Source organism: Chroicocephalus ridibundus, chromosome 10 (assembly GCF_963924245.1).
Source record: "Chroicocephalus ridibundus chromosome 10, bChrRid1.1, whole genome shotgun sequence".
Taxonomy (NCBI): Eukaryota; Metazoa; Chordata; class Aves; order Charadriiformes; family Laridae; genus Chroicocephalus; species Chroicocephalus ridibundus.
Window position 1 is genome coordinate 19817573 of NC_086293.1, and position 562413 is coordinate 20379985.

Sequence of the window (562413 nt, forward strand, 5' to 3'; positions counted from 1 at the left end):
ATGTAATGAGTATTCCACCTCTATCTAACTGCTGCAGTCTGTCGGATAAATACTGGAAGAAGCTAGACCATTATCTGCAGGTATGAGATACTGATATACTGTTTTACAGAAGAAAAAAGAAAAAAGAAAGAGATAACAGAGTTACACTTAATCTTAGAAACTGAAGATAAACAGCTAATTTCTGGAATGGTAAAGACAATTTTGAAGAGCAAAGAACTGCTTACAGAAAAACAGCAAATTGCTTACAAATTGCATTTTCAACATTTATCTTATTGTACAACTAACCCATTAAGAAGATGAGGTAAACCCTGCAAAAGAATGAGTCATTTCCTGTCAAGTCCAAGAAACACTTTTCTATAGAATTCTAATATATTGCTGCCCTGGCTTTTAATTCTAAAGATGACCTTCCAGAATCAGTAACCTGACATACTTCGACAACTACGATAATGTGAGGGCAGATACCCCTAGAGCATGAGACTGCTGGGATGCACTTTGTACATTACTGGCGAAGAGCATGGAACTGACGCTGGTCTTACTGGTTGGTCTAATGAGAACTGCTGGACCAAAACGTGCATAACTTGCTTTATGTGCTTTTGTAAGCACTGAAAAACAAATTCTACAAAGCATTCCTTTCTTACAGAGCCTGAGAGTTACCTTGATTTATCTAATATGTGCTCCTCTTCCGCCTTCTGCTCAACATCTTTCTCAGCTCGATTTGCAACTCCTGTGTTTTGTTTGTTCCAGATGCTTGGTTTCTGTGCAGTACAATTTTATAACAACAAATAAATACATAAATAAAAATATTGAAATTATAATGATTAAAATTATTTCAACTCCATAGTGCAAAGTGGGCAAATCAATCATGAAAGACTTTGTAAAGAACATCTTAAATATGTTTGACTTGAGACTACTGTGCTGTAGGATGCAGCAGGTATGTCCTAAAATTACACAGATTGCAGCATGATATAATAGTTAAGGGCAAGCTGAGAAGCACCCCCCCAAAAAAGCACTCAGAAATCAGACAAAATCTATTCTGGTAACGATGTTAAGGTTAAAAAAGTTAATAAAAACAACCTTGCTGATTACTAAAATAATAATAAAGCTATGAATTGTTTCTATTCTCTATTACCTTTATTTTAGATATAAAATACAATCAATTTGCCTGTTTACAGTGTAACACTGTAAATGCTGTATGTTCTTCAAATATGGCAGCAATACTCTATTCTACTCCTAGAAAGCTACAGAATGAGTAGAAAACAATGTGCAGTAAACCGTGAGAGAGAATTGTGCATCCACTATTATACACTGCGATAGAGAGGAACAGATAGCAGAGCATTTATCAAGAGGAGTGTCCCATCCTCCAACCTTCAGAGAAGCACACAAAATCTTGGAGAAAAAAAGAAACACCTTTTCCTCTCGTTACAAAAGCTGTGGCTCCCTGGGGAACAAAGATTAAGTGGTGATTTAGAGAGGCATAAATATGTGAAATTTTCTGCTGTGCACAAGAATCTCACCTGGAAATAAAATTTAAAGAACATCCTCATCGCGTAGATTTTACATTTGATTAGAAACATAGCTCTGAGTATTTATTGATTTAGGTTTGAATATGAACTTCCTTACTTTAAGAAGAAGGAATGACAAAAACAACAATGGAAAAATATTTCTACCTTATTAGAAGTTTTGGGCTTTGCAAAGATGCCAGCATCTTTTAATAGCTTTTCTTTCTTGAATTCTTCTTGCTTTCGGAAGAGTTCTGCTTTGAGATCTACCAACTACATCAATAGCAAAATAAACGAATAAACAACCAAGACATATCACATGCATATACATCAGTTACTGTAATAAAATAACTGTATTTCTAGTAAAACAATCTAGTAAAACATTTAACGTTACAGTTAAATGTACATTTGATTGCATTTTTCTGCGGAACTTTGAAACAGTGATCTGATCACTCTTAAGTTTACAGCAAACAATATGCAAAAAACACGGAATGCAAATTATCATTAGGGATTTAAAAGAAGCCCAAAGATATCCTTGATCCTTTGACAGATAATGGGAATAAGCACTAATGAAATATCACTACTGAATTTAAAAATGAAACTTTTGAAACAGGATTTTATTTGTTATTTAATGGTTAGAAAAGAATTTATAAAAGTTTGCTTTCGTAAAATATATATACTTTTCCACTATTTTATAAACTGTTCATATAGTTTTAGATTTTTTTTTTAAATAATAAATATATAAGTAGCATTGCCATCTATGACCAGCACCCATCTCATCTTTTATTAAGCAACATCACCGGTAGGGGTATTGTCTTGAAATTACACTAAAAAAAAAAAACCCTAGCCTGGAAGAGGATATTGTGCCACTTTCCCTGCAAGTCCTACAGAAGACAAATGTCACAGATGGACACTAATCAGGACAGTGGAAGACTTTGGCATTAATATTTGCCCCAAACACTAAAGCATTTGCTTTTTGGGTCCCTGTAACAATGATGCACAGTGTTGCAAATTAACCCTTTTCTTTTGCCCCAAATGCTTAGAAGCGACCATTTAAAAAAATTCAATATTGTTTCATATACAACAACCTCCAGTTTACACTAACTGTTTAATTGTAAAAAAGCCGTGTTTGGCAGCAGTCCCTTGTTCGCAGACTACCAGAGAGCAGGGAGAAACAGGCCTCACCATCTGAGGGTCGATGTTAGCTTGCCAAGACATGGACCTCCTGGTGCTTAGAAAAAAATCAGGAAATTAACTCGCATTTCCCTCGCATGCTCTAATTTTATCATTACATGAGGGACAGGGGCAAATTCAGCGCTGGCACGCCCAGCTTCCAAACACAGTGCCAACGCTTGGGTAGGGAGGCGAAAGGGCTAAACCCCCTCCAAACACCTCACGAAACCAAGACGTGTCACAACATGACCCTTTAAATCAGCATTTGCTTTAACGAGTGCCTATTTCAGTGGGTCAGCATTAAGGCGAAGGGCAGAAGCCGGTCCCCCGGTGCACTGTCTTCCCTGGAAGCGACCCCCAGGCCTCAGCCCGCCCGGCCTGCGGGTAACAGGGCCCGCCTGGACGCCCTCACACCCTTATAAGCGGAACGACAGGCTCTCCCATACAGACGGAGGGCTGTGGGGGTTTTTTGCTTCTTCCCGGCCGCGGCCAGGCTCACTCGCTCACTCACCGAGGAGGCAGCCACGTCCAGCGGCTTCTTCCTCCGGTCCATGGCGGCAACTGCCTCCGCCAGCCGCCTTCTTCCCGCTTTGCGGCCTTACCGTAAAGCGCAGCGGACGCGAGACGCTATTGCGACAACGCCCGTGAGGGCGGGCGGGCCCCTCCCCGCCGCCATGGTGAGGAAGTCAGGAGAGAATGGACGAGTAGGGGCGGAGCGCGGTGCAGAAGCTTCCCTGGCTGTGCCCCGGCTGTGTGTGAAAATAAGGGTTCTTGGCAGTTAGAGGGCAAATTCTTTAGGTCTCCTATTGGAAATGGCCGCGTCTGGCCTGGAAGCTGGAGCTGCTGCTGCTAGCGAGAGTGCTGTGGGGTGCTCTGGGGCTGCTGCGCTGGGAGGTGGCCACTGTGTCCAGAAATGAAACAGGGTTTGGCCAGCCCAGAGCTGGGTTTGGAGCTGAATGAAGAAGTATCTGGTTGAAATTTGGTATTAACAGCAAAAAAAAAAAAAAAAATCTCTGTCCTGGCTTTGTTGATATGTGTGTGCTAGGGAGGTGAGACCTGGAATGCTGCCTGGAGCAGGAGACAGCTGTGTCCTGCAACAGCAGGCTGGATTTAGCCCTGGGACTGTTGCCCCCCGTGCTGCCTTGAAGCCATGCGCTTGGGATGAAGTGCTGTGGCTGTCCTGCTGTCCTTGGCCCTCTGCCTGCAGGGATCTGTGCTGGGGGAGGTGGGAGTTGATGAGCCACGACTTCGCAGGACTGGCAAGTGTGGTCCATAGTACCCAAATATAAAACCACCCACATGCACTGGAGCTAGCTCTGTAGCCTTATGTCGTGCTATGAGTACAGTTTGGACGTTTGCCTGTCAGAGATGCTCCAAGGACTTTCACTGAAACAGTTTCACAAAGTCGAGAAGTAGATGATTCATTGAAGTGACACATATAACAGATTCGGAATTGCCGTTGATAAATGCACTAGCTGCAATAGCGCTAATATATGATGATAGTGCTGGCAAAATTAATGCTGTCCGGGGTATACTTCACCAAGAGGTGAAGGTGCAATGCTTACCAAGAAGGCGTCCCTGCCTTGGTGGAGGAAGGGGAGCACAGCCTGTTGACTGACTGCCTCTTCTAGGTCTCTAGTCTCTTTTCTCCCTGAGAGATCTTTGAGAGATACTTTTCTCAATATCCTTTATATCCTAACCTTACCTGTCCCCCTCCTGGGGTGACGCTTAACATGATTTGGGTGGAGAGCCAGGTACTATAGTCATATATGTTTAGCATGTCCTTCTTTAGGCTCATATTCAGGGATATCAACTTTAATATTCATTTCACAGATAATCAAGCAAAAGGTCTCACTCCAGACACCACGACCTTCAAGATTCTGTGCTGAAACCGTTTATCTGCTTACTCCTGCAATCTTTAGCCAAAGCAGGAGCATCCTGCTGTTGCAAGGCTCCCTACTTCAGCTGCTTCTCTCTTTGACTTTGTGGATCACCACCCACAAGGTTTGCACAAGAAATAAGTGGACACCAGTGCTTTTAACCTCTTATGTACCATTCCCACACCTCACAGATGGGCGCAGGTGGCTCTTGGGGTGCAAGGCTCAGTGTTTTACTTATGCGGGGTAGCTCATTGCATCCTTTATCATAATTCAAATTCACAGTGATTCTGAAGATCATAATTATCTGGAGTTGCAAGAGGAAGCTGCCTTTCACTTGTCTTTAATAAAGTGGAAAAATATAAGGTGCTCTGATGTTGTTGCTTGGCAATGTGACAGCTGATAGAAGTGTCTTTTGATTTTTGAAATGTGTTGCTTTTGTGTTTGAGAAGCTGGGTCAGGCCCATATTTAAATAGCTTATGGACACAGAATTGTGAATCTGACAGAGGTACTCAGTTGCTAACTAAGCTACGCCTATATTCCAGGGAGAATGAAGTGTGCAATTCTGAAAGACCAATTTGTGGCCCTAGTGAAGCTGACTTGCTTTTGGCTTATTAAAAGGAGAAGGGAAAATGGTGGGAGACAACGCATACAGAAAAGTGCAGGTCATACTAGAGCCATAAGGTTTACTATTTTAATCTGCAGTGAACGAAGAGAAATGAGCATTACTGAAAAATAGGACAAAGGAGTGAAAACATCTGTGCTGTTCTAATTAAATCTCACTTCAACAAATTATGTGTTGTTGCCTGTTCAAACCTCACCTGGTGACAACACTGAGAAGCCAGCTCAAATGCAGCCCAAAGTTGATTCTGACTTAGTAATTCCCATCTTTTTTTGGGGAGGCAGTGTCTGTGTGAGGACGTGTTTCCCCTCTGAAGTGCATTAATTCTTCTCCACATTGCTCACATTCTACAGTACAGCGATAGGGCTCACTTGCTCGCCCATCAGGATTTCTTGTGCTGCAAGTGTTGAGCACTTGCAGGAGCTCAGGAGCGTTTTTATCTTGGGATTCTCATAACATGAATTGTTCCTGAAGAGCTGATAGTCAGACTTGGTCCTGTATACCTCTTTGTAATTGCAGGTGCAAAAACACGTCAAGAAATCTTGGTCTCTTGAAAACCTGGCCTGTAAAATATAATGGCCACGGGATAAGCTTCTTGTCTGAGGCTCTGGGGTAGGAACACTACATGACCAGTTTTAGAAATATAACACTACATAGCTGTAGAGGTACTTCAATGCTGCTTTCTATTTTCTGACTGAAAGGAAAAATGATGCAAATGCTGAATCTATTCAGGCTACTACTCTGGAAGCCACTTTTTCACCTGTCTGTCATCTCTCCCCTTCAGATGGCTGAAGCCGGACCTTTGCTTGCGGGATTCCTTATTCATTGGCACTGCCTGAACCCCTCTAAGGCTGCTTGCCGCTCCTCACTGCGTTCTGTCCTTGCTGTGTTTTTCCCCTATGACCTGCCCATATGTCTTAGTAAACTGCTAGCCACACCATCTTGATTTCAATTCCTAGCAGCATTTTTCTTCTTTACAAGCAAATTGACCCTCTCTTGTGATGTTAGAAGCACGTTCTCCTTTTCTGCCTTTACAAACCTGGGTTTTTTTTCCCTTTTTAAAATTTATTTTTATTTGCTCTCTCCTTCCTGCACTCTCTGGTTTTGTATTTACCTGTTTGAACAATGCCGGTACAGCACTCTCTGTTTTGGGTGTTGCATAAAATGGCTCAGTATCGTCTCAGCAGCCCTCCATGTATTAGGTGTTGCTTGGATAATCTTGGAGGATATGTGAAGATGGAACGAGGCCCTGGAGGTGTCAGCACCTCTCTTAAAGTGTTCCTTTCTGCTTGAGAGTGAGTGCATGACCAGGGTTGTAAGGAAAAGCTGTGCTACTGAGTGGTTACATGGCAGGATGCGGAAAAAAGGAATTACTCTTAGAAATTGCAAGCTAGCTCATGTTGTTGCTGTGAGTGAGGATCGCAGAGCTGGCACTTCTGTGCTTGTGAGAAACAGTAGATTATTTTGTGGGTAGCAAAGATCTGGCTACACATGCCTGAATTGCGAATGAGTCAATCAGTGTCACTGATGCTGTATATAACTGGACTGGTGCTATGAGAGAGAACCTTTAGCTCACATTATCTCTCAGTTAACATCAGCAGGATGAGCAGGCAGTGACAAAAGCAGACCCGGACAGAGGGGAGCACCACACTCACTGGAGCCACGGGGTTGCTCTCTGTGCTGTTGTGCTCCCATAGGTGTGAGATTCGGCGCTCGAGTGCGCGTCCAGACAGATGGATTTCAGAGCACTTTGTAAACATCGGATCAGTAGTCTTGTATTTACAGGCTAAGAACTGACAAGCTTTCACACATGCAGTCCCCTCAAAAAGGCTTGATGTCGACTCTAACCTGTGGAAGGCTGTTCTGGGCATTTTTTTTTTTTAATCCAGCCCACAGGCATTCATAAGATGCCAATGAGGGAGGGGGAGCTGAAATAAGAACATTTCCAAGTTGTGAAGCAAAATCAGCTTAACTTAAAGAAATGAGGTGAGGAAGTGGGGGGGAAATCTGTCTTTGTGTGTATAGTACAGACTCAGTGTGGCTGTGCTGTGCTTATTTCTTATCGGGAATCCGTGAAAGCTGTATAAACTGCCATGTCTGATCTCAGACTGCTGATAGCCCTGAATTCCTGGGGAGTGATTGATTCAGCACTTCTCATTAGTATGCCGCTCATTTTAGCATGAGGCCTAATTGTGTTTACTTCCACAAAGCTGCATCAACACAAAAAGCTTGTTTATTATTTTTGAGGAAGATGGGGGATCACAGTGGATTGTTCCAAGGGGATTTTGTATGAAATGGTGGCATTTTAGCATCTTGCAAGATTGGTGAGAGATGCTGCACAAACTTGAATTTAATCAGTTACAAAGCTTTGGTGTGGACTTCTCCTACACCTCGCTACCAAAACTAGACTTATAGGAGCCCAAACCCAAATTATATTGATGTTTGGGGGATTTGCTGTTCTGAGACTGATTCTTTTATCACAGACACTAAGGTTTCATCCTACCCTAAGGCTTTGATGTTCTATCTTACTTTCTACATCTTGGCTTTACGATTAAATAAAACTGTGGGCAAATAACAGCTGGACATTTTGTGAGATAAGCCTTAGTGCTAGTGCACTGTGTCCTCACATGCTTTCATAACCACTCAACATAAAGCAACTTGTCCATGTTTCTCTGAGGGATGGAGAAATTCCTTCTGGCCTTTTTTTTTTCCCTTTTATTTCAGGCCCTTCATCTCAGAAGTTATCATATGAGGGAATTGGTGCTGTGTCAACAAATAAATTTTTAGAACAGGGCACGATTTCTTTTGCCTTCCATAGTTTGCATATTCTTGGTTGGCTAGAATATTAGTTTGCTGAATTTGTTAAGGTCTTAGTGTGTATAAGGCCACAAGCAAAATGGTTTGCAAACTAATTATTGTAACGAGAGATCCAAAAGTGTTTCTTTCCTTTATAGCAAAGATTACATCTCTTCCCAATATAAAGCATCTCTTCCCAACATATCTTCTTTTTACTTACTTCTGTATATTTTCCTAACGGCACCTGAAGCATACCCTAGGTTTTTGTATTTTAGCATTGCATTTTAGAGAAGCATTGAATTGCTGCAGCAAAACAAAAAACCAAAACCCCGGAGTGTCCAGATGGATGCTATAGATAACTTTTTTGCAGGAAGACTAAAAGTTAAAATCATTTGGGTGTGTAATTAGCAGGTGTGCAAGTTAGGAGAAAAAATTGTAATTCTTTGATTAATGCTTGAGGGTTTTGTTTTGTTTTTTTTTTTTTTTTCTTTTGCATGATCCTAGGCAGAAAGTCAAAACCAGAAGTGGTGCATAATAATGTGTTTGTAACCTCTTCCTGGCACGCATGTGGCTCTCCTTGTTTCTTTTCCCTCTTGGGTCACAAGCTGCAATGCCAGGCTGCTTTTGTGCTAGCTTATTTTTGCTTGCAAACTACAAAATGGGCACAGAGACAAATCAGATGGTGATTTAATGCTAAATTGAAATGAGATCTAAAGTAGCTGTGTCCTGTTCTATGGGAACCTGTATTTTATGTACAGTTTTATAATGCACTTGAAACCATGTCTTGTGTCAACAATATTGTCCTCCCTCCTCTCTTTGTGTGTGTTACGAGAGAGGGAGTGCTGTTATGTGTTATTTGTGTAGAAACTGTAATTCCTCTCAAATACAGCTAGAAAGTAGGGATTCCCTAAAATCATCCAACAACTTAAATCAGAAATAGGCTTAATGCCATCTTACAACAGAATCTGTAGGAGGGACATAGCTATTGCAACTGGAATTAGCTTAGAAAACTGTTATTGATAGGCATGATTTTTTTAGTATGCATTTCAGCAAGCCTTAATGAAAATGGGCATAATGTCCCTTCCTCCTTTGGGAGGCATGTGTGCATGTTCTTAAGTTTGAGAGGCCTAAGAAAAAATTGAGTACCAGTTCAGAAGATGAATAGATTTCTCACTATATTCCTGTACTAGGGGATGTAAATAGATACATTTTCTAAACTGGAGATGTAAGAAGTAAGCAAGTTCCAAAGAAAACTGTCTTATCAATTACATTGGGGGGCAGCTGTGGATATTTTCATCCTCTGAACAGGAATCCTAAGCTATTGGACTATGTTGTGTTGTGAATATATTGTTGTCTGTGGTTTCTGTGCAGCTGGCATAAAAGACAAACATGCCCTTTAAGGAATTGCTCAACTCCTTGAGATTTACCCATTCATCTGTCCACCCTTCTCTCACCATCTGTTTCTTTTGCTGTGGACATGTGAAGTTGTTCCATCCCTGCAGCAAAACGTAGCCTGGGTGGTTCACGATCAGGCTTTCGCATGAAGCAGAGTTTCAAGCACGGATGGACTTGCCTCTCCATCAAGGTTTAGCCCTATAAAGAAGCTGGGCTTTGCATTCGAGCCACACATCTGCAAACTCCTTCAAGGCACTACAGGCTTGTATTTCTTTGTCTCTAGGTCTGGGATGCCGGGCTGGAGGAAGAGACTTTTTTTTTGTCTGCAGAGAATGCAAGACAGAGGTAAGGCAAGAGGGCAATATGACAGTGACGGGGGAGACTGTAATCTAGGGGATGCTAGTGAGGGGTTGGGCTCCTTTTTCTACTCATTTAAATTGCTGAAGCTGCAGGATCTATCCCAAAACTTGCGACTTTTTATTTAAAGAAACAAACCCACAATGTGGCTTTCCCATTAGAAAGCGTATTTTTAACTTGAAATCTGTTCCTTTTCCAAAGTACTGTTCCAAATCTCCACGAGGATGTTGTTAGTGAATGCATGCCTGCTTTGCTTACAGCCCTGTCTTTGATCTGAACCTGGCCTAGCAAACACAGCTTTTACAGTGGTAAAGTCGTGTCTATTAAAAGGCATCTACCAGAGCATAACTGCTGTCAACTTTAAAGCTTATGTACCTTCTTCATGCTCTGTTTTTCTTCTTTTAAAGAAAACACTGGGGTATTGATTGTGTCAGGTAGGTAGACACATGCTCATTGCAGCCTTAACTTTCCAAAGAGGGTACTTTCTAGCTTTGAGTTTAAACCCTGTTATTTATGTTCATTTAGTGTCAGGGTGATGATGTGAACTGTATTTATATCACCTTCACTGCTTGTGAAAGGCGTCTGTTTATGTCCCACTGTTTGAGCTGAATTATTTTAAACCAGCAGGCTCGTGGCAGCAAAGTCAGGTTTTCTGGCACGGTGGCAGGAATCTGGGTCCCGTGGCACATTGCTAGACTACTTTGGAGGAGGGGGGATAATTTATATTTACTAGCCCTAGCACAATATCGTTGAATTGCTGTTGGTGCTTTTTAAACATATATTGAATGGTGTCATTAAAGCGTGAACTGAGTGAGATTTCAGTTCAATACAAAGCAGCGTGTTTTCTTTTCCTTAGAACCACAGAAAACTAGCCTGAGGTTTCTCATTTGTCTTCTCAGGCTAGAAATGTCAAAGAATATGCCCATTTTAAAATATATATACATACATACACACATATATATATAAACAATATCTTTGTTCTGTTGGTTATCAATGATCCTTAAATTGCACTTTGAGATGCAGACATGAAGATGGGCTGGCAAAATTGAGCAAATTATATCTCCATGTGTGATTTCCCAATGCATAGGAATGATTAAATCCGCATATTGGGCAGGACATATCTCTAGCATATGATGATTTTTACCTTGATGCACCGGAGAGATTTAAATCAGCACAATTGTGTATGGAGTTTCCCAACCATATGGGCATTGGTTACCTAGCAGTCATCTACCATATGCCTCTGTAGATGGCTAAATGGCAGCTATGATTAATTTATTAAGAGAAAAAAACCCCCTATATATATTCTTTCTCTGATATTCTGGTAGTGAAAAGCTGCTGTTAGATGTTGTGGAACCAAGGGACTTCCCCCACCACCCCCCTGTAGCTCAAAGGCTTGGTCTGTTCTAGTTTGGATCCTCTTTATTTTCAACAGTTAGATTTATCTGCAATAAAGTGTTCTTTCACTATCCATCATCCCATCAATTGACCCCAAAATATGAAGTGGAGGAGGTAAGTTTTCTTTCTAGACAAAGTAGTTGAGCATTGTGCATATTTGAAGAGATGCTTGAAAGGCTGTAGAGAAAAATCTTGCCCAGGAAAAGAGATAGCAGTGTCTAAGGAAGAAAGGGATAGCTGTTGATGGCTCACTCCCAGCTTTCCTCTGCAGCAATGTCATGGAGGTGAGTCACTTGTGCCAGTAAAGGGATCTCAACGCGATAGATGGCAGTACGAGACTGTTATTACAGCCACATAGTTCATATCTCAGCAGTACTGTGAGCGCTTAGCAGAGGTTACCGTACATAAATGAGCGTCTCCCCCTGCAGTTCCCTGTCATCTCTCCAGCATTTGAGGAGTAAATTGGTTTCTTCTCCCCATTCCCCCAGTCTTGTACCTGTGGAGTTAGGTGAGGAATAAGACAAGCGAAGAACCCGGAACTGCAAGAAGAGAACTGCAAGAAGAGCTGATCCTGGATTTCAGGCTGACAGTTCAAATTCTGCATGGATTTGTGGGACTCAAATTTTGGCTTCTGCTTTGGCCGGTTCTCTAAAATAAGAATTGGACAAGTGCTTGTATGAGCAAGCGAGTAGCACGAGCATAGCAGCTGCTACCCTTTCAAACTCACAGCTGACAACGGCTTTGCTAGAGATGAGGCTGAAAATTAAATAGGCAAGGGATTCTCCAAAAGGGCTGTTAGCTTTGTAGGGGCACCAAGACATACACCCTAAGGAAATTCACATTTCTTTTGCTCAACTGATCCCTGTCCTGTTGTTGAACAGGACTCCAGCCCCCAGGACAAGCCTCCTGATACAAAGGTTACTTAAAATAGAAGCCCAGAAGGCAACAAAGCGTTGCTATATGTATCACAAAAGAAAGCTTAGAGTGATTATAGATGTTATTTTAGAAATAATTGAGAAAAGAAATATTGAGTCTCTGTACATAGAGAGAGCTTGGAAGTGCGTGTGGCACTGCTGCCATTAGTCAAATATAGACAAGTGGAATGAGAACTAGAATAATATTTCAAAATGAATAACTACATCAGGCAAAAGTTCAATGATTGCTTTATTAAAGCCTTGATGAGTGCCAAGCAACTCCTCAGCTATACCAAGGAGCCGTACAAAATGTAAATTCCAGTATTTTATGAAACACTGGAGGAGGGAGCCTACACTACATGGAAGTGAAGGGGGCTTATATTTTTTAACTCTTACTCACAGTACTCGTTTCCTTACCAGCTAGTTTGGGAGAGATCAGAACACTGAAATGGCAATTATTGTCTTTTTCCATCCCCTTTGAGTGTACATGCAAAAATACAGAGCATTTCCATTAAGACCAACAGTCAATATCAATGATTTGCAACTGTCTTGCTTCCTTCTCTGACCTGAAATAGACTGTAGTCATTAATGTGTTACTGACAGCTGGAGCTGGGTCACAATGAGAAGGACGAGGAAGCAAGACAGTCATGGTAATGACTTTTAACATATGTGGACAGAGCTGTAGTGTTGCTTTCTGCACCCTGCTCGTTCCTCAAACTGCTTCTGTTCACCAACCAGAGAAGAGAAAAACACTGAATTTTATCTGGTGGCAATATTGAAAGTAGTCTTCCTGAGATGCAAATGCTGATGTTCCGTACTGAGAGGTGGAATGATAGCGTTTCTCTGCTTACTGTCAAGTGCAGGAACTCCGAGTGGTTTTCAGTGGAATAGATGAGTGCTTAATGCCAGCTCTGGTTTAAGGGAGAGTCAGGAGGGAGCCTGAGACTGTGGCATGAATGAAGGGTGGGTACAAGCCTGTCTTCATGTCCTGAGCCATCTGCCACTGATGCACAACTGAAACTCACCTCACAAACTCGTTTAGCACAGCTCCTTCATGGGGTCTGGATGGAGTAGGATCAGCAGGACCAAACAAGTCAGAGTTAAACTTGCCAGCTGCTACCTTGAGTCTGTCTGTCCAGAGCACCTGGGATGGTTGGTCTTGTCCACCCTTTCCTTCCAGCGTAGTTGTAAATGGATTTCTGGGGATGGCAGATATTGGTGTCATGTTAATAGATGGAACAGAAGTACTTCTGCTAAGTATTTCTTCCATGATTGTTAAGAGACACTAAGCTATTCCTGGGTGTCCTGGTTTCAGCTGGGATAAAGTTAATTTTCTTTCTAGTAGCTGCTGTGTTTTGGATTTAATATGAGAATAATTTTGATAACACATCTTGTTTTAGTTGTTGCTAAGTAATGTTTACATTAGTCAAAGACTTTTTTCAGCTTCCCAATAAGCTGAGAGGGAGCACAGACAGGACAAGCTGACCAGCGGGATATTCCACACCACAGACATCATACTCAGTATATAAACGGGGGTTTGCTGGGGGGCAGGAATCCACGATCGCTGCTCGGGACGGGCTGGGCAACTGATCATTGGGTGATGAGAGCAACTTGTGTTGTGTCACTTTATTTTGTATATTCTTTCACCATTATTATTATTGTTATTATTATTTTTGTTTTCCATTACTGTTCTATTAAACTGTCTTTATCTCAACCCACGAGTTTTTTCCCCCTTCCTTTTCTCTCTCTTAACCCTACCCTGGGGGGGGGGCAGGAAGGAGGAGGGGAGCGACTGAGTGGCTGCATGGTCCTAGTTGCTGGCTGGGGTTAAACCACGACACTGGGAGAAATGACAAATCCCAGGTGAGCAACTTTTTTCACTTGAACAGCCGGTAACGAAAAAAAGATGCAGTGTGGGAATGTGGGGACAGCTTAGAGATCCTTCCCCATGTAGAAAAGTTTATCAATTGGGAAATCAAAGCAAAATGTAGAGCATGTCCTAACCGGAAAGTTTCCCAGGCTGAGATCTGTCTGATACTTGGGGTTCTTGGTGCTGCAGAGCTGACTGTCCCATACCTGATAATTCTTTCACTTAAGTGATTTGTTAAACTTCCCTGAGACACCTCTGTAACGAGAAGCAGAGACAAAACCTTACATAGCCAGAAGCAAATCTGCCTGGAATGAAAACCTTTACATAGCAGTGGGATGGTACGGGGATCTTTACTGAGGGTAAGTGGTGATACGCACTGTTCTTCCTTGAGAGGATTATGTGACTCCATGAAGGTGAACGCTTGGACATGGTGCAAGGGGGTGACATGACATTAGTGATGCTGTGTGTGTGTTTAAGGGGAAAGAAAGATGGTGTGTGCGAGGGAGAAATTAACAGAAGTAAAAAAGGGAAGGAGGGAGTCCTGAAAGCAGTTTTGAAAGGGAAAAAACATGTTTCCAGAAACAGCATCTTCAATCACAAGTTAGAAAAGTGTCTCTTGCATTGCTGCGACTGAGTAAATTCAGGCTTGTTTTTAAATTCACCTCTCTTCTTAAATAACAGTCCAGATGACACAGCATCGTCACAGTAACCCAGACAAAGCTGTCTGCTGGCCCTCCTGAGTAGGCTTTCACACAGGATAGGACCAAATGGCGTTGTCTCTTATGTTGTACAGTTGTAAGCAAATATTAACAGTATTAAGCAACTGTATCAGCTGCTAGTGCTTCAGGCTCTGTGCCTAATGCTTGGATTTGGAGAGTACACAGAATAACATGTAACATACACAGTCACCTCCGTGTATTGAATTTCTGAAGCCTGCCTCGGTAGCCTGGAAATCAATAGGCAGCAGCTGCAGTGGAGCTCTGGGCACTGCATGGCCCTAAACCCCCGTTAGGGGAAGAGGCAGAGACCACTGTCTTGCTTAAACGCTGATGGTTTTAGGCGAGCAGTGAGGAAGATGCAAAGCTCCTCTGGCTTTGCCTTGCTATGCTGTGTCGTCTTCCCAGCACCGTCTTGCATGTTGCTGGGTCACCGGGAGGTAAACGTGGAGAATCTCTGTGGTAGGGCATTGGCAGTAAGTGATGAGGTTATGTTTGTCTGGGAACAAAAAGTGGACATCCAGTCTAGTGATCTTGGCAGAAAAGATGTCTGGTGTTTGTGATTTGCTCTAAACAACATCTAATAGTTAAGAACCCTCAAAGGAAGTGAAGCCAAAGCTTTGGCACTATCAGCAGCCCAGCAGTTAGGTCAGCGAAGACAGGCCTTGTGCCCAGGAGACGAGACCGACTGACAGTGGTGTTGCAGGAGGAGGAGAGGCAAGCGGAGATACGTCAATACCACTGTGTTTGGTGGCTGACCCACAGCCTCACTGCTTCAGCGCTCAGAGCTCATTGCACACTTACTTTGCAGGGCTCTTTCAGAATGAAGATGCTTATGCTGTAATTTCCAAGGAAGGAGGTGAGGAACCAGCTTTGGAGCTGACTCCAAGTGTGCCTTTGGGACAGAAACAAGGGGCACTTGAGCTCTCTTCCAGCAGGAACAGAGCACAGCAGTGACCATATCCTCATGGTGCCTGTAAATGGGGTGTATATATGGAAATCCAAAGACATTCTCTGTGTCTGTCTAAAAGGTATTCAGCCTTTCAGAGAGATGAGTATCACCCAGAAGAGGCAGAATGACAGATTGCTTCCAGCCTTCAAAACCTAGTTGGACTTGAGCACTTCTGCAGAAGTCCGTAGTTTGAATGTACGCCCTGAAGTTCCTAACAAGAAGCAGGCAACAAAACAAGTAAACTGTTTTCACTGCCTGTGTTTAAGGCAAAACAGAACCATGTTGGATTAGTAAGTAAACTTGCAATTAATCAACCTCAGGTGGTGGTAGCAAAATGAAGATAATCCATTTTTAAACTGCCTGTACCTTCTACCACAACAGGATTATTTTTAAATTCCATGATGTCAATGCTGTTCACTGCTGTCTGTGGCTTATGGGACACACTGCTGCACACAGGAAAGAGTGTAGCAGTCAACGGTGAGACAAACTCATCCTGACGCTGTCTTGTGACAGATTTATGCCTTGCATCCCCAGTCCCATTCCACGTGCCTGGGAAGTGAAAGTAGAGACTGATTCTTCATTAAAGCAGACCTGTGCTGTTTACATAGAAATACATACATGACATGGTGGGATGGAAATAGGTTGCCCATAGTCTGCTGCCTGCCCCACGTACAGTTGTAAGGATACAGGGCGCACTGCTTCAACACTCAGCAGAGTAGCTCAGCCTTGGTAGAGAAAGAAAATTTATCTTTTACTTAATTAAGTCCAGGAGGGGGAGAGAGAACGGAAAAGATTATTCTAGATACCTAAATAGATTTTCTTTGTGCAGGATTACATAGGTCAAAGTAATTTCAAACACTGTTGAAAGCTGACAGGCAGTAGCAGTAGGTCAATATGGGAGGGGAAAGCCCACAGTCCTCTCTATTTCCCCAAAGGGTTTTCTGATGCCTCCACATCACTGTTGAAACACTGTGGCCTTGGGGGGGCACCCCCACACTAGCAGTACATCTTCGCTCAAGCTGCTCAGGATGGTGGGAGGACAGAACACCACTCCTGAGGATCTTCCAAGTGCCAGATCCTCACTGACTCAGAAATTGCAAAGGGGAAACTCTTAAATCACTTTGTTTGGGGCTGAAAATAAAGTTTGTCTCATTTCACTAACTTTCCTGGTTTCAGAGAGTCAGCTTATTCTCATTGTGGGCTGATGACATGAGTGGCCTTCAAGGTGAGGGAGCACATGACAGGAGAATTTGCTAGAGATGTCTGGAGGCATACAGATCAAGGAAAAAATGGAAGCTAAAAAGCCTGGGCCTCCCTTAACCCTTGCAGGAAAATGGTATTTGTACTTGGGAGCCTTCTCTCACCACCCATGAGATATCACTGTCTACTGACTGCCCTGTGCATACAGCGTGCAGGAGAGTGTGAGATCCACCTGACTTGAAAAGCCTGGTTTGCATGCTTGGTGACAGACCTGAACCTTTGCTCAGTAGCCAACTCCTGAGATCAGAAAACTTGGAACTTTCATCTTTTCTTCCAGCTGTAGTGGTATTTAAAGCACAGTGGACCCAGCTCCCTCCTGCCTGCTGGGAGGGAGGTGCAGAGCTTGAAGCTCCCTAGGGTTATAGAGACTGTGTTCCCTACAAACCTGTTAAAAGCAAGCACGTAACTCAAGACCTACTGTCATCCCTCCAGCCCTAGAGAAACACCGCAATACATGTGCAAGGAAAACTTGCTTTTTGTTCGGAGCCACGCTGCCCGTTTAGGCTGCAGGCACTGCAGGGCAGGGACCTTACCTTTTGCACAACTTAGAAGGAGCTGGGACTTCAGTCATGCTGTACTCTGTGTACGTTCCTCAGTGGGGCAAGGACCACCAGCTGGTGAAACAGTCAACGCACAGGGCACGGTTAAGTCACCAGTTGATGGAAAATTGTTGCCCTGTCCCAGGGCGTGTGGCCAAAGAGGAATCTCTGCCTCACAAATTTGGTTTGACAACCATTTCTGCAGGGTGGTGCCGCTGGCTGGGAGGACAGCAGCACTTTCTGACGTTGTGGCAGTATTCATGTCATTGTGATGCCTAAAATCCTACAGCTGGACATTTCAGTCATACAGACCAGTAAGACATTGCTCAGGGACATGGATATTCACTTCTGAAGTTTCCGATGGACTTTCTGCTGCTTGAAATATCCCTCCATGACTCCCCTCCAAAGATAGACCATAGCATCTGTCTTACTGATTCTCTTTATGAATTCACTACCAGTATTTTTAGCTATGTTTTGTTTTCTCTAACACCGTTTCACATTTGAGTACTGAAGTTAGGCTAAGGTGCAGTGCTTCAGAAAATCTCACCACACTAGCTTTGGCTGTTTCTACAATAATGTATGCGTCAAATTCAATTTTTAAAAGCACTGAGCTACATTTTCAGCTAGTAATGTGCTTGCTATTTTCACGTTTAATTATTTCTGTGGCACCAATGTCCTTTAAAAGTAGTACTGTTGTAGCCATGATGGTCTAAAGAGATTTAAGGGACAGAGCCTTTTATGAGATCAGCCAGTGTAAATGGCAAAAAGAGATGAGCTTTTAGATACAAAAAGTGTGCATTTGATCTTACTTTTAAAAGACCCTTCCTATGTCATGTTTTCCTCAGAATCTCATTACTTTTCCTGAGAGCAATTTTAGATCAATAATGATCACTTTTCTGGGAATCCTTTTCTAATACCCAGAATCTGAATATCATCAAGCAATTATAAATTACAGCTGAGGAAACTAAGGCACAGAAAGGGCAGGTGATTTGCCTGTGTGGGTGGTTGAGTCAGTCATAACTCAACAGCACTTGTCTCCGTGAGCTGGGTTTTAACTACGAACAAGCATCATCTCCTTCCACCAGGATGTATGCTGGCTTCAATTTAGTCCTTCTCTAAAAAGATTCTGAGTCTTGCTGTCAGCTAGAATATTTGGTGCGTATCACAAACTTCCTATAAGTTAGCGTGACATGTCCTGATCCAGTCCAGCTATGGAGTTGTGATTTGTTGTGAGTCCCAAAGGTACCAGGTTTGCAATGAGATTGTGGAGGGCTGTGTTTTCCCCTGAGGAGCAAGCTGCAGAAATGTGCCATATTTAGTGTAAAGAAAGGAGCTCTTCAGGAAGCTGCAGTTGGGCGGGGAGTCAATCCTTACTTATGTTTCTACTCTGACGGCAAAAGTGGGAAAAAATACCTTTTTGTTTCTGTGATTTTTTCTGTGCAAGTGACTTCTTGTTTCTGTGCTGGTAGTAGGGGATCGCAGGGTCTGCGCCGCAGCACTGACAGTCCTCAGGAAATCTCTCTTAGAAACAATAGCTCCAGCTGGCTGGAATAAGTCTTCGGGTGCCATCGCTCCAATCGCTGTCCCTTAAACTGATGGTTAACAGCCTGGTTAGAAAGATGGAAGGGAGTCAGCTGTATGGCGCTGCTCTGCTTTGATGGGAACCTCTCACGCAGTTCTCACTGCAGGCACTGTCTGTCCTCTGCAGTTGTTGCAAATGCTTAGTCTTAAATGAAGAGGGCTGTTCTCATGGGTTTGTGACTATCCCAGCCAAACGCCCTGGGAAAACACGCTGCTGATTGTAACTTCAGAACAGCCCCTCTCCAGCCCAGCACACACATTGCTCTTTGGGAACTTGTGAGTAGGGAATAAAAAAAAAATATTTAGCTAATTCAACCATAGGTATTTAACTCAAGTACCTCATTTAGGATCCTCATCCCTTCAGACTCCCCCAAAGTAAAGGACTTTGAGAGGTTTCTGCTTTCATCCCCTTTCTGCAGAAAATGATTTTTCCCTGGACATGCCCAGGGTTGTAGGAGGTTGTTTTAAGCAGACACTCTCCAAAGGGCCTTTGGGTTGAGCTACTTCAGTTTTCACCAGGCAGTGGAGAGGTTTCCAGACTCCCGCTGCCCAGCTTGGCACATGCCGTATCACACTTGGCTGCCCTGTAAACCTGGCTGCCAGCACCCAAAATGGCAAATGCCTCTCAGGCGTGAGCTGCGGGCAGAGTATGGAGGGTGAGGTGAGGCTGCTGTCCCTTAGCAACTGCTTTTTAACTGCTTTTCATTCACATGGGGACAGAAAAGTTGGTCTGAAAATTAAGCTGACGTCCATATGAATGTATCTAGATGGATGCATTCCTTTGGCATTGCAGCTGCCCTGTGCAAGCCAGGTGGTGTCAGACTCCAGCCTTCTGAAACTGGAATTAGCTCATGCTATCCCAAGGAGAGCTCGGTCCATAATATTTTAGATTATAGCAGACGTTGCACATAATATTATCACTCTCACAAAGGGAGGCAGAGATGTGGAGTGAGGCCGACCAGCCAGCTAATAAAAGGCCTAATGAAGAACAAAAAAAGCTGCTCATCATTACAGAGATATGTTGCCCCCAGGAAATTAAAAACATGAATACCCTGGCATATGCAATAAACATCTCCTTTGTGTCCACGTAAAAGCACTGAAACCTCTGGGATATTAAGAAAGGACAAAGATGCTTTTTAGTTCCCCCGGCACTTCAGCTGCTTGCAAGTGGTTGAGAAAAACCTGAACGAGATCCACCTGATTGTTGTGCAACTTTATTTACTGAGAACCCAACTTCAGAATAAATACACGCCTCGGTGAGCACACCTGTGCTAGGACTGCGAGGCAGCTGCTGCTCATTAAAGGGAAGAGGTGCCAGGTTCAAGCTGTAAAGGGAATGTAGAATAGGGATCGGGTGTTTTCCATACCTTTTCTGTGTATGCGTTTGTTCAGCATCAGCTGGTGCTTTGGGGCCCGCAGAAACGCCAGGGTCAGACCCCGCTGCTTAAGAGCAGGCGGGGGGGCCGCGCTATCTAAGCAGACCCCTCCAGGGGGAAAATTTATGAGGTATATATGAACGTAGCTAATTTTTTTTCCGAACGCCCCCCCACCCCCCCGGTTTGGGCTGGCTCCCTCCACCGGCGGCTGGGCGGGCGGGCGCCCCGCGGGGCTGTGCGCAGGCGGGGGCGGGCAGCGCCGCTCCCCCCGCCCGGCCCCGCCGCCGCCGCCGCATGCACCGCCCGGCAATAAAGCGCCGGGGAGCCCGGCCCCGCTCGGCAGCGCCGCTCCCGCCGGCCCCCCCGGGCCCCTTAGAGCCCTGCCCCTGCCGCGATGCCGGGCTGGAGGAAGAGCCTCGCCCTGTGCCTGCAGCGGATGCAAGAGGACGGTGAGCACGGCCGGGGTGGAAAGGAGAGATGGAGATGCTCGGATTTACCCTCCACCTCGGTTTTTCCTTTTGTTTGAGGTGGGGGGGGGGGGGGGGTCTCCTTGGGAGGGGGGCAATTCTCTGCCGGCATGGAGCTCCACGAATAAAGGGGCTGGAGCAGGGATGCTCTTCGTGCTGGTAAACTTTGCTGCAGCAAATCTGTCCTTCCATCGCTGGGCTTGCTTGGTCTCTACCTCTTTTTTTTTTTTTTAATTCTTCTTTAAGTGGTGGGGGCAAGCCTGAGCGAGAGCTGGTTGCGCGGTCCTCTCTGGATATTTAGAGGGGCTTGCAGCATCTGAGCTCTAACTTTGTAAAGCTACTGGTGCTGCTGTTTTCAACTGGTAATTCTTCCCAGTGCCCAACTCCAATTGGGGATTAAAGGGTTTGTGAATTGCACGGAGGATGTGTCGCGGTAATCTGATTCCTATTGTTCTGCTTACTGTTGCTCACAGTGACTGTGAATTATTTTGTTTACATGCTCAAGAATGTGGTGTTAAATAAATGCTGGACCTGCAGCTCATAAAAGTCGGGCGAAGACATCCACAAGGTGGCACAGCATAAGGGAGGTTTAAGTCTTGCACTCCGTCTCCTGGGTTTATAGATGAACAGGGGTGAAAGTGGTGGGGAAAGTTTATGTCTCAGAAATGAAATGTAGGTCTTGTGTGCTCTCATAAGACTCAGGTGGAGAACTTGATCTGGGATGGGCAGAAGCAAGCAGGAATGTGTCTTGTTAACCTCAGCTGCACCACTCAGGTGCAAGTGGTTAAGGGCAGGTTTTTCTTTTACATCCCTTCCCCTGACTGCCTCTCTAGATCACGCACTGGAAAGCAGACTTACCAAATGCTTGAAGCAGCACTGTTGCATCGTTTGGTGTGAGTGATGCAAAAATTAGGGAATTCTCTGGTTCTGATGGTTAATAAGCATGGAAAGAAATCGTGCTGTTAGATGCCCTGTAAGGTGTTAAGGCAGAGTTGTTAAGCTGCTGAGTCTTTCTGATGCTGCTTCCTTGCTCCCACTGCTTTGGGTGAACCCCATATATTTCTGGTATTTGACCCCTCTGGGACCATGGCTTCCACTCAGAGACTCCAGCCACCTGAGACAGCGCTGTGAAAAATCTTGTCCTGTAGAAGAGTAAATCAATCCTCTGTTAGACACACTGAGACCTGTCGGCGTGAATTCAGCCCTGCTATGGTGCAGTGCTCTGTAACGCTGCCCTGCTGCAGCTGACGGGGATGCTCTTGCACTGCTGGACCAGGGACAGCTTTAGGGGCCTTACAAAACGCTTACAGCAGTAAGCTCTTGATGTACAGCTGTACTGGGCTAGTGTGTTTGCCAGGTTACTTTCTCTGTGACTTCATATGTATGTAGTGGCTCTTGTCTCTGGGGTCTATGTAATGCCTTTGCTCCTCATCTTTGCTCCCTCTGACTTCACTCCAAGCACTGCAGTGAGCCCGTGACTGGTGTGCATCCCTTCAAGTATGTTGGGCATTTTCCCTAGTGGCATTGCATTTATTTCTATGGGTGGCTCAAAGTAGTTTGTCTTCGGAAGTTACCATTTAGTTAATCACAGAACGGTTTATCTGGAGGAATAAATCTTGCAGGCTCGAGCTGATGTGCTGTGCAGGGGAGGAGGTATCTGACTGCTAAAGAATGTGCTGAGTTTGTAGGGAACTTCTTTTCCCGTTCCCCAAGGCGACCAGTTTGATGGTTGTATTACAGTATGTAACTCTGCAGGGGTAGCAGAGAAGGTATTAGGTAATGTTTTTGTAGCACTGCAGTCTTAATAGGTATAGTATGGGATTTAGCTGGATGCTAGGGAAGGTTTCATGTCACATAGTGTATAACTGCCAGGAAATCTCTGCAGGTTTCAGTTCAGATTTCAATTTTGCTAACCAGCCTCCAACCAGTGTATGAAGAAATATGGACTTCTGGTTTTTCTTATTCAAAACAAGTTATGTCTGCCTTGTTGGCATATCCATGGCTATGCAGATGTGGTAGTTTAGTTTCAAATACCTAAGCTGGGGAGCTTCTCCCCAGTCATGTGTGCTCTGGCCCATCGGCATGTTAACTTCCTTTGAGGACCGCAGTACTCAAGTTTCCAGAGGAAATGTCCTGGCATTCAGCAGGAGCACATTTGTGATTAGAAGAGTGGTATATTTTGGTTACTGAATATTAATGTGATGAGCATCTCTTGCAATTTGCCGCCATTCAGTGCTGGGTTGGAAGCTTCATCAATCACGGTTGATATTCAAAAGGTCAGCCGTGGTAAGTCACATAGGAAAATACCAGATGTACATGAACTCTGATGAAGTATGATTGCCATTTCAAAACACCACCCACAATGATTTTCCTTGTGCATGTTTTGCCTTAAAATTTTTCTCCCTTGGAGGATGAAGTGACTCCTGACCAGTGTGCAGAAATGCTCCATTCTTAATGTATTGTTGTTCCCCACCACAAGAGGGTTGTACACGGGATGTGCTACTCCTGTTTCCTGCAGGAAAAAAAGAATTGATGTTAATGACTTGGAAATTCTTGATGGAAAATGTGTTCGCTCCAGCCTGTATTGATAACAGCCCTGTTGCTCCCAAGTGAGGGGGTTGATTTGCTTCTCTCTGTGTAACTGTGGGGTTGTCTCCGACCTGGGAGCTGAGATTAGAGCGTACAGCCTGGCCGTTCTGTCCAGAGCTGTGTGGCCAGATCCTATGCTGATTTATCTCCCTGATAGCTGGTCCTCTCTTGGGGCAGTGGAGAGAACTATTTGGCCATGCCATACCCTTTCCCACCCTGATTTTTTCCCCCTCGTGCTGCCGTCCATTGTGAGGACGGCAGGATTTGGACTGTATCCTTGCTGCTCACAGGCTTTCAGTAGCAAAAGAAGCAAAGGCTAATTTCTGCTTTGGGAGCATAAATGTATGTGGGCAGGTGGGAAAGTCTCTGGGGATTTTCGCATATCTGAGTGGATGTGGAAACTGGATGCCTAGAAAGGATAAACTGTATCTACAGACAGAGCAGTGGAGATGCTTTTATCCTATGAAAATAAATGTTATCTAGAGGCATATGACTTGTATAACATGGGTCGCAGTAGTGGGCAGACACCCTTTGTGAAACCCGATGTTTTTCTGCTTCTACTGGGAGGGAATACAGGGTTTGAGTGTAAATTTAGGTTGTTGATGTAATTCCCCTTCATCCCCCAGATGGTTTTCCTTCAATAAAACCAGAAAACTTGACTCTCACCTTACAACTCCAATAAGATGCCTTAAAAAAAAAAACAAACCCAAAAAACAAAACAAACAAAAAAAAGAATAACAGCAACCAGAACCCAAAAAACAATGCCTGAACCTTAAGAAAGACTGATGTAATGGGATTATAAAATGTGAAGTGAGTTACCTACCCCTTGCATGAATCACGGGGCAGCTGGAAAGGAGGGGAGGTGGGAAAGGGGCAACTCCGATCTGCTCCAAAAAGTGACAATATTGCAGGATCGCGTTGCTGCTGTTTGCTTCCTTCCCTTGTATACAGCTCCGTGCTGGTTACCTTGGAAACAGCTGTAGGAGCATATAGGGGCATTTGGCTGCTGTGCAGCCATGGGCAGAGGTGTCCTGTGGTGTGTGGGGAAAGGGGAATCTGTCGTGGCATAGATTGATTTGCAGGATGAGGGCAACAAAGTGAAAATCCCATGGCGAGATCTCCCTTTCTTGCCTGCCTGCCTTTGCTGTGGGTGCAATTTGGCAGTAGTCGGGACCCTGGGGAAAATTTAGCGGGAGGATGGTTTTTCATGGTTTTGGCAGAGCTATTTAAATTTTTATAATGGGAAGGTGAAAATATGACAGCAGTCTATCTTGAGGGGGTTTATAACGGCTGGGCTACAAACATCAGCTTTTTATTCTGTCCTCAGAACAGCGTGCCGGGATGTTTTGCTCCAGAGCTATGTAACTATGATTGACTGGAAATGGGATTCTTCTTTACTTAATCGCACACATCAAGGAGAAATATCCCAATAAGGTGGAAATTTGCTGGTTTTGCATGATTAGCAGGAAATTAGAAAATCTTTAATTGGGTTCCATGTTTGTGATATGCACATGTAATGTGTAGAATAACTAAAATAGAGTAACTGTAAAAAAAAAAGTGAATTATCTTTTGTTCACTTATCCATAAACGTTTTGATTTTGCAAACTGTGCGGTGAGCAGTTTGAAATCAGTTGAACTATTCTGCTGCCTAAAATTAAGTCTTTGCTCTTGTGCTTGCCGCATCAGAAATAATGCAGTCATTCAGAAAGGAGGTTTTTGTATTTATCAAGTTGTCTTGGAACCATCTTTCGGTGTCAGGTTGAGTCTGTTCAGTTTTAATACGTTGCCTTGCAGAGTCATTTTGTCCAAACCTACAATAACACGATCTATTGTGCTGGCACTTGCTTTCAGTAAAGAAATTCAACTGGATAGCTGTCACTTAAATACTGTGCAACTGAACTGCTCTGGAGTTATGTCTGCCTGCTGAATGCAGCGTATTAATGTATTCCTGCATGTGATGCCCTTACTTTACGGTGCATCCAAGCTTTGGTGGAGATGAGGACTTGCACACGCAGTGCTCAGGAATTTATGGGCTGCTGTTTGTTGGTAATAATCATCATACAGGCCACTGCTTTTAAACAAAATGTAAAAATAGAGGTTCTGACCCTCCAGTGAAGTGTGGTGGGGAATTAGGATTGCTTGAAGGCTGTGGTGCTAATGCTTAAGGGATAATGTTCATTCATCAAACTGATGGGACCGCCAGAGCAAATCCTGCTAGACTTTGATGGGGTCTTTTTCGTTCATTAATATGTTGATGTGGATTTGGCACCCATCAAGTGAGGGAGTAATAGCTGCACCCGAGCGCTGTGCTTGCCGGCTCCCCTTCTCGCTGGCTGTCACGCTGTCATGCTGCGCTGAGTTTGAGCTGCTGCTTTTGATCCTCTGCTTCTCAATCAGAGCTAAATTTTACGATTGCCGAAGACCTTCACAACTTAGGGATGAAGCCACAAGGGTTTTACAGCATGACTTTAAAGTTTTGTTGGAATTTGATTAAAGACAGAGATTGATCATTGTTTTGATTTTGGAAGTGGTCTGCCAGATTTTACATCCTGAATGTGATCCTGTGTTCACAGAATTTGACTGTATGGAACTGTACAGACATCGCGCAGTTCTGCTTTCTCTCTTAAGCTGTTACACTCTGTAGGACTTCTTGCAATGGAATTTTTATTAGCAGTACTGAGTGATGATGCTCAGTGCTGAGTAAATGTATCAGCTGCAGTGGTTTGGCATGTTTTCCCTTTAGAGGTGCCAAGGCTGGAAAGCATGGGGGGAACCTTTAAGGAAGCTGAAGACCTTGGTGGAAACCATGAATTGTGGGAGCCAGGAGAATTTCAGAATGAGAAGAATTGCCAGATCTGTCTGGATTCAGGCCATGCCTCTTGTTCTCCAAACCTGTTGGTGTTGCTATAGGCTCATGCCAAGTGTAGTGGAAAAACATGTGGGCAATTCCCAGGAAGTGGACACGATATTTGAAACTGTTCCAGTCTTGAGATGTAATTGCAGCTGCTGACCCAGAGGTCCTCTGATACTCTGCGTTGCAGAAAAATGAAGATTGCTCAGGTTAAACCAAGCTGTGTGGCAAGTCTAAGAGGTGGATGACTTGCTCTGCCTTTTTTTGTTTGCTGTTTGGATCTTTTAAGCAGACACAAGTGCAGGGGAGCTGTTTAGTTATACCCACAGCCAGACCCTTGCTGGGGGGATAGCCAAAGGAGGCCGCTCCACCAGGGCACGTGCTCTATGCTAGATAATCTCCTTCTGTGGTTAAAACTGTGTAGAACTTCCTATGGGTGTCCCATTTTTGAATAAAAATGACTATTTTGTTGATTACTCGACTTCCATTATAATAGAATAAAATCAGTTATTTTGAAACAAAAGTGAATGTACAGAGGTGTGATTAGAGCAGAATAACTATCAGCATATAGGTCTGAAATTATCGCTTTGTAGATGAGCCCTAAGACTGCATTGGGCATTTTTGGAGCTCTACATCATGTAAATGGAGCAATCTCTTTTAAAAGCCAGTCCTAGCTCTTGAAGTTCAGAGCAGTGATCTATGCCTGAACAGCTTGTGTAACGTCTAGAGCAAGCTGAAAACTTGCTGTGTTTTTCCTGCGATTTTCCCAGGGGAGCCGCATGTCTCCTGCTCCAGTGGATACTGGTGACGACCCCACGTGTACGGGCGCTGCTCTTGAATGCCTGTCTTAGCCTGAATGCAGTTATGCTTTTAAATGTCTCTCTGTGTTCCTGACACCAGTATAGTTACTGTGGATTGACGCTGGTGTGACTGCGGTTGGAGCATGGGCAGTGTTTGGGCTAGAAAATAAATGATGGCCTCCACTGGAAGCGGTAGCTTCTCTTCTGCAGTGCTTGCCCTGAGTGAACCACGCACTGGGATAAAACATTTCCTCTTGGAAGGGTCTGCTTTTTGTCCAGTTATACTTGATCTTCCTGTGGACTCCTTCCAGTGAGAAGAAAAGTAATGAAGCTTTCCATTTTAAAACTCAACTAGGATTGTTTTTTGGTTTTTTTAGCCCTCTTGTTTTGCCAAGAGAACAGATTACCTTTTTTTCCTCCATTTTTCCTTCCTCTCTTTGAAAGATGAAGGAATTCAAATAAGATAACTAAAACAAATAAATTCTACAATTATGGTGATTTCCCTGTTTCTGACTTTCCCCCTCATTAATGTTAGATGAACTTGGCATCTAGTAATTACAGCCTTTAGTTTTTGAGCCAGAACTGTTTTCTGGCTCCAGCAAAATTTACTGATTCCACTGATAGCATTGGGAGAGCGGTTTTCCACTGGGAAATTAATTCAATCAAACATATTTTCCTCTGACAGCTTCAGGTATTTTGCATCAGGACCACTCTGCATTTAAGGAGAAGGGGGCTACCATGTGCTGTTTGGGAACAAGGAAATGCTGTGCAGGGAGATGTGGCTAGATCCATCTCCTTTCTGTGTGTTTAAGTAGAGGTGGCAGTGACCCTGCCAGCTAAACTGCTGCGTCTTGATGAGTAGAAGCCTCTTGCTGAGGCTGCAAAATAAATTCAATTCTAAACTCTTCAAGTTGTCTAAAAGAAACATGCTTTTTTGCTTAACAACTTTATTTCCACTGTGAACAAGGCATTACAGAGCTTTCGTTTTAGCAGTTATATCAACCTTGGCTTCTGCTTTGTTGCCAGAGTCAGAGGCTATTCCGAGTATTTATTTGGATTATAGGTATTGTCACCTTTTCTTGTATGGGTGATGCTGTTAGTCATCTTGGTGGCACTTCACTCATCTGTGCAGAGAAATAAAGTTCCTGGTTCACTTTTGAGTATTGCCTTACACAGCCTGAGAGGGTAGCTGCTACTAAAGGCATGGATTACATCAAGCTTGAGATCTCCCTTGGGTCCTGTGGGATGGAGCTGAGATTGGCCTCTGGATATTTTTTTTTCCTCCTGTCTTCCATTTAAAAAAATAAAACTAAAAACCTTTTCCTCTCTGTTCTTAGGGCAAAGTTTAGGTGATCCTACAGTGTTCAGGCACAGAGGGACTCTGTCTTACCTCTGGTCCCAGTGTGACAAGAGCAGTCTCCACAGACGCAGTGTGTAGACTTGTGGAAGGGTGGTGGGGGGTGTCTGCATTTGCATCCCCTTGCAGCAGAGGCCTTGAAACTTTAGCAGTAAATGAGATGCAAAGAAACAAGGAGAAAAATAAGAGAATAAGGCGAACTGTCAGGCAGTGTGACAGTCTTACAGAAATTAACGATGCTAACTTGCTCTTTTCTTGCTTGGTACCAATGTGCTTTCCTGATGGTGCTTCTGTCTTTTCTATGTGTGTTCCAGGAAATGATGATGGTTCCAGGAGTGGGGGCTCCCTCATTAAAGCTGTCTTTCCCAGATCCGTTGCTTCTGACTAACTGGAATCTGGGAAAATTCCCTGGGGCTGTCACAATGGGATGAGCTTAGCAAAGAGCTGGGAGAATGGGTTAGTAAATACTCATAGCAGCTTGTCTTTGGGCTGTGTGTTAATCCTGAGCAGAGGGCACTATTGGGAATGAACGTTTTGTTTCTAAAGTAAATGTTCTTTTACTTAATTTCATCTTGGAATAGGAGGCAGTCAATTTCTTTATTGTACATGCAGCCATGCCCATAAAAAAAGGGCAAACAAACAATAAAACAGCCTTGTGAACCTTCTTTTTGTGATGGGAGGGCTGATAGATCTGTGTGAGGCAGGGAGCAGCGCTGTGCTGCTGCCTCTCAGTCTTCCTCCCCTTTGGGAGCATCATCTCTTTATCCTTCTTACACCCCTAGTTTTCCCCTTCAGGCTGGGCATGTATGTGGTCTCTTTGGCTGTCAGTCTTCAGTGGCTTAGAAAAAACCCTCCTGCGGCTAGCATGCTGTGAGGTCTTGTTTCCTGCAGCACGCATCCCTCCAGGTCTCGGGAGAAGAGCGGCTCTCAGTGTTTGGTGAAGGACATGGCTGCTCAGAGCTGGTATGTGGCTGACCTGCACACCTTACATGTAGGATCTGGACATAATCAACAGCTCCTTGCCTCTTCCTTACCGCATTATCCGGAGATGATGTGCTCTTGTGGATACTGTCACTGCAATTGTCAGTGCTTTCTTTTGCCTCCTTAGTCCTGTTGGTGGCTGAGGCCCTTTAAACTGCCTATTTTTTTTTTTCCTTAAATAAGGAAGTCTTTCTAGACCAGTAAGAAGGAATGGGGAGTGGAGGAACAAATATTAAAGCTAATGCTCAGTCCCAGGAAAAGTGAGTGAATGACCAGAGGCAGAACTGTTAGTGGCACCAGAGGAGACAAAAGACGAGAGTTGCTTTAACTCTGTAGTGCAGAAATCAATACAAGTTGCTGGAAAGTGAATGAAGATGAAAGAGAAATAACTTGGTGTTCCTGGCCTTTTTTTATATTTTCTTAACTAACGTTTACAAACAGCTTTTGGCTAACTGGGTTAAATTGATATTTAACACAGAAGCCACAAGTTGTGGAGGCTCCTTCTCAGTGGGTTGGAAGGTAGCTGCAGATGGCACGTTTGGGCTCTGTCCCCAGTTGGAGCTGGAGGCGGGTGTGTTGCCTCTAGGTTGTTTCAAACAAAAGTAAAGTTCAGGCATGCCGCAAATCCCGTAGCATGCGTTTAGATGTGATGTTGTTGTGGTTTCGGTTGGGATAGAGTTACCTATTTTACAAGCAGCTGGTATAGTGCTATGGATTTGGGATGAGAGATACTTTTGACAGTGCGCTGGTGTTTTTAGTTGTTTCTAGGCAGTCAAGGCCTCTTCTGCTTTTCATACTGCCCTGCTGGCAAGCAGGCTGGGGGCGCACAAGAAGTTGGGAGGGGGGAATACAGCTGGGACAGCTGACCCCAACTGGCCAAAGGACTGTGCCATACCATGTAACGTCATACTCAGTATATAAAGCTGGGGGAAGAAGGAGGAAGGGGCAGGAATGTTTGGAGTGATGGTGGTTGTCTTCCCAAGCAACTGTTACGTGTGATGGAGCCCTGCTTTCCTGGAGATGGCTGAATGCCTGCCTGACAATAGGAAGCAGTGAATGAATTTCTTGTTTTGCTCTGCTTGCGTGCATGCCTTTTGCTCTACTTATTAAACTGTCTTTTTATCGTCCCACAAGCTTTTTCTCACTTTTACTCTTCTGATTCTCTCCCCCATCCAAACTGGGGGGAGTGAGTGAACAGCTGCATGGTTGTAGCTGCTGGCTGGAGTTAAACCATGACAGATATTGATGCTGGGAGCATGCTCCAACTTACTAGTCATATTTTGCTACTCTAACATATTTCCATGGGCTTTGTGTTGTCCTTCTTTACATCCTATCCAAACGCCTTGTGCAGTAGTACCTAGTTGTGTTAAATTGCTGCTCCAACAGGTCAGGCTGTAGTCCAGCGATAACTGCAGCACTTCCAGTGTGGTTGGCACTTAGTAATTAGTCAGTATTGGGGCTTGAGCCGCGGGCCTCTTGGTCCTGTGCCTAGCTCTGTTCCTGACTGAGCGTAGGGCTTTGAACAAAATAAAATTATCGTTTAGTTTCTCAGAGTGGTGGGGAATTCTCTTTGTCAGTTGAAATTAACAGGACTGAAGAGTTCTGTGCCTCTCAGAAAACCAGCCTGCAGACCTCTGTGTGCCTCAGTCTTCACATCGGCAGAACGTGGGTAATGACTGCACTTTAAAAGCTCTTGATGCTCAGATCAAAACGTACATGAAAGTGCAGTTATTGAGCACTTTCATGACTCTGCGTAACGTTTTCATACTCAGAATTATGCCAACTGTGCCAAATACTTGGAAAAAATGACCAAAATGTGGTAGAAAATATCTTTGTGGCACAGGGTTGCAAATTTATTGCAGTACACAGCTAGGCAGAACAAAAAGTTCTGTTTAAGTGGGTAAAAATTTCCCTCTGCGGTAATGATCTGTGTTGCGAGTTTACCAGCTATCTAATCTAGTTTCCATCCCTTACATCAAGTGATAATCCTCTAGCAAATTAGGTGCTGTTAGCAGCGTTTCTGTCAGCCTGGGTCTGGCTGCACATCTAGGCAACTTGCCTTTGAGGAATTTCAAAAATCACCCTAGTCAGTCATGCTGCTTCCTCAGCCTCTGGAGACTGCATTTCAAATGTAACATAAAGCTGAGCTGTCTGTCTTGCTTGTTTAATTGTATTTATTCTGCTTTCCCTCTCCCCCCACCACCTGCCAAGGGTGTTTGGCTGTGCATAGGATGGCTCCTGGGTTGTTTTTTTGGAATAGCCATTGTAATTGGCTTTTTGGCATATCCTGTCCTATTTTAATATAACTTCTTCATTGTCACTGTGCTTACGCAGAGGCTTGTAAGTGGGCTGGGGATCAGAAAGCAAAAAAAAAAAAAAAAAATTGCAAACCAGGCTGTGATGCTCCATTTCTCTGGGGCTTGCTCTAAGGTGAGGCTTGCTGGCTGCAATGTGTGGTTGCCTGGGGGTGGGCTGTGCAGCCACTGTGTGCCTCCAGCTTGCAGAGCCAGACTTGCTCTGTGATGGACCCTGTGCTGGTCTGGCAGCCAGCACTACCTCTGCACTTTGGGGCTGCCCCTTGCCAAGGGTCATGCACCGCCCGGGAGTAATTCAGTGACAGGCAACGCTGCAATGAATGCCATCCAGTTTCTGCCTCCGAATAATTAGGAGGGAGTGTGGCTTTTGGCCAGGGAGTTTTGTCCTCTGTCACCCATCTGCTTCCCTGACTGTTGTTCGAAGCAGCTGCTCCTCTCCAGGGGCTTCCCAGCAGGGCACGGGGGCACCGATTCCTGTCCACCCTTTATTGCTTTGCCACTGACTTATCCAGTGAGTTTAAAGTCCTCAGGGTGGCATTTTTCTGTGCTGCTTTTCTCTCCTGCAAAATCATGTCATGATGTTCAATTGCAAGCTGCAACGTTGGTGCTTGGTTTCATTGCAGTGGTGGAGAGCGTGGGGGCGGCAGCGAGGATCGGGAGCTGGAGAAGTGCAGAGCGAGGGGGCTTGTTTCCCTGTTATCTCCTGCCACAGCTGTGAGTTTCTTATGGAAATCCTGGTCTTACTCTCCTGGCTATAGGCTCGGGATGCCATTCAGTAGTGTGCAGGGAGAGCAGTGTTTAATTATACCCCAGGGAGATCCCTTGCACTCAGATCTTGGTGTGATGGGCATCCTGTCAAAGCCTCTGCATAGAAGTGGGGGATCCTTTCAGCAGAGTGTAAGGAAAAACCACTAACAAAGTAGCCCTGGTGTTCCAGGGGCAGGTGGTGATGGCTGCCTCTGCAGTGTTTCAAAACAGTTGAGGAAATTCCTCTGCATGTGAACACACAGAGGTTTTTTCTGTGTGAATCTAACTGTAGGGTGAGTTGGCTCTCGAGGCTTTTCATAGCCCCTCAGTAGTGCAATATCACTTTTAGCTGTGCCCCTGTGCAGTGGGGTTGTCCAGCGTTTGGGCTGTTGAACCTGGACACCAAGTCACTGAAAGGCAGGAAAACACCCTAGAGTTGTGATGGCTTCCAGGTTTGCAAACTCCTCTCTGGATGCTGTGCCCCACTGTAAATGCTGCTTCTTCCCTATCTGCGGCTTTCCTTGTTCAGAGTTTCCTGCTGGAGCCCAGCAGATTCCCTGTGATGAACCACCACTCTGAGCCAATGTGACAGTCAGTGTGCGAGTCCTGTTTCCCATCTACCTGTCACATCCTCAGCCTGCTGCTAACCAGCCAGGTTGGTTAGCCATTGGCAAGCTATTAAACTCTTAAACAGTATTGACACAGTGAGTTAGTCAGGCTCGCGAGTCAGGGGTGAAACAGACCCTGTCATACAACAGAAATACTTTGATCTGTGCTGTCAGAGGAGAGTGGTGTTTTAGGGAACATCACGTGAGTAAAGCAGCAGAACTCTTTGAAGAGAGATTTTTTTGGAGATATTTCCCTCTATTTTTCCTGCATAGAAACTTGGAGTAGAGTGGAGAATATAAATTTGGGGGGAGGGGGGAGGTGTAAGAAAAACTTACTTATGCAGCCAAGTTAAGTGAGAGAATGGAGGTGATTTGTTGGACTGTGCCATGGCTGGATGGGTTTATTAGACAGTGCAGCTCTCTTCTAGAGTACAGCATTCCCATTTCACTGCAAGAGAAGACAGGCACAGATCTGCCCAACATCCACAAAAACTCCTTTGTGGAAAGGTGTCCTCTTCCTAGGAGCTGGTTGCTTCCCACCAAGAGAACAAGTCCATCTTCGTGACCGACTGTGGTGACCCAGCTTTGGAAGGGGCCTCTGGGGTCTACTTTCCCTGTAAGTGAGACGTTAAAACACCAATCATCCAGGATAATACTGTTTCAGGAGCTCATTGATTTTTAGCGGAGGGAAGTGAGTTAAAATGATGAGGTACTGACCTATTCGAAAATGAACAACCTCCTCAGTGTCGTTAGGAGCTGGTAATAGATCATCCTGGACAAGAGCTGGTGAAAGGGGATTAAGGGGTCCCCTCATGCCTGGCATTGCTCTATGTTGTGTGTGACTGCTGTTGCACTTACAATTTTCTTTACGTGTGAAGAAGCAGCACGCGTTATATATAAAAAGCCAACAATTTCTTGTGAGTGTAATTGAAACTGTGAGAGTCTAATCCTTGCTGGTCCAGCTATCATTGTTACAGAAAAAGAAGGAATAATAATGCAGTTGAAACTGTTATACATGTATGTTACTCACCATGGGGGTTATGATGTTCATATTGATGATTTCTTCTTCCCCAGTTGGGACCTGCTTGGGGTCATTTTTGTGTGCTAAGATGCTTTTCCACCTTTGCTCCTCATTCTGCAGCTCCAGGTTACGTTACAGTTTGTGTGCTGGATGCTATTTGTTCTTCCTGCAAAACAGCTTAGTCTGCTTCCACGTGTGCATTTCTCTTAAGTGATCACGGGCAAGTTGTTTATAGCTGTGGGTTCTCCAGTGCCAAGTCTGTGCCCCATCGCTTGCCATCTTGTGCTAGTGTTTCCCTCTGGTGCATTGTATATATCTGCTTCTTGAGTGCACTGTTTCTCTGCGCTGTGGCATCGTGTTGGTCATAAATACCTAATTTTTCACAGAATAACTGCTTATGAATGCCCATACAAAACTATGGTTGTACCATACAGAGCTGTACAACAAAGCCATAGATAGCTGGTCAATTTGAGAAACTGCTGCCACAGATGAATCAAGTAGAACAAAGCTGTGGGCAGGTCAAGAAAAGCTCAGACAGAGCAAGCCTGGTGGGCCTTAGCGCTGAGGCCTTGCAAACTCAATACAGAGCTTATGACCAGTTACTGGCCACGGCAATGCCATATAACAGGGATGCATGATTACACTGCTGTAAGGAGAGAAGATGCACTGAGGAGCCATCGGCAATAAGGAAAGAGGCTGACACTGTTTTGTGCTGGGAGGCAAAAATCAGGGGTACGTGCTCGGTGTTTAGGGGCAGCTGGGGTCTTTCTGTTGACCTGCTGGTCTTGGATGTTGTGCCCTTGCTGAGGAGATGTGACAGTGATGAACGTCTGGTGGCTGGAGCTGGTGTAAAGCACCTCTCCTGTTACAGAGCTCCTACGTGGGGGCGTCTGATTTATCTTGCAGGCAAATTCCCTGCAGCTTTTCTCTGCAAACTTGTACCTGCCCTCTTCGCTCCTCCCTTCCTGGACTGAGGAGCTGCTTGCTTGTGTTGGGCTTTAGGTAGCCCCAGGAGGCATGGAGAAATGAGTGACTGCAGGTCTGCCCTCCTTATTAATTTGTAAAATACGCTGGGATCCTTCTTTATAAGAGGTGATGAACAAACGTAAAACTTTGATTTTTAAAATTGAATAATACTGCAATGATTCTTTTGCTGCTTGTAATTAACATTGAGCCCATGCTTATTTGCTCTTTTGATATTAAAATTTCAGTCCCTGAGTCTTGATTGCTTCTTTTCTGTCTCTGGTACCTGTACAGGACTTTGGGATAATAGAGTGGAAGTCTGCTACTGAAGTATCTCTTACAGGTTTTATGCCAAGCCATGACTTTGGGAGTTCAGTCAGTGTTGTATGCAGATATGATCGATAAAGCTCCTAGTTATGTACTTTGCTATTAAGTCTTAGTTCATTGATTTAAGGAGTTACCAGGAACTAGGGAAATAACATGGTTAATTAAGTTAATTGGATTGTAAGGTCTACAGGGATTGTACCTTCCTGTCTGCTCTCTGAAGCACCTCAGACACCTCTGATCACTAGAAAATAATGACTTTTTCGTTCAACACACTGGCAGTTTAAACTATTTAGTTGCTTTAAAACTATTTGCATTTCAAGGTAACTAATTTCTCCATGAGCCATGGAGTTACGGCTTTGTAGTCCTTGGCTTTAGAGGTCCAGGTGGAGACGGAGAAGGGGATTCTTAATAGGGCCCAGCTAAACTATCACCAGGAATCTGGATCATTGTATTTGCCAAGATGTCTTGCTAGAGTGGTTACCTGTGCTCTTAGCAAAAAGACTGTGGGACAACTTCTAGTGTGTTGGTGTTTCATATCTTGGCCTTGGAGTTAATTTTAATGACATCCCTCTTGCCATCCAGCAAGACACAAAAAGAAATAATATATCAGGCTCTACTTAGGTCTATTCTGTGGCATCCATTTTTCAGGGAAATAAGTAAACAGATCTCCCCCTGTCTAAAATGGAAATTTATTCTGGGTATATAAAGTGAAATCTAGCACAGGGGTATTCATCTGGAGCTTGTATTTCTTCTAATTTATAGCTCTTCTTCTTTTCCAAGTGAATTGGAGACTTAAACCTCCTGTTATGGGTCTGTAATTCACGTTTTCAAAATTTTACGATTGTTATCTTTCAGTGTTTTTATGAAGCTCTGCTGTGGAGGTGCTCAGATAAGGTTGTATATTAAGTATTGGCCAATTCACTGGGAGCAAAACTGGGATTATAAATTACCAGAAACATTATCCCTCCGTGTGAGTTTGTTCTCATGTTAGTTTATTTGTCCTCTTTTGAAGAATCAGGGAAGACAAACTATGGCAAGATGGACTGGATGAAGCTATTACGCAGCAGCTGGAAAACTGTGCTGGGGCTTACCTGCAGTGATTTGTTGTCACTGTGAGCAAACGGATTGAGCGAGGTTCCCCTGGCATCTTTGAGGGTCTGGTAAAAGTCAACCCTTTAATGACCTATTGAAGGAAAAGAGAAAATGCTCGTTCCATTTTTGAGATGCCACCAAGTTGTAAGCTGTCACAAAAATATTAGTGAGGAAAGCATGGACTTGGTCATCTTTTTTGACGCCTTCAGGCATGTTTTCTGATTCCTGTGACTTTATGGGAAAAGCAGGGAGTAAATGATACTGAAGATGCTTGAGTACTGCATTTGGCCCTTGTATGAATTCGGGCTTCTTGTCTTCTCCCTAGTACTCACTTACAAAAAAAGGGGGAAAAGGGAGAAAGCACTTCTGTGCTGCTTGGCAATGCATCAATCAAGCGAAGAAAAGTCTTGAAATTTGTATTTATCTAGTAATTTATCTTGAACCTATCCTTAAAGTTTTAAATTTAGACCTGAGCAATCTGTGCCTCCTGTGTCACCCTTTCTGGGTGTCCTGGGACTCCAGGACTTCCTGTGTTTCCAGTCCCACGGGAACCAAGGAATAATCCAAACCTGGAAGTTAAACAAGTTGGGTTTTTCTTGGCCAAAAGCTCAATACGTTTTAATTTAGGAACATATCTGCTGCTGCAAATCCAGATGTGGGGGCAACTTGGCATTTTTCTTTTTGGCTGGACTGCTGTGTTTTTCCTACTGTTGCTTTTAAAAGTGAAACAAATATTTGTAGAAAACTTTACTATTTCTGTAGTTCTGTCTGTGATGGTATAAACGATGTATTCCCCCTCTTGCCCCACCAATTATTTTGTCAGGAAAATACTTAATCCTAAAGCTTTCTAGCCAAACTTCTGCATACTATTCTCTTGCATGTTGATATGAAGCGGTGCTTTTAAAATTAATTTCTCTGGGAGGAACTTTGGTTTTCAGTCTTGTTTGTTTTTTTTTTTTTTAAATTACCAAATAGAGAGCAAAGATTGTTTTGTGTGTAGCTGTGTCCCCCCCCCCCCCCCCCGCTTCCCCCAGGAGAGGAGATATTTATTTACAAAAATGCTTTCCTTGGAAAAAGTGAACTTGCTTCCTCCTGGGAGGATGCAGTAACTGCTGCATGTGGTACAAAATCAGAGGTATGGAAGAAATGCCTACCTGAACAGTAACCGAACTGCATGAGGACAGGTTTTCTGAAGCATCTAAGTACTGCACGGTTGGAATTAGGAACTGGGGTGGGATGTTTTTTGTGTTGTGTGCAGTTTGTTGCTTTTTTTTGTTGTTGTTACTCCCCCCCATTCCCCAAGCGGATGTGTATTTTAAAATCTTGCCAGCATTTGTGGAAGCTGGCTGTCACTTGAATGAAAGACTGTCTCCTTGTCCGTCATGCCTGATGTTTGTGTAATCTTACCGTGATCAGTGGCAAGTTTATTTGCTGCACTGTGATTAGGTGGAGGGCAACGGAGTTGTGGAAGCAGTACAGTGTACCTTGCTCTCTGTTGCGTTGCCATCCCCATGGACAGGAGGAGAAGGAGAGGAGAGGGTGTTGGGGCAATCTGCCCCTGGTTCATCGTGGTTTTTGTCAGCAAGCATCTATTGCTCTTCACCAGTTTCATGCAAAGCTGCTATGAGAGATGCAAGACCAGATACATAAGGCTTGCCCTCCTCAGTATTTAAAGCCTCCTAGGTGTTTCTCCAAATGCCTCTCCAGTTTCTCCCCCAACTCACCCCTAAGTCCCATTATGCAGGGTTATTCCAGCTGCTGCAAGAAGCTCCTCTAACAAGCTAGGACAGCCTGTCTGCTTTATCGGCTTTTCCCAATGTTAGCAAAACCCTTTTTCTCTCTAGTGTCCACTGCCTGAATATTACAGGGTCATCTCAAATAAATTATGAGAGCTTGCGGTTATGTTTGGAGCTGAAGCAGGGCAGGGGCAGCGATGCTCCTGGAGGGTAGGGTGAGGGCTTGCCCAGAGCTCCTCTGTTTTGCCTGCCTCCACTAGAAAGCTGTGGACAACGTTCGTTTCCACTGCTGTATAAACCCAGTGGAATACAAATCTCTATGGTATGGAACAAGGAGCTTTTAGCTTAGTCTTTCAGCATACGTATTTTAGATCTAAAAAATTGCGTTATTCAGGCTACAGTCTTGCAAATCATGTGCAGCGCTGAGTAGGTCTGTCCCTTCTTCCCAGGATACTTGAGTCATCTGGGAAGCTGCTGCTTTTTTGTCTCTCAGTAACTGATAGGGGGGTACAAACTGTTTGGACACGTTAAAGTACTGCTGTGGGCAGCATAAGGGTTCTGCCAGCTTTATTCCAATGGTGCAGTGCTGGTGTGGGCACTGCATTACCTGTTTGGGTACAAGCAGCTTTCAAATGGCAATCCTGAAATCCACTCTTCTGGCAACAGTGATGGCTGTCACCGCAATCTTTATCCCAAGGGACATAGCAAGCATAAATCTATCTCTGTTTTAATCCCCTGTGCCCACAGAAATGCCTTTGCTTCTAGATATCTCTCTGCATGGAACTGCTGCTTAAACTACAGCTGCATCTTGGGCTGTGAGATGTCCTGGACTTCCCCAGTCTGCAGGAGGAGGGGTCACTGGTAACCTCACAGTGGGATTCCTGTAGGGATGACAGTGCTTGCTTGGGTGTTGAAAATGTTTGTGAGAAGGATAAACACCAGCGCTGGAGAAGGGGAAGAGGCCACAGGAAAGGAGATGAGCAGAAGAGCTCTCATTGATCCTCTTGCCCAGAACAGGGAGCTGCACTAAGCAAAATGCCGTTGTTGGTGAGCTGTGATGGAAATCCCATGACATCTGGAGGAGGAATGCTAAAATGCTTCTGGAGGAGAAAGATTGCTGTTCAGAACTGAGAGCTCTTGCAAGTGCATTGCTCTTGAGCAAAGAGGAACTCAAAATTTGAACCCAGTGAAGGGATGTGAGGTCAGGTAGGTGCATTTGTTCTGTGAGCACCCAACTCCCCTTACCTCTATCCTGAACACCTACAGCAGGGAGCCTTTTGAAGTAGTCATTTTACTTTATCTATATGCGTAGGCTGTCTCAGGCAAAACACCAGAAATCCCTCCAAAAAGACAAGAAGAAAGAGAATAGTAAAGCACCTCCAGACTACTCCCCAGTGCTGCCTCTGCAGTGGATACAGCTTCCAGCAGCACAAATCACTGCATTGCAAACAAGCAAGACAAACAGAGGAGCTTGCACCTGAGTACTGAAATAAGCTCCGGAACTCAAAATAAATCCTTGCAAGCAGCTCAGCAACAGCTTGTTTAGTTCTCAGGGTTGTTTTTTGGGGGGGAGATTCAAACAAGATTTAAGCACTAAAAAAACCTTCAAGTAGTCTTTCCCCACTGCGAGAGTTAGCTTGCAGCAAACTGCTTATGTCTGGTAGTAAGATTTGGGTGTAGAGAGAGGGAGTAACAGTTTGAGGCTGTTTTGAATTGGTTTGGGAAACTGAGCCGTGCAACGTGTCTCTCCTCACTTGGAGCTTCAAATAGATCTCAGGGTCCCTGTTGTGCCCTGGCACCACCTTGGTCGAACCTTCCAGCGGCTGTTTCAATCCTCCACGTCCACAGAGTCTCCTTTGCAGTAGCATTTGTCATCTCTCTGTGGTGAGCACCAGAGACACTATTGCTGCACAGTAGCCCCCTCTGCCTGTCCAGGGCCACTGTGACTCGAGCAACTTGTCAGCCAGATTGTCTTGCTGCTCTGCCTGTGCACTTACACAAGGTACTTTGCAGTCCACGATGGATTTGAGAGACAGGTAAGCTTTTGATACCCATGATGCTAAAGTGTCTGATGTGGCTCACTCCACGTTACCAAGGTTGTTATGAACCTCTTCTGCGCAGTTTTCCCATTTTTATGGCTTCTTGTCTGCTAAGACCTTAAGTCATCTTTATCAGTGTCCCAAACCCCTGAAGGACTGGAAGGAAGAGGCTATCTAGCTTTCTGAAGAGCTTCAAGGTTGGGACTTGAAGAATTAAGGCAATAGAAGACACAAAGGCTGGGAGGAATGCAAGAAGGTACACAAGTGTTTAAATACAAGCTGCTGGCTTTATCTCATGATGGAAAGATGGTGGGGTTTTAGAAGTCTTTGTTACAGCTTGATAAAGTTTAATTTTGTAAAAGTGATGATTCAGTTATTCAGTCCTCCAAAATGGACTGCCCTTTCCTGCTTCCTTGCCCAAATAAGAATTGTAAAATTCTTAAGCCAATGTTGAGAACTACAATTATAGCTCAGATCAGAGGCAAAGAGATGGGAATGTGTGAGGATTGCTTGCCCCCTTCCTTCCCAGTGTGCTACCTGGCTGTGGCATTAATTTACTCTACAGGACTGCTTTTTGCCTTACTCTCGTATACCTGTGTCGTTGTCCTTGTACCTGACTGAACACTGTTGGACAGCCAGTCTGAGCGTGTCTGCTGGATCCTAGTCCTCTGCTAGGCCTCCAGTAACACTTTCCATCTTTGTGGGTTTTTTTTGTGCAAGGTTTTGAGGCATTACACACACCAACATCCTTTTGGCTTATCAGATGCATGATAGCTACAGCACTGGCAGTTTTCATTCACTGTCAGCAACACTTACTCCTCGGGTTCCTTTTTTTATTTTTCCCCAACGCTTCGTTTTAAGCAGATGGTTGGAGGTGCTCCCTGTTGGCAACCTCCAAATGAAGATGCTGTAGGACGGGATTTGTTTGCTCAACTTAGCCTGTCTGCCTCCCTGTCTTCCTTCCCTCATTGCAGGAGGGAAACGAGTGGTTTGACTCTTTTCACCCCAATTTGGATACCCAACATAACCATATGAAGCACATCTGCGGGGGCTGCTTCTCCCTTTGGCTGTAAAGGGGAGATGAGGTGACTGCCTGGAGTGGAGACACCCATGCCGCAGAGTCTAGCTCTCTGGCCAGGCGTGGTGGGTAGTAAGCGATTGGTGTAATAAATAGGGCCCAAAGCTTCTGTTAAGACTAGGGGTGTTTTTAATGAGGCAGGTGTAGACATCTGGGTAGGCTGGGTGTCCCTGGCCAGGAAGCCCCTTTTGCTGACTTCGAGGAGGAGGAAACAGAAGTGGAGATTCAATAAAAGCGAAATTTGAGTTATTCTTCAGTGGAGGCTGTGGTTAGTGATATAGACGTGCCAGTCAGTCCATTAAATCCTAACCTCACCAAGTCCTCAGAGACCTCAGTTTCAAAGCAGAAGGCCTGTGAAGGTGACTAAGAGCAGGAAGAAATGAATGAGGGAAAGATTTGGTGTCCCAAGTTGAAGTGGTGTCTTGGCTGCCTAGCAGATTGCCCCTTTCATCCTGTTGGCCCACCCAAAAGACCAACCACTTGGTGTAAATCCCCCACCCTGCTCCCTCCTAAAGATCTTCGTTTAGGGTAGTCCCTTTTGCCCATGTTTCCTCCAGCATACTGCAGGCAACAGTTTAATTAGAAATAGAAATTGATTACTGTGGTCCCTAGTGGATCTTTCAGAGGTTTGGCAGCAACTGCAAATAATGTGTGTGCAGCTGTTCAGTGAGGGGGTGAGATGGCCATTATTCCTCTTAAAAATTGATCAGTGCTATTCGTGGATATTGATCTGAGCCTTCTGGACAGAAGATGGCTCATGAGCCAGCCCTGTCCAAGGGCAGATCTGTGGCAACTTCTTGAGGAGACTGGGAGAACAGCCCACTATCTGGGAGAAGGAAGTTTACTCTTCTTGGTCCTGTCTTGTATTTTAACCCTTTTTTTTTTTCCTCTAAGAACTTCCTGTACAGTTGTGCTTACAATTTTTGGATATGGAAGTCACCAGTGTTTAGCACCTAGTGGAAGCTGTAAATGGCACTCCAGCTGTACAGATCTAGCACATGTCAATGTTATCTATGTGCTTGGGGAAAATATACATGGCATCTCCCAGGCATAACTCACCATTGTGGATGCAGGCAGGATGCCACCACACCAAGAAGCTTTGCTTTAGCTCATTCCAGTATTGTATTTATTGGTTTGTGACAGTAAATTAATTGATCTAAATCTGTATCGGCACAGTGGGAAAAGCAGTCTTGTCTGCTGGTGACTCCAGTGCTTGTCGTCCTTTCCTATTGCTCTTCATTCACAAAAGTCCGTGTGCTTTGCTGGGCTCCCCCCAGAGATACCTGTGTATCTTGGCTCTGTTAAAAGGGAAGGGCAGGCAAGGTATGGTGAGGCGAGGACCTTGCCTAAAGAAGAAACATGCCTGCAAACCAGAACTGGGAGTCCCTCTGCACTGCTAGATGGGATTAAATGCTGCTGTACAGCTCATCTTGTCAGCAGGAGGTCAGAAGTGATGTCTAGTAAACAACCACCTCTGTGACATGTATTCCCCTTCCTCGTCACCCCTGTCCCCTCCTGAAAGCTGAGCTTGGCTTTTCCTTTGTAATAAAAGCTGATTAAGGGAACACGATATCAGGGAGAGTTTTCAAGTCCAGATGGCTTGATATCTGGCTAGGTACCCACAGGTTAGTGTTTGCTATGTGGTACATCCCTCTTGCTGAGCCTGCGCTGGCTGTGGAGTTTCTTTGTTCAGGTGATGCTGGTTTTGCAGGAGCTGTTAGCTGAATGCTTGACCCAGGCAGTGCTTGGCTCAGTCAGAGCTGTGCCGGGGCCTGACCCTAAACCACTGCGTACAACAACAGCTTGATCTCTGTGTTGTTGGAAATCCCCATCCAAGCCCTGGAAGCTAGCAGGGTGGGTTTTCTTAGCTTGTGATCCACCTTGAAATGAAGATTGAATACATTTCCGTTGTCTCTATGCCCCAGGGAAGTCTGTGTGTGAAAAGAGAAGGTTAGAGAGAGTTCAGGAGTTCATTGCATGGGATTAGCTGGGAGGCAGACGGGGACCTTTTTTATTCTGTTGGTAGTATACTGAGTCTCTATAAGGGTAGTAGATTTGATTGTGTTAGTATCTTTTCATGGAAATCTATCTGAAAATGGACCCATCCATCAAGCGAAACAAGTGCTGTTGTGCACTTGGCTGCTCCTGTGTGGTCAGTAGGAACTGAGCAGCTCAGGCGCGTCAGTAGGAGGAGGACCATAATGTTTGCTTCTGCACCAGCTTTAACAAAGCTCAGTGTCTCTTCTGTAGAGGGATGCCATCATCAGACTCCCAGGCTGCTGTGGGGCTGGATGAGTTGCCTAATTTAGTGCTGCTCCTGAATCCTATGAAGTGAGGTTACAAATGGACTGGGTTGTAGTGTTTCTAAGCATGGGTGTCACTGGTGGAGGTGTCCAGCTCAGCGTGAGTGGTGGGCGATGCTGTGGGGCAGTGCCTAGAGCCTGGGTTTCAGCATGCAGAGTGCCAGCACCTGCACCCAGCCCTGGGGCTAGCTTGCCCTGCTCTGTGCTTGGTGCAGTGTGTTCATGCCTGACTCTTACTGTGTGCTTGTTCTCCAGCCCTGTGCTCCTGAAGCCCCCTTGAAGGCATTAATGGATGGTGGGGCGGCGGGGGGAAGGGGTGCCTTAGGGCTTGCTGTTTGAGATTTGCTGTTGCTCTGAGCCAACAGCAAAAACCTCATTGGACTTGGAAGAAGCAGGACTGGGTGAGAACTTGTGTCCCCAGAGCGTTCACTTTACAGCCAACATTAGCCACTGAGGGCAGGAAAGTGCAAGCCAAATGTTCCAGGATAAATTTCCCAGTAATGGAGGTTGCCGGAGGGGCAGCAGCCTTGCAGGGGCAGTCAGCGCTGGTGCCTCCCATCCTCAGCACAGCATGAGAGCAGCACAGGGAACGGTTTTCCATTGCGGCTTGGTACCTTCTGCAGGAGACTGCAGCAAACTCTTCCTTGCCTCCCTCTTGTGGGCTGTTCATGATTCATTTCCCTCTTCTCAGGATTTTTGGGTGTATGGGTCGCTGTGTGTGCAAATCTCAGTTTCTCACCACCTTCACATCCTGTCTAATATTATTTAATAACTTACAAATATCTGTGTAGAGCAGGGCTGCTGGCTTTTGGGCGATGACTGTGTTAGCAGTGCTACTGACAGCTCCTTACATTTCCTGCTAGAGGGTTGCTTAAAGAATGAAATTAGCCCCTGGGGATAGAGGTAGGAAGGCCACTCGTTGATATTTAACACTTGACTGCACAAGGAGGGCATGGAGGAAATCAAGCCCCTTGGGAAGGTGCCAGGCATGAGGCCCATGCAGAAAAGGGTGTTGGAGCTGCCTGGGTCATGGTGGGTCATGGCCTGGCCACCCCCATCGCTCTGTCAGGCAGCTTTGCTGTGATGGTGAGCACAACCCCCGGGCAATGCTGTGGGAGTGCAATAGCTATTAATCGCGGCAGTCTGGTGCTCTGGTTCTGACTTGCCAGGGTTTCCTGAGAGATTTGCTTTACCAGATCAGGCTCCTGGGGGGTGAAGCACGACATCCCACGGTGGGCAGTATCTGAAATGGCTAATCTTGTTATTGTTACTGTGTAATCTGTTAGACAACTTCTGTGGACAGTGGGTGGTTGTTAACTCCATGCTAGAAAATATTGCAGAATTAAGGAGTACCCGGAGCGTAGGAGAAGAATAATTAATGAAATGGAAAAACTTTCTTGGGAGTAAAGACTGTGAGTCTACCCCAAAAAGGAGGTATCTAAGAAAGGATATCAATAAAATGTATACTGTAATGACCAGTCTAGGGAAGGCCAAATGGGAGTGTTCACTCTTTCTGTTTTGGCACCAGAGGAACAGCAAAAGGGCTGTAAAATGTAACAGAAAAGTGATGTTTGAGGCTGGTGAAGGGAAATATGTTATTAGCCACGCTACCCTGTGAAATTACATCAAAGGCAAGACTTTTTTTAAAGATTCAAAGAGGGGCTGGCTGTTGTATGAGTAGTGAGAGCTCCTTCTAGTTTGTCATGTAAATCAATCAGTTGAAGGGGGGAGAGGGAAACCCCCCGAGAAACCCTCTGCAAGGTTTTAGTCTAGAAAATGCCTCAGTCTAGAAGCACTGAAGCATCTCTTAAGGATTAGGACAAGACCTCCCAGGTGGCAGAGTATCTCAAAATGGAGTCTTTTCCCTACAAGCTAGATTTGCCTAAATTTCCCTAAATGCTAGATTTGCCTGATTTCTGTGGTGGTGTGCTAAGGAGTCAGTGGCTTCTCTTCCCAAGTGATACCAGCTTGCATCCTGAAGTGAGAGACATGCCCTGAACGTGTACCGCAAACACAGGATACCTACTGAGAGTACCTGAGTTGCATGGGGAAATGCAACCCCATGGAGCCAACCAGCCTGAATTTCTTAATGGCAGTGGGTCCAACACAAGGATATGTATTTCTGCACCATCTACTGGCGTGCTTTCTGTTAATGACTAACCTGGAAGCAGAGCTGATGTGCCCTCCTGCAGGTTTGTTGGGTTGGCTACTAGGTACCTAAAAACCTGGAGGGGTGCTCTGAAGTGTTGTTGTTATCTGGGATTTTTGAAGTTGTGTACTTGGTTCCTTGTTCCAGTTTTTGGTGCCCGTGAGCTGAGGTGTGACACCACACAGAGCTGCCACCGGCCCGTTTGGTTCAGTGCGTTGTCCCCTGCTACTTTGGGGGTGGAGCTGTTTGCAGTGACAGGGATGCTAAGAAATGGCATTGCTATATATGGCAACAGGACATTTCTGTGTACGGCATCTTGTCTGTTTGTTGGTTGTTTCTTTCCCCTCCTTTTGATGATGTCTGTAATAAGGAAGGAGGATAGAACTTTTTGCTTCAAATAGAGAAGAAAGCCTGGATGGGCCCCTCCATTAGCAGCATGAAAGACATATGATGGCTTTCATCCTTCAGAGCCTGGTAAATCTCCCATGAAAATCAACGAAGTGGCTTCAGGTGATGGACACGCAGCAGCAGGTCAAACCTGATATGGCTGAGAGGTTCACAACAGTGTTCAGTCCATTAGCTGATCCATGCCTGGGTCCATGTTTTGTAGATCCCTTGTGTCACCCGCTGGCAGAAAGCAACTGCTGTGCTCTTTGCTTTCCCTGCTTACCTAGTTCTCTTTCAGCATTGTGGTAAATGAATCTCTTTCTAGAATAGGAAAAGAGCCTAGACATCAGGAAAGTGAGGAGGGTGCTGCAAACCAAGCAATGCTACTGGAACTACCTTCATTAAGGTCAGAGCAGCCAGCTATTGAGCTGTGCTGTGTGGTTAAAAAGTGCAGAGCTGCTGCTGTCTTTCTGCACACCTGATCTTACCTACTGTTGGGCAGAGTCAGAAATTACATTTTTATGGTAAACTCATGTCAAAATTTCCAGGTATTTGTTTTACTTTAATTATAAATTTAAAAACTCCTGTGAAAGTAAATACGGAAGCATTTGGAAATAGGACTTCAATGTAAATGTGTATGTAGGTATGAAAGAATTCAGGCATTCATCATGTTTAAACCGAATTAAATCTAACCAGCATGCCGAGTCTAACTTCTAACATTGCTTGCTTCCCAGCATTTCTGCTGTGCCCTGTTACCAACAAATTTTACAAAGTGGTGGGATGCTTCTCACAGGTAGGGTGTGGAGAGCTGGAGAGGTTTGTTCAGGGTGCAGAGCTGTAACAGGACCTGGTTTCTGATGGTTTAGCAGACCATAGAGCCTACCTTGCAGGGATGGCAGACAAACACACACACACCCCCCCTTTTTGCAGCCTCTGGGGTTTTAGTGCAAGGAGGTTTTGTGGCTCTTATGATCTGGTGGCAGGTTTTGGCTGGAGCAGTAGGAGGTGGTGTAGAAACCCGTTCTTTCCCAGACTACTGTTGTCAGGCTGTGGGGTTTCTCTCCTTTCTTCCCTTTTACAGCGCTTTGACTTCGAAATGACTCCTCACTGAAATAAAAGGTGATCTTGAAACTTCATGGCATCCACATCATTGCTTAGAGTACTACTCTAATGGTCACTCTAGCACTGAGGAAACCGTGGCAGCTTTACTCTTGCTAGTCACCAAACTGTAAACCTAATTTATAGCAGTATAAAACGTGGCATTAAACTAGTCATAAATAACTTGGTTTGCTGGGAAAGCTGTTAGGACCATCCCTGTCCCCCAGAAGAGGTGCTTGGTTTGTGAGACCAAGTCTAATGCAGCTGTAGGAAAAAAAAAAAAATCCGGTTGTGTAGTGCAAGCAAAAGGTTGGTGTTGTCTGGAAGGGGTTAGTACTAGCAAATCTAGAGCTGAAATAAGCTTTGCCAGAGCATCTCTGGGTTGGAGGCTGGGATGGCTTCTGCCGGGAGCGGTGTAACCCACCCAGTGCTGCCTGCACAGTGCAGAGTGCTCCTGTAGCCACTTGATCTTCTGCATACAAACCTGGAACTGTGTTTCTACCCTCCTATCGCTCTTGGTACAGAATAAGATGTTTCAGACACGTGCTGAAGGCGTCGTATGAGTTCACTGCGTCTGCTGGAGCTGCTGCTGCACGAAGGAGCAGCGCAGTGCGACCTGCCTACAACAATTCCCTGCAAAAGGCCGGTCTCGTTATCTGCCACCTGTGTGTGTCCTATTTTGTACTGAAAATTTCAGTGCTAAAAGCTTCCAATTAGACTAACGTGTGCATTCAGAGCTGGGAGTTAATTTGAGGTAGACTATTTAATGTTCACAAATCCACAGCCTTTTTTAATCGTCCTAACAAACACCAGTGCTCTTCCCATTCCTGCTGCAGCTGTACAACGTATGCCTTGTGACCTCCAGCTCACATGCCTGGGCCGGGAACTGGCAACTACTTGCCGAGTACTGTTGGACAAACGTTTCTGAAGACTATGAATAACATAAATTATACGTGGATAAAAACAAAATGGAGAAAAAGGAGGGGGCTTATCTTACAGCTCAGGCCTACTAGACAGGGCTGCTGAAATGCTAGACGCTTTTATTTCATTCCAAAAGTTCATCTTTCTCTGTGCCTGGGTTACTCTGCTTCATTTAAAATGGGTCTTCAAATCGGTTTTGTTAAATTGCTGCAAAATCTTGTCTGGATGCTCTTCAGTTGATTTAATCTTGGTTTATGTTGATTTAGTTTCTTGCCAACTTTTGCTAAATCCATTTGAGACAGAGTTAAATCAACTTATGAGTGTCCTTGCAATTTAATTAAATCGACTGATGTAGCTAATGTAACTGATTGTAATTAAACGCAAGCAGCTTTTATATAAAGACAAGCCCTGAGGGTGTTCAGGAAATCCCATCTCATGTTCCCATTAGCCCCTAAAAGGAGTTTGCTCACAATTTACCACCTCTGCCTCTGATCCTTGTCCGAGAGCAGAGCTCTGCAATGTTGGGCCATGCTTTGCATTTATGATAAACCTGGTGCCTCTGCCCCACTCCTCACCATCCCTTCCGCAAACGTGCTTGTGTGGCCACATGTCAACAGCCCCGTGGGGGACGGCACTGGGTTACTTGCTGCCCTAGATAAATAATAAGCATGCCCAGAGGAAAAAAAGGTGGTGGTTTGTTTGTTGATTTTGTTTTTTTTTTTTTCTTCCCTACAATGCCTGTGGCATCCAGAGTCACCCCGTGAAAAGCAGTGATGTGCAGGGACTGGGGGTATGTGTATAGGGGCTGGAACAAGGTACCTTATGAAGGATGCTCATATTCAGTGTGAGTTCACACAGGTTCACTGACAGAGGATTTTGCTGTCATGTTACTTATTTCCAGGTGTTTAAAACATCACGTTTCGTATTAGGTCAGTCGTTCTGAATATTGGCTTTTGCTTAGAAGAATGTTGCTTTTTCTTGTTCTAACTCTCAAAGCGGAGGCAGAGGTCTGTAATGATGTAATCTTCCCTACAACAGCCAGATCCCACACCCCAAAGGCTGCTTTTTGATGTCCAGCAGGGAGCCTTGCTATTTGAGAGAGCAAAGATCCTACGTTAACATGAATTTCCATGGCTCTGAGTGATAGGAGAAGAGAGGATCAGATGGGAGAGCAGCTGAAGCAGGCTGTAGCATCCTGCTCTTTTTTTTTCCAGCATTGCATGGACTCTCTGCAGTGATAGCATCAAAGGGAAAGCCAAGGAGGATCCTCCTTCTCCCACCCCATGCTACTAATGTCCCTGAAAGTCTGGGTAGCAGGGGATGGGCAGGGTAGACACCATCCGCATCCATGCAAGCTTTTAATTTTCTTTCTCCTGCTCTCTGTTTCCAGCTCACTTCACACATTAAGAAAACATTAATAGCCTCTGATGATAGTTTCACGCTCTGTTTGCATCCCTCATAATAAGACCCTCTCACATCTGTGGGCGCGCTCCCTCTGTGAGTGGAGATGCCGTGTGTGGATGGGCCACAAAGTGACAGCCCCGTGGACAAAGAGAAACCCACAGGGATTTGGTGGGGCCACTTGTGCCTGTGTGCTCAAGGCTGCTCCTTCTTAGGGTCTTCAAAGGTCAGTGTTGGGCCCTGGGGTTCTGCGTCAGGCTCTTGTGCTGCCTCTGCTGCTAGATATTTGGATGGAGGTGACTCTTTTCCAGGGGCATCAGCCCCCTGTGCGTCCACCTGGGCCAAGGGGTGCTAGGTTCTCTTTTCCCTCTCATCCATCCACTGCTTCCAGCCTGGGGCAGCTGTGAATTGCTCTTGTGTCCTATTATCTCTCTTTCCAGTTGTGCCATGCCTGCAGGAGCACTGGGAGAGTAGCAGTTGGGGCTTAGTGAGCTGAGCAAAGTCATTAGCTCAAGAGAGGGTGCCTGTAGGGAAATGAAAGGGGGAAAGTGGCTGAGGAGAAAGTGTGTACGAGGGATGCTAAGGTGCATCCGCGGCTGAGGGATATGAGTGCTGCTAATCAGGAGGTGAGGTGGGAGCTAACAGAGCTTGAAGAGCATCAACTGGAAGGGATTTGTGGACAGAAAGGGAAGTAATGGGCCTCAAAAAGCAAACAAAATTAAAAAAAAAAAAACCCAAACCAAAATCAAATGGTTTCTTTGCATGATTATTCATAGAGGGGAGTGGGGGACATGCCAGAAACAGCTTTTCTAGGATGGAGTTACTGGTGGAAATTAGGGTCATCTTAGAACAGCTGATTGTGAAATCCAACTGTTTGAAGGCTGGTAAGTCCTAGATCTCAGAGCAGTGTGTCAGAAGAGATAGGGCAGCCTTCGACAGATGTATTTCAAGAGAGCGTTGGAAATGGGCCAGGCTGGATGGCTGAAGGGAAGCTGACATCTTGCAGAATAGCTGAGGAAAGCTGAGCAAGGAAGAGGTGAATCTTCTGAACCAGCTGGCACGAGGCTATTGAAAGCCTTGATGGACAGACAAAGCGTGCTCTGGAAGGCACTGAGCACAAAAATGAACATGATGTAACTTTTCTCCATCTGTGGAAGTTGAGAGGGGGAAAAAACCTTAAAGAAGGGACAGCACAGACATTTGTTTGGATGTTAAGCAGAGCAGATCAAACCATTTACACCTAAAAATAGTGTTTTCAAAAAGAAAAATCTATCTCAAAGTGTGAGTTCAAAACACTTTATTTTGTTCCTTTATTCAAAATCCTTTTTGGCATGTTCTGCTCACCCGTAAAGGTGCATTTAGGTTTTTAATGAGTGGAAAAAGTGTGGAAAGTGATTTTGGCTATTTTTGATGTTGTTGAAAGAGAAGTACTTGAGGAAAAGTTAATGAAGGAGGGGGGGAAAAAAAGGTTTACAACATTTCTCATCCTTCTCTAGTACTCTTGTACAGCAGGATCACAACTGCCCTGCTAACCAACATCAAGGTGGAGAAAAGCTGTTGGCAGAGGTGCTGCGGAGCAGAGATGGTGGGGCACAAGATGTGCAGTATGTATCTGTGTGATGCGTGTGTAGCACTTAGACAGCAAGTCAAGAGTACAGTTAAATGATGAAAGTAGCACGTAAATGCTGTGAACATCAAAAAAGCCACGGGGCTACCGGTGCAGGGATGTGCCAGGAGAGTTTTGGAGCATTTAGGGCAAAACCCCCCCCATAAGAATTTCATTCTGGAGAAAGACTGGAGGGGGAAGGGGATTAAAACCCTCCTGCAGCAAGTGCAGAGCCTGTCGAGTGACAGCATAACACATTTGAGGGTTATCTTAAATAATTTTTATTGAAACTTTTTTCCCTTGTTTTGAAGATTTTTCTCCCTGAATGTTTTGAATTTACTTTTTTTTTTGTAGCAAAAATCTACAAAACCCTATAAAACCAATAGGATGAATTTGCCAGAAAAAACCCAAACCAGTTTCCTTGGAGTGTTGGGCCAAGATGTTCCAATTGAAGGAAAAAAAAAAAAAGAAATTTTATAATTTGATGCAAAAAAAACCCCTATGATCTTGCACGAGAAAGCAATCATTTGGGGATTTATTTAGTTTAAAAAAAAAACCAAAAAAACCAGACCAACAATGACAAAACTCACCCTCTTGTCACTGTGAGTGTACCTTTAATTATCTGAAAAACATGGCCCCATCCTGTGGAGGAAAAGATCAGGGAAATCAGTGATTGCATTTTAAGGAGTGCACTCCATAGATATTTCCTATTTTAGCTGTGGAGATGTGGAGCAGGAGGGAGAAAAGGATAGAGAAGGACTGAAGAAAAAAAAAAAAGAAATAAAGGGAAAAATAAGGCATAAAGTAATCTCTGCTGGTGTGCTGGTAGATAGTATTTCATTTATTTATTTTTCTTATTCTATTGTATTTAGCAGCAGGAGTTCTCTGATGCTAGAATGGTTTTGAGGCGAGGGATAGGATGTGAGCTCTGAATACTGATATTAATGTAGCTAGCAACTTCAGTTTTCATAAAGAAATGACTGAATGAAAGAAGTGGATAAAATCACTAACATTGTCCTGGCTGTGTATGAACCCCTCATCTGCTGTCTGGTAACAAATATTTAGCGTGAACCTGAGCTTATCTGTAAAAATTGTCCCTTGGGGTATTTTTTCAGAGGTTCAATACGGTGTTTGAGAACAGTTTCTGTTTCAGCAGATGTGGCTGATAAAAAGCGGAGACTCCCCAACGTTATGTATTTATTTATTTTTTTTAATTGTGAATGAATCTGCTTGGTTTGGGGAGGAGAGAGGCTGCTCGGTAGTCTGGAGATGGGATCCTGAGAGGGATGAGGCCCATCCCCCTGTTGTAATGTGCGGGTTGCTAATGGCAGGAAGGAAGGGGAATGTCAAGTGTTAATAAGTATGTTATTCAGGGATCTGCAAAACAATACAAAGGAGTCTCAAAATGGGAAGGAGATGGAAAACAAATCACGTACATGTACAAAGCAAGCGTACCCTGCACAAGAAGGGAGCACGCAGTCATGCAAGAGCAACTGGGTAGGCTTTGAAATGTCGTTTTATTCCATTAAACTTAAGCGTTTTCCAGGATACCTTCCTCAGCCACGCAGAGCCTGTGTGACAAGCGTCTTCATGTTTTGCTGCTTGGTAGACTATGAAATGTACTTAGTCACACTGCTCTGTCCCTGATCACAGAATAACTCTGATCTCCCACTAATAATATCTTTCTATTTTTTTTTAGCGTGACATCTTCATTCCCTGTGGAACAGGAGCAAATACATATTCCCAGCACAATTCTGACATTCCTGGGCAGTAATTTCTTTCCTCTCTCTGTGCTCCTAAGACTCATAAGACTGGTTTTAAAACTGAAACAAAAGGGAAGGCAGATTTGTGCAGAGTGTCTTTACGGGGAAGGTCCTGCTCCTCCCTGGAGTGCTCGCTGCAGGATGCTGTCACGTTTGGTGGGGAATGAGTGCTATAGAAAATGAGGCACAGGCACTGTGTGACTGCTGGTGGGTGGCTGTTTTGTGTGTTCTCCACTGCCAGGGATGAGTTTGTGGGATTTCTTCTCAGAACATGCTTAGAGTAAGGCTGGTAAGTACAAGACGATTTGTTACGCTGCCTTTGCCTTGGGTCCTCCTAGAGCTGTGGAAGTCCCATCTGCTCTATGCACAGAGCCTGCTCTTTAAAGCTGTCTTTTTGTGTTCAGCGTAGACCGTGTTTTTATAATATTCAGGTAGTTTTTCTTCTAGATTTCCAAGCAGGGAGATTTTTCCCTGACTCGGAGAACCCGTATTACCCTGATGTTATACTAGGGTGTCTTGCAGAGCAGGTCTGATTAATGCAGTCCACTGATACAGCCTTAGTAAGGACAAGGTTTATTTTATGAAGCTGTCCAGAATCCCCCTCCCAGACTGTGCAGTTCAAGAGGGAAACTGGTTTGACTTAGCCATTGCAGAATGACTGCAGTATATCTCTGGAGAGATACAGGTTTCTTGCAGCAGTACTGCTATAGCAATATGATTTGGCCAAATCCAGAGCCTTATGTATTGTGCTCACTCTGGTATCCAGACCTGCATTGGGGAAATCATGGTATAGCATGAAAACGCTGCTGGGAAAAAGGTGTTCCCATGGTCTTGGAGTCGTTTGATTACATTACACTTGCAAAACCAAGAGGACTGAGAGGTTTGAATATCTTACGGACTCTGTTGGCACTGGAGCTGGACTGCAGCCTGGCCCTGGGGGAGTGTGTCTGTTGTTAGGAGCTGGGGAGTGGTCCCTTGGCAAGGTGTGTGGTGGACTCGTCTGGAGTGGCTTGCCCTGTGGCAGGATGCTGTGAGGATCCCGCTGCCTGCATTAACCAGAGTCTCCTGCCTCCTTGGCCCTGGGGTGGGAGGTGGGTGGCTGTGGCAGCCTTTCTCACCTCCCTCTTGAAATATGAATCGCCAGCAGCTGCAGCAGCAGCTGCTTAACCTTCAGTCCCGAAGCTCAGCCATGAAGGATGGCTTCCCCTGACTGGGGCTGATGCCAAGGGCTTGTAATTTAGCATCCCACGGGGGTCATGGAACTGGTGAGATCGTATCAGTGGGGATGCAATTGCTTTGGGGAGAGGTGACCGGGTGGGAGAGGAAACACAGCAAAGCAGCAGGCAGAGGTGCCGTGTTGGCTTTAAAGCAGAGGTGAGGGCTGCCAGGGTTGTATTCCTCCCCAGGGTATCAGTCTGTCTTGGTGATGGGCAGCCTCGCTCAGCCGCATGCCTGAGCACCAGGTAACACTGGGGAGTCGGTAGGTGCTTTATGTCATCTGGCTTCTTATTTTGCAAAGTAGGTGTTTTCCGTGTCAATCACCAGCTGCTGGTGTAAAGTAAAAATGAAGCACCGTACTTTTTGTTGATAGTGTTACCTCTTAGAAAAAAAGAGCAAAAAGTGATTCGGTAGCACTGGACGTTTTATATTTACATGCCAGTAACGGGAGGAAAGTGAACCCAGGGCAGTGCTGTCCCTGAGTCTTTCCCTCTGTGATGGCAGGTCCCTGCTGTGCTGACCCACGGAGAAAACAAAACCACTGAGTTGCTTCAGGGGCTGCTGCATTTGGCTTGTGGGGTGGTTTTTTAGGCACCTGACATACTTGGGTTTAGCAGCTGTTTTGGGAATGTGCTTCTACTTCTCCCCACCCTTCAAACACTGCTGCTGCATGGAATTTTATATCAGTTCTCCAAAAGGCTGAAACAAAGCGAAGCTAAGCAGGAATATGCATGGGAATTAGCTGTGGTAACCTAATAGCTGTTTGGTGAAATAGGAACCCCCTTGTGCCCTCAAATTAGAAATGAAATAAAACCGACTTTACAGGTGTGCTTTCTTTCCACTTTCCTCTGCTCCTCTGGTAGTTGAAATCAGAGAGGATATGACAAAATATTGAGCCTCCAGCCTGTTTTCCTGCTGAGTCTGGCCCTGCTGTAATCCGAACTGCTTGTGACTGAGCAGTATTTGAAGGATCACAGGCAAGGGGTTTTTTGATGTGCTCTCCAAAGAGATTCACGTGTGAATGAAGCCTCCCTGGCTGTATGACTCTCAGCTGCTCTTTTGTGAAACTCTGATTTGGCTGTGTGGTGTCTCCTGCTGTATGTATAAACTGTAGCTCAGCCTGCAGCTTTCCAATATGGATAACTTAATGAAGCTGCCTGGATTTTCTACCACCTCTGTGCAAATTTCTACTTGGAGCTGTTGTACACTGGTGTGTTATCCATTGCTGTGGCCAAGAATACCTAAGCCTCTAACTAGCACAGCTGTGTTTCCCTGTACAACCGCATCTGTCCTACCTGCACAAATGAGGAGAAGGGAGCTGAGGTCAGGATAAAACTGAACTAACAGCTAGGGGAAGATCTGAATAAACCTCTCTGATGGAAGGAGACCGGAGGAATGAGTGATGCGGAAACCTTATAGATGCTCGTGCAGGGGTGAATGCTCCCTCCTGCATCTACATATCATCGAGGAGCATTGATCTGTTGCCCCAGGCCCATGAACTCACTCTGGTTGTCTCTCCTTGTCTCTTGGTACCAGCCGTACAGCAGTGGCTTGTCTGCAGCGGGGCTGTGTAATTGCCTGTGTGTGTGTTAGCCCCTGTGCTGCTAAGAGAAAGGGGGGTTGCCAGCTCTAGTAGTACACTCAGAATATATGGGCGTACAGTATCCTGAAGCTCTGCAGAGAAATAACAGGTAGCTGTGAAATCCTCCGCAGCTGTAGAGATCTTCCTTAAAACTTTCCTGGTCAGCCATGGAACAGTTCTGTGAACAACCTGATGATACCATCTTTACCATGGTTTATCTTAAAGTTTGGTTCTGCTGTACCCCCTCAGGGGCTTGTTCTTCTGTAGCCTTGTCCGTGCAAAGGCACAGGATGTCTCGTCTCTGTTCTGCGTCTTGTTGGACCTGTTCATCTCTCTCCTCTATCCAGTGTGTCTGGATCTGGCCATGGCTAAGAGGTTATGGGGGTGGTGGTGTAGGAGGCACTGATACAGATGTACAACCTTTGTAAAAAGGGAGACAAGTAGGAGCTGTTGGCATTTGGTTCATGGCCCACTTCCTATCTGCCAGTGTCTGTGCAGACATTTGCTCATTTGATTTAATAGTGGCTGCTCAGCTGGACATCCTCTCCTGCCGCTGTCTGGCCATGCCCATGCTATAAAACTTGGTTTCCTTAGGAAAAGAGGCCAAAATTTGCCTTTTTTTACCTGGTAGACAACAGCACTGAGAGTTTTGTTTGGAGCAGACCCACAGTACCTTTGCAAACACCGTGTTTTCCTGATTCCTTTCCATCACACCCATGCAAGATGGATATGCTCTGCAGAGTATGCTCCAGCAGCCTTTTTATAACAAGTTAAAAATAATTCCAACTCTCCATCTCACTGAAAGCATTTGAATGGTATCAACCAGTGGGCCAGTAGTCCTGGGAGCCCATCTTTTCTGTGCTGATTCATAAGCTCTATCAGGGTTTTTCTTAATCTTTGGGCAGCACCTTCCAATGACTTTTTGCGGACTCAGAATGTTACTAAAGAGAATAGTATTGAGACCCAAATTGTCATCAAGTTATTTTCATCATCTCTGAGAATTCATTTTCAGCCAAATGCCGAATCCCCAAGATGCGTTAAAAAATTTAGTACTTTGTCATATAAAGTATTACAGTTTGTCAAAACTGTCCTTGCTTCAGGCACAACATGTGTTTCCTATCTACTGTGAGAATGAATTGTGAAGGCACAAAACTCCTCACTACCCAAATATTCAGTGCACTGTTTTTCCTTGTAACTCGGGACAATGTCTGTCTTGGGTCTGTACTGCAGGGGGGTTTAAAAGACAAAAAACTCCCAAAACCTAAACAGAAACCCCAAATACTCAGGGAAATAAGCTTTGTGAACTTTCCTCATGGATTTTGAGCAGGATTCTCATATTCCTAGTCCATTCTTGGATCCAAAAATCTTTTTTTTTTTTTTTTTTTTTTTTTTCCTGAATTAACAGACAGATCTTTTTGGCGTGACTGGGTTTTGCTGCGTGAGCAGTTTTTAAAGTCCTTGCCTGCAAAAGGCCTTTAGCCATCATGGCTCTGACACGGGGTGGCATCTTGGGTCTGGGTTGCATGTAGCCACCAGAGATGGTGATGAACCCTCCAAATAAAACACTTGTCTGTGTATAGTTGGAAGATTTCTTCAAAGCACCCTCTCCTTTTTTGAGGGTAATGAGCTTCAGCCCTTGCTGACTAACAAGTTGTTTCTAAGCCCCCTTGGGGATGTCTTATGCAAGGACTTATCCCTTTGAGATATACAGTGAAATGGAGGATGTTCCCAGGCAACACCATCCTCTGGAGAAGGCTTCCAAGGACCAGCCTCGCTAGTTCATTGGACACTGCTTTTCTCCTAAGGTGGGCCTTGCAACATGCTCTATCACACAGGCAGTGTTCTGATTTTAATTTTATTACTATTTTATTGACCCCAGAGACAAGCAAATGGAACTTCTGCAGGTCATTAGGAAGAGTGGAGGTGGTTTGGCCACAAAAAGTTCTCAATGTGGTGTGGAGAAGTTACTGCACAGAACCACCTGTTTTTAATTAATCTTTTGAACCATTTTGGGCCTAGCAAACCAATTCCATTAATGAGCTAAGCAGAATAATGACAGGCACAGCTGCTATAATTCCTTGTTATGCTTCTAGTTAAAACAAAATCCTTTTTGCATCGGGAAACACTAATCTAATGTCATGACTGTGTTCATTATGAAATCTTTGGTAGCTGAGCGCATCCAAATGCTTCACATGTGTTTTCATAATTTTTCTCCTCCCTACTTGTATGACCAAAATATGTAATTTATACGGTGACTTCTCCCCAGAGAAACAGAGCTAATCAGTGTATTAATGTTCCTGAGATAAATCAAATTGAAGTTCCCTGCTATGCTTAGCTTAGCTATAGGGTAGACTCGCATACTAGCTCTAATGTTCTTTGCGATGATTTAAATTTGATTTCAGTGAGTCTTGTAGCTGACTTAGCAACCAGATGTGGGTTCAAATGTTCAGTTGCTGTCTTCAGTTCAGAGAACTGGAGTGTGCTGGGTTAGGCTTGAATTAGCAAATGGTCTGACCTGATACAAAAAAGATACTTGCCAGGGCTAGCTCAGACCGTCTATCCCAGTTATCCCATCCCTGATGGTATTAAAGGATGCCCAGAGAAGAGGGACAGGGTCAGTGTGCGCACTGGGTGCTTGTTCCCTGCATGCAGCCTTCCCCCTGCTCTTGCCTCCCAGTCCTGGCTGGGTGTCCAGCTCCTTGAGAACTGGCTGCAAGTTGGGTGATGTCCTTCTGAAACCCACCTGTGCTTTTGGCCTCTCTCCCATCCTTCAGCTGGGAGTTTCCCAGGGCAGCTGTAAACTGTGCAGGAACAACAGCCCCCCTTTATTTGGTTTAAATGACATGTCTTTGTGTGCCCTGAATCACTAGGGTACCTGTGTCTCCAGCTAAAAGGTCAAACTCCTCAAGGAGGAGGGAAATATTGTAATAATGGGGCATGAATGATCAGGTTCTGGAGTAGACAAAATGTGAAACCCAAGGAGGCAAGAGGGGAATGTGGGTTTAAATCTGACTTGTGATCCAACACCCAGCTGCTTGAATGAATGCTTGCTGCTTGTTATACTTACCGTGTGCCTGCGCGTGTATGCGATGCGTGCTGCTGCCCTTCGGAGACCTACAGCTTACCCTCAAGATCTGACGTTGCTAATTTCTAAAGTGCTAGTTTTCCAAACCAGATTTATCGGTAACAAACAGACGAGGTTTTGGGGATTAGAGTCAAACCATCCACCCTGAGAGATAGTGCGGAAAGTGGGGTCCTGGCACGGGCTGCATTTCCTCCTTCCTGGAGCCAGTGTGAAGCAGGAGCCGGGAGGGAGCCCAGGTCCTTGCCTGTGCCTGAGGCTGGGCACTGCCTCTTATCCGTGCTGCAGTGTTACTGCCCAGCTCCTCGCCTGTAAGTGGCCTTCTCCTGGGAGATGGTATCTCGCTGCATCACTGCAAGGAACTTGTGTAAAGCTTTCTGATCTTGTTAGCAGCTGCAGCATCTCTTGGTGCACTGAATTCAGGTCTAGCTGGTGAAACATCCTGGCTGCTAGCTGTGAGGGTTTGCTGGCTGAAGGCAAGCAGTGAGGGTTTCGTGTTTGAAAGCTGTAATTTAACATCAGATGGGATACTCTTTTAAACTGCTGCAGTTCCCCTGTGTATTTTTACAATGCATACCCCATTAGAGCCCTGTGCATCTGGGGGCTCTTACCCTACAAACGTATAGTAAGAAGGGCATTGTTGAACCCTTTGGAGAGGTGCTGGTTTGCTGTGCTGGGCTTACAACTCCTTGTATGCCCTTAGGGACGTGATACAGCTCTGCATATATGGCTGCTATTCCCTGCTGCTGCGTGTGTGGGGTAGTTCTTGCAGCCAGTGGCCAGGCTGGCATTCCTGTTCGGCTTGCATTGTGCATGAACTGGAGAAATGTGCTCTCGATTTTTGTGCAAATGATGTTTTCAATGAAACCATACAAGGGAAGGGAAGAGGGAAATCTAAGTCAGTGAGATAATTTTGAAACTGTCTTGCTCCACTGTTGAGATTTTGCTGAGTGATTTGAGAAGTGATGTTCAGCACAGCTTATCAGCTTAGCTTAGTTAGCAGGAATGAGAAATTAGAGGAGTGATGGAGGCCAACCTTCAGAGACCAGCTTTGCCAGAGAAGGCAGCTGCCAAGTAGAGCTTTACATGACTTGTGTGCAATAGAGCAAGACTGTGGAAATCCTTATGGCTCCAACGTTAAGTAGCTTGCTGCAGATCAACAAATACACAACCCTCTGCTGACTATGTCCATCCTCTCGCATAGGTGCAGGCACGTGTCTGCAGACACGTACGCGCACCCTCTTGGTAAGCACATCCATATCTCAGCTTTCCCACCTGAGGTAGCTCCAAACCTGCTCCAGAAAGATAAATGCAGGAGGGTGATTGCTCCCCATCCAGGCTGTCTCTGCTGTGTTGACTGGGGAGATGCAGGTGTCCGAGCAGAAAGCTGCCAGGCATGTGCGATGGCAGCATCAGGAGGTGAGTACAAGCAGCCGCAGCACCCCTGCGAAGGGAATATCATGTCCAGCTTGATGAGTCCTCAAGTTACAGGACTGTGTTGTTTCCACAGGACGTGCCTGTCGCCCTTTCCCACTGCTCTCATTCTATCCGTGTGGCTTGTGAAACATGTGGGTGTTCAACAGGTATCGCAGATGATAATGAATTTGCTTTTTTTATGGTGAAAAATCTATGGCCACTCTCCTCTAGAAAAAATCCGGGGTAGCCAACGTAGTTATGCGTGCAGGCCAATTGTAAAATCTGTTTGCTTCTCTGTGAATAAACGCTTGACACCTCATTTCACTGAAACCTCTGGAGGGTGATGTGCAGCTTCTTCTGATAAATACTAGCTGATCAACAAGGATGCTAAAAACAGCGAGGCCATCCATTGCTAATTATACAGCTGTTTCAGCTGGGCCAGTAAAACATGGTTTATCCACTCTTTGCTATCAAAATTCACTGTATCTGATTGAATTAAAAACAGTTTCTGTCTTCTAGGTGTTTACATTGAATGTGATGGCATTTGAACTACAGCTCCCAAAGTATCCATCATAACCATTGCTTGCAAAATTAAAAAAGGGAAAAAAAGAAAACACCAATAAAAAACCCACCCTAACCCTGCAGTAGCAAAGTAATAATCACTTAACATTTGGAGGCTTAATGCTTCTGCCATGGTACTTAATCGATAATTGAAATAGCAAGAGAAGTGTAATGCTTGAAATTCATGCAGTTAATTTTATTGCTAGCACTTGTAATTTGAAAGTAATTCTGAAATCAATATCAACGTGACTTTGCGTGGAACAGGAAAGCTTGGAGTTAGGTTCAACTGCAAACAGTTCAGTATTTAAGTGGGAGCCACTGTTACGTTGAGAGATCAGGATTAATTCTACACAATTTTTTTTCCCTAGTTATAAATAAGGTCTTCCCCATACCATTTGGGTACATCTAGTGTTTCTAAATTGCATAAGGATGTATTTCTGAAAGGTTTTGGATGCTTCTTCAGATGTCCTGCGGGCTGCTCTGCGTGCCAGTGGGGCTGTGATAGAGGGGACAAGACAGGAGAAGGTTACAAAACTCCCTGCCTAAATCCTGTTCTTTCCAAGTGAAACATGCCCCTTCACAGCTTCTCGAGCTGTAGCTCCCCACGGCCGTGGGCTCCAAAGGAGGCATTAATCAAGGCAGGAGCATGCTGGGGTGATTTGTACCTCTGTGTCTTTTTGATGAGCTCATTGCAACAGGCTTCTCCTGGGCTTGACAGGGGCTGCAGTGAAGGTAAAGTACAGTTTATGCTGGAAAAGCATTGCAATGCTCTGGCTTTGCCTCAGGTCATTAAAGCTTCTGTAATTCTGCAACCCTCTGCAGGAAAGCAAAGAGGCTGGCTGGGGTGGCCGAATCATAGAATGGTTCAAGTTGGAAGGGACCTTAAAGATCATCTAGTTCCAGCCTCCCTGCCCTGGGCAGGGACACCTCCCACCAGACCAGGTTGCTCCAAGCCCCATCCAGCCTGGCCTTGAACGCTTCCAGGGATGGGGCAACCACAGGTTCTCTGGCCAACCTGGGCCAGGGGCTCACCACCCTCACAGTAAAGAATTTCTTCCCAATATCTAGTATAAATCTACCCTCTTTTGGTTTAAAACTGTTACCCCTTGTCCTATCACTACAATCCCTGATCAAGAGTCCCTCCCCATCCTTCCTGTAGGACCCCTTTAGGTACTGGAAGGCTGCTATAAGGTCTCCCCAGAGCCTTTTCTTCTCCAGGCTGAATAACCCCAACTCTGTCTAGCCCTCTGATCATCTCTGTGGCCTTTCTCTGGATCTGTTCCAGCAGGTCCATGTCCTTATGTTGGGGGCTCCAGAGCTGGATGCAGTACTCCAGGTGGGGTCTCACCAGAGTAGAGGGGCAGAATCACCTCCTTCGACCTGCTGGCCACACTTCTTTTGACGCAGCCCAGGATGAGGCTGGCTTTCTGGGCTGTGAGTGCACATTGTCCAACTCTTCATCCACCAGTACCCCCAAGGGCTGCTCTCAATCCCTTCGTCCCTCAGCCTGTATTGATACTGGGGGTTGCCCCAACCCAGGTGCAGGACCTTGCACTTGGCCTTGTTGAACCTCATGAGGCCCACTTCTCAAGCCTGTCCAGGTCCTTCTGGATGTCATCCCTTCCCTCCAGCGTGTTGACTGTTCCACATAGAATCATAGAATCATAGAATCATAGAATCATAGGGTTGGAAGGGACCTCTGGAGATCATCTAGTCCAACCCCCCTGCCAGAGCAGGGTCACCTAGAGCAGGTTACACAGGAACACGTCCAGGTGGGTTTTGAATGTCTCCAGAGATGGAGACTCCACCACCTCTCTGGGCAGCCTGTTCCAGTGCTCTGCCACCCTCAGGGTAAAGAAGTTCCTCCTCACGTTTAGGTGGAACTTCCTATGTTCCAGTTTGTGCCCATTGCCTCTTGTCCTGTCCCCGGGCACCACTGAAAAGAGCCTCGCCCCATCGTCCTGACACCCACCCTTTAAGTATTTATAAGCGTTGATAAGGTCACCCCTCAGACGTCTTTTTTCCAGACTGAAGAGACCCAAATCCCTCAGCCTTTCCTCATAAGAGAGGTGTTCCAGTCCCCTAATCATCCTCGTAGCCCTCCGCTGCACCCTTTCCAGCAGTTCCCTGTCCCTCTTGAACCGGGGAGCCCAGAACTGGACACAGTACTCCAGGTGCGGTCTCACCAAGGCAGAGTAGAGGGGGAGGATGACCTCCCTTGACCTGCTGGCCACGCTCCTCTTGATGCACCCCAGGATGCCATTGGCCTTCTTGGCCACAAGGGCACATTGCTGACTCATGGTCATCCTGTTGTCCACCAGGACTCCCAGGTCTCTTTCCACAGAGCTGCTCTCCAGCAGGTCAGCACCCAACCTGTACTGGTGCATGGGGTTGTTCCTCCCCAGGTGCAGCACCCTACACTTGCCCTTGTTGAACTTCATAAGGTTTCTCTCTGCCCAGATCTCCAACCTGTCCAGGTCTCTCTGTATGGCGGCACAGCCTTCCGGTGTGTCAGCCACCCCACCCAGCTTGGTGTCATCAGCAAACTTGCTGAGGGTGCACTCTATCCCCTCATCCAGGTCATTGATGAATATGTTGAACAGGACTGGACCCAGTACTGACCCCTGGGGAACACCACTCGTCACTGGTCTCCAACTAGACTCTGTGCCCCTAATCACAACCCTCTGAGCTCTATCTTTCAACCAGTTTTCTATCCACCCCACTGTCCATTCATCTAACCCACACTTCCTAAGCTTCCCTATGAGGATGCTGTGGGAGACCGTGTCAAACGCCTTGCTTAAGTCAAGGTAGACCACATCTACCGCCCTCCCCTCATCTATCCATCTAGTCACGCCATCGTAGAAGGCTATCAGGTTAGTCAGACATGATTTCCCCCTGGTGAATCCATGCTGAGTACTTCTGATAGCTTTCCTTTCCTCCACGCGCCTTGAGATGACACCCAGAACGAGCTGTTCCATCATCTTTCCAGGGATGGAGGTGAGGCTGACCGGCCTGTAGTTCCCCGGCTCCTCCTTCTTGCCTTTCTTGAAGACTGGAGTGACATTGGCTTTCCTCCAGTCCGCAGGCACCTCGCCTGTTCTCCAGGACTTTTCAAAGATGATGGAGAGCGGCCCAGCAATGACTTCCGCCAGCTCCCTCAGCACTCTCGGGTGCATCCCATCAGGGCCCATGGACTTGTGAATATCTAGATGATCTAATTGGTCCCTCACTCGCTCCTCCTCAACCCAAGGGAAGTCGTCTTCTTTCCCTGTTACTTTATTCAATGCCTGGGACTCCTGAGGGCTGGGCCGAGCAGAAAAGACCGAAGCAAAGAAGGCATTCAGTAACTCTGCCTTCTCCACATCCTCCGTCACCATGACTCCTGCCTCATTCAGCAGTGGGCCTACAACTTCCCTGGTCTTCCTTTTGCTTCCAATATACTTGTAGAAGCTCTTTTTGTTTTGCTTGATGTCCCTAGCCAGGTCTAATTCCAAGGCGGCCTTGGCTTTCCTTGTTTCATCCCTGCACGCTCTGGTGGCATTCTTGTAATCCTCCCAAGGGGTCAGTCCCTTCTTCCACTTATTATAAACTTCCTTCTTGGAACATAGCTTGGTGTCATCAACAAACTTGCTGATGGTGCACTCAATCCCAACATCCATGTCACCAACAAAGATGTTAAATAGTCCTGGTAATCATTCAGATATGTCTGTGCTTCAGGTGTCACTGCCCCAGAAAACTTGGCCTGAATTAATGGCTTGGGCCTCAGTGGGGTTGTGGAGGCTCTGTGAGCGGTTCTGGAGGGCTTCTGTGAAGAGACACAGGAGACCTGAAAAGGCAGCCAAGGTGCAGAGGGTGAATGGGCTGTTGTCTGTGTCTTGCACATACATATTGCTGATATCAGTGGGATAGTGGCCTGACTCTGGCCTTAGAACTTCTCCTTTGGCAGAGTCCAGCCAATTTGATAACATCCCGTCCTCTTCTTCCCAAACTGCTGCAGCTTGGCAAAAGGAAAAAAAAAAAAGCATAAGCTCCAAAGATGAGTCTTAGTGTTGCCACTGTAAATCTTGGTTTCTGTCTTATTGGCTGGAGGATCCTCATCCCTTCCTGAAAGCAGGTCAGATGTGGTTTTGAGCCAGCTCTTGCTAGATATCACGGTGCAAGAGCTGGCAGCTTGAATACTCTCCGTGGTTTGTCTGTGCTTCTCCTGTTCTAATACAACTGCATTTATGGGCGCAGCAATAGACATCACTTATTTTGCAGACTGTCTTAGTGGTACTGAGGCTCAAAAGTCTTTTGACACAAAAATCTAAAATGACGTGTGTCCTGTTCAAGAGCTCGAACCTGGTTTGTGCGCCTGCAGTGTAAGCAGACAGCAGCACGGGCCCTTTGTCTTCCTGGAGCAGGGATTGGGACCAAGCGCTGCCATCCGGGCTGTCTGGCTGCTTATTCAAACCAGCATCCTCTTGATCTCCGTGGGAGTGCTGACAAATTTAAGAGGAATGATTTCTTTATATGTAAAACAAGCAAGCAGGCTAAGTTTAGAAATAACAATGCTCTGATTGTTTTCCAAAATAGCTTTGGTGTGTAACTTCCAGTGGCTGACAGAATTTGTAGGGGGGTTATTTAAATAAGAAAATTCTTTTTTTTTTTTTTTTTTTACCTTCAGTCTCATCCTTTAACTTATCAAGCTAATTAACTGATCTTACCCTGGGATTCTTTGTTCCTATGCAATGCCCTCCCCCATCCGAGTCAAGCGAAGACATCTGCACGCACAGAGTGTGTTATTCCCATCCTGTAAATTGTATGCAAGTACGCTAGCGCTTTCTCATTCATTTGGCTTCGTTTTAATCTTTCTCTCTTCACCCCGAGCTCAGCTGAAGTACATCACAGGTTCTGTAGCTAATTAGCACGATTACAGCTGTCCGCATCAGGTTGGGAGATTGAGTTAGAAGCAGTCAGGATCCCAATGTACTGGAGTCTCATTACTGAGTCTCCAGTGCAGCCCCATCTAATGAAATTCAAACAGATCAGGTTAAATTAGATTAGCTAATGGAATTCTCATCTTCTCAGTTTAATGTAATTCTGAACAGTGAATCTTTAGTTTACCTAGAAAATAAATGTTTCTTTGAGTTGGACTTGACCTAACTCTCCAGGCCTGAGCTCCCTGAGCCTCACAGAAGTTAATGTCCAGGATCTGAGCTCTGTGGGCTCAGTTTGTTGGTGGCTTTGGGGACCTTGTGTTAGGGGATATGGGAGTAACTTGGTGCTGGGAGAGAAGAGGAAGCTCTGCAGTGCTCTTTCTTGGTGGCCCTGAGGGCCTTGTGTGGTGGGTCCCTCCTCCCCTAGGTGACCGTAGCTGTGACAGAAGCGCAGAGCAACTGCCTGTGCTACAGCTACTGTACCCTAATGCAAAAGCCCCGGAGTGGCCAGAAGAAACAGCCTGTGTTGCAGCACCCTTTGAAATGTTGGCTTGTGCTATTAGCAACTCAAACTTTTGTCCTAATACTGCAGAAAGATGGAAGGATGGAGCAGGCACCTGACAGGCAACTCCAGTGGTTGCCCTACTGGGTCGATGCTCTTGTTCCAAAGTAAGGCAGATTTCTGTAAGTATGGTAGGACCTGTTTCTTTCACAAGACTAGGGGGAAGAGGATATTGTAAAATATTCCTTTTTTTTTTTTTTATAGAGATACTGTCTTGCACAGTCCCTTGGCAGTCCCCAGCACAGGCAGCAAAAATGGCAGTGCCAAAGTGAGCTAGAGCAGCCTTCAAAGCTTGATGGGGAGCTGCAGAATTGTGCAGGTCTCGACAAAGCTGCTGAAGTGTCATCTTGCTGTGACCCCTTTTGTCATCAGCAAGGAAACAGGCAAGATATAATGAAAGGTCCCTGCCTGCCCATCTCTGTCTTGGTGACGGCCTGCGCTGGTGGAAGATGCAGAGACTTGAGACTCACTGGGGATGGCAGGGTACCGATGCCTGCTGGGCGCTGGCTGTGCTGAGTCAGGGTCCCTGGTGCGGCCGCTGCTAATCCCAGAGCGACATGTGTGCTGGTGGAGGGTCACTGTTATCTTCTTCCTGGTGGAAATGGCAAAAGCTGCCTCTCTCTTTCTTTTTAAAGAGCAAATGGTGTAGTAGGAAAGGATTTGTATCCTCGTACCCTCTTGCCAGTGGAGGGCCAGAGAGGCATGCAACTGGTAGGGGCTTGGATGGAGAAAAAAGAAGAGATACTTGTTGCTTTTTTCTCTCCTTAAGCAAGCCGCTTCAATTCTTGAAGGTTGTCAGTGTGGCACCTTTTGCAAATACTAAATTCACTTAATTTGTGATGCTGTTGAGTGTGGTTACTTGGCGCCACTGGCTGACAGCGTGAGGGCTTTTGAAAGGCCATTAGGGCTGCCTGCTGTGTTCGATTCGGATCCCCTTCATTTGCCTTCTTGAACACCAGGCACTTTTCCTGACTGCGTGGTGCCTGCAGCCAGCACACCATGCGGGCATCTGTACTGCACCGTCGTGATCCTGGGATGAGACGAAGCATTTGATTCTCTTCCCCATCTTCCAGCAAACTGAACAAGTTTTGGTTAGAAGAAAAGTAACCTGAGGACGTCCAGGGACACTCTAAAGGCTTTGAGCTTGTGGTTTTGTTGTCATGGTGTTGCTTTTGGTAGCATCTGCTGGTAAAAATGGAAGGTCTTGGAGCAAAGGCAGGTGGTGTCATGCCGATTTCCTTTTGTAAGGCTCTCCTTGCGGTGACATCTACACTCTGGGGGTTTTGTGGTTTGGCAGATGTATTGTCCCTGTGTGTGTCCACCTGACTACCCAGGCTGAAGTGCCTTGTTTAAGGTACAATATATTCGTGCTGGTTATAGGGCACTGCCAGGACTGGAAGCAGTTATTCATAGCGGCACTCCTCACTCCTTCCTTAATACACGTTTCTTCTGAGCTGCAAATCCTATTGCCAGCATGATAATTGTTTTCATTGCTTCATTGGGAGTCGTGAGGTTAACATCTTGAGCAGCAGCTAAAATAGACAAAAGCAAATAACACAATAGCTTAATCCCCTGGAAATTACTCTTTTCAGTGTGGAGTTATGTTTCCTTTTTATCTCCCCCCTTTTTCTTTTAAAGGGCAGAATTACATTTTATTTACAGCTGAGCCCAGGACCTGTAGTCTGCTGCTTCTGCATACAAAGTCACTGAGTATTCCTCTGCGTATCCTTTTCCCAAAGGGAATTTCCTGGCTAGAGGGTTGTGAGACCTCAGCGATGTCGGGAGGAGCAGTTCAACCATATGGTCTCGCCTTCCCTGAATGTGGCCCATTGCAAAAGGCAAATGAGGTCCCTTGGTGGAGCAGTAGCTCTCTGGTCCCGCCTGCAGCGGAGCTGGGAGTGAGTTCAAGTTGTCATTGCAGAGATGAGCAGCTTCCAGTGTACATAAATATCCAACCCTTCTCTGTTGACTCTATTGCTTTCCTTATAAACAGACGCGCAGTCATTTTCCAAGTGAGCCATCTGGGTTTGACAGATGTCTCTGGCTTTTTCTGGGACCATTGTTAAAGGGGAAAAAGGGAGGGAATATTCTGAATTGGAGGAAATAGCTTCTGATGGCAGTTTGCAATTTCATGGGCTGGGAGATGAACTGCCCCTCTTCCCCTCAATTGCCATCAGCTCCATTGATTGTAATCTGTATTTGAAGCCTGGGAAGCATCACTTCTTGTGGGAAGTGTTGGAATTGTCACTTTCTGGGGAAGGAAGTTCAGGTGTACTTTTACCCTTGACAGAGCCAGTGGGCTTTTCGTGCTGCTGAGAGAGATGTAAGGTTGGTTTCTGAAGCCGTAGGAGTGAGGTCTTTACAGCCCTTTTCTGGGACTTAATTACCACGCTTTGCATGCCTTTTATCCATTCTGATCCCAAAGCTCTGCAGACGCTGGTATGAGGTAAAGTCCCCCCTCCTCTCAGTCTTAGAGAGCCATGTGTGTTTGTACACTCTTAAAGTCTATTTTGAATCATGTTATTTACTTCTTCCTAATGTAGAAAGATCCCTGTGTCTGATCATTGCTGACAAATTGCGAAGTTAGCAAAGTTGACATTATGGCTAAATACCAGCATCAAATGTCAACATTATGCTATCTATATTTTTTTCATTTTTTCCTTTTGGATTTTTATTGTTGTTCTTGATGAAAGCACGTGAAATACATCAGCTTCCTGAAAGTGATGATATTAAAAATAGGAGAGGTGCGTGTGAAGTGTGCTATGCTAAAGGTCATGCATCAGAAGTGAATTTCAAAGAATATATTCAGAGGAGAGGCTGTGATGAGGCTCTTTGCTTCTCCGTTCTAATGTGCGTGGGGGGTGAAGTTTCAAGCTCTCACTTCATTGACACGCACGTACAAGTCTTGCTCTGCTTGAAGCTTTTTGCCGTCCTCACGGTGCTGCTCTTGGTGGTTGTGAAGTGTCTAGCACAGAAGACTGAATGTTTGGAATTGCCGTGCTGCAGGCGTGCTCTCACGTACTGAATGTGAACATGCACTTGATCATAATGCTTCAGTGAGAGCAAAGTCCAAAAGGCACATTTAGGACAACTTTGCTAAAAATGCAGATTTCATGTTTGCTTTTAGAGCTTATGTGATTTGCTGAAGAGGGGAGGAGAGAAGTGGGGGGGGCACTGTAACTATTCAATACTGCATTTGTGGCAGTGTACCAAATGGGAAATTGTCAAAGACAGACGTTCGTGTAAAAAGAAAAAAAAAAAAAAGTCAATACTGGAAGCCTCACTTCCTCCTCTCCATTATCTTCCCCAAGGGAGGTAATAAAGGGTGATATTTCAAAACCCTTGTGTTTATTTGCTGTAGCAACTTCCCATAGACCTGTGGTTACCAAATTCTGATCTACAGACCATTGGTGGTCCAGAAGGTGATGGAAAATAATCTATGTGACAATGCTGCCGTTCTTAAATTTTCATTTACGAGATGGACGTTGAGATGCCTGCTCCTTGAGAAATGTGTGGTTGGACATGAGAAACATTGAGGTACCAGTCACTTGATGGTGTGGGAATTTTGAAAGCACCCTATTGCCCTAGAGGGGGGGTGTCTGCTGAGATCTCCTGTAGCCCTTTGGCAACAGCACAGCTTGCCTTTGGAGCCCTCTGTGAAGTCCGTGGTTTTGGGTCGCTTTTTGAAAGCAACAAAAATGACATATCTCATGAGGTCTGTGTGTCCTCTGGATGCTTAGATGCATGTTGGAGGATGTGTGTGATAAGTCTTTGACATCTGGATTTATCTAAGGACTGCTGCCCTGTCCTTTGATCTAAGCCATCAAACCACATGTTTCTGTTCCGTATTTACGCCATGGAAGTGTGTTTCCGCTTTGTCAGCTTTATATGTGCTTTTAACACAAAGGTGCCTGCCCTGCATTGTTAACATTTCTGAAAAGATTTTGTCCCTACTGTGTATCACACAGTTCAATGTTTTCTTGCAAATTGTTCTGGAAGAGAGCTTAGGTTTATGCTTTTATGTGACTCTAGGTGAAAAATGGTAACATCTCCAGAAGGGTCTGGCTGTACAATAATAGGTAAGGGATACATGGGCAAGAAGGCATACAAACAGAAATGAAGTGGCCAGCATTTTGTATCAATGGAAGTTTTCTCGTGTTAAAAAACTGTTCAAACATCATTTGTGTTTAAGTAAGGTGGGATTCAGGGCATGCGCAGAGCTTCAAGTGCCCTTCCCCATCCATCTCGCAGTTCTGTGGTGTGTGGCACCAGTGGGCCTTTCTGGAGGAGCAGCAGAAACATCAGCTCACCGTGTGTGGCCACCTGGGTGAGGTAGCACAGCTCCGTTTAGCGTAGGAAAGCTCTGGCTGTTTTTTCCCCTCCCCTCTCCCTGCTGGGCTCTGTCCTGGGACTGTGCTATCAGCAATGGGCTCTTCCTATGGTTTCTTTGCTCCTCTCGTACAGCTCCTCGTATCTAGCCCCACTGCTGTGCTCCTTTTCTATAGCTTGCTGTGGTGCATTTTCTTTGACGGTTGATGGCATGGGGATAATACTTTGTCCTACTAAGTGTTGGAGGAGACAGCTTGTAAGCCTGGGACATTTGCAGAACTGGAAGTGATGAGGAATTGATTGGATGGTCCATCCAGAGAGTAGCAGTCAACAGCTCAATGTCCAGACAGAGATTGGTGACAAGTGGTGTCCCTCAGGGGTGTGTATTGTGATGAGTGCTGTTTAGTATCTTTAATAATGACAGACAGAGGGATCGAGTGCACCCTCAGCAAATTTAAAGACAACACCAAGCTGAGTGATGTGGCTGACACACCTAAGGGACGGGATGCCATCCAGAGGGACCTGGACAAGCTCAAGAAGTGGGCCCATGTGAACCTCATGAGTTTCAATAAGGCCAAGTGCAGGGTCCTGCATCTGGGTTGGGGCAACCCCGGGTATCAATACAGGCTGGGGGATGAAGGGATTGAGAGCAGCCCTGCCAAGAAGGACTTGGGGGTACTGGTGGATGATAAGCTGGATGTGAGCTGACAATGTATGCTTGCAGCCTAGAAAGCCAACTATATCCTGGGCATGAAAAGAAGCATGGTCAGCAGGACGAGAGAGGGGTGAGAATTTCCACTCTGGTGAGAATCCCGCTGAAGTACTGTGTCCAGCTCTGGGGCCCTCAGAGCAGGAAAGTCATGGACTTGTTGGAGTAGGTTCAGAGGAGGGCCACAAAAATGATCAGAGGGATGGAACACCTCTGCTATGAGGACAAGCTGAGAGAGTTGGCGTTGTTCAGCCTGGAGAAGAGAAGGCTCAGGGGAGACCTTATTGTGGCCTTTCAGTACTTAAAGGGGGCTTATAAGAAAGATGGGGGCAAACTTTTTAGCAGGGCCTGTTGCAATAAGGCAAGGGGTGTAGGTTTAGGCTAGATACAGGGAAAACATTTTTTATTATGAGAGTGGTGAGATACTGGAACAGGTTGCCCAGAGAGGTGGTAGATGCCCCATCCCTGTAAACATTCAAGGTCAGGTTGGACAGGGCTCTGAGCAACCTGATTTAGTTGAAGATGTCCCTGCTCATTGCAGGAGGGTTGGACTAGATGACCTTTAAAGGCCCCTTCCAACCCAAGCTATTCTGTGATTCAAAAGGCACAGGTACTCTTCAGTACCCAAACTGGAAGGCATAGAGTCTGTAATGCTGGATAGTGTGAGTGGTTTCTTCTGCTTGATGCATTTATTTTGCCCATCAAGATCAGCTTGCTCGTGGTCCTGAAGGTCCTTCACTGGCCGTGCTGAAGAAGTGAATGTTAACGCAAAGTTTGGGCTTTCCAGTGGGCTCCATGGAAATTACATATCTAAATCAGGAGTAAATGGTAGCGTTTAGCTCCCTCAGGGCATTTGGAAAACCCTATCCCACAAATGCAAATTGATTGTAGCTTTGTGAAGGGAAGTGTGATAAAGGGGTTTGAAAACCTCAGTGAGAGACGGGAGGTAGCATGAGGCCTCTGCGGAAAGGGATCTGTGTATTTAGGAGCTGAAATGCTGTCTGAATCAGCAACCGGATGAATTGGATTTGTTTCAGGGGTCAGTGCCCAAATAAATATTTGCAGCGAGACATTCACCAGCCTTTATTAAACCTAGACTGAGGCTGGCCTGTACTCGGAGGCGGTAAAGGAAAGAGACATGAGATAAAAGGTTTGCATTAGTATTGATAGTGATGTTTGTCCAAGGATTTTTTTTTGTCTTACTTAAAGGGAAGACAGGTCTAAGAGGTGTTTGTGAGATGACAAAAGAGGTGCTTTGGGACATAATTTTTCCTTTTGGATGAATTTTTAGGACAACTGAAGCTAGAAAAGCTTTGCCCTCAATAGTGTCCCGTGAAACTCAGAATTTGCTTTCAAGGGAAAAGACAGCTGCAAACACACACGTGGGAAGGCATAGGGCAAAACACTGCTTTGAAGGAGTTAACAAGCGTGTGGAGTGGAGCGCTCCGTTGATAAAACCTGTTTGGATTTTTCAAAGGCATTTATCGAGGTTCCTCGCAGAAGATGTTTAAGGAAACAAAGCTGCATGGAAAAAGGAGAGGGTCTTTTACTTTAAAAAGTTGGTTAAAAGATGAGGAACAGAGTGGAAGTAAATAACGAGTTTTCCTGGTGGAGGGAAGTCACCAGCAGAATACTGCAAGGTCTCATGCTGAGAACTTGGATCCTTCAAATATGTGTTAGGGACTTGAAAAAGGAACAAAAAATAAAAGAAATTAGTTTTTGGCAATGCAGCAAACTATTTGGGGTAGTAAAGATAGAGGCAACTTGTGAAGACGTGCAGAAGAATGTTCTGAAACAGAGTGGTGGGATGCTAAAATGACAGATGAATTTCAGGGTAGGAAAATGTGAAGTGATGCACATAAAAATAATTCTGCGCGTACACAAGATGATGAGCTGTGAAATGCCAACAGGCTCTGGGGGCTTGAGGTCTTGGGTTATAATGTAGAACTCTGTGGTAGTATTGGCTCAGTGCTCAGCAGTGATCAAAACCAAATTGAACATTAGGAGTTATTAGGAAAGGCAGTGGGAAGAAAACGCAATCCAGCTGTGTGAGCCTGTGGTTGCACTGCCTGCTGCTCTCTTATCTCCTGGCTCTGGAACAAACCAGGGAAACTGGAAAGATGTTCAGAGCAGGGTTAAAAATCAGAGATAAGGGGTAGGTTTTGTACCAGGATTCCTTAGACTGAGAAGGAGACGGCTAAGAGGAAATATTGCAGAGGTCTGTAAAAACACTGAGAGACAGTGAAGGTAAGTAAGAAGTTATTTCTGGTGACCCACCCCCATCCTAGTGCTGAGGGGCATCAGATGAAGGGTGAGGCTGCAAGTTGTGTTTCCAAAGGGGAGCGTAGACCAGGATGTGTAGCTGTAGCAATGCCTGTGAAATAAAGTGCTAATCATGGGTACTATGGCCTTTTTGTAAATGTCTAGGAAGCCTTTAATGAAAGGTTAATTGGGCAGTGGATCAGCAGAGAGGTGCCCGGGGAGAACGGGGAGTGTTGCTGAGAGAAAAGGGCGAGTGCGCAAGTGGAGACAAATTGATTTTATTTCTGTGTACCGCAGTAGGATGGTAATTCACGCTGTTGCCTAGCTGGTGTTTACTGAAACTGGAAGGCCACCATTCAGCCTGTGGCTGTCCTACCATCGTGGTGTAGGTGCAAATTGGTCTTCTGCCAGCATGTGCCATTCCTTTGGCTTGGTTCAAGGCTGACAGGGCTTCAGCCCCATGGAACACCTAGGTCTTGAGAGAAGCATGCCCTGGGAGACCTGAGTGTCTCACAGACCTGCCTTATTGTGAGAGCATGTGTGATGCTGAGCTCTGTCCCCATTAACCTTGTTGAGACCTCTTCAGAGCAGGGCTGGGAAGTTGCGGACTCCACTGGCTTTACTTCTCATCACCACCCACGTCACGGCATGCTGGTACTGAAGAAGCAAAGCTGATGAGATCCTCTTCTTGGAAGCGTATCTGGGTTTTATCTCTGCTAATAAAAAGATAAAGGTTAAAGGAAGCTCCAGAAGGGGGAACAATCTTCAAATTAATTTCATTTTCTAACTGGACAGATATCTTGAAGATTTTCGTGGTTGACCCAGCTGGGATCTTTCCCCTTGCTCAGGGGAAAGCAAGCATTACCTTGTCAGAATGAAATGTTTCTGGGATCTGAGTGCCTGCCAGCAATAGGGCTGTAGACCATGTCAGCTTTGGTTTTTTTTTTTTTGAAGTCTCTTATTTCTAATATAATTGGCTGCATTTCATGAATTATCTCTGAGGTTGCTACTGTAGTTTTGTGTTAGTAGGCTACACCCCATGCACACTGCTATTTTCTCTGCTGCTCAATCTCTGACCTCCTAATTCCATGGGATTACTATGGAAATCTTCCTTTCACCTGACTGTGTAATTATTAATGTGACCATATGCTGTCCTGTCTGTTGGTGCCACCGACCATCTGTGTGGGTAGGTTGAGGGTCCCCTTACTGGAAGGTTGGCTTTGGCATGAGCAGCACGCACTGTGAGGCCATGGCCAACATGATGCTTTTCATTAGGTGCCCCAGGAGCAGTTCATGGTTTGGTGTCTTGACAGTGAGGATCAAGTAGAGTTGGGTTGGGTCAAAACTGTCCAGGTAGATCCCAGGTCTTATTTAGAAAATCCTGCCTCGTGTTTTGTTGGTATTCAGGCATGGTAGAGACATATGCATTGATTCTTGTATGTGCTTAGGGCATATGACTGCCCCCAAAAGAAATGAGTATCTCAATGAGCAGAGTTTGTTTGCTCACCTAAGCTTCAGACTGAATGGATGTTCAGTGCATCTGGCTTTGTACAAGGCTGAGACTGTGACTGCTCTCCTATTAGGCTTACATTCCTTGGATTTACCCTTTTATTGCTGTTAACTTTCCTTCCTTCCAGAATTACTTTAGTAATGTGGAAGGGGAGGGCAAGAGGACTTGAATGGTGCTTTCGTGACACTTTTTTCAAAACATCAGCCCTTTGTTTAGATCCTAAATCACTTTTAAACGTGTGGCCTGTATTCCGACTTGGTTCTACCGCTTTTGCTTGTTTGGTTGCTGACGCTTTTCTGGTCTTGAAATTTTGGGTAGGCTTGAATATTGCTGCCCATTAGAAATGCACACGACACTCTCCCTATTCGTCTTGTTTATTAGCTCCCGAGAGCTGCTGCTGTTAGCTGCAGACCTAAAAATGCCCTTTCAGTCTTGGCCAGACAGAAGAGCTTTCCCAAAGAGGAGCTGGGGTAGACAGCGGGAGCAGTGGCTACAGTACTCCCAAGGAAGGTTGAATTCTGAGAAAACCACGATATAAGCTTCCTTACCAGCCCAAATTTGTAAAACAAAAGACATTTCCCTTTACGTGTTCAAAGGCTTGTCTGCTATTGGCTTTTTCTGAATTGTGCTAGTTAAAAAAAAAAAAAGTCAAAAAATGGAGAAAAAAAAAAAAGCTGATGGAGAGAACTTTACTGACCAGTAACTAAATCTGAGAATGAATAAAATCCAGGATAAAAGAGTTCAGAACATAAGATTTGCAATAGCATATGATGACCTGCTGGCCTGGTGATGTGTATGGGATACTGCAGAAGGCAGCATTTAGCAATATGCTCTTGCATGCTTGATGGGGCATCTGCAGAACCAAAGTCACATTCTCTCTGCTGTGCAGCTTGTGGACCAGCAATATTTCCTAATCCAAACCTACACACCTTAGAAAAGGTCAGAGAAATGTCCTGGGTTGTCTTAAGTTCTGTGCTTTGAAGGAGAAGCCTTGGAAAGTTGTAAGACATCCAAAATTGTGCCTCTTATTCAGGATGCTCCACTAATTCCCTGATGAGCAACTAAGCTCAAGTCCTCCTGGCGCAGGCAGGTGGAATTGAGTGTGAAGAACCCTGATAAATGTTAACAAGGGGTTTGGGCCACCTTGTTCCTGAGGGGAACCCCATGCCCTGGGTCCTCCTGTGGCTCCTGGATTGCAGACTGGAGGGGCTCCCCCAAGCGTGCGGGTGGGACTGAGTGCTGTTGTACTGGCTGCAGCGGGCCCCTCTGTGTTTTTAAAAGCATGTTTTTCTCACTGTCGACACCAGCACAGTCTCATGAGCTGGCACTATTAGCATGTGTGTTTTCCCCTCACACTGTGCAAGAATAATTACCCTCTCTCAGCAGCGCGAGTGTTTCTGTTCCCTCTGATTTATGGAGGCAAAGAACTCGTTTGGAAGGATGAGTCAGAAGTAATTGAGCTCCAGGGGGGCTGTATTTCACGGCTTTTCCTCTCTTTATTTTTGCCCTGTACTGTACCTCACAGTTACCAGTGCTTTGGCCTTCCAGGGAAACGTGCATTAAAGCTTACAAGTGAGCTTGGGCTGTGTACTCTCTTCGTGCACACTTAAAACCAACCTGATTCTGTAACTCAAGAATGTGACACAGAGATAATCTTTTAAGCTCTGTAATGTTATCATAAATATAATATGATTTGTTGTAGGCTATTCCCAAACGCTTGGCACCTTGTACAAAATGCAGGATGGGTGCGAGCGCTGCTCTGCAAGGAGCATTCACATGCAGCTGCTGCTGGGGGGGGGGTTCGGCAGCTGTCGAGTCGCCGGGAGCTGCGCTGGGTCGAGGTGCAGAGCGTGAAATAAAAAGGATTGCTAGGTGTAACTGAAGTTCCTCCGAAAGACACAGAGTCATTTAGAGGCTGGGGAAAGCTTTAAGGAAGGGCTGGTGCTTGCGCATAGAGGAAGCCAAAGGCGTGCGCGTCTGAGGAGGGGGAGATTCGCAGCAGTTTGTGCGTGAGTACGGTGCTGTTCGACGCTGCTGTTGCCAAGTGAGTCATGAAGACAGACCCCAAGCGAGCGGGGAATTGATGGCGTGGGCTAGGGCAAAGGTGGCATACGGAGCCATCATTTGCTGAACTGACATACATGATAGACAGGCAGCAGATATGTTTTGCGCCTTGCTGGATAAGGTCTGTGGGGTTGACCTCCCCATGGTGTTTTGAGAAGACATTTGAGTCCCACAGTGGCTGGGTGACCATCAGGGCAATGTGAAAGACCTGTGGTGGGGTGAGCTGCTGACTGGCTGGCAACCAGGAAAGGAGTTTTTATTATCCTCTAGAAATAATTCCTGTCCTGGCGTGATGGTGAGCCAGGCACTGGCACTCACAGGGGCCTCAATCTCCCAGGCAAGGTTTGAATTGAGGAGTACTCAGAGGGAACTGAGTAATTCCCTCTGCCTTTCTAGAAGGGCACAGCAGAAAATCAGTGTCAGCGGGCTAAGCTGGGAGCCGTGGGCAATGCAATTCAAGTTGGGATGTCTGCCTTTTTGGCTGGTGTTGGTTTCTCCTCCTTGTCCCTTGTTTGAGTTTAAAACTTTTCCTGCTGAAGCTCTCTGGTGATAGGAAACCGTGTGAGAACTCGTGTGGTGCCCTGTTCCCCTGCCGTTTTGCACGACATCTTTGCCATTAGCTGAAACGGTCGCCTGATCCAGCTGCTGGCTTCTCCCAACTTGGGGTTGACCGATAAACCTCTGTACGAGCCGCAGTGACTGATGACTCTGCTCTCGCATTTCCATTTCTATTTACAGTTTGATTTATCTCTCCCTCTGTCGAGTGCTTCTTGAGAACACTTCAGTGGCTTTTTCCTTCAAGTGTAGCAAAACTAAACAAGAGTTTGATGTTTCTTTGCTGGGCTGAATAACTCACTGTTATGATTGATAATGGTGAAACCGGTTTATAATCGGTCTGAACAGTGATGCACATCATTAAAAACCAAGCAAACTCCAAGTCCTCTACAAATCTGATTGCTTTGAACAGCAGATGATCTCTGGGGAGCTTGGAGTGGGAGCTCTAGCTCTGAGGGCGCTTTGAAGCAAGAAGCTCAATGCATTGTAAGAAGTAGTTGTGAAAACTAAGGTGATGGATCAACAGTTCATTGATTTACATGTGCCTTTGACAGGTAGAATTGTCTGTTGTAAATGGTTTTTGCTAGCTTCTAGCCAGTAATCTCTTGGTTGTCCCCCCACCTTCTTTCTTAAGAGACTGCACTGTCACAGAATTAATCTTATTAGTTAATTAGAGTCTTATTTTCTCTGTGGCTTCTTTAGTCTGTGGATCCAAACTGTGAATCGTGGCATGGATGGCATAGTATCTCTTTTCTGTGTTGTGGCCAGCTCAGATTCGAGGTGTGGATGCTCGTGGGGATTAAACTGAAAACACCAGTGTTGTGGACTCTTAAACTAGATTTTCCTCGGGTGCATCCACTCATACTGTTTGTCTGCAAGAAGGGCTTTAGGAAACAAAAACACAACGCAAATCTGGTTAGAGCAAAAACCTAAGAAATGTGCAAACCATCACTTGTGGAAAGTTCTCTGGTGAAGCTGCCAGCCTTCTTGGACATGTTTTGCAAACTGAATTTTCCTAGAAAGGTACCCAAGGTTTGCCATGTACACAGGTTTCTGGCTCTGATCTGCCATTCAGGCGATGTAACGCATCCAGGTGCTTGTTGCTTAAGCCATTCTTATGGGTGAAGGTGGTGCCTGGTGCTCTTACCCCTGAGCAATCAAATGATCGATCTATCTGTCCATCTACCTGATGGCCTCCATCACTGTCTAGTCTGACCTTTAAAACTGTGCAACGTCCTGCCACGTAGAGCTTTCAGGGATGGAAGTTGTTTCTCTTTTGCAGTTAAAGGCCAGCGGTTATTTACCTCCAGACATGTTAAATGTTGGGGAGAGACTTAAACCCAGATTCTCTGACTATTGGGCTATCCTTAATCTCTGAGCTGAATTCCTCCATGGACAATTTTGTAAATGCACTGGTTGCCCGCTCTGAAGCACTACCTCCCCCACAGGTGGAAATACATTCCCATTTCTCTCTGTCACTTTGGGAGCAGCTGGTATGCTTGAGACACCAGGATCATCCAACTATTACTGTGTTAACCAGAGGTTATTTTGTACTTTGCTACTTTGAACACAAATATCCCAAAATGGCCTGAAGATGCATGGTTGAGTAGCCATGTGAAACAACTCCAGCTTTCCAACAAATCCAAAATACAGGTGGCTGCTAAAAATTACGTTGTCTTGGAACAGCCTTGAGACCATTTGATTTACCAAGAACAGTTACTGCTATCGGACATCTCTGGCTTATGTCAAGGGACTTTGAAGGTTACTAGTAGACGGCAAGTAAGAGGTTAGTTTCCTATTACAGGGCAGTGAAGTTGGTACCAAGATACCGCTAAATCATGTTGGTTACCAAGAGGAGTAGAGGAGCTGCAACAGGAGGTGTGTAAGAGGTGTTTGCTGAGTCTCAGCCTGGGAGACAATGTTGTAATTCAGATAGCAGGGCGTAAGATACCAGATTGCTTTAAATGTGTTGCAACCCTGTGGTGTCAAGAGTTTGATGCATCCCCAGGGGCTTAGCGAGGAACAGCCCCATCTTTGTGATAGACTTTGGAAACACAAGGTATGCAGAAGCCTCTCCTCCGCAAATCCCCAGAGGCAGGCTGGGTCCTTAAAGAAAATGGATTGCTGACAGCTTTCGGGGAAAGCCTTGTGCTGGTTTTGATGGCACTGCTGGATAGAAATGTTCTCACTGCTGCTGGCGCTGCCTTGTTAATATTGCGTTGCTCCCCTGGACCAGGGATTTGAGGATGACTTAAGTGTCTTGGTGTTGTTCGGAGGAGGTGTGAGGATTACAGGGGAAGCAGCGTCAGACATACAGGACCAGTGCAGGACAGGCTGGACGCCTGCTGCCCAGGGAAGGCAGGGTGGTAGGGTAGGGGTCTTGCAGAGGTGGAGGGGAGTAATGAGGGACAGGTAGCATGGCCAGGGACAGTCAACTGAAAGGGCTGAAGGCAGGACAGGCAGCTTCATTGCATTTGAGGTGGGTTGCTGTAGGAGATGCTGCTGGACTACGGAGAAACCCTAGTGCAAGACGTCAGGTTTTGTTGACACTGAGTGGAATTTGGCTTGTCCAAATTCAGGCATCAGCGCTGGGATTGAAAAGCTGGGGCCCTTCCCCCCAGGGACGAGCAGATGTAAAGCTCAGATCTCTTTGTCCCAAGGTAGGGATAAAAGGTAAGCTAAAGGGGCCTCCCTCTAGCCCGTGGAGTGAAAGTCCGCGGAAATATTTCCTCCTGTCAGGGAGGACTGCTGAGCCCTGTCGCTTTCTTAGCGGTGGAAGTGTACCCTTGTGCTTTCCCAAGAGCTGCTTTAGTCTGGACCTCCAAAAAGCACAAAAAGAATTCCCTTGTGCCTGTTGAATCGCAGTGGCTGTGAGGAAATCAAGGTTTTGTTAAGGAGGTATAGGATGAGTCAGAGGCGAGCCTGATTCCTCATTCTGCTGCCAATCTACTGCATTATGCCTCTGCCTCTCCTGTAAAATGAGGCCGATGCTGCCTGCTGCTGAAGCAGGAGAGGCAGTGAGATGCTGTCAAGGCTTATGTGCTACCGGAGACTGTCCCTAGGTGAGGCAGGTCCTAAAGAAAACAAACCTTGTTCTTTGCAATCCCGTGTGAGAGTCATTTTCTCTTTGGAAAAGCTTCTTCTGAAATGAGAGTGGCCCTGTCTCTAATGAGTGCATTAAAGAACATCGGGGGGGCACACGAAACAGCGCAGTACCTCTGCTATGGTAGAGCAAAAGGTCTTTTTAATTTGGTGTAAGGTCCTTTTGCTTGATAAAGATACAGAATATGGATGCAAAAAAATCTTTTGGCTGATGACATTTGGAGATGAGTGTGTTTCTTCTAGATTTTACCCGGAGGGTATGTTGTTGTGTGTTTTGATTTGTTATGCTAAGTAATTTCAAAATATCTCTGTGCTGGGCAAAGGTTTGGTGCAGTGCCACCACATGCATGATTACACTTCTTTCTTCTTGCTTTCCTGCCATCCTTCATCTTCCTTTCTCTCTTCTCAGTATTGTCCACGCAAAACAAATTTAAATAGGCAAGTGGGCAGCTGCTAAACCCAGGAGGCTCTGAATGCTCTCCTTCCTGGGAAGGACCTGAAAGCCACAACTGGGGTTTTGTTTATCTCAGAATTTTAGCTGGAAAAACAAGGTTGGAAGATACAGTTGTTGCAGCTGTAGCATGAAATTATACATCCTTTGGATTAAGAATTTTCCTCTTTATGATTTATATCTTTATCTTGATATTTTATACAAAGAATGGTGGAATTTTTTTTTTCTTCTATGGCTTGAAAACAGAATTTCCGTGGGCTGGGAAGAAGGGGTTTAGGACTGTTCATTCCAGTGCAACCTGAAATTGGGAGCCTTCACAGCATGTTAGGACTTGAACCGCTAAGACAGGAGATACGTGCTTCCCTCTGGGAAAGGGGGGCATGGGAGCCGGGTTGGAGTGTCCCTTCTGCTGGTTCCCTCCTGCCAGCTCCAGGCCAGGCACAGAGAGGACCTGACCCTGCTCATGCCCTATCTCCAGCAAAGGTCCGACCTGTTGAATTGTAGAGGCTCTCAATTATTTTGATGAGCGATTTCCTTTTGACCTGGGAAAATGTTCTGCAAACTTAGCAAACCTTATCAGCTTGACGTGAATTGGCAGCTCCATTGGGGATCGCCGGGCAGTGTTTTGCAGCCCTGCGTTGCTTTGTGAGGACGTTGATGGTGATTTTAATGAGTCTAGCCCTGAATGAGAGGAGCACTTCTTGCAGTTGACGGGGCCCCCGCGGCTGACCTCACTGGCTACCCTGCCCCAAACCCTGCCTCAGCCTGGCCCCCCCCACCAGCTTTGGAGTGGCCAGATTTCCACCCCCCGAGGCTGCTCACGTCCTCCGGGATCCACTCACCTGTCTTTCCTGCTCGCTTTCCTGCCAACCGTACCTGTTCAGAGTGGCTTTCCAGGGGGGTGCCTGTGTCTGTCCCCCGACACCCTGCTTCAAGCAGGATTGCGTTGGGTTTAGTTATTCAGCAGAGCTGATGTTTCCTGAGAAGGGTTACCCGTGGCCTGCTTCCAGCCCCCCATCTGTGCCCTTTTTATTATTCAAACTGAAATAAATAAATACATGAAAAATGTGTTCCTTTAATTGTTATTAGAATACATTTGCTTTTCTCTTAGGAATGGAAATAAACAACCAAAATGTCATCTGTATTTTTTCCGTACTTTTCAGTATCTTGAGATCTAGAACAATCTTGCAGACCACCCCCCCACCCTCCAGCTCTTTCCAGTTGTATCAAATGAGATTTCCTCCCCCCCCTTTTTTTTTTCCTTCTCCTGAGGACAGTGGCTAACCTTATCTCTATATTCCAAACCAGCAGCTACTCTGGGGTAGGCCATGATGGGATATTATAGACCAGCAGTGTACGTGGACTACTGGGTGTTCTTTCATAGATAAGGCGGTGGGAAGGCAATGTTTTCTCTGTTTTGTTGTCTTTCCACTTCACTAACTATTTATCAGCCCTATCACAGCAGCGTCCAGAGGCCTCTGATCAGGTTTCCACTGTTGCTGGGCATGGTTCAGAGAATCCCTTTGGGATGTTAAATCGCAAGTTTGGGGAAGAAGAGGGTGGCTGTGGCTCTAGATGAGGATGAAGGGTCAGGCAGATGAAGTGTATGGTACCAGAGTATGGAGCTACTAAACACAGTGTTCCTGGTGGCATCAGCTTCTTTTTTGGCAGGTTTATGATAAAGATCTCTTGCTAAAAGGATCACTAAAGAGAGACTCCCAAAGTTTAATGTGATGCTGGCATCCCGATTACCTAGACTTGCACGGCTTTATTTGCAGACCAGCGTGTTCATGGCAGCGTGCACCATCTCCATGGCTGTGCGGATACCTTATCTCTGCAAAACTGTACTGCAGACTACAGTGGGTGGGTCGGGACGGCCGTCCTGCTGTTATCTACAGGCTTGGAAGGATTGGCGCAGAGGAAGAGGGAAGATGCTTTGCTTGAATTCATATCTCAGCATCTACAGCACTTAATTTTATTTTTGCAATGTCAATTAAGTGGTGTTTTTTTGTTGTATTGCCATAACTCCCTCTGGTGGCTAATTTGACAGTTTAACCACCTGTTTTGATTGATTTTTATATCTAGATACAGCATAGTTATGTCTTGGAGACTGCCTTGGATGGAGAAGGTGAGGAGCTTGTGCCCTGTTGGGGTGATGTATTTGCTGCCTGTTCTTGCCGTGCGGGTTTGCCTTTCTCTGTGGCTGAGTAAACTCATTCCCCTGATTAATTCTCCTCTGCCTCGCAGCTACAGAGTGCATCTGTAACATTTGAAATCCTCATCAGAAGGGTTTGAGTCTCTGCTGTGCTGCCAGGCTGCAGACAGTAGAGCTGTGGGCAGAGATGCCAGCTGAGGCTGGGCCTGGGAGGGAGCTGTTTCCTCCTCCGCAAGCCCCGCTGCAAAAGGAAACCCCAGGTATGACAGGAGCTCTGTGCTGCTGAGATTCCCAGGAGTTATCTGACATAGCTAGCGGTTATTAGCACCATGCTGAAGCTGAGACAGGCAGCTCTGCTGTGCAGAAATCTCTCTCCCAGCTGGAAAACTCAGAGGCAGCTCAGAGTTTTGGTCTCTGCGCCGCTGGGTCACAGCTGTGCATCCTGCACCGGGAGCATCACCTGCCTTCGTTGGGCATCACTGCTCCCCGCTCAGACGGACACCTCTGCCTGCTGGCTCCTGGCCCCCCTTCCCCATGGGGGAAAGAGTTTGTCTCTTCCACAAGCTGCTCATGTCCCCAGCCCTGGAGCACTTTAACACACTGGCCTTTCTGTGCTGCAGATATAAAAATACAGAATCACAGAATTGTAGGGGTTGGAAGGGACCTTTGGAGATCATCTAGTCCACCCCTCCTGCCAAAGCAGCTCACCTAGAGCAGGCTGGACAGGAACACGTCCAGGCGGGTGTGGAATATCTCCAAGTTGCCTTTACCTATGCCATACAGAAACAACAGAATAGTTGTTTAATAAATAAGTACTATTTTCTTGCAGAGGCATCAGTTGTTTTTATATATGCGCACCTTTGCAGGAATTTTGCACCAAAAAGCGTAACTAACAGGTTTCCCTTTCCCCAGCATAACAGAAAGAAAAGACAGATGCTATCTCTTTGTTCTCTGGGTATTATTCCTTGCTGCTTGGTATTGAGTTTAATTAAATTCTTGACATTTAACCCTTAAAGTTGATGGATTACGTTTAAAACTACATGCTAGCCGGCAGTATTGTGGGTGTAGTGCTGAAATGCTCAGGAGCTGCTCAGGGCAGGAAAGCAGTCTTCTCCCTCTGGTTCCTATGGGCTCACCTTGATCAGTGCAGAAGCGCTGCAGTGCAATGTCCCGAACCTATGGCTGGGAAGCTGAAGAGACATGGGTGGTTTGGATCAGGTGGAAAGTCTGACCCATATCCTGATGTATTTTGCCTGTTTAAAACTAGAATTTGGTGTTTGCTTCCCTTTCCTTCTGCTTTTCTTTGTGCTGATGTAACTGCTGAACTCGGGGAACTTGTGTGTATGCCAAGCCAATATAAGGAACTGGGAAAAAAATCAGCCTTTTTGGCACTCATGAGTTACCCCAGGTTTGTTTTGGTGCAAGAAGAGAAAGATGTTGGCCGTTTTCTTGCGTAACCAGTAGCTGTATCGGGCTGAACTCTGCGTTTCCTTATGTGCATTCAATACACAAGTGCAAGAAGTCTAACCCAGGAATGTGTCTGTCCTTGGGGCTAGAGGGGAGCGTGGGGATCCCCTGCCACCCCCGGACTGGGAAGCGGTGGGGTCATGTCTGGGGATGCTGAGAGCAACCTCTCTATGGACAGTTGGGACTTATTACCGTTTTTTCTGTCTAACTTTGGGCTGTTGAGGAGGCTTGTGCAAGGTGGCCAGCGTGAGAAGTAGGGGGAGCCAAGAAACGGAGATGAGGAGCAAAGTCTGAGCTGGGAAAAAGTAGGCAGTAACTGTTTTTTCTGGGCAGCGCTGCGTTTAAATCCTCCTTGAAAGATCACTGTTCCCTGGTGGGTCACATAAGGGCTAAGTTACAGGCAAGAGGTTAGGCAATGCAATTCCCTTTTAACATCTGTAAGAACGCTAAACCTGCTGGCTAAAGCTGGATCCATAAAATTACAAGAAATACCTGAATGAATCGGTGTGATCCATTACTTTTTGCAGGTCTGAGATGGCATAAGGGTACTGCAGGGGAGAGCAGTGGTGAATCCTGCTGGGAGGGCTAATCCTCCCTGGAGCCTGCCGCACACAGACCCAATTTGTCAGTTCTGAGACCTGGGACGCCAGCACGAAGCTGGGCCAGAGGAGATAAAATGCTGCAGTAGCAGCAAATCCATGCTGCCTGTCAGGCTCCCTTCTCCGGGGGGTTACAACCACAGACGCACTGCGTCGAACGCAGGGGCTTGGGCAGCAGAGCCAGGTGCCGGAGGTGCTGCAGACCCAGCCGGAGTGCTCATGTCCCTCTGTGCTCAAGCGCTTGTCAGTGTGAGTGCCAAGAGGATGAAAATTCGTCATGACCTGAGGGTGCTTCTGCCGGTGGTAGGAAAATGGTGGGCTCCTCATCTAGCCCTTGCTAGACGTGTGTCCCATGTTCCCAGCTGTGCCTGCCTCTCGCCTATGCTTTATCTGCCAGGGAGTTTCTGACTCTGGGAAAACTAGTGATGGAGGAGCTGCAGCTTCTTTGGAGAGAGCGGGAGATTTTTTTGAGGTAGTGCCCCCAGTTCCATGCTTGGAGACTTTCCCAGAGGGTTTTGACGCATCTGAAAAGCTGCTGCTTAAGAACTGGACCTGGGGGAGCTGCCTGCATTGCACTTGCTGTGATTGTTTTTTTTTTTTGTGACTGGAAAAAAAAAATATATCAAACCTGTGAAACTTGGGAATGTATTACAGTAATTAATTGTGGGGTAAAGAAAATGAGGGACATCCTGGACACAGAGGAAATTAAATGGAAAGTGGTATCGAGCTTATGTGGGATGGAATTGCAAAGAGCTCTGCTTTCAGGGTGGAAATTAATTATTGGATTTTGTCTAAAGCTGAGCTTGTGTAAGGGGCATGTCTCAGTCTTCCAAACATTGCCACCTCAACTCTTTACTTCTCTGTTCGTTAGAGGCACAGGCAACGTCACCAGGTATGGTGACAGCTCAAGCCAGCTCAGTGGGGCTGGGTTGCTAAGACTGCTGATGTTTACATTCCGGGATGTTTTAATTTCAGATTAAAATTTTAGTTAACTAAGGGCAAATCAAATCTATCTGTCACAAAAAATGCAAACCCCTGCAAGACCTCCATGTGCTGCTTGGTAGCATGTTGCCTTGGACAGGGACGTGGCGCATCCCAACAGAAGCAGCGTGAGGAGGACATTTAGCTGACTGAGATCCCCTAGTTCCTCCAGGGGTATGGAATTGCCTGTGCCCTTCTCTGGCAGCAGAGAAAAGCGGTTGCTTTGGCCAACGCTGCTCACGCATTGGCTTCTCTGACACTGCCGGACTTGAGTATGTTCAGGATGGGACATCTTGGTGGGAAGCACAGGGCATTTGTTGGTGGCAATTGACTCTTTCCACTGGTGACTTTTCATCTGTAAGAGAGATTCATAAGTAAAAGATTTTGACTGTTAGGGGAGGGATGTTATTACTTGCTGTATATTTTTGTGGGTATCCCACAGGGGCCTAGATCTTAGACCAGGACTGGTAGGCGCTTGTCAGACACAGAACAGTGTTTAATTCATTGATTGTTCTGCCAGAACCTTGACGGCTGTTGCGCTTTTTTCCTTTTTAATTTTCCCACATGCAGAGAGCAGCTCTAGTATTTTTCTCTATATGTTGACCTTTGTTTGAAATGAAAGCAAAAGAAAATCGTAGAAAGCCCCAGTGAGAAAGCCAGGAGTCGGTCTCCTTTAATGTATCGCATGGCTTGTATCTCACAGAAAGGCCATTTGTCTGGTTAAAATGTTTTCATCAAAATTCTTTTTCTAGGAGAAATGGGTTTTCAAAGGAAGCAAAACATTACTGAGAATTCTTGCTATTTCAGTTTTTCATATTTTACCAAAAGACATATTTGTTGCTGATTCTTTTTTTTTTTTTTAGCAAATTGATGGAAAATGTCAAGCATTCGTATTTATCACAAAATCAAAGTCTCGTCCTTCCTAGTTTTCTAATTATTCCTTATCAGTGCACAGAGAAACTCTCTCTGTGTATGACCTAGCAAAATATTAAAAAAGATGTCTTTTTTCGTAGCCAATTCTCATGAAAAGCAAATCAAAGCAAGAGGAAGGGAGTGATGCTCTGCCTCAGTGCGGTATACAACGGTGCGGGTCCTACCTGTGAGCTTACTCTGTCCTCAGAGGAATATAGGAGAGAAGAAAACTAGAGCTGCCCTGAAGCTCTGCAAGAACGTATTTAAGTAGAAATAATAATGATGCAATTATTTTTTCCATAAAAATATCATTTAGTTGAAAACTTAATCCTTCCAAAAAGAAAACAATAATGACTAAAAAAAAACGAACCAACCCATAAAAAAATCTTTATTACAAAATTACCTTAGGGATAATACGGTTAGTGGTGGGAGATTCCTTTAGTGCTGCCGTTCTTGTAGAAGCTTATTGTGTTTTACTTTTAACGATGAGAATATTCAAAATGTATCAGTGACAAAGACCATATTCTCCTAAAATTGTGTCTTCCGTTGGATGTGCGTAGGTCTTCTGCTGGGATGGAGGGTGGCTGGGGTAGCTGTACAAGTAGTGTGCTGCCGACTCAGTGATCTGCTTTTACCAGTGTTTTGATTTTTTTTGTTGTTGTTGTTTGTTTTGTGCCTCTAGTATTTATGGGATTATATTTTTACATCTGTCTGTGGTTGATGAGACCACTGGGCTGTTCTGACAGTGTGTTTGAATATGGGGTTGTGCTGATTTTTATTCCCCCTGTGCCTCTCTTTCCCTGTACGGGAGCAACCCTGCTGCAATCTTCCTTCTCTGGCCAGAGGAGTGGAACAGGACTATGTTACAGCTGTTTGGGGGACGTTATGCTCCAAGTCCCTCAGACTTATTCCACATAGAATTCAGTGGGGAGCTGAAACGTGACTTGCTGTGTAACACGCTTTCTCGGTGTCTCTGGCCCCTTGCGTTGGTTATCCCTGTACAACCTCTCACAGCCTTTTCACGGGGAGAAGTAAGCAACTGGGAATAGGATGTCGGTACCTAAAAAAAGGGTTATCTTCTGTAAGATACAGACCATAGAGGCAAGTCACTTATTTAACCTTGCACTGGGTACAGCGAAGATTCAGCAGACCTCAGATAAACTGTTGGAACTGGTGGCCAGATCGTGAACTAAAATCCAACCCTGTCATTTATGAATAAATGTGCTCTGAATACAGCCTGCTTTTAAGATGCAGGTGACGGGCATTAAGAGGAGCTCCTGTGGAAGTGCAGTTGCAGTTCCCAGCTCAGCTTACTGCTTTCTGATCAAAGGGCTCTGCGCTCAGACCGCTCAAGTGCAATGTGCGAGGGAGGCAAAGCCTCACAAGCGTCACTTCAGGCTCAGCGTAATTAACGATAAAGTACGGCACTCTTTAACATATTTGGAGGGAGTGGAGGAGAGGCTTGTGTCAGAATTTGACAACACCTTAATGAAACCTGTGAGCTTTCTTAATGTGCAGCATGTGCTTGTTGAGCCAGTGAGCCCTGCCACTATCCACACCAGACCGTTGCTGCCCCGCAGCAGGGTGAGAAGCCGCAGAGCTGAGAGATACCCCGGGCAGGCAGCTGGTGTCTGGCATCACCGACGCTGCTGTTCCCAAGCCACCGGGCTCTGGTGTTTGGGAGAGACCTGACAGGACTCCCCTGCGCTGCTTTGTTTCAGACCGTTTTGTTTTGGTCGTTTAAAGTGAATGATGGATGAGCTTCCCGTGTGGATTTTGAAGGGTCTGAAAAATGTGACAGGATTGCTTCCATTTCTCACTTTATTTTTCTGACATAGGAAGGGAAGATGAAGAATGTGAGGCACCTTCCTTTAAATTTGCAAGACTTCTGCCTGATGTGGTTAATAATTAGCGTTTCTGATAGAAATGGAATAAAGACCTGGGAGCACGGACCCAGGGGAGGAGTGCTGGATAGACCGCAAGTGGGAGGGGGGTGCGCAGCCGGTACAGTTGTTGTCCCATGATGGGCAGGTAGGAAGATTTACATGGAATAGTAGGGTGGGCTGACCACCCAGAGCAGAGACCCTGGTGCAGCTGAGACAGCTTATGAGCTTCCCTAAAGGTAGAACGTACATGCAGATGCTCTTCTCTTTTCCCTTTGTTAAATCAAAAGAGCGAGCCACTAATGATTTCAAATGTTTCCTTTCATTTTACTGTGTGTTTTGGTTGACCTGAGAAGTATCAAGTGGCACATCTGACCACCTTTGACTTTGCCCGAGCACTTACTAGGTTTTTCAGTCCAATCTGATGCCATCCCTCACACCACTTGATTGAAGGCCTGGGGAGATACAGAGTCGTTAAGCAAAATGATTTTTTTCATCTAATTGTGTGCCGTGCCACTGAGATAGAGGTAAACAAAGAAAAGCAGAAACTCTCTTCCGCTCTCTGGTGCGTAGAAATCCTTTTCTTCTCTCAGAAACTTCTTTCCGCCAGCATATCAGAGACTGCAGTCAGAACATGTGTGTTTTCTGCTTCTCTTCTATTAAATGGGATGTATTTCCTTACAATACGATAATCATGAAATTGGTAAGTCCTAACAATTTCCTGTAAGTCCGTAGATTTTGAAATGGTGAAGCTTTACATGAGCGAGCTGTGATACAGAAAAGTGGCCATGGCCACACTTCTTAGTTTCCCTGTTGATTATTTGCCCTGAATGCTCAAGTTGGTGTCTTTTTGTGTTGAGTAGTTGAACGCTTTATTGAAGTCTGGGGGGCAGCGGGAAGATCAGTAGCAGCTCAAAAAGAGAAAATAAGGTTCAAAGCCGGCCTGCGTCTCAGTTTTATTTCTTTCATTGCCTTCTGCAGTCCATGGGAAGTCTTTATTTCAGTTTGCATGAAGCTGCCTTTTCTGTTCGCTCTTTGCATCTCTCAGTTTCTGGGTGTTTTACATGATTTTCTGACTGCTGGATATTTTTTTTTTCCCTAATGTAATGTCTGCTTGGACTTGATATCTTTTATGGTTGCTTTTGTCTGTTGCTGCGGCTCCTAAAATCAAGACACCAAGACTCAATAACGAACTTCATTAATCACCTCTGCACAGTGTAGGCACTGTAGTGTGTGCAGCAGGGGCGCGTGTGCCTCTAGCGAAGGAGGGTTCTATATTTGCTTTCCTCAGGCTCACAAACTCTTTCCCGGCTGCCAGCATCCTGGAGCCTGGGGAAATAGTAATGAGCGACCATGCCATGTGCTAGGATTTGGTGAGAGGGTTTAACCCTGGGGGAAGGGGAAAGCAAAAAGCAGGAAACGGTGTTAATGGTACCCCTTCCCTCTCCGCTGCGTGGTACATGGTGCATCCCATGCCTTGGAAGAGGCCTGGCCACTTCAAGGTGTGGTCAGGCACTACTGGTGGTCTGTCTGCCACCAGAAACCATCAACTCCAATGTAACCTAGTCTAGATATACGGAAACATGCACACGCTGATCCCCAAGCCAAAAATCACAGAAAAAAGTAGAGTGTATTGGGAAGGGAGAATAAAAATAATGACTATTCAGAGACTAACCTACTGTTCACTTGATTGGAAATGCAAAGTAGCGTGATGGCAGTGAACTAGCTGGCCCACAGAATTTCCTCCAAAAGGTGAACTTGGACTTGGATTTAACCCTACCACACAGTAATCAAAGCATGGTCGGATGGGGAACCCGCACTGCTCCTTGGAGTCATCCATTGCCCACCCCATGCCTTCCCACACTGTTAGATTTGAGGTGCACAGACACAGAGGACTGGTTGCATGAGATGTTTATTTGCCTCTCCTCCCATGTTATAGGGGAGAAGTCCTTGTTTCCTTAAGCAGTTTTAGTCCTAGTGCGTCTGGTCATATGTGCCAGCTCCCTTGTAGGCTCCAACGTAGCCGCTGTTGTCCGTCAGATCCTGGCGGCCAGCGAGACCTTTCCCTTTGCCACTCTCATCGAAACGCTCTTTGTGGCTGCCAGTGTATTTGCTAGTGTCTGTCAGCCTCTCGACCCCACCAACCTTGGTGGCTTTCTGCAAGAAAGGAGGCCAGCAAGAGGCAGCCAGCGTTAGAAAACAGCTCAGAAACAAGCTCTTCCCTACATGTGAGGACAGCACACGTCCCTACAGCGGGGATGAATGGCCCTGTGGCAGCTCAAGGTGCACAGTGGGTGAGGAAACTCATACTCACTGTGGTGCCCACGCTGCCGGGCTCCTTCCCCTCGATGAGGCTATACACAGCCTGCAGTGCCTCCTCGGGCGATTTGCCCTTGAAGCGCTTGCTGCAGAGCTCCTTCATGGCCTGCTGGAACTCAGTGAAGGTGATGGTGCGGGCACCCTTGGTCCTATGGTGAGGGGAGACCAAGAGAAAAGTTACTGCTGGGTGACAGTGGTGTAGGAAACCCCCAGGGCTGCCTCTCGCACTAGAACCTGCCGGCCTTCTGCCGTTCTCTCCTCCCGCCCGGCTGAGCTGCCCACCGTGCCTCCCTGCAACACTCACTTGACTTTGTTGAATACGATATCAACGTCAGTGCTGGTCACGGCTTTGCCATCCATCACCCCACACTCTTTGCACATCTTGGAGAAGTTTTTCCCCGTCATGTCGTTGCCACTGGCAGATGTGTCACCGTATATCGCAAACTTACGGAAAGCTTGTTCTACCTCTGACATTCTGCTGCTGTGGAGAAAATAAGTTGGCAAGGAAGGAGCTGAGGACCATCTGCAGATGCTGGGCACACACTCGTGTCCTATGCACCTTGTCTCCAGCAGAGCAAGGGGCACCAGCCATGGATACCTTTCCACCATGGAACAACCATGATGACCACACAGGTATTGACAAGAGAACACCCGGGATCCAGGCAGGATCAGGGCAGGGCCAGGTTGGGATCTGAGGCAAGGCAAAGGAGGGATGGCCGTGGGGCTCTGGAGTGAATTAATGACTGCTGCATGTGAAAGAATGTGGCATCCAAAGCTTCTGAACTTTTTTGAAACGCAAGTTTCAGTTAGACTGTCTCAATAACAAATGCCTGCATTTGTAAGCTGATTTATGCTTTGTCTGTTATTTGATGATAGGGTCCATATTTGTCTTCCAGGCCCCAGATAAGTACCTAAATCTCACAGACCTTCTTGCAAGTAGTCACCAAGGAGTTTTCCCTGTCTTTCCCTATCACACTTCATCCCCTGAATTGCTCCCTGAATTAGGTTGTCCTTCTCCTGACACCAGTAAATTTTCTGCTACTGATCAACTTAGACCCTGGCAGCCAGGGATCAGGGATCTCTGAGAACATAAAAGCCATTGCTCAGGTTGTAAATCAGTCCTCCACAACTTAAGCAGCCGATTCCTGCTGCTTGTGAGACACTCTCGAACCCTTTTTAACTACCCAGCCTCTCTTACAGCCTTGTGCTTCACCCAAGGGCTCTGGGTCTCAAGGTTGTTTGCTGGCTGCCATTTAACACAAATCTTGTGTGGGTCTGCACCTCTCTGGAGCAAAAATCAGGCAGGTTTGTACTAGGGAGGCTGTGTGCTGGAGCATGAGGGGTGCAGCAGGGAGCTCTGGGTGGTCTTGCTGGGGGCTTCCCAGGACCCTTCCCTCCCTCCCTCCCTGGGAGGTGTGGACCCAGCTCACTTGCGTGAGCCAGCAGTGATGGCGATGGCACCTTCCCTGTTGTCCTGCAGGCAGTGGGCACTCGGAGCCACTGGCTCGTGCTGGTTGTCACCTAGCACCCATGTATGTCACAGAGCTCGGAGGGCCCACCACAAAGCCGGGGGGGGCATATGAAGGGTGGAAGAGAAGAGGAGGGGACCACCCTGGGCCACCAGAGATGTGGTGGTCCAAACCCCTGCATGTTCTGTAGTGGGCAGTGGCAAACACTGCCAGAAGCACAGGACGGTGAGGCTGGAGGAGATGCCTAGGCACTGTGTGGCCATTGATGCAGCAACGGGAGGGCAAATGTGCCCACATCTGTGCTCTGTGGTAGACATGGAGACAAGGTTTACCTGGCCCAAAGTGGAAGAGGGTTGAACTTTAATTGCTTGCATTTGCCCTTGACTAAGGCCCTGCGGCGGGTCCAGCTCATGGCTGTCCCAGGGGAGCAAATGCTTTTGCACCCGGAGTGTTTCAAAGCCAAGGATTTTGATTTCCAGTCTAATCACGTCAAAAGCTATTGCCTGCTTTTTCTAATTCTTTATGCAATTTATCTTATCTCTTTTCAATATCCGTGTCTGAAGTCTGCTCCGTTCTGGCTGTGTGTGCATGGGGACAGGGTGGGTCTGGATGGCAGCAGAGAAGCGAGGTGGGAACAAATGCTTTTTTGTTAGGGCTGCAGTTTTACGTAATGAGAATAACAAACTGAGTTGGAGGTGCTGCCATGTGTCCTGGAGACCGCATGAAAGGAAAATGAGAAGGGGAATTGTGGTGTCCTGGAAAAGATTTTTAAATCCTTGTTTAAACTTCACAAAGTCGATTGAATTAACGTCAACAGCATTTGGATTCTCATCTTCTTGGTGTAATGTCCCTCAGTGAAAGATGTAAAGTTTCTGGCATGAGAACATCATTAGCAGAACACCTCCACGCTTTCAGGCATAATTGCATGTCAAATTGGACCCTTTCCCAAAGAATTGTGAACATGATCAGACTCCCGGTGGGGATCCTCCTGTGACTTGTGTGAGATGGCTATGGAAGTAATTGCTTTCCTCTTCCCAGCCTGCAAAAAGACCAAACTGTTAGATGAATGTGCACCTTGGGTCAATGATTGATAGTGTGGAAGAGAGAGTTGCTTTGATTCCACCAGTTATAATGATGATTTTTTTGGAAGCAATTATTTATGTTTTTTCAGATTCCTCACTGTTGAGAAGTTTCATTATATCTGCCTCTCCACACACCCCCTTCTCACCCCCACCAGCCATTTATTTCTAAATGGCAGTAATTTCCTGTTATTGAGCAGCAATTGAATAGTGTTCCTGTAGCAGCGGAGAGGTGCTGATGGTGCTGTCGATGGGGGCATGTGGCCGGTCGAGCTGGAAGGAAGCAGAACTTGACTCCATTTTTAGCTCCTTCACAGGAGAGGACGAGACTGTGGGTTCTTTCATCTCCTTTGAGATCTCCTTGTGTGTCCCAGACTACCCTAACACATGGAAGCTCAAATGATGTTTTACAAAGTATTTTATACCTCTGTGCTGTCCTTCCTTCCCATCTTTTACAAGGATCTGTGATCTGTCACCATTATCATGCCCCAACTGTAATAGTTTCACGTTTCGGCTGGGTCATAGGGAATGACATCCGGATCCAGAGACTTTTTTTCTGCTTTCAGCTGCTGATCGAAATTAAGATCTCAATTGCACCACAAAATTTATGGCTAGGCAATAAATTATTGGGATAGGGAGAATGCTCTGCATGGACAGCATACAAAATGCAGCACTGCAGTATGTGACAGTTGGAGCCCGAAGTGACCCACAGTAAGTTGGTGCAAAATTGAAGTTGGGGATGTGTCAGAACGGGAGGCTGGAGCTGTTTGGGGCAGGAAGGACGTATGTAGGAAGTGGCTGGACTCAGCCCTCCCATTGCTAGCCTCAGAAACAGCTGAACCTGCTTCCTATGAAATCTCACCCTTCCTCCAAACTTATATATATATATACACACAGATATGTATGTGTAAGTGTATGTATAGCCTGAGGCAAACACCTGACATGAAAAACATCATCCCAATCCATTCAAATTTGGTGGAGATTTAAGCAACAAAAGACAGTGTCGTATAATGGAAAATAGAGTGCTCCCAGCACAGCTTACGGAGTCCAGTGAGCTGAGAAAAATGCGTCTTGAGCTGTATTGAAGGGATCGCGTATTGAACAGGTCGGGTATTGAGCCGTGCCCAATGGGTCACCGCGGGCATTGTTTCCGGGTGATGGGCATGACCAGTTGGTCCTTTCAGAGAGGCTGAGGAGGTGTAATTGTGTGGACAGGTATGTAAGCACCCGTGGCTGGATTTTACCTGGCGTAAATCAGCTTAGTTCTGGGGACTTCGGAGTGGCGTTGGTGATTTACCTGGGCTTAGGCTGCAGTCTGTGCTAATGGAGTGAACGAGGAGTGCCAGGCTCCTGCCCTTCTCGGTCTCTCTGTCCGTCATCATCCCCTGGGCTGCCAGCTAAAACTCATGGCTGAAGCATTAAAAACTCAAGAGGCAGGATTAAAAATGAAGGGATTTAAAGAAAAGAAAAGTTTCTCTATCTTTTTATTTTAGAAGTCGTTTTGCAACTCTTCTATGCACTTGGGTCACATTTTCAAGATTTTCTGTTGTTTGTTTTGCAAAACTGGAGGCTATCTTGTGTTCACATGAATTTAGGACCACAGAGAAAATGTAAATATGGTGAGACTTGGGATAAAATTAGGCTGACAACGCTGAGCTGCTGGAGTCCAGAAAAGGCTTAGCTCATGTTTTGAGCAAAGCCAGCAGTCACATCCTGCTTTCTTAATTGGTGTTTGATATGAACCATGATAATTTCCCTTATGAAGCCAATTTTAATTAAGCAAACAAAACCCCTCTGCTCTTTTTTCTGGCTAGGTTTTGATGGCTTCTTCTGAGTTGTGACAGACAGGTTTCAATGTGCTCTTCAAACTCAGCAAGGTTTAGAAGCTGTAATAAAGCAGAGAACCATGTGCATGGCCTTAAGCAGTAGCCTCGCGCAGGACAGAGGCCATCAGTGCTTGCCACTGGCTAGCGAGTAGGATTTGAGCCCTCAGTAGGCAGTATGTGCTGCGTTGCTTGGGAGTCCGTAAGGTGGTATGTAGTGGAATGCAAAAATTTAGGGGATCAAGGGAGCTTAAACTAGCAGGGAGGTGCTTTGTCCTGGGTGCCGCAGCTTCTGGACAAGACTGCGACCCCAATTGCATTGGAGGGAGTGCCATAAATCCCTAATTATTGTTATATTCCCTCTGATGGAGGGAGAGTCAGTCCTGGCCCTTGTTGCAGAGGAACAGTTACAAAACACCAGGCTGTGGCCAGAGTGAAGGCCAAGATTGGCAGATGTTCGAACCATTTTTGCAGGGTGTGTACACGGGTTTCTATGCTCGGAGTAGGACTCCTCGGCGTCTTCCATGGGCTTTGAACAAAAGACGTGGGGAAGCAAAGGACAGCCTGCCTCGAGGTATCTGAGTGGGCTCGTGGTGCTGCTCGGGCCGTGTGTGACCTGCACCTTCCTGAGAAAGCCCCAAAAGATGACTCCAGGAAAAGCAGGAGCCCCATCCAGGTGTCGCTTATCAGGGTGTGTAGGGAACGTGGGCTGAGAAAGTCACTGGGGGGCTGATGAATTGCAGTGGCAGCGAGGGAAAATCACTCACTGCCAAAGGGCAAAGGGATGGTTTAACATAGGCAGATAGATGTAGACAGCAGGTCATTTATTTCTCCCCACCACTAGTAAATATTAATGGTACATAAATAATGTATAACAGATAACCTGATACCTGAATAAATAATGGCCAAGGTAGAGTTTGAGCAGGGATGTGACTTGTTTCGCTTTTTGCTTCCCTTTGGACTAGCAAGAGAGTTAATGATGCACTTACTCAGACTTATTTATGCAAGTCCCTGAGCATGGCCACAGGAATCTCAAGATTTAAAAATCTCTTAGGCCTTCAGGTTGTGCCAGTGTTTTGTAGGAGGGTGGATGGTGCTTTCATGAGTACAGCCTGGGGGGGACAAGGCTGGACAGGTACAAGTGGGGGAAGATTGGATCCATTTATGTTCCCCTGTTATGGTCTCACCGCATCTGTGCGAGGAGGAGGAAGATAAATGAGTGTTTGCCAAATGCTAATTCTCCTTGCGCCGACAACTAAAGCAGTATTTGATCGTTCATTTCAGATTGTGGGGCTGCTTTTCCCCCACGGTTCCCTATGAAAAATTTGAGCTAAAGACAAACTTCTAGAGATAATCCCAATTTAACCAGTTAGGATAATTTACAACTAATTATAATACTCCGCTGCTTGAGTCCTCCTCCGTCCTTTGTGTTGTCTGGTGATATTTAGCCACGAGTAGCGTTTTCCCGAATTGCTTTTACAATCCTTATAATATTAACTGGGTTCCTCCCCACGCTGGTGGTGCTAATGGCCACTTTAAATATTAATACCCATTTACTAATCATATTGGTAATACAGCTGGGGCTGCTTAGTCGTGGTCCAACTGTCCTAGTGGAATGAAACACATTAAGTACCATTCCCCAGTGAGACCATAATTCGTACAAGCATGGTGGACAGTATGTTGTGCCTGTCTGATGTGTTTTAGAGAACATCTCTGCTGATGACTATACTTTGGGAAATTGGAAGAACATTTCCCCAGGACATATAAAGTGGCTGTCTATTAGGGACACGTAGAGGATGTGTCAGGCTTTTCAGAAATGTGTGCTAGAAGGAGAAATTAGGTTTGAAAAAGCTGATGCACTGAGGAAGGCAGGCAACCCCTTTTTTTTTTTGTTCCAGAGGTGGACAAATCTAAATTCTGTTTAGGCACGCGTGCAATTTTAAAGCTGCATGTACAGGCTCAGGAAGGGATCAAAATAACATTTCCAAGAGGCTGGCAGAACTTGTCTGGAACAATGGTACCTCATTAGCAGATACCGATCCTATCAGAAAAAAAAGTAAATAGCATCTTTTGCTTCACTGAAGAAAATGCTGCCTTAACCCTCTCTGCCCCAGCAGGAAGAGAGGGAGTCTCTAGGCAGCTGTGGTTGAGGGTTCGAGCAGAGCAATCCTGGGAGGGGGACCAAGGGTTCAGACAAGCCTGGGAGACACTGCAGGACTGTTAATCCTGTTTGCTTCATTAGCAGGACACGTTTCAGGAAGGGGATGTGTTTGGAGTCCGTGTACCCTCAGCGCTCTGCTTGGGGGGCAAGCTGGACGTGCCTGGTACCACATGTGAAGTCTTGCTTTTAAATAGTAGTTGGGCGGCTGTGAGGGCATTCCCATGGAAGAGGGACAGCGGAGCCACTGATGCTGAGAGGGGGGTATGAAGTGCATTGGACGCAGCTTGTAAAATCATGGAGAGAAGGATCAGGCTGCAGTTTTACACCCTAAACCTTGCAGTGAAGAAACTAGCGCTGGGACTGGGAAGTTACTTTGAATTTTAATTTTCCTTTTTGCTATATGTTTAATGCAGCTTCTGGCACAGTGAAGGCAGACAGGCAGATGGAGGAGGAAAAGAAAGACAATCAAGGTGGAAGTCAGGGTCCTGGAGTTGATCTTTTGTTCTTCAGGTGTGTGGATCAATTCAGGTCCAGGTGGTGCAAGTTGGCCTTGCTAATAATCCTTCTAGTCAGGTTTTTTTTAAAAAACAAAAAAGGCAGTGAACATCCTTAGCTGTAAGGGTTGTGGCTCTGATTTGCAATGTTGAAGGGCTCAAGGGTGAAAATTCAGTGTAATGAAAAATTGTTTGAGCTCTGCCTGGGCTACAGAGGAATCTTTTAGCCAATCTTCCCACCACCAGCAGCCAGAAAGTGGAGAGGGAGGAGTAATAGAAAAAGCCATTATATCTAAGGAGGTTGTATTCGTGATTGCCTGTTGTGTGGTATGTACCTGTGAGGGGATTCTGCTTCCATTTTCATTCCCTCTCGTCTTAAAGGGTTTCATTAACATCTAATTGCTGCTTGTTTTCCTCATTCAGAGCATCCAGGTGCTGTATAATGCTCTTAATCAAGTGTGAAAAGACCATTTGTCAAGAAAGATCCTGCTCCTTCAGCAAGGTTCTTCTGAAAACTTTGGCCTTTGTCTGTGGTTGTCTAGGGGGAAAGATAAGTTGCAAGAGTCTCGAACTTGACTGAGATCTTGGCTTGATCTTACCAGCCTTGTCTCTGTGCTGACACGTCACAGTAGTGTAGCAATGAAGGCCTCACCTGAGGGAACTGGAAGTAATTCAGTGGGATGATACCGATGTTGGCCGCTGTTGGTGGCTTGCTGAGCTACTCTTGGGGCAAGCAGGTTACTCGTACAGGAAGGTGAGAGACAAGCAATGCGAGGTGTTACTAGAAGCCTAAATCCTTTGCGCTGTAGGACTGGGAGACTGGCTGGGGCAATGCATGGTTTTGAGCCCAGGTGGGAGGTGGTAATTAGAACAGAAGTTATGTGGGTTCCCCTTGGCCTGATGCATTTTGTTTCAGTCAAAAAGGGTAAAGTGTGAGAGATGTTCTTGAACTGGCACAGCAAGGGAATAGCTCTCATCGATGCCAGGAGTCTTAGGTTCAGATCTCCCCTTTATCTTGCGCCCTGTTGGTCCTGTTCAGCTGTACCTGAGATGATCAGAGTGATTATGGTGGTGGTGGACTGCTCTGCCCCTGGCAACACGCAAGGCTTGAGGAGCCAGATATGTTTGCCCACACCATAACCAGTGACACTGGGGAGCTCGAAGGGTTAGTAAGGCTATGAGAATACCATCCTTAGTGAGAAGGGACACGTGTTCTTCCCTGCCTGATTGAAACTGACTATAGAAAACACTAAAAGCATTTTTTTTTTTTCCCCCCTTCCACCTTACAGAATTGATCTAGTGGAAACGGTCTGTATTTAAGCTAGCATAGATAGAATCAGAATAAATACCTTATTTTTCTGGGCTGTTAGGATATTTGCTAGCTATTGGCCAAAATCTCTGCTGATATGACTTCACTAGATTCAGTGGATCAAGGTCTCCATTGGCATATTTTTCATCCAGTTCATTAAGCAGCAAGCAGTTGGATTGGATAGGTAACAGAAAGCACAAAACACTTGCTGAGAATGTAATATCCTTCATTAGTCAACTGGGCTTGCAAAAGAGCAGGGAGAGAGTTGTACCCACATCATCAAAGTCATGTCAGCCCTCGGTGGGTGTCTCAGCATGCATCTCCAGCCCCTGTGTGAGAGGGACTGCGGAAGAGCTGTGCAGATGCAGCTGTATCGATCAGTGGTCGGAGATGGTACGCAGCCTGCTGAACTGAAATGGCATATTGAGGAAAAACTTCTGGTGGAACAAGCAGCAAGGGAGGAAAAGAATAAAAAGAGATGAGAAAAATATATCTGTCTCCACAGAAATCCGGTTGATGCCATGTAGCTCCCAGGCGTTGCTGACGGCAAAGGGGAGCAGCTGGAATGGCTTCTGCAGAGCGGCAGCCGCAGCACCCGGCACTCAATCTGGGACCATAACGAAATGGTTATGGTGCTTTTAAAAATTAAGACCTTTTTCTTTTTTGTTTGGTGGTTTGTTTTTTTTTTTTTTTTTGTGAGCCAATGCAGTTTATAGGGAGCTTAGCTTTCTTTGGGAGAGGTTGACAGCGAATTTAGCATGAGCTAAACATATCTGTGGGCTTGCAGCGAAGGGTTGCAAGCGTGCTGGAAAGGGTAGACATCCCATGTGCCCATTGGAGAGTGGTGTGCCAGTCTCTCCGAGCCCTTCAGCATGAGCATCTGTGACTGTGGGAGGAGCGGAAAAGGCAGGGGTGCGGGAGGGAGATTGTAGTTCCTTAGAAATGTGGAAAGGAGGATTACACGCACAGCGTTTGATACCGGAGAGCAAGGATTACTGCCTGTGTGTGACACCGTGTGGGAGAGATTCAAGTCACCCCGGGCAGGCAAGAAGTGGGTGTGAAGCAGGGGAAGAAAGACTGATTAGGCTGGGAGGGGTGTGATGCGGTTGGAAGGAGAACTGAAACACAGATAGTATAAAACAACAAAACTTGGATGATGTGGGTAGCAGGTGAGATTGCAGCAGAGGTACAAGGACTGAAGGATCTGCAGGATGGACTTAGTGTCACTTCCAGACCTTGAACAACTCCTGGAGATTCCTCTCCTGTCAGCTCTCTGAAGCAGGTGGTACAAGGCTTACCAGAACAAGGCTTTTGATGTTCGTTTTAAGATTGGGGTGATGCAGGATTCTTCAGAGTTAGGGTGAAGTGCAGAATATCAGGACTCTCTTATTCTTCAGGAACTGGTGGTTGCCCTCAGCTGAGACATTAGACTTTCTGCTTTTGGGGTGAGTTCCTGGGTTTGCTGGGTGTCACTTCTTATCAGCTCTGTGGAGAGCCTGCTGCCACTGTGAAGGAATCTCTAGCCCATTCTCCGTATAGTTGAGATGTTCAGAAACTACAAACAAATTAAGTCTCCATTGTGTCAAGTGCTACATTAAATTGCAGTAAGGGATAGTTTTTGCCCTCAGGAGACTTTCTGCTGTGCCTGGAAAAGAAAAATATATGGTATGAACCAGCCCCAAAACAGAGGGATTGTTGGGCTTGTAAGTGCATCATCGCATGGATATGAACATCAGCACGTTTGGTACAAGGGACGGCTCTGGAGGTGAGCCTGGTGGGATTTAGACCTGCTTGGAGTGCTTTGCAGCTGGTGTTTATTAAGTGCAAAAGTACAGAGAAGACAATCTGCTGGGTGTCTAAGGCTGATGCTCCAGTTATGTTGCATGTAGGGGGTCTACATTTTTTACTTATGTTTAAAATCCAACCATAAAAATGTATTTGGAGCGGCTGTTACACATTTCCTGCTCCAGGAGCAGACTTTCAAAGCCCACAAGAAATACTCACTTACAATTATGTCTGATTTAAAGGGAAAAGCTCTGTAGCTTTGTAGCCTTAATAATTTGCTCAAACAGTTGTAGATTAATGAAAGTGTTGCTCAAGGCATGTTTCCACGAATAGCATCTAGCTCGGCCCTCTGAAGTCACATTGGGTTAGGAAATGTGTGTTTTTAGTGCTGGGAGTGTGCACAGGGGGTGATAAACCAGAGCACTGAGGACTCATGGTCTATCTGGTCGAGCAGTGTCTGGAAGAGCTTGAAAACAGATTCTTCATGGAGCTTTTCAGTCTATAGTGTTGGATGCTATTGAGTTCCACAGATTGAGTCTGTATTGTCTTTACTGGAAAAGAGCTCTTCGCTGTGTGGTTTTTTTTTGAGTCCATTATCTTTTAATTTCGTTGAGGACAGAATGACTAGGGACAAGAGGCTATTTGATAAGAAAACCGCAGTCATCAAGCGGAACCAATTCTCATTCCCATCATCATCCCGCTCACATGCGGAGCCACAGGGACCTCACTCCATAATGAGCAGTGTCCTTTCCATAGAGAGAGGTACAGTCCATTAAGAGTTGCTTCAGCCTGCTATATCCCAGTCTGTGATGGAGTAATTGCAGGGATTGCTCAGGTGTGGTGGTGGCCAATGTACTGCTGTTGTTGCTTTACGTCATGGTAGTCCCTGGTGGCCTCTGTTGGGTCAGAGTCATATTGTTGGTATTGGATGTTCATATGGGTACCCGCTCGGATGGCCTTGTGGTGTGTTAGGGAAGTGCTGTGGGACCACACAGCCCTCCTGTGCAACTTGTAGTGTTATCCTTGTTTTACTGAAGGAGAGCTGGAACACAGAGGGAGTAAACGTCCTCCTTGCTCTTGCTGAGATCTCTAGTCTTGAAGGTGCGGAGTGTTCCTCTCCTGTGAGCCATGAAAACTTCCAAGAGCTCTGGCCATACCTGGTTCAGCTGTGGATATGCTTTAGTGTGGGAGGGTGTCGTGGTTTGGCCTCAGATGGCAACAAAGAACCACATGCTGCTCTCTTGAGCTTCCCCAATACGGGAAGAACCAGAAGAAAAAAAGGCAAAACTTGTGGGTTGAGGTGAAGGCAGTTTAACAGAACAGCAAAGGGAACAAGGAAACAACAGCAATAACAGGGATAGAGGAATGTACAAACATGATTACGGAACCGCCATTCACTGACTGGACCCGGGACGCCCCTGCCCGCTCAAGCGGTGACTTCCTGCCCCCTCCCCGGCAGCTCAGAGTGGGCATGGCTCCCATGGGATGGAACACCTGTGTCCCTGCTGGAGCCTGGGGAGAATTAACCCTATCCCCGCTGGAACCAGGACAGAAGGTAAAGGTGGATTTTGTGTTGCTAGCCTGCGTGGCTGTAGATGGATGATCTCTAGTGCCTTGTGGAGGACTTCTGTTGGGACTGACCAGCTTCCCCTAGTTCAGTCAAGGGTTAGTGTAAAAGCAGAGTTAGTGTCTTGCAACAACGTGTTGCTTAAGGTCATATAATGCCCTGTTGATCAGACTCCTGTACTGGAGATAGCTGAAGTCAAGTACCTATTTTGGTGTGCTGCCACCATTATCCCTTGGGATTGTTTCTGGCTCTGTAGAGAAGCATACAGTGACGGGTATAAATGCTGGGCTCTGCCAGGAGGGTTGGGACTGCACTGGTCCTTGCTCTGATCATGGGTTATGGACTCCAAGGTGTCCTGTAAGGTTCAGGACCAGCACAGAATCGTCCCAAGTGGTATGAGAACAGGGCTAAATAGGATCTGATCCCCTGTAAAGATGATGATTCACTGAGTTGTGCACAGCAGTGGGGCTGGCGAACTGTTTCTGCATTTGCGGCTGCTCATCACTGCCATGGTGGAGAGCTGAAGATCTCTCCCCCCTGAGGCTGATAAGACGCCCCACTGCTCCCACTTCAATAAAGAAACGTCCACTGCTCTGCGTAAGAAGGAAGAAACCTGATAATCTGTTCAAACACTGCTGCCTTGCAATAACATACACTTATCTTCTTAGACGCTCACTTGATTGGGATTTTTCCATTGATGTCTGGCCTGATTTATCTGTTTCAAACATGACTGCAAATAAAAGTGGCGTTCATTGAGCTGATCCAATTTGACCTGACAGGGACAAAATGACTAGAGCTGGATGGAAATTCTGTTTTCCAACAGAAAATGACAGTGGAAGATGGGGGAGAGATGGGGGGAGATATGGCTTGGTTGGCATTTTCTACAGAAATGGTCCACTCTTTTTTTTTTTTTTTTCATTTCTTTCATGAGCCTGAATATAAGTTTGATATCTTGTTTTTCTTTCCAATGAAAACAACTTTTTGCTCATGCGTGGTGGATATCTCTTTTTTTTTTTTTTTGAAAACAATTTGCTTTATTTAGGGGAAAAAAACCCCTCAATGCTGCTGGAAAATTTTTGACCAGCCTTAAAAAGGTCTAACTTTGTGATATGTGTCTGTGCTGAGTGCATTGGCTCGTGGTTGTGTATGCCTCAGAGCAGCAGGCTTCATTCATCCAGCGTGGAGGTTTGAAAATGTCATCTGCTATAAACCGCTGGACCCAAATGCAAGAGGATCTGGGGGGGGGTGGGTGGTGGAGCTCATGCACGTTGCATTATTGTCTGTGTAAAGCAAAGTGAAGGTGACCCTTGACCCCAGAGGTGCTGAGTTGCCTCCAGATTGGATGATGTGAGAAAACCCTCGGTGATGGGGAAGAAGGGGTGCTGGGGTCAGAGAAGCAAAATGCATTCGAGCGTAGGGAAGAATTGTCTCCTGAGAAGCAGGGAGATTGTTTCATTTCTCTGCCTGCCCCTCCATTTCACTGGGATTTATTGCTATGAAGATTGCAACTGTTCTCATTAACATCCCTCTCTTCTGCGCTGCCATGGGTCACTATTAACCCCTTCACTGGTGTGTGCACGGGGAGATATGGCAGCTGTTCACACCATCTCAGCTATACTCAGTCTTCAGAAACACCAAAAGGAAAATCTCCCAAACTGCACTGAATCCACCACGTTTCTTGGAAAATGCCCTTGTTCCCCAAGGATGCTGAAGATCATGGTGTGGGGCTGCAGATGCTGGAAGGAGTGTGTCCAAGCGGCGTGTGGCTGAGCAATGGGAAGACAAAAGGCTGATGGCTTTGGGTCTGATCAAAATTGCCGTCCCGTACTTTGTGTTGGAGTAACAAAGTGATGAGACTTTTATGGGGCTGACCATTGTTCTTGGGGGAAAAAAAAGCCAGTGGACTTAAATTTTTTTTTTTTAATTAAAAAAGACCCAGCCAAACAGTAGCTTCAGTCTTTCTGTTGAGAAATTGTCAACAAAATGAATTCTGGAACTTTTTCAAGAAAAGAGGGTGTTTTCCTTAGAACAAGTAGCTTTTCTGTGCTGCTGTCTGAGGGAAGACTTGTCTCCTGGGGAAGAGGAGAGGCTCCTGCTACCCACAGTCACTGCTGCCTCTGGGGACATTGCCTTTTGTAGCAGTTACCTTCTGGTGCCAGTGCTCATCTCGCAGCCCTCCCTGATCTGTCATCAGGCCTCCAGGTCACCCTTTGCAGATGTTGCGTTCTATGTGTTTGCCTCCTTTTTTTTTTTTGTTTAAACGGTTTGGTGGTTAAAGCACATTGAGGACAAGTGAAGTTGTACCTTTTGGTTGGAGTCCCCTGTGCTCGGTCTCTCACGCTGAAATGAAGCTGATGGAAATCTCCTGCATCCCAGCAGGCTGGCTGCAGTTGGCAGGAACAAACAGTGTAAATCAGCGAGTCTTTGGGGTTGCGTGGCAGGATCACAGCTCCTCATGTATTAATGCAATTTAGGGCCCGGAGGTACTGAGCTACCTTGTGTCCTGTGGATGTTCAGGTGCTTGGCGTCTTCTCCAGCAACTTCACGTCAGTGTTGCTTTACTCCGGGCAGCCCTGCTATAACCACGGCTCTGACCGACAGTAAAAAAGCAGGGAGAGGTTACTAAGCCATTCAAAAATCAGATAGCCTCTTCCTTTCAGACAGCTTCATAATTTCTTGCTTGTGTCTGCAGAGAGCTCATCAGCTCTAAGGTAGCTTGGCTGCGCTGTGCAGCCACTGAGTGCCCTTGCTCTCAAATCCGTCGTCATCCCATGCCGAAAGGTCTCTGAGCACCCAGTTTTATTTCAGTGATCACCAATCATAGAAAATAACGCCTCTCTTGAAGGTGCTCCCGTCCCCTCCTTCCCCTGTGCTGGCAGCACGTTTTGCAAGCCCTCTCCTTGGTGGGTCTGACACAGGGTGGGTGGTGTCGCTCCTGTGATATCACCTCTGTGGTACAGAGAGATGAAACCTCTCTGCTACGAAGGCACTGAAAGGAGCCTTTGACAGTGTAGGGCCTTGGTGCTTTTCTCTGTGGGGTCAGCTCGCACCGTGCTTCAGTGGAGCTGCCTGCTCTGGCAGTTCCGCTGATTTTGACTGCGGGGAGTCTGATGGCATCATTTGTCTTCCGAGTTTTTCCCACTGTATTCTCAGGTCTGGTCCTCCCCCTTCCTGCCACGTGCCAGAGCTAGGAGATCTCTGCGCTATTAGACCTGCTCCTGGGTCTCACTGCACTCTGGAGCTTGCAAGTTGGGTTTTTTTTGTTTGTTTTTTTAAAAACAATTAAAAAAATCAGTTGTATGATATCCTGAAATGTGCTTCCCTCCATTCCTAGCACTTGCTGACTCCTGATGTTATAAATATAACCACCATGTGACCTGGAAGGGTAGGGGGGATGATTTTGGGGGTGCTTCTAGGCATATCTGACTATATAAAATAGGAGAGGACACTGAACTGTATCTTCTTGTACTTAAGGTAGAGATAATTTGCCAGTTCCAGGGACTGGAAATAGTGACGCGGAGTTACTTCTAATAAAATATTCTCTCAGAGAAGTCCTAGGGAACACGAAGTCTGGCAGCCACTAAAGCAGCTGGTGCAAATTTGGGAGCACTGAGGCTTGTAAGTGAGCACTAAAGGCAAGTGAGGAGTTGTTACTGCGCTAAGGTGCAGCACCAGACACTGATTTAATGACTTGAGTAATGCCTGTAGGGTGAGCAGGAGTTGGAATGAGGAAAAAATTTCCAATTTCCTCCCTTCATTTAGGTTGTTTTGCAAATAAGTGAGCTAGGATGCTTGTACTGGATGGGACGGTTTGTGCCTCCACAGAGGGGACCATTCAGTACAACTTAAAGCTGTGTGTGGCAACTGTCCGTTTCCGAGGGGAGACCTGCAGGATAGCATCTCTGCTTGTTCCCAGCCGAAGGAGAAACGCCTCGGTTCCAAGGACGTTGACAACCTTGGAGAGGAGTCTACATTTTCAAGACCAGGTAGTACTTTGTTGTAGAAGTAATGCCAAAAGGACTTGCTGTTTTTTCCCACGCACAAGTCACCAGGGAGAGGAGGGGTGTGGGGATGGCAAAAAGCTTGCAGAGCTTTACGGTGTTGGACGGTTGGTTTTGCTTAATGAGAGATTTAATTGCAGGCTTCCTGCTTGCCGCTAGATGACAGCCTTACTCTGTGCACCAGGGACTTGGTTATCATTATTAGGGGGCAGGGAAATGACACTCTTAAAGGACACGTCCTACCTGTCTTGCTTCTAAATGCCTCCTCGCAAGGCAGGGAGCTGGGCGCAGAGGACCAGATGATGCAGATACAGCCACTGAATGGAGAACGTGGTACTTGAATTTTGGCCATGCTCCAAATGTGGGCAAATCAAAAGGTAAAAGCAAGAAACTACATCTCTTTCAAGAAGGGAAGAATGCATTTGTTCTTAGGAGCAGGGCCACGCTCTTTGGATTGCTTCTGCCAGCCTGACCCAGTGTGGTCTTCAGGCTGGCAAGCGCTGGGCTCTAGGCTGGCTCTCATGGGTGTTCGTGGTGAGTTTCCCTGTGCAGGGACCTGGCAGAGCCTGCTCCTTCCACTGAACAGAGGAAATGACACCAAAGACTCTTCTCTTCAAGCATATCACTAAGGAAAAGTCACGTAATCTCCTGTTGCAGTCCTTGATTGTTTCTTCTCTGCATTTTTCATGTCTTTGGTTTAAGCCATAAAGCTTGCTGACCCCTTTCCTCTTCTCCGTCTTGTACACGTGCAGATGCAGGAATCCAGTTGCATAGTGTTATTTTTGGGCAGAGTGTCCCCTCCCCTTCCTTCTGCAGGCTCTTGAGAGCTGGATGCTGCACAAGTGCTGAGGAGGGGAAATGCGAATTACCCAGCTAATGTGACTTTGCATCCTTTTGTTAGGGTGGCTGTAGTATATAAAGTGATAAAGAGATCAGCAGGGCAGGTTTAATTGCATGAAAGCTTTCATACTGCCACTGTAATAGTATCAAACCTGAACGTATGCGTTGTGTCTGAATGGAATGCAAAGTGGAGGAGGTAAAAGAGAGAGTAATCAGGGAGATTTTAATGTTGGTAATATGTGACTCAGCCCTTCTCAAGGGGGGACTTTTGGAGAGGGACTGTCTCAGAGGTTTTGATTCTTTGGTCAGCCATTAAATCATATTCATGCGATACCATGCCTTGCCTCAATGGGTTTGCTTTCATTGCAGTCATAGAATCATAGAATCATAGAATTGTTGAGGTTGGAAGGGACCTTTAAGATCATCGAGTCCAACCTTTAGCCTACCCTGACAAGAGCCACTTCTAAACCATGTCCCTAAGTGCCCCATCTACCTTTTTTTTAAACACCTCCAGGGATGGTGAATCCACCACCTCCCTGGGCAGCCTATTCCAATGTTTAATAACCCTTTCAGTGAAAAAATGTCTCCTAATATCTAATCTAAACCTCCCCTGACATAACTTGAAGCCGTTTCCCCTCGTCCTATCACTTGTCACCAGGGAGAAGAGGTCAGCCCCCATCTCTCTACAACCTCCTTTCAGGTAGTTGTAGAGGGTGATAAGGTCTCCCCTCAGCCTCCTCTTCTCCAGGCTAAACAACCCCAGCTCCCTCAGTCATTCTTCATAAGGTTTGTCCTTAGACAGTCCCGAGAGCCTTGAGCCCACCTTGTTTGGTGGCCAGTGACACTCCTACCTGAATGTGGCTTTCTGCCTCTGCAAGACTGAAGATGTCCTGTTGGCCTGCTCCTTCTGGCCCTGCTTGAGTACAGCAGGAGTGTGCTTTGGGCTATGTTTTGTCTAACGCGTTGTCTGTCCCAGGGGCCTTGTCTTCAGCCAGGGGACCTTGTCTGTCCCAGGGGCCTTGTCTTCAGCTAAAGGGAACGTAGGTACCTGCTGGGAGGGATGTCTCAGTGACCAGGAGTGTGTTGCTGTCAGGCTGGTGTTGAAGAAGCTGAGGCGTGAGATCATTATTGATCAGGATCTTCTGAAAGCTCAAACCACTGAACTTATGTCTCATTGAATTCTCTTTCTCTCCCTCTCCTTTCATTTAATCTTTCCCCATTATGCCATTTGCATATGAATTTATTGCTTGTGAAAGGTGCCAGATTATGGATGTTGTAATAGGAGCTGTGATTAGAAATTTCCTTCAGGAGTGTACGGTGTGCTCTGACCTCTGGGCAGGTCACAGTGTGTGTCTGTACTTGCGGTAGGTATATGGGAGAGAATAAATATGTCTAAATTTGAATTAATTCCTTAATAGCTGGAATTTTGCTGTTAGTTTTTTGTTAGTAGGGTGTGAATATTCATGTATCTTAGATCTTGTTAAGGTACCTTGCAAACATGTCAAATACCTCTTCTAATTTTTGTGCCTTGTACCAAAGTTTGTGTATTTGCATTTTTGCAAACATTCAGCACAACTTCTTGACCTGAAAATTAAGAGACTGGTGGCACCGCGCCCAGGGGATGATCTCCTCTAATGGAAATGTTTCTGCGTAGGTTTAATGGTTTGTGCCATTGGGAAGCTGAGGCAGCAAGCATGCAGCAGTGTTTGCAGAGCCAAGAAGAGATCCCAGGCTTCTGGGGAATTCTTCCCATGCTCCTCACCATTTCTTGTGTGGATGCAGGATGGTTTTGTGATTAAGGCAATGAGCTGGACCTCAGGAAGCATGGGATGTACTATGCAGAGGTTGGGTTTGCTGTTTCCTTTTGGGTAACATCCTTCCTGATCTCCGGGAACGCCTGCCTGGGAGTTGGAGCCGATGCAGACTGCAGGACTGAATTCCTATCTCTCTCTTAGGTGCCATCTCTTTATCCAACACTGTGCTGGTTGGAAAGTCTCTGTTTCCTCCAGGTGGCCCTGGAAGGCTTGTGCCCAACAGTATCGCTGGCGCTACTGAGTTACTGCCTCCAGGCTGATCCTGGGCACTGGGATGTGAGCAAGTGCTGATGAGGAGCAGATTTACGGGTGCTCAGTTCTGCTCTGGAAAGCCTGGTAACAGCTGGGTGCTGCTTCAGTGCACTGAAGTAGGGTTTGACGTATTAAAGCTGTGAACTAATTGAAGTAGGAGCTTAATTTAGGAGACTGGGTGCTTTAAGGCTGTAAAAAGAGCAGATGCAACAGTTGTAGTACTAAATGTCAGAACTTATCTCCTATTTTTTAAGAAAGAATGCTTTGGGACAATATAACCTTGTAGTAGAAGCTTCTCTCTCAAAACAAGGGGCCCAGGATTACTGAGGAATGCAGAGACTAGTCAAAGCTAACACTTCTGATGCACCAGCAAGAATAAAGGAGTAGAGGCCTGCAGTTCACCCAGATGGCACAATGATGAAGAGGAGTGGAGGAAGTAAACGACCACCAGATGTCTCTGAAGACCACCGAGAGACTCTAGTGCGCATGTGGGAGTGAGCAGTAACCTGTAATAATTAATGAACAAGTAATCACTTCTTGGACAACTAGTGAATATGCGTACATAGCATGTATTTAAAGTGTACATCTAAATCAGTCGGTGCGCGTGTTAGGTGGACCAATGCCCTGTGCGTCCGGCGCTGCAATAAAGAATACCTGCTTAATAGTCACCAAGGCTATTGCGTCTTAACTTCAGCGTTTCACTGCATCAGTTCTGGCACCCCAGATGGGATTTGAACCCACAATCCCTGGCTTAGGAACCCACAATCCCTGGCTCAGCCTGGAAGGAGGGTCGGAGGGATGCAGCAGAGCACAGGGAGGGAAGGACGGGCAGATACTGAGCCAGCCCATGAGGGCAGGAGCCTGGAGGTAACGCCAAGAGGCACCAACTCACTGCCGCGTCTCACTGCAGGCTCGGACGCAGCCTCTTGCCTGCAGCGCGGAGCCTGCCCCAGGCAAGACGTGCAAGGAAGAGACACAGAGTAATGTAGAGTTCCTGCGTACAGTACGTTACACGTGCATACAACAGCAGTGATCTTGTGGTTCCTACAGCTGCCGGATAACCCCTCTGAATCGGTCTTTTCCTGGGTGCGAGCATCGCTATTGTCTGTTTTTTGATTAGGGTGCTAATACATATTTATATTTTACTGCTTTCCACCTATCAGCTGAAGAAGGGATGTGCTTTACAAGTGCTTAGTTAGCTGGTTTTAATGGGCATAACGTATAAATAATAATAATAATGAGAGGGGAAGGAGGTAATACATGGAGTGGAACTCATTAATTACTATTTATTAGTCATTAAGGAGTGAACAAAGTGCTAATTGAAGTGTATGAGCTTGACTAGCCTAGCCATGAGTGTTTTCATACAGTTGTAAGAAAGTCACTGCTTTTCAAAACGCCGTTAGAGCATTTTGAATTCTATTAAATATTTTTTCCATCCTTGATTTTTGCTGAAGGCTTGCAAGCTATGATGCACGAAGATATTGGCTAGTAATTTTCAGCAGAACTTCTAGCCTCCTAAGATTTTTTTTTTTTCTTTTTTGGAGACTCATCCTTACATTTGAAATACTGTTTTGTTTTGTATTTTTTTTTCACTAGATAGAACATGCCTGTCTCCACAAAACCCCCCCACCTTTTGTGTTCCCCTGAGTGTCATGTCCTTTCTGGGCCAGATTCTGATTTTGCTCCCACCTTTCTGTATTTGCAAATATACTTTATATTTATGGACAGAGCTGGGTGATGGCCCCAGGTGTTCCTGTGTGCTGCTGCCTTCACGTGTGTGCACAGGCTTGTGTGCAAACGTCTGTCTCTTCATTATGAACGGCTGTTGTAGGTGGCATGTTTTGCTGTTTATTTACAGTTTGTTACCCGTCCTCATTCTGTTTGAGGGAATCGCTCAGTAATGCTGATCACTGCTCTGCTTTGTTCTTTACAGCTGCCTTTTCTTCTCCTTCTCCTGTGTCTTTTTTTTTTTTTTTTCATCCTTTCCATTATTTGGATGCTGAATTGGGATTCTCCTTGCTTGTGAGAATGACTTTCTAGGCATGAGATATGTGGCAGCGCATCTTGGAGCGTAGCAGACCCGTAGGCTCGCCTGCCAGGGCTGCGCTCCCCGCCCCAAGGGGCACATTGCGAGATGCCCCCGGCCTCGATGCCCTCCTGCTCTGATGCTGCTTGACAGCTGCGATCGTGTCCAGGAGGAGCGCGTCTCAGCCCTTTGCTCTCGTTTCTGGCTCTATTGCGAAGAACGAAGCTTTCCAGCACATTAAATACGCTCTCGGGAAACACGAACAGAAAGCGCTGTCTCCCAGCTGCGCATGGGATTGCAGCGGCTGAGCCTAGGGCAAGCCTTCGCCGTGTGCCGAGGGCTGCTGTGGGGCAGTCGCTCGTGGGTGCCCTTGAGGGAAGTTGTGAGTGCTGTGGGAAATGGTTTTGTTAGTCCCAGCGGTGGCTTTCCAGCTCTCTGTGCTGGTGATGCAGTGTCTCCACAGGCTGTCTCCCGGCTCCCACTGAGCCAAAGGATGGTGGCTGTTTGTCCTGGCTTTTCAAGACCTCGTCTTGTAACTGGGCTTGGAGATACACAGAGCTTTTGGCTGGGGAACCCAAAGGTGACACTGGCTGCAGAGCAAGGGAGACAGACACCGGGGATTTACTCTTCGTTTTCCAATGGAGAAGTAAGGGATTGGATGAAAAATCCTGACTATGCTAAAACAGAAGGCCCCAAATCTATGTGCTCTTCTCTTCCCCATCCTCTGGTCCCTTGCAGATGTCTAAGGGTGGAGGATGAACCTGTCTATCAGTGAAGAGCAGGGGTGCTGTACAGACTGTAACCTTACTAGGACTGGACCATCTACTTTAGTCCATTTTACACCATTTGTAGCGTGCCCGATTCTGTCGAGGACTAGGGCCCCTGGACACACTGTCAAAGTTTTATGTTGTTGTGTTTGTTGCACGCATGTTCCTCCCCTCTGGCAGAGAAGCAGGAGAACGCAGCTGGCAGGGGCGGGCACAGGTTTCACCGTGTCCAGCGATGCTCCAAGCCCAGCTGGCTGCAGGCAATGAGCGTGGTCATTCCCGCACTGCACCCACGGTGTGGATTCAGCAGCTCCTGTCTTTCCTTCCAGATGAACAGCATCGCCAGGATTTCTGAGCATGCACAGCCCCTCTTGGAGGAACATCTCCATCTGTATTGAAGTTTGCAGCTGGACTTTGGTTGTTCCTTTTGTTTGTTTGTTTTAATATTAGCTTGTTAATTATCCTAAAAAAGAAATCTGTGTTTGTTCTTCTAAAAATAACAAATCCTTAAATGCTTTTGTGCCTGAATAATCTCAATTTGGCGACCCACAAACCATAGGCAGAAGCATAAAAGAAATAATTTTCTTTTTCTCTTAGGAGCCAGATGGCTCAGTTCAGTCTCTGTGACATTCTCCAAATGAAATTGTGTCGTAGAGGTTCAGTGAGAAACTCATTTCAGGAGTTTGGGAGAACTCTGGAAGGGTGGAGGGACCAAAACCACAAATTATGTATCTCAACAGGGGAGAGGAGAGAAGATGTGGGAGGGAGAAAGAAAATAATTATAACACAGGATTTATTCTAAGCCTTTCTTTCCTTTTTTCCTTTGCAAAGAAGTTGCAAAATTCAGCACCCACATTTAATAGCAAACTTGTCAGTCTGTAATTCTTGGCCTGAAGTTGTTAATTGAACAACTCCTTAAAGCTGTTTGCAATTCATGTTGTGGCAACCCACTACATACATCAGCTGGTGATGCTGTGCTTCCCCATATGTGACCACGGCAGCGTCAATTTGGAACAGCGCATTTGAACATAATGTTTGCAGATGGATAGCTGTATGGCTGGGAATTTGTAGCCCGCAAATATTTGAGTGGCTGAGTGTAAAATTTGCTTTTGCCTGAGTGTTCGCACCTGTAAAGCTGAAGCATTAGAACTGGTACTGCGAGAAAGACTTAAGTTTGAAGAAAGGAGAGGAAGGAGGAAGAGGATGGTTCAGTTCAGTCACTGGGAACATCTGTAGCTGAGAGCATCGCTGTACTTGAAGGCAAGAGGGGCAGAGCGAGGATTTTGTAGAGGAACAGAGAGCGTAGGAAGGGGAGAATGGACTTCAGCCTGACCAGCTGTTGCTGAGGGCTGATGTGGCAGAAGGAAATGGCTGACCCCGCGACGTAGGTAGAGGATCTGGATGTGATGGAGAGGCATGGGGTTCCTGCAGCCCTCCGGCTGGCCGGGTTATTGCGCACTACCCAAGCTGGGAGGTGGTTTTGGTGGGCGAGAAAGGTGTGTGAGATCATCAGCAGAGCCATGGGAAATTCTGGCAGCTCTAAACTACGGTAACTCTCTTACTTTTAGTCATGTGCATCGTATTTTAGCAGAGAATAAAATTGCTGTCTGGAGTAGATGAGTGCCATGGGAACAGCTTGGTTTTATCTGCTCCAGTAGTGCAGGGCTGGAAAGCAGAAGATGGAAGGAAAAGGCTGGAAAGGCCTCAAGGACTGATACATTTTAAAATGTACAAAGCCAGGGAGTGGGATCTCTGGCGCTTATATCCACTCATCAGTGATAATTTCCATCCTATTTGTAAGGATGATTTCAAGCTCACTGTAATGTCTATGCTACTGCGTCATGAAAGCAGGGGCTGCCTCTGGTGTCTTGGGCATTCTTGGACGGGTCTGTTAACCATCCCATGCCTCAGTTTCCTCATGATGGACAGGAACATTGATTCTTCTTTTAGGATGTGTTTTGGCATCATCTACTACAATACTTGTGAAGGTAATAAATATTGTCCTGCTGCTATGGGGTCTCCGGGGGGTAAAGGGGGTATATGGAGCAGGAGATGTCACTGCAGGAGGACGTCTGCTCAGAGAATACAACGCATGCGGCAGAACAGAAAGCTGAAGAGTAAAAGAAGGAAACGAAAGTGTGTTCTTGTTTATTCTCTAAACAAATCACTTTTTTTTTTTTTTTTTTCCCCTCTCCCCAGGGCAAAATAAAGTACAATTAATGTAACAAAGTCTGACACATTAACAGAGAGGTGCAAAGGTTTGTGAAGCTGTGGAAGTAATTGCTTTGGCTCTTGCACTGGAGCTTTAGGATAGCTGAAGAGCTGGATGATATTTTTTTTTTTTTTTTTTTTTCCCCTGCCTCTGTCATTGTCTCCTTGTTCTGTGCATCACCTAACACAAAACATCATCCCTGCAGGCTTTGGAAACTGTGATGAATTGTCATCTCGCCATTACTGGCTTTTCCTGTAACAGCCACTTTGCGTTTCCATGGCCTGCAGCTGCCATCACTGACTTCCCAAAGAAAGGAAGGAGTGTTCTGTCCTTTTGCCACTCAGTTCCTAGATTATTTTACGCCCTTTTCTCTGGGAGGGTGGTGGTGGTGCATTTGCTTCCATGCCAGGAGAAAGAGTTTATTGAGAGCTTTGTCACTGTCGTTACTTTGCCGTGTGCTGGAATCGGTGCTGTGCTTTATGAATTTCCCCCTTTCCCTCCTCCACTATGGGCTGTCCTTCCAGGTCACTTAGTTGGGCGGCCTCTGGAGGAGCCCCCGAGTCCTTGGCAGCACAGGGTTGAACTCCTCTGGTCTGTCTTCCCAAGTCCGTCTTCCTAAAAGTAACAAAAGCAAAAAGTTATTATCCTCTTTTTGCCGGGGAGGGTGTCGAGGCAAGGAGGGGTTCAGTGGCATAGTGGAGGTTGAGGCAAAGAATGTATTTTAGGCTGAGGAAGGAAAATTCTTGCTATTGGCTGCCCTTTGTCATGTGGCCTTTCCTCCCTTCTGTGATGAAAGATCACAAAATGTGACCTCCTTCAGTTAAAGTTGACTCTCTTGGGAATTTTTGGATGGTAAAATGATCACAGTCCTGGAATCCCCCTGCTCACAGCTGGGAAAAAGGCACCCATGAAGGTGGTCTGTGATTAGGTGTGAAAATGTAGCTCTGTGGTTAGGCCTGTTAAGCCTCGCCTGAAATGCGCCTAAAAAGAGCTGGGCTGAGGGAGTAGTATTCAAACTTGGATAGTTTTGTTAGGTGCTATGATCAATGACACCAAAATACTGCAAGCTCTGCCGAAAGTCACAAATTTCCTAGATTTAGCTGTCCCTGTGCAACATGCAGCACACCAAGTTGAGAATTCCTATGAGATGAATCCTAACTTGAAGAGAAAGGTTTCTTTGGATTTTAAATAAAGCTTTCCACTGGGATACTAGGGCTGACCTGGAGATTTAAATCCAGCCTTTACCCCTTGAATATTGAAGTGGTTCAGATATAAAGTTATTTTTTTTATGTGTGGCCACTAGAGTCACGTGTGCCAGCAGCTTCCATGACAAGAGCTGTGCCCTTGAGAAACTGCGATAATGTGTCCTGTAGGCCCACGACATGCCGTCTTACAACCTGCTGTGACTTACGAAGAGTCATTGCTGTTTGCTCCTAGGCAGTGTTGGATTTTAACCTGCTCCAGAGGTGAGGGACCTTGCGTCTCCTTGTCCCTTCTCTGAGCGTCCCATCATCCTCAGAGAAGAGTGAAAGATGGCTTTGCTCTAATAGCCGCCGTGTTCTTTGAAGGTAGGTGAAGTATGTGAGGTCTAATCTGTTATTTTATTTAACTCTGCCAGGAGGATTTGGACAGTTTGGTTCAACGTTATTGATTTTTTTGTGTCTGATATTTAACCTATGGCCATGGAACCTCTCTCCTTGATGACCTCTCTGAACCAGCTCTGCAGTGCTATGTGGTGGAGCTGTCTTTGGACGGATGATTGGTTTTGAGTCTTGGTGGCCAGGGAGGAAAAGCATAGTGGAAAACCGATGCTGATGAGCAGTGAAGGATTAGCTAGGGAGATTGCACGCTGTAAATTTGCATTTCTTTTCCTTAATAGTCCCAGGAAACGCAGAGAAAGAGGAAGCATAGACATCAACAATAAAACCAATAGTATAAGCTGATTTTGAACTTCAAAGAAACATCCAGCTAGTGTTTAAGGCAAAATTACAGGCCTTGTTATCCAAGCTCATCAGTGCCGTGGGTCTGGCGTCTTTGGAGCTGTGGAAGAATGGGTTAGCTTCTCTTTGCTGTATATATCATTAATGCCAAAGCCAGCGTGGTTCTGACTTTTTTAAACATAATGTTTGGCAATGACGCACGAAGCAGAAAGGAAGTTGTTTGATTTCCCCTTCCACCATCCACCCCAATAACCAGCCTTGGCTTTTTTTTTTTCATGCTGTCAGCTCAGGAAAAATCATGTTGAGACTTTAAATGGAGCAAATAGGATGAGACAGTCATTAGGAGGGAAAGAATTTAGGAATGTTAAAGCTGTTTGAGTTTGTTTTTAGAGTTGTACAGTGGTGACATCTTATCAGATGTGGTCAGTACTGGATGGGAGACACTGTAGAAGCTGGAAGTGGCAACTGTAGTGATGCTGGTGGGGTTACCAGTCTCTTCAAGGTGGGACTGAACTGTTGCGGGCAGGAGCAAGGAGTCTTTTCTCCTTGGCCTAAATATCTGAGGGAGCCAATTGCAGGATAAAGACCACTTGCTGGTACCGTTCTGTCTCTGAGTGCCCCCTAAACTGGTTAAGGGGGTAGTCAGATCTCACACTGGTCTTGAGAGCTCTGTTATTATCCAAGAGAAAAGTAGTTCCTGAGTAGCAAGGACCCAAGCTCTTAAGGGTTTGAGGCTCATACCTAGAGCCTCTGATTGGGGAAACAGCTGGCAAAGCTCACTCAGAGCTGAAGCATCTAGAATCAGGAGTCCTGGAAGATGTCCTGGGGCATCAGTTAAACGCTTGACATATGAGATGCCATGGCTAGCAATTTTTTGCAATCTTTCCCACAGCTTTCTTGCTGCTGTGAGCAGGAGTACGCAGAAACCAGCTGGTCCTCATCCAAACTGGTAGCTCGCAGGAACACAGGGTGGCTGGTAGCATGCTAGAAGCCACAAATCCAAATAAGTCGAATTCTCATCTGTTATTTGATGATCAGTCACTGAAATGAAAGTGGCTTCTGTCCCAGCCCTACTTTACACTGTGTGTCCATTTGAAACTTGTAAGAGATGTTCAGAGTTTCTTTACTTAGTTTTTTCATGGAGGTCATACCTGTGACTGAACTGAACCTTCATTATTCAGTGCTCCATTGAAAGCCCACAGAGATCGGTGGAGAAACTCCTGCTGACTTTGAGTTGTGGCTCTTGCTCCAGTCTGTGGTCTCCGTTGCGTCTTCATTTGGGATGTTTGTGCCCCAGATGCTGTGCTTGGTGCTGTGTTCTCTGGATGGCCTCACTTGCAATGTGCAGGGCACTTGCGTTGTTCATCAGACATCAAAGAGATTATGAATTTGATGAGTTCAGTCAAGTTTTTGACTTGGGAGCCTTTTTTTTTTTAAAATGTAAAAGGATATAGGCAGCAGAGATATCAGTTCATTCTTCTACCAGTTCATTAACTTGGTTTAATTCACTATCGCTTTACTTGGCAAAGCACGTTTTGGCAGCTGAAAGGCCTAACCTATTGGAACAGTGCTTCCTGCATCGATTGCCCTTTCGACATTGTCACTGGGAATGGGGAATAGGGTGGTAATGCCACGTGAAATGTCAAGCACACAAATGCTCTATTAGTTTGTACAAGCAAAGCGCGGGTTGTACAGAGCACCTTTGCTTAAAGGCTACACTTGAAAGCAAAATCCACAATGAAATAACGGCAGGGCTGTGGTGTCAACCTACGCTGGGCAAGAAGTTCAAAGCTGTTCCTGCAGTGGGTATCTCCTTTGCAGAGTGTCCAGCTTTCAGTGGCTGGACATTCAGGCTCTCCTCTCAGGAGTGAATGAGGGGTTGGGTTTTCCTTTTGACAAGGGCTTAGCTCCTTCCCAGCTGACACCAACCTGTTTGGACATGGGGCAGTGCCAGGCAGTGGGCAGGCTGCAGGCCAGGTGGCTTCCTGGGGTGATGGAAGTCCAACCCAAGCTATTGTCTCTTACGATAGTGCTTTTACCTTCTCCTGGGGCATCTTATCCATCATGTGATGTCCAGGAGAGGTGACACGGAGACATGGGCTGCCAACACAGCATGGTCCATTAGGGAAATAGTCTCATTTTCCCAGGGACCTTTGGGGAAGATGGCAACTGACCACGGTCTGTGTTTTAGTGGGAATGGAAACCGTTATCCTCTTGTTTTGTAGGGATGCTTGACCCAAGAAGAGCCCTGCATTTTCTGATCCTCCTCTAAAATCAGTGATGGTCACTTTCTTGAGCTTTTGTAAGCTCTTTTGAGCTTTCATATGCAGGCTTATTTTTGCTCGTGTAATGCTAGTCTGGTTTTGTTTAACCAAACCTGGTTACCACAAAGGGAAAGCACAAAACTTAGTAAACTTTAAAATGTGCCTAATAATCATGTGAAATAAACTGAAAAGGCTCATTATTTTATTGAGGAGCAGTGGACCTTGTTAATTGAAGGCACTAGTAATGAGATACAAAGTCTTTCCTTCACAGGCTTTACACGTTGCCAGGCTGAATTTAGTCAGACTGTGTGACAAGCGTGTCCCAAGTAACAGTTCATCTTCTCTCATTCCCACCTGAAGCCAAAATAAATCCTCTGTTGACGTCCCAGTTGTTCTGACAATAATCAGGATGCTACCGACAGTCAAGGAGGCTATCAAGAAGAATCAGCAGTAGGGGAAGAGCCCGTGACTGCTTCTGCAACGGAGACTATTTACGTAGGAACCCCTCAGGAATAAGTGAAAGGTGAAGCACTTGAGCTGATGGTGTGATGCACCAGGGGAATTGTAGGGGCGTAGCAATGTGTAGGGGCCTCCGGTGACCTTTGGAGTTCAAAACAGTAGCGAGGGAATATGCTTTCTCTGCCTGCAGTCTTCTCTGGAAGTGATGGGTGAACACCTGTGTGTAAGTTTAGATCCACGTTTCCTAGACCACGCTTAGGACTGATGCATTTATTCATGGTGGTGGAACCCCGGAGGAGCTTATGCATTTAACATTAGCCAGAATCTAATCTCCACAGACTCCACTGAAGGTCTGACCCATTTTTAACATCAGTCAGGTGGTTGTGATGCCTTCTACAAAGGTTCTTACAATTTCGCTTGAAACTAGCAATAGTTTCAGGGAAAAAGTCACTGTAAGATGAACTTTTATTTAATTTCTTTGCCATTTTAACATTCCAGCTATTGGAGCTTGAGAGTGAGGACTGAGCGTTTCTAAGTGTTAGGACTGGGTGCTTGTGGCTTCTGACCTGGCTGTTTTGGGCATGAATGTGAAAAGAGACTCCTTAAAGAGAGCGCAATCCCTTTGCACTGGGTAAGGACACTGCAGGAAAATTGTCTCTGCTGGAATATTCTGGCATTTTCACCTTCGTTCCTGAAGTAAAACACTTAGCAGGGGCAGAAAAGCAAAACTGAAAAATGAATAACCATTTCTGAACCTTTTGGAAGGACGTGCTCTGTTTTCAGCCTCAAGTTGGGCAAATACCTTATTCTCTGGCATAAATTGGAGGGCACTGGTTGAAGTTGTTACATTTTGTGAAGATATGATGAAGTTGTTGGGTTGGTTAGCTGGCTTTTTGTTTTAGCTTTTTAATTTATGGTGAAATATGGTGAAATGAAGCCATGACCACTTTGCCCTTTTAATAATTGGACACTTCAGTCACTTTATATCTCTTTCTTATATCACAGATGAGATTCCATCTTCTCCAGAAAAACAAGCATGTGTTGTTTGAGCTAAAATAGGGGAGGATATATGGCAAAGGAGCAATCCTGAATCGCTCCACTGGAGGGAAGTGTTTGACATGCAGTGTCAGAAGTATCAGCCTAATTTTTTTCCTTAAATCTAGATTTTTATTTTTTTTTTCTCTCAAGTGCATATGATGGGAAACTGGGAAACTGTGCAGCAGAAAAGCAAGCAGTAGCCTTGTCTGCAGACTCTTTCAGCAAATCCTGTGCCCCTGCTTTCATCTCAAAATAGATGCTCTAGTCTTCCAAGACCACTTTTGTTTGAGATGCTTAAACTTAGGGGTGAGGAAAAAGAAGTCCAAATAACAGGTTTGGGGGAACTGTTGCTTTTCAGAGCTGATTGAATTACTGTCGTTATCTCTTTTGACCTACACCTTTGACATTTGAGTGAGTCTATGATATTTTCTTTCAAGAGATGGTGAAAACATCGGTTATGTCTTCCTAATGACAGACTAATGACTTCTAGAGACTGAAAGGACATGTTTCAGCTCTTACTTGTAATTGTTCTCTGCCTGCCCATGAAATCCTGTTCCCAAATGTTTTCTCAAGCTGTGTTAGCTGGTACTAGCATTTCTGTTACTAAAAAGCTTGAATCAGGAGAACAAAAAAATGTAGAAAGTAGCCCTGGAAAGTGTGTGTGTACTTAATGACAAATTGCAGAGTGTGGCTCAGTGGTCGTGACGGTGCTGACTGTGATTTTGGCTGAACCCTCTCAGGAATGAAACCTGTGACGGATGAACGTTGCCAATTTGACACAGGTTTTCTCAGGCAAGTGGGGCTTGAGGTGCTCTGCTCCCCATCTCCTTTGCAGGCAGGACTAAGCCCTCAGCAAAACTAACATCGCCTGACACTATAAAAACATTTCCAGGAGATCCCAGTCCCGGTACAGCTGTATCCAGTGGTGAAACAGATGTTTTCCACCAGAAGGTGTTTGATTTCTGAGTGGTAATAGAGGATCAAGCTGGGCCCAGCCTCTGTTAGCACATCCCGTGCTGTCAGGAGACACGAGTACGCTAGTGGTCACTGTTACGTTAAAGCAGCATCAACTGTATGAAATATAATAAGATGGGTCGATTAGAGAGGATGCTTTGTTGGTATTTGAGAAACGTTGATTTAATTCTCTGCTTTTTCAGAAGTTCCCTCTGACCTTGGATAAATCGCCAAGGGAAGCCCCAGCCCCATCTGAGATTTTGCACCCAGAGGCGGTTCCTGGCTGGGTCTATGTCTTTGGGGACGTACAGCCCACAGAAAATCAAGATGCGGGAACGTCTAGGGCTGAATCCAGGTGTTAGCCTCTGTGTTTCAATTACCTGTTTGCAACATAAGGACGGCAGCTAATGGCACTCCCTTGGGAAGACTGTGAGGATAAATTAATTTAAGATGGTGAGTGGAGAGAGGTGATGCTGCGGAGAATAGAGAGTTAATAGGAGTGAGCTAGAGTAATGCCTGAAACCCAGTTTTAGAATTAAGACACAGGTTAAAAATTCGGGATACATGTTAATGCAGACGTTTGGTTGTAGATTATCTCTTCTCTCTTCTGTGAGCTGACAGTCTAGCTCCCTCTTGCTCATAACTGCAGAATTATCTCCTCCAGTCACCGCACACAGAGTGATTCAGTGGTAACTTCTGATTCTGAGGCGGGAAAGTGACTGCAGGAAAGTACTGGAGATACTTCTAGCACTGTCTGAGCAATCGGCACCGTGCGGGCTGGTGTGGTGGGTTGGGCTGGGAACGTGGAAACCCTGGTCTGAGCATCCCATCTCTTCTTGTGTTCAAGCTCCACCAAACTTTTCTCCTTCATGCCCTCCTTTTTGTCGCTTTAAAATTCTAGTCAAGAGTACGGAGGACATAAATGCACCCAATCTGTTTGAACAGCCGTCCCTTTCCACCTAGGCCGTGACTAGATGCTTTACTCCCATGGGTGTGCTTTGCATGGCTTTGTAGGGTGCTTTTAAATCACACAAGCAGAGGGCACTGTGATGGATCATGATAGTTTTCTGCTCTCGGCAGTGTCTTCTAAATGACTGCCAGTCTCTTCTGTGCCGTGGTATGAATTTGTGCCTTAGTCTTCTGTCTGAAGTGAGACCGACATTGCTTCTCTTTAGTGGGCGACTGCAGGTTTAGTAATTAAGGTGCTGTTAAGTTCCTTCCTGTAGTGAAAAGTGGTGGATCTGGGAAAATTCTTTTCTAAGTCTTACGATCTATAAATGCTTTTTTTTTTGTTTTGCTTTTTCTTTTTAAAGAAAGAGCAATAGTTTAGGTAAATCTGGACTCTTTGCAGAGGGCAAACAGTCAAAAAGCCTGGCTGAGATTGTGCTTGTTGGGGTAGGAGGCTTTTCCGGCGAGCAGTCTGTGTTTGGCTGCGGGGCGCTGAGCTCCCCTGGGCATCGGTGAGCTTTTGAGGCGATGGAGGAGGAAGAGGCTGCAGCTTGGGTGACTTTTTCTGCCCATCCGGGCTATGTGCCACATGGGGTAGAGAGCCCAGAGGTTGTTCAATGCGTGGTTGATGCCCACGGGTGTGCCTTGCTATTGGTGCCAGTATTGCTTGGGGTAGGTTATTCCGAGTTTTCGATTTTGGTAACTGGGGAGCTCTGAGTAACAAAAAGCCCTGGGAAAGCTTCTCTAAGGGAAACTTGGTTGCCATTGTGTTGGCAACCACAGAGTATTACCATGTAGGAAATGTGCTTGTTCAGCCAGTGGGCAAGAGGCAATGTGGCCTTTCCTCTCTGAACGGTGAGGTTTTCAAGGCAGAGCTGATCAAAAAAAAAAAAAACCCAAACAAACCCAGGAGAAAAACCTTGCTTTCATTTTTACCCTCCTGATGCAGCAAGGATAAAATTCTGCGCTATAATGAGCTCTGCAAGCCTGAGTGAATCTCAGATGTTACTTTGGCACCATGATGGTCCCAGATCCTTGGGATGCTGGGAGTTACCTCGGGAGTGATGTGAGTGTGCCTGAGCAGCACTTCAGCTCCCAGCCGGCTCACAGATGTTGCCTGTGCCCTGGGAACCAGCAGAAACATTTTGTGTGCTCTGCTCTTCACAAGGGGATGATTTTTTTTTCTCATTTTTGTCTCACAAAGTGGGAAGGCTTTCATCTTTCCATCAGTGACTCAAAGCTTGAGTCACTGGGAGAGACGTCTTTACCATCTGATAGCTCCTCTGTAATCTGGGAGGAATAATTTGGTGAGTGTTGGTTTAGTCCCTACTGGGACAGACGTCTGCATCACAAAAAATCAATTTGCCGTTTGAATAGAGAGGTTAAATGGACTGTGAAGACTGCTCTCTTGTCAGCTCTAGAGGCGGTGATGTCTTGTGATTTCATGATATCAAATGTAAGGCACCTTGATAGGACAGAGAGGGAAAAGATTGCATTGCCAGGGCATGGGCTGCAGCTACTTTGGGGCCAAAATGCTCTTTTTTTTTTTTTTTTCCAGCTTGGAATAGCTGTGGAGTATGCCAAGAATACATTATACATTTGTGTAGACGTGTGCTTTGGCACGCGCACCTATGCACACGCATATACACATGAAAGTGTACACAATGCATATGGGAAGAAGACAAAGAAGAGTGAGTCAGATCCAAATGTTAACAGATGACAAGAAAATTCCTATTTAGTTGAAACATCTAAGGAACCTCTGGGAAACCGACAGCTTGACTCTCAGCCTTGAAATGTTCATTGGTGACCTGAATAAAATCATTATGCAGACCTGTCTCTCTCTTTATCCCCTTTTTTTTGCAGGCTTTTATTTGCCTGCCTCATTTTCATGCCCACATCACAGTTCAGATCATTTTAGCGAGACGGCCGTGCTTAATCTGACTCCCTGTGCCATGTGTATCTCGTTGATTACAGACCCTCTTAAGATGCCATTATGAGTGACTCTTTGCGTGCCCTCCTGTCAGCAGCTTTTTCCTTCCTTAAGCCTCTTGAATGTCTTTGCTCACGGGATTATAAGCCTTTCAATAAATATAGTGTGATTACTGAATTAGTGTAAACTTTGCTCTGGTCTTGCCAGTCACTTAGTATTTGGAAAGCAACAGCAGTCGGAGGCACCTGTAGATGGTCTGTGCCAATGTCTGATGGAAACCAGAAAAGCAGCACAAAGATGCCTCTTTATTTCCATGCAGATCATGTCAGGAGTTTGTGTTAAAGGAGATTTTGGTCTTGGTTGATGTCCAGCTTCATACCCAAGGTAATCTGGGAATAGGTGGAGCAACACAGGTGTACAGGGGTCGCTCCTGCTCTCCAGTGCAAGCCAAGCTGGGGTGTGACGGGAGGAGCTGGGGAAGGGGGGAGCTGGGCTGGTGGACAAGAGGGGCAAATAATTCATTAAGGTCTGCTCGTTTCTGCCTCTCTTGTCGAGAGCTCAAATGTTGCAAAGCACGGCCTGCAGCAGCAGCAGGTATCAGGATATACAGAGATGTACGTAGTTTACAAAAAAAAAAAGTGGTGGTGGAAAAAAACACTTTGAACATACCGAGGTACATGGTGTGACCGCTGCTTTGTCAGTAGGTACCACAGAAAAGCAGATGAGGTGCATCTGAGTGGGCATTTATCCTGTTCATTTCAGACCATGCCGAAGAAATCTCTTAATTTTTCCCTGCCTCAATTTCTTGGTTTTGGCACAGTGATGTGAGAGGACATATTCCAGAGTTCCCTGTCTGATTTGCGCTCTAAGGCGACAGGGTTGTTTTGAAAGGCTGTACCTACAGTTTTAGATAAATCCTATGCTGAGGTGCTTGAGCAGCTCGGTGGTTCTTCAACACCAAAGCCCAGTCTTGCTTGGTCTCTGTCTCATTTTATCTGCGGGCTGTTACTAGAGGACATTGTATTAATTGCTAGTTCAGATCTAATGTGTTACACGTTTTGGATGATGTTTTAAAAAATACTGGTGGGTTAGGAAACAGGTCCTACTGATTCTTTGTGCCCTGTATTCCTAGGCTAGTTGGCGGCTTTTGAGAATTCTCCTAGGAGCACTAGGAGAAAAAGAAGAAAGAAGCAGGAAATTGCAAAGCAAGCACCCAGCGCATCTGAATGAGTCGCTGCTCTCAGTCTTCCTTTTGCAGAGTACCCACAGGTAACAGCTAATGGCACGAGAGGCACGGCCTGGGGAATGTGCTTTTTTTCCCTGCTGGAAATGAAAAGTTGATTGCCTCCCTCTGCCACAAACCGTCTCGAAAATGAGTTTGATTTGATTCGAGTCAACCTTCTGAAACCAGCCTTGGCTTCAGGTTGCAGGGGGGAGGTGTTTATGGACTTGGACTAGCTCTGCGCACCCAGAAAGCGGTTGTCGAGGGTGAGGCCGTGGCACGTGTGACCCAGCTCGACTCTGTGTGTGTGCGTGCGTGGACTGGGGGTTGTCCCTGTGCTACAGGAGCGTGTCCTGGAGGCTTATTAGGAAGCCCCAAAGGCTCATTATCTTTGCAGACCCAAATTCCAGTGGTGCTTTGAAGGACTCGTGTTCACATCTGTTCTGGCCCAAGCATTTTGTGGACGAGGCAGGCTGCAGCAGATCGGGTTAAACCCTAGAGGAGAGGCCAAGGATGAGTAACCCAGGAACGGTGTGGATGGAAGGCACTGGAGGCACTGAAACTGCAGATGGAAGTACTGGCGTTTGCTTTCCTTTTCATGTCAGTGATCCTGGTACGGACGAGTCTTCAGGCGCGTTGTATTTTTGACTATTACCTTGAAGTTAGTAGTATTCTGCTTGGAGCCTATACAGAGAGAAGTGTTTGCTTGCGGATGAGGGTTGGTTTTATGCCTCAGGCACTGATGTGATCAAAGCAACCAGTGCAACAAGAAGTGTGCTATTTTGATAGATACCAGTTTTTTGGGAAAGATAATATCATGATTTTTTTTAGAGTGGGATTCCTTAGTTTTTTGGAGTTTAATAATATTTTTTCAAAATTTGAATGGAAACTAAGTGTTTCAAAGAACTATTTTGCGCCCCCCCATTAATTTGTCAGAAAATTGTGAAACTTTGGGGGATTATTACTGCTTTCATTCCACAACAGAGCAAGCACAAACTCTTGAAGCTTCCATGTGTGTGGGTAATGAGGAAAAGTGGCCATGGATGAAGCTATCTCTGTTTGAATGCTCTGACTTTGAGCAAATTTCTTACTGCTCCTTAGCCAAGTGGTAGCATGGTGCCATTCCACTTTGGTAACTTTTGGTGGTGTTAAATCACGTGTCTCCACCAATTATGAATTGGGCTTAGCCTCTTTTTTTTCCCCCCTTCTCTTCTTTTGCTGGCTGGCTTTTGGGATGATCATGGGAGGTCAGGCCAGACAGTAGGACAGCTGAGCGGATGGAGGGTGTCAGGGAGATGTTTCCTGCAGGGAGGACAAGTGAGGTGTTCCAGAACCCGCAGGAGACGCTGGCTTGATTTTGGAAATGGCAATTATCAGACATTTGACTATGTCTGATGAAATCCTTCAGCTGTGTTATATGCGCTTGTACGTGTGATGTGAGTGAAGTTGTCCAGGCATGCTCCCGGAGCGTTGTAATGATTTTGTCAATGTAGCAAATACTTTCTCTTAAGTGGTGTTTTTCACTTCTTGTTCTATATCTTACGGCATTTCACTGCTCCGTTAAATTGCCTGTGTACCTCTCCGGGTACACGCTAATGGCAGATGAATGGGTTTCCAAAGCTGCAGAGAGCAACTGAGATGAGCAGAACCCCATTTACCTGCACAATGCCTGCACATCGGCAGTGGCTACAGCCGTGCCCGTATCGTCTACATGTGAAAATATACTCTCATTTTTAGATGAAAATATGGGGGAGGTAAAAACTCTAGCGTTGTGCAATCTGATTTAGTGCAATGTGTCCATTGAGGTCCCTGCCTGCTGTAGAGAAGAAAGGGCTTGTATCTCCCCTGTGATGTTGCGGGATGTGGCTGGTGCTTCTCTCTGCAGAATCCTTCAGAGGGGTTTTTCCCTGGTGCCGCAGGTTGGGTCCTGTACTTAAAGGAGGCTGGTTTGGGGTCAAATGCCAGCAGTCGAGTCTTTCTTGGGTTTTTTATCCTCTCCTTCCAGGCAGAGGCGGCTGTTCACAAGCTATATATAACCTGCCTGGTCCCTCCTTCCTGTGTCTCGCCCAGCCCCTTTGCTCTTGGTTTCCTTCAAGGCTTCCGCCAAGCCTGGGCTAACTCGATTGACTGATGGCTCTCCTGAAGTTGAAGGGAACAGCAGCACGCCTTTGCAGAGGCAAAAGCAACCCTGCTGTGGCAGTAAGAGAGGAGGTTTGAGAAAACTCCTCTTGATAGTTCTTTTTCAAGATCATCTAATGAAACAGTATACTTCAAGTGCTCCTGCGAAGCAGAGCTCAGTGGCATCCAGCTTGGTCTGAGCACAGAGCAGGAATGAGATTGAATGCACGGCTGAGCCATACTTGATTTATTTTCTCAATTATTGTTTAAGGTCAATATTGCAACAAAATAAGCTGCAGCATAACTAAGCTAGACATGGAGGAACCTGGGAGGTAGAATTTATGGTCTAGCTCTACACTCCTACACGTGGAGCAGACTTTAATGGGAACCGCGTGTGCTTAGCACCTGGAAAAAATCGAAAGCCATCTGCTAAGTGTTTATGGGAGCGGATTTTTCCTTCTGTCTAGGCAACTTGGAGTTGGACTAGGAGCCTGGAAAATGGAGCCTGTTCAGAAGCTAACCGCAAATCAACTCAAGGACAACTCTGTTTCACTAACACGCTTTTTTTTTTGTTTTTTTGTTTGTCTTTGGTTAAAAGAGCCCTCTTTGGCTGGGGAGCTGATCAGGCACCTGGCACTGCTTTTTCGTTCTGTCGCTTGTTTGTTAGCTCAGTGGTAAGAGAAATAAGTTGAAAGATCTGGGCTCTGTGTTCCCTGCTTGGCCCTTCAGTTTCTCAGAGCTTCGATTCAGCTAACGGGCTGATGGTTTTGTAATTGTTGCTTGCGGGGAACGAGGCAGAAATCGTAGAACATGGACTGGGAGAATTGCAGATAATACATTTCAGTGTGGAAGGGAATAGGACAACATTGATTTTTGTTTTCTTATTGCCAACAAACCGATTACAGCATTTTTGCTTTTATCCTCCCATGATATCTGTCTCCTGGGTGTAACAGGGACACCACTTACTATCTGTGGGAACTGTACGTGGCACTTGGCAGCGGAAAAGCAACTCCTGCCTTGTAAATTACAAAGCGGTACAGCCCGGCACTGGGATGCTCAAGGGGCATCGTGCAGCTTTAAATTGTGGGCTGCGGCATCCTGGCGTAACAGACCTGCTCGTTCACGCGCTCCGAAGTTGTTCCTTGAGTTCCTTGCCTACCTGTTAGTTTTCAGTGTAATTTATTCTCAAGTGCTCCCATTTCAGTGTGTGGTTTGCAAAGTCAGCGCGCAGTTAACGTGTTTCAGTCTTTGCGGGGAATTAAAGAGGTGAAAGTAGGCTGAGTTCATGGAAGGACGTGAGTAGCAGCGGACTGCCTGACTTGAAAGGCTGCTTATTTTTTCAGTGCTGCTGGTTTTTGGATAATGATAGATGTTTTCTACTTCAAGGTGAGAAGGAACAGGAGAAAAGAGATTATTAGCTGTGCAGGGGGCCAGTGTGCTTCTGTAAGGAGTTTGAGACCAAGGCATTGGGGTTCAGCTGTCTGAAATGAAAGATCTGGAACAGAAAAGAAGAAAATCCAAGCCGAACCGGCACCGGGATTTACGCAGAGCCTAGCGAGTGCTTTTGTACTGTGGCAGTTGAATTCTTTCTCTTTTCTTTAAAACTTGAAGGTAATAATTGCTTTCCCAATTCTTCTTGCTGTCCAACAAGCTGAAATGCTTTAAAGACACTGTTGAAGAAGCACTAAGCGTCACCAGCCAGAAATTGGGAGAGATTTAAGAGGGAAACAGTATGTGCAGCTCAGCAGAGCAGTGAGCAGTTAAGGCTGTTTCCTCTCCAGGGCTGCTGGACCTCCACTGCCTGCGTGGGCAATCTTTTTGAGAATGAAGGATTTGAGTATTACAAGTTCCAGATTTTACATCCATAATAAATAAGGATTAAATGAAAGGCTCCTCATGTTTTATTCTGTCCTGTGTTAATGAGCAAGATGGTATTTATAAAGGTGCAGGTTTATGAATGTTCCCCTGGTGATGTTCGTGTTTGCTGGCGTGGTTGGGGCAGGCGCTCTCGCTGACTGGGAGAGAGTCCTCATTACAGTTTGAAGGGAGCAGATATTATATTTGCTTTTCTCAGTGTATGCTTTGATGTTTTTACTTAGTAACGGATAAGACGTCTGTATTCAGTAGATGATGACGTATGCCTTTATATGCATTTTTAGAGTGGAACAGTGCTGTTATAAGCACATACAAAATTAAATTTTCCAGTTAAATTTTGAAGTTGCCTCCGGTTTGTGTCCGCATAATCTCAGATACATCAGGTCTGGTTTGCAGATAGCAAATGAGAGGCTCTGGACAGCCCCCGTGTCCATAGTGAATAGGTCAAGAAGGAACAGGCTTAAAATAGCAGGTGGGGAGGTGCAGGTTAGGATGAAGCTTTAGGGTTAGGAAAAAAGCCAAAGCTTTATCAATAGAGGTAGCTGCTTCTCTTTACCCCTGTGGCAGCGAGGGCAGGTTCACAAACGGCTGGGCATCCAACCTCCAGCAAGACAGGCAAAGGACAGATCCTTATTTCTGGTGTTCCTGATTAAGGTGGTGTCCCCACACCCCCCGCAGACTCGCTCCTGAAAGTGCCCCACATGGCCTGAGGTTAGAGCGGGAGGAGAGTAAACATGTGCCAGCTTCCAACATCAATTATTCTGGGATTCAGCCTGCGCAGAGCCAAGCAACTGTCCCTGCCAACTTCTGAGAGGTCCCTTTTCACCTAGAGACAGCTAAGGGCTAATTAAAATCGTGCCCTCCAAGACTTGGATTTAATGAGCTGTTTAGTGACAGGGAAGAATAAATAAATCAAAAAGGAAAAAAACCACAAACAACAAAACAAAACCCAAACCCTTCAGTAGGAGGACAGTTAAAATAATTTTCCAATGGTTTTAAGATGCATGCAAGTAGCAAGAGTTAGGATACCATCCTTCTGGGCTCGGGTGTGAAGGCGTCTCTCAGGATTCCCCCCAGCTGTTCCCCCCCTGGATGGAGGAACAGAGCGCTGGGATGAGGATGGGCTTTGCCATGGTCTTATATGCTCTGTGACAGCAATTCTAGTAAAGATGCATTCCAAATGCTGGCAGCAGCACCAGGACCCCAAGTGCTCTCGTTTCCATCCCCTGTTTTCAGGGTTACCTGTGTGCAGATTAGATGGTCCAACCCCTAGGTCGGAGGCTTTGCTTTGCCTTCCCTGGGTTTCAGCAGTGTGAACGGGAGAAAACACTGCATGTGGCCCAAAAGTACCTGTATTCTGTGCCTGTTCCCCTTAATGTCAAAAATGAAGGTGTTCCTCAGACTTTTCTAAGGTCAGAAGAAAGTAGAATGGCACTGCTGGGGATTGTTGATTTTGATTGAGATGCCCAAACTTTACCTTGGCAGACAAAGCTCCCTGGGGCTGCTCTCCTTTCCATGCCCTTCAGTCCTTTCCCTGTGCAATAACTAAAAACATGCATGTGTGAATTCCCCTTCTGCCTCCATCCTCTGACGCGTTAATGTCTTGCTGGGGCAAAGTTGCATTGCTTCTGGTTTTACGTATAAACCAGAGCAGTTTCAGGGGTACATTTTGCTGCCGATCAAGTGAGCAATGCAGCACGTTGGTGTTGCAGTTTTGTCCAGGTCCCTCTATTGCACCCTTACTGCAGCAAGGTGCCCTGTTTTTCTTAGCAAAGACTATATTCTGTGACGTGTGGAGGGCCGTCTACTCATCCAATATAAAATGACCAAGGGCAAGGTCAAAATAGTGGTTTTTGGGAGGTGAGGGTCCGGCCTCTTGGCTTCTGGAAGGAAGGAGGTGTGGAGCAGCACCACCTGTACGGAAGAACCGCATGGGAGCCATGGGCACAATGCCACCCGCTTTGGACTAAGTCCAGGCTATTTTCCCCCAAAGAACTCCCTTTGCAGTATATATATTGCATTATGTTTATGTGATATGATTGCTTGGAGGGATGCGAGTTAAACCTTAATGAGTTTTTGTCCAAGAGGCATTGTGAAAATAAATGCAATTCTGCCTCCTTGCTCTCCTCCCCGTGCTCCAGCCCCCCCCACACCCCTCGCGTCAGCGCGATCACAGAATCGGATGTTGCTGAATAAACAAAACGGCTTGATGTTCTGAATGTGGTCTAAGCAGAGCGGTATGGCAATGACACAGGCAAATGACACAGACTTTAATTTCTTTGATAAGCAAATGTGCTCAGGGAGTTGGTTTCACACACCAAAGGGACACGGTGGCACTCTTGTCCCCATTCTGCGCCGGTAGTGGTGCGGATGGGAAGGACCAAAGCAATGGGATGAGAGGGGCTCAGCCGGCCACACAGCTCTTGTGCCAGCCGGGTTTTTGCGTTAGCATTGCTGTCCAGTTTCTTTGGGATTGTGTTTGCCATGGGCTCCTTCCCAGCTGTGCAAAGTCTCTCTCAGCAGCCTTTAATTTCCAGGATGCTGCTTTAATGTTTGTTGCCAGAAGGACGAAGAGGAGCCTGGAAAGCAGCAGCTGTCACGTGAGAGCTGTGGTAGATCAGATAGAAAGGTATTTATTTCATCATTCTCTCTGCAATTTTTTCACAATTTCATGGTCCTGGATGGGGCAGGAGGAAAGCTGAAGTGTACCTGTCAGTCACAGCGCTTGCTGAAGGGCAATCAGGAGTGACAGAGAAAGTGAAAAAGAAGATAAAGCAACATAATCATCTGGCTTTCAGTGGGATTTTTCATGCCTCCCAGGCTTCCTTGCCCTGTTCCTGCCATTATTGCAGCCAGTGTGATCAATGGCTGGCCAAGGACCATGTGAGACCTGACCAAATTCCCCCCTGGGGGCAGCTCATCTCTCTGGGCAAGTTTTTGCAGCTCAGGAGATGGTGGCTGTGCTCCCAACCGCTGCTCTCACCCTGTTGTAGGGAACCTTTTACTAATTTATTAGCCTTAATTTACTTTACTCTTGGCAACCAACTCTAACATTCAGATCGGTGAGTATTGTTCCAAACGCCTGCCTGGGAAAGCTGGCCCTGGAGGTCGTGGAAACTCTTGGGATTTTGGGCCCTAGGGAAGCCGAAGTGCGCTCCGACTGTATTGTAGATGTTCATGTTACCACCTCGGGCTCCCTGTAAGCTCGCAGTGTGAAATGGGGGCTCGCAGGTAGAAAATGTGCTAATTATTATAGCTGGATCGAGTGTGGAAGGGCCTCAGATCTGAATGAGACTCGATACCTTAATTTTGCCCTTGACTTCTCACCTTGAAAAGTAACTAATGAAGCAGTTTTACTTCTACTAGTTTGTTCGCCTGTGTGCATTTTGAATTCTTCAGGGGAGAAAGGAGCCGGGGAGACTAAACTTTTTTTTTTTTTTGTGACAAGTAAGCGGGCCCGGGTAACGGCTAAATGTTATGTGTGTTGAATGAACAATAAAGAAATACAGAACTTGCTTAACTACATAGAGATATAAACCCCTCAGCACCCCACTGTAAAATGGCTATCACTTGCACGGGTGCCTGCATGCATTGCATAGCTGTGGGGAACCCATATATTACGCTGTCAGGATGAGTGATACCCTGTTTTGGTAGGAACAACAGGAGTCATTCATTACTTGGAGAGCTCTTTTCAAGCTGACAAGGTGGCAGCCTGCGCTCGCAATAGCATCTCTTAAAGCTGAAAATACCCTCCTTGTGCCATCAGAAGAGGTTGGACACTTAAAGAGCTTCTTCCCTCTGATCTGGCATCGGCACTGTCTGTGGGGCGAGCGCCTTGCTGGCTCTCCCACGGGCAGCTGCAGGAGGCGGAGAAGAAATGGATGGTTTTCAGGGTTATGGCTGTGTTTGCAACCTCACCACAAATCCTGATTTAAAGGTAATATTTGCAGAAGCGACTTATGAACTTAGGTGGCGTGGAGTGGTAAAGGGCTGCAGGCACCAAAGTTAGTTTAGAGTTTTTGACATGTTTTATCCTCTGGCTTTAAGTGAAAACGTACCTGAAGATCTCAGCTGCGGCACCGTGAGCAATACTTAGGGAAGGGATGAGGACTTTTGGATGTTTAGCTTGGCAGATGCTTTTCAAAAAGTTCCGAATTGCAGGAATTGGGTCTTTGGCCTGTTGAACTGGGGATCCAGAAATAACGATGTCCAAGGTCAGTGGTGACTCTTGAAGGCTCTCCCATGCTACAGACCCGTAAGCAGGATGGAGCCATCTGCCAGCCAAGAAGTGAAGCTGTTTGAGAGGCAGTGATTGAAGCTGTGTGCTCAAAAGTGAGAAAGCACCTCGTCCTCAGTCAGTGCTAATTAATCCCTTGCTTGCAAGAAGACCAAAGTAATAAATAATGAATTAGATCCCATAAATATTCTGAACGTGTAGTTGCTGAAGCCCCCAGGTAGCTGCTTCTGACTCTGGTAGCTCTTGTGTGAAGGCACAAATGCTTTACAAACATATTTGCATGTTCACCTTTTCCTGGAACAACAATCCTTGTAGGTTGCGTAGTCCTGAATTAGAGTAAGAGGGATGTGGTGTGTCTCGATGTCTCTCCTCTGCCTTCACTGACGTTCTGCACTGCCTCGTGTCTCCCTAATGTTTGTCTGTGTTTATTATTACCTTTAGAGCTGGGGAATTGCTTTGAATTATGCTTTTTGAGGCTGTTCGCTTACGTGCAGAATTGAGTTGTCTTTGACTCTTTTTCCACCTTTCATTTTCTAGTACTGAAACGTTCTCCTGAATTAATTATCTTCAGACAGATTTGCTGTCCCTAACACCTCAAAATGTGAGTTTAGATGTTGAATTATTATTTTTCTTTATAAATAATACATTTGGAGTCCTTGATGCGCATTATGATTCCTTAGCCTTTAAGCCACAGTCAGTTTATGTTTTCAGAGCTTTTTCATTTGGTAATTGTGAAGTTTAAAAGCATGGCTTTTTCGAAAATGAAAACTGAGATTCTCACATAATTACTTGCCTTCAGTAGTTGCAGATTTAAAAGAAACACCAAATGTTGTGAGACTTCCAGTAAAATCATAAGGCCTGGCCGCATTGGGAATACCCTCAGATTTTTAATTTGACAGGTTAAGCGCTTACAGTCTTCAGAGTGGTGCGTTTCATCCGACAGGAATGAATTTTAAGAGGCTTGTAGGGATTTTCTTCCAAAAGCGATCGCTGAGGCTTGCAAATATAAACTCTCACATGGGAAAAGCATGTCCAGTCAGCAGCAGAGAGAGAAACAAAGCCAAGCTGGGAAGCAACCTGTGAATTCACTCAGAGCTGGCCTGCAGCGTTTGAATATTGAGAAGTTCCTTGCAATAATTTTTACTTCTGGGGGCAACGGTCGTTCCATCTTAGTCAAAGTGAGAATCCCTTCGGGCATCGCGGGAGTGCAGCTGTCAGCCTTGTTTGCCTTCTCCGTGTTTCTTATGTAAGAGCGTTCAAGTTCTGCGGTCAGGAGCTGTTTTCCTTGCTGTTGAACAAAAATCCAACAAAGACCCCTTTTCACTGGCTTCTTAAAATCACTTTGTTTAGTTCCCCCCCGCCCTGATAACAAGATTAAATCACCAGGTTTCAATAGGAAGGACCTTATTGCGGAGGCTGTGTTGATAGCTTCCCCTGTGCTTGCTTATTTTCGGTTGCCTGATGTTAGGTCATCTGTCAGCATCTGCTGCCTTCATCGCATGTGACATCACATTTCTCACGCTGTCGTGTACTATCAGAGGTGGCAGTGGCTGCACCAGGAGTGAACCAACAGCCTTGGTGCGTTTGAACTGAACATTTAGTGTGTGACCGAACTGCTGTGGTTTTGTGGTTTTAAGTGAGAATCTCTTCACCACCTCTGGGAGCTCTGTGTGCTTTGGGATTTGTCCAGGACTTCTGTCCCATCCACAAAAGATGACCTTCGTGCTGCAGAGCTTGGCCCACGCTGTCACTTGAACGCATGTCAGGGCCCTTGGACCTCCATCATGGGAGCCTCATTTCGTATGAGCCATATTTTCATTCTCCTAGGCTTGAGAAGCTTTTATGACGCTCCTGTTTTTGCTCCTTAAAAGCAGTCCTTCTGTTTCATAAACGATGGTATATAGAAAATAAATCTCATTGTGTTATATTTGTGATCATTAATCCTATTGCCTGAAGTGTTGAACCATGCTGTGATAGTTTGGATCTGGAAATTTGAAAGTGAAATCTCCCCGATGCTCCAGAGAAACCCTATACCCAATGACCAGTTTTATCCCATCACTAGCATTACAACAGAGAAAAAGCATCAGCGTTAATTATTTCTTATCATCACAGTAGGAGGCAGATTGCCCAGGAGTAGAAAAACAGCTGACAGCTCATGGACAATAGAATAAAATTGCCCTAACAATTGCCATAAGTTGGGGTAGGATTTTGGGTTGCTCTTTTTTCCCCGTGTCAGCTCCCCAGCGTGACTTAAATTGAGCTGAATTGAAGGGGAAATACTGAAGAACAGAGGAAGAAATAAGAAAACTGGCATGGCAATGTAAACAAGATGAGAGGACACAAAGAAAATTGCTCTTAAACGTGTCTAGTGGGTGTGTATGTGCTACAATTCATGTTTCTCGTATGTGCAGCTTAACAAGAGAGAGATGTGGATTTGGGCTGAAGCTGACAGAAGATGCGTATAAACCTGAGAAACCTATGCGGGCCAGCCCACGTTAGAGCTGCACACCTGGCCAGGCTTGGGTAGCAGCAGAAGCGCCCAGAATAATTACAGAGGGGAAAAATGACCTGTAGCAAGCCAATTTCTTTCTCTTTCTAATAGGGCACGTGCAACATCTCTAACAAGTTACTACAATCAGAATCAGGTTGCGTTATCACCTACTTCAAATTGCATCCAAATCTCCTCAAAGCCTATTGCTATCCAGCCAGATGGAAAGAGATCTTCTCCCCTCTTCTCTCTTCGCCCCCCTGGTCCAGTTTTGCTAACTCTGCTCTCCCAGTGTCTCACTCCATGACATTTAACATCTTTGCCCAATTCAATTTGTGCAAAATCGGCCACTTAGCAGGACTGCACTCAGCACAAGTGATTTTAGCAGCGTGTGGGCACCACGGTGATTGACACTGCAAGAGGCATCCCTGGGGCGCCCGGGAGAGACTTACCGATCCTGCGTTGCGCTCTGCTGTGCTGGGCTTACGGAGCAGACCTTGCTGCGTGGCCAGAAAGGTTAAATTCTCTGTTGGCAGATAAGCATGTTTAACTGGTCAGCTGAGGGGGCTGCAGCTATTTTTCTATGGCCTGGCAGGCTGTAGGTTTTTGGTGTGTGTAGGTAGGAAGGGCACGTGACATACATTGTGGATGGGTGTAATGGTTTTTGTCATATTTGCTGGTGCAAGTAGCAAAGAGCAGATGTGAGCTGGAGAGGGAGGAACCTGTGGTTGGCCTGAAGTTTCATACTCAGTTTGCAATACCCGACTCTTCTGTGGATGATGCAAAATCATCTACTCGCCCAAAACCTGGCGGTTGAAATGCTCACTGATCTGTTGTCCTCTACCAGCCGTGCTCAACCTTTGTGCACAGCAGGGAGACTTTGTCACCTCCCTTCCCAAATGGGATGTGGAGGTGGGCACAAACTATTCTGTGCTCTTTGTGCATCTCACCGCCAGCCCATCTGTAGAAAGAGTTTCTGATGCTGCGGATCCATTGTGCTCTAAGCCCTTGCCGCTTAGCCAGCCCAACGCGGTGACACATGGCTGTTAAGTGGTTGGATAAATCAGAATGGGGAGACTCTGTAAGGAGAGCACAGACCTGAAGTGCAGCTCATTTTCAGATCTGCATATTTGCATCTGTATGTGTGCTGCCAGCTCAGATTGCGCAGAGGGTGGTGATGAGCTGGAGGAGCTTACGCTGCTGACCTGGCTCATAGCTCAACCTGGGATACAGGGGTGGGCTACTGAAGTACACAGATTTCAACTGTACCCATTAGGAAAATGTATTCTATCTCCTAATTACCATAATTATTATCTACTTTGATTCCCCTAAATAGTTGTTCTCCAGGAGAATGCTGTGGGGGATGGTGTCAAAGGCCTTACCGAAGTCCAGATAGACAACGTCCACAGCCTTCCCCGCGTCCAGAAGGCGGGTCACATGGTCATAGCAAGAGATCAGGTTGGGCTTGTACCAGAAAATGGTACAAGCTATTTTTTTTATGTCTTTTGGTACTTAAGCATGTCCTTGCAGTATCATTTGAAGTAATCTAGAGGTCTGGAGAACTTTTTTAATAATAAATTTAATAATAAATTTTTTTTTTAAATATCTCGTCCTGCAAACATAGAAACCCAAGAAAACTATTATAGATGCATAATATGTTCTACCCATCTACAGGTGTGTTGGTATCTGGGGCTTAATCTTTGAAGTACGGCTTGAAGCTAAGTATATAAACTAGGAAGGAAACTTGAAGCACATATTTTACAAAGGCCATTGAACAAGTTTTGGCTGTGAAGTCCATTGATGTATTCTATGCATCGAAGATCAAACTAGCATTTAATACCAAAGTTCTGGTCAGTCCCTGTATTCATCGTGCCTCAAATATACAGTGAATATTTTCTGTCCTGAAGGTCATGCGTCTAGTGATTCATCAAATTGTTTAAGTGATTACCTTTGTGAGCTGCGTTGCCTTGTAAGGACAGAGACCTGGGAGAACAGCGTCTCTCAATTGCTACCGTAGCTTTTAGGCATAAGGTTGTTTTCTAAAATATACGTATTTTTTTTTTCCATAATGAAGTCTTTGATTTTTGTAAGATATACAGAGAGACTGATCCAGCTGTTTACCTAAGCATCACAAGATCTATAGGCATAAAAAGCATTTATCTGATTTTTAAGATGGATGTGATCTAACATATTCGGGCAACATTCAGTTTGCGTCCCAAGGGTATTAGTCTAATGGGTCCTCTTGACAGGACAAGAGAATGTCATGTATGCCTCTGTGAAAGAAGAGAAGGTCACTTTGTATGAAGGATTCAGGACTATCTAACTCTTCGTCATATAGAGATAAATCTCTAACGTGGCCATTTGTCATGAACATGTAAGAGAAAGGAGAGATTTTAGATGGGTCATATTAGCCAGTAGCTTAGCCTGCAGCAGATGGACAAGAAGAGTCCTTCTCCCCACCCCCTGAAGATGCCTGAGCTTCAAACTTTGTTTTACCAAAGGCAGAAAAGCATCTAAACGCTTGGGTACACCTTCAAGTATTTATCGGAGTCCTTTTGTGGTTTGCTTATCAAAATGATTTTGCGGTGGCTTAGTTACAGGATATAAATAAGTACTCTTACTATGGGAAAATACTGGATATTAAAAAGCTCTGGAATTTAGCAGAGAAATGCATCACAGGAACTAATGGCTGAAAGATGGAGCCGGATGAATCTACGGCAATGAATGTTTTAAAGAGTAATTTTAAATAATCATTGAGACTAAGGAGGTAAAGAATAGAGTGGAGTTACCATCTCTCAATACCTTCAGATCATGATTGAATGCCTTTCTGAAAGATATTTTTCAGGAAATTACATGCTGCTGAGCTCAGTATAAAGATAACCCAGCAAAAAGTAACGGTTTGTGTTAGAAGAGACTTTTCACCAGTTACCAAATGGTGCCTCCTGGCCTTGGCTGTTACGAACTGAAGCAGTTGAAGAGTTGGGACAGGGTGGCTGCAGTTCAGTTTGCTGTGAAAGGCATTTCCTTGTAATGTTTCCAGGGCTTCTGTATGGGCTGAAAGTAGAGGTATAAGTTAGCTCTGAAGAGGGGGTAACTTTTTACACAGTGTGTGTGTGGGGGGGAAAAAGTGGATGGAATTTCCATGCACCTTTTTCTTCTTTTTAGCTCTAACTCCTTAGTCAAATTTTGGGGGTACAGCGTTGACAGGTGAAGAGGAATACTTCAGCTGCTCCTTAAGACTTAGATACGTCTTTTCTGCCAATAACACAGTAAAACCTTGTGTTTAGTGCTTAAAATTAAATATTGGAGCTAGAGCTAACCTGAGTTGTGAATTAAACCTGATGAGCCTGGACTAATCACTTATGCTGATGTCTCACTCAAATATAAAGTGTATCATAACTTTTGACTACTTTGTAATTTGATGATGTTTTTGTGAGATGCTCTATTTTATAAAGACGTAATTTTACAATTTTATTTAATATTTATAAAGGTTTGTCGCTTTGATTTGAGATCCTCTAATAGAAAATCTCATACAGGCAGAAGGTATAAGAAAGGGGAAATCCTGTGTGGTAAAAAAAAAATTAAAAATCTCATCTACTGCAGTGTGTAGTATCTGTTCCTGGGGATGTTTCAATGGAAAGATGCTGTGAAACTAGAAGAAAAAGAGTATTATATGTTTGACTAGTACCTGAATTTTACAGTTGTACCTAAGTGGTGGGATTTTTTTTTTTCTCCCATCACTGTTTGAAGGAGGATTCTTATTTCACCCTTGCGTGGGAGGGTTACAAATACTCCTCCCTGGTGCCAAGTACCCCACTGGTGGCATCACCAGGGTGCAGGTGAACCCTTTTGTAGGCTGATAGAGAGTCTCTTCCTACTTCTGCTCCAAGGGTGTCACCTCCAAACTGTTTCACATGTAAATTTTTAAGTGAACGTTGAAGTCTCTCTTTCTTCTGAGAGCTATCACATTGAACCGTATTTTTTTCACTCAGATGCTCCCTTGAGGAGCTTCCCTGTCAAACCATCAAACCTCTGCAGAGATACTGGCTTTGCTTGCTGTAGTAATCCCTTCTGCCAATTCTTGGGGCGCATGTGGACCTGAACATTGTCAGAAAGGACAGTGATATGTATTAGTGGAAAACGCTTCTGACAGAGCAGCAGGTGTTCAATATAATCTTCCCCATGGAAGTCAAGAAGAGCTTGGTGCCTGTAGAAAATAATGAGATAACAGTTGCTGGTGGAGTCCAGCGCTGTCCTCCTATCCCAGACATCTATGCAAGTACAGCTCCCTCCTACAGCCTTGCAAAGAGGACGTTAATTGGGGCGGATATATGAATATATGCTGGGGAGGAGTGACTGGGACTGAAGGCAGAGATGGAGAGGACTAGTTTGTCCAGTTTTCATCTTTTTTCTCATGTAATGACGTGTGGTTGCTGTATAAAAAAGGATGATGAGCTCGGTGGACCTTTGATGTGTCTGCTGTGTGTTAACCTGTGACATCAACATAATTGTAATGTCTGCTGGTGAATTGTTAGCGCAGTAGCAGTGAAACTCCTCATGCTTCAGGATGGTAGCGTTGGCTGGCTGTCACACCATCCCTCGTGGCCTCTAGCTAGGCCTGTGTTTGAGCGGATTTTGTCTTACGAGACTTGGCATTGAGATGTTGCAGTGATGGAAATAGTACAAGTCCTTTAGGCAGGTACCGCAGTTCACGTGGAAATTTTGTGTCTGGAAAATGAAACTTTGAGAAATTTGGAGCTCTAAAGCCAACACATCTCTTGCGGAGGTGCACGCAGAGGGTCCGGTTTTCTGCCGTCTCCCGTTTCTGCGCTGTGCTTTACTCTGCTGTAGGAGCTGTGCGATCGAGAGCCACCTTCCCACCCATTATTTATACACAGAGCAATGTAACCCAGCCTCTGCGTGAGGCCGTTATACCAGTGGGATCCTAGTGCTGTGTAAATAATTGCAGCCTTGCAAGCGTCGCCTGCTGACTGTATGCCATAACCACGCTATTTATATGAGTCTGACAATGTAACTATAGTTGTGGAAGACGATTTAAATACAGCCGGCGAAGTAAGTATACCCTTAGGAAGGTATAACTAACTACACAGATAATAGTATCAGGTAACTATACCCACAGGAAAGCATAAACATACAAATAATAGCTACAATGTAAGTATAATATAGAAGCCAGAGGGTCTCAATATTGATATAATAACTGTAGGGTAACTTAGAGGAATGTAATTGTCTGAATAAGCGCAACGGTGGGAGAGGGTAGCTCGGAGAGCTATAGCTGTGATACCGAACTCTCCCAGTAACAGGAGGACATCTGCACATGCCCAGAGCAGCGCCTGAATTGGAAACTTTATGGAAGGCGGACTTGAAGGACGGGCAGTGAACTGCAGGAGGGGGTCTGTTCCCGGGAAGCCGAGTGCTGGGGAGGAGCCGTGATCTAGCACGGGAGGATGAAGGATGGAGGAGTGCAGAGGAATTGGGCACACGAGTTGCTGCTCTTCTGGTCACTTCCCCAGGAATTCAATTGGAGAACAGTTTTTAAGGTGAAATCAGACATCCTCGAAGAGAAAAGGTTTCCCAACGTGTGAAGTGGCGATGGGCCCATCCAGCTGCAGAGCAGCGGCATCACGTGGCGTATGCAGGGTATGGGATTAGTAACTTTTGCCAGAAAGAGGGGATGGGAGAGCAGAGAGACTCGAAAAAAGCAATTTTTGCAGTGACAAACAGCAAACATAAAGGGAAACTGTCAAAAATAATGTCTCAATTTGATATTTTTTTTCTTTCCAAGTTGATTTAATTGACCTCCTAAATAGATGACACTATCTTTTTACTCTTGTGCCTCCTAAAGCTAAAAAGAGAAATCAAAATCATTGCTAATTACCCTTTATTTGTATACCGCTCTGCAGCAACAAACTCGTCTGAAGAGACAGCCAAAGCAATACTCTTTCCCGCTGCCTGCCATGTTAGATTGAGCCTGGTGCTGTGTTCTCCAAGCTGTGTTCAGGTGGAAATTGGATTGAGAAAAATAATATGACTGCTGTCTCTTCTAGACCTTCGCATGGGCTTTATATATTTCATAAGATGCGCGTTTGACAGCGGAAGGGGAATGACTTCATTTTAAAAATAGAATCAGTTTAACATTTCGATGCAGTGCTGGTCTGCGTATTGTTTAAGAGAAGAAACTGGGTTTCGGAGTGGGTTTGTGTTTGAGTTTTTTTTTTTTTTTGAGTTAATTTCTCAATGAATTGTTTGGAAGATGCTGATTATCAAAACCCAGAATTGAGTACATGGGGAGCTGTGTTGAGGACGAGCGCTGAAACACCCTCAAGTGCAGGGCGCTCTCTCTCTGAGGTTGGCAAATCACCTGGTTTTTGAAAGTTGCTCTGATCAGTTCTGGTTTTTAGAAACAGGGAGCAAAATAAATTCTTTGATATCTCTTCAGAAATGCAGTATAAATACATAATGATTAGGCTGGTTTTCCTTTGTCCTTGGTGCAATGACAGCTGTTTGAATGCTAAGACAGCTCCGTAGGAATTGCTGCCTGGAACAGACCAGTGGTCATCCAAGGGAGCGCTGTGTCTTACAAATGGCTCATTGGAAATCTAAGAATAATCTCTATTATATAGGTGAGCTGAAGTGTTCGGCCACTTTACCTCAATGTGCCAAGAATATCCTTTACTCTGCAAGCAAGATGATTAGGAAACCCTTGAGGCTCAGTATGGAATTCCTACAGGGCGCAGGGATACAGGCGCAAAGTGCAAAGACCAGATGAGATAAGAGCTAGATATTCTGGTTGAAGCTTTCCACCTACAGGAAGAAGGACGTGCACTAGTTCCTGAAGGAAGCTTCTTTGGGAGGGTGTCTCATTAACAACATGTATTACCCTTTTTAAAGTTCAACCTGGGAGCCTTTTCTGATTTGAAGTGACTGAAAGTGATGGGGGAGCAATGCTGGTGGGCTGGGCACGGGTAGCAAGAAGCCCTACAGGTAGAAGGAAAGGCCATCGAAGAAGGGGAGGAGGGAGAAGTGATGCTGAGCACGGAGAGATGTCAGCTACATTATTCACTGATTTCCTTCAGGCTAGCTGCAAGACTCACGTTCTGCTCTGCTGCGTTCAAAAATCCCCGTGGCCAGTGCTCTGCGCAATCTCCCAGACGATTTAACACCACCAACGTATAGATTTACCAGATAGTATCACACACGAGTAGCAATGTCTGATAGACCCTCATAATCACAGTTTATATTGATTGAAACCAAGGTTTCTGGAATGACACAAAGTGCTTATATATTGGTTGCACGATCTAGCTGGGTCTCGTCCTAATCAGAGTCCTAACCAGGTCAGTAGCTGCAGAAATGAGGCAGGCCTGAGGACACATCTGTTGTCAGAGCTAATAAAGGACTTTTAGGGGTCCTCTTCCTCCATCGGTGATGCAGGCATCTTAATCTCATTCTCAGTTTTGGCCCTTCCTCCAAAAGGTACCTATCTAGCTCTTGCGTTTTTGAAAGGAATAATTATCAACGATGGACAAAAGAGACTTTTCGAGAAAGGACTGATTGTTCCAAATCTCTGCGAGAATAGCAAACAATCAAACCAAAGCAAAACCAGACTACTCCTGATAAGTAGAGACACAATTGCCATCCTCTTGGAGGGTCTCCCAGCATAGGCAACGTTCATATCATCCAGCCTCTCTTGTTTGCGTAAGCAACTTGGTGCCTTGTCCCTGTGGAATTGCTCTCAGGTTAATGAAGAGGAGTGTGATCCTCTGGAGACTGATTTAAGGCATGTGAGCAAATGCCTGATTCTGGTGTTTTGAACCTTCTGCCACTTGTTCTTTTGGTTCTCGATTGGTGAAAGCATGGGAAGATTGGCCCATAATGAACGCAGAACTGAGGCTGAAGAAAGTGTGAACACAAAAGGGGAATAAGTGGTGGACAGATGCTTCTTTTAGCAAGTTACCCTCTATAACTAAACCTTGCTAGGCCCGGGAACCTCTTTTTCGTTACAGACCAAACGCATCCCATTTGCCAATGAACCTTATGGTGTCACTGGGTCACTGATGACGCGCAGCTGATGGCATTGGTAAGGCTGTTCATCATGACTTGTGTTGGGACGAGTGCCTTCACCTGTAGCTCACAGGTTCCTGTCAAATGGTGGTGTCTTGGCAGCTTATCTGACAATCTCAACTCAGTTATAAGTGGGTTGGGACAGTCACTAGAGCTCTTACTGACAGTCCTAGCAGGCTGAGCATGAGCGACTCGACGTAGAGTGTAAACTCCCTTCTTGTACTTAGATAAGGCTCTTCCAGGCCAGGCAGAGGTACAAAGGCAAGCTGGTGCCATGCTGCTGGGGAAATTATGCTGGCACTGCTGTGATCAGTAGATGGACTTGTCAGCTTTTCCTTGAGCACAGGTAGAAAATTAATAAAACAGTTGCTTGTCTTTCACAGGTTCTGGCACTCATGAGGAGAGTGCTCCTCTGTGTTTTTGTGGCATGAAAATAGTGCAGGGCATTGATACACTCTGGTGGTTCTTCCCATCTGGAAAGGCTGATGTGCTCAACTGCCCAGCAGTCTGCTGCTGCTGCTAAAGATGTCCACTAACCTCGTTCACTGTAGTGGGGCTGTGCATGTGCTTCATATTCCACTTCAGTGGTTGCTACAGTCCTGAAAAAGGAAAGGAACAACATATTTTCTTTTTACTGATTTTTGAAAAGTTACTGTTCTGAGAAACTGAGATATTTTTTGTTACGGTGCTTCAGCCTTGGCCACACAACAGTGAAGTGCATTACTCTTGCCGTGATGCTGCTAAGTTGCTGGTTTCCCTTTGAATCGCAAGGTATCACAGAGGAAAACTAAAACTTCGCTTGTATGTTCATCGTCGCAAACGAACAGTGTACCAAGAAGATCTAGGTACCTGTGAATAGGAGTAAGCAGGTTGTGGTTTCTCTGTCTGGAGTGCTTGTTAGAAAATACGTGGTTACGATTAGGGTAGAGATGATGTAAGGAAGTTCTGAGAACGTGCTTTTTTAAAAAAAACAATAATATTTTTTTAATAGCTTCTTTCTATGCCTGTTAAAGCGAGTGGAAGTTCTTAGCATGACCTGTGGCTCCAAGCCTTTTGCTATTCTAATATTATTTGTTTAGTTCCCCATAGTCGCTGCCACTGCAGACTTACTAGGTTCGGTTTATTGTATTTTGTTTGGATCCAACTGACAAGATCTGTTGCAATTTGTTGTCTTTATCGCACTTATTCTTAGTGATTAAGGGTTTCAATATGCTTCCATTTAGCTAATGACCTGAAATTGTGCATTATAAGGTTTCAGTCCCAAAATTCCATCATATGGTACTTTTTTCCGCAGCAGTCAGCTGCTTTGTGTCAGCCTAGCTTTCAAAGAAATGTAATAACAATTTAATGGTAATAGTAAAACAGTTGTACTTCATTAAATGCAGTCATCTTTTCCTTTAGAACTTCAGCATTGCAAATTTTACTTGACTCTAACTACTGTTTCATAACTCCTCTTGCTTAAGGCCATTTCAGAATATCCCACCTCAACCCATATCTGCTTTATGATGGTAATAGGCAAAATTCTACAAACAAAAGGAGGTGGTTCACAGTAAACCTGTAGAATTCCTTTCCAAAGGATGCTGTAAATGCAGGAGGCTTGTACAGACCTCCACAGGCTTCCTCTCCATAGACCTAGAAGTGCCCGGTAGAGAGATGTGCTGGTAAAGGTCAGGCTCAGAAGAACCCAGAGCAGAAGACATTTGAAGCCTGCTCGGGGGTGACACATACGCCTGCTCTGTTGGACTTTGCTGGATGTTCTCTTGTGCCCATTGCTGAAGACAGCATGTCAAGCTAGATGGAGTCTTAGTCTGGGTCAGTGTGGCTGACACTACATCACCTTTGTTGGCCACTGTGAAGCATGAGTTGTTTTTGGAATAGGTGACTGAGTTGAGTATTTCTTGAAACAGTTTTTTGTGTTTTGTTACTTTTGCCACTGAATAGCAATGACCCTTTCCACCGCAACCGGCCTCCTGGCCGTGCTTCCCTCTCTCTGGTGGTGAGAGGCAATGGTAAAGTTCAGTTAATCTCAACGTGTTGAAGATTTGCTGAATTACTCAGTAGAGGATTAAGGTTAGTGTAAAGCCGTAGTTTGAATGTCAAGTCCTTCTTAGTTGATGGCTGTTCTGAGGAGGAACTGGGGAAAAGGGGGAATTTGTGTCAAGTCAATAGCAGTTTTCATCAGCACCTTAAAGAGAAAAACCTAGGCTAAGACTGTCTGGAAAAAAAGCAGATGTATTTTTTCCCATATAAATTCTCTTCAACCAGTATTGTCTCTCCTTTCTGTTACAGGGTTTTCTTTCTGTTACGAGGTTTTCCAGACGGTACAAATACATCAGTGATTAGCGCAGCAGCCTTTTTTTGACTGAGACATTTCTAGCATTAATTCCCCTGTATTCTTTTCCCTGGAAATACTGCTGTTGCTATACAAAATTGCTCTAAAAATTATCTTGTGACCCAGAGGTTGTCCTTTGTGAAGGCAAACTGAAATGCTACGGATGTATCTACGCAAGGAGGGGAAATCTACATCATAAATTGGCAATGGTCTAACATGTGAAAATAATTAGATACGGTAATCGCTGTTTCAACAGATTTTCTAGGTCATTAGCTTATTTGCAGGTAAAGGTCCTCACCATTAACGTGGCTGTTGGGTCGTTTATGGGAGGTGACATGGTGGTCTCCATTTAGTCCCTTATGGACAAATCCATATGTGATAACTGGACGTACTGATAGGAGAGGAAAAGGGTGGAGTGAGAGCAGGATTTTGGTGCTGGAGACCGGTGTTGGCTATGCCAAGTGAGGCACCAAGGCTTTGTCTTGCTGCTGCCTCCGCCACCTGTGCTGTAGAGTAAAATTTATCTGTTCGTGCTGCCAGCCCAGTAGAGTTCTCACATGCTGAAGTTTAGTTCAGTGTTAAGAGGAAGAAAAAACAGGGTGTTTTTTGTGTAACTTAGCATGCTGTGTATGAAGGGAAAACACCACCCTCTGCACTTTGGCTTTGAGAAGTGCCAGGGGGAGCTTAGCACTGCTAGGGAAGAGGAAAACTTAGCGAAGGAAAGAGGTGGGATTTAACTCACTGGTTGGTCTCCTTTTTCAGTACTTCCATGGCCTTTCAAATCCTTTGTCCTGAAGCCCTCTGCCAGGCAAGAGGCAGAAAGTTATCTTGAAACCCAGGAGGGGTGTCTTGCCTGGGCCCCTCTGGAGAAGTAGCTCACTAATAATGAACACGTCCATTACCACTTGTCACCTTAGTGGATCTCCATGAAGTCAAAGCACTTGTCCTTCCCTCGCTGATGCTCAGTGATCTGCGTGCTGCACTGTGTCCCTGCCTGAAGCCAAGGTGGGTTTTGCTGCATGCAATTTATATAATATTTTTGAGCTGCTGGGAGACAGTTCTCCAACCCAGTTTTCCTTCTAATGTTCATTTCTGCATGAAGATAAAAAGTGTTTTCAAGGAATCCCTTGAGGACCAATTTAGAGTTCAGTTTTGATTGAATTAGTTGGATGTATGTAAATAGAATCACGCATTTAACAGAAACCCAGATGAAAGACGCTTTCAGGAGGGCTTGGGGCAGACGTTGTCACTTAGCCTGCAGCAAGCACCTCAGAGCAAATCCTGCACTTCTCCCTTTTATTGTGGTTTACTCCTTTCTCCTTCACATCTCAGTCACTGGTGAATACTGTTGTTGTGAGATGCATCTCTGTTTTGGGCACTTTGTGCCTCGGATCTACCTTGGGTACGTGGCTGGCCCCTTTTATGTATTTGTGGGCCACAGAAAAATGCTTTTGTGCCGCTCCTCAAGTCCTGGTGTTTGTGGATAACTGGAATCATAAATATGGATGGCACAATTTGTTGGCGTGAGCAGGGGAGGGAGGCGAAGATTAAGGAAAACTGCTTTAATTAGCTGTCTCCGTGGTGAGGGACATGCAGCCCATGCGTCGGCAGCCCGGAAAGGGGGATGTGGGATGCCTCATTACCTCCCTGCTGTGAGCATGTGGCTGATGGGGAACAGCTGCCTGCAAAGCTGGCGGCCCAGGCAGGGCACAGGCAGCAGATGCAGCGAACGGAGCAAGGGCTGTGAGTACGGCTGAGGTTGTACAGGGCTGTGTGGTCCGGCATCTCCATCGCACAAATGAGGAGCACAGGGGCTGGCAGACAACTTACACCTTGGCTCAGTAAGCCTGGGGCACTGGGCTCTGCTCCGGACACGTCTCCTGTGAATCGCTAAGGAAGGTGACTTCCAAGGGCTCACCTCTATTCCTCATGCCAAGAGCCTTAATTGCAATCTTCTTGACTGGTAGTTATTCTTCATCTGGGTACTTCACGAGGTCATAACATGACTGTATCACTGCTTTTGCACCCAAAACCACCACGCATTCATCTTCCTGTGGGAAGCCACAATCTCTGCAAGAAGTACCTGCTGGGCTGTAACTGGGAGAGGTTTGGGACCATTCCAGCAAACTGGCAGTGCTTGCTGCTGATGCAGCAGGGTCGGGTCCACCTGCCGAACTGAGAACATGGGGAAGGTCATGAGTTATGGAGGGGGGCAACACTCATGCTTTCCTAGGTGCCTTAGAAGCAACCAGCTTGCTTCCTTACCATCACAGGTCTGGAAGGGTCCTTAATTTGTGTTTCCATGGGTTTGCAAAGCTCAGTGCTAGATGCTGGAAAAGGTTGGGCTTTCCAGGGCAAAGAGTACTCTGCGCTTCAATATAGATGTATATAATCAGCTGTGGGACCAATTCTTTAATTTCAACCATGTCATAGAAGCACAAACATCCCCAGTAACAGAGAAAGCCTTTTTGAGCCTTTAATGTGGAATGATATTGTCAGCACTGCGTGCCCTTGTAGCCGTGCTGTTTAGCCAGGGCCTAATCCAGTCCAGCTGTGGCAATACCGCGTCTCTGGTACGTCTGTACGGCACGTGGTGCAATGCAACCGGATACCCTGCGTCACTTTTAAAAGTGAAGTAAATAAGATGCTGTCCATCTCCTCCCTCCCACCCCCAAACCTCCCCGCCTGCCTCCCCGAATTTGGGCTCTTGTGGGTTATTTAGCCAAAGGCTAAATCCCGTTATGTCGTACATATTCACTGGAAACAAAGCAAGTCTCAGCAGACACCTGAGCAGATGCCAAATGTCAAGTTTGATGGAAAATGCTTAATTACTTCTCCCAAACCTACTTTTTTTTTTTTTTTTTTCCTCCTCCCTGTGTTTTCTGAAAATTCTCTCTTGCAGTGTGAAATGTCCTCTCAGTTCAGCTCTCCAGACTAGGGCTTCTTGTTCCCTCTGAGAAGCTGGGAAACTTGGAGGAGGGAGCTTGGAAGAATGTGATCATTTCAACATGGTCTTTGTAGCTTATTTCTATTTTCAGTTTCCTGATCAGTTTTCTTCTGTAGCATCTTTTCGGGTTTTGAGGTTTTCTTTCTGCTTTCTGTCCCTCAGCTCTTCTTTCCAGTGGATTTTTGCACCGTATCTCCTTGGCTGCGTTTTTACTGCTCGCTGTGTTCCACGAGAGTGAATCACAGAGTGCACGGTGGTGATGTGGTAGAACCTGGGAATGGAGCTGCTCGGATGTGTCTCTCGATCCTGGGTGAAATTACTGGTCAAAGTGAGATGGTGTGAGTCTGGAATGCTTGAAAACTTGTCATAGGAGCTGTGTATTAAGTGCATGAAATCCGCGTTCAGTTCACTGTAATAAAGCTGGTCAGGACACAGGCTTAAAACTCACTTTCCCACAGCCAAGGTGAGTGCCCTGTCCGCAAGGCTCTTCTGGAAGGACCTCTGTTTTCTCCCCAACTATTTTATGCTGTTGGTCTAACAATGAATTCAGATAGGTGTTGTCCCTAGGGTGGGACAAATGTATGTTTATTAAATTCTAGTTGCTCTTCTAGGATAGAAAATCCCCCAATACAAGGCACAGCAGGTGGGTGAATAACCATTCAGAAGGACAGTGCTGAGGATTTGGACACGCAGCCTTGATTTGAGTACGTGGTCCTAGGCTGGTGCAGTTTCCAGGGTTGCTGAATTGTAGCTATCGGAGCTTTGAGCACAAAGAGGTCGAGCAGCGCCTCACCACAAAAGCTTTGCGGATCCCAGATGTGGTGGAAGGTGAACTGCGAAAACCAGGAGGGATTTTGGGAACACTGACAGTCCTGGGGATGCTGAATAGAGCTCACGCGGTCCCGCTCCCTACGAGCGGGGCGACTGCTGTGCCTGTAACGCAGGTTCAACGCTGGGCAGCCACGGCTTCGGGCTGGCACCAGCCGTAGCAAAGACTCTCATGCGACACAGGCAATGTGGGTGCGGTTCCTCCCTCGTGCAGACAAGAAGGAAGTTACGACTCTCCTGGAGGAAATGGGGTTTTCTCTCTTTCTAAGCAGTTGCCCTGTTTTCAGGTCTTTTTCACCCTTTCCTGATTCTTGTCCTATCCAAGCACTGAGCAGCGCAGGCGCTGCAGAGCACGGACAAGGACGTATAGCATGTACAAGGAGCCTGTTGATGACACACAGGTGTGATGAGTTGCTTTTTTCTTTCTTTTTTTTTTTTAATATATTTGAAATGCTTTCTGTGATAGACGAGTCTCCTGTGCTTGGATTTCACTTCTTTCCAGATCTGCCTGTGTGTCTTCCCTTAATATTTTAATCTGCTGAGTCTCCCCTGTCGCTCTGGGCCCAGCCCAGCAGCAGTAGAGCTCTTCCTTGACAGAATCCCTCAGCACAGAGGGAGCCATGATTTGGGAGGAGGGGAAGGGATAGTGAGGTGTGCACTTACTCTTGCAGTATGTCCACAGAGATGGGAAACTAGACAGCATCGTGGACATCTACAGGACCTGACAGACACTCTTTCACTGTATGGTAGGGCACAAGCAGCCTGTAGCGCGTGTCATTACTTGACATTATCATAAAAAAGTGAACCATAAAAAGGAGAAGAGAATGAAATGGACTTACATTTGCCCTCTTTTTAATGGGTGGTTCCCAAAATGTCCCCTCTGCTCAGGATGCCCAAGAGGTTGATCTGCACCTAAGCAGCCTTTACCATCTTCAGGCGGTCATTGCCCACGTGGGTGTTCGGACTCACACCGGGGCTCAGATGCCCTGTCCCACTGGGCTCTGGCGTTTGGAGCATCTTCAGTCCCATCCAGAAACAAACCCAGAGCAATTCACTTTGATGTGTAAAGTCTGAATTAATGAAATGACTGAATTAATGTTTTGTGCCTCTTGGGGAAGAGAGCAAGGGGAATGTGTTGGCCTATATTTCATCGGAGAAAAAAACCCAACTTGTTTAGTTGCATGCGCTGAGCCAGGATTCCTTAGATCGTCTGGTCTCCGTGTTGCTCGAGTGCAAGGTCTCCAAACCCGCTCTGTTCCCCATGTGGCAGCTCTTTGCTGATTTCCAAGCTTCTGGCCAGGAGAAGGGCGAGGTTAAACTTTCTTTTATTTCTTTCCTCGAATGTTGAAATGGGATGTTAAAAAGAAGCACCTCAGGCCGTTGGTGGGTTTGTGCTCTCCTCTTGGAGGAGAGCAGAAACTCCGTCCTCACTTCTGAGGCGGACTGTGAAGATCAGTTCCTTAGTAGTTGTGAAGCACTTGGATGCTGCGGTCATTAATCTTATAGAGAAGGCATGGCCATGGAGAACGTGGGACCCCGGATTTGGAGCGGGCTTTGATGGGGTAAGGAGAGCTGGGTGCTGAGAGGCCCCTGGCTGTGTGGTCTCACATCAGGCTGTGTGGAGGGGGCTGCCTGGTTGGTTATCACCATTAAACCACTGAAGGGAAAGAAGAAGAGACTCTCAGTTAAAAATAGTGCATATGCTATAATTAAAAATTTGTGCCTTCGTATTTATGCACTCAGGGCCTGAATTAAGGTAATAAAACCGCTCTGAAATGTGCACTTCATAAGGCTTTCATCATGCAGTTTATAGTCTTAATATTCTCGCACTCGGTTCTGTTTTTCTATCTGGTTTTTATGTGCAGTCTGTCTGGAGTGGTCGGGGACGGGGTACAGGCAGTATTTGCCCATGGTTTTCGGAGCACAGAGAAGCGGTAGCCGGCAGCCCCGGAGCTGCTGGGGGCCAGCCTGTCTGCCGGCAGATCGGGTTCCCTGTGTCCTGGCACGGTGGTGCCTCGCTCGATTACGATCCCAGCCCGCTCCACGCAAGGCATGTTTTTCCAGCAAGTTGAGCGTATCAGTTGTTCAGCTGGATTCTCTTCACTTCATTGGAGAGGGCAGAGCACTTTACTGTCCTAATTAACCATTAATTAGGGGTGCAAGGTCTTAACATGAAACGCTTGGTGTGTCGCAGGAGCTGCTCAGCATCTTGCAGGATTGGCCCCCAACTTGTTTGCTCCACTTTAGCACCGAGCAAACTGCAAATGTGGGGTGGAGAAAAGAAGGTTTTACCTTTTTTCTTTTTTTTTTTTTTTTTTATTTTTTTTTTTTTTTGAGAAACCGGGTCACCTTACGCCTTTCCTATACAAAATAGCTTTAAGAGAGAGAACACTTTTCTGCAATAACATTGATTATTTTTCTGTGGTGCTTTCTCACAAAAAAAACGGGATGCTGCGGTTCCTGCTCATTGTTTTGGCGGGGTATTTTTTAATTATTATTCTCTGTGCAAAATGCTCTTGAATTAAGTGTAAAGGAACAGGGCGGACCTGAGAGGGACAAAGCTGGAAGATGTTTTGTCCGTCTGCAAGATTTCTTGGATTCTGCATGGTCTCTTGCATTAGCTTGCTTTATTTAGCTAGAAACCCACTGAGATTAGAATCTTGTCTTCTAGGATGACTTGTCCCAGTCTCTTGGTTTTGAAAAACAATATTACGGTCTCCGAACCATCTCAGAGGTGACACTCCGGCTGTTCTCTTTTGCTGCTTGCAATCTGTTATGCTGCTATAGGAAGCCATAAATGGTTGGTTTGTTTGCTTTTTTTCTACACAGCTCCTGTAAATCTTTCCTCCCCTGCTCAGAGTGTGACTTACGACTCGTCAGAGGGTTGGTGAAAATCACCCTGAAAGGGATGGGAACTACCAATTTGCTGGTCAAACAGCCAGTAAGTCATTTATTTATAGGGGCAGGGAGAAACAGTCCTGGAAATCACAGCTCTGATCCTCTTAACAGTTGTCCCCACTGCTCGTGGCATAGCAATGGTGTTGATCATATTGCTCTCCTCTGGCATGGGATGGCCGATTGTGCGCCTGCAAAGACCTGGGCTAGCAAAAGGAGGAGCAGAGGGTACATTTCCACCCCGTGTGCAGACCCTTTCCCTCCAGATCCACTGTGAACACGGGCATGGCAAGGCTTTGACATCAGTACTGGCGTTGGTGCTCTTCCCTTGCATCTAAATAAGCCTCCTCCATGGCGCAGCTTGGTCGCAGTCCTAAAAAGGGAAATATTTTTCCAGTAGTCCACTGCACTGGCAAACCTGCACATGGGTGATGTCTTCTGGTGTTTTTCCACACGCAGCCCTGGTGAGACCTGGGGCCTGCAAGGTAGGAGTTTCAAGGGAGATGTTTGCCCTAGCAACAAATTCTATTTAGGTTTTGCAGTGAGAAAGCTTTTAAAAGAGCAGGAGGCTGGGTCCGACCGTGCTGATGTCAGTCTGGATTTAGCTGCGTTGAACGGAATGAGGTTAGTCTAGATAGACACCAGCACAAAAGGAGGGCAGAATTAGGTTTACGGTATCTAAAAAATGTCTTAGGTCCTGATTCATCAAAGTACTTAAGCATGGCTGAATTCTTCCTAAAGCCCATATGTTAGCATTTTGCTGACAGGGGACATTTATTTTTATTCAGAAATATCAGAAAGGACTAAAAGGAACACTTTTGAAATGGCTTCCTTCTGACTGGAAGTAGAATTGGCTATAAATTTGGGGGCAAACATGAGAAAACATGTTTTAGGCTGACAATTTCTTGTATGTTAAATAGTGTATTTAACTGCAAAAAGCAGCTTCTAATGAAAATATTGTGTCAGTTGCAACTGACACGCTGACAACTTTGCTAGTACAGTGATGTAATTATTATTTTTGATAATGAAAGCACATACTATTATTTTGAGCCAAGAAACCTACGGGGAGTGGTCATCACGTCGGGAAATTTTTACTGGCAATAACCTATTTCTGTGTGATGTTATAATCATGACATAATCACAATCTCGAGATAATACAAGCACTTGTCTGCCCTTTGTGCATCAAAACCCCCCAGAGAGGCAATTATCTCATGGCTACTACATTTTCTGACAAGTCTTATTGCTTAAATACTGCAAGCCCTGAACATTGATATGTACAGAAAACATTAAATATTCATTTGCTGATACACGTATTTATAAAAACCCCATTTTTCTATTGAGTGAGCGGTGGTTTTCAGGTCACACGATTGAATAGCTGTGAAGATATTTGAAGACTCGGGGATTCTTGCTCATTTGAAGTTCCGTAGTTTTCTTTTTCTTGGGCAAAATAAATGCGGTAACTGCTTTGCTAGGAAACAGGAATACGTTTCTTCCACAGTTTGTTCTGCTAATAGTGCCCGTGCACTGCATGTGCAACTGCCCCGGCCCGATTCATATACATCCGTATAAATTTATAGTGCTCTGTGCAAAGCTGCAGCTCCTCCCGTCTTTGGCAAGGCGCGGACCGACCTTCCACCCGCCCTGTGGCTCATAGCAGAGAGACATAGAACATAGAATCATTTAGGTTGGAAAAGACCCTTGGGATCGTCGAGTCCAACCATCAACTCTGCTCAACAAAGTTCTCCCTTACACTGTATCCCTTAACACCACATCTAAACGAGTCTTAAACACATTCGGGGATGGTGGCTCCACCACCTCCCTGGGCAGCCTATTCCAGTGTCTGACCACAGACAGCCTTGGTCGGGCAGTGCGAGGGGAGTGAGGTTTCCATTTCATCTCTTCGTCTTCTCCCTGAGCTTGGTCAACAAAACTTCATTTTTTCTGAATCATTACAAAGTGCTTGTCTTTTCTCCGGGATGAACAAATCCACCACTCCCCCTGCTAAAAGCATCTGTTATCTGTGATGAAGCAGTGTGTACCACCCCTGTCATTTTTGGCCAAGGCAACCCCTTGCCTTGAACCTGGTTTTGGCCAGCCGCTGTCTGGGCGGCTTCAGATTCAGAAAGAAAAATGACCAATGCTAGTAGCAAGTGTTAGAAGATGCCTCAGCTTTAAAAAAAGCAAACCAGTTTGTTCCCGGTCTGTATCAGCAGAGAGTGGTCCCGTTTGTATTTCAGAGAGTGGCTATTAGTTATGTCTATACGTGGTGTCCATATTGTATACGTACGAAGGCCGTGTGTGCCCGGGACCTCTTTGGAGTCTGTATCTGTGTTGCGGTGGCTGCTGGACGTGCCAGGTTTTATCCTTTCAAGCTGCTCAGGATAAGGAAGGAGCCGGGGATCTCTCCGATGAGTTGCGCTCTCAAGTTGCACTATCAAGAGCAGTGCATTAGTGTCACCTCTGGTATCAGTAAATGACCTAGGAAAATTAGACCCAGAGAGCCAGGAGCTCTCACCAGTGATTACATGGCAGCGCAGAAATGGGTAACGAAGCTGCAAGAGCCTCCTGCGCTATTCTTACTGGAAAAAAGCAAGCAAAGCCCTGCGTTTCCAGATGTTGCTGTGGCTTCAGGATGGGGTAACCTGGCTGCGGTGACTGAGAACTGTGTGGGTTTGCAGGGCCAGTCCTCAGTGATGCTCTTGGGATTTCTTGTTTTATTGCAATCCTTCTGCATCCTGTCATCCTGCTCTTAGATTAACTAAAAAAGAGAAAAAAATTAAAAAAGGGTCAAAATGCCTTTTATTGTGTGTTTTTATTTTTTTGTGTTCCCCCCCCCAGTCTGTTCAGCCGTGAGGAAGCCTTTCTGCTATCACATAGCTATTTACCTGTTATTTGAAGAAGGGTTTCACTTTCATGCTTCATGTGCTTGAAAAGAAGTTAAATAAATAACTCCTTTTAGTTTGTCTTGGCCTCTTCATCCCTAAGAAAATGTGAAGCCAAGTGGAATCATGGAAAGCCTGTATAGCAAGCAGTTTGTCCCTGAAATGCATTTGTTTTTAATTGCCTCATTAAGTCAGGTTATGATGGATTATATGACCTTACCCAATGCGATCTGACATAATGGGATGCTGTCGGAAGGTCTGGAATAACAGAGTGATATTCACTTGACCGGGGTTTACTTTCTTGTGTTTATAGCCGTGTCGATCACTCGCAGTGGTTATATGCATTAAGAACGCCTTGGCGTGAGGAAAGGCAAGAGGTCGTTAATGCTTTTTGTCATGATTACTTGATAGGTTTGTTGTTCCACCAGGAATTAGTGCCTTGCTGGTAGCACAGGGAAGGAGGCGTGGGGCTGTTATGCCGTGGTACAACAGGGCGGGTGTCAGGCTCACAGATTCCCGATGGTGCCTTCCAGGGCTCCGTCCATCAGCTTGTTAACGGGGATCGCAGCCGATAACAGCACAGCCCTTCCCTGCAACCCACGGATTAATTTTCAGCTGAGGACACCGAAGGTGTATTAAACTTTTTGACTTCTGTTTAATAAACCTGGTTTGAATAGGTTCCTCCACGCCACACATCTGTTTCAGAGAGGGCTATAGCAAATGGAGCTGCCATGTCCAAGGCAAAGCAAGCTTGCTTGGCAGCTGGGGCTGGCTCGGCTACTCCAGCCATGAGGGAACAGGAGCCCTCTCTTATTTCCTGGCTTGTGTAATGGAAAGATATGAGAGTATCTTCCTTTTTCTGCAATAGATCAGTTTTCTAGGTCTCAAACTGTTTAAATAAGACTTTTGGCCACCCAGGAGCTCAAAATATCTCCTCCAAAAAAGGAGGAGAAAAAACCCACACCCTCAGGTAAATCATTATGTTATATTTGTTTTCCAAACCCTATAAAAAGAAAATAGCAATTTTGAATACAATTCCTTTTGCCTTTTCCATTTCTCCCTTAGATTCTCCCAGTTGTTAAAGTAATGTTTGGATTCAGCCCAAACCTATGAATATTTATTTGTCCCTCTTCATTTATCCCTCTCTTCCCCATCCTTTTCCAGAATAATTTCCAGTTGATGAAGTTTTTGGAAACAGTATTTCCATATTATACGTCTGATTTACCCAGCACATCTTTCCTTAAATAAGATGATACTGGTAGGGCTTTTTTTTTTTTCTTTTTTAACATCACGGGTGATTCTATTTAATTATGACGAGCTGGACCGTTGACTTGGATGAAGCCCCACTATGTGTAAATGCTTTTACAAACATTGATTAGGATGGCAGGTTTTGACAGCTGAGTCAGCCAGACACCTTGAAATACGCCATTTGGGGCTGTTTGTTGGTGATAATGAGTCTCAACTGACACAGGCTTTATTCTTTTTTTCAAAAGTTTAGAGCTTTCTTCTTCATCAGGACGAGGGTATTCATCAGATTCCCTTGAAATGGATGTGGCGCCGTCTCTCCTCCTGCAGCGGTCAGCGCTGTGGATATTTGTGAAGGAAATAAGTGAGATTTAGGAAGTGTTGGAGACAAGCTTATTTGCATTAAAGCTCACTGGAAAGTTGATTTCCATAATCATTTTTGAGGTTTGGGGGACAAAAATGAATTCTGAATCGGAACACATCTAAACTTAAAAATTTTCCAAAGAAGGGAAATTTCACAGTATTCCTCATGAAAACACTGAAACGCGTTTCCAGGAGAGTAGGTTGCTGTCTGGCATTTCCGTGGGCCTTTGGCTGAACTTGCCGTTACTGTCGTCAGCTGCATTCGAGCTCCTCAGCGGGAGGCGGTGGGAGACGGGGAAAACTCCTGTCAAGTCCAGTTTGTGGTTGTTGGGGCTTGCAGCCTCAGTGGCTCTGTAGATCCCTGTGCTTCCAGGCCAGGAATGAACTCGCAAGTGTCAGACTGGGCTGAGCAGGTTGTTTAGCCCCACAATAAGTTTGGCCACCGTGGCATGTGCTTTGTAGCATACGAAGTAAAAACACAACTGCACACCCTTCTTGTTCGGCCTCCAGCATCCATCTGATCCACACTCCCTGCACAGCCTGGTCCACGAGGCAGCTGACTCCATCCCTCCTCTTCTCTCTTTTCCCTGTTGAGATCCTCCTGAAAGGCCCCAAACCCCAAATATGTTTCTGAGCATTGTCTATGTTGTGGTTATTGTGGACTTGGAAAACTTGGAGAAATGCTGCAGAGCCAGGCAGTGGCAGGGCTCCTTGGATGTCCATGAAAATGGAGCTGCTTCTATCAAAAGTGCTCTTAGAAACTGTCAGTCCTTTGGAAAAGCATGTATTTCGTCAGAAACCTCCTTTATTTCTGTTCCTCCTCTCTCTTCTCATCCATCTCCTCATTCCCATTCTTCCCACTCCCGTTCCTTTACTTCCATCCTGAAATTCTGGTACCAAGTGCTGGCATTGGGCTGCCAGCCCCTCGCAAGCAGCCAGACTTGGCATGTTTTGGGAAAATATGCGAGCCCGTGAAACAGCATGGAAACGTGAGTGCTTCTCTGCTGGCACAGAGGAAGCCATGGAGCTGAAACGTAGTCCTGATAAAATCCAGGGAGCTTCTGCTGTAATGAAGTTCTTTTAGCGAGAACTGTTGTTTGTTTGGAGCTGCTGTGCGGTGGTTATTTTTTCAGTAAGAGCTTCAACTTCACCTGGGCATATCTGTAGTGATTACAGGACTGAACCTAAATGTCTGGGGAGAATATGCTAAACTTCACTGCCATTGGTGACAGGCTTCAGTAATACCTACCTCTGCAAGCCTCGGGGTTTAGACATCTGCTTTATTTGGGCTTCCTGCAAATTACACCCCCAAGGAGCTTTAGGGAATGAAATAATCTGTACTGACAGTGCATGGTGTGGAAATGTCCTTCCTTAACCATCCTGCTGATGGATGACTTGAGTGTGGAAGCACAGGCAGATTGATGGCAGAGAGCAACTGGAAATCACACTGAGGTTTGAGTTTGACCTGGGGTAGACACTGGAGAAAGAAGTAAATGGAAAAGGGAAATTTGGTCCGGAAATGTCATTCTGTTTCTTAACTGTCCAAGATGCTGGTGCGGTAACTCAGCTTCTTGTACCAGAAGCACTGCTGTGTATTGCTTTCCTTTGCAGTGCCATCTTTTCAGAGTATTTTGTTTCAATTCCCTTAGTACCCGACCGGGAGAGCTGAGTCTCTGAACAGCTGTAGTAAGCCCATGACTTCATTTCCAGATGGTGTCTCTTGAGAACATTAAGAAAGCTGGTGTGGTTTAGAGCAGCGAGCTGGCTGCTTCTTACTGGGGATGGCAGCTTCAGGGGTCAGGAGACGCTGTAATTAATAGGGAGTGATGAGCCAGCTGGGAAGTTCTGGCACACAAGCTGAGATCCTGGGTGGAAGCTAAGGGAAGAGGGGCAAGGCAGTGAGAAACTTGGGAACAGCCTTCCTCTTGTAGTCCTCATCGGAGCTGAGCCCTGGCTGCAGGAATCCTTAATTTGAATCATTGAAGGAGCAAAGGAAATTGTTTTTCCTACAAAATAAGCTTAGATCCCTGTGTTGCAGCCCTGATCGCTGTGCCACCTGGGCGCTTTGAGGCCTTGAATGTATTTGCGTTCTCAGAATTATCTTGATGATGGTGGAATGTGCTCTTATCCCTGTTTTTAGCTGGGTGGATGAGGCAGAAATCCTGCTGACTGCAAGGGGTTGGCTTGGCGCCATGTGGCACGGCCCATCACCTTGCACAGGTCCAGAAGCGATGCTGTTCACCTCTCACCTCACTTGGTAAGTCATGGGCTTCCTTGGCAAGAAAAGGAAGAGTGTTTTGGGGCCAGTTGGCAGCTCTGAGGTCTCTCCATGATGTGTCCAGAGGTCCTTACAGCCTGAGCCACCTGCTGCTTGCAAGACTCTGCCTCTGGCTTCCGTTTCATGCTTACAGCAAGAGCTATTTCAACTTGAAATGCTTGGGAGTAGGCTTTGAGAGGCTGATTATTCACGGTCATGCCCGACACTATGGGAGAATAGGGTAGGGTTTGTTCCTCTTCAGCTTTTTGATCTGCGAAATAACAACAACGTTTGTCGGTGTGGACCCCCTGCGAGGCGGCGAGCTCGGAGCCCGTGTGTGAGGTATGGGGGTGGTAGTCTGTTTGCCTGCAGAACAGATACAGTTCAGGAGGTGGGAGAGCAAACTGTGCCCACCTTCATCCCACTGAAACACACGGCTTTGTTAATGTCTTAAGTAAATCTCTTCCTGGTTCTCACAAAAAGCAGAATGCCCTGTCTCCATCTGAACTATCAACTGAAATGTGCGCCGTTTGAGAGAAGGGCCCTGTTTCACCAGGGTTTGGGCTGAGCCCAACACCTTGTAGTCAAACTTCTCCAGCGGGTAATGCCTCTTCTGCACGGCGTCCTCAGGCTGCGTTCAGACTGGCAGGGCAGCTTCCAGATTCATTCCGCCGATGGTTCTCCAGCCATCCTGTCTTAAAAGCCCTGCGTGTAGCTCGGCTCTGTCTGCTGTTTCTTACGGAGTGATCTCTCTCAGTACTGTTTCTTCTTTCTAGTCCTTCACTTACAAGCCTCAGGGATTCAAGCGAAAGCAGAATTTTGGACCCGTGTGTTTGTATACCTTCTGCCTCTATGAAGGGGTAGAGATCATCCTTCACTAAGAAACTCGTTACGGGGTTAGTCCCTTTAGACTCAGGTACTACTGTGCCACTTGTGATACTTTATACTATTGAAAAACTCCATGTTTCTCTGAACTCGCTTCCTCCTGCAGCTGTCTGCCAGGCAGCATTTGGCACAGGATCAGAGTCGTCACCTTTCCAGACTTCTTTATTGAATCAGAACAAAATTTCAGAGAGGCTATAGCATGGGAGTGCTGAGAAACGATACATGAAAGCCCGTTGTGGCATTGCGGAGCTGAAATTAAATGAGCAGTATCTTGACACGCAGTGCTCAAACTCTCACAAAAACAAGACTCGGAGTTTCGCTTTAACAAATTTATGTTGGCCTCTCCATTCCCCCTTGCAATAGAAAAGCGTCTACCTCCGTGTTTCCGCTCTTGGCAGCGTACATTGGGGTCTCTGCTAGTCCCAGGGACGCCTAGGACGTGTGTCAGTCACCAAACGTCACTTTACCCCACTTTTCTCGGGCTGCAGCTCTCTCCCTACCCAGTGAGGCCTGACAAAGACTATTTTACAGCGCTGTTCTGATCTCGTAGCAGTTGTCAGAGGCCACTGCAGCTGCTGGAAGATCTTGTGAACTACTATCAAACAAGTGAAGGAAACTAAGGTAAGGCCCTGGGAAAGAAAACGTGCAAGTCAGATAAGTTCATATTTTACCCAGACCTGTTTAATCATTTCGCACGATAAATGGCTACTATCTGTTTCCTGGTCTCAGCATAGTTACTGTTACAGTGAAAATACCGTGGCCACTGTCAGGCGCTGAAATTTATTTATGTGGCTGGTACGATTTTGTTGTCTCAACAGCAATTACAGACCTTTATTCATGTACAGGCATTTTTGAACAGATACACGTTTTCTTGCCCCACAAAAACACAGAAACGAAAAGCTAAATTTGCAGCTAGTGCTTTCAAAATTGGGAAGACTTTTAAAGCTGTTTGAGCCTTTTGGCAATTTTCATTCGGAGACCGCATTCCCTTGAAATAAGCATGAGCTTAGCGTGAGTGGTCGGAAGTGGCTGTGTGAATCCTTAATTGCTCTGCCAGGCCCGCGCTTTTCCATTGCTCGAAGATTTTTGAAATCCCCAACTTTCATTTCTGTAGCTGCAGTCAAGCTGGTAAGATGCTGCACACAGGTGGCAACCCTCCAACGTTATCCTCTTTCTCCGTTGCCTTGATTTATTGTCATGTTTATTATTTTGTAATGAAGCCGAAAGACCAAACTAATTTGCTTGAAACGCAGCAGTTGCAAGACACCGAGCTGGTTGTCTCCACAAAAGCTTCTCACGATCTTTGAAACAGCTAGAAAATATCTAAAGGAAGGGAGTAAAATGGCAGGGAGTCAGAAGAAACTTGCAGAGGGGGGTCAGTGCCACAGATTGGTGTTAAAACAGTTGAAGACTTTCATGACATGAAGCCTAACAACAGTGCTGCATGGTGTGATTAATAACTGCAGCAAGGGAGATGGTGTTTTGTGCTGTCTGTAGCCTCGCTAAGCCTGCCAGAAACTTGGACTTATGCAACAAGCAGAATATATTGTGGTAGAGGAGAATCAGTCAAGGGATTAGTGGTGAAGTAGTGCCTGGAGTAGGACGTGTCCCCTTGCTTTGGTCTCTCTGCGCTGCAGCAGCCCCCACGTGTTGCGTGGGATTACCGAGAACTGTGCTGCAGCGGCCCGTGATGCGTGGGTCGACCTATTGGCTTTGGGGACTAACTCGCAAGCACCACCTCTGGAGAACGATGCCTTCAGTTTTGGCGGAGGGCTGCCCGCGGAAAAACAGGCCAGAGTTTTGGGTATGCTTAAATCTCTCAGCTGTGACTAGGGCGCTGCAGCACAGGCAGGTGGGGATGTGTTTCTGCATCCCTTGCTCCTTAGGGTCTTCCTGCTGAAGACTTACCACCCCTTCGTCTTTGTGGCAGATGCGCCGCACCTATGTTTTATAAAAATTAAGGGCAATAGCGTTGGCTGCTTTCCTATTTGAAATCATCTGGGGTGCTCCAGTGCTGAGAAATAGCTAAAAATATTGCTGTTTTGGGAACAGCCTCTTCCGTGGGGCGCAGGATGGCTCTGCTGTCAGGGGTGGGATTGGAGAGGAGCATGAGGGAGAGGAGGGTTACCCTGGCTGAAGCAGAGCAGGAGGCTGTTCTCAGTCTTGTTGGGCAGGAGGCAGCCGCTGCGTGCTGCTGACTCACGTAATGACCCTTGTGCTAATGCCGTTCCCTATCATTTAACGCAAAAATAAAACTGCTAAATCGAGACCAATTTGAAACATGCGTGGTTTGCTTTGGAAAACACTTAATAGCTGCTATACTTTAAGACTGTTATTGGAAAAGGAAGGAGAAGTAAATAGTTTGGATTAACTTAATATTGCTGTATTAAACTGTTATTATTGAACTTTCCTAAATTCTACCCAAATCTTGGCTCAAATCGAACAGCTTCAGATAATTTGTGAGAAATGGAAGGTGAAGCTAAGTGGGAAGAGGGCATGAAAGAGTGTGTGATTACCTGAACGGAAACCAAAGTGTTTCCGATTCTCCCAGCAGTTAGTGAGTTGCATTGAAGGATTTTCACCCCTTAAGTCCTTAGTGCTTTGAGGCAGCAATTTTGGCCTTCAAATGAGTAGAGAGCAACTTGCTGCCCTGACCGCAGAATACATTTTGAAAGCAGTGTGAGCGCAATCTACGGGATTAGCAGCCAGGCTGGCCATAAAGCAGAAATCTTTCCAAAACATCTTATTAGGAGATGTCATGATTATTTAATCATGAAAAAGTAGCCTACAGGGCCTGGCTGGTGGTTCACGGTGGCTTGTTGCCTTTTATAGTGCCCAGCCAGACCCTGTTTTAAGAACAGGGACACCAACCTCTCTGCTGTAGACAGCAGGAGCCGTATAGGTGTTTGCACACAAAGGCAGACAGTGACATCGCATCAAAGACTACTTCTCCTTCTCCGTTTGTACGATGGGCCGCGTGGTGCTGTGGCAGGTGGGAAAGTGCAGAATGGGCTGAGTGCAAGTAGCATCTGCAGTCCTGGGAGACGTGCAAGTTGTAGCTTTGGGCCCTGAGAGCTCATCTCAGCAAAATGCTTTACATTGCTCCATGCTGTCTTGCTTTCCTGCTGCTCGCTGTATTGCTGCAGCTCTCTTAAAATATTAATTAGATGAGAAGGGGATCGCCCTCAGATGACCCTCTAGAGCACTGCTTGCTGGATTGAGAGCATGGGCTGCGTTACAGCCCCGAATTCATGTTTTTTTATAGAAGTGGTAATGGTGACTCAGTACGGACGGCAACTTGAATTGGTTATGTCAGCTCTAACTAATGACAATGAGGACCAATAAAGTGACTCTTGCATTGGTTTGGCGTTATTAGTCTCATTATTAATTATGTAGACATGACAGCAGCATTAGTGCTAGCATTAACCATCAAAATAAAATGGAATTGTACTCCTAAATCTCACTGATGAGGAATATGTAAGGGATTACAGACGTTCTCCATAGGATAGGAGAGGAAAATAGAGTGAGTCTGGGGTGAGAGTGCGATGGGGATTGGGGAGAGTTTGGGGAAGGATACCAGTATGCTGATGATTGTGCAAAGAAGGAGCCTGAGCAGAAGGGAGCAGGGCTAGGGAAGTCTGGCCCTACCCTGGGTGGATAAGGTTGGGTTCTCCTGCATGTTACCAGGAGTTATGGAGCCCATCACCTCTGAGCCCGGCTGCCTGCATAGCGCTTCCCGCTTCCCTTTGGGACGCTGCTGCCGGCTTGAATATCTAATCTGGGAATCACTGCAAAGGGTTTCTTTGTCGTGCGAGGCTGGGACGAGCACCCTGCCCATCTCCTTGTGAAGAGCACAGGGATCGCAAATGGCAGAGACCAATGCAAACTGGGATGAGCGCTCGTCAGGAACAGGCTCCGATTTGGGTGCTGCCCATGGACAGGAGCACGGGGAAGCAGGCACATCCATCCTGCCCTGGAGGGGAGGCAGGGAGATCCTTGCTCAGCAGAAGAGCTGCTTTTGCTCCTGGGTAGCGGAGCCAGCTCTGACCATGGTAAACTGCTGAGATGAGGCAGCACAAATTACCTCCTGCCCTGCAGAAAGGCGGAAGAAGAAAAATTACGCCCCAGAGGGATGTGTAGGAACAGCGCAGTTTCCTGGGGTGGTGCAGTTTGCACAGCGCTGCTTGTCTGGGGCCATGTCTCATTAAAATCTGGGCCTTAATGAGCTGAGAAGACTGCATCCGCTGAAGCTTGCTGTTGGAGTCTGCTCTGCGGCAGTGCTGACGTGTCTGTGTCTAGGTGCGAGAGTTCAGCCACGAAAGGGTTAACCGAGGCTGGTGGTGATTGTCGATGGTGGGCCATGCTCTGCCCTGTGCTGGCCTTTGCTTGAGGGTGGTGGGCGTGGGTTGCGTCTTGCTCGGCGGTGAGAGTAATGGCTCTATTTATAATGCCTTAAATGAAGTGCATGATAATTTAATTTGTACGTCCATTAATACTATCTACTGCAGGGTTTGTTCTTAATTATATTGCTCTAAATGGAGTTTTAGACGTATTAATGGGCTCCTGGTCCTGCTGACAGTCCATCCCACACATGGTTGCTCGGAGAAGGATCTTTCTGTTCCACTAACGCCACTGCCCTGGCTGGAGAGGGCTCCTCCTGAGCTGACAGTCACTGCCCCAAAACCACCTTTCCTCTCTGAAAGGGCCAGGAGACAAACACGATGGATATCTCCTTGGCATCAGTGTGGGAGATAGGACAGTGTTGACTTGCTCTTCAGGGCCTGAGGGCAAACGGGTCCTGTGTGTCCCCAGGGCTAGGACCTACCTCAGCTCCCAAAGCTTTCCGAGGGAAGCTGATCCTGCAAAGAGAAACCGGGCGCACAAATACCTTTGTAGGTTGGCCCAGGGTTGACCTGAGCATCAGTGAACTGATAACCCGCCTCTGCAGTTGATTCCTATGGGTATGAGCAGGTTAATAAGCATCTATCTCAAGTCATGTCTCATGATCTGGTTGACAGCTGAGAAGCCAGCAGCTCTGGCAAAGGTGTGTGTTTGTCATCTACCTGACTCCCGAGCAGCCTGTCCCAAGCACACAGGGTTATTTTCTACTTAGCCTCCTATCTCTGAAAACTGTCATTTACCAAACAAACAAAATGTTTCGTTTAAGGAGAGCGGTCTTCTTGCCCAGATAGGGTGCTTTGGTTTGCAATGCCAGGATGGCAATAGTGGAAGGGAATCTGAGCTCTTCATCTCTGGAGATTGCCGAGGACGGGAGATCAGGTCAGGGCTTCCCGCACGGTTCTTGCATCTTTCTCATTGGTTTGGCTGGTGTCCGAGAGCACGTATGGCCCTGGGTGGACACTGCAGGCTGCACGTTGTTGTCCATTAAAGGCAGTTTAAAAAATATCAGAGGGTCATTTAAAGACTTTTAGAGGTTCTAAATTATTTGAAAAGTTTAGAGAGCCTAAACTTCTGAAATAGGGAGAGAAGCTATTTGCAGGGATGTATTCAGTGGTTGTCGTAAAAATGTCTTGACTAGCTGCCTCACCTCGCAGTGCCTCAGTGTCTGCGGGGAACTGGGGAAATTACTTACCTCTTTCCAAAGATGTAAGTGGGAAAGCGGTGTCTGAAAGGTGCTGGATAAATGTGAGTAATTATGCAAGTCCGGGAAAGTCAAGGATCTTTCCTACAGACTGCATAGATATTTAGCGTTTCTCATAGACGCAGATATTATTTGCTGTGTGCATTAGCTATTTCTAATCTTTGAAACGAAGCCAGAATTCTTTAAGAGTCACTGCTTTTTCTGAGCTGATGCTGGCTCTTTTGCCTGAGGAGCATTTGAAATCTGCCAGAATGCATGTATTGTCGAAAACAGAAATTGAAAACCCTCTACAGGATCTGCTGCCCCTGTGAGTTATGAGCTTTCCCAAGTGATGAAGGAGAAGAAATGCCTGCCCTCGTTGTCTGCAAGAGCTGTGGATGGACAGAGGCGAAAGAAATCCTTCTCTCTCCTTCCCCCCTCCCGCCGCCACCCAAAATTCTCTCTTTGGGTGGAAAGAAGCTTTTGACACAGAGACATGCATGCATACACACACACGAGCGCTTCCGAGCCTCCCAGTGACCTGCCTGCTTCTAGCTGTCCCTCCTTCCCGGGGAGCTGGAGCTGCTGAGACACAGGAGTCGGGGGGATCCCGTTCCCGGTCTGCGGCCGTGAGACCAAATGAATAAAGTGAACAAGTTTTTGAAGATCCTTAAGAAGTCATCGAGGAGGAGGAAGAGATGGAGAGAGGAGCTGAGGGTGGAGGAGGAAGGGGAGAGCCGGGAACTCTGTGACGCGGGCGGTTTGTGCCACCTGCACCTCTGTACCGGTGGTAAGGAAACAGGAATACTCCTGCTCGCCCGGAGATAACGTGCCTGTTTGATATCCGTTGCTTACGTGACAGGAGAGCTTCCTACAGCCAGCCACTGCTGTTGTGCTTTTCAAGGGCTGAAAAATAGTGGTGGGAGAAGTGGTAAGGGCAGGGAACTGGGACTCCGTGATCTCCTTTATAAACCTTCCCTTGCTCAGGAGCGCGGCGTTTTGCACGTCTGTGGAGTGGGAACAGCAGGGAGTCTTCTTTCTGGTGGGATAGTGTTCCTAAAATTGCAGGGAGGACGCATAGCTATTTGTTTGATATGTGCTGTTCCGTTTTGAGATATTTAAGCCTCAATGTATATTATGTATATTTGTGCAATACGAAAGCAATGGGAAGTGAACAAATTTAGGTTGCTGCTTTTCTGAGGGATGTTTTTGTCTGCAAAAGTGTGCTATGGCCAAAGTTGGTCTGGACCCAGGGTCCATTATATCCATCCTTATCTTCCAACAAAACTATGCTGTGTCTGTAATATCATTGAAAATGATTCTGGTTTTAGTCTATCTATAAAAAAGCCAAATGAGAGAAGCCCAGAATGTGAAAAAGGGGCATTTACAGCGTTCACTGACATGTCCCCAGCACGCTTGAACTCTTTGCCGATGGCTGTGACCCAGCAGAGGAAAACGTGAGGGGCTGTGAACTTGGCCGTCAGGCTCAGCTTCCTTCATTCTGCATTGCCAGCGTCCAAAGGATATGAAGTGCTTATGAAACTACGCTTAAGATGAAGCTATGCTCGTGTCTAATGTAGGTCACTCTTCTTTTCACTGTCACATTTGGTAGTTTGCTTGCAATAGTATTGTTGCAGCTTTTGAACATTTTACGGGCTCGCTCTTTTTCTTTCTCACCTACCGAATTCTGCTGAGCTGCGTTTCTGACCCTGTCCTGGAGCATCTGGTGACCCATTCTTACAGGACCCTGGGTGGCTGGACGGCTTCATTTATACCTGGAGACCTGGGGCACAGAGATGTAACTGGACTTGCCCAGGGTCACATAGAGCGGGGCAGGGCTTGGCATTGGCCTCCGAGCTTGAGTCCCCAGCCAGGGCTATGACAAGCAACACTGGTGACTATCCTGCTCTCGGCTTCAGCGTCTACGTGAAAAATGATTTCTGGTAAAAATTTGTGTTGCAAAGGTGGTTCAGATCAAATGGCTGAGCGGTAGAAAACCAGCAAATATTCAGCTGGTACAGCTCAGATTGTCCCTTTGTGCTTCCTTCTCAAATTACACCATGGCAAATCAGGAGACCCTACCCTAGCATGTCTCGTCGTCTTTCTCTGTGACCTGGGTCAGGCCGAAAGCCAGCCAGCCTAAAGGGTGTTCAGCTGGGCAGCCCGTATCCCCGCTGGGATTGAGCCACTGGAGGATTCTTTAGCAGCCTCTTTCTTGGGACCTTTGGAGGTGTCCCTGCTTCTTTCGGTCATAAGCTATACTGAGAACAGGATATCCTTCCTAACTGGGTCGTCTTTCCTCGTAGGATTTGATTTGATTTCATTCACTCGTCTATTCATTCATTCATTTTGCTTCCAGTTGCTGAGACTTTCTCCTGTCTGACCTCCTCAGGTAGTTCAACAATCTGAGACGTGTTTTTGCCACCATTTTTTCCAGGGAAACATACTCAAATATTTTTCCTTAATCTTTTCATTATATCTTACATCATCTTTAGTTAGAAATTGATCAACAGAGAAGAAAGGAAACTAAAAGCTGAAAATATTTGGGTATCAGAAAACAAGGAGGGAGTGGGAGATGTTAGCTAGCCCTAAATTGACGGTTATTATTATTGTTAACCCTGTCTGTATTTTACTTTATCTTTTTAATAGACAGTTGTCAGCTGAGAAATTTCACACCAAGCCCTGAGCTTTCCTGCTGCCTGGGAATGTGGTCCCATCGGGGTGGAGTTTTAAATTCAGTCCACATCATTCTAACCATTTGATAAGCTTTTGGGTGCTGACCTGAGAGACTGAGTGCTTCAGTTATTTTTTTATTTATTTGGTTATTCCTTTTATCAAAAGAAGGACGCAGATCTTTTGAACCTGTATTTAATGCCAACCCGTATGGGCAATACTGGTTAGGTGGCCTGGGTCCATCTCAGCTGGATGTATGGAGTGGACCTCTCCCTCTGAGCTACGGCTCCAGGCTGCTTAGCAGGGAAAGGAGAGGAATTGGTGCCTCTCAACCCAAAATAGACATCTCAAACCCACAGGATGAATTCTCTGGAAAGCCTGTTCCTCTCTGTTGACTGTAAGGGAAGTGTAAGTGACGGGCTCAGGTGAAGATGTCTCTTGTGGGCTGACTTCTGTGTGGCTTGTAGGGTTTTTGGGGCGTGAGTATGTGACTAAGAAAGTTTTGGCCTTAACTGCCTGGATGTGCTTTAGGTGAAGAGCCCCTCTTTCACAGTCTTTGCTGCTCTGTAACAGTTTGTTAGCCTGAGGCTTTGTAAAAAGCTAAACGGATGGCTTTTTTTCCCTCAATGCAAGATAGGCAGTGGGTTGATGCCCCTTCTGCCATCTAGACAACAGCAATAGAGATGGATTGCCAGGAAAAAAAAGCATCAGTTAAGGCAAATGGGGAGAAAAATAGTGCATTCCTTCAGTCGAGTTCTCTGCCGGCAGTTATTCCAGCCAGTTATATCTCCACAATAAAATGCAAATGAATGCAATCATTTATTTTGCAGCCTGGAGGCCTAGTGGTATGAAAAGATAAGAGAGCATTTTCCATTGTTCATATGGTGGAGGTGGCTCTTCTGTGTCTGCTACTGTCTCTCTGATACCTTGGCAGCATCTAAATGTTGCCTTTATTATTAAAAACACATATAGGGGAGTCTAATATCTTAAACAGATTAGCATGGTGTTTACAGAAGCGTCAGCCAGCCCCCGCTCCCCGCAGGCTCTTGGCATTCATGTGCCGCCTTCAGGAGCGGTGCACAGAAAGCAGAAATGCCATCAGCTGGCCCAAGGACTGGTAAAAAAGCAGTTTGTGCAAAGACAGAAGGCGAGGAGCGATGGGCCTGTGACGTGTGCGGTGGCTGATGGACAGGGGGACGAGCAGGACTGAGGGATGCTGGCGAGCTGCTCCTCCGGAGGCTGGAGAAGGGGGAACAAAGGGAGGGTGGCGAAAAATAGGACACAGCGGTGGCACTGGGATAATCTCTGATCGTATTTAGGCATGTTTAATTGGCCTGTCAGATTTTCACGTTTCATGCGTTTTCATAAGACCTCCTCCTGTAGCCCTTCAGACTTCCTCGTGGACAGTCTCTCCGGATTCCTTTGCTTTGTTCCCCCCCCTCCACCCCCCATTTCAAAGCAGCGCTGAGTTGCCCGGCTTTGTGGTGTCTAAGCAGAAAAGCAGATTCGGGAAAGGGGCCGTTTGGGAAAATCTCACGTTATCCTCAACAGAGGGAGAGGTTTGATGCGGGAGGGAGAACTGTTGGTGAATCAAATGCTCTCTTTGCAGTGGACTCGGACTCTGGGTATAAACTCGCATCCCAGTTGTGTTTAATTCTATGGGGAATTTAAATCTATACTGGAGATTGTTTTGCGGTTTTGTGTTTTGGTTTTTTCCTACTGGTCCCTCTGAAAGCTGAGATACATTTCCTCTTCTGATTTTCCACGCAGTATTGGCTACCTTATAAACACAGAGCTGCTCAACTTCTAGGCTAAATAAATACATTCAAAGAGATGTTGCTCAGCCTTTAAGATCATCCGTGTTAAAGTCCTACCCTTCCATTGCCAAGTGATGCCAGACATAGTTACTTCATCCGCCCACAAGAAATCCCCCAGGCACATAATTAAAACCAAACCATCCTTGTAAAGCCACTGGCTGAGCTCCCCAGAACCGTTCCTGCATTTCTCCTGGCTTTGAAGTTCATGAGAGCTGGGGCTTGGAGGGATGTGAGGACCCACAGAGACACAGCCCTGGCAGCCAAAGGAGATCAGGAGCTGCAGTGATGGCTGACAGGCTCCTCTCAGAGGTAGTCTTGTTCCACCTGGTCCCTGGGGTGAAAGCAAACATCTTCAGAAAGGTGCCTGGCCCCGAGTGGGACCATGTCAACAAAAGGGCACAAGACTACGTGGCCAGGCTGTCCAAAGGGTTTGGGTGCTTTAAGTGCCTCTGAGCCTGATGAACCTCAATAGCCTTTCTGAAGTGTCTCATCAGGATTTGGGAGCTGGTGCTCTGGACACGGTGGGACAAAGCTCATGGGAAGCCGGAGTGGTCTCCCAGGGAAGGAGATGGAAGAGCTGCAGGTGGTGGTGGTGGAGGCCAGGGATGGGCATCTCCCCCTTGCCTGCTCTGAAGGAGGCACCTGTACCTCATGCCAGCACAAGAACAGCTGCCAAAAGGCCCTCTGTGTCCCATCAGCGGGGCTGTTTTCGCATGGCTTTTATGCATTTTGTGATGACAATTTGGTTTCTGCAATTTATGGTCCTGCAGGGCTGTCTCCTCTGTTTATATCCCATGGGTGTCATTGTACAGCAGTAAATCATTGCAAAGCTGATAGTTTAGTTTCCAGCAATAAATTCAGATGCTGGAAAGAGACATTTGTGTATTCCTGTGCCTCTCTTCTTTGAATGTGGCTGTTCTTAGGCCTCAGTGTAACCCCCAGTGCCAAGATGTTTTTTTGGTAAAAGCAGCGATAACGAAAATAATGTCTGGAGAAACCTTGAAATAAATGCTTGCCATTTTTATGTGGGAACGCAGGAGGTGAAGTGATCGTGACAAGGCTGTACATCAGGGAAGGAGGAGAGACAGGAAAGGGAAAAAGGCTCTTTTGGCAGAGCATCAATACCCGGCTGGGTGTACGCGTGCTGCGCTGTTTGGTGCTGGTCGCGGCACTGTGCTGGGGTGCAGCAGTTGAGCAGCTGAGGTCGAAACCGCTGCAGGGTCCTGAGACGATGCTGAGAGCGGGCACCAAGGCCTGTTCTGCTAATGGGGACGGTATTGTTGCTGGTGGAAAGGGGAAATCCTGAGAGCAGGACTTAACGTGTGGCTCTGAAGAAGTCAGTGTTACGGCATCGAGGTATATATACTTGTAGATAAAGGCAAAGGATCCTGAGAAAAGGCACAGGCTGGAGACCCTAATAATCTTCTCTATGCCTGTGCCTAATGGTAGTGAGCGTACTGTAAATGAAGCAGTTATTAGCAGTTATGCTCATATCACAAGATATAAACCAGTCTACTGAGCTAGAAAGAGCTGCCCTTTTTCAACCTTTCGAAGTGATTTCCCTCGTGGTGACCAGCAGAAGGAGAAAGCTGTATTTCCTAAGGGGAGCCTGGTGCCCTTTCAAAGCCCCGGCATCTCCGATCTCCCTCTTTGCTAAGGGGGTCACAAAGCTCCATTATTTATAGCTCCTCCCGGGCACCCCACTTGCACGTCCTGCAGTGGCTGTGGAAAGGGGATTGCTGGTGTACACTGGAGATTCAAAGGTGACTAAAAGCTCACAAATGGTTATGGGATCTCTAACTTCCAGCAAAGACAATCGTACAGAAAAAGCTTTTGATCAAACAGAATCAACCCATTGTAACCAAACATGAATTTTGCTGTGAAAATATTCTGTTTCAACTTTTTCAGCAATTAAAGCCTTCTTCATCTGGACTGTTTGGTGCTAGAAATTAATTAGCTGATAATATCCTCTTTAGAATAAAGACAAATGTTTTCATGTCTTTGCTGAAGGCTAATATTTGCAAAAAGAAAAAGTAGATGAGTTCTGTAAATCTCAGTAATCTTGCCCTGATCAATAGAATTCCTTACTGTTAAACTTTCCATGAATTTCTGTGCGCCTCTTCCTCATCTTTCATATAACGCGAAGTGCTGGAGAGTGGTTAAATGAAAGCTGCAGCTTTCAGAGGATTGGAGTGATCAGATTCGGTCCAGCCCTTCCATCTTGGGGTCACCCGTAACAAATGCTGTGGAAGTGGATAAGAGGGAAAATGCGTAATGGGTCAGGTGGCCTTTTTCTTCAAGGTCGAGTACATGAATGCTCCTATGGTTAGAGATGGCATCTACGCTTCACTTGCTTATCAAATGGTTGTAGAAGCTGGGTAGTTTAGACTCCTTGCAGCTGGATCTTGAATTAGCCTGTGGATGAGACAAGCACAGGTGAGCCTGGAGGCCAACTGCTTGATTCCCTAGGGAAGCAGAGACGCGTGCTGAATTAACTTCTCAAAATACTCTGCAGCATTTGCTTTAAAAGATTTTTTTTTGCAGTTTTGTAATAAAAATAAGTAAGTAAAGCCAGGCAGCACAGAAGTTTTGGAAAACTCCAGGCCCCATCTTTCCTCAGACGATCTGAAGCCCCACCAGTAGGTTGCATCAGCACTGACTTTGGAGCAAAGTGTTTTCCTGCTCGTTCAGCTGATGATGGGACCAATCCGTTAATAAGGAAATGCAAATAGAGAGTGAGCGTTTTAGGCTCCCTGACTATAAAGTGCAACTTTGATACTGTTTTTAGAAATCAACATCGAATCAGGCATAGACTGAACTGTAGCCTTTTTGAAGGGCTGAGTTTGGCATTTGCTAGTTAGAGAAATGAACGTGGCAATTCTGGAATGAGGGAAATGTAGGGTAGTTGGGGTCGGAAAGTACTTCAGAAAAAGGGGTAATAAATGAGGTCTGAAGAAAGTAGGCGCGGGAGTTGGAGTTCTCAAAGTCTCGCTTGGACGGCAAAAGTAAATATCTCCCTTAGCGGGAAGTATTAAATTGATGGTGAGTGCTTTTCAAAAAACCACCTGTCAGTGAGATTTCATCCAGTTTTAATTATGCCATCGTGATGATAATTACTATGATTTAGGCATTTCCAAACAAGTCTCCAGTTAATTATGGGGGCAGTTAGTTCTTGTAAGAGCGAGTGTTGGGTCACCTCTGCGATGGCGCAGCTCTGGGTCTGATAACCATAGTGGGCGGCAAATCTGCACCTCCCATCAAATGGGGTGAGAAAATCAGGCCTTGTGTGAATGGAGAAATGCTTAAAGTAGGAAAAATTAATGAGGAGTTTTCAGATGGATGTTTGCATTTGACTAGGACTGGGCTCAGCTCCCTACTCCGCTCTTGGCTCCCAATCCAAAACTGGGCACGCCACTGATGGGCAGGTTTTCTGCCAGAGTAAACTGGTGTGGCTGTTTTGCAGAGGAGAAAGCAGTGCCAGTTATATGCGGCAGTGGATGTGGTCATTAGATTTGATGGTGGACAAGGATAATTTAGCTTGATGTCCTGTAAAAACACAGGCCAAAACCTTCATCTGTGTATCCCTAGTAACTTGGACAAGACCAAGGTGAACCTTCCAGTTGGTTCTCTGGAAGGCAGACATCTGGTTTTGATTTAAGGAGACCAGAACATGGATAATGTGTGCTTTCCCTAAGTAATTTGTTCTTGTGAGTGAAACACCTTTACTGCAATTATTTTGGGAAAGGGATCTTGCCTATAACAGTTTAAAATGGAGAGAATTGTACTTCTCTTGGCCCGTTCGTTCTCTGTCTCCTCTACTGAAACCGCACTCAGTGTGACACGGGAACATTGGTACAATGCAGGCAAAATGAGCCCCCAGATGAGGTCTATATAAGCAACCATAATATTGGTGTAGTGTGTTTAATGATAATAATAAATTTCAATGTCATGGGTCCTTAAGACCTCTTGAACACTTTGATTATTGATTAATAATCATGTAACTTGGTACTTTCAATCTTTTGCTTGAAAAACAAAGTAGATTTTTACTGGGTGCTAAGTATCAGTAACGGAAAGTCTGCCAGCACAAACACGCTACTCAAAAAGGTACATATATTTCCTAGCAGAAACAGTACTGATTCTGCACGATTATTTAAAATATCCTGATATAACATGTCTGAAATGGGGCTGTTTAATTTTAAGGCTAAGCTGCACGTTGCAGCGACTGCAGCTTTCCCGTTATCCTTTTTGGGGCTGGGAAGAGTGATGGTGCTCTGTAAGTAACAGTTAGGTTTGTGTATTATCTTTTCACTGTACTCACAGTAGAAGACTGCAGCTGGCACTTAAACTGGGTAACCAGAACCTGCTCAAAAGGGAAATGGCTTTTGGCCTTTGGCATACTACCCCATCTCAGGCTGTTACTAGCTAATTGCTTCATTAGCACAACAGCAATGTAAAATACAGTGAGAAGACTGTTGGGAGTACGTGCATGAAGGGGTAGCGTGACCCCCGCCTAGGCTAGCGTCTGCAGTCAGCGTTTGCAAGAGGCTTTCACTCTTCTAAGCAAATTGGCAGTCAGAGTGAGTGGCAATACAGCACATGGAGATAAGACTGTTTTAATTTCTTGCTTCAGGAGGCTCAGCTGTCTCCTTGGAAAGACTGGTGCCTTGTCCATGGATTTGCGGATTGAACAAACATACCGTACCGTTTAATTATTAAAGAACGGCTTCAGCATTTCGTGGCAAAATAGACGATGGTCTTAGGCTGAATCCCGGCAACAGTGTTCCACCTGCAAGACCATGCTTATTACCATGGGCAACAGGCAGTAACGCTTTGGTCACTACTCTTTGGGATAATACAGCTCTCATAACCCAATTTCCAAATGTATACAGTGTTTTCTTGCAATTAAATAGCTGCCGTTATTTACTGCTATTGCAGCAGCATTTCTGAGTAGGGACCTGGCTTCTCTTATGCTCTGTTGTGCAGAAGCAGGAAAAAAAAGATGGGCTGATCACCAAGCACCTGAGCTTTTGGTTTGCTGAGGATGCTGATAAGACTGCAGCATCGCCACTGAAATGCTACCAGGGAAAAATATAAGAACTCTCTTACACGTGAATTGTTGAGATGTTCCTGTTAACTGATAAAGTAATGACAGTAGGAGGAGAGATGCCTAAGTAATACCTAGGACTCAAGTTTAGAAGCTTAAAGAAGGAACATAGATGTGAATGTTTAAATTAGCCGCCTCCTTAGCTTTGGGACGTAATCCAAATGCCATTCACCCACTTGAATTGCAGAAAAGTGCCCATAAAATCCTACACGTTCAGCTTTCCTGCCAACCTGGGGTGTGAATTATGGAGAGGACAACTAGGAAGACATCATCAACACATAACTTTCACCCCTAGCCCTTTGCTTGTCTTTAAATCATCTTCCTTGAATTCCTGTCTCAGTCTACTCTAGATACAAACCATTAACGTCTCAGTGGCTTGGGCTGGAGGTGCAGTCCCAATGAGCGTTGCTTTTGAAACTGGGAGCCCGGTGCTTACACATGGCCGCATTCACGGTCTCAGCAAATGTGATGGTGAGAACTGGGCATTCCTCCAAAGAGCTTCTTGCTGGTTTCTTGCAGCTGATGCTACAGAGGGTCGAGGGTCTGGAGAAGTTCTAATTCAGGAAAATAAATGCATATAGCTGAAAATTAAACATGGCATTTCTTAAGACGTGGCCTTCTGTGAAGCTGGTGAGTTTGTAAAAGGTTGCAGAGGATGTTCAGAGCATGTGTCAGAGAAGTCACCCGTGGATGCGGAAACTAAGAAAGGGCTTTCAGAATCCTGAGGGTGAAGGTTAATGACTGAAGCCTGTTTGTCTACTTGGCTGAACAGAGTTTCATGACAGACTGTCACCTTCATAAGTTATTGTCAGGGTAATTAGACCTAATAGTGCCACATCAAACTTGCCCCCTGATGTTACTCCATTGGAGGCTGTGGCACTGCACAGGGGAAGGCTGTAGCCATGCTAATTAGGACCAGGCAATGTACCAAGCATAATTTAGACCAGTTCCTTTGGGGAATTGTCTACTGATCGAGCATGAGTTCAATGAAACCCTTCATCGTTCATGCTGTCACCGGGATCATTTATTAAGGGTAATCAGTTAAAGCCGTACAGGTGTCGGTGTGGGCAGAGCATCTTCTCTCAAACTTTAGCTATTGACAGTGTCAACAGACGAGGAGAAACGAGCTCAGCCTGGCTTTGCCGAGCTGTCAGTTTGACTCCCTGTCCCAAACTAACAGCACTTGTTAGCAGGATATTTCATTTAACAGGCACCAGGAGGCAATAAACTTGGAACCTGGGGTCTGTTCGGTCGTTCTGGGGAGGGGTGAGCACCCCCTGGCTACCCTGGTGCTGCTCCGCTTTACACAGAGGACACCGGTATTTCTGCGGGAATTCACACATCAGGAAGGAGAGCTTCATCGCTAACACACGGCATCCCAGGAGTCTGTGGGATATCCGAGTTTTATAGATCAGCTCATCCTGAGTTTGGTTCAAGGCATTACTGTATTGAATTGGTCGTTTCAGCATTGATCTGAATTGCTTATCTAAGGCAGACTTTTTGTCTCCAAATGCTTTAATGCCACATTTGGCTGATGTTATTTGCTTCTGTGGCTCTCAAAGAGCTCCCAAACTCTTAGGGGGAGGTCTGTTGTCTGCTAATTGCAATGGCTTGTCTGAACATGTGCTACGGAATGAATATTTTTGAGAGACACCTTCAGTCTGTTTGTTAAAATCTCGCCCTTGGTAAACAGATTTTGTTGGATAACTCTGTCCAGTAAAAATATGACAAAGTGCTGTAGTAAAAGAAGGCAGGTTGTTTCATACCTTTTGTTACTGAAATTATTGCAATTGGAAATCACTCATATGCTGTTTATAGAGCAAAACCATCTGTAGTGAACTTTGTTTATTTTGCTTTCTTTTTAAATGGAAGACACGCGCTGGTTAGCCATTTTAATGTACTCTGATCCATGGTAATGATAAAGAGCCTGTTAGCCCAGTGTCTAGTAATATCTGTTTTTACCTTTTGCAGACAATGTGCAAATAAAAAATGAAAAGAAAAAAAAAAAAAAGGCTGCCTTTCCATAGAAATCTGTCCCCAGAACCCATTTTATGGGTCTGTCCACTGACTGTACTTGTAGTCACACAGAATTGAAGCGTATGTAAAGTAAAGTTGGAATATCCTTTAAACCAGTGAAGTGAAGATGAAAATAATCTGAACAAATTCACAAAGGCAATATTATCAGTATTTGTAACATTGACGCATTCGGCCATAACTGTACCTGTTAGTAAGGAAATACTGCCATTTAAAATAAATTTTAGTACAGTGTGTAGTTTTCAGGATATCTATTAGACACGCGGGATTTTGCATTATTATTCCTGAGGAAGGAAACAAACTGTATGGCAACTTCAAGGAAAAAAAAGACCTAATTTAATGTGAGCTCTGCTTCGAGTAGTTTCTCCTCCTTTAATTTTGTTCTGGTACATATTTTTAAATGTTTACATGAATAGAAGACTTTCTTCCTTACCATTTCTTCGCAGTTTGCTATTATAGAAAAAGTGTAATCATTGCCAGACAGATAAACGCAGCAGTCCATACATACATTCTGAATACTGTATATTCATTAATCACACAGCGTTTTGCTTTATTTTTCTCATACTCAGTGTATATCTATTTTCATTATCCTCTTGCATTATTAGCAATGGATTCTATGGCTTGGTAGAGCCGCTTCAAATACTAGACATGATAAATGGTAATAGATTTCCCATTATACGAATGCTTTTTTATCCTCTTAGTTTAATTGCTGCATTTCTCACTCCTCCTATTGTGCGCTCTTGATGACCGGTGTCCCCACAGCCATTTCCTTAGCTGAAATGAGGGTTAGATTTATATGGGGGAGAGCTGAAAACACACTTGTTTCAGTATCAAAGAGGAACAGCTGTGTTTTGTTTGCAACTGGAATTTCCTCTGTGGTAAAACCAATTGTCTTGGGACATCCAGGCAACTCCTCTGGCTAAAGAAGTTCTCGGAGCCTCGCAGAGGAGGGTAAACTGGATCTCAATATTCAGCTTTATGTCTGAATGTGCTTAAAATCCTAGTGACGAACCTAGACAGAAGAAATGGCACAGTTCCTCTAGTCTTAGTGTGTAGACTGGTGCTTCAGCATCGCAAAAGCAGGCAAAATCTGGCGCAAAACGATATTTTGGTTGGGAAAACTATAAATTCCTCTGCTACAGCTCCAGCAAAATTCATTGGAGATCCACGCGCTCAGTAGCGGTGAGAGGAGAAAAAGCAACCGGGACGGAGCAAGCAGCTGTGCGTGGGGAGCTGGGGATCAGCTCTCGGGCTGTCTCAGAAATTGAGCGTTTGGGGCTCTGTGATCTGATCGGGCCCCTCGGGCTCTGGCAGCTCTGGCAGAAGCAGGAGGAGAAGCCCTGTTGCCTGGCCCCATCCCTCAGCCCCACGTGCATGTTTCTGACGCAATGCAAACACGGCCGCACTTTTCGTCTTCTGTACAAGGCTTTAAATACATACGTTACATCTAAATTTATCTATACTTAATATACATGTACACATCTGTCAATGCTTTCAACTCAATATTTTAAGGAAAACAAGACGGAGTCAAGAAGAAAATCTCCAGTGCTGCTACGTGAAGATTGATCTCTAAAGCACCGAAGGTTTATTGAGTGTTGAGGGTCTGTAATTGGAATTCTTGAATTTGAAATTCGGTGTTAGCTCCTCTGGGATCGCCGTTTGTGCTGTGCTGCTAATGCTGCCACACGCTCAGAGCAGCTCTCTTTTAGCCCTTTCCTTCCTGGAAAGCTTTCTGGGTCTGTCTGTGTTACGGTTTCCTTTGCTTCCAAACTTACACCAAACTTGAATTTACCAAACTGTGCATCCGTCCTTCCAGCCTGAACAGTGGGAGGGTGACCCTGCTAATGAAGTGCAAAGACTCAGTGACAGAGCACCCTGATGAGATCAGGCATCAGAGGTGAATTATTCCTTATCATGTCTCTCGGGCGCCTCCTGAAAACATGCAGCGTGCCGTGCGGCTGCCTGGAGCGGTCGGTCTGTGGAAACAATTTGCGACCTCTGAAGTCATCCGTGGCATCAGCAGAAAGGTTGGCGAGAGAAGGTGCTCAGAGATTTTGTGTTAGCAAACTCCCAAATGCCCATGTATTGTGGGCAGCCTTTAGCCCTCAGATATTGACTTGGTACCGGGGCTTTCTTTTATAAATTTGGAGTTTCCCCATGAGTTCCTGGAAGGCACCTTTGAGCTGCCCTGGGAACACGCTAAGAAGCGGTTGAGAACGGCTGCTGCCATCGCCTGAATCCCCCCAGAGAGGGCAGAGCGTACGGGTCTACCACCACTAACGGGTGCGGCTCAGACCTAAAAAGCGCTGCCATGGAAGGGCCCAGTACATCCCATTAGCACTGGTGCCTCTCCGGCTGCAAATTGGGGACTACACGGTCAGAGGATGGTTTGTGGAACCAGGGATACACAAACCACAGTCCTATTTTTGTTGAACGCAGAGAAAACTACCTGTGGAGGCTCTGAAAAATTACTGGTTTGAGGCATTGTCAGGCCAAGCAAGTCCGTGTTTACCCTGGCCTAAAAAATGCAAATGAACGTGACCAAGCTTTGTGAAGACTGAATGGTAAAGCTCTGCTGTTGTTCTCTCCCAGGCATTCAAAAGTCTGGAAAATTATTCCTTTGGAAGTCTGATTTTTGGTGACAGCATGTGAGAAAAACGAGATTGATATCAGAACAGTAAGCCGAATAAAGGAACAGGTAGCGCTGTATCTCCTCAGCTGGCATCTCAAATGGCTCTTCCTTGGGCAGATTTATTACGCTGTGTATAACATATTGTATATGTATTTCACCCTCGTGTGCTGTGCACGTGTTTGACAGGGGGTAACTTGGGGACTGTAAACCGTATCTCGTCACTGTGTAACCCACAGGCTTTTGTTTTTTCATGTCCCCTTAGTCACCAGACCTGGCTGGACAAAGGGACGCCTTTCTTTTAGGTGCGCCGCATCTACCCTGTCACACTGGCTTTGAGTCCTTGTACAGGTCCCTCAAACGCATTTTTATCCCACAAATGAGGCCCTCTTGAGCATCACTGGTCCCTCCAGGTGGGTGCTTTGGGTCTCGCCAACGCCCCAACCCGCACAGACCCTCTGGTAGCACAGCTGAAAGAAACCGCCACCGTCTCCTCCCGCAGCTCGAGCTCCTGGTGAGGGTTTGTACGGGGCTGACTTCCTGTGGGGACCCAGAGTAGTCTTGCCAAGAGTGAGGTACTCGTTTTGCCTTCCCCTAAATTCCCTGGTAATTCTGCCCAAAATAAGCCTGGTGGTTTTTATTACTCAACAACCCCTGCCAAGAACCGGCTGTATCCTGGGATGCTGCCTGGGGCTGCCCGCTGTCCTGTGCTGTACGCAACAGCTTATAAAAACAAAAGCTCTCCAGCAAGCTTTGAACGTGCAGCCCTGAACTGCCCCAAGGCTGCTCCATCCCCAGCACAAATCTCGGGGATGATCCATCATCCCACTTCTGCAAGCAGGAGGTGGGACTCGGGATACGTCACGTGTGTTGTTTGGGGAGCTGATGTTCAACAGGTGACTTGTGCGTCCCTGGGATGGTGGCTTCGCTCTCGGGTCGGCGGGATGTTGTTGATGGTTTCTGCAGACACAAAAGGTTTTTGCAGAGAAGTTTCTTGAGCAGGACTTAATGCTGCCAGGGCTGTTGCCAGCACGTAGCCCACGGCACGTGCACTGGTGCTGGGTTTTTGGTGAACTGCTCCCATAAAATCAAGGACTTTTATCTCCTTTGCTTTGGTAAGCTCTGGATTAGCTTTCTGGTGAAGTGCAAGCATGCACCCATATGTGCTAAGGAATAATGTTGCTTTGCAAATTAATATGTTAATGTAGTAATTCCCAGCCCTTAACAGCAGGAGACTGGCGATAGGTTTATAAACATCAATGAGGGATTTTACTCATCTGGACAAGAGAACAAAACAAAACAGCCCCACACTGAAAGTATCGTTGGGAAGGGTCTGTGCCTCCTCGAGCTCTGTCTTTGCCATCCTCCTCCCTGACCCCCTTCCCTCTCACTCCCTCTGTCACTACATAAAGCACAACTCCGTTTCACAGTAATCATAAATTAATTTTGAGCCGGCAGCCCCTCGCAGAGCCAGGCAGAGGTGCGGAGGGAGCAGCGGCACAGAGCCATGTGAGCGGAGCGCTGGAGGCTGCGGTCGGGGAAGATGTTTGCTGTTTCGCTCAAGTGCCGGCTCGGGGTGGTGAGACGGAGGAATAAAGGTACGGTGAGAGCGGAGCGGCTCGCTCCTGCCTGCGAGAGGGACTTGGAGGGGACTCACTTGAATGTTTACTTTTCCTTAGCTGGGCAGGAAGAAAAAAGCTACGTGGTCTGTGATTGATTTTCACCCTCGGTATGCATTGGTGGGGGGGAAGCAGGATTATTTTACTTTTTCTTGCATGTTGTGTATTTTTCAGCGGTTGGATTTCTTTTTTTCTGGTTGACTCTCTGGATTTTTATTCTGTCGCTTTGCCACGGTTATTATTGCAGTAAAGCAGATTGAGGTGAGCCTCAGAATCTCACAAGGTTTCCCTCCTCCCATGCGGGAGCTGTTACTTTGCAGGGAGAGGCACTTGGGTGTTTGCCCGGACTCCACGGAACTGTTTGAGAGTCCCGATGTCTGTCCCACCCCCACGCTCCTTCCAGGAGGGGAGTGGGTTGATAGGATGAGAAACCTGTGAGGATAACAGGCAGAAAATCAACTTTGAGAAGAATTGAGAAGCAGTAGTATTTTAAGTGTATCTCAGAGTAGGTTAATCTGAGACAGGACAGAGTTTCTGAGAATCCTGCAGTGTTGCATGGGATGAGAAGTAAAGATGTTTTTTGTGCCAGACGGTGATCCCCGCGTCCCTCACCCTTGGTTTAGTTGTGGGAGTGTTAGATGGGTCTCCCAACCCGCGTGGTGGAGGTTGCTGTGGCTGCAGAGCTCCCGGCTCACAGGGTGCTCTGCAGCCGGCGCTCAGTCCTGGCGCCGTTGCCTTTGATTTCTGAAAGGTTTGCATTTTAGTGGTGCCCGGAGCCCTTGCTAACCGCTGGGAGCTTTGTTCCTGTGTGCAAGCCCTTACTGCTGGCGGCACTCCTGCAGCAGATCAAAGTCTTTTGACGTAAACGAAGACGACCTGCATTTTTATAGGAACCTCTAAAGAACAACAGCTTTTAGGGACTCAGTGTAACTTGGATATTACTGATTTCAGGCTTCGCTGAATGCATAAACTCAGCTGTTAGCCTCACTTAAGGGGAGAGTGTCTGACTTGCTGGTGCAGGGATCTGTGCATTGACGCACGGGAGCTCTGTCAGGACACTGGCAGGTATGAAACTTCGGTAGCAAAGGGAAGGGCCTGAAGACAGTGAATATGTTTCTGAGGCAGGCGAGACCTTGCATCTGGGGTGAAATTCCCGTATGTGTCTTGCCTAGTAAGTAAAACAGTATTTGCTCAGGTCAAGGTTGCAATTCGATGGGACAGACCCGGGTAAAGAGCAGGAGCCTGAGGACTGCTGCACTTGACATCGCTTGCCGGCTGCTAAGAGAGCAAGGGAGCACGTGGATTATGATTGCCTCGCCGTGCTGCTTCCTCCGGTGGGCGCGCAGGCAGCGCCGAGCACGCAGGGGCATCGGCAAGACGGTCTCCGTGCTCTTTGGTTGCGCACAAGGGCACGTTCACCCTGGGGTCACCGTCCTGCTGTGGCAGCCTTGGAGCTGAGCTTATTTCAGATGTATGAGTTTGCATGTGGCGTTATTTGCCTTTGACAGCTTATGCTGATGCTTCTTTGTTTCCCCTCCCTGGTTTGGAGGCTTCACGGGCTTCTCTCTGCACTGGAAGGAATTTCACGTTCTCAGCCTAACAGGGCGGCACAGGCAGGATTTCCACTTTCTAGAGTGATGCCTGGAAGTGCTTGCATCAAAACCAGCCCTGGGGTCCTTTTTAGTGGGGAGATGCCAGGAGAAGGTCCGGTTAGTTAGTTTTTCCAGTTCTTTTCTCCTGGCGTGTGTTTTTAGCTCAAACATCCTAAAGGAACTGATAATAGTGTTGTAACATGGGGGGTTTTTTTCTCATGCAGTTTTCCAGGGAAGTTAGGAAAGACTATTCTGACCCAGGTAGAGTAAGTGCATTTGTGCCTGCAAAACACGGTGAAAACGCAGCCTGAGATTGTAATGACAGTTAAAAAAAGCTTTATCCCTGTACTACCTGATAAAGTTTCAGGGGCTTTGGTCGAAACATTTTGAATTTGCTTAGATCACCTGCGTTTCTTAAGTGACAGATTTAAATGAGAGAATCACTAATCCAATGCTAAATTGTACTGCTTTGATCAAGGATTAAACTGAGCTGGAACTGGCTTTTGGGACTAGAGCTTTGAAACGAACAGCCAGAGAGAGACGCTGTTACTTGTCTTCTGTATTTTGGGAGAGCTGATGTTTAAAGTACATCCCCAAAAGACTGAGCAAAAAGAAATGATGCGCTGTTATTACCATCGTGACTGGGCAGCAACCAGGGATGGGAGCTGGTATGAACTGCGCTAGTGAGTAACTAACTTTGCTGCATTTCCCATCTGTAAATGCTCGAAAACCAACCAGCATCCTAGGAGATGGTCAGGCCTGGGAAAGACATGTTATTTGGCACTAAAAATCCCAACCCCCTTTGTTTCGAAGAGAGAAGGGAAGACATAGCGAAGGGGTCTGCGAGAGGGATGTGCAGAAGAGAGTGGCAGGTATCCCACCCAGGTATCCGTCTGTCCTCTGGTCCAGGCGTTTATGTGACCCTGTGTCCCAAAACCATGTTGTGCTCTGCCTGGCTCTGCAGCTGGATGCTTGCAAGGGGAGATACCCCTTCTGCTCAAAATTGATTGTAATTTAATTGTAAGGTACTGTGTTCAGATCTCAGCTATGGTGGCTGCTGTTAGGTTTATTTAGTTTTAAGTTTAAACATCCTCATGGAAATGAGGATTGATCTCCCTGTACTAATGACCACTCTCTGCTTCATAACAGACCCCTTTCCTCAGGCTGGCGTTTCTTAGGCGAGCTCTGCTCCGCTCTGCTTTCGGCTCTATTTTCTTTTCCTTCCCTCGAACGCTGGCTGCTCCCCCCCAGCTAATCCCTTCACTTCAGAGAGAGTGTCTTGCTTTTGGTCCTTTTGGATTCTTGCTTTCCTTCTCTCGCCGAGCCCTTGAGCTTTTCCTGGCGTGGGGAACGTTCACAGTTAATCCTGCAGCGGCAGCGCTTCCCTGCCCACAGCTCAGCAGCTGCTTCTGGCCGGCTCCGGCTCATGCAGCTGTAGGGCTCCTCAGTGCTCTTCAAGGTCCCCTCATCCCCTACGGAAGGTGCTATTGAAAACCCCAAGGAACAAACAGTCACTTGTCCAATACAATAATTAAACTTTCCTCAGTATTAGTGGGTTTTTCCATTGGAAAAGCTAAATGACATTAGCAAATGTCTGTTTTAAGGGATGTTCCCCGCCCCCCCTGCCTGCGTTAGCTGCCGTGTATCCCACTGCCACGATTTCTGGACGGCCGTGGCTGATGTTATCTGAGCTCAAATTGGGCTATTTGGAGAGCGGTGGTTGGCTTCCCTGCTAGCCCCCAATTCCTGCAGCAAATCAGCTGTGTGTTATAAATAAGTAAACAGAAGTGGGGGAGATCCTAAATCATTAGCCTGATACACGTGTCCTCCTCCTGAAAACCAGCAAATGGGGCAATTTAAAGGTGCCCTCATTGTTTCTTCTGCTTTCCAAAGCCTGCAGCCCAAGGGAGGGGATGCTCTGCAAGAACTGGTGAGACTGGGAGCTGCCTGAGCCGCCAGCAGGGCACGCTGAGGGGCCTGCACCCCCCTGCTGTGGCAGAAGAAAAAACTTGGCTACTTGGTTTGAGATGCTCAAGCTTAAAACGTTTTGGGTTTGTTTTGGGGTGTTTTGGTTTTTTGTTGTTTTTTTTTTTTTGGTCCACTCAGATTTCTCCCAGTGTGTGGTGTGATTGATGCTAGAGTAATAAAAGTCATTTTACTGTTCCTTTGTCATTTGGAACATGCCAGGCATCAAAATTTGTAAAAGAAAGTGTATGTTCTACTTGCCTTTTACTTATCTTTGTGTTTTTCAGCCTTTTAAGCTTCACTGAATCATGTTTACTACCTTTTTTATTCTTTGTTTGGGCTAGCTGCTTCCTTTTAACATTTTGTTCTTCCTCTCTTGTCTTTGAATGGGAACTGAGAAAATAGGTAAGCAAAGAAAAAGCACCCCAAAACCTCCAGGAACATATTAGAAGAATGTATTCAGATCAACCGTCAAATAGCATGAGACTTGCAATATAGTTACCAGTTTTAGCATGGGAGCTTTCATACTGAGATCCAGATTTTCAAAGCTATCACGTTTGTGCTCGTAGCCGTCCTGACTTGTCCTTTAGACAAAAGTTACCGCGTCCTGTTTGGTGCAGAAAGGTGTTTGGTTTTATTTCCATGTTTTTGTTGTGAACAGTGTCACGGAAATCAATCCCAGGAATGGGGAACAAGCTCTCATGCGACGTTACCTTGTTAGCTGTACAGCCGTATCACGCCGTAAAGCATCCCAGCTGTGTTTGATAGCAGGGGGCCCTCGTGCAACTGGGTTTCTGTCACCAAAAGATTTGCTCGCTGCGGAAATACAAGAAATGTTTTGGGTCTCTTGCTGGATTCCTTGGCAAGGAATGAAAAAAAAAATAAAATAAAATGGGTAAGCAGGTAAACTGTTTCCATCCTGTGATGCGGTGCCAAGACCAGGGCACCACACAGCAGAGTGTTAGAGTGAAAGGTCCTGTGAAGCCGTCTCTTCCTGGAGGAGGCAGCAGCCGTTATTGGTGTATATACCAGGCCTGGAGTAGCTAGTAAAACAGAGCAGTTTTTATTTAGTAAATGGGCAACCAGCACACAGAGAAGCCAGACTTCTCCCCAAAATGCAGCCGTGGTGTGGAGGTTGAGCCCGTGTTGTCAGAAACCTGAGGCTGAGCACAATGCTATAGCCCTCGCTTGGCCACCTTCTCACTAGGACAATCATTGCCGCCTAGGATTTGTCCTCACCTGCGTGTTTCATAGTGGAAGACATCTCGGCAGCTGATGCGGTGAATGTTTATGGGGCTGTTCCTTCTGCAGCAATGAAAGCCGGGCAGTGGTGAACACAGGAAAGCTCCCGAAGCCCAAACCTCCGAGCCGGCCGTGGCTGTGATTCCTCTTCTGTCAGCATGGCTACACTTCAGCCCGTTCCATATCTCATTAATAACTCATGATCAGGCATGTTTTATTTATGTCTCCTAATGAAGCCCATTTTTCAGCCCGATGCCATAGCATCCCAGGTGACTGCCACCTGCTCTGAACGCTGCCCAGCGCCTTTGGCCCCAGCTCATCCCTCATCTTCCTCCGGGCTCCAGCGGCAGAGAGGGTATTGGTCTCTTAGGGGAGTAATTGAATGAAAAAGGTCCCCTGCAGCCCAGAGGCAGGTGATAAATCCTTGCAGGGAAGCTGGTGTGCAGGACAGCGAGTCCCAGATGCCATTAACCCTTCCTGCCAGAAAGGTACTGGTATCTCGAGGGCAAATCCTGCCCAGATCCCACACGTGCTTTGGTTGCAGCAGGAATGAAAGCCCACCCTGCCTTGCTGCGAATACGTTAAACAAGTGCAGTCGCGCTGGTTCATGTGACAGGCACACTGTCCCTTTGCTGCAGTGCACAGAGGTGTCCCAGGCTGTCTCTGGAGTGGTTTGGAAAATCTGGGCTTTGTTGTCCCCAGCTGTAAACTACTGCAAAAAAGGGGTGAATTCCTTGTGCTTCTTGTGCATGCCAAAACTTTCTGTTTTGCATATAAAACCATGTGGGGTTTTTTTTTGGGTGTGTGTTATTAAAGCTAGAAACAGGGGTTGGTGACCCTTCATTCAATACCTTCCACTTATGTTATTGCGATGAACAATTTGTGTGTGCTGGGAGTTTTAATGGGCATTTATTTTCTCTGCAACAACTACACCGGCTGCCCCAGTTGAGACTCTCGGGAAAAGCCCAGGATGGTGACAGCAGGCGCTGGGGCGCATCAGGGCTAATGCAGGCTGGCAGCGCTCGAGAGAGCCCCGGGACGGGAACAGCAAGGGGACACCGTGGGTCAGCGTTGGAGTGGCACTGGCAGAGCCGGAGAAGACTGCAAAATTAGCTTTTTCAACTGACCTGATTCCTCTTTGCATAGTGGGGATGGGTTTTTCCGAGAGGTGGCTGGTATTCAGGTGCCTAAAGGTGCAGATAGGTGCTTATTGGAAAAAAACAAAACCAAGCAAACTAAAGAAAAAAAGCGCCCAAGCTCCCTAAATATTTTCGTTGTCTGAGCCCTTTTGATTTCACAGCTTCATGGCAAGACAAACGGACTTGCAGCCTGAAGAGACAGGAGGTGGTGTTTCCAGCAAGGCTGTGTGAAGCTGGTGGAGGGGGTTCTGTGCCTCGGACAAGGACGGTTCCCACCGTGTCCTGATGACCAGCAGTTTCAAGAACTGGGAGGCAGATTTCTAAAGATAGCTAGGAATTAACATCTCCTTAATTCCAGTAGAAGTTAGGAGTCTAGACAGACTTGGAAAGCTCTTCCTTGATGCCCAAGATACTTAAAAACATCTCATCCACATATCTGTGTTTCTTGAAACATCTCTCTAAACAGGAAAATCCAATTTAGCTTTTTTCCACCTGCTTTGTCCCAACCAAGAACTTTTTGGTTGAACTGCTGGTCTCAAAAACTTTTTTTTTAAGTCAACATGAATATTTTCACCAGAAATGGCTTTTAAAGAGAGGCAATTTCTACTTTCCCCAGGGAATACATAGGTAATGGATTTTTTAATTTATTTTGTAAATCAAACTAGTCGTTGGTGTTTTGACGCTCTCTCTAGGGCTTGTGAGCTGGGGGAGTGATCTGCACATGCTCTTGCTGTGGAGAGTAAATGGCACGAGACCGCAGCTCTTGTTGGAAAGGGGTGACCTACAGTTACCAAATGATGTGGAGAACCCCGTGCAAAGACAATTTGGCCCTTTGCTGCTGCACGATGAGACTGCCAGACCTGTCAACTGGCGGTATGTAGGAAGCAGAGAGCCTGCTTGGGAGTTGAGAGTAGCCCATTAACGAGGGTGGGGTAAATGAAGAGCAATGAGCTAATGGCAGAGTGGAGTGGTAAGAGGTGCTGGTTGACGGAGGATTGCTGCTACGGGTGATGCACTGTCTCGTGGGGTGGCACAGGGAGGACAGACATACCTCCCAATTCTCACTCCATCGCCAGCTTTTGTTGTTTAATTAAGAGCCCTGTGATATTCTCAGGGTCATTGTGTGAAGGGAAGCGTTTCCATCTCTTGTGGTAGCAAGGAGGAAATTTGAAAACATGATTTTTACAGCCCCAAAAGATAAACGGTTGCCTGTGTTATGTGGGCAGAGTGTGATTTAATGCTAAGCTAAAGATGGGAGGGAGGGAGGGCAGGAAGACCTGACTCCTGAGCACTGATTTTGGCTTTATACTTGTCTTCATCTCAGCCCCTTCCACCGTTCAGGTGTCTCATAACTCACCTCCAGGAACATCCTCCCTCTGTCCTTGGGCGATGGGGTTTTTATTGATCCTGTATTAGGCATGATTGGCAGCCTTGCAAATTAAAGACAGAACTTGACAGGAGGACAAGGAGGGCGTAGAGGCCACACTGATGCCGTTGGGAGCATTTGCCATGGCCCCAGTCGATGGGCTACCTGTGAAGCGATACAGTGCTTCAGCAGAGGTCAGCCTGGACGATGGAATCAAGACTTTCAAAAGCAGTCTTGAAGAGTAATTTTAATAGTACTGACTGTAGCCTGGTCATAAATTTGTTCTTACGCTTCTCTTTTGCTGACCTAAAAATATTGATGGAGCCTGGCATGCAGGAAGTCGTTTGCCACCGTATTGTCGGGGGCTCTTGAAAGGTGTTGTAGATCCTGCTATTGATCAAGGCTCGTTTAAGCAGATGGGTTTGCCCGTCAGCTGCAGGGTCTTGAATGTCACCTGCTGCCCCATGTGTCCCCTGGCACAAGGGCATGTTGTGGTGATGCAGGGGGCGGTCTCTGGGGCTGGGAAGTGCTGCTGATCTGCATCTCTGGCCTGCAAGCTCAGCCAGGCATTTCTGGAGAATGGAGAAAAAATTCCTTGACTCCGATGACGTGTAGCCTGCTTTATTGTATAGAGAGAAATCAGGCCTTGAATTTGTAAAGCTGTAGAAGGTCCGTGAGGTTACTACTGGCCAATGGACAGAGTGTGTGAGAGAAAGAAAAAGAAATGCAAATTCAGATGACAGTGTGGTTTGACAATTGCTATTTAGCTATTTCTTAAATAAAACATAGCTCGCCAAAGTTTGTAAGATGCAGTTGGCTCGTGGTCAATATAACCAATATTTTTAAAATATTATTTCAGAATTAGTATCTTTCTGCTTATAACGTGTGTCTGAATTTTCTCTGTTTCCATCCTATGCATGTCACCAGAGAGAGTTTGGATGTTAAAGCCGTTGATCTAAAGTTGTTTTCCTTCTTTAGTAATTGAGATACTTTGCTTCTGACTCCATTCCTTACATACAGCTATGTGAGATTTTTGTCTACTTCTTACAAGTCAGTGAGTAAGACAGAGCAGCTTGGAAGCCAGCATTTAAAACCGGCGAGGAAATACCTTGATCTCCTATTTCCCTGTGCCTGTAGAGCTTTTTATCTGTATCATTGCTTCCCTCGTGTACAGGCATCTGACTTTGCATACTCACGGGGATGTGCCAAATCACACTTCCTCATTTATTTTGGAACTGACAAGGGATCTGCAGTAGGTCCGTCTGGAGGCCAATCTGCTCCTGTGCCCCAGGGCCATGTCAAGGAAATTGGTGGGGTTTTTAACTCTATTAGCTTCTCAGTTGCTCTGCTGTCTCATTGTGGCAGGAAGTACTTTAGTTTTAATCACGAAAATCCACCCAAATTTGACAGAATTGAAAGTCTAAAATTGCCCCATGGGCACCTCCAGTAAATTTTGTATAATGCTTTTCTCCCTCCTCGTGTAAGTCTCAAAAGTGAGGGCTCCCACCAGGCTGCTCTGTGCCTCTGGTGTGACTTCTGAAGCAAGCAGACAAAATTATAACCGTCCATCAGGAAAAATGAATTTTCTTCCTTAACCTCTTTCTGTTATATTCACCTACAATAATAATAACAATTAAAAAAAGACACAAAATCAGGTGCTAGGAAGGCAGGGACTGAAGTTGTCCACAGCCTGATGTAACCAGTACAAGATGTTTTTCTATCCTTGTTGTCAGATCGAAGCTTTCTGTACTGTCTCACGGTAACTGCCTGCCAAGGAACTGGGTTTCCGTTTCGTTCTTTGATGGAACTGCTTTTAATATGATGGATAAAATGAAGTGGCTTCATTAACTAACAAAATATTTTAACACTGTGTTGTAGAAGAGTAAGAGGACAAAAATAATGTGAAGTGAGGTTTCAGCATTCTGGCTCTGGTGGGGTCCTGAGAGGGTAACAAGGCTACGTATTAGCAAGGTATAAAGGTCTGTATTTTAATTTATATTTTTTAATCTGGCCAAAAAGTGATGTTTTTATGAGTTACAGATATAAACAGAAAGCTAAACAACTTTAGCTCTTGCTGTAGGCTAAAATTAGGGTCATTTTTCAATTAGTTCCAACAAATCTGGTGGCCACCAGCTGCTCTCCTGATGCAACCGTTAGCTAATAACAAGAAGTGCTTCTCCAAGCTTTCCGCTCCCTCCCCGAGACGTTATGCTGGCTCATTTAGCTTGGGTAAAGGGAACGATCTGTCTCCTCGCAGAGCGTGTCGGGGTGGGATCTGGACAGGCTCCCTCCATTCACTTTGGTCTCTCTTGTATGGGCTAGTTGCATCCCACTGCACTCGGGGGAAGGAAGACAGCACCATATGCCTCATCCTCGGGTCTTAGTCCTGAAAAAAATGTTATTTCCATTGTTTTCTTTTAATGAAGCTTTATAAAAAGTTTTCTCTAAACATGCTGTGTTGTGCATTTGAGGCTCAGCGGGTCCGATGTGTTGGAGCTGGGGTTGTGTCCTTGCCCGTGCTGGCAGCCTGGTGCTGAACTTTTCTCCTCTTCTTGGTTTCACTTGGACCCTGAGGGTCATTGTAACCTAGTTTTTTGTGGGCGATTTCCTTTTCTGTCTCTCTCTCTTGCTCTTTTTGCTTTACAGCGTATAGCTGGAATAATCGCACAAAGCCGTGGAAATCAACAGCAGTGTGTGATTCAGGGCTTGATAACTGATAGTGGCACAGGGGAAGGGTTGCGCTCCTTAAAAAATCGCCGCATGATTTATCAATCCCCAAGACATCTGTCTGCATTTCCTTTTTTACAATCTATTTCAGGAAGCACAAAACCAAAAGGAAACTAACTGCCTTTTCAAATAAATGGTCTGTCTTCACGGCCAATACGTCCCTTCTCATCCGAGTGCATTGGACTGTAAAGGAACAGTCATGAGATAATGTTTTGTCCTCGTACACACTCTCTTTTTTTCCACTAAGAAAATGTGCCTGAGCAGAATACGAGCGCTTTGGACATTTGTTCAGAATCTTGCAGCGGTTTGCTTCGTACTGTTGCTGTGACTGTGCTGCCTTGGATAGATCAGCATCCATTGCACTGGGGCCAAACGCCAAATAAAAGAGTGAAAGTGATTAAAAACCAACACTTGCTGCGCGATCTGTGTGTGAGCATACTTTTCACCAAGCAGCCTAAACACAAAGTTACCAGAGACTCGGCTTTTTCTGTGAGAAAGATGCAGCCGTTTCTCTGCTGACTGGCAGGTAACAGAGGAAACATCCTCCGTTTTGGGTCCAAGGCTTTGCACAGAACTCTTAGGGTGGGTTTTTTTTTCCCCTCTCTGCTTGTTTATACTTTGTTTTGCTTGAATATGTTTGCATATCTTTAAAAGTTTTGTGAAATTAGGAATGTAACTGATAGATCCGGCAGTGAGGAAGGCAGAGTCTTTCTCCCCTTCGAATTTCTTCCCAGGTCTATTGCAACCCATGTTGAGTGGTCCAAGAAATGGAGGTAGTTGGGAGTTTTTCAGTTAAAAGGGAGAGTCAGAACCCAGAGATCCACGGGATCTGTAGGGTTTTGATGTACCTGCCATTAGAAACTCCTTCCTGATGAGTTTCTTCAGGATGAGTTCTCTAACCACAGTCAGACTAAAGAGAAAGAGACGTTTCCCTGAGAAATAAGCAATGACTGGGTGGTCGGGACATTCGCACGAGCAGAGAGATCCCAGCTCAGATCCCTGGTATGCCTTATTTAGATCTGGAGCTGGAATTGGCATCTCAGGTTATTTTAGGTTATCAGCTGTGATATGTACAGCCTCTGTATCATCACAGAAAAAGAAAAAAGTTCGCGTTTTGCAAGACAAAAAAAATAATTCCCCACTTGGATCAGCTGCCAGTGCAAGAAGAAATGCACATGGAGTTGTGAATCCAGTAACGCCAGTGTCTCTTCCTGAAGTAATTCTTCCTCTGCCTGTAAGACAGGGCTCCAAGGCTGAGCACTGCTTTATCCAATATCTCTTTAGTGATCCCAGACGAAAAATAAAATAGTGGCCAGTTAGTTTACTTATAAGCCACCATGCCCATATATTAGCAACACCTATGGTCGTATATCCCAGAGATACCAGCAAGGTCTTTTCTTTGACAAACTCATCCCAGAACAGTAAAGCAGGAAGAAATAACTCCTTTCTGTTTCTATAATATGTAGCTGAACATTTATGAAAATGAGATGTTTTCAGAAAGCAAGGAATTTAAATAGTAATAATACGCTGTCTTTGTTCCTGCCGTAAAGGAAGCATTGATTCCCTGAGCACTTCATTTCTTATGCGTTTTCTTTCTTTGAATCCATTCTCGTGTTTTCTGATGAACTCCCTTCATGCCCTGGAAACAGCTATTGCTTACAGTTTTGTCTTCAAGCAATGATCATAATAATAGATATTAAAATGACTCAAGAAATTCAGGTACCGGCGCACCTGCATTTATACATTCCTTTCTGTGGAGAAAACCCAAAGAAATATAGAGAGGGGATAAACCAGACTGAACAATAAAAGGCAATTATAGCATCCCTCACAGTGCAAATTAAAATGGTTGTGGTGTTTCTGATATATTTTTCTTGGAAAACAGTCAAGGGTTGAGCTTGTGTTGAGTAAGTTTACTGTAGACAGTAAATGATCCATGAGCCAACAATGTGCCCTTGTTGCCAAAAAGGCCAATGGAATCCTGGGCTGCATAGGGAAGAGTGTGGCCAGTAGGTCGAGGGAGGTCATTCTCCCCCTCTGCTCTGCACTGGTGAGGCCACAACTGGAATATTGTGTCCAGTTTTGGGCTCCCCAGTTCAAGAGGGACAGGGAACTGCTGGAGTGGGTCCAGCGAAGGGCAACTAAGATGATTGAGGGACTGGGGCACCTCCCTTATGAGGAAAGGCTGAGAGAGCTGGGACTCTTTAGCCTGGAGAAGAGAAGGCTGAGAGGAGACCTTATTATGGCATACAAGTATCTAAAGGGTGGGTTTAAGGAGGATGGTGCCAGTCTCTTTTCAATGGTTCCCAGTGACAGGACGAGGGGCAATGGGCACAAGTTGGAACACAGGAAGTTCCATTCAAATACACGGAAAAAATTCTTTATGGTGAGGGTGACAGAGCCCTGGAACAGGCTGCCCAGGGAGGGTGTGGAGTCCCCTTCTCTGGAGATTTTGAAGACCCGCCTGGATGCAGTCCTGCTCTAGCAGGGGAGTTGGACTAGATGATCTCTAGAGTTCCCTTCCAACTCTGAAGATTCTGTGATTCTGTGAAGTTCTGGCTTTGTGTGTCTGTCTAGCTGAGGTGGTATCATTTGGCTCAGTGGAGTAGGCTGGTTTCAGGTCACAAGCAGCGCAGGAGATAGAATCATAGAATCGTTTAGATTGGAAAAGACCTTTAAGATCATCAAGTCCAACTGTTTACCTAGCGCTGCCAAGTCCACCACTAAACCGTGTCCCTAAGCATCACATCTACAGGTCTTTTAAATACCTGAAGGGATGGCAACTCAACCGCTTCCCTGGGTAGCCTGTTCCAATGCTTGATAACCCTTTCAGTGAAGACATTTTTCCTAATATCCAATCTAAACCTTCCCTGACGCAAGGACGTTGTGACTGTGTTGGCCAGGGATTTGCTCCAAGACCTGTTGTGTTTAGGTGCCTCTTTGCAAACCCTGTATTGGGCACCTGTAATTTGGCTCGGGCCTTTTGAAGCCTTAAAATATTGGTCTGGGTCTAAGTAAGGTTGTCCATACAGTGCTGCCTTTTCCCCAGAGGGAGCTGTGAAATCCTGTCGAAGCTGAAGGTCTCAAGAGGCAGCCTTAGGTTGTAGGGGGAAGTCTGTTCATGCGTGTCATGCTCATGTATGGATCAGAGCCTGGATCCTCTGTGGTCACTCCTTGGGACCCCATTTCAGGTCCATGCTGAATGTCTCCCCATCATCGCCATTAGGAATGTGGTTTAGAGCCACGGTGCCCGGAGGGAGCCCAACGTGACCAGTGAGTTCGCATGATGGGATCAGTGGGACAACCTCCATCACTAGCTTTAGCCATGTTCTTGGGAGATGTTGGAGTTACCAACGCCAGGTTGCCAGAATCCTGCTGCACCCAGATTATTTGCCAAAAAAAACCCCTTTATCTGCCACTTCTATTGTAGCTCGGGATAACACAATATTTTCGTTTTCCAACAGTTTCACCACTTTTTTTTCCCTGCACATAAGCATCAAATGCTGTTTGCTGAATGTTTCACTTGTTCTTATTTGGACTGAAGGCTTCTGTTACCACTGGCCCTTAGGGGACCAATTTAGCTGCACTGAACCAGTTTTGGTGTTCAATTCCTCCTTTTCAAAGAGCTGCATTTCCACATCAGTTGAACCCTTCGTATGCTGGCATCTTCCACACTTCCAGCTCAATGAATGTTTAAAAAAGATGTTTCTCCCTCCTGTCTATCCTCGCACATACATATGCCTCTGCTATCTAAATGGTGGGGGGACATGAAAGTCATGCTGAGAAGCAGGGGAGATCTTAATGTAAATGATGTACCGCAAGGGACACAACCTCATTCCGGCTGAGGGAGGTTTTATGCACAGAAATGCAAAATATCCAGCCCATGTATCTTTAAAGTGTTGCAGCAAAGCCTCTCCTAGGCAGCAAGTGTCTGTGTAAATTGTGAATTGCTGACCGTGTCTCAGCTCTCTGACCCAACCTGCGCTATGATATTGTCTTTCGCAATTGCAAACACATCCTGCAGCATCCCGTCGTTTGCAGGGTTCTTGTCCCGAGTAAACCTTCGTCCTGTTGGTTTCTTGTGGCTTTCATACCTTGATGGGGAAGGCTGCAAAATTCACTTTGTTCTCTTCTGGTCTTAGAGATGCAGGCAGAGGAGGTAATTTCATAGTCTGTTGTATTTTTCTGATCAAATACACACAGGATTAAAGACAATTAAAGATATTATGGGTGTTTTGGTGCCCACAGTATTACAAAATAATGCTCGGAGATTGGAAATGCAGTGAGTATCGTTTTAGGTTATGACTTTCCTTAATTTAACCAATGATGCTGATGTTGTGGTGGAGGAGAGAGGGCTTTGTGTTTCATACAGGCAACTTTCAGAAGCATCATCCTGAAAATGAGCACATGGGTCTTTTGATGGGGCTGGTGCCCTGCAATCACACAGATGCTTTAGAAAAGCCCGTATCACTGTCTTATTTGAATTATTTTCCCACACTCCGCTATGTAGGAATCAGCCTATTCAGACTTTCCAGGGTAAAGACACGAGAGCCAAAACAAACTCATGGAGAGGATCCCTGAGAGTGGTGTGTGCATGTATCCTGCACTGAGTGTGCAAATACCTCTAAATCCTATGTATTCCTTCCAGACCATTAAGCAGGATCCTTATTTTCCTTCAGATTGTAGCATCTGAGTGATGGATTGTGGAACTCTGCCTATTGCCTGCCTATCAGTTTAACTTCTCAAAGCCCTTTTGGAAGCCATGGTGCTCTATAAGCAGAAGATTTAATCATTTAGAGGTTTGTTTGGGTTTTTTTTTGTTTGGTTGGGGTTTTTTTTGTTTTGTTTTTTTTTGTTTTTCCTGTAGCTATTGGCACAGTGGAGTCCAAATGGTCTTTTTCACCCTAGTTGGCACAACCCTTTCTCAAAGTAGGATGGAAAAAGCCTGATGAAAATAGATAAAAGGTCTGTGATGTAAATACCGGTACCTAAGAGCTCTGTGACAAGCTGGCGTATCACAGCATCGGCACTGGGTTTGCTGGGTCTGGTGTATGGTGTGCTGTGGAGGCATGTGTTTTAGTGCTGGTACTGTGTAAATTGTATTATACTAGCTGTGTGTTAGCATTAGTAGTATATTATAGCTCTGTAGCCTCCACAGGGATATACCGTGTGCGGGGTTATACAAAATTTGAATGAGTGAGATCTCTGTCCTCAGCATGGCTGACTCGGCAGAGCATCCAGGGGAGATGTGAGGCATGTTCATGTACTTCCCTTCCCATCAGCACAGGCTGTTGTCCCCGCCGGCTCCTGTTTACTGGATGCTGCTGCTCAATTCTGCGTAGTCAGACTCTGCTATTTAGGGATGGCACCAAAGCAGCATTATTTGTTTGCTTTTTCCGTTCCATACGCATGTCCCCCCCTTCTCTTAAAGCCACAAAGCGAGCAGGGTGACACATGCAGAAGACCCCTGCCTCCATGCTTGGGCTTGCAATGGCTGCCCAAATCCCAGGACGCCTTGCTATCCCAGTTCTCCCCCGTGCAAAAACACGTCTCTGAGCTGGTTCCGCGCCTGGTGGCAAAGGGGATGTCAAGCTGATCCCCAGCACAAGCCCAAGTCATCGAGGGCTGTGATCCATTTATCTATTTGTGGCGTATCCTCTCGGCTGTGGTAGTTGGGTAATTAAAATGAGGTTTGTCAGCACACCGAAGAGGGTGTGTGTGGGGGGTGCTTCGCATCTTTCATGCGGTTTGATCCTGCTCGGCTTGTTAACACTCGGTTGCTTTTGTGATTAATTATTTAATCCTCTCCCTTGGTACTGGGGTATAATAGCGCAACCCCCATTTCTGCTGAGATTCACAGTTCTTTGCTTTTCCCTGCAAGCCCTTCGCGCCACCTCGAAGCGCAGAGCCAGGAGGTTTGGGCTGCGGCGCTTAAAGAGCCCGTCAGCCGCCCGAGCTGCTGCTTGCCCTGCAGCACCCGGGGCTCTGCCCGCCGGCAGCCATCGGTGCCAGCTCCTGCGTGTACCAAAGACAGTGGGGAGAGCCGTCCCCGAGTGGCCTGTCCCTCCAAACACGGCCTCTCACTCCAGTGGGTGCTTGCGTGATGGGGAGACATCAGACGAGGCCGGCATCTACTCCAGACACAGTCAGACACAAGTATTGCAAATTGGAGGCGAACTTGTCAGTAAAGAGACTTAATTTGGGGAGTCAGGCTTGGCAGCCCTCTTCTCATTCCCTTTCAGATGCCTTTTGAACAGCTTTCAGCTCAAGTTTTTGTAATCACCCGGGCGTAGCATCTTCATCCGTTTGGTTTTGGGGATGCTGCTTGTTGTCTTGATTTGTTCTCTGAGGCCATAAGTGCAGAGAAGTTCACCAGTTCTCTGCACCCAGTGTTCAGCCACCCGCTTGCACGTAGGGGTGCCTGAACCAGGGGGTTGTGCCCATGGTGCGGCAGGTATGGGGTGCCCCCCGAGCATGCTGCTGGGGTTAGGTGCTGCCGTGTGTTCACGCACTGCACGTGTGTGGATGGGCGTAGGGTGTAGTCGTGCCCGGTGAGTGCTGCAATTGTTGTTACGGGGGTTGTGTTTCAAAGTAAGTGAGCTGAGTGCTTTAACATCCAAACCATCGCCTGTCCTCTGGGGCTGCAGGACCCATGGACTACATGCAACCGGTGGCCTAGGAGGGCTGGCAGGTCCCCTCGGCTCTGGAAGGCACCTTCCTCCTCCCCGAGCATCCTCAGCTCTGCTTCCTGCTTGAAGCCCCAGCTGCTGGATAAGGCAAGGCCTTAGGTCTGAATAATTAGCAAGGAATTAGCCGTGTTTTCTTTACGAGAGAGTCTCCCCAGTTCCTCTGATGTTTGCATCTTTCTCCTTTCATCTCGTGCCCCTGTGGCAGGTGCCCTGCACAGCCATGGGACGCGTGGGAGGCTCTGCCGAGGGGCCGGCAGTTGCATCCCCGCGCAGGAGCATCGGGAGCCCTGCAGACGTGACTCGGAGGGTGTGAGTCTGTCCTTCGCCCCACTGCAAACTCACTTTCTGCCGCTGGACGAGCCACCCCTCCTTCGGGTCCGTAAAATAGTAAAGTGACAGCTCCCCTCCCCACCAAAAGTGTTGGAAAAGCTGGTTACTTTATGCTTAGGAGGCTGATGAAGCATTAGTCTGGCTTTCTTCATGTTTTATTGGGGTCCATAATTGAAATGGAGACTCACAATGATGAAGAAAGGAGCCAGGGAGAGCAATTATTTTTTAGGAAGACAACATGACTAATGGTTTTGCCACATGTTAATTGAAAGTTTTAGCGAAGTAACACCCAAAGGCAGCCGGTACTGAGTGTTTAGAACAGATGACAACAGGCTGCATCACTCACAAACTTGCTGTTTAGGAAACTTGAAGTAACCAAAAGGCGTTAATCAAATAGCGTCTTTAAGACTTGGAGCCAGATGACTGAGCTACGAAGCCCCAATCATCTGAACATCCCTGTTTGTTTATTTTTAAAGCTCAGGCCTCTGCCTGCAGACTGATTTACTCTCTCCAGATATTATCTGTGCTGCAGTTTCCTCATAGGTTCTAATTTTTGAGTCCCTGCCAGATCCATTGGGGATGTTTTGCTTGACCTCCCAGGACTGTTCTTTGGCGTAAATCTGTGCAAAATCTTCTATGGGGCTCCCTGTGCAGATGTGGAGTGCAAAGTCATGCGTGCTCATGGCCTCTGCTCACATGTCCTCACCATCGAACTTTCGACATGCAGATCCAAGACCTGGAACGCCCCCCAGGTGGGTGGCAGTGTGTCCCTGTGAGCCCCGGCTGCCCACCACGGTGCGATGGGGACCGTCAGTGTCATGGGGCAGAGTGCCACTGAGACCCTCCCTGTCCCTGGGGCCAGATCCTCCTTGCGGGAATGACGTCTCACTTCCAATCGGAGGATCACAGTGTATGCCTCCACCTCCAGTCTCTGTTAATAACACATAAATAACCCGCTTGGGTGAGAGATGCTGAGGGCGATACGTAAGCTGGAAAGAATCCAGAGCAGAGGCTGGACTCACTGCCCTGGTAGTTAGATCATAGTAAAAATAAAATCCAAGCCCAAAACACCCTTTTCTTTTTCCAACTCAACCGACTCTTGAAATTACACTAGTCTGCACTGTAAGTGTGGGTACCCCACGTGTAGATTTTTCACAACAAAACAATATTTTAAGACCCCAGTATCATAACCATGGAGCCATATTGGCCATACTGCTTATTAATAGTTAACGTTTCAAGGGCTGGGTCTTGACCTATGAGCTTCACTTTATACCATTGCACAGTCTACTTAATGCCCTTTGAACTACTCACATTACAGGGAAAGTAACATACATAACAATTTGAGGGATTCAGACTGTATATAAGAACATGTTTACCTTCTCATTTTTCAAGAAATTAGCAAAAAAAGATAGTTCTGTAATATACAAGTATATGAAGTAAGGAAGTTTGAAATACAAATTATGTACAACATCCTGGTAAAGTCCCCCTTACAAAATTGTTGAATCTCTCAAATTATTATCTAAATAAATATTTTATTGCATTTTAATTTGCTTTATTATATTCTGCAGTGCCCTGAGCACCTTGACTTCATAAATAAAAGAGTTATTATGTAGAGTCTTTGCAATATGAAAATTAATGCTTAAATGCTTGGAGACCTATAAAAATTTCAGCAGGTTTTCTAAGGCTAGTGATAAGGGTTCCTAACACGCTAATTTTTCCGCTCTTAAACATTTCAGGTCAACAGAGTACAAGAGGAGTAGTTAACAAAACCTGTGCTCTTTTAATAAGAGACTGGAGTGTTTGGAGGGCAGCGCACCCAACTGTTACACTGCAGCACTCTCTAATAACATCTCCAGACACTGCAATGGCAATAAAGCGTGACAGCGTTGTATAATAACTCTGTTAATCACTTTTTCTAGTAACATGAAGAGAGCACGTTATAGCAACCATCTAATCCTGCCCTCTTTCAGCGCCTCAGGCAATTTGGGCGATTGTTGCAGAGGACCACCGTCCCTTGTTTTAGTCTCTGCGCTCACTTTAACTCTTTTTAGGGGTGGTGCGTGTAGTGTGTTTTGCTTCTTGGAAGGAACTTAGAGCAGGACATGCACGTGCGCCTGTCCCACCTGCCTGCCGGGAGAGGCTTTGGGAAGGGGACAAAGCCAGTCTGATGCAAAGGCACATGAAACACGCTCACCCCAGCTTCCCTCCTGATCTGATCTCGAGTCCTCACTTGCATTATTTATATGTTTTCCCCCCGGCTTTGCACCCCGGGGTATGGGGCTCTGGGGTGGGAGTGCCTTTGCACTGGGTTTACGGTAGGAGCCCATTGCAGGGCGGGCACCGATGCCCTCTCCAGCCTGGGGCTGGGTCTCCTGAGCTCTGGGCAGGGGTGGTGGTGGTGGTATCCCTCCCGCTGGTGTGTCACTGCGTTGCGCACAGGAGGATCTGCACATCACCATAGCGTGTTCCCCAGCGGGGAAATGGCTCCAAAGTCCTCAGTGGCCAAAGATTCTTCATGGGGTAGTGTTGCTGGCCCATTACCAATTAAGCACACAATGGGGAAACTGTGGGTTCTTTCCCACCTCGTGAAGATTTGCACATCTAATGACCGCTTGAGTAGCAGACATAAAATTGGGTTGGATGAAGAGGTTTCCAAAAGGATGCTACTTGACCTCTGCCACTCACCCTTTCCAATGCTCCTCGGTAGCCAGTAGGCTTCCCAGAAGAAGATAATTAGGCTTGCGCTATTTCAACCTCCTCTGATCCCTAAGAAAGAGTTAATTGCAGTCTTTTCCCTCTTGCTCAAAGGTGGCTGGGTATTATCATCAGAGCTGTAATTATTCATGCTAATTGCTTATTTGGAGAGGGAGAGAGAATGAGAGAGAGAGAGAGAAGCCCCAGACTCCACATCAGTGATTAGCAGAGCAGACCAGGTGCACTTCGTTAAGGCTGGACCGAGGTAGTGCACAGGGGTGGCAGGAGGTTGGGGATGCCGGAGTGTTTGTGAGCGAGTGGTGGAGCAGACCCGGTCCTGCTAATGCTGCCACCTCCTCCGGGACTGAGAAAAAAGACCATGCACTTCTTGCAGACCTTCCTCCGGTGGAGGGCACTCCGAGGTAATTGTACTCCTGACTGGAGTCTTCATTTGTTTTTTGGCTTAATTAACCTTTCATCTTTTTTTTTTTTTTTTTTTTTGGTTTTCGTTTTGTTTTAAACCTTCCTGTTAGAGACTAGGGTAGGTTGTGAGATGCTTGTCTGAGGTTTGTGTTTAAGCTCCTCTGCAGATCTTGCAGCTGATATTTCATTAACTGAACAAAAACTTCTGTGATCCCCTGACGGCATCGGTGTTGGTGTGTTTTTTGAGTTGGGAAGGGAATAAGTAGGTGGTGTGTCTGTCTTCTTTCCTAGTTATGGGCTATTAATAATAGGGCTGATTCCATTTGGAAGCTTATTCCTGTAACCAGATCTGGGACTTGCCCGCTAAAAGCAGTGGATTTAAGCTTTATTTGTTGGTGGCTGACGGTATCTGAAGTGTGATGGTCCTGATAGATGCTTTGAAGGCAGCAGAATGGTAAAATTTAGCACGCCGAAGAAGCTGGGACTTGGTGGAAAAACGCTGTGGGAAGCTGTCTCCTTGGGCATACCTGCAGTGGCTTTAGGATGATGGTGTGCCACGAGTGTGATGGCACACGCTGGCTTCTTCTGAAGTGACTGAATTGTTGGTGAGGCGGGAGCTTGTTATGAGGGCTTGAGTCATCTTTAAGAAGTAATTATTTTATTTTACTTTATTTTTTTTCCTGGAATAGCAGGACCACGCGTCCTGCCTGACTAAGGTTGCAAACTACTCCTGGGATTTAATCTTTGCATGAGTCAGTGCGGTCCACCGTGGCATGGAGTGTTTTCTGTTGATCTTTCTGTTTTTCTCTTAAGCCTTTGATTCCCGCTGGTCTCAAGGCTGAGAAAAACAACCTTAAGAATCACGCTTATAGGTGGCATCAACTATGCAGCTTTTAACAAAATAACTGGAAGGAGCTGCCCCCTGCTAAATACCTTTGAATGCTCCTCTATCATTTTATAAAGGTCTCTCTGCTGTCGGGCTTACAGACAGCATCCACGTGCTGTGCTGAAAGCCAACCCAGCCTGCTCTCTCTCCTGAACATCTAAAATTATTATCCTTGTGCTTTAACTTCCTAACTGGCCATAATTGTGTTTTAACGTACTGAATAATCTTTTCATCTGGATGTTTTACTACTTACTTAAATTACACGGGCTTTCCGTGCTCGTATCCTCTTCCTGACAGAGGAATTAGCTCAAGTACAGCGAGGTGCGGACCGAGGAGTGCTGCTGCAGGGACCGCAGTCGTCCCCGTCCTCTGTGGTGGGAGGCTGGGACGGGGATGGGGAGATGTTTCCTTGTGAGTATTGGGGTAGTTTGGGTTTACAGCCAGAGGCTCGGATCACTATTCTAACGGGTATTGCGTTGCGGAACCCCAGCTGAAGGTTTGCGTGTAGCTTTCTAAGCCTTTTGCATGGTGATTATTTGGAACACTAGACACCTCCAAGAAGGCAAGAAAGGCATATTTACAGGGGTGGTACAATAGAAATAGCTTCTAGTAAGCCCACCATAGTGTATCCAAATCTGGATGCCCTGAAGATAGCAAATTTTTTACTTCTCTTGAAATCTGTGGGAGGTAAGAGCCTATGTACTTCCTAAGGCATCTGGCCAAAGTGCAGAGATTTTTCTTTCTTTTTCTTTTTTTTCCCTTTCTTTTTTCTCCCCATATATTCTCACAATTACCACCTCATCCTTTGCTGTTCTGTTCCAAAGCTACGTGTAAGTGCACATTATCCAGCTGATTGCTACTGACTGCTTTCCTGTGGACCTTAGATCTCCCAAACGCCTCCTAAATAATGCTATTGTAAAACACTAACATACCTTTGCGTCCTCCTATAGCGAGCTTCCCGTCCACTGCCACCAGTGCTTGCTTCTTCTCTGCCTGCAGTTCATTCTTCATGGTGGAGTTGCAGGATTATAAATCAGTGCTGACCTTCTTGTTCCTGTGTCACTCAGTAGTTCAACCCCAGGTGCAGATTGCCTGGGGAGGTCAGATATCCTTGGGCTGTAGACCTCATTTTTGCTTTGCAGGGGTTAAAGCAGTGGGTGGTGGTGCCATCGAAGAGAGCAATTTCCAAGAGTAATGTGCTCTGCGGGCTGCCAAAGCCCTTGGGAAACTGTGGGCTCTCTAACATGGATGCATGGCATGAGGGAAACGCATCCTTCTGTGGACAAACTACGTAGGGCGCACAGCTCTCGTTGAGATCCCCTGATTATGGGGCTCTGCAGGAGCAGAATTTACTTGGAAAGTCCCCATGGGTCATGCCCTTTTCAAGACATAAAGGGGTTCCTTGAGGGATTTTTATCTCCCCTGTTTCTGCTTTGAGATCAGAGTTAGAGTGTGTAGGTAGGGGACAACTCTTTGACTATTATTGGATTTTCCCATTAAGCCATTGCTGGTAGGGAGACAGTTAAGACCATTATATGCTGTGCTCAGCATGTCTCAGTGGGACTGGGTTGTTGCTGGTCAGACGGGGGCTATGCTACGGCACTGCCATGGTTTTCATTCCTGTCCCCCGGGAAGGGAAGCAACAAGGCTGCCAAGAGCAATTTGTCCACTCAGTGTTTGATATTGGGAGCTGATGCTGTTGTGCGTGTTCAGTGACTGGAGGGCGACCAACGCGCATCCTAGGGATGTTAACCACTGTTTTGGTAATAATAACAATAACATTGATAAATAAAATTATTTAAAAAGAAATAATGTCCTGTCTAAGTGACTTGGAGTGCCTTGTGCAACTAGCTGACCTTGTGCGTCATAGGAAAATGGATGTAGGATGTCGAACATGAGGGAGTCTCAATCGGAGATGACACCATTGCCCTTGACCTGTTGACATCCACATTTTTGGGGTGTGAGTAAAGAGGCTGGGAGCAAGGCAGCTGCAAGTACAGGACTGTGTAAGAAGCTGGGCAGTGAAGACTCGTAGCAGTTTGGTGTGTTTGCTAAATGCTTGTCTTTCATCTGCTGTTGACCTGTGTTGGACTCGGAGCTAATCGGGAGATACACCGACAAGCCTTTCGGAAAGCAGGCATGTCTAAGCGGACTTGGTGTGCTTTGATCTGAAAGACCCTCCTGTAAGTGTCAGCCAGCCTTTCAATTGATTGCTGTGGGAGAGAGGTTTTGATGGAGTGAGATGGCACAGTTGGGTTTACTGGATTTTTTTAAACTCCAGTAGTTGAAATCAGAAAACGTAGAGGAAAGGCTTTGTAAGAGGCTGGCTTTGGGAGCGGGAGGACCGGGGAAGCTGACTCTCCAGTCTACATCAACTATTACAGTAGTTTGGGCAGCGTTATAATTTTCCTTCTTTTTCCTGACAAAATCTATTAATTAAAAGGCTACATCAGTAAGCACTCATTGAGTTTGACAGACCTGAGATTTCAATGCTAATTCACGGAGCTGCTCTGCATGGCGTGTGTGCGAGCGTCGTTAGGGGCTAGGGCAGCCGCGGGGAATCCTCTGTCAGTCCGAGTTCTTGCTCCGTCTGCCCCCACTATATCTGGGTGAGGGGAAACGGGAGAGGGGAGGAAGAATTTTAAAAAGATTAGTGAATATCCCAGAAAAAAACCCCAAACTGTACGTTAGCTATCAGAACAGCAGAACTGAGGAAAGGTGTTTGGCCAATGACCAAATTACTCTTCGCAAAAAGTACCCTTCTCCATGGCGAGCCCCAGCGGGACTCCGGGCCAGGCCTGAACAGCGTGCGACTGTGCAGCGGTGAGAGCGGTTTTCCTAAAAATTAGCCCTGGGAAATATCCCAGGTAGAAATCACTGTCTGCCCTAAAGTGTAACCCCTGCAGCAGGTGATTTCTCTTGCAGTGGGGTTTTTCAGACAGTCTCTGTAGCCATGTTGTGAGGGGCAAGTGCTGATTTTTTTTTTTTCTTTTTTTCTTCCTTGTGATACTGCTGTTTCCTTTCTTTGCCCTCACAACGTTGATGCGGGTATCCCCCGTTATCCTCATCCCCGGCAGAACTTTTAAACCCTTGCTCAAATGTTTCTTTGTCATTTTGTCTGAACAGGGACGTGCAGAGGCGACATAATGTGACGGAGTTGTATGTAACAAGCTTCTGTGGAGATATGTAGGTATATATGTGTGTATATGTATTTTACTACTGCTTAAATGTATTACTGTTTTTCCCCACATTCCTTTGCTGGTGCAGCAGCCTGCGGCGGGGATTTCATGGGCTACTCCCAAGCTCCCGGGCAGGCGCGTTGAAGCTATTTTTTTATATTCCCCTTTCCATGCTCAGCCAGAGTTACAAGGCCCTTTACAAGGTAGTGGTCGTTTTTCGTTTTTCAACATATAACAACTAAATATTCTTGATAGTATTGTCTTGACGACAAATAACCTGTGCTGCTCTGGCTTTGCCCTGTGCTATTCTCTTACCCGCCCCGTTGCGCTACGCAAACGCACACATCCGTGCTCGCAAGCCCACTACGATGGATGTTTCCTGCTGAGGTCCCCACCAGCTCTGAAGCTTTGCTGCTGCCTGAGGGCCTTTCGCATATCCATCAGAAAACGACTGGGCAGTGACCTAGGAGGGATTTGGTCAAACAATGCTGGGTGCAAGGCTCAGCTGGAAGTGACGCTGTGTAATCGTAACCCTAATATAATCAATACCAGGGTGTAGGAAGCTGTTGTGGGAACTGTCTGAACCCCCCCCCATTGCCTTCTAGTTGGCTGCTCTGTACCTTCAAAAAGGCCTGACTTCAGGGGCTGTTGTATATTATTTTTTTTTTTTCTTTCTTTACTCTTTGTGAGACTTAATTCAAGTTAGCACGTGAATTTTGTGGCTTGATGATTTTGCATGAGGGGAGCAGCAAAGGCAAATGTCAGAACAGAATCTCAGTCCCCGTCAAAAGGATGGGAAAGAATATAAAGGGTTTTGAGTGCTTCTGTTGGACTAATTTGGAATATCAACAAATTATTACGACGACCAAGTCTCGGGCCCTCCTGGCTTCAGTATCTGACTTGTGACTCCTGAAGAGCCTTGTACAACCAGGTTAAAATTGGGTCTGAAGTCTGATTCCCCCTGACACCTAGGTTTCTTGGTTTTTTTTTTTTTGGTTGGGTTTGGCATGGGTTTTTTCTTTTTATTTTATTTATTCTATTTCTTTTTGCTGTCCAGCAGCTATTTGCTCTGGTAGGTCAGCTTACGTGGACAACAAAGCAAGAAATAATCAGCTGCGTATTGCAGCAGCACCTTTTTTTTTTTTTTTTTTTTTCTTGCAGGGTGATGTTGTGACCCTGTATGAGAATTAAAAATATTAGACTGCATCCCTTTCTGTCCCTGTTGTCCTCCCCCAGCCCTGCGGTTAGCCATTTTAGGAGGAGTTGTGGAGTCCGACACTCGAATCGCAGGTTCGTGCTGCTCCCTGCTGGAGCACCAGGCGTTGCAGGCGGGGCCGGGACCACAGCGCTGCTTTTGCCTCGCAGCCTTGGGCGCATCGCTGTCTAGAAAGGAGCTGGTCTGGCAGCTTCTGCAGCAAGCGATGCTCATTTCAGGATGGGAAAATGGGGGTTTGCAGGTGATGAAACGAGGGGTTTTCCTGTCTTTGTTTTTCAGGCAGCCTCTGCCTTGCCTGGGATGGAACACGTGGGGATAGCTCGTGGGGACGGCTTGGCTTTAGAGGGTAGATGAATAAGGGAAGTTGGGGACGTGGTGGTGGGCAGGGGTTTCTCCAGCCTTTTTTAGAGATGAGTTGACTCAAAGAGGCCGGTGTTGTGCATGTGGACAGCCCGAATGCCCGGGACGTTAGAGGTTTGCCTGCACACCCAGTGTGCTCCCACAGGCAGCCCTGTGTCTGCAGTGCTGCAGCCTAAGGCAAAGGCAGGGCGCTGCTGAACATGGGGCTAAATCCCTCTTGCAAGAGATGGAGCAAATCTGAGATCCGTGCTGTTCCCAAAGAGGAGCAGGAATTGCCCTGAATGTCTTCTGCTCTGCTGAGGAATCTGCTAAATCCCACCATCATTCAGCAGCTTCTGACTCTTGGAGATCTCACTAAACAAACAGTTCTTATGTCTGCTAGAGGTAGGTACCTCTTTGGAGAAAAGCTCTGTTCCCTTCTGACGCGCGGGGAGGGGGGAGAGGTTTGAAGCCTGGCTGGTATCGCAAGAGGGCAGAGTTGGCTCATGGCTCCTGAGCTCCTCCAGCTCATGGACCCACCAAGGGGCAGCAGGAGCTGGCCTTGCCCTTGGCGCTGGTGGCAGCCGGAGCTGTCGGCACAAATGTGACTCCATCCCTCTGACTGTGGCCTTCAGCACCGATATTCCCTGGGGGGAATATATAAATAAGACAAGAATATCTCTTGTGACCCTTCTGTAGTTGCTTCGAAAGGTCGACTGTACCCATGATATACTTGTGGGCGTCTTGCTGTGGCATTGATAAAAACTTCATATTAATATTGATGTTAGAATTGAAAACATAAATTGATTGTTAATTAGCAGCTGAACAGTGGCTCAAGCAGTGCAGGTAATGATGCATGGGGCTGGCTTCCCAAGCAGTGTCTGCTCTAAACTATGCAAATGGCATAAACGCAGATCACGGGTCCTGTTTGCATTTTAAATAGCAGAGGTGTCATTGCTAATGAACACATCTTCCTAGCAGATCCTCAGCAGGCTACTAGTACTGGCACATTTTGAGAGTATCTCTTGTGACATTGCCTGGAAGGAGCTGGAATGATCACGGCGGGAGACTGCCTCCTGGTCACCTGTTGGTGGCTGCTCTTGGCACTTGAAGGTAGTGCAGAAATGTGGAGTTTGAGGCTTTTAAGCAAATTTTAGATTTAGAATGATGGAAGGAGACAGTCTTGCATCATGTCTTTCAATTCCAGGGGAAACTAATTACTTGGATTAGTTCAGCCACTGCCTCTGGGAACCTGCCTGGAGGCTGAAGTGTAACGCAGTGTAGGTACTTTTTGGAAGTCGTCCTTGCTGAGGAGAAATGAGCTTCTTGTCTCCATCTGAGGTGGTCTGGCTCCCTGCAGAGTGTGCTGGGATGGGGGAGACTTGTACTCTTACTTCAGCAGATCGAGAGCAGATCTGCTAATACACGTGAGTGCCCACACGTGAGACATTGAGGTGCCTGAGTCGTGGCCACTTGGATCCTAGACTGCAGCCAAAGCCAGTGCTAGGTACCTGCACTGCAAACACGGCCTACATGCTGAAACCAGTTCTTCTGAGAGTAGAAATGATTTGAAACTGAAAATTTGAAATAGCTGGAGGCTATGTCATGTCTCTGAGCATGCGCAGTGTTGTCTGGCTGAAGAAAACCCACAGGTCATCTCTCCCCGCCTGCGCTGCGGGCTCTCCCAGCCTGCGTGTATGGACGTCTGTCCCATGGAGCCGCATCCCAGGCTGCCGGGCTCCTGAGCACTTCCCATGAGGGATCCGTGAAGGTAAGAGATACCACATAAGCTGTCTGCTGGCATCAGCCTCAAGATGAAGGAATCTGTAGACTGTCCTCAGGACAAATGAAATAACGCTGCTCACTTCTGCTGGTTTTTACTTTGCTTACGGAAACGTGTCATGGGGAAAGGTACGGCCGGCCAGTGGTCCCAGGTCCGTGCAGTGCCGAGGTGGAAGACCGTCCCTGTCTCCCAGACCGTGAGTCCAATTAAGATCAAAGTTTTAGAAGACAACTGACGCACAACAGAAACATCTCGTCCCTGTGGGAGCTTAGTGACTGAGTCATGCTGCCCGTGTCCCTCTCTAGCTTGGGAGCCTCTCTTTCTCAAGGGCTTTTTTTTTTTCTTTTTTTTTTTTCTCCTTTAAACTTGAGGATTTTTGCAGCTACGTGGCAGAGAAACAACTGGCAGAGCTGGACTGCTGTACTTCAGCTCTCCTCCCACCTGCAAGTTACAATCCAAAGATCATTTCCTTGTTGTCAACAGCTTTTCCTGTTGGCTGTTTCAGTCTCTGTGCAAGAAAACATGGGTTTCTCAGTTGTGGATTTGGGAAGTGGACTAGCTTACTGGGAAACAACCAGTGACAACTGGTCAGGCCTAATGGGGCTTGGAGGCTTTCCTTCACTTCTTTTTTTTTCTTCTTTTTTTCTTACCAACTGGAGAATTTTGAATGTAGTGAACTATCTGGAAGCAGTGTTATCCTTCCGAAATGTAACTGAACTGTAGTGTACTCACCGAAGAGGTGCTTGCTGGCTTGTGGGAGGGTGTTTGCTTTATGTTCCTCTTGATGTTCTGGATGAGCAGTTATCTGGAGAAAATCTTTAATGTGTGTTGTTGAGGCTGTGTCAAAATAGAAATCCATGGCACAACTCTACTGAATAGTCTGAAATGTAGAAATCAATGTGAGTGTGACCTGTGTGATTTTTAGGTAAGACCATGTGTAACCCTCACTAGATGGTTATTGATGCCATCATCGATGCCGTCAAGTCCAGCAGTGAAGTTATCTTGACTGGACCACTCCATATTCTGTGGGATTCCTCCTGGGGTGGGGGAATGGGGTGGCATTTTTGGTCCCCTCCACCAATTTAATTTCCTGGAAAGACAAATTGGAGTTGCAAAGCTGAAGACAGAGCCGTCCAAAGCGTGCTGGCATCTCCCATGGCCCTCCCCCTGCTGTGTGTGGGATTGAAGAGTAGCTCTGCTGTGCGGCTTCGTTAGGGTTCGTAGTTCGCTCTGCCGCCTGTCAATCTATGGAGCATCTCTAGCGTGAGTCTGTGCTAATCAGGTGCAACGCTGGTGTTCGTGTTACGGATCCTCCTCTAATGAGGTGATAGTAGGTAGTGCACACCATTAACCTTCCAGGCTGCTCTCATTACTCAGTTTCTGATCAGACACAGCTTGTGGATTGGCACGTGGTGGCTAAACTCAGTAGAGCGTTGGAGCTGCACAGGCTCCCCGCTCTCCAGCAGACTCCTCTCTTCCCTTCCCTCGTTCCCCTGCTCCATGCACAAGCAAAGTAAGACTGAAGCACAGTCTCATCTTGGAAGAGGGGCTGGGGGAAGGAATCTGGGACAAAAATAACTAATAATGCAAAAGCAAACTGCAAGAACCTCACAGGTTTTGTGTGTGTTTTGCACTCAGTCATTTTCTATATCTTTCTTCTCAGCCTTTGTATTCTTCCCCAGATCTTTACCTCATCAGACTTAGGAGTTGCTTAGAAATGGGACTTCCCTAATTTACTCCTCCCCTACCCATTTAATTCAAACACTGCTTTAATCCACTTCTGACGCTACCTGAGCCCATTTTCACAGGAAGAAAAGGTTATTTCACTGTTTAGCTGTGTTTGCTCTCTGGTTTGCCAACTAATTCCTTGGGTTTTGTAATCCATAAAGAGGCGGTGTCTGGTCACACACAGAAGCGGTGCTTAGGGCAGGCTGTGCTAGTGCAGGCACGCAAATGTGTCTCAATAGCTCCTGGAGGAGAGCCAGCTCCTGGCAGCATCAGCCAGGGCCAAGCGTGATGAGGTGTGCTTGTCTGAACAAGCAGACACCCTCCTCCAGAGCTGATGGCTGCTTATGGTGACACAGGAGGGACCAGTGGTGGGGCTGCTGGCTGTGGAGTCCAAGCTTGAAGCAGCTTGAGAGGGACCCCAAACCCTAGGCACTGGGGTAGCTCTTCAGGATGCTGTGCAGAAGCAGCAAGAAGTGATGCCAACTTCTCCCATCAATCCAACTTTCATTGTAAAGCCTGAAGAGAGATTTCCCAAGGTACCACGGATGAGGTGACTGAGGAGTCCTTTTCCTTCTGTGTCTTCCTGACTGAAGTAGGCACAGTGGGAGGTATTCAATTAACAAGGGAGCTAACATTGCCCTTGCCTTGATGGGAATGTGTGGGGAACGTGTGTTGGCACACTTGGCTTAACATGACTGAAGAGCCTCGTCTAAGATGTGGAGTAATGCATCTGAAGATGCTTACATCTGAACTTGTCCCTAGGCAATGACATTTACTTCAGTGAAGAGTCATCTTTTACTGTATGTTCATTATAGCTGAATTCCATTTAAGGATGCTCATGCTAGAGCATCCCATAAAATAAAATCAATTACACTTCAACCATCTTATCTCTACTAAGTGTAAAACAGGGTTTGATTGTGCCTCTGAGAAGAAAAAGCCACGTAACACATCTCATCTATGTCTAAATATGTTCCTGGTAGACCAAAACCACTTAGAAACAGCTGTAGCAAGAGGAGGAAGATGCTGGGCCTGGATGGGAGCTGGTGCTGTATTGTCTCAAAGATGATATGGGAAGAGCCCTGTAGTACCTTAATACAGTGTCCTTTCTGCCAGTGCACTTGAACAACAGTCTTGGGAACAGCCCCAAACGTAATACTTGGTCAAGTTGTGCTCTTGGTGTGCCGGATTAGCTGCAGATGCAGTGCTAAAGCAGTCTTGTTTCATAGATTTTTATCTTCTGTACCAGTGGATTTAAAGGGATGAAAAAGATCTGGAGTGCTGGGCCACAGCGTGTGGGAGGAAAGCAGCCTCTGAGTCACTGGTGGTTATTAAATGACAGCAGAATTGAAATGCCTCGAAAGCCCCAACCGTGCACTCATGTAGGCTGCTAATTGTTGATGATCTGCAAAGGCAAAGCCCTGAACAAACTTCCAAGAGAGCCCCATTTCCCTAAAGAAAAAGAGGATTAAAATGGCCTTTCCGATGGCGTCTCAGCTGAGCTATGAGAGCGCGTATGACGCAGAAGGCACGGCCTCCCCTCGGGCTGCCGGCTGAGATGGGATGGCATCGCTGCCCCAGGCCCCTGAAAGGCATCTTCCCCCTCCTCTCCTGCGGCACCAAGCGGGGCCCGGTGTGCTGCTGCCTGGATGGTCTGCAGCTCTTGCGGCACCTTGGCAGTGGTTCATGGTACCTCCGTAGATCCAAGAACAAAGATGCAAAGGGTAGTTGTCCCCCTTTTGTTCTGGGGGTAAGTGAGTACCAGGGAGTGATGCTGGAGGGGAGAAGGACTGCTGGATGCAGAGTTGCTCCTTCTAGTGCTAAGAGCCCCTTTTCTTTCCCAAAAGGGCGAGGGTGATCTTCTAAGATACAAAGCTCCAGGCTCAATTGCCTGATTGAGAGCAGTCTTCTCCATCCTGTGGTTCCCTCATTCACCCAGTCTCTTGCTGGCACATGAGTTGATTTTAATTCCCTCCAGGCTGTGCTGGAAAGCTTTCTGGTCAAGGCTGAGGAACATCAGGTTTAGCTGGAATTGAGGTATTTCCACCAGATAACAGCTCTCCCTGGAGGATTTTTTTGGAAAAAAATCTCACCCTGCTCAATTCTCCTGCAACCCTGGTGCCATGAGTCCAGGAGGACCTGAGCACTTGCAGCTCTGTGAATCACTCCTGGGCTGGCATTGGTGGCCCCCCAGGGTCCCGATGGAGAGGAGCTGAGTGGTGGAGGTGGCATGCAGGGCACTCCTTCACTGCAGCGTGCTGTCACCAGACTCCCCCAACAAAAATAGCTACGCGTACCTCAGGTTGAGGCACTGCATAATCCAAGCTTTGCATGATGAGAACGTATGAATTAGGAGCTTACGGCTTCACTTTACAGTCAGAAGAACCAACTTGATCTTCCCTGCTGACAGCCTCGAGAGATCATGACTCTCATATCTGTGGTTTAACGTGACTTTTTGCCCCTAAAACTGGTGCTGACTAATTCTACAAAAAGACACATTGGAGCTTTAGCTCAGTGCCCGGGGAAATGTTGGAGGTATTAGTAGGTCACTGGTTAAAGCTATGTAAAACTCGCCAGGGCTTAGTTTGAGGTCAGAGCCTTGTCCCCAGACATAAGACCCGCTCGCTGCATGGAGGGGCTCAGACACAAATATGTACCTGCCCCCCGGCTCCTTCGGGCTCGCAGTAGTGCTGGCTCCTTCCTTGCTGTCCTCATCGACTTGTTCATTTGTAAGCAAACACAATGCTTTCCTAAATTTAGCGGCATAAATACTGTGGGCGATGTCTCTTCTCCCCCCTTCCTCTGTTTCAAAAGCCATCTTAAAAACTGCACAGCGATTTAAATGGCAGCTTGATGGGAATCCATAGCAAATGACTCTGCAATTAGTAAATCTCTCCTATTGTGACAGCTCTATTATTAAACTGCCATAAATGCCAGGCTATTAATCTGCTGTCTCCTCAATCCCCATGCTTCCCCTTCCTTGCCCATCCTTTTCATGATTTGATTTTTTAATTTATTTTTTTTTTAAAGTTTCAACTGCTTTCCAGCAAGTGTTTCCAGGGAGGGGGTGCGAGGTGGCACACGGAGGGGCAGGATGGCTTTGTGGCACCATCCCTTAGGAGCTGTCATCTGTAAGACAAGTGAGAGAAAGCCCCGAACGGTCGCCTCTCTCTTGCTCTGAAACTTTTGCTACTTCAAAACCGAAGAATGTGAAACTCCCGAGTTGCAAAAGCCAAAGTTTAGCCTGTAAGGAAGCCCCTTTTTGCAGGAAGGCAAAGGGGTAGGGAGGGAAGCTGTGACAGCGAACGGGTGGCAATACCATCTTAGCAGAGAGGAGAACCTGGAAAAGTCACAGCTGTCCCGATGGCAGGGTGAGCTGCGCAGCCGCCGTTTCCTCCATCCCGCGATGTAGGTGTGTATCTCATTTCTAGCCCATAAAACTACCCTGTCACCCCAGGGCTCGGGCACAGGCAGTGCTATAGGCAACGTGGTGGGGTGGGAGCGCGCAGGGCTGCAAACAGCAATGAAAGCAGAGCCTCAAACCTTACCCCAGACGGTGCCTCCGTAGCGCGGGCGTGTTGTGTGTCGGCAGCACACGCTTGCACGCACTCACCCCTCCTGCCACAGCAGAGGCAGCCCAGCCGGGGGCAGAGGGAGCGGTGGTGTGCGGAGGAGCGGCTGCTGTGGCGTAGGACTGGGGTGACAGGATGGTTTTAATCTAAGCGTTGAGATTGGCCTGTTGAGGAGGCAGAGCTGGCACCTCTGTCCTGGGTTTTCCGCCAGGGAAGGAAATGGTGTCCTCCTCCTTGGAGCAGTGCGAGGATGAGCTTATCACGGGGAGGCGTGTGCGGGCTGGCAAGAAAACACTTGGGAAGGTCCCCACCAGCCTTAAATCGGTGACATCTTGGCTTACAGCCACCGCTTGGGATGGTGCTGGCCTCAGTGGAGAGGTCTGCTGCCCCTGCAGCTCCCTTGGTACCATGGTGCTCTGTAGAGGAAGAGCTGATGATGGTGCTGCCTGCTGCTGGCTGGCAGCCTTGCGGAAAATCTGCATGTGTATTTAGAGAACATGCGTGTACAGCTGTCCTGGTCTTCCCTGCTTCAGTCAGAAGTGACACTGCCCTGCAGCCACCATATTTTCACCTGCTGCTTGGAAGTATCTTGCAGGTACTGTCTAGACTAGATCATAGAACCATAGAATACCAGGTTGGAAGGGACCTCAAGAGGATCATCTGGTCCAACCTTTCATGGCAAAAGCTCAGTCTAGACAAGACAACCCAGCACCCTGCCCAGCTGAGTCCTAAAAGTGTCCAGTGATGGGGAATACACTGCTTCCCTGGGGAGGTTATTCCAATGGCTGATTGTTCTCACCGTGAAAAATTGTCCTCTTGTGTCCAATCAGAATCTCCCCAGGAATAACTTGTACCCATTACTCCTTGTCTTTTACGTGTGACTCGTTGTAAAAAGGGAGTCTCCATCTTCTTTGTAGCCACCCTTTAAATACTGGAACATGCTGATAAGGTCGCGCCTAAGATCTTTCTAAAAGTTTGGAAATTTGGGATTATATGGACTTCTAACAGCTGGAATATAAAGAAAGCCTCCGCCCTGCTCCTTGGCAGAGCCAACAGGAAAATGACCTATCAACCCAAAATCCGAGACTTAAAAACCGATGTGTGGATTCCTCTAATAGGGAATTGCACCTTATTTTTCAGGCTTTTCCCTCGTCCTCAATGACTTAAACATAGCCACGCTGGCGTAAATCAGCTGTGCTAGGTAAGCACCTAAATTCTCTTTGTATCCTGTTGCTACAGAAACTTCCCCGAAGCCTGGGGACCTGCACAGCTGTTTTGCTGCTTTGGGACCATCAGATGTCTCTAAGCTGGGGCATCTGATTGAGGAGATCTGCTGTGGGCTTGGCCTGTCCTGGGAAGGACTTTTGTCCGCTGCTGATTTGGGGTTGCTGAGGTGTTAAAGAAAATGAAGAAACTGCATCTACTTGGTGCCAGCTTTAGTCCCTTGTGACGAGAGATGGGCTTCTACCAAGCACACTGCCCCTCTGTTAACCGTGGGTATTTAGGAGACTCTTAAATACAGTATTATACTCCTAATTATGCAGAAATCCTTCAGTCTGGCCTGTTTCATCTGGAATTATGCACAACCATCAAATCCTGCCAAATACCTTCTTCTTAGAGCGAGGGAGGCTGGTGCACTTGGATTGCCCTCTGCAGAGAGGCGAATCCCAGCCAGGAGGCCAAGCCATCTGGCCCCGGGTGGGATGAGCAGATACGGGGGCTGCTGGCGTGGACGTGCCCCCCTCCCTCCTCCTCCCAGTGGTGCACAGCCGTGGCCGTTGGCACCCACCTTCCCAGGCCTTCACCCCACGAGGTCCCAGTAAACACGTCGTCAGATGCCCCCCAGTTAAGGGCAGTATTTCCGTGTTTGTCCGTGGGGTTCCTTCATGGTAGCACTTCCAGAAGAGGCTGAAGGGAGGCTTTTCACCAGAGAAGATGGGAGAGGAGAGAGTGCCTTGGGGAGAGGACTGACGTGGCAGCTACAGGAATGACCTGTGAAAAGCATTTGCACCCTCCTCCTCTGTCGCCTTTTTCCTCTGGCTAAATCACTTTACACCGGGAATGAGTCATTCTGGGGATAACGAAGGCTACACCATGCTTTGTATATTTAATAGCGTATTTAACGTGGCTGCAATTCAGATCACAAACATCCTTTGCGATGGTGAAACTGGTGCCTTAAAAAACCACCCCTGCAGGCCTGAGACAAATGCTATTTCTAAAGGAATCCAGTTCTTAATTACCTTGGAAGATCACCGAAAACGCAGGTAATTGTTAGCCAGTTCTGCCTGTGCCACCATCTGCCCAGCACGCGATGCTCTCCAGGAGTGTGCGGTTGCTGCAGGGGTGCACCTGAAATCTTGGAAAGAAGCTCCAATGCCCCCTTTGTGATCCGTCCCGTAGGCATCGCTTGTCGGTTCGGAGCACCTGTAGGCTTCACTGCTCGCTCTGATCCTTTTGATCAAGACCTATTTTCTTGTTGTCTTCCCCCCGCCCCCCAATATATCAGCATCAGTTCTCAGCTATGTAGAGAGCAACCCCATAATTTTCACTCAAATCTCCACGTCCTATTAAGCCTTGCACTGCTTCTTAGCAACGAATGAATAGTTGAGTGAAACGGTTTTATAGTACGACATATTTTAGAGAATAAATATTCTTAAATTACCATTCTGTAAGTAATTGGAGAGAATATGTCCGCTATGAAAAACTTTTTCTAGGGAGCTCTTTTAAACCTGTAACGCTAGTTCCTGTTCTGCAGTCGGTCTGGTTATTACTGCGTGTCAGGGATGTCAGCTAATATGAAGGTGGGAGATAGCAAAGCTGGGTTTTCATAGCTCTTCCTATAGCTCTCAGAAAATAATTTTCTCTCTGCGCTTCTTTCTTTTGTTGTTTTTTTTTTTTGCTTTGAAAAAATGGGGACAGTCAAACCGTCTTTTTGCCAAGCGTGTACGGCTTCAAAACTTGGTTCTCTTGGCAATAATTCATCCGGTGTTGATTCTGGCCTGGATTCTGTGTGTTCATCTTCGTGGAGTAATAACGTTTGCCACCGTGAGCCTTTCAGTATTGTTCCCAGTGGCCCTTGCACAGAAATACACTCTTGGAGTAGGAGGTGCAGCTCTGGAGAGTGAAATTCTGCTGCAGCTCCTGTGCCTTTGAGCAGCAGAAACAACGTCCAGACAAGCACAGGGAAATAAGATATTGAGGGAACACCTCCGCTCTAAATAGTGCTCTAAACTTTATGGCAAAAATGAATAAATCTCTAACTTCTAATGCCTTATTGCACGTGTAACTACTGTGTTTCAGCATGCAAACGGCTGCCGAGGTGGCAGAGAGCGCGTACTTGCTGCTTCTCCGTATGTGTAATCAAAAGGTATAAATGAGAAGGCGTCTTTCTCATAAACTGGGTCACTGGGTTAATAGAGTTTTGACAATATCCTCTCCTAACCCATGCCGTTAATATCTCAGCATCCATCTAGATTTTAATACTGTCGTATGCCCGTGACACGCGTGTCTGTCATCTGCTCGCTCTGAAGGTTTTCTCCCTTAGTCGAGGAAATACGCTGCGTGATACAGATCGCTGCTGAATGCAGTGTGATGCTTTGACTGCCAACAATTCATCTTCATTTGAACACTAAATATTCCATTTCTCTAGCTAGTGAAAGGCTTGATTTAGGATAGCGGGTTAGTGACTATTCCAGGCAAGGGTTTAAAAAGGCAAATATTCAGCTGAACTTTACACAAATTTAGTTTTTAAAAACTCGCTGAGCTTTTAATGTTTCTGTGTCTGGTACCCATTCCCTGGACTCTTGTGTCTCCTTCTGCCACGGGTTTGGCCGAGACACTCGTGTACGGGTGGTGTTCGCACTGCTTCGTTGCTGGGTGTGTTCCCTTTGATAGTGATTCAGCAGAAAATTCTAGGTTTTAGGGGGAGAAGGAGCAGGGGAAGCAGTTAATGAGCTGTATTTGCTGTTCTGGCGAGAGAGATGAATCTTGTCTCTAGTTTACAGATTGCTAAAGTTAGGAACTTAAGCCAAGGGACTGTTCTCTAGGAAAAGGCGTCTTCCTCCGGAAGCCCAGGTGATGCTCTCCTGTTCGTTAGACAGCCCGTGCAGCTGGGGATGGATCCCTTCCCTAGCGCCTTCCCGAAAGGCGCTGCTCTTGTTCTGAACAGCACTGCCGAGTTTTTTTGGTATAAAACGTTAACTTCGCTTCCCTTCCGATTCAAACGACACATGCTTCATCTTTCTCCCCATCCCTTTTGGCCCCCGGTGCCCTGGTGCTTTTCTCAGCTGCAGTCTGGGTGGGGCGGGTTAGCAGCCTGTTACTCCTAATGGTGTGGAATATGAAAAAATACCTTGCTCATGGATGTGTTACCCCTTTTGGACTGGTAGTCAGGAGCTTGCTAGGAGGGGCCAGATACCTAGCTTTCTGAGCAGCGTGGGTGCAGATTTCACGTAAAGGAGGACTCAGTCCTTCTTGCCCTGTAGCAGCAAGAGCTGAATGGCCATGACCTGACTTTATTAATTTTTACGTGTCTTTGAATGCACTTTTTCTTCCCCTCCCTCCCTCTTTCTGAGAATTAGGGGTCACACTGCCTTTGCTATTAGGGATTCTCCTCTCTCTCCTCAAGCGCATCTCTCCCAGAGAGATCACACAATCAAGCCAACCCCTTTCTCTCACGTAATGCAAATCCCCTCTACCCCAGGTAGTTGAGATTACCAAGTAACTTTGCTTGCAGCCTGTGAGAGCGATAGTTTGTAGTTGCGTTGTGGTTAGCAAAACGAAAGCAATTTCCCTCTGCTTAAACACAAGGCAGTTGTTCTCCCCACCAGCTCCTTTAAAGCTTCTCCCAGCCTAGAGCTTAGCAGCCAGGTCCCGGCCGCCCTGAAGTTTGTGGGATCACGCTCTGGCTTCTGCGAGATAATGACTTTTCTGCCCACGTCCAAACGACATCGGCTACCAGTTACGAAAGGAGAATGGTAAATTCATCTGTTAGCTGCTTTCTCTCTTGCAAGATTTACTTCCATCAGGGACTTTTACAGGGTAATGCTGTGTCTTTCGTGATGGGGATGTGTGGTGGAGGAAATTTATTGTTCCCTTCCTAATAGATGGCTGTAATTTCATTTCGGAACCACCACTTTATGTGTGAGCAAGCGATTCCATTATGCCACCGCACAGCGTTGGGAGCATCTGTGGCAGCGGGGGCATTTGGATTAAAGAGAGTAAAGGCTGCACATCTGCTGCCCTCCGCCCCTATTCACAGAACACAGTGTTAATCCTGAAGAAAAGAGAGCAATTAGCTTGTAAACCCTTCCTGAACCCACTGGAAGATTAGCCATTTTCAATTAAAGCTTTTTAGCTGGAAAGATAATGGGCTAAAATTTCCAGCTTTTAAAAAAATACTATTATTGACCATGTGGTTTTATTTCTGTCAATTTACATTCTTTATAATTAGCTACCCTGGGATAATTAGGACTGCCTTGCGCCATACCCCTGTTCCCCACTCTTTCCCCTTCTGATGCAAATGGTGAACTGACTTTGTGGTCCATCTTCTGGCCTGTTGGAACTGGCACGAATCCACTGTTGTTGTTGTTTGGTCCCACGCTGGGGATGAGCTGTAAGTGGTGCTTTTATAGGTTACTGTAACTCACGAGTAAAAGGATAAACCTTTACATACCACTATAAGCATGCTGGAACTGTTCCCCGGGAGCCCGGATGGGAGGAGGGAGGCTGATCCCATCTTGCAAGCCTGCATTAACAAGCAATTTGCAGTCCCTCGGGGAGTTGCACACGCTCTAAAACCAAAACACGTCTTTATATATCGCTGGTCCCAGCATTTGGGGGTTACCTGGAGCTGCGTGTGGCTCCGCTTTGTCCCAGCTTGGGAGGTAAAACTTCACAAGCCGGAGCTGGAGCCAAACCGGCAGATGGAAATGCCTCGCCCCAAAACATGCGGCTGATCGACTCTGTCCGAAGGCGTCTGCGTGTTCCAGCACTTCTGAAAGCCGCATCGCTCCTCGGAGCGTCTGGGTAGAGCCGTGAGCCTTCCTGTGGCAGCAAGGGAGTCTGACCTGGTTTCACCCCGCGCCGGAAAGCTGCACGCTGCCGACCGCCGCGGAGTCGTAGTGCCTTTTGGGTCATCTCGGTTTGCTTACTGTGGTCTGCTCCCCCGGCGTGTCCTGCTGGCGTCGCTCGGCGTGGTCTGTGCTGCAGACCCAGCGTGGGCGAGAGGCTGGGGCTGGAGCTGACGCCGCTGCGGTGTCCCCCCGCAGCCGGGTATCCCTGTCTGCACCGCACGTGCGGCCTTGCATCTCGTACTGCTGCAAAATAATGTGATCAGCTGTGTTTCAGGGGACTTGCGGCTTTGGTCACTACGCGTGACTCTGAAGTGCAGCCGTGCCTGTGCTGCTGGTAGTGGCTGTGCTACATCTAACCAAAAAAAGTGAAGAAAGGCTGATCTTTCAGAAGACTGCTTGGCTATGTAGGCTGAGGTACCTGACATGGAAATTAGCCCTCTGGCCATGGCCAAGGACTTCTGAATGAGGTAAGCTCAATGAGTTACCTGAATGCAAAACCACCCAGAGCTCTGACTTGTGAGTGCAACGTGGGCTGTGCTTTTTCTGAATCACCAAAATTATTGGTGTTGCTCCTAGTTCTTGGCTGTCTCCCATGCAGACCTTGGCTGGGTCCCACCTAGCTTTGCCTTGTCTCTTCTGGAAGAGTTGCACAGCGTCGATACTGCATGGCAGTGCGTAAGAGCAGATGTAAAAGCCATTAAAGCTTTTTTTTTGCGTAAGGGACATGGCTTGGTGCTCTTGGGATCTCGCTAGCCTTATCGTGCCACTGATACTAACGTCGTCTTTCTGCAGTCAGCGCTTTCCCTGCTAGTTCTTTGTTGCAATGCATATGAAAGTATGCCTTGGAAAATATTTTACATCTGAGCTAGTTAATACAGCACCTTGGAGAGAAGGTATCTGATGCAGCAGAGTACAAATGAAGCCTCATTAAGCAGGAATTCAGTGATTCTGCTGAATGCCCCAGCAATTAAATTTCATTTCGATTCATATGCAGGTCAGGAGAGTTTGGGAAGAGAACAGAGGAAGCAAAGCACTGTGGCTCTGTACTATGCAAATTAGTGTTAACATGGCATTTCATTTATTGTTAATGCATTGTTACACTGCTATTCATTGAAAAGAAACTGTGTGACAACTGCGAAGACTGATGACCCACTTGCTTATTTTTCCATCTGCGTTGGCAGCGTTGCCTCTGAAAAGACCAGTGCCAAGATAAATCTTTTAAGGGGAAGATGCGGAGGTTTTTCTGCCCGCAGAGAGAAGTGGGGTTGGATGCTGACTAAATGTTAAGAGCTGTCCTTCAGGCTGCAGTAAGCTGTAGCGTTGCCTCTCCCTCTCCTTTGGGGTGAGATGTGGCATGGCCCCGCATCCCTGCTGCTGGAAGGAGCCTTTGTTTGGGCTCAAGCGCCTGGGTCCTTTTGGAGGAAGAGGAACAAGTCTTCAGTTCCTGTTATTGCAATGACTTGAGCTCTTGCAGCATAGTGAGGGGTTCAGGGATGCTGACGTGCTTTGCAGCCCCATCAGCGCTTTCACACCTCTGCTCCCACGGGGCAGCTCCCTGCTGTTGCTCGGGCCGGTTGAGCTGTGGGGCTGCTGTCCTGGTTTTGGAGGGCTGAAGTGCCAGGTCCATGTTTTCTCTCCACATCTAAAGGTCCACAGCAGGTTGTGTTTCCTCTCTTCTATTTTTGATTAACGTAGGGTAAGTGGTGGAGCGTTTTCATCTAAACTGCCTACCTATAGTGGGGACAGAGGGTGAGTACTGGCTGGCTGCTAATACAGACTCATTGCTATTTTCATTTGTGGTGATATTAATAAAATATAAAGAAGAAACAGTATTTCTGCTGAAGAGGCAGAAATGAAGTGACCGGGCCCTGCCAGGGCAGCACTGGTGCTGATATCGAGGTGCCAACAGCAGCTGCCATGTACTCACTGTAAATTGGAGTGGTTTAATGACCTTAAAACTGGGAACCAGTCCCATCACGGAAGAACTTAGATGTTTATTTTCCCTCCATTTTTTTAGCATTAATTAGCTTGCTGTCATTCTGGCGCACTGATCACTAAAAGTTGAGAAGGTGGGAGCTATTACGCGTTTTGGTTCCCCCAGCTGCATGACGCTGCTCCTGGTTTCTGTTTCTGCATCGTTCCTCCATGCCTGCAGAGTTCTTTGCTGAGCTGGTTCAGTACGTGCTCAAGAGGATTTTACTTGTGTCCCAAGGCCGTTTGATGTGTGCTAGCTACATTGCTGTGAAGGATTTGACCGGGGGCAAAAAAGTAAAGCTAGTTATGAACATCCCCAAATGAGGGGTGTGTTTTGCCCAGAAAAAGTGCTTGTTCTGTGCGATACAGCTGCAGAGATAGAGATAAATGGGAGAAATAAGCTCCCAGAAATAAGTGATGGACCCACTTTCAGATGCTGTGCATGCAGCTTCCAGAGCTCTGCTCCTTGTGGAGCAGATCATAAACTCCCACCTTGCCCTGGCATGGCGGGTGGCTGCCGATAGATGAACCTCCTGCTGCATCGCTTATTGCTGTGTCTTGTCAAGCTCATCTCTATTTGGCTTAAAAAAACATTGGAAAGCTGAGATTCACTTTTGTTGGGATGACCTCTGCTAACAAGGTCCCCGAACGAGCTCTTTTGTATCATTAGAGCTGGCTGGGAATAAGGGATTTTGGACTTTGCTCCAGCCTATTTGTCTTCCACTGTTTCTTTCATGGTGCTGGAGTCCCCGGCCCTGTAGTGTCCTACTGCCGTTACCCAGATCCAGAAATGCAAAGCCTGGGGTAAGTCGTGGGATTTCTCCTAATGTTCAGTGACTAAGAAAAAGATGGCATAGCATATACAGCATTAAGGGAGAAAGACGTGCTCCATGCTGCTCAGAGGACCAGCTCTTGATGGCCTCAGCTAGGGCAACGGGGCTGGGGCTGCTCTTTGCATAACCTGAAGTACGACCGAAGGATCTGTAAATGCGATTGCACCCCAGAGTTCAGAGCACTTTCTTCTTCCCATGCAGACTGAGCGTTACAAGTCCTTTTATCAGGGTTTTTGACCCGTTTTCACAACTTCAGGTTACTGACTGAGGCATTAGCTAAAAGGGGGCAGTAAGGAGGAGCTGCCTGGAGGAGGCAGGTTAACCATTGAGGTTAAACCCAGACATTCTGGAAAACGCTTTGAAGTGGTGTGAGACTGTACCTTGGTGGGGCCATGGCTTGCAGGTATCATTCTGATGATGGTACCTATTATTTATGGCTCTTGACTTCTGTTTGAAATGCCTGTTTTACCCAGTGGTATGTTGTCCTCTGGCAGATGGTTGCAGAAAGCACAGACCTGACCCTACAGTTCACTCAGAAAAGCTCCAGTAGCAAGACAGACCATGGGGGAGAGAAAGATGAGAGGTGTGCATGAAGTTACCATTGGGACCACAGTGATGAATGTTCTTGTGGATCTGAAAGGATGTTGCACCTAAAATTGTTTAAAGAAACCCCTGTGACTACTGAAAATGGGAGCATGCTCTTCTCGTTTGGGTTTTGGTTTAGAATTTTTCAATTCCCAAATCTGTGTAGCTATTTCCCCTCTGTGACAGGACCTCTCATGTAGTCCAGTCCCTTAAATTTGCTGTTGTTAGTAATGACGCTGGTACATCCCGTCTCATTTGTTAGCCCGGTGACTTGTCGAGTTTTGCTCGTGGGCATATACTCACATATTTATTCTTCTTGTTCCACAAAGGAGTTTCTGCCAGGAACACACATGGAGAAACCATGTGTCGTGTGACCAAGCGTCAGTGAACATGTATTTGCAAGGTGAACATGCAGACCCTTAAAGTTCAGAGGACCGTGGTGTTCTGTCATCTGGCTGAGACCAGCCAGTGAAGTTTTTCAGCGGAATGAAATGTAGTTCGCTGTTCTTTTTGGTGGAGTATGGTGACCTCTTTCTAGATGAAGTTGAGAAAAGATGTTTTCTCTCCTGCTTTTAGCTAAAAATCTTCTAGGTAATTCACTTGGCTTTTAGTGGCTTGCAAAAGAACGGGCTGAGCTATTGCAGGTTATAATTTATTGCCAGGGGTCTGATGGAGAAGACTAGGCTCATTTGGAGAGAAAGGACTAGTGCTGTCCCAGACACAGACTCGCCGACTTGTTTGTAAATTTAGCAAGTGAAAATTCAAGTGCCTGGGCTTGTGTCTACATGGAACAGGGGAGGAAAGGTCCCCTGCTGTCAGGAGGGAGGGAGATCTGCTGAGGCTGGCCACAGGACGTTGGTCATTAGGAACAGGCCAGAAGTTTCAATTTTTAAAATCTGGAACTTCCAGTTCCTACGGTTTTGAGCTTTGTCTCTTTCCTGAACTAAAAGCCTATTGCTTTGGTGTGCATTTCAGCCCAGTTAAGGATGCTGGTGTACAGGCAAGATGCGCAATCGGGGAACGCCAAAGCGCCGGTGTCACACGGAGAAGGGGTCACTGCAGCCCTTCCTTCTTCCCATTAATCACAGCTCCGGGAGGCATCCTGCATTCCCCATCAGCATCGTCCCTCTCCGCTCCCCCGCGGCGCTGTCAGGCCGTGACAGATGCGTATGTCTCTTTCTGACGTGGTTAAGCAGAAAAATGTACAGTGACTGTTTTATTGTGCTCTGGTGGCGAAGGGAATGGGTGGGGGTCTTGGAAGTACCTCTAGCAGCGCTCTCCGTCTCGGTGCTCTGCGTGTGTGTGTGCAGCAAGGGCTCTAATGGCCTACTGGATGGGCCAATTTGTCTTCTGGTGTTTGCTACCCGTAATAAATTAATGTTTAGGACTGACTAGTGGAATTTGCACTTAAAGGAAAGAATAATCAAGGACTTCTTCCTCTGGCACCATTATTAAACTGTTTAAATAGCCTTTTCTTTAAAGATTTGGGTTTTTTTAAGTCCATTCTCCCTTTCCCATAAAAATATATCAATAAAATAGCGTGTTGCATTTTAGGTCTGTGTGTGAAAAACCGGGCATCTGCGTAGACCAGAGATGAGCCCTGCTGCAGGCCTCAGCCTGGCACGCAGTTGTCTGGGGTTTCTAAATAAGCACAACGACGTAAAACTGGAGCAGTTGAAATGGAGCAAATGTGCAGCCAGTGGATAGGTGGGTAATCAGCTGTGAAGTCTCTTCCACCAAGAGAGTGATGGGCCTTCCTCTTGTCCCTCCTCCTCCTCCCTGTCCACTGCAGCAAAAAAATCAATCAAGGAGGGGTGTAAGCTCTCCAAACCTCTTAATTTTGTGCAGAAATGGGTTGGAATTCCCAGTAAAAACTGACTTTCCTGGTATGACATCTGGAAGCACTGGGTTTGTGGTGCCAGAAACAAGCCTTGACAGGGTGGATGAGCAGGAAGAGGGGTCTCCAGCCCCAGGCAGACCCCTGATGTGCAGGCATGTGTTTTTAGGTGCAAGAAGTAGGATGGGGAGAAGGAGACGGCAACGTAAAATCTTAATTTAAGATCTGAATTTAAAAGAAATGGGAAGCATCTGCGTCAGTCTCTTCTGAACCTTCCCTAACCCAAAGCAATTTCTGTTGCTATTAATATGATTTTTATATGCGGTTAGAACTTTGGTGTTTCTCTGTGCACTCTAAGTGCGTGTGGTTGGGTGTTTTTCCTCATCATTTTCCTGTGGCTGACTGTTCATTACGTTCATTCAGCTGTCTTCAGAGAGCCTCCTGAGACTTCCTAATGCGGAGTGATGTAAGATCCTCTCCATGTTCTCCCAGGCTCAGAGCATGTTCAATGCTAAATGGTCCATTTCAGGATCTCGCTGGAGTCTTCCACCATCCTGTGACTTCTGACGAGGATGCTTTTGGGTGTGTTTAAATAAGTAATGTTTTAAATCACAGGAACAAATGCTCGTCAAGCAGTGGACTAAATCATTGATATTCTGAATAGCCTGTGATCTTCCCTCTGCTGTCCTCCCTGTCTGGTTTGCATAAAAGTGTATTCTGTAAATGTCATCCCAACCAATTTAGGCCGTGTAAGGTTTGCAGCTTCACTCCCACCAAGGTTCTGGGAGGATTTGTATGTTAGCTCTGGGGAAAGATGTTTTAAGTTCAAGAGCAGGACAGTATGTGTAGGGTACAAGAAAAAACCAAGCGCCAGTACACGTGTATGCATGTAAGGGTAGCTACTACTTACTCACAAGAAATGAATTTTACTCAAAGGTCAGCCTGTTCCTGAGGAGAGTAAATACCCGTTTCTCTAGGCTGGTGGTCTATTGACTGGTATCGCCTCTGTAGTTGTGTGGGAGAGAACCAAGAGCCTGTGCAGATGGATATTTCCAGTAGGGACCACCCAGAAGCTGTTCTGGCCATGGACTGTCCTCAGCCTGTGCTGTCGTTCTGCTCAGCATTTTGTGCTGAAGGGAAGCCCAAGAAAGTGTTCCATACACCCTCTTTACTCCTAGCAGAGTAAATATGTAATAGCAGATCCGTATATGCCAAGAAAGCAGAACAGAGGGTTTGTATTTTGTTTTGGTTTGGGTTTTTTCTTCTCTTCTTTTTTTTTTTTTTTTTTTTTCCTGTGGAAAGACTTTTTTAACATCTTCCCCAGCTCCCCCAGATTAACTTCTTTTTCCAGTGGGCACAGTGTGTGGGTAAACCCCGGACATTCTTAGGTGAGGCTCGTATGTAGTTGATATTGCCAGAGCGTTTTTGGATAGCTGCTAATTCCAAGCGCACAAGCATAAAGTTAATGCCAGGAGGTACAGGAGGACGTACAGGCTCTTCATGAAAAAATCAAAGCTTTACATACTGTTCCTTGAGTTTGTCATGACGTAGCTTAGGTTGATGTCTCACTCTCTTTTATGACACTTACATATTTTAATGTCATAACGTGTCTTTTTGGGATGCCTAACTTTGTTGGTGTGTGTGGTGTACCTTTTTCCTTCCCCGTTAGAAACGCAAGCTGTTCGCCTCAAACCAGGACAACTGGTTTTAATATAATGCCACCTGAAACATGTAGAGAGTGTTGTGTTTATGGGTTTTGGCCAGAAACCATGGAATAAACATCTTTATTCTCTCCAGGCTCCTGGTGCGCTGGGCTCTTGCCAACCAGCTCAACAAATGTCACAAGCAATTCTGGGTTTGAAATGCCAAAAATGCCTCTTCTTTTTCCACCAGTAGCAGAGGAACGGGACGGCTCCGTGCAGTTCTTGTCCACAAAACCGAGCAGCTTCAACTGTGTAACAGACCTGCCCTCTCACACCCTTTCTCAATGCAGCAGGTATTCTGGGAAGAATTTTATGGTGGTGTAAAATAAATGTAAACATAAATGATTGCTTTTAGTTTTTCTTCAAAACATCCTATTGGAGATGTCCATTTCATGGCATCCAAAAAATGGGCTATTCTCAAATTAGCAGCGCCTTCTTGTATTTGTGGTGCAACTGGAGATGTTTTTTTCCTTTAAGATGAGATTTCTCTGTAGCAAAAGCATTAATAGCTCTGTGAAAAGATTTCTAATTACAAATTTTGTCTCAGTTACTAATTAAGTCTATTGTCAGACCGAACAACTTCTTAAAAACAAATTATGGACCAAAATATCTCTTTTGTAAGTAGATTTTTTTCTTACTTAGTGATTTTATTGCTTTTGTATAAGTTGTCTGCGCATGAAACAGCTGAGTTTGAACCAAAATAGAGATGTTGCTGCATTTCAATCCAAGCAAGAACTCTGATATTAGGCTGAAACTCAGTTGTCCTTCTCCACATGGGCCACGCGGAGTTAGAGTGCCCAGGTCTGCAAAGTTTCCTGCTGGCCCATCCAGATGCGTTCAGGCCCTTTTGGTTTATCCTGATTTGTTTCCTATGGAAACAAAGACTTAACCTTGCTGCCTCCCCACGAGCTTCCTTCTAAATTTGTAACCTCTTGACCACTTTCAGCCAAATCTAGTAGGAACCTCAAACGTGACTGCACCCTCCTACAAAAATGCAGATGGTTTTTATGCCTTTGTGCGTTGGACCATGCTTGTCTTGCTCTCTCCTCACCATTTGTTGGGTATAATCTTGCCATTATAGTTGATACCAGTTCCCAAGGGAATACAGCGACTATAGAGAAAACTGCCTTTTGGATGTAAGCGGTGGGCTGGTTGGTACAAACGGGGTTTGTGAATCACAGCTTGGCTGAAATGGGGCCCTGCGTGGGGCTGCAGGTGGGACGCGAGCCCTGTGTTCACCATTGCTGCCTCCCCTGTCTCCCCAGGGCTGGGACGGTAGCATCACCCCCGTGCTCTGCACCTCCAACACAAGTCAGCCTACTTTGTTTTTCATTTTAATAGCAAAGGAAGCAGAGACTGGTTTATTCCAACGATTTCTTTCCAGTCCAGTACCCTATCTCCACCCACCAGCTGTTTCGGGGGAAGCCATGAAGCATCCTGTCCTGAAGGGCAGGACTCCCCGTGGCCCAGCTGGTGACCAGCATTGCCCCCGAAGCCTGCCTTCACTGCAGTCCATTGCTTGCCCGAATCCTAGCACAGGGCTTGCACGTGTTTTGCCAGCGACGTTTCCCCTGCCCTTCCTAAGAAAGGGTTAAGCCGAGTTTTCAGAAAACGCTGTAGGCAGGACATAAGACTGCAGCTTCATACTCCCCTACGCTCTGTGTGTGTGTGTGTGTGTGTGTTCGGGAGGCAGTGTAATGCTTTGACAGCAGCTTGACATTGCCTTGAAAGGTGCTGGAGGCTCTGCAAGCACTTGCCAAGAGGGGGTGGGGGAGAGGAAAGTGTGTCAGGCAATACTGCAGTCGCAGCCTCTTCTTGCGCTCAGCCCCGCTGCTGCTGCTGCTGCTGCTGCTGCAACTTGGAGGTTTGTGCGAGGCTCCGCTGCCGGCCAACTTCTGCAGCTGCCTCCGAGCACGGTGCGGAGGGCAGCGGTACCTCCGCCACAGCGCCGGCTGCCCGCGTTTCCTTTTATTTATTCTTTTTTTTTTTTTTTCTTCACCCCCCCCCCCCCCGCCTGAAATCCCCATGGAAGCCCCAGAAGGGCTCAGGCAGCAAAGGGCCAGCACATCTCAATGGGATGATGCCCGCTCTCGGCCGGCGGGGCGCGAGGTGGAATACCGCCGGGAATGAAGTGCACGCTTGACATTTGCTGCATCTGCTGGAGAGTCAGGGTTCAGTGGCTGCCTCCCCTTCGACCAGCTGTTCCGTTTAATCACTGCGCTTCCAACTTTTGCTTTGCAATGCCTGATGGCCAGGCGAGCCGAGAGAACTAGCACGGGATTTTTAGGACCGGCTGAAAAAACACCTATACCCTTCATTTTCCTATTTCTACACGGGACTGGCGAGTCACACTTTAAACAGCCATGTAAAGACATTTCTTTCTGAAGGATTGCCACGTTTTTGAGTCCTCGCAAACTGGAGCGTCCAGGACGATTCCTTTTTTATTTTCCTGCCGTGAAGTGAGGAGCAGCGTGTGTGTTGCAGCCCCGCTCGGCTGTGGGAGGCAGCCTGAAAGTGAGCCGGAGCTTGGCTGGAAAGTGATTCCAGTGCAGGCAGGGGGAGAGAAAGGAGCGGCCGTTGCAATTAGTTGAATGATTTGATAGATAACAGCAGACATGCTTTGCGGACTGAAAAAGGATTTGCAGGCAGACTTTGGTGAGTGAGCCTGTCTGTATTTTCCCCCCCCTCTCCTCCAGTAGTTTACTTTTGCTAACCGTGATTTCCTTTAACCACCTTAAATATCATTAACAATGTCATGTGCTACTTTGACGGGGGTTTTACAAATCCGAACCTTTGCATACAAACTGTGACTTGATTGCTTTGATTTGCAAAATGTGTCTCTGCTTCTCCGGAAAGAATTTCTCCCTGTGACCACTGGAGAGTACCCTCCAGGCTGCCTCCCTCCTTCCCCTTCTCCAGCTGGAGGATCGGCAGACACGGGGGCTGCTCTTAGGGCACCCGAGATATTGCGGAGCCTTTACAGCAGTTTTTCTTTTTTTAAAAAGACCCCAAAATCTAAACATAACTCTCTTATTTTGCAAGATCAGCGCGTGAATGGGCTGGGCATTCAGCAATGGTGAATAGAGGGCTTGGGTGGGGAGGGGGGGAAGACGGGGGTAAGGGACTCTGCTGAACATGGGGGGATCACTGCCATCTCCCCCACCTCCAGTGGAATCTCCTGCTACCTTGTCTAACAAATATGTCAGCTCCTGCTAGAAATCTGCCGTTTCAATGAGATGCTAACCCCTGTTTTAGAAACCTGGGGTGAGCAATTCGCTATTACCGTGCAGTGTAAGAATCTGTTTCATCTCTGCAAAAGAGCGGGTAGGTGCGTGTGGAAGGGCACCTTTACAAAGGGCACAGTCACCAAATCCTGACCCTGGTCTTTCCAGGATGGACAGGCTCTGGTATTTCTGACTGGGTGCAATATGCAGGTACTTTGTTGCATGCTGTAGCTCTGCTTGTTGCAGCTAAATATACTGCATGGAGCTCGCTCTTCTGCTCTGATGCAAGCGTTTCCCTTCTGAAAGCAAAGGCGTTGGAAGTACAGAGGTAATTCATGGTTTCTGAATCATTTTACATTGCCTGAAGTGATGTAGTGGGACTGACTTTGTCCTCTCCTTGGCCTCAAGATGCCCTAAAGCATGAACCTAACTTCATAAAATTGGTTTCCCTCCCTAAATCTGAGGGGTAAAATAGACCAGGTGTAAAGCAGTTTAGCTGGGCTATATTGCCTAATCCCGTGGATGATGACTAGATGCAATGTCCACTTACTGTAGCAGTACAGCAAGGAGTGGTTTGAGGGCTGGGGCTTATTTTGAAGCTGCCTGAGACATGGCGATGAGTCCTGGTAGGCAGAGGGAGTCTGGGCGCGTGATTTAACAGGGCAGGAATGCAGCCGTTCCATGAAAAGATCAAAAGAGAACTTGGCAGGAGCTCCCATCGCTCTTGGGGCCGAGCCATAAGCTGGGCCCCTGTCTCAGAGGTGTCTGACACCGACTACTCTGGAGGAGTCTCCTGGAGGCCACCAGCTACGGAGGGGGACATTCGTCCAGTTCCTCAAACACGTCACCAAGGCATCTGGTGCTTCATTCATGAAAGTCCCAGTGATCGCTTTGTTGCTGCACATGGTGATGTTGCCTAGGTGTTGAGTGACCAAATGAGAAATATTCCTGATCTCAGCTCCAAAACTTTCTTGGAGAACATTGAGTCAATGTGTTGTGTAGCTCTGTTGCGTACACGGGAATGGTGCAGTCATGGAGCTGGTAAGGAAGCCTTCTTCACCTTGGTATCAGACCCTACCAGCTTGTGCTGGTGGTGCTCCTGAGGCCCAAGTACCAGGTGCTGGTTTCCTCTGCGCCCCACAGATGAGGCCATCCTTTGCACCAGCCACAGAGCAAAGACAGAGGGAGGGATGTGCAACCATCTCATTTAATGTCTGCCATCCCTTTTCTTAGTTAATTTAGTACATTGAGAAAAGCTTTGAGAAAAGCTTTGAGGGGGACTGATTACAGTAGGTTGGGTTGGCCTGTGCTGAGGTGCAGTGAAGCTCTCTTTTGGTCACTCAGCTGGGTTCTTAATGTGTTTTTTCTCATGATAACCTGGCTTTTTCATGAGACTTATCCCCTCATATGGAAATCATCTGAGATGGAAGCCATACAGTAAATTGCTATCTTATCACTCATTTTAGCATTTTAAGTGTGATGGGCAAAAATGGAAACCGGATGAATTGTTTCAGAGAGGCATCCAAATGTTTCAGAAGTGCTGGTCTCACCACCATTAGGTGTCTTTCCTCTCCACTAGCCACTCTCAAAAGTTTTCTGATGGAACATTTTAATAATACAGAGCTTTTGTCTGTCCTTCAGAGTGGAAGGGTCAGAAAATGCAAACCAGCAGTGATATTTTGTGGAGGGTGGGGGAAGCGATTATCTTCTGGTTAGAGAAGCTTGTGTGTGTGGCTTGTGTGATACCAGTGTGTGTTTCCACAAAAGATCTTGCGATCTTGCAATTGGAGGACTTCCCTGAAATGCTTTATGGCCTTTCTGAAGTCCAGGAAGACGCTGTATGTTTTGCTCTAGCAAACTTTATGTTGGGTGAGTCCTTGCTGCAGGGTCCCTGCAGGGGTGGGCAGAACGACAGAGCTCGTTGAATCTCTTGTGTTGCTTCAAGTGACCAGCTGAGAATCCCGTCGCAAACCAGCCCAAGTTAAATGGTTACTTCACTGCAGTGCAGGCAACTTCAGAAGAGTCTCTCTATTTCAGATGTATGAATTTGGGTGACTTCTTTATTTTTTATTTTTAAAAATATATGGTTTGTGGAGAAGGCAAAGGGAAAATAGAGATAGCAGATGAAGATGTTCAGTGCTTTTCTGTTTGGGTTTGTTGTTTGGTTTTACGGTGTTGTTTTTCTTTTCTTGCCATTAGAAGCCATGCTTTTAGTGTGAGCTGGATGCTCTGCAGCCCACGGAGAGCAGTGTGAATTTCCTCTGCATTCTTCCTGACCAGTAAGCTGCACCCTTTATTTGCAGGGTGGGAATGGCCAGGAAAAGAGACTTGTTAATAGATCTCGGCCCTTTCCTGTTTGTTGGTTTTCATGGGATCAGCTCCCTTGTTTTGTGCTGCGTTCTCTCTGCAATAGCCCCAGATCTTCCCAGCTTGCCAAATAGACAGGGGGAGAAATAGAGAAAAAAAAATATGTCTAAAAGGGATAGAAAACTAATGTGAGGAGCTAGAATAAGACAGCAGGAAATCTTCATAGATAACTCTCCTAGGAAGAAAGATTTTATCTTTCTTATTGAAGAATTTATCACAATGGTGCTATTTAATATAAATCCTGCTCATCAAGCTGTTTACGTCACTTGTCAGCTTTGCCTCAGTGGCAGCAAAATGAAAGATTAAGAGAAAAAGTAACTGGGTTGTGCATAGCAAGACGCACATCTCTGGGTCTGGAGCTGAATCACAGCGATCTTAATTTCCTTGAGCCAAAATTGGGCAGAGAGAGTTTGTCTGGGCCGTTCCTCTGCCCTAAGCTAGTATCGGTCATACCTATGGTATTGCCCAACCGCCTTCTGTTTGAATACATCCATGCGGGAAACACCACATCGGCTCAAATTCATTCACTAGACTTAAGTATTAAGGAAGAACTCTGCATCTGCAATTTTGATGCCATTGCTTCCTCTCCTAAGGCAGATGACATATTACTCCTTCCCTCCGTGCATCACTCTTCCGGATGTCTGAACACAGCCATAACCCGTTCTCTCTCCTTCCTCTCTTCTCTTTAACACAGATAACTCATTTCTCTCCCCGGTCTCAGAAGTTGTGGTCTTCTAGATGTCTGACCACACCGCGCTGATTCGATCTGAATGAACTCCAGCTGGACCGCATCTTTCTTGAACTGTGGTATCCAAACCTGCATTCAGGCTGAGGCTTTTATTGGTGCTGAGTTAAAATGAAGGGATGATCTAACATATCTTGCAGACTATATCCACCTTTACACGTACCAGGGTGTTAGCTTTTCTTGCGTATGACGTGCCACTGTGGAATTACATTCGGTTTGCAACCCACAGTGTCTGAAGAGTCCTGCAACTGTCACTTAGATGGTTTTTCTCCATCCTTTATGCATTTGATTATTCCTGCCCAGGTCTGGTAGCTTGCATGCACCTCCACTGAGTTGTATATTTGTTTTTTCAAACGTGTATGAATCGTTCTGGATTCAAAATTTACTTTCCAGCCTACTTCCAGTCCCTCCTAGCTGGTAGCTGTCAGTAAACTTAGTAAGAGCAATCTCTCTGCAATCATCAGTGTCATTTAATGAAAACCGGGAGTCTTACCAGCCTGGGGTTGCGCCCCTACAGAACTTTGTTTAATACATCCGTCCCTTCTGATTGTGAACAACTGATGAATTTTCTCAGTGTGTGGTTTTCCAATCAGTTTTGCATACACTTCATAATCATCTGTATCCTGCTTCCCAAACATACTTATAAAAATAGCATGTGTAACAGTGTCAGAAGCATTTCTAAAATTGACATATAACAACTTGCCTTTTCCATCTACCCAGAAATGTCGCTCTGTCATAGAAAGAAATTGAGTAGGAAGGACTTATTTGTGGTAGATGCAGGTTTGTGGTTAGTCCTCCTCGTTTCTTTTAGCAGCTCACACACAGATGGTCAGTTCCAGGAACTGAAAAACTGAAAAAGGTGGTGATGGATTTCTCATTCTCTCGCCCCACTCTGATATCGCTTCCATTTGTTTTGTTTTGGTTTTTAATGCTGAACATTGGATTTTGCTCTTCTGCAGTCTTGTGATGTCTTACCCGACCTCCGCAAAGTCTTAAGGGTACCTGCTGATGCCTTCAGGACTTCAGTGGTCAGGTCTTTAAAGTTTTGTTGACTGTGTTAAGTATAAATGAGCTGATCTACACAGTGGGAATGAGTTCTTGCTCTTTTCTAGAGATGACCCATTCTACCAAAATTGCTTCGTATCAGAGAAAAAAAGACTAAAGTAATCTCCTACAACTTTTCATGGCCTGTAGAAATGAATTATCTTTTTATTCAGTTTTTCCCCTCCTGTATAGAGGTTAAAGAGGTTTTCCTCTTGAAAGGTTGAGCTCATGCACGTCTCATCAGCTAGTACACGTTTGTTAGTAGAAGGATGTTTTTCAATGCAAAGGCCAGGCAGATTTCATAAATACGTCAGTCCATAGTGTCAGCTGAACAACTGCTGTTGAGGTTTTCTCTCCAGCACTAACTGTTGGAGTCCAGTTTCCAGCCCAGGCGTTTACCTCCCTGCTTAAGAAAATCTCATTACTGCTGGAAGAGGTGCACCCCGGCTTTGAGCAACCCGTAGTAGGGGGCTGGATTTCATGCGGTGTGTTAAGTCTTGCTTTTGGCTTTATGTCCCGGTTCATGATTCTTTAGAATATTTGTTCTGTTTTGTTAATCCATATAAGCCCAGGATAACCGCACTGACCAAGTGTTTGTATATGTTAGGGCAGGTAGGATTTGATTTATTTTGAAAATGGACTGTTAAAATTGATACTTACGTGTGGATGCCAGTTTGTATTGCTTGCGATTTTATTTACTTAAGGATGGAAATCATACGAAATTTTACGCAGAAGGTCAGAAAAAGGTGTCGGGCAACTTGCAGAGAAGGGTGCCTATGCTTTTGTGTTTAGGCATGTGTTAGGTGTTGCAAACAAAAGAAATATTTAAAGCTAACAAGCACTAATAATCAGAAAGAGGTGTTGGCACAGAACTGGAGGAAAGTAGAGCAAAAATAAATATTTAGCAACATTCATCAATTGACAATTGAATGCTACCAGGCGTAAGTACATTTAAGGCTCTTTTCAGCTGTCAGTTCAGCTACTGCATAATTTTTAGCATGTGAGTAATCCCATCAGGGTAGGCATGGTCTTAAGCCTTGATAGGATAGGACCCCCAGGTCATTGTACGGCTGTCTATTCAAGGTAGCAGAATACTGTTTCAAGACAAGCGTGCTTACGTGGGAGTTAGGAAATTCTGGTTCCGTGACAGTCTGACTGCCAGTCTGCTTCTGATTTTTTTTTAAATATTATTATTCCGTTCATAACCAAAAAAAAAATAATTACTAAGCTTGATGTTCTCAGCTGCCAAATTTATTAATCTGTGGATTTACAGATCAGTCTGGTAACTTAAGAGACGTGCAAAATCACACAGGATGAAGAATTTCTCTCCTTCCATTCCCAACAATTGCCATTCCTGATTTTTTTTATTTCAATTAAAGTTGTTTTTTTTTTTTTTTTTTTCTTTGACCGTGTGTTTTTGTTCAAGGATCTGATAATTACATGCTTGGAGATGATGGCTTTTCAAAAGCATCTTTCCCAGCAATTTTCGACTGGAGATGTGGATAAAAATATCCCCCCATTTTTTTTATCAGAAATGTTTTCAGTAATGTGCAATTATGAGCTCTGCCTTCATTCAATTCATCCTGGAAGAATTTGCTTCACAGGGAAATTCGTTTCCTAGCTGCTGTAGATGCCAGCATAGTTGGCAGCTGCAGGTTTTTGTGGGGAGGAGGGAAAAAAAGGCCGAGAAATGAAAATTGCTGTGAAGTAAATTGGTCCCAACACCTGGAAACCATGAAAGGATGGACTATCATACTTTTTTGTTAAATCACTGTTAAACTGCTTTGCATGTCAGTCCCAAAATGGCCTTGTAAATTATTTAGTAGAGCTGAGAGATGAAGAGATGATCCCACTTAATCGCGCCTCACAGCCGATCCGTTCCTTAGTGTGCCAGTTCATGAAGTCGCGTTAGAAAGGTGGAAGGAGTTGTGGTTTTCTTCCCAGCAGTGCTTTAGCTTCCACCCTCAGTGTATAATTATCACTCACTTGGTATATCCTAATGAAGCTGTAAGTTACGAGTTGGCTCAGGTTTGGGGAGAACAACGTTGGCGTTGAGACGAGAAGGGCTGTGGAGCAGTTAGAAAAAGAATAAATAGCTTTTGTCCTGCGAGGCAAGAACTTGTGCTGGTAAGAGTAAGATCTGGCTCCCTGCAGCCCTGGCGTATGGATGAAAATAGGATTTGCTGCATCCTTCTGCTTTGGTGCATTCTCCTCTTTCCCAAAGGAGGGAGGTAGGTCTCTGATCTGGTGTCTGCTGCTGTTTTGGATGTTGTGTGCCAAGTTTTTTGCAACTGTTGAGCAAACTGACTTGCTTGGTATCCCAAATAACTCTTCCCTCCTGGCTTCTGCTCCCTCCTCTGAGCCCTCTTGGTCCTCGCAGGTCCAGTGCTCCCATCCTCTGCCCAGCGGGAGCTCTCACCGTAGCAAGGATGGGATGGCGCAGCTCCAGTCAGCTGCTTTTCCCAGCCGAATAGCTGAGCTAAGTCATGGATCTGCTCCTCTGTCTTCGAGCAACCATATGAACGACTGTACAAATGATGGTCTGAGTCAAGCCTCTAACAGGCCCTCACTGTTGAGCCAACAGCCTTGGTGGAGTTGTCCCAGCAGTAAATCTGCTTCTTCATGAGATCTCAGTGGAGATCCCCTCCTTTCTTGCTGTTGTCATGATGGGCGATCCATACGGAGTCGTTACAGCAGTGGATGGTTCAGCCTGAAATGTGAGGGATGTGGCCTGCTCCTGCCCCAGTGATTTATAGAGGATAATTTCTTTGTGGAATGCAGTGCCGTTTGGGTAGGATTAAACTCTTGGCATAAGATGAATGTACATGTTTTGCTAAAGGTTTTTTTTCAATAATGTAATGCATTTCCCATATAACCTACTGTGTAAACAGATCGTGTTCCTTCCTGCTGTGAAATGCTGCAAGAGAGCCTTGAACCCGCAGCCCAGCAGCCCCCCGGGCACGGTCTCTGCAGGTTCATCCTCAGCTGACTCCTCCCCAGCACGGAGCAGAGCCAGGCATGGGGATCAAGTGTCGGTGTGCGAGGTAGGGATGGACTAGATAAGGTCCCGGGATAGAGCCACAGAGATGTGCCTGAAATCTGGGGAGATCAGTGGGAAGCTACTCAGGTACGTATAGATCTGGATCCGACAGCCCAGGTGACTTGTAAACCTTGTACCCGTGGAGTTAAAATCAGGGTGAAGTTGGAAGAGCTCTGAGACAGAGGGCACATCGCTCATTGCTTCCTATTTTTGCTCCAAAACCAGGTTTCAGCCTGCAGTCCATTGCTCCCTCGCCTGCCCTGGCTGTGTAGCGCCTGGATCTTTTCCCTGCCGTTCCCCCCCGCCTGGCTGCTGCAGCAGGGCTCTGCGAGGTGACCACTGCCATCTGGGTGGTGGCAAATGTCACCCAGCTCCAGGCTGGCTCCAAGGCAGAGCACAGATAGCTGCCGTGATTTGTGAGGCTGGGCAAGAGGCGCAAGACAACAGAGAGAAGTTTGCTATTAATAATAACTTTAAAAAAGAATCAAAGCAACTCCCCTTCCCCCTTGTGTTTCAGTTTACCCCCTACCTTCCCACCGGAGCGAGCTTGGCAGAGGGATCCCGTCACTGAGAGGGGGGATGAGTGTTCACCTTGCAGGAACTGGAAAACAAAACGTTCCGGAGATGTGACGGAGGCGAGGGAGCGGAGCTGCGCTGGCTTTCTCTCCTTTCTAAAAGTCCCTTTATCATGCCGCAGCCGACTCAAGCAGCACCATGAGCTGTAATGGGCAATTAGCTCCTAGCAGATTTATGTGACACTGCGTTTTAGAAGCAAACAATCGCCTGTGTTTAATCATTAAATGGATCTGCTGTATCTAACGCTCACGGAGCTGATCTCTCCTCTCTCGTCTCCCAGTGCTCACACTCAGCTCTCTTGCACCAGTTTAGACCCGTAGACGTTCACACTTGTGCAAAACTGGTGGAAATGTATCACTTGGCAGCTGCCTTTGGTTCTGGCTGGCAGCGGCAAGAGGTAAGTACTTGGCAATATCTGCTCTCAGAGACATCCAGACCCCATCTAGAGGTTAGCACGGTGGGGACAGGAGGTGCCTGGTGCGGGGGGGGTCTCCCCCCCTAGCCCCGCCGTCCCTCAGTGCGGTGAGGGGCTGGGCAGGCACCTGCACCCCGCCAAGTGCACGCGTCCCACGGCTGCAGCGTTCCCCAGACCTCTTGATGTTTGGAAAGCGGTCCCTTTTAGTATTCGTAGTTAATTTTAGACATACCTGCGCGCGCTGCTCTTCCACACATCTATTACACACTTGACAGAACCTGCTGGTTTTAATTTTTATTAGCACAAGCGCCTTGTTGAATCGGAAATTAAGTGGGTATTTGGGAAGCATAATGTGAAGCATTACACTTAACGGTCTGTGTTCCTGAGTGCAGAAAGGCTATCCACACGAGTCTCCTCTCTTCCCGAGACTCTGCGGTCTTTAGCTACCCCTGGATTTTTCCCCGGTTCGTTGCTACCTCCTATCCTCCGTAAGCTGGAAAACTCGCAGCTGCATCTTTTCAGGTGTCCATTGCACCTACAAAGGCGCTGGGCCGGGGGTTGCGGTGCGTGGGGGAAGGCGGGTCTGTGGGGTGCGTGTGGGGCTGTGCTGCTGGGGGCTGCTCGACCCAGCCCCGGGGGGGCTTCCTGCGCGTCCGCCCCATCTCAGCCGGGTTCAACTTCAGCCTCTGCCTTGTTCAAAGCTGGAGCAAGTATCTGCCTCAGGCAATGCAAAAATGACTTTTCGCCAGTCCTGGGTAGAGTCTGCCATGAGCCAGTCCCTCCGGCTTCGTGTGGTGCTCAGGAGAGCTCGGGCTCTCACTGGATTGCGAGTGCTGTTTCAACCAGTGTCCCTGTTCCTCAGCCTGTCTCTCCTGCAGCTGGCACCCCACTCCTGGCTAATCCTTTGGCTGGGATGATTTTGGATTTTAAACATAAAAAAATAGCCAAAATTAAGCCACACAACTGTGAGACTCGAATCCTGCACGGAACAGGATTTCTATGTGAAAATCCCAAGGCTGTCCCTGTTTGCTCACAGGTGCTCACAAGAGCAAGCATCTCTTGTGAGCCTTTTGGAGGATTGCGGAGCCCAGCTTGCATCAATTTGTTCTGATTTTTGTTAGGAGTTTCTGTGTCTTTTGGGAATTCTTCTGCTGGCTTCAGTTGAGATTGGCTTCTCCACCTGCTTTGCATCACCCATGCAATGTGAAGCAACTGGAAACCAGCACAGCCATCTGCATGAAGGCAGCTACATAAAACAGCTGGAGTGCATTAATAATGTCGCTGCAGCGGGGTCTTATCCATCTTTCATACTGAACAGCTGTTTGCTTTCATCGCGGTGGTGCTGTGCTGATCTTTGGACACCAGCCGGTTTGGAGGGTGGGATGTCAGCAGAGCCTGCAGCCAAGGCAGGTCTTGATGGGAAGCAAGAAGTGGGGCAAAAACAGGAGCAGAGCTTGTCGGAAGCAAGATTTAATGGACAATCCAGGCAAATTCTTAACAGCTGGTTCGATGGGGTCAGACCGCACCAGTTCCAACATCAAATAACTTTGAGCTTTGAAACTTTCATCTTCTTGTCCTGCTAAATCTGATATTCCCTTGTTCTTTGATTTCTCTCCTCCTCCCCCCCTCCTTTCATTTTAAGCAAGGCTTGAGCTTAAACTTTCTTTAGTCTTTTAACTATAAGCTTATTCCCTCTCTCTCACAGCTCCTGTGAATCCTTCTGACACAGTCAAGGATAAAAGCAGCCCAGCCGCATACACGGGCCATTGCATAATGGATGGTTTGTGTGTCAGAGTCTAAAATCTACATATGTTTAGATCAGTCATGAAGTGGGAACATCTGTATATATTCATATATAATGGCTTTTACCACATGAATGAATAATCCAACTCCCACGATTTGGTATTTACTTTTTTTGAAACATTGCTACTTAGCTAAACACTTAGGGGAGAATCACATTTATGGGAATTAAGTCTTAGTAAGGTTTAGCGGAGCTTCGTGGATAAGCTGGAAGCAAGTCTAAATGGGGTGCCGGAAATCTTTCTTTTAAAGTAGTTAATGCTGTCTGGAACTTCTTCCTCATTTCTTGACTCCCACTGGTTTTTAAGCACTTTGCATCAGAATGCAGTGCAAATCCAGGATAAAACACCTGATTTGCAACCTACTGCACTGAATGTCTTCTCAAATGATGCCATCTTCCAGCAGTACCGGTTGTCTTTGCAGACCTCCTAAAAAGGGTTCCCAAACCTTGGGCTGGCAAACCTGGCTGTGAGATACCTTGGTGCACTGGCCCATGGGATGATGGAAAAAGCTGGTGAAGATATAGCCCCTGCTGCCTAAAAGAAGGCTGGGGACTTGGCTACACCTGCTCTCTGCTGGGTCAGGCTGGTTTATTCTCTCTCCGCAGTCAGCAAAGCCTCTGAGCCTGGTGCCAGCCCTGCCCTGGCCGCGGCTGGGGCTCAGCACGTGCCCGGCTGTAGGCTACAATAAGCCAGGGCTGTCCTGGTTCACCAGACTGCTCTGATTTTTCATAGCTCCTTTTGAAGCCGTAGCCTAGTTGAAACGATAAGATCAGTGCAGTAGCAAACGAGGTCGTGGACAGCTTTGATATCTCCTTCTCGTAGCTTATTTGACTTTTTTATTCTAGCGTTGATGGCATCCTTCAGTTTTTATATAAATCTGTTTTCTCACTTCACCCCTTGATCCCTGGCTTATGCTTTTATTAAATGTAACTGCATTGAAGTGCATCTCTGCTGTTGCCTGATTTACCCGTTGGGTTTTTTTGTTTGTTTTGTTGGTTTTGTTTTCTTGTGGTTTGCATGGGTTTTCTTATTACCATTGGCATTGAGATTGACACGGGTCCATGGGTCGTGTGAATCAATCTCAGCCACCTCTTGAACCGGCACAGCAAATCTCCCAGATTTGATTCCTCATTTCATTTTCTCAGCCTTTTCCCTGAGCAAGAGCGGGCTTGTAATTGGGGCAGAGAGAGGGTGCTAACCTGGATAAGTGGCGGGATGACCTTCCTTGCAGCAGCCCTGCTGGGCTCCCCTTGCCCACCCTTTGTTCAGTCTTGCTGGTGCAGGCGTTGCCCGTGTCAAACTGATGTTGCTCCTGGAGATCAGCAGGGAAGCAGGATGCGATTCACTGTAAGAAGGGGTCTGACCCAGCTCCTCATCTAAGGAGTTATATTTTCTAGCAGGTTTCCCTTAAGATTGGTTTACCACTCTTCATTGCTCTCCACATTGCATGCTGTAAGTTTAGCACAGGTGCTAAAATTTCATCTATGCTCTTGGGAGCACTTAATTTACTTGTGTAACACGGGCTCCCTTGGAAGTGCTATAGGAGTAAAACAATGTCATGGTATTCCAGCTGTAGTGAGTCCCTCTTCAAAAAGGATTACCAGCTAAACATTGGCACAGTGTCTTGTTGCCACCTCGTTGTCCCTCTGTGCTGAATCTAATGGGGTTTCCTCTGCCCTATCTACTGCCGGCTACAAGAGATTTGCGCTTGGCTATTTCCCTGATGAAGTGGGAGAAGTTCTCTGGCTGTAGCAAAGCCCAGAAGAAAAAACTATTGTCTTAAACCCACTAATTCACAAACTCAAGGATATCCAATGATAGTGTTTGTTACTCCTACATTTATTTCAAAACTCATGCTCTACCTCTTTGCTTCCCATCTGTGTATATGACAGGTAGCGGGTATTCCGGTTTTCCTCTGTTTGAACCTGAGCATCTTTTGGCAGAAAAAGGTAGTGCAGAGAAGCTGGACGCTTATTGCTTTTTGGCTCTGTTGGAGAAATACTGATGTATCCTCCTTCGTCATGTGAGGGTGGGATCTCAAGCTTTGAACTGGCCAGAATCACAGAAAAGACTTATGGGCAAAAATGACCGTTTGACTGAACTGTGATTTTTCTTTTCAGCCAGCTTCTGCCCAAATGGCATGTTCACCTATTTTATTTTATTTTTTTTAGACTGGGTTGTTTTCAGGCCAAATGAGCCATTCACAGTCCAGTCTCACCCCCTGCATAATACAGGTCAAGGAGCTTAGCTCAATGACTGTGAATCGTGCCCCACATCCCGTGTCTGAGGGGTGCTAAGTGATTTTTAGAAAGATGCCCGTCCGTCATGACCATGACAAGACATCCAGTAACACAACGTCCAGGAGGTTGATTCTTCTCATGGGGTGGAAAGAGGGAGGACACAGACACATGTTCCCACATACAGTGTGAATCTCTACAGCTTTTCTTCCCAACTTCTGGCTCTCTACGTCCCCATTGAAGAGCTATGCGCTCTGCTGCCGTGCTCCTGCCCAGATCAGGTTCCCTTCTCCCCTTCCCTTCAGTATGGAATTCCCTTTGCTTCTGAAGCTTCCCCCCCCCGGGAAGTTAACGGCCTCTCGGTTTGATGGTTCTTTTATAAGATCTTGGAGGGTGGAAGACAACAGGTACTGTTCTTAAAGCAAAGATCATAGGGACCAAAAGGGAGTTTGTAAAAGGCAAAGTAGGTCAAAGAATTTACTATCACTGCCACTGCAGCAAACTGATCAGCATTTCAAAAGGTGGAAGTCCTGACTTCTACCTGTTCCGTCCTCCCCAGACTGTTGATGTGTGCTGCATATTCACACCCAGGCTGTGCTCGAGGGTGCTCGGTTCTTGGCACTGCCAATGGCACCTGAGTCCTGTCTCCCCATCTCCTCCCTGGACCTCTGTGAGTCCAAGAAGCCCGGTGTTAGGTAAGACAGAAAAAAACCCAACACAAAATATTTTGTAATATGGACACTGATTTTTTTTTTTTTTTTTTTTTTGCTTTAACTACCGATATGTCAAAAATAAAAGCTTTTGCCTGCTTGGGTGCGCCTTTTGACAAACCTTCCCAACTGGGAGGCAGTGAAAGCAGGCGTGATGGCTTTTCTTAAAACAAAGCTTGGTTTTGCTTTTTGACTAACGGCAGGGTTTTTAAACAAGCAGGTAATAGTGGCCATTAGGTTTAAGTTGCACCAGTGATTTGAGTGCTAAAGTCTAATAAACTGACAGTATTTAATTTCATTTGATTGAAAAGCCACAATAGAGCTCTCTTTATTTGATTTCACTCCACAGTCACTTAGCGTGGCATTTGTTGCTTGAAAGAAGGAAAGTCCCCAGCGTCTGAATTCCGCAGGCTGCGTTTCTTATCCATCTCCATATTCAAGAAAAAGTTTGGAAGCTTGTGTGGAGTTAATAGGGGGAATTGTAATCCCTTGCCAGCTAGGATTTACTGCTGCCTGCTGCATAGTTTAATAAACCCAGTTGTATCTAGAGAGGCATTCTTCCCTGGGAATGGCGTTAGACTTTATCGGTCATTTCTCACCATATTGCAATTGCTCACTTGGATAACTTTCATGAAAGATCAGTCTGAAAATGTGTCTTATTTCTCTTTAATTTTTACTCTTGAAAGGCATTTTCTTCAGATAACACGATCAGTATATCAGCAATATTTCATCTTCCTAGCTTATTGTTGGACTCTCCCCAGTACCGTCCGTCTACGCTGCTTAATAAGAGAAATTGCCAGATTGACTGGAAAATGTAACTTTAATAACATCATTTCAGGCAGTAGAACCATTGAGAAATAATAATCTTATTGAGTTGGTTTCCGCACTATTCTTGTCCCTCATGCACAAAAGTACCACACGTAATGTGTGTGCGTGTCTGTGCGTGCAAATACGACCTGCAAGGGGGTGAGAAACTGTGTAGTTTCCCCTGCCACCGGGTCCTTCATAAATATAAACTGATGAAGCTGTCTGAAAATGCCTGGGAGGGTGAGAGGGATTGCGAGAAGGGAAGTCCCTTTCTTTATTTTCAGTCTTGAACGCTAGAAATTCAAATCTTGCTGGGGAGTGCTTACGAAAAACGAACTGGAGAGCACTCACTGAGTGAGAAGACCTATGGATGTTTTTAGGGGTTGCTTTGGGATAGGTGAATAAAAGTGAAGATGTTTGGGAAAAGCTGTTTATGCTGAAGACCCAGCCTGTGCTGTCCTTCAAGAAGCTCTTAATGGACTAAAGCATACCCTCACCAGAACGGGGAAAGAGTCGTCCCTGATAATTTTAAATTAAAGAAAGGAAAGAAACCACGGGTTACTTCAGAAGAACAACATAAGCTCCTCTGTGAGCAGAAGAGCAAAAGAACCCTTATTGTCAATGGTTTTGCATCCGTTATCCTTTGTTCTCTTCCCTACCATGCAAAGGAAGATGTGCGGTGAAGCTGGTCTAGAGGTGGTTTGCCCAGCAGCTCTTTGCTTGGCTGAAAGCAATAATTTGTGTCTTTCCTACTCAAAACACAATTTTAATGAAAGTTTCAGGGCTATAATCCTCTTTCAGGCTGCTCTCTCTCCCTCCTAGGTTGACGGATATTGGCCACTGGGTTCCAGAGGTGCAAAAGGACAGCAGATGGATGGATGTGCAGACAGCATGCAAAGTTAATTTTCACAGAAAACCAAGCAAAAAAATGGAGCGGGGTTTAATAAAAAAAAAATCTAGTCAATTTTTCAAGTATTTTTCCTTCCATTTCTCTGTACAGCTTGAGTGGAAATTAAGACCTGCTTCCAGGTCCTCTATCGCATACTGCCTCAGATGCGCTGATTAGATAAATAAAGTTACTCTGCACTGGCTTCCAAAGCAATAACGGGCGACAGACAACGCATCGTAGCAATGTCTCTGGTATATAAAAGACGTGACTGTAATGGCGGGTTGATTGCACGTTCTTAAATTGTGTCTTTTTCATTTCTTCCCTTTTATGCTTTTTTATGGAACGCCGTATATTTAAAGAAAACATGAGGAGTACCAGATTTTGGCATTGCAAGACGGGTCCAGCATTCATTCTTATCAGATGGGACCTGGATCAGTCCTTGGGAGGTGTTTAATATCCTGTGAAAAGTTGACGTGAGTTAAATCTTTCCAAAGTCTGGCTTCTCTGCAGAGCCAACTTAAATGGGCTTTGTGCACACACACACAAAAATTAGATCTTCTACTCGTTTACTAAATGCTGAAACTCTCTTCACACGAGCAGGAGTCGTCTTCCAGCAGTGTTATGTATGTGCTCAGGGCTCGCGGGGGGAAAGAAATATACTCTGGTATCCCTTGGAAGCCAACCTGCTTGATAACAGAGGCATTTTCTGGCTCATGTCTTGGTCTCATAAAGGCTACTGCTATGCAAATAACTAGCTACATAATTTCTGGTTGAAAATGGTTGCTTGAAACAAATTGTTCCTTTAAAAGTAATTTTGGTTTCTTATTAAAAAGAAAAAAAAATAAAAGAACAAAGCACGGAGTTTTCTGTTGAACAATAGGCTATTGTATCTTTTCTAGATCTGCTTCCTGTGAATAAAGCAGCAGGTGGTTATGAAATTATACGTGCCTTAGAAGGGTTGGTAGATAAATGAATACAGGCTTTAGAAGAAAAGAAGGGGAGACGTGGAGGGTGTGGGGAGATGAACTTCATGCTGCCTGCGTCAGGGAGAGGAAATTAAGAAGTACAACTTCCTCTTGGAATAACCTCAAAGTTTGGACAAGTTCTGCCTGGCTCAGATGCCAGGAGCAATGGCTGCACAAATGGGTGGGGGAGATGCCACAAAACCCTCGGACGGCGCGAGAAGCTGCAGTCGGTGGAGCACGTTCCCAGCCTGGGGAAGGGAGTGCAGCTTCCTTGCGGTGGGGCTGGCACAGGTACTGGCAGCAGGTTGATAACGCTCTTGGGATGTTTTTTTTTTTTTCCCCACCAAAAGTAGCTGGGAAAATGGGAGACGGTTCAGTCGTCATCTCTGGGGCAAGGACTTTGTTCCAGCAAAGGCGGTTATTGTACAGCGTGGCTGTCCGCTCTGGCTGGGCTCTCAGAAAATTTGTGATAGAAGTTGAAGAGAAAACATTTCCCTAAGCCCTCATTTGTCTTCTGTGTAACTCATGGATACGTGCTGTGGAGGGGTTTGTTGCCAGCGGAGGGAAAAACACGAGGCTCTTCTTCACAACAGGCAGCCTCTGCCATTGGTACCACAGATTTATTGGTGCGTGTGTTGATGAAATTAGGGAGGGGCTGCTTACAAAATAACTTGGTCCGTTCCAGTCTGAGCTCGCCGGTTAAGGGGAATTATTTTATTTTTTTTAAAATCTTGCCGGTGCAAAGGAGGGAAGATGCATTTCAAAGCCCTGCTTGGGGCTGAGTGGCTGCCATGGGAGAGTGGCGTTGAGGGTGCCCTGTGCTGACGGAGGTGGAGAAGAGACCTGTGATGGGCACTGTGTTTTTCACCCACGTACTTCCAAACACCCCACTCCACCTCCTGGAGAAGAGAAAGCCGGAAAACACTGGGCCTTTTGAAGGTTTGTGGGCTTTTTTGGATGCAGCGAGCAAAACAGTCAGTGTCATGACAATGAAATTGTGCTGCTGCAGAATCCCAAAGCAAAAGTGACATTTTTCTTCTTGTTTTTAAGCATTTCACAGGAGCACGGGCTGTCTTGCCTAAGGATTTAGTGTGTTTGTTGCTGTATGCTTGGGCCAATTTTATGTAGGGCAGGATCATGAACTCAAGCTTAACTTTTGCAGTATTCTAGGGAAAGCGGTCTGGAGATTACCGGCAGATGCTTTCACCCGTTTGTTTGGGTTCTATTTATTTATTTTCTTTTCTGATACAGAGCTGGAGCAATGCATTTCTGGAGATGCGAAAAGAACTGAACATCTGTATTGGGCTTAATGAACTCATGTACAGGTTTTCCAAGGGCCTAAGGAGCTTTGGATTTAGTTGAGCGAAAGAAAATTCAAGCCACCTGTTGAGGAAGGTGGGATCCTGCATGGAAACAGAGACTCTTGCCTGAAGCGGAGGCATGGGAGGAGCTCGTGGGCTGTCGTGGACTCTGTAATTAAGTAGTTTCAGGAAATCATGTAATCTGTTTGTAATGGTATTCCAACTGGGCTGCTTTGTTTTCCTGTCCGAGCCTCTCTAGATCTGCTTGTCTCTTGTGTTAAAGGCCAAGTGCTTTGAAGATGGGAGGCCACCACTGTGCTGCTGACGCAGCCATCTCTGACCTGCTCAAATAACCCAGGCTGCCCTTAGCGGGGTGTGTGGAGGTTCGGTTGTGTAGGGCCTTACAATCAAACCCGAACTGGTGCATAAAATGCCACGGGGTGTGATGCCATGCGGAGTGCCGGCCTGGGGAGGGGTGGGAAGGGTTACGTTGCAGTCCTCTAAGAATGGTACGGCCCCTGTCCAGGCTGTAATGGAGGCTACGTAATTTAGGAGCTAAACACGAATTTGAGGTTCAGAATGGGCGTGCATGGATATATCTCTTTTTCCCTCCCCTCCTTCTAGTGATATGACAACATTTTAAAGGTGATTATGTGCTGAAAGATACGGATCCATGATTAAAGTCTGTTTTTGAGGTACATGTCTGTACCTTCAGGCACTCAGGTATCTTTAAAATCCCATTTTGAATCGTCACTAGCTGCCTGACCCACCCTCGCATACCCCTACCTGCTCTTTACCTGACTACAGATAAATGCCTCCCCTGACTCGCAGAAATAACTCTCCTCAAAATGGATCAAATCGGACTTAGTTTTAGTCATTTGGGTTCCTGCTTCCAACCTCGTGCTTTTATTCCAGCAAAAAATACCGACTTGCGTTAGCGTGAACAGCTTTTGGTTCTTAACGCTGTTTTAGTATTCATTTCTCTAAACAAGGAGTGCAATTACCCTATGGCGAAATAACTGTCTCCAACTGTCTTTTTTCCATTAAACAAATGGGAGGTTTTACCTCTTGGTCTTCCCACAAGATTAATGCACTTTCTCTGCGGGAACTGTCTTAGAGCAATCCAGGAATCTGAACAACTTGCAGACAGCAAGCCTAATTGTCACAGAATCTTATTTAGCCAATGCCGATTTTCATTAAGAGGTGATCTCTGTTAATAACATAGACTAATAACTCTTCTAAATGAAAAAAACCTTCCTTTCTCCCCGCACAGGCAGGGCTAATGAACTCTTAAATCAGTGCTCTTTCAGGGGAACCTTTTCTTTTTTTTTCCCATTTTAACAGAGGTTGGCTTGAGACCTAACTGATGTCAGAAGATCCCGATGCCTGTGCTCCTATCCCGTTGGGAATTTAACTAAGAAAAGTCGTGGTGTTATCGAGGCTGGTTTTGCTGCTGGTTGCTACAGAGAGAGAATTTGGCTCAGGACGTCCCCACTGGCTCCACGAAAGCTGGGGGCTGATGGGGTGTCTCAGAAAGGCAGCAAGTCAGCCTTGGTGAGGGTTCAACAAATGGGTCAAGCCATTCAGGAAGCCCAAGGATCCCTAATTTAGGGAAGTTGTGTATTTCCTAGGAGTTAAGATTGATTTAAGTATATGCAGCTGACCCCTACGAATCAGCCAGCTGGCTGCTAGAGGATTAATGGACAAGGCATCTTGGTTAGAGGAGAGGCTCCTGTTTGTGTCCTCAATGAGAAGACAAGGGCAGGGAGGTAAATTCAACCTTACTATTAGACCTAAGAGAATCCACATCAGAGATAGCCATGAGAAATCAGGAAAACAAGTTCTGCTGCTTGTGGAGCAACTTGTCTTTTCTGTCAATGCCCCAGTTCTTAATCTTAAACCGAGGAAAACAACAAAACCCAACCCAAAGACACAGCTTGGGTTGGTGGCTAGCAGAAGGGCAGACGGTGGGGCTCGGCAGACAGGGAGGACCTTGCACGGATCCACTTCTCCCCATGCCCCCGTTAACTGGGTTTTTCCCCTTCCTGTTTGGATTGCAATTATTAACAACTGCTGTTCCCCGCTCCTTTCTTATCTTCTTCCCTAAAGTAGGGGGTAGAAGTAAATAATCCCCAAAACATTGAGTGGTGAAAAAAGCAGGGAGAAATGGTGGCAGAGCAAGTGACAGGACATTTTTATGGCCCCGTGGCCGTTGCTGGAGCTGAGGTGCTGAATGGCATGGCACGAAGCGGGCAGCAGAGCTCCGGCAAGACAACCCCAGGCCGATTAATCACTGAGATGCTAATCCCTGGGCAGCCCTCGCTCTCCCTGCTGGCGCCGGCACCCCCCTGGTACCTCCCAGTGTGATCCGGGGAGGGAGGGGAGCCTGGTTTCCCAGGCAATACATTCAGTGGTGAGATGCTAAGCCAGGGAATGGTAAAAAAAAGTGGGAAAAAACCCTGAGTAAATCAAGAGCGGACAATGCAACAGTTCAAATGTCCCCTCACCTTTCTATTTTTATTTAATTTTTTTTTCTACTCTGTCTTGGGTTCTTCTAGAAACAGATGGTTTCCTCCCAAGGGTGATCCGCCTGCTGCGCTCCGGAGGCAGCCTTGGTCCGATCTGGACCACCTCTTTAGCAGTCACAGCATTCCCGTGCCGGGCTCTTGCATGGCTGAGCGGTTTCGCGGGGCAGTGGCTGCTCCTCGCTGCGCTGCCCCGAATCCCAGATGGGGTTTCCCTGGTGGGGGAAGCAGAGGAAGACTGAATCTGCCAATTTTCTTTTATTTGGGTGCAAGTTCCTGGAAAATACCTGTATTTTGCTGACCTCTCCCCCCGCCTCATCCTCCCTGGGAAAACTTTCTGTGCTGCCTTGCAAAACGATGGTGCTTCCAAAAGGGGTCTTTAACTCCTGGGTTGTCCTGCCTGGAAACCTAGATGCTACTGGCACAATCTCAATCAAACAGCAATTAATGGTCTAGCAGCAGGGTGGGATATTGGAGTTTGCCCTCACCTTCCCTTCTTCCTGCCCTGGTACTTCAGCTAAAGCAAGGAGATATTTTTCCTACTCCTTCATCCGTCCAGTTTGTTTTTGAGGGAATGAGATGGGATTATCTCTTCTTTTTTGTATGAGATGTGTGCTACTGTAAGACACTGTTGCTGCAGGGGAGAAGACCTCAGGGCCACATGTGTAGGGACAGAGACTTGGGAGCTCTTGTCTCCATGGTGTTAGTAAGACATTGAAATGGCAAAAACTATTGTCAAAGAACCTACAGGAACTTTTTTATATTGTCACAGATTCACATGGGACCAATGTATGGAAGGTGTTGCGCTCGCAGTTTTGTTGAGGCTCTTGTGTACTTGGTGAGCTTTTCTGAAAGATCTAGAGCCAGCGTTAACACCGCTGCTTGAAAATCACCAATTACGTAGTTTTTTTCTTTGGAAAAATTTTGGCCCTCGTGGAGCGAGAGAAAAAGCTTGAAAAATACACCTGTAATGGCCCCAGCACTGATTGCTTGCAAAAAGAACCTGCGCAGGCTTAAAAAGAAAAAAAAAAAAAAAAGAGTTATTTTCCCAATTTTAGGTAGTCAAGAGGTTCATGAATTTTCAGTGCTTGGGTTAATGCTGCGATTTGGGCTGACTGAGCAATCAGGCTCGTTACCGGCCTTGCCTCTGCATCGGTGCGGCGCTAGGCAGGAGAAATGACTAAGAGCAGAAAGAGAAGGAATTTATTTTTTAAAAAAAAAACAAAGTACACCCCCCTCCTTAAGAAAAAAAAATAAAAGCTCAGAAAAAAGTGACTCAATTAATACACCAGCTTGAGTGGCAGAGCAGGAAATTGGCTGAAAATGAACAAAGAGCCACGCGGCAGGGATGCTCATGCAAGCAAATGCCAATTCACACTTCGGCAGGCGGCGCGTGGCAGCTTCCTTTCCTGTTCAAACATTTTAGCCAGATAATGAGCGAAAAACCCAAACATTTTTCACATAATCAACTGAGTTTGGAAGGGAGAAGCAATAGAGGAAGGGGGGCCGCGGTGCTAATTATTTGCTGGCTGATACGGCTGTCAGCGAAGCAGCACGGGGCTGTGCGGGGGGTGCGTTGCTAATTGCCGGCAGCGGCTGCAGCTCGGGTCGCTCCTCTTGGCCGCTTGGCTGGTGGTGGAAGCTGTTGTTGGTGCATGGGCAACCGGGCTTCTTGCTGAAATACTAGCCAAGGCACGTTTGTCAACAGCTATTGGAGTAGGGAGGGTAACCGTTCGCAAACTGGGGTTTCCTATCAGTATCGATTGGGGATGCGATGGGGAAATGACGCACAGACGGGCGCTGGTGGCAGTCTGGTCCAGGGTGGTGTGTTTATGTGAAGCAGATGGTCGACTGCTTTACTTTGCCAGCAGATTATGGAGCTGGCTTCGAACCATCTTGCGTGGTTTCCCGGGAACACAGGGATCCCATCGGCAGCAGAACGTTGCTGCCTTGAGCACGTTACCTGGGGTCAGAGCTGGCAGCGATGCTCTTACGTGGAAGGCAGCTGTGAGCTGGGGTGGTCCTCCCCATCCATGGTGTCCTGTGTGACCGAAGGCACGCTGATGCTCCAGTGGCATCGAAAGGCTCCAGCCCTGGATGTCCCAGGGTGTTTTGCAGGTGCCTTTTGCAGAATTACCTCCAGTGCTGAAAGAGCAACCTCGTGCTGGGTATCCTGAGCTGCTGTTTTGGGATTCCTCCCCCAATGTGCTGCTGCATTTGGGAAAGAAATAAAAGGAGATTGTAGCTGCTGGGCTGAGTGGCGTGGGCAGGGAGTAGCTGGACCAGCATTGTCCTGCTGCTCCCCTGGGAAACTCCACCTTGCTTTATATTCCCAGACTGTCCCCATTTTCTGACTCTGCAGTTCTCCAAGGCATGGGGTGGCAGAGAGGGTAAGGCAGGATATTAGGAAAAACCTTCCGGAGAGACAAGTTAAGATGAACATGGCCAACAGTAGCAGAGATGGAAAGCTCTGAATCTTTATTGCTATCAAACAGCTACCGAAGAAGAGATGGCGTGTGGCTTTCAGTTTGGTTTTGGTTGGTTTTGGTTTTGTTGTTTGTTGTTGTTGTTTTGTATTTTTTAATTGGATGCTGGAACTAAACTGCCTCAAGTAAATTAAAGTGCTTTCCAGAGTCATTAAACCCAGATTAACCTTGACCCTGGTCTCCCCATCACCCGAAGAACCATTGCTATGAAAAATGCAAATTGCACTTTCAAGCCTTCTGCTCTTAGAACTGATGCCAGGGTGTACCAGCACCTACCTGAAATCAGTGTCTTGCCGTGGTGCTTGCTGTAATTCTGTAGCCAAATGCTGCTGCTTTCACCGTCAGCTTTGAGTAACGCTGCAAGGTCTCCATGGTCGGGACAGTGCTGTTTTATCCTACCTGTTCTTCCCCTTATTTTTTGAAAGGCAGAGCTTCTGCCCCCTGTTTCACAGGGGGCCTGGATGCTTGGGTGTCAAGGTTCAATGTGTTTTGGCAGCAATGGCTTGGCGTAGCTCGGTGGTGGTCTAGTGCCAAGTGCTAGTTCTTACTTCATTAGAAACCTTCAGTTTAGTGGTGATGGAAAAGCATTCAGAGTGATACAGGAGAAGAGTCCGGGGTCTGGATATCTACATTGTCCCTTTATGGGCTGCAAAATTTGGTCTGAAAAACAAAATGGTGTTTCTTTTTCATCTGAAACTTTTTAGGTTTGAAAGCACAGATTTGAGTCAGCCAAAACTTTTCGCTGAGTGTTGTCGCCTTGTGAAGTTACTTCAGCTCGGCGCAACAAGAATTAAAACTAGATTAGGAAAAAAAAAATTGCCTTTTTGGAAATGACTTTATTGAAACCTTGTGTCGTTTTATGTTTAAAAAACGCTCAAGCCCTTGAGCGAAATTCCCTTGCTAGAGGTTAAGCGTAACCCACGTGATTCAGTTTACACCATCGCTGTGGGCAGAGCGGGCTGCCAGCAAACTGAACAGGGGTGTTGGTTTCTCTGCCTACGGACCACTGTCCAGAATGGGGCCGAACAAAAGTGGTTGTTCCCTTCGTACGCAGCAGGACAAAAACTCTGTAACTTAAATAGAAGCTACTGAAATGAAAGACTGCGGATGGGAATAAACGGGTAAGGTTTTCAGTAACCCATATTTAAACTATCACGTACAACTTCTAAACCTTCGTAGCTATTGAAAAATTGGGAAGGGCCATCCAGGAATGTGGTCTGAGAACGGGAGTTATTTGATACTACATGGTTACTGGGAAATACTGATTGAGAAAGCTCCAGCGTTTTAGGAAATGCCATAAAAATAGACATTTTAGATAGATGGCAGTGAAATCTGTAGAAGCATGTTCCCTCTGTGCAAATAACCTTTATGCTATATAGGAGTCTTCCAATAGGAGGATACAGAGATATTTAAATACTTTAAATTTAAATTTAAACTTATGCTGGATGGTGCATTTGCAGTGCATAATACTGTTTTCTCTTTCTGACTTTTCTCTCTGCCTTTCTTTTTTTTTTAAATCACTTAAGAGAAGGTGCTGTCTATATTGTACAGAGGCTGGAACAGCAGCAGGAAAATGTGACTTTGAAATAATGGGATCTATAAGAATAGGCAATTTCGTTCAAGCATAGTGATTTAGTGCCCTGTTAGTGTCCTGATCTATAACTCCATTTCCAAAGACTGTAAGTTTCTTCACAAGCATAATGACAGGCTTAAAACTTGTGAGACTAATGCCACAGCTTTCTCCGTCCTCAGCTGTTCCACGTAATTACAGGAGTATGGGAATTTCGTTCTCTTCTAACGGATTAGCTCCAAGAGGAATAAATCAGATAATGTTATTGCCTTCTTGTTTCTTTCCCTCCCTCTCTAAAAAGCAAGACAGCCTGCACGGCGCAGTACAAAGCCAGGGCTGGTAATGTTTTTTCTTGCCTACGGCCTGTGATATGGATGTGATCCCAATTACGGTGTCACCAGGACAAACGTTTTGTAGCGCTCTGGTTCTGCTGTTTGTTGCTTTTGGTACTAATTTCAGCTTCTGTGTTCGCTCTGCTCACAGACGATGGCCCTTACTCGAAGGGAAGCAAGGACTCCGGTGGGATGGACGCAGCCCTGGTCTCCAGGAGGCAAAGCATCCCAGGTAAAGGAGGGGATCAGCTTCTGCTCTAGAACATCAGGGCATCCATTACACTTTACCTGGCTACCCCTAAAATGGGTAAAACCCTCCAAAAAAGCCCATTTCGTTGCCTCTATCAGCAAGGCTTTTGCTGGAGGGCAGAAATGGATGGTAGTAACCGGTCTCAGTGAGTGTTACGTTACTGGTGCAATCACAGTCTGTTGATGGAGATGTTGGTGGTGGTTACAGTGATCTGGGAAAGGAGCAGTTCCTGCACTGGGCTGACACCCACAAAGAGGAAAACAGCAGAAAAGAAGAGAGGGAAGAAGCACTGCCACATCCCAGCTCTCCGGGTGGGGAGGGAGACTGGCAGTGTCTGGCAAGCTTCGTATTTCCCATGTGTGACTAAGTTTGTTTTGATATTTAGTCAGTCACAGCAGACTTCTGTGTGAGATAAACCTTCCTGTGCAGAAACGCCCCTGGGGGCTGAAGAGGGAGTGGAGAAATGGTAGTATGTTTGCCACTGGTGGTGCTGGGCTTTGTCTACCAGCAGCACGCCAGCAGGTTTGGATGGGCTGCTCCGCACAACTCAGCTCCTTCCTAATAATAGTCCGGGGCTTCATTTTCACCTCTGACCATTAATGACCCAGTCACAGGTTTGGTTTGGTGTGCTGTAGGGGATGGGGAGGAAATGGGCCCCTTTTGCCATTCATCATTCGGCAGTTTTTCTAGGGGATATCTTCTGCATCCACTGGGGCTTCTGCAACACGTTGCCGCTGTTCCGCAGCCCTGATGGAGAGAGGCTGACTCCCCGTTCACAAGATCCAGTCTGTCCAACCACCTCAGCTCAAGGCATCTTAATGGGGAGGGCAAAACTCAGGTGTGCTCTTCCTGCCCTGGGATGCTTTGAGCAGCAAAACCCAAGCACGTATGCCAGCAGAAGAAATCCGAGACTACTCTCGTATGGCACTTACAGACCATGTCTCGAAGGAACCAGACTGTGCTTGACGAGCTCGCTTTCACATCTGTGCGCGTCTGTCGTAGCGGCAGTAGATTTATAGCGGCATTGGTCAAAATACTTTCTTGCTTACCTTAATAGATTGATCTCAGGGACTTGCCTTTTTTCAGAGCAGCGATTTCTCCTTGAACCCATAACGATGGGTAATTGGACTCTGGGAGTTCTCATTTTAAACACTTATCAAGGATCAAAATTAAACCCCATTGAAGAGCTAATAATCCCCCCTTGCAGCACCATCTGTGTGGATCAGTCATATCTGTAGTTGAGAGGAAGTTTGCAGGATAGTGCCGGATGGTGTTCCTTCCAGCACGGCTGGGAGCCCCCACAAAGTTTTTGGCAGCCCCTGGGGTCCCGGGTTGGTGAATTGAAAACTAAGTTACGGTAGTTGGCAAGGGATCAAAACTGAGTTTGAAGAGCAGAAGCATTATGGACCTGACATTTTACAAGGAGCTGCCAGCGCCACGTTAAATAGGCGCCCAGCAGTGCCTGAACGCCTTCCAGACTGGCGCGAGATTGCAAAGAGGTTCCTCGCTCACGTTAATCAAGTGCGTGGATTATTCCTGGAAGTGCTTTACAGAACAGGTACACGTGGCAGGACTCGTAAGGGAGGTGCAATTTCTGGTGTCATGGTGGCGTTGCACGAGGAGCAAAGTGCTAGTGGCGATGAGGCACCACAGCGCCAAATGACACCGTGTTTTCTCCCAGTGGAGGAGGATGGAGGGGGGAAGCCCTGCGCCAGCATGGACCTTCTGTGTCAGTATGTTGTTTAAGAGACTCTGGAAATCAGAGTGCAAGAGGTTTCAGATGTTTCCTCTCCGAATAGAGCACCTCATTTAAGCCTGATGGGGTTTGCTGTGCAAATAACATCCTGGGCCGTTCGCAGGGTGGGTTTGAGTCCACAGCGGTGGCTCTGCTGTTTGCCATGTGCTGCCAGTGTCCATCACCACCTTCCCCTGCATGGTCTTGGAGAAAGGTGCCCTGTGTGAGGGAGATTGTTTTCCTCCTGTAAAACTGTGGGAGATTGCAGACCACCAGAGATAGTGGAGGTGGATGGATCACGTTGCAGACAAATTCTGCAAAAGCTTCTTAGAGGAGGCTCTGGCAAGGCATGAAAGTCATCTGACTTGCCCCTGGGCTAGTCCTCCTCTGAGCAAAGAGCGCGAGTGCCGTCACGTGGATTAATGCGGAGCTGCCTTTTGCCAAGTCCACAGAGCTCTTGGTCTTTCCTCAGGCCGGTGCCAGCTTTCCTCCTAATTTACTCCCCTCCTCCATGTCAAATCCAGAAGTTGGAATAGTTTAGGGACTCTGTTTTTGTGAAACCCAGACGTGAGCTGTACTAGGCTCAAAACTGGCATCAGGTTGGGCTTACATACAGGTGCTGGACAAACAAGAGCGTCATCTTGGACTAGAGGAAAGTGAAATGTGGGCTGCCTGCAGCAAACAGAGAAGCGGTACTGGTGCAGCAGGCGTGGGGGGTGCATCCCCTAAACCTGACCCTGCTATACACATTATGGCTGACAATGCATGTGGAACCAGTTACGTTGTACAAGCGACTGGCGTGTTCAGTTCCCGCTAGGAATGACGTGGGTAATATGGAAGAAGTTTGCCTTAGACTTGGTGCAGACGGGTGGGGAAACTGCTGTGAATGAATGAAGGTCATGCCTCCCCCTCCCTCCCCTGCTGCTGGCAGGATCCCACCCCTCTCCACATTATGTTCTTTATCTCCCAACTGTATTGATGTCTCATGGTATTTTTTTAATCACAATATTTTAAGATCCACCCTGTTCTGTCCATCCAGGCAGCTACTGCAGGTCCACAGCATCCTCGTACCTGGTAACTGTGACTGCCTGACACGAGCCCTCCTAACACCCTCCCCACTCTGTAGCAAACATAGCTCCTGAGGGAATCTCCCTGGACCGTTGCGGAGATCCCATCACCCTGGGTTTGAGTCCTTCCACTGCCTCCAGCACCAACACCTTGAAACACAAGGGTTTTATCCTCTCCCAAGCCCTCACTCCTCTGCCTTGTCCTGCTTGGTCCTACCTGCCAGACCCGCGTGCGAATGCTTTCCCTCCACCAGGACACACTTCTGTTTCACAACTTAATTTTAAATAGACTGAAGCTTTCTCTTCTTGCAAATTGTACAAATCATCCCAGGTCTGCTCTCCTGCCACCCGTAGGAAAAGGATGTCTTTGGGATTGGGAGGAATGCGCCTTCCACTGAGATGTTTATCTTTATTCCTGATCTTTCAGAGGAGTTCAGAGGGGTCACCATCGTGGAGCTGATTAAGAAGGAAGGAAGCACCCTTGGGTTAACCATTTCAGGTGGCACGGACAAAGATGGAAAGCCAAGGGTCTCCAATCTGAGGCCGGGAGGACTGGCTGCAAGGTGAGAAATGGCAATGGGGTGCAGAGAGCACAGTAAAACTAGAGAGAATAGCTGCATGTTCACGTTCTAACTACTGAATGAATATGGTTATAATTAAAATAGTTGGCACCCGACTCCCTTTTTTCAAGTGCCCCAGAATGCAAAGTTGTTGCTTCAGTAAGTGGAATATCTTCTATTTTGAGTTATTTCCCATGCTCTGTGCAATTATGCTCTGAAATTTTGTGTAGGGAGGGATATTTGGGATTCTGTGAAATTAGGCAGCCTTGTCAGGAGAGCTGCATGGTACAATACATCTTGATCAAGCTAAGTGGCTTAATATTGTATCTGTTCTGAATACTGAGTGTGTCAGTAACGTTATTGGCTCAGAAAAGGAATGGGAGAAGAAAGGCTCCAAGAAGCAGAAAAAGGGAAGGAGTAATTGAACAATTTTGCAGAAAACAGGCAAAAGGAAAGATGTTTTCTTTTTCCGTGCTGGTTTTTTTTTTTGTTTCCGGACAGCTCTTGATGTGCTTCTCTTTGACTGATTGCTCTACATGAATGGGAACTGAGCAACAAAAAGAGAGGTTGTGAACACGTATACTGCGATTGTTGCTGTATGTACCGATCTGAACACTTGCCACTAGGAAAGACAGATGGCTTCGATTTTACCACTCCCCTCTGCTAGCGGGCACACGCAATCAGACAGCTAAGATCAGCCCGACGCTGGTGGCTTGTTCAGAAAGTCCCCCAGTTACCAAAGGTTCATTGGGCACGTCCAGGCGGAGCGTAGCAGATTTTGTGCTACCACTGGTTTTGTTTTTTTTAATTATTATTATTATTATTATTATTATTTACTTGCAGAAGCGACCAGCTGAACGTCGGGGATTACATCAAGTCGGTGAATGGCATTAACCTGACCAAGCTGCGGCACGACGAGATCATAAGCCTGCTGAAAAACGTGGGCGAAAGGGTAGTGCTGGAAGTAGAGTACGAGCTCCCGCCAGCCGGTGGGTGCCTCTCCGATAACGCTACTCTCTTTTCTTGGCTGCTTTTTGTCCTGGGATACAGATGGGCTCGCTCGTGCATTAGCCGTGGTGGCCAAGGCAGTATCCAGGGGCATTTTGACGTTCCGCCTTCATCTGCTCGCAGCGCCGCGGTGGATGCTGCGGAGCTGTGTGCAGTCGGAGCAGAGTGCTTTTTCCGGCACAGTGGGTGCCTGTTCATGCACACCGCTGGGAGATGGCTGATTAGGTCTGTCTTGCCTTGGAGTGACTCGGTAGCGCAGGCCAATCTGCCTCCTGATGCTGCCGCGGCTTGTTTTGCTTTTTGCCTTTTGGAGCATGGCTATGGGAGGTTTTGTTCAGTCTTAAACATGTATTGCCGGATCCTCTTTTCTGAATTGCGGCAAGGGCTGTTATTCCTCAAGATGCTTTGAAACGTTATGTGTTTTCCGAAGGGAAGCTGAAGCAATCTGCTTTCGGGCTAAGGAGCCCCGGCAGAAGCTGGCAAGCCCAACTGGCGCTAACAGGGCTTGTGTCCTGACATGGGAGACTATGTGCTCTTGCCCTCGTTTGTTTGTTCTGATTAAAACAAATTCCTCGATAGGAACTCGTTTCTCAAGTTTCTCGTCACAGGCTTTCCATTGTGAAAATGATCTCCCCAGTTATTACTCACGCAGTTACCCAGATCAATCAGAGGATGATTGGCCAGAAGAAATAGAACAGCTAAAAATAAGATGACAGGAAAAACAAAACTAATGAAATCTAAACATTTTGCCCCAGATAGGAAGCTATCTTACGCTTCAGAGCTTTGCTATAGCTGCTGCGTTTATGTGAAAAGTATCGAATATATAAATGATCGTATAAAGCCCCAAGAAGAAAAGAAAAACACCATCTGAATTAGCTGAATTTCCATCCGTCAGCCCTCTCTGTTCTGCTGTAAATGTTAGTTAGCTTTTGCATACAACCCCGGTAAAACAAACCCTGTGGTTCAAGTTTTCCGTGTTGTCATACTAGGAGAGATGACAGCTCTTAACCTTCCTCCTTAGCCGGGAGCCTGGCTCTCAGGAATCTGATAAGCTGTACTTACCAGGGAAGGAGCAGTGCCAATACCGCATGGCTCGATCAATAGCAGCGATGCGAAATGTCCCCGGCTCTGAACGGGCAGGGAGAGCACGCTGGAACAGTCACTTCTCTCCAATGAGATTATTGATGCTGTTTATGACTAATCCAAACAAAGAGGCACTGCAAAATACAGGGAATTGTCAATTATTGCCTTGCTCCAGTTCATTGTGGGCTTTTATCTGCGGCGAGGGTTTGTTATTGCTGCGTGCACCCGCCTCCCGCTCTCATTCTCATTCCCTGGGCAAAGAGCAGAAATAGAGTGCAGTTCAATCGCTTGTGCTTGTGGGTTTGAATTTTTCTCCCCACTTTGTAATTTCCGGCTTTGGAAGAGACCTTGCAAGTCCAAGTCTGGTTTTCAGGCCACTGTGTCATATCATCTCTTTCATAAATAAACCGAGCCCTGTGTTAACACTAGCTTAGGTTTCCCTGCTCCCCGCTGATCTTACGAAAGACTGTCGCAGAGCTTCACGCTTGGATGCTTAGGACAGAAATTGGATGGTTTCTGAACACATTTGTGGATGCTTTATACCCTTTTCTCGGTATGTGAGTATCACCCCTTAGCTGGGAGCCTTCCCGTGCCCGGAGCTTTTCCCTTCTGGAGCATTTCCAGGCTGTGTCCCTGTCAGCAGTCTGCGTGCAGCCGCAGGAGCAGAGCGGCTGTGCGAGGGACAGTGTTTTGGGGGTTTATTTGCCCTCGCTGCAGCCTGGTCCCCAGGGCCGCCTGCCTGCCCGGCAGTACCGTGCCTCCAGTGCACATCTTTTGGGTTAGTTTATCCCTAATTTGCGTGCAGGTTGCAAGCCCGCAGGGTGCTTGGCAGTGAGGACCAACGTGGTCAGTGAGGACAGTGGAGAGATTTGCTTCAAAAAAACCACCCCTCCTAAGCCAAGGGGAAACGTTAGCGCGGACGTGCCTAGGAGAGCCTTCAGCTCCGATTTGCCAGGCTGAAGTCAAGCCCCTGGTCTCTTTTCTGATTATCTTTGTGGCCATTCATTGCACTTGGTTTGAAGCTTAGGAATTGATCTTTTTGGAGCGGACCAGGCTGAAACGCCTTGTGCGGTTCTGGGTGGAGAAGAGTGGGAAATTGTCCCACATTCACCGCAGTAGTTCAATAAATCATTAAATAGCAGGGGATGGCAAGGGACGGAAACAGTTTCTTTCTTTTTCTCTTTACTTTTGTACATTAAATAGTACTGTGTATTTAACATAAAATTACTGATCTGCCCCTAGGATCAGTTTAAAGTATTCACTTAATCTTTTTTTAAAGTCAAAATATGAGAGGTAAGGGAAAAATAACCCAACCTTTTGCACTGAGGATTTGGGATTTTCATTTTCTTTAAGGTCAGCCGGTGACTTGATTCCTTACGTTACTGCTGGGTTTTTTTAATAAGTTTCCATCTGCGGCAGAAGCTTCTGGCTTTTGAGTAATGCTGAGCACATTAAAGCCAGTTGATAAACGAGATGGTTTTACTTGAATGTCAGAGTATTAACCAAGACAAATTTGAGGGGAGATGCACAACACCGAGCTGGTGAAATCATCCTAAAACATGATGCTTGGTTCTGATGAAGGTTCGTGGGTCCAGGTCAGGCTTTTTTTACCTCCAAACAGAGAAGATACAATATGCGTATGGGGCTGGACTTTGATTTCAATGCCCTTTGGATGCGTTTTGGTATTATTTTGTAGGGTTGTGTGAAAAAGTGGCAACTGGGTCTTTCTCTCTTCCCTTAGTGCCAGAGAGCAGCGCTGGCATTATTCCCAAGACCATTGAGGTGTCCCTCTACAAGGAAGGCAACAGCTTTGGCTTCGTGCTGAGAGGTTAGTGGCTTCTCCAATGGAAAAAAAAGAGCGAACAAGCTCTGGCAGAGGTGATTTGTGAAGCGGGAAGAGAAAAGTAGGAAAATGAATGTCATAAACCTCAGCTGAAAGCGAAAGCGTGTCCTGGAGAGCATCCCATGCAGCCTTCAAGGGCTGCCGGCTGCCTAATCCAGGGCAGTCTTTTTGCTTTCAGGCTGTGTCAGCCGTTACGTGATAAATGTCTCTCCTTTCTCGGCACTCTCATTCAGACTTTCAAACCTCCAGTGACTTACGGCTTTCCCGGTTTGATTACAGGGGGAGCCCATGAAGACTGGCACAAGTCCAGGCCGCTGGTGCTCACCTACGTGAGGCCGGGTGGCCCAGCAGACAGGTAACGCTCGCGTTGCGCCTCCAGCGTTTGCTTTCGCATGACAGACCAGCAGCTCTCACCGTGCTCTTGGACATGTCTCCTTCTTGTCCTTCTTGCCCCAAGGCTTCTCGTTGGCGTGGTGTGGAATGACACAGATTGCGTGTGGGGAGGAGGGGTCCAGTGCTCGTAGGCTGACCCGGGTGTAGATGTTATAGTTATAAGCAGAAACTGCTCTTCCAGAGGCAGCCGCTTAATTGAACCTGTGCAGATGAAGAGCTGATGCTGTGTTAGAAACCGGGAGGCGGCCTATCTGTTCTCATGCTGCTAATTTAATATGATGGGCCTGGAACTATAAATAACCCAAACCGTTGTCCCAAGGAGTGTTCAGTTCCTACAGGATCGAAGTAATTGACTTTTTAATATATATAACCCCCCCCATATATTAAAAAAATATATAGATATAGAATTATATGAAGTATATATACACAAAATATATAGCTATATTATAAAGATGTATAAACATATATAGAAAATACATCTGAATATAAATAAATACATATATATACAAAGACAAAAATTTTCAGTACCTTTTGCCTGTGGCTTCCTGCAGGGAAGGGTCCTTGAAAATTGGGGACAGGCTGCTGAGTGTCGATGGGATCCCTCTGCACAGCATGACCCACGCCGATGCCCTCAACATCCTGCGGCAGTGCAGCCAGGAGGCACTCTTCCAGATCGAGTATGACGTGACCATCATGGGTAAGGCAGAGACGGTTGTGGTGGCGTTTTCTCTGACTGCCTGGAAAGTATGTGAGACTAGAGACAGCAACAGGGATGCTCGCTTTCAGTGGAAAAATTGCTGAGCAGTGCGCTGCCAGCATGGGTGTAGGGCGTAGAGTTCAAAGACGGCTTAGTTAAATGCATTTGAGATGCCCGTATCCGATGATGTGCCTCGATGGGAACGATGACTGATTTTAGAGGAGGGGGGGAAAAAGGGGCTTTCTCACGTAGGCAAAGAGGGCATAGAGTTAAATCAGAGTTAAAGGGCGCTGGAATGTCGGTGCTCCGCCAGCACTGGAAACAACGCTATTAAATATGTGTAGGAGAGAGAGCTGCATGCAGGCAGAGACTCGATGTGGCTGCAGCTTTGGTTCTGAATTTTGACCCTGCCTAATTCTAGAGATGTTCCCTTTCTTAGAAACGTTAGTTCAGATCTGCTGCCGAAATAAATGCGGGGCGATCAACTGATTGACCCCAAAGAGGACAGGATTTACTGGAGGGCAGAGGATGGGTATTTCTAAAAAATGTTCTGCACAGTAGATACTAAGTTTGAGGGTTGGGAGGGTTGGTGGGTTTTTTTAATATTTTATTTATTTGATTTTCAGTTTCAAGCTCTGGGAAAAGGTTTATTATTAGCTACTGTAAAGTCATTTTGAGCTGGGTTTGTGACACACAGCTGTTCCTGCAGGGAGCGTTGTTAATGAGTTTAAGGTTACCACAGAGTCCGAAGCTGTGTTGGCTCTGGAAACTCGTTGAGCTGTGCATTAGATTTTGATGTTCCATATACGTCTCCAGAGGGTTTCTGCCTCCACTGGAGCCGCAAGCTGGCCTAGGTTGGGGTTTTTTCCCGCAAATGTTGCAAACCAGACCAGCACGCCTGAGCCTAGGATCCAGCAAGGAATAGGAATCCGTGATATCAGGTTGTTCTTTGATTTGTCAGTGAGGAGGGAAATAAAAAGAATCTGCAGCTCAGAGAGTTTAATACCACGGTACCCTCAAGGAAAGAGAGCTGAGAACACCAGAACTCGCTCCATGCAATGTGCGAGAGGGTTGCACCAGGACGAGGGACCTCCTCGTGCCAGCCCTGAGGGCTTTCTGCTTCCTTTTCAGTCTCCTTTCCCCAAGCTTTCCCCTCCCTTTCGGCAGAAACTCCACAAGCGTGGACATGCCGGGTCTCCCCTGGGGCAGGAGGCTGCCAGGGCCTGGGCAACTGTGTGCCACGCAGGCACGTGCTCCGCTGGGAGAGCTGGAAGGAAAAACCTGCCGTTGCCTGCAACCTGCCTGGCGTCTGCCGTGCTGCGGGAGCAGCTTCTCTTTAGAAATTGGCTGCTATTCATAAAAAAGAGGAACCACTTAAATGATGGAAAACAGAAGCTACCCAAACCCTATTTTCTACCTTTCTACGTGCTTGTGATTGTGGTAGCTCTGCCGTGGTCAGTGAGGGATGCCCGTTCCTCTCCTCGCAGCCTGGCAGCCCTACCCGGGCAGGGGACAGGTGGAGTTAAGGAGGGATTTTGCCCACAGCTGTCAAGTCTGAGCAGTAGCAAGCAATTAATGGTGCGTGCAAAATGGGCTTTTGGGGGTTTTTGTTGTTTGTACGGTCCCCTGGTGCCTATGTTGCAGAAAGTTGATTGTTTTAAAACCTGACTTAGAGCAAAAATAGCCATGAAGGTGCCTGGGTATTTCTTCTTGAGTAACTCTCCCAAGTCAAAATGTTAGGGTTGAGTGAACACAGAGCCGTGGCAGGGTTTTATGCAGTGATTCTCCATCTTGTGTTGCTCTACATCGGACCACGGCCACGTGCTTCCCAAGATGTAAAACCAACCCCTTTCTTAGATAATTTCTGCGTAGAAAGTTCTTCTCCCCAACCCTGTAAAGGGATATGCTTGCTCTGCTTTCTTTTAAGGCAAGATGATGTAGAACGTTTAGCTTAAAACAGTCTCTGCAGACAGTTTTGCCAGGCAACAGCTAATAACTGCAACAGGAGATGAGTGCGTCATCCCCAAATCACAACTATTGCAGACGTTCTCTTTCCCAGCCACAGCAAGATGATGAGGGAAGGGAGGAGCAGGTGCTGGAAGCCGCGTGGGGATGTTATTAGCCTGAAGGGAGCGCTCCTAATTCCCATTTTGAAAACTTGGTGAAGGGGCTGGAGGGACACGTGGCCACACAATTCACTTGACCCTTTATAAGAGCTGGGGACGTCACCATGAAGTGGTGCTTGGCCTGTTCATCCCCAGGGAAAATAAGAGTTTTTTGCGTCGTGCTCGCTCTCCGCTGCCGCCGTTCGCGCTGGGGTGGTGTGGGCTGACCCTCGAGGAGGGAAAGTCGTTTTTCTGCATCTGTCCTTGGTGAGGGACCAAGGCTTCTGCGGGGGAGTGTTGCGTCACGGCGTTCCCCAGCTGGCTGCGTGGTTTCCCAGCCAAAATTGTGCACTGAGGACGAGCTGCGTGGGGCCAGCCCTGCTCTCGGTGCGAGGGAGGCGGCAGCTGCTTGCCACCGCCACGGAGCATCCCCCGGCGGTCGGGCTTTCACCAGGGAGGCCAGTGTGGGATGGGGCCGCAGCAGGCTTTTAATCAAATTGGCTGAGATTTCTCAAGGCCACCAAAGGAATTAAATTAATCTGCCATTTCCATTTAAAAGGAGTGTGAACTGTGCGTGCACCTCCCTGGGGCATCGGGAAAATCTCCGCCCTTTGCCAGATAAACGTTGCAATAAACAGATGCTTTCCCGCTGCCACGCTCTATCTTATGTACCTTAAAAAAAAGAGGGGGGGGGAAGGGAAGGGGAAAAAACCAACACCCAAACTGATCAGCCAGAAGCTGGTGGCATTTGAATAGTCACTCTGTAAATAAGCCGGGTGTGCCATGACAGGAGGCACTGGGCTGCAAGCCTTTAGGGTTGACTCATGGAGGGGGGAAGCTCTCTGCCAGAGATAACGACTGAGCAAAGGGATTTGCGGTGCCTTCTCCTCCTCTCCCTTCCCCCTGCCTGCCCGTTCGTTTTTAGGATGGAGACTTTGAGGCCGGTGGGGCTCTCCTGCGGATGGAGTGGAGGGCTGGTGGTGTCCCACAAACAGGTGACCGCTCGGCGTCTGCTGGGCGGTGGCATGAAGTAGGGCCTGAAGAAAGGGGCCCGTGAAGTCAAAAGCCTCCATGTGCCTGTGAAGCCAGAGGGATCGTGAGCCGCTGGGCTGTGTCAGGAAGGGAGCAGCTCCCTGGTTTGGTTCTTCTAAAAGGTTTTCTTTTCTTTTTTTTTTTTTTTGCATCTGCAAATGGAGTGCCTTTTCCCTTTTCCCTTTCCCCTTTTCCCTTTTCCCCTTTCCCTTGTATTTTAGGACAAGTTGCGTGACAGCTGTGCCTCAGTTTCCTAATCTGTAAAATGTTACCATCCTCCTCTGGGAAGCACAATTCATTGCTTGCAAAACACTTTCATACCCTTACCTGAAAATCCACAACACCCGTGTAAGGCAGCATATGCATGTGTGGTTTTTCTGTTTCTTCATAACAAAACCCTAGAGAAATGATGCAAGCTGATGTATCCATATTAAACTCGGTGTCACTGGCCTCAGTGATACTGGTTCTGCAACGGAGTGATTTTTGGCCCTCAGTACATGCTGAGCAGCGTTTGAGTTGAGTATCTCATGAGTGCTGAGCCTCCAGAACAACTGCTTAGACTCTCTTGGCTTGCGAGAAAGGATCTTGCTTTAAGTAAGGTGAGCTTTGCTGTGAAACGCAGGAGAGCCGCGGGTGTCTTTTCCACAGATGCTGGATGAGGTTGCAGCCGTGTGTGGTGTTGCAGAAACACCTCGCGGTGCCAAAGCAGCAACGCCAGTTGACTCCCTGCAGTAAGGTGATTGCATGGCCTGCCCTGGCCTCTCCATGTTTCTTTTAAATTAGCTTGGGTGTAATAGCCCCATGTTAATCACGCCTCACAAATATTGCTAAATAGCAGACTCCTGACCTTTGATTTGAGCCAAGTCTTTCCCTAGAATAATTAATAGAGGCTTGGCTGGTATTGCCTCAACAAATGCCTCTCAAATGGATTTGGAGCAGTTCTCATCTATGCCGCTGGGGATGAGAATTAAAAGGGACGTCAGGGTGGCCTGGGTGATGGGAGGCGAGACTGTGGGCTGGAGGCAGGGCTGTGATTTCCTACAGTCTTATCGATGCCTAGATCCTGGCATGGGAGTAGGTACCCAAAGCTCGCTCTTCTCACCATTGTGCTGAGACCTCCCGGGGAAACGCTTGGTGAAGCTGAGAAGCTTGGACGCTGGGTAAAGCCGAGAGGAGTAGGTATTTGCCTTGGAAAGAAAGGTCTACCACTCTGGCAAGCTTTTTTCATGATTCTTTTTTTTTTTCCTGTCTCCTTCCCATCAGCTGGAGGAATATAAATCTGTGTCCCTCTGCAAAAGATATGTGCTGGCCACATATGGACTGCAAAAACAACGTATAGCTGATGTTTGCTGTTGGAAGAGATCCTCGGTGTCTTGTTGCGTCCTTTGCTAACAAAGGCTTAAATGCACCTTCCGCAGGCTTTAGCTGGGTGCTTTGTGCATCTTTTGATTGAATGGGGCTGTGCTTTTTGCCAGGGCCTGCGGGTCTCCCCAGTGGTCCTTCTCAACAGAGAATAATCAGTGTTTTATTTGAAGCCTGCATAACCTTTAACATGGCTCATTCCTCCTCCTCCCTCCCCTGGGAAAAAGGGCACTGTGAGTGACCAGAGCCTGAACATCTCCTGGCTGATCCCCGGGGGAAATTTCCAAGGGAAATTTCTTTCTCCAGGGGCTCAGCATCTTCGACAAATCTCAGGAAAGACCTCACTGCGGCTTAGCTTCCAAGATCTGCATGAATGCTCCTGATTATCAGAGAGCAAGGATGAGCCATGCATCAAGTTTTGGAGCCAAGTAGCATCAGCATTTTTAGTGGAGCACAGCTTTGGAAGAGAAAAGCCTTACTATGAGTAATTAAGGGCTGAGGAGGCATCAAGCTCTCAGGGGCTGTGCTGGCCTTTCCTTCAAAGCGGATGGCTGGGCTTCTATGAACTGGTTTTGTTGGGGGGTCAAACTACCCGTGGGGTGCTGGTTGTGGGTTGTGTGGTGGTGATAAGACGTTTGTGAATCCAGCCTTTTTATGATGGCTTTAGGTAATCTGGAAGCAAACGTGTGTAATAGAGGTGGAGGGAATTTCTGTCTAATCAGCCAGAGACACGGCCGTTCTTCTTCCTCCCCCTTCCTCAGAAGAGATGAATAGGTATGGTGCAGGCTCGTGCTAACAAGTGCAATGTCGTAGGAGTTTCCTAGTCTCACTTAGAACATCTATTAAGCTTATTGCAGAAATGCATCTTTTAAACATGAGTTACCCCTGTATTGTCTGATGGGAGAGAGGAGGCTTTTGTAAGCACGCGGGTAGGTAGCTCTGTGTCTCTGCTCCCACTGTTGCACTGGGGGAGCTGAAATGAGCAGTTGAGGCGATATTTCAAAACTGGTGCTGAAGCACGTAGGAGTTGACTGACTTGTGTGCTGGTCATCAGTTTTTTAAGTTACCGTGTGACACAGACTGTAGGATGTCCAAACTACAGGTTTGCTGATACATACGGCAAGTCAGCGCTATCGGGCGACCCTCTGCATTTAGAAATGGGAAAGGCTGTATGAGAAATGTCTTCAAATGCTCCCTTATTTTGCAGATACTGTGGCAAATGCTTCAGGTCCTTTACTAGTTGAAATAGCAAAGACTCCAGGGTCTACACTAGGAATCACACTGACGACAACCACACACCGGAACAAGCAGGTCATTGTCATCGACAAGATCAAGCCGGCCAGCGTGGTGGACAGGTACAGACCTGAACAGGCTGCTCCTAGCTCTGCTTTTCCTTTCTCCACTGCTTTTTTGTCCCTTATTAGTTATATACCATTCTTCCCTGTCTTGCCTTGAAATGGCCATGTCCACGCGTTCTGAGCACTAAGCATGCTAAAAATATCTGACTCAGCACCAGCAGACACTCCTCAATGGGAATGAACGTAACTCGGTGCACGTGAAAGCTGAGCTCTGTTTTAAAAACCTCAGATCGGACTGCCCTGGAGCTGTGGAATGGCAAACACCTATTCTGGAGACTTCTGGCTAGAGCCTTTTCCAGATGGGCAAGTCAGTGAGTGGCCCTTTACACGGGGATGCAGAGTGACAGACCGTGATGCAGCCCCAGCTGTGGGTAGTTGTCGCTGAGCTGAACTGCTGGCTTGTAGGACTTAACTACATTGCTGGGTGAGCCCTCAGCCATCCAGGCTCGCTATGAGTGGGCACTATTAAAAACTTAAAAGGTCTTTCCCGAGCCATCAGCAGCACTGACTCAAGCACGAACCATCTGAGTTGGTGTTTTGGGCAACGCTTGAACTTCAGGTTCAAATTGGAAGTAAAAAAAATGAGATATGAAAATAAAGTCACATGAATTCACGCGGTCGTTCACAGGTGGATTTTGTTTGTTTCTGCTCCCCACCATAAGGACAAGTTTTTTGTCCATATGTGTAATTACCTCTCTTGCTGTTTCCTTTCCAGATGTGGCGCGTTGCATGTTGGTGACCACATCCTCTCCATCGATGGCACAAGCACAGAGCACTGCTCCTTATTAGAGGCAACTCAACTTTTAGCTGCCACTTCAGAAAATGTCAAGCTGGAGATATTACCTGTTCACCAAAGCAGACTGCCTTTGAAGCCTCCAGAAACAGGTGTGTCCTCTGTGCAAACGCTGTTGGTTGCCCTCAAAACTCACTTGAGGTCCCTACTGGGGTTCTTGCTGCTTTTGAATGCTGGCAGCAGACTCCAAAGAGAGACATCTGTGGAGGAACAAAAAAGATGTTTTGATGAAATGCATGTGATTAGATGACGTTCTTCAAGGATGTGAATAGGGGGAAAAAAAAAAAGGTAACATCTGTGCTTGAATGGGGAAATTGGAGTTGGGAATCCCAGGGTTCTGCAGTGCTGAGTGCTGTGCAAGCTGCTTCCTCAGTACCTCAGATAAGAGACGTTAATGGAGAGGGAGGAAAACAGCCTTGGTGCTGGCAAATGTATTTCCAAGCTCAGCTTTCATTCGCTGGTGCCTGGTAAGGCTTTGTAAAGGACGTGTCATTAGCTAGGCAGAATCCTGCTGGACTTCCTTAGGAAACGCAAGCGTTCATCTTCTGGACCAGCCTGAATGGCCGCTGTGTCGGAGCAGCCAAGGAAGGGTAAAGTGAATGCATCTGTAGCTGCTGCTTTCCACCACCTCCCACCAGAGAAATACTGGGAAAAAAAAAATGTGTCTCCAGTGAAATCGAGGCCAAAATGCCTGTAAACGTCACTAGGAATTCACCCTGATGAGCATCCTTATTGCCCACCTTTAGTTTCTCCTTCCATGGGGAAGACTGACTCAGGCTCACGTATAAAGCTCGTTGTGGTCAAAGCCTCAGTACTAGGAGATTTGTTGCAACTCTTGCATGCAGTCTTTTTACAGCCTGTACTTCTGGTGTTGTAATTCAGGTTTTTCAGGTGTGACTGTTCAGTGCCAGCCCCTTTTGCAACCGTTTTCAATCACTCGTCCCTCAGGACCATGTATTTTAATAATATCGGTGCTCCGTAGCCATGGGCACAGCTCTGCGTTCCATTCCCTTCTAGGGCAGTTTGGGGAAAGAAGGAAAATGTCTGTGTTGTCTTCTTTAACGGGATGTGATGAAACATAAAATCTAATGACATCTCCCTATCTAGAAATAAACCTCTTACATGTCCAGTCCAATTTTTGCAGAATTAAAGCAGTTTAACAACGGGGATGGATGACTTGACCTTTGTGCCCAAGAAAAAATGGAAAGCTATAATCCTTTTTCAATGGCTGTTAAAATAAACTGTTTTCCTCCTTCCATTAGTGCCCTCGTCCTAATCTCCTTTCAGAATATATGCATTCAGCAGCAGCTCAGAGAAGGGGGATCTGTGGAAGGGCAGCTTGGTGTGTTCAGCGCCTTTTTACCCAAACCTCCATACATCAGATCAGTCTCCTGCGGTGGAAATGCAGAACACAAATTTAGGAGAACAACTGAAACACATTAACACTAAAAATAAGGGATGTAACAATTGTTCCCATTTTTGATTAAACCCTTTAGCCCGTGAAGGATCACAGGGAAGGATGCTGCTCATCCGCACGGCTGTTAGGAGGCAGAGGTGTGTGGCTGGAGACCAGTGCTTGGGCCTACACCTCCCACAGCGCTGATGGGGATGGGAAAGGGAGGTGGTGGGGACAGAAGGGCGAGCGCTTTGGCCAACAGGAGCAGCTCGCCAAGCAGTGCTCCTCGGTGGTGTAACCAGCCACAGCGCCGTGCAGCCCATGGAGAGCAGCTGAGGAACCGCACCAAAGTTGACAAACTACATTCGGACCCGGGAGAGACGCTGCTTTCTGCTCCAGACACCAAGTGCCAAGTCCACAGGCTGTTTTTTTTTGAGCTTAGGGAAACAAACAGGGGCAGGAAGGAAAAACGGGACATGCGAAAGTGAACTGTCATGGTTGGAGAGAGAGTGAAGCCCAAGGAATACAGCCAAGGAGAGGAGACCGTGCAGACACATCCCTCTTCAGCAGTTGCTGAAGTCCTTCCAGTGTGGGCCTGTGTGGGGCTTGTCATTATATTTTTTAAACGTGGCTTCTCGTGCAATCAAAATCCAGCTATTGAGGAGGTGGAGAGGGATCTGAACCTGCAGCTGCCATGCAAAAATACGGTCTGATGCTGAAGCACGGATTTGTCAAACTGAGTTTGCTTTCTCTGTGGCAAGGGGGGCATTGGAGAGTTTGGGGGAGGATTACGCCCTGCTCCCAAGATCAGTGGGAGCGGGTGGTGCCTGGGAGCGGTGCTGGGATGGATGGGTTTCCTCAAGCAGGGATGATGTACGAAAGCATGGGGAAAGCTGTTGTAGGTTTTTGTCATGGAATTGTCCAAAATCTCTTCTCTTTCCCAATTCACTGACATCTGAGTTTCAAAGGCACTTTTTTTTTTTTCTGTCGCGTCAGATATAAGCTAAGAATTCATAGACAAATGGGAGAGCTTTAATTACTTTAAATGGATTAAACGATTTTGTATATATGCCCATAAGCTCTGTCCCTCATGTTCAAAGTATTTAATTTTATTAAGAACTTTCCTTTTTTGTCTAGATGTGGCTACATTTATTCATTTGATTTTTGTTTTTACAAGCTGCCTGGCTCTGAATTTACTTTGGAATCCACAAAATAGAGACCCCAGAGCTGGAAGTGGATTTTTTGAGAGCTTGATAGAATAAGTACTCAAGTCACTAAATGTTTAGCAAAGACTAAATATAATCATTATATTGGCTGGAAAACCTGACCTAAGTGATTTGATGCCTGTGATGCGTGCACAGGAAATAGATTTCTGCTGTTAAAGGCACTAACAGATGACCTTTAGATGAGATGTCTGGGTGGACTCACTAAATAAACTGAGTCCCTGTGGCAGGTTTGCACTCTCAGAAAGCTCTGGTGGTACCAGGGCTGGCGGCGTTTCTGCCTACTTGGAGGACACAGAGCCTGGAGGAGATCTCATCCTGGAAAGGTGGTTGCCAGTCTCTGCAAGTTGGTTGCGAGGTTAAGAGCTCTGGGATAACTCGTGGCTCCAGTGATGCTCCGCTGCGGGATGTCGTTCACGCTTAGCTGAATAAAAGAGACAGTTGCAGTCTTGCTCATTAGCCAGCCTCTTGGAAGAAAAGAGATCCAGACAGCAAGGTGCAGGGACTGGGGAGAGAAACCCCAGCGCTGCTGGGCAAGGAAAACCAAAGTGACCCTGTGCTGCCCAGGGGCCAAAAGAGCGTCAGTGAGAACAGACAAGAGACCTGTGTCTGAGGGGTGTTTGAGGCATTCCAGGGTAGACCTGTGGCATTGTGACCTGGTGTCGCAAAGCCGCAGTTTCTGGGACAAGGGATTTCCAGATGATGGATGTCACCCTGCAACAGATTTCTGCCAACATGTTCTGGGCTGGGGTTAGGGTTGAAGCTAAAGCAGTTGCGAGGCCTTGAATAGAGTCTGCCATGTTGGTGCCGTGTTTTAATTTTGTGTTTGCTACAGCACTGGCATCTTTTCCTGTGTTGGTGGCCCTCTGTAATTGCCTTTAAGCAGTGGTGTATAAAATCCCTTTTGTTCTGGTGGGCTGGAGGTGGCCCTCTGCTGCCTCTCTCTTTCTTCCATGTGTGCACCCTGCGATGGATTCCCAGCCAACAGCAGCTGCAAAACAACCAAACACTGGAGCCAGGCAAAGTGCTCAAAGCAGTCCTTGGCCTGTGCAGAAGGCGTTGCGCCTTGTCCCCGGGAGGGCAGCTCCGGCAGCAAGGTGGGAAACAGCACAAGGAGGTTTCCCCGGCGCTGTCGGATAATGCTGATGGCCTCTGCGGGGAAACTTGTGGCTGGAGGGAGCTTCTGCACGTCGCACAACAGACTGCAAATGGAAATGACATCTGTGCCCTGCCAGCATGGCTTAGTCAGGCCGTTGTCTCAGGATGTGGAGTTTTTCATGGGGAAAGGGTGAATTTCTGCCACTTCGCATCAAGTGTCATGAGGTTATGTGGGGATGCGTTTTCGCTGCTGGTGCTTGACACACTGTGGCTGGGTCCTGATTTATTCAGAGCCAGTATAGGGCTCTTTTCTACAACATCCTGGCTTATACTTCTTACCTTTTGTTTCTCTCACTTCTCCTCCCTGCCTGTGGTGATTTCTGCTCCCCTGGGTGCCATCAGTCAAGGTGCAGAAGAGTGACCACCACCACTGCTGGGATCCCTGTGTCAACTACTGTCACACCCACCACCCCGGGCACTGCAAGACACCCACTTGGAACCAGACATCTGGACAGGATTACTGCAAATGTAACCTCAGCGCACGGCATTGCCCCCGTCCCCGCGCATGCCTGTTTGTGTGGTGCCCCTCCATTTCCTTAAGACCCAACTCCGTAGCCTGGCTTGTCACTCGTTTCCTCCTCAGTCACCTGAGTCTGTTTCTACGGGTCCAGTGCTGAGGTACGAAGTCAGTACCTGCAGCCCAGCACGTACAGATCTGGTAACTGCAACGAGAGCAGAGTGCTGGGCAGACCCATGCTCCCGTCCTCTAACCCCACACCCCGCTGCCTGGTTTCATACGGCAAAAATGAGTTGCTGTGGGACAAAGAGGGCATCTCTGGTGACGTGTAGGAACCGGACACAACAACGCATGCAGCTCAGCCCTGGTGCCACACAGCATGTTAGCAGCAGGATTATGCCTGCTTCAAAATCTGTAAACCCAACTCTTGGGGGAAGCAGACTCTGTTCAACCCCAGGTTTCTTGTCTCATGGCAGCAAGATAGGGAGGAGGAGACATTGCGCCGTGTCCGAACTGTGGGAAGTAAACAGGGCAGATCCATTGCCCAGCAGCTCAAGTTCAAGCTGTGGTTTCTCTTTGTATGTATTTAAGTTTCGTTAGTGCCATCATGCTAACCTGCTGTTGGCTGCCCTGCATCCATGACGCGCTTCTTACTTGCTGGCCTGGATGCTGCAGTGACAGGCAGCCCAGTGACACCAGAGAGCAATGTCCGTCCTGAGCCCAAGCTTACCGTCACAGCTCTCCTGGAGCTGCAAGCCCAGGACAAGGTTCTCACATTGACTTGAGCCCTGGAGCTGGGAGTGAGTCAGAACCCATTAGATGTTTGGTGAAGACCTGTTAGGTGAACCTACTGCTGCACTTCTCTCTGTGCATCCTTAACATGCTCTGTATTTCCACAGCTCTGGTGGCTGCCAACTTCTCGTCTCCCACCATGAACGCGCAGGGCTTCCCCTGCCAGAACTCGAACACGCTACCTCGCAGCTCCCACCCCATGAGCCCCCGCACCACCATGCTGAGGAGGAGGCAGAAGAAGAAGGAGCACAAGAGCTCATGTAAGAGTGGCAGTGGGCTGGGGCTGGGTTGGAGGGGGTGTGCAAGCTTGACTTGCTGTCCTTATTGTCCTTATTGTTGACTGTTAGCTGGGTTAGGACCACTCTTCTCGGTGCTGTCAGCGCCTCCCTTATCCTCGGTCACAGTCCCCACCGCTGCCAGACCGAGGTCTGTGAGCAGACCTGCTATGTTGACCGTGGCTACCCTGACCTTCTGCCTCTCTCCCTCTCAGTGTCGCTGGCCTCCAGCACGGTGGGTCCTGGCGGGCAGATAGTCCACACGGAGACGACAGAGGTGGTGCTCAGGGGAGACCCTTTGAATGGCTTCGGACTCCAGCTCCAGGGAGGCATCTTTGCTACCGAAACCCTGTCTTCCCCACCTCTCGTCCGTTTTATTGAGCCTGACAGCCCGGCAGAGAGGTTAGAGACCTTGCCCTTGGATGCTGATGGTGCTGCTGCTGAGCATTTCATGGTTTGGTTTGTTTTCTCTCCTCAGAGGCTCATTTAGATATTTACTATCATCCTTGTAATATCTCCCATTCTTCACTGGGCATGGTTTACTGTCACTGCCATTTCTGCACTCGTCGGCTGACCGCGGTCTCCCTCGCATCCCAGGTGAACGTCTTGGCACCAGGCTGCGGCTGTTCTGGGAGGAGGAGGAGGAAGGGAGCGTGTGTCTGTGTGAGAGCGCCATTCCCATTCCTTTTTTTTTTTTTTGTCCTTTCTCTTCAAAAGATAAAGGCTTTGTCTGGGTGCAGAAAGGGGAAAGATCTAAACGAGTGGGCTCAGGGAAGTGTTTTCTGCCTGGTTTTATGTAGCAGAGCCAGCCCAGCTATATGAATTGGCCTCAAAGCCAGGGTTTTGAGCTGCAGAGGAGGGCTCTGGTTGAGGAGCAGATAGGTGCTGCATTTAAGAAGCACTTTTGCTTTTGGCTCTATAATGCTGGGAAAAGAGCGGAACAGAGGAACGGTGTTAACTGCTGCCTGTCACCCCCTGGGGCACCGGGAGCGATGACTCCTCCGGCGGCTGAGCCTAAGCTCAGGAGCTCTGGCTGCCCTGGCTAAACTTTTCCCAATACCCTTGCTGGCTGGATTTAAAGTCTGTTTGAGTGTCTGTGTGCTACAACGTGTATGTCCTCTAGCAAGGTTTTTCTTACTTAATGGACCAGGTCCCAGCATGGCTTGAGCTCTTGTGGGGCAGAAAGGAGAGCTGGTCTCGTTAGGCAGATGAAATAGCGAGGGGTGAGCAAGCTGGCACTTACGCCCCCATGCTGGTTTCTCCTCCCACACTGATGGTCCATCCTGCCTAGGGCTGCCTGAGGTGCAACGACGTGGCAGTGCTCAGCGCCCGCTGCGGACCCTTCCTTGGGAGGAGAAGTCTCCAAGGGCCTCATCAGCATGTGCTGATGGTTTGGTGTCCCCAGGCCAGCCTGGGAAAACAGCACACGGGGGAGTCGTACGTCAGGGAAAGCACCTGCAAAAGGAAAGGCAGGTCCTCGCCGTGCAGAGCGGTCTCTGCGTGGCAGCTCCTGCAGGCGGCCGATGCAGAGGCAGGGGGGAGCACGAGTGCCTGGTGCTTGTGCCTGTGGGAGGACGGGGACAGGAAAAAGAGTTGTCCTGAGCGATACAGGTTAAGAGAGATTTCAAAAAAGCCTTTTATGCCTTTTGATTGTTTGTTTGTTTCCGAAGCGGGTTTAAAAAGGAAATTGATGGCGTTTTGGTTTTTTTATCCTCTATTACCAGAGTGAATTTGGCTCACGTTGCAAAGCACCAAACTCCTTTTATAAATCAGGCAGCAACAAAGCCTGCTGTCCCAGGAGAGGAGGGAGATGTGCTGAAATCCGCCTGGCTTTGTTTTATCCTCTTGCCAAGCCTGGAGCAAAAGCAAAGACTCGCGGCGCAGTCTCGCTTGGCTCTAATGTGTCGCACACGCTGCTCTCCCTGTGGGCTGCCCACCCAGCAGGATTCGCGCTCTCCTGGCCGCCGCCTTCTGCCTTCTGGCAACAGGGAGCAATGCTCTCTGCGTTTGCAGCCTGGATTTGATTTGGGGATTAAATCTCTGGGGTATATTTCTTCCTTTCCTAGACCGTGCTGCTCTTCCTAGCTGCCAGGAAAACACTATCTTTCCTCCCATCTTGAAGTGATAAGTGCGCTGGCTTTGCAGCGCGGCGAAAAAGGCAGTTTTATGTTTTCATTTCGCTTCTTGTTTCTTCCTATCCCACAGAGCTTGTTTGCTCCATCCTTCCTAGGTACCTTATTCGCTGTCCTTGAGAGGTTCTGCTGTAACCGCAGCCCAAGACATTAGAGCCGTTTTTCTCCCCTTTACCAAGGCGGGCTCTTGGCTGAGCTACGCAGTTGTACTGCAATTGTTGCCCTTTGCAGAAGAGGGTGAGCGGTGGGGACACAGGGATGGGGCTCAGCAGCTGGGTCTGTCCTGCGTGTTCACACTCTCCCGTGCAAGACCTGTGAACCCGAGCGTGCTGTTGCACAAGGGCAGGATCCACAATCGCTTGGTCCACCTGGCTTGCTGCGGAGGAGCTGCCTCTTGCGTGTCTAGCAAATCTGAGTGCTACCAGGGAGGAGGATGGCATCACCCTCTTTTCAGGGAGGTTGGGCTGCCTCACGTTTATTATCTGCTTCGTCCTAGCTTGTGGCAGGCAGTTTGAAGCAAAAGCTGTCACCTCCCTGACTTGTGATTTGTTTTACAGCCAATAGCCTCTAATAGACCTCCCTCCCCACCTGTTGTTTTGTTTCCTGGGTGCAAGATGAAACCTCTGGGCTCCAAATGAGACAATGATTCAGCCCCTGTTATCAGCAGGGAGGATGGAATAGGAAGATGCCTGACGTCCCCTCTTGGCTGCCTTGAAACACACAGCTTTTGTGTCCTTCCTGCCCCAGCTGTCATTGACAGCAGTGGGAGAGTGTCTGGCTTCTCCATCCCGGTATCCAAAATCAATGCTTCCTGCTGAGTTACATGTTTTCTAGCTCTACTCAGACACAGTTGTTTGATCATTGTGTTTCTGGCTTTTGAGTATGAATGGTTTGCAAAAGGGAAGTTTAGCAGCTGGGTGAAGCTGTCAGCGAAGCTTTGATCTTTTGGGGGCTGGAACCCACCCACCAATGTGCGCACACAGATGTATAGACACACACAGATGTGCACGTCTGACCTGGGTAGGCCAGCTCCGGGGCATGAAAGAGTACGACAGATTGGTTTCTGTAGCCAGCAATGTCGCCATGGTCACAGCTGCGGCCGCTCACCCCACAGCTGGAGTGACCGTGCAGATGCTGATGATGCTGAGTAAGATCTTTAGCACATATCCTCTCCAGGGCTTGGATATGCGCTGCTCTGTGTCTAGCAAGACACCTCCACGGCTCCGTTGCTGTCTTTGAGCCCAAGGAATGAGTCATGACAAAATGCAAATCTCTGCAATCCCAGGGAGACATTCCCAACGTGGACTCCAACACATCCATAGGGCTATCATTTACTCCAGGAGATATACTTTTGTCCTTTCTGATTTTTAAGCACTTCTCCCATGATCTCAAAGCACTTTGTAAGCTCTGATGTTAGACTGCGCATCTCTGAGACAAATGCCCTCTCTTTGCAAAAGCCGTCGAAAAGGTTTGCGTGGGATCCCACAGCAGAGCCGAGGAAAGGTCTGCAGGACCCTTGGCTCCCTGGGACCTGCTTCCAACGCCAGGGCACATGGCAGCTGGAAACCGGTGTCTCTGGAATTATTCTGAAGGGTTAACAAGGCATGTCGAGTCTCCTTGCATTTGTGGAGGGAGCCAGAAGGTTGTGGCTTCACTCCGCAAACTTTTATAAACCTGCAAGACTGGAGCGTAAACAACTGTGGTCGACCGAGGATAATAGTAAAAGAAATAAAATACTTCTGACCTAACAGAGCTATCGGCTGTAAAACACCCAGGCAGATCTACCTTGAGTGACAAAGCACAAGAGGTGGTTGTTTTGTGAGAGGGCAGCTCTGGTGAGAAAGGTGGCAAATGTTTGCCGTGTGAAAGTATCCGGTGATCTCCCAGCCCTCGCGGCTGCAACAGTGGTGCCAAAATGGATTGTGTCCTTGTGTGACCTTGAAATGAGAGTCATATCTGTGGGATGCACAGGTTGATCCCTCCTTTCCGAAAGGTGCATTTTGGCCATAGCAAGAGAGCTCTTGGTGCTGGAGGAGGCACCTCTGTCATAGTCCTTGCCGTCTTTGTATTTGTAAGCTGGTATTTCCAAGTGCATCTATGTGGCTGCATAGTCCAATAAAGGACTGTAATTAAACTTGATGTAATTTATTCGCAAGGGTGGATTCATTTATACACCGTGGAGTTGTCTGTCCTAATCCAAGTCTCCTTGAACAAACAATTCTGAATTTACATCTCATAAAATAGCCAGCGTTTTTCCATGGATGGCATGGACTCAGGCAGCAGCATAAATATACTGCAAGTTTAATACCTTCCTACCAGTCTAATAACCTCCCTAGGCTCTCTCCAAACTTGCTCACATCTCAGCTTTTGATGAGCCACTGGCAAAAAATGTTGTTCTTGTGCATTCTCCTTGAATTTGGATGCGTGTCTTTTTTCTTGATAACCTGGCCTTTCGTATACATCCTGTTGGTTGGAGGTGAATAATGCAGTCAGTGTCTGTTGCCTTTGATGTTATCTTTGTGTGCCTGGAAGCTGCGGTACCATGTTTTCTTACAACTGAATCGGGTGTGAGTGATGAAGAGTGGCTGGAAGGATTAGTAAAAAAGAAGCTGTCTTCTGGGAAATATCAGTGGGAGCTGACATCCAGAAAGGAGAGGGCAAAGGATGTGCTTGATCTTTAAAGAGCAGGGGAATAAACATTCCCTGGGGAAGGCTCGAAACAGGATAGCTAATGCCTTCTGGGAAATCTTTGTGGTAAGATAACTCCAAACGTAGAGGTGAACCTTAGACTTGTTCCCGTAACCCTCAACCTATTTTGGAGACCGCTCTGTAGCTTATGTTGACGATGGAGGAGGAATGGTTTCCCAGGCTCTGCTAAAGCGGGTTGCCTTATAGACAGGTGATAAGTGGAAAATCTGAAGAGATGTGGTTATAGCAAACAGCTGATGACGGGTGTGGAGAAGAAGGAAGATGAGCAGTTGCCCATGGCCGGTCACCGGGAACACTACACTCTTTATTTTGTAGAGCTGTGAGCCAGCTCAGTAAGGTGGAGGATTGTCTTGCTGGTGTTACAGTATATTTAAAAAAAAAAAAAAAAAAGAAGGGAGGGCGAATATTGAATGTAGTCATTCACGTGTGAAAAAAACCTTGCTTGTAAGTACAGAGGGGTCCCAAGAGACGAACCATGCTGTAGCAGTACATCTCCAACGTAGCCTTGCCATCATTGTTTTTCTTGCGAAGTAAAAAAAAATCTGCTGATCCGTGCTCTTGGAGAAAGTGGGTCTAAGCCAAAAACCCCAAAGTGCCAGTTGTGGTTATATTGGTGCAATATCGCATCAGAATAATATTGGCCTTTCAAGGCAGTTAGGCAGTATCAATGTACATTTGGCTTCTAGAAATGCAATTACAAGGGATAAATGATTATCCAATTTGCTGAGACATTTCGGCGAGTTCATTGGATTGTAGCTTCAATATTAGCCATGTATTAAGCGGAGGACTCCGTGCAATTTTCAGTGCCATTAGTTTCAGTTTCAGAGGGCGCAGGCACATGGAAAGAGCCATGTACCGTTAGATAGGGTAGGAGGGCACGTGCCTTGTGTTTATCACTCTCATCTCTTGGACACGGTGTTGACTTTTAGGAAGGTGAGGGTTATTATTTTTATTTTTCTTCCTGGAAGTTGCAGGAAATATGACCAAAAATGGTTATTTAGGAGCAAACTATGTCTGAACTTAAGCAAACCACAAGGGTTTGCTGCCCTGTGGCCTTCCAAGGGCTCTTGACACTGGGATGGGCATTGCAGAATGAGTTATCTTCTCTTTGGGGCCACTTCTGCAGGTTTCGTCACTACTCTGTGTCTTGTAACAGATTTGCTTGGGAAAAGTAACTCATGCCTGGTTGTGGGGTTGTTTTTTTTCTCCTTTCCTCTTTTTCCCTGCCTACTTGTTCCCTTTCCCTCCTTTCCCAATGTGGACTGCAGGTGTGGGCTGCTGCAAGTAGGAGACAGAGTCCTTTCTATTAACGGCATTGCGACTGAGGATGGAACTATGGAGGAAGCTAATCAGCTTTTGCGTGATGCTGCGCTCATGAACAAAGTGGTGCTCGAGATTGAATTTGATGTTGCAGGTATGTTGCCAAAGGAACTGCTGCTCCGCGCTACCAGCAGGACTCTGCCGGTGCCTTTGCTAACCCGTAGGAGGGAGTGTATTCACACAAATACATGAGGCTTTTGGTAGAGCTCAGAGGGAAGAGCGAGAAGACCCTGTGAGGACCTTTCCCATTTCTCATCGTTCTCTAATGTGCACCGAGGTGGTGGGTCCTTCTTCTGATCCTTTCATAAGTGCCTTGTGCTCGCCACTTGGCTGAGATAAGCCAAAGTAGTAGATGAAGAGGCCACCTGCACTTTAAATATTTGCTCATTATTACAAATAATATTAATTTATGGCTTTGAAGCAAGGAGGGACCCAAAGCTATTGGCTGGGGCTAAAGCACAGCTTTGTATTTAAAAAAAAAAAAGAAAAAAGTTTTTTGCCTTTTACATTGACAGAGCTGCCTCTGTCTTGAACTACAGCATGATGTGAGCACTTCGCTTGACGTTCAGAGCATGTATTTTTAATGAGAATCCAAATTTTAACCTAAAGTCTGCAGGGCCTCACATAACAACCTTATTTGAACCAATAAAGCTGAGTTTTATGGGCTTGTTTTTCCTGGTTCCAAAGAAACTATCCATGCAACTGAAAACTCTCTTTTTTCTCCTATTTTCTTTTTTGTCTGTTTTTGGTTTTATAGAGTCTGTCATACCCAGCAGCGGTACTTTCCACGTTAAATTGCCCAAGAAAAGAGGTGTAGAGCTTGGAATTACAATCAGCTGTAAGTATTGCTCAGACTTGCGCTAGCAGTTGCAAAAGCCGCTGCTTTCCACCCTGGCACATCACAGGGCCCCAACGGAGAGAGATAAGATTACGTGGGGTTTCCTGGTAGCGCTCACGGTGCTTGTGATATATCCCAAACTGAATTAGATGTGTGGTTCCTGCCTCCACGAGCTGGCGGCTGCAGAGAAAAGCAGCTGCGTGAAGGGTTGGGGCAAAGGATGCGTCTCAACTGATCGGCTGGTCAGTGCTGCAGAATAATATTATGTTATATTATATTATTAATAATGCTATTTTTGTTTCCTTGCTCACAGCTGAATTGTGTTCCTTTTAAAAAAGAATTCCCTGGATCTCGTGGGATCCTTGCAGGGAGAGGTGTGGAGGGAGGAGAGTAAGTGTGGGGTGAACTCACAGCTTGAAGGGTAGAGAGGGGAAAGTGCCAAGATAAGGAGGAGGAGGATGAAGAGGATGGCAGGCCTTAGAGGTGGGGGGAAGGCACTTTAGGGACAGGAGGGTGCTGGGCAGGGTTTGCTGGGAGTCATTGCGTTGACGAACCCCAGCCACGGAGGAGGAGACCCCCATGCCAGGACTTGGTGGGCAGGGAGAGAACGAGACATAAGCCTTTTTCTTTCTTTTCTCTCTCCTCTGCTCACTCTTGATTAATTATCTTTGTTTCTCTTCTGAAGCGTATTTTTCATTTAAAGACCTTCTGGCCTCTTTGGAGAGGATGCTGTAAGGGGATGATATAAGCAGATCCATCCCAAATTTCGGGCCAACTAGAGGTCGCATTACGCCTTGCATCAGTGAACTATTCCGTTATGGCAGATGTGAGCAGGTCTCACGTCGCTCATCCCTCTTTCACTGCTGGGTAAACTGCGTTGAATCATCTCGGATTTGCCGTGCCCAGAGGCCGCCACCACCTCTCGGCTGAAACAAAGCAACTTGTGAAACTGCAGTAATGGGATCTTGCGCGTGAGCCCTCAGGAGCGTGGGCCCAGCTGTGTCTGGGGAGCAGACTCGCTAGGGACACTTTAAAAGTAGGTTTCATTAAAATAGATAAGCTGTTTGCAATTACCTCTTGGCATTTACAGCGTTAGTCAGTGAGTTAATTGGAGGTGTTCTGGTCTAAGTGGGGTGATTCTTGAGAGTGATTTGAACACGGACAGGGTGATGGCTTTGCACCCTGTGTTATTTCTTCTCCCTCTTCCCCGCTTCCCCTATTTGTGCCATGAGGATAATCCTGAAGAAATAACAGCACAGTATTTAACATTTGACTTGGTAGCAATTACTGTCTGAAGACATCAAAGTGCCTTCCGAAAGCAGCGCGGGGTAGCTGTAATGACATTTCGGTGGCCGGGGAGCAGGGCCTGCGCTGGGTTCCCAGCCGGCTGCCCTGACGGCCGCCTTGGCATTGCAATCCCAGGTAGCCACCCAGGACGATGGATCTGGTAGGAAAACACTTCTGTCTTGAGCATGGCCAGGGCTTCACCCCATTTAAGCTTCAAAGCTTAGTTTGTATCTGGGGCTGGAGAGTAAAACGAACCTGGGAGTTGCTGTCAAGATTATTAGTTTTTATTTCTGGAGTCTCACTTAAGTGGGATCCGCTTCAGATGGGCATTTACACTTCAAACGTATTTTTATGTTGAAAATGTTTACATTTGAAATTTGTTTAAAAAATTGATTTCACACACTTTTTTTGAAATCAATGCTAAATAAAAAGAAACTGACCCCTGGGTTTTAAATAGTTAGGTACCCATTATCCAACTACAAAGGAGTTTTTTAACAACATAATAGATTTGATCTTTTTGATTGTTGAACGTGTTTTCAGGACACCGTTTAAGTAATGCATACGCATAAACTTAAGATATATTTCGGTCCTTTGCTGAGTCAAAGCCAAAATTATATTTACAAATGGAGCAAAAGACAGCCAGCCAGAAAACGCGGTGGCAAGGATGAAACGCTAGTTGAATTCTAATTCTGTTTTCAGATATTAGTCTGTATAAGCCTATGTCCACATGACCCTTCACAAATTAGATCATCATTTTGTCACTCTGCCTCTCACCGGGCAGATAAAGACGCCAGTTTCAAACGTTAAAACCAAAGCAAGCAGCCGTATGGTAAGTGCCTCCTGCAGAGACATGATGTGCATGCAGGAGTGTGATGCAAGCAGCAAGAGAAAAGAGGTAAAAATAACTCCGTTTTGCTCAGTTCCTCCCAGTTCCGCTGATTTGAATGCTTGTATAGATCTAGAAACAGCTTTTGTAGCTTTTCTTCTGACAAGGAAAGGCATATAACTACTGTTTTAAAGTAGGGGACTTGGTTTACTGGCCTCCCACATTGGATTCCTGTTCCCTGCTCTGTAAAGCTGGGGCGGGTTAAATAGACGACAAACCAGAGGGGTCCGTAGAAAACGCCCTGCACTGTCCTGGCCACAGAATGGGGTTTGTTCTAAAACTTTGTGATCCGGCTACCCTGGAGATGAAAGATGAGTTGCTTTCGTTGAGTTTTGCCTCTCGGCCTTGGCAGGCTCATCTGTAGTTAATTCCTCTGTCTAGGAAGGTTTGCCGCTGCCTTCTTAAGCGGGCAGAAAGTGTTACGACCTCATCAGAGGAGCAGTACAGAAATAAAAGCGAGCAAGTTCTTGCTGTGCTGTGGCTCTCAGAGCTAATCGGGAGATGGGCTAAGTGAAGGAGGGGGAGAGCAGGATTCTTGATGGATGCGTTGGAAGAATTCGTGTAATGGAGCTGGCTGCAGGAGGAACCATAAATCTGAAAAGCCTCATAAAAGGGCTGAACACGCGGGAGGTTTTTGTATGAGGAGGGCAGGCACTGCTGGTTCTGGGATGAACATGCAGCGGGGGTCTGTGCTTGCTCCTGGTGAGGGGCAGATGTTTGCTGAGGGTATTTCGTCTTCTCCGAGGTCTCAGGGTTTGCTAGAAAGAGAAGGGTTGGGCTGAGCGAGCCCTGGTTGTGGTCTGTGTGCCGATGGGTTCCTTCCCCCTGCGCAAACACAGTGTGGCAAAGGGATGCAGCAAATGAAGATGCATGATGCAAATATTTGCATGTAGCATTATTTCCTCTTCCATTCCCCAGAGGATGAATAGAAAATCCAAGGGGGGAGTCTTTCACTGGCTCTGCTTTGTATTTCTGTGACACCTCGGTGCCCTCAAGCCCCATTGCAGTCTCCTACAGCTGCTAAATGAAAATTAGCAAAGCAAAACACGGAAGCTGCGTCGTGTGCGCTGCTTCCATGCGCTTCATCCAGGGGTGAAGGGACATGGAGCCAGCAGAATCACTCCCGTTTTCTCCCTCCTCCAATGCCTTGGTTTCTGTCCCAGGGAGAACTGGTTCTGTTTGTAAAACAGCTGCTCTGCTTGAAGAGCGAAGTGTGGGCTCCTTTCTGCTCCGGGAGGCTGGGGGCGGCGCGGGCTGTGAAGCTCAGCTCTTTGCAGAGGCCTCCGAGGTGCTCTGAGTGGCGGGGACGCAAAGACCTGCAAACTGAGATTTTTGACACAGGGACGTGAAGACGTGGCTCTTGTTAGCCTGGACTACTCATCTCCATTAGCGGAACACGTGCCTTAAGTGCTCTGATCTTGCTGGCTGCATTCGGTTCTAATGATACCGTTATGCCTTCATGGGTTTTCTGTAAATCTCTTACAAATTAAAATCTCCAACAGCGAGAAGCTAATAGTCATGTATTCTTGTGTGTTCAATACCTGACCTCTTAAAATAAGATATGGATTTGTTATTAGCCTCTGGAAAATGATAGTTGATTACACAAAAGATTGGTTTTTGTGTTTTCTTTTTTTTTTTGTCGGTCTCATATATCCTCTGCAAGGGCTAGTTGTGAAATTTGCTGCAGGGTACAGGTGTGTTATTGTTGCTGTTTAAACAGATATTGAAATTACTGTTCATTTTAGCTATGCGTTAAAGCTTTCTATAGCATGTTTATCAAATTACCTTTATATATCTTAACGAATCAATTCCTGTGCCCTTGGCTTGAAGTACTGGAGATAAGGAGTGGGTAGTATATCTGCTTGCGGGTGATAAAACCGGAATTTGGATAGATAGATAACTTCGATTAAGTCGCTTAAGCAGCGTAATCACCGTCCTAGCGAGAAGATGGATCTATGAGCCGAGCAAATCTAGCTTTGCTGGCGCTGGATTAACCTGAGACCTGCCGCCAGCCCGGCAGAGCGCGTCTTGCACGGGGCAGCCCCGCAGCCTCCCGTCCTGCGCCCCGCTAACATTCCCCCTTCAGACGAGATTTGCAGCCGATTCGCTCTGGTGCTTTTACCGAAGTAGGATGTTCTGTCCCGCTGTTGCTACCTGGAGATTTTGAGAGGAAATAGATCTGCGGTGGGATAAATATCCTGCTGGAGGCACTGATAATTTATGCACCTGCTGCTAAAACTAATGAGTGATAGAGGAAAAAGTTGGGTACTGGGGATTTGATTTTCACTGCTGCTTTTTGTAATCGATTCTGATTTGCCTTTATTCCTGTTCTCATTCCTTAGCTATCCTGACAGTATCGGGTTTCTGATTTTGTTTGTTTTTTCCCATTTATAAATGCTTGCTTTCTTAAATATATTCTTGCGGCGTTATTACAATTTCTTTAATTTCACGTCCGCAGAGTGCTGCTTTGGCTTGGTCAATAACAGCGGGCATTTGTAACGGGTTGATGGGTGCGAGATGTGTGCTCGTGCTCCTTGGAGGGGAATAATTTACCAATACGAGTCATTATGCATTCTATTAAAAACACAAACCGGACACGTGTTTCTGGCCCCGTCATCCATCACAGCGTAAACGCCGAGCGAGCCAGAATCCCAGCAGAGGTGGTGAGAGACTGAAAGCAATTTATAAAAAGTAAATAACAGTATTGATCAATTCACCTTTTTATCACTGCCCTGTCACCACCGCCGAGCAGTGCTTTCGTTTGAGTTTCTCTCCCACCCCACACTTCTGCCTTCACCAGCTGTTGATTTATGGAGCTTTCTCTGGGCCACTGGAGCAGACTTAAACTACCTTTTGTACAGGTAAACCCGCCAAAAATACGAATGTATCTGAAAAAAGAGCCTACTTCCACCTGAAGCGGTTTGCCCTGGCAGATGGAGGCCACAACCAGAGCGCCTGCCGAGAGACAGCAGGGGTTTCTGCACCGCAGCTTCTGCCCCTGTGTCTCCGTCCATCTCTCCCCTCGACTCCCTTTGCTGCTGTCTCTGTTTTACGGACGGGAAAGCAAGCCCCAGAGGCAACGCTGGGCATCCGAATCGCGTTGTCCTGCAGCAAACGGAATTACCAAGGCAATGTCCTTTGAAGAGAAATAAGCACATTGACAGCAGAAATGAATGGATGAAAAGGCTTTACTCATCTGTGCAAGCATCTTAACTCCAAAGACCTCAGTCCTGATAAAATAATAATGTAGTTTAAGGGTGGGGTTTTTTTTTAATTGCAGGCAAATTGGATATGGTTTATCCAAAATCTCACCAGGGATCTACATCTCTAATGCCTCTGACCTTGGCTGAGTCACCACGTCAGTGACATTGCGGCTCTCCTGCCTGTAGACAGGGCAGCCGTTGCACAGAGACACGTTGTCACCCTGTGGGACCAGCCCAGGACTGTTAAAAACGCGGGTCCCAGGGTGGCTGGGGCGGTCGGGGGCCACCTGGTCCCAGGTGAGGGGCGGAAGGGCCAGCTGGGCACTCTCCTGGGGTGCCAGGAAGGGCTTTGGGCTGCCAGAGGTGAATTAATGGAGTTAGTAACTACGGGTTTTTAAAATGAACAGCAAGTGACTGTTCTGTGCTTTGAGATTTCATTATCTTAACTTTGTATCTTACGCCTCTTGAGAGAGAACAGTTATTCATTAAGTCTCTCTAACTTACCCTTCAGATTTGTAGGGGCTGACTAAAAATGATGGTTTTATAAAGCCTTTCCATTTTGTACTAAGTGATTATTTAAAACAGAGGGCTGACATTTGTTAAAGTTTGGGTACTCTGATGGTAGGGACAGTTGTATGAGTTGTACATGGCTCTTCCATTTAACCGGTCTCAAGAAAATCTGTTTGGAAAGCACAACTTCCAAAAAAAACGCAAACAAAACCCAGAATGATTTTTCCTTATAGCTTGCTCTGTTTCCCAATGGACAAAGCACTCAGTTTGTCACCCTTGCTTCTGATACGGGACGCTTGTGCTGCGTTCAGTGCTGACACCTATTGCGGAGCTGCAGAAGGGCGAGGGCTCTCTCTCTGCTCAGAGACTGACCATGGGCAGGATCCCCCCCCCGACCCGTGTCTCAGGGCTTGTGAGGCAGATGCTGAGGTAAACACCATTTCTGCAGAGCTCGAGGCGTGTTGTTGTCTATACTTGCTTTTCTTTATTTTCTTTCTTTTTCTTTTTTTCTGTTCCTCCTCTTTGCTCTTTTGAGTGTTCATGGTCTCTGGACACATCGTCCCAGCTGTAGCTGGGTCAGGTTTAGAGATGGCCATCCCCAGCCCACCACCAGGACTGTGGAGATCCTCCCTAACCCCTTTCTGTCACGCTGCCTTTGCTTTGAAAGTAATAAACAAACCTTGCAGCGAAAAGTGTTTTTGCTCACCTGGATCATTTTGACAGAACCGGGCTAGGGAGCGATTAAACATGCGGCGCTGCCAGCCCGACGCAGGGCTGAGGGTGTGCTCACAGGCTCGCCCATCCCTGCTGATCAGACCACCTTGTTGTGCGCCTCTCAGCAGCAAATACGCGGCCTATATTGAAAAAGAGAACAGCAAGAGTGATAACGGGGCGAGACTTCTCCATCCACTGTGCTGTTAGTCCACAGTGTGCAGCCTTCTCAGTCGGGGGTGGTGGTGGGGGGGATTTCTGCATTGATTTTAGCTGCACCTCACCCTTCCCTCCCACCACTCAACTCTGCCTGGCGTGTGTCTGTCTGTCTGCTGGCTGGTTCCTGACAAGGACAGGTTGAATAGAGGTACAAGCCCTTGGGGAATCTCCACAACCCATCTGCTTCTCTTCCACCTGCGGCCGCAAGCTGAGCGTGAGTGTCCGGACCAAAATTGCCTGGCACCGTGTTCCAGTAAGAGATGGGGAAAATAATTCTTCCAGGCTCCATATCATTTAGCAGTTGCGTTGCTGTGACTATTGTAAAATAAATCACAGTCTGCTCTTCACTGTCTGACCTAACTTTCATACTTAGCCCTGTTACGACTGAGATTGGCTGTCTTTTCTCCCTGTTCAGTACAGAAGGTTTAGTTATATCTGGGAGAGGGTATCCTTAAAGGTGATGGGTTAGCACATATGTTTTTTAAATCTCATAAATGAATGTAAACAACAGAAAAATCTAGAGCAGAGAGGTTGGTGAGAGGAAGTACTTATTCCTTTGTGTCTCACTTTCTGGGGTGCTCTCTAACTGCTGCTCAGGCAGGTGGATCTCTGTGTGGGTGATGCCACGTGCCTCACAGATATTTTAATCTCTGACCTGCACCTGGTGTGTTCAGATGCTGCGAGGTTCTTCCTTCCTACGCAGTTTTCGCTGAGAAGCTCCGTCAGCTTTAAACGAGCCGATGCGATTCCCGTAGCAAGGCAGGAGGGAGTGACATGGGGTGAAAAGGATGCTCTTGGCATATGTTTGGCGTGCAGATGGCAGAGGGGTCAGGAGGGGTTCGAGTCATAAATCTCACTTGGATTTCTCAAGAGAGCAGCAGGTCTTTGCAGGCAAATTTGAAAATGCAGATGCTCCCAGAGGTGCGTACTCACATCTCTCGTGAGCTGAAAAAGTTATCAGGGTCGGGTTGGAGAGAATAGTTGGAAACCACCCCTTCCAGCTCCAGCGCTGAGACCAGCCCCGGTTTATCTGGCTGGATGATGACGTGGCCTGGGGATCTGAACCAGCTGGAAAACAGTGTCTTACTTAGTTCCTCCCAATTTGTTTCCCACCTGGAAAAACTCTCAGCCCACTTTACTTCAAGAGCACAGAAATGCTTATATTAACCACAGCGCTGAGCTAGGTACTCCCTAGGCAGCAGTGCCGATGTCTGACGCTGCCGCAGCCGTTGACTCACTTGCTGTCTCACGTCAGAGATGCGGGTGAGGCGGTGTTCAACGGTGCTGGGATGGGGCAATCCCACCTCTTGCTGCTGGACGCCACCTGTCCTCCCCTTCAGGAGGAGACCAAAGGAAGGAGCTAGCCAACTTGGGCAAACGGCAACCAACAAACGTTTGCAGGGATTCACTTTTTTTTTTTTTTTTTTTTTCTGGTGTGGCTTCCAGAGTTCAAGTGTGAAGCATCATTTTGACAAAGGAATATAAATTCCCTTTCCTTCTGACTACTCCTCCCCATTAACCATCCCCGTCCTAGACAGCAGACTCAATACCAAGCCTTGTACCCATGTGTCTCTTTTGCAGCTGCGAGCAGAAAGCCTGGGGAGCCTTTGATCATCTCTGACATCAAGAAGGGGAGCGTGGCACATAGGTGAGTGCAGAGCTTCCTGTCTGCCGAACCCATTGCAAAAGATCCAGCCCGGTAAGGAGAGGTAGAATGAACCCCAAGCAGTAGCATTTGGGTCTGGATTTTACCAGCGTCCAAGGAGATCTCAACCTTAGAGGTTTGTCTTACGCCACAGTAGTGTTTGCAATAAAAACTGTCTGTATTGAAGCAAGTAGAGTTGAGCTAATGGAGAAGGTGACCAGGGCACTGATTCAGATGTTTGCTGACCGTATAGGAGATGGATGTTTAGCATTTAAGAGCGTGTGGTAAAGGGCTTCATATATCCCACAAGGTGCTATGGTTCATCAGGTAGTTTGCCATGTCCCAGCTCCTGCTCAGGTGAACAGAGTGAGTGAATTGTGGGCACTGGTGGAGAACTGTGCAAATAACTCAGCGTTTATTGATTTCACCTGTGATCCCAACACCTCGTAGCAAGGCTTTCAGAGGAATTTAGTGCTGCTGCAGGGCTCTTTTCTAAGAGTGCTCATACAGGAGTTTCCATAAAAGGTAGAATATCTGTCAGTTAAATATCAGGCATTTTTCAGCGCTGTAGGTTGCCCAGGCTGGATCTCTAACCTTCCTGCCTTGTTCTGGGTTGATGCATACCCTACACAGACTTCCTCTCTTTAAGTTACAATTGTCCTAGACTCTGTTCACGGTTGTTTCCCAGAAAAGATCAAGGACAGCAAAAAGTTAATATTGAATATTGTCATTGCCACTGCAGGACCGAATGCGTCATGGGATCTGAAAGGCAAATACAAATGTACTTTTAGTTTTCTTTTCCTTTCCACACAGAACTGGCACCTTGGAGCCGGGAGACAAGCTGTTAGCCATTGATAACATCCGACTCGACAATTGCTCAATGGAGGATGCTGTGCAGATTTTAAGGCAGTGTGAAGACCTGGTCAAATTGAAGATTAGGAAGGATGAAGATAACTCTGGTACAGAAATCCTGATGCAAACTGGTGCCTGTCCACTGTAATGACATTTCCCAGTAGGTAGTGCAAACCAACAAAGATAAGGGCTGCCATTCGTCCGGTCACCACTTTCCGATTGATTATAGTCTATTTTTGTTATTCTGCCCTTAAATGGAGTCTGGAAGGTTAAAATCCTAGTTGGAATGAGCAGGGCTGAGGGCCTTAGGCTTTTGCTTCTACTAAATGCTGCAAGTCTTTCCTATGACCTCTTTCATATGGCTAATTAAAAAATTCAGCATTCCTGTTTTCTCTTTCAGATGAACAGGAGACAACAGGAGCTATTATCTACACGGTGGAACTGAAGCGATACGGTGGACCCTTGGGAATAACCATCTCTGGAACGGAGGAACCCTTCGATCCTATCGTCATTTCGGGCTTGACTAAACGAGGGCTGGCAGAAAGGTGAGGTTTGGGGGCAGAGGAGTTGAGTTGAGGCGGGAAGAGATCTTGAAGTCTGCGAAGTTCCTCTGCTGTCATAAACTCTTCCTGTGAAGGTACCAAGCGCTGTGAAGCAGGGACAGCCCTGCCAGTCTGGCTCTGCAGACCCACATGCAGGAGATGTGGGGTGGTCGGGACTGTACTGTCAGGGCAATGAGAGAGGCTCAAAGCAGGGCACTTCTGGAAGAGTCCCATCCAGTATGTCAGTTGAATGCAGCAGCCAGGAAGATGTATTTATCTGCCCCTCTTCCACAGAGGTGCTTCCTGGTTCTGTGATTTCCCGTGCGCATCTTGCATCGGGAGAGCACCCAACCTGCCCACGACACCACCGTAGACTCCTGTCCTGGACTCAGCTATTGCTAAACTGGGGCTTATGGCCATGGCAGCGCTGTGTCCTGCTGAAACAACAGATCTCGGGGGTCTTCTGGCCCATCCTTGGTGGTGGTTAGACTGTTACGTATGGAGGTATCTCAGTGCAGGGCTGGCGTGCTTCGAGCAGCAGACATTTGTGCAGCATAAACAATGGTGCAGATTTACCTCCGGCAGCTGGGGAGGTTGGCTGTGTGTGTGCCTGTGTCTGAATATACGTGCATGCGTGGGATTTAAAGGATCAGGACATTGCTGAGAATATAAGGTGGAACTGAGTCATACACTGTATCTTAATTAATCCGTCTATACGGTAGCTGTGATGTGTAAATAGATCATTGCAGCAGCCCTGACTCACGCTTCTCATAGGGTTGCTTTACCCTGAGCTGCTTGACAGGCAGAACGGCAGCAAAAAAAACCCCTGAACAAATAGGTGTAAAGTGGGGTAAGGTGTAAAGTAAACCTTGGGGAGGTTTGACTGCAGATCTGGCCTTTTGGTTCTTTCTGTTTCAAGGCCACACTCCCTCTTAGCTGGAGCGTAAAACAGCTCAGTGCCTCTTTCTGCATTGGGTTCCCTGAGCTCTCAGCACACACGCTGCTGCACGTTCCCTCTGCCTGCCTTTGGTACAGAAAGCAGAACATCAGTGTCTCCCGAGAAGTGGGGAAGGATGTACTTGGTCCTTAGTGGTTCTTCTCTTCTCTATATCACTGCCTGCCATTGTAGAATTCAGTCTTTTTCCCTAGAAAATACTAGCTATAGAGTATCCGAGGGCTTTTCTGCATAGCACTTCTGCACTGTACCTGCAGCCCAATGTGAGAGAGGTTCAGGACAGAAAGCCCAAACGCTGTCAGGCTCAGAAGAGAGCCTTGTACCCGTGTTGCTCTCAGTTCCCTTTGCAATGCCATGGCTGTTCCTCCTGCGAACTCGGATACGCATCAGTGACTGCTCCACAGAGAAACGTGGTGCAGGCGAGTGCTGCGGTACTATTGAATTTTGATCAGGAGCTGGCAGGCAGTAGGGAATGAAAAGCCTTTTGCGAAGAGCGATGGAGCCGTTCGGCATGTTCACCGCAGCTGACTAACAAATAACAGTGCCTGTGCAGAGGAGCGGCGTGGGGACGGAGCAGCGCAGGGATTTCTCTGGGTAACCTTGGGCAGGGAGGGCGAGGAGCGCTGGGATGAAGGCTGTCTGCAGGAAAGGTGCTTTTTCTCCTGGGAGTAACAGAGGGAGTGGCTCGATCTTGTCAAGGGGAGAGGGGTGGTCCTAGTGTTATCCTAAATTATCCCTTTCCTGCCGTCACTACCCTTCCCTGTGCCACAGGCGCCCTTAGCCAGGCTCTGAAGGGTGGGACAGGTTTCTGAAGGACAGAGATTTAAACCCAAATCTGCGCCTGGCTTTTGCTGGAGCACAGGACGTGTTCCAGCAGTGCTGGCACGGGGTGGACAAGATCCCAGCGTTTGATAACGGGAACGCACCGGCAGCTCTCGTAGAGGCATGAGTGAAGGTCTGTGCTGCAGCTTGGACTGTTTGCTTGGTGATGGGGAAGGCAGGGTGTCCTCTAGGATCTGTCACACATCTGTCACAGCGGGTGACAGACTGTCTAAGCTGAAAAGGCTCCAGATTCAGATGACTTGGGTTTTATCTTGACCTTGAGCATTTTTCTCCTTGTACGTGTCTGATCTTACAGAAACCTACAGAGGCAGCTCAGGCTGTTGAGTTGGTGTCAAGCGGTGACGCTCTCCCACATTAGTCTCTGTTTCCTCTCCTGTGGTGCCTGCAGGTGGCTTTAGCCTGGACCATGGGACCTGTTTTCCTTCTTCCTGGGGAGGGGAGTGTGCCTGAACAATACTGTTCAATTCCGGTGTAATGGTTCTCCAAGAGCAATTTCGTGCTATTGCTGGCATTTTAAAGTACCTGACCAGCCTCCTCTGGTGCCACATGGTCAAGAAGATGGGGGTGGTTGCAGGAGGGTTTTGTCTAGGAGTGCTCATCACCAACCCATGTTGGAAGGGGGAAGAAGGGATGGTGGCCCTGCCCGCGTGCCAAGTAAATCGCTACCACGTGCATGCAGCCACCTCTTCTCCAGTGCTTGCTGGAAAGTGCCTGCAGCCCCTTTTACACAACTTACCTGTTGCTCGATTCTGCTCTTGCATGTGTCCTCTGAGCAAGAAGGGACATAGAGCACGAAGCTCCTTGGGGTGGTTTGTGTTTGAGGTGAATTAAGGACTGTTGGTGATGATGGAGAGGCACAAGGGTCATTAGCTAGAAACGGCTTTCTCTGTCGCTCCCGCGCGGCTTCTGTCTGCTTGTCCTCACAGGGGTGCCTGGAGATGGACAGATGAGAGGACTGGACTTTGATTCACTTTTCCCCCTTGAAGAAAAACACCTGACTGAACATGACCTTTCTTTTTAATTGTTTCTGTATTTTTCCCTGCTGAGGGGCTTTCACAGTTTCGGCAGAGCAGTCGTGTTGTTCAGAGGTGGGCGGTTGGGCTGGTGTCTTGGATAGGAGATGCGTCCCCACGTTGAGTTCAGGGCTACGGCAGGAGGCCCTCAAATGCTGAACCACTGCAGCGAGCGAAGGACCGCCTTTAAACTGCCAGCAGTTAAGCTTGATTTTTTTCGACTACGTAGATGAAACTTTTAAGAAAAATACTGCGGTTCCAGTTTGATCTGTAATTTATTTGAATGCACAAGTTTTCCCTGAGGGCTTTTTCGGGCTGATGTGGATGGGACGAGACGGACATCTAGTGGCTGTCTGGGACATTGGCACATTGTCCACATATCGCAGCAGCAGCAGCAGACCGAGCAGTCCTGCCTGCTCTTTGGCTACATTTCCCAATTTGATGTACTTATAGTAGATGTTTCACAGCAGTGTGTCTACAAAAGTTTTGTATTTTGGGGAAAGACAAGTAGCTGTTTTGCCTGCGATGGTATATCAAACCCCAGCTCTGCAAATCCCAAATACTGCTGTCCAATTTGGAGATCTGACCTGAGAGAGGCATGTTGCCATGGACAAAAAGATATTGTGGTCCAGCTTTGCATCTCCTCCTGGCTGGATCACACAGGTTACCGACAGCCAAACCTCACGGAACTGCTGGAGGAGGAGAGGATTTGCTGCTCCGGCGTGCTGGCGTTAGAGAGCTGGAGCGGGAATGCGATGAGCTCGGTCCAGCCAGCGGCGAGCGCGAGCTCCTGCCTTGGCAGCCAGCTCTGGGACAGACACATCCCGTCCTGCCGGCTCTTCCCGGAGCTGCGGCAAACACCAGGAGAGGTAAAGTGAGCCCCTGTCCATGGGCAGACACAGAGGGGTAGGATGCAGGAGAAAGGGAAGAATTGTTGTGACTTGTTAGTTTGTTCCTGGCTGTTGCTGAAGGCTGAGGATTTATTTAGCTGGGAGCAGAAGCCAGTGCTGGAACGCGGCTGTGCAATAACACACAGTAACCTCTTCTAGAGTGCTGGTCCTGATGGAGAAAGTCGCAGTGGTGTAAGCTTTAAACATATCATGAACTGATCTGCAACTGGTTCAGCTCATGCTTGCACACGCAATCTGTGTGTGTTGAGCCGGTTTGGTTTTTTTTCAATGGGTGTCTAGGTTTGTCTCATCATTTCTTTCCATCAGTGTGAACATACCCTTGGGTTCCATGTGTGACGACCGGTGGACATCGCACACTGGAAATGGTTGTGCTTTTAGCATGTAGACCCCCCCCTTGCTTTGAAGAGTTTTAGACTGTAAACTGGTCTGCAGTCCCAGCTCCCGAGGGGCTTGGGACCTGAGGAGTGTATATGTTCCTGTGCTTATTGGTATTTGCACAGGTGGAAGATGGGGGGAGTGGAACCGGATTCCTGGTAGTGGTGATGAAGAGGAGATCACAGGTATACAGCGTACCTAGGGGAAACCAAGACACATTTGAAAGTGCTTGAGAGTTAATATGCTACTGCTTCAAGCGACAACTTAATGGCCTGTCTCGCAGAGGCAAATTGCTTCTCTGAAGTTTCTAACAGCGCTTTTTTCTCTCCAGAACTGGAGCCATCCACATCGGTGATCGGATATTAGCAATTAATAACGTGAGCCTCAAGGGCAAACCGCTGAGCGAAGCCATTCACCTGCTGCAGATGGCGGGAGAGACGGTCACTCTGAAGATCAAGAAGCAGACGGAGAGTGAGTTGGGGAGCCTGGTTTGGGGTGGGAGGGCGAAGGCGCACCCCAGCAGGGACCCTGGGTGCTGTGGGTTTTCCTTCACGTGTTGTGGAAGGTGAGACGAGGCAGCGTGTTCAGGGGCATGGCTGGGGACAGAGGGAAAAGGTGGGTGTTTTTCGAAATTCTGACTCACAGATGAAAAAAAAAAGGGCAACCCAGGGGCTTTCTGTGGTACTGGGAAGAGATCGGACAGCAGGTTTATTGGTAGTGATAATTTTTTTTCAGATTGACGCCATGTGCCATTGGTGCCGTTCCCTGTCTGTGTGGGTGTTTCACACAGAAGTGAAGAAGAAGTTGCTTTGAAAAGTAGAAGAGTGCAGGATTGTGTTGGTTTTTTGTTTTTTGTTGTTTTGTTGTTTTTTTTTTTAAATATAACCCCCCAGAATGAACAAGAGGATTCTGAGCTGGTAGAATCCATGAAAAAAACCCCCACCTTTAATTCAACATTTTGAAAGTGACTGGCAATAAATCTTTTATGCCCCTTTTCCGGGCTTTGGGTCCTAAGATCATCTTTCAAAGCATCTGCTCTAGAAAAACCCTTCTCATTTCCCTGCCAAAGCTCCCTGTGGCTTTGAAGTTGTTCTTCTTGACATGGCATCAAAGAGCAGGAGCATACTTAGTACAGGCAGGCCACTTTTGGGGGGGGATAGAAAGGGGATTGGTGAAACCAGGGAACACGCAAACTTCTCTCCCTGACTGCCTGATTACAGCCAAACGGGCTTTTTCATCAAGTACAGAAAGCAGCGGGTGCATTCTGGTTGCATTTCTCTCTCTCCCCACACCCAGCGCTTTCTGTCTTTTTTCGTGCTATGCTTCTGTGGTCTCTAGATTTAGCTGGACCGACCCAGCCAGTGGCCTATGGTGCTGTGGAATTTAGAAGAAATCAAATGATAACGCTCTTCCAAGCGAGCGTGGCCCATGGGATGTCTGTCCTGCATCTGAAAAAGTAGCATCGCTCTTAAACATAGCACTTCTGTAGACCTCAAAGCAGTTCGCGAGCGTGTGACAATGCGCCTGTTTCACGAACGGAGGGAGCCCGGGCAGGGAGTGGGAACTTCACAAATAGAGGTAGAACTGGGGAACTGATTCCCTTCAAGAAACCCCTGTCTCGTTCCCTGCAGCCAAGTGTCTGGATCCTTGGTCCGAAATACTTTTCCCCTGCCCCCCCCCCCCCTCCACCCTGCTGGCACTTAACATTGTCACAGCCACTTGCTGAAATAATTGACATGCAAGTGCCAGTTGGAGACTCGTTAATCATTCTGAGAGTGAAGCAGGTGTAATTGAAATTTCAAGGTAATCTTGAGTTAATCATGGTGAGCAATCTTCTGAATGCTTGGAAAATAGGGACTTTCAGGACACTGGGCTTTGTTTGGTAAAATAACCTGTCCTCATTGACAAACGCAGACTTTCAGAGGGCTTTTTATCCCGGCCTCTGCGAGCCAGCGATCCAGGGTGTGGATGGCTAACAGGATATCTAATCAACGAGGACTTTAAAATATTCAGTACAAAGAAATGTTTGTGCTGAGAAACCATTCCTTGCACAGCTATTGCCTGAAAGGGAATTTGATATAACGATAATAAGGGCCTATTATTACTAAAATAATGAAAGGGAATGTCTGAGCTTCATCATCCACATTCAGCTTTCCACTTTCCAATCACTAATCAGGGGAAATTCAGCCTCAAAACACCTGGCCCAGGAATTCCACTGTTGTTGTGAGACTGCATGGGAGCCTCTGGAGGGGTGGTGAGGAGCCTTGGCTTGATACGAGGTTGTGCGGTCTTGGAAGGGGGCTATAACTTCAGCTGTGGTAGTTCGGGACCAGGTTGCATTGTCATTGGAATGTCATTAAAACATCTGGTTCTAACAGAAAGTTTGCAGCCAGCACCCGGACTAGGTGCCGCTCTGAGTCAAAAGGAGAGATCCAGAGAAGCTATGGGCTATTGCTTGCAGAGGCCAACACTTCTCTGGGCAGGGCTGTTTGGAGGAAGCTTCCAAAGGCATAAGAAGATGTGCTAGTGAATTGAGATTAGGTCCCGACTCTCTCGTATTTGGGAATCTACAAATCCCGGTGGTTGCTCCTTATATTCCACCTGCTAAAAACTCAGAAAGTCATTTTTTCTTGATTTGGCTTGAGTTAGGAGTACTGCATTAAATTCTTTCAACTGCCGTCTATAGGCCTTTCTCAGCTACTTTTGAAGAGCTAAAGAGGTACTTCAAAAGACTTAGAGTACCTGGGCTTGCTCCCGTGTCAGCATTAGCCTTTCCCTGAGGCTTTCTCTTTGTGCCTGCTAAAGCAGCATGTTCTGATTTCAGAATCCTATCCCAAGAAGTCGGGGAGTATAAATGAAGTGAGCGACCCAGAAGATGAACTGACGGACTCCCAGAAAACTAGCAAGCTGTCTGAGATATACTCCACCACAATTCCTAGCGTGGACAGTGCCATGGAGTCCTGGGATGGCTCCGGCATTGATGCTGGGTATGGAAGCCAAGGTAAGCCAGGGCTGTCTTTTCTTAGGGGTCTCTGGGCCAAGGTGAAGACAGGCAGAGCCTCCAAACCTGTCTGGAGACTGAACGTGAGCCAAGGCCTGTGGTCTGACCGCATTTGCATGGCTTCTCACTTCCAGCAAGGAACAAAATGTATTTTAAAATGTACTCATGTGGTGCTCTGAGTTGATGTATCTGTTTTAGGTTTTTATTGCCACATTTCTTCTGGCTTATATGGCATCATAGTGTTCACAGCATTTTCAAAACCATTACAGCACTTTATAATTCACATAATCAGAGGAAGCATTCACTGGCCATATGTCTTACAGAGTATTTGGTCCATAGCTCACTTTTAATTCTCCAGAGAAGCCGTGTAGGACATATTAATCCTCTTCAGGATGTTTTAAAAATCCACAAGAATGTCTTGTGACTAGAAGCACTCACTTAACAAAATAATTAAGGTAATACTACAAGAAAGCGTCTCTAGGTCTCTAGTGAGTGATCAGATGAACACATGTCTTTGAGTCCAGGTTTATTCAGCTGTGGCTTCTGACAGACATATGGAATTGGGATGGAGGATGCTCTAGTCATGGGAATAGACTTTTTACTTGGAGAAAAGCACTGGAAAATAGTTATTCCAGTCCAGATTTAGTGACGTAAACTAGTTTTAGCCCGTGTTGAAACAAAACAAAACCCTGAATCACCTCTGAAAAAGGAAATTGGTGAAAAGACTGCTGTCCGGAACAGAATGTGAAAACAGGGCAGGATGCCGCAGGACGGCCGTTGCAAAGCACCTTCAATGTGCTGAGCAAGGCGCGTGCCTGTGCCCTCTGGGCTTTGACTTAGACAAGTTGAAGGGACAGCACCGCACGGGTGTCTCTTCCACCACGCCTGCATCTTCCTTCAGCCTCCGTTGGTCTGAAGTCTTAATTTAGGAGTGCAGTTGGGACTGGAGGCTTCATTAAGGAGGAATCCCCTGGCCTTCATGATACTGCAATCCTTCTCCATCTAATTGAACGTTAACACAAGTTGGACACTGGATTTAGCAAAGCGATTGCTTTTACCGGTAAATTGAGAATGAGTAATTGAGCACAGAGCCCCGGGGAGCGGGGCTGATGCCAACTTGCCCAACATCCACAGACTGCAACTTTGCTTCAGGGGCTCGCTTGTCTTCCCTGGTAATTGCATGTGGCTGCATGGTGGTGTGCTGGCGCTGGCTGGGAAGAGGGATGCTGCAGGGTAGGGAGAAGGACACGCAGGGTCACCCATGGGATGGGCAGGGAAGATAGGATGCAGGGAGACCTGAGTTGCACAGAACACGGAGATTGGGCTTTACACCCCAAATGGAGAACTACAGATTGGATTCTGCAGCCTTGTAGGTTTTAGGCTCATCCACAGCTTTAGGAAACCGCTCAAGGAAGGGTTTGGGCGAGGGAGCTGTGCTGGGCCTTGTGGGAACATGCCACCAGGTGGCTCTGAATCCCAGGAATCCAGCCCATCGCCCTGGAAGGAGGAGATGAAACCAGTGGCACGCAAGTGAGAGCTCTGCACATGTACCCCCGTGGTCCCAGGCCCCCTGCGCCCAGCCCAAACCTGCTGCCCACCCCCTGCAGAGACCTGCATGCAGGGACCTTGTTCTGCTCTGGCGGGCAGCGAACGCTCCTGTCTGCCGTAAGATGTTGGCAAGGACTTTTCTGGGGCTCTCTCCAGAGCAGTCTAACCTTTAAAAACACACAGAGGAAACACTCAGCTAAGTGAAATAACAGGCCTTGGCATTTTCAAAGTGCTGGCGTTGTCTGTGGGTATTTCCAGTGCTCTTAGCTGTTTGGGAGGTCAAGTCTCCCTTAATTATGTGTTTCTCTGCTACTTCTTCCTGTTCACTTGGCACAGCATGTAATGGAAGTGTACAATGTTTCTTGGAAAGGCTGTGAGGATTTCTCTGAAACACTGAATGGGCAGCAGGAGGTGGGCTGGGGACTTGTGAGATTTATTTCTACTTCAGATGGCGCTGACACTGCTGAGGAATGGTCTGTTTTGGAAGGTTTCTGTCCCGGCAGCTCCTCGTGAGACCTGGGGATCTTGTGGCTTGGTAGTGATGGATTTCCATCTCTGGAGTAAGACATAGCAGTACAGAAAAGCCCATGGGGGCAGACATAGTGAAACTTGCCTCATTTCATCCTAACGGTCCGTATTGATCTCCTATCAAATGTGATACAGATGAGCCTCCCCTTCTCTCAAGCGAGCAGAGTTTTTCCTCCTGTTCCTTGCCTCTCACACCCCTGTCCTTGACGCAGTTTTCTGTACCTTCACCAGCTGATCCCGAAGGCACGGGAGGGCTCTGCTGGCTGCGGTAACTGGCTGGCAGCTGTTGGGATCAGGGCTGGCTCTTCCTCATTTACCACTGCTGAGGACACTGGAGCTGGTGACCACCAGCAGGTATCTTCAGCACCATGACACTTGCTGGAGGGAGGCTGTTGCTTCTGGCTGCTCTGGATGCAATTTCTTTGCTGCATATCCTATCGCTTTATCCTTCTATATCCTATTACTTTTTTTGTGCTGTCCATTAAGTCCCTAAGACAGTTGAGAATCTAAACGAAGATATGTTGTTTGTTTTTTTCTCCTAATAGAAATCAGGCCTCCAAATCCTTCAAAACTAAAGGGGTTGGGCACGCTGAGGGAAGCTTGATAGCAATTTCTTTTTACCCTTTGAAGGACTCGCTGTATGTAAAGGTGGCTGCTTCAACAGCACAATTTCTGTTGGGTTCAGTGTGGAAACAGGAGCCATTAACCAAGGTTGGAGCTGCCTGGGGGTAGGATCTGCATCTGTGGGTATATGTAGTCCCAGGTCTGTGAATGCCGGACCCGCACCACAAAACTACTCAGAAATGGGAGAGCAAAGGAGAAATGGTGCATCTTATGACAAGCTGAGAAGCTACTTTGGTTAAAGCAAGAAGAGATGGGAAGAGGAACCCCTTTTGGATGACTGAGACGGAAGCAGTATGCAATCCATACGGGCTCAGGTTTGGGACTTGGCAAGGAGGCTCTCCTGGCTCAGCGTGACTTACTCCATTTGGATTTTCTGACCAGGTGCTACCCTCTCTCTCTCCACCCCCTCTTTCCTTCCCTAGGTACGTACATACCTCAGGCTGCGGGCATTGCCCTCCATCCACACGAATGGAGACACAGCAGGCAAAAAAGCAGCACCCCTCCGGGGGACCCCAGGAAAAACTACCCCTACATGGATGGAAGCTTCAGTGAAGATGACTGGGACAAGCCCAGCAGGTACGGAGGGGTGGGAGGAGGCAGGAAGGCACGTCTGCAAATGTGGGTGTCACTGCATAGGGGCAAGGGGGCATGGGAATGTGATGGAGCAGCAAGTGATGTCGCCATCTTGTCATTGGGCAGCCCTGGGGAGGGGTGCCGGGGTGGTGACCTGCTCTGTGAACCACCTCCACGTTGCCGGGTTACCCAGGTGTAGCTCTGTGGCACCTCTGCCATGGCCAGGTGACATTTGTGTCTGGAGTTAGGCCGGTCTCAGCTGCATGGACCACAGGTTCTTACCATGTCTCAAACTCCTGCCATGTAAAGGCTGCAGTATTTTCATAGGTTAGGTGTAATAAATAGATATGGCCAGGGCTGTCCCAACATGTGTTGGCCAGACTTTTTCAAGTGAGGATGCAGCTTTGCGACAGCTCGATGCCACGGAGTAAAAAAGGCCAACCAAAGCTCGTGGAGGACCAGTATGAGGTCGCATGCCCAAGTTAAAATCTCCTAAAGCTGTGGCTGGAGGTCTCTCTCCATCACGCTTTGGCCCTTCCGACACCACAAACAAAGCCATGCTGAGTGAATGCGATCGAGTTAATCCCCCAGCTCAGCCAGCATGGGAGAAATCCTGCAACACCCCCTGACACTTTGGAGGAGGCTGCAGCTGCCCCTTGCTTTGGATGTAAATGCTGCTGGATCAGCCCTGGCCAGAGGCACTGAGCCACACATGGTGGAAAAGCCCCGTTGCTTCGTAACTAACCCTCCCCTCAACATCCTCCAGAGTCCCCATGGTTGTGTGTCTCGTGTTGTTACTGTCGGTTCTTTTATTTTTTTCTTATTTTTTTCCTTAACTTTTGTTTGTCCAAACAAAACCCTTAGAACATCTCATGGCCATTTCCACCTATTTAAAGATGATCAAACTGGCAGGAAGGCTGGCAGCAGCGGAGACTTTGTTCTTGTTTTGCCTCTCAGCGAGAGCCAGCTCACAGAGGTCGTTGATCCCTCGTGGCCCTGCCAGCGAGGCCGCCGACAGCTGAAGTTCACAAATCCGAGTGCTCGAAGCCCCGCGTGTCCCTAATGAGGGCTCCGAGCCCTGATGTCAAAGTGCAAGTGAAACGGTTCATGCCGCTGAGCCCTTTTTGTTAGGGAGAAAAACAAAATGTCTCTAACCCCGACTGCCTTTAGCCTGGAAAAACCTGCTGACCCACTGGTGCGAGAGCCTGTACTGATCCATCCGCGTCCTGGATGTGTTTGTTATGTTGCTGACCTGAGAGGCAAGAAACTGGTAACTGGGACGTTTGCCTCTTTGGGAACCTGGGAGCAGAGGAAGGAAATGAGTAAGGGGAAAGAACCGAAAATTCCTTTTGGGGGGAAATTTTGGTTTGTTTTTATGAAGTCTTGCTGGGTGTTTTTTTGACCTTTCTGCTTGGTGTAAAGGCTACTGTCCTTTAAAAGCTGATGAAAGGTAGGGGGTGGATTTAAAATACAATAAGCCGTGTCAGATACTGCTCTCTCCAGGCAGGCCATGATCCCATACGGAACAAAAGCATGTGTGTGTGAGTTTATGCCTGCTACAGACTCCCATTTAAACCAGTGGATGAAAAGCAAAGCGTGTGCTAAAGGCTTTTCAGTTAACAGAGATCTGGAAAAAGCTCTATTAATAGCCCAAGGGGTCATTATATATTTAATGGAGGCCAATCTCTCTTTGTCTTGTACTCAAGTAAAATGTTTTGACTTTGCTAAGTGGCTCTGGTGGATGAGTGTCCCTTCCCGTCTGCGGCGCCGATGACCATTAAGCCATGCGAGATGCTGCCAGATATTGCAGAGGTGGAGCCTCGTCCATGCAGCTCCTAATAAGATGCGTAGAAGATGCATTAGGGCTGCTCGAATGTCACTGTCCCCTTGAGGTCTCTCCCCATGACACGTTAGTGGGTTTATCATGACCTTGAGTTGACACCGCAGAGAATTTCCTTCAAGAGGTGACTGTTAAACTGAGCGCTGACGGGCTGAGTTTTGCACAGAGTCTGGTGTTCAGTAAGCAGTGTCCAGTGTCACCTACTTCTCTGGCTTGTTCAGAGGACTTCAGCGTGTTGAAATGCTATTTGCTTTAGAAATCCAAGAATTGGATTGCTGAAACTGCCAAGGTGGGAAATTGCAGAAGCCCCAGAAAGACGTACACGGTGTTCACGTTAACATGCGTTTGTACCAGCTTGAGAGAAGTTCTCTCTGTCCTTACTCTCTGTTGTAGGCAGAACTGGTGGCAGTTTTTACATGGCTGTAAGTGCCATGACTGTTATACAGCAAAAAAAAAAAAAAAAAAGAGAGACCTCCTGAAAGTGATGGCTCAGCTCCTTGACCATCCCAAAGCAAATGAAACTCGGTTTGTATGGGTTATGCATGACACTGTCGATATTGCTGGCTGTGGTGTGCGTTTACTTGTCCAGCCCAGGGCAATCATTTTTATATACATCTTTGCATTATTTACTCTCATAGAGACCTAATGTATTTATCATTTTCTCACCATGTCTGTTACCCTCTGTGTTTTTCTCTCTCTTCTCAGGTGTTCTGTGTCTCAGATCTGAGCTCTATCCCATCAGCCTTTGTACTAACAGTCTCTGAGGCTCCTGGTTTACCCATAACGCATCCTTTTTTCTTTCACTTCTCTATTTCACCAAAACGTCTTCCTAAACCTACAATCTTCCTACAGGCACTTTTTAATTTACCCTTTGAACTTTGACATTACTACACCAACTTAATTCTTCCTTTGAAGGACACTTGCCCCGTTAGTAAATGCATGGAGGTCTCGTGTTCGGACTCTTGTCTGAAAAGTTCATATTGTTTGCTTTTGTATATGAAGACTCTTCAAGTCTCTGCTTTTACTGGTGAGACACTTGCTGTAGCCTTGCGGCTTTCATCCCGCTGCAGAAGAGTGCTGACAATGTTTGGTTCCTACGTTACAACAGATACCCCAACCGCCAAAATGGCCTTGAGACCACTCACGAGGATAGTTTTTGGCGTGTTTTTGGAGAAGCTTTGGAGGATTTGGAAACATGCGGCCAGTCTGAACTTTTGAGGGAGATTGAGGTAAAGCACTTTCTGAGTTTGCTGCCTGTCTGACTGTTTTGCTCTTGCCGTAAATGTTAAGAGTGTTTCCCCAGATCTGTTAATTGCTCGTAGCATCCCTGTGCTGCCAGTGGTGTGAAGAAGGGTTTGAGCTTAATCCATGTCAGTGTTTGTGCTAATGGATAACTGCGTCTCATTAGACAGTTGCTTGCGTGCGCTTTTTCCCTGATGACTTACCCATCAGGAACTCCACGCTCTTTTTGCAAACTGTTGCTGGCCAACAGTCTTCACGTGACTGCTGGCAAACCTTCCCTATCAAACGGTAAACCCTCTGCTTGGAAAGATATTGTCTGTCCAAAGCACTTAAAGGCCAAGTAAAAGGAGCGCCCGTAAACCCCACTGGGACTTGAAGCCTTGGCTTACTTCAAATACAGACAGGCCCGACATACATCTTGCATTCAGCTGTCACTCTGCCGGAAACTGTTTCAGTGAAATAGGTAATTGGAAGCTTTTCAGCCAGACTTCCCCGTGGAAAAATCTGAGAAAGGAATTGCTTCCTGCAGAAATAAAGGTGTTTCCTCTCTTCACAAACCACTTTCTCTTTTCTTTATCCAAAATGCTTTGGAGGTCATGTTATTGTGTCCGGTTATAGGATGAGGAGCCTGGGTTTCTAAGCCGTGGGATGCAAATAAAGGCCTCCCTGGAGACTGTCGAGCAGGGGGAAGCCAACCTGCCCGGCAGGATGGGACCCGTGCTGCTCCCCGCCCCCCCCCCCCCCCGGTTCAGCTCCCGCAGCCCAAAAGAAGGAGCAGGACCCCGCGAGCTCATCTCTCCCTCTGCCTTCTGGGTGCAGAGGACTGGGGAGAGCTCGCTGGGTTGTGCCCTCCATCACCCCCAGTGGGACTGTTTTTATGCCCAGTTGCGTATCGCTTAGGCTTCAGAGAAAAAAAGGCAATTTCTGAATAATTGGAAGTGGAAAAGGAAAGTCTTGTTTTGGTCTATATGGTGGCAAGGGACTTACTAATTGTTCTTTCCTCCTTGATCCTTAGCAGCTGTAAGCGTGGGAGGAAAAGTCAATTAAATTTATTGTGCTGAAGCATGAAACGGTGTATTTATTATCCTAACTGCTTAAGAAAATGCTGACTTAAAAAAAAAAACAACCCCCACAAAATCTCCAAACCCCAGCCCCCACAAAATATAACTTCTTCCCTTGGTCACTTATTTCCTGGAGCTGAAAGTATTTAGAAATGAGTTCAGGCAGCCGCTGTCAACCTTTCTGAAATGCTGAAGAAAAAGTACCCCTCTGAAATGATGCATGAACATTTCTTTTCTGCTTAATGGCTGGCATCTAAATGTAAAAGAAGGGATTTGCTGGAATACTGTGAAATGCCAGGAGAGAGAAAACGTCTTTCTGCCCAATCCTTTTCCTTTTCTAGGGATCCGCGGTGCAGAGACGCGTGGGCTTTTGATTCATGCTGTTTGAAGGCTTTGGAGCTTTGACAAGCTATAGCAATGCTTTTAAAAATGTAAAGAAATTTTACAAAAAGCTGAGCACCTCTAGGGTTTTGCTGTGTTTAGCGGACTTTTAGAATATTTTGGAAAGTTCTGGGGACAAAAGGGAAGTGTTGTGTTTTTAGCAGAATTCTGATGGGTTTCAACTCCCCTTTTGCTGAATCCGAAGTGCCACTGATGGGTTCCTCCCTCTCCGCGTGCCCATCCTTCCTGCGGTGTGCTGGGGGGATGTGCAATGCTCATTGGGCCTTTTGCTGTATCGCAGGTTTGTAAGCCCCAGCTCCTGGCCTCCTGTGATGTTATGTCAGTCACAGATTTTTTTTTTTATTATTTTTTTTTTTAAACGTTTTTATTATTTTTTAAAATATTTGACCCTTCATGATCTGCTCTTGGAAAAGAATGAGAGTCGTGCAAAATGACCAAAGATAGCCTGGGAACAGGTTCAAACACAATAGCGATCCGCTCCCAGACTACGGGGTATGGGTAGAAAGAGGCTTTTTCCAGCATGTCTAGCGGAGCATACGTCCTCACTTTGCTTCGAGGGCAGCCAAGACACGGGGAAAAATAACGTGGGGCAGCCACAGGCTGGAGAAATCTCTAATCGCTCTTTCTGCTGCTTGCGCTTAAGCCAAAGCACCTAGCAAATTGCTCATGATGCTGCAAGGAGTATTTAAATGCCTTGAAGACAGAGGAGCTGTTGAGCGCTGTTGGGCACTGGCCGGTTACGGTATTTGCAGCGCATGAGGGAGGACAGGAGCGCAACGTGCACAGACCTTTGTGCTCTCCTCACGGGCTCTGCAATGCTGGTGTTGGTATGGCATGGCACGGTGTCCTGGGGGGTGCTGAGGCTGCCTGAGGCCAGTGACCAAACGTGCCCTGGTTGGCTGTGCCGCCGTTTGTTAATCTGTATTCAAGTATGTGGTAAGTCAACGTCCTTCCAGCATGTAGCAGGTATTTGAGTTTTGTCCAAACTTGAGCTGATTGAGTCTTTTTTTTTTTTTTTGTGAAGACCTGAAAAGTACAAAGCTAAAAGGTTTTCTGTATTTTTTCCATCCCTATTTGGGATAATGTGGGTGGGGCTGGCATTTTTACACTGCTACCAGAATTTGCTTTATTTGCCTTTGTTCCAGCTTGGAGCAAAGAGCTGGAGGGCCTTGATTAGAGATTTAGTCAGACGACATTTCCCCTGTGCACAGGAGCAATTGCTCTTTGACTTGCCACATTTAACATTGCAGAATTTTGTTATCTGCTCCCTACCTTTCCTTTTCTTTCTTCTACCTTTTGACATTTAATGGGACTGCAGACCCTTGGAGCCTGAACTTTGAAATGACAGTTTTCATTATGCCGTTTAAATGGACTCTGTGACCTGGAGCCAGTTGAGGTTCCACAGACTGGATTCTTGACTCCTTCGTTAGCTTTGATCAATGTAATCTCATTAGTGAAAAGCATTGCCAAATGGAGTAGAATCTACTTAGGGGCATTTTTTAATGGATGCCATCAAGGATGACCAGGCTTAAACACTACTTAATTTCATATTTTTAACTCAGTTTTGCTTGGTGACAGCTCCCATTTACTGACAGATAAAATCCTAATTTCTCTGCTGAATTGGCCTCAGTGGAGTCCCAAGTATCGACTTCTCTGGGCCATTGCCAGCACCGTGCAATGCTGATGGTGAGCTGCAGCCTGCAGGGCTAGGCTGGAGAGCCAGGCAGACGCTGGTTCCTCTGGGAACCTCCTGAAATGGGGATGTTTATCCTTCTTGACTACCAAGAAGGTTCCTGCACAAGATGAGGCCTGCCTGGCCCTGTTTGTGTAGAAGGGGTCATCAAAAAGCAAGGAGGTGCTTCACCAATGCTTCCTTCTGAGATAAAGCTTCATGTTGGGGTGGGGGTGGAGAGCACACAGCAGGTCAGCAATATATCTGGCAGCGGGCTCCTGAGATCTGGAAATGGCTTTTATAGCTCACTGGAAAAGCGTCTTGGTACTTATTTTCTGATTAATGAGAACAAGGGTGCCCCTCTGTTGTTTGTGCCGCTTGTGTGCTCCCCTGTTGCTGCCGTGTGATCCATCTCCTCCTGCTGCTGGCTCAGCAGAGTGACTTTGTGCCCTTGCCCTACAGGCATCCATCATGACAGGGAGCGTGCACAACCTGGGCCTGGAGGGCAGCAAGCTGCTCCTGGACTCTGTCAACCCATCGGGACTGAGCCCATTGAGGAAAGCAAACTCCAGCTGTGGTGACGGACAGACTGAGGGCAGCAGCTCCCCTGCTAAGAAGAACGAGAGGAACCTGGACATGAAGAAGATTGAGAAGGAGATGCAGGAAATCATGTCTCCTACCCCTCTCGAATTTCACAAGGTCTGTGCTGCCAAGAGTCGGTCTGGCTGCGGCACTGTGGTACCTCAGTGGTTAAAGCTGTAGAAGCTTTGCGATCTTGTAGAAAATCTCCTTTGTTCAGAGGGACCCCCAGAAAATGTTCCTTGTTAAAGCTGGCCCCCACCAAGGGCTGCAGCAAAGGTTTCCAGAGGGTCCGATTAAGACCAAGGGGCCTCCTCAGAAGAGTAACGGGATTTAGCTGCCACACTTCAGCAGGGTTCAAACCTGCGCTTTGCTGTTTTCCTTTATTGTGTGAGATTTCCCGGTCCCAGTGTTCTTTAGCTCATTAATTGGTGCTACGGATACAAGTGAGAGAACTCGAAGTATGGCCCCATGGAGACCCATCAACCCTTTTCCAGTGGCACACTCCATTCAGTAGGCCACTTTTCATATAAAAAATAACTTGTAAAAACTTATAAAGAACTTCTTTTCCCTCCCCTTCCACTCCACCCCCAGACTTTCCTGAAGGGGTGCAAATGGTAGGACACAGCGATGGGATACTTGTTTGAATTCAGTGCCCAGCTGAATGTAGCCAGTTTAAGCATGATGCAAGGCAACAGTAATTAGAAAAAGTAATTAACTGTAGAAGCTGCTGATGCAGAATGCAAGCAGGGAAGGGAGCTGGAGAGGTTTCAAAAAATTTGATTGCCTTTTTCCTTTCCTAGTGTGACATTAGAATGAAACCTGCAGTTATGGTAGCTGGAAAAAACAACTTTTTCACGTTTGATCTGCTCTTGTCCTTCAGGGCATGGCAAATGTGTCTTTAAATAAAACTCCTTTGTACCTGAAGGAGGAGAGATGTGTGATTAGGCATGGTACAGGGTGACTCTTCATTCCGCTGGAGCATCTGGTGTTGGCTGTGTTTGGAGCTGAGCTTGAGGCCAGGCGGGCTGCTCCTGTGCATCATCCTGGGCACTGTCCTTCCCAAGGGCCGCACATCCATGAGGCTCATCCAGCTGAGAGCACAGTGATGGAGTTAGAGCCTCATGGTAGAGATGCACTCCCAGTTCATAGGAGGCAAACGGGAGATTGTGGTGTTGGGGAATCAGTTGTCCCTGGCTCCCAGTGTTACCCCGTGGCAAGAGACACTTCCAGCCGTGCACTCCTCCTTTAGACGAGGCCAAAGTGTGATGTGCTCAAGGGAAGGGCGATGAGGTTACCCATTTCTTGTCCTCAGTATGTCAGCACTTCCTGATATGAATTTTCTGAAAAGAACTTGCGAATAGTATGGAGAAGTCGAGATGTTCCTGCTGAGTGATGTATTAAAAACGAGCTGTCTTCACATTTGACACACTACATTGAAAATTCCGTGTGAACATGTTGATTTTTCATGTGCGGTCTGGCACATGCAGAGGATGCACAGTGTAATCTGGGCCGGGGAAGGGGACGCTCCATTATTAACACTCGCTTCGTTGCTCTTCGGGTGAAATACGGCAGCTGCCTGTATTGCACTGCTGGTGTTTCCTTCCACACCCAAGGGAGAGGGACTGTGGTGTGGCTGGTTGTATGCCTGTCACCAAAGCGCTTCTCCATGCGATCTACCTGAGATGGTGGTCTCTGGTAAATAAGGCACAATCTGTCTTAGCTGCCCAGGCTAAGAAAAATCTGCCCAGGAGACCGAGAGCAGAATTGCTGTAGGTCCACACACATTACCTATGCTATTCCTATCCTGCCAACCCTGTACATCTCTGCCTTCCTCTGCTGCATTAAAACGTGTGTTTTCTGTTTCTGCCTCTCCAGATGACACTCCACAAAGACCCGGAGAGTGAAGACTTTGGATTCAGTGTGTCGGATGGCCTGTTAGAAAAAGGTGTCTATGTAAATATGGTCCGTCCGGATGGGCCAGCAGATCAGTGTGGCCTCAAGCCATATGACAGAGTGCTTCAGGTAATAAATGCAAAATGCAGTTCTGGAGGCTGGGACGGAGTGAATGAGTGGCTGAGAGGAAGAGAGAAGTGAGACCCATCCATGGCAGCACTAACTTTGATGAAAGGTAATAGTTAGCCAACTAGGTGAGCTCTTAGCCACCAAGCACTGAATGAGACCTGTGTTTTATAATGAGAAATCACTAGGTAGTACCCCCAGGTGGTACCCCTAGGTTACACCAGTTCCAGTACACAGCTTGTCCTGGCACTGGCCTTTTTGATCTTGGGCAGCTCAAAACAACCAAAAAGCTGTGTTGCTTCCTCTCCTCCCCCTCAGTCCTTTTCCTACTACGTGAGAGGGTGATTTTTGGATGAACTAGACTGTGTTGACCACTATGTGTTCCTGCGAAGCCCCGTGTGGAGTCAAGTAGTGTTCATGAAGTTCTGTGCATGCCTTTGACAACTAAAAGTTTTCTAGGAAACACATCCTTCAAGCAAAGTGTTTTTCATGGATTTTTTTTTTTTTTGAAAGATACTTGATCTGAAATAGCTGTTGCAGAAACAGAATAAAAACTCTGGTCAAAAGCGCAGTCTGTAACAAGTGTGACCTGGGCATATCTGCCTACCAGAAGGACAGTAAGAGCGTGGTGAGTTTTGGAGATTGGAGAGGAGCTTTATGTGGATGAAAACCAACTATTTTAGCTTTGGGGCAACTCAAACAGCAACTGAGAAAGTGCAACCCTGATGGAGAAATTGCCACCATTTGGAAATGCAGATATTGTGACCATATTTGGAAACACCCAGAAAGATGTTTAGTTTTACTAATTTTTAGGCGGGGGTTGTTAGCAGGAGGATTAGAGCCAATATATTATGTACATCAGGTAACTGGAGAACTGGCAGCGCTGTGAGGAGCCTTGTTTAAGCTTGTTATGGTCTCTAGCCAGTTGGCTGCTATACAATTATTCCTTCTCGGCTTCAAATAAAAGATGGTGCAAGAATGAACAAGAAGCTAATTAGGCTCTGGGCTGCCTTTCTGTTGAATGTTGGATGTGTCGCTTTTTGCAAGTGCCAAGTGCTCTGGGAGGTGTGCCCAAAATCCTAAACATAGTGGCGTGGAGACTTTCGACACCCTTCTTCCCCATGCTGTGCTGCGCGGCTTACACCTACAAGAAGACGAGGCGATTGCCGTCGCGTTGACGTATGGAGTTGTGAGTGAGGGATTGCAGACCTGCGACAGGCAACTCCCCTCAAGAAGTGCGGAGGTGCGTTGCTGAGGACGCGTCGCAGTGCTGCTGATTATGGGCACGGTGATGTGCCCGAAGGCCAGCAAAACACCTCGTCCCTGCTGTAACAGACCCTCTCGGCTGGATGGATTAGCTGGGGCACGGCATCGCAGGAGTGGCATTTCGGCAGTGGAACTGCCTGGCTGGCATAGAGGAAAGGCAGAGCAAGCTCCTGGCTTGTCTCTTCTTGTCCACGTGTGGTCTAGAAATTGTCCTTAGTTACTGTGCTCTAAGGCGCAGTATTGGGGTCAACTGTGTGGACCAGCTAGGGCAGGGGGACGCTGCTACCATCACAGAGCCCAGCTCCATGAGCATGTATTAATGCTGGGAAAGGGGTTTGGATGGAAGGGTTGCATGGACTCATCCAGCCCTTAACCAGAGAAGAAAGCAACGCTTGGCCCCAGGGGTTATTTTTGCTCCAGAGGTGGGTGGGAAATTCCTTTCTCCCTTCCCTGCTTTCCCCTCCCTGTGCCGTTTGCCAGCCCCCCTCCATCCCGGACCTGTCGCGGCATCAAGCCCAGGTGCTCTGGTAGCTGTAGGCGAGAGGGGTGGGGTGGTTCTTGCAGGTGACCCAGCCTAGAAATGTGCTTGAAGGTCTGCAAGAGACAGCAGTAAAAGTGCTTTCACTGCTGAATCCTGCAGAGAGAATTTGCCTTCTGAGCCCACGTGAAATGCATCCAGACTCCTCTGAAATGAAGGATGTAAATGGGGAGAGAAGAAGCCGAAATTGTTCAGTATAGTCTCAATTTACTGCTGTCTGAGCTGGAAAACGGTTGGCAGAAGCCTCAGGGTCTGAGCGGTATTTGTTTTCTAGGCGCTGAATACCCCATGTCACAAATTTAAGGCCAGTAAAAGCCATGATGGCAAAAATATAATGGAAAATGGCAACCTTTCTCCTACAGGCTTGAACTGGAGAACGGGTGTTGGGCCCTGCAGTGTTTAGTACTTGTAATACTGCCCCAGACACCGGGGGTCAGGGGGTTATCCAGACTTCTTTTACCTTCCTCTGCCATTTTACTGTGTCATTTCTCAGCTAGGCAAGGACATGCTCAGCCCGCTCTGCTCCGCTCCGAACCCGGAATCAGGGACCCCCAAGAGTTGTGTGTTTTCACAGGTGTGGGTTTAGCACCGACCTTGCCTTTTCTGACTAACAAACATGGTCTTTCTGTCGTCCCTCCCCATGGCATGTCCTAAATTCCATCCCGGCAGGTAAACCGCATCCGAACGAGAGACTTTGACTGCTGTCTGGCTGTTCCCCTGATTTCGGAGGCTGGAGATAAGCTGGACCTGGTGATTAGCCGAAACCCCTTGGCACCGGCTGCCAACGCTCCCCCGGAGGGGAACAGAGAGCTGCCGGCGCAGGTGGCCCACGGCGCCGAGGTCAAGGCGAGCGTCCAGACCCTCTGAGCAGCGGGAGTAGAGCAGGCAGTGCCCGGGGCCTCTGCTGAGCCGTTGTGGTATTTGGGGTGTTTTTCCTGTTTTTTGCACTGGTTATTTGTAAACGCTGTGTGTACCATAACCTGCAAGTGGGGAGGTGGGTCTTCAGTGAGCCTGGAGACCGCCAAATATTGCTGGGAAGGTTCGGAGATGGATGCGCATCTCGGGCCGCCGGCAGTGCCGGAGATGGGGCGAGCTGCCGACGGGAGGAAGGAGCATCCACAGCCATCCCCCATGGCAGGGCATCCCCCTGCGCCCCGGCCCTCGGGGTGCGCGGGGTCCTGCGTCCGACATCCTCCTCACCCTGACGGCCTTGGCCATCCTATAAATACACATGGTGCTATTATGTTACTCGTTTGCTCGATTAATCGCATACAGCGAGACTGAAACTCCTTTCCTTTTCTGTTGTGCCCAGCTCCGTCCTTCAGACACTCCTGATAAGTCGATTTCCGCAGCCCCTTGCGCTCCCAGTGCAGGGCTGTGGAGAGCCCTGTTTAAAAGACATTTCAAACTGTGCTTGAGCGTGGGTAGATGCAATTCCTGCTCAAAAAATCGGTGTTTGCAGCTGCCTCCTGCCAGCTCCGTCCGCGCTCCCGGCCAGGCCTGGCTCTCGCCCTGCGGTGGGATGAGGCGCCGCGTCTCGCCATGGATTCCGTGAGCAATGCCGTTGCCTGTGCTGGAGTAGTTACTACAGAGGAGAAGGCTGGACCCAAGGCTAAAGGCCTTGAATACCTGCCCAAATCCCCAGCCACCTTGTGTGTCTGGGCTTTAATGGAGATCTCGCGCTTGCAAACCTGGCCTGGGCCCGCAAGTAAATAGCAGAATAGCGAATCTTCCCAGGGCTGTCCCTGACGTTTTGAGTTAATAAAACCTTGTCGCCTCCCGTCAGGCAGTGGCGTGAGAAGCCCTTCGTTAGATGGAGGTTGTGTCCCCTGTGTCCCGCCCGGGCTGAGCGCTGTGTGTGTGCCCGGGCGGGTTCGGCTGCTCGCCCCCGGCCCCCCGCCTTCGCCTGTCGCTGGCCTTCCCGTGGCTTTGCAAGCATGGCGCCCCGTGTCGCTCCCCTCCCTCCGAGAGCCCCCGGCCCCGCGGGGAAGAGGGGCTGTGGTGTTCGCGTCGGTTTCCTCGTCCGCCTGCCACGTTTCACGTATTAGCACTTTATGATGATGTCCATGTCCCAGTGGTGGCGTGAGCCTGGCATCGCTTTCCCCGGGGGGGCTCGGGCACGGCGGAGACGAGGAGGTGGCTCAGTCGGACACCGCAGCCCCGGCGCCCACCGCCCCGGTTCCTCCATCACCGCCTGCGTGCGGTGATGCGCGTAGGGGGTCGGGTGCGCGTACCGCTCCCGTTTGTCGCTTTGCTGAGCCGGGACTCATCCCCCCACCGTCTGTCCCCGAGCCGCTTTGCGCCTCTGTCGCTCTGCGATAGCGCAGTGTACCAGGGTGTTCCTTCCAGACGCGTGCCCGGCCCCATCCAGCTCTTTTGTCGTTGTAGCCATTTTCTCTTCGAGTATGCAATACCCCACACCATTGCTGCCACAACTAGGTAATGTGCCATAATTGATACTGTGGAGCATCGACAGTGCAGCCGAAAGTGTTTTTATATGCAATATTCTGAGCAGCGGAAGCTCACTGGGGCTTCTCCTAGGGTTTTTAATGAAGACTTTTATTAAAGGCTTTAAAAATAAAAAAAAAAAATTAAAAAAAGAGGGAAGAAAAATTTGGTCCTCGTATCCCTTCCTATGCATTTTGAATGAGATGAAGATGAAATGCATTACTTAAATGTGTATTTTTATCCATATATTAGAGTGTATTCCTTGTAAAGTATTTTTATATGCTAATTTTCTTATGTATCTATGAAAGCACAATATTTAAAAGTACAGCATTTCAAAGAATATTTTAGTCCTGTTTTGGACCTATTTGTAAATCTCTGTATTTAAATGGGATTGCAATGACTTTGACTTCTTTTTTTTTTTTTTTAATTAAATAAAAGCAAATGAAATGCGTTTGATTTGGTTCGTGTCTCTTTCTGCTGGAGGACAATAGTGATGCAACACTCTGCTTCCAGCCCTATTTTAACTTGCCAGAGGACCCCCCAGTTAGGAGACACCTCAAAGGTCAAGGCGGGAGGGCACACAGGGGGTTTTGCTGGGAGGGCCACTGCTTGTAGGGCTACCAGTGTCGGGCTGGGGTTGCCCCTTGCCAGCGTCTGGCAGGGGGAGTGGGGTCGCTTCTCTCCCTGTGGACACGGAGGTGCTTTTGCCGTAGCTCTGTGCAGTAAGAGCTGGAGATGCCCGTGCCCGTGGTTACAGGATCCTTTACAGCTTCGCTTGGCCACACTGGAAATCCTCTTGGGTTAAACCTGGGCTACTGCGTGACCAAACACTGGTTCAGCAAATCACATGGTGGCCGCGCCGTGGCTGTGGCAGCGTTTGCAAAGCTGCGGTTAATCCCTGGGGATGGGTTAGGAAGCTGCTGTAGGATGATGAGGCAGGAGGTGTCCCGTCTGGTGCTCAGCACCCCGCGGCTCTAGTGGGGTTCCCTGGGGAGCTGCACTGTGGTCCCCAAATTATCCCACCTCTGAAACCAGACATCCAAAGAGATGACTGCTGCGAGCCCAGAACGGAGTTCCTTGTCTCCCTACGGTGAGGATTTCTTTCCTTTGCTCCTCCAAAGGGGTTTGGGGCACCCCTACACTCCCAGTGTGGGAGGCACAGCTGGGATGCTCCCTGGATAAGGCCATAGGGAATCTCTGCTCACCAGCAAGGAAAGGGTGAGCTGGGTTTTGCAACCCTTCGTGATCAAGTGGGTAACACAGGAATTTTCGGAGACCGAGCGTGGTATGGAAATGCTCCTGGTTAGGCCTGGGGAATCATTGCCACGTAAACAAGCCTTATCTGCCATCTCTGGCCACCCTCCTGGGGTGCAGACTTCAGAACAAGGCCCTTCACACATTTGGCACCGGGGACTTGCCGAAGCCGCGCGGAGCCAGCCGAGGCGCTGGGGCGACGGCAGGTTGAACGAGCGCCGGAGCAACGTGACCGACAGGGTTTCGGTGCGTACACCAGGGAAAAGGTTAGCACAGTGCTGCTCCCCTGGTATGCGGCGCCTCGGTGGGCAGCGTGTCCTCCCGCTAGTGTCACCTTGCGTCCCGTGGACCTCGGCTGAGGGAGGTGGCTGCTGCCACAGGCCGGTGGTGGCCGCCCATGGCAGGTACACGAAGCCCCATGGCAGCAGCTTGTGGCACGTAGTGGCTTTTAAAATTACATATTTTATTTTAACCTGAGACACGTTGCAGTTGCTGTCTGTGCCGGTATCAGGCTGCTCGGCGCAGGCATTGCACGCTTCACCGATGGGAGGAGAAATCCCTGCCAAAGTCCTCAAATCTTGCCCAGCAAAACAACAAACCAAGCCAAAAAAAACCCAAAAAACCCCAAAACATACAAAAACACCCAAATGAAGCCAGCTGTGGGGCAAATCCTGGGCGTGGGGCGCTGGAGCCTCAGCAGTGATCAGGACCTGATGCACGAATGCTGAGCAGCTTTACATTTCACAAGTGGCAGCCACCCACGTGCAGGTTTTTTTTTTCTTTCTGTGCCTCAACTCAGGACTTAAGGAAAGGCCATCGGTGAGCCTTAAATGTCCCATACACCAGGAAATGTCCCATACACCAGGCAAATAAATGTTTGGGTTTTTGTTTTGGTTTGGTTTGGTTTTCCCATTTGTTTATTTTTCTTCCTATTGGACTTTTCTGGTGTATTTGAACCCCCATGGTAGTGATGCACCGAAGCAAAGACGGCGCAGGCAACAGTGGGCAATGCCCTGGGATGGGCTGAGTTGGGGTGACTCAGGCCAAGGGCAAGAGCTCCCCAGCAGTCACTCGTAAAGCTGCGCTCATCTCCCCGTGCCCCGGCGAAGGGGCCAAGGAAAGCCTGTGTCTGCAAGGAGAAAGAAAAGAAAAAAGAGGGGAAACGGAGGGCACAGCAAAAAAAGAAAAAACAAAAGCCCCCCAAAATAAAAGTCTACTTTCTAATGGCTTTGGAAGGCTCAGCACATGCCCAGCTGACCTTGGTGAAGAGTCAAAATGAGGAAAAAAAAGCACCAGTGAAGTAAGATTAAACCAATGTGGGTTTGCACCCCACTGACCCTTCTTCATGCTCAGCCAAAGTCATCGCTGAAGGAGGAAAAAAAAAAAAACAAAAACCACCAAAACCCCAAAACCCACCAACCACACAGCCCAGCAATCCGACCTGCGGCTGCTGACCCAGGGATGGTTCAGCTCTTGCTGAGCAGCGCTTACGCAGCATCAACGGCTTTGCTGCTGATCACGGCGCCCAACAGCAAAAGGCTGGCGATACACAGGATACTGGGAGGGACACAGCCTGGACTGCTGGCCCCCCAGTGACCAAAGGGACATCCCACAGTTATACGATGGGGGTGCGCCGAAATACAGCCCGGGAGGGTGGAGGTGGGCAGGGGCGGCCCCTGCTCAGGGACTGGCTGGGCATCGGTCTGGGCCTGGTGAGAAATTGTTTTCTTTTACATGACTTTTTTTGGTTTTGTTTTTGTTTTTTTTTTTCCTTTTCCCTCTTTGCTGTGTGGTTTGGTTTTTTTCTTTCTTTCCTCCCTTTTTTTTTTTTTTTTTTTTTTTATATTATTAAATTGTCTGTATCCCAACCCACGAATTTTTGCTCTTTTACCCTTCCGATTCTCTCCCCATCTCACTGGGCGAGGGGGTGAATGGGCGGCTGCAAGGGCCTGAGCTGCCAACCAGGGCGAAACCACGACAGACATGAGGTCGGACAGTGAGCGGGCTCAAGCAGCTCAGCGAGCTGGGCATATGTATAAATGGAATATTTTATAAGGACAAAAAAAACCCAAAACACCAAAGCAACAACCCCAGAATAAATAATAGGTTTAAAGGAAGAACCGAACTACTCAAAGACCACAAAAAAGCATCCAAAAGCATAGCTGGTTTATAAAGGAAAGTTTTATTTTCAGTTATAAGGTGATTACAAACTCATCTAAAAAAGCAAAGATGACTTAAAAATATCCATATACATTTTATTTATCTAAAAAGCAAAACAGAAACTGCAAAATACAAACATTTACCATATACACAAAGGCTAGGGTTTTTAGGATTAAATTACACTCCAGGATATTTTTTTTTTTTCCAAATACAAATATTCCGTTTTTGGAACACACAAAAAATGTTTTAAAATGTTTTAAAAATATTTTTACGGTTCTTTTTTTTAAAAAAAGTTCAGATGACATTTTTAAGGAGGCCGTTGTCGACGCCGCCTCCTTGCTGTATGTGCTACTCATCACGTTACTGTAGTCACAGTTGCTAGGAATTTAAATAATAATAATAAAAAAAAACCACCACTGTTTTTTAGCCAAATACATCAAACAAGATGGACCACCTCTTATACCGTGAAGTCCCTGGCAACGTTATCAGGTAACAATCACAACATTACACTGGAGAAAAAACAACACCCTATTGAACGACGAGCACTTCAGAACAGTACTGGGATGCTGCAATGCTGAGAGGCCATCGCTGGCTTCCAGGACAGGAGCAGATGACAATCAAACTCAATTTGCCCCCTCAGGATTTTTTTTTTTTTTTTTCCAGCCTCTCAGCATGATTTTGCCACTGTTCTCTCTTTTTTTTTTTATTTTTCTTTAGATATTGAGAAAAAAAATTTTTCAAATCTTTTTAACATCTCAACTGCAGAAACAGATAGATTTAGAAAAAAATATGTAGCATGCTAACATGTACTACGCTACAGGACCAAAGCCTTCCCCCACATATGCAGGCACACAAAAGCACACATGTGTAGTTCCTTAGCATAATCAAGTTTCACTTTTTTTTTAAAACTCTATTTTTCCCCATTATTTCTTTCGCTTTTTCAAGTCGGGCCACATTCTCCCTGTGCTGCAAATGGGACCGCGAGCAGCACTGTCCTGCTGCGCGCCTCCGAGCCCAAGCCCCAGGGAGGAAGCTTCCAGAAACTCGCTCCTTTCTAAAAATGTCTTCTATTTGCTTTGCTCCTAGAGCTCGGAGCTGTGTAAAGCTCGCGGCAATTCAATTCTGACACAGTTACTGATTATTTCAAATTAAGACGCCGCAGGGATACAAAAAGGACACGTCTGCGCTACCATTCAACGGTCCAGCAAGGCTGTTGGCACTTTTCCAGTTGCAAGCCCTCTCACTAAAGTTTTCCACCTTCGATGGGGATGGGGGCGATTAGTTTTCTTAAGGCTTTCAATCTGCAAAATTTCAAGCTTGCCTTTTTTTTTTTTTTTTTTTTTTTGGTCAAATGGCGTCCGAAGCTTTTTCTGCTCGTGTAAATTAAAAATCACCATTTCGCAATGACAACTGGAAAGAAACACGCAAAAATGGACCGTTTCTGTTTATTTTTTAATAGAAACAAACAAATTCAGATTTTATTTATTTTTTAAAGCGGAGAGGCATCATCCGTGTACAGGTTTATTTTGGGCTGGCAGAAAGAGCCATGATCCGGTGGAGGGTGCAGGGCCGGACCGGGCAGTTTTTCCAGCTGGGGCCAATGCTGGTTATACACAACTCTTGCTTGATCAAACTTTCTTGTAAACTCAAATTGGCCATTGATACCGACAGAAAATGTTTGTGACCAAAGTGTGGAGCTCGGGGAGCCTTTCTTGCACCGGTTCATGGGGGTTTTTTTGGGCTTCATATGTCACCAAATCAACCGAATACTTTTTTCGTTAAGTTTATCTTTGATTTACAAGAGCTACAAGGGTCTGACCGTTCCTGACCTTGGCTCATGCAAATACACAAATACACAACTACATGTCAATCCCAACCACAAGGCTTTGGATGCTGATTTTGGAGAAAACAAGTCCAAGGCAGCTACCTGAAGCCACACCACACCCAGCCTCCCATACCAGGAGCCATGTGGCGCCTACAAGGAGCCAGGAGAGTTTTCAAGTCCAACCTCAAGGCTTCCTTGGAGGGGCCACAGTCCAGGATTTTGTCATTACTTTCCCTCTTTCACCACCCCCAATTTAGGACTGGCCTTCTCACTCCTCATCCTAAACAGCACCATAGGACTTACATACACGATTTGCAGCCGAGGAATAAAAGCAATGTCCCCACAATATTGTGTGCATGCATACGAGGGTGAAAGAGTTCATCTACTAGTCTATTTAACCACAGGTAGGGTTTTTTTTTTTCCTACTGAAAGTGAGCAACTTCCATTGAATCTCCTGGAAATGATGTCAAGGTCATCTTTCTTCCAAGTGTACTTGAGCTGCTTAACTAACTTGTCCACTCCATTCAATACACAGCTTATTAACATTTTATATACATTATGCCTCCATGAGTGATCCTGCAGTGACCACAAGACGTGGAAGCTCATAATCAGTTACTCAAAAACGTTCAAATCCTTCTCCCACAGATGGAGTTTCGCCACTGATGCAACAAGTGGGAGCTTTGAACCCAAGTGTGACAAGCCCAACCTCACCAAAACTGTAGGTCTCCTTAGCAAATACAAGCAGGCTGGGAGGAGACTTGTACAAGGCCTTTCGAATGGAAATGTCCATGTGTCTTCAGATCTACTCGACTTGTCTAATGCTGAGACAGAGAAGAGGAACCAGGAGTATCTGCAGTCGAGAAAGGAGGATGCGCACAGGACCGAAAACATCTGCAGAAGATGCTACGTTGATGGTGATAGTTGTTGGGGTGGGGGTTTTTTTGTGTTACAGCAACCATAAGGCTGCACCCTTGTTGTTGTTTTTTTTTAAAAATTTTTCCTTTTTTCCTCCTCTCCCCAAGAACAGCAGCGAAAAACAGTTTTGCTGAGCTGTTTCAGCAGACCATTCCTAACTCCCCTCCGCTCCAGGAGCTGCACTGCTGCTGCAGGGTGACCACCAGTGTTCTTCCAGATGGCAAAAAGGCAGCCGCCAGGCTTTTGTATTTTCATTTACAACACAAGAACAAATCCATTGCGGACCTACTATCTCACATTTTAAAAAGGACTTTTCTAAATGTGTGGATCTGTTTGGACCAGACGAAAAGGAAAGCTATGAATGAGAAGGAAAATGAGAACAATAACAACAACAACAACAACAACAATAAAAACCAGTTCTATTTATGAAATCATACTGTTTAAATACTGAAATACAGACTACTGGTAAAGTCCCTTACGATAGATGCCCATTCGGTGAGATCATAACTAGTGACAGGTGAACTGAAAAAGTTTGGAAAATTGAGAAAAACAAGAAACAGGCTGGAGAACCTCGTGGGGTAAATATTCCCCTTTACATTTCTAGTTATCTCTTGATTTCAGTTCAGCTGGAAATAAATACTGCTAAAAATCTGCCGTTTTCAAGCCCAGAAGAACCCATGAATACAAAAGTACATGAAATACGAAAAGGTGGGGGGCGTTTGTCTTGTTTTGTTCTGGTTTTAAAAATCAGAGACCTGGTTCTAAAGATCTCGTGCCAAAACTGCACTAAGTTTCCCCTGGATCCAAACCAGTTCATCTATGACTAGTCATGATATTTTTAATGAGTTCCTCATTTACATAAAACAGGTAAAACAGGTCACAAGCGTTTAAACAATTAAATTAGGAAAAACAAAATCAGTTGTATTTGCAGTCAGGAATAGGTAGAAAACACAGACTTTTTTAAAAGTTACTTTTTAATAAATTTGGCAGAGGATCACGTTGAAACACAAATTTATCACCAAGAAAATTTCAGAAATCTGATAAAAGTGTCAGGAAAAAAACCCCAAACTGTAAAAATGTGAGTGTGCTCATTGGAACTCAAACCCCAGCTAAAACAAGAAGAATTAATTGCACATATTTTTTGGAGGGGAGGGAAGAGGGCAACTGTTTTCCAGAAACAATAATTTCTTAGCTCTTCGCGAGCCCCAGCCCTCCCTCGCAGTCACGCTGAAGAGCCGGCGGGGCCGGAGAAGTTGACAGAGAGAACGCTTCAACGAGGTTGTTGCATATGTGCGAGACACTTTCACTTGGTACATGGAAGCGACTGATTTGAATGGCACAGTTTATATCGAAATGGGGCTGGGTTCTAGTTCTCTAGTAGTTGTACTTCAAAAGGTGTAGTATTAACCCTCTGGTTCCCCGCGCAAAGACGCTCTCCGCAAGGTGGGAGCCGGCTGAACACCCAGCTGACTCGCTGGAGACGTCTCTGATGTAGCCAAACCATTTTTATCCCTAACTAAAGCTTGTCTCAGCTCTAGAGCACGGAAGTGACGTGCAAACTACATCTCAAACGCAGTTGTATGACAATGTATATAATTAAAAAAAAAAAAAAAATATAAACCAAGCATCAGTGTTTCATCTGCACTCACAGAAACCATTAATTCAGGCGACCCCCCCCCCCCCAACCTGCTACTCCCTCTTCACCCAGGCAAGCGCGCCTGCTTACTGCAGACACTAACTGTAACTCAAAAATGAGGGTCCAAGCTGAAGCCTGCCAAGAGAGTTATCGTTGATTACATTTCCTTGCCTCTTATGGTTAAAGGCTATTAAAAAAAAATAATCAGCTGTATGCACGTTTCTTTGTTTTAGGCACATTTGATGACACCCACTGGCTCACAGAATTCCTCCAGTGACCTTCGGATGGCCGTTGCCACTGGCCCAGCAGGTGTCATTAAATGTTTGCCATCTCTGGCTGTGGAAAAGTTTCATTTATAACTCTCGTAATACAGCAACCAGAAAAAGAAAACAAAAGCAATTCTGCTGTGGCTGGTTTTGTTGCTGCAACTCAGCTATCTGATGTCAAAAATACGTATAAATTCAAACTAGAAAGATTTAGAAAGCTATAGATGCAGCCACTTTTTCCTTTTTTTTTTTTTTTTTTAAAAATTATTTTGGTCCATCTCTTAGTTTTAAATCACCCCTTTTCTGTTACAGGAAAACCAACAAGCTAATCAACAAGTGTTTGTGCTGCCGCGGCCAGTTAACCCATGGGACAAGAAAAAATAAAATAAAGCTACTGTGTAGGAATGTTAAGAACTGGATATGTTCCTGTTCAAATGACAAACTCTGCCCTGACAGACTAAGCTGACAGCAGAATAAGCAGATACAAACTCTGCTTTTATCAAGCATTTCCTCTAAATTCCTTTGAATAGCCTAACTGTGGTATCACAAGAAGAAAAAACCCTCTCCCTCTAACACAATGCCCAAAAGAAAAGGCTGAGTTTCGCCAGAGAACCTGTTCCCAGCACAACCTGCTCAAGTTGTTTTCTACGAGAAAAAAAAAAAAAAAAAAAAAAAAAAAAAAAAAAAAGGCTTTTGCCCATGTTGTCAACAGTCTTCAGGGAGCGATTCCCCATGGAAACACCCACCCGGCCCCCACGAAGCGGAACGCCATTGCTTACACTCCTTGTAGTGGTTTCTCTTCGCTCCCCAGTCTAACCTGGAACGGTACGCAATTCCTTCCGACCAAACACCAAACATTTCAGTGTTACGTGTTCCCTTTGTCTCAACTTAAAATTCCAAAAGCCCTGTTTCTTCAGCAGATAGGATTCATGAGCCTCATAAATATGTCTGCTACCCTCTACTTCCCCTAAAAAAAAATATAAAAATTGTGGTTTAACACAACGATGGGCAAGGAGACCGGGGGCCTGAGGTCCACTGCTGCGATTTAGTAACACGGGACAGGGGAAGTAATCCTTTCGTCTGTTCCCCCAACAGTAACCAACCCCCCCACACCCCCCCAAATAAATAAGTAAAGCAAATCCTGTTTATCGAACTTGTCAAAGCATTTTTGAGATACACGGATGAAAAGCACCTGTTTGCTGAGTGATATTATTATCTTCGTTACTATTATTATTAACAAGGTGACTGTTATAACCACCAGCTACCTCAGGTGTAGGTGAGCGGTTTTGTTCCTCCTGTCGGGGATGACCCGGTTTGTGTTCACCTTTGGATGGTCAGAGTCCACAAGGGATTCTTTTATTTTTCTGCCCGAAAGCAAAGTCCAATGATCAGCAGGCAAACAAATGAGCAAGCCCAAGTCGCCAGCCCCAAGAGCTGTGGGCAGCTGCTGCTCTTCCCCTCTCAGCCCCTGGGCGCCCGGCCCCGCTGCCCCAGGGACGGGCTGCCTCTCCCCGTTTGCAGAATTCAAGCTTACACCAGTGCCACCACGCTAAAATATGCTTTGCTGGAAAACTCAGGAGCAGGTACTCAACCTCCCCGCTCACGGACAAACAGTAGGCATTTCACGTAAATTAAAAAAAAAAACAGAATCCAAAAAACTAAAAAAAAAAAAAAAAAGAAAAAAAGAAAAAAAGGAAAAAAAAAAAAGTGAACCATGCCAAATCCTGCAAACGCCTTCCTAAAGTCCTCCTCTCCTCTGTGTGACAGGGTCCCAGCGCCGTGCTCGGGAGGGACGGCCGCAAGGCTTTTCACACCCAACCTCTCTGCCTCCCTCGCAAACTCTCTGCTCCAGCTGCCCGGCTGTATCTTTATTCAGGGGCTGTGCTAAACATAACTGTACCCTTTCCCTAATGTGACCCTGAAGCCTGTCGTTTACCACAATCGAACCAGAGGGTGGAAATACTACACCTTTGAAAATTCTCTTGAAACAGCGTCTTTTTTTTTTTTTTTTTAATCATCTCTCTCAACAGAGCTCCTTTTGTGTGTTCTGTAGGTCACCCTGCTCCCAACCATACCAGCACCTAAAATTGCTTTCTGAGACTTGAATATATTGCTGGCAAGACAATCAATTCAAGTGGTAAGGTGTATAATATTTAGAGATAAAGATATATATATTTAAAAAAACCCAATAATAGTAAATTCCTGTAATATGTCTAGTCTGATATGAAAGCTCTCCCTCTACAGAGAGACATCTGCTGTGATTACCTTACAAAATATTAAAAAAAAAACACACACAAAAAATAACTTTCTCTGTGAGAAATAAAAATAAATCCTAGTGCAAATATAAAGCTCTGTAAACCTGGTCCTATGAGAATCTATGGTTAGTAAACGGCAGTTAAAGCAGGTTTATCCTCTCACAGAGAGAGCTCACATCATGGTTTCCACAATGATATGAGTTGGCTTGATCAATCCGCCATTCGAAGTTCCATTGGGGCAGAAGGGGGTGCCGCTCTCCGTTTCTTTGGACCACCGATTCACTTCCTTAGGGGCAGCCACCGCTTTTATCCTCTGGAAGAAAGAAGAAAAGCAAAGGTGAGAAGACCAAGCGGCCCCTGCATCGCCATGTGCAGGATGGAGGACGTGGCAACCCCAACGTGGGGATGGTGGCCGTCAAAGACAAGCGTGTGCCACGTGGCTCTGCAAGGACACGGGGACCCGGGCTGAGGAGCACTGTGTTCAACTTTTGCTCAGCTGCAGAGCCCAACTTGACGCAAGCAAGTCAGACATGAGAGGGCATTCACGGCATTATCCAGCATCCTGCACGCTGGGCTGTCAGCGCTGCAGCTGCTGCTCAAATTATGTGCATTCTCCTGCCTCATTTAGAAACAACTCTGCCTTTCAGCCCAGCCGTTCATTGCCAAGTGGCAACTTCTCTCCTACGTTTCAGTTCACAAAGGAAGAACTAAATGGCATCTGACCAGTGTTTACTCTCTTTCCTTTCCTAACATGGTCTTTGAGGAGTGTTTTGGCTACTTTTAGACTTGTCTCTCAATAGATGGTGACAATGAGGCAGGAAAATAAACACTCATGAAAATGCTCTGGCCACGGCTGAAAAAGACCATTAACACTTGGAGGAAAACAAATGCAAGCGTTTGTGCTCTGGGAAATGTTCTTTTTTTTATTCTATTCTCTCTTTTTTCCTAACCCGAAGTGTCCCACTTTCTCCTCCAAGAATACCCAGGCTGCATTTAAGACCGTCTCATTAGGCAAAAACAAAACTAATCTGAAACCTTAGAAGAGAATTGCTAAGTTTCATGCTTGCCCAGTCTCTGAAAACTTTCCACTGGAAGAAAAACAAACCAGGGGAGCCTGCGCTGAAGTGCAAAGGGCAAGAGGTTGCCTGTAAATCCAAACCCAAGTGAATCCGCACTGTCAAGTCTGAATCCGACCCAAAGCTTTCCAAAGATGCAGTGTTTTGATTTGATTCCTTAGGAATAGAAAAAAAAAATTAAAAAGCTAAAAAGCGAAGCCCACTTGTAGGAGGGTTTGACTTTTTTAGAGTCTCTCAGAGTGAGCGCCAGGGCCTAGAGCCACACAATCCACAGGTGGATCTGAATTTCCCTGAAATTCAACAAGCTCTTAGACAGCTGGGTTTGACCCAGATATCTCTCTCTCTCTCTTTCTTGTTTTCTCAGTGATTTGTAGGATGGTGCTTCCTTGTCTCTGTGGGCTGGAGAAGAGAGCTCTGGCACTCGGAAGCACTCCAGTCCTTGAGCGCTTGTCTGCACGTGGAGGCAACGATTTGCCAAGCTGGAAATGGCACTAGTGGGAGGCAAATAAAACCACCTGGTGTTTGTCTGAGGACAGAAGGCTTCGTGTTCGTTCTCCTTCTACTGTTTGTCCAAAGGACAGGTGATCTTTAACAGTCTTATTTGCATTTGCTGCAGGAGAGGCACCCAACTTTGCCCTACCTGGACAAGGCGGCAGTTTTCCAAGCACTGTGCTTATTTTGTATAAAACACAGCAAGTTAAAGCTCCCTTTCTCCTCTAGACAGACAACCGGTTGTTCTTACCTCAATGAGCGACCCATCTGACTGTATGATGCGGATGACCATCACCATAGGGATGCAGATCATGGAGGAAAGGGCAAGAACCCAGCCCAGGCCGATTGCCCAGTCTGGGTATGTGTAGACCTTGTTGTAGGTCAGTGGTTTGTACTTGGCCAAAGAAAAGATAAAGCACCCCTGCAGATGAGAAAAGAAAACAAAGTGAGGCTCAAATATGCTGAAAGCAGTATAGCTCTGGTTCTACCACTGGCCCTAAGGAAGACAGGCAGTGAAAGGCAGAGCTGGTGGAAACCATATGTATTTTAAACCAACTGGGGGAATCGTTCCTCCATTTAAACCATTGAAAGAGCAGGTAAACTCTTGCTTGACAACAGAATGTTAAGCGATGGCGCTGAAGAGCTGCGGTACGCTGCCTGTTCTTTTTCAGGGCTCAAATATTTGCTGTACTTTGCAAAGAGTGTACCGGGATGTTCTTCCCAGCCCATGAAGTACTTCAAGCTGAGTGCCTGCCTCAGACTGCTCAAGTCTTTTTGTTAAAACGGCCTGGTAGTCCTATCGCTTAAAGTAGGGCCTGCTCTTTGGAGAAGGATTTTTCTGTCATGAATGCAATATTTTGTGAACCCTAAGAAAAATCCACTTAAATGTAGCCAACTGCAATTTGCACAGCAGAGAGCTGTCACATTAACAGCTAACATCTGAGAAGACGATGTCTTTGAGGGGTACGTTCAAGCCTCCGGCATCTCTTTGCAAATTGGTCTCTAAGAGTAAGAGGCGGCTCAGAGCTGCCACGTGGAAGCCTTGGAAGAGCGCGGGTCAGTACTCACCACGCAAAGAACTGGTGTGATCACAATCCAGCTCCATTTCATCCAGGGACCAGGTCTGTATCCAATCATATCCTCAATGGCATCATAAATATTATCAGCGCCTGTAACGGATAGCGAGCGCATTCATCAGAATCGAGCATATAAAAGCCATGTAAGGACTGTAGGATTACAGCTGCTTTCCTAGCCCCCAAGGCGTATTTGAAGAGAAGATGAGGGTGTCACATGAATTGTTCGAATGCTTCCCACGGCTGTGAAGTTCAAGACAATTTTCTCCTTGAGAAGCTCAAAGGTTGGGGGACTCCCTCATCCTACAACAGCCCTCATTACTGGGATGCAGGAGCGCGGTGCTAATTCCTCCTGCCCCCACCACGCACCCGCTCCTCTCCCCAGCCTGTCATTGAACTCGCCATGGGAAGGACACAACAGCAAACGGTACACCCTGCTTCTACAGAAATCTGACTGCTGCAAAATGAAGGCTTTGTTTGGTTTGCTTTCCTAAGGAGATGGGGTACGTGAAGAATCAGGGAAACGACCAGTCCTGAGCAGCAGACATCTTCTGATTATTCCTCAGCTGCCATCTCAGGCAGCTACAGAGGCTGCTGTCAGACCTGGGTTACTCAACGTTGCCTAAAAATAATGGGCCAGAATACACTTTTCTTTTTGTATTTCCTATGTGCTTGGCTTGCCCCTTGCAGACATTGCAGCTTTGAAAGGAAATCCTCTGAGAGACAAACGGAAATTTTCACGGCTGGCCAAACTTTCAACTCTCATCTCTAAACTTAAAACATGTAAATGCTTAATTGTGCCTTTGTTAATGAGCACTGGAGAAATACTCATTTTTGTGTGGAAAAACACTGGAGGTTGGCTTCATCCCAGATGCAAATCTGTCTCCAAGAGGTCAGTGCAAATTTATATTAATGGCATGCGCCCGCTGCTGGGAAGAAGATTCTGGAGTGGCCGATGATTAAATGTTTGGCTAGCAGAATTGTCACTGACTCATCAAAAGGTATCAGATGAAAGGACTCTCACGTACCATAAACCCAGGCTACAGCAATACATTCAAAGAATGCAACCCACAAAAGGCATACACCACTAGCTGCATAGTAGTCAAAGAGTTGAAAAACATACATGCCACCCTGTAAAAGAGAGAGACACAACGGATTAGGATCCAACAGGAAAAAAACCCCGAATACTTGAGGCCCAGCTCCCAGTAACATTTACTGACATACCGTCACGATTGCTGTCTAACAAGAAGAAATATCACGCAAGTAGGTAAGGTAAATATTTGGCATTACCTTCCCCAGGGAATATGCATGTTTACTACAGGAAGCATTCCAAACAAGACGACGATTAAACAAAATTAAGCCACTTAGGATAATCTACTGAGACACTTAAATCTTTCCTTCTTAAAAGTATTTTAGGATGAGCATTTATAGAAAGAAATGATGTAAAGAAATAATTGGTTGCCTCCTAACATTAACACCTCCAAAATACTAAAAATGGAAGTCAGTTCATCAGGAGGGTCTGCATTTATGAATTCCGTGGAAGAACGTTTTTCATGAGAATACTACATACATTGTTAGGCTTTTTGCTCTCACCCCATTGAACTGCATATACCTGCACTTTTACTTGAAAAACTGTGTTTTTCACCTCTATTACAGGTGCTATTTTAATTCCTGCAATTGTGCTCTTCCAGTTGTTTTTAAAACGTGGTTTGGATTTTATTTTGGAGATAAATATCACAGCAGTGCAGCCACTGGAACATATTCCCGTCTTGTTTATACTAGAACAAATCTAGGGGTATTTAATTGATTCAAATCTATGCAACTAAGATAAAAATCTCTTTCCCTGAATGCACTGGATGGATTCTTAATCTGCCCTGCTGAAGGTTCCCAATGTGTTTCATCATTTAGAGCCAGATGTTAATATTCATAGTCATGTTGATTAGTACCTGACATCAGATTGAATTTAATGAGATTTCATTTCTCTGTTCCTCTGACTGAAAAGGGGGGAAATATGTCGCTCCCTTTCAAAATGCTTTCAGATCTAGGGATGAAAGATGCTCTGTAGATCTAAAGAGCGACACTCCTCTGAGTGGCTACTTCCATGCAGTCTCATTCATAGCTAAAATTGGCCTAAAAATCGGTGAAAAAAAATTTTCCAGCACTGGTGCTACTTACCTCAGTCACCATAGTTAGTCCCAGAAGATAGCTAAGGAAACATACTATAGCGATGAAGATTTCCCGTCGGTAACCCTTCCTTAGGAAGGATGGGTGCAGATCAACTAATGACGTGATCTGTCCTTCAACTTCAACAAACTAAAGGGGAAAAACAACAAAGAAACGTGACTTGAAAATTACCCGCCATGCGTTTTATCCAGGCTCACACTTGAACAAAGGCTCCGCAGCAACACCCTAACCGTACTCTGTGGCAAAACGCTGCTCTGAATAAATAAATCGGAAGCTGTTCCGTTGTAACCCCGAGGTTGAAGCGTGGGGGGAGTTTTCAGGTCGGAACAAGCTCTCAGAACTGCCGTTCGTTTCCTAGCAGCCTTATGAACTCCAAAGAGGCTCTGTAAATGCAAGCCGCAAGGGTAAAGGAACATAGGCTGATGACAGGAAGGTACTTATGTGGCTTTTATATTGTAGCTGTTCCAGGTGAATACAAGATGTATGCTAGAAAAGAGGCAGAGAGCAAACACTCAAAAAAGCCCAAGCTAAAAGAGTACCTCCCAGCCTTTTTTTTGATGTGCCAGAAAACCTCACACCTAACAGACTAATTCCAGAATTGGATATAATTCTACTCTTGGGTTTGCTAGTGAAAATCCAGCCAAGGGAAAGCAGACTTTGATGTGAAATAGCAGCACTTCTTGACTGAACTTGTCTTTTCCGACCCTGTGAGCAGAGTACCTCTGTGTGAGGCTCTAGGGTGCTTCTGCAGCAATAACGGAGCCATTCATACAGTCCTTATACAAAGACTTGGTAAACTATTTGCACTTGTAAACCACAAACGAAGATCTGAATAGAATGAGCTAAAAATATTACTTTATCTAGTTTCATGGTAACTGTATTTGTACTTACTTGCCATTAGAAGAACTACATGTAAGATGTGTAACTTGAGTTAACCAAATAACCCAAACTGGATTTGAGTAAAAGTTTAAAGTTAATTGACAACCAGATGCGTTTCACCCACGGAGAAATGTGACTGCTGAACTCCCCCGACAAACCCAAAGAAGGGATCATTCAGCTGATCTGCACTGTCAGCCCGGCAAGGTACAAAAGCACCAAGTTCACTGAAGACATGAGGATACCATGGGGAACGAAGGCTGCCTCCGTAGAAATGATCTTCGCTTTAATGGATACATTGTCTTACAACCAACGGTTTATCGCAGGGAGTCTATCAAATAGCATCATTTCAAGAAAAGCTACCTTTTCCTACCCAGCACCTATATTGCTCTTACAGTGCCCAGAAGTGCCCCGTAACAACTCTATCCTCTCGGACCATAAGCAGATGCTCCATTTTGGAAACGCAGCCCCTCCTGCAAACACTCCACCAGATTTTGTTGCCTCCTGTTTGACTTCTGTAAAACTGGTTTTCTTTTTAAATGCAACCCTTTCCTTTGGGCTGATTTGATCTTAAACTGCTCCGGCATTCCAGAAACCTGCTTGACTGCACTCCAAAAAACCAGAGGGGTGGAGGAGAAAAATTAAGCGCTCCAATTAGTTTTAATCATTCTACGCAGTGAGGAGCTTTTTAAAATTACTAGACAGCTTCCAATTTGCATAAGCACAGGGTTGTTGAACCATGGCATCGGGCACTTTCGCATTTACTTTGGAACGATTGAAAGTTGCTCACTAGAGTTCAAAGATTAAGCTGTCAAGAGGAATTTAGGGTAAATGCAATATCAAAAATGTAAGAGATTAAGTACACAACAACTGGCTAAAACGTCCATTTACGGATCCCTCTTCGTACAAGAGAGCATTTAGGCCAAATGAACATTTCATCCTTACCAACGGGGTTTTTATAATGTTAGTGACTTTTCATTTGAGTGCAGAAAGCTGCCTGTTGCCCTGAAAACTTCAGCAATTTTGAATGTGTAGTTACTGCATAATCCCTCATCACCCACATTTCCTTCTAAGTGGACTATCTAGAAATGATTTACAGGTTCTTTTGGGGTATTTCGTCCAACATTCCTATAAGCAACCACTGGGAAAAGTAACCTAACTTCTTGGACTGAACTTTTTGATTTTTTATCGCTAATTAATAGCAGCTTGTGCTATATAATTAGTACAGCTGGAACCCGAGATGCTTTCTGGCCCTTTCGGAGGTCCTAAATGTGTGCTGGTGACGTGGAAGTCAGCAGGATCCCACACTGCTCAGCAGCTCTGAGCCCAAGGACACCGAGAAAGGCTGTGGCTTTGTCCTCGGGCTGTTCACGAAGCCACCCCGGCTACACCGTACAAAACATTTCGTACTTTTTGTGCCTCATGATGGCTTCGCTTTTCTTTTTTGGCACTTAGCGACTATCAGTGCCTGTATATTCCTGGTAGTATTAATTCTTACTACTGTTTTAATTATGGTGTATGCACACTGCAGGTGATCCCAATAGCACAAAGTACTCTGTGGAACAGATTGCTGCAGTCTTTTCTGTTTTAAAATGATTAAGTTCTTCTCCAAAATAGGAAAATACTGCACCACAAACAAAATGGTGGTATTTCCCCGCCAGACTCAGACTGATATTTAAGTTAGGGAGAACTGCCCTGCTCTTGTGGACTCCATTAACTCCTGATGACAAAGACTTATCGAGCGACATCATACTATGAAGTGACAGTCATAGATTCATCAAATGCAGCCCCTGCACTAAAAAGCAAGCCAGATGAATTCCTCTTAAGCAGCATTAGAGGTATTCCCTTCTTAACTCATGCCTGTAAAACCAGCTTTTCTCAGCAGCGCTGAGACAGTAAGCAATGTATCTCTTACCCACGGTACTAACCTGGCTATCCAGTCCAAGCAACAGAAGCATAATAAAAAAAAGGATTGCCCAGAAGGTGGGCAGCGGCATCATGGACACAGCTTTTGGGTAGGCGATGAAGGCCAGGCCTGGACCTAGAGAAAGAGAAAATAGGAAAGGGGGAAGGGAAGGGAAGAGAAATAGTAAGTACCAGCTCTTTGGTAAAGGTAGCCACACTCAAATGCAGGAATGCCTGGTTCCGTTCAGATAAATCCAAACGCGGCTGGAAATACCAGAAGTGAAACAGTTTGGCTCTTTTATCTGAAATCGAAGCACGCATGACTACAGCAGAAATCACAGGCAAACCCCTGAGGCCATTGCTAACAGATCACCAGTTTTAACATCTGTCTCAAACATGCCAATAATGGACGTGGTCCTACACCTGCCCCGCTCGGACACAGGACAGTACTGGGGCCAGGGGGAGAGGGGTGACCCAGGAGAATGGCAGAATCCCACTGCTAGCCCACATGGTCACGATGAAGATGAGGATGATGAAACTCTTTTGCATGCAGGGAAGGGACGCTGCTCCTAACACTCCCCAGTATCTTTGCTAATGCAACCACTGCCTCCCTCTGTATGCAACCTCCAAACCCAGCATGGCTTTTCTAGAGCGGGGTTTGCACTCTAGGAGTCTGCTCCTTCACTTCCGCAAAGCCTCACCGCTGCACTGAAGTGATCAGGCTACTCCTAGTTGTATCAGCTGTGGTCCCTTAAAAAAAAAAAAAAAAAAAAAGCCTCCTGCTGTTAGGAATTGCTGGTGTGTAAAATCACTCTGTGTAAAATCGCTTCCCCATGCTGTCACATCATCTACCCCTATTTGGCCAGCCTAGGCAGACCTGCCACGGTGACACTGACTATGACCAACATCAGCCCCAAGCGCAGGACAGATTGCGACAGTCCGGGAGCACCAGCGGGGCTGGGACTAAGTGCCCGGCTTCTCTGCTCTGGAAAGCAAAGCCTTGTGTGCGAGGGCTCGTCCCTAGATTGGGTCTCGTCTGCGCCGTGGACCAGATGGCATCTCACTCATACCCACACACCGAGCATACGCGCAGTGCTCTCGCACACTGATCTCCAAAGGCGCTCTCACCTGGAGCCAGGCGCTACTAGCTATCGCTTATGAGAGCTTTTGTGGAGAGAGAAAGAGCCCTCTCCAAGTGGGAGACAGGAACACTGGCAACCCAGCACTTACGGCAGGCTCTCAAAGTGGCTGGAGAAATTTGGTGAAGCCGACAAAAAACTCAGAGGGCAGATTTAAATTCAGCTTAAAACCAGGAATGCCTGGCTCATCTGCTTGTTTGTTTTAGGGAGCCTTGAAGACCGGCATTTTCCAGGATTTTGAAGTGGTTTGAAGTAACTTTCAACGGGAAAAGGAATTTTTTAAAACTGCTGCAGTGCGGGGACAGAAATCTTATCTCTGATCTGTACAGAAAAATCTCTAATGCTGCTCTTCCTACCTCCCACTTTTCCTTTCCAACAAGAAAGATGGAAAAAGAAGCAAGAGAGAGGTAAAAAAAAAAAGACTTTTTTTCAAACTAAGGAAAACTTTAAGTCACTGAAAATACTTGAACAGAAATAAATACAAATTAGCCAACAATCGAGCAACTAATTTTATTTAAATGAAACACAACTAAGATTTTATACGACAGAAGATACCAAAAAATTGGTGAATGTCTCAAATTTGGGGGGGGCTTTGCTTTTTTTCCCCCTGATTCAGTGGATACAGTAGATCCTCCCTGAGGGAGAACTGCTCCCAGATGGCATTTGCAGCTGATCTGTGCAATTGATGAGACAGATGTAAAACTGCTCTGCTCAAAACTTGCTGCAATTCTGTATGCTTTGGCCAGTGAGACTGTCCTTGCACTGTGGCACCGTCTAATACCGAGTGCCCTAAGCCCTGTGCTAGCTTTGATTTTCCTTTGAAACTAAGTGTTGAAATATAAAGAGAAAAGTCCATGTGAAAGAAAATGTTCTTGGCATCCCCTCGACTGAATATAAATAATCTAAAATGGTATTTAATTTGAAACTCTGTTGCTCTGAAGGGTGTTTTGCAAAAGTGAAGCACTTGTGGCTGCTATTAAGAGCTAATTAGGACTGCCACAATAATCCCAGCCCACTCGCTGGCCGCTTGCCGGCGCAGTGCCGCGGCTCGGCTGGAGACGCGCTCCAGGAGCAGAGCGCTGCGGAGGCAGAGACCAGGCAGGCATCAGGGAGACCAAGGCACTATAGTCAGGCCTGCTTAATCTGCATTTGTTTGCAATTAGATTGAGAAAAAAAAAAAAAGAAAAAAAAAAAAGGCACCTCTTGTGCTGTTTTAACACTGCTACAAATTGCACAGGCGGTAACGTGTTTCTTCCAGCCAGAAACGCAGCACAGATTAGACAGGACTCACTACGGCCTTGTTGAGCCTCCATTGCTTTCCTCTCTCCCTTTAAAAGTATTGCTGAAAAAAATCAGGTGCTATCCATTAAAAGCCTCCTTTCACTGAGAAGCCAAAGGGGTCTAATGAAACTGTCGTGTAAGTCTAAGGCAGTGAAGGCCGGCAGCAGCCACCAGGGCTTTAAGCAGGAGCCACCCCTCGCTGATGAGGGTGTCCCAGGAACATTGCACCAAGGCTGAATTTGGCACAGGTGGAAAACATGGCCATGAGATTCTGCTGTCAGCAAATTTGTTGATGTTCCCCTGGCTTGCAGGAGGGCAAACAAGGAAACAAGTGCTGTCAGGCATAGGGCAGGAGAGATTTAATTCGCTGGGCAGAGATGGGGGGGTCTTGGCCCCGTGGACACGTCCTCTCCCTGGTGCTACGGCCAAGTGGCAGCGCTTCTGCTCACCTTTTTCCTGACCCAGGGGAGTGAGTGGTTCTGACCTTGCGTCATAAGAAACCAAAAAAGGCAAGGCCGAAAAAAGAGGCTGAAGCATCTGCTGAATGCCGCTGTGCTGAGAAGTCAGCAGCGGGGCAGCAGTGTCAGCAAGAGCCTCCCCCACGGCCCTGCGCGGGCCCCGGGATGCTCGTCGCTGCGGGACCAAGCGGTCTCCAGGGGCTCTGTGCTTGATCTCTGCCAAGAAGGGCAGCGAGGAAAACCATGAAAAGTGGTTTGGATAATTTTGGTAAAGTTTACTGTCATGTAAAAATGTCCCTTAGGATTTAGCTGAAGACTGGCCAGTGGTGACGGGCAACGCACTGAACAGTGAGACGGTTGCAATCTCTGGCCATTAGTGACTAGGGCTGAATTAAGTAAAGTAGAAAATCTGAAGGAATTGACAGCAAGATATGCAAGAAACCGAAAGCCAAGTTCGGAAGCTAATCAATGCCCTCGTTGTCCCTATAATAAGCCATAAAATCCCTCCTTTAAAAAATGCTTTTTGAGCTGTTGATGTAAACATGCTATGTGAACACTAAGTCTGTTAGTTAATTTGGATTTAAACATTACCCTACCAACCCAGTGTCACTACAAAATTATTTAATTCTAAAAATGTGAAGCAACAGGAATGTAACTGCCTGTTTATCAGAGATTTAATAATAAAAATTAGAGTAAATATTGACCAGATAAAAACCTAATGTGGAAATACTTAAAAATGCTACTCTTGGAATTGATCCACCTACATATTAAAAAAAATGGGGCTATTTATGATTCACTCAATAGGATTATTCCCTTGCTTCCTGTTTTCAAACAAAGCAATCAATCTCTGATCAAAATAAGCATTATGGCCAAGACTGTTAACTAACTTGCGAGAGGTATGCCAATTGCAGCCACCCACGAGTCCAGCGGTGCCACCAATGTCATTAGTTTCTCATTAGCCCTTGTGAAGTGAGATATCTGTCTTAAAAATTGAACTCCCAGAGCCGTGTGATTAGAAGATATATTGTCTTTTTCTTTTTAATAGCATGTTTGCAGAGGAGAGCTTTCAAATACTATGCAGGTGAATTAAAATTGCCCAAAAAAATCAGAAAGAAATGCCAAAAGTGCACTCAGGTGCCATTGTTACTACTTGAATCTGATTAGCTTTAAGCATCATGGCTGTGGAGGCCTGACTCATTATTTTTGAATGGTAATTCCCATCTAATCTCTCTGTTCTACATGAAAACACATGGTTACACCTGCCCTCATGGACGAGACATGCACAGAGCTAAAAATGTCGTATCTGGTTTGCCTGAGATACATTCCCATGCTATGAGGATTTAGCTGCCTTCAGCTGCAAGTGCGTAGCTGAACCTTAATGGGAAGAACACTTCTGAAGTAAGGGAAGAACCCAAGTGCACATCCAGTTTCAAAATGGACTTCTCACAGTTCTGTCAACCTCACCCTGAAGCTACAGAGGACAAATGCAGGACTGCAACAACTAGAGTTCCTGTGGATGAAATGGTCCACGGAACCCAGGAGATGGAGTTCTCCAACTTCTCTTGCCTTTCAGTGAGACCTGGGAATAGATGCGCCTATGCCCCTCCAAAAGGCCAAGGTAATATTCCCACTGCAGCGCTGCGAGCAAGCAAAACTAAGCTATGAAAAATACATAAATACTGGCTATTTACATTTGAATGAAAATAAAGGTAGTCTGAAAAGAAAGATGGAATAAATTTTTGAATCAATGACATTCTGGACTCTAGGTAATGGTGTGGTTATCTTAACTCTAATCTCAGCTCAAGTGGATTAGCACACTCTAGGAAATTAATTTGCTGCCCTGTTAATCAAGACAGAGTAAACAATACAACCCCAGCTAACCCTCGCTGCTCTAGATGAAAGCCCAAATCAACAATATGCTTATTGTTCTGGAGATTATGGGAAATCTTGTTCTGTTTTTATTGCTTAATGTTAGCTGATTGAGTCTGCAGAACTTTGCTCACACGCTAGGCGGCAGTGCCCACCACCACTGCCACCAATACCATCGTACCTGACTCTGCCACATCAGCAATGTTCACCCCTTGCTCTTGTGCCATGAAGCCCAGGACGGAAAAAATTGCGAAGCCAGACACAAAACTGGTACCACTGTTCAGGCATCCCAGCAGCAAACAGTCCCTAAGTCACACATATGTCATGGAGCAAGTTAATTAAAAAAAAATTAACCCATTGTCCCTACTTTATTTACATCATTTAGCTAAAACACTAAACCCCCTTGGATGGAAACTTGCCTATAGCAGTTGTATTTGTACTTGTTGTAGCTCCCCAGGGAAGTCATTGCTCCTAAGCAGATTGCATATGAGAAGAAGATTTGTGTCCCTGCATCTATCCAGACCTAAAGGGAAAGACGGAAAGACTGTTATTACCGGCATCGTTGCATTGCAACACTCAACGCAAACACACAGTTCAAACTATGCAAAATCAACAAAATAATTGCTTCCACTGAGGGTGATAGCTAAAGGATCGGGGAGAGAGGGAAAGAGAACATCACATTTGCAACTTTGGCTTTTAAAGTGAAAAGAAAGTTGTTAGCGTCAGAGCCCACAAGAACATCATCCCTGTAACAGTTCCTGTATCCCCTCCCCAGAGATGCTCAGTATTTCTAGTTTCTTAGTCATTCAGCTGATCCTTCCTGTTGGCGCAACAATAAACGCGTTTCAGCGCAATAGGAAATGCACAAGTATTTATAACATTGCTCATTTCTGTTGTAACTCATTTCAGTTAGCATCAGCCGACAGAGTCACTAAACTGAGGATGTGAAAAGCTTGAGAAACAGGCTTGTGTATTCGGTTTGTTTATTTTTCTAGCTTTCTGGTTGCTTTTGTAACTGTTCAAATGCAAGATAAAAAGCCATAGGGGTGGGGGGAAAACACAAAAAATACAATGCACTTTATAAGATACGTATCTGATCTTGGTCTCATGATTCTTTCTCCTGATTACATTAAAAAAAATACACACACTGAAATAACAGTACACTATCAACTTCTCAGTTAGTAAATACGTAGCAAGCTATCAAAATGCACCCACTGAAACCGTATGTTCACTTCTTTCTGCTAATGCACGTCTGCTAACACCAGTAGAAACCACCAAGGAGTCTGAGTAAGTGAGAATTAAGACTGTAGACCATTACCTCCTCCCTCCCACCATCACTTCCCAGCACCTTGCTGGCTGGTGTCTCCTTGGAGATGATGCTTTTGCTAGACCATGGAAGGGGGCCTGCCAACTCACATGAATCTCTTCTACGTTATTGGCTCTGGACTTAGGGCTAATAGCAGATCGTAAAAATGATAAGAGTCCCATAAAAGCTGATTCATTCATAAAACATAATGTCTCCTATAAAGAGGGTGTGTTGTATAAAGAGGGCAAGACTAGAGAATGAACCACATTTCCGCAAGGTTTCTTTCAATTATACTTTTCCTACTACAGTTATTTAGCTACAGTTGGAGTTTTATTTTAACCACCTATGCATTAGAAAGAAACAGCAAAGAAAGAAAAACACCATTCCCTCTCACTGTGACCATCATTTCGTTATTTTCAAAGACCCCTTGTTTTCTTTTTTTCGGGGGTGGGGGGTGGGGTGGGGCGTGGAGGGGTGTATTGCATTTTTTTGGCGTTTCTCACATGATCACTATTGGCTGGAACGATGCTGGTCTGCACTAGCGTCACGTATTCATGAGCACAGAATGGAATCTTTATCTAATCACAGCCTATACAGAAAGAGTAAGCCTAGCTCCCACTAGCCAGGGCTAAGCAAGTAATAGCTCCTGTGCCTCAGAAAGCATTTTCTCTACCTTTACATGGGTTTTCTTTCTTCTCTTATTTCATTCACTTCTTTCCCAGTCTCCTCCTATTGAGCAGTGGGAGCTAGGTGACACTGGTACTCACAGTTGTCGCTGCTTGTTCCATCTGTGAAGCTCACGTGTCTCTCCTTTGAAACTAAAGACTATCCTCATTAAAAAATGCATCTCCCTTACCTTACCAACAAGAAAGCTGAGATTGTATAACGGGACAGAGTCTACAGCCTCAGAGTCCTTTGACACAAAAAAAATACACACGCATACACACACATACATACACATGGAAAGATGCATTAACACATATAACAGTGACCTTCTTAAGCTGATCTCTGGAAAATATAACCCAGCATTAATGTTCATGCTATATTTGGACCTCTAAAGACTATGGAAAAGAAAAAAAAAATCTATTGCCATTACATCACCACCATCACCCTCCACCATCCCCCTTTGTGTAGGAAATCATCCCGCTCCCCACTCCTGGTTCTGTACCTGTGGGTCAGCTAACCGTGAGATATCAGGATAAAGATAAAACTTGATGCCTTCTGCAGCTCCAGGCAGGGTCACACCACGGATGAGTAGAACAAGGAGCATGATGAATGGGAACGTGGCAGTGATGTACACTACCTGGCAATAAAAAAAAAAAAGAGGTATGTTTAGTCTGTGGCCGTCAACGGTACACCTCCGGAGTCAGGAGAGACCTAACGATGGGAATTCAAAGCCCCCCTCATACCTAGAAAGGACCCAACCTGAGTTTCTGTGTCTACTTTTAGTTTAATGGTCTTTACCACCTTATTGCTTTAGGCCTGAGGCAATGCAGGTTCATGAATCCCCCCAGAGGGAGGTCACGTCACTCAGGCAGAGAACACAGGATTTAATACAACTCATGACTTTGGTTAGAAATTCTGCCTTTGCCCTGTTTGTCCTCCTCACATGACAAGTGCACCTCTGCCAGGGAAGCTGAAGAGATTTCCTCACTGAGCGTGCCTGAAGCATTACCTCATTCTTTATTTGAACTTAAAAACTGCAAACTGTTTTGCAAGCTCTGCTGCTATCTCCGATTTTGCTGTGCAGCCTCACTACTGCTCCTACAGGCAATTTTACGAGGCACTTCTTTCAGAGATAAAGATAATTTGGCCCGTGCTCCTGTGTCTCCCTTCCCATCGCCTTGAACACATGAAGCCCTTCAGGTTGGCATCAGACTCAACAGCGGTAATTTCCAGTCCCATAACTTCATTCTTGCCCTTGCTGCCTATTCAGCAACATCATTATTGGAAACTAAGGCTCTATTCATCCAGTTCGAGAATATGTCTTCATTATCTTTAACCTCTATTCCCACCCTTTTTTGAATAAGAGCCTACTTCTTCTCTTCTTGTTATCTTATCATTCATTTGATGAAAGAGCCCTTTGCTTTAATCTCCAGCGCGAGGGTTAATTGAGCTTGCATTTGGACAGTTCTATCTTTAGACCCACGCTTTTTGATCTCTAACATTTTGTTTTCTTTGCTCATCAGTGCTTTCCCTCATTTTTTATATAATCGCTGTGTTACAGTCAAGAACCCCTACTGTCCAAGAAAGGGCGTTTTTCATGGAGTCAGATGATCCCCCCAGGTAATTACAGTTTGCTGCCATGGGTTAAAATGTATTTTTGTTTTCCAGAATTTGTTTAGCTACAGTAAAGCTCACGGGATGCACCGTTTTTCTTCTTAAGTGTGTCCTCTGAGAATAACGAGGAGAACTCAAAGCCTGCATTGCCGTAATAATTCACAGAACAGGACTGATTTCAGAAAACGAAAGGAAGTCTTTTCACACACGTCCCTAATGCTCTCCATGAATTTTCTGTATATTTTCCACTGACAAATAACATATATTACACATTAGCCCAGTTTCACCAAAACCAAAAGGGGGATTTCTGTGCTTTCTAATGTTTTTTAATATAAGCCAGCCCTATGAAAAATCTAAGTTTTCTTACAAAAAAAATATATGCCTTGATGTATTTGCAGGAACTGAGTAAACGACACTCAGAAAGTGGCCTTTGCGCTGCAGGTAACGATTCTCTCGTAACGCCGGAGGAATTTTTAAGATCAAGCACGTTATCCAAAGCATAAGCACAACTATTATTTTTACTCATGATTTCATGTTTATTTGTCCAATGCGCTACTACGAGATTTAAAAACTATGTCTGTCTTTTTTTTTTTTTTCGCTCTCCAAAGAGCCATTAACACGCTGGAAAGCAGGGAAGTGCTATAAACAACCATCTACTAAAGTAAACTAGACTTCTCAAATAATTCAAGTCCTCCATTAGAGTTTACAGTTTACTTTTGTTTGACCCCAACGTTAATGGAGTCAACCGGAGCCTTTCCAATGGTTTTGTTGGGCAGAGAAGAGGCAGCGAATTCCTACCAACTGCCTTGTCTTAGAAATGAGACCATTTTGCTGGATTTCCACAAACTTTTAAGAGAACTGATTTTAACAGACCCGTTTTCAACCTGTTACCTTCACAGGGGCTTTGAAATAGCGTACCATCAGGAGCTCACTGCTATCATAACCTTTACCGAGCAGACACCAGGCTCGCCAAAGGTACTGCAGAAACCTGGGCTTCCACTCGGCTACTGCGGGAGATTTACTGCGTTCACCTTTACTATAAAACTTACACAACCACCTTATCGGGTCACATCAGTCAGGGGGAACGGAGAAGCAAACATTTTTGTCAACGTATGCTTTAGAGGTGTGGAAGCTGTTCTTTAGGACAAAGCTGGCAGGAATCCAGGCTAAGGCACCAGCATGATTTTAATGAGGCTCCATGATAAATATCACAGAAAGCAAGACAGAAACGACAGTAAAGCAAGTAGTTTAGTCAACACTGGAACTAATGAGGTCTGGTTTCCTATGGAGTTTTGTCTCCTGGTTGATTCTGCAGCGTATAACAAGGTAAAACTGCTAAATGATGCTTTTTCTGCAGCTGAGGCACTTGCAATTGCTCACTCACTCCTCCTGACTTCTCTGGAGGCTGATAAAAGGTGGGTTCACGCTGTGGCATCTCAGGTGAGACACTAATGGGGTCGCTCCCTTCCACCTAGCTGACAAGAAACGTGTGGGACCTTAGTGTCTTGAGACCTCTCTACCTCTGATGGGGTACAGAATGAAATGCTGCCTCAACCAACAGGTTTGAAAGCTGAGCCTCACGCATATGCAATGGCTTCAAAAGCCTTTTGTCATTAAACTAGGTTTAAAAACACTACTGTATGCGAGGGGCAATAATATCATGCTTCATGTTGTTAAGTGATTGGCCAAGATTTGCTGTTATTTGTTTCTTGCATTGGGGCAGGATGCGGTTCAGGAATGATTCAACTATCATCCTTTAGAAACAAACATGATTCTAAAGAGCACACGAGGAGACTGAAAACACAAACTCTCCAGGATCTCTGTTAAGGAGAGTGCTTCTAAACACGATTCTAAAGAGCACACGAGGAGACTGAAAACACAAACTCTCCAGGATCTCTGTTAAGGAGAGTGCTTCTAAACACGTACCTAAGTTTAGTCTCCTGTGTCTGCACACAGCTTTTCCGTAAGTGAGCGGCATTTCAAAAATGCTGTGCATCCAGCAGTTTCCACAGACTTAAAACATCCCTACCACAGCTATGTTAACATCCACCCCGCTGCACTGAGAGTGAACTTGGCCGGTGTGAGAGCGCGGACAGGGAGCACAGAGCACCACACATCGCAAGCGTAAGACCTTCCATGCTCACGACACGCAGCAGTGGGATGCTCGTCCTCACAGCGGCAAAGTGGTACCCGAACCGTGCCCGTGTCTGCTTCTTGATGCCATTCCAGTACCGGCTACTTGACTCACAGGCATTTTGGGCACTGTCAACGACTTTCCAAAGTCAGCTGAATCCAAGTCCCTCTTTTATCCAGGGCAAAAATATGTATTTTTCAAGGAAATGGTGAATATCTTTAAGAACAGCATTACTTAGAATTCCTAACATCTGCTAACTGCAATTGTTATAAAAAGGGTAAAAGAGCACTTACTTTCCCAGTGGATTTGACTCCTTTCCAAATGCAGAAGAAACATATCACCCAGACGAGGAGAAGACACAGTGCTAGATCCCACTTGATAATACCAATATCTTCAATTCCCGATGACAAGCTCAGTACATTCCGCCTGAATATTTGAAAGGAAACAAAACAGGAGAGAGATGCAGGAGCTCAGTGGATGCAGGGTCTGGTTGCATTTTATTTTTATTTTAAGCTCTTTTTAGCAGGCGTGACCATGTCAGTATGAGATAAGGAAGTATGCTCAAAGCACTGTGGCTTTCCCATTTGCTGCCTCGAAGATGCAAGACCAGCTCCCCCTGGCATTGCCACGAACGCTGGCTTTGAAGCCACATGGCAGCACTGCACATGGTGTCTCCATCACGGACACTTGCAACTGGCCCACATCCATGTGTTTCTCCTCCTCTCTAGTTCATTAGCAAGACTGCTGCAAGGAGGAAAGGGAAAAAGCAATGCAGGGAACCACCACGCCGTGCGGCTTTGCAGGGTGAAGGCTGGAGCCGGGATCTGTTCTCCCCCCACACACAAACACTGCCTGGGCCCGCTGCCGTCCGCCCTCAGCACCGCCCCACCAGGGTTTCTTTGGCTAACTTGAGGCAGTTGGTAAACTTTACTCTGTCACTTAGGTTAAATAAAAAGAAATTCCTAAGCTGCGTCTTAAGGGAGCAACATCTGACCATCAAAATACTCTGTTCCTGAGGGGAAAAATTCATTAAGGCTTCTCTCTTTTGGTAATGGCCATGGGTCATCGTTAAACACCGATTTAAAACTTTTTTTTTGTTACTTTCGCGCAACATACACTGACCTCACACATTGTTCATTGGACAATATCACATATTGTCATACCTGATACTCACTCGTTTGCCAATGTGTATGAAAGAACAGACTGCTCCTTCCTGTTCACTTGGCTAAAACTCCTCTGCAAACGAACCTATTAAACCCTGAAGACTTTCTGCAAGTTTTTTTAAGTCAAGGAGAATTTTGACCTCAGTGACAACAGAAATGCTTTGCCCTGAGACTGGAGAAATGAACTTGCTACCTAACTAATTCTTAATCACATTTTGTTTTCGGACAGCTATAAAAATCAGCCACTTTCCTTCCCCTAAGTCGTGCAGAGCCACGACGACAGCATTCCGGGCTGCCGGACCAGCGTCAGGCCCACACGTGTGGTGTGCGCAGCTTTGCCTGTGGATCCAGAACAAGACAAACCACTGTGGTTTGTTTTTCCCCTGAATTAATTAAACTTCCCCCCACCCCCCCCCCCTTTTTTTTTTTTTCTCTATTGCCATGGAAATAATAGCAAATGAAGTCACTGATGGAAAATTTGCAATTAGTTTTTGGAAAAAAACAAACCTGGCTTGACCAGTTTAATCGGACTCAAACGCTCACCCATCTGTTTTCGTGTCTCTGTTTGCCAAATTCACTCAGATTACCTGTGTGAATGTGCTCTCACACCAAATGCTTTATTCTCTCCGAACGTGTGTGCATTTTGTTATGGAAAAGGACTAATGGCACCGGGCAGGGTAAGTCTGCCCTAATAAGCACAGCTATTCCATAGTTACGAGAACCCCCTCGGTAATGAATATTTGGCATAAAGTTGCAGTCCTGGTTCACCTGAGCCTAAAGAAACCAAGAAAAACCTGCTGTGCGTATACAAAAGAAGAAAATACATTTATAAGATGACAAACTTGACCTGCAACCTTCTGTGGCTTTTTAAAAAATAAATGGCAATTTTCCAATCTAAGGGTTAGTTCATATTAAAAAGCAGCCTATAGAGCTAGCCCTCGGGGAGCCATGAATAATGAACTGAAAATGCGTTTTAGAATAGGGAGCTCTAGCAATGCATTCAGCTAAGACTTCTTTGCTTTTTATTAGGGAACTAAAAGCAAACGGTCATCTCACCTGGAGTTTGCCCCAGCAACCCTTTCAAGCTTTTTTGGAGGGCACCCAGTGGGTCTCTGAGAGGCAGGTATGTAACTTTTCTACGGTGAGGCTGCATGTGCCGTTAGCAATGTGCTGGCTTTCTCCGTCCTGGACTACCTCGTCTCACAAAGACCAACTACCTCAAGGAATCCACTCAGAATTAGCAGGGGAGCCTCAGCATTAAAACAGTTTCATGAAATCTAACCCAACGTATTTCTGCAGCCGAGGCACTCACCCTGGATTTGCGATACCCTGAAAATTCAAGTTTTGGGAAGGAGCAGGAGCCGGGCTATGCTGACAGCTCTTCAATCTTGTTACACAACCCACTGCTGCTTAGATTCAGCCAAGCCCGCTCAACTTCACGCCGTTTATGCATGAAGGTGTTACTAATACTAATTTATATTCTTGATGCTGTCATTAACTGCCACTCATAAATAATCAATGGGACAACAGGCTGGGGCTGAGTTTGTTGTAAACATGAGTTCTTCAACCTTGTTCATACACTAGTATGTTCTAGTGATGTGTAATATGGAAATGTAATAGGAGCTGTAACTGGCTTTAGAACATAAACAGAAATAAAATCAGGAGAGTTATGCAATCCTTGAAGGATATTCCAGCTCGTTAATCAACTGAATGCAGACAGGACCCTTCGTACCAGGAAAGACGAAGCACGCTTTCATGTTGGATGGACAAGAATAACTAACACTGAAGCCGTTGTACCAGAAGACCATTAGTAGGAGAATATGAAACAATTTTAAAAACTCTCAAGTTTGCCCCCAAAGGCAGAGACAGCTGCCCTAGATTTTGTTTCGTTTTTGTGTTGCTCCCTTCAGGATTACATGCCATTAGCATGTGATGGTCTTTCTTGGGATTTGGACGAATAAAGTCTGCTGATTACCAAATATTTATAAACACTTGGCCAGCACCAGACAATCAGAGGTTTTGTTCAACCATAATTACCCCATAACACTTATCCCTTATGTATTAATACATGTGTAAGCCTTTAAGGTTTTGGACTTTAAAATAAAATCTTCAGAAATAAGACCTGGAGCATGTGATACCAAGAGGTAAGTCTCCTGATACAAAGCTAGATTTGCTTAACCCCCTTTTATTGCTGCTCAAGCAAGCATGTGATCTGCACAGAACATTAATTCAAATGAACTGAAATGTCAGGCTGTACTATATGTCCAGCCACGCTGAGAAGGACACATGTTATTCAACGCAAAGAGGTTAATGCATCAATGTGGTCAATTATATCTGGTCAGCGTTACTTTTCCAAAGCAATACTGATGAGGACACTACACAAATGTCCCACAATAAAACTGGCATTGGGTTTCAGAAACCAAATACTCACAAACCCCTAAATTAAATCAGAATTAATTGTGCCACAAAACAGATGGATGTCTTCAGTTAAAGGCTATTTATTGACCTGTCCTTTCGATGTGGTTAGCTGGCTGCCTGGCAGCTGGCATTGTCTACGATGACAAAGTACCTGAACGTTCTTGAAATTATTTTAATTTCAGAACTATAAAGAACAGTAGCATGGCTGGGGAAAAACTGGGGATACTAAATGCCTGCACCACGTAAAAGCTACGTTACTTTAACTACAACAGTGCTGAGTGATCTCTGTCCTTACTTTAAGACACCAATAGTTGTTTGTGAAGAGGGAACAGCTATTTTTAATACTTCTGTAAGTGCCATGAGTCCCAAAGGCAGCTTGGTCTGTTAAGGGCAGTTTCACTCATGATGAAACAGCGAGCAATGGACAGTACGTCTGTATTAGTAGGATTACAGAGCCAAACTCCTCCCCAGCACGACTCCAGGGAAGAGTTCAGTTCATGATGTTTAAAACTGTTATTTCAGGACAGAAGTTAAAGTGGCTGCAAAGTGCAAGGACAGTTGTCTTCGTGACCACTAATTGCTGAGCAACCTTTGCTCTGGCCGTGCTACAGAAACAGTGAGGGCAAGCTGGAGGGAAGGGGAAAGCGCTGTGAGGATCAAGGATTTGTCCTCCGGCCCCGGGCACCGCCAGCCTGACTACATCTGTTAGGCTGTGTCTACAGCAGGATTTGGTTCAGCTTGCAGGGGAGTCTTGAGGACAGAAACTTGGTTTCTTTTAGAGGAAACCTAACTAAAACCTCCACCTCTAATGTGCTCCCATGGGGACATTGTTACCCCAACCCATGCCCTGCCGTAAGGCCCTTCACCGTGTACCTGCTGCATCGTTACCCATGGAAAGCTCTCGTGTCCCCTGAGGTCCTGGAGCCCTTACTCTTCCTTTTACAATCCGGTTTCCAACTCTCATCCCTGTTTCCTTCTGCTACGGTACCTTCAGTGTCCTGAAATGGGCATGCCACCTGGGGCCCCAGTTAGACAATCTGGCCCATAAATCTGGGCATTATGGGAGTAGAAGCTTCTGGAGCAGCAGGACAACCTCGTGGCCACAGCAGGAGGCTGCTAAGCTCATGGCTGCCCCAAGGTACAAGAGGACCTGTGAGCAAAATTACTGCACAAAACTGAAGATGAACACACTGGTTTTTTAAGTCCTGGGAGAGTAATTCTACTGCAGGGGCAGCACTGTGGACCTCTGCTTCTTAGGGAGGCCTTGAGGAGACCTTCGAACATCCTACCAAGCCAGCTGCTCATTGGGGTTCAAGGCCCTCAGTCCCAAAGTCATTGTGGGAGAGTCCAAAGGCGTGAGAGTTGCTTCCTCTTCTCCTGCATCCTGCCTCTAAGTTCCCCTAAAATATCCAAATGCACCATTTAACAATACTTTTCTAACTCCCTCCATATTTATAAGGGATGAAGTCACCTGGGAAAGTGTCTGTTGCTCAACATGGAAACGCAGTGCTTGTGGCACAGTGAAAACAACTGCCCTTACAGCCTGTACCTCTCACATGGGGCACCGGTACCTCTTGACAAACTGCTCATCCACGATCCAGTCTGCCCTTTTAGTTCTTGTGTTACAAATTTCAGCACAGTTCATAAGAGTATTTTTTTCTAAACCTAACGCATGCCAAATATCTTTGGTATGAACATCATTCCTGACGGGCTGACGCTTCTTTTTAAAAATAGAGAAGTAGGTACAAGTTGATCAGGGACAAAACTGGACTTTAAGCATTCTGCAAAAGCCAAGCTGGGTCAGAAGATAATTCTACTCATACGTGACCATCTGAGCAAGCCAAGAAAAAAAAAATGTCTTCCTAAGCTATTTGTAGATCCTTTGGATTTAAGTTTCCCTACAGGTGTCTTCCTCTGCTGCTATGTTTTGACGCCTATATAAACACACAGAGATTTGAGGTCATGCCCATTCAGAAACCAGGTTATGCAATATAATTTAAAAGTTGAAAAATAAGAGAGAAATGGGAATAAGAAGCTTAGGCTTGATGAAATCCAGGCATCTGGCAAAACAGAGTCTCCTCAGAGACCGCCGAGAAAAATGATGTAACAAAGATGACCTGAGAAACCTACAGTACGGGACAACATTCCTCACCTCTGTCAGTTTTATTGCTGACGTCAATGCCTTGCTTCATTGTCAGACTGATAAGAGATGTGTCACAGCTTCACAAAGTGTACTGCAAGCGCTAACAGCTGGCAAGTGGGAAAGGCAACCACAACGGGGATGATTTGTCACTGTTTCCATTGTAAATCCATGCTATCGGGGAATCTGAAGTGACATGTTTCTGTTCTCACGTTGCATTTAGAGAATCCCAACCAAGAAGGAAACAAGTTTTCTTCCAAAACAGAAGCTGCACTGGGCTTTTAGGGCTCCCTGAATGCTCTGACGATGAACACAGTTATGCATCTAACGCCTTCCTCCACTGCCAGTCCGTCTGAGGATGGGCAAACACTGATCAAACAACTGTCACCCAGTTTTCTTTTATTATCTAATGTTCCCCACAGGGCTTCCATAAGATATCAGGTCTGACCTCCGGCATGCCACTGAAGCATCCTGAAGGTGCCACGAAAAGGGGATACTTACTCCCAAAACTCTGTGACAGGAGAGGTGAAGTTAGTGGCATTCAGTGATATCCAGAGCGTTTTGTTCTTCCTGAGAGTGTCTTCCACGCAGGTTGGCGTGTTCCACTTCTGGTGGCAGTGTGCCCACGGCAGGACGCTCTGGAACGACTGGAACAGGTAGTAGAGTCCCCAGGCCAGGATCACGATGTAGTACACGTTCAGAAGGGACACAATCACTATGGAAGCATAACCAATTCCTGGCGAGAGGGGGAGAGAAAAGAAATACGTGCAGACATGACAGCCGCTTCTTGTTAGGGCACCTTGTTGTCTCATGGAGCTGCTGCTATTTGCCGCTGTGTTATGGAATTGTATCTCGCGCTACCACTCCGCTGTTGGAAGCTCAACTCAACTTGATCACGGATAAGCACAGACCTGCCACCATCTCTGACTAGCACGGGCACTCAGGGTTGAGTTTCTGGCTGTGGTTTGCTGACATCGGAGGGGAGGTCTGCAGGACGCCTACCCAATGTAACACTAACCCGCCCATTTCAAGTTTTAATAAAAAGAAATCAAGGCACCATGCTTTGCTTATTTGAGAGCTACACCATCTCACATCTTAGGTACCTACTTGGGCAACATCATTCTCACCACACTGTCCCCTAAGCCAGCTTCCTTGGAGGCAGCTCGGCTGGGCAGCCCCTGCACCACCCACACTTATCAACTGGCTCGGCTCAGCCTACGTGCAAAAAAAAAAAAAAAAAGAGACAGTTCTTGAATAAGTTTAAAGGAAAATTCCAAAGCTATCAATGTGAAAGCTGGTGTTTCTGCCCCAATTCCACTTGTGCAAAGGAAACATTGTATTTGTAGCTGTTACGGTTAATTAGATCAATGTTTAACTCTGCTATCAATATTTGACGATAAAAAAATGTTCCCTGTTTGTTTTTATAAGCAGGGTCATGGGCAGATACGGGCAAGTCCTACACAAGCTCAGGAGGTGGCGGAATGCTGTTCTGGTGCAGGCTTTAATTAAACATCACAACTGTTCTCCTGAGCCTGGTATCTCTCTCCCAGCTCGGCAGTTTAGCTCCACTGGCAGATTCATACTACATCGTAAATCAGAAGTAGTCACTATTTTTTAAAATACAAAATAAAAGGACTGAAAAAGTCCCATTTTCTGAGAATCTTTTAGTATACCGAATGTTAATTTCCAAAAAGCTTACAATGTTTGCCATTTAGGAATAACAAGGGGAAAAAAAAAAAGAAATTTCCTTTAAAAACTTAGAGCAATCTCTTACAAGAGGACGAAAAGCCTCTGAGGTTCCCTTCAACATCACTGTGATAGCTACCCCGGCACCTGGGATACCTGCCTCATATTTTACAGTTTCAAACCTTATTGCAACAGGAGTCTTTACCATCAGAGACTATTTTTATGCCAGGTACAAAGAACCAAAGCTAGTGCTCTTTATTCTGTACAGCTGCATCTCATTCAGGATATACAGCTAGTCACATTATTAGAGCTACAGTTTCTCTTTATGGATGCCTGGGAGATTGCTATTTAAACAAGGAACATTCCTTCCTCCTCCTCAAAAAAAAAAAAAAAAAAGGCTTCATAAAAGTGTGAGGAGGAGGAAGAAAATGGAGCTAAAGCAGCACAATTACATCAAATTCAGCAGCGTTCTGAGTACTAGGTGGGAGTGTGAACCGTGGAGAAAGCCCTCGCTTCTGCCTGGGGTGACATAAGGGGAGGGAGATGCCTGGAACAGCGACGGTGGCAGAGCCAGGGACACATCAGAGTGAAGTGCCCACTCCTTCCAAGCGGGATTTGAAGAGTGCCCCTCCGTTTAGTGTTGTGGTTCCAAATGATTCTGCCTGTGCTGGCCAGCTGTGAAGTGTAATCTATACATAAGACAGGCATCCTCAGCAATTTTTCTAACCTGTCTTTCATCTTTCATTCTAGTTAACTTCCATAGCAGCATTCATGTAATTCCTGTGAGCAGTGAGTGGTTCTTCGTGCGCTGGCAAAGGCCCTCGAACACCAACACGCCTGGCTGCCGGGACCTCCTCAGTTAAGATGAAAGTCCTGTTCCTGAATCCTACCACAAAATGCTGCCCAGCTTTTGGCTGTGTCAGTAACAGAGGGATGACGCCAATGATGCCCACGTGGCAGAGGGAGTTTGATTTCCAGACCAGAATAATATTTTGAAGTTGCTTTCGCTAAGGACGTGTAACAGTCTCTGGCCTTCCAAAACAACACTTTCTCTGATACCTGTGAATAAAATGTGCAACTGCCTTTTTAAAGGCATAATATGCAATTTCTTCCTTGTTTATCGGCAGTTCTGCCAGTTAACAAAATGATAGCATCAGAATCAATACCTTACTTTGTCCTTCAGACTCTCTGACTTCTACCTTTCCAGGAAACCAATATCGTACCCTCAACTACTACAGTAAATAGCTGAATTAATGGACGTGGGGGGAGCAGTGGTGCTGCATATGGTTTACACAGGTGTCTTGAAGCAGTAAAGCACAACAAGATGTACTAACCAGTGAATATAGGGCAGATCTTCTCCCAGCATGTAATTCCACCTTCAGAGGTATACTGTCCTAGCACCACCTCCAGGAAAAACACGGGAAGACCTCCCCCAAACAGGAAAATGAAATAAGGTATAAGAAATGCACCTGTTGAGAAAATGTAAGAGTACAAAATTGAGATTAGTTGAGTGACTTTACACAAGATAGTCTAAAAAGTGTTAACGGATATATATAAACCGAGAAACATATTTGATATTTTAATATCAGTATACAATAATCTTATTCTGGGGTATTTTTGCTCATATTCAAACTCCACAAGTGGAATGGGTGTATGAAGCTGGAAAGGGCATTTTCTTACCTTTTTGAAGTGAAAATCTGCAATAACAATGGGGTTAGGCACACAACAGTTTCATGTGTCTCAGAATGCTCTTATTCTGAAATCCACAGGCCTGAAATTCTACTGGTCTATATTCATGGAGTATCTTTTGGTTAAAACTCAGACTCAGTTGTAGCAGAAGTAAAAGAACAGAAAAGGTTCAGTTGCATACAATTTTAAATTACTGTTGTTTTTTTCAAAATTAAGTTTTGAGAAAGACTATTAAGTAATAGAACAATCTCTCCCAAAGACTGGTGAAGAAGGCAGAAAACAGATGTGTCATTATTCTTTTTAAAAAAGAGGACGAAGGCGCTGAAAAATAGCAAGCATGAGGCAGACAGATGGACTCCTGAGAATGAAATAAAGAAATACTCACCTCCGCCATTTTTGTAGCAGAGATACGGAAACCGCCAGACATTGCCTAAACCAATAAATCCACCAGCCACGGACAGCAGAAAGTCAATCTTGCTCGCCCACTTCTCCCGCTGGGGCGGCTTTCCTTCCGCCTCATCCTCAGGCCGCGTCCCCGGGCTCTTGCCGGGGGAAGGTTTGAGGATGTCCTTGTGGAAATCTTTCAAGCACTGAAGCTTTTCCTTTGTTGCCATATTTTTGCTTTCTACATAGAAAAAAAAGAAAAAAATGCCCTGCCTTTATTAAACAGTCTTTACTGGTAGAGCTCTCTAAGACTGCGAGAACTGTTTAGCCAAACTCAGCTCCATAAAAACCAGTGCCGCTTATCAGGCTGAGATCCGAAAATACATCTGCTGCCTTCACTGACCAGGAGAGACAAACCACCCGCGGACTCTGGGGCCACCTCTTCGCGGCCAATGCAGTGTAGGGGACAGCAAAGGTTTGACACTGCTGCCTCCCTGCTGGCTGCAGACCACGGGTGTGCAACGACTGCACACTGCACCAGCAAACGGTGTTACCGAGCAAGTGTCTCACGCTGTTTTCATGCCCATAAAAAGGTACAAATCACTGCATCTGATTCCTTCTCAAACATTTAAGTGAAATACAGCAGAACAGTAAATCTCACCTTTCCAGATAAAACCCATTCCTCTGTTTCCCAATAACTTGAACCATCCCGTACCATTTATTGCCTGCAATTTCCTTTCCCTGAAGTATTATAAAGCTTTCAGAAAACTATACATTCATAAAAACTGGAATGGAAAGTCATTTGTTCTAATCAACCTGCAGGAACTGAAGGAATCTTTTCAGTTTATTCCATTTTCATAACTGCACTCTTTTCCCTTGACATCAATAAAGGGACAAAAATAAACCTTTATATTCAATTACTGTCGTATACGCACCTATGCAATTGAATAGTTTGCCAAGAGTGATGGCTCCTTAGTTAATTAAAAAGTCAGCGGCATGAGTCACCTGATGCGAAACCCAAAGCATATTAAATCATAGCTGGTTTTATAATTTATAGACATAATATATGATGTTCAAAAATCATAGATTGTGTAAAAGTAATAACAGAAAGAATTACTCTAACAAATGCCTTTTTATCCAGGATTTTCTAATGAAAACAATTTAGGCATAACATGTAGCTTTTATGTTAACTCAGATCTCAGGCATATGAGGCCAGTTTGCTCCCCACACAACTCAAGTGACTTTAGCTGGATCTGACCAGTTATTTTTGCATAGTGTTTTGATACTGAAAAGCATGTGAAATTTTCACCAGAACTGGGCAAACCAGCAAGTTTATTCCAGACCACAACCATTCCCTGCCTGTACATGTCATTATGGGTGCAGACTCATAAAAAAATCATGCTACAGATTATCCCGTTTGATAGCTGCAAGCCTCCCTTGTGCCCGCTTACTGGTTTTGATCTCTAACCTGATTTAGCTTGTGGCAGTGACCTGAAACCTGAGTTGACATTAGCTCTGCAGGAAGTTTTTAATCCGAACATGATTTTGAGATAGATATGCATCACTGTACCCGTAAATCTTTCCATCCACTACGGAAAGTCTAGAAGGCTAACATTTTTGCAAACGACAGCAGCTCCGTATTCGCCCCATTGACATATTGGTGGCCTTTGCAATACAGTTATTGCGACAGCAGTTGTCTATCAGGCCACGATCTAAAAAAGGACTTTAATCTTCACAATGCTAATCATTATGACTTTCTACTGCTTTTTAAAAAAGGCCACTGCTGATTGCAGAGGTGATATGAGCAACTGCAATACCTTCTTGCCAACAGCAGAGAGAGCTCATAGAAGGAGAAAGCTAATCACAGGGTGATGCATCATCACCACCCACTGCAGGGGTATGAGGGCAGGGCACGTATTCCTCTAAAATATCTCCTATTGGTTACTGTTAGAGACACGGTATTATGAGATAAAGTAGCATAGTAACTGAATAAAAATGGTAGGGCCAGCTCTATAACAGCCTTTAGGCACTTAGTTGCTTCAGGGAATTAATTCACAGTAGTTGCGTTCCTAGTATCATGCATGGAGATGAATGGAGGTGCCTCCAAGAGGGATTCACAGTAGCCGTAACCTCCCCGGAACATCAGCATCTCACTCCAAGCCCCAAACAGGTACCACCCGGCATCATCCCCTGGAGTCATCTCTTGGGGGAGGAAAAAAAAACAAGTAGGTGTAATCGCTTTTCTTCAAAGAGGTACCTACAAGGCGGCTGATGTCCTGCTCTCACTGCAACAGCAACTGAGCATGGAGACAGCCCAATTTCACTTTCTTTTTGCCATTTGTGCTGCTTGAATCCCTGTCTTTCATTTTGTCATAGCCATCAGGCAACAGGCTATTCTGGGCTGAGGAATGGAGGGCATTCGGACTGTCTCTCATGGAAGTTGTTCTTCACAGGGGTTACTGAAATACTCATAAACAGAGGAAGAAAGCGTGCAAAAGAGAGAGCAACTCACACCTAGTGTTTCAGGTACACTCTTTTTTCCCAACAATTTTTCAATGAACTGCTGGGACAGTCATAAACCTGCTTAACAGGGCACAGAGATATACACATTTATAGATCCTTGCAGGATTAAGGTTTGAAATAGGAGCTTAACTGCTCCCCATGGGGACTGATACTGGAAATACTCCGAAACAGAACACTGGGCATGTGGGGAATATTTACGTAAAAAAAAAAAAAGGAGGGGTCGTACAGACATCAGCCACCTCTGAAATGAAACACTCTTCCAGGATTGCAATTTTTTGCAATCTACTTTTACCTTGCGACACAGAGTTCTTTATTTTCCTGCCAGCTCTAATCTTCTTGCCTGCGGATTTACGTTGACCCAGGTGTTACTCAGTTCTACCCAGAATTTGCACGCCTGACCAATTGATTGCATTCTGTAAACCCTAATTCTCCCTCAGACAAGGAGATCACCCTGTGGTTTGTCCTAATTAACCCACACACAAAGTGTGAAACGGTGCCTTTTCAGACTCCTACTTGGTAACTGCATGGGACTGCATTTTAAAAAGGGATTTCTAATTTGTCTTAAGACACCCCAAATTAATGTCCGCACTTGAAAACCTAATTACTGAGTGTAAATTTTGTTTCAGCCTTAGCGGGCGTGTGAAGATGGATCGTGATCTTTCCCTTAGCCCACAAATGACAAATCCTCAAGGTCACGCTTGCTTTTGGGGTGGCCGTTTCACCGTACGGGTGCCAGGAGGTGGGCCACCATGACTCTGTTGCAAGTCACCAGCTCTCGCTAGCGGGGCACGGTACACGGTACAGTACCTGTCCAATGCTTCCACAAAATTAGTAACAGCCCAGTATTACTGTGTATCTCTTATCTAGTCTTGCGAAAATCCCGATTGTGTTTCGAGGGCCAGCAGCTGTGGCTGGCAGGCACGTACCGTCGACCAATACCATAGGAATTGACGCTAAGTGGCCGCCTGGGACTGCGGTCCCAGCCCATGTCACGTTCAAGGGATGTCGGATTTATCCCCCTTTGCTGCCAACCATTGGTGTCCACCCAGCCATTCCCAATTACAGGAACTGTCTACAAAGGCTGCAAGGGTGGGGGGTACGGGCGATTCTCCTTGGCGAAGAAAAGCCAAGAAAATCAAGTTTGTTTAGTGAAAGGCATTGTCTTTTTCCTTAATGGGGTTGGAGTTTCATTTCCTTTAGTTATGTCCCACTGGGTGAGGTTAAAATGGCTCTTAAGGGAAATAGTCTGACAGAGATGCTGAAACAATATGTTGTCACCGCCCAGGTCAGAACCAGAGAATAATAGGTTATTTTTACTGTATCATTTAGTGGGGATGGTATCCGAGATCTAAGTCCATCTGATTCCCCCAAGGAAATATACTGTACGAAAACGCTCTTAGAACCACACAGTCCGAAAGGAGCGATCCAAGTCTGAGGCATATGTCTGCCTCCCAGAGCCACACGTCTGCCTTCCAGGAGCCACATCTGCCTGTGAGAGTACCCCCACCAGGAAGCTCCGGGTGGCCCCAGGAAGCTCTGGCTTCATCTGATGAACATAATACGGATAAATAAAAAGCAGCAGGCACGACTGCCATTTACAGTGTGCTACTAGGCCGAGTCCAGCCAAAACAGCTAGAGCCTGATCCGAAAGCAAGGGGAGAAAGGATCCAGCCTGGGCCAGGCCCAGGATCTGGTCTCACGTACACTGGTACAAACCCTGGTTAACGGAAGATGAAGTTATCAACTGTCAAACCGATGCTGGTAAAATGTGGAAAAACAGAACCTGGGAGCAAGCATGGCTGCTTGGCGCTTCGCAAGCACCTGCTCCCTGGTGGGGCCAGGAGCACCTCAAGGGCTCCTCTCCCGCAGGAGAATCTGCCCCTCGCGCCTGGTGCACAGATTGCCCGATGCGGAACACCCCTGCGATAACCCAGGCTCTCTTGCTGTCCCCCCGTGACTGATTAGTCTTTGGTGCACAGCTGAAAATACCAAAAGCTTAGCCAGAAGCAGAGAGCTTTCGCAGCCCATCTGGCCTGGGCCATCTACTGTGCTACGGCTATCATATCTTTGCACGTACAGCCTGCACCTCAAATAACCCATACCCTTTAAAAAACACTGGCATTGAAATGTTATCCTTCATAACATGAGGAGCAGGGGAAGGTGGAGGCACTGGGCAGACGGATGAGAGATGCAGACGGGGGAAGGCCACCAGGGCGGACAGGAGCTGCTGGTTGTCAGAACTGACACAACTCACATTACTGCTGAACCACTGACTTTTTTTGACAGACAACCCACGGATTACACATCTGAAAATACACTGTTCAATTTCTGCTTTGGGATTACAGTAATGATCCGCTCCAAGCTTCTTATAGCCAGAGACAGGCGACCAACGCAGGGTAACACCTTCCAGGAGGAGCCCTAAGGACAAATTCATCGTGGACGTTACCTCACTTAATAATCTTTAAAAATGAAGTCTTCAAAACAATAGTTTTCCAAATGCTGAGGGAAACACGGAAATCAAAGTCTGCCTGTACACACAGACATGTATTTGTAAATATTTACGCATGCCAAAATGCATGCCCTGTCTTGTGTCTGAAGATCAGAAACCACAGAAAAGGAGCTACTTCTTTTTTGGTCAACGCATGTAAACTTTGAATAGGGATTCAACATACTGAATTGGTGACTAGAATCGCAAATGAACATTTGTTTTCTAGCTCCTTCTTCCGTTAGAAAACTAAAAGTAAAGTACATAGTCGGACTGTCTCTGACCTTGATGGGAATGCTGCCTGAGGAATGCCTGTATGGCTGCACTGCTGATTTTCTGGACTATTTTTGCAGCGTGATGTGTACCACCACTACTTTTGCTTTCAAGGATCCTTTTCTACTAAGTTCGGCCTGTGCAGACTGTATGTCTTGGGCTTCCCAGTGCTCCCTCCTTCTCTTCTATCTCAATGGCTTTTGAAAGACATCTGTTTATCACATTATAATTAATTTTTCTAGCTCTACTTAAGCTCACTGCCTCTTTAGATATTACCATCTCTCTTATTCTTCTGCCTTTTATTTCCGTTTGTATCTTGGAAACCCAAGTCAGCCTTGCTTAAAAAACAGCTTTTCTATATCTGTCAAACTATTTGTGGGTTGTTTTTTTTTTTTTAATTATTATTATTATTTTATATTCATACTCATGAATATTTCAAAATTAGCTGCCCTGATTGCTGGATCAGAGCTGCTCTTCAAATAAACAGCTTCCACTCTCGTTGAGAGCAATGGAAAAGCTGCTATTGATTTCAACAGTAGTAGGATCAGGTCCCGAATAAAACTGCATTTATTATGTTTGGCTCATTTCCTAGGATTACTTGGAACTTTGAAAGCTGCAATTCTTGATGTTGACAGCTTTCCCTCCCTCCCGGAGCAGTGTGGTTAAGCCAATCAATACATGATTAAAAGAAACAGCCCCTTGATCAAACTTATGGCTTTACTGCAAGTCTTTCTGATCTGCAGAAGAAAAAGCCTTTATGTTTGGCAGCCCTCAAGGCCACACCACTATCCAAAGAGCACCTGACTTCATTTATCATCTTTAACTCATATCCAAGTTCTTTCTGCTTCATTGAACAAGATACCTACATTTTCTGAAAAATAAAACCGCTCCCTTTATTGCACACATTGCCTGCCCTCTTCTTAAAAACACCTCTAAAATTCCCTGAACTACATCTCACTATTCTCTTTGTCTTTAATACACTCCTCTTTTTCCCATTACTTTTCCCTGGGTATGGCTATTTATTTAAACATCTATCCATTTGTCCTTTCTTTCTTCTCAGTTTTCCCTCCAGCTTTCGCCATCTCTCTTCTTACTTCTTCATTGGTGCCTTTTCTTTCACTATGATACTTTTTTCAGTCTTCTAAGATTGACTGGAAAATCTGCTACTAAAAATTTTCTAGGAGCAAAACGTACTCCTTTATAAAGCTGAAGTCTATTATGAAAGGAAAGCCCAGGGCTTAATGCAATTTCTTTTTCATCAGTTGTGGTCTGGACAAAAGGTATCTTTTTTTCCCCTGCATACTTTTTTTCTTGCTGGTGTTTCCATTCATGCTCATGAAATGCTTCAAATAGGTACTGTGTCACAGCGCAGAGCTGTTATAAAATCCTGCATCTTCACTCGCATTTCAGCGGCAGAAAATCTGCAGTCACATAATACTCTAGATGCTCATTTTGTTCTGCTTATTTATGTGAAAGAACAAAGCCGTTACAACTAAACCCAGAACAGGAGGAAATTAAAAACTCCCTTCCCGTCGTGTGGGGTGGAAAGGAGGAGAACAAATATCCACAAATCCCAGTGGGATTCAGAGGGAACATGACCCTGACCCTAAACACAGGGGCCGAAGTGAAGATGATGCTTCCCAGCCTCAGAGGAAGAGCATGGGAAGCATCGAAGCAGAGAACTGGCACACTGCATCACACTGGTTACGACTCCATCCTGCTGAAACCCTCTGTGGGCACAGTGTCTCCTGTATGCCAGTGAGAAGCCACGTGTCCTGCGTGGTCCTCCTGCTCTTTCCCCTCCTCAAAGAAGAAAGCCCAAGGGCAACAGGAGGAGACCACAGGGAAGGAGAGCGTGAAAGCAAAGGTCGGCAGAGGCAGGGAGAGCGAAGGGAAACTTCGATCCCTAGTACACCGTACTGGTAATCACGTGCAGGAAAACATCCAGTTAACACACGGTTTTGTTCACGTGAAGCCAACTGCTGACCTAATTTAATGCCTCCGGCTGTGCCAGCCAACAGTCTCCTGACTGTCAATAGGCTGGAAAGAAGCACCAGCTCCTGCTGCCTCCCCTGCCTGCTGCCTCCCCTGCCCGCTCCCTCTGCTCTACCAGCTCTCCTACCGTGAAAGGGAAAAAATATTAATTTAGTGGGTGACACCACCTCTCGAGGCCCTCATCTTTAAGAGAGGGCCCTTAACAAAATGCAGGAGTATATCCAAGTGGTGTGGCAAGGTGATGGCTTTCCAAGCGAGATGGGCACATCCTCGACTCTTCAACCACCTCGTATCCTGCAGTTGTACCGCTTTTGACTAAAGGAACAAGCGTTTTTGTGTTTTGTTTTTGATTCTGAAGGTCTGCTGTTGAGTGGATTGCAATTCTCTTGCAAGTCTAGGTGTCAATTAAACCAGTGCTACTGCCACAAATAAACCACACCAAAATCTATGAGGAATGTCCCTCATCCTGCTATAAAAAAAGCAAAAACCTTTAGGCCCACAAAGCTCATGAACTTGAATAGTCAGTGGTGTGCACTGTGCCTATCGAAGTTTTTGCATGTGATTAATAACATATTGATTCTACATGACACATCTGCGAGGCACTTACAATCCACGTTGATGTCAGACAGCAATCCCTGTGCTACCATAACTGAGCAGTGCCCCATTGCAGGGAAGAGAAACAATAAAGCAGCCATTTAGTGAAGCAAACGTGCAATAAAATGTATGAATTCATTATTTCAAAGTAATTTTTTTCTTGGGGATAAATCATTCCCCCCTCACCTGTTTTTCCAACTAATTCTAAATTTAGCCTTAAATTTACTGAGTTTAGCAATGCTGGTGTTCAGGGTTTTCTCTTAATTGAAGATTACTGTACTTTTTCACCATGTTTTCCAACTAGGTAAAAACCAGACATATGTGTAAGATTACGTGTTTTTGGAAAAACAAGCGGAGTTTTCCATACCCACTAATGACTTTGATCAGCTTTGTAGCCAGGCTGTTGCCATACCTGCCTAGGCCACCTCCACACAAAGCTGGAGTTGTGTTTTTATTGCTTCTATCCCTTCATCTTAATTTAAACAATAACTGAGGGCAGATTTCTATCCCACCTGTGGCAGCTGTTTAAACATGTCGTACAGTACCTTATTCCCACAAATCTAGATCCCAACACCATTGGTGGAGGAGAACAATCCTCTTTCTTCTTCTTTGTTCCCGTGCCCCATCTGCACAACACCTGATTATTTTTTTTCTAGAATGCATTAGTGGAAGGAAGAGTTGTGCAACACGGCACTGTGGGTGGAAAACGGCCAGCCAGCTTGTACCAGGAACACGGCTATTACACGCACGCGATCAGCAGGGTTAGCCTCATTACAGGGCTATAAAGTCCGAGAAGGTTACAAAGCCCCGAGGCCAGAGCCGTGAGCTCTAAAACTTAATGGTGAGAGCGAGCTACTTTTGATTCCAGTCCTGACTTCTCCTTCGTGCTGACAGTAATCATCAGTGAAAATATGAAGCGGTGATGGAAATGAGTTGTACGCTTTTAAGATGTGGAGCTCCGGTGGAGCAACGACCCTCACCGCTGCCCCGCGGTGCTCGGCCGGGCACTGCTGCTCACAGGCCTTCGGCCATCAGAGGTTTCCTAAGCACCCTGAGGTTCAATTTACTGTTTTTGTTTTCTTTCCTTCAAAAAAAAAAAAAAAAAAAAAGGAACAGAAACTTTAAGCATATGAAGTTTCACACAGGAAATGAAATCGAAACTACTGATACGGCAGAGCAAAACAGAGCACGGGGGGTTCTGCAGAAGAGACGCCAAAAGAAGAAGTGGTGAAGCTGACGAACAAGCTCACAGAGAGCGCAACTTTGCAAAACAGGTCGGTGAACTGGATGGAGACTTTCACACATACACACACCAAAAAGCGAAGCTGTGTAGACACTATGGTATTTATTTGCTTTCATGCAGCTGGTGCCAGGTGCTGGCTTGCACGGCTGGACGCTGACATGTTTTGTTCAAACCCAGAACAGCCTTGGCTCGGTCTCCTGCTGCAGCTCTGTCCTCTGAGCTTCCATGGCCCGCCGGAGCCACTCACCCTGCTCCCGGAGGGCATTTCAGAAGGAATCCTGCTATGTCCTACAGGCCTCTCAGTGGGCATTATTTGATCAAAAATCACAAATTTTTGATCACTGCCCATCCGTTTTGAAGGTCTGAGTTGGAAGTAAAACCTTTGGTATTGACCACTAAATCTATAGGCTTTTAAACGTCCCATGATTCAGGCCGATTCCCGACCAGAGGTGTGTTTTCAGTTCACTTTTGCCACGGATCTCTGACATCAGCTTTCCTATACAGAGAGCTACGCTCGTTTTTATGTCAAGAGATATGAAAACCAAATAGCACCAGAGCAAATACTTCACTTCTCCAAGGAAACTAACGTCTAAACCACTTCTGCATACCATGGCCTGCAAAGTGCAGAGCACACACCAAGCACAAACAAAACCCTGATCCCACACACTACTTGGACAAAAGCCCCACCGAATTCACCCTGGAATTGCTGCCTCCGAAGGGAATTTCCCAAGAGCAATACAAGAAAGAAGTATCTGCAGCCCTACCTTTACCCCAGTGTCAATCCCACAGGCTACAGGTACTTGCTTTTCTGTTGGCTTTTGCAGGTAAGCGTCCCCAAATCCAGCATGACAATGTATGAACAGCCTAAGTATTTTTCCTCCATCTCTTATCTTTTCAAACAAACACCAGCTGATGGTGTTCATTGCAGGTTGCTTTTATAGTCCTAGCTTGACTACTGTAAACTTAACCTACTCCTGTTGACCAGTTCAGAGACATCGTTCATAAAGCCGAACACTTGAGGACAAATTCTTTCTTAGTGCCATTTCATCTAAGCGAACATGCTTACACTAGATACAGACGTGGCACATTAACCTTTAATATCCAAAGCTGTTTTCATCATGACTGCAATTGTTTTTCATGATTTTTTTTTTTTTCATGTGCAAAAGTTAATTACAGACAGGTGGGAAACTGTTTGCAGTTCCACCATAAATGATGGGTACGTGACAAAGAGCTGAGACAGCCATAAAAACACTCCGTATGTAAACTAATGGTAGAAAGCGAGAGAACTTCCTTTGGTTTACTTGTCTGGATTTTTGTAAGGAGGTGACACGCATACAAGAGCTACGTGAACTTCTGGTACTTTTGCAGAAGCAGAAACCCAGAGGATTCAAAGTCGGATATATCGTTTTAAATTCGTCATGTGGCTATTATCCTGTCTATTTAATTTGACTTGTAATCTATAGTTTGTGTACCACAGGAAGAGTGGTGGAGAAAGGACCTTCAACCCTACTAAGCAAGAGTATCTTCGGCTACTATATTGCCTTGAAAGAGCAACCCTCTGCATCATTTCAGGAGGATTTGTGTGAGGAAAGAGAACTGATATGGTTACAGAAGAGGGAGGGCAGCAGTCGCTAGAAAAAGTACATGAAAGCAAGTCTGTCCCGTTAAATCTGGATTTTTAGAATCATGCCTTGCGTAAGATGGGACAAAACTGGCTTTTGGCTGCTCATTTTTAGTTTTTCCTCCATCCAGTATGGTAGCCCCATTTGTAAACTTTATTTTTGACACACCCTGCTGGGAACTAAGGTGTTTGCATAAGCAATATACTCCTTGCTGACAATGGAGAGATATGGAGAAACATCACCTTATCTTGGCAGACTTGAAAGAGCAACCCTATAAAACTATTCACGTATTTCTTCTTCCTACTAATTGGGAGTTTCTTTTTTTTTTTTTTTTTCTTCTCTATAATAGCTAGATCATCGTTGGAAATTCCCTAGACTTATATGGTGAATCTGAGCGTGGTTTTGCTTTCTTTCGGCGCAATTAAAATAATTTGGACAAAGGGCGGGTTTTGGCTAGCATATGGGCCAACCCATGAAAATTCGCTACCCTGTAGAGCTTGCAGACGCCCTTCTGCACGTCAGAAGCTTTTTGGCAGACAGCTGCAGGGCTGGGAAGATGTTTAGCTGAGGAGCAGATGCTCTGGGCAGCGTTAACTCCCTCACGTGGTTACAGCCGCATGAGGAAACCAGCACGTAACGGCAGAGCGAGGGCAGTTGGTGACTGGCTAAATCCTAAATACCCCAAAGCCCTCTTCACAGCTGCTAGAGAATGGGATTTGTCACTGAAAGGGGAAAAATGGTGATCTTTACTTTTTAAATACTTATCGTCCTGATACAATTATGCATCGAACTCTTCAACTGATAACTTCAGTTGGCACTTAATGAAGATTTGAAGAGATCAAGTGAAATCCTGGTAAAAATTCTAACTAATTTCAGTGGTACCCAGATTTCACCTAAGGTTTCCATTTACAAATGGTAACCTGAGGTTACCATTTACATCTTGATTTTGAGCCCACGTGAGTCAAACCACTGTAACTTCATTGCCCTTCAGGAGGTCGCTCCTGTTCTATGCTGGTGTGAATGAGTGACTCCAACGGGGAGTGAGGAGTTAACGACACTCACAGCACCACGGCTGAATCAGAATGGAAACTGGCTATTAAACCGAATCATAAAATAATTTAGTTTAGAAGGGACTTCCGTAGGTCACGTAGGCCAGCCTCTTGCTCAAAGAAGGGCCACCATCAAAATCAGACTGGGCTGCTGATGGTCTTATCTGGTCAATCTCTGAAAGCCTCCAACAGTGGTGACCGTACCGTCTCTGTGCCACCCGTCCCACTGCTTCGCTCCTCTCAGGGTGAACATTTTTGCCTTATAACCAATCTGAATTTCCCTATCAGACAAAGAATGAAGATGAGGAGGAAAAGGGAGAGGAGGATTAGCACAAAATGACAAGACAATACCAAATGGAAGGCTCGATCTTCATATTCTGCACGCACACAATACAAGCGGTTGGAAAGAAAAAGGTACAGAGGGTACGTGCGGTGAGTGACAAATGGGTAAACTCCAGGTTAAGTACAAAGTAAGCAACAGTCCCTGGTGGCAGCATATCAGATGATACTCATTTTACTGTCAGGCTAAAAACATATTCCTTTAAGAAAACCAAACAAAACCCCCTATTGAATGTTACAACGCATGCCAAGCAATTATTGCTCTCCACAATGCGTCCTGTGACTCACTGTGCCACAATAAATTGGCATATGGTGCTCATTCAGGGTATATAACTCACACACTTGCAATAGCTCTGAAGAGCTAATAGTTATTTGGACTGTAGTTAATTTTGGGGGGTTTTAATTTCCCCATGGCAATGCAATAAATGTCATGCTTATTATTGTATTATTATTATTTAAAAAAAAATAAAATAATGTTTTTAGTGGCAGGCAAGTGTCATTAACGCCTGAAGTCTCTTGCATGCTAGGGAAATCAATTCAGACAACCTCTGGCATGCGAAAGCACATAAATAATTGGTAAATACTACCTGTGGTCTTCTGGGTCCAGATTTGCCCGATGCCAAGAGCAATCAACTCCTTTTTGGCTGCGAAGGATAGGAGGGCACTCAATACCTTGCAGAAGGCACTCAGTAGCTGGCAAAAATCAAGCTTTCTGTGTGCCAGCACCCCATGAAAGAGCAAACCCTGAAGCGAGTATGACAGAAATGGTTCCCTTGTCTTGCGAGGGAAGGCAACCTCCTAGAGAGACACAGAGCCAGCCCTCCATAAGGTGCTGAATACCCTCCCTGCCTGGGAAAGGCGCCCCTCCTACGGTTACCCTGCTTAAAAACCAGCTCTAACTCTCTTACCAAAGGAGACCAAAAAACTAACAAAGCATCTGTCTTTCAGTGAGTCTGCCCAAGAGCAAGACTAGACTGGAAATCCAGTTGTTATCATTAATAAGACATCAGAGATGCTTAAAAACAGGGATCAAGCACCGGCAGAAGAAACTGTGTGTGACTACAAGAAAATACTTCTCCCGTAATCAAGATTACTCAAATGACCCTGCCTACGCCATGACTTGTGAGTACCACCAAGACAGTGTGGCTTCAGAGTGCGAATGGAGCCTTCCATCATACCAAGATGACTTAATGGGGGAAAAAGTCCTACGTAGGCAAAGTCTACCTAACACTTGTATACATTTGACACGAGTCCACCGAAGCCAGTGCTGTTCATTAGCACAAGTGGATCAGTAAGACAGAAGCGGACCACTGGGATTTTGCCCACGCAGGGACTCAGAGCTACAGCAGAAGCACCACGGGTTTCAAGGTCGGCAGGACTCACTCCTGAAAAAGGGGGTCTGAGTTTGATGCCGTTTACACGACGATAAAGCAATAGCAATGCTACTGGAATCAACAAAGCTATGCTGGAACGAATCAGTTGAGAATTAGATCCTGAATTTGTATGTCTTTGCAGCTAATTTCACAGGTATTAAACGACACTAACGTCTCAAAATGTGACTTGGAAGGAAAAACATAAACAAACATCTCAGCCTACAGCTCTATGGCTCCCTGATCCCCAATGAGGCAATTATTCCCTCGGTGGTGTTCTGTATGGGCCAAATACAATGATTGCCAATACAAATATTTCGCTACTGGGTTTTTGCTTTATAAAATGTCAATTTGGACTGTGTGTCCTCAGATGTTTTCTTCAGTGCTTAACACAACAGGTTCCAAATGGTGATCGGGGAACATGGCCATGACCTTAGCATGAACGGCAATGGTAAATAATGACCTGCTCTGCCTCTTTCCTCAACTTCAATCTCCTGAACTGTTTAATTGTGTGGAAGACGGCTGAAATTATGCCTGAACCAAGACTGCCAGGGTCTGACCTGCGGTCTTTTATTGTTATTCTGTAGATTCTTTGCTAGTGTTCACAAAATGTTCTCCATCTCCTCAGAAGTATCTTTGATTTAGTAACAGGTTTGTTGTATCTCACTTACCTACCTTCTTCCAGGAGCGTACTCGAGAAAGTGCAAAAATACGTAAAAATTAAGTTGAGCTCAGACCTTTTTCCAATCAAAAGTCATATCCCTCTATGCAGAAATGTCAAAGTCTTCATTTCACCCAAGGAGATAAAACCAGCATTTAGGTAATAACCCCCTTCTCCTCAACACAAAGACTCTCCCTCCAGAGAAGGAAACGCTGCTTTGTCCAGATCCCATACGCTCGTTCTCTTGTTGCTTAGATCACGACAGTGTTAGCTAGATTTTCATTATAGGGTATTATTTGTAGCTGCTGTTTTCATGAATCAGCTGTAATAAACACACGAGATTTATCATCCTTTTTAAATTGCTTGAAATAATTAGTGCTGTTAAATTTAGACTCCGAAAGAACTGATTTCTCTATTTTTTTAAATAAATACAGAAGCTACAAAGTGACCTGCTAGCACCAGTCAGGCTTGGGCCAGAACAGTATGCGCTCCGTATGCTATCCAAAATGTGAGGAAAAAAATCTAAGTTCTCCAAACAACCTTTTAAAAGTAAATGATGGTTATGCTGAATTGTTTTAACAACTGCACTGTTTGTTGTTCGCCTCCAGCCTAAACTCAAAGAGGACTTCTTTTAATTCCTATTCTGTTCTACACAGGTGCAACTGGGCACCCCGGATCTGGACCATGCTGGTAAGCTCAATGGAAAGTAGGACCAAAGCTGAGACCCAGATCAGAATTTTGCTGCTGACTTCTTAGCTTGACGATTTATACCGCATCCAACTATTATAAAAGCGCTGACCCATGTCAGGCATTCAGATACCAAACTCGAAGCTTGTGGTTTGCTCTCATCTCTGCATCATTTACTTTATCCACTCTTTTTCCCTCAATCACTGCCTGCTGTATTGACAGTCCAGATACTTATTTAAAATAAGTAAACACAATGCCCTCCCCAAGCCAGTTTGGCCATTTCACATCTACTGCTGCTGGATTTCAGAGCCTGATCCAACAAACCTGATTCATGGCAGCACCCAAACAAACATCCTCTAAAAAGCTTTTCACTCAGAGTTGTTCTTGGGTTTTTTTGGTCAGTTTTGTGATTCATCAGCCTTACAGTATTCTTCTTGTTGCGGATGCCACTATCCCAGCAGTCCAGGTTTCCTCAGTGCAATGGGAAAGACAAGACGAAATAGCAGGGGCCAGGACAGAACTCAGCCTTAACGGCTCTACAAGAGGGGACTGATGTCGAGCAGATGTTCAGCCGACTACGACCCCAGAAGAGGTGAGGACAAGATGATCTGCTGTGGGAAAGACCACACCGTGCCATGCATAGAAGAGACATAGCAACAATACACTAATTGTACAACGAGAAGAGGTACAAAACGAAGACAAGGAGAAGGCTGAACCTGAGAGTTTTTACATTATGAACTCTTGTAACTAGAGGAAGGAAAAGTTAGGGAAGGTATGCAAACAAGAATGATGGAGCTCGGAAAGGAGTCTGGAATAACATGTAGAAGACAGTTGTAATAGGTATCGTAATATAAAACTGTAAGTACTTCTTTGCTCTATATACGATAAAACAGTAACAACTTCTACATACATGATAAAATCCCAGGGGATTAAAATAAATATATAGGCATAGTGTCTTAAATCATTCCTGGGTAAAAGTAAGTGGCATGCAATGGGATGGGGATTTAGTGCTAGGAAGTATAAAGCCCCACATCTCAGGAGAGCAGTGACGTTGCCTGAGGAGCAGCTAGCCGCAAATCCAAGAAAGTCCTAAAGGTGATTACAGGCAAGATCAATCAAGCAATAGAGTTTCTCTGTGTGATGCTACCGAGTGATGCAGGAGAAGGGTCAAAGGCTAAGCTATTTCTGGATGTGTACATATGAAGGGATGATATGGAAATCTAAAGCATAATGCTATGTCAAAACAACCACAGCAGACATAGCACAAGGTGTTCAAGTCTCCACAGATTAGAAAGCAGATAGAAAAATTAAAGGAAATACAAATAAGTACAATAAAAATGATCTAAGGAGAGCGTAAGAGAGCTAAATTAATACAGTCTATAAATGAGAAGACTCCTGGGCTGAGATCCAGCTATAAATACCTTCAAGGTACTGTGTGTAGAGGAAGGTAATTAATCTAGCTCAAAAGAGAGCAGGACAAGAAGCAATTGCTTGAATTTAGGAATGGAAAAATTCAGGATATACAAAAAGAAAAAGTTATTGGAAGAGACACATCAGCTCAACAGGGCAGAGTCCCAAGGTGGTAGCCAAGGCACACTGAACTGCATGCAACCGAGGGCACATTGAATAAGGAAGGGGCTCTGGGGAACGCTGCAGCCACAGCTTTCTACAGTCTAAAGAGATCACCACAGTCCAACTTATTGATCTTTTGGTCTCTTTCTTTATGGTTGATCTGAAAGACTGGTCCTCTATTTAAAATATAAAAAACAAACAACCCAAACCCACCCAAACCTATATATACACGTGGTGACAATGCATCCACACCAGAGCTCAGGAATGGGGTGTGCAGCACCCCGATGTGCGCCGCAGGTAACGGCAATCCTCTCTAACTCTTCTGGCTACTCAGTGGTGTGTGTGATGTGAGTGCCGGGCAGGACAGCGTCAGCTAGACAAAAACTGCTGGCCCAGCCGGCAGATTATTCTGAGCATCTCAACACCAAGGTCAAAGGCTGAAGTGGGAACTACCTCTTGTGATACTTGAGGTCTTCCCCAGCCTTGTGTTAAGAGATCCTGCATGGAAGCTTTCAATGTCACTGCATAAATTATGTACTTTGATTTATAATTAGCTGAAAAATCAACACTACCAGTATTTAAAAATCCTCAGGAGCTCTAAAATACACTTGCATTAAGAAAATAAAATAAAAATCCCAAAACATTTGCAATAGGCCTTACAATTTTCCATGACAAATGGGTATACACAAACGTGAGGAATATAAAACCCAAGTAACGTTATTCCCCCCCTTAAACATATCCCATCCCAACTGCACTCACCAATCGGGACTTCTGTCCCCTCCTCAATGTAGATGGGCAGTGGTGATTCCTCCATAGGATGAGGCACTGATGGAAAGTAATGAATTGTGGTAGTATTTGTCGCAAAGTGACTACAATAAGACGGTCCCTTTCTTATCATTACAACTACATATGGCTGGTTATTGTCACAAAGAGACCTTACTCAAAGTGGTCACCTCCTGTCACGGTGACCGGTCCAAGTCACAGTCCTGAGGGGTTAATCCCCACCGAGCGTTCACCGCCACAGGAGACAACCCCCTCTGACGGGGGCCCTGGGAGAGGTCCCTGTCCTGGATGCACCACCACCCTGCCATTTCACTATAGCCTCGCTATTCCTGTCCCTGGAGTTTAACTTTGGAAACTCACACGGTTGAAGAAGCCAAGGGGAGCCAACGCACAGACAGGCACAAATAGAGTTATAGAGTCAAAGTCGTAATATTTCATGCACAGAACCAGCAGAGAGAGGCTCTGATGCTCAAAGCTTGCCATTAGCTGTTGAAAAGCCACAGCAGGTGATGGAAGGCTGCACCGCAAATGGCCTCTGGACCACGAACTTCTCATTACTCATTCATTTTGGAGTATACGTATTTGACTTCGGAAGCTCCCAACTACTTGTTTGTGACACTGAAATCTCCAGACAAAACTCTTCAGATCTGCGCTGCACAATTATTCTGCAGTTTCCAGACCCCATACAGTCACTGCTGTAGGGTTCGTCTGTTTGGGTTCTTCTCTATTTGGGAGCTTCCGCCCTTAAAGGTGGCTTTGTTGCACTATTTCCCATTTAAAATCTCTGGGAAGCATGTGCTTTGCAGGCTTTCCAAGAGGTTTGAATTCCCTACACTAGAATGAAATAATTATGAGCTACAGATGTTGCAAATGGCCATAACCAAAAGCCTTCTGGATTTTTTCCTTCTCCATTACGTTTTAAAAATGATGATGTACCTTCTCAAAGATACAAACTCTTAAACTAGTCTTAATCCTAGTTAGTCTCAGATAGGATTCCAGCTGCAGCGAAGGAGGATTCTTTAATCCTTTGTGGGGTATCCTTCACTTACTTGGCTTTTGCTTTTTTTTTTTTTTTTTTTTTTTTTTTTAAAGATTGTCTTACGATATCCATAAAACCAGCCAAAGAACACTCGTGGTTTAAAGCTATTAAATAAAGCGCCTTACGACGTTTCTGCTAGCAACACAACCGGCATAAAGAGCGTTTTCAACGGATGCTCGACTAGCAACGGGCTTTGTGCCAACCCCACGCCGGCGCTTGGCGGGGTGCGAAGGGCGGCCCGTCCCCTGCCCTTACCTAAGCCCCCCCTTGCTCAGGTGGGAGATGAAGGGAAGCACAGGGGCGAGGAAGAGCAGATCACGGTTGCCTACAGAACTACCGAACAAGCCACAGAAATCATGGTCTACCGGGGCGCCTTGCGCAAGCCACTTTTATCTAGAAGCTGAACTAACATTCCAGCTCAACAATAGCAATTAAAAAAAAAAAAACAACAAAAAAAAAAACCAAAAAAAACCCCCCACATTTGTTACCACACCGCGTTTTGCTACATATTAACCAGCAGTTGCTACGCAAGCATAATGGAGTGCTGCAATTCTGAGATATATGTTATTTTAAAAAAAACAAACAAAAAAACAAACAAACAAAAAAACCCCCAAAAACCCAAATAAAAAATAAACGTTGACTTATGGGAAATCAGCCTGAGGTGAGCGCTCCTGGGCTTGCCATGCCACTGGACGCAGTACATGCGCGGAAGTTATGCAAAGCGGGCCCTGCATTGGGAACAATGCAGTTGTTTTCCTCGCTAAGCTAATTTTGCATTAAGGCAATGAGAGCCTTCATCTATGCAGCCACTTAAAATGTTTAATCAGGTTTATATACTAGGAAGAAATACCGGAGCAGAGCTTCCTATGTTACTCAAGAATTTTCAAACCTGAGATCTGCAAGCAAACCAGGTCACTAGCTGGTGTGGAAAAAAACCTTATATTTTTCTGACATGCTGCTTTCCTTATCCCATGAAGAATACTGTACCGGGCTCACCCAGACCGAGCAGTCGGTCCGGAGCCAAATGCTTTCACAAAAACATTTGCAAGAGTATTCACCAATGGCTGGTGGCATGTACTCTTATTTTAATGGGTATCACCATAGGTTGTAGAAAAGGCCTGAAATACCTACAGACTATTTGAGGCCAAATATGCACACACACGCTCTCTTACCCACATGTATACACACACACTAGTACACGTGCACGCAAACGAATGGCTCTATAGGCAGAACTTGGATTTTGTAGGATCCAAGGCAGAGAAGCTGACTCTTGCCACAGGGTTTGGGAATCGGGGATTCTGGGGTGCTAAAATGAGCTCTCGCTTACGGCTCTCCTCCGCTTCGGGCAAACGACTTTTTAACGCTATGCCTCTGGGATTTACACACCGACTTTATGGGCATGCTGCTTAAACGTCTGCAAAGTGCTTTGCAATGGTTTCTAAGTTCTGCAGTGATATGCACAGAAGAACTGCACAGATAGATTTAAGGTAACAGTTGCTGAGCATTATTAATGTATAACTGCAGCCTATTTTTACATGCTCTATACTTAGTTTCTAGAAACAGATGGTAAATGTTCAGTATTTGAATGTTTTAATGGGATTTATAACCCTTTTGTAATTTCATAAACAAGCATAAATAACACTTACATGAAGAAGAGTCTCTCTTGAATGGATTTTCGCTTCCTGTTTGGAAAAGGAGAGAGAAAAAGAAAAGGCAAAAAAAATATTTTAAAAGAAAAAAAATGGGTCTCGCAAGATAAGTCAAACATGTTTCAATGTTATCATGCATAGTGTTTTCTGCATTTCATCAGTATGAACTTATATTTGAAGAACGTCACGACACTGCACGTAGTACCAACGCCAAAACCAGAGATCATTTCTCACTTGTTTTATCCTATGTAAAACACGGCAGAAAATTTGACTGTATCTGTCTCCAGAGCAAGGAAGTTGCACTCCAGCAGTGAAATAAAATGCAAATGCCTTGTGATCGGAAGCAAAAAAGGAAGAACTTTTAACTACATTCCAGCTCACTGATAACCCCGTGCCTTGACGTATGGGTTGCTCTCCTACCTAGGGACAGCCTGCCTCCACCAACGCCCCACGGCAGGGCACTCCTGCTGCGTTTTGGCACAGTGTAATCATTTTTCCACGCCAGCGCTCAAGCACCGACTGCATTCAAACCCAGTTTGGGCAGCCACGGCAGCGAAGGCGTTCTTCGAGGCTGTGACCATTCTGGGCGACAGAGAACCACAACAGGAAACCCAGCAACTGCTAAAATGCACGAACCTTCCCGACAGCCCACGGGGTCTTAACAGCCACCCTCCTGTGGTCCCCCTGCCACCCACCCTGCTGCCTCCCGCCTAAAGCTTGCTGGCAGGACCTGGATTTGATTCACGCTCCCCTTCCACCAACCCAGCTGGTGGGTTTGGTGGATGCTCTTGGAGCAGGGTTTAGGGTCAGCGCTACGCGCTGGTGTACATCTGGACGGATGGGGAAAAAAGGAGAGAGAGAGTGATATAAATCCAGAAGATGCTGCAGGACAACAGTCACAGTTTCAGTCAGAGACTGGTTGCACAGTAGCCCTTCCAATGGCAGTTTTGGGGAGAAAAAAGGACAATGAAGAGTGGCAGTTTCTCTCAATTTCTACCACATTATCTTAGATCAATATTAGCTACCCTGTAAGCAATTTAGAGTACTGCCTACATCTACATGCCTGGAGATGATACTCAGCTAGCACAAATCAATTAAATCCATGGCACTACAACAGCTGAGGATTCAAGTAAATACACATGTATGGAAGAAATTCAACAAATATTAAGTGACTGCATTTTCCTCCTCACGTTTTCCTTCCAAATGCCAAGGACCCAGTCCTGCAAGCAGCCCCCCCAGAATGGCATTCGAATAAACTTGAGTTCTGTGCACGGAGCACTTAGAGGACTGGACTCAGGATTACTTTAAAAAACATAACCCTGATCCATGCTGGTCACGTAAATTAAGTTAGTGATGAGAAGCAGTCGAAGGCACTAATCCTACTGGGTAATCTATTCAAAGCCGCGCTTCTTAAATGATCTACAATTTATTAGTATGACCAATCAAATACGCATTACTTGAAAAAAGGCTTTAACTACCATGGCTTTCCCATCCATTTTTATGTGTTGTAATATGGTTAAGTTTAAAAGAAACAAATCAGCATAATCTTTTCAGAGCCATTTGCCAGCATGATTAAAAGCCTGGGTAAGGCACCACTGTAGAGACTGCCCTTACTGGTAGAACTGGCAACACTGCCATCGGGGTACTGGGGCAACATTGCCCCATTGCCTGTCGGGGCAAAACTATGGGGCATTTGAAAACCTAGATGGGGCAAAATTAAAATAATTGGGATTTGCTGCAGAATCTTGAGGCGCATCGATGAAAATCCTGGGAGCATCACTGCCCAGGAAACATGGCAGCCTGCTGAAAGGTTTGTGCCCAGGAGTCTCTTTGGAAACACCCAGCCCACAGGACTCACCTAGAAGCCACTAAGATGTAGCTCAGTCTTGGTTAGGCAGAGAACCAATTTTAAGGAAAACTCACTGAAATATTTGCAGTGATTCGCTGCAAGACAAGATCCTCCCCGAGGCTTTACAAACAGAGCTGCACCCAGGCACGGGGGGTTTCCCAAGGACTGTGCAGCAAGTGTAAGCCAATCTGAACTGTCTCCCTGTTTTTCCATGACAACGTCGCACCTCTTTTCATACGGCATTGCACACAGACAGAAGCCTCCTACCACAGCCCCCACATGTCACCTCTGACATTTAAGAAACCTCCAGGCAACCCACCCAAAAGCTACAGACTGGGGACTACCAACAAAGAGCAGTATGCCAAATTTTGCTCCTGGTTACAGCAAAGCAAAATAAAATAAAAACTGGTAGCATTTGAAGGATTCCAAATGCCTACTGGATTCTAGACCAATACCCTTAAACAAACAAAACCCCCCAGGATTTTGATCTAGCACCCCCAAGCACGCAACCACCTTCTCGGTACCTCCAAGTATCACAGTGCCATCTGCAACCTCCTGCTTTTGGCCAAGTATGACAGAAAACAACCCTCCCACCGCACAGTAAAAGCTGCGGGTTAATAAATGACAGCCAGAAGCGGGCTCTCCTCCCTCGGCCCGCCCGCAGGCTGGGGGTCTGCGGCCCGCCCCCCCCCCGCCCTCCGCCGCCCTCCGCGGGGCAGCGCCGGGACCCCACCGGGAGGGAAAGGTGTCTGTCGCCCTCCAGTGGGTGCAGGCTCCGAGCAGCCCAAACCGGGAGAGAGGTGGGAAGGGCAAGGAAGAGAGAAGGTGAGATGCAGGCAAATAAAGAGAAGAGAGGAAAAAAAAAAAACAAAAAAAACTCCGCAAAGCAGAGAAGAGACAGTTGAAGAGGAAACACGAAGATGCTATCTCTGAAAGTGCCCAAAATAAAGTTTCCAGTGTCAGTCTCAGCAGGGCAACAAAGACATCCTCCCGCCACACTCGGGCTCCGGGCGAGGGACGCCGTCCTGCCGCTGGCTGCCTCCACCGCTCACACGTTTTGCTTTAAAAAAAAGCAAAACCCAACCACCTTCAGGGGAATCTTTCCTTAATACTCTGGCAAACGTGGGCAATGCCAAAAAGCAGTCAGCTCGCCCAAATGCGGACCCAGAAGTAAACACCCGGCTGTCAAAAACCGTCAGGGTTTTCAGCAAAGCCTCTCCCCTCCAAATTCCACAGCAGCAGCTTTTAATGGGCTGATTTACCCTCAAACCCAAAGCCGTAAAATCTAAACCGGTAGCAACTGTCACCCGAATTACACAGCCGATGACATGTAGGGCTGCCTCACTTTTTTGCTAGTCCAAAACTCCAAACATTTTGACATGCAAGTAATAAAAAAAAAAATTGCAGTTACCAAAATAGCACTATCAACGTAACCAGCTCCTCTCGGCACATTTTCTTAATGCCTTTCCCAATACGGTTAAAAAAATGGGAACTAACCAAAAACCTCCATCTTTACACCTTGGCACAAGCTGTGCTGGAATATGTGTGGGGTTGTATTTCTTCATGTTTATCTGGATCCTCTCCCGCTACTTTTTTTTCATTGGTGCTTTCCTTTAAAAGTAGCTCTTATTGAACAGCAGAAATCAGCTTTTACAATTTCCAAATACAAAGTTTTGCCACCCTCGGAGCTGCCTAAGGAAAAGACAGCTTGCCTTCCACTTCCTAAATAACACATACTCTGCATGTTTCTTCGCCTGTGTGAAATAAATTCTCCCATGTTCTTATATGGAAACCTTGCGAGTCCTCCCACATGCCGCCTGTTACAATATCAGGCAGAGATGGGCATTCATTATCTTAAAGCCAGAGGGTGAATTTTGGATCCAAGCTGCCCCAAGACGAACCCAGAATTATCGTCCCTTCGCACCAAGCCGAGCTCGGTTAACCTGCCCTGCGCAGCCCCTGCGTTTTAATTTCAAGCCCCAATCACAACTTTGATTTCAGCACACCAAGGATGAACAAAATACAAGGAAAAAGAGCGGAGGAAAAAAAAAAAAAAAAAAACGGAAGGAGCAGGCAGCGGTATTACCCACCTGGTAGGCCCATTAGCATCAGATGTAGCATTGCCTGTACCAGCCTCTTCGCTTGAGGTTAGCCCACGGCAAGCAGGAAAAAATACAGCGGGGAGGGGGTGGGAAGGCGAGAGAAAAAAAAAAAAAAAAAAGAAAAAAAAGGAAAAAAAAAAAGGCAAAAATAGCCGGGGAGAGCAGCGTGCTCCGTGGATGTGCTGGAGGGCCGCCAGCAAGTGGGGAATTGCTGCAAACTGTTATCGCGAAAAAAGTTAACGCAAGGTGTGGGGAGGGGTGAAGGGGGGGGGATGAAAATAACCGCTGGGGGAGAAGGAACCCGCAGGGGTACCGAGACGGCTGGGGAGGAGCGGGGGTTGAAAGAAGAAGAATGAATAAATAAATAAATGGAGGGGGGGAAGGGAATGGAGGGCACCCCGAGGCGGCGCGGACAAAGGGAGGGCGCCACCGCCGCCCCCGGCCCGGTTCGGTTCGGCTCCGCTGAACGCGGAGCGGCCGCCCTTTGTTCGCCGCGGCAGCCGGCGCCGATCCGCGCCTCTCCGCGCCTCTCCGCGCCGGCCCCGCCGCCCGCCCGCCCGGGAGGCGCCGGTACCTGCGTCCGCTGGCCGCGGTGTCTGCGCGCCGCTGCGCCCCTGCGGCGGGTCCGGCGGAGCGGTGCGGCGCGACTAGCAGCGCCGAGCGGGAGGAAACGGTAATTTATAAGCGCTTTCTTCCTGACCTCTCGTGTCTGTTGTCTAATGAGGGAGCTTTGAGCATCACCCATCCTGCTGAGTGGAAAAACACCGGCACGGCCTCTTCTTTGCTGGGGAGGGGGGAGCCTAAAGGAAGGGGTGTGGGGGAGGAGGGGCCATGCCGCAGACACGGCGGCGGAGCCCGGGCTGGCAGGCGGCCGCGGGGCGGCGGGGAGGGGCGGGCGGGTGCGGGGCAGCGGCCGCCGCCGCCGGGGGGGGCCGCCCCGGCCCGCCCGCCCTCCCCCGCGGGGAGCGGGGCCGCCCCCGAGCCGGCCCGGCGGGAGCCGGCGCTCGTCCCGCGGCTGCCGGGGCGGGGAGGGGAGCGGAGGGCTGCCAGCCGCGGCTCTGCTCTCTCTAGTCTTCATTTTTGTACATTTTTTAAAAAAATCTTTTTTTTTTTTTTTTTTAATCTTTACACAAAGAGCGCCCTTCTCGCAGACAAAGCATCCCGCGGCATTGTCACCAGCGCTGCTCCTCCCTGCTCCCGGGCCCTGGCTCTGCTCCTCCGCGGCCGCTTTTCCCCCCGGGAAGGTTGGCGAGGGCTCGGACTCCGGACCCGGTGTCGCCCAGCCAGGCTTTTGGGGCATTTGGGCTCGGCAACAGGCTCCTGCTGGAGGAAACCCAAGGGAGCGTGGCCTGGCAGGTACCTGGGAGACCCGGGATCTCTCTGCTCTTCTCTGTCTTCCCCCAAAAGAGCAGTCCCGGCACGGGGCAGCCCCCTCACAGCTGGAGGACAAAGTACGGCCAGGGCGATGGGCAGGAGAAACGAACAGGGCAACGTTTCCTCCTGCTTTGGGTTTCATTGCACTGAAAGCTGGTGCTTTTCTCCTGCCGGCGAACGGGTACATGACTCAAATATGTCTTTGCTCTCCCACCCGCATCTCCTCTAGTTCTGTTAATGGAAGGATACAGCAGCATGCAGACTCGCTAGGCATTTTCATATAACCCCTGCTGAAGACTTGCTAAGATCCTCTCTACTGCAAAATACGGTTTGCATTGTGAGGGCAGAACAGCAGGGAAAAGGAGATTTTGGGCCATCTGTGTTTCACAGAAGTCCCGTGGTGCTAACCTTGCACTGGGAACAGTGGAGATGGACCAAAGAAGAGTGAACAGTCCCCACAGCCCTGCGCTCCCAGGTGTTCCCAGGTACGAGACCCAACCTTCCTACACCACAAACTAGGGTGGCAGTCACTGGGCAAGGCACCTTTGGAGCCCATCACCGATGCATAGGCTGCCGGGGGATCAAATTCCATCACCGCAGCCTCCAGGGAGGTCTCTAGAAAAGGCTGGTTCATGCAAAAACACAGAGCGCTGCACCCCTTCTGCACGCTCCTTGCTGGCAGCACAGTGTGCCAAACACAGCGTGCCACAGTCACGCAAGCGGTTTTCCCTGACTCCAGTCCACTCTGTGATTTTCCAGTATCTGAGCTCATGTGCAAAGTGAATAGGTTTTTAACCGTAAAATAGAGACAGGCATAGGATATATGCAGCTAGTTGATGACATATCTCCACTAAACAGCCTGGTTTAAACTAATAACATGATGTAGCGCATCCTGCCGCCTACGTCTTCTGATTCAGGTTTCTCGCCTTACTGCAGCTTTGTATTCGTGGGCATCCTGTGCTGAAAGCAGCCAGCATTCTGTGAGACCCCACCAGGGACCACAAACGCAGGTGGCTCTTGGCCGCACTAGGGAACGAAGCGCAACGTTTCTCTACCGGCGCAGCCACTTGTTCGGTTGCAGCGAGGATGCCTTGCTGCAGATTAGGAACCGGCGCTCACATCGGTGAAATGTAAGTGGCGGCTGGAGCCTCATCTGTGCTAAGGATCCTGCCAGCACAGCTGTACCACTGACAGCAGTGGAATATTTTGCTCAAGTTCTCTAGAGGAATCAAAGCCTGTATTTTCTGTCTCTGGCTCTCTCTTGTTCTGTTGCTCCTCGCTCATTAAAAGAAAAGTCAGCCACACAAAGCACATGGTTGCTCTCTCTGTGTAAAAAAAAAAAAAAAAGTTTGGGGTAACAAACTGTCAGCCAAAGCTGTTTTGAAGTTAGAGGCGTGTAAACAGTACCTGGAACTAAGTGGAATAATAACAATAATAATTAGTCCTTTTGTGTCATAAATGTGCGCGTTGCTGTCTGCTGTTTCGTTATGAGGCAGCACAACTCCTGAGAATGTGCCTGACGAATATTTGGGGGACCTCAGCCTCCAGCCGCCGCAGCGTACGGCAGCACTGCTGCCCCTGGCTCCTCCGGCTCGCTTACGTAACCCAAATCGCAACTTGGAGCCCAAATTACAAAGCGTAAGCATGTGTATAATATTAAGCATGTAAATGGGGCCTGAAATTACTATCCTTTTCCTGTAGGTCTGGCTTTAATCTGTTAGTATTTTTACTCCCGCAGTTCTATCGATTTCACTGTGCGCTGGTGCCATTCATAGCGTAACCAAGCCTAACCCCTTGAAAACCCCACCATCGAGGCATGAACCCAGAGTTAACTACGCCAGGCCAAAATCATTCCTGTTGCAGGCAGGTGTAGTTCAAATGGCTTGACTACCGGATCTCGAGTGTATGCAGTATTAAGAAACGTACAGAAAGCAGAATATAATGTTGCTGTGGCTGCTTTGCAGAGCAGGCGGAGCGGCAGGGTTTTGCACCCCAGGCCAAGGCACAGGTCAGCAATCACCTTCCTTCGCGTTTTCCCTCTTTCTTAGAGACTATTTTCGCCATTAGCACGCTGAGCCGCTTTCTGGAGTTTTAAGGTGTCGGGTGCTGATACAGTCAGCGCCTCTGGTATCTGTTTAATCCAATAACATAACTCTTTTTTAATCTCCACGTCTGGGTCACAGGGTTTAAAAAAGACGCTGGGCCAAATCCCCAGCTTGGCTACAACGTGTGGAAATCTACCGAGAAGGCACGAAAGTCCGAAGAGATTCGCTGTGTTTGCACCCTGTAAAAGAGGGCTCGAGGGGCAGGGATGCGAGTGCCTGATTTCGCAGATGGATGCATACTAACGCGAGCGTGCGGCAGGGTTAGATCACATTTCCATCAGGTGGGGCGGATGGAGGGAGGGATGTCGCACCGAGATCTAAAATGTGCTCATCAGCAAATTCTCATTCATTCTGAAATCAAAATGGATTTAATATTTCTTGCATTTTCAGGAGAAAAACCTGTTTTTTTTCAATGTGTGGCAGCTAAAAGGAACATGATGGTGGACTAGATGATCGGAAAGGTCCCTTCCAACATAGTCACTTCTATGATTCTATGGTGTTTCACAGACTCAAGACCAAGGCAGGGCAAGAACAAGGAGAAGGTTTTGCAGGGATTAGGAAGACTTCGCACATAAACGTTAAAACAAAACCAGCAAAATCTATCCAGGCACAAAGTCCAGCAGAAATCCAGGGCCCAAGGAGACAGCGCTGCCTGTAAAGAAGGGTATAAGCAAGAAGGGCAAAAAGATGGTCTGAAAAAGTCCATCGCATTAATGATTCCCCAAACACCGATTTCCTACGCAAAGCTATGTGGGGGCAACCTTTGGGGTTCCCCTGTATGGCAGAGGATCCTGAGCTTGAAAAAGGGAGGCAGATTTTGTGAGGGATTTACACATCGTGCAGTGACTCTGGTTTGCAGATTTTAAGCATCGCTAAAACAGGGAACAGAACTGTTGCTATTGCTGTTACGTACCAGGATGTCTCGCTAATCCACACAATCCACTAAGTTGCTGCAATTTTAGTCTGTGTTTATTTTAGATGAAATTATGGCCTGGACAGTTAATTTTTCTTAGTTTATCCATTTAAATCATGTATAAATAAGATATCAAACAGAAATCAAAACACGCCCCGTGTTTTTGGTACACTCCCCATCACGTGAACCTGCCGGTGATGGGGTCCCGCACCCAGTTTCCAAACCAAACACAAAGACAACTAAAAACCACAGGTCTTTGCTAAGTAGCCCCATTGGTTTTAAATTCTATGAAGAATGTGATTTTAATGCTACAGGTGGCATATTTTGCTTATATTTGAGAGTGCCTAGCCATTATGGGATAGTCTCCACTGGTCCTTTCCTTACCTCAACCTAGTTACATATTCACTTGAGGCGTTCGGCAAGTCTGAAAGGCTGGAGCGGGTCTTGTCCCGACACCAGTCGAACTTAGAAATGTCTGTTCCTTCACAGGGGCCGATTCCTGAAGGGAGGAGCAAGCCCAGAGGAACCAAACAGCCTGGAACCAAAGTGAAGTGTCCCGAGTTATTGACAGTCAGCTACCTGGAAATAAAAAACTCTCGTATATCCAAAGGTTTTCACTGGGGTTTTCCAGAGCTCCTGAGCAATTTAAAGTCCTTGAAAGGAATGTACTATAGAATGAAAAATATAGGTAGTATTAAAGAATGTCTCCAAACTGAATGCCAGACAGTTTCATAAAAATGAGCTAAAAAGCAATAACAGGTACTCTGTCTCCCGCTGGATGCTGTACGAACCGTATGTTTTGCATTTCTGAAGTCGCTTCTAAACCCGTGGTTTTTTTTCTTCATCGTTGCTGTTGGGAAAAACAGTAAAAGAACTATGCATAAATGAGGTTAAAGTAATCTAATTCAAAAAATAAACAGCGTGCTTTCATCTTCAATTCGTATCCAGCCATTTGGGATCGAACTTTAAAAAAAAAAAAAAAAAGATAAAAATTCAGACAGGATTTTGAAGGACGACTGTTTCCCTTTAAGATTAATGATAAACATACTTGTGTGTTCAAGGGAGAATAGATCCAGTGTTATGTAACAGGATAAAGGAACAAAATCCTTTTTCCTTAAATTAAAATAACCAGTGTGTGTGTGGATTTTAGTCAATCACCGAAAATTCAGGAAACCCGTTTTCTTTCTACAACTGCATTCCACATGCTAAAATTGACGTCTTCTAGCTTTTAAACAGAATCACAACAACTAAAGACGAAAAGGATTTGTTTGTCCTCTTCGACCACGGTTTGCCAGTAGAGGATTGTTCCCCGAGGAAAATTCTGCAGCACTTGCCTTGTGCAAAATTCCAAAGTTGTGCTCATCTTTTTATTTTACGTGGCATTAGTAAATCCAGTTATTGCACTTGCCAGTTTTTTTCTTTATAATCCGCTTACCTGGTACTAGATGTATGGTAACTTATCTCTTTTAATCATTTTTTGCCTGAACTAAGATTACATAAGAGTTCTTATCAAATCTTGCAATGCCTGCCTGAATTTGCCGAAAATGGGACAAGATCAACAGGTAGCGGATTTTTTTTTTTTAACGTTGGCATTGTTCTTTGCTGGCTCAATCATATAAAATTTGCAAAAAAAAGCCCCACAAAAGAAAATAATTTTCTGCTACATAACCTGCGTTTTCCACTTCTGTATTTTACAAGAGCGCTCGTAGCAGAACCTCTGCCTCAGAATTTGATACATACAGTTCCTCTTTATCACATGAATTCAATTTTCCAAAAGAAGGCAAACGATACTATTAATAACCAAGATACAAGCCCTGAAAAGGCTAAGTCTCTGAATGTACTTGCTGGGGAAAAAAAAAAAAAAAAGTCATCTTGTTGGATCTAATTCTGGAGTCATTATTTGACACAACGCAGAACAGTTTGAGATTTGCACAGAAAGGCACTGCTGAGTTAAGGTGATGCTCACTCTCGCGTGAAAGAAGCACCTTTGTGCTCCACTGAGCTACTCGGAGCTTTGCCTGCAGACCAAAGCAAATCCTGCTGATGTTGGTGTGTCCTTGCACATGTCCACGCTTAATGTTTTCAGTCCTAAGTAAAGCTTCGAGTTTGGGCAGTTGAAGTGACGTTCCCTCAGTGGAGTAAGTCCTCTGTTAGCGCTACTCCGGTAGCACGAGGTGTGCTTGGAGACGATGCGCTTCTGGAACGTGCCTCTTTCCCTGCTAATAACATACATAACATCCCTGCAGCTAAATATTCTGTTCTGCTGCTGCCTGGCCTGTAGAGCAAATCCCGTGGCCTCACAAGCAGAAGAGCTCCTGCAAAGCCGAGAAGGTTACACGGCTGCTGCAAAGGTGATCTGAAGGCTGGGAAGCCAGAGGAGGTGTAGGCGAGAAGGTGCGCGTGAAGCTGTGGCAGACCCGCTCTGGAAGCAGTAAAAGGTCAGCAGGGTCCGAGGCTGCTGTGCAGAACCACTTCCATTCCCTTTGGAGCCGGGCAGGCTTGGCCTAACCACATCCCCGGTGGCAGCGGGCATCGCAGTGGAAAATAGTCCAGAAATTTATGGTGGTGAGCTCACTGACGCAGCCGAGCCCTCTCGACTTACGGGACTGATCCAGACAAGCCGACGGATTAAACTCACCGAAGAGGAAGAAGAGTGAATTCATACATGCTCATATTTCTTTTTATTTGCTTATGAGTCCCTCTGCTCCCTTTCCTCTCAAAGTGACAGCGAAACACTTACGAAGAGCGTGTAAAAAATGATTTTAAAGTACCTGGTTTATTCTGACAAATTACACTGGCAGGTGTAGGCAAACACGAAGAGAAAATACTGTAAGAAACAAAACCATTCCCAAATGCATGCTTTTACTGGCTCAGACAGATAGAGTTTCTAGCTAGGTGAATTAATGCACTGCAAGCAGAGAGAGAAAGGGCATCAAATGCTTGAGCGTCCAGAAAAAAATAGAAAATTTCAAATAAACCCTGCAAGCTATCCAGTAACTGCTCATCCAGTTACATGATTTTAATTAACAAAAACTGGAAAGCAAACATGTAATATAAACTTAAACACACAGCGCTTCGGTTTTCCGGACTACCATTCCAAAATGCAAAACAAATTGCTTGCATCTGGTGGCCGGGGAGGCAGCGCTCCGGGAGCTTTTCTTTCCACCGGCAGAGCGGCATCCTCTCCGCTTCCCCGCTATGGCGGTTCGGACCGCCCCGGGGACGTCCATGCCCGCCGTCCTCTGGCACAGCCCGGGCACAAACACATCCCGCATTGCCCACGTGCTCCGAGGAGGATGCCTGGGCTTTCACCTCCGCGGCAGCACGTCGCTGCGGAGGGCAGCGATGTCAGGCCGGTGGCTTGCAGGCTTGGGTGACCTTGAGCCTCCCTGAGCAGTTACCTTTTCTGGGCCTTTGGCATGCTCTCAAGTGATCTTTCAGCCAGAACCTCCGCTGCCTAAAATAAATTCGGCAATATTCACTGCGGCATCCCTGCGCTTCTCTTTCGGGATACCTGACTCTTATCTCCCAACCTGGGCAGATGCAGGTTTTGGAAAGTTTGGCCGGGTGCTTCCTGGGCAGCGCGCTCCCGACTGGCCCAAGGCCAGGGTGACTCACTCGCTGTTGTTATGAGGAAAGGCAGAATTTTAGGGAGTTTTCTTGCCTGTCCTTATATGCTAATGGTGTGTGTATCTGCTGTGTTCTTTAAAAGCGGCCTTGACAACGGTATTTTTACGAGGCGTTTCCCCCCCACCTGCTGAGAGACTGACCCACTGAGGAAGAAGAGAAGCTGGAGTGAGGGGTTTTTCTTCCCTGACCTTTCTCAAGAAGCTTTCGGAGTGGCGCCTGTGGCAGAAGGGGCTGGTGGCGAGGGACAGAGCTGCCGAGGCCCCGGCAGCCACATGGCTCCGGATCAAGCAAACACAAATGCTAAGGAGAAAAAAAAAATGCCCAAATACCCATGCACTGGCAGCCTCACCCTGCCCGGCCAACGCGTGCTGCATTCCCAGCTTTCCTCGCGACGGCCCAGCATGTCGCCATCGAGTCTCTCCTCCGCATAAGCCCAGCCAGAAATAAGGAGAGTCGACAAGACTGAGGGACACGACCGGGGATTCAGAAGCAGCCACCACTTTGTGTTTTGGCTCCTTACTGGTTTTAGAAACGCTTCTCTTTCTGAAAATTGCGTGTTATTTACTGTTCCTTAAAAAAAAAACAATGACATCAGATCTTCCCTTCACATGCGGTTAATAAAATTTGCTAGCAGTTGATTTAAAATGCCGATCTAAGCAAAGCAGCGTGTAATCACAAAGCCGCGTTAACATAGAGCAATACACACCGTGAGCTCGTAAGGCCGCCCTCAAGCCACCCGGGACCCTCTCGATTACCTCGGGCTCAGGTTTGTGAGGAGCACAGGAGCCCCTTGGCCCTGCAGCTGCTGTGTCAGACACCATGCGGGTCTTTGCCTCCTGGAGACCCACCGACACAGGAGATCACACTGGGATCCTTCCAGTCCGGCAACTACGCACTCAGCTAGGACTGTGTCCGGAACGGGCATGTTTTACCTGCCGGGTGCCCCGTCCTGGTCCCGGCACAATTTTTTCTTACTGTCTTTGTCACCCAAAGACCTGAAGTTTTCTTACTTTTACTCCTTCGTGTTTGCCTGTTGGGCTTGTTAGGTTCATGGAGGGAAGTGTGAAAACTTGTCCCCAGGCTCCCACATTTCCTTGGGAAGCACGTCCCAGCGACCTGCGGAGCGGCCAAAGCGGGTTGGGGATGCCCTTGGTGCTCACAAAGACACCCTTGGTCCGTGTCACCTCGCAGATAGAGCCGGCGGGGGGCTGTGGAGGGGGAGCTGATGGCGGGGCTGTGTGGCCGGGCTGGGTTGCAGCAGAAACCGGGTGTCATCTGGGTCGTCATCCGAGGCCCCGGGGTCACCCGGTGATGGAGCCGAGTAAATCACTGAGCAGAGGCTCACACTGGAGGGTGTGGTGGGCCCCTGGGAGCTTTTCCATCCAATGCCCCCAGAGGTCCTGTGAAGCTGTGCCGAGGCTGGGATGGTGTTTATGGAGGCTGGGATGGTGTTTATGGAGGCCTAGGTGGTGTTTACAGAGGCACATCCACTGGCCTGCCGGAGCTAGGGGCACGGACACCATCTCCAGCCGGAGCAGCGGATGCTGCCACATGCCCCCTCCACCTGGCTTAAACTCAGGTTTTCCCCTCAAGCTGAATTCATGCCACCCCGGAGCTCCTGGCAGCTTTGCAAATGTTGCCTGAATTTCACTTCCCTACTGGGAGACTAAGCTCCCAGTTCTCCAAGTAAGACACGGGTTTGAATCCGGGTGACATTTCTGCTGTTCTCCACCAGCATCACAGCTGTTTGCTCCAAACATCAAGATATTTCTGTGAGAGCAAAAGCATGAATTATTTCAAACTTGCCTCAGGATGAATTTTCAAGGGTACTGCGGAGACTGTTTCCACAACAAAACGGGAGCTCTTCTCCTGCTGAACTGTTCATGTTACTTTCACGAACGCTAGAAAAGAGGCTGGCTTTTTAAAAATGTCTGCAGATATCTGGAATGGGAATTTGTTTCCATTAAATCCTTTGGAAGCCCTTGTTGTTGTTGTTGTTGATGATGATGTTGTTGTCTAATCTGACCGAAAGTTCAATTTGGCAATTTTTATTAGACCTTGCTTTTAGGTATAGGCAATTAGCTTAACAAAACAGCAGATAGGATCTCTGCTGTGTTTGCAATGCCTGTTGCTCTGATTCTTACCTGGTGGGAAATAGCTTTGGAGGAGCAGAGCCACGTCTTTGTAGCTGTTTACATTACATTTCTGACGGAGCTCCACCCTGCTTTCCCCATTCGTACTTTGTTTTTCATGAATAAAGGTCATGGCATTGGCATCACAAAAAATATTGTTGCTGTAGAAGGAATTCAGCTGTCCCCTCTGGGTTATAAAACAAATCGCATGACAGGACAGTAATGCACTGAAACCTCGGCAGGGCAGAAATCAGAGACGGGAGAGAAGCCTAAGACCCATGGAGGTGTCTGCAGACCTCCAGCATCCCACAAGTGCTGGGCTGCTACATACTGCACAGTCTAATATTTCGCACAACCTGGTTTTAAGCGTACCCCAGCTGCTAGCAGAGGGTCTGTGGTGGGTACCTGCCTCCCAGCCTCACAGGTCACGCTGCTGGAACTTATTTTCTAATAGTCAAAGGGCATTTTCTTTGCATCGATGTCTTACCATTAGTCCAACACCTTCCTGCCGCCGTTGCTGGGACAGGGGACGTGGTTACGAGACACCTGCCCCGCTTTGGGGAGCTGCACAAGGGAGTGCCGTGGCGAGGGCTCCCTGGTGACAGCAACTAGCGTAAGTCACCGGCTTGCGTGGGACTCCGACACGGTTGTATCCCAGCTACGCTCTACATCTTTTTGTCCATGTTGTGTCTAGATCAGGGGATAAATATATAGTAACGACATGCCTTGACTCAGCTATAAAGCAAATAACATCTTTCCCATGTTCCTGTATAAAAATCCACGCTGACCTCCGTGTTTGTGCTCATGCCAAATCACCACTTGCCTTTTGGTTCAAGAGCCATTCTTCTAACCTTTCGTTATGGGTGAGTCTCTCAAGCTCTCTGATGTTTTTTATTCCTTTTGGTCTGCCGGTATTTTCTAGCAAGGTGATACTTTAACTAGCTGCAATATTCCAGGACCATTTTCATTACCAATGCTCGCAGAAACACGGACCCAGATTTACGGTCCATATTTTTATGATTCTCTTGGCATATACCAAAATCTGAATTATTCTGAGAATATGAGGGGAAACTAGCAGAAGTTGCTGTATTACTGTTACAGCCAAGGACACGCGACAGCCAAAGAGCAAAAGCTCAACATCAAAAGCACTGGGGACGCTTTTATCAGGAGCACTACTCAAGTAATCTCCAATTCACAGAATTCGGTAGGAAATGTATTGGAAGAGAAACCCCAGGTTAAGCAGATCCTGAACTTTCCTTCTCAGGATCGCACCAATACAACTGTGTAGTAAACCAAATTCTACAGAAATAGTTAGGGATTTCATTAGTAAACAGCCTAGATGTGAATTCCTTGTTTTCTTCTTGGCTGAAGTCTCATGGAAGATAAGTTTGAAACCGAGAACTGTCTGAATAATAATGAATACTAGTTTTTACACCGTGTTTTAGCATAATCCCAGAAATTATAATTTAAGGAGTGCAGATCTTCCTTGTTGGAAAGCCCTCGGGATTCGTGTGTCAATAGCCAGTCATCAGATAAAATCGAAGCAATTAATAAAGTATTTCATCGTTAGAAAAATTTCCAAGACCGGAAGATTTTGCAAATCACCCAGCAGGTTTTGCACATCCTCTGTCATTTGAGATTTTGTCAGTAATGAAAGCTAAATGAATGGTAAATAGAAGTATAAGGCTTAAAACAATGTCACACAGGCTCAGTGTGCACAGAAATAGTATTTTAAGGGAACTGTTAAAATTTAAACAAAATTGTTTTATTCTCTTTATAAAGCAGTCTCCTCTTGATTACTAACAGAATGAAAGCTGCCTCAAAAATAAAGAGGTTTTTAAATATAAGACCGTCACGCTCCTATTTTCCCGCAGCATTGACTAAGAAGTGGTTGCAGTTACATCCCCATTTAAGGTTTCCACACCTCTTAGTACTTTGCATTGTATTTCCTCCATGAAGTTTCACAACTTCTGCTAACCATGTTGGCCGGGGAGGCCTGCAGAGCACATCTCTGCTCTATAGGAAGTGGTTTTGGGGTTGCTCTAGCAACCTTAAATCAGTACTGAGTAAGCAGAGGTGCTGCTGCTCAGCAGAGAAGTAACACCAAACTCAATTATTAAGAATGGAGGCAGCAGTTGCGACGACGAAGGCTAATACCCTCCAAAGAAATCGCAATTCTGTCTCTTTTACTCCTCCCCTACATTTTAATTTGGTATAATTTCTAGTCCTGGCGCTCCTTGTTGCAGCGCACTCTCCACGACTGAGGAACCGTCCTTTCCTTTGCTCACAGTGTCCCCAGATAGGAACAAAGAGCGGATAACAAATCCTCTGTGACTCTGTGGTAACGTAAAGGGAGAAGGATCTCACCCCACTGCACAATCCAGGTCCTCTTTTGCTTTAATAAATTAGTCCTCTTTTTTTTTTTTTTAAGGTTTTTAATGTGAAGCTCCTTTAATTCACACTTGTAAAGCATTCGGGGATCATCTGATGAAAAGTCCTAAAGAAACACAAGGTATCCCTGCTGCTCGGGTTGCAAAGCTAGGGCTCAAGCTCTGAAAAGAGAAGCGTGCTTAGGACAAAGTGGCTTTGAACACAGAACCAAATCACAGCAATGCACGCTGACAAACACTTCATCTGCCTGCTGCCGTTTACATTTTTCAAATACGCACGGAGCATTGTCAAGGACCTTGGCTACCTTTGTCTGTCACTGAGCCAAGTCTATTTAAGCTTTCTCCAAAACCAGTCCCCGCTGCCGCTCAGGTATTTCTTGCTGTTGCTTCTGTTGCCTTTCATCTTTGAATTGTTTCCAGTTTGCAAGCATCTTTCTGGTACCAAAACTGAACGGAGCATTTCAGGCAGTTGTCCAAGGGCCCTGAAAGAAAGTCTAAAACTCTGTCCTCCGTGACTTTTACATAGTCAACCCATACTTCAGACCTTGTTTTAGGCCCACACAAGAAAGGCTTTGCCATCTCTGATCAGGTTTGGTTCTTTCTTTCCCCTTTGGTTTTGATTTTTCCCAGTTTTCTGGATAGATTTCACACAGCTTGCCACCACAGTTCTAGTGGACAATAAAAAAATGTATGGGAACTCCTCCAAAGTACGTGTTTGCAAGGAGTGCTATGCCAGGAACATCATTACCAGAGTCCCAGTAACAAATCCAGAACTGATGCCATAACTTTTATGCGTACCAGGGGCACTGAAACCCATGCTGAAATACTTGGCAAGTCTGCCCTGAAATTAGGATATATTCTATTGATATTGGCTACGATCGACCACAACATTCCTTGGTTTTGAGGTAGTATTTCTGAAGGGGGAGGGTTTGCGATGCCAGTTCTTGTCATGTTTTCCTGTCTCACCCTATCTCCAAGCCCAGCTAATCTGATGATATCCAACTGTCCTAATGAGCTGCATCTACTTCTAGACTGAAGCGTTGACAGCTGCCTGTCCTATTGCCAACAAAAACTTCTGAGACAACTGTATCTCATTCCTGCAAGTACGCAAATTGCTTAGTTTCCAGCCCAAATATGAGACATAACGATACTCCTTTTCATTGATCCAGGTCTAAAAAAAGGTGTGTCAAGAATGCACTCAATCATTTCCTCACGTGCAGTTTAATCCCTCAGCTGGAAATGAGGTTTCTGTATACTGGTTACAGAGGAGAAATCAAGGGCTCGTGTCCCTTACAGTCACACGGGCTAAGGTCAGTGAGAAGGACATGTTCCTCCAATTAATGTTGGCATGTGTTTACTTATATTTTTATACATTGCTAATTCCCCCATTTGCTGCTCTTGGATTCAGAGCACATGGCAAGAGCTTCAGCTTGTTCTTACTCAGGTAGGATTTAACACCCTCCAATCTTCACCGAGACCCAGCCCACCTCACGCACACGGGACTCACTTTCTTCCCCTCAGATAAAGCCCAAAGCTGATGGACCCGAAGGCTTGTGGAGGTTTCCTTCCATGGGACTCCCCAGGTCCGGAGCCCCGAAACTGGGTAATAGGTGAGCAGATAAGACCAGGCTCCCAACAAGCCACTAAAAACTAGTCACAGCCTTCTAGAGAGCAGGCTAACTAAAACAGAGAATGAATTTGCAGGGTAAGTTTTGTCTTGGGTGACTTCAGTGACCACAGGAACACGATACAGCGATCCCCAGACAAAGACAGAGAAGAGACACACAGGGACACTGCTCTTGATCCAAATGTGGTCAGAATAAATAGAAGCAACACCTCCACTGACAGCCCATCAGGGCAACTCGTCTCCAGGCAGAAATAATAGTTCTCCTTGTCAAAAGAAAAACCCACGTCTACCCTCTGCCCCTCATAACTTTTACGACTTGCCAGATTCCAGGAATCATGGAAAATGCTACTGAGCCGGGGGCCAAGGAGTAGAAAAACTAGGGGAAGCACGTCTAGCCCTGGCAGACTCCTGTAGCAGCCCGGGTCACTGGGGTGGCCTCTCCCATGCCAGCCTTTCCCACTCTCATTTTCACAGCTGAAGGTAGGACCTGTTGCTCCAATTCTGCTTTTCCTCAGTTAAGTTCCTCACACACATACAAGCACAAAAACTCAAGACGCTTACTAAGATCAGGCTGGGAAGAAAGAAAGAGAGAGTTTGTTATTGTTCGATGGTTTTTCTTTTTTTTTTCTTTTTTTTTTTTTAATTCTTGGGATGTGCTCAAACATTACGACGGTGGAGACCATATAAGTAGCTAGATTAGAGCAACAGACATAACAGTGGTATTGGATACAGAAATTGCCGCCATTGCCAGTTCCATGGAAAGAGAGGACGAACGAATAAACATTGATGATAACATCTGAAACCACCAGGCTTGGAAAAGCCTCTTTATTTTAGGAATAATCCACTGAAAGGTGCCAGGGCTAGACCTGACCAGCTCTGACTTTTTCTCAGGAGTATAATTCCCATTGAGGAAGAAAAGGATGTTGAGGGTGGATAAATCCAGGAACCTTCTGTGCCATCATCTTTTAGTCACTAAGCTCCAGGGACAAATCCAAGGGTTTGGTTGGTTGGTTGGGCTTATCTTTGTTTTTATTTTAAATCTGTAGTTTTTCCTAGGCATTTTTTTCCAGATGTTTTTCATGCTGAAAAACTGCATGCAGTTCCAGGATGACATACAAATTGAATGCAAAGGCCAAAAAATCCAAATAGGTCTATCTCTCAATATCTCTTAAGTAAAAGATGGTCTCACCTCTACAGGACCTCCTCCGCTGTTAGCAGATCTAACACACCATCAAGAATAAGGCAAGGAAGAATCCAGAAGGGAACGGTAAGCACGTTGACTGAATGTCAGTGCAACTATACTGTAAGTCCTACCCCAGCCTATGGGGCTGGAAAGGTATTTTCGGTGTCTGATATAATTTAGGAAGATGTTTCTGACAGAACACAGGCTGCGCCTTTCCAGGGAGGGAGGAACTGGCTTCTTTAGGATTACTGAAAACTTACTAAATAAGAAGCTTTCTGTATTTCTTCACAGCTGGAGAGCAATCATTACAACACAATTAGAAAAGCTGGAGGCTGAAAGAACAGAAACTCTCTGATTTGACCCAAATTCTTTACCTTATAGCTGGTGCGTTCAAAACACATCTGGGTTCTGTGAAGCGGAAGACACTGTGTATCTCTGTCTGCCTCAGCAATATTTTGAGCTTTACATTGAGCTGAGTGCTCAAATCCTGGGAGGCGGCATTGGGAGGCCAATCCCTTGGGACATCCTTGGTGTCAAATTCTTTGAGGATACTTGGGTAGACTATGCAAAGGGATCACTTAACGTGTCTCGGGGAAGTGACATTTACCTTCTGTAGGGCACCAGGAAGACCATACATTGTAAAACTGTGCCCAATTTTGGTCTCCTCAGCAAAACAGAAGTACTAAAAAATAAATCCAAGCATGACTGCAACGCAGTTTTAAGAGGCTTGAGATTCTGGTTCAAGACGGGGATGCCTAAAATACACATTAAGGGTGAAATGCCGGCACCATGAAAATCAGCAAGAAAATCTCCTGGTGACTGCGTTGGGACTGTATCCATACAGTTTATCCAGACAAAGACAGTATAAACACCAGAGGCTCAATTGTCCCTGAGCTAACAGTGCTCAGTTGTTTAAGCGCAGGAAACGGCCCACCCTTTTCCCACCTTTGTACACCCAGGCAGGGGTCAGACGCAGTGTAGCTGCCGTAAGGGCAAGGCTGATCCAAGTTAATGTCTGGCATAGGGCGACCAAGGCAGGGAGATGGCAGAACCGCTGCCCTGGTGCTCTCCGAATGACTGCAGAGTCGGCCGCAAATGGGGCGAATGTACGGTAAATCTGTGGAAATGCCCTGTGGCCAAGCAGGTACGCTCCACCAGTTGTCTTGGAGAAACTGGCTTAAACCACTGCTCAAGACACAGGTTTCTTTCTTAGAGTATAAAGTCAATACTCAGGTGAAAGAAAGGTTTCAACACTTGCCTTATAAGGGGCAGAAGTCCAAGGAAGCAAAAGTACCACTGCCATCGACACAACACATCCCGCTTCCTTCCCGTATCTTTTGCCATCACAACAGGATCCTCAAGTAATTGTTTTTAATTCACGATTGAGGTGATTTCATCCTTCGCGTTCATTACCTGAGTAAGCAAGTACATACTTCTCTCATTCTTCATATTTGTCCTGATTATTCACCTTTGGTAATGGAACATATAACAGGAGAGGGAAGGCGTGAGTTCACTGCCAGGAAGTGCCTCCGCAGGCAAAACGAAATGCAGGTACAAAAGTCAAAAACATGATGGAAGAGAAAACTATCTTTTCATTTTTTCTTAACTTAAAAACTCAAAGCAAAATAGTTGCCCAGTCCTCTACAGGGGCTCTGCGCAGATGAAGTGTTGTGAAGCCCTCATCCTGGGAGTAGCGAGAGGAGGCGTCAGAGCTGAATTTCCATGCTGCACAGACGCGCACACATTTAATCCGGTTGTGGTTTTCTTAACATGCAAAGATCCCAAAGTCAGCTCTGATTCGACTCGTCAGTTCCAGCTAATTTTCAAGCTAAGGGCTCTAATAAGCAGACTCAAGAGCATCTGGGCGAATTTAGCTCCAACCAATTTGCCTCTAGAACATCTTTTGAATACATTTGCATAGTCTGTGTTCACAAAGCTACATAAAACATGCCTTGCCAGCTGCTGGCTGGGCCTCTCAGCCTGGCATGCTGCTGTCGACGACGAATATCTGCGAAAGCCTTGAAAAAGCCCTTACAATCATTCACCTTTCCTTTAGTTGATATTAAATGTACCCCTGCATAATGGTGTGTGACGGATGTCTGGAATAACGGTGATTGAACCACTGGGCAGGCAGCGTGCAGGCAGGGGGCTCATTGCCCCACATCGCTGTGCCGCAACCTCGGCCTGATGATAAGATAGCTGAGGGTAAGAATGTAGAGCCATCGCTGCCACCCGGACTTGGCTTTCCCACCGCAGCACAGTGCCAAATTTGATAGTCTCTTTGGTGATCCGGGCACGTACCCATTAAGACAAGTTTATTTTAAAGAGGTCAGGTAGCAGCTGATGGGCGGTGGGAATCTTTTAGCATTCCCAAAACAGGCAGTGTTTGAATGAACAATCTACAGATGCAAACCTCAGCAGAGGTATTGGCAATACCCTGTGCTAGAGCCTTCCTGAACTTCGCGTACTCGCTGTTTGGTGCCTAATTATAGTCCCTATAGCAGTTCGTTATTTACAGCCCGTTGGGATGTAGGGATCCTGGTCAGCTTCGGAGTCCCTTTGTGCCAGGTGGTGCACAAAGACAAATGCCAGCTGGGGTAGATCATACGAGCTAAGGCCCTGCAAACTCTTACCCATGTGCTGAACTCTCTGTACGGCCGTAACTTCGCTTGGTTCAGCCTGATCCGTGCAGATATGCAGTTCTATTGTGTTCTAGTTCATTATCTATTTAACACCTATTGAACTCTCTGCAACTGCTTAAAAGCATAAAGTAAATCATGCGCATAAATGTTTGTAGAATGTGGGGCTTAATAAAGACCAGCAGCGATACGGGCAGAGGAAAGCTTGAGAGAGAGGGAAGATAAAAGTAACCGTAAAGGGAACTTGTGATTACATAGACCAGCTACATACATAATTTGTGGGCTTCGTGGTTTGGGAATTCTGTTTGTTTGCTTAATGTAAATGAGCAAGAGAATTTAAAGAATCTCTGCCACCTACTGAAGCCGAGAACTGAAATGTTCTAGGCCTCACCCAGTGCATTTATGAGTCTTTCCTTGTTCAGGAAAACACTTGGCCATGTTTCGCACTCTAAGAGGAGAATACCAAACAGCGCCTTTTCTGCAAGAACTGGGGGCCGCTTGCCCGCAAAGTGCAAGCCCAAATCAACATGCTGTCCCTCAAATGCTCCTGCACAACGAGCCTAAGGAGGGGGGACTCCTGTGAGGCCTGGGGGTGTTTTTTATTTCAGTATTTGTGAACTCCTTTCTGCATTACTTGACTAGCTCTAACCAAAAGCCACCTTTGGGAATGTTCTGTATTTAGCCTCTAATTTAGACGTACCCAATTTAGATGCAAGTTCTCACCATGCATCACTTTTAGAACAAGTTTCTTTGTAAGCTGTTGACAGAAAATGTTTATAGTCCTATTATAATCGAGTAAAAAATGTGAACTGAGTAATGGATGTAATATCTTTTCCTTCAGTTTACTGGAGTTTATTTCCCTGTTGTGCAAAGTTTTGTCCAGATTTTTTAAACAAATTCACTTTGTCTTGACTCATGCTTTTTATTCTCCGCGAAGAGTTTAACAAGCTGAAGTTTGGAGAGTTTGCAGACTGCGTCTGTTTTGGAGTGACAATATTTCCAGGGAACCAGGATTCCTAAAACCAATTATGTTAATCAGAAATGTGTTGTAACTCCTCTGCTTTGGGAACACTGAGATAACAGGTCACCTTTAACTTACTGACACACTTTGAATTTTGACTACTGAATACTTGCAACAATCTACACATCGAGTATCAGCTATTTGTAGCACTTGGCAAATAAAATAAAAAAGGTGAAACTGAAGGATTTTTTATCAGCTCTCCGCAGGTCTAAAAGTCGTATTTAACAAAGGGTTTCTATACTTGCTGAAGTTAAGCATACACTGAAGATAAGCATAAGCCTGGAAGCTTTGCTGAATTCATACTCGGTTAGGTACGTCTTTGCAGTTTTTGCTTAATCTGGGCCACAGCTAACAGCTGAGTAGCGATACTGAGCGTAACAACCGGGACTCCGAGGAGGGTGTGGATGCTAGTTTTGACCCACTTAAATTGATCGCTATTCAAGTTTTGTGTCAGTTACAACACGTTACAAAGATAGACTCCACAACCAGGCCCAAGTTATCTTCTTGATTTAATGACACCTCACTTTCTTATAGGTCTCCGGAGCCCTTTAGCTTTTTACCTTGCCGGGTGGCTTTCTTTTCAGCCCAGGGTGCCAAGTTGGCCGATCTCATTGAATATTGATAAGTGAAACGAACAAGCCTTCCCTTTATTTAACATGGGTCTTGTTTGCTCTTCCTGGCATTGGATCATTATTACGTCTGCAGGGAGGGTTAGCTTTTAATCTGTGTGTTATTGTAACGTGTCTCCATCAAGATAGAGGCATGCCCCAGCAGGACAAGGTGCTGTGAAAGTTCAGGTTGTTGCTGCTAGCTTCCAGCAAAGGAAATTATTTTTCAGCCACCCATGTTGAATTGCCAGTGGCCAACACAGAAACCTTTTGTCGAACAAAAGCTACCGGACCACAGATATTTACAACACCTAAGATGCAGCCCAGCCAGACCAGCAAATCAAAAGCCACATCTTGAATTTCCTACTGAAGGCTTGATCTTGTTAAGCTTGACTTGCCTAAGAAATCTTCCTTCATGATATTAATGCTATTGATTCGAACATGAACCCGGTCCTTTTCCTACAGAAATTCCCTCTGAATAGAGTACTGAGAAGCCAAAACTTGTGGATTACACCGGTGAAAGAATATGCTATGAACGGGCCTTATGGGCTTTAGGAGGAACAGAACAGAACACAGCACACAATTATAAATCACAGGATCGTGCTCTTATACCAAACACAGGATCCTTCCAAACCTCCCTCTGACATGAGCAGGAGGGAGGTGATCAAGGCTTCAGTCAGTGCTGTACTGCAACACACCTTTGCCATAACTTCGGTTGACAGTTCTCCCAGTGTACTTGCCTGTGGACAAACCACACCTTCTGAAGGCTGCTATGACCTTCACATACAGACCTCGCTCTTTCCAACAAAAGCAAACAAAGCTCCCCGTTCACGAGGAAAGACATTTAGATTATGACAACCTGCTGACATACGTGATAAAAGTGTTTTTTTCAACTCAAAATAGCCAGAATACCCCTATGAAATATTCTTTCTCACACAACATGCTGTTTTCTCATTATGTGTGTTGACATTTTTCAGACTGACCTCAGCTAGATATTTTGTTCCGGAGTCCCCATTTAGTGGAACATTTAAACAATAACACTTTGAAGCATGCTCAGTCTCTCTTTTGAAGTCCATTCAGGCTCTGCCCTAGGGTCAGCAGGCGCATTCCAGCAATGATGCACGGACCATCTGCTGTACAAGTTTAAATCCCACTGGTCCTATACCTAGAGGTACTAACGTGTTGCATAACTCGCACTGAAAAACAGCCCGTCAGTTCAGACGGGGTTTGGATTTATTCCTATAGTTCTCTTATCCTCCCGCTGGAGGGCCTGTGCACAGTAACCTTTGAGTGTGGTTTCTGGGGACTACAAATTAATGAGATAAATAATAAGAAATGACATTAAGTTCTTGCATCCAAAGCCTTTATTTTCCTTTCCCCACCTACACCCTGGCTCTGTGATTCCCAGAGCCCGCTGTCTGGCATCTCATTTAGGTGCCTTCCTATTCCTGACTTCTCACTTAGGTGGGCTCTGTCTAAGTGACCCTAAATAGTGGTCCATAGCTTAGGGTCAATTGCTGAACAGGGCAAAACCAGGATGGTGCAATATGAAGGGTGAATTTTCCCAGACAATGTCGATGATTCAGATGACCAATGACCATTTACTTGGGTAGGAATCTGGCATCAAAAACATGACAAAAATCTCTGCCAAAATATGTCTTTGTCTATATATTTTATCCATTGTGCTTTAATGTTAACTAGTCATTATTAAACTTAACAATGCATTGGCTAAGGTTAATGTATTTCAGACCCAAGCACTGTTGGTCTTATTGATGCTATGTAAACACAGAGGAAGGAGTGGTCCCTGCCCTTGGGAGTTTAAAATCTAAACTTGGACAATACACTTCAAACATATGGTATATCCTGCAGGCTGAATTACCAAACTTCAATCAGCATTAGCCTTAACAATTAATTTATGTTGCACATATGTTCTGCATTTGGGGGCATTAGCCCTGATGGGCCCCTTGAAGGAAATGTGAGTGTATGTACGTGCTGACCTTTTAATGATGGCAGAAGGACTCAGCCACAAGCAGGAGGCGGCCAGTCAAGACCCGTGGGATGGAGCATGGCATGAGGACAAGCATGGGAGAGGGCCGTACATAGGGTACAAAAGAGGAAGACTTGGAAGTTGTGTGGCATGAGCGAAGAACAGCCATAGGGGAGCAAGTTTTTCAAAGCAGCTCTAGCACTAGTTGAGCACCAAAATAAGTGGGAGCATTTCCACTTTTGAGTATCTGTCACTTATTTAGATGCCTCCTTGGAAACTGAGCTCTCCGGAAAATCTGTCCTCAACGGTGGGTGCTGAGCACTAGACAATCTGGCCCGTTCATTCTCTCGGTATGTGGTTCATCTGTTCTAAGGAACAAATCCTTCTGGAAAAGTGAAAAAAAAAAAAAACAGGCAGAAAGAAGTGTTGGATACAGAAAAGCACACAAGCTGCCTTGTGGGCTAATGATCAAGAAAGGCAGATCAAGCAAAATTTCATAAAACAGATGAAGTCAAGAGTCTAGCCACCAGGACCCCTTGCAAACATTGCATTAGTCCAGGAAGGAGGGTGGACGTGGGTTAAAGCACCGAGTAGGAGTCAGAAGATAAAAATTGGCTGATTTGCTTCATCTTCCTCCTCAAAATGTTCTTATCTGTCCAAAAAAAGAAGTGGAATGAGGATATCTGCCCCACTACCCTACAGGGGAAAACTGTAAACATTAGTTAGGATCAAAATATGGCCTCAGATGGAAGAAGTGGCCCATGGGGTTGAAGGGAGATCCTCTGAGGCTTTCTGCCTCCACAAACAGGGTTGAAAATGGCATAACAGAGCACGAAGGGACGTAAAACCAAAGAGCATGATGTGGGACACACTCCCGTGTATGCAGAAACCCAGCCCCCAGCTGTGGAGGGACATAAATCCCCCATTCATTAGCCATGCCTCATGATGGATTGTAACGTAGCGCTAGTGGTGGCCAGTCAACCTTTTAGTTAGACCTTCTCAGACCTTGCTGTCACTTTTGATCCACATGAACCACAGTGGTCGCCTTTTGCATAATGCAACTCTCTGCGTCACCTCTAAACTTGTCCTTGAGTCTCCCTGGTGGGATCCCATAAGAGGATTGGGTGGGCCAGGAGGGAGAAACTCCATTGTTTGAGCACAAAAAGCCACGTTCATTAGTAAGCAGCATCTTAGAACCAGTCATGGAAAAAAAAGAGTGGATTTGCCATTAAATCGGATATTCTTGGAGGTTTTCCTCAGCACAACTCCCTCTTTAAGCTAACAGAAGCAATTGAGAGACCTGCCCAGTAATTTCTAAGCTCCAGTCCCAGGTCTGACATTAACTCTGAAGCCAATATAATCCTCTTCTTCCCCACAATAAGGCCTCAATCCTCCACTGCCATAAATCAGCCTAACTCTTTTCGTGTAAGTTAGTGTTACCCCATTTGAAGATTTGATTCAGAAATTAGGGCACCGTGGGGCAGGGTCCTGCAGAAATACCCAGGGAAATCTGGTCCCAGAGAAGTTCACACTCCAAAATAGCAAGACGTGTAGTTGTCAGATGTTCTCATGACATTTTAGGCCCACGGAGCGGTTACCTCCTGACAGGACATGTTCCTCTCAGATCCAGGCTTACGAGTGATGGATATCTCTCAGGATAATTAACCGTCTTCAGTTGCTGCTGCCAGAGAAAGGAGGGAGCTTTGCAGTGCCCACCGCACAGCCATAGAATAACTCTACGGAGGAGCTGCCAGAGACTTGCTTGCTTCCTGATCCAGTTCAAAGGGGCCAGGTCAGGAGCTGGTGATTACCCAAAATTTAAACAAGGTTCCTAGTTCACATCCATTGCCATTTTCCAGTTACATTTGCCCTCCTCTTGGTAAACAGCAAACATTTTCTTGGAAACCGTCTCATTTCTTATGCCAGTGGCAAAATAAACCCCAGCTCATCGTGGATGTGTCCTTTCCAAAGAATTACCACAAAAATGTCTGAAACCCTATAAAGGCTGTTAATGACTCTAAATCTCCATAGGGCTTTTTTTCCCCCCTTCCTCTTCCCTCTTTTCTCCTTGCTCTGACGAGCTGGTGAGTTGGGAATGGTTTAAAATACCACAATAGCCATGGCAGGACATCAAGAAAGAAAAAGGAACGGGGTTTTGAAATACTTTCTGTAAGGCTCCAAGCACTTGAGTTGGTGCTTAGCTGACTGGACTTCACCACACAGCAGTCAGATGATCTCTGCAGCTTTGGGAAATAGGAGAAACTCTGGAGAAGGGTGGGGGGGAAACGGTCTCTGCCACATTGGTCTTTATTGTCTTATGGATTTTATCACAGTATTGTTCTTTATTTCCTGCTATTTATAGGCTCTCATGTTTTGTGCTGCTTTCATGTTTGTGTTATCTGCCTTCCCACGACATGTTTCACCCCAGCCCTTGCCTACAGCTGGATCCATAAAGGCCAGGCAAATGGTTTTGAATGGCACATCAGGGCTCATCTTCTTTCTCTGGGCGATGCACGCAAACCGCCCTTTTCTGAAGCACTAAGCAACCCAAGATGGGCGATTTACATGATGACGGTTGCTCTGCACGCTCTTGCGTAAAGGAGCGGAGGAGTTTGCCACTGGGCTTTTGGGTATTAAGCGATGACATTCTTTAAGAGCCCCAGCCAGTGATGCTGGGGCTGTTTCCTCTGAAATCCACGCTTTACAACAGATCTAAACCATCAGCCCGTGAGGGCGTGACTTCATGATAACCACTCCGGAAACTTCACCTTTTTGTAACTCCTGTCTTTGCGCAAGGTACTGCAGAGAGAACGAGGTACGGAGGCTGCTCTTGTCCTCGTTCCCCATGATTTAGGGATGTGACTCCACTGAGCTGAACCAGCCAATGTGAAGTTAGTTCTGGTTTGAAGCAAACAATGAGGTTTGTAAAACTCAGCTCCCTGCCCTAGTAAACATACTGCCTAAACTAAAAGGTGGCTCCAACAGGCCGTGGGGCTAGGAATAAAAATGGGAGAGGCGCAAAATAATGCTGAAATTACTGAAGTCAGTGATTTAATCCTAATAACGTCCTTGTTGCCTCACCCCACAGCAGTTTCCAGGCAGCCAAAACACCAACTCCAGGCACAAAGCAGAAACCAGGCTGCTGGTTAGGTGAGCTGGAACGGAGGGATTTACCCTCAACAACGGTCCCGAGTGACAGCGAGCCTCTCGCATCCATCCACAGCTTGCATCACTTCTCCTCACGTACGGAGCAGCCTGCCTTGGAAGCGACCACACAGCTCGGTGCCAGTACCAACAGGGAAAAACCCTTCACCTAAACAGAGGGGAACAGCAAGCCCTGCTTCGCGACCCTTTCACAATACGCATCCAGCAGCAGCGCCTGCTACGGGCTGCTGGAGAATTACAAAGAAAATTAAACACTTGCTTAAAGATGGAGCTAGTCTTGGCCAGCTTTTGCTTATGGGATTTTTGGGGAAGTTACTCCCACTGTTTTACCCGTGAATACGTGCAAAAGGGCCTCAGGACGTCGTTCTTCAGCGCTGCAGAGCAGCATGAAGGCACCTGTTTGGCAATGAGAGTCATTCTGTTTTGCCTCAAATTGTGGCTATTCTGGAAACATCCCCTGAAAGAAGAAGCAGAACTTTCCTGTAAGCAGCGTGAAGTGCTGGTTTCTTATTCAGACAGTTTGACACCGGTTTCTGTAGTTATCCTTGACTCTCTGTAGCAGCCAGACTGAAAGAGGAGACATGATGGAAATAGAAAGCGTTTTGATGCATCAGAGTAAGTAAAAATAAAGTGCGGTGCAAGGAGAATTAAGAGGTGGCAAAGCACATGCTCACTTGGGTGAGTCCCGGGATTCTTTCTAAGGTGATGCTAAGAAGAAAATTTATATCAAGCCATGAACACTGCTAAAGCAAATGCCTTGTCTCTCAGGCCCCAGCGAGTCCCGAAAGCTGCCATTTGAAATTTCTAGTGCCCATTACAGCGAAATCATCCATTTTGCCACATGCGAACAATGTGGGAAAAGCCGTGTGGCAATCCTTTTTCAGGGTGGCAGAAAAAAATTCACCACTAGGAACTCCACAACACTGGAAACCAAAGACCAGACCAACTCTCATCCTGTCGGAGAAGCAATTAAAAGTGTGAAACCAAAGATTTCCAGCAGAGACTGCTGCAGAGGCTTAAAAGATAGTGGCTCTGGAGCAACTGCTGTAAAAATAGCCCCAGCCCCCCCCCAAAAGGGCCGAGTGCCTTGGTGTCCATGGGGAACAGCGTGGACTGGGGGTGTCACCTCTCCCAAGCCCAGCAGTGACATTTTTCTTCTGTCCTTTGTTTCAGTTGATGAAAATCCAACTGTTTTCAGCTCAGCGTCTGGTACAAGCCAACTCCTGTTTATCCCCTGGGACGTGCTTTTCAGCGTGTCATCAGATGCCCTCTCGGCCACCATCTAAGGCGCATTGACAGGTTGCGGTAGTTTTCCAGTCAGACTCTGAAATGGTTATTCACACTTTTATCGCGGCAAGATTAGATTATTGTAATTCTTTATTGGCCAGCTTCCCAAAGCGGGCTCTGCACAAACTCCAGATGGTGTGAAACGTGGCCGTCAGGATTTGAGTTAAGAAGGGACAATATCATCCATTCTGTTAAAACCTCTACCTTGGCAACTGGTTAGACCGCAAGTTCATTTCAAACCCCAAAACCATCCTTTTCCTCTCTGCGTCCAGCTGAGGTCGGGTCTCTGTCAGCAATCTTGTGATTCGTTATGGTCCAGAGTACATTACTGGGGCTCATGCTACCTGGTAAATAATTATCTGAGGAGTGATTTCAAGGAGGTGAGGGTAGTTTAAACCTGATTTCCATCTGCTTGGTCTCCTCTAAAGCCTGTGCGAAAGCTGGGCGGGATATCACAATTACACCCTGTGCAAACATTAGAGGCGGGAGTCGGGGAGCGATGGGCACTCCTGCTCTTATTGCACCAAAACTGCAGCCTGAAGACAGCCCCCTCCATGAGAAAGTGCCTCCAGGGCTAAGGCAGCAAACCACAGCCCTCCTCCAGGCATGGCCGGGGAGCGACGGCGATGCCAGCCTGATCCCACCGAGGCAGCCATCTAAACGCATCCCTGAAGCTCTTCTAAATTGCAGGTGGCTTATCTCGTCCCTTCTAACGCCAGCGTGAGCTGCCAAGGGGACACCCAGACAGCGTCCAGCCTCCCCGCTCCCGCTTTTAGCACTGCAGGGCCTCAGCAGAAAACACAGACCGCTGGTACGTGTTCTCGTGTGCCATCTTCCACTTGTGTAAACAGTGGCTACACAAACAATTGATAGGATAATAACTGGCTTCATACAGACCAGTACAAATAAAACCTTCCGGTGTTTTAGGCTTTTGTCTTCTTAGAACTTTCTTTTTCTGGAAGAGCACGATATGAAAGGTGTACTCCTTCGTATTTGATTTGTTTTTATACTGAGCCCAAGAGTTAAGACCTTCCCTGATTTAGCTCATGGTGGCTAAATTCCTACAGGCCTTTCGTGCAAGGGAAAAGTCTTGGGCAGGGCCTAGTAAAGAACGATCGTTTGGCTTGTTTTTATTAACTGCTATTTACAAAGCGGTATGTGATTTGCTGCCTAAGAGGGAGAAAGGCCGGGGACAGCTTTTGCTGTGCAGCGGAATGGCAAACACGGCGTGCTCGGAGCTGTTTACCTTCCCCGGCACTTCTGCAGGGAACCTGTGACCTGCCACTCACGGCCGTGGATATAAAAGCTCATACTGTTTTGGTGGTTTGGGTTTTCTTTTTTTTTTTTTTGTTAGTGCAAGACAGCTGACACAGACTGTTTGCTTTGGGAAAACAACCAAACCCTTTTGTTTTGCATGAAGGGGGTGAAAAAAACCCTGTATATAAAGAATTGTACTGACTCTGCAAACAGCTACCGCATAAGGAAGAGAGAGAGTGGTGGTCAGCGCTGGGGTCACGCTGACTGTCATTTTAAACCTACAGTGCCATCGTCATTTTAGAAATTCAGAAGCCTGGGTAAGCTGTTGAAGACACGGAATATTTCCCCATACGGATAAAATTATGTTATTAAGAAGAAACAGCCATGTGAGAGAACAGGCAAAGTCAGAATGGTTTACCTGAAATTATGAGAATTTGGAGTTTAGATAAAATAAGATACAGGTGGGTGTCTCATCCTTGAGCTTAGATGATCTCCACTTGACATGGGACCGGGAAGTGTACAGGGACCTCTGGTATCACTTTTATACACCCACCATGTCATGCTGGACCAGACGTCTGGCCATCTTAACCCAAGACAGCTAGTGGGAACGGCTTCCGGATTACTGTGGCTTGTACCACCCCAAGAACAGCATCCAGGGCAGGAGTTACTGCAGTCTAAAGCCAGCACTTGAATACACACCTGCCTCAGTGCTGCCTCGGGCATGGTGCCACCTGTGAGAGGTGCTGACACATACCCATCAGTCACAGGTATCCATCCATCCATCCATCCATCCGTCCATCCATCCATCCCATTTCCAAGTTTCCCCAAACCAGGAGACTACTACAGCTGCTGAGTGAAGGTCCCAGCCCATCTCCCACCAGTACTGAGGCTACAGCCTGAGCTTTAATCTGGAATGAAAACGCTACTAATTTTACAAAGGATCTTTTGATTTCCCAACATCTCATTTTAAAAACAAATTTTATCAGTGTTTGTTCAGCCGAATCACTTTATCAGTGAGTGGGCAGGCTGGAGGCTGTAGGCACCTAGAGCTATTTTTAAAAGCTTGTGATCACCTAAGGCACCTGCATGGGGCTGGCAGGTAAAATGCAGGACCTACAGGAGACCCCCATCCTCTCACATGACAGAGCTCATGTGGGACACATGGAGGAACCGTAGTATATCACAGTATCTTATACAGTGCCAGACGCATACGGGTAGGCAACTTGACGGCCTCCCATGTGAATCTGTCAGATGTTTGCAGAGAATCTGCTCCCGGCTTCTTTCGCTGCTGAGAACTGAGCCACCAATGCATTTTATGCATTTCAGAAAACTGTCCAATGGGAGTACTGGGGAAGGTAACGCCTGCTTATTTTACGTATAAAATCACAGACAAACTACTTGTATCTCTGCACGTGGGCCTTATTCTGGTGGGAGGTCACTAGAAAGGTCTCCGTGACTCCAGCTACCATTGCCTTGAGCAGCTGAGCAGCCTGAGCCACGATCTGCTCAAGTCTCCATGCACCAAGCATCAATCCATTCAGCACATGTATGTGATGGTGGTAACCAGCTGATGGGCCACAGTGGAGAATCAGACAGCAAACCTCACCCCCTGTGTGTCGCATCGCCCACCAGCCCAAACACATGCCACTTCAAGCCAAGACCTGTACCAGATGAAAGGAAGGCTCTCTTGATCAGATAAACAGCACAGTAAGTACTGAGGCCCTTATCTGTGAACAGTAATGATCAATATGCCAGGTGGCTTAGTCTGCAAGCATGTAATCTCCGGTTGCCGTGAGACTTGAGGCATCCTTCCATGTTCTTTATTCTCCTGATAAACTTGGGGAGATTTGTTTCCAGCAATTCATAATGTAAACCATCACACATTATGAACTGTATCTACCTGACAACAGCCAAGAGTGAAAGAGCTCAGATATCCCTATAGAGCTGCTTTTGAATAGCTGGGGAAAAGCACATTAAAAAGTTGCAGGCTGTATTCTCTATATACCACCACTGTGACCATAAGAGTAAATGACTACTCAAACCTCAGGTTATTTGCAAACCTAGCTGAAGAGCGAGTAGAGAAATAAATAGATCATGAGCATTCATACAGAGCCTTTAATTAGAGAGAAGAACGTGGCGCTCTGCGTAGGAAGGCCGTATCTTCACACGGTGCAAATCAACGCAGCTCCATTATGGAATTACATCAGTTCGTGCCAATGAGGATTGGGTCCAGGTATGCATAGGAGGATGTCTGCCTTTACCATGGAAACACACCACCTAAGCGAGGGACCACACGAGCAGCTTAACAGCAACTGCATTAATACTTGACAGGGCAGGAAAGAAAAATGAAAACAATTGCTCTAATTGAAACTACGGGGGGTGTGTAAGTAGGGCAGAATGCACAGTAATTACCTGAGTTGGAGTTGAGCCAGAACACCAACACTAACGCTCCTGCTCTATGGGACTGCGAAGGAGCCTAAGTAAACAGGATTTCGGTTTTCCATGGTGCTCGCTCAAGTCTGCGGAACGACGCGGGGCTGCAAGCTGAGGAGCTGAATTTCCACCCACACTTGCACCAAACGGCAAAGAGATGTGGTGCTCCCTGGGAGAAATCCTTCCTGCCTGGACAGTGGATCTGTGCATGGGCGCAGCTTTGTCCAGCTACGGAAAGGAAACGCCAGGTTACTGCAGGTGAAATCAAGGTTCTGTTTACGCGCTGTGTTAACATGAACCTTCTGGATATCCTCAGGCTAGAGGTGCTACCAGCTCCCTCTCCCGCAGCTCTGCAGGACTCCTGTTCCCTACTACCTCCACCTCGCTCACCTCCCGGCAGTCCACTTGCCACGTGGCCACCTCTATACCTCCCTCACAGCCCTCACCAGCAGCCCCTGGGCCCTGCTCCTCACTCTCCAGCACATCCTCTCCATATCACCTACAAAGAGAGGCGAGCCTGCATGGAAAGCTGTCCAGAGACCAGTTTCCAGAAAGGTCGCTTCCACGCTGCGGTGGGTTCCCAGGCACGGGGCGCGTGAGAAGCATGAAGACAACGGTTAATAGCAAAACAAGGCTCCACTGGTAGCAGGGGTGGGGGATAACTTGGCCTGGAGTCAGTTTGAAGCGTCAGTTGAGAAGCAGCTATAGTGCCTATGGAAAAGATTAGATGAAGTCCTGGAGGAACGAAGCTCCTTTTCTGAGGAAAAGCCGATGGGCTTGCCCAGTGATCCCCATTCGTGGTCCAACAAGCGCGTCTTAGTCATACAACAGAGGAACAACTTCAAGCATCTGCCCCGTCACCTGTCGTTGCTCCGTGACCGTGCCAGCTCTGCCAGCAAGTAGCAACTGCAGCCAGCGGCCAAGCTGGCGTGAGAGAGCTGCAAGTCCCCCACGCTCCCAACGCACGCGTCTGAACCTGTGACCCACAGGTTCTGCAGACCATCACAAATCCCCCGAGACATACAGTTCCCCACAGCCTCGCAGGTTGTTTCTAGTTAGACAAATTCAAATGGCTGCCACAAAAGCTTAAGCTCTTTCCAGCCACACTCACGCTGAGTGTCAATAGGAAAAAGTCCCATGAATACGCTTGATAATTAGAGAGCCGCGGCTGTAGCAAAGAACAAAGTATAATGCAGGCTTGAATACTCAGGAAATTGACTGCTGATATGTTTCCATTCATTGTTTTGTTCCCTGTTCTCAGTGTTATATTAAAATCTCCTACTAAGAATGAGCTTTCTTGTTTAATGGAACTTGTCAGTTAGAGGAAATCTGCTCGAGCTGTTTGATCTATTCTTTAAAATAATATTAATTGCAAATTTAGCACACGTCCCTATCTTAGTTAGCAAATCATTTGAAAACTACAGCTGATATTTTTAAAACTTTATTTATTGCCCGTAAAAAGTCGTGGCCCATCACTTTTGAACTCTAAGGCATTCACCACCGCTTTGCTCCGACTATTCAGTCCTGGCTATTCAGGAGATGTGTTGATCGATCGTCCCCGTCACCTGACGTTGTTTTCCGGACTCTATGAGTGAAAAGCGATAGGAGTGAATAGCAAACAGTAAACACGGTGTGAATCTCCGGTCGTGAGAAAATTCATGAAACTTTGCAGTTTGTGAGCGTTTTCATAAAATCCTGACAACCATATCAACTTATTCAAGTGTGACCTCACGTCTATAGGAAATCACGCTCAGTGCTTCTGTCTGCCTCTCTGTTAATGGAACTAGCTGTCTATTTTGACTCCATGTGACTCCTAATTAAATACTGAATTTGCATGTTTGCTACTCATCCTGATTCCCAGCATGTGCGCTCACAATAACAAATCTTAACTTCAGGCTCTGAAGCTGACGTACAGCTGAACCTGGATTTCCAAAGTCCCACAGTTCGATGATACTGAAGCCTGGAGGTTTCATTTGGTTCCTTGCAGACATAAAAGAACCATTTAGAAAAATGAGATGCAGCGGCCAGTAAACTGGCTCTCTGTAGGATTATTTCAATTTGCTGGTTCTGAACCTTCAGCAAAAATCTGCAAAATGGGTTGTGTTGGGTGGCTCACAGAAACAATATTTCTTTTGTGAATATCTTCCTGTTTCCAATTATATCAGAATGACGGAATAGAGGGGAAATAGCCGATTCCAGGGTTCATATAATTAGATATAATACACTCTATCATCATCAGTACTCGATGCTTTTCTTTAGGCAAGCTCAAAGACATTCAGAAATGCTCAGAAACCACTGTTCATGTCAGCATCATCACAAGTGCTGTCGCTTTTAGGAATTTGCCTTTACAGACAGAGAAGGGGTGGCGTGAGCCCCCTCCCCAAGAGGCAGCGGCATCAGCTCCGCACGCAGACCCCGAGCATCCTCCCTTCCTCTCCGTCTTAATAACCCTGGCAGGCACCAGGAGATGCCTCCCTTCTCTGGTGACAGCGGGTTTGGTTATACTTGTGCTCATTCACGGAATTTGCTTCACCTTGGCCTTGCTAAAAACGCTCCCCTGGTGCTGCACAGCTCCGTCGGTCCTGCAACACTGTTTGCTGACACAGAACAGCCGACTGCGGATCAGGGGCGCCGAGACGCCCCTACAAAGGTACCTTACTGACGGGAGGTGCCGCAGCCACCACAGTTCATGCGGTCGGGGCAGCCTGAGCTCCCTGCCTACGGACCGTTTCTGGACGTGTACCACCACCCTCTGCTCCATCTCCCCTGCTCCTGACCAATTCAGGCAGCTCGAGTCACAGGTAATTCCTCTAAAATAAAACCGTTCCTCCCCCGCCCGGATTCTTTTTTAAAACAAGGGCAGAATTGTTCAAAACAACCCAAGGGAAGAAATCCAAATAGGAGGTGACCTCCTTCCAACCCTCTGTGCTGGGGGCCGAGGTGTGGCCCCCCGCTCCAGGCTCCCGGGGTCATTCCAGCACCTCTGTCTCATTCCCTCCCGGAGCGATGCCCTCCCACGGCCCATGAAGAGCGCTCTGTTCCCAGGCGTGAGTCATGGCCCCGGGCTGCGGGACGCTGACATCAGCCCCTGCGCAGCCCTCGGCAGGGCCAAGTGTGCCGGCTGCCCCTCGGCATTTCTTTGGAGCTTTGTGCCGAGTATAACAGCTGGGACTGTTCGTCGGGCAGAGCGAGGGGCCGAGAGCGCGGCTGGGCACAGGCTGGCGGGCACAGATCGGCTGTGGGGGATGCCACTTGGCCAGCCGGAGGAGGAGCAGCCGCAGCAGCTCTGGTTTTCACGTCTGCTCGCAGACGAACCCTCTCCCGGCATCCCCGGCGCGGTGCCGCACGCTCGAGCCTTGCCGGCTGTCGCTACCTGTGCCAGGCACCCCGGGACACCGGCGTATGCTGCAAACACCTCTTTATTTGACGGTGTTGGCACTTCATCTGAGAGCGGGACAGAGAGGGCGCGGCTGGTTTTCAAGACTGCTTTAAGACTCCAATAAGAGCTCTTTATGGGTTTAAAATTACCATTCTGCAATACTGGCAAACCGCTTCCCTTTTCCAGGAAAGCTGCTTTGTAGTACCGCAGGAAAGTCATCCCTCCGGTGTTGCAAGTTACACCAGCAGCAGTGCAGTCCTGTAGCTCTGACCAGAGGAATCAGGTAGGTATTTTGGTCAAGGGATTGAATGACTTTATGACCTTGATGGATGCACAGAGTCGGCTCAGGAGCGCTCAGCTGTACAAACAAAATGTTGCCACCTCAGTGATAAGAGGGGAGGGTGCCCGTGCCAGGGCAGAGGAGGGGAGACGGGAGGATGCAGCAGATAATGATGACCTGGGGACACTGCTCCAGCTCTGGGCTTGCCGTTTCGGGGAGATAGGCACCCACGTGCTTCAAGCCAGTCCCTTTCCCTCTGCCGCAGGAGCAGCCAGCCCGGTTTGCCAGGGTTTTGCTATAAACAAAATGTGTAATGAAGCATTTTTTCTACCTGTTTGCTAGCATTGCTAGAGATTAAAGCCATCCTGGAGCGCTTTGCTCACCTATGGACTTAAGCTACACCAGCAAAGCCCTCTCCATGTCTAGTGAGGAAGGGTGCCAGGTGACCTCCCTCAATCTTTTCACATTGCTGTTAAACGTCAATAAGGCAATAAAACAATTACACTTAGAGAGGCACAAACCAAACTTCTCAGATCCAGTGCAAGTAGAGTTCTGCTTTTGCTCTGAATCATCGATCTGAGCTCACCATTTTGGTCCCGTTTGAGGGTTAGACTACAACTGTGACCTGCAGTTCCGCTTTAGATTTGACTGAACCTCCATGAAAAGGTCAACTACATTTATGAGATTCCAGCACAAGAGATGGGAAACACCCGATGGCTGCTTTTGCTTTCTGAGGCCTTTTTCATCCATGAGACTTCAGTACCCCAAACCCAAATCCTTCCCCGAGTTTGTCCTTCAACCCTGGCTACACGCTCTGTAGCTAAATAACATCCCTCCCTCTTTTTTTTTTTTCCCCTTTTGGAGGCACAGCAGCTGTTGTGTTTTGCTGATGAATGAAGTAATGTTTTACCGGCTACAGCTTACTGATTTGCAGGTTTTGGTGGCAACGCTGACACAGAATTCCCACCATCAGCCTCTGCCAGCGTTTCCCCCCGGCCACACAACACTTGGACCTCTCAGCTGGGCCGGTGCAGTCGTTCCCAGGGGCCATGGCGATCAGGGAACTGATCTAGTTGAAATAAATTGCAAAAAGAAAATCAAAACAAACAAAACAAAAAAAAAAAAAAGAAGATGATGAAGATCCTTCCTATTTTACAGGCCATTTTGTTCACGGTTTCTAACCTCCAGCAGTTCCTCATGCGACTCCCTGCAGAGTCACGCGAGGAGTTATTTGGGCACAAGAGGGAGCGGGCTACGGTGGAGCAAAACGGTGGGAAAAAAAAGTCTGTGATGGGAACACCTCAAGGTAACATTACTACTAAAGCTTCCTTGTCCTTAAACCATGGCCAGGGTTTCTTATCTCGGACTGACATTATCCACGAGATCACCACAACTGTCCAGTAAACAGTCAATTCATTTCACAATTTATACATCGTTACGCATCCCCCACGTACCAGAGAATTATCTCTACAGACCCCTTTAGGGCCTTAAAAGGATCCTCAGGCTTCAGTTTTCATTTTTAAATGAATACAAGCATTCAACCGAGCTGTAAACTATTAAAGCGAGACGCCGCTTCAGTGATAAACAAAATATTTTCCTAATAATTCACTTAATTGTCCCATTCATGGACCTATGCCTTTGGAATGGGACGTGCTTTGTGATTCCAAATAACACAAATAATAACAACAACAATAACAAGAGCACATTCCATTTTACTGAACGAAACAGTGATATACCAAAGGGCTCGTGATACATTATCACTGGCTGTGCAGGAGCGTGGGTGGGAAGCAAGAGGCTGCAAGAAGAGACAGATAGAACGGCTCCTACACGCGACTTTTCCCTCTGTGCTGCTATTTTCCTTTTGCTCGAGAAGCGCAGCAAATATATTAACACCCGCATGAAAAATGAGCTGAGGTAATTCCATCTATGAGCATGTGATGGGTCCCGCTGCCACAAATGTTTTCCCTCTAGGTCCGTATCTGAATCTCACACTGCCTGACTCACGCTGCAGCCGCGCACGTCACTACGACCCGGCAGCGTCAGACTGTCATTTGTTTCCTTTTGGAACGGGATGTTCTATAATAGCTCCAACTCCCACTCGACAGTTTATGAAATTGCAGTTCTTTCACATACCTCCTTTGTTCCCCAGCAGCAAGAAGTTTTCAATTTGTTTGTAAGGTGCTAAAACAGGAGCAGAGCGCGCCCTGAGCTCAGGGATGCCTCACCCGGAACTCTAACAGGACGTGTCTTTTAACGGGATGGCGGCGCGATGGTTCTCAGCGCGCCGTAGAGTTTGTTCTTCAGGGAGACAAAGGAGGCACAGTGCAGAACTGCTGCTTCTAGGGTTGCTGCTTGGAGTACAGCCCCACGTCTCATTCACAAGGCTCCTTCTCCAGCTGTCAGGGAGAGGCTGGCACGTAAATGGAAGCTGAAGTTCTGGACATGCTGGTGGAGCCATCAAAGCAGAACCAGCTCTGCTTCAGAGCGCCTCGCCACGACGGTCGAACACGCAACCCACTTTTCAGCAGTGGCAAGTTTGATCCTCTGCTCCTAAAATGCTAATCTACATCTGTGTCTTGGTCTGGGTTGGGAGTGGGCTTCAGAAGGGAATCCCTGACTTGCTGCGCTCCGGATCATACTGCGGCAGTTTCAAACCTCAGTCTATAGGACTAAGCTAGTGCTAGTGACAGGTTAAAAACCCCAAGTGTCAACAGTATAGGCATGGAGTCCTCAGCACCAACTGGTTTGTTCTGCTGGTTTGGTGCTCCTGTGACACCAAACTACCAGCTACTGCTGCTTGCTGCTTGCCTTTTGGAGCTAAAAGTCCTGGAGCTGTTGGATCCCAGCACACAATCGCACAAGGAGGAACGTGATGTGGTTCCAGGGGTGCAGCAGAAGGGAGGAGGCTACGGTTCTCCCGGGATCCCTGCCCATGTAAAGACCAAGATCATCAAGATATACTCGTAATGCTGCCAAGTTTCCTGCTGGGAACATCCTGGCAGGCAGCTGATACAAAAGGACAGAACCAAGGGAGTGGAGATCCAAAGAGCAAAAGGGTGCAAAAGATGATCTCATTTCCCCTGCTTACTTTTGGGATGCTGCTATGACTCGAGGCAGGCTAAAATGGATTTGTCTTCACACTGGTTGCACAGTAAAGTGGACACATCGCTATGCAGAGTCCAGTGTCCCCTGTTCCAGCTGCTGCTCCCCTATTTATTGAAGAGCTTTATCCAAATGGAGAACTTAAACTACTTCCTACAGGTGCAGCCATTCCAAATGGGGAGGTAAATGCCAGCTTCAAGTGTGGTAAAACCAGTGTTCCTAGCATTCTCCAGAGAAAAATTATCACTTATTATCTGCCACTTGGAATAAAATGGGAAGCTTGAAGACGATCTAGAGAGAATTTGGAAAAGCGAGGCTTGTATTTGCAAACTGCGCATAGCCTTTCTCTGAGACACAGAGAAGTTCCTGAGGCTAGCCTCTGCAAGAGGATGCCCTAAGAGTCTCTGAAGATGTTTATTTTGACCTTGTGGACCTTTGTCCAGTGTACATTCATTGGGGTTAAATAAATAAGCATTAACAACCCAAAAGCTCCAGACCTTCCACTGCCCCGCACTGAGCCAAGACCTTAAGTAAAGAGGCTTAAGTCACATTTATATTTCCTTTGACCTAAAGACCAAGCGCAGCTCAGCCCATCCCAATTACTGCGTGAAAAGATCTTTATGGCTGCGCTACCTTGCATTCAGCTGCCCGAGAAATCTTTAGAAACCACTGCAAAGGCAGATCACCACAGCCTGGCGTTCCCTGCTCGCTGCAGCCACCTCCACACGCGGCACAGGCTGGGGAGAGCAGTCAGCGCCCCAGCCCCGACTCATTTTCATGACAGCCCTCAGGAATCCTCCTGGCGCTGCCTGGGCAGCTCTGGGTAACGCTGCACGGCAGGAATAACATCGCTCGGGCTCTCAGCGCCGGCCCTCGAGCTTTGGCAGCCATCAGGACAAAAGACAATCCATAAATGCAAGTCATTATAATCTCACAGACATCACCTCTACCTTTACCTGGACTTACCTGGATTGACGTGGAGGGCAGCGTTTCTCTTGACATTCAAAACGAACGCGTGCGCTAAAGAATACGAGGCTTCTCGTACACAGGGTATTGTTCTGGATTTCGTATTTCTTCGGGGTTGTCTTGGCAACGCAGAGGGTTTGCCGCTAGAGGTGTGTGAAACACTGGGCAACAAAAAGCAAAACGACTCCCACTCGTTTCATTCCATCACCCAGTTAAACCAGGCTCTTGATCAACCCGCTGGGACATCGTTAGTGTGCTGTGTGTCGGGAGGGGCAGCGCTAATCAGCACGGACTCCTCCACCCCCCCTCAGCACCGTGATTTCGAAAATAGCAAAAAATTGTACCTTTCATTGGGAAATGATGTCTATCCAGACGCGCTGATCCACTCTGATCACTTTCTCCCTTCAACTACCCCTTTCACTAGTTCCCTGGAAGGCAATGGATCCGATTAGGGATGGTTTTAAGCAAAACTAGTTTGGGGGGGTGGGGGTGGGGTTGTTGGTTGTTTTTTTTTAGTTTCAATTATGGAAGTTTTAAGTGACTTCAGTGAAGTCAGTGGGGTTACTGTGGACTGATACCAATATAACCCAGTTTGCCCCCACGTGAGTCTTTCCTGTGCAAAGAGAAGAGACGCTACGGTTACACCTGGTCGGCAAGTGAGTGGAAATGCCCCACTTGCCTTCCTGGCTCAGCTCCTTCCACGGACAGCAGACCTTTAGTCACTGTGGATGAGGTCCAGGAATTATTCTGCAAAGTTTTTAAAGCATCTTTGGAGGCAGTTTCACATCGCTTATTCATGTCATTTGCCTTTATTTTTACTTACGGAAGGCATTAAAAAAAATTAACCCAAACAGCTGTTCAGATTCCTCTATTTTTTATGTAGCAAAGGGAAAAAAAAGTCTGAACAGCTGTGTCAGTAAAACACAAGCCAGGTGGCCTCCCTAAGGCAAAGTTTGTATGAAATCTATAAGATAATATTTTTATTATCTGAGTTACTGTATTTCTTTTTTATTACTTTGCTCTTGTGGATTCTTAAAGAGGTATTGGCCACTTATTTCTTATCTTCATCCTCTTCCCTCAGTGTTTGAGCTGTACCGTAACTCAACACAGATGTTAACGGTGATTCAGCCATCAAGGGTGAAAATCGCCCTTTCAGCACAATCCTCCTCAATCTATTCTGGGGACCTGAATGGGATTTAAGGCTGGGTAAGGAGCAGTTTTACAGATCTGGCCTTTCTATGGGGAGAAACTCATGCCGTGGTACCAAACATCTCCCCAGAGATGTGCAAGGGATTGCCTACGAAATGCTGGCGGAGGGAATTTGTTTTCCATGTTGTGTAACTAAGTCACCTGAGATGCACGGTTTTGTTCCAGTTCCTTGACAAGGTAGCTGGATCGTCCTCAAGCAGAGGCTAATGACTCACGATTACACAATAGTCTGAAAGAACAGTTGTTTTGCACTCCAATGTGTGAAACATTGGGGATTTGTAAGCTGCTAGCCAAATTCTCAGCCGGGCGGCGCTGAAATCTATACAGCCAGATGGATTTACACCACAGTTGCCCCACCGCTGTCATCTCGGAGCATATCCCTACTGACAAAGGCTCACGAAGAACTTCCCCTACTGAGGTTTGGAATTCCTCAGCCGGCCTCCCATCCTGCACAGAGCAAACTTTAGCCTTCGCAGCTCTGGTGCTCCTTCCGTGCACTTGCTAACACGGTCTCGCCATGAGAGGCTTCCAGCTGCCTGCTCCGAGCCCCGTGTCTCATGGCACCACGCTCCACCTGTGCTCCAGGCCATCACACCACGGTCCAAGCCCTAAGCCCTGTTCAGCCACCCAGGGCTCATCCGCTAAGCCCCTGCCACACAAACCCTCCTAAAAGCGCGCTCCTATTGCTGTAAGGCAGCTTGCTGATTTGTGGATACCTTTTCCATAAATTGCTTACTGATTATTTTCTTCCCTGACTTCTGTCCTTGGATTATGAACTCTGGAGAACCAAGTGAAAGCACTGAAGTGTCTGAAAATCACCAGCCACGTGCAGGTGTTAAAGCAAGTGATAGCCATAACAACAGCAATGATAACCATAGAAATAATTAAATCATTTGTTGCTGCTGTCATTCCTTCTGCTATTCCTACAATATTTGATGAATACGTGCTCCAAGCAGTTCCTGAGCCTGAAGAAACATTTTCAGATGACACAGAGTGCAAAGAAAAGAGAAAACAGCTTGATAGTATTACAAACACAAACATACCTAAGATTGTTACTTATTATTATGTGGTGATTTTATATTAAATTATTTTGCTGAACTTTATAATTTTTAAAGTCGCTTATCAGCTTATAGCATAATAATAGTATATAGTTAGACACCTGAAAGTTGTTTATATACCAACACGATTTTTTTCTTCCTTTTTTTTTTTTTAGCTTGAGAAAGAAAGTATGTAAAATTGTATATACGTGAGAAGGACCATCTTCCAGGGGAAAACACAGCAGAATCATCACTAAGGCAAAAAGAGAATTTAATTCTCCCCTAAATCATTCCCTTTTGGTACGTTTTCTTCATATTTAGTAGCTGGATGAAATTCCCTCTGTAGGTACTAAGCCCGTGTTATTACAATTCCAGCATGATATATGTTTATTTTGGCGTCTAACAAGATCATGAATCAGGAAATAACATTGCACTTTATATTACGTATTTATTTATTGTGTTAGGATGAAATTTACCTGGGTCCAGAGAACGAAATTAGGCTGTTACAGCCCTTGGTTTCATATAAGTTATTTTCCTCTCAATGCCTATGCCCTGTGGGCAGAAATTTATTTCACTGGTGCTGAATGAGAATTCTCCCATTCCCCCACCGCCTCCAGGTATGATTTCTATACCTTGCCCTCCTGCTTCCAATTTTGTATCCATTACTGGAATGCTTGAAAACATGAAATATAATACCAACAGTCACAGAGCGAGAAAGTCTGCAGTGTGTTGGGAATATTTTTTGTTCCTATTCAATCCTTTTGTAATCAGAGAAATCCTGCTCAGTAATTTGAAGTCTTCAGTGATGTTATCATACTTCTGATCTTAACCTTTCGGCTGAATTTTAGGGGCTGGTTGGCCATTGGAAAGAAGGACTATTTTACAGGCGGTTTATAGGATGCAGATTTGGAAGATCTCAGTTCTTCTCTGAAGTACGTCACACACTGGGCAATGAAAGGCAACTCGAAATGGAATGTGTACTAATAAATGGAAATACCAAAGTGGAAAATTACGTCACAGAATATAAAAGAGCACAATGTATTTAATAATACAACAGTAATTACCTTTAATAATACTAAAAAATCAGTGAAAAACATGACGAGAACTTTGTGAAGCGTCCAAACGTGTTCTGATTGCTATATTTGATAACTTTGCAAGAACTTAAGTCTTAAAGATTTGAAGTCTCCACGAGATTAGATAGTATTTGTACACAAAATGCAGGAGAGAAGTTAAATGAACAAATGACAAGTTTATCTCGCATAGGAGAATTATAAAATCATTAAGCAAGTAAAAATTTATTCAGTTACTTGGCTAAGGCCCAGCAAGGATTTCACAACACTATCAGCAGGGTGTTGAAATGTTTAAAAAAAACAACCAACAACCCAGCAACCAAATGCTCAGTTTCAGAGAAGCACTCTCATTTAAGAAACCCTCTCCTAAGTATTTCTCAGATAAGGAGCTCTTTATCAGCATGTGTATATGTTCTTCCTGGAATCAAGGTTCGTGCAAGTTTTTTCACATACACCAACATTCTCGCAGCGCTTTATGATTTCTTCTGCCTCAAGCACCAGGAAAAGTGGAAGTAACAAGCATATACAGTTATGAAGAGGTATGACATATAAATATTATTTATATTTACTTAGTGATTTGAGCTAAGACAAAGAGCATCAGAGTATAATGAGTTAACCAACAGTAACTTCTGTCACTTTTGCTTGTGCATAGAGAAAAAAAATAATCTCTTAAAAGCATGGATGGATAGGAACATGTCAAAGCAGGAGCACAAGAAGAGGTAGCTCATGCAACTGCAGATACAACAGAAAATTGTAAAGCTCTGCAACAAACGAAATTGAGGGGTAACTTATGTAAAGGCAATAAAAAATGTGCTCTGGACACCCAGCAAAACCCCGGTGTAATTGTATTGATCACGCAGCATCCTTTGAAACAGCGTGTTTCTGAATTTCTGCTCTGTGATGTATCTTTTCTTTGGAATAGTCTGGCCATCTAGGAAATATTTCACCCTACCTTCCAGCACAAGCAGAAGTTTAAAAACAATGTAAATGTAAATACTTGCTGATGCCAAACACTTCATTTGCCAAGAAATGATGCATTTTGTATCAGGATTACATCGTAACCGAGATTAATTTTTGTATTGTCTCTGGCAATTCTTTAACAAAAACACCGCCTGATGAAATACAACCTGTAACTCACAGGTTTTGTATGTTCAGGGAAACTTCTCTCAACAGCTGACTTACAAATGTCCATACAAACCAAGCTGCACCGTACCCTGCTTTTAATCTAACTGCCAGGTACTGCAGAGGTAATGTCTTGGGAGATGGCACTGGGTTCTTGAAGAAGGAGCTACCCACTGATGAAGACCTTACGGAAAACTAGAAATTTTTAACAAAACCAATCAATGAAGGCACCCTAAATTCTCTTAAGAGAAGGAAAACATCTCAGCATCATAATGTTAGGCAACCATCATCCAGTAAGAACTGAGGTCAAGTCTCAAGTGGTGCTTCACAGCATGAATTATAAGGTCGCTTGGTGCAACTGTACAGATCGACTGATCACAAACAAGCCTCCGATTTCTGTACCCAAGTCTGCTCTCTTGCTTAGTTAAAGAAATCAACCTCCACAAAAAAGCAACCACTTTATATACCTACATTTGTATACGTAGATTCATCAATATTCAAAACCACCTACTATAAATTCAAAGATTAGTTCTGGGAACAAAACCGGCACCATCAAAACACAAACCTAAGAAGAAAAAAAAGGAAATAGAAGAAAAGAAGGAACCGCTGACAAGTGGTAGAGAAACAGTGAGAAAATATTTGTGAATATGTCGGGTCATTATCAGGTAGATCTTCCCTTGCATCCAGTTTTAGTTACTTTTGAGACTAGCCACATGACTACAAATTTGCTCACGGCTGCCGTTCTTAAGACACATTATGTGCAAGATTCAGCCCTGGAAAGCAAACGAGCAGGAGTATCATGCACTGTTTGAGTCTTGTTGACTCCTACCATGGCAAAACTTTTTGATTAGAAGTAAATTTCACTGAATTTGAGTAATGTGGCGCTCTCCTTCCAACAACCAAATGATACTTTTGTGAGTCAAATGTAGAGTTTATAAGGCTTAAGTCATTAAGCATGACTGAGCTGACCAATCACGCCACGCAAACACAGACTCATCACCACTAAGCGATGTCAAAAAAATAACCACATCAAGAAAACCAGAAGCTTAAAATTTGGAACAGCACAGAGACTGAAAAACTTCAGCTTCTACCCAAGCAATTTGTCAAAAGAAAAACACTAAACTTGACAAGGAAATTCTTTTGCTGAAAATAACACGCTCAGTTATACTATTACGTTGCTGGTGTTCCCCTGCTCCTCTTCTTCCTCCTGAGTTTATATCTAGGAAATATTTCCAGAACTTGCTGGTTCAGTTACCTCTTTCAGAGTCTTGGCATTCAGAGGTTCTAGCAACAAAGCCTTATTATTATAAATACTTCAGCTATAACATTTCTAAGGAAATTAGACTGAGTATCATTATCTCCTGCTGACTCGCACCTAGCAATTTTAAATCATCTAGTGTGGGAGAAGGCTCTGAGGTCAAAACACTTATTTTGTTATTTCATTAAAATCAAAAGGGGAAAAATAGCATAGAAATTGCAAAGCCTGGGAAGGGAAGTCAGGAAACAGCAAGACGAGAGAGGATAAAAATTAGCACTAAGTCGATGACTCTGGAAAATCACGAGTACATCACAAATTTTATTTTGGTACAAGATGATAAACAGTACGTTTGGATTGTACAGACTTTTTTTTAAAAAAAAAAAAAAAGTTTTTCCTCACATTTATCATTCATCCTTGTACTTGAATAACAGCCCATTCTTGAGCTTACAGTCATGCAAATTCTCCTCACTCACACGTAAAGTTACATTGACTTCCAGATTACTTTTTTGTTTTGAGTATGGACACCAACCCTGAACATTACCTTCTGGCCTTCAAACTTGTCACGTAATACGTAGTATTTACATATTAGCTACTATCTAGAAATGAGCAGTTTTGACATGACCACAGTATTTCCTCATCTCACAGAAGTACATGCGATGAATCAACAGTAGCACGAGAGATGCTCTGTCGCCGTCTCTTGCACTCAGCATTGCTTTACAGATGACATGGTATCAAAGGTAACATCCAACATCTGGAACAAGCAAATCACGGACTAACAGAAATCATTAAAGCCAAAAGTAATTTTCCCTGCACCCCTAGAGAGCTATAGAAAAGGCTGAATGAAATCTTGCTGAGTCCTGCGTGGAGCCCAGTTGCAAACCAAGAGTGATACAAGATTTGCCTGGAGTTTGAACTGAGCCCTCTGCATTGTTCTGGGAGCTCACCATTAAAAGACGAATAAATGTTAGCAATGAAAAGTCTGAGAGAATGAACATCTGAAAGCCTAGCCTAAAGATCTGCAAGGGGTCTCATAAATATACAGTAAACATCCTCACTGATGGATTCCCCAGAGGAGAAAAATTCTACATTACCCACAAAGCACATTTTTTACAAACCATTTCTTTCTGTCTGGATACAAAGAAGCAAAGCAGAGCATTTAACATATAACTTGTAAAATTCAAAGTTTAAAGCCAAGGAAAACAACCAAGATTAGAGCTGCTCAACAAAATCTTATCTCTCCTCACATAGTTTCTTTTTATTCTTAAAATTTGTTGATGAACCAGCAAATGAGACTCTTAACCGTCAATACTGTTAGATATCACGGCTTTGGGTGCACGAAGACAAATTAAGCAGTATGGGCTTGAATCACGTCAACACTACAGGCGACTGCTGTGGGTTTTGCCACCCCATGTGTTGGTAAGGGATTAGGGCGTTTGCTTTTGATTCGTACTCTGCTGCCCTAAGCTTTGAAGAACGCAGTAGGTCCTGGCAATTTTTGTTGGCCCAGGTCCCTCATACACGGGCCATGTGTGACCAAGAGTGCCTTCTCATGAAGAACACAGCAGAAAGTCGAGCACGCTCTGCCAAAAAGCCCCTGGGAAGCAGGGTTTGTTGGCACGGCCCTACCTCCAAGCAAGCAGCCAGCGGGGGTGCACCTTAGAGTTATTCAGCTCCAAGCAAAAACGGCACCGGTCTCTTCCAAGGCAGACTCTGAAAGCCAAATTACAGAGGATATGACTGGTAAATAACTACAAAAGGGGAAGACGGGAGAAACTCATACCAAAGTATCTGCACAAACAGAACAGGAATATTGCTCTGTTACCAACAGCATTTACACATACAGGATACACGCAGAGAGGATTCTGTTTCTCCTCCTGGCATTCAGCCCTGAGTAGTGAAACAGCTGATGCTCTAGGCTACAGTGGTCCCTCCTTTTTCCAGCTGGTCAGATACCAGCTGAGGGACCCCCGTAAGCACCACATAAACTCTGGCAACAAGGACTTGCAAGTCGAGTTTATGCCTGCGCACACAGAGGTGCTCCAGGTGGCCTTTAGCTGCTGAAATTCCTGCTGTCCTCACATCTACTTCTTGTCCTCTTCTAGCTCGCAGCAGAAAAGGATGTGGGCGAAACACAGCTAGTCTGGTCATGGACTGCTCCTTGGGGTCCATCATGTTAAGACCCCATAGTCTGGAGCTGAAGTGAGATAATATTTGAGAAAAGGAAAAGAAAACGCGCATCTAGAGAAAAAAAATCTGGCATAAACCACATAGAACAGCTAAAGAAAAAGAAGTGACAACAAACAAGCTCCGCAGTCAAGGAAAGGGTAAAATCTTGGCCCTACCGAAGTCAGTGGGATGTTTGCCAGAAAGCTGTAGACAGCTTGTTTTATCCAGGATTTTTAATTAGTGATTAAGTGATTCAATGGCAAGTTGGCTGTTTTAAGAAGGAAAGAAAAATCACAGAATAGCTCCAGCATGCCTCTCCCTGCCCTGCCTACCCCTTGGGAGGTAGATCATACACAGCTTTCTTCTGGGAGACTTGACAGGTATTTCATTGAACCTTAGTGGAAATCTGTAGTTTCCCAGGCCCTGCCTCCTTCCCCAGTCTGGGGATGAAGATAGGAAACACCTGCTAACGACACCAGAGACACAGCAAACAGCAGAAGTCATGTGTCAGCAGAAAGCACACAGGGAAGCCCGGCCCCTCCAGTGCAGATACAGTCTATCCGATGGCAAATGGTGTATGGGAAGAAACGGGATGCGGCATTCATTTAATTGACATACATTTGAGCGGATTTGAATTATTCTGGAGTGACACACGCACAAATAAACAAGGTCTCTCCCTGCTTTAAGGCATAAGTCAATTTGTTAAAAGCCCCACAACCCAAACGATCTATTCACACTGCACACTTCTCTTATTCTGCTTGATTTTTCTGATTTTCCCAGTCTCCTTCTGCTTTTCCCTCTCTAAAGTACATGGGTTTCCATGGAAACAAAACACGTCATCGGAATGGACAGAACTTGGTGACATCCCCATGCGCAGCACGAAATCGCAATTTAAATAAGCATTTTTTGCAATTTCTAACATGAGCCGAGGAAGGCGATGGGCGATTACGCTGGGCACGTGTGCGTACATGTGTTTGCGTGGGCGGCCGCCCGTGCGCGCACGCACTCCCTCTCGCCACGCCGCTTACACACATGCAAGGCCACCACCCGCTTCCCAGGAGAGCACGCAGCAGAAGGCTCGGCAGAATCCGTCCCATCCTATTCTGTTTTAATATAGCTGAAAATTGCTTTGACAGCTGAATAGCTGCTTTGTTTATAACTCGTTCTTAGCTGACTCCGCTGCATTATGTAGCTTTGTAAAGAGATTACTTTGTCAAGAACTGAACATATATGGTCTGAGCGTGAACAATTCAGAACGATGAACTGCATTCATTTTATATGACATACGGGGCTGCAATCTTGCTGCCTTTAAAATGTGTCTGCTTTTCTCCGCGGGTTTCGTTTCCTGATCTTAAGTGTTTTTAAAACGTTCTTTGAGTCTTCGGGATTATCTTGTTTACCTGTTCCTGGACAGATCCAGAGAACTGTCAATATGTCAAATCTCAGTAAGTTGTCTCTCCCCCTAAATGCTGGACGGAACTAAGGTTTTGGCTGCGCATAACAGGAGATCATCATTATCCAGTTAGCCAGTTATCCACCTGCAAATATCCTATTCCTGCCCTAAATAGCTACAGTTCTGGTAGTATTTGAATCAGTATTTCAAGACAGCAGTGCCCCAGCAAAGGCGTGGAACACGGACCCCACTATAGGGAACACCGTATGGAACATATACAGCTTCTTACCCCGTCCCTTCATCTCCAGCCCCAAAAGCGGTCCTAAGCAGGCAGATCTCCTGGGCTGCGTGACTCCAGTACAGCTGCAAGTAAGCCAGTCCCTAGTCTTTACAAAGCCTTATCAAAAATATTAAAGCAAAACCAGCCTGCGCAGCATTCCTGGCACTATCAGGGCCTCGCAGAGAGCACTGAAGGCGCTTTGCAGGCTCTGCTGGCGATCGCCTTTAATAGTGCCTGAGTTGACTGCACTGGTGGTCTCATCACAATTTCTACTTCTAGCCACGGCTTGTTTAGAAATTACATTATTTCAGATTCACTTTGTGCCCTGCCTGGAGGCACAACACAGACTCAGGGCATTTTTCTCTGGTTCCTCCTGGCTTTTTCCTCTCTTTCTGCCTCCCTTAATTTTTTAAATAAACACCATTAATTCCGATGGGTAGATGATATGGTCCAGTATAAAGATGACTAAGAACACTAATTGTCCTAACGGCAAAATTCCCATTGACTTTGTAGTAGGCATTACATTGATCTTTTGTGGTCTGGAGACTGAGAGCTTTACTTAAAGACATCACTGGAGGCTTTTCTTCTGCGGGACACAGAGTTGGGCCTTGAAACATCTTGCATTTCAACAGTTTTTGCTCGGCCCATGAACTGGCAGAACCCCAATTTACCCTGCGCCCTGCATTTTGCACTCAGTGGTATTTTACCACTTCTGAAAATATCAACCTTCTCGAAAAAAAGAGGGGAAGTTTGTCAGACAGACAAATCCCTCCTTATCTCTTAGTCATAACCACGATCCACTTCGGATGATTTAAAGAGCTTCGTACATATTTACCTTAAAAAAAAAAAGACAAGAAAAAGACTTCTTTGCAAATCACTGTTTGAAAACAGGAGTCACAGAAAGATTCCTCACAACCTTGTTTGCTCCCACTCATACTCCTAATGTGCACGTATTTCACAAGAGTTGGCACACTATGTGCTAATTTATTGGAGATATATATATATTTTAAATTCACCATCTGCGTGGAAGTTCTTTGTACTAGAAACTAGTGTCTTGACTAATGAATTCCTTATCTTCCACCCCTTGGCAAATGATGGAAAAAAAACCCCTGCCACTGACCATGCAACATTCAGGTAAATGATGAAAGGCCGCACGGGCGGTTTAGAAACTATTATTCTTGTTGCACTGGGAATTTTCAGATTTAGCAAGAAGTCATGAGATCTTCAGAGAGTCAGTAAATTTCCACAGATGGTTTCTGTGCTTCACCCCCCCTTGTGGCAAACCTGGCTGAACCACCAAACATGTCTCAATCGGTCTGCAACCTGCTCCGCCGCAGGAGCCTTCGGAAAATCCCAGGCCCGCAGACACCAGCTGTACCGGGTTATGGTTGGTGCCAACAAAGGCAGCAGCGATTTGCACCGTCACTGTTTGTGTGGGTTGAAGTCAACTGGATGAAATGCACCAAAAGCATTGTGCAAAAAAGAGCACGACCGAGGGAAAAGGACAGTCAAGGTTTGCAGAGGAGATGTAAATAATTTCCAAGATCGGAGGGCCTCGATACAGAGAGAAAATGAGAAGTAGGAAGGGGAAGGAAGGTGCGTCATCAACTTGCAGCATGATCTTTCTGGAGTAAATAATACAGCTTTGCACATGCTAAATGCGCCTCACACTTTCCTTCAAGGAGAGCTCCATACTGTTAATATCCGAGATGCCGTATGTCAATGTTCATACATCTTCTCATTGCAGTGCCGCTCGCACCTAGAAATCTGAATGTAAGTCTCCAAAAACATCTAAAATCACTGCCCCTGACGCAAGTCTTAGTTGTTGCCTGCCACTGCATGAACTATCCCTCTGTAAGGTAATAGCTATTAACAAGCTCGGTACGTCCACCCAGACAGGCATCCATAAGTCATTGAGTGTCAGACTATGATGATACAAGAAAACATGAGAGCTTGTTAAAGACCACTTTTCCAAAAAGCATCTTAAATTTTGGGCCCTGACAATGGGTCAGTACATAACTCCTTTTTGACCAGAGGCATATAACTCAGATTAGGTGCCTCAATCTGGGGAGAAACACAAATGTTTTGAGCACAATATCAAGTCAATAAATGATAAATAAAATGCAGAGGAAGGTGCTGCAATTTAAGGAGGCAAGTAACGATAGAAGAGAATCAGGCAAATCCAGCCATCAGTGGAATGATGAATTTACTCCATTGGGTGTATGGCCTTTTTGTGCTTTCTCTCCAGGACTGGGCCAGGGAATACGTTAGACAGTGGACTCCCCACTGGCTCACCAAGGCTCAGGTGGCTGACTTGCAACAAGCAACAAACTCCTTATTTGCACAGAAAGGAGATCTGGTGCATTCTGGTTTCCAGAAAGATGACTAAAAATGCAAGGGCCGATGCTATTAGCAAATGGATACATTCCTTGTTCACGGTGCCTTCAGCCTTTCATATTTCTTGGACAAGTGGGCATGGTGGGAGCAGGACAACGAGCCCAGCTCTCAGTGCCCACATGCTGATAAAGGCAACAGTGCTAGGCATGAGCTCATAATTGGGTTAGCAGGTCACACCACTATGGATCAAAGCGTTTAAGACTGCATCTAGAGAGCTGAATAACTCAAGGAAGTCTGGGGCTATTTCAAATGGATCTTTACTGTCAATGACAAATTTTTCAGAAGCATCGACAACCTTTCTGTGGATCTCAGCCCAACAGTTTCTAAAAGAAACTTTGGAAGTCCCAGAACAGAAAGAATCACCCCAAAGAAGCTGTGATATGGTTTCCTTTTATGAGAAGGGATAAGGGTAGGTACAAGAATCCTCATCCTCTCATCTCAGAGACAGGCAGCATGACTTTGCACAGCCGCAACAGCCAGGCTTGGCCATCCACGGGGCATTTCAACTTTTCCCTCAGCAGGGCAAAAGTCCACCTGAAAAAGAAGCGATTGGAGAAGGAATCCCCGACAGCCGCTGCCCTAGCCTGAATGCTATGAGGCTCTTACAGTCCCGCTCTGTAAACAGGAATTGCCTTTGGACCCTTAAAAAACATGCACTATATCATTCTGGAATGGTGTTAATCTCTCTGTCGTGGAGGTCAAAGCAAGCTTTCTATTATAAGCTCTGTGAAACACACCTACTTCCCAGCCACTCGCTTGCAGGGAACAAAATCCAGCCGGCCAAAATGGTCCGTGTGTAACAGGACACTGGAGTGGGCACTTGAGGCAACATGGGCAAGGCTTTCTGGAGCTGTGAGACCTCCGAGCTGGAGGCCGAGCCCCCGGTGAGGCAATACCGGCTCAGTGACACAGTCACAGAAGAGACAGTTTTCTCGTTGCTTCCTTGCAAAGGACGATGGTCTACTCACCAGCAATACCAGCTGGAGAGGCCGCTGCCTCACCTCCCACCCGAGGTCCAGCAGGGCCTTGCCACAGTGCCCCCCACCAGCAACCGCGCTCCTTGCCTGCCCCTGCCATGCTTTCGTCTTCCCTAGCACCTTTGCAACAGTCCTTTTTCATCCATCTCGATAGCATTTATGACAGCTACAGCCCAGGTGAGACTGGGCCTTGTGGTTAGGAAGGACAACATCCCAACCTTGGAGTCACGTTGGCTGGAGTGATGACTGACACATCCCAAAGCACAAGCAGTGATACCCAGGGCGTGGCAAGATGGGGGTTAGCTGAGGACCCTCAACTTCATTCTTTAACACATTTTCTGTGTATTTTCCTAGGGGTGCAGAGTGTACATTGGCTTTGCTGATAAACTTATCAGTAGCAGAATGAAACATCCGTTTCACTTGTACTGTTTACACAGAGCCTGTTTCTCCAGTTGGCAAGTTGGGATTCAGCGATCAGGGTGATGCTGTGCTTTTTTCCTTACCCCATGAACATCGCTCCTAACGGTGCATGCCACGCATCAGAAGATTGGGGAGAGATGCTGCGTCAGGGGCCAGCCCTCCCCCATGCCTATCCTGGAGGTTTTCACCTCCACTCTGGAGGTCGTCTACATCATTCCCAGCCCCAATCCAACCCCTAGAGACTGAGGAAGGCTGTGGCACAGTACATGTATGCCGATTACATCTCCAAACAGGAGGAACACACAATCGGTGGGATCCGCCTGCTTTCTAGCCCCTTTGTGCTCAGGGGCAGAAATACAAATAAGCCTCAACGTCTTTTTCCTGCTTATGTGAACTGAGATCCGTTTTTCAATAGCAGGCCCTGGCAGATAAGGATTCCCTTTTCTCGGTATTTATTTTTTGGGAGGGAAGGCCTTTCACTGGCTCCCAGCACTCTGGAGGTGCAATGGGCTGGCAGGTAGAGCTGTGACTGAGGGATGCTCCTACAGCCCTGGAAGGTGGTGTTGCCATGCCACCCCCCATAGCCCAGGGCACAGCCGGCTGCTACGGGTCTGTGCTTTTGCAGATAGATTAGTCCCAGGACCCTCCAGCAGAGGATTTGGTTGAAGTTTCTTGCCATGACCGTAGGACACGGTGTCCCTGTGCATTCTCAGCTCAGCTGCTCATCTCCCCCCCCTGCATCGGACCCATTTGCTTGGGTTGCCTCAGGGACAATAGGATCATAAACTTTATGAGAGAGTTTTCCTCCTAAATGAATTACATAACGCAACCATTGCTAACAGCTGGTGTTGTTTTAGGAGGACCACAGAGACAGAAGTGGGTAGGAATGGCAACAATCCTCCCAACAAGCCCGGGCACCCGCTGGCAGGAGCCGCACCCGCCCTTCACCCCCTCAGCGTGTAACGTCACGCACCACCCGAGACGGCAACCCAGAGCCCATCCAAAGCAGAACACGCAGGACACGAACAACTACCTTTCATCTGCTTAAACTCACCAAAAGAGTGCTTTTTGGGAAGAACAGTTTTTAAAATATCTAAGTGACAAATCCAGCTCTGGGCAAAGCCAGCAGAGGTGGCAAAGCCAGCAGAGGTGGAGGGCCCTGCAGACAGCTCGCAGGGTGAAGATTCAGGTTTGAACTTTATTGTCTTATTGCGCTTGGAGAATCTCCTAGGTAATTTCCTGGGTATTTTTGAGGTTACTTCCTCATTGCTCTCTGGGTAAACTAGATCAAAATGCTCGCCTTGTCTAAACCTCAGTTTGTCAATATATAAAATGAAGGCAATGAGACAAGTTGTTGCCTGCTTTTTCTGCATGGAGTTTGACCTTAGGAAAAGGCCATACAATGCCCCTCTCCATTAGAGCCAGGAAGGCCTTTGAAATCCCCAAATTCACAACAGCTGAGAAGTGATGCCTGTTGCTATAGGCAGCTCAGGAGGAGCACAAGCGAAATGTGGACAACAACTAGACTGATTAGAAGAGACGTGCTTGGGGTTGGGTAGCTTTTTGTCCCTAAGAGAAATAAAATAAAAATGGTGTATCATCTATAATTGTTTTCTCTTGATCAGCCTGCCAGCTAAAGGAGGCATACCTTTACAGATCACAATATCTGACATCTCACAAAGCACTACAGGAACAAAGAGATGCCACCACCCACTGTGCTGCACCCCAGATCCGGCTGTTGCCTACTGAGATACCGCAGTACATCCCAGCCACGTCTGTTGCCACTCTGCGCACAACATTTGTTCACCTATGCCGACCCTCTCAATCAAAACCTGAACATTTAAAATCACTGCAACGTTTGGGGGTCCTGCAGCGTATATAATGGGATCTGATAAAGGGAAAGCTACTGTGAACAGACAACAAAGACAGATAGAGAGGTTGGTTGTCAAGTGTCTTTGAGTCTGAATTGATACACGTGGTTATCAGATTTCCCTTAGCAAAAAGGGGTAGTCTACAGCACCACAGATAGGAAATACGAAGTTTTTTGGAAGAAGATAGGCTTTTTTTTTTAATGTCTGCCAGCGACAATGTTTTACTGCTTTGTTAACGTGCAGGGTAAAATCTACCAACTAACAGCACCCAAGACATGAGGCTGGTTCTTCACAGAGCCTCTGTATTTCAGCATTTGCATTAAATATGGCCATAAGCCTGGACCGATTTCAGTGTATGTTACACCGCATCAGCACTCTCATACTATCTATAGCTTCCCGTCCTTTCTCATGTAATAAGATCCAGCAATCTGGATAGATTTGTTACTTGAGTGACTCCTTACTCCTTTAGTGTTTCAGAATTCGGGGGTAATACTTTCACCAGGTCTTTGAAAACGTACCCACAGTCTTTTCAGGGGCAGAGATAACCAAATTAAGAATTATGACTTAGCAAGACCACTACAGGGAGACAGGAATGCTGTTGTCACAGCAGTATTGCCGTGACTGGTGTTTCCTATAGCATCCTTTGGCTGCCTTCCACTCTCTTAGTGCCCTTTATCTGGCTCCTCCTTCTCAGTCGTCCCACCTATGAGTGGCATATCTTCTGTTTCATGGCCCTGCACGGGCTGTCTCCATGTTGCGGTATCTTCACAAGTCATTCCTATGACTTATGTAGCCAGGCTTCGTACACAGCTTCAATAGCGCGAGTCCTTTGAACCACATTCCTCAAGTCCACTTTTCATCCCATTATCAGACTGGTACTGAATAGAGGCCAAGTGGAAAATCCCAGTATGAAATGCACTCCCGCGGCTGACATTCACATAATGGCTAAACTCAGAAAAGGTTTGGTAAGAGACCTCACCACGTAACTGGACTATGTGACTTGTTTGTGTTTAGTCTAGTTTGAACAATTTCTGGTATCTCAGGGTCAAAGGCTCACTTTTTCATAGGTAAACATTTTAGAGGACTCATGTATTAATGACATATCACTAGCCAGAATCGAAACTACTTCTGCCTAGGCAGTTACCTTGGGCAGAAAAACATTCAACCAGTGACTCTGACACACAAACCGGCTCCAGGCCTTAAAACGAGGACCATTTGCTACACTGTCTTACGACAGCAATTATACAGCCAAGGCTGGGGATTCAAGACAACAAAGCTTCTTGAATACATTAGGAAGGTCCCTCACTGCCTGTTGAGAAAAAAAAAAAAGCGCTAATTTGTGACAGTTTCAAAGCATATTTGTTGCTTAAGTAGCATAAAAGAAATTGATGGCTGTAGTCATCTGATGATGATGATGAGCTTCGGCCACACCAGGTCCTTCAACGCACATGTGTGTCTTGTGCTGCACTGAACAGAGCCTACAGATAGACACATCCAGGAGCACCCCTGCACACACGGTCCCCAGAGGGGTTTTGCAAACTGCTCATATGAACTGTGGCATTAAATTACACTTAGCTTGAGCGATCAGTAGCTCATCAGTTGACCTCTGGCTCCGATTCCTAATAACTAGGAGCATCTGACATAAAGCCCTCAGCGAAGGCGCGGGGAAAGAAATAACTGCGCTAATTAAGCTATGCAAAGTGCCTTGGAGGGGAGTGCTCCACTTCAAGGATACCCTGACATTTCTGACCCGTTACAAGTAGCGGCAGAAAAATTTCAGGAATTTAATGTGGAGTACTTAATTGAGACATAGAGGAAAAGAAATCAGTAGAATTTAAAATTGATTTCTTCCTTAGAGCTAAACCATATCGGCTTGGAAGACTTAGTAAATATTCTTAGCCATTATCGTGTCTTTATTTTGATTGTACAGAAGGTAAATCATCCGCATAAACATGATAGAAAACCACGTTGGCCTGGCACATTTATGATGAATTTTTTGCTCACAGCGCAAATGTAAATGCAATAGTCCTATTGCCATATCCTGCTTAGCACTTACATATCATTTTTTTAAATTTATTTCCATCATTTGAACCTAAAGACACAGAGGAATGTTTAGAATTTTACATGTGATAAATATTTCTTTCCGAGAGTGAACCTGTAAAAACGAAGCCCATTTAATAATACACTAAGCATCTTTCACATCCAAAAAACCTAACTTCTACAGTATCCTCATAGGAAACATACATTGGTTTATCCATTTTAATAGCATGGTTAAATCGAGGCTTGAAAAAAAAGGGACTTACCAAGGTCAAAACGCATGTTAGATACAGAGCTGGGGAGAGAAATCCTGATTCAGATTCCCAGTTGTCTGCTCTACCGGTTTGATGGTATTCCTTTCCTTTCCTATATTTAGGAACAGGTTATCTGGACGTCCCATTTAAATAAAGGGTGTTGAATGGGAGACAACTCTTCTTACTAGCATGGTTTGGAGCCCCCCAGAAGAATTCCTAGTTGTTCTTCAAATGAAAATGTGTGAATTGTTGCCCAATTTGGGTAATAATTTCACTAGTAGCCAAAATTCAAGGGTCCTGTATTGTAAAACAGCTCTCCTTTTTAATTTACCCTATAATCTGCTCCCTGGCATGTCTTCATCCAGATTCACCACGTCACTGGAGAGTGTCAGAGTACCCTTTTTATAGCTGCAAAGATGAGCTCAGCGCACAGCCCACGCTCTGAATATTCGGGAATTTGGAGTTTAGTTCATACTCATCACGGGTGTCAAACTGGGATGGCCCTTCTGTACTTCTCCATGTTGCTGCAGATTAAATGAACTGGTTACGATTAATACAGGAAGGTCACAACTAATAAAAGTCCTTTCCATCCAGGTGTTTTTATTCAGTGTCTGGAAGCAGACACGAATACTTAGATCAAGTCTCCCTGGACACATTTCTCAGTTTTTCCTTCCTGTTGGTGGGAACGCAGAGGACTGGATATGCAATCTCCAAACACTCTGGTTTGTGGCTCCGGCTATATTTAATCTATATACCTGGGCAACAGCTTGCTATTACGACTAGCTGAAAGAATTACAGTGGAAGTGACCGGTGAACCTGAGAAGAATGAGAATAAAGACAGCCTACAGTTACAGCATTTTCTTCTTCTGACCTCCTAACCAAAGCAGCATCCTGCAGAGAGAGAGAAATCTAGATCCCACTGAATGTGAAAAAGTTGACCGGGAAAGGCAGCAGCATCCCTTTGATGGCAGAGCCAAAGAAGAAAACTATCTAACTTTCCATTGCAAAGTTTCCACTGGACCAAAAACAAAACAAGCATTCAGTTTGGTTACGCTTGAGCCTGGCTTTTTAAATACTTATCTGGGCCTACTATTCTTTCTCCGGTTCTGGACGCCGCGTGCTGCGCCCTCGTGCCTTCACTCCTCTCCTGCGGCCACGCAGCCTGGCTTGGGAACATCCCTGTGCTCTGCATTTCCCAACGGTCTCCTGTGCCAGCCTGAGCCGCCTTGTAGGGTAAAAAGCTATTTGCGGGTTTAATACGATAAGGAACACAGAAAGAATATATTTCTGTTGTTTTATTTACATAAAGAGCAATGTAACTGGCTCTCCCTGTCTCACTCGTGTGCTATTAATAAAGTCCATGTGAGGAATATACAAATTTACACCACGTGTGGAACCTGTCGACATAACTAGTCTCTAGCTAGAATACTTTCCATGCCTCGTATCTCCATATAGCCCATCTTCCTGGGACATGTGACGCAGAAATGTGTCATGGGGACACATGTAGTCACTGGACTGATGAAAGGAATTCAAGGGAAGCAGAAGCAACGATACGGCTTCTTCCAAACTCCCCTCAGCTTGTTGCTACTGCTCTCTGAAAAAATAATTGAGACATGAAAAAGATGATGTTGTCCCGGCTTGGCCCTCGTTTTACCTTTCATACAGCAGGCTTTTATGTAAGGCCATATTTTTCCAGAGATTATTAAGAAAAAGGAACTAAAAATCCACAGCTGTCAGTTTTTAAAAGCAAATAATCACTCCCACGCAATGGCTGAAAGGCAAACTTGTACCTAAAGACTTGCAACCGGCATCGCTGACATGTTTCATTGTCCAATCAAAGTGTTAAAAATAAAAATAAACAGAGCCCACAAAGAGAAAAAATGCACTGGATTTTAACATTCTTTCACAATTCATAATCAAAGCTGCGGTCAGCAACATGGAGCGAGAAAGACGCTTGGTTATAAGTCATGACTTTAATCAGACAGTCTCACTGGCGTCTCATGGAAACCTTCCAAATTAAGTGGACATACAAATCAGAGACATTCAGACTAAAGATGAAACATCACAAATAAGCTCTTTTGTCTAGAATAAATAGAACCAAAACAGTCAAATGCTCAGGAAGATAACTGATACAACATTGTTCCCTTGGGCATCTTTGGTAGCGATTAACCCAGTGTGTTTTAAATGCCTAAAACAATGAAAGTTAGTGGACAAGCTATTCTAGTCCTCTGGGCATGAACTGTCCTCCTAATCTCCGCTCACCAGGGCTCCCCCACAGCCACATCCTTCTAACGCCCCGCTTCTCCCTTCCAGCCTCCAGCTGCTGACTCGCTCTATTTAATCAGGGCAGCCATCAGGAGATTCACCTACCAAATCCCAGCAACCCTCGATCTCGCTGCCGTGGCCTCTGCCGAGCTTATTCCCAACTTTTGTTTGTTACTTTCATTCATTGCGCCAAATCTAAACTCAGGCTTGTCAGCACTTCGGGGCAAAGCTCCCATCACGCGTGGCACGAATTCCGCCCCCCCAGCCCCGTCGCATAGTCAATGCACACCTTATGTAAGCCTAAGTGTCTTAACTGCCCAAAGGGACGAAGGAAAGAACAAACCACAGTCCTCAGGCCTGATTAGATTTGAAATCAAGGGTAAAACTTCCACTGGCGTCGACAGTGCTGGATCAGCCGGGAAGGGACTGATCCTGAAGGTACTGATCCTGAAGGTACTGCTGAGGGCCTCTTGAAGGGCTTGCATCTTCCCTGTGGTGAAGGATTTCACCTTAGAGATTAAAGTCCTAAAGCCAACAAACCATTTTAACGAGAACCATGAAACTCCTCCAGCAACACTTCTTAGAAAGTTACCTGTCATAAAAGACATACGGCATCAAGGACTCTTGAGACTGGGGGTCACCAGAGGGTATTTTATCTTTCTCTGTATTTTCTCCAGAAAGAATAAAGGAGACGGAAGACAAAAAGTGAGATTATGTCACAGCAGAGGAATGTCTCTATTTATAGGAAGATAAGCCTTTTCCACCAAAGTCAAGTAATCTTCAAAAGATGACTATAAACTGCATTGCCATGCACTCGAGAGAGTTTTGTATAGTCTCTCCACTTCCTCGTCAATGTTACCCTTGTACCTTATGTAAAGAAACCTACATTATATATTACGTTATATAGCTCAGCTGATCTTAACATGCCCTCCAAGTCCAGTTGCTAATTAGAATAAGGAAGAACATCAGCGTAAGTGGCAGGACTTCTGATTATGTCAGACCGACAACGGATACCTTAACAAAGAAAACAGTCAAATCACATCTCAGACATAGTGTTCCATTACCTATGGATGGATTATCTGGGCCACAGATTGACCCACTCTGTCCTCCCCCTACAGCTTCGGCTGCGTCACAGCCAGGACACAGACGCATACCTGCTGACAGTTTCCTGGTGCCTAAGGTTATCCCTGTGCTCTAAGGAGCTGCACTTACCACATTTTAAAAGATGAACACACTGAATAGTCACTGTCTCACTGGCACATGTTTTGTATTAGCCGTGGGCAATCTCCCCCCTGTCTCTCCCTGCCCTTCTTCATTATCTGGATAACTGGCTGCAGACCTTCTCCGAAGGAGTGGTTTTGGTAGTCATCATAGGGGTGTATTATGAAAGAAGGAGCTCAATCCTACTTGATATCTGAATTATAAAAACAGAAAGGCCACATAACACAAAGTTTCTGCCTTGCAGACCCCTCTATTTCAGATCTCGTTCTGCGTCCAGCAGTCAACGCTGACACTTCTACACGGGCCAGGCTCCCTCCTCTGCAGAGTTCATCAGCCCAAGGTTTGTCTGGAGGAAATCCCCACTTCAAACATGGATTTTGCTGAAGTTTGATGATGAAGAAACGTATCAAAGAAGTGATCTGCAGAAAAGGAGGGTATAGGCAGCAGTGACCTCCAGTTCTCTTTATAAACATCCTGTTGCGAAGGTGCTCTATTTGTATTTATGTTGATAAGCGACAGAGGGGCCCCAGGGTGCTAAGGCACTTTTTGGGCTCTATAGCAGCAGGAACTCCTTACTCAGTGGGGTGGAGCTGGGAGCCTTGGGCCAAAAAAAACTGGCTGGTCACTATCCAGACCGCAAGGATTTCAAAACATATGGGTACCCATGGGCTGGATCTACCCACTTGCAACACACTGCTTTCTCCCTATGCCATCTACTCCCTTCCAAAAATCCCACAATTGCTTTTATTGTGATTAGCTCAGCTCCCTTCTCTGAAGGGAAAACACATGGCACTTTTGGACTATATCTGATATAATGATTCTGTTCCCAGTTTCCAAACTCCCCTTTAACCATAGCCCAGGAAGTCAGCAAAGAGATAAATCCCACTGAGCTGCACAAACACCTTCCCCACACTGTATTCACAGGTATCCAGAGAGAAAGAGAGCAGACACACCTCAGGACGCAGGATCTGACTCAGAGATACCTAGGAAGAGTCAAGATATGGCACCAGGAACAACTCAGACCTAAGGAATTAACCTGTATCATTGGAACTGAACAAGGACCTCCGCCCATACAAGCAAGATTAACAACAAAAGCATATTTTTGCATTATTTATCCAGCAACATAAAGATATATCACATTATTTCAGAACATCTATTCTTAGCTATACCATCCTCCATGGGAGATGGAAGAAGCAAGGCTTGTAGTCATTTGGGAATAATAGGAGGTGAAGAGTTGGTAGAAAATGCACGTCTAAGAGTTATTAGTTAACAGCAGAGCCTTCCTTTCCTAGATTCTACTTTTCCGCCTTTGATAAAGTTGTTTCCTCTGTTACACCGTTATTTACCTGAGATTTGCTTATTTACTTAGCTATTAACAGTCAGGTACACAAGGGGTTGTACTTATCTTTCTACTGGATACAGTCGCTGCGAGCTTCCAAAGAAAAGTCCCCCCTGTATCAGCTACCACACATTCTGGCCAGGACTGCGACTTCTCTGAAATATCTGGTGATATAAATTCTTGGAACCAAGCGGGAAGGAGCCTTATGCCATACACGTGGGAGCGTGGCTACGCAGAGATAATACGTCAGCTTCAGGAGACTTATAACGGCAAGTTTTTTTCTTTGCTTTCAACATCTAAATATCTATAGATGGGGTGTTACTGGAAATCATGTGACTTCCTGAAGTTTAGCTTCCCCTGCTTGTAAACACATGTAGGAATTTCACTTTCTGATCGCTGGAAACTAAAAGTGAGATACTTCTCAGTAAACTTTTGCTCTACAAAAAAATTATGTTCATGAAAATAATTTCCTCAACTTACGCTAATCTTCTTAAAACTGCAATATTCAGCCATAACCTTCTTTTACAAAGCTCGGACGTGTCGGCACAAAGGTATGAAATTTTATGAATTTCATTATTTCTGGTGACATTGTCATCGACAACAACAAAAAAATACCTAAATGAAATGATAATAATTAACCGCACTCAGCTGCATTTTCTCTGAGAATTTCCGCATGCTCAGAGTGTGAGAGAACTGACTCATTCTTTATGAGGAGAGCGCAGTATAAATCCCGCTCATTATTTGTGCTGCGAGTGGTATCTACAATTCATTTATTATATGAGCTACAGGGCTCTGGTGCTTTTTCAGTAAAGTGCCATTAATATCACAGCTGGCTACGCTACACACGCCCTGCAAGATCTTGAGAAATCACGTTGCAGATTGGGTGGAAATACTTTAAATATATTTTTGTTCAACGCATTTTAGTATTTCTTCTTTGAACATGCTCCCCTGTCAAATGAAACCATCTCAGCAACTCCAGCAAGACAAAAAAAGAAAGCCGCAGCTGGAATTCAGAAATAGATATTATGCAGCACCACGAAATATTGTGCTTTGTTAAATCCTTTGTTAAAGGATTCTTTGAAGGAGCACAAGACTGGAAGTGACTCCCCTGCCGTTTATCAATCCTCCATTATCAAGGGCCGTGTTCCAGGATAACTCTCAGAACTAGCTAACGGGTTATTAATTAGTAGTCACTATTATATAAAAACAGAAACAAAGGAATAACAAAGCAACAGAAACCACGACACATGGTAGACCCCACCCAGAGCATTTCACAGATGGTCTCTGTGTTGGGAATACTGCCCATGCCTGGATCTGCCATCAGTCTGCCCCGTTCCACCACTGGACCATCCGCAGCAGAAAAATCTCTATGTAGCAGTATGTGTTTGTATAAACAAAGAAAAAGATGGCAATATACAGGGAAGACGAAAGGAGAAGGGAGGTGAGGAAAGGAACAAATGAGTTGACACGTAGTACATCAAGCTTGAAAGAACTTGTCAAGGCCTTATCCTGCTACTGATCAGTTGCTGTAGTTAGCTGAGCTGCTCCGCCTTTCCGATAAACTAAAACGAATCCCATTTCGTTTCAGTGCCATTCGTATCCAGACTTATGTGCGTGTCTGGCTGTCTCTAGGATATACATTAGGAAACTGATGGAAAGCACCTGATAGCATCAGTCAGATAAGATGGCTGATGTTCCCTCTACAGTCCAAAAGGCTGTAAAAATATAAAAATAATATTTTGGGCTGAGATGACTCAGAAATCAGCATCAACTTGCCAACTTGGAAGGCCCTAGGATGTTTGCTTCAAATAGTATCTTGGTAACAAATTCGTATGTCACATTCACATACACAAATCCATACATAATGAGATTAAAGGTCACAGCTCCTTAGGAGAAGCCCTGTTAATACTGAAATACAAAAAAAGTCTGCTGCCTACAAACAGAAAACTTATAATCCAAAGGCACTTCATTAAGTGAATTGATCTGTTTCTACAGCTACGCTCCATAGCAGCCTGTAGCAAAAAGAACCCCCCCTTTCTTTTCTTTTCATGCTTTTTATCTGGCATTTTTATCATGCCTGGCTTTCAACTGGGAGCATTACATTCTGGGTCAAAGACTTATTCTGAAGACTTACACGTTTTGGATAGGCCAAAAACAGGGGTGGTTTTTGTCCAGGAAAAGTTCCCTTTGGTATCTAGGAGCTCCATTAGGAGGACAGGAACGAGCCCTTACATTACATATCGTCAACCAACGTGTGAACCTGATAACAGTTTATTTTAAGGGTGCCATCACAGAGACGAGCTCTACAATCAGCAGTAACAGGAAGAATTAAGAATAGGAATAGTCAGACTGCATGTGAGAATCAAAAATTCCTGCCAGTCCTCTAGAAAAATTTCCCTGCAAGGAGGATGCCATCTACCTTGAGATGTTTATAGATAGCATCAAAGAAGAAACCAAACAAATTTACTAACAGAAGTAAATTGGAGATTAAGTGTACCTAAAGAGATGGTCAGCTACAGGGCCGGATTATTGCTGGGCTAAAGGCACCAATCGCTTGAGCCATGACACAAGCTGGCCATGAACATCCTGTAAGATGCCCCTAGCCCTTTTCTTCACCTTGCATAGTCACGACTTGCATGTGAAAACTATGACAATTTCAAGCTTCACGATGAGATCTGTACTTTTTTCCCATGGGTTATTTTGCAGACTGGAAAAAGGTATTTGGGGAAGTGTTTGGGAAACTAAAGTCACATGCTTTGAGGTGAAAAACCAGCCTGCCTGAATCCATATATTCTGAGCTCAGCATTAACAGAAGTTATCAGTTTCTTACAAGAAAACACAATATGCTTTGGAAGTGAAAACAAACTTCCACACGATTGGAGCAGAAACCTCGTACTTAATTTCTGTGCATTTGACACGAAATACAGAAACCTCTGATTTAGAGTTCAGTGTGTTTCAATGGATTCCAAATAGCCTCAAGGGCAGCTTCAAAACTAAAGGTAATTATGAAAATAAAACCTCAAATTTCTCAAACAAACCAAACGCTTGGTTTAACCCTGAAAAGAAACTTGTGGAGGCTGGTCCATGCTGGATCAACAGAACTGGAGATATGGGCTGGTTCTGCACCAATCTGATCATGTCTGAAGCACGTCTGGGAACAATCTCTATGGCTTGCACTTAAGAAGTATGCAGGTAAAAGCTTTAACTGAGTCTTACCTACAAATTCAGTCTGGACCATCCTACAAAATTAGATACCTTCAAGAGCAAAGCTCCCAGGGCCCTTGCCACAGAGGTCTGAAGATTAGGTGTCACTTGCTTGACCAATTAGCTGCTATTTGAAACTGTACAGGCTTGGCATAGGTTAATTTAGTCATTAAAAAAGTTCACAGAGTCTTTATCTGTCTAGAAACAAGCAGCAGCAGACAGTTTCCTTGCTCAGAAGTCTCTAGGTTTGCCTCACCGGTGGGTTTAAGACTCAAGACACCCTACCCTCTCCTTGCTCTCAGGGTCTCGCTCACAACACTGTCTCCTGAATTCCTCCCTCTCTACCATCTGTGGCTCTGGGACAATATTTTAGTCCCTGTAACAGTAACTGGGGCAAACAGGCAACTTGGTTCTTCCTTGCCCTGTGGCCAGCACTGGGTCGTGGCACCTAGCTCAGCACTGGAGCAGGACCAGTCCCTCCATCTTTGAGCCTGAAACACAACACCCAGGAAGCCCACTGGCTGCAAAAAGCTCCCTGTCCGTGAATACCCCCCAACACAAAACTTTTAAATAAATACCATACAATAGTGTTGACTTTACCTCTGCATTGTACTTAGGACATGGACACCATTAGATATTGCACCACACAGACCTAATGTTTGCTTTTCTGTGATGGTCCGTGTTGGCTTATCAACCTCCAGGCCCATTTTCCACTCCTGACTTGCACCTGTGCTATTGCTGTACTCCCTCCTAATTGCCCCAAATCTATTGCTTGTCTCTTCCACACCCTGGGATTTTTCAAGATATCCATTTCGTGGTGCTGATACTCCTCTTGTACCGACACTAGTTTGGTAGTATAAAAGCCCACCTGAATTACCAGCACTGTTTATTTCCTGTGGTTTCCAGAGGAGAGTTCAGCAGATTTCCAAACCTCAGAGGCTTGGCTGCGTAAAGACTCATACTGTAGAGTCTCAGACACAGGAGGTGACACAGCAATCTGATGCTTACAAGGTGGTTCTGTGGGGATTTCCAAGAAATAAGGCTCCCATCAGCAACTAAGGCACTGCAAGTCCCTGGTCTGGGCTGAACATTTACACCAGTCATAAACCCTTATTACTGCTGACACGAAAAACCTCCAATATTCAACATTTAGAGATCTTTACCAAACATTCCTAAAATTTAAAATGTTTTTTCTTAATGACAATATACAAAATTAGTATCATAAGTTACACTAATTTTCTGGTCTGCTTGTATTTTCCACTTTTTTTCATAGTATGAGTAAGCCACCAAAGTTCCAAACAACAGTGGTTTACTCTTAACACACGTAAATTCAGGGCCTAGCTTTAGTAGCTTTTGAAACACCAGGACACTACTAAAGGAGGCCATTTGGAGACTTACTCAAAGACAACTACCTTATTTCTGTGCACACCGTAGCTGTATAGACATTACTCTGGCCACACATGAATTCCACCAACACCTAGGTTAGCTTCCACACCAAGGTATCCAGCTCAGCGGCAGGGGCTTCTCACAGAAGAGAAGTGCAAGCATGTTCCTCAAACCTCTCGGGAGAAGAATTTGACCTTCCAAGTTAAGACTCAAAAATATCACTACAACCTTAAAAAGCCTCCATCTCTTCCCATCGACACTGTTGAATCTTATTTTTGGTTAGCAGATCCTGTTTCCCACAGACCTGCCTCTCCTCCCCTTCTCCTTGTCCCACATCCCTCCCTCCAGAGCTTTCCTTGCTCCCATCTCCCTAATCATCTCGGGCTCGTTTCCAGAGATCTGCTTTTAAAAATACAGCAGCGTGCTATAAACACATTAGGCTTGTCAGCTTTAAAACTTGCTCGAGTTACTGTTTCCGAGGCAGGAGAGGGGAAAAAGGGTATTCCAAGGGGACCCCCTTGACGTGACCATTCATCTGCCTACATCAGCAGTTCCCAAGCTTGTCAGCTTGCAACCTCATTTCCGGGCTCGTGACCTCTCTTCCATCAGCGCTCCTCAGGGTCGCGACCCTAACTTTGGAAACTTCTCGGCTGGATCAGTCAAAAGTGACGCCTCAAGAATAATTTTCCAGTCGGTGCCATGTTTGTTTACGCTCCTGAGCGGCGTGATTACCCTGAAGTTCAGGTTCAAACTTGTCTCTTTGCTTGTTTGTAAGTCTGGAAAGAATTTCTGGGTGTCACTCAGCCAGCAGATAGTGAACTCTGTAACTTTTGACTGTTCTGGTTAGAGGCAATTACATCCCAACTGACCTGGTATGGCATTAAGCACTTGGCTGCAAAGTTCAGCTGTGCCTGGATGAAGCGGGGATTTTGCTTCTCTGCGGAGTCTGGAAACATCATTGTTTTCTCTACTTGCATGTCACGATCATTCAGTTACTGTCCCCAAATCGCTCCTTTTACAGTGACGTGGTTTCATCTACCACACCGTGCATCCTCCCTGCCTCACACACGCACGCAACTGGATGAGCTCTCACAGCTGCTTTGCTGCACATCAGTTTGCCTTTCTCTTTACAGTCATTGAGAACGTGCGGTTAGGGAAAATTTTAATATTCAGGTTTCTGACTCCGCTTTGCCATCTTTGCTCACTGGTAAAAAAGGTGCGGGGGAAAAGAAGAAAATGGTAAAGTGCTTTGAATGGATCTTGAAAATATTACAAAAACGGCTAAAGTCTCAGAACATTCACAGTCTGGATGTGCTACAGCTAGTCCTGCTTTGGAGTTTCCCTGGAATTAAAATAATTGGGAACTTTTCAACTACCTGTTTTCTCTTATTTTCACATCATATCCTTACTCAGCCTACGTGTCCTTGTAGGGGTGATTCTGGCTCTTGCATTAAAGGCCAGATCCTTTGGCTTTGCTGCCCACAGAATGTCTCTCACATGCTGCTCTCTTACTCTAAGCCTAAAGCAATTGTTTAACTTTCTATTTGACCTCAGTGTATTTTGGTGTTACTGTTTTTCAATTTAAACAGCCAAGAGATATCTGCCTAGACACACCAGGCTGGAATTTGGGGAATGTAAAGTGGAAGCTTAGCCGTAGTGGCAGCACCTGGGAGCAGCCAGCCTTCATACCCACCTTTGGAAAACACAGAATATAAGTCTCAAGTCCAGGGGGAACCAGTTCATACGAATCTCTGAAAGGACCTACCACCATCCGTGCAGTTGAAGGGATCAAGTTACTGAAGAGCAGTAGAGGAGAAAGACATTTGGGGTCTGTGCTTTTGCACCACTCAGGCACGCGTGAGTACACGAGGCAGTCGGGTACAACCCCTTTTTGCAATTATTCAGTCCCCATATGAGGTTTAAACATCTGACTTTGGTTGTTGCCAATAAAAGAGATTAGGCTGAAAAGGTTTCAGCATGAAAGGCAACCACTGAAGCCAACATCAGGGCTTCTCTTTCCCTCAAGTATGAGGGCAAAGCCCCACGGCTTGGTAGTACAGGCCAGCAAATGAGGAAAACGAAGTCATGCCTTGTTAGAATGAAGCTTGCTGAGTGCCAGAGCACATCAGCAACAAGGAGAAGTTTCTGTTTGGGCCTGTAATGATTTGCATGAGACCATCACTTGTTTGCTACTATAGAGCACTTTCAGAAGGGCTGCTGATCCCTACTGAATTGCAGATGGTTTTCTCTTTCTTCCTGTCTTTTGTTGACACACTGTGCTTATAAGAGTGCACCAAGGTCAGGTTTGCCTTCCGCCTTTCTCTTGGGCCATTATGAAATGGAAAACTGGTGGAAATGTCAAAGCGATCAGGCTTGAGGAGCTGGTGTGGTTACTGCTACAGAGTTGAGTATAGTCTGAAAAATCTGCCCAAGACTTCTCCAATTTCAGCCGGGGGGTTCAGATGGACAGGAGATTTCAGGTTTGTGGGGAGTTGTCTGGTCGTGCTTGGATTTTTGCCTTAAAAAAAAAAAATAAACTGGATTTGCTTCAACTAGAATGGAATTTAAATTTTTGCCGGAGAGAGGAGGACAGATCCCAAATCTGCAACACTAATCCAACCTCATGATAAGAACACGTGCATCTTCATGAGTAATGTTCTACAAAAAGGAAAAACTGCACTGTTAAATGGAAAAGAGATAGCAAAATCAAAATAATCTTATTCATCCTGGTAATGCACAACTCTGCGTAGACCAGATGGAATTTAGTAAAACAAAGCAGGTAGACAACTGAGAAGACTTTGACCAGTATAGGAAATTAACCCTCCTTTTGAAGAAAAGACCCACTATCAAAGGTTCATGGCTGAAAAACTAATTGCACCATAGCCATTGTAGCTACGTAGCATCTGTATAATCAGGTTAGACTCCCATTTGATTTATCAAATGCGCAAGCTCTTGTTTCAGTAGAGTATGGAAGCACACTTTGAAGTGCATATTTCATATCTGGATGAAGTTCTCATGTACAGGTGCAACATTTGTAAAGCATCCAAGAAAATACAAAGGGGCCTTTTAAGAGAGAGACTCCCCCCAGCTTGGAACAGAGGTTCTTCTCTTGAAGATTACAAGACCATTCAGCTAATGTTTGGTCTCTTCCTGCTGATCAAAAGAATCCAAACAGCACATAGAAGTGTTGGAAGGTGGTAGATTCAATCTTGTCAAAGATACATTCAGGACTTTTTTCTAGTAGCAAGGTCAAACGCTTTAGCGATCCACTAGAATATGACACCGGCAAATATTTTTTAGAAAAGGTGGATGTCAAAGGATAAGGAAGTGGAGTTCAGCTAGATCTCCACCACAGCTTTCGAAGACATAGCGGTTCGTGTAACTAAACATCCAGAGGTCTCTCCTGCCACTGCCAGCACAGACAAGACTCCAGCAGATATCTTCAATATGTGCGTTTGAGACTTCGGGGTACCAGAAGGCCTACCCTTAAAAAAGAATAATTTGGGGAAGATATGTAAAAGATGAAAGTGCTTTTTTTTTTTTAAAAAAAAAAAAAAAAGAGAGAGAGAGAAACCTTGCATGCAATCACATAGCAGCCGCAAAGCGAGGGATGAAGAGAAAGTCTAAAGTGAGCTCTGCTGGCCACTCTGACAGCCCTCCCAGAGGAATGAGAGTCGAGCTGGCACATCTTGGTAAGGCTCCCGCTGCCAAGGGCTGTACACAAAATGATGCTAAAGGACCCATTCTGCTCAATTTATTACAGGAAAGATAGTCAATGTTGGCTCATTTTACTCATCTATCAGTTGTGAATCTGTGCCCATTAACCATATAAACTATATATGGAGAAAAAACAGCTGGTGAAAGGATCTTGCAGAGAGGCATGGGAATTCACTAAAAATCTGTAATTCTGAGTAAGAATGACTGTCAGAAAGTTCACAGGGCCTCTTGTGTGATCCTCCACCTGTCAATGGGAAAGGAGCTATACAAAATAAGATCTTATTTGTGAAACTGAAAAATCCACGTAGTCCTTGAAAGGAGGAGATGAACTCTTTGAAATAACAAGGATGTAAAAGGAATAATCTGGCACAGTTTGTTACTTCTTGCCCTTCATCGGCATATTATTCCCTAAACCAGCCCAGCAGAAAACAAAGAGAGAGACATGGAAAATGAGTGCAACTAGGCATCAGCACAAGAGCAGCGAGTCTTACTCCACCAGTTCTCAACTTAAGAGCCTTAACTGTATTACACGATGACAGCAGATCGCATCAGAGACACCAAATCTTCAGTCCCAAAGACAGAAACATTTTATCCACATCTGGGAAGTGACTGTGATCCTGCAGACCTGGAGGCTGATGAAATTGAGACAACTTTCTTTGGAGGTGCTGAAAGGCACAAATACCAAAAGACAACCAGGGAACCTGAAACTTGTAGTGCACGAGACTATATGAATCAACGGAACAGCCCAGTGATACTGGTGTGAAGCAGCCAGGAGGGGAAAAAAAAAAAAAGAAAAAAGAGACGAGAGGCCATGGGTATCTGAACACGTTTACATTCAGCGTAGCATTATCCACGTCTCATGCACAAAAGCAGGACCTATTTCTGTGCACTACCCTTGAAGAACATTGCAACATTGCCTTATGACATGATACTCACTCACGAGACGGGCACTTCTCTAAATTAAGTGCTTTCTAACACTGGATAGTCTTTCTGACTTGCTTTTTTAGTGGACGCTTTTTTAAATAGCTTGCTGTCCAGTGACTTGGAGTCACATGCTTGTGCCATTGATCATTCAGAGAGTATTTCACAAATTCTTTGGGAAAATACTCAGACTTGCCTAGATAAATAACAGAGCTACGCCTGTCACAAACTCCCTTCTCTGCCTGGAACAAACTGAAGACAGGGGGAGATGTTTCCACAGTCAGCACCAGAGCTAAGACTAAGGAGTGAAAGGTGCTCACCTGTAAGTTTGAGCTCCAGGGCTATTGCTAACAAGCAGAACAGCCAGAATAAATGGTCAGTGGATTGCCAAAGACATCCACAAGAGGAGGGTGCAGAATTGGAAGGGAGTGCTGGGATTATATCTGCCCAGCTCCTTTTGTATCAAGAAATGCATCTCTGCAGAAGAGGCCACAGAGACGGGCCAAGGGACGCAGATTGATCAGACAGACGTGGACAGACAGAGCCAGAGCTAAACCCGAGAGGGTGGCAGAGGCTGCTGGGTGGGCTCGGCCACCGTTTGGGAAGAGCAGCGGGGACTCCTCTGGCTAACGCCTGGCTGTGTCCAGTGGGTGTGAAAGGAGCTCAGAGCGATGGGATCTGAGTGAGCTGCACCGGTGTGCTTTTAGATCTCACACTTTATTAATTTCCAGATTTACATGTCACTGGTCTGGGAGCATCCACGTACCTATGGAAAGGCAGTTCCCTGTTCCCAGCTCTCCCGGTTGCATATACATAGCAAGGATAGAAAGGGGGACACAGCAGTTTTAGAGGAACAAAGTGATTTTGGGATCCTTGGAGGTCCCCTTCCTTTTCTCTGGCATGAACTACAGCACCTCGAAGAGAGCTCTGAGATGCGGTCTGTTTCCCCGCGCCCACGATGGGCCCCACTGTGGTGTCTTTCAATATGGCCCATTTGCAGCGTCCCCGTGCAGTGTTTCACGAGCTGGAAGGAGTACACAGGGTGGGTTGTTCTCGCCTCTCCTGTCCCTTGTCTACAACATATGGACAGCATATGAGAGACTAAGTGCAAGTAGGAGTCAGGTCCTGCCCCAAGAGTGACTGAGAAGTTAGTGAAATAAACTGGCTGGTAAAGGCGACTGGAAAGTCTGATGCCTGGAAGTGCAAATCTTGCAGGAGAAATCATCCCCGGAAGGAAGCTACATGCCTTTGGTTATGTCCGACACCGCCACAGGCCTCAAGCAAATACTCCAGAAGGCAGCAGGCACTCACTAGCATGAACGAAAGTGGTTCCGCGGAATCCTGCAGTCCTGCACAGCAAGTCGCCACAGAACTAAACCCCAAAATGCTTTGGCAGGGCTGACCACACGGCCATCTGCTGTGTACCACCGAGGCCTGGCAGCCTTCATCTCCTCCACCTCAGGCATCACTGCGTAGGTGGCCTGACTCATTCTCTTAGGTGTACCTGATGGACTTAAAAGAGGATTTAGGCACCCAGAATTAGGCCTCAAAACTGCACTGAAGTTACAGGGCACAGGGAAATGGTGCAAACAGCCCATTTCCTTGCTGTCCAAACGCGAGAGGATGCAACAGAGGGCCGCGAGTTCTAAGGCATAACCAGAAACCGCTGTAAAATTCCTTGCGGAAACAAGAGATCTATTTTATTTATCACAAATTTGCTAAGTAAGGTTAATACCCTGGCATTGACCCTGCCTCGTATGCCCTTAGTAATACTAGTGTGCTTTGTCCCATTAAGATTTTACAGCAGAAGAGATAACACGCGGTCGATAACCCATTATAAACAGGTACTTTTCTTCTTCTCCCCTTCCCCACAGCCCCCACCCCATTGTAGCAGAGAAGATAACGCTCCAGCCAGAGAACTTGTTTCCAATGTCAGCCTGTAACCAGCTTACGCCTGAAGAAAAAAGAGACTGATCAGCCATTGTGGTCTTTATCCTGGCAGTTGAATAGCCTGCGTGAATATCAACATTATCATAAATCACTCAATTGCTGAAAGTCATCTTCCCCTCAGAAGGAGCTGAATAGCAACCGTTTCTAAATCCTTATGTACATCCATTTACAGCAGCTGAGCTGTGGGAGTATATAGACCTATTTTTCAGCTAGCATGGTAATCAAGCCATTCCTCATTTAAGAGTGGATTCATTTGCCTCGGTATTAGTCCCAAATAATAGTTCCAGAAATTGATATGTAATCTCCAACTAAAACTAAGTTTAAGCTGAGGCCACCAGGCTCCTTTATTCCTCAAAACACATTTAAAGTCCCCAGCCAGACTCTCATCTTGGTCTGAATCTGAACATACTGCATCACAATTTGAAAGCCACCGCTTTAAACGGGTGTTTCTCAGTAGCCCCAGTCTAGCCATAAAGATCAGAATCTGTCCTTAATATCTCTGCACACTGGTACTGTGCAGAACTAGCTCCAGACTATTTATAGCTCACACTATATATAAACACTGCAGCTTCTAAAAGCATATTTTATCTTTTGGGAGGACAATGCTTTCAGAAACGTAATAAAAGGCAAAGTTTTGTTAAAAAAAAAAGAAAAAAATCTGCTCAAACCCTTAACCTGGAAGAGTGGCCCCATGCTGCCAATCAGATAATAAGCTTAATTATTACATCACACTTTATTTGTAGCTCACTGTGTAGTTAATGGTTGCAGCTTATCTAACAGGAGAAATGTGAAACCAGAGTTTTAGAACAATAGAAACAAGGCTGTCACCAGCAGGCTGCCAATGAATCACGGCCCCGCAGTCAAGTTCCCCCAGAAGGTCATCTGTAACAGAAATACATCTCCGCCTGGAGCTGGCAAAACGCTGAAAAGTGTTTCTCAGATTTACCCTAATAAAATATCCAGCAGATCCATTACCAGAACAACTTCACCTGGTTGTATTTTTAAGTTCTGTTGATTGCAAGACTTAATAGTAAAGGTTACCGAGCGAGCAGGACGCTTGCTTCTGTGCCTGGGATTCTAGAGCGGGTTTTACCTTAACCCTAAATTCAAGACCTCTAAACCTCAAGCTTTTACAAACCTTACGGGAAAAGTGATTTACTGTTCTCTTTTACATTTTCAAAAAAAGAAAAAATTATTTTTAAACACTAAGTAACTTTCTTCCATACCATTCAGAACTGAAACCCTGAAACCACGACAGACAGCGAGGTCTGTGAAAAGGATTCGCCAAGACACAGAAAGCAGCGCTGACGCTTTCATGTCCAGAGAGATATGCAGAAAAAGAACAAGGAAGTACAAAAAAAAAAAAAAAATCAGGTACTACCTGTGCCATAAATATGGAAACTGGTTTTGCTCATACATAATTATTTTGAAGTAACTGCTCTGTCTGCAGCTTAAAGACAAAAAAAAAAATTTCTTCTGCTGCACTCGCAAAAGAGCTCCAGATTTTCTGCAAGAGGGAAAAGAACAGATGATGGGGGGAGCTGTTCTTTTCAGACGAATGTCATTGGCACAAACAGCTGGCAGTTGGTAGCATATTATTTATACGTGCAGTTGCTCATGTTTTTTAACAGATAAGAAAGCAATATCTCATTTGCAATTCAGGTGAGGCACATGAGTGGCTCTACAGCGCCACTGGCCCCTGGGCCATGTTTCTTATCGTATCAGAAACATCTGTCACGGTGCAAATGAGTTCATTATGAAAGCATATCAAATATGCAGTTTCAGGATGAGACAGCAGCCTGCAAAGGAACCAGAAAACCAGCCTCCCCCTGCAAAAGCTGGGATGGTCTGTCCCATAGTCACCAGCTGGGAGGAGGGCAAGCACTGGGAGGGGTACGAGGGAGAAAAAGAGAGAGAAACCTCGGAAGTGTCACGATTATAAATTATCCCTTCTGTAGGAGCCGACTGCGTCTGAGAACGGGCTTGCTCAGGAGGGCCTGGCGGTTCACACAGAGCATGCAGACACGCTGCAAAATGATTGTCACATCGCTCCACACCAAGTCCTCTGCTCCTCCAGGCTGCAACGGACCTCACTAATGCTGGCCTTTGCGGTCCAGAGGACTTTCCTTGACAAAATACCAATAGGACGGCTACAAAAGATACATGGGGAGGTGGTCAGCGTGGGGGTTACAATTAGAAGTGCACTTGTGGGGGCTCCGTGGCCAGAGATGGAAACGAATCCATTTTAAGGGCAGCAGACTGTAAGATGACAGGAGCTTCCACTTCCAGGGAAGTCAAGGTGCATCTTTGATCCCGGCTGAGAAGAAAAACAGGATGCATTGGAAACCGCTCACACCCCCACGTTCATCTCCGCTGTAATGCTGCACCTGGCACAAATTTAGAATGCAATGATTTGTAATATGGGCCGTGTTTGTCTCTAGTGGTGTTCTCCAGGGCTGGGTCTCATACCCCTGTGAGTACAACAACGTTTTTGTCCTCTCTTTAGCAGGGACGAAGTCAGCTCAAGGTGACTTCAGAATCCCTTGTGCCTAGAAGAGGCCTAGAAATGCCTGTGTAGCTCTGGAAGCAGGCGGCTGGATTGAGACCCCCATCTGTGTCGCGCTGAGTCACCGCTACCTGCTGTGCCTTTGGGCTTTTATTGAAAAATACAAGAGAAAAACGACCGTGTCTTTTGCTCTTGCTGAGAAACCCCTCTGAACTTCAGCTGATGCACAGGGGAGAGCTGCGGACAGACCCTGGGCTGGACCATTACCTTCTTTAGCCCCTGCACAGCAGCCAGGCACACGCTGCCTTTTCTGTCCCATCAGAGACCGCTTTGGTGAGCCTGTGATGGCGGCGGCTGCTGCACTTGTGGATAAAATGTGAAACATCCTCATTTTCCCCCCCAAAGGAGTACTAAAACCAGGCACGCGGCTTAAGGAAAACAGAGAAAAATACCTATTTTAACTTTGCTTCTAATCACAAAACATATATTCTTAAATATGCATACATCGGCAGAAACAGTGGGTAAGGGCTCCCGTTCTAAAACAAACAGAAACATGCACTTTGAGCCCTCATATGAAATGGCAGTAAAAGCCCAACCCAATAATTATTTTCCTTGATTTTGAGCCAGACGAGGCACAAGACAAATAAGTCATCAAGGACAAATAAAAGGAGGTTCATTCATCGCATTCAGGGCTGGAATCTTTAATGGTCACCAAATGAACTAAGATAACTAAGTAACCATTGTAAATATTAATCTTTAAAGGAAAACAATACTCCCAACAACAGGAAGCCTGATAAGACATTGGATGTTGCCATCAGTGTTATGGAGTCTCTCTAATTTCCTTAGTTTTTTCTTATGCCTGTAGAGGGATCAGGAAGGGGAACATATGGTATCTCTCAAAGGAAGTAAATTAACATTATTAATAGCTAATGTGGGAGAGGTGAAACAGTGATTGTTCGTGGTGGTTGTTATTGTGCTTTTGTTGGGGGGGGGGGGAGCCTGCCTGCTAGTGAGTTTAAGCGCTCAAGCCAAATTCAAAATCTTGTATTTATAAACAGAGATCTGATAACAGTTGCCTAAGCATCCATGATGCTTTGCCAGCGCACGCACGTCAAGCTGATCTGAAAGGGACTGTGTCTTGGGGTTTGTCCTAGGAGTTAGCTAACGCAGATGAGAACTTATGGCACGGTGCCTGCTCCCGGATGACTCCTCACGTGGACCCTCATGTTCTTCTTCGCATTAGTTTAGTTTGAAGCAGAAGGAACGAGGATGGGTAGACCGGCACTTCTGAGGAAGAGCTGTCCTCTGGCATCCACTGAGGCAGCTGGTCAAGGGGCCATTGAGGAGGTGGGTTCTCACAGGCAGCGGTCACTGACATGGGACATCTACTGTCAAGTGCACAGTGATGGCATCAGCGGGTTTCTGAGGGCCGTGCAGCAGTGTGATATGCAAGTGGGAGAATTATTTTGTGGGAAGCGATGATAACAAAGTGCTGTATTAGGATGGATTGAACTGGTGACCTGGAAGGGTCTCTCAGAGTCCTGGGACCGCTTGCAGTTTCCCTGCACTAAGAGAATAATTTCCCTTTCTCAGGCCTCTGCTTTCATCTCTCTCCCAGAGTATGTAGAGTATTTATTTACCCTAAATAACATTGACACTTAAAGAATATACGTTGTAAGCCGTTGCTACTCAAGAGAACGGGACCGTGATCCCAGCCTCAGCTCTGTTTGTCCCAGAGCACCTGAAAGCATAAAATGCATTTCTGATTTTCTCAAGAGATCCTATACTTCCTGCTTTCTTCTCAATCATGAAAGCCTGAGACAATTCCTAGCTGTCCTGGCAGAGGTGGACTTCATGACACCTTTCATGCTGAGATGATCTGCAAAATTGGCAGATCTCAGTAAAAACAAGAGGACTTGATTAAAATTACCCAGTGAGCTCAGTAGATACAAGCAATTTCTGGGGAAATTGTTCAATAAACTCTTTAGAAAGAAAACAGTGAATTTTTGGTATAATTAATTCACTGAATCTTAATAAAAATTGAGTAGCCCAGTAAGAAAACCTCATGCTTCAGGGCACGTGGTGATTGCTTTATACAGACAAAGGAATTCTCTCTGCCCTTGAAAGCTTATACTTCAACTGCAAGTTGACAGCTGGATTTTGGTTTCTAGGCCTGAAGAGGACAACTTGAATACCTTAAGACAGTATAGACTTCAGCTAAACTTAGACAGGTGCAACTGCTCCGTAAGGAAACCATACAACTCTCCTTGAAGAGAGAACTCAGTAAACTCTGATTATGTTTGTGTCTTAAAGCTGGTCTAAAATACCTCTTCCTGGGTGATGATGGGATATTTTATTTCTTAAGAAACTCATCACATTGACCAAAAAGTTCATGAAAGGCTGACAGGGCTGTGCATTGTTTGCTGGCGCTGTAGAGTTATATGACAAGGATAAATTGTTCTCTGTGCTGAAGCCTGGGTGGTTTATAACATCGTGAAGTTTTCCACACTGCCAATTTTAGGGCCCTTTAGTATTTCAAGTTATGTAAACTTATAATAAAACTGTTCCTCCTTGGCTCTGAAGAATGGGACTTTCTGCTCAATCAGGACAGGGCTGAATTCCAGACACGAAAGGGAGGATGCTTTCGTGATGGCTTAAGAGAGGACATTTCCAAAACATCTATAGCAGTATGAGAAGACAGATGTTTAGCCAGGAGAGTTCTACAATCAGGTGAGATACTACCTCAAAGTTAAGTGCGTCAAACCAGACTCTTTAGTGACTGAAAGGCTTTCTGAGAAACGTAACAAATCTGCATATCTTCATAATCTTCACTACCAATACGATGACATCACCCTGATGATTACAACTCATTACGTTGTGGTCACCCATTCCCTACTTTTTGCCTGTCCCCACCTTCCATCCATGTTGGGCACCAAGTGTGGTTGGTTGGTGGTGGCAGATGAAAACAATTCTACTCTAAAACCACCACAACCTCGGCAAGAAAAGCAAGTTACAGTGTGCTTCCAGGGAATTACAACACCAAGTCGAAAAGCCTAGAGATCTCAAAAGACAGGTAAGGCCTTGTCTCACCCTGATATCAGTGGGATCTTGGAGGGTGTGAGTCTGTGGCAGCTGGAGACCATGAGCAGCACTGGGCCATGCAAAGGGCACACACACAGTTAACCCCTGCACAAAGCTATTGCTCACTTCTGACCCATTTTCTCTCCTTATCATGTAATTAATCACACTTTGCAAGAGCTTCTTCATGGAAGGAGTGAGTTGTCTGGGGGTGGCTGTGATTACTCAGTTGTAACTTGTACTCTCCACCTAAGGCAGGGGAGTATGGGGAAATACAGCACTCCTCCGTCCCCACGCACCCCCCTTGGACCTTGGGCCCGGGTGCAGGAGCCGTCCCTCTTTCCCCGTGGCACATGAGAGCAAAGGGCAGAGTTGTCTTCTGCCCTGCTCTTGACCGGAGCAGCGGCACCCGGAGCAAGACATCAGATGACGGTAACAGGTTATTTGTGGTAAAGCTCAGCAACTTGATTACTAATCTCTGGAAACGAGGGGGAAGCTAAGGAAGGATTTTGACCCTGCGGATGCGTCTCAGCAGCGCGGGCACACAGTGCCTCCCAGGGCCACCCTAGGGAAGTGTGCCTCCAGGGCACTCCTCCCGTACCCCAAGTCAGGGCATGGCTGTAATGCCACAGGCCAATTTATAGGACAAATATTGAGGATAATTAAGGATAATCTCTGCTTTAGGTGTCTTGTAAAGAAGGTCAGGTACTCTCTTTCCTTGCCAGATGTGATGAAGTTAGGCAGCTCCTCTTAATAGCAGGTACTTGTTTCTCATAACAAATAACAGTAAAAACCCCTATCTAGATCCTAAGGGTTTCCTAGATTTAATCTTCTCAAAACTCAGGCAAGATCATTACGGTGAGTTCTGCCTCTAAAGAGCCATAACAGTGAATTGCATTACCAGCACCAGTCTTCTGCTGGTATATGTTTTCCTTACTGTACCCACGCTAGCAAATACAGAGAGGTGCTATACTATTTATGTCCTGAGCTCAGACAATAACATCCTTTCAAATAACTTGGCAGGTCAGGGTAGACTAGATAGTCACATGAAAGCAAAGGAGGAATCTGCCCCAGCAACTTCTGCTATTTTTTTTTTTTTTTTGCAGTCTGCTGATTTCATAATATTTGGTCATAAGATGTTGTTTTCGATACTCACTTACTATCATGACGGGCTTCTTCCTAAATAGCCTTTGGGTAACAGACATTTGCATTGCTGGCAAAGTGGAGAAGCTGGGACTAACCAATTCCTGCTCTTGAAAGATCCCACCCAAGGGGGCTTGAGAGGGCATGTGTTGCATGATCTCTTCTGCCTATGGATGTGACAGCTGACACAGGAGGAGGTCTGGTAAAATGGCATGTTCCACCCTCTGTTTCACAATCCTTGTGCACGTGAAAGCCCAATTTCCAAGAAATCAGAGCAACAGCAGTTCCCATCCCTGTGAAGAAGGGATGTTCCTTGGAAACATCTGTCTTGTGCCATCAGAGGCAGGATGCTGAAGGTGAAGGACCAGCAGTCAGAGGAGGCCAGCTGATCCATGGTCAAAACAAGACTGCGCTCAGGCGAGAGGCCTGATTCAGTGATTTCTATGGAAAGGTTGATTCAAAACATAGGCAAAACACATGGCAACACGGACACCAAGAGATTGCTGTTACAGTCCAGCCATTTGTAGCACTCCTGGCCTAGCAGTCCCCTTTATTGTGCCTTCATGTGTCAAACTCTCCTTTTACATCTAGGCAGACTGATGCAGTACTTGAGAAACTTCAGCAGCATTTTTAACATATCAATCTAACTAGATTTTAATTAACGTTATGGGATTGAGAGCAGAATTTGATCCTGAAGGCTGGTTATTTGTAAAAGCCCAATTGCTGTATGCATTCTCACGTAGTTACGAACATAGGAACTGAAAGAAGCCTTTCCATGCAATCCAGGTAACTCTGCAGTTCTACATACCCCGTAATGTTATTTTCGCTCTGTGCCGCTCTGTACTGCACTTTCATGATCCTTTGAAGGCTCAAAGATAAACAAGAGTCTCCTGAAATGACCTGTCTACACTAGATCAAAGAATAAGCAAGGGGAACACTCTTGCAGTGTTAGGCCAATCAAACCGTCCACGGCTGCAAGAAACTTCTCCCTAAAGCAAGTTCACCCCCACTTATCCTCTTCATGGGACACTTTGGCTCAGGCAGACTAGCCCTAGTTTCCTCATTGTATGTTTTCATTAAGCCCTAGACAGCTTTTTAAGTGAATGTACCCATACAAGCACCAACATCTGGCCACTGTCAGGTTAACAGATTAAACGGGCTATTGATCCAGCCTGGCATCCGCCACCTTCCCCGTGACCTTACAGTCTGGTACAGACAGAACTGAGCAGAAATGGCATCCAGCTCCAAACTCCTCTCTTCACCTGGGGGAAGGGAGGAGGGAAGGAGCCTGGATCTCTGATCTAATCCTGTAGCGAAGTCAGGTGTAGCAACACCCGGGACCTAGAGCATGCATAGACAGAGCAAACCAAGAAGCTAAGGGGTAAGCTCACCACTGCACTAGATACAACAGCAAGGCCATCGCATGCAAAGCAGAGAGAACAGCGTCAACGTCACTATTTGCAATAACACAAACTTTCTCTGCTTTGTGATGCTTACTTTTTTTTTTGTTTGTTTTTAAATACAAGCCAGGCAGCGTTCCTCAGCTCTATCTCAGCTGATCTTGTCACCCATGACCAACTTCTGCAGAAAGCCAGGTGGTGAGTTCACAAGGATGTTCCTAGCAATGAACTGCATCTCACAAATAAAGCCCAAGGAGCAAAGCTGACTTGGTCCATGCTAGTCTCCAGGTTTGTGGTCTTTGTTTTGGTGGATGGGGGGGCTTGCTGGAACGGGGCATGATCCATTACAGAACGCTAGCCAAGAACTCCAATTGAAGTCTCACCAGCGTCCCATTAAAAGCCTCTACCACTCATCATGTATTTTGCTGGCTCCCAACAGAGCGCAATGACAGGGCAGGGGGCTGGCACTATTTTTAAACTCTAGGACACTGATCTAAGGCTTGCCAGATTTACACTCCAGCGTTTTAATTCAACTTGATGAGCACTGAGTCTTCACGCCAGCTGTGCCTCATGGAACAGATGCTTGCGTTCAACAGGCTGCTGTGCCAGACTCGCCTCCATTCTGTATCTCTTGTGTACCAACTACATGACCACAACTTAAACCTGCAAGCAAAAAGGCAGAGAAAGACCAGATCTGACACCCTGTTCCCCTCTCAGGAGCCCAATTCAGCTCTGTTTACAATGAATCTGTGTACAGACAATAAAAGGTCTTGAGCTGGAGAGCAAGAGAGTAGGACTAATTTACTTCTAAACAACAGTACCACTAACTGACTTGCAGTTAGCCCTGTTGTTTGGCCAGTAATAGTTACAGATCCCCCCCAGTACGTATGCAGAGCTTTCAACTCCTAGACCTTAAAAGAACTACTTATAAAAATATAGATACCATCATATCATTACTTCACAGATTGGAAAACACAGGCTTGAAAAAAGTATCAGATAACTTGTCCAGAATCCCATGACAGTAGTAGAGCCCAGAATCACACCTACAGCTCTCCGTTCTCTAACTAATGCCCAACTGTCTGCATAATTTTCAGTCTGGCTCTGCTGAAGTCTTTTGTTGTGACAAGAATCTAAACACTTTATATCACTTTTGACTCATAATCTATGAGATCACATTAGTAAGAAGCATCCAAACAAAGTTTTCTCAAAGCGGAATAGAAACATTTTAGTCTGAAGCTGTAAAGATAGGGTGGGCTTACACTATCAGAAAGAAAAAAAATCACTTTGTATTCAATGTAAGGATACAATCAGCTTGACAATGGATCTGTCAAGTCTGACTTTTGCTCCTCACCCCATATCCACGACAAACCAGGGAAGTACTTTGTGTTGCACCTCTTCCTTACAGGGCACTAGAGATCGCTAGTAACCCAATGCCAGCGAATAAGCCAAGTGCCTAAGCCTGCAAAAACCATGTGTACCTGCTTGGAAGCACTACTGGAAAATTTGGCTTCTATCATGTTTCATGACTGTGATTCTTTAAAGAGGGTCTAAGAGCTGAACACCCAGTGAACATCAACGCACGACTGCTGACTGCATTTTCTGAACTCCTGAGAAAATACCAGAGTACAATTAATTTAAAATAGCAGCCAAGAAGAATAGTTCAATCTGTAATACAATCAGGTAGTTATATTAATTAAGGATAATTTCATACCATTCATCCCAGGCTGTCAGGGACAGTGCAGCAGCCTAGGAATGCCATGCCTTGGGTGCAATGCAGCCGTACAGCAGAAGCGCATTCCTACCATAGGTGCCGTACGCACAAAGCTGCATCAGAATTGGTGCTGTTTGAATAATCTCTCAGCACCATCCTATCTGAAATTCTGGGTTGGAGCTCTGCTTATTCATCCATAATGAGAAAGTCAGACCGATCTCTGTTATTCTATCCTGAGCCCAGCTTAACTCCATTAACTATCAGAACAAGGTCATGCTCTGTTAAGTTTGTACTTTCACATCCCTTAGTAGCTTTGAATCATCCTAGCTGTCAATGCACTGACATTTATGGTCTTCTACTATCACTCCTTTGTTTATGTTCAAAGTTCATTCATTGCCTTCTTCCATTAGGGCTCTGTAACACATTCTCAGCCCTAGTACCTCCTGCTACCTTCTTCTTACTCTAACCATCAAAAGTTTCTGTCTGTCACTGAAGAAGTGGTAGTTTCCATGGAAACTCTGAAGAACAGGCTAAGTTAACGAGGCATAAACTGAAGACAGTGTCCTCAAGCTCACCCATTTTGAAAATCTAGGTCAGCAGTGTTTGCTTAAAACATTCCACTCTTCTAAAACCGTGTTCACTTGACTGGTAAGGATGTAATAAAAGAGAGGCTCTAGCTTCCCCCAAACTTAGCACGTTTAATAGAATACCGTATGTTCATGTGAAAAAAAAACATTCTTACAATTTCTCCCGTCCTGTTTTCCCTCCTCAGTTTCCTTGGATAACCAATGGGCATTTAGTTTTATCATCCAGTTACTTATCTTCACCAAACATTTACTCTGGCCATCATAATCCCACTTTCAGGTAGTGTTTGAGTAACCTGCTGTGATCTCACCGAGGGCAGGAGGTATTAGCTATGTCATGCATTATAATCTCATTTAGAGGATCTACAGGAACGAAAGGACTATGCGCATGAAAGTCAAATTCAGTCTCAACTTGAACAACACACAGGCAGAAGCCAAGGAATGAAACCAACGCTAAAATTCTGAAATTGAGTTTGCTTCCAGGTGATGCTGACTGATCTCAGCCACTAACTACAAGTAGGAAACGCTGATCTGTTGAAGTGTAATGGACTGTTCTATGGTAAATGAATTAATTGCATTCAGTGGGTTTCCTTAGTGAGAATCACAGTTCCTCCAAGGAGAAGAAACAGCCATACGAAGTGTTAGTGCTAAAATATGCTGTCAAGTACGTAAGGTTATGGAAGGCTGCCTCAAAAAAAACTGTTGTGGAAGGAAATAACACCGATGATTTGCTAGTTATTTCCTCTGCTAATTGAAAGCAGATGTAATCAGTTGCAGTCAAATACCTTTTGAGATGCAACTGTTTCACCACCAAAGATACCCAACTTTTCAGGCATATCTCAATCTGATATCCACTATTTAGCCCCATAATTTATGATGACTGAGGGCCTTCGGTGCTTTGGGTAGCTGATTGAAGGCCTGTTCCCATTAAAAGGTACGGTCCTGTAAAACGGGGGGCTTTGCGTTTTCTGTCCACCGTTGATGGTGATGGGATTTCAGCTTTTGACGACAAGCAAGAAACAAAGGTTAAGATAATACCTATAACCTTATGACTTCCTGAGAATGCAAAGTGCACATGATGACAGCTTACAAAAAACAATTTGCTGTCCCAGTAAAAACCTATAGCAACCCATACTACATTCCTTGTATTATTAAATACCAAATCTGAAATAAATCAAACATTTTTCTGGCCAATGCCCTTTCCCTGCCTAAACCCCTACATAATGTGTTGGTTTAGGAGTGACATATAGCCAGGACAGTTTGAACAACTCATCTGAAGCAGAACAGCAGTCCCCAAAAACACTTTGGTGTAATCCAATTATACTAATTAAAATAATTATTTCCACTTAGCTTATTACTGAACTGCTTGCTTGGCACCTCTTGAGTCAGCACATACAAAGGTCAGGTGCAGCCTCTCTAAAATCTAGGGAGGACAAAAAGGAGTGACACAGAACACAAGTCTCTAGCTGTCGGTGGTGGTTTAGTTTTGCTCAAGTGTGTAAGTTAACAACAGGCAGGTGAAGAGACTCTGACTTGTTTCATCTTGTCTACACACATCAGACTTTTGCTCCTCAGCTCTTACTCCACTCCTCGGTTGTCCTGCAACTTCCCAGCCTGGGAAGTTTTCTCCAATGGTAAGTTAGGAAACAAGATGTGCTGAAACCTTACAATTTCTCTGCAAACGGGTGCTTTGTGCTGCTGATTCTAGAGTAAGAATCATAAGGTAGACAGCTTGCTCTCTAAATTTGCAATTGACGCGTCTGCTACTCATGTTTATATCTTTTGCAGAATCTCTGGAGGAAAAAAGCAATCAATTTTAGAGAAGAAACAAATAGAGACGTAACTGTCAAACTTATTTTCTAGTTTTTCAGTGAGCCTAAAGGAAAGTTTCCTTCAACTCACTCCATGTTCCCAGTATAACTTTGTCTCCATCACTTCACAGTTTTCTAGCATGCCTGTCTGCTGCCAAATCCTTCTCTTGACACAACCACAGAATAAAAAAATCCCTTGCTTGCCTCACTTGAATCTCCAACAAGCCACAATGGCTTTGTTAACTACAGCCTTCTACAAAGAAGGACAGCAAGCAGTCCTCCGTCATTCCCACTGGAGAACCATACAAACCAGCCTGATTTAATTTTTTTTTCCTTGTATCAGCACTGCAGACCTCTGATATTACCTTGAATAATGCTTCCAACTGGCTACCTCAGCAAGGCACTAGGTCTTTCAAAGGGCCACCATTCCTCTTCCCCACACAAGATAACAAGCTATTTTCCCCCTTCGCTAACCCAGGACCATGGGATTGCTGCCTCACCATCGGCATTTGGCCAAAACCAGCATAAGCAAAAATGGAGTTTTGGAGTTCCCCAGACAACAGTGACTTTGGTGTAGCAGACACCGCTGTAAAGGAAGCTGGTCCCTACAAAAGTTGGAGCACCGGGGTTTTTCCTCACACGACCTCATGTTCCCAATTACCGCTCTCGTCTATATCAAAAGGACAAGGCCACAATGTGCACACTATCAACATTCCCCTGTGCCTTGGATTTTTATAGTCTACTGACATCTGAGTCTTTATGCTGTGCTCGTGAGATAACCTCATGTGCCTCTCGATGCCTACAGTAAGTGTCAGCTGTCGGGGTGCGTGTCTTCATTCACAAAATATATGCCCAGACTTCCAGATGAAAAACAAATGAGCTTGGATTAGCTACTGTTTTAACTCTTGGGTGAAGTTAAAGAAGTTAAGAGCATAACACAGCAAAACAAAGTAATACAGCCATCAGTCAGCTCTCTGATTATTATGACGGGGAGAAAAAAATTAGCCTGTTCAGTAAGTCAATAGATCTATTGATCTATCTGGGGAGAACATAAATAATGGAACATGTGCCAAGCACACGTGGCTAGAAGGCACAGAGTAATCCATCTCCAAAGAGCACCTGCTGATTTGCTGAGCATATAAAATATGTCCTTGCAATCTATTGATTGTCATGGAATTGGATCAAAACGTTGATCTCTTAGCACTGGCAGTGGTCTGGCCAGGGCCCAAAAGACAAAAATACATGACAAATCCCAGCTAAGAATCCTTTAGGTTCCATCTTTTCTGCCATTCTCAGTCAGAGGGGTTTTGGTGCATTCGTTTATGCTGCTCCAGAACCTCTGGGTTATCTTTAATCGAGGCTCATGCTTTGATGCCAAACTGCATTCTGTCATTCAGATGTCCTAGTTCTATCCCAGGAACGCAGCTAGATTAGAGTTTGCATTATCCCAGGGAGATTGCGAGACACTAATCCATTCTTGTGTTACATCTTGGCTGGGCTCCTCGCACCCTTTGCTGACAGCTTTAACAGGCAGGGCCAGGAATTCATTGCAGCTTAATCCAAACTTATCTGCAAAAGATGCCACCTGAGACTAAACATTCATGTATCATTTCTCCTGGCTTTAGATCACATCAACACTCTCCTTATGAAAGAAGTGTATCGATATTAACAATTTCTCTGTTAATGCTTATTGCTGCTCATTTGTCTGATTCTCTGCCTAGGCATACATTGCTCCAGGCTCATCCTTTCGCTTTGCTCCTGGTGGACTGATTTAATGATCTGAATGAAAGTCGGGACCATACTAATTAAATTCAGATATCGAATCTAGATCACGAGGTGCTGCAAACACCAGGGAAAGCAGAGAAAACACAATTCAAAAGGAGTTCATAAACCTACGGACTGAATGGAAAAACCTGTGAGATGTATGAGAATGCAAACAGAAATGTTTGGGAAAAGGGGAACAACATGAGAGGCAATTTCATAGCAGAATCACTGCAAAAATGTTAATCTTATATGGACTGTAGAAAATAAATCTGATCAAAACTTGGAGTAAAATATGGCATTAATGAAAACAACAGGTGACTAAAGAAACTTCCTTGATCAGAGGCTGGACACATCTCTATGTTCAATTTACTCAGGATGCTACGGGCCAGAAATACAGCCAAAAAAGCCAAAGGGTGAGAGGAAAACCAAAAGTGATTTATAAGGATAGATATAGAGGACTAAGTGTGAGTGGCACAGCCAGATGGATGGGGGAGGAGCAGAAAGGCTGGCAAGAGCTTGCTAAGAAAACTACCATGGAAGAGAAGAATTTGCAAAAGCTCAGGGAGCTCAGCTAGAAAGTAAAATAAATGGAGTCAAGCTTCGGGGCGGGGTGGGGAAAGGAGGGTCGGAGGGTCTAGGGTTACTGTCCAGAAAATGGTGAAGTCCAGAAATCTGTTGGCCTGAAATGCATTCCGCAGGGAGGTAAAACTGATGGCTAATATAAGTCAAGAATGGGCGATTCTGTGATTCTGTGTAAAGGGCAATAAAAAAATTATGAGTTTTTTTTGTGCATAAAACTTTTTAAGCACCAAGGGGCAAACCCTCAGCTGAACTAGACCACTGCAGCTTCACCAAAGCCTGTGCCAGTTTACACCAGCCAAGGTCTGGCAAAACTATCGTAACTCACATGTCGAGTTACAAACTGTAATTTACCCTGCCTCCACCCAGCAGAGTTCTCTTGCCCTTTATCTTTGTTACTCAATACATGTTTTCGGAATTTGGGGCTGGAAGGACCTTCTGGATTGTCCGATCCTGTCTTTCGCTACTCCGGTGAGCAATACCCCCTCCAGCTGACAAACTGTAAAATGACCTTGGTTGCTTGCTCCCACTGCTCTTCGTAAAAAAGACCCCTCTATACCTCGTATCAGATGGTTAGAAAACCTAACTTTATGCCCAAAATGACTAAATCCAGTTTAAAAGCTCCCTCTTTCCTTTGCTAACAAGATTCTCTGCTTACCCTTGCATTTACCTCTCCATAGTGAGAGAGGGGTAAACACCTCCTCTAATTACAGCTGATAAATTGAGGGAAGGTGAATCTTGCTAGACAACTATAGATGTTACTACGTGCCTTCTTCATGATCATTTCCATAGGTGGTGCTTTGAGCTAGACAATACTCATATGGCCCCAGAATGGCCATGGTTGCCAGGACCAGTCATGACAACATTTTCTTTGCATTTTTCAGAAAGTCAACAGTACGGAGTGGCTGGGTATACTAGACTGAAACCCTGATCCAGATGAAGTCGGCATCAGTTCTGCCGCTGGCAATGATTTTTCTGCACCTACACGCCTCAAATGCTTGCACCATCTGCCACTGCTCCTCTGCACCAAAAATCCCTCCCCATCTGAGGTTCACGCGAGCAAAGAACTGTTGTCCCGCTCCATTCCAGCCTTCCCGCATAATTTCTGAAGGCAAAAACGAATGACCTTTCACCAGGCCAGAATACCGTCCTCTGCATTCACTGGTGCCTGACTTGCCCCGAGTCTTCACCAATGGTTTTTTCACAGGGTTAATGATTTTGGGAAGCTCTGGAAAGCGTTAGCACAGAGAGAGCAATGCAGAACTAAGTTCATGCCAGTGGGAGTCAGAAGCCTCATGAGACTGGCCTGACAACAGCTGTCCCAGGAAAAGGGCATTCATCCCACCCCAGAGAAGGGAAAAACCCAACCACCAAACACCAGACCCTTTCTTATGAAAGGTAACAGAAATTTAATTAGAAGAAACATTTTACTTTATATGCAAAGAATTGCATAGACCAAAAAAATCTGTGCATGGCAGGGCAGAGGTTGACTGTGGTGAGAGCCGGGGAGCAAATTCACCCTTTGACACTGCATCCTGCTATATACGAGGAAATAAAAAGGCCTGTTGAAAACCATTTTCCCTGCCAGGTATCTTCAATGACCCAGTTTCAATAAGATTACCAAAACAGGTATTTCACAAGATACTGGAAATCAAACAGATTTATGGGGAATTATAATAGCAGATCAATTGATACATCTGGAAAAACTACCAAGCTTCCAAATGAGCCCTTCGACCCTGAAGCAGAAGGCACTAACTGAACACTAAGCAGAGGCTAGAGAAGCCACTCCAAGCTTACATTTATGCTCAGAAATCCACCTTTTTGAAAGGCCGGTATTCGTTTTCTTTTGTAGGGCAGCTTTCTGCTCATTTCAAGGCTTAAACAGCATCGCACGCTTTCTTCTGCACAGGCTTCCCCTTCCCCCCCTCTTCTAAAAGGGCAAATCAGTGTGACAAGTGGAGTTCAGGCTTTGCTGTTCCTGTCCAACAGCTGAAGATAGGAGAAGCCAAACAGGAGAAGGTTGCTGTGTTATGAGATGTAGATTAGAGAGGAAAACCAGCATCCTTTATCAGGTCACGCGAGTTAAATAGGAAGGAACTGGTTCACGATACTTAATATGCTGCATGCCCATGAGTGCTTTGCAAATATTAACTAATCCTCACAAAACCCTTGTGAGATAGGTTAATATAAACCGTTTATACGTATGCAAGCAAACAGCGAGAACGTCCTGAGCCTGCCTGTGTGCTTTATTAGTGATACAGGAACTGACGTAGTTCAGCAAATACATCTAACGCTTTCCAGTCCAGCTGGCTTCGGTGCCAGCAGAAAACACGACCCATATCATTTGAAGGTTCAAGCATGACCCAACCCTGTCAAACAAGCGGGGACCTAGAATTCCATGGAAATTTGTGCTGGGATTATGGGAGGATTGCAGTTTTAAAAGGCCGGGATGAGAAGTTAAGAAAAAGGCTGGCCATTTCAGCTCAGCTTTGGAAATTTTGGGGTTGGTCCAGGTGTGACTCAGTAAAATTTGGGGGTGTGGCATTCACATTCACACAGACACCAACGAAATTGTCCATTTAGAGAATTCTCACCACCAAGGCTGACAGGCTAAAAGGCATTTTCCCATGAAAGGCATGTCCTCCTTATGTCTCTAATCCAGGAATTCAATAAAGCACTTAAATAACTAAATTTACACCCTTGTGTTCTGTCTCCTCAGCTTTATTTAATTTCCCTGATTACTAAGGAATGAATTCCACTCCTTATTTAAGCTGATGAGCCCAGAAAAAATGGCGCTTTTTTCTTCCTTTTTGATAGAAAAGGCTTTCATTGGCAACAAGAACCTGGCCAGATGCATCCTATTTTCCTGCCTGAACTATGAGACTGAGGGAAAGTGGCAAGAGAAGTTTAGCCTCCCACCCTATGAAATCCAGTCTCTTGTGACTAGGAATGAAGTGGGACAGCTGTGACAGTGGGGACGGTCCAGAGCAGCAGAACTAAGGAACCCCTCAGCCAGCTGAGATAAACCGAAAAAAAAAAAAAAAAAAAAAAAAAAATTGATCCACACTTGACTTTTATCTGACAATTCAAATACTTTAAAAGAAGTTACCTTAGCAAGGGAAACTATTGCTCAAAGCAAGGGAGGCATATCTAGCAAATTTGATACGGGGGTGCGATCCAGGATTCCCAGGGTCTGTTTGCAGCCTTGCCGCTGGCCTCTTGCGTAACTGCAGGCTAGGAGTCATTCAACACTCCCCCTCACGCCCCAGTTTATTCTTCTTTATAGCGTGTTATAGGGCTTAAATGCAGAACTTCAGAGAGGATGCGTTCCTACAATTCCTTATGCGGGGTGCAACGAACTAGCTTGCTGTTTTGGCATCATAGACTGAATAGTAACTGCAGTATTCTGTGCCTTAGGTTTCCACTGACATAAAGGGAATATTCATATGCTTTGAGATCTTGGAAAAGAGATGCAAAAGTGCTACTTTTCTATTGAGAGAAAGAGACAGGTTAAATTCTACCCTTTGGTTCCCCACTCCATTGGAACTGGCATGAAAACGCAAAGATGACAGGCTGGGCCCCGTTCTATTAAGATTTAAATTTAGCAAGGAACTGGAAAATTACTGGGAGACTTATGCCTAACCTCTGCCTCAGTTAGAAGCAAATATGCATAATTCTTGTCCCATAGCTAAATTTGAGTGAATTATCAAATGCCAGGCCAATAAAAGAACTTTCCAATGCAAACCTTATCTGCCCTAGATGCATGTATCTGCTTACAATATCCTTTGTTAGTTAAACAAAACAGAATAATTGTTGCTAAGAAGTTAATATTGTTTAAGATTCACTGGCTAACACACAGAACACTTTCCTGAGTTCCCCCAAACACATTCCTTTTCCATCCTCTTAGTTTCTTCCCTCTTTCTTCCTTCTGACTTGGCTAAGGCTGAAGTTTTCTTTAGGTGAACTTGCTTACAAGGCGATATGAGCTTTGAGGCAGGCAAACATTTCAGTTGATACGGTGAAGAGTAAATAGCTGTTCAGATCAGAGCAAACAATTAATTCGAAGAGAAGAATATAACTGAAGTAATTCCCCAAGCATTACAGAGGAGCCTATTTGCTCTATTTCCTACCAGCTCACCTTTTTCTTGATTATTTCCCTAACCTGCTTGTAGCCTTTTAAAATTCCTTGGTCCAAACAGCGCGTTACTGTAGAATAAAAACAACCATAGCCTTCCAATGTCCCTATGAATAAACACCCTGTAATGCTTTCTGTGATATATTTTTTTAATTTGATCATCTTTTCTAGTGATGCGACAGTACATGACGCAAATATCCGCATAGAAATGAAAACAAAAAGAAACACTTTATTATCAGAGCAGTCTCAGCCAAGATGCCAGATGTAAGACATGTCCCTGGTACAAGGATATCGCTGCGCCGCAGGAGCAGAGTGCCGCTAACGTCCATCTGGTGATATCAAAGCTGCTCTTTGTATTGATCTGCTAAAACCATCCCATCCTCTCCCTACGTTTCCGTGCCCTGCACCATTATACAGCCCACCATTAAAAATACACTTTTGTCAGGGTAATTTCACCTGCCCTGTAGGTGTCTGCCGACAGAACACTGCCCACCGGCGGAGGTTCCCACTTCACATCTCTGACTGATGTAGCGTACACCAGAGAGTCAACCGGTTCGCAAGCTGCGATAGCCCTCCGGGATCCTTGCCTGCAGCTATCTCGCGGAGAGCCGCGCAGGGTAAATGAGGCCACGGCCAACTCCGCGTCACTGTGGCTTGACATCCCGAGCATCTCCACGCCAGGCTGCAGCCTGCAGCGGAGGCAGGCACAGATATGGTGAAGGTACGTAGGCGAGATACACTTACAAAACCCAAGAACACCTTTCTGCTTTCACAAAGAAAGCATTGATGAGAGTCACTTTTTACAGGGCGTGCTTCCCTATCAGAGGTAAATATCTCAAATATTTGGCTTTCACTAACCACCAATTTGTCTAGCCTAAGGATTGATGAAAAACATTTTTGACAGTCCAAAAAACTAAGCCTTTCATTTTACACACAAAACAGGCAGAGAAATGGAGGCAGCAGTGGAAGCTGCGTGGTCTAGGGATCAGCGTGAGAGCCCGTGACAGACCTTTAAAGGATTTAATTCCAACAGGCTGGCAGCGAGAAGCCCCTTAAGCCGTGCGTAGTCCTTATAACCATACAGACGGCAAACTCCTCTTCAGCAAGCACGAGGGGACCGAAATCCAACTAAAACTTGTGGCTCATGCACAAATTCACTCTGAATTTCTGCGGGCATCAAGTAGGCCTCATTACGAGACTACTGTTCAGACCTAAATGCGTGGTGACAGGCCAAGCGGTGACAGGTAAAGCGGTGACAGGTAAAGCGGGCTGCCTCTCTGCACTGAATGCATTCGACACCATTTGCTAACTCTACAAGGCAGAAAGGTATGAGAGATGCCCGAGCACATTAGAAATGACTGTCAAAATTAAAATACGATCGTGAAACGTGTTGACTGAGTTTGTCTTGCAAAGTCTGGCTTGCCTGGGGGCTACTGAAAGAGCATTTCCCAGAGATTTACCAAAAACTGCAATAAAGTAGTCAGTGAGGATGCATCATTGCCCCATACTGGGTAGAATTAGAATTTTTCACCACATCATCAACCGCTACAGGAAAAAAAGCTTACAGTGAGTCATTCTGGCTGAGGTGGTAGGGATCTGCGGCTTCGGAGCACGAGGAATTCATCTGCTGCACGGTTCTGTCCACTGTGAAATCACACATGGCTGTGACATACAGCACAGACCAATCGTGACGCTTCCACATGACCCTGTTTTGATGGGTTTTTTTGTTTGCTTCTGTGGTGGTTTTGGTTTTTTTTTAGGTTTATCAATTGTGATATCAAGTGTGAATTTAAGAGCTAGATGGAAGAACATGTTTCTTTTCAGATGGGGGAAGATCAGGCAACAAAATCAGATGAAACAGAACATTAAGTGGAAGAGTTCCCAGCCCAAGAAAAGCGATGCCAAGATCAAAAAGAGTATCTCACCTCAGAAACACCTCCCTACCCCTCCATGGTTAGATACAATCATGGAGCAGAACATAACTGAAAGATTCAAAGCATCCATCAAGAAAAGAGAACAGTGCCCTACATCTAAATTGTGGGGTATTCCTTCCTGCCTTCAAAACATTTCATAATCTGCATTCCTGATTGATTGGGATATCCTTTTTCAAAGCTGCAGAGCACTCACACTCTCTAGAGCCAGAAACCAAGATAAACCTCCCAGGAACTAAGGACTGTCACAAACCTCCCACTTGCTGATCCAGAACATAACTCTTCCAGCAGCTTTCACAGCCATAAGCAGAGAGGATTATGGAAATACCCATCACACGCACACATCTAAAATCTTAAAATGACAGGACACTTCAGGGCACAGACAGCCCATCCCTGCAAGGAGCACAAAAGGAGAGAGGGTGACACACAGCAGATGTTTCTCGTGTCACATCACTGCAAGGCACCGCGCTACGCTGGTTCTTGAGGCAGAGGGAATGGCCAAGCAGGGTCAGATAGGAGGTTTCCAACTCCCAGGCCAGGGACTATGTACTTCCATGAGACCAGGAGTCTTCCTTTACAAGTCCCTTCCTGCCTTCCTTCACCTGATGCTGCACTCATCCACCTCTGCTCTGCACGCAGGTTCACCTGCCACGGACCTTTCCATGCACATCTAGGCTAGATCTACAGTAGCCCCTATAAGTTTCCCCTTTCCTCCACCTCAGCTTATACCTACTATTTTAGGTTATACATAGCAACATGCTCGGGAAAACAGCAACGATGAGTTTGGGGACAATTTCCCTCCCTCCCCTCTTTGTTTGGTTTTCTGGAACTACTTCATCCCAAACATTTGTAAATAGTGCCTGCAGTTACATTCCAAGTTCCAGCAGTAAACACCAAACTAGCTAATATATATATAGAAGGATCCCTGTTCTTCCAGTGTATCCAGGCAACCTTGCAATACAAAGTTAAAGCACAGCTATTTGTTCAAAAAGTGTTTTCACAGCTATTTCCTCTTCCCGCCCCCCCCCCCCCCCCCCCGGCTTTTTCCACTAGGCACTGCTTGTATTTATCATCTGGAGATTTTGTTCCCTTTTTCCTTTTTAAAGCTTTTATAACATCTTGTTTTAAGAGTAATAACATCTTGTTTTAAGATTAGAAAAGCAGGGACACTCAGCTTATAATAAAGTTTGATTTAGTTTATGAAGAATGAAAGAAAAAGAGCAAAAGTTTCACAAGAGCACCTGAACATAACTCCTTCATAACATACCGCAGTAACTCTGGAAACATTTTCAAATGCTAAGGAAACCAGAATGCTGTAGGAAGACAAAAAAAAAAATAAGCACTAAAAGCAAGCTGAAGAGGTGGTTTACTATATCCTACCTAATACTAGTTGAAATTTTCAGAATAAAACAAGTTCCCTCAGAGAACATAGGTCAGGCTGAACTAATATTTTTCCAAAGGAAAATATCAATTTTTATTAAATTTTCCAATTGAGAGCGCTTTGGAGTAAAGCCAACATCTCAATAGGAAGTGTTTTTCATTTCAAAATGCCAATTCAAAATGAAAACTGTTACTTTGACATATTGGGCACCTTTATTTTGCTAGGCAATGTTGACATTTCATGTTGACGTTTCTTATTTGAAGACCTCTTCAGAACATTTTTCTACTATATGGCTCAAAATTTCAACTTTTGCTTCCTATTCTGATTAGAAACCATTTTTCCTACTATTAAAGCTTTCTGCTGGGCTAAAGAAGTCTCTTTGCTGAGCATTCCCCGCTCTCAGTACCATTCTTTTCTCATGAAGTGCTCTACAGTACATAGTTGAAATTTTTTGGTCTGAATAATAGCCGATTAAATACTGTTCCTTTTACAAAAATATAGAAATGTTTATTGTTTGCAGCCTTTGGGGTGAGGGTAGCGGGAGAAATAAGGAAAAAGCTCTGAAGATGGAACGACAGATTTTGGCAATAGCATTCTTGTGCCATTTTTTGCAAAGCAGCCTTAGTGTTTTCCAGATGTCTTCATGTGTCCACCAAGCTAAACAGTGGGTAACACCGAAGTTATGAAATCGACTCTTACTTCCTCTACAGAAGCAAAACCCACTTCCTAAATGATAGTTTTTGCCTTTAGAGGATCTGCAGATCTGGGGTCAGGTAGATGAACTAGGAGAACTAGCCTGACATGAGGAAGAGCCGAAAATTAATTTGCCACATTTATTAAGTACAGAGTAGTTTACACATCTCCAGTGTCCAGAATGAACCCCCAGTGCCTTTTCCAGGCAACTCAGCTTCCAGCAAAGTGTCTTTTTCAGAGTGCTTTGTTCCTCAATTTACCAAAAAGGAAGCAATGGGTGCAAGGGCAGATGCTGATGTAGTAAACGCACAGATTCCTATTGGGCAAGTTGCTTTTCCTGAAGTTGTTTATGCTGAGAGCCGACGTTGAGAAGCTGAGGTCAGCAAGGGAATACAGTTTATGGTTTGGCCTCAGAGCTGCCGTGTAATTTGTCTTCCAAGTCCTGGTGTTCAGAGGAAACTATCTTCAGTCACGGCATTTTTCCTCACCTCAGTCCTAAATCTTGGCTTGTTCTTGAGCAGGTGAAGATCTTAGATGATTACTTACTGCTTGAGCCCATAGGGTGATATCTAGGGATAAAGGCAAGGCCCACTATAAATTTCTTCTCCTTTTGAAGAATTCCTTAATTCTAGCAGCTTCACTAAATATAGGGGATTCCGCTAAGAGTGATGGGACTGGTGAAACAAAACTGTTAATCAGTGATTTTACTTTGTCAGTGGTACCTCATAAAAATTAACCCCTAGGTCTTGAATGCTACATTATAATTATTTAGTTCCAATGGTAACACTAGGAGAACACTAGGTAACACCAGGAGAACATCACAAACTTCAGTTGTGAAGCACCAGGCAAATAAAACAGTGGTACAGCTAATGAAAATACAAGAAAGATGCTGCTACAACACATCAATTTTCAGGGTTACAATGATGATTAAATGCTAAAAAAGCAATAAGAATACCCATAATCATGCATGGGTCCCATTTTCCCATTGTTTTCCAATAAAAAAAAGAAATATAACCCAAATAGAGCAAAATATTTCTAAGAAATAAGTTTCCAAAAGTCTCTGAAAGACGTAAACAGCTGTTCAGCCACTGCAACATATTTCCTATTTCATTGCTCCCATACATCAAGGAAAACAGTGGTTAAGAGGAACAATGTTCTCATAGTTTTAAAACACAGGACTAAGCCAGAAAGTCAACAGGCCTGTTCATGCTTCCGGTACAACTTCTACATAGTACTTTTCTCTTTGTTTTGATTTCTCTTTTTTTTCTTTTAAACAAAAACAGTCATACGGAACTAGCCAGAATGGAAGGGAAAGAGTTCAAAAGGTGTTTTTAAATCACTTTTCCATCTCAGCTGGACAGCACGAGAGAAATTCATAGTATTGCTTGCAGCAACAAGGCTGGGTGAGCACAGACTGCCTTGTGTGCTCCCAGGCACATCAGGATGGCAAGAAATATTGGTTTTGTTGGTGATGAGCTTTTGTCTCGATAGGATCAGAGCTGAAACATTTGCCACCTTCCTTCTAATGTAAGGTAGTTGCTCAAGCTTTGGGCACACACAAACATCACCTCCCTTAAGCTTTGTGTAAACAAACGTCTTGGCAGGAGCTCACATTTCTGGATTACCTCTGCACATAAATATGACTTCATTTCCTTAAAAGCAAAAACCAGCTAGATGGGGGTTGGTGCTTGTTTGGTGATTAACTCTGCCTCTTCCCTTCTCACCCCCTAAAAGTTGGATATAAACAGAAAGATAATTCAGACCCAAAGCCAATATAATAGCTTGGAAGGGCAAACTTTTCCAAAAGGAAATGGAGATTCATCACCGAAGAAAGGTGTGGTGCTGTTGCGGGACAGGGCAGTGTGTTACGATGCTCTTCCAGTTACCTGAACTCGGCCAGTGTTACTGTCCTACGCCCCAGGAGTTACACTGCATCACCCAGATGGGTAAGGGAGGGCAGACCCACCACGTAGGCTGTGGGTATCATTCCTCCGCTCCCCACAGGCCGGCACTTCAGCACCCAAACCCCTCTTCCAGCAGGGGTTCCAGGTACTACTCTGGAGCCAAGTGTCTCCCCATTCTCCAGTACCCCTTTTCGCAGACAGACTGGCCTGGTTTCTCAAAATAGGATCTGGTCCTCAAGCAAGGGCTTGTTCCAAAGACCCGTGAAATAATGGATGACCTTCAATTATTTTTGGTCATACCTACTACCAAAGGCCAGCTAGAAATGAAATCCTGAAAACATAGAAAAGCCCTGCATCCAGCAAAAGTGAAAGTGTGGGAAAGATGATCTGGAGTTTTTGGCAGAGGGACTGACTCCTTCCCCACTCTGATGTTTACAGCTGTTGCTGTTAGATGCTCCTAGGAGGGTGTCAACTTGGTAGGTTCACAGAGCAACAAGTTTTCCCAGTCATGGAAAAACAACTGCTGCTATTGTAAGATGATGGTGAAATCAAAGCCCTCCAACTCCTGAAAGTCAAGAGTAAAATCCACAGACCACTTGTAAATCAAGGAGACAAACCCAAGGGGCAACCACTTAAAACAGATGGACCAGATCCACAGTGTGACTTGGATACCACCATGTCAATTTATACCATGTGAGGGATCCATCCTGCATATTTTAAAGCGGCAAACTTTGACTAGATTAGGCTGGCCTTAATCACGAAAACGTTCTCTTTAGGGAATGGCTGTCACCCAAAAGAGAATTAACAGAGCACAGCCATTGTTAGCAGGAGAATGGAGGCCAAATGCTTTTCTGGCCAGCCCCAGTGGAAGGGTTGTGAGGTCAGAAGTGAGAAAGAAGTCTCCTTGCTAGCTCTACTGGTACTCCAGCAGGACTCCAACAGGTTGCAGAGCTACTCTTCCTCTGGACAGGACTGCACACGCTCCTTCAAAATACATACTTGGCAGATGGAAGAAAACTTGGAGAGGAAGCAAGAGAGATTCAGAGAATTGAAACTCGGACTAGGCGCCGTCTTCGCACACTCAGCCAGCAATCTGGAACTAACTTATCTGCTAGGAAAATGTAATTGCTGTCATCAGCAATCCTCATTATACACTTCAACTGCCCCAAACTAGCACATAATTTCATATTCCTTCCTTCCTTTCACATACCAAGTAGCTGGCAGGTGCGCGCCCACCCAGCTCTCCCCATGTGAAGTGACAGCATGATTCCTCCAACAGCCATCACTCCCTTTCCACCAAATCTTGTCTCCAGGATTCTCAGGTGTACATAACATACACCCTCAATGGTGACATAAGCCTTTTCCACCCTCCTCCGTTAAAAACCAAGTAGGATCCAGCAATGTGGTTTGAGAGAGACAAGGCAAACATGCAAGACAAATAGAGATATCTTGCCAACTGCAGAGCAGAGTAGTCTGGATCAAGACATGAGAGTAATCCAAGGCACAACTTTGTTGCCTTCATTTGGATTACGCAAAGAATAGATTTGGCCTGGAGAACAAATTGATCCATCTGGATATAAGCTGATAGCAGTAATTAGAGCTGGTATGAACTACTGCAACTGCTGGCATCTCTCTCTCCTTCGTTCTTTGCTGCCCAGCAGTCTAGTTCAATTCATCACTGTATTAAATAATGAAGCTTCAATTCTTAGCAATAGTTTATCCTGCCCAAAATATCACATTCTAACCCTGTGGCAAACCTAGAAAAAGTCTAGAAATAGGCAATGAGAGCGTGAGACAGATTCCTACACACGAATGCATGAAGGAAAGGCCCACGCAGTTCAAGGTGAAGACAAATCACAGGGGACGTGACAGAGCTATACAGACTAGACAATAGCACAGGGAAAGCTGGCAACGACATGTACCCATGGGGGAAGCAAGAGCAATCAGAGTCTTTACTTATACCACAAGTATTTAGCTGCAGTCAAAAATAAAATTATCTTCCTCTTCTCCAAAACCGTAAGTTAGACACACAGATACTAACTCAGAAACAAGCAATAACTGTTGGAAAAAGTTAGAAAGGGTCATAGGTTTGGGTACTTTAGATCCTATGAATAAGAACTTGATTTAGAAAGAAAATACAACCTTTAGCCTGGTTGTTCTATTATCATCTACAGGATTTCTTGGGTCTGTCTCAAAAAATTTGTGCTTTGGAGAAGGAAAGCTGGTCTCCTGGTCATTAGCCTGTCTTGTTTAGGACTTCCTGTGCTACCCCCATGCTTGATTGCTTGGATGGAGATGGAAGGTGGGTCTAGAAGTTTAATAAAGTGAAATCTTCAGTCAGAGTATCTGAAACTTCAGGCATATTCTGACCTGGGGCTGACTGAAGCACACTTTAACCTAAGTCCTCAGTGAAGCAAGGATGTCTATTGACTTTTATGGGATTTGAATCAAGCCCTTTATGTGACTGTCTCAACTAGATTTCCCTCTCGTTCAACAGTACTCTACACTCCATCACATCGTATAGTTACATTTTGGCTTCGAGAACTGCTGTTTATCACAGTCCTTAAGCAGCTTTCAAAACGTTCCAGATTTCAGTAATTAGAGGTCCTTCCTGTGACGAGGCCTGGCATTTATTCTGCTCCTTCTTGTTAAAATTCTAAACCAGTTCTTCTGGTATCTTAAAAGATGGGAGACCTCTTTGCTCCTTCTCATCAGATGCATGGGGTTATTTCAGCCACAACAGGAGAAAATTCAAGACGACTGCTTTATGAACGACAGCACTTATAAAAATGTTGCTTATTAACTTATAATTTTAGTCTTCATTCTAGTTTTAGGCAAAACTGAATCTGCCTCCTGCAAGCACTGGCCTGCCTGAAAACCAGACCTAGTTCAAGGATCCCCAAACCATACCATTTCCAGGAAGGGGGGGAAAAAAACCCCAAACAACACTGAGAATTTTAAAATATGAACATTTTGTAAAAGAAAGAGGGAATGGGTGAGGCAAGGCTACTGACTGGAAGATAAAAAACCAGGTCATGCATTGGCTTTGTTGTCCCATTTGACATGCACGGTAACACAGAGGGAATGGTTGAGTTCAAGTTGGAACAAATTTCCTTTGGAACACCTCCCTTCAGGAGGGAGATGAGCTGCCACCTGCTCAGCCCCCGCAACGACGCTGTCTCTCAGAGAGCAGTTGGCATGCTGAGACCTGGCGGGATCCTCACACACATGGAGGTGGCAGTGCTCATCAGAAGCGAAGCACTGAGTATGCTCTTGCCAGCAGCAGCCTGCTGAGGAGGGACATCCAGGAAGACCTCTACACAAAGCCCTTGGTGCTTTTGCCTTCCTCAGCCCACAAAGCCAGCAGTCCCTGGCAGACCAAGGATGTGCTCCAGGTGCTTCCAGGTGGAGAGCATCCACTGCAGGTAGGCAAAGCAGGAGCCCCAGAGCCTTTGGTTTCTGTAATTCCCAAGAGCTATGCAAGGGGTGGCCTGGCCATGCATTTGTTGTCTCCTGATGGGTTCAGCTCTGACCACAAGCACTTCTAAGGAAAGGCTCAGAGTTACCAACTGGTCAAATTGCATTTACTGAGGAACTGCCCTCTCCTCATTGTCACTTTACAGTCAGGCTTCATGCCTGCCTGAAGCCTCCTTAGTCCTTGGAGAACTGCTCACTTGGGTCAGTCAACTTAGCAGTTTGCATCAACACTGGGACACTGGCATCAAGCTGTTGCTGCCCATTAGCATTATGTCCACGGGATATTTGGATAACACTGAAATTAAGTGACTTATGGCAGGTTTCAGATTAAGAGGATGGCTCTGAACACTTCAACTTCTGTTTCCAAAACATTTTTGGGCTCAAGTAGTAAAGTTCTCTGGAAAATACCGTTTATGCTGGTGTTGTATAAATACATCATGATGCTACTTTCTAGCAAGAGTAGAGGCCAAGGATCCTACTATCATTAGGAAGGTGCACCTAGTCCATTTTATTTATATTGATAAAGTACATATCAAGGTCTTCAAAACACTTTCATCAATTTAGGACCAGAGTTCATGAAGAACCCATCATGTCCTTATGACCAAGTAGAGAAGATACTTTGAAGGGATCCTTAGAAGAGATCCATTTCTAGCAGGACTCAACAGTTCTGTGCTTATCACCCTGGGATTCCTTTCTCTGCTTAACATAAACAAGAGCACGTAGAGGACATACGTCCAACTCACTTTGCACACACACTGCAGGAGTAAACCACAGGTGTTTGAAAAGCTTAGCTTCTATCTAGCAGAACCACATCCCCTGATGTGGTTAATTGGGTTTGCAATTTCTTTTTGGGGGAGTACCGAAGGGTCCCAAGGCCTTACACGTTATGAGCACTGCACCTGCTAACAGCTGAAATTCAGCTTGCTTGGCATCTTTCAATACAAGCAAGCCACTAAACCCTTCTTTTTTTCCCCACTTTCCACTGACCGCTATAGAATCTGGAAGGCCATGCATGGGCGTCTGCATACATGGGCATGCATGTGAGTGCATACGTGAGTGTGTGTGTGTGTGTGCACATGTATTTGTGTGACCAATGCCCTCTAGAGGGAATCAATGTCCCAGCAAGGCAGTCGCTCTGAAGCCAAGGGTGCCAGAACTGAGTACTGCTGGCCGCACCTGCTGAGACCACGCTCATCACTGAGTAGGCTAAGGGCCTACTGAGAAAGGTGTTCCATGAAAAAAAAAAACAAACCAAAAACCATGAAAAGTGGGTTGGGGTTTAAAAAAAATAAAAACCTAGAAAGTGGCATTCTCCAGCAATTACTAAGGGCCCCTTTGGAGGATATTTGACAGAGCTGACTGGACGCTCTACGAGTTTCCTCCCCAAACATTATGGTGAATACTGGGGCCAGAGAGGCAGAAAAAATGAATCGGAGGCTAATCCTCACTTGATGGGCCTTTTGCCTTTGCAAAAAGGGCTGCTTTAAGAACACCAACTGCCTTAAGGTCCTTTCCTACCATCAGAGCATCTTTAAAGAAGCTGGTCCACCACTCGGGACGTGTCTGCATTTGGAGGAACATGTATCAGCTAGCCAGAGAGATAGCGAAACATGGGGTGAAACTTAAGTCAACTCCTTTCCTCTACCAATGGACCTTTCAGCCAGGTCAGAGCAGGCACACTTGTAGAAAAGAGATCACTGCTTTTAGTGTTGCTATCCTTCTCTGCCAATCCAACGCACGCATACAACATACCTCTCTCCAGGTATTTCTGAACACTAAAGAGAGGGAGCCTTTATCTGATTTGGCCTTTCTGAAAGTGTCCGCATAGGGAACTTTCTCTCCAAATACAACCTTGATCTAACCTTTCTATGTATGACTTTGATCTATAGACCCTGACATGAACACAGCTTTCATCAGGGAGCTGTCATTTTGGAGGAAGGACCCAATGGAATGAATATATTTATATCTCAAACACTCTGTAAAGCTGTTACATACAGTACAGTCTATTCTCTTCCATTGCATATGTATAAATAGTCTCCTCTTCATCTAGGGGGGTCAGTTGAGCTTGTATCTCAGTGCCTGCTCCAAACTCAGAAGCTCATCAGCATGTCTGCTTGTGCCTATCAACTGCTCTAGGTACACGAGGTTCTGCTATCACACATGCTTTAAATCCCGACACGACAGATCCACCAAGGAGCCTCCAAGACTCTTTTAAAATGTAAAATAGCAGGTGCTTGCATGAAAATCCCACCTGTAAAACCTTGCTGCCAGATACTGTGAAGACATCCTGATTTGGGCCTGCCGCAAAAACCCCAGCTTGGGGGACAACAGTCAGAGCACTAATTTGGTTCTGTTCCCATTTCAGACAGTAATTTTGTGGCCAAGAGCATATTACAGGATGTGGGAAAACAGAATTCATCCCTGGGCTTCCCAGTTCAGGGCCAGGGCTTGATTCCAGCTTTCCAGTGTCTGTGCATCTGCTTGGCACAGTGCAGTCTAGGTCCTGCTGCAAACCCAGCCCTTCTGGTACCAACCAACAGAAAACACTGAAGTATGTTCCTTGACTTTCTGGTCTATTCTGTTTATGGCTGCCGACACAGGATCCTTTTTATTTAGAGAGCACTTCACTAGCTCCTAAAGACCAGTATCCCTGTTGAGGTAGAATCTACAATCCCGCAAGTTGAGAGGGATTCAAGAGCCTAATGCACTCAAAGGACCTTTATTTCATCAGGTAGGACAAAAGGCCTCCTGGCTGGTGAACAGCCCCCTCGCCCCCAGCCTTTTCTGAGATTGAGAAAAGCTGTACCAAGGAGTTGGTCCAAGGGTGATGCTAGCTTAAAAGCGAGGGAACCTCTACTGGGGTTCCTGCAGTGTTTACCCTCCTTCTAAACCCTGTGCAGTATTTATCTGCTCTCCAACGCTTTGTGCAGCCTGGCTTTAAATGCCTCGAGCATTGGAGCTCCTTGAGTTTAGACAGACCAACAAGGCAGCAATTAGGAAACTCTTTGCCAAAAGCCATCTTACATATTGCTCTTGCCTCGTTTTTATCATCTTGCTGCTCTTGTTCAAATGTTTATCCCTCAAGGATTTTTTGGTTTATGCTTACTTTTTTTCCTCCTCAGAGTGGGACTTGGTTTCCCAATGACTACTGGACCTTAGCTTAGCATTTGCGAAACTTAACAGAAAAATCACCCAATAATATTTTACAGATATCAATAAAACTTCTGATGCTTAATTTTAGTCGTTCTTCAAAAGAAGTGCAAGAAATTATCTTTCCAAACCTCTGGCCAAGTCTGCTGGCCAGATTTATTTATACATGATCCCAAAACCCTGAAATCATAATAGTTCCAGGAAAAGAGAAAAAAAAAAAGGAAAGAAATGCACTTTATGGGATCTTCGGATGGTTAAGTGCACATCTATTTCTGCTCGATATCCAAAGCCAATCTGAGCTCCCTGACCACCATCATTCCCCATTTATTAGATTTATTTGTGTAATTTCTAAAAATAGAGAGGAACTATATTTTTGTTACATTAGAACACGAGTTTTTCTTAAAGACTGGGATGTTAAGGAAAGAAGCCACTAGGGGAAAAGGCAGGAAAAAGTTAAGAACATTTCCTTCAGCCAGCTTCTAAAACACACTGTGCATTTCCTCTCTGCATGAGTTGGAGAACAGTTTTGGAAAACCGTTGTTTCTCACACGCTTTCATCTCATGTCTGGTTTCAGAGACAAGTATTCACAGCTGCATGAAACAACTGAGAATCTGCTATTTGCAATTATTATTCTTTTCTTGATCTATAAGAATCTGGAGTGCTTACATATGGCCGGCTCCTTTTGTCCTTCCAGTCCCGTTCCTGTCACCAGCCTGCTGGCTTTGTGCAGGGCTGCCCACATCTCACCCATAGGACTCCCCCCCGCCGCCAGATACAAAGCTGGCGGGCAACCACATCCCTGCCATTCACTCTTTGCAGAAGGGTCCTGAAGACTTTGTAGTTATAGCCAAGCCATCCTGCTCTCAGTCAGCTCACGGGCAGTATTAGCAGCTCAGAGTCTACAGCGCGAAGATGCATCGGTACCGAAATTGCCTCCCTTTTCCACTCCTCTATTTGCTGGACACAACAGGCCACTTGTAATTATGTTTGCTTTAAATCTAAGCAGAACCAAACATTTCACACACACACTCCTACCAAGGTACTCTGTATTTAGTAACGTACGTGGTGGTTTCCCTTCTGAGGATTTTTAGGAGCTTGGAAAATATAATTAAGCTTCATCATCCCTGAAGCTGGTAAACATTAGAACATTTTTTTCAAGATGTGCAAGCTGAGGTTCATCAGCTGGTTCAATATTCTTCATTTCCATGGCACAGGTGAGCAAACTGCCGAGACTGAGTGTAGACCCTCACTTCTGCTGCTGTGAGCCATAAGGCACTTGTGACCTGCCCCACTTTTCTCCCCACCTCTCTCCCAGCAGGACTCAGTGAAAAAATATCATCTTATCTTTCCTGGCCTCGTCTCTCTCACATCTGCAGATGCCACAAATTATACCTATCAACCTTTGGAAATACAAGTTAATTCTATTTCGGGAGCATGTTCTTCTCCTGATGACTGTTCAACTGGGGCTGTCAGTGATGTCCCCTGCTGGGTACTACGCGCAGGTGGGAGGTTTGGCCGTGTCAGACACCAACTGCCGCATCCTGACCACTTGCACACGCAGAACAGGCCCCTGCCATTGTACCAAGAGAAGGCACTAACCAGTATTCACAAGAGTATCCGAATTTGGCCCTGAATGAGCGCCAAACACCCGAGACCTGAATAGGAATGGATTAACCTCAAGGAAAACTCCTGTGTTAAACTTAGCTGTGTGTCCCATAACAAACGTGAACTCACAGGTCCTCCAGCAGGTCAGATGAGGTACCCATATCATGGGGACAGGTGGCACTAAGATGAACTACCTCACCCTTCAAACACACAGCTCCCAGCAAGAAACTGCACAACTTGACACACCACCGGTGACATCCCAGCAGGGTGTTCTGAACATGGCGCTTACAGGCAAGAGGGGTAAAAATCCACTGCTAACACTAGTCAAAATTGCCGTGCGTCATTCGCCCCACAGATCGCTTTTCTGTATAACACCAACCTTCATGATCTTCATAACATTCCCACCCACCCCAGACTCCTGAAAGCTGGGTGATGGGAGCACAGAACCAGATTAAGTGAAACAGCCTGACTTACTCGAGCACACAATAGCTGCTGCTTCTCATCTGGGTAATTTATCCTATCTTCCACCTAAAGCACCTCCAGGAGCCTACAAGTGCACACGTGCAAGAGAATAAAGGTATCTGTCACAAAATCTGGAGGCACAGCATTTACCAGGTGGGACGTGAACAATCGCCAGACAACAGCGGAGACCTTTATTTGTCTTCTGGAGAAGTACCTTCCGAGTGCCAGCAAAAGGGCACGTAGTTGATCTAAGTTTGCCAGGTCAGTTTTTAGCACAAGCAGCTCCCATCGGACTCCTTCTCCCCTGTTCAGCGCGTCTTCCCTTCCTGGCACGCAGCAGCCTTGAGAGGAAAGTTACTGTGCCCAGGGAGGGCTTGGCACCACACTAATGTACGTTGACAGTGTGTTTTCTTCCCTGGCGCCCGGCCACGCACAAATCCCCTTTCTGAGTCGCTCCCAGCGAGAAAACCAACACCGGCATTCTGCTCTGTTGAAATGGTAAGGCTGAGAGAGCAAACATAAAAGGAGCTGCCTCTCAGAAGGGGCCGGGGATGAGCCGATGTCTGGAAGCATTGGAGGAAAGGGGAGGGAATTCCTATAAACGCAGTGTAATACTGATCAGGGGGAAGAAAAAAAAGTAGTAAAGGATGCTGGGAAAATACCACTTGGCAGAGCAGATGATACACGCTTCCATCAGTGACCTATAGCAAAAGTCAAGCCTCACAGGCCAGATTCTCACTTTCTCCCTTTCCTCTTATTATTTTTATTGCCATAACATTTCTCGCAGACAACGGGGCCAGTTCTGCCCCGCTCTGTACAGACGTGACAAGTACCAGGGTTGAAACAGGGACCAGCAGAGCAATAAAAGCAGGATTCTCTGCAGTCTGAGGTGGAAAGCCAGGCCAGCCAGCTGGGAGCTATAACAGACCAATATCCTCTGCAGATCGGGCACAGATGTGGACATGAAACCACAGGCCAGTGTGTTACACAAACGCATCATGAGGACAAACCATGCCTTGAATTCTTACAGCCTAAATAGGCAACAGAGGAAGGACGGGACAAACAAAAGATTGCTAGCTAAGGTGAAAAATGAGTCTCTAGTTTTCTCGAGAGGGAGATCAGAGCATGGAAGTTAATCTCGATCTCTCAATTACTAGAGAAGTCATTCACAAACCCGTGCTTCTTCTAACAGAGTCTTTGCATTTGTACATGCAGGATCCAGAAAAGGAGGGGAACCCGAGGTGACGTTTTCTCAGTAACCCAGCTCCCCTCGGGCTGCTTAGCCAGAAGTTACTAATTACTTTCGCCTGAAGTGAAACAGGTGGAAGGGAACAAGTCAGAGGCTTGCTTGGCTAAAGATAACCTGTCTTCTGCCTTGGAAAAAAAGCAGAACAACTGTCAGCAGGGCTCCATTCAAGCACTCCAATGACTAAGTCCTCTCGGAAACCTTTAGATGCAGCCTCCAATACTCGTCTCTGAAGGCAGAAACATGGCAGAGCATGAGTCATAGGTCACTGTGCGAAGCCACCTCACTTCGAGCCAGATACTAATAACAGGAACATCTCAGGCACGTTTGGGACCATCTACAGAATCACTAGCTGGCAATTCCTTCACGACCTTTCCTTGCAGCAAAGGCATAAAAAGCAAATATATAACCATGTAACTGATTACACTTACGGCATACTTGAAAGCAATCCTATGCTCCAGGTTGCTAAAAGCTCGGTTGAAGTGCAGATTTCTGTTTTCAAAGCCCTCTCTGACCAAGTAGTAATTAGATGCTACAGAGGGTCCTCGCTCACGACTGTGAGCCATTTCATTCAGCCCCTTCTCAAACTTCTGTAGCCCCCAGAGTTGCTTCTAGCAGCCCCGGTTGCCTTCTTCCTCTCGAGATGCCTTGCTTTCCCCCTCATCCTAACTCCAACAGCTCCTGAGCCTCCTCTTCTGCATATCACCAATATTTGACCAGTGTTGGATGTGTCAGCATTAGCACACTAACATTCTTCTAAGAGGATGTCCAGAGGCGTTGATACCATAGAAGCATCAGGACGTGTTATAGCGGGAAGCAGGAGGAACAACTGCCTGCGGAATCATCACAGCCTCCTACAGCACTTGTACCATCAAGTAGTTGCTTGATAAACAGGTAAACGTTGAGGTGCTTGAAACCATGGCTGTACTAAAACATGACAGTCTGGATGAATTCCTCTTTCTTCCGTTTCAGATACTCTAAATCAAAAGGTACCTTTTTTTTTTTTTAAGACTTAAAATACACCCTGAAACTTTGGATTTGAACAGATGTAGCCATCCAAAGTTATTGCATTAGAGATGGAGGAAGAACTGCTAGCCTTGCAAGGAGAAAAGGCAGACGAACTAATCTATTTCCATAACTACACAGTGTTGTGTGCTATACACCAAACAATACACAACCCCTATACCAAGTTATATACAATCTCATACGCAACAGACCAGGATGCCCATAGGATTAAGTATAATTTGGTGGGTTTAGGCAGATAACTCAAGTCCACACAATTCTGAGAAGCACTAATCAGTGGGGTAAGTAAAAATATGAGCGGACACTGAAGGACTTCAAACACCCAGGAACAGCACAGGAGACTAAACCTTTATCATGTGGCAGCCACCATAGAACAGGATGTATAAATAAAACTAAGTGAAAACGAAGATCGCACATTAGGCACAAACTTAGTGGAGCTCAGCATCTCGCGAGATCAGGTCTCATACTGGGCATTGGTGATATGACCACAATATCACTAGTAGCTGTCCTCAAAGCACTCAGCCTGTCTCCTGACACTATTTCATGGCAAGAGCATCTCCCCTCGCGCACATTCACGCTCATGTTTAAATGCCTCTGTACAGCACAAGTGCACAGCACCAAATCACGCAGGCCCTCGCAACCAGTTTGTTAACAGCTGCACCCACAGAATTTCTTCTGGAAGGGGAACGAAGCAGAAAGAGTCAGCGCTCACTAAATCAGGATTAAACAAAACTATCCAGTCTATATAAAAGTGCAAGGGGAAAGCGTACTTTTGATGCACAGTATGAGGCTTCACAGCACTTCAAGCTGTGCAAGAGCCTTCTATACCCAAGCTACATAAAGGAGTCATTAGTTGCTCTTAGAAGCAGAGTTGGGGTGCAGAAAGATGAAGTTGGAGTTATCTCCAAATCTTATGGCTGAGGACCCTCACTTGAGCTCTGCAACGTGTGGGTATTTTCTTGGCTTCCCCTCCTTCCCCCAGCATACACAGACCAGCTTAGACTACCCTGTGTGATTGCTCTGGGACAAGGCCTTTGGTTTCTCCAAAACATGGCTTCAGACTTAAAAGATGTTTATACGCACACGTGTGTGTCTGTACATAAATGCCTACATGTGTGAGCACACACACACACACAACGCTTTGGACCAGGCCTGTTGAGTTAGTGCAGAAACACCACCAGAGTCAGGTCAGGGCTTCTGCAAAGCCCGAACCATGGACTGGGGCACGTCTATAGCTGAGATAAATCAGCAAAGATATGATTTTTATTTTTTTTTTTTTTTTTCCACCGCCTGAGGATCTAACACTAAATGCCTCTTTGTGCTCATTTAAAACAAACTGAAAAGACAAATTACACCTCCTAGGGAAAAAACACATGCTTGTTTAAAGACACAGCCATCACCTCCTCGTGCTAACAGCAGCACCAGGTGCTGGAGTGATAGCGCTACCCTTGAACTTATCCTTGCGTGAGTCATCTCCGAGATTGTTGAAGCTGACAGATTATTTAAAAGTCACTGCCCGTGGATTACATTCAAAGGGAGCTTTAAAATATTTTCTAATTATTTTTGCTTCCACTCCACCGAACATTGTTAATCAAGAGCTATTTCCAAAACACGCTATACTGCAGCAGTGCTATACTCCACAGGAGATGCACCAATTGGGTTGGACACCTTCCAGCTCAAACTGTCAGATGACCGAGCTGTCCTCATTCTTAGAATAAGGTGCTCTTTAAGGGCAGGAGATGTATTTTTTTTTCCCTTATTTACACAAAAGCCAAAGGGGAGTGTATGGCTGCGGTGAAATCAAGCCGCCTAGCTTTATTTTGCATTTTGACGACCATTCACTACCAGTGATACAGGTAAGACTTTTCTTCGTTTATTCCTTGTTTCATTTCCCAGGGTGTTATTTCTTCATGCTGCACGTAAAGGCCTGGCCTGGACTCTGCCCATGTGGGCATGACGACATGCAACACTCAGGCCCTTCCTGCGAGCGCAATAGGAGCAAACTGGATCCAATTTTACAGCTCCAAGGTCTTGGGATCCAGCTCTACATCTTGCGTTGACTGTCGGGCTTGGCTAGCGCTGCGCAATACACGGCAGCTTCTGTTTGCAGAGATTTCATGCTTCTCCTGGTCTTCCTCTACTTTGCATTCCTATTTTACATCCAAAGCTCAGTACGAGGTGGGGGAGAACACAAATACAACATAGAACAAACCTCAGTGCTTCCAACAGAGTTACCTGAAAAATATCCCAGTGAGTGCAAAAATCAGTACAGGTGCTAAAAAAACCCAAAACAATCCATTTCAAATTTGTCTAAAAAGTGACCCTTTTCTCTTTGGCAGTTTTCTGAGCTTCAGAATCCTTTTCCTGACGTCCCTAATTTAGAATTGGTAAAACACATAAAGTTATCCATGTTTCATTGTTTTGAAATTTCATCCTAAAGAAACGTTGGGAAATTTTTTGAAAAAAGCTTTATGTTACATTGCTAGTTTATGTTAGAATTATTATCAATGGGTAGAGACTGTATATAAATAAATAGATCAAAAGCACTCATTAAAATAATTGCAGTTAAAATGGCACAAGATTAATTTATCCAAGATGGTCTAAAAATTAATCAGTTTTAAAATAATTTGTTTTCTAAGCCTCTAAACTGCTTTTACCCAAATAAAAGCTTTAAAATTAATCTTTTCTCAGAAGCTTTGAAAATTTCTGTTAAGAATTTCCAAAGCCCTAAGTTTCCTTTTTTTTTTTAAAAAAAAAAAAAGGAAATAAAAATAGTAATACTTCTGTTAGTTAACTAACACATGAAGCAGCATCTCTGAATCTGATGAAAATAGGTCCAAGAGACTAAGCGTATTCTTAGATCTGGATTCTTCCCGAGCTCAGTTTTCCCTCCGTAGCCATGCATACTTGCCTGATCACCAAATTAGGTGCAGAGATCCACATGCCACCAAAAAAAATTCAGATTTTGATCCTGAAGCTCATGAACTGTTCCAATCTGGAGTGTTTGTTCAGTTTTACAACTATTTTTATTGATTTAAGGAGTGTTTTCACACTGCCTCTCCTCCCAGGCACGTTTAAACAAGCAGCAGTGTGCAGTGCCAGAATTCAACAGAAACATGTTCTATAGACAAGTAAACAAAATACCCGATGGCTTTAGCTACCCACGCCACGAAGGGATTTTGAGCAAGTCACTTCAAATTATCTTTTGGTCTCTGGACACAAAGCAGAGTTGGTTTAGAGTTCTTCGGCTGCGTTTGGGGTTGTGTTTTTTTTATTGTTTTGTTTTTTAAGCCATTGGCTGGCCCATATTCCCCAAAGATGTGGTCTATTCATTCTGTTCCAGCTTAAAGACTCAAACTGGACTGGATTTCAGCAAGAACTGCATGGTATGTAATGTGGTTATAATTTAGCCTGAAAACACAGGGAGTCATCTCTACCATGCACGGCTTGTGTGCCCTGTGACTGCAGGCTGGATCAGCCAGCCATCTGAACAACCAGTCCAAATAGACTGGTTTTGATAGGCCTTAATTAACCACACCACTGGTCGGAGAGCTGTGTCACAGCCAAGGAAGTGGGAATTGCAGCCCTAGGGATGGCGATCCGTCCAGTCACACTGTAGTCAGGTTAAAAAAGAAAACTCAGAAAGAAAAACTGAGACCCAAGGTTAGTCTTCACCATAAATCTGTTGGCAGTGGCACGGAGTGACACATCACCTCCTCCCGTGCAGAGCCGGGGCCAGCCTGTGGGAAGCAGCCGCCACTGCGGCAGGACCAGGCAGCTCCCGCTGCCATGTTTATCCATCCCTGGGACACTCCGGCAGTAAATTTCCCTGTTGTGAGACAGTGCAGGCAGGAGGGAGGAGAGCAACCCACATGTGGCTGTAGTGGAGATCACAGCTTCGTCAGCAAGAGCTGAAAATACCAGCTAGCTGGCACTGCTTCGGAGATACGGCCTCCCCGCTTCGCCCTTCCCTCCACAAACACCTCTCCTGAGTCAGATGTTAGCACTAGGGGCTCCACCATATCCATCTATAAACTCTTCCTGGAAGACCAGCACATCTTGACTTGCAATCAGCTATTTCCCCCATCACTGGTGTTTCTCCTTGCTTTTCGTTGATGTTAGAATGAGCCTTTCAAAATTTCTTTTCTTAAAAATTGGATTGCGAGTCTTGAAATGACTCAGTTGAAGTCCACTGTCTTCTGCACCACCAGCACCCCAAAGAGCATGTTCACAGTTCAGTTCTAATAACCCAGCGCAAGAGATGACAGGAGACGTCATTCCACTACCTGCCAGCCCAGACGATGAAGTAGCTCTACCCTGGCACAACCATGATTCAGGGTTCCCCAAGGCTGAAGGTCTCGGCTGCTGCTGAATCCGCTCCAGGACTGAGCAATCGCAATCTCAGCTCCGTGGTGGAACACGCTGGCAAGGAAGGAGATGAAACTACAACAACCTGTATCTAGTTCTCCAGCACAACTACTGGTAACACCACGATAGAATGTTCTGGACACCTTCCTACTGCTTCTGTCCAAATTTTTTGCCAGCAGGTGCTGCCTGCATTTCATGTTGGAAAAAAAACCATGCCTGCTCCAGACCTGGAGGACCTTCCCCCCACCACCCCTTTCATTCTTTCCTCTGTGCTCACATCTCCCTTCTGCAGGAATATTTACTGTTGCAACATCAACTTGCATCAAGAGCCAGGAGGCATCTGACAGCATTTCGTCAGTGAGACAGCACATCCTTCTCATCTGGTCCCTATTTTGTGAAACACAACTCTCTTCTTGAAGCAGAACACCACAAGTTCAGCATTTAGAGCCTAAGCGCCACATTAGATGGGAACATTAGGATCTTCTGCTGTGTAAGACTTTGGCATTTCCTCACTTTTATGATTAAGAACTGTTGACATCATAAAATAAAACCTAGAGCTGAGGTTCAAGATGTTTATTATTCTGAAGAAGAGAATTGCATGCTGTGGGAAGTCTCCAATACAAATAATTATGACCATCATTATGAGCCGTGGCCACGCTGTGTTCCATATTTGCAGTTTGGGCTTGGGTAGATTTTGTTACATGAGAGCACGTCCATCAAACCCCACTGCACTGTGCGCAGCAGTGATATTGAGAGGACTCACATCGAGTACACCGGCATCAGAGTCCTGTGGTGAGCTCACGAGTGTCACTGGAGCTAATACGATAGAAGAAAAGGTGCTACAGCACCACCACAGAGCGTTTGAGGAGCTGGGCATTCATTAAAGGAGGACAGAGATGACTGGAAAATAAGAAATCATTGAAGGACAGCATTTCAGTGGGCTTTCCCTGCACCCCTTCAGGCTTTTTTGGTATTTTTCAAGCAGCACCAAAACATAGTAAAGTTATTTGAAAGAGTATTACTACTTAAAATAGTTTCTTTATGGACAAAACCAATAACATATTTGCCTCCTTCCTAAGGTGTTTGGACTTCATCACTGCACTGACGCTTTTCAGATGAACTGCCTTTTTTTATTGTGGAGCTATTCTACGGCACACAGTATTTTGTCGACTAACAGTTGCTGCACACAGAGGTTTATTACTGTAGCATTGTTCATAAGTACCTGGTTTTAATAAAAGTAGGTGGGTTATACTTCGAAGGGAGGTAAAGATATTATTAGGGCTTGGAAGTTCAAAATAAACCAGATAAAGAATGGTTTGTATATGGGCACCAGATATTTACTTTTTAGTTGCTTCAGCATGGCGCTTTTATTCCAGCCAACAGATAGGAAAACAAGATATTTGGAGCCTAACTAACCTTCTACGTGTCTCTAAATGAAAGCAATACACTGACATGAAATGCCGAATTTGAGGTCTTTTGTAAATAATCCCATTGAAGCCTCCTCTCTAGTCTACCAACTCGTGCCTCCATCTACCTGAAAGTAGAAAAGTTCCTCAGGTTTAACGGTGCCGCTCGCCAGTGGTAGAGTTGCACGGTGTTCGTTTCAAATCCTGCAAGGATTTTTACTGATGTGTTTCACTTCCACCTGAAAATGACCACAGCTGGGCAAATAGCCAAGTTTTTCAGGCCAGTGCAAAACTGAAAAATCCAGGAAATGCACATTGCGTTGACTCAAAAGATTTTATTTAAAAAAAAAAACAAACAGTCAAACAAAAATAAATTGTTTAACAACTTTTTAAAGCCAGAAATATCCAATTGCTCCTAAAGCTCTGTCCTCAGGCTATTTAACCATATTGAAAGCTTGTTGGATTTTTTCAAAAGTGTCAAGATGTTTCGGCATTTCTGTAATATTTTGTTCTGAAAACACTGAAGCAGAACATTTAGACTTTTTAAAGTAATGACTCTTTTCAGCGGAAAACAATTTGTTTCAGTCACAGGGAATGGAAAAGTGGAACAGAGACTTTCCTATTCCCTGGAAGACTGTGTCCCCTCCCAAAACAAAAGCCCAGCATTTAAGCAGGTGAATATGCATATGTTACACCTTTAAAAATTTGAAGCCTAAGGACTTGTAGAGTCAAGCTATATGTGAATCCAACCTGTAGATTAATTGTTATTGACATCCAAGCACCTCACAGTACAGGATTCCCAGATAATTATTGCATCCATGGTGTCATTTGAGATGTCTGTGAAAAAATAAATCCCTTCTTGATGAAAGACAAAGCAGTACAGCTTCACCTCATGAGTTTCATGCAAATAAAAGCAGAAAACAAACGTTTTTTCACATCAACCATTTGAAAGCATCTATTCGCACTATCAAAATGGTGCCATTCTGTAGGCAAAAAACACCCCCAGGTTTTTGCCATCCATCATCTTTTCTCTTGTAATTTTACAGATATGACCAAATAAGCAGCTTTCTGACCTCACAACTCTGCGGTTCTCTATGGTAGAAACCCCTAGACCAAAGATCCAAACAGACCATACACATCATCTGCTACATCCAGTTACCAGAACATTTTAAATTTAATTAGTGGTGCATACGGCATTTGCATACATGCAACTTGCTGACAAGTCCTGGTAACTCCATGTGCAAACGAAGCGTGTGATTGCACTAAACCTGCACTGCATCGGTCTTTGCAGAGAATGGAGTGTTTCACTAAGCTAAGGACATGGGGGAAACGGATGGGTTGTGGAGCCTACTGGGAGTTCTCCCACATTTACCATCATCCATCTTTTAACAAACTGACCTGAGCACACCTGTGGTTTACATCTATGACCAAAGCCCACCACTCCCCTATAAAATAAGAGAAAGTGACCCCCACCTGTGTTTCGGGACCCCAGTGTTTCACTTACTTTGCTCCAGGTATTTACTTATTTCACTCCCCAGGAAGAAGATACAGAAGACATCAACCAAGCCGCCTACCTACATCTCATCGTCCAGCAAACAAGACACTCTCCAGAGGCACAAGAGCCACAACACAGGAACATGCCCACTTCTCTCTACAGAAATAACTGCGGCAAAGGAAGCAACTCTAACCTTCTGCCACACCATCCTGCCAGCACACCTGAACTTTAGCCTTCGAGGTTTCCCTCATCCATGGCCATTCTGCTGAGGCTGCCAATAAGGGCAACAATTAGTGTCAGTTATGAGGGGAGGATCTGCGGCGCTGACATATGACCCCACGGAAACTGGGCCGTGCCCAACATTTCTATTTCCACAAGCCATTAAACAGCTGTCAAAGAGTGCTGACCTATAATTCCTCCTATCCCATCCCATGCAAATTCCGAGTTGGTGACAAAATGCAGAAGGCTCTAGGTACCCGCAGTCGCCCAGGCGTCTAGAATGGGGAACCATCTAATCCACAGTGTCGCCTGTTCAATGGTCGAAAGGATTTTATAGCCAAAGATAACCACACCTCTCCAGTTTCCAGCCAGCTACAGCCTCAGGCACAGGCAGTCTTCTCTCCTGCTTTATACTATGAGGAAGGAACTGGTTGCTCTTCCAGAAAGATGTCAGAGATCCAGCTGCCACCACCTACCGAAACAGATCGGTCACCTTCAATTCTGGCAGAAATCTCCCCTACCAACAGCATGTTCACAGGGCTTTCCATCCCTTGAATATCAGCCTGCCCCAGCAAATTCTTTCAGGCTGGGTGGTACTGTCATTTTAATGTTGATGTTCATAAATGAAAAGGAAAAAAAGTCTGTAGTCATTTGGCAGTAATAAAATCCCTTTTAGATCACTAGTTTCAGCAGCAATTTTTTTCCCCAGCAAAATTCACACCGACAGTGTAGGATTAGAGGTACAGCATCTTAAGTAACAAGCTCTCTTCATCTCCCACAGATTAGTTTTTTTTCATTTATTTGTTTATACCCAGACCTCTTCCTTCCTCCCCCTCCTTCCATTCCCACCCTTTACTATACATACAATATGTATGTATTAAGGAGGATCATGATATCATCCAGCATGCAGATGAAGTAAGACCTGCTCTCAGAGCACACATTAAGATTGAAATTTGCACAAAAAATTCACCTCATAACCCCTCCCTTTAAATCACTACTAATTCTGCCCTATTCCCTTTACTTCTCGTCTCCCCACCTCTGCTACATGTAATAGGTGTTCCCCATGCGGGCGGATACAGCAGTGGCTGGGACAGAGCTCCTCACCGAGCTTGGAGATGAAAGCCTGTTATGCATTTTTTATTTATGTCCTGTAAAATGCAACGTGCGGCATTACATATGAGAGACCCTGTAAACAAGCCGAGGGCCAGTTGCTTTATACAGCATGGAAAGTTTCTGTTTCTTGGAACAGACGGGTCAGCTTGGAAGGAAGTCAACCCTCAAGGTCTTTCTCCCTCTTTGGGGGCTGATCTGAAACACCAGCTAACCCCAAGGGCACTGCCCAGGCGTTAGGAAAGCCAAACAAACAAACAGATCAGTGTAAGGCACAGCCTCAGCTGCGGCGATATTTCCATTTCTTGATGGGCCAGGCACTCGGAGGTGGGGTCGTGTCGTCAGACCACTAGTATTTCCTCAGCTGAGAGGGTCAGCAGTACGGAGATTTCTGCTAACGAGGTGCACAGCTGGGACTGGCAAGCAGCAGTTGTCCCAGGGTTAATACATGTCTGTGTGCCTCTCCTGGCAGACTTGGGAAACCAAGGGGAGAAAACCTGAGACCTGTTCCAGAATTAGATCAGGTGGCCCCAAGCCAGCTTCCCAGCACTGGGTGCCCAGAGGACGGGGGCAGAGGCTCAGATAAGAGTTTCACGCTGATGGGCAGGACCAGCACCAGTGAGGGTGAAGAGGAAAGTTCATTTGCGCCTCTGCTCCCCTCTTGCACCAGCTGAGCCTGCTTCTTTCTGCTTTGTTTCCCCTCCTACACACAGCAGTGCTCCGAATTTCCTCCCCCCCAGCTCCCCGTACCTAGTTCTGCTCCAAGCTGTCACTCAAAAGGATGACACTTCTGAAAAATGTCCAGATGCTTCAGCTATTTCTATTCTGCCTGGCATAAGGTGAATATCTGAGTCAGCTGGCTGTGCTCTGTCAGGTCCTGCCCCTCAAAAACACCCACCTAATTTTGGAAACACCAGTCCTAACTTCGGTGCTCCTGATGAGAAGCAGAAAAACACACTCGGCTTAATCCCAGCTGCAGAAAAGGATCCAGAGAAAGGAAGATGCCTGAATAGGAAAAAAATACTAGCTCCTGCCCACTTAGAAACATTTTATGTAGTTGTTATGGGAGAAAGACAGAAGCCTCTTGCCAAACACATTGTCTTGGCATAATTATTCCTCTCTCCTCCTCCCTCCGCCAAGCTAACCTCCCTCTGAATCAGGCCATAAGGAAGGAACGGAGCCAGACAGGACTTCTACACATCTTGGCTCAACATACTGCAAGTGTAAGCTGTCAGGCAGCACTGTAGCAGCAGAAACGTGTTACGGAATAGTATGGGAATATTAATAAGGGAGAGATGAATGCTAACATCTGTCACAAAGAATCCTTCAGAACCACAAAAAGAATAAGAAAAGAAGAAGGGAAGAGAAGAAAACAAACTTCTCTGTCGTTCAGGGCAGTACTGCCTTGTTCCAGAGGGAACACAGTTACCCCAGGCCAAAAGGTTCGGCATCACAGTGGTCACGTGAAGCGACTGGTAAGGCTGAGACTTGCAAAATTGGTTTAACTCTGCTCCCACTGACATCAAGAGTGAGATACAGATAGATTTCAGTGGAAACGGATATAAACCAACAAGAAGCACTTTTGAAATGGTGACCTTTATGTTCCAAGCCCAAAAACAATCAAAAAAACGCACAAAACCCCAAACCCCAGCTCAGCTCATTTCTATGCCTCAGGATCAGCTCCACCTTTGTCTCACCTTACCAGCTCTTCCCCCATCGCCCTCAGAACTTTGCAGCGCTGGAGGCCCTGTGCGTTCCCAAGGACTGTCCCAGGACTTCACTACCTTGAAAACCCATCAGACCCTCTTCTCCAGCAACGTAAACCCATTCCTTCTTGTCCAGTTTGCCACAAAATACAGTTCGTTCCCTCTCTTTTTGCAAGGATTTCATTAGGAAGCTTTGTTTTTTACTACCCGAAGGCTGTGAGCAGTTATCACTTAAAACAACTGCGTGCAGCAATAGTATAGTCTCACATTAATATCTCCTAGCAAAATACAAGCAGCAACGAACATAAACCTGAAGTCAGACCACAACACCTCTGATGCTCACGCGTAAGAGAGCTGCTGTAGGGTGCAATAGTAAAGAAAACCAACTTTTAGAGGCCTCACCGCAACCATCAGTTTCTAGGCAATTAACCTCTTACTAGTGACATACAGTCAGCCACCAGGCTCAGCTCAGACTCTGAGACATCTTTCCCTTTGAAGACATAGCTTATAGTTGCCTCTTTTCTAATAAAATAAAAAAATGATTAAAAATCCCCATAGCAAAGCCTCAATATCACTCACCCTTCACAACAAGGCCACCTCTCGTTGTTTAGTGGTGTGTCTGCCTTCAAGCCAAGTCTACGAATGAAAATTTCACAGACTTGATTGGAGAAACAGAAGCTTCCCTGGGCAGGGCTTTTTAGAGCTGCACCTCATCAGGTTAACGAGTTTGTCTCCTGGGCTGATGAGGTGTGCTCTGACCTTTCCCCAGAAGTAGTGTGGGGACTGCAGAGGTGGATTTCATTATACCTCTTCATCCCCAACTAACTATTCTGTGGGGCTTTGTGGTTTACAATTACGGTTGAAACCAGGAGGAGCCTGTATGCTATTTCCAGTTTGGTTGTGGATCGTCTCGTGGAAAAGTGCTGTGTATTTCTTATCTTTGAAACCCTGGCTTTAACTCTGAATCAGCTATGAACCCTAATTCAGATCTGAATTGTGGATCTTTGTCTTTTTCTAACTAGTAATATCACCTGTCTGTTATTACCATGTCAAACAGACGTCATCTGCCGTTAAAAGCGGCTCCTGCTTTGTAGTTTCATCAAAGTAGTCAGGAGAGCCTGCCCTGTATTAGTGAGGGAAAAATCAGGAAAAAACTCAGAACGTATGGTCTAAGCACAATGCTGGGGATGAAGTACCGCTATGATGGTCTTCATTGTGTTCTGCTAAGGCACTGTTTTGGTGTCGGTGAGAAAATCATTTAATGTCTCTGCACCTTCTCCTCTTGAAGATCATCTTCTCCATGTGGAACATAAAGCCATTGCCTTCAGTTATCCATCCCTGCAGGGGGTGGAGGAGGAACCGTATTTGCACAGTGCCTTGTAAACCTATGTTTTTAAGAATTATCTGCTGGCACCAGAGTCAGAAGCCATAAGTCATTCAACACCCTCCAACTAGGAAATTAGATTCTACTGACATCCCTGGGAATGTTCTCTCTGGCTTGAAGCTGTTCTTATTTAGGTATCATCGTAACTGTGTCTTGTAGCCAGTATTGTTTTGTGGCCAATACTATTGCTATAGCTCTATAAATCTGCAGACACCCTGCAGTAGGAGTGTAGCGCCAAAAAAATGCCGAGTTCCCTGCTCTGTTTCCAGTTTGGGAACTCACACTGGAGCAATCCAGCTAGACAGATGTGGCATACTGAACACCTGACAAAGCCACTCCGTAACCGGAGGGGGACTTCTGCATGTCTCTCAACTGAAATGATTTTTCCTGCTCAAAAGTTAGAGCAAATGACTGAAAAATAAACAGGACACATTGTATATTAGTATTCCTAGGACCTGTACTCAGAAGAGGTATAGTTGGCAGTCACCGGGGGTGTCTGTGTGTTCTCAGTCTTTCTTTCCTCCCCTGCCAAAATCAGCTACCAGTCTTACTTTCCTTCATAACATGAAGAGGGTAGCAGCATGCTTGAGACTGCTGACTGCAGGAAAAACAGCCCCTTTACAGACCAGAATGAGAGAACAAGGAACATCAATCCAAGTTGATGGGCCCAAAGGGGACTTCACCGTGCTGCGAGAGCCACCTTCCCATCTGTGCAACCACTGCAGCAGAGAGCTGGGAACCCCGGGGATGCTTTTTCTTGGCACCCTCCCAGGTTCTCAGCTGGCTGCTCTGCTCCTGCTTGGTGTGAATGAGAGAAACTCTGGCTTGAGATGCGATCCTGACTTTCCAAAACCCCGCAGTCTGGCAGGAAGGGAGGTGCTTTAGCAAGGGGAACTCAAATTTATTCAGTGCAATTCAGCCTGCCGAGGAGGACAGCTCTTGTAGAGCAGGTGGCAGCATTACGGGGATAGAAACACCTATAATAGCTCTGTAGCAATAATTACCATTATGCCAAAACCATAATGTCCCACCTCCTGGGCCTGGCCACTCCACTAACCAGTGCTGCCACCCACAGCAGCCACTGCACCCCTTCTACCACCCGCTGTGGTCCAGCTCCAGGATTGCTACCAGGTGAGTAAGTTTGTGCCTGTCACAGCCTGCGACCATCCTGTCTTCTCCAGCACACCATCTGCCAGGCAGGACAGCGTTCCTCCCCCGGCTCAGGTATCCATTAATCGCTGGATGGCGGCAGTCCTGTCCTTGGAGCAGCTACCTGCTTGAGAAGATGGAAAGACAAGAGGATGGAGAGTTGCCAGAGCTGTGCTGACACCAACTCTCCATGTCATGTGCTGTAGCCCTGGGATTTTGACCTTCGGCTGGCTCTTAAATGACTGCTCAGCTGGAGTGGGCTACTGTCTGGCCTTGCAGCTCACAGCGCAGGAGGGAATCTGAAGAAAGCGGCTGTTCCGCTGCTGAGATGGGGACAGTGGGTTGTTATTATTTATATTGTGGTGCTGCCTAATATGTTCTGGGCGCTTTCCAAAGGCATAGAGAAACACGGGCCCTGCCCTGGAGAGCCGTGTATAATTGAAAGAGCAGTCAGTGCGTTATCCAAGCTGCGGGCTCTACGAACTAGCCATTCCTCCCATTCAGAGAATTGTTTGAGGCTGAAGGGAGTGCCGGGGATCACGCAGACCACCCCAACTACTGCCACGGACTGGGATTTATTTAATCTTCCCAGAGCGACGGCTGGAAGCTTAGAAGAGATTCCACAGTGTCCCCAGATAGTTTGTTCCAATTGCTGTAACTCTTCTTGGAATTATGCGTTTTTTTCCTAATATTTATACTAAATGTTCCCTGCTGCTGCCCCAAGCCATAACAGCATTTTCTGTCATTTTAGTAATGAGTGTATTTGATGTGTGCTCTCCCTCAGAACATCCCTTAATGTAGCTGAGCACAGCCAGCCTGTCTCCTCCGCGGTACGAACCAGCCCAGGGCTCCCAGCATTTCCTCCCAGCGCTTTCGTGGGTCAGTGCGCAGCTCCAGTCAGCTTGCCTGTCTTCGTCTCAGCTTGTACAAATGAACATTAAACACAGGAATCTCTTTCTCTGCCTTTCTTAATCCATACCACATGGCCGATGCTCTCAACGCCTCCAGCATTCAGGCCCTCTGCGCTCTATGCAAACCATCATTTATGAGGCTTCGCGACCATTGACACAATGTAGGACTCTTCAGTTGTAATTGAACTCTTTTGTTACAGAAGCAGAGAGATTAAGTGGGGTTTCATAAGGTGTTTCAGCAAAACCGTGGCGGAACTAAGACTGCGATCCAGAAGTGCTGTGCATGGACCTCTAGGTAACACTCCCTCCATTCTGTTGCACACATTTCTACACATACAGCTGAAGAAACATGCTGGTGTGACGTCCTGCTCACACAGACCTCTCAAAGCCAAATAATCTCTGAAGGAGATTCACGTGGTTATTCATAAACCGGGGAAAGATATTTTCTTTCACTTTCTCCTTTTCTTATGTAGATTACTGGTAAAAGCATACATGTTGTGGTCTCAGCTGTGAAAAGCAGACTACTTATTTATTGCAAGCCTTCCTGGGCAAAGCCTCTCAGAATCATTTTCTAATCGCTGGTGCCCCAGCTGAAGTCCCTGGCAAAGGAGCTCAATTTCTGGGAGCATTGTGTAGCTGTGCGAGGCTTTTTATGGGTGTCTGGGCACCCAGAATCCTAGTCCCCTCTGAAAATATTGGTCATGGTTAGCAAACAACTGGTTAAAGTTTGTAGCAGTGGCCTGAGTCCTCTGCTCTGGATACAGCTACATAATTGTGATTTCACCAGGAGGAGTCATGAATGGAGAAGGCTAGATGGATGAAACCAAGACTGCACTTGCTGGTGATTTATCTCGATAGACATAAATCTATGAGGAAATAAAAAAGAAAGGAGGGGAAAAAAAAAAAAAAGAAAAAAGAAAAGAAGAGAATCCAGGACACAAGATCTATAAAAAGGGACGTTTTGCAGAGTTTGCTATGAGGTTTTGGGTGGCCTTCCTTAATCCTGACTCAGAAAATGCATAAATATTCCTGGCTCTAGGAGGAGAGAATTATGTTGCACAATGTTATTCTCTCTGAATTTGCTCTCTGAAATGCACGCATGGGCTTCATTGATGGTTCACCCTTGCTGCAGTGTTTAGTATACATATAAAAAAGTATTTGCTTTTGTCAGTTCTACCTGTCTTCTCTTGGGGTCCTGAATCACACCTTAGGCAAGCTTATAGGCACTCAAGCAGAAATAATCAGTGACTTTAACTGGCCATTAGGCTTAAGTATTTAGGAAGAGCAGTCAATTAATAATCAAGATCTAGAGGATATTCTCTCAATTTATTTCTAGGGCTTGCAGAGTAGCCTAACGGTTAGAGAAGCATGAGTGGTATCATAAAGCCTGATATTTCTTCTCAGCTTAGTACCAGCATGTCCATGTAAACATTTTACACTGTACTTGGCTGAGCACCCGAGATGAATCCCATTGTGGTCTTGCTGTTCCCCAGCTACAGAAGCAGGTTAACATATCACACGGCTGCTGGGAGCCTTTGCCAGCTACCACGCACATCACCATTTGCAAATCTAAGTGTTTATACTGTGCAATGTTTCATAAAGGAAACTAGACCTCAGCACATAATCCCAAATAACCGGGTTGAGCTGAAAGAGGCTGGAAGCCTTTAAAGTGGGGTAGCAAGCTGCTTGGTGACCAGCCACAATGGTAATGATGACCATCATGATGACACTGATCAAAGGACAAATGGAAGAAGCAACTATGGGCACTCACTGGATGTCCAGGATGGGCAGATAAGGATCTGAGGATGGGGAGATAAGGAACTGCACTGCCTGTGGAGCCTTGCAGGGACCACATGCGCTGCAGCACGGCAGGACTCTCAAAATGCCAAGGCAAATCGGACAGGTTGTGCAGTCAGTGCAACCAGTGGGGCCAATGCAAGCCTTCCACTTTGGAAGAGGAAAGGATGCTGGGGTTTGGGTAGCCCCAGGACCAAGAGGTTGCAGCTGCCTCCCTGTCATTTGCTCCGGGTTACAGCTGACAGCTGCGAAAACACTCCACAAACTTGCTGTTCTTTGCGGGGTTTGTCGCTCAAAGCCAGCGTTTGGCTGGACTCGGAGGAAATCGCAGACTCTGTTTCCAGCACGGGGAGCAAAATGAAAAGCCACAGCTAGAACAGCTGCTTCCTTCAGCCTCCCTGACCCCTCGGGTGGAGACCAAAGCAAGTTGCTTGCCCTGTTTTACTCACTGGCTCGGAGGGCAGCCCTCACACATGCTATTAATTCTTAGTAGGGAGGATCATCTCCTAGGGGACCTCAGGTAAAGTTGGGGGAAATCCAAAAAATCAAAAAAGTGAGGTTTCAGCAACTGTTTTTGTTCTGCACGAGAATGAAATGAGACATGTGTAAATCTTCCCTGGAAAACGAGTTTATCCTTTGCAGAGAAGAGACCCTATCCCAGGTGAGTGCCTTCATGGCTGGGCAGAGACCCAAGATGCTGGAGCTTTTCCAAATCAGGTTGTAGCATTATTCTTTCAGTTTCTTGCAAGGAAGATGACCCCACTGGCTTAAAGCAGGGAGCACCCACCCCACTGTGGTGTCCAGTGCTGGGGGCTCTTCTCTTTTTTCCTCCCCTCCAGCTTGTAAATAAGAAACTTTCCCAACAGCATGTTAGCTGGAACGCCCCTGGGAGAGCTGGTGAAAGAAGACTGACAAATACTTAATGTGTGAGATGGAAAATGGGCAGAGATGGAAAACGGGCGCCAAGGTGTTCTGATGGGAGCATGTTTAGAAGGAGCGTTGGGTATCTCAGGTACTTTCAGATCAAATGAGAAAGGTTTAACTGGTTCCTTGTGTTAGATGAGCACTCGCTGAGGGCAGCAGGTTCAGAATCACTAAAACTCTTATTTTAGAGTTTTCCCTATGTCCCAGGGCTCTGTTTACCAGATTGCCATTCCTCACGGATACATTGCATGTGACTCATATCTACAGTGTCAGAAGTGAACTAACACACACCAGTAAATGGAGGAATGCTTCCAGACCCACTGTGACCTAAAGTTCCCCAGAATTTCAGTCTCCCTAGCAGGGGAGGCAAGGACAGGAAATATGGACAACTGAACAGGGGCAGTCCTCATGCATCAGAGTAAATCCTTTCATAAAATCATCAAGTGTCATCTCAGAAACAGATGATCTACTGAGTAGTCACTCCAGAACTGCGCTCTCCTGAAAGCTTGAAAACTTCTCTAATTCCCGGGCTAAACATATATTTTCAGTATAATATAACAATATTCTTGGCCAGTTCATGCCCTTCTACTTCTGTGCCAAAGTTGATTTTCAACTTAAATAGGTTTTAACACCCTGGTTCAACGTGCCAGAACAACTGTATCCCCTTTTGGACGCATTTTCTTAGGCATAATGAGAAAAGGTTATTTTAACAATTTAAATGATAGCTTCTCTACAGGGACCAGCTTAATAGACCACTTCATTCCCATTTGATTTCCTTTTTCTCCTCTGCATTGACAATTTTTCCAAGCTTTGTGTTAGCAATGGATTTCACTGCGATACTTTTATACACGTCATTCATTAAACTATTAAGATAAGCGTCGAGCTTTTCTTTGAAGAATTGTACTGGTAACTTCCCTCTGTCCCTTTTTAATATTGCCCTCTGTCACCTCCCCTCTGCTCCTTTTCCATTTTTTCACTCTCGTGGTAATTCCCAACTTCTCCAGCTCTGCTAAAAATTCCCCGTTGTGACCTTATACCTTTATTGTTTCACTGACATCTAGACAGATGTGATCTACCACATCTCCTTTGTCCAGATCAGTTATTTTATCAAAGAAAAACATGAGTTTAGTCAGACATGATTTATCCTTGGTAAACACTTGTATTTTATCCCATTTTTTCATAATTTCCTTGCCTTTAATTATTGTTTCCTTCAAAAATTGTTCTGATAGCCTTACATGCTATTGTAGCCTGACTGATAGGTCTGTAATTTTCCAGGTTGCTTCCTCCCTCCACCTTAAGTATATTCTCTAATACACTTTTTTTCTAATATACTCATTTCTATTCTCTAATCCTATAGTGCTGCCTTTAGCTTGATGGATTAATTAAAATATTTTCTAACAAACTTGCAATTTCATGTAGCAGGTCTCTTAAAAATTTGAGTGTGAAGATCATTTGGTCCCCCGGCACAGGTCAATTAAGCACCCTGTTTTTTCCTTGCCAAGAAATGCCACCCTGCATTTTTTCCACATTCGGTTTCATTAAAAGGTACCAATTACATGTTTGGGTCATCCCTGGACTCTAAGTTGTAGTGACCCCCATCACACCTCGTGCACACGTAGATTGTGTCAGGCATCCACCCACCGCTTTCCGCATCAAATCATTGCTGCTGTGTCTGCAAACATTTGACTCGCCTCCCCTCCGCAGCTGCCACCCTTGTATTTTCTTCCTCCTCTCTGCTTTTAAAACAAGAAGGGAGAAAAAACTCTTCATGTCTCCAACAAACTTCCTGTGCTGTCTATTGGCTCATGTGCTCAGCTCACCCGAAACAGCTTATACGAAGAGAGAACAGGGTAACTCCTAGAGCAAACAGGAGAAACTGATTCTTATTATCCACTCTGACAGGAAAGAAATATTCTGTCTGCTGGCAGTGCCTTCCCAGAACGCTTCCGGACTGTCCTCAGGCAGTTCATTTTTAGCTTTTTAAGTTGAAACCAGCGTTAAATGAGATGACTGTTTGATTTCGGCTATCTGTGAAGTAACATCCAGAAAGGGTCCTAAAGTGAGACATGCAAATCGTACAGATAAACTCAATCTCCCCGTTTTAATTCCAGCTACAGGATCTTTGAGAACACCCTGTCCCTTTCCCTACTTAGAAACCTTATTAGTAAGTGGCGTCCACTCAGCTCAGATGGGTTTGTTGCCAGATGTCTCTACAGGCAAGACTGCTTGTTAACCTCATTCTAATAATAAATACGAACACTGCTTACACAATACCTTTCAGCAGGGGAATTCAAAGTGTTTTAAATATGTTGAGCATTTTAACAGCAATGAAGAAAAGATTTTGTAAGTTTTGTTTAACCTTGTAGCAGCAGATGAAAATTAATGCTGGGAAGAGTATAAATACAACGGGATAGCTTTGCCTTTGCAACAGATGACAACATACATAATATCTTAGGATAAACTTCATCTTTAATAGCCTTTTCCAAGGTTGTGGCAATGCTAATGAGATCCCACGCAGCCAACGGTATGGCTCCCAGAGAGCAGTTTGTATAAATGTGCTCTATGCAACCACTGAAGAGCACGCCTCCACCAAAACAAGGGAAAACATTCCCTTGGACTCTATTATAGCAGTTTCATTGCTTTCCTGCTATGTTTTACTTAACACACAGTGAATCCATTAAATTGGTGTTTGGTCCTCAGGTATGTCCAAGAGCTTCAGGGAAGATCAAGAGTAGGCGATCATCCTGCCTAAGAGTCTTCTTGCTCAGTGCCAGGCTCTTGTCCAGGTAAACATCCTATCATCAGCAATGCTGCCCTGCTTCTGTAAGCTAGATCTAGTGATCTGGCTCTGAGTTCAACTGCCCTCAACATCCTTAAGTAAAGTAGTGAAAGCTTAGATTCTTCAGATTTTCCTTATCCTAAGGAAAATATGATAAGAGTGCCTTGGGACTGTCATAGCCCTCCTAAGACCTTGGGCTGCCTGGGAGGATAGGTTATCTAGGTGCTGCCAATCGCAGTACTACTCCTTCTCTAAAGGAGACGTTCTGCACCTGGAGCTGAGCCATCCATGCGATTAGGTCCATCTTTGCAAAGCGCCTGTGCCTAGTACATCCTGGTGAAGTAAAGAATTTTTTCCAAGCGAGATGTGATGGCTCAAATCAACCAGCCAAATTCTCATTGCTGGAGGACAATGTGTGAACAAGGGGCAATCCAACACCCATGACACCCCAAGATTTTCACACTGAACCAACACTTTGGAAAGACTGCAAGTTACTTTTTGGGCACCACAGCATTTGGTATCAGTGAACTGTCTTTCCTGCAGAAGGGAAGGTTGGAGCCCATGCTAGGAGCTGCAGGACTCCCAAATCTGCTTGGTCTCCTGGATGTGCAGCTGGGAGCATGGAAGCTCTGGGAGCCGCAGTTCAGCATGGCAGAGCTACTTGGGAGCTGCAGACCCTCAGTGCCTGCCCGGCTTTCTGACAGTCACACTAGCAACCAGGCACAGATCCAGGGGAATTTAGCCTGTATTTCAGTGGGAATTTATTGATTTAGATGAAAGAGAGTTTGTTTGTTTTCAGTTAATCATTGCTTTCCAATGAAGAAAACATTTTGTCAGAGAATTCCCAGCAAACTCTAGTCATGATTCACTTTCTGGACTTCAGCAGTGAAACTCCAAATCAGCTGGGATGCCCTCTCCCACCTCTGCACACAAAAGCTCTTTAACAGCCTTTGCCTCTGGGAAGGGCCCCCCAGGGCACGCTGACCTTGCTGCAGTTCGGTGGCGCTGGAGAACACAGCACCCATAGAGAGGGGGCATGCTTTGAAATTTGGTTGTGGTTTAGCTTCTCTAGCTCATTCCCTCACTTTTCCTTCTTCAGCATTTATTACAAAGCACTAAACCACTCTTTTCTCTTCCATCTCCCTCCAGCTTCGTTTTCAGTCCCACAAGTACGCTGGCATGGCTGCTCTACCCTGTTCTGAGATAGCAAATTGGTTGGAGGCCTCAAAAGTCCAAAAGTGTTGGCAGCTGCCACTGTTTTGTCACAAGATTCTGAAATCTACTGGTTTTCATACAGCTCCAGCAACCAGACCCATGTGATAAATACACTTTAAATACACTTTCACTTTTTTTCCTCTCATGGTAGTAGAAAAAAGATGTGATAATTGAATGGCAAAAATGAGAGAAGAGAAAGCAGAAAGAACTCCAGGTCTTGAGCCTGCTAGTCCAAAGTAGCAAGGCTTGCAAAGATCTCAAATATAGGAATTTCTTACACAATTTGTGCAAATAAGCAGATGGTGAGGGTTAGAGACCCTGTTAGTTATCTCTGAGAGGAAGCTGTGGCAGGGTTCAAACCGTATTAGACATAAGAGAATCCACACTGACACTTAACCACAGGTGCAAATACGCCGGGCTCCGTCAGTTCTTGTGCTTATGGAAACACTTGTTTTCTGTTTCATTACTTGGAAGTCAGTCTTCCCACGTTAAGGAAGGCAGATTCTCAATCTTTTAAGCAGGGCCAGCAGTAGAGACGGCAAGGGCTCACTTTCTTTTTACAATGGCAGATTGCTGAATTCTTTAATTAGCAAAGATTTTTCCTCAGCTGTTCATAAGATGCTTAACAAAGGGAGATGTTAATATAAACAGAAAATAAGAACTGAATACAACTCGCTTCCTCTCTCAGGGCTCGTAGTTTTCTCTACCTCCAGGTTCTCCAGCTGCCCTCAGTCTTTCATGAAATATAAGACAGGCAGGGCATGAGCTGCTAGTATACGCTTAAAAACCTTAAAAAAAAAATCAAAACCCAATATACTTTTAGCTTCTTTTCAATCCATAACGAAGAAGAGGAAAAGGAGTCTGAAGCCTGTCTTTTTCTTTAACACCATCCTATGGCAATACCTGCAGCCCTGCGGCACTTGCCAGTGCCCTTGCTTTACCCTAGGCAAAGATCCGGTGCTGTGCGTTTTGCCATTTGAGTGTGGGAAAACACCACGGGGGGGGGGGGAAAAAAGTGCTAGTGCTTTCCACTTCTTGCATTAATCCTCTCAGCTTGCAGAGTTATCATTATCATTCAAATAAAATGATAACAAACCCAGCCATCTGCTTGAAAAGCCCAGGCTGGTCATAAATCCATCGGGTCCCCTAGGTTTAAAAGAGGGGAAAATGCTTGGAAGCAAAGAGGCTCTTACGCAATGCCGGCCCCCTCCCTGGGGGTGCTGAAACCTTTAATCACCTACGGAGGGGGAGACGCACCGAGGCCAGGGAGCCCCGTGTCAATGTTATTCCTCTTACATAACGTCCTGCTTTATTTGCTGATTGAATTTTTTTTTATTTTTTTTTTTTTAAACTGAACTTGTCCCTCAGATGCCAAAAGAGCTTAGTGGTAAACTGCAACCCTCCCCAGAAGAAAAGCAAACCTCACCCACAAGCAAAAACAAAGCACCATCACAGATTGAGATTTGCTATCTAAAAATAAACAATCATTAACAACAAATAATCCAGCAAAGAAGGTACAGCAAGCAATGGGCACCTTGCTAACAGAAAATCAGAGCCAGCTTGGCAGGACAGAAGGACAGAGCTCCCCCTCTCTCCCACAAACCTGAATCACCTGCTACATATTTTCTTTACCCTCCTGCAGGGAAAATGTTTTATTGATAAGGCTTCTCCTGGGCTTGTGATTGCCCCCCCAGGGCTGAGTGAGATTTGAAGCTGGTCAGCTTGACATCATGTCTAGACAATCTCTTTCTTTGGCAAGCGCTCAGTGCACCTGAGAACAAACCAGTGAGTCCAATAATGTGCAAAACAGGGCAGGAGGACCCTTTAGGGGCACGTTGGACACAATGAGGAGACCGCACAGAGATGCTCACATACCACGGGAAGTCCTCTTCCACGGGTGCACGCACAGCTCTGCCCACTGCTGTCCAGGGACCCAGCTTTGCACAGTTTGGCATAATTAAAGCACTGCCCGCGTTGCCTGCAAGCGCAGCCACGCACGCAGTGAGAAAGCTGCCCTTGACACATGCACGCACCCGTGGTGCCAGCAGGGCAGCCACCCCCCCACGGCACTGACTTGGCAGGGGGACTTACACCGTGGTAGTGCCTGCCGTGCGGTGGCACCACGTGGCACCTCCAGCTCTCTGCCATGGGCCTCTTGCACCGGTAGCTGAACTAGGGAAATCCTTCTACAGTTTACAACCCGATGCTTAAGGCAAACAAATTGAGAACCTGTTTTCCTTAAAACACAGCAGCTTTGGACGAGCTTCCCAAAGATGGAAGGGGAAGGCTCCGTATCTGCCCTCCAGTGAAGACTGCAGTCCCTTTTATAGCAGATCGCAGGGGTCTGTGCCCCTCACACGGAGGTGCCCTCTCACTGTGCGTGCCAGCATTCAAACAACCACACACCTGCACATGAAAACAGACCTACATCCCTTGCCCTGCCCTCTTCCAGGGCAAATGCACCCACAAGCCTGGCACGAAGGGTGTCTCCTCAGTCTCTGTTCACTGGCATTCATGTGCAAAAAGGAAAGGGTGGAGATCTTGAGATTCCCCCAGGACAGCCAGGCACTACGATTGCCCTTGTCATCTTTTAGGCTCACATGATAAAGCTGCTGTCTGCAGACCAGGCCCATGCCAACTGAATTGTTGTCTAGGCCAACCAACACCCACAGGGCCCAGTCCCTTTTGTGCTCTCCCTCTTTGAACCGGGTAGAAATCATCTCAGTGAAAACCTCTGGTATTTTTAGGCCAGAGCGGAGCTGCCTGAATGGCTCGTGGCCGGCTCCCTGCTTGCCCCTTGGGATGGGGGCATGCAGAAGGCAGGGAGCAAAAGGCACGGTCACAGCACGCTGTTTTGCAGCCGCCCTCAGCTGCCTGGTTCCCAGAGAGGGCCTGCAGGCAGCTTATTCCAGAAATAATATAGGCCTGAAGAAAGTCTACATCTAGGAGGAGTTCAAAGGTTGCTCAGAGCCACCTTTGCTAAGAAGTGGGACTGAAGACCTGAGAACAGCTTCCCTCTGGTCCTGGTTAGCAGCTGGCTGACTCAGCCGGACATCCATCACGCAGCGAAACGCGATAATTGTCTTGATCTGTGCTCCCCAAACCTGCCAACTGTGGCCGATGCCCACTGTTAGCAAATCCGACCCTCATTATCTGCTCTCCACCCTCGTCTTTCCAAGGCGCCGAGCACTGTAGTGCGCAATTAAGCACCCGCCATCAAGTTGCTTCTGGGCCGATTTGTCATCGCCAGTATTTGTTTGGGAATGTTTGTTGGGAAGCACATGGTGGCAGGGTCAGTGGATGTTGTTGAGGTTTTTCCTCTTGTGCCTGGGGGCCGGAGAGCTTTGTGCATTTCTCAGTATGTTAAACTCAATTAAAAAAAAAAATAAAAAAAACAACATCAGGATAACTTAAAGCAGATGTGAACACAACAAGCCTGAGACCCTTCTGAGCACAAACACGGCCATTTCATTGCATTGCAATTCCAAAAGGCTTTTCTGGCAAGCCTCCCCTCCATGTCCTACATTCTTTCATTCCAAGGAAGACAAACAATTCAGACTGGAGCAGCAAGGCACGTTTTTCAAATAAACAGGTTCCCTCAAACAATTTTTGCCTTTGTGTCACCCCAATACATGCATTCCTCTCTTAAAGGATCTTCTTGGATGATCTAAATGAGAATTTGTGTCACACCTTTCATTTAAGGAGTTCAAAGCACCTTGTTCAGCCCATGTGAGCCTCTCGCATGGAAATGTTTTCACCTCCATATCCCGACATTCATGACCTGAATTACGGAGACAATCTGTGGCATTTGCAGATGCTAAAGCCAGAAATCCTGGGGAGACTTTCACTGTTGGAAGAGGAACATGGCTGGAATGTGAAGGGGACTAACTGCTGGTGACTGGGGGCCAGTTCTCTGAAAAGCAGGTTGCTTGATCGCTTCTGCTCATCACCACCAGGTCTGTGGTTTTTAAGAACAGGTAAACCCTATTTTACCTTACAGGTCTTTCAATGGCTCAAATACAGGGCCATTTCTGGACACAAGTACAGTCTTTAGAGCATTACCTGATTCACTTGTTACCTTGATTTCAGCTCTGTCATTTTTCCCTGTGTCCCTCAGTCCAGCAGCTGCCTTGACTGAAGTCACTCATTCCTTCCTTCAAGCTTTTAAGTTTCATGTTTACTTTGCCGGCTACTTTTGACTCTGGCTTTGACTTCTCTGACTAATTCCTGGCCAGTGCTCTGGCCCTGCTCATCAGCTCTCTACAGCTCCACGTTGCTCCACCTGTCTCTTAATGGGAAAACCAATGCCAAGTCTGGGAGGATTTTATTATTTCCAAGTTTTGTTTCATTATATGTTTTCCATATTCTCCTCCGTGAGAAAGAACAGAGGTTGTCTCTGGGGAACATCAGGAGATGGGTGGAGACAATTCCAAAATCTCCACCTGGGATTTAAGACTGTTTTTCCAGGACCTTCCATATACAAGGAAACAAACTGAGGCAGGCTCAGCTTATAGCTCTAGCCTTCTACCCAGGGCGAGCAGGCAGTCAGTACCGGCGATTTCTATTTCAAATCAAGATCGCTTGGAAATGCACTGAGCTGCACCGTGTGGGCAACTTGAGGGATTTCTTATGCCTTCTACTCAAATGGAATTTAGATTAATAAAACAGATGGTAAATAACAAATAGTAGATGTTGTAAATATAATAGGAGACAGTAAATAATAAATAGTAGATAATAAAACAGATTGTTTCACACAAAATAAATAAAGAGGGATTAAAACAGAGAAGGAACGCCTTCTGCAATGTGAGCACAGAGGAATGGCTTGAGGACAAGCAGGAGGTCGGTCCACAGGTGAACACTTCCAGTCCACACCACTTTCTCCCCCGCTACAACAGCTTCGTCACAGGTTTGTTTCAAAGCTGGACTAAGCAGGGTGCTGTTTACTTAGTGGGACACAGGTACAGATGTGATGGTTGATGGAATTGGAGCCTAGTGACTCCGGTGGAAGGGGTGAAGCAAGAGAAATGAGATGGCCTTCGCAGCCCACTTCTTACAGGAGGTAGGTTGTTGCGTCCTCTAAGAGTGGAAATATCTGCCTCACCCCCCTAATAGGATTTTCATATTCCTCATGAGCTTAACATGGGAAAATATGTACAAGAAGTAAATTGATCATTCCAAATCATGATGATGAAAAATCTTCAAATCTCCCAAATCCCTCTAAATCCCTTTACAGGATTCTGTATTTCTCACAGTAAGTTCCTTCGGTTAATTCTGCCACTGAGTTAAGGTACCCAGAGGAGAAATAAAAAAGCTGTGCTTGAAAAACATTTTCCTTTACTGCTGGACTTCACAGGACCTGAAAAACCAAGGGACAAGCACCCCACATCAAGGACAGCTGCATAAACTTCCTGAGCACAAGAAATTAATCATAATAAAAGGCTTTTAATTTTTTTTTAATACAGTTAGGTACCAAAGATAAAACAGTTATTTCCCAGAATTGTTCCTGTTTGGCACGGCTCCTGATTGCTTAGATGAAGAACTTTTATTATTGAGCTTTTTGTAACCTCTAGCCTCAAAATCTGGGGAATGCTGTACATGGAAAATACAGAATGCACTAAAATTGCGAGCATTCCTGGCTTTTGCATTCCCTCACACCAATATTCCTTCTTCCTCTTCAGCAACTCACCCCGGGGCCATGCAGGCAGCAGTGTCTGAAGGCTGCTCCCAAGCTGACTTTTGGCTAGCAGGAACGATTCTGAAAGTTGGATGAGACTGAATCGAGCAAAGTAAATCACTATATAAGCCTACCCATATTTGCCTCTACTTGTATAAGGTGGTAAATTGTGTGCTTAAGGGCTTCAGACTTTTCCCATATTGACTGATGTCTCAGGTATCCCTGCCTACAGTGCTCAAAAGCTGTTTGCTGCCAATATTGGTTGTGTGTTGCTAGACGGTTCTACAACACAAACCCATGGCTCCATTCTGCTGCATGAACTGATAGGAAATGAGAGCTCGGTGCTTATTATCTGGAGCCAGCTCCACAAAGTGACCTGGGAATGATAGCCTAAACCTGAGCAGACTCGTGTTTCCTCGCAGCCCAGGCTCCAGTTGAAGCTGGTGCACAGGACGTAGGAGGAGGCAGAGGAGAGACAGAATCATAGAATCGTAGAATTGTCTAGGTTGGAAGGGATCTTTAAGATCATCGAGTCCAACCTAACACTGCCAAAACCACCACCAAACCATGTCTCTAAGCACCATGTCTACCTGTATTTTAAATATCTCCAGGGGTGGCAATTCCACCACTTCCCTGAGCAGCCTGTTCCAATGTTTGATAACCCTTTTGGTGAAGAAATTATTTTTCCTAATATCCAATCTAAAATTCCCCTGGCGCAACTTGAGACCATTTCCTCTTGTCCTATTGCCTGTTACTTGGGAGAAGAGACCAACTCCCACCTTGCTACACCCTTTCAGGCAGTTGTAAAGAGCAATAAGGTCTCCCCTCAGTTTCTCCGGACTAAACACCCCCAGCTCCCTCAGCCGCTTCTCATAAGACTTGTTCTCCAGACCCCTCACCAGCTTCGCTGCCCTTCTCCGGACTCGCTCCACCACCTCAATGTCCTTCTCGTAGTAAGGGGCCCAAAACTGAACACAGTACTTGAGGTGGGGTCTCACCAGTGCTGAGTACAGGGGGACGGTCACTCCCCTAGTCCTGCTGGTCATGCTATTCCTGATACAGGCCAGGATGCTGTTGGCCTCCTTGGCCACCTGGGCACACTGCTGGCTCATATTCAGCCAGCTGTTGACCAACATTCCCAGGTCCTTTTCTGCTGGGCAGCAGGAGATGCCCTCCTGCTGCCTAAATACAGTATGAGCACAAACAGTGTGGTCACTTTACACCTTTGTTCACCCTGAAGCTTCAAGCAACCGGGAAATGAAACTAAACTGAGAATCAGGCAGAGGCAAGTCCTACCCTGTTCGGGCTGGGACATGGGGGCAGAGGATGGGCAGCACAGCTGGGACCGCATCAGAGCACATCGGAGCGCACGTCACAGCAGCTGGTCCTGAGGCAGGAGGGGCGGGGGAAGCTGCCTTCATCCCCATCTGCCAGAGCTGTGTCCAGGCCCATGCTGTAATTGCATTAGTATTATTTCATCACGTACAAACACCGATTCTAATTGCTAGCTTGTCCCATAGGCTATAAAGGCAGAAAATAAATTTTAGGGACACACTTGATCTATAATGGCCTTTAACATCAAAAACAAACATAAAGCTATTAAGTGCAAGAGAGGAAACTGATATTTGGGGATGGAGAAAGAATTGCGGCTCAAAGCTACAGGGCATTTACTCAGAGAAATAGTCCCTTTGAAATGATGATGCAAATCTAGAGGCTTTTCAGCAATTTCAGCTAAATCCTTCAGGCTTGTACACACAGAGAGGTTAATTTGGTTTCAAGCAGTATGGATTAAAAGCAGAGCAGTTATTCCCGATTAATTCCCGCTGTAGTCACTCCTATTTTGGAATAAAAATGCCTAACTCTGAACTAATGCAACTCATCCTCAACCTGGTTTAAGTTTATTAAGAGTCAGTCACTCTTTCCCAGTGAACAGTGATCACAGAGACAACTGGGTGGGAACAGTCAGGAATCGCTTCACAGTCAAACCTTTACTAGGTCAGAGAAAACACCTGAAACGTGGTATATGTCCTAGATCAGACTCAGTTATCAATTATATCATTAACAAGTTCAGGATAATTCGGTTTTCTTCCACGAGCCAACTTTTGGTCTGACCCAGCGTAACCGCAATAAGAATCTGACCACTGACTTTAGAGGAAGTTTTCCCAAGGACCTGAGGAAAAAATGTTATCAGACCTTCAGCAATGATTCAAGGGGAGTCATTTGACTGACCCTAACTAGTTTAATAATTTGTGATTTGGAAAGGAAGTTTCAGAGGAGGGAACACATTAAAGGTCTTGAGCTGCTTGTAATTTATGTTTATAGCTAGAATTTGTGTTTAATCTGCTCTAACAGATAATTAAATCTTCTATGAACGTTTTGTGATGCTGATGCAAACAGCGAGAAATCCAAATGCTTCACCACTCAGGAGACTACGAGTGCAGAGATTCCTTCAATGTTGAAGAGGCAGCTGAAGGGAACATTAAAGCATGGCCAAGGACAGACAAAGCTGGAGGTAAGATACCAACAAACTACCTGTGAGTTCAGGGGATGCTCTGGGCCTACGTATGGAAATATCTAGAAACTGGCCACCGGGCTGCAGAGCTCCCAGAGGAAGCGTTGCCTCTGCACCTGCCCTCTGCTCAGGAGCAAAGCTTGCACAGGCTACGTGTAAATCCATGTTTCTAGAACCCATCACCTTCCCCCTGCACAATACAGCCACTTCCAAAAGGGAGCATGGCAACTCTTTGAATGCTTATGGCAACACGCCGGGGCAGGCTAAGACAGAAAGTAAAGGAAAATTATCTCGGGTGGAATATCTAGTCCTGTAGCAACTCACTCGGACGAACTCCAGCAAAAAACCCTCCCTCCTCCTGCCCCGCAGGTAGAACTTTCGCCTACCAAATTCACATCCCCCTCTCACCACGAACTCTTCCCGTCGCCAGGACAAAACCACACCTTGCGCAAAGGGAGCTCAGAGAGGCTAATCCTAAAAACTAACTTTATAAATCTCTTCTTAGTGGACGAAGAAAGGAGGAATTAATTACCTGACTAAAAATGTGAGCAGCAATAAGGAAATCTTAAAAAGCTGGAAGTTTTAGCCCACCTTTCAAGTTTCTGCTGTCACTCTTAGACTGGCTTACTGCCGTGTCCTACAAGAATTCGAGATAGTTAATAATATACATCAATTTACAGATCTCTCAGATCAGGCAGATTAGACTAATAGGTAGATTGAGTAATTTAGGGGAAAAAAAAAAAAAAAGATCTTTGTGTGGTAGCCACCATATGAACATCAGTCACATCAGTGACTGTTATTTACTACTTGTGGAGCGCAGCAGGGTACACAGAACGGGGCGAGAGGGGGCCTGTCACCGGGCTGCAAATGCACAGAGATGCCAAGCTATAAATATGCTGATATATTTTTACATTTGTTGTGGCAAAGTCAGGATGGTCGTTGTGATGCTGGGACGTTGCTGGGGACGTTTTCTAATTATAATTAGATTCTGTTACTTTTCCAGTGTCATTATCAGAGACACAGTCATGCGTGCTTGCTTTTAAATGCTACCGGCCCTACTAATTATTCTGGGCACAAGGGAACTCCACGGGCAGAGGGGAAATAATTCCAGTCGCAGGAGCGCCTCCTTCCGCTGTCAGATGGCAGGTACCCTTCTATCTCTGCCGGTCCCCAGCAGAGACGTGCTGGAAGATGCTGTGACTGATTTTCCGATGGCAGTGGCAGTGTGCACCCCTCCCGGAGCACACCTCAGGGGGTGCTGGCCGTCTCTCCGCAGGTGCTCTCGCCTTGCCCTTGCTGCCTGCCCTTACATGCTGGTGCCCTCACGTCTGTCGGCTTTTTTGCACCTGTGGATTCAGAGGCAAGGTTTGAAAGCAAATGTACTGGAACATATTCAGAATCTAAAAATAAATGACACCTGTCATTATAAAGTGACTTGCCGAAGCAGCCATGCTTGAACATCCGTGCCTTATCAGAGCACCTGATGCTGAAAGGGTTTTTGTTGGTTTTGCTTGTGGTACCCTTGCTCTGCATTCCACAAGTGCCACTATGGGAACCTTCCCAAACAAACTGCAAGGAGCAGTGCCCAGGAAAACCAGGACCCTGGGATTTGCAGGTGAAGCCAATGTGCAGAAAGATTCCAGCTGAAAGCACTAGAGGACTTACAGTTCCTCACCTACAAATGCACAGAAAAGTGGAATTAAATGATTGGACTTGACAGCCAGGGAGAACTACGCTGTCTCTTTTTAATCTTCCTTGTAGGATAACACAACCAAGGCAACGAAAGGAAACAGCCTATCATACTAATACAACACTTGAGGACTTTCTTTTTAATTATATCCTACCAAGGGCATTTCTGACATTAAGTAAATTGTAGGAAGAAAACGGAGATGGTTCTGTACAAATGTATGAACACTCACAGAAGCCTTGGCCACACAGCCCTGGGCACAGCTCTGCCTGATCAGGTTTGATCGATGCTCAGGTACCTCAGTGTGTGCTTCATCTCCTTGATACCAAGCCAGGAGATTCCAGATGCTGCGTCTGAGCCATCCCCAGGACTCCTCCCTCGCTGTACAACGTCCTCTGCAACTGAGGACTCATGGTCCATCAGACCCTGCAAACTCCACTGTATTCACAGAGATGTATCTTTAGGGCTGATGCATTCCTTTATGTTTGTGTCTAAATGAATTGTTGGAACTTCAGAGGGAAAAAGCCTTCAAGATCACCCCTGGCATTGCTTTTATCGGCTGCAGGCTGTACTTTACACGGTCTCTCTGTGTGTCAGAGGAAGAAGTGACTGACCTGACTCTTGCATAATAAGTATTTATGGTTTTCCCTAGTTACACTGGCTTTATGTCCAGAAAAATATTAGTGCCCAGCGTATGTCTTCCTTTGCTCAGCGTCAAGCCCCGAGTTCTGTTTTTATCAATAGCTTTTTCCCTTCCTGATGATGATTCCTTTCAAACATTTGCAGATTGTTTTAAAGTCACCTTTTAATCATCTTGTAGAGCTGGGCCGTGTATACTTAGCTCCATTAACCTTACTTTATTTAGCTGCTATTCTGCAAGGCAAGATGCTCCCATCAAATAACCTTCACCTTCCCTGCTCTGTCTGAACGGCGACTACCCTTAATCCAAGGGACCGGTCACTTCTGCAGCCTGGGGCGCTCCACAGGTGGATGCAGGCCAGGGTGATGGAAGAGAGCATTTCACCCTGCTTTACAGCTTGGAAATGTAGGGAAACAATCCAAAAGAATGCTTTTTGCTTTTAAGAACGCTATATTCATCCTCTATATCAGGAAAGCTAATTGGTCTGGCTGCTCTGACAGTATTTTCTCTTGGGAAAAAAAGTTGCACTCCTTCAACATTCAGAACTTTTAAATCCTGGTGCCAAATGCATTTCTCTGAATTAATATTGGCGGAATGAAAAGGCTTTCTTCTCTGCTTCAGCCTTCTCTCCCAGGATAAATCTTTTTGGAATTTGCTTTATATATTGTGCTTTTGAATGTTCTTTTAAATGCTAAAAAATGACTGTGTGAGAATGTCGCCTTCTCATTAGCAAAATTTACTACATATTTTCCTCCATTGTTACCAGTACAGTTCCAGCAGTGTTAACAATGGGAACCCTAGAGCAAATGGTCTGGCACCAGCACTTGTCATCTAACTACGGCTGGTCAAAAATGTGTTTGAAAAGTGGGTTTGTGTTTTTTAAATGTGCTTGTTTTGAGTAAGCATTTCCAAAAGAATTTTTAAAATAAAAAAGTCCAATTTTTGTTATGTTTTAATCAGGAAGATATTGGGTTTTTCAGTCTTTTGGGGAAAACTTATGGTTGTGAGTAAAATAACGTAGATTCTCCACTCTTCTGCTTTCTTCTTTACTTGGGGGAGGATGTTAATAAAAGAAGACCAGGAGGGTATGATTTTCTTCATCAGAATGAAATTTATCAGTTCTTTTTTAATTTAAAATTTCTAACAAACTAGAAAAAAAAATCATAAACCTTCTGATGTCTTTAAAAAATTTATTTGGTGTATGTTTCTTCTCTTTGTATCTCAGATCAAGCGTCAGTATGATATATCCCACCACGTCAACAGTGTGCAAGTACGTTTTCAAGTTTCCACGAAGCTTTCAACACTGCAGGTAAAGAGACCTCAGGTAGATTGAGCATAGGTAGGAAATGTTTAAATAGTGTTTCGAGCACTGGTGGAAGAAGCGTAGCAGCAAAGCTCTCTGGGGAAAGCTCTGCGGGGAGTCAGAATGGTCTCCTCTGATATTAAAACTTAGTAATCTACAAAAGCTGCTTCCATTCATTGGACACTACTGCTACTTTTTTCCCTTTTGCAATTACTTAGATCTCCTTTGTTACCACAAATGTTTGCTGTAACTAAACCACAGCAAAAGCACGTGCTCTGAAATCCTTCAGCTGTGCCTTCCTATAGCCATGGAAACAGAGTTTTGCATGCCCGGGGCAGGGCAGAGTGGATTTGTTGGGGTGGGTTTTTTTTCTTGCAATCTGTCACAAATTCTACTTGCTTCTTGTGAATACACAAACCAAGATCCTGGACTGAGGTATTTTTATTTGAACTCAGACCAAAGGTCACACTTGGGCACGACCTGAACTTGACCAGCCTCCGTCAGTGAACTGCTTTTTATACTGTTCTCATAATGAATTTGTCATCAGCTCTTAATTCTTCTGCAAACCTACTGCTTCCTTCCTGGTGTTAGACAAGGATTCAGAGGACCCAGTTAATACTCACAGCTCTATCCAATTTAAGAAGAGGATTTGGAGCTCAATTAGGTCGCTTATTGGCTGCTTCTGAACCTGAGCTGGGACTAAACTGTGTCAGAACCTTCCATTGGGTCAGACTGAAATAACCAAAGATATGTCAGCACACCTGAACAAAAGCCCCGCTCTGCTTCCCATCTAATGCTCCCAGTCGTCCTGTGGAAATGCCTGAATTTGTGTAAGAACTTACTCACTGACAACGCAGCGTCTTTTATTTGATGCTGGCATAAAGTGATATTATTAATAGTTTGTGATCTACTGTGCCTTTCATCCGAGGATCTCTCTCAAAGCATTTTAGGAGGCTGAATCAATTTTCAAAACACTCCTGTGTAATACTATCCCAATTTTACTGGAAGGAAAACGAAGGCAGTGGGAGGCAATTTTCCCAAGGGTTCATTGGTAGTCAGAAATAGAGCCCTGGACTTGTGCTCCAAATATAGCCTAAATACTCATCCCATGGCTGAAAACCGAACGCAGGAGTCCCCCCTTTCAACGCTAAACATACCTTCTGCCTGGTGGTTATGCTTCCGAAACGGCTGCCTGTTGCCATGGGAACTGCAGTTCAGATCGCTGGACCAGATTTGCTTCAGTTACATCAATGCAAATCATGAACAAATTCATTTAAATTAATAGAGCTACTCCAGATTTCCATGGGTGAGGGAGGATGCAGAGAAGAATCAGTCCCGTTGGATTTGATGTAAGAAGGTGGTGATCTCTTGAGAGTGGGAAAAAATTCTTTGATCATTAGAGGGAGGAAAAGGATGAAGGATACCTTACAACAAAGGTATAGAAAGTAAATGTGAGAATTTGATTTTAACTAGGGTGACATGACATTCTCACACCTACTTCTGACCATTACCAATAGAATCTCTTAGAGGTCCCAGACAAGTGTGCTGCTTCCTCCTTGCAACGAGCAAAGTCCAGGTTCATGCTTTTACTGCAAGAATAAGGGATGGTGAAGAATGGAGTCAAAGAATCTATAAACAGAAAGTGGAAAGGACCAGTTCGCACTGCTTCTCACAGGACGGATCTCACAGGGGACGAGTCTCACAGGGATCTGGGACCATGTAGGAAGGCCTCAGGTTGCCTCCCTGTGGCCTTTTCCTGGAGGGGAAAGGAATGCCTGGTGGAAAAGGAACCTGAATAGACTTTCTTCAGTGTCTAATACAACACCACCAGGGCCTGAACTGCTACTGACCAGGGAAATGAAAGAAAAGCAGGGGGCAAGAGGTGAAACAGAGAGATGCTTTCTACCAATAGTAACCATCACCCTGTAGCTTTCTTGTTACCTTGAAGCAGCCCACCTCTCTAGGCCAGAAAGCAAAAATCGGGCTGGCGCATTCTGTGTCCCTTCCCCAGTCTTACACTACTTCGTGTGCAGTGAGAGATGGAGGCTAGCGCTGGGGGAGGAAGAGTATGGTATACTACAGGGAAGGGGCATCTCAAAGGCTTGGAGGTTGGTCACCCTGCACTTGGGTTAATGCACAAAGTCTAATTTGGGATGAACTTCTCCCGTGATACTGGAAAGCAAACCATCCTGTATCCAAAGCTGAGGAAGCAGCTACTGTTTCATACAGTTCACAAAGACACTGGAAATATCCTCCTATAAAGCTCAGTCTTTCACACTGGCAAGGGATATGCTGTTAATCTTGTGGGACCTCAAACACTTTAATCTACAGTTATTTAACTTCATGAATGAATATTCAAACTTCCCAAGCCGCCAGCCACACAGATTAGATTGTTGCTAACAAAGGGAAACCCTTTGGATCAGGTAGATTCGGTACTCAAAGAAGGTGTAACCACTGTGGCAAAACTGATGCAGATTTTCTGAGTGGAGACTCCTGAACATCCAAGCAAGAGATGGGAAGCCTATGAGCAGCAAGGTTTGGCACCATCTGCTGTTCTTTATGGCAAAAAATCCTGCAGAACTTTCAGATCTGTTTAGACGTTTACATTGCAAAAGCTGTTGTCCTCATCTGGGGCCAAGGGGCACCTGGCAGTGACACAGTGGTAGGAGACTCAGCACCCAATTTGGAGGACTGCAGCCACCGTTCCAGGGGAACATTGCATATATTGAAGACGCAGCAAGGATTGACTTCAAAAAGCAGAACTGATCAGACTAAACTTTGTGGCCTAATAGCATGGTGACCCTGCTAAACTGCCCAAAGCTGGATCTGGGTCATGCACTGTCAGCCAGGCTCAATTTTGAATACATGTTTCAAAAGCCTCAGTATTTCTTACGAAACAATGATTATTCTTTTGCCCACCTCAAAATAAGAGGTCAATGCACTAATTCAGTATCTCATCACATGCTAAAATTTGGATTTGTCCCATCATTTTATCACAAGCCCAACCTGAGGTTCAAGCTTTTAAAATAATCCCCTCCTACACGTGAACATGAGGTTCAGGCCAAGGGTCCAAGGTCAGCACTTTCCACACCTGCTGCTGGAACTGCTACCAGGCAAAACATGACCAGAGATAATACAGAAACTAAGTTTCTGTCTTGACAACATTTCCAGTTTCTTAGGTACAGTTCTTGGGAAGATATGAATCCCAATTTTCTTTTTTTCTTTTTTTTTCCTTTTTTAAAAGCGATTTTCCAGTTCAAAAGATTGGGAAAACAGCTTGAAAGACCAACTTAAAATTGAGCTGTCGTAAGACTAATAACAAGTTATGCTCTTAAAAACAAATTAGTGATTTTTATGCCCACTTCATTACATTTGTGAAGGCTCAACACATACGATTTAAATACTTGAGTTTAGTAACACTACAGATGCCATTACTATGAGACAGGAATATCTATTTATGTAGGATAAGGGCAACAAGCCAACTTCTCCCCTTCAGTTAGACCACATTAGTCTCCCACACAATCCCCATGAAGATTTATACTCAGAGAATGGAGACTCTCCCGTGACTCAGGAAATCTCACCGCTCTACATGATTACCATAATTTGAAGGGGCAAAATGTTTACAAGAAAAGGCAAAAATTCTCAAGATTTGAGTTTGATGCTCTTTATTAAAAGTCCAGAAATTAGGCCGTCATATTAATATTGGAACCATACTTTGTAAATAGCGGCTTGAAAAAGGACATTGCTCCAGTAAAAATGGGATTATTTCTAGGTCTGATGGAACATCAAAGAATGAGTATTTCCACTTCCAGATGATCCAAATATACCCATTTTCTCAGAGATCTTGGAAGAGGAATATGTGAGGATCATCGTCACAAAAGTTTCCAGAATGAGCTTCTGCTCCTCACGCTGTTTTTTACAGACATAACTCTGCTGTATGCTAGAGGCAGTAGCTCTAGACATTGCAAGTCTCCTGTGTCTAAGAGCGGCAATGAAAAACGTTTGGATCTCTGTTTTATCAATGCTTTTTGGAAATAGAAGTATATAATAGCACAAGGCAGAGAGTGAACAGGTGACACCCAAACTACAGAGTTTTCTAATTCTGTCCTCCCAGGCATCTTTGACCATAAACCTGCACCAGAACACCTTTCTGGGCATCATCCCCCATCCCTCAGGGCTGGCTGTGGAAGCTGGAAACCAAGGCAGTCATATCAGTTCATTGGACTGAAGTTAGAAAAGGAGCTTTGTGAAGTCAGAAAGTATCAGAAGACAGAGCTATCCCTCTGTGAAAAGGCCTTATACCAGTAACTTTACCAATACAGGCTGCTTTTGCTGACTTTGTCCTGTTTTTTTTCAGTTACCGTTCACTGCCATTTTTCAGACTATGTAACTCCGTTCCCAGGGGCAGAGATCAGTTACAGTAACACTCTGAGCTCAAAAGGATGGGAGCTGAAAACTCTGTGCCAGCTAAATATAGATACAGTTGGGTTTGCATAAATGAACTTTACCTGTAAAAGTCAAAAGCGCATTGCACATTGTGAAATGTAAGTCCCCGATTACCTCTCCTCAGCAACGAGACAGACTGACAAAGCAAAAACACCCACAGACAAACCAGGTCCTAATTACATGATTGTGCCAAAACTGTAAAGCCATAAAAAGGGAGCAGCAGTAAATTATCTCAGCTGCTGCATGAAAACAGACAAAAAAGTGTTTGGTTATCATGTTCTCTAGCATGGCTTTCACTTGCTAGAGTGGGTCATTTGTCTGTTTTGCATAGTTTTTTGGCTTTGAGAACTCGAAGTTCTGTTTTTTCCCCACAGTCCGAAACCATCCTGTCTTGTTCCCGTGGTCCCAGCGTGCAAACTGCGCCCACTTGCAGAATGGCCGTGCCCTGCATCTATGCCATGTGATGGAGAACTGTGCCGAGATCCCTCAGCTAGCTGAGACCTGACAGGCCAGGTCCACACTGTGGTTTAGCATGGGTAGAGTTAACTCAGGTGCCATCCAGACATGCCACTAGTGCCCTTAGAAAAGAGTGCCCTGTAGCAAAGAATCAGGTTCAGATTAATTAAAGGGGGCTTGCAGGAAGAAGGATGCTGCTGAGTAACAGGGATGCTTTGCCGAATTCCACGTGAATTTCCAGTGAGTCCAAACTGGAACAAACACATTAATGTCCACAAACTTCTTTCTTCTCATATAAGAAACCAGTTTGGTTTGGACAAACCCATTAATCTGCACAAATTTCTTTTTTCCCTATATAAGAAACCAGGGTAGAAATCCTCCCTTTCCACAGAGATAGGCCACATGGGCAAACCCTCTCACACGCCCAATAGAGACCAATCGCCAAAAGCTCTAAAATCACTGAGAAATTCACAGTCCCATTCCACAAGCATTTGGTCTTTATACTAAATTAAACCTAGGAATAAAACACAGAAATTATTGGCCAAAAAACGGGGTGTTAAAATCTCAGTGCTCAAAATGACGTCAAAACATAAACCTACTAAGGACGGACCGGCGCTGCCTGTCACACAACAGCAACTCCCTGCGCTCTTCCTCTGGTGCAGGGCCTGACCTACTTGATACATGTTTCTGCACTAAGGCCCCAGCACTAAGTATCTTAGACCCCTCAAATCGCATTCCAGACTTATAACTGCAAAGCAGCTGTCAGCCCTGAGCCCTGCCATCCAACCTCCCCATCTGTTCAGCCCATCTAGCGTTACAGCAGAGGACAGCACGAAGGCTGAAACTGTATCGTACGTGAAGAGAGAACCTGCCGCACTGCCCACAGGGCCAGATGAGATCACTTGCACTTTCATGGTCTTGACATCTTTCAGGCTTCAGGAGAGTAGTGGGCAAAGGCCGATCAGAAGAGAGGAGAAGGGACACAGGCAGAGGGATCAAATTCTGCAACATGACTCTGGCAGCTGAGTCAAAAAGACAGACATCCTTAGCTTCACTGGGGAGGAGATGTTTGACTTCTGGCAGGGCTGAGAATCATTTGAGAGCCCCTTAGAGGAAAACCTCATACTGTGACTTTCCCCAAACCCTCCCCCTCCACATCTCTTGCTATTAACTCTTTCTGTAGCAGTTGATTTTACATAGTCTTAAATCATCTGACCTGAAATGTGTACCTTGAGCAAAAGTCCCTCCCGAATTTGTGTGCTATTGCTTAGAGAGAGTACCTGTCTCTGAGTCAAACTAAATAGTGGGCCCTGTCCCGTAGTCTTTACCAATAATACCATCAAAGCTCCAGATGAAAGCTAATCACTTTTCAATCTCAAGAACAACTATGGAAGTGTAGAGGAAGGACTTTGAGATGTGGCTCTGGCTGATTTGCAGTAATTCAGTTTCAGGGGAACATACCATGTTTTACCTAGGGCTGGAAGTGCTTTGACTTGTTATCTTGCCAACACTTAGACCGTGAACAAGCAGCGTATACAATCCACATCTCCTGACTCCCAGGAACTTTAGATCTTCCCTAACCCCAAGCCCTAAGCCACTGCAAGTGGTCAGCAGGTGCTAAGAAGGTGGGAGGAACATGTGCCATTCCCCTCCCATTGAAACTGAAGAGAAGTGCCGATGCTCTCCCAGTACCACCCACGCCGAGTAACAGTGCAAGCAGTTCTGTGCCGAGCTTCAGTGGTCCTTGTGCTGCCAGATGTTCACGGTCAAGGCTACTAGGGTCACTTCCCCTACCCTGCCTTCACAGCTGGGCTGTCCTCCTTTCACCCTGCTGCTTATGCCTCCAGGTGACCTAAGATCCCCTAAGATCCCCATGTGCTCTCAGGGCAGGCAAAGTGTTCCCGGCTGATCTTCCTGAGGAGTTTCTGCAGGCTGGGACCTACCCATGGAAGACCCAAACCCATATCATGAGCAGCATCTCGCTGACTGGAGCTCCCCATTGCACACTCAGCCCGGCCAGGATGCATCGTGACCTGCTGTGGCAGCAGTGCCTGGAGCCCCAATCTGCCCGCCTGGGTCCATGTGAGATCGCACGTTGCCAGAGTAACTGTGCCTCCGAGTGCTTCTGCATGTGTGCGTGTGAGTGTGCGTGCGCATACATGCATGTGTGCCAGTGCCTGCGAGCGCCAGCTCCCACATGGCAGCAGATTGGAGGCAGAAGCTAGCGTCTCACAAATTCATTTTCTGGCAGAGCATGGATGGGGGAAGGGACAAGCGCTCTTTGTCAGCCCACACAGTTACACTGAGTCCCAGCCTGGATAAGCCAAGCCTCTTAAAGGCACAAAATGTGTGTGCTGCCGGCAGCAGCTCTGCTTTAACTCCCCTGGACCAGCTGGTGCAAGGGCAGCTGTGAGTTCAGCAGCTGGGCAGAAGGGATGGTGACGCACGGCGCTATATCTGGAGATCTGCTTTATCGTTTTCTCTTTTAACCTCTGAACCTTTGGGTTCTGAGGGCACATCCTGAGCTCTGGGCATGCCCTCCCTGCATAGCCCTACAGACACTGGTGCAGCTACTGGTGATGGTTCAAGTGTGGGCTTGAGACACTGCTACCAGCAAACAGGGATATATGTAATCAATGCTACCGCATGCAAGCAAACCACACGTTGCCCGAGGGCACTATCCCTCAAAGTCCGTCTTTGGATCCAGAGTCTGGAGCCACGTAGTCAAAGATGCCAGCCAGGACTTTCTGTCTGGGGCAAAGCAAACTGCCTCCACAATTTACCTGCAGTACTACGCCCAGGCTGCAGTTTGGTATTTTCATCACTCTGGTACGTCCTTCCTCCCCACCTACACATTGGCATATTCAAAAGCTTTTGCCACCTATCCAGAAAAAATATCCACCTCAATAAGAGGATACTGCCTTCCTGAAACCCCTAAGTTAAGAAGGACCAGCATTTCCCAGGTTACTGGTGGAATCCCACTTCTGACTCAGGAGATCTCTAATCTCAGACTGCTGGAAGGCCAGAGGACATTCCGGGCAAAGGATCACTTTGTGCCTCTCCTGATCTTCTGTCTCCACCACTGTCTTGGGCTAAAGACAGGCTACAGCGCAACACAGACTTTCAGCCTGGCCCACAGAGTCTGTTCTTATAACAAATAAAGAGATATATTTTACTGCCTCGACAGCTGTTGGCTCCACACATGCCTCCCTATTTCAAAGCGGCAATTAGGAGCAGAGCTGAAAGGGCAACATGTCCTTTACTCTAGATCTCTAGCCAATTCCACAGGCACTGGTTCCACGCACAGACAAGCAGGAATGCTCACGTGGACACCCGGCGTATCAGAGCATTTGGGCAGCAACACATGCAGCAACATGTGACCAATTTGCAGCGTAAGATGTGGTTTGCTAGCACGTGTAGACTGACATCTCCAAAACACACTAGGAAAAACCAAGCACCACCTAGAAAACACTTGCATCGGATCATTCAGACAAATAGTTTTGGGTACAGCTTCCAAGGACATAACGTGGGGCGCTTGCAACATGTCTTCACCATGAAGGTACTCTACTCAACAGGACATTGCTGCCTATAGCCTGGAAAACAGGATGATGGAGGAACACCATGAACTGAACTGCCTCGGTTCAGGTTTGGTAGCAGCCCATCTCATTCCCATGGTGCGGCACTTGCCATAGTAACCCCTGTTTCCAGCCCTAAGCTGCTGGTCCACACACATTGTAGTGAAGAGCCGGAGAGCCTACCAGCTGAGGAATTGCACCCTGGCTGTCTCTGGGTAGTGTGTACAAGCCCATATGGACACTTCTGGGAGAAGGGAGCCAGCATGACCCAAACTCAGTGGCCACATGGGAGGAGGAGGACCAAGACCATGGGTGTCTCTCATCTCAAACAGTTATCCTGGAACAAAGAGCAGGTCTGCCTCTAAATGACACACAGCTTAGGTTCCTGAACAAGTAGAATAGCAGCATGGACTGTACTGCTGAAACAAAACCACAAAAAGCTGCTACAGGCCAGGCTGGACAGTGGGAGAGAGCAATGACCTCATGGTGCCAAGCTTAGTTTGAGAACTAGCACCAGACATCCAACCTACGGGTTCTGAACATATTCCCTGATACCAGGTACTTGAGCTGGAGAGAGGAAAGCACCTTCTGCCATCACAAATCAGGGCACAGGGCTCAACTGGACTATGCCCAAAGAAGCATGATGGTCACATTTGGAGACATTCAGAGGACTATGTCAGTCCACCATAAACACGTAACTCAGGACCACTTAATCAGTTCCTCCCCAATGATTCCTGAGGGGCCAGCCATTGTTCTGAACATCTATATTGTATGTCTACAGCAGCCTAATGTAGATACTGTGTGTATTGTCTATTGCGCGTTTGTCCTCCTCTATAAAGGCATATGTAGTCCTCTCACATGGAAAAATATCACTGAGGAAAAGGCAGTTTGACATTCTCACCTATCAACAAGTCATGACACAGCCCAGTCTCCAACCGTCTGTACTTGGCTTGCTAACACACAAATAAGAAAAATCTTTCTGTATTCTTCAATAGGATTTCAGCTCATCTTAACCATCTGTTTGTTTTTTTTCTAGTAACGACAAGTCCTTTTTGGAAAGTTCCAAGGATATCTATCTAAACAAGCCTTATAAGGCCTTATGACCTCAATATTGGAGGTGGCATCTTTCCTAAAGACCAGTAACAGTAACTTTCACCGAGATAAAATACACAGTTTTTAAGTGCTCACTTTACAGCAAAGTTTAAACTGGCAGTTTTATAATGAACTCTGGAAGTTGAAATTAGATTGCTTGTTCAATAAATATGAAGAGCAACTGACCTATGCCAAAGCAAGATTTCACAATTTTGTATTTTTAATATCAAAAATACATTTTCTTTCCAACTCCCAGAAAAGAAAAGATAGAAAAAGAAGTCTGGAACTGACCTACTTTCATTGCCAAATAAGTCTGTTATTGAGCCAAAAGTATTCTATCAAACTTCTTATTGTTCTTAGCAAAGCAATGCCATTTCTATGAATTCAGAATGATTTGTGAAAAGCAACCTCTCATTTTGTGACCTGCAAATTTTTACAGAAGTCTTTCAAACAGTTCCAGAGCACCTAAACTTAGGAAATTGCCCCTGTGAGACAAGTTCTATAATCTCCTTGATCTTTCCCACTTCTTAAAGTGATGGTGGTTACAGCTGCAGAATACAAGCTTGCCAAATGTCAGGCTTTTATCGATGGCCCCCTTAGTATTTGATAGTTTTTCTAATTCCTGGCTTCTAATTTTATATAATAAACTGAGAATTTCTGCTTTGGTAAAGAAGGAAGAAAATATTTTAGCTCTCTTGATTGCAAAGTGCAGCCTCAAGTTATAAACCCTGGAGGCTACAACACCATACAACAAATAAAAATAAGTACAAACTCATTTTTAAAATGTAAATGCATATCTCATGATCTTCTGGAGCCTTATGCATGATGCTGGGAGTGCTGGGAGTTGGGGTCAATGAAATAAGCTCATTCTCAAACAAGTTTTACCCTTCTCAAATTATCTCCTTTCTCAATTCAAGGGTAACTTTTCACTGGCAGGAACTGATTTTCTGGTGAGATGACAGGGTCTGGGGGAACAGTTTTTGGGCAAAAGTGTCCTTCTTACTGCTGTCTGGGAGAGCATACTCTCCATAGCTGTGCCAAAAGCCCTCCGTGTCACCACTGCCGCTACCCCCGGCCTTTCATAGCAAGTTTGATCCCCAACCTGTGAATACATCTTTCCACCTACTGATGCCACCTGCAAAGTGGCTCCTGGAGGATCTGAACAGCAGTCACATGAGCGATCTTCTTGATAGTAAGGAGGGAGGACTCAGGACAGTCTCCCTTATAGCTAGGAGAAGGAGGAAGCTACCATCAAAAGATCATGATACTCAGGTGAAGATAAGGGAGAGGGAATGGGACCGGAGGTAGGATCACTTGGGAAGGCATCCATGTCCCTAGAGGAAAGAACCTCAGAAGAACTTGGCCTTGACTCTGACCCCAGAACATCCATAACAAGCTACACTTAGCCAGGTGTCTCACAAAGATCACCAGCTCTAAAAATTTGTAACATTTTTTAAAAAGCACACACAATAGTTTTTGCAAAACCTTTCCAACCTGAAGTGTTTCTTGGCTGTCTTGTATATTACTCATTTTTGGGGGGGAAACTTTTCACTCCCCCTTTCCATGTCTAAGAAGTCAGTAAACATCTGATTGTTTCACTCCACAGATCCCCTTTCAGGATCCGGTTCTAGCCCCGATTAACTCACAAATGCTTTGTTGGAACAAAGAATGCTCCTGGCATCCTTAGTCTTTGCCTTCAGAAGTTTGTTTTGAATCCAATCTCCTTGCACGTATGCACAGATAACACAGAAAAATCCTAAATGCAGCTGGATTTTGCTGCAAGAGAAGCAGAGGAGAAGCTGTTGTTGTCCAATGTTGTCAAATGACATGTACAAAAAATAGGATGCAGCTTCAGGACACACTTGTCTTTACAAGAACTAACTTAACTAACTTTTTTCTTTTTTTTTTTTTTTTTTTTTCCTTTTGGCTTTTAAACCAGCTTACACAGAGCACAGCCCCTTTTAAAATCCCATCAGAAACTTCTAAAAAATTAGAATTGTGCTTGTTGAGACCAGGTCCCAGCTTTAGGGACTCCTGAAGCGAAATCATGCTACGTGTTGGCTGTCAGATGCAGTACACAACAAATTCAGATGTTCAGAATTTACCAAGAACTTGGGACAAATCTGGAGAAATCAAAACTGTCCCAATTAATTGGGATGCCTGCCAACTCTACCATCACATGTTCAGACCCAGTGTGCAGCACAGAGTACATTTCTGATGGCCAGATCTCTTCGCAAGTGGCTTATCATCAAGAAGAAAACCCTTTCACTATGGACAGTCTCCAGACAGGATACAGAAATCTCTCCAGACCTGCTCGGATAGAGAAAAAGTAAAACTCGCACATCACATCATGGGCATTTGTGCAACCCAGTGGTCTGGGATGGTGGAGGAACACTGACCTCCAGGGAGTGCTGTTAAATAGGCTGAAAATACACAGCTAACACCGAGAGAACCCCTTGTGTAGAGCTGCCCTTGTCTTAGTGGACGCAAATGCTAACACCCTTACTTTCGTCCTGAGATATTTTTGAATAACTACCAACCCCAACAGAAGCTGCAGCTGTGTGCCTGAGGACAAAACTGGACATTTTTTTTCAGCTCAGTATTCCTGTTTCTGTGCCAGAGCATTTCCAAAGCACAGTTTTCCATTGAATTTTCCAGGTTACAATATTTCCATAAATGAATGCAACGCATAGCTCAGAGAAAGCCCTGAGGCATCATAAAGAACATCTTCTTCTATATCCTTTAAGTAGCACAAAAGTCTTGCTAATGCCAAGGAGGACGTGTGCAGTGTATACCCAGAGGCTGCACCATGGACCTGGAGAAAGCCAGGCAAGTTGATGCTGCACACGTCTACACTGAAAGCCACATTTTCAGGCATGTGCCCACAAACCCTCCCTTTGCACTTCCAAGAGCACAGGATTCCCAGGTCTCCCAGCTCAGTCAGTGCAGCCCTACCACCACTCCATTCCTGCAGCCATTCACTTTGCCGTGGAGCCACTTGTATGTGAAATCAAGTTACAGGCGCAGGCTGCCACCAGGAACTTGCAGTGGGTGTCTTAAGGCAAAGAAAAATGTCCTCGTTCTCCATGCTAATTGCACACTTGTGATCCCCAAAAAGAGCAGCCAGGCGACAACTCCATCATGCTGACTGCTTTGCACTTCTTTTTTTTTCCTCCAAACACATAATTTACTCTGCTTGAGGGAGCCTGTTGAGGGTGTATCTGTCTGTAACAAGCTCCTTCGGGGAGCAGCTGGACTGGTACACGCTGAATGGAAAGGCAGCCCACCTCCTTTCTGAGAAGAGCAGGCAAAGGAAGGGTACTTGCCGGGGACAGGGAGTTCAGCCGGGCTCTGGCATGCAGTGGTGGCACCCATCCGTCCCACCTCCTCCTCCCTGCGCTGCTTGAACATTCTGTGCCGCTGCTGCCTGCCCGGCATGTCACCATGAATAAGTATAACTGTCAGATTAAATCACTGCCTGGGTGGGATCTGCTGAGCCTACGACACACATTCTGGGCACCTAAGTCAGGCCAGGGAATCTGTCCAAGAAAGAAATCTAACTGGAGCCGCTTCATATGGCAAATCAGCTTTGGGGATGAAGTATGTCCTGCCCTGTGTTTAAAAGGGCTAGAGGGGGTGGGAGGAGGAGACATATAGACTCCCTTTGCTGCTAATGCACTTGTAGAATAACTGTATTTAAGTCTCCAAAGGCTCAGAGCAGGAGGATGAAGTGACAGCTATTGCTGACAAAGCCGAGCTTTGTGTGGTGGGAACACAGTGAGCCTGTGGGCTCTAAGCAGTGATAATCAGAGGGATGGCAAAGGTTTATTGCTGGAACCCAATCCCCAGAAAGGGCCAGGCTTTATCTAGAAGCCTCTCCCAGTGACAGTCCCCACTGCAAGTTCTAGCTGCTGGGGAGAAAGGCATGAATTATTTCACCCCATCAAAGTTCTCACAGCTGCTGGCACCGTGATGGCCATCCTGCATTCTCTAACCTCACCTGGGCTCAGGGCATATTCTCCAAAATTGCCAGTGGACTCCTGGTGGGCACACAGCACAGAGAGGGCTCATCTGGCCAGTCCCCTCAGCAAAGTGGAGGTAGCGATCTACTTTCCTAATAGCTTCTGAAAGGTTCGGCCCTACTTGTCTGCACAGCTCTGTCTCTACCATGGCTCCGTTTCACCAATGGTCCACGAGAACTGTACCCACCATTGCTCTCTCAGACATTTCAGAAGACCTCGGGGGGAAAAAAGAGCGGTAAGTAAACAAGCAAACATACTTGTTGAGAAGATAAGGACAAGGAAATCATGTATGGACACTCTCCCTCTCACTGGCAGATCGCTTTCATGTGAAAACATGAGCAAACTTATTCTGTGCCTGCAGTTTCAGCTACAACTGTCACCACCAATTCTAAGTGTGCTAATGTCTATAACATTTTCTGTTGAGCTCTTTTCCTCCCACTTTAAATATTTTTCCTGTCACCAAGGGTTTTAGAAAACGATGCTCTTCTGGAACCTGGGTTTCTTACATACATTTACCACCTGCCTGTGTGGGGAATGCTTATTTTTGATGAGAATTTAGTGCTGTGCCATACCTTAGCAAGGGGAAAGAGGAGCCCCGCTTGCCCTTGCTCTGACCTTTGGTGACTGTGGCACCAGGCCAAAGATCCATCTCTGAGTGGCTTCATTCATGGCTGAATGTTTAATCAGGCAAAGCAGCACTAGTTTAAACAAACTTCCCTTGAATGTGCTCACTGAATGAATAGTAATGACCATAACACTTTATGCTAATATTGCGTCTTTCACCCAATGCCATGACAATGCTTCACAAGGGGGGACAAATTTATTTATCTCTATTTTCATGAAGTGTGGAAAAAGTGAAGTATAATAAGGTGAAACACTTTTGCAGAAAACATTGACGGACACAATGGAGCAAAACCCAATGGGAAACACTGCCAGTCTCTGGCTCTAACCACTACGCGTTACTCCCCAAGCCGATGAAAACATGGACGCTCCCAGACCTAACCTCAAAGCATGCTGCTCTCTTAGTGGATCTCAACGCTGCCACTGTTCTCTGTCACTGAAATACAGAGTACAAACAGTACTGTGGCTTTATCTGTTAACCTAATCAAAGACCATGAGGTCCTTAATTAGGACAACCGAAAAGCGGAATGACCTTTAGTCCTTCCTAGCATCCCACAGGAAAGACCTTACCACTACGAAGCTACTTTGTGCTGCCCCAAAAGCCACCTAAGAACCCGCCTGCTCCCAGGACTAAGCGCTTGCTCCCAGGACTAAGCTCCTGCTCTAACTGTTGGTGGCTCTCAGAGGTGAGAAGCGACACGTACCCCTGTGTATTAGCCACGCTTCTCTGCTTTGTCTGGATTGAATTCAGCTGCACATGGGGACTCACTTTTGACATGTTGAGCAGCCATGTGGTGGGTTTCTGTGAGCCGAGCCAAGCCAAGCCAAACAGCATGGTGTTTTTCAATAAAGGAAGAAGATGAGTAAGAATATGCAGAGAAGAGGGCAACAACAAAATAAAGAGGGAGTTCTGAACACAGAGGGAAGGTAACACTGGGATTAAAAGGAGGGAGAACTATAGACACAAAGAGGAACTGCACACAGATGGCCACATCTGCACTAGGCACAGCACAGATCTCAGGCTGGTCTTTGCCAAGCCGTCAGAGTGAAGATCCAATTAAAATGAAAGGCAGAAGGCTGCTGCCTTCAGCGGAACACTGCTCCCTCCCTATGAGATCACTCAACACGCGCCTGATGCTGTCACTGACCCTACATTGTCCCGACAAAGTCATTCTCCATGACACCCTGCAGAGGAACAGTCATTTGTAAGAGGCTGGGGGGTGGAAGGAAAATGATGGGGCAGGGGAAATATTGGGCCCCACAGTGGGAGGCATGAGTAACAACCAGACAACCCAAAGCATCCAGCCTCAAAGAGCTGGGCACAGGGGACACTGGGACTGCAAATCTTCCTAGGTTTACAGAAAGGAATGTAAGCTTAATTTGTGGCAGTGGGAAGCCACTAGGGATTTAGGGAAATTAGTAAAAGGAGGTGTTGCTGCGCTACTTTATAGGAACTTGACATGATGTTCAAATGCTGTCTGTTGGGAGCCTGGATTACTTTATTATTATTTTTAATAACTCCAGAGGGCTTTCTTTTGCAAAGGAACTCAAGCTGAGATGGTGGGTTTGTATGTTCACTATTCATTTGGAGGGAGAATTGTTTGATGGATGCTGAAGTTTATGTTTCTTTTGCAATGAGAATTGTTGGAATGTTTTGTGGCCCAGATCTGTGTTCTCATTTTCACCACGCAGTTATGTAAGACTCTGAAATAATAAAATAATGCTTGCTTTTTAAAGGAAAGAAATGGTTGCATGTGCTCCCAGTGTGATGGCCTGCGTGTGGTATTCAGTGAACAGCAGAAGTCTGATCCGTAGGGTCCATTCTGATGGGTCTCTGACATCCATCAAGATTCTTTGTTCTACCGCTGGGAAATGAGAAGGAATCTGTGCTTCAGAAGCACAAAGGATTACTGGATTTGTGTGTGTGCTCTAGACTGTATAGATGTGAATTAACATCAAACTGTAGATCTCGCATTGCTCTGATGTGTGTATTTTGGGGGAAAGAGAAATGGGACATTTCCAGCACTGAGAGGATCAGGTAATTTCTGCTGTTCACCTGATTTCCCTTGTGTACATTCATTCCCTTTTTTGAACCAATGATATTTTATTTTACAGAGGAATGCACGTAAGGTCATTTAAGCTGAAATGAAATATTAGCTTGTCATCTAGTCCAAAGCACTTCATCATGCACAGCACAACTCATTTCTTTATCTCCCAATATTTCCCGAGTTGCAGGTGTCTAGTCAATCCCTGATCTCCTGCTGCATTGATTCCATAACTTCCCAAGGCATCTTGAGCCACAGGTAAAGTACTCCACATAAAGGTTTACCTAACGTTTAGTTTACATTACCTTGCTACAGCCTAAGTTGATTTACCTCTGTTCTCTCTTCATTGACTAACAGGTATAATTGATGCTTCCTTTGCTTTTCTCAGTAGTAATAGAAAGTCGCATAAACAGTTTCCCAATATACCGTGTTGTAACATGATGGGCTAGCTAGGTATTAAAATAAAGAGCAATAAACAATTTAAGATAAGAAATTAATATTAATGCACTGCAAAGACTGGGAAATCAAGCAACAGAGAATCAGGAATTCTAAAGGAACTAAATTCTGTTTCTACCCATCTTTAAATGCAAATTCAGAGTGACTCCATTAAATACAAAGAGATTTGGGATGAGTATGTGCCAGGGATTCAGAGAATCTGAATTACAGTCCCAACTGTTGTACAAAAATGCACAGATGATTCTCTTTTTATGAAGCTTCGTTCCTTCAGCGAGCTCCTACTGACCGTAGTTGGTTTCTTACTCAGTTAAGCTAAATGAGTGTAAGTACATCCGCGTAAGAGAGATATACCAATCTACAGTAGGGATTTGGGAAATAATTTTGTTAAGTCTGAGTAGTTTCTCTGCGTAGAATGACCCTTTGTGTAAATGAGGCGCAGTGGCTCAGAGTACATGGGAGGAAAGGCTCCCAGGGTTCTCACACGTAGCATCCACCAAATACATCCCGCGGGAAAGCAGATTTGCTGCTGTTTTCCCATACACATGAAACAAGAATCAGCTCAAAGCTGATCAAAGCAAGAATAAGCTGCTGCTGCTCCAAGATCTTGGGAGGATACATCTAAACCAAGGCATCTATAATAATAAGGGTTTCTGCTTTTATGTTGCTTCCAACCATGCTGTGAACATCCCCGAGATCCTTTGCCAACATGGCTGTGATGAAATGCAACAGATAAGATTTCCTCTGCCCTTTTAAGAGAAAGTTTGAAAGCCCAGGGAGCTCTGCTGGAAGATAATGGGACACAGGCTGTCCATTTTCTCCAAAGGATCCAGATTAATGACAGGCAGATGATTAATTCAAACAACGATAAAAAATTCCCCTGAATTGTTACAAGATTTTCTAAATTGGCTTTTCCACCTTTATAATCTAGAAACTCTGAAAAGATCCATTCTCAGAAGCAATTAAGATGACAATCCGGTCCCTATCTTCAGGTTTCATCAGTTCCCATTCCAAATCTATTTGCACACAAATACTGGGAACCTGCAAGAGAAGCTATTATATTGTAAATCAATCAGCTATCCTGTAAGACAGGAACCAAAGCCTCTGCTTTTATTAGTAGAAAGAACTGAGTCATTTGCCATGACTACATGCTTCTTGATATGATTTACTGCTTCTGCTGATCATTACAGAAAAAACCACAAACCAGTGCACAGCGCCTTCCTTAAATTTCACATCGACATATATTGAAAACTAGAGATGGACACAAAGTGATTGTTGCATCTGAACATCCTTCCAGAGTTGGACCTGCCTTTAAACTTTGCAGCCCACGTCTTCCTGAGCCACAAGAGAAATGGGAGACACGGGCTGTGACACAGACGTGAAGCGAGGGACAATTTGTGTCTGAGATGTTGATTTCTTCTTTTCAGACAAATAGTTCTTTCTGGACTCTCTCTACAATGATTCTTTATTTTTGCTGTGAACACCTAGAAGAGGGACGTTCCATTTGCCCCAAATATAGCTAATTTTATACAGAAATTCACGACAAATGAGAAGTAGTTTAGGTCTCTCTCTGGCATGACAGGGGAAAGAACTGGTGAACAAATGGATTGCCATGAAGAAGATTGCTTCAGTCAGAGACCAACCATGATTTGGTGACTACAGCGGGACCACACAGAGCTGTCATTTCAGAAAAGGTTGTACTTTGACTAGCAAGCCAGTAATGCTTTAGATTATTGTCCTATTGGTAGCTATTGTCTTCATATTAATATAAGAAGCACCACTAAATTTTTAAACAGCTTCTTATAGTCATACTATGGAAAGTATTGCTTATAAATTATATAAATGTGGCTTTAAGAGCATATTCTCAAAACACATAAATGAATCAGTCCACTCATTCACTCCTCCCGTTCCCACCTATCTATGGTATTTCTTGGGTGCTGATGACCTTGGCAGTTAAAAGCTATTTCTATATACATGATCCATAGGAAACGCATACGAATGTTCAGGTCGTCTCATCATAACATCATCTGCTAAAGGCGTTACTTAACGCTATCTTCCAAGAATTTGTGCCTACAGGACTGAAGGTGAATCACTTGCCCGGAAATTGTCCTTCTCTTGCTAAAATGGGAATCTTGTTTTGGTGCACTCTTACGCTGCGATAGTTTGGCTGGAGCAGTGAAATTTAGATTTGAATGCAAACTTCAACCACCTTACAAGCTGTTGAAAACACAAGGTTTGTAGACAGCCAGGATGACTTGAGCTCAAATTTCCCTAAACTGTGATTATGTTTGGACACAGGGAGAGTAACAGACTTGTGTAATACAGCATGAGCTGTTGAAACAAATCTGGATCAAGCATGCCCCACCGGGCTTGCTACAACCGTACCTAGAGGAAGTGAGTAAGAGACAACAATTTCCCTGACATGATGCTTGTTCCTGTGCCCCCAGTTTGGACTGGTTTGTGCTGAGCTTTGCAGAGCAAAACAGATCAGTAGCTGCCTCAGAGCAGGAGGTGTGAATTCTCTGAACTGATCTATGTGCTCCCCATCCCAGAGGCAGAGACTGGGCAATGGGCAGGCCAGGGGAGGAAAAGAAGGCAATGTCCAGTCCCCGACCTGCTCCTCAGCCATCCCAGAGCCCCGGTGAGATCACCAAGTGCTAAAAATCTGCTACATCCCGGTGGGAGCCCAAGCTGAACCTCCACTGCTTAAGGAACAGGAAAGGTTGGGTATCTTTGCTGCCTCAAATGAGAACTTACTCATGTTGATCTGTTCTGTGGATATTGTTTGAACCCTCTTTCCATCAAATAATTTTCTCATCATAATCTAATGACCTTATTCAGCCTAACAGAGTGGTACTGAAATTCATTTCCCATAGAATCTCACACCCAAACAGTATTGTTACAGGTCTCTGTGGATTCGCACTGAAATAATTTTTCCGTGTAAAGTGACATTGTTGCTTCTCCCTGCAGACTTCCATTGAAACCGTTTTCCTGTTATATCTCACATATTATAGTGCTGTTGGTCTCCACAGACCAACTCTCTTTGGAATAGCTTTCCACAGAATTTCACATTTTAAATGCCATAATCAATAACCTTCAACTAGCAGAAAGTTGTTTCCCCCTAAAATTTCACATTCAAACAGCATCACTTCATTTCCCTCCAGACTTGCGTTACAATCCATTTCCCATTCTAATGACATTGCAAAGGAGACGTTTTAGTTGCTGGTGTTACATTAATGTTGCAGGCAATTTACACTTCCGTGACTAGAAATTGCCGTTCAGAAGCTTGTGCCATTTATGAGTGCCACTCCAACTGGACAAAATACTGACCCTTACAAAACAATATTCATAATGATATGGGACAAGCTAACACAGTAGAGCCGCAACAAGACAGCACAGGAACGCCAGGCTGTTAACTCCAAATGGTCTCATTTTTACCATGCTAAAATTTGCCCTCTTTTTTATTTTGTTCTTCTTTCAGTTTACTGAAATCCTTTCCCTCACTGTGCAGTCTTTGGTCACTCACTCTTCTCTTTCCTGTGCTGTATACAACTGGTACTTTCTCCCTACTCTCCCGCTACTGTTTTCCATTTATCTACTGGAATGGAATTTTAAAGACACTTGCTGATGGCCTTCTCACTTGCCTCTTTCGCCTCTTGCCTTTCAAAAGGAAAGCTCAAACTAACAGCCTCTCCTAGAGCAAAATCAATTCTAGTCTGCCAAAAACTGGTGACACAGGTTAAAAGTAAGAGTTTGCTTGTTTGCTTTGTGTTTGTTCCTCCCCTGCTTCAATCTGCTGTTATCTGAACCATTGAGGAGATTTAATTCCTAGATTTTTGTCTGCAAACCAAGGCCTAGAAACTTCTATTTTTATGAGTCACATGAAAGTCAAAAATCACATGACCTAAGGGGCTATGGCTTTAGGAACAACATGAAATATCTTGAAAAGTGCAGCCTGAGGACATAATGAGAAGCGACTATATAGGGACTATAACTGGCATGGTTAGAAAGTTTCTACCTGTTTCATACCCAGTGAGCACATGGATTACTGGGCTGGCTCCCTATTGCTGCCTTTTATCTATAATTCCACGAAACCCTGGGCTGAATAATCCTGTCCTAGTAAAAAAACCTCAGATTCCTGGAGAGCAGTAAGCAGTAGAATAGGCTTGTTTAAGGCTCGAAATCTGAAATAGACATCAGAAGGGTGAAAAGTCTGATAAAACCTGTTCTTCCCTAGAATCAACAGATTTCTGTCGAGGTGACACCTTGGCTGCACCACCCAACATGTATTTCAGCATGTCACCATGCCCTTAGGGCTAATGTCCCTTAGACTATATGAGGACTGAAAAATTTCCTGTTGACGCAGCTGTACAGCTACTACTATGGGTTGTGCCGTATCACGCATATGTCCCGTGAGCGCCCAAACTATGCAACAATTTCACACAGGGTTTCAGTCAGCCTGTTATTGTGCAAGTTTCTAGGGGTGATGTTTAGGTCCTTCTGGATTTGAACGAGACGTCATCAAATCTATGGCACTGACCTCTTGCACGGAAAGACAGGTGCAAGTCCCTCAACCGACAGCAGGTTGTTTGCTGGCAAGTGATCAATTCCAGAGGGCAATGATACGCTTGCCAACGTGCTTCATTTTCAGTCAGAGCTCCTCATCAGGGTCAGAGTCCCACCGTACCTGGCACTCTACAAAGAGGGAGTAAAGCAAAGCCTCTGCCTCGAAAAAGCCTACTCTTTGTAAAAGTTCAAAAACAAGCTGCAAAAGCCAAGGCTAGGGACTAAGAGGAGAAGCAAAACACCAACGCCCAGAAAGCTCCACCTGCTCAGTGCTCTCTGTGCTCATGAGGAACAGGGTAAACACAAGTTCAAGCTTTTGCTCTGCCTGAATCAGGCCTAGGACTTGTCCCTGGGTCATTCCAGTTAAATGTCCCAGCTATTATTTTTTTAACCAGTTTCTGACCCAGTCTTTCTATTTGGGAATTTCTATTTTGTGCACATTATTTAATACAAATTGGGCCAAAACTAGTGAAAGCATGTGCATACGTGTGACACAATTGCTTTACAGCCTGGCAGCAAAAGCCAAGCTGAAGTCCCTCCTGCTAACTGGACAGAGCTGGATTTGAATCCTGGCTCGGTCCTGGTGCAGGTGAGTTCTGTAGGACTTTTGCTACCAGCTAAGTTGGGGTAGGGCTGACTTCCACATCTGCTCCAGCTGATTCTTGACAAATCAGCATTTTTGGAAGAAAAAAGTCTTGCCAGAAAGCTCCTGACAAGTTCCTTAATGATCAGCCTGCGTAGCTGGACAGGTTAGCTACTGTCCAGTTTAATGGCTCTGAGAAATGTCATCTTATTTCCGAATGCTGCTCAACTTCACAGCATCAGTTGGTTGATTTCTCTCAGGCATCACAGCGAGAGCACAGCTTAGGCTTGGATTTTGATGAACTAAGCAAGGTCTTATTTTTAAAAGTAAGGTAATCAGCCTAATAGCTCTGGTGGGGGAAAGACTCTTGCAGGCATTCAAAGACATGAGTCAAAGTTTTCCAAATCCAATAGATGTTCTTTAGGTAACCGTTTGTTTCATCCCACCCTATGCACTGTATGCATCAGTGGAACCCCCTGATTTTCTCCCTCTTCCTTCAGTCATTCAACTTGTCTCTTGGCACAAAGTGCACCTTAGGCAGTTCTTAAATATCACAGCTCTGCAGCGGAGCTCTTCAAGATGTACACGTGAGTACCTCGTCCACCTCATTAAGATCACAGTTCAGATAATGACCTCCCCAAAAACTCATACCGATCACATAGTTAATAGGGTGAAAATCTTAAAGATGATATTAGGTAGATGAACATATTAGCTAAGAGTATCTGAAATTATTCTATGAGAAGCCCTAGGGAGTTTGAATTAACAGGAGAAGCAGAGCATGTGAGAAGAACCCTCTCAATGTCACTTTGTGCCGAGCATTCAAAAACCACACACAAACTCCATATAAACTTGGCAAGTGCTTCAAGGGGCACAATCACCATAAATCTGGGATAACACTCTAGTCTATTCAAAATGATTTTTTAAAGTACTGTTCTGTTGATGATGTCTTTGTTTTATTTCATCCGGCTTAGACCATTCTGGACTGGCTGCGTTTCTCTTTTGTTTACAGAAAGTGTCTCAAAGCCATAAGTCTCTGAAAGTCATCGGGATTATTATTTCTGTGGAGATGCAGCTCACACGTGGATAGGCTGAGCACACAAGTGCAATATAAGTGCACATAAGCTGCAAATGATACACATGGATCCCTTAGTAGCTGCAGGGTTCGGTTCTCACACTTCTGCTTATTGGAAAACTGTTCAGTTTTACACTGTGCTCCTCATCTATTACAATGGGTTATGGCTTGGCCCTACTGCTACCTTTACTTTTCCCCTAAAAAGATATGCACTTTTTTTTTGTCCTTGAAATACTGCAAACAAACACCCCCCAAACCCATCCAGAGCGGGTTTAAAAACAGAACAAAACAAAACAATTTGGTTTTGGAAGCTAAATGCCACACTCAAACCCTTCCCGGTAGCATATTTCCAGGTGACATATTACACTGAGGATACAGTTTAGGATAAAACCAGGCACAGACAGAACACAAGATGATACTGCAGTGTCAGTGTCCCACTCCAAATTCTGCAGCTGATGGCCTTGGGAGGAAAGCATCAGAATGAGAAGCACTATGTTGGGAATGAATTACAATTTCAGGGTTGTTTATGGCCATGGAGAAAATTAAGCATTAAAAGTGTCACATGAGTTGCACTTAAGAATCAGCTTAGCAGAAGAAAAGATGCTGTTTGTCCGTCTTTAAAATATGAGCATGTGCACCTTGGATTGCCCCTGAACGTAGTGAACTGCAGCAATGTAACCCCTACCACTAAAGAGCCACAGGGGAAGAAAATTACGTGCTTTCTCTTCTTCTTTATTAAGAGTTTATAAACGATTTTCTGATCTTCTTTAACAACAACAGTATTACTTTTTCGAAAACACAAAAATGAATGAGGACTTGATTAATTGCCCAAGTCCTTCCCCTGCTTGTGGATGAATGGTTTAGTTTAAATGCTAGCAATCTTTTCTGATACGAAACACACATAAAAATTGGATTGCGAATGGGGCCCTACCCACCAGCAGCTCACTGACAGCTGCAGTGTTGTTATCTTATGCCAATCAAATGGAGCGCTGTAGGAGATGTGATATGTATTTAAGAACACCTGGATGCTTCAGAACACAGTCAAGTGAAAAAGATAAAATAAGAGGGCAGAGGTATCTTACAAATAGATGAATATGGCTACAGAATATACCCAGTAAAAGCATATACCATGTTCCCTACCTAAAGAGGAAAAAAATGTTAGCACAATTTATACGGTGCTGCAATAGGATTACAAGTATCTTAAGGGAGCTGGTACTGTCCCTGCAGGAGCCTGTGTGCTGAGACACTGGAAGAAACAGCGTGATGAAAATGAGGGATATATTTGGAGACATCAGAGAGCAATTTGAACAGATACTTGGTGAAGCAAATGATTCCCAGGACTGATTGCCCCTCATTGGGAGTGCTACCATTGTACTCCGTGAGAATAGAATTGGCCCTGAATGCTTTGTACCAATGAAGAGGAGATGTAATCTCCGCTAGCACAAAATGTAGCAGTTTGGACTTTTTTATTGACAAACTAAGTGTCAGCCAGCAGAGTCAAATGGAAAAGGCATTGAACGAAGGGTCAGCAACCCCTCCATCTTACCCACCTTTATGAAGTGGCTGAAGATCAGTGAATGAAAAGCGGTCATTCCAGGTATCATCTATGTGGGATAAGAGAAATCTTTTGAACAGGAACATGACTACGTGTCTGAAGTGGCATGTTTTAAACACTTTTACAGAGGGACAGTCTTGACTCTTACTTCACCTATAAGGTACCGAAAATTACACTGATTTTGTTTTTAACTAGTATTTCCCTAGAATTAAATTATCATCGTTGTTATCATGCGATGAAAAGAAGCTGGATCAGATGCTTTGAGACAGTATACTTACAATGCAGGAGTCATGGAAAAAATGTCAGGGGAGTACAACTCAGGGACAAAGATTGTGTTTGAAGTCAATATTTTGTTAAGATCACATGAAATTGGTAGGTAGAGACAACAAAGCTACCATTCCTAGAGTTTAAAGCAGTTTAAAACAATATTTACATGACGTATTTCTGCCAGATGCTGGCAAACAGTGTTGAAAACAGACAGTAATTTAGGAGAATGCTCCACTTGGTGCCTGAAATCGTTCTCCTGCCCAAGGCCTCTGTTGTCCACTGCTACTATCTTAAAAAAAAAAAGAAAAAAAAGGAGCAGCTATTCACAGGCAAAACCAGGAGGCATTCTGCTCTATTCTTGGGTTAGTCATTATTATTGAAATCTTACATCAATCATAAATTGAGCTGGAAAGAAGGGTTCCAAAGATTAATCTGAGTCACAAAATTAATTCCTAGTTTCATATCCATACCTAAAATTTTCACAAATTTTGAGCTGGTCAGATAAAAGTTTGTTTGAGGTAATAAGTACTAAAGGTAATCCTAAATTTCCGATCTGACCTCAAAAAGGAATATAAATTTTCCTTAAATCTGAAGAAAAGGTTTACTTGAATCTACAGTTACTTATAACTACCTTGAAGTAAAAATCTACAGTATGTGTCTTCAGAAAAAGAAAAAGAAGCACTCACATAACTTAAACCAAATCGATAGGTACATTTTTTTAAACTATTGATAGAAGAAAGTATTATATGAGGGCATAAATCTAAGCTCATCATAATCAGCCTTACATAGACTAAAATTTTGATGCCTACAGGAACTGTCATGGGGTTATGAAATTTTAAGATGCCAGATGAAAATCCACTGAAACAGAAGCGTATTTGGGAATCATTAGAAAGTGGTTTGGACATTTATTCAGGTTGTTATTGGTAATTTGTTAGTTCTGTTTTGAGGAGAGTATCTTCTAGGAAAATGTGGCCGTCCCTTCATCAGAACCTTAAGTCGTTTTCTTAGACAAATCCAGATCGAAGGGAAAAGGTGCTGAAAACTACTGTTCCTGGGTACCAACAGAGCTGTTTGTGCTGCATGCCTGACGTGGCCTGCAGAACTGATTCCTGGGCAAACCAGACTGTCTGAAGGGGACAGCAGTCCAACAAAATAATAACTGGGCAGAAAAAAAAATAGTAGATTTCTAGCTCTTAGATTGTTGCCACTCCTTTTTCCTAATTTATCATTTTATCCTATTGTATTGTGTCTCTGTTTTGTCTTTCTTTAGCCTCAGCAACTGACTTTTCCTACACATTTGCTATATTCAGTGCTGGAAGGTGATGGAATATAAGCACTCTAGCATGTTGCCACAAGACGGAGAAACGAAATTAAGTTAAAGATGTGATGAAGTGTCAAGATACGTGGTCTGCATCACACCTATGAATGAAGTACTGCAGGCAGAGCTTCTCTTGTCAGTTGTTCCTTACCAGTTTTCATTTCTTTTTTCCCCCAAAACAAGATTAAAAATCAAATGCCGGACAAACAACCTTTCAATTCACTCTGCAAATCTACAGATTTGCAAATTCTTAGCATCTGTAAAGATTCTGCAGTCCAAACAAGGTTTTCAAAGACAGTTACCCAATTCCAATGCCTTGAAAATAAACCCCACTGATACCTTGGTGGAACCATTCATAACTTAACAAGCAGCATCCTAAAGGAGAAATTCTGTCCAATTCCCTCTACGCTGCTTTGGCTGTTAAAGAAAGAACATGGCAAAAGGCAGAAAAATATGTTTACTTTTACCAAGCCTGTAACTCTGGCTGCGCCCAGAAATCAGTTGAGTGGGAAGATCCCATTCTGACGTACTCCTTTTACAAGACATAGCTGCATTTTAACTGAATACAGCTCCTGACTCTAATTTTGGTTTCCTTGCAGTTGGTCTCTGAATTATATCTGAAAACCAATCTCAGGACTCATCATCGCCTACACATACACACACACACCCTCACAATTAAGATATGCTCAGCTTTCAATAACCTTTACCCACAGATCTACCGGGCTCATTTTCACAGCTAATATTCTCACCATCAGATTAATGTTACTTAAGGCTGGAGAGTGACATTTTCTGTTTCTCTGAAAAACACTGCACAGGTAAGTGCAGTGCCAGTTACCTCATCTTCCTACCATCTCTACTGATTTCAATCTCGATTGGATTGCTCTAATTGACTAATATTCCTATTATCTTAGGAAAACGCTTTAACTGTGGCATCTATTCCATGTATTTTACTACAGTCGCTGTTGCCAGCAATACGATACACACAAACAGTGCCTTTACAGGTGCACTCAAAGTTCAGACTAGTCATGAATTACAACTATGAATGGGAATTAAGTAGAACATTCCTTTCTAAGTACTTAGAGGTTGGCAATCGAGGCTTCATTTAGTAACAAAGGTATTAAGCCTGAAGGATTTGGCACTAAAATGGAGCTTCTTTCTGGGGCAGAGATGATTTTACCGAAATATTTGATAATTGTACTTATTATAAGCAAGGGCTGGTAGCATCAATTATTACAAAGGTTCCTTGACACTTCCCATTCATTATAAAATCCTCTTTCCAATTGCTGAAAAAGTTGCCAACCTTTAGCTATCCAGGCTGAAATTTTCCATGCTGTGTGACTCTTAGGCTGATTTATTTATTGAAAGGGAAGTTTTAGCCAAAACCATCTGCCTTTTCAAAGAATGAAACTGGAGAAAAATACATCTTTTGGCCATGTTAAAAAAAAATATCTGGAAATCTCTACACTTCAGAAAAGATCCTGTAGGAGAAGAGAGAGTTTTTATCACGCACGTGTCTCATGCTGTTCCTGTGAAACTCAGAAACTGTATTTCAAAGACTTTAATACATATTTCTTGAAGGGGAAAATATCTGCTATACTAGGCGAAAGTTTGTAAAAAAAAATAATTTAAAAATCCATTTTCACTACAGATCTCTGTTCCCTGGCAGCACCTACATGGGAAAGGTGTGCACGTGTGCGCCAGCCCACTTATACCTCTAAGCTGAGCGTGAAGCATTTAGGACTATGTTGTTGGAGCCGTTTCTTTTTCTGTGTACTCTCATTCCCACCCATTTGAGATACATCCTGCCATTAAAGGGCAGGGGAAGGTCCACGACTCCCCTCTGCTTTTAATGACCACCTTGCTGCCAATCCAATAATACTGACAGTGAAACTGTCTTGACACAGAAGGTAAAAAGTGCAAGACTAATAGGAAAGGAAAGAAACTACTTGAAACAGAGTTTGGTGAGGCAAGGACTAGAGGATGGGCAAAAGCTAAGTATAGGGCTGTTTAGGTGTAAGAACTGAGGATGGAAGAAGGGGGAAGAAGATGAAACAGCTATTGGGAGAGCTAGAAAAACACCGAGTGGAGCCTAAGAGCAGGGAGCAGAGGTGGAAGCCTAGGTCACTTACACTAAATAACTTATGCCTAGTGAGTATGATGTCCTTCGGGTCCCTCTGTGGTCAATGGGGAATGCACTCACCCCACTGCACTGCTGGTCACGGTGACCAAACTAAGCTCCTAATTTGAATCACCTTCTGAAGAAACCTTTCTCATGAGGGAAATAAGCCTCCAGAGGGTAAAGTTAAACACTGGGAAAGAGAAGCTGTGTCAAAGGCAAAGGCGAGAGACGATTCATTGCCACAGTTCAGCAGGAGAAATGGGTTTGGGAATTCACCTGGGAGAAGGGAAGTGAGTCTCTTCTCCCTCTGCTTATTAGTCCAGGTCTCTCTTAAAGATGTATAAATGCTGCTTCTGCAGAACTGGACTCCACCCCACCCTCCACCACAGTGTTTGTATGTGTTGCTAAGCAAATCCACATTTTTACGGCTTGTCAGTCATCCTCTTAGGGACCTGACAGGAAACCCTAGAGTCTGATCTGCAAAACTCTTGAGCATTCACAGCTAGAACTGAAATCAGTAGGAACTGTGCTTTGAATATATAAAATACTTTGCAGTGCCGTGAACTCAGGAAAAAAATAATAAAGCACTCAAAAACCTTTGGCACTGTTTTCTCTTCATCTTCATATCTCTGTTTGCCATCTGTCCAAGTGGGGGTGCAGTATCCCCTCACTTCATTGAGGCGTTGTGAAAAAAAGATTATTTCATGTCTGTGAAGCACCCAGATACAATAACGATGACTGCTGAAGGAAAGCTCCCAAGGAAGTTAATAATTCTGTATTCAGAACAGGCTTTGAATAGTGTGCAGTAAATAAGCCATGGGGTACACACTGAACAATGAAGATAAAAGAAAATATTAAATAGCTGCTCATTAAGTGAGCAATATCCATCCTGCACTTTAAACAGGCCAGAGATTTAATAGCATGGGAGCTTGTGATTAAGGACAATACCATAATGCATATAGCACAAAGGCTACAGTGAATTTGTAGCAACAACTTAAATTCTTGCATTTCCCAAGTTTTGAGTGTTTGGCTTGGCCACTTCATGAGTATGCCAAATTCTCTTAATTTAGCTCCACACAAAAAGGCACATAGATCAATAAAGATTAGAGAGGGGGATGGGTTCCAGAACTGGCTCAACACAAAGTCCAAGGGTGTCTGGATTCAGTTCATATTAAAGAAGAAAGCTGACCACAGCTTTTTATCTGGATCCAGATGTCCTCAAATTTCAGGGATAATCAAGACTTGGTTCTGCTTTAGCACCCGCTCTACTGCGATTTTTTCTCCCTAAGTTGGGAGAGTGTTTCTATGGACCTCTTAATTATCTTGACCTTTACAAACACTGCAATACTAATCCTGCCACTAAATTCTACTTATTCTTGATAAGTATAGAGGGTCTTGTTTAGCAGCATTATTAAAGAAGTGTGAGGTGGGTATAGGTCTTCCTGAGCAACTCGGGTAATTCAGGATAGAACATGTATCTTTCACTGTGAGACTATAGTCAAAGGATAGGACAGAGGAGATACTACATCAGGAGTAGAGGGCATCTTAACAGGGTCAGGATGGAGCGGGAATGGATGCAGCCCATTTGGAACAGGAAATCTCTGAAGCCTTGCAGGCATTCTCATGTGACACCTTCTAAAGCCCTCCAGCCACACTGAAACAGTGGACAAGAGGAAACCCAACAAAAAGCAATGGAAATGGCTGTGCCACAGAGAAAGGCAAAGGAGTATCATAAGAAAAGCGTATTCTGAGCCTTTTGCTGACAAATACATCAAGAAGCTATGTGGCATAAACTGCTGTCCAGCTGCCCACAGGGAATATGGGAAAAGCAGAGAGTCAAAGAGGTGGGAATTCAGAAGGTGCAGGTAGATGGTCACACTTCCAAGGCAGACAAATCATACAGCTGCACCTGCTATTACAGCTGGCAGCATCACCCTGACATTTGCTTCAGCTGTACCATGTGAAGCCACAGACAATCAACAGACCATGTGTCATTTCACATAACAAAGCATTTATATTTGTGTTGTCCTCCAGGCTGTATGCTCTTAAACTTCCAGGTACACAAACAACAGAAGATGCATGCAGGTAGCTGTGCACTGGGGTGTATCACAGCGGTAGGAAAGTACTCAGTTCAGACACAGAACAGCACCATTCCACACATGCCTGCTCCTGAAAGACTGCTTTTACAAAGTCTTTACTCTTAAAAATTTAAACAAAATATAAAGTGATTATAAAATCTTCTTTTATACAGTAATTTATAACAAATGTTCTGAAAAAAGTAAGGCAAGAAGAAAGATCAACTGCAACATTCTCCATAGCGTATAATACAGAACTTTTCTTTATGATGGCTGAAAGCATTTGCTTTTATCCAGCATGAAGTTGTCAACTGTCAGGATATTATATGGATGTTTGTTCTTATGTCCTGGGACAGAGGTTAGAAGCTCCTGATCCACTTGTCTTGTTTTATTCACTGTTACATAAAAACTTCACTAACTGTCCAGAAATGATAGAAGCAGCATGTCAGAGGAAAAGGGTATTGACATAACTGGGAAAAAGGCAAAATCAATTCTAATCTATTCTTCTCCCCACTGGATTGGCAGCCAGAAACGTCAATATTCTAATCCTGGACACTGAATCTCATTTCCCATATGAGAATATGGACAATACTCCTTTCTAATACCTGGGATACCACATCTGCTTAAGACCTAATTCCTGGAGGAAAATTTCTGTTTTCAAAACTACAGACAACACGTGCTAGTTTTGAGCCACCCATAAGCAATATTTGCATTATATATGTGCACAGGAATGTGAAGAACTCATCTGTTACACAGCCATGTACCCTGAACTGCCACTGCAGGTATCACAGCAAAGTCCGTCCTCTTCATATAGACATTTCCATTGACATGTGGGAATCCTGAATCCTGCCTGTAATCCCAGATCAACCAGTTGGCACATTTGCAGCACTTCTCAGCGGGTCTTTTCATTCTCAGCATCTCCCTATGCAGTTATACAGCAAATCCATCAGACAAAGCACCTATTTAACACAGAAGTCAATGTCATGAGCAAAGCACCCAAGGCTGCAGGAGGATCGGGCCCAGACCTTCTCTAGCTAACTTGGTACAACACCGTCATCTAGTGGAGGCCAACCTGGAGAGCAGGGAACCAGCTGTGCTCCAATGCCACATAGCTACAGTGCCAGCTACCTGGCATGAGGGGTGAAAAGTAGCCATCCACGGCTAACTAAATATCAACTTGCTTCTTCGCGCTTATGAACTGTCACGATATCAAACAGGAATTCCATGCTGTTCATTCTGTTTTAATTCTCACCCTCCCCATAAACCCATTTTGAAAGGAAACATGTTTACTTTTGCCTTAACTGGAAGGTTCTTCAGAGCGACTGCTAGAGGTCTGTGATTCAACATGTTTAAGCACAAATACTTTCCAGTGCTGGGATGCGGGTACATTATGAATAGGCAGTTACCAAGCTTTGCTGGGCAGAACAGTCCTGTTCAGACAAAATGCTGCAGAAATCAAACCTCATTTTGTATAAAGATGTTCAATGTGAACCCTTAAAATATTTTTAAAGTCTTAAGCTGCTCTGTCTTCTCCCCAGATGGCAAAGAGGAATATTAGCACTCACTTACAGGTGGTGAAATCACGTTGCTAGGATCCCACTCCAGGTTCTTTAGAAGATTTGTTGTTTAACAACACATCCAAGTTCATCTCTTCAGCTTTCTGATTTGAGTAGTCCACTTGAAAAACTTCATAACACACCTTCAGATTGCTCATTTCCCACAACCCAGTTGAACATAATGAAGAAGTTGGTGCTTGCTACATTTGAAAGATTTGTATGCGGGTGTTTCATGGGGGCAAACCGAAATATAGAAGCAATGCACATCAGAGCCTAGCAATGGCTAACCAATCTGCTAAAAAAGTGAATTATCAGCAGAATGTGACTATTAGCAGAATAGGTCCAACTCCTTCCTTCTGTGTGGCTATAGTGAACAGAGCCATATCTAGGTTTGTGCTAACCTACAAAACTCATTATCTACACATCGTGACTACTGGTAAAATTAACTGCCCAGAATTGTCTCAACTGAAGAAAAAACTTCATTATCATACCCTTTATCTGAGTTACAAAGTTACTTTTTCTCTAAATACATAATTTAATCTTCAAATGCCAGATTTATTACACTGATTCCTCAAGCCAATTTAAAGCAGATAATATTTCAGAAGGAACATTACAAAAATACAGCTTGCTCTCAGAACTAAGGTTTCTCCTGTAAGCTTTACATAGCTTGTTTTAACAATGGAAGCTCAAGAGGATTTTGTGTTCTTCCCTCCCTTGCTTTTACCCCAGGGAAGGCAGCATTGCTAATAAAACCCACAAAGATCAACCCTAAAAATAAATATCTGCTGTTGGTCTAGACAGCTCTGGCTCTTGAAAGAATTTGATCTGGGTGGTAATTACACTTCACTTTCGATCCATATATGAATTCAGTACTGGCAAGATGTGTCAGACTTTTATCTTTCTATCCTCCCCTGATCCATCCATCAGCATTTACAAAGCATTCATCATAGCAAAAGCAGTGCTGGAGATGGAAGCCTTTTGTTGACTCACACAGCAAACGGCACAGACAACAATAGTGGAAGCTGCTTCTTTACATTACCCCGATATTGTTCTTGCACCGTGCCCAGAGAGAACAGGTTTAAGGGTAAGAAAGCATCCCTTTTATTCATCAGCTTATGTTATAAATTTGCCTACTAGATTCTTTTAAGGTCTCCTAGGGAAGGCAGAATGTGCATACAAATATCTAATAAAAGATATCATCTCTCTCTGAATGCCTAGCTTCAATTCTATCCTTAGACCACCATGACTTCAACACGGCTATTACATTACTAATAAGAAGTAGACTGGGAGGTATCAATTTTACAAGAGAATACTTGCCTGATGATAACACCACCAAAATCTGGTGAACACTCTGTTTAAACACAAGAAAGAAAAAGCAAGTCCTTTTCTACTCATCTCCTCTGCCACCCTAGAGACTGTTTATATGTTTACCTCCTGGCCTTGAAGAATCAGCATAGCAGCTTGCTTAGTGGTGAACAGATTTTTGTTCTTTCAGCCGATGGCCTGTACAAAGTCCTGTCCTGAAGCTCCCAGTTCTTGGTGCAAAAACCCGTTAGCAATGATTCTTCCAGCATCGGAGACTGGAGAGGTGTTTTTATGACCGAATTTCCCATTTTGATCACAATGCTGTCCTGTCTAAGTCCACTTTACTAGCTTCTAATTAGCCAGTTGCCAAAAGATAAAGATTTTTTTGGATAGTTAAAACTTTCTTTTCCTTTTCTCATTGTTTCTCTAGCTATTTCCACCACTACTACTGTAAAAACAATTGAAAATGGGGTAAACCAATCTAAGTCTAAATCCTTCCTTTGCCTCTCCACAAAACTGGATTCTTCTCTTTCATGGTAAAGATTTTCATTAATTTCACTTCAAGGAAAGAATTTCAAGGGAGGAATAGTATTACTCATTTGCCTGCTGTTCTTGGCAGGCAGTGACATGTACAGAGCAAAGCCACAGGTCCTGTTATTGCCTTCAATTTAGAGAAAAAGAGAAAGAGAGAGAGAGAAACAAAGGCATTGCTGTTTCAGAGTTAGAGAGGAATGAGTAATGGATATTTTGTGGGTCACACTAACCTGTATGGACACTTCTGAGTTATTCTGTGAATCCTGAGGTCTTCAGGAGGTCACTTGTTTCTGAAGCATCCATTTACAGTAAACTTAGAAGACATATAGCTCCGGATAAAGTGAATCTCAGTTCTCCTTCTACTTGCTGTTGAAGATCGGTTGCAATCATGTCAGGATCACTTGTCTAGTTTCAGGCTCTATTGTGAGGCTTTATAATGACAAAAAGCATTATAGATAAAAAAAAACATGCCTAATGTTGTTTGAAAAAGTGAAGAGAATGCTTTCAGTCTCCAGGAAAACACATCTTTGGGAAAAAGCTGAACCCAAGGATGTCCACTGCTTTCAGTGGAGCTATGACAATTCTTATCAGTAGTCCCTTACCTTTAATTTCCATTTTTGTTTCGACGTTCCTTGCTGAACTCAAGACAGGCTAAAACCAGAAACGCGATGTGTGTGTTAGCACAGCACCTAACACAATGGAACCCTAATCTCAATTGGGGCTTTCAAGAACTACCGGAATACGCACAAGAATAATTAATAAAAATTAGCATGTTTAGGGGCCTTCTGACTAGACCTGAATACCATGGCTGTCTAGATGAGAGAAAGCATCAGCCTACAGACTGCATCCAACCTATGGGATGAGTCTGTCCCACTCCCAAATGGCTTATGATCAGAGGTGGAGGTAGCTGTGGGAGCTGGAACAATTACCTTTCCCACCTGTTTATACCATTTTTATGCCAGAGTTCACTGGTCTCACACCAAGGACTGAATGGTATATGGAGCCCCATTCAGTTACCATGAAATATAGCATGTTTTGTTCACCTAAATTAAAATTAGCTGTGGTCTTTGCAGACTGCAAAATTAGACTGGGAACTGTGATAGCTCAAGAAAAGAAAAGGGGTAAAACAGAGGGGAAGGCAGGGATATGTCTTCTGCTGATGACAGCCAAACCTGCCTGTGACTGTAAAGCTGTTCCTTAATATAATATTACATGGTTTAGAAGCCCTCCAAAAGTACTGTCATATTATTTGTCCAGAAACTTCACATTCTGTGTCTAGATAGTCCTAATTCTGGTTCACAATTCCTTCATTTGTACCTTAAGTAAATCACTTCATAGCTATACATCAACCTTGTATGTCAAAACTTCTTATTCCCAAAGCGTTTAGGAGAGAGATAGAAGGGAGCCATGAAGGTTAGCCAGTCAGCATTCGTTTGCTGCTGAATCTGAGCATTATCCAAGAGATCCATGACTGCAGTGAATCTCCAGTCCCTCTGAAGGTTTGTGATTGATTCAGGGAGTCAGAACTCTACGTGTAGAATTGGTAGCAAATACAGACCAGCCCTTCTTGAGAATTCAACCCTAGGCACACTGAGACAGGAGTGAGGGAGTTTAGGGAGGGTTGTGTGGCTGTGAATACAATACAAGGAGGATTAATAATGCCTGTTAGGGTCTGAAATCAGAAGCTTCCAAGAACCTGGAACATGTGAGAATGTAAGAACAATCGCGCTGAGTCAGCCAACAGCTCCCTTTAGCCCAGTGCATTGTTTTCAACAGTAAGGTAAAGAGTATAAGAAACAGGGTGTGTATATAGAGCATTTCTTCCCCAGGGACATCCTCCTCCTCTCCAGCAATCACCAGTTTAGAACAGAGAGATCACAGCAGAACTACTGTGTTTAACAGTCAAATGGACCTACCCTCCATAAATTACCCTAGGCCCGTTTTTAACCCACAGACTTCTGACCTCCACACCATCTCATGGCAGTAACTTTCTAAACGTAATTAGGAGTTGCATGAAAAAGTGCTTCCCTATTATTAGCTGTAAACACAAAATTGTTCAGTGCCATCCAGCTACTGGCCAGAGCAATGATCATTCCTGCACTAAGGAAAGTTTATTAACATCCTGGATAATTATATGACAACTTAGACTGTTTAAATCTCAATGATTCAACACAACCTTGAAAGAAAAAAAAAAAAAAAAGTGTTTTCAAGAGCAGGCAATGTTGGGTATTACCCAAGCTGCCTCCTCTAGCAATACTCCCTACCCGCTGTCTAGACCCACGACATTCAGATAGGAATCTGAATCCTGATCACCACACTGGAATCTTAGGCATGTACATCATCACACATCACTAGCCCAAATACCCTTCTCTGTGCTACATGCCGCTGCTTTTAGAGCAACGGGACAGCATACTGCAAACAGCTATATTAAAATCCTGTAACAGACGGAAGAAAAAAAAGCCTCCTTTGCCTTCTGCGCACAATTGCCTCAATCTCTCCCCACCAGAGCTGTTATGTCTCAAAGACATAAGCCAAAAGATGGCTGCACAAGCTGTGTTCACTTCTGTGGCTGCTTACAGCAACCCAGTGGATAAACAAGAGCCATTTCAGCTGAAGAATAAGAAAACCATCTAAGTGGCATTTCCAGTGGAGTGCAAAGTGTCACAGGATGAAACAAAGAAAAGCAGAACCTTCTGCAAAGAGGGATTTCAGCATCTGCATAGCTTGCAGAAGTATTTCACGTTCAGCATCTGTCTTTGAAGGTGAAACTTTCCATACTGGTCACTGAGGGGACAATTACGTGCAAGTAAATTGGCTCCATTAAATCAACAGGGTCTGAAACATACGGGGACAAGCCAGTGGACTTTTTTCTTCCAGAAATAAGCTGCTTCTATCATGGAAACAATCTTAATGTTTGCTGACACTGTAATTAAGAATTAAAGCTGCGGAAAAATGTGAGGTTTGCTAAAACACAATAGATATCTTTTATCCATACAATATATGGCACCAAAATATTCAGTGTTCTGGGGAGGATAATTAATCAGTGTTCCCTTGCTGAAGTTCTTTTAATTGTCTATGATGGGCTGTGTTGGGGGGGGATTATTCAGTTTCAACATGGAACAAAATCAGGCACCATGGGGAATATTTACACGAATAAAGATTGCATGATCAAGATCTTTGATCTTGGAATTGCTATTCTGTAATCATCTGTAAAGCACCAGGAGTGCCCCTGGCACTGTATACATAATAATAAACGATTAACAATAAATCATGTAATTAAATCTTCACTTCGAACATTCTTTTCATAATTCTTGACTCAGATTTAAGTTCCCACATCAGACATATTAGGTCCTCATAATATTATTAAAGTTCCTACACTTCAGCTTTTAAAATTCCCCTAGGGATCTATTGTTTCTTTGTTTAATGTGTTTATGAGCCAAAGGCTCTATTAAATACAATAGGGAAACTCCCAGACCTTTAAAAACTTTGCCACCAGAGACATTTCTTAGGAAACAGGACCATTTTTGTCATTCCATCATGTAACTATTAGAAAGTTTATTGATCAGAGAAGTTCCAGGAGAAAAACCGGAAAAATACTGCCCCCCAATCATCAAGTCATTAAGGCCACAAGGGCAGCCAAGGCAGAACTGCTGCACACATACAGTTTTCCTTCCTCCATTGCATCTGCTCATTCACATAACCCCATATTAAGGATATTTTGTATTATGATCACTCTTTATGCCTCATCATCTTTGTAGATGCTTTCTGTAAGGACAAGGAAAAGACAAAGCCTCCTTGTATTTCCTTGGTCTGAAAGATAAGGAGATGGGCAGATGCTTACATTCATGTAAACCCAAGCTGTACATTGTCCCCTACAGATTTGAATGGAACATTACATCTGAGATGGGATATTTTGCCAAAACCAGTAGAAATCTTGAGTATCAAACACTGACTTTTAAAAGTGAATTCCCATCCAGCTTCAAAGGGACTTCTTAACAAATACGGAGAGAGACTCTTTACTGAGAGCAAGAGAGAAGGATGAAGCCACTGTCAGTATGCTGAAGAAGCTGGAATATATCAGAGACAAACTTCATGGTCTGAACCCTTGTTGAAAAATATTTGACATTGCACTCTAACCCAGATAACCAGTGAATTCTGGTTTATTTTAGAGGGGTTATCTTGTCTAGCTGCAAGGCTCTTCTCAACTGCTTGCCTCATTTCTCTAAAATAAATTCTGAATGAGTTTTACTTTTAAGTCCCCTTGGTGAAGCCACAGAGGATAAGCTGGGGTGCTGTGGTTTATCAATTCAAGCTTCAACATTCAAAGAAGGCACAGAACTAAGCGGGGAGTTCACACATCTATAAAAGCGTACCCAAGGGATACACAGGGTTACTGTGTAAAAGCCCAAGTCTAAAGTGAGAATGCCTGGCATCAATCTGAGCTGCATCATGCCAGTAGAGACGGTTCATCCGCAGTTGAGTTGGTGGTTTCTCAACATAGAAAAGTTAAAATGAGGGTTAGCGTGAGCCATGGGTGAAATGGAAATTCCTTTGGCCTCGACTAATGCATTTTAAGTGACTCCCACTTAGGGTCAAATAATTACAAGTTCTATTTTGTTAAACAGTTAAAAAAACAAACACAATCTGTATCAGGCTGGAAAGTTCTACATTCCAATGAAGATGAGGGATGGTGAACGTAGCCTGTGGGCCAAACACAGCCCACGCAGAACTTCACACTGTTGAAGCTTTCATCTTCAGCACCCCAAGGTACAGCCCACAGAGACTATAGGATCTCAACATGCAGTGCTCCATCTTGCTCCAGTCTAATGCATATCACATGCTAGGGCCTGTACCTTCCGTGAGCTGTACTGTCACACCACAATCGAGGAGACTCCCAGCTCACGGTATCTTTCAGTAAGCAGGGAGTGGGGGACTTAGTTTGGATTTTAAGAGGATGAGACCTTATGTTACCAGCACGGTTCCCACAGGGCTGCTTCTTCTTCAGACGTTAGTAATTGACAGTGTACATATTCATCCATTAGTTTGCTGATTCTTGCTGATTACATGAGCATTCTCATGTAATGTATGTCCTATGCTAATATTTACAAATCAAGTGCATTTCCCTCCTACCTCACCAAAATCCAACGATACACAACCAAAATCATACAGAAACTGAGTACATGCCTGGTTATAAAGATGTCTGAAAAGACAGCAGGAATCAAAGTCATGCAAAGTTTCATATAAACAAGGGAATTTTTATGGTAGATAATTTATAAATAACAAGGAGTGTTAGAAAAATGAAGCTTGAATAAATGCAGGTGCAGCTCTATGTCTGTAACACCTTTACAGGAATTCACGGTATAACCCTAATGAAGAGACCTTGTAGCATAATCTACCTTCCCAGATTGCCAGTAGAAAGTTATGAATACCGATATGGTACCTTACTATTAAAAAATGTTACAGTCAAGTTCTCAACAGACCTGTGAAATAGCTCAGAACAGACTGAAGTGCAGAGATACAAGAGTTTGCACGCCACAACTGTCAATCAAGTCATTTTACTGCCTAGCGCAGATCCAGAGCTACCAGTAAAAAAGTCCTTATACAACTATCAGTTTTGCTACTGACACCCAAGTTATTTAGCTGTGGCAATAGAATAAGAAAGGATTAGAATAAATTTGCAATTTCCCATTCCCAAAACTTGGACCAAATCTGAGGATCACCTCTCAGTTTCTTAGCCTAGCATTCTATTCTCTCTTTTGAATTACCTTTTGTGGAATTGAACTTTTCAGCAGTATGATCAACCACTATTGGCTTTCTGTAGAGAAAGAAATCGAGTTATTCAGGATAGATTTTTTTTTTAAGACTGATACTTAAAAATATATTCATATTTTCATCTTTTTAATATTAAACCATATAGAAATCTTAAAAATTAAAGTTATTTTCTACTAACATTACTCACTTTTATTTGCATTATGTATTGAAGGAAACTAAATTGTACCCTGTAGGTTCAGTTTAATTCCTCCTCCAATACCTTCAGTATTGGAGGTACCAGCTTCCTCCATGGTACCACTATAACCGTGGAAACAATGATCCATGTACTCGTGGGGCAGCCTACATTACTGGGCGCTAGGATTTAAGAGACCCTTTACAGAGGACAGCCACGTACCCTCTTTGCAGCTCTGCCACAGTCTCAGCATGCAATCTTGAAGACAACGTTCGATTGCAATATCCTGCTTTCTTTTCTTCAGATGAAAGAAATTAGATAATAATTTACAGCCTCCTTTGTAAATGCTCCCAGATTTATGAATGAAGCATTCTTCCTTCCCTTGCTATTGCATTCCTGCAATGGCTTTCTATCTGAAACAAAGGATGTTGCATTAGAAGAGTAACTAATAAGCAACCTAAAAACAAAAGGAACCTAGCCTGAGGTCAGCATGACCTGCAGTAATTGCTTCTGCTGCTTTTAGACACACACCAAGGATTAGCAGTCACCCTACATAATGGCCTGCAACAGCAGAACAGTATAAAAAAAAAAAGAAAAAGATATAAAAACAAAGCCTTTTGTCCCAAGCTTACTCCTCAAAGGACACAAAACACTAAGTTCATTCCTAACTTACAGAGAATATCTATTTGGAGAAAACTCTGGAAAGGAATCCTATGGAAATTAACCCTTACTTCTCTCGATGCTATTACTACATGCAGAACTTCCAGATTTCTCCCGAAATTCCTAGTCCTTAGAAGTAGAAAATGTTCTGATGAGTTTCTCACGTAATCATCCAGCCCATAAATGCCAGAGCCAGACTGAAGGGAACAGTTATGCAACAGGGCCCTGTAGAAGAGAAAAAACTGCCCAAGGCAAATTGGCTGCTTACATCATATATTTTCACGCTCTGTTTACAACCTCTCTGTATAGGAATCTCACAGTCCTGCTGTATAAGACATGGGTGAATGTCTTCTGCTGAAATAAGAAAAAACCAAACAATTCATTGAACATTCATCTCAAATTTCAATTGAACACAGTCTTTTAAATGTCGCATGTTTAGATGAGGGTTTTTTTGTTGTTTAAACTGTCTAAACCTTTAATAGGTTAAGTATAACGAGTGAGGATACCTTCCACAATACCCCCCGGGGATTATTTTTTGAGACCACAATTCCCACCACATTCAGTTCTTCTGAACTTCCTTGTGTATGTTCCTGCTTCATATCAGTACTAACAAGCTAAAGAGTGGACTCTGAAACCGCCGCTCCTCACTAAGGGGACTCTGATGTTACTTTAAGCAGTAGCTTAATGAACATTTTTTCCCCAACTGCAGTGCTGGCTTAAGCAGCTCCTGTTCCCTGAACTGACCAGAGAGTTGATTCAGGTTAAAGCTACAGATCATCTTCTACCTGTGTCAGTTCCCCAAGCTGCTCAGACACTGCAAACAACTCCTACTTAAGCCCCGCAAGCACTTTTATCAGCAAGCACTGAAAAACTTAAAAATTCCTGGAAATTCTCCCTCATCCATCACACAGACTTGCACCTACCAGCTAGGCATGCAGGAGATGAGAACTCTAGCAGTGCTGTAACAGTGGGTACCAAGAGTGCTAACACAAAATCAAATTTCCTCCAAGGCTGTCCCTGAGCACAGCAATGCAGGAAGAAGGGGGTTCATCTCCAGCTAGAAGAAGAAAATACTGCAAAACCCACATATATGTTACATCCCTGAACACTGAAAATTTTGCAGCTGCACCCAAAAAAGTTTTCAAACATTTTGATGCACTATTTGCACACAGAACTCCACAGCTTTAGATATTCAGCCAGCATTTAGCTCTCATCAGAAATAAAAATCCTAGGGATTAATGACTAACATTAGCTCAATGCAACTGCCAAGGCCACAGGCAAGGCTTATACTAAACAAAAAAACAAGTGGGTGGACAATTAGTTCAAAGGATGCTCTGCAGCTCACAGTCTAACACCTTCCCTTCAGCACAAGGAGAGGACTTCCTAGGGTAGAAAACAAATGCTTCAGAGATGTACCTGCACGTTTTGAACAGGCCAAAAGTTAAATCCTTCCTTACATGGCTGCACTTCTTTATGAAACAGCTGATGAGAATAGATATTTTTGAAAAGGCAGTCAAGTACCTGACGTTGCTCCTACTGGTATGCTGAGATTACCATCAGCTCAAAACTGCAACTGCAGTCTGTGACCATGGTTTAAAGAGAGTTTCAGAGATTTGCTTGATGTGACAGATGTCCACTAATGCCAACTTTACTCACATGTCTTCGATGAGATCAATGCAGTGTCTACAGAAGCGTCATCAACAGGTAGATGTTTAAGTGTTCACCGATGCTTAAGATTGCTTTTTTTTTCTTTTAAAATAACCTAATTATTAGTTAGAGGAGAACAGAAATGAAAAAACTATCCATCACAATAAAGAACCTACTAGAGTATATTCTTGAAGCTGACAACTTAACTAGCTATAGGTTACAAAAGAAGGAAAATGCAAGGGAGATTTGGTCAGTGTTTTTTATGTCCTTAAAATTTACTTTTTTATGATCATGAGAGTCACTTGTATTGAATCAGATGCATAGCTTGCAACCTTTTCAAAAAAGAAATCAAGATTTTAAGAGACAGAACTGTACTGAACGGCAGCAGAAGAGACAAGAACCAGCAGATCCCTGTTTTAAGTGCGATGATAGGACTATGTGTGACTGACTTGTCTTCATGCAGCTGTGACAAAGAACAGCACTCATCCTCTCTTCAGAGCTGAGTATCACAGAAAGATAAAAGCAAGATGGAGAAATGCCTGCACAGATGTTTCATCCCAGAGATGTCAGAGTCTTTCACAAGACTGAAATCTTGTAACCTTTCTGGGGGATACAGTACTAGAAGAAAAACCAGAGGAAAACAGAAGTAATGGAAATTACACAGTAAACCTCATATTCAACACCTGAAACACCACACGCGAAATATTTCTCCTTAACTCATGAGACTGCACATCTGAGAGGGGGGAAAAATAATCGTTGTATAGACATCACATTGCCTCAAGAAACCCGAAATAGCTATGACAGCTGGCTTTAGGATTGAGCACAGTGGACAGGGATCTCTTGCGTTACCCACAGGATCTGGGAGATGCACACATATAGCAATGCTGATTTTAGGTGGGTTTTCAGGGAATGAATGCAGGACAAATAAGTTCTAAAGGCTTAAACTTAATCACAAGGAAAAACCTCCATTAGCTGGTACTGAGATCAGAGCCTGTGCTTTATGGATAGGACTGCATTAATACAGAAACAACTGTGAATATTTGTATTACAAAATAGGCAGTAATAATGATTGGAAGTTTCAGTATAAAGAATTGTTAAAAATTGTGTTAGATTTAACTATAGCGCATTCTCCTGGGTTGCAGGGGAGCTTTGTTTCTCTTGCCTTTTATAAACAGCACCTCAGTCAACAAGAATTTAGCTTGGAGGAATGCATTACAAATGTAGAACAAATCAAATTAGCTCTCAGATGTTATCTGTTGATATCTCATTTCTTCCTCAGACTTCTGCTAACCACTGGAATGCAACATCTGGGCAGCTGGGGGAGGCAACTGTTTGACTAAAAAGTACTAAATATAGGTGCCACAGAACAAATTACAACACACTGCTTTACCACACCACCTAGAGCACAGGATGAACTAGGAACAGTCACCTGCTGCAAAAAAGGTAATTACGTCTACCTAGCCTCTGTCACCTCTACAGCATAAAAAGCCAACTTAGTCGGAGCAATTATACGTTAAGGATGAGTGACAAAGTTACAGTCATCTGTTGCAGTTGTTACTTAAAGAAACCAAGATTTGGAGCAAAATTTACTACTTTAAATTTTTTCCCCTGCCACTGAAATTTCCCTGCCACTCTGGAAGAATTCAGTAACGCATTCAATTTTGACAACCATAGGCTTCACACTTAATATTCAAAATATTTTAACTTTATATTTAGAGCAGCATACTTTTTTCTTTTTTAAAGGAAAAAGTTCGCTTTCTTGAAAGTTCTTTGTGTTTTCCATAGAACAGTTTGAGGAAAGGATTACGTGACTTTCTCTGTCAAACTTTTACACAGCATTTCACGCTGATTAGTGTTAAGTGACAGGCTCCAGTGACATACGCATTTGATGCAATGATTTACATGGAACTAGAGGTTTTACTGCCCAACAGTTTAGCAGATTCTAGAAGAGCAAATGAAAATTTCCTGGAGCAGAAGTGCCACAACTGTGAGTTCTATTAGCTAGAGATCAGACTATGAATCATTTAATAAACTGTGCCATTGCTAGCAAAGGCTTTTGCAGCCTCCTTACCAGCAAAGATAACCTTTCTGTGCAACCACTGAATGCTGTGAGAAAGGAACAGAATTAAGGCTGCAGCACTAAGGTCTCTGTTAGAAGCCAGAATTGATCCACTATCGCAACAGAATTTATGGAATTGAAGCTTCCACTTGTCAAACAGTTTAAAACCACTAGTGAAAGTTCCTTGCTCAAATCAGTTGGAAAAAGACTGGGCAAAACACTAGATCATCTACTGAAGAGAGCCACTATTGTACTGTCATGGGCTTCGGGTGACATGAACCAATAGACTATGATCAAAGAGCATCGTATTTAGCCGGCACAGATGCAGAAAGCATAGGTCTTCATCAGACGATTAATTAAAAAAAAAATGGTTCTAAAAACCTAGAGCAATTTCATCATTAAAACCAAAGGGAAACTGGAAATGCATCAATTATCTGGGGTATTAAAAATATTTTATGACCTAAATATAAAACAAAGGTTAAGCTTACTAAAATTTCTGGAACTATACCAGTTTTCAAGTACTATTTTGTGTTGGCACATGAATACTTTGTTATCTTCACAAATAAGAAAAATTATCTTTTCTTAAGGTTTATGCTATCCTTTACTTTCAGAATACAAAAAATGTATAAGACTAAAGAACACTGTACATACTCTGGATCAAATAACATCCTTCTAATTCACAAACCACGCTTACATTGAAATATTCTGATTTCTTCTGAAGATTTCCATATGCACCTTGAGTAAGTAAATCTCCATGTTTACCATGTACCATACAGAGGAAAACATTACTACCCCCCCCCCCATGCTCAGTCATTACTCAACCCTTCCGAAGGCTTATGCAGTGTTTTCTGCAATAGTTTGTCCACCCACACAGACAGACAGCACGCCTAGTCCCTTGCTGTTGCAGGCAATCACATCATAAACCGATCAAATGCCATTGTAAAACTAAATAGGCTTTTTGGCCTAAGTTTCCAAAATTTGGGAGTGGGCCTCTCTTCCATTCAAACTAATTTGGGTAACAATGAAAAAATTCACTCATAAACAGAGTTTCTGACTACATCTTTTTCCGTCAGTGGTTCTTGTTTTCCGCTCCAACCCACATCATCTATTCTCTTCCTTCCACCCATTCTTCCCCCCCAAAAAAAGGCTGGCTTGAACACTGTGCTTCAATTTTCTGCAGAACTTTCTATTTTTCTTTCCCATTCTTTTTGTTTAGTATATGAAAGCAGCTTCCTGTTTAGAAACATGGGAGTCCTACACCCTCAGTAATGATGTATTCAGCCCATCGATGATCTTGGCATGAATGCCTTGAACCTTTAA

At 45.7% G+C, this 562413-nt stretch overlaps 4 protein-coding genes and 2 long non-coding RNA genes across 27 annotated transcripts in view; 3 read left to right on the forward strand and 3 right to left on the reverse strand.

Moving 5' to 3' along the window:
* Nucleotides 1-3265, reverse strand: part of CCDC174 (coiled-coil domain containing 174) — a 17488-nt gene extending 14223 nt beyond the window's left edge. Inside the window, exons 1-3 of the mRNA XM_063348140.1 lie at nt 3184-3265; nt 1668-1772; nt 655-755 (exon numbers count right to left, since the gene is read on the reverse strand). Of these exons, the coding sequence (XP_063204210.1) occupies nt 655-755; nt 1668-1772; nt 3184-3225 (248 nt within the window). The 5' untranslated portion in view covers nt 3226-3265. The remainder of the gene's footprint in view (nt 1-654; nt 756-1667; nt 1773-3183) is intronic.
* Nucleotides 3266-9681: 6416 nt separating this feature from the next.
* GRIP2 (glutamate receptor interacting protein 2) lies at nt 9682-316974 on the forward strand. Of its 8 annotated transcripts, XR_010072734.1 has the most exons (25): nt 202751-202965; nt 255859-255939; nt 259187-259322; nt 260163-260308; nt 263152-263238; nt 263533-263608; nt 264198-264343; nt 270050-270197; nt 270916-271085; nt 275113-275238; nt 276127-276279; nt 276510-276696; nt 282404-282549; nt 283213-283293; nt 291691-291757; nt 292568-292713; nt 293007-293151; nt 297577-297716; nt 300070-300246; nt 303369-303522; nt 306468-306588; nt 310199-310435; nt 312194-312340; nt 314811-315058; nt 315454-316974. XR_010072734.1 is itself a non-coding variant. In XM_063347812.1 (24 exons), exons 1-24 carry the CDS (start codon nt 9696-9698, stop codon nt 315006-315008), a joined length of 3228 nt encoding a protein of 1075 aa, XP_063203882.1. In that variant the 5' UTR covers nt 9682-9695; the 3' UTR covers nt 315009-316973. The 8 variants fall into 8 exon arrangements, 7 of the variants coding, with proteins under 7 accessions (XP_063203882.1, XP_063203879.1, XP_063203880.1 ...); XM_063347812.1 differs by lacking the exon at nt 202751-202965 and adding an exon at nt 9682-9708 and having other exon boundaries at nt 314811-316973; XM_063347809.1 differs by lacking the exon at nt 202751-202965 and adding an exon at nt 20640-20772 and having other exon boundaries at nt 314811-316973.
* Nucleotides 91216-92043, reverse strand: LOC134521570 (tubulin polymerization-promoting protein family member 2-like). Its single transcript, XM_063348151.1, has 3 exons — nt 91865-92043; nt 91556-91709; nt 91216-91398 (listed from the first exon to the last, which is right to left on the reverse strand). Exons 1-3 carry the CDS (start codon nt 92032-92034, stop codon nt 91216-91218), a joined length of 507 nt encoding a protein of 168 aa, XP_063204221.1. The 5' UTR covers nt 92035-92043.
* A 3031-nt stretch (nt 316975-320005) lies between the features above and the next one.
* Nucleotides 320006-438211, reverse strand: SLC6A6 (solute carrier family 6 member 6). 13 transcript variants are annotated; one of them, XM_063348202.1, is made up of 17 exons: nt 438090-438211; nt 416111-416194; nt 415767-415927; nt 374335-374370; nt 354455-354694; nt 353715-353849; nt 351196-351430; nt 345267-345399; nt 341728-341862; nt 339673-339776; nt 339435-339559; nt 334530-334642; nt 331717-331854; nt 330570-330672; nt 329537-329637; nt 328719-328889; nt 320006-327213 (listed from the first exon to the last, which is right to left on the reverse strand). In XM_063348202.1, the coding sequence occupies exons 5-17, from the start codon at nt 354681-354683 to the stop codon at nt 327073-327075; spliced, it is 1863 nt and encodes a 620-aa protein (XP_063204272.1). In that variant the 5' UTR covers nt 354684-354694; nt 374335-374370; nt 415767-415927; nt 416111-416194; nt 438090-438211; the 3' UTR covers nt 320006-327072. The 13 variants fall into 13 exon arrangements, with proteins under 13 accessions (XP_063204272.1, XP_063204273.1, XP_063204276.1 ...); XM_063348203.1 differs by lacking the exon at nt 438090-438211 and adding an exon at nt 425311-425331; XM_063348206.1 differs by lacking the exons at nt 416111-416194; nt 438090-438211 and adding exons at nt 367164-367220; nt 371626-371691 and having other exon boundaries at nt 415767-415931.
* LOC134521594 (uncharacterized) lies at nt 378828-383964 on the forward strand. Of its 3 annotated transcripts, none has more exons than XR_010072813.1 (4): nt 378828-378961; nt 379424-380147; nt 380599-382027; nt 383170-383964. It is a non-coding gene; the product is annotated as an uncharacterized LOC134521594 (long non-coding RNA). The 3 variants fall into 3 exon arrangements; XR_010072814.1 differs by having other exon boundaries at nt 380599-381670; nt 381846-383964; XR_010072812.1 differs by having other exon boundaries at nt 380599-383964.
* Nucleotides 438212-438362: 151 nt separating the features above from the next.
* LOC134521595 (uncharacterized) lies at nt 438363-454300 on the forward strand. The gene is made up of 3 exons (XR_010072815.1): nt 438363-438633; nt 444262-444529; nt 449185-454300. It is a non-coding gene; the product is annotated as an uncharacterized LOC134521595 (long non-coding RNA).
* The last annotated feature ends 108113 nt before the right edge of the window (nt 454301-562413 follow it).

Coding starts and splice junctions, on each gene's coding strand:
- LOC134521570 (XM_063348151.1), bottom strand. CDS start 92,034: ATGTCAGAGGTAGAACAAGCTTTCCGTAAGTTTGCGATATACGGTGAC. Junction 91,710..91,864: donor ATCGTATTCAACAAAGTCAA/GTGAGTGTTGCA, acceptor CCCTCACCATAG/GACCAAGGGTGCCCGCACCA. Junction 91,399..91,555: donor CCGGCAGCGTGGGCACCACA/GTGAGTATGAGT, acceptor CCTTTCTTGCAG/AAAGCCACCAAGGTTGGTGG.
- GRIP2 (XM_063347808.1), top strand. CDS start 202,887: ATGCTGCCACCTCCTCCGGGACTGAGAAAAAAGACCATGCACTTCTTG. Junction 260,309..263,151: donor GTACGAGCTCCCGCCAGCCG/GTGGGTGCCTCT, acceptor CTCTTCCCTTAG/TGCCAGAGAGCAGCGCTGGC. Junction 283,294..291,690: donor GCTTGGAATTACAATCAGCT/GTAAGTATTGCT, acceptor TCTCTTTTGCAG/CTGCGAGCAGAAAGCCTGGG.
- SLC6A6 (XM_063348192.1), bottom strand. CDS start 378,307: ATGCTACATCTGATGCTAATGGGCCTACCAG. Junction 374,371..378,276: donor GATGCTAATGGGCCTACCAG/GTGGGTAATACC, acceptor TTTTCCAAACAG/GAAGCGAAAATCCATTCAAG. Junction 331,855..334,529: donor TGCTTGGACTGGATAGCCAG/GTTAGTACCGTG, acceptor TTTCCCCTTTAG/TTTGTTGAAGTTGAAGGACA.